Source organism: Tenrec ecaudatus (genome assembly GCF_050624435.1).
Source record: "Tenrec ecaudatus isolate mTenEca1 chromosome 2 unlocalized genomic scaffold, mTenEca1.hap1 SUPER_2_unloc_2, whole genome shotgun sequence".
In the NCBI taxonomy this organism is placed as follows: Eukaryota; Metazoa; Chordata; class Mammalia; order Afrosoricida; family Tenrecidae; genus Tenrec; species Tenrec ecaudatus.
Window position 1 is genome coordinate 139,684 of NW_027457578.1, and position 576,716 is coordinate 716,399.

The window sequence follows — 576,716 nt, forward strand, 5'->3', positions numbered from 1 at the left end:
TATATAGTCCAAGTGCCTGTTCGTTAACCTACATAGTCCAAATGCCCACTAGGGACCCTAATAGTCCAAGTGCCCACTAGTTATCCTAGATAGTCCAAGTGCTCGCTAGTTAACCTAGATAGTCCAATGCCTGCAAGGTAACCTAGATAGTCCAACAGCCCGCTAGGTAACCTACATACTCCAAGAACCCGCTAGGCAACGTAGATAGTTCAAGTGCCAGCTAGGTAACTTAGATAGTCCATGTGCCCGCTAGGTAACCTACAAAGTCTAAGTGCCCGCTAGATAATCTATATAGTCCAAATGCCAGCTAGGGAGCCTATATAGTCCAAATGCCCGCTAGGTAACCTAGATAGTCCACGGGCCCGCTAGTTAACCAACATAGTCCAAGTTCTCCCTAGGTAACATAGATAGTCCAAGGGCCTGCTAGGTAACCTACATTGTCCTAGTGTCCCCTAGTTAACCTACATTGTCCTAGTGTCCCCTAGTTAACCTACATTCTCCAAGTGCCCGCTACGGAACCTACATAGTCCAAGTGCCCGGTAGGTAACCTACATAGTCCAAATGCCTGATAGGGAACCTACATAATGCAAGTGTCCGCTAGGGAACCTACATAGTCCAAGTGCCCGTTAGGTAACCTAGATAGTACAAATGCCCGCCAGGAAACCCACATTGTCCAAGTGCCCGCTAGGGAACTTACATAGTCCAAGGGACCACTAGGGAACCTACATAGTCCAAGTGCCCGTTAGTTAACCAAGATAGTCCAAGTGCCCGCTAGGTAACCTACAAAGTCTAAGTGCCCGCTAGGTTATCTATATAGTCCAAAACCCGCTAGGGAACCTACATAGTCCAAGTGCCCGCTAGATAACCTAGATTATCCAAGTGACCGCTAGTTAACTTATATCGTCCAAGTGCCCGCTAGTTAACCTAGATTGTCCAAGTGCCCGCTAGTTAACCTACATAGTCAATGGGCCCGCTAGTTAACCTACATAGTGCAAGAGCCCGCTAGCTAACCTAGATAATCCAAGAGCCCCCTAGTTAACCTATATTGTCCAAGTACCCGCTAGTTAACCTAGATCGTCCAAGTGCCCGCTAGTTAACCTACATAGTCAATGGGCCCGCTAGTTAACCTACATAGTGCAACAGCCCGCTAGTTAACCTAGATCGTGCAAGTGTCCCCTACTTAACCTACATAGTCCATGTGCCAGTTAGCTAACCTAGATAATCCAAGGGCCCGCTAGTTGACCTACATAGTCCAAGTGCCAACTAGGTAACCTAGATAGTCCTAGTGCCCGTTAGTTTACCTAGATAGTCCAAGTGCCCACTAGGGGACGTACTTAGTCCATGTGCCACGTTAGCTAACCTAGATAGTCCAAGGGCCCGATAGTTAACATTGATCATCCAAGTGCCCGCTAGTTAACCTACATAATCCAAGTGCCCGCTAGGGAACCTACATAGTCCAAGTGCCCGCTAGGCAACCTACATAGTCCAAGTGCCCGTTAGTTAACCTAGATAGTCAAAGTGCCTGCTAGGTAACATAGATAGTCCAAGTGCTCGCTAGGTAACCTACATAGTCCACGTGCCCGCTTGGTAAAATAAATAGTACAAATGCCCGCTAGGGAAACTACATAATCCAAGTGCCCGCTAGTTAACCTAGATAGTCCAAGGGCCCGCTAGTTAACATACATAGTCCAAGTGCCCGGTAGTTAACTTACATAGTTCAAGTGTCCGTAGGGAACATACATAGTCCAAGTGCCCGCTAGGGAACATACATAGTCCAAGTGCCTGCTAGTAAACCTACATAATCCATGGGCCCGCTAGTTAACCTACATAGTGCAAGGGCCCGCAAGTTAACCAAGATCGTGCAAGTGTCCGCTAGTTAACCTACATAGTCCAAGTGGCCGCTAGGTAACCTAGATAGTCCAAGTGCCCGCTAGGGATCCTTCATAATCCAAGTGCCTACTAGGTAACCTAGATGGTCTAAGTGCCCGCTAGTTAACCTAGGTAGTCCTAGTGCGCGTTAGTTAACCTAGATAGTCCAAGTGCCCACTAGGGGACGTACATAATCCAAATGCCCGCTAGGTAACCTACATAGTCAAAGTGCCCGCTAGGGATCCTTCATAATCCAAGTGCCTGCTAGGCAACCTAGATAGTCCAAGTTCCCGCTAGGTAACCTAGATAGTCCAAGTGCCCGTTACCTAACCTAGATAGTCCAAGTGCCCGCTAGGCAACCTACATAGTCCAAGTGCCCATTAGTTAACCTAGATAGTCAAAGTGCCTGCTAGGTAACCTAGATAGTCCAAGTGCTCTCTAGGTAACCTACATAGTCCAAGATCCCGCTTGGTAACTTAAATAGTCCAAATGTCCGCTAGGGTAACTACATAATCCAAGTGCCCGCTAGTTAACATACATAGTCCAAGTGCCCGGTAGTTAACTTACATAGTTCAAGTGTCTTCTGGGAACATACATAGTCCAAGTGCCCGCTAGGGAACATACATAGTCCAAGTGCCTGCTAGTAAACCTACATAATCCATGGGCCCGCTAGTTAACCTACATAGTGCAAGGGCCCGCAAGTTAACCTAGATCGTGCAAGTGTCCACTAGTTAACCTAAATAGTCCAAGTGGCCGCTAGGTAACCTAGATAGTCCAAGTGCCAGCTAGGGATCCTTCATAATCCAAGTGCCTACTAGGTAACCTGGATGGTCAAAGTGCCCGCTAGTTAACCTAGATAGTCCTAGTGCGCGTTAGTTAACCTAGATAGTCCAAGTGCCCACTATGGGACGTACATAGTCCAAGTGCCCGCTAGGTAACCTACATAGTCAAAGTGCCCGCTAGGGATCCTTCATAATCCAAGTGCCTGCTAGGAAACCTAGATAGTCCAAGTTCCCGCTAGGTAACCTAGATAGTCCAAGTGCCCGTTATCTAACCTAGATAGTCCAAGTGCCCGCTAGGCAACCTACATAGTCCAAGTGCCCGTTCTTTAACCTAGAAGTCCAAGTGCCCGCTATGTAACCTAGACAGCAAAAGTGGCCACTATGTAACCTAGACAGTCCAAGTGCCCGCTAGGTTACCTGCATAGTTCAAGTGCCCGTTCGTTAACATAGATAGTCCAAGTGCCCGCTAGGTAACCTAGACAGTCCAAGGGCCCGCTAGTTAACCTACATAGTCCAAGGGCTCGCTTGTTAACTTTGATAGTCCAAGTGCCCATTTGTTAACCTAGATCGTCCAAGTGCCCGCTAGATAACCTAGATCGTCCAAGTACTGGCTAGTTAACCTACGTCGTCCAAGGGCCCACTAGTTAACCTAGATCGTCCAAGTGTCCGCCAGTTAACCTACATAGTCCAAGTTCCCCCTAGGTAACCTACATAGTCCAAGCGCCCGATAGTTAACCTAGATAGTCCAAGTGCCCGCTAGGTAACCTACATAGTGCAAGTGTCCGCTAGTTAACCTAAGTAGTCCAAGGGCCCGCTAGTTAACATACATAGTCCAAGTGCCCGGTAGTTAACTTACATAGTTCAAGTGTCCGTAGGGAACATACATAGTCCAAGTGCCCGCTAGGGAACATATATAGTCCAAGTGCCCGCTAGGGAACCTACATAATCCAAGTGCACCCTAAGGAATCTACATAGTCCAAGGCCCGCAAATTAACGTAGATAGTCCAAGTGCTGCTAGTTAATCTACATAGTCCAAGGGCCCGCTAGTTAACCTACAGAGTCCAAGTACCCGCTAGTTAACCTAGATCATCCAAGGGTCCGCTAGTTAACCTACAGAGTCCAAGTGCCCGCTCTGGAACCTACATAGTCCAAGTGCCTGCTAGGGAACCTACATAGTCCAAGTGCCCGCTCTGGAACATATATAGTCCAAGTGCCTGCTAGGGAATCTACATAGTCCAAGGGCCCACTAGTTAACGTAGGTAGTCCAAGTGCCGCTAGTTAATCTACATAGTCCAAGGGCCTGCTAGTTAACCTACATAGTCCAAGTACCCGGGAGTTAACCTAGATCTTCCTAGTGTCCGCTAGTTAACCTTCATAGTCCAAGGGCCCGCTAGTTAACCTACATAGTCCAAAGGCCCGCTAGTTAACCTACATCGTCCAAGGGCCCGCTAGTTAACCTATTTAGTCCAAGTGCCCACTAGTTAACCTACATAGTCCAAGTGTCCGCTGGGTAACCTAGACAGTTCAAGTGACGACTAGGTTACCTACATAGTCCAAGTGCCTGGTCGTTAACCTACATAGTCCTAGTGCCCGCTAGGTAACCTATATAATACAAATGCCCGCTAGGGACCCTAATAGTCCAAGTGCCTGCTAGCTATCCTGGATAGTCCAAGTGTTCGCTAGTTAACCTAGATTGTCCAAGTGCCCGATAGGGAACCTACATAGTCCAAGTGCCCGCTAGTTAACGTACATAGTCCAAGTGCCCGCTAGGTAACATAGATAGTCCAAGTGCCCGCTGGTTAACCTACATAGTCCAAGTGCCTGCTAGGTAACCTAGATAGTCCAAGGGACCGCTAGGTAACCTACATTGTCCTAGTGCCCCCTAGTTAACATACATTCTCCAAGTGTCACACAGGGAACCTACATAGCCCAAGTGCCCTCTAGGTAACCTACATAGTCCAAATGCCCGCTTGTTAACCTACATAGTCCAAGTGCCCGATAGGGAACCTACATAATCCAAGTGCCCGCTAGGGAAGCTACATATTCCAAGTGCCCGTTAGGTAACCTAGATAGTCCAAATGTCCGCTAGGGAACCCATATAGTCCAAGTGCCCGCTAGGGAACTTACATAGTCTAAAGGCCCGCTAGGGAACCTACATAGTCCTAGTGCCCCCTAGTTAACCTACATTCTCCAAGTGCCCGATAGGTAACCTACATAGTCCAAGGGCCCGCTAGGGAACCTACATAGTCCAAGTGCCCGTTAGTTAACCTAGATAGTCCAAGTGCCCGCTAGCTAACCTAGATAGTCCAACAGCCCGCTAGGTAACCTACATTCTCCAAGCACCCGATAGGCAACGTAGATAGTTCAAGTGCCAGCTAGGTAACCAAGATAGTCCAAGTGCCCGCTAGGTAACCTACAAAGTCTAAGTGCCCGCTAGGTTATCTATATAGTCCAAATGCCCGCTAGGGAACCTACATAGTCCAAGTGCCCGCTAGGTAACCTAGATAATTCAAGTGCTCGCTAGTTAACCTATATCGTCCAAGTGCCAGCTAGTTAACCTAGATCGTCCAAGTGCCCGCTAGTTAACCTACATAGACCAAGTGCCCGCTAGGGAACCTAGATAGTCCAAGTGCCCGCTCTGGGACCTACATAGTCCAAGTGCCTGCTAGGAAACCTACATAGTCGAAGTGCCCGCTCTGGAACATACATAGTCCAAGTGCCCGCTAGGGAATGTTCATAGTCCAATTGCCCGCTAGTTAACGTAGATAGTCCAAGTACCACCAGTTAATCTACATAGTACAAAGGCCCGCTAGTTAACCTACATAGTCCAAGTACCTGCTAGTTTACCTTCATCGTCCAAGTGCACGCTTGTTTACCTACATAGTCCAAGGGCCCGCTAGTTAACCTACATAGTCCAAGCGCCCGATAGTTAACCTACATCGTCCAAGGGCCCGCTAGTTAACCTAGATAGTCCAAGTGCCCGCTAGTTAACCTACATAGTCCAAGTGCCCGCTAGGTAACCTAGACAGTTCAAGTGACCACGAGGTTACCTATATAGTCCAAGTGCCTGTTCGTTAACCTACATAGTCCAAATGCCCACTAGGGACCCTAATAGTCCAAGTGCCCACTAGTTATCCTAGATAGTTCAAGTGCTCGCTAGTTAACCTAGATAGTCCAATGCCTGCAAGGTAACCTAGATAGTCCAACAGCCCGCTAGGTAACCTACATACTCCAAGAACCCGCTAGGCAACGTAGATAGTTCAAGTGCCAGCTAGGTAACTTATATAGTCCAAATGCCCGCTAGGTAGCCTACATAGTCCAAGTGCCCGTTAGTTAACCTAGATAGTCCAATGCCTGCTAGGTAACCTAGATAGTCCAACAGCCCGCTAGGTAACCTACATACTCCAAGAACCCGCTAGGCAACGTAGATAGTTCAAGTGACACCTAGGTAACTTATATAGTCGAAGTGCCAGCTAGGTAACCTACAAAGTTTAAGTGCCCGCTAGGTTATCTATATAGTCCAAATGTCCGCTAGGGAACCTACATAATCCAAGTGCCCGCTAGGTATCCTAGATAATCCAAGTGCCCGCTAGATAACCTATATCGTCCAAGTGCCCGCAAGTTAACCTAGATCGTCCAAGTGCCCGCTAGTTAACCTACATAGTCAATGGGCCCGCTAGTTAACCTACATAGTGCAAGAGCCCGCTAGCTAACCTAGATAATCCAAGTGCCCGCTAGTTAACCTATATCGTCCAAGTGCCCGCTAGTTAACCTAGATCGTCCAAGTGCCCGCTAGTTAACCTACATAGTCAATGGGCCCGCTAGTTAACCTACATAGTGCAAGAGCCCGCTAGTTAACCTAAATAGTCCACGTGCCAGTTAGCTATCCTAGATAGTCCAAGAGCCCGCTAGTTGACCTACATAGTCCAAGTGCCCGCTGGGTAACCTAGATAATCCAAGAGCTCGCTAGTTAACCTAGATAGTCCTAGTGCCCGTTAGTTTACCTAGATAATTCAAGTGCCCACTAGGGGACGTACTTAGTCTATGTGCCCGTTAGCTAACCTAGATAGTCCAAGTGCCCGCTAGTTAACATTGATCATCCAAGTGCCCGCTGGGTAACCTAGATAGTCCAAGTGAACGCTAGTTAACCTAGATAGTCCAAGTGCCCTCTAGTTAACCTAGATTGTCCAAGTGCCCGCTAGTTAACCTACATAGTCCAAGGGCCCGCTAGTTAACCTACATAGTCCAAGGTCCGCTAGTTAACCTAGATAGTCCAAGTGCTCCTAGTTAACCTACATAGTACAAGGGCCCACTAGTTGACCTAGATAGTCCAAGTGCCTGCTCGTTAACCTAGATGGTACAAGTGCCCGCTAGATAACCTAAGTAGTCCAAATGTCCGATAGGGATCCTACATAGTCCAAGTGCCCACTGGGTAACCTACATAGTCCAAGAGCCTGTTCCTTAACCTAGAAGTCCAAGTGCCTGTTAGGTAACCTAGACAGTCCAAGTGTCCGCTAGGTTACCTGCATATTCCAAGTGCCCGTTCGTTAACCTAGATAGTCCAAGTGCCCACTAGGTAACCTACATAGTCCAAGTGCCCGCTAGGTAACCTATATAGTCCAAGTGCCCGCTAGGTAACCCAGATAGTCCAAGGGCCAGCTAGTTAACCTACATAGTCCAAGGGCTCAGTTGTTAACTTTAATAGTCCATGTGCCCGCTAGTTAACCTAGATCATCCAAGTGCCCGCTAGTTAACCTAGATTGTCCAAGTGCCCGCTAGTTAACCTACATAGTCCAAGGACCCACTAGTCAACCTAGATAGTCCATGTGTCCTCTAGTTAATCTACATAGTCCAAGTGCCCGTTCGTTAACCTATATACCAAGTCCCCGCTACGTAACCTAGATTTTCCAAGGGCACGCTAGTTAACCTATATCGTCCAAGTGCCCACTAGGCAACCTAGATAGTCCAAGTGCCCACTAAGGAACCTACATAGTCCAAGTGCATGCTAGTTAACCTAGATAGTCCAAGTGCCCGCTAGTTAACATAGATAGCCCAAGTGCCCGCTAGGGAACGTACATAGTCCAAGTGCCCGCTAGGTAACCTAGATACTGCAAGTGCCCGCTAGTTAACCTAGATAGTCCAAGTGCCCTTTAGGGAATCTAGAAAGTCCAAGGGCCCGCTAGTAAACCTACATAGTCCATGGGCCCGCTAGTTAACCTTCATAGTGCAAGTGTCCGCTACTTAACGTACATATTCCAAGTGCTCGCTAGTTAACCTACATAATGTAAGTGCCCGTTAGCTAACCTAGATAGTCCAAGGGCCCGCTAGTTTTCCTACATAGTCCAAGTGCCAGCTAGGTAACCTAGATAGTACAAGTGCCCGCTAGAGAACCTAGATAGTCCAAGTGCCTGTTAGATAACCTAGATAGTCCAAGTGGCGGCTAGGTAACCTACATAGTCCAAGTTCCCATTCTTTAACCTAGATAATCCAAGTGCCCACTAGGTAACCTTGACAATCCAAGTGCCCGCTAGTTAACCTACATAGTTCAAGTGCCCGATAGGGAACCTACATAATCCAAGTGCCCGCTAGGCAACCTACATAGTCCATGTGCCCGCTAGGTAACCTAAATAGTCCAAATGCCCGCTAGGGAAACTACATAGTCCAAGTGCCCGCTAGTTAAACTAAATAGTCCAAGTGCCTGCTAGTAAACCTACATAATCCATGGGCCCGCTAGTTAACCTACATAGTGCAAGGGCCCGCTAGTTAACCTACATCGTCCAAGGGCCCGCTAGTTAACCTACATAGTCCAAGTGCCCGCTAGGTAACCTAGACAGTTCAAGTGACCACTAGGTTACCTACATAGTCCAAGTGCCCGTTCGTTAACCTACATAGTCCAAGTGCCCGCTAGGTAACCAATATAGTCCAAATGCCCACTAGGGGCCGTAATAGTCCAAATGTCCGCAAGTTAACCTAGATAGTCCAAGTGCTCGCTAGTTAACCTAGATAGTCCAAGTGCCCGCTAGTTAACCTAGATAGACCAAGTGCCCGCTAGGAAACATACATAGTCCAAGTGCCTGCTAGGTAACATACATAGTCCAAGTGCCCGCTAGGTAACGTAGATAGTCCAAGTCCCCTCTAGGGAACGTACATAGTCCATGTGCCTGCTAGGTAACCTAGATAGTCCAAGTGCCCACTAGTTAACCTACATAGTCCAGGTGATCCCTAGGTAACCTAAATAGAACAAGGGCCCGCTAGGTAACCTACATTGTCCTAGTGCCCCCTAGTTAACTTACATTCTCCGAATGCCCGATAGGGAACCTACATAGTCCAAGTGCCCGCTAGGTAACCTACATAGTCCAAATGCCCGCTAGTTAACCTACATAGTCCCAGTGCCCTATAGGGAACCTACATAGTGAAATTGTCCGCTAGTTAACCTAAGTAGTCCCAGTACCCGATAGGGAACCTACATAGTGAAATTGTCCGCTAGTTAACCTAAGTAGTCCAAGGGCCCGCTAGTTAACATACATAGTCCAAGTGCCCGGTAGTTAACTTACATAGTTCAAGTGTCCGTAGGGAACTACCATAGTCCAAATTGCCCGCTAGGGAATCTACATAGTCCAAGGGCCCGCTAGGTAACTTACATTGTCCAAGTTCCCGCTAGGTAACCTAGATAGTCCAAGTGCCCGTTACCTAACCTAGATAGTCCAAGTGCCCACTAGGCAACCTACTTAGCCCACGAGCCCGTTCGTTAACCTAGAAGTCCAAGTGCCCGTTAGGTAACCTAGACAGTCCAATTGCCCGCTAGGTTACCTGCATATTCCAAGTGCCCGTTCGTTAACCTAGATAGTCCAAGTGCCCGCTAGGTAACCTATATAGTCCAAGTGCACGCTAGGTAACCCAGATAGTCCAAGGGCCCGCTAGTTAACCTACATAGTCCAAGGGCTCACTTGTTAACTTTGATAGTCCAAGTGCCCGCTAGTTAACCTAGATTGTCCAAGTGCCCGCTAGTTAACCTAGATTGTCCAAGTGCCCGCTAGTTAACCTATATACCAAGTTCCCGCTACGTAACCTAGATAATCCAAGGTCACGCTAGTTAACCTATATCATCCAAGTGCCCGCTAGTTAACCTAGATCGTCAAAGTGCCCGCTAGTTAACCTACATAGTCAATGGGCCCGCTAGTTAACCTACATAGTGCAAGAGCCCGCTAGTTAACCTAGATCGTGAAAGTGTCCGCTAGTTAACCTACATAGTCCACGTGCCAGTTAGCTAACCTAGATAGTCCAAGGGCCCGCTAGTTGACCTACATAGTCCATGTGCCCGCTGGGTAACCTAGATAATCCAAGTGCCCGCTAGTTAACCTATATAGTCCTAGTGACTGTTAGTTTACCTAGATAGTCCAAGTGCCCACTAGGGGACGTACTTAGTCCATGTGCCCGTTAGCTAACCTAGATAGTCCAATTGCCCGCTAGTTAACATTGATCATCCAAGTGCCCGCTAGTTAACCTAGATAGTCCAAGTGCCCTCTAGTTAACCTAGATCGTTCAAGTGCCCGCTAGTTAACCTACATAGTCCAAGGGCCCGCTAGTTAACCTACATAGTCCAAGGTCCGCTAGTTAGCCTAGATAGTCCAAGTGCTCGCTAGTTAACCTACATAGTACAAGGGCCCACTAGTTGAGCTAGATAGTCCAAGTGCCCGTTAGTTAACCTAGATGGTACAAGTGCCCGCTAGGTAACCTAAGTAGTCCAAATGTCCGATAGGGATCCTACATAGTCCAAGTGCCCGCTGGGTAACTTACATAGTCAAAGTGCCCGTTCGTTAACCTAGATAGTCCAAGTGCCCGCTAGGTAACCTAGACTGTCCTAGTGCCTGCTAGGTTACCTACATAGTCCAAGCACCCGTTCGTTAACCTAGATAGTCCAAGTGCCCGCTAGGAAACCTACAAAGTCAAAGGGCCCGCTAGGTAACCTAGATAGTCCAAGTGCCCGCTAGGAAACCTAGAATCCAAGTGCTCGCTAGTTAACCTACATAGTCCAAGTGCCCGCTATGTAACATAGATAGTCAAAGTGCCCGTTAGGTAACCTAGATTGTCCAAGTGACCGCTAGGTAACTTACATTGTCCAAGTTCCCGCTAGGTAACCTAGATAGTCCAAATGCCCGTTACCTAACCTAGATAGTCCAAGTGCCCGCTAGGCAACCTACATAGCCCAAGAGCCTGTTCGTTAACCTAGAAGTCCAAGTGCCCGTTAGGTAACCTAGACAGTCCAAGTGTCCGCTAGGTTACCTGCATATTCCAAGTGCCCGTTCGTTAACCTAGATAGTCCAAGTGCCCACTAGGTAACCTACATAGTCCAAGTGCCCGCTAGGTAACCCAGATAGTCCAAGTAACCCAGATAGTCCAAGGGCCCGCTAGTTAACCTACATAATCCAAGGGCTCACTTGTTAACTTTGATAGTCCAAGTGCCCGCTAGTTAACCTAGATCATCCAAGTGCCCGCTAGTTAACCTAGATTGTCCAAGTGCCCGCTAGTAAACCTACATAGTCCATGGGCCCGCTAGTTAACCTTCATAGTGCAAGTGTCCGCTACTTAACGTACATATTCCAAGTGCTCGCTAGTTAACCTACATAATGTATGTGCCCGTTAGCTAACCTAGATAGTCCAAGGGCCCGCTAGTTTTCCTACATAGTCCAAGTGCCAGCTAGGTAACCTAGATAGTACAAGTGCCCGCTAGAGAACCTAGATAGTCCAAGTGCCTGTTAGATAACCTAGATAGTCCAAGTGGCGGCTAGGTAACCTACATAGTCCAAGTTCCCGTTCTTTAACCTAGATAATCCAAGTGCCCACTAGGTAACCTTGACAATCCAAGTGCCCGCTAGTTAACCTACATAGTTCAAGTGCCCGATAGGGAACCTACATAATCCAAGTGCCCGCTAGGCAACCTACATAGTCCATGTGCCCGCTAGGTAACCTAAATAGTCCAAATGCCCGCTAGGGAAACTACATAGTCCAAGTGCCCGCTAGTTAAACTAAATAGTCCAAGTGCCTGCTAGTAAACCTACATAATCCATGGGCCCGCTAGTTAACCTACATAGTGCAAGGGCCCGCTAGTTAACCTACATCGTCCAAGGGCCCGCTAGTTAACCTAGATCGTCCAAGTGCCCGCTAGTTAACCTACATAGTCCAAGTGCCCGCTAGGTAACCTAGACAGTTCAAGTGACCACTAGGTTACCTACATAGTCCAAGTGCCCGTTCGTTAACCTACATAGTCCAAGTGCCCGCTGGGTAACCAATATAGTCCAAATGCCCACTAGGGGCCGTAATAGTCCAAATGTCCGCTAGTTAACCTAGATAGTCCAAGTGCTCGCTAGTTAACCTAGATAGTCCAAGTGCCCGCTAGTTAACCTAGATAGACCAAGTGCCCGCTAGGAAACATACATAGTCCAAGTGCCTGCTAGGTAACATACATAGTCCAAGTGCCCGCTAGGTAACGTAGATAGTCCAAGTGCCCTCTAGGGAACGTACATAGTCCAAGTGCCCGCTAGGTAACCTAAATAGTCCAAGTGCCCGCTAGTTAACCTACATAGTCCAAGTGCCTGCTAGGTAACCTAGATAGTCCAAGTGCCCACTAGTTAACCTACATAGTCCAGGTGATCCCTAGGTAACCTAGATAGAACAAGGGCCCGCTAGGTAACCTACATTGTCCTAGTGCCCCCTAGTTAACTTACATTCTCCGAATGCCCGATAGGGAACCTACATAGTCCAAGTGCCCGCTAGGTAACCTACATAGTCCAAATGCCCGCTAGTTAACCTACATAGTCCCAGTGCCCTATAGGGAACCTACATAGTGAAATTGTCTGCTAGTTAACCTAAGTAGTCCCAGTGCCCGATAGGGAACCTACATAGTGAAATTGTCCGCTAGTTAACCTAAGTAGTCCAAGGGCCCGCTAGTAAACCTACATAGTCCATGGGCCCGCTAGTTAACCTTCATAGTGCAAGTGTCCGCTACTTAACGTACATATTCCAAGTGCTCGCTAGTTAACCTACATAATGTATGTGCCCGTTAGCTAACCTAGATAGTCCAAGGGCCCGCTAGTTTTCCTACATAGTCCAAGTGCCAGCTAGGTAACCTAGATAGTACAAGTGCCCGCTAGAGAACCTAGATAGTCCAAGTGCCTGTTAGATAACCTAGATAGTCCAAGTGGCGGCTAGGTAACCTACATAGTCCAAGTTCCCGTTCTTTAACCTAGATAATCCAAGTGCCCACTAGGTAACCTTGACAATCCAAGTGCCCGCTAGTTAACCTACATAGTTCAAGTGCCCGATAGGGAACCTACATAATCCAAGTGCCCGCTAGGCAACCTACATAGTCCATGTGCCCGCTAGGTAACCTAAATAGTCTAAATGCCCGCTAGGGAAACTACATAGTCCAAGTGCCCGCTAGTTAAACTAAATAGTCCAAGTGCCTGCTAGTAAACCTACATAATCCATGGGCCCGCTAGTTAACCTACATAGTGCAAGGGCCCGCTAGTTAACCTACATCGTCCAAGGGCCCGCTAGTTAACCTAGATCGTCCAAGTGCCCGCTAGTTAACCTACATAGTCCAAGTGCCCGCTAGGTAACCTAGACAGTTCAAGTGACCACTAGGTTACCTACATAGTCCAAGTGCCCGTTCGTTAACCTACATAGTCCAAGTGCCCGCTGGGTAACCAATATAGTCCAAATGCCCACTAGGGGCCGTAATAGTCCAAATGTCCGCTAGTTAACCTAGATAGTCCAAGTGCTCGCTAGTTAACCTAGATAGTCCAAGTGCCCGCTAGTTAACCTAGATAGACCAAGTGCCCGCTAGGAAACATACATAGTCCAAGTGCCTGCTAGGTAACATACATAGTCCAAGTGCCCGCTAGGTAACGTAGATAGTCCAAGTGCCCTCTAGGGAACGTACATAGTCCAAGTGCCCGCTAGGTAACCTAAATAGTCCATGTGCCCGCTAGTTAACCTACATAGTCCAAGTGCCTGCTAGGTAACCTAGATAGTCCAAGTGCCCACTAGTTAACCTACATAGTCCAGGTGATCCCTAGGTAACCTAGATAGAACAAGGGCCCGCTAGGTAACCTACATTGTCCTAGTGCCCCCTAGTTAACTTACATTCTCCGAATGCCCGATAGGGAACCTACATAGTCCAAGTGCCCGCTAGGTAACCTACATAGTCCAAATGCCCGCTAGTTAACCTACATAGTCCCAGTGCCCTATAGGGAACCTACATAGTGAAATTGTCCGCTAGTTAACCTAAGTAGTCCCAGTGCCCGATAGGGAACCTACATAGTGAAATTGTCCGCTAGTTAACCTAAGTAGTCCAAGGGCCCGCTAGTTAACATACATAGTCCAAGTGCCCGGTAGTTAACTTACATAGTTCAAGTGTCCGTAGGGAACTTCCATAGTCCGAATTGCCCGCTAGGGAATCTACATAGTCCAAGGGCCCGCTAGGTAAGTTACATTGTCCAAGTTCCCGCTAGGTAACCTAGATAGTCCAAGTGCCCGTTACCTAACCTAGATTGTCCAAGTGCCCACTAGGCAACCTACATAGCCCACGAGCCCGTTCGTTAACCTAGAAGTCCAAGTGCCCGTTAGGTAACCTAGACAGTCCAATTGCCCGCTAGGTTACCTGCATATTCCAAGTGCCCGTTCGTTAACCTAGATAGTCCAAGTGCCCGCTAGGTAAACTATATAGTCCAAGTGCACGCTAGGTAACCCAGATAGTCCAAGGGCCCGCTAGTTAACCTACATAGTCCAAGGGCTCACTTGTTAACTTTGATAGTCCAAGTACCCGCTAGTTAACCTAGATTGTCCAAGTGCCCGCTAGTTAACCTAGATTGTCCAAGTGCCAGCTAGTTAAACTATATACCAAGTGCCCGCAACGTAACCTAGATATTCCAAGGGCACGCTAGTTAACCTAGATTGTCCAAGTGCCCGCTAGTTAACCTAGATTGTCCAAGTGCCCGCTAGTTAACCTATATACCAAGTGCCCGCTACGTAACCTAGATATTCCAAGGGCACGCTAGTTAACCTATATTGTCCAAGTGCCCGCTAGTTAACCTAGATCGTCAAAGTGCCCGCTAGTTAACCTACATAGTCAATGGGCCCGCTAGTTAACCTACATAGTGCAAGAGCCCGCTAGTTAACCTAGATCGTGAAAGTGTCCGCTAGTTAACCTACATAGTCCACGTGCCAGTTAGCTAACCTAGATAGTCCAAGGGCCCGCTAGTTGACCTACATAGTCCATGTGCCCGCTGGGTAACCTAGATAATACAAGTGCCCGCTAGTTAACCTATATAGTCCTAGTGACTGTTAGTTTACCTAGATAGTCCAAGTGCCCACTAGGGGACGTACTTAGTCCATGTGCCCGTTAGCTAACCTAGATAGTCCAATTGCCCGCTAGTTAACATTGATCATCCAAGTGCCCGCTAGTTAACCTAGATAGTCCAAGTGCCCTCTAGTTAACCTAGATCGTTCAAGTTCCCGCTAGTTAACCTACATAGTCCAAGGGCCCGCTAGTTAACCTACATAGTCCAAGGTCCGCTAGTTAGCCTAGATAGTCCAAGTGCTCGCTAGTTAACCTAAATAGTACAAGGGCCCACTAGTTGAGCTAGATAGTCCAAGTGCCCGTTAGTTAACCTAGATGGTACAAGTGCCCGCTAGGTAACCTAAGTAGTCCAAATGTCCGATAGGGATCCTACATAGTCCAAGTGCCCGCTGGGTAACTTACATAGTCAAAGTGCCCGTTCGTTAACCTAGATAGTCCAAGTGCCCGCTAGGTAACCTAGACTGTCCTAGTGCCTGCTAGGTTACCTACATAGTCCAAGCACCCGATCGTTAACCTATATACTCCAAGTGCCCGCTAGGAAACCTACAAAGTCAAAGGGCCCGCTAGGTAACCTAGATAGTCCAAGTGCCCGCTAGGAAACCTAGAATCTAAGTGCTCGCTAGTTAACCTACATAGTCCAAGTGCCCGCTATGTAACATAGATAGTCAAAGTGCCCGTTAGGTAACCTAGATAGTCCAAGTGACCGCTAGGTAACTTACATTGTCCAAGTTCCCGCTAGGTAACCTAGATAGTCCAAATGCCCGTTACCTAACCTAGATAGTCCAAGTGCCCGCTAGGCAACCTACATAGCCCAAGAGCCTGTTCGTTAACCTACAAGTCCAAGTGCCCGTTAGGTAACCTAGACAGTCCAAGTGTCCGCTAGGTTACCTGCATATTCCAAGTGCCCGTTCGTTAACCTAGATAGTCCAAGTGCCCACTAGGTAACCTACATAGTCCAAGTGCCCGCTAGGTAACCTATATAGTCCAAGTGCCCGCTAGGTAACCCAGATAGTCCAAGGGCCCGCTAGTTAACCTACATAGTCCAAGGGCTCACTTGTTAACTTTGATAGTCCAAGTGCCCGCTAGTTAACCTAGATCATCCAAGTGCCCGCTAGTTAACCTAGATTGTCCAAGTGCCCGCTAGTTAACCTACATAGTCCAAGGACCCACTAGCCAACCTAGATAGTCCATGTGTCCTCTAGTTAATCTACATAGTCCAAGTGCCCGTTCGTTAACCTATATACCAAGTCCCCGCTACGTAACCTAGATATTCCAAGGGCACGCTAGTTAACCTATATCGTCCAAGTGCCCACTAGGCAACCTAGATAGTCCAAGTGCCCACTAAGGAACCTACATAGTCCAAGTGCATGCTAGTTAACCTAGATAGTCCAACTGCCCGCTAGTTAACATAGATAGCCGAAGTGCCCGCTAGGGAACGTACATAGTCCAAGTGCCCGCTAGGTAACCTAGATAGTCCAAGTGCCTGCTAGTTAACCTAGATAGTTCAAGTACCCGCTAGGTAACCTAGATCGTCCAAGGGCCCCCTAGTTAGCCTACATAATCCAAGTGCCCGCTAAGTAACCTAGATAGTCCAAGTGCCCGTTCGGTAACCTAGATAATCCAAGTGCCCTTTAGGGAACCCAGAGAGTCCAAGGGCCCTCTAATAAATCTACATAGTCCATGGGCCCGCTAGTTAACCTACATATCCCAAGTGCCCGCTAGTTAACCTAGATAGTCCATGTGCCCATTTGCTAACCTACATAGTCCAAGGGCCCGCTAGTTGACCTACATAGTCCAAGTGCCAGCTAGGTAACCTAGATAGTACAAGTGCCCGCTAGGGAACCTAGATAGTCCAAGTGCCTGTTAGCTAACCTAGATAGTCCAAGTGGCGACTAGGTAACCTACATAGTCCAAGTGCCCGTTTGTTAACCTAGATAATCCAAGTGCCCGCTAGGTAACCTAGACATTCAAAGTGCCCGTTAGTTAACCTACATAGTCCAAGTGCCTGATAGGGAACCTACATAATCAAAGTGCCCGCTAGGCAACCTACATAGTCCAAGTGCCCGTTACTTAACCTAGAGTGTCAAAGTGCCTGCTAGGTAACCTAGATAGTCCAAGTGCCCGCTAGGTAACCTACATAGTCCAAGTGCCCGCTAGGTAACCTAAATAGTCCAAATGCCCGCTAGGGAAACTACATAGTCCAAGTGCCCACTAGTTAACCTAGATAGTCCAAGTGCCTGCTAGTAAACCTACATAATCCATGGACCTGCTAGTTAACCTATATAGTGCAAGGGCCCGCTAGTTAACTTGCATCGTGCAAGTGTCCGTTAGTTAACCTATATAGTCCAAGTGCCCGCTAGTTAATCTATATACCAAGTGCCCGCTACGTAACCTAGATAGTCCAAGTGCCCGCTAGCGAACGTACATAGTCCCAGTGCCCGCTAGGTAACCCAGATAGTGCAAGTGCCCGCTAGTTAACCTAGAAAGTTCAAGTACCCGCTAGGTAACCTAGATCGTCCAAGGGCCCCCTAATTAGCCTACATAGTCCAAGTGCCCTTTAGGTAACCTAGATGGTCCAAGTGCCCGTTCGGTAACCTAGATAGTCCATGTGCCCTTTAGGGAACCTAGATAGTCCAAGCGCCTGTTAGTAAACCTACATAATCCATGGGCCCGCTAGTTAACCTACATATTCCAAGTGCCCACTAGTTAACCTACATAATCTAAGTGCCCGTTAGCTAACCTAAATAGTCCAAGGGACCGCGAGTTGACCTACATGGTCCAAGTGCCAACTAGGTATCTTAGATGGTACAAGTGCCCGCTAGGGAACCTAAATAGTCCAAGTTCCTTTAGCTAACCTAGATAGTCCAAGTGGCGGCTAGGTTACCTACATAGTCCATGTGCCGTTCGTTAACCTAGATAATCCAAGTGCCCCCTAGGTAACCTAGACAGTCCAAGTGCCCGCTAGTTAACCTACATAGTCCAAGTGCCCCAAAGGGAACATACATAATCCAAGTGCCCGCTAGGCAACCTACATAGTCCAAGTGCCTGTTAGTTAACCTAGATAGTCAAAGTGCCTGCTAGGTAACCTAGATAGTCCAAGTGCTCGCTAGGTAACCTACATAGTCCAAGTGCCCGCTTGGTAACCTAAATAGTCCAAATGCCCGCTAGGGAAACTACATAGTCCAAGTGCCCACTAGTTAACCTAGATAGTCCAAGTGCTTGCTAGTAAACCTACATAATCCATGGGCCCGCTAGTTAACCTACATAGTGCAAGGGCCCGCTAGTTAACCTAGATCGTGCAAGTGTCCGCTAGTTAACCTACATAGTCCAAGTGCCCGCTAGGTAACCTAGATAGTCCTAGTGCCCGTTAGTTAACCTATATAGTCAAAGTGCCTGCTAGGTAACCTACATAGTCCAAATGCCCGCTAGGTAACCTATATAATACAAATGCCCGCTAGGGACCCTAATAGTCCAAGTGCCCGCTAGTTATCCTGGACAGTCCAAGTGCTCGCTAGTTAACCTAGATTGTCCAAGTGCCCGATAGTTAACATAGATAGTCCAAGTACCCGCTAGGTAACGTAGATAGTCCAAGTGCCCGCTAGGGAACGTACATAGTCCAAGTGCCCGCTAGGTAACCTAGATAGTCCAAGTGCCCGCTAGTTAATCTACATAGTCCAAGTGCCTGCTAGGTAACCTACATAGTCCAAATGCCCGCTAGGTAACCTATATAATACAAATGCCCGCTAGGGACCCTAATAGTCCAAGTGCCCGCTAGTTATCCTGGACAGTCCAAGTGCTCGCTAGTTAACCTAGATTGTCCAAGTGCCCGATAGTTAACATAGATAGTCCAAGTACCCGCTAGGTAACGTAGATAGTCCAAGTGCCCGCTAGGGAACGTACATAGTCCAAGTGCCCGCTAGGTAACCTAGATAGTCCAAGTGCCCGCTAGTTAATCTACATAGTCCAAGTGCCTGCTAGGTAACCTAGATAGTCCAAGGGCCCTCTAGGTAACCTACATTGTCCTTGTGCCCCCTAATTAACATACATTCTCCAAGTGCCACACAGGGAACCTACATTTTCCAAGTGCCCGCTAGGGAACCTAGATAGTCCAAGTGCCCGCTCTGGAACCTACATAGTCCAAGTGCCTTCTAGGGAACCTACATAGTCCAAGTGCCGGCTCTGGAACATATATAGTCCAAGTGCCCGCTAGGGAATCTACATAGTCCAAGGGCCTGCTAGTTAACATACATAGTCCAAGTACCCGCTAGTTAACCTAGATCTTCCTAGTGCCCGCTAGTTAACCTACATAGTCCAAGGGCCTGCTAGTTAACCTACATAGTCCAAGGGCCCGCTAGTTAACCTACGTCGTCCAAGGGCCCGCTAGTTAACCTACTTAGTCCAAGTGCCCCCTAGTTAACCTACATAGTCCAAGTGCCCGCTGGGTAACCTAGACAGTTCAAGTGACCACTAGGTTACCTACATAGTCCAAGTGCCTGGTCGTTAACCTACATAGTCCAAGTGCCCGCTAGGTAACCTATATAATACAAATGCCCGCTAGGGACCCTAATAGGCCAAGTGCCCGCTAGTTATCCTGGATAGTCCAAGTACTCGCTAGTTAACCTAGATTGTCTGAGTGCCCGATAGGGAACCTACATAGTCCAAGTGCCCGCTAGTTAACATAGATAGTCCAAGTACCCGCTAGGTAACGTAGATAGTCCAAGTGCCCGCTAGGGAACGTACATAGTCCAAGTGCCCACTAGGTAACCTAGATAGTCCAAGGGTCCGCTAGGTAACCTACATTGTCCTAGTGCCCCCTAGTTAACACACATTCTCCAAGTGCCACACAGGGAACCTACATATTCCAAGTGCCCGCTAGGTAACCTACATAGTCCAAATGCCCGCTAGTTAACCTACATAGTCCAAGTGCCTGATAGGGAACCTACATAATCCAAGTGCCCGCTAGGGAAGCTACATATTCCAAGTGCCCGTTAGGTAACCTAGATAGTCCAAATGTCCGCTAGGGAACCCATATAATCCAATTGCCCGCTAGGGAACTTACATAGTCTAAAGGCCCGCTAGGGAACCTACATAGTCCTAGTGCCCCCTAGTTAACCTACATTCTCCAAGTACCCGATAGGTAACCTAAATAGTCCAAGGGCCCGCTTGGGAACCTACATAGTCCAAGTGCCCGTTAGTTAACCTAGATAGTCCAAGTGCCCGCTAGGTAACCTAGATAGTCCAACAGCCCGCTAGGTAACCTACATACTCCAGGAACCCGCTAGGCAATGTAGATAGTTCAAGTGCCAGCTAGGTAACCATATAGTCCAAGTGCCCGCTAGTTAACCTACAAAGTCTAAGTGCCCGCTAGGTTATTTATATAGTCCAAATGCCCGCTAGGGAAACTACATAGTCCAAGTGCCCGCTAGGTAACCTAGATAATCCAAGTGCCCGCTAGTTAACCTATATCGTCCAAGTGCCACCTAGTTAACCTAGATCGTCCAAGTGCCCGCAAGTTAACCTACATAGTCAATGGGCCCGCTATTTAACCTACATAGTGCTAGAGCCCGCTAGCTAACCTAGATAATCCAAGTGCCCGCTAGTTAACGTATATCATCCAAGTGTCTGCTAGTTAACCTACATAATCCAAGCTCCCGCTACGTAACCTACACAGTCCAATTGCCCCCTAGTTAACCTAGATCGTGCAAGTGTCCGCTTGTTAACCTACATAGTCCACGTGCCAGTTAGCTAACCTAGATAGTCCAAGGGCTCGCTAGTTGACCTATATAGTCCATGTGCCCGCTGGGTAACCTAGATAATCCAAGTGCCCGCTAGGGAACCTTCATACTCCAAGTGCCAGCTAGGTAACCTAGATAGTCCAAGTGCCCGCTAGTTAACCTAGATAGTCCTAGTGCCCGTTGGTTTACCTAGATAGTCCAAGTGCCCACTAGGGGACGTACTTAGGCCATGTGCCCGTTAGCTAACCTAGATAATCCAAGTGCCCGCTAGTTAACATTGATCATCCAAGTGCCCGCTAGTTAACCTAGATAGTCCAAGTGCACGCTAGTTAACCTAGAGAGTCCATGTGCCCTCTAGTTAACCTAGATCATCCAAGGGCCCGCTAGTTAACCTACATAGTACAAGGGCCCACTAGTTGACCTAGATAGTCCAAGTGCCCGCTAGTTAACCTAGATAGTCCATGTGCCCGCTAGGTAACCTAGACAGTCCAAGTGCCGCTAGGTTACCTGCATATTCGAAGTGCCCGTTCGTTAACCTATATACCAAGTGCCCGCTATGTAACCTACATTTTTCAAGGGCACGCTAGTTAACCTATATCGTCCAAGTGCCCGCTAGGCAACCTAGATAGTCCAAGTGCCCGCTAAGGAACCTATATAGTCCATGTGCACGCGAGTTAACGTAGATAGTCCAAGTGCCCGCTAGTTAACCTTGATAGTCCAAGTGCCCGCTATGTAACCTAGATAGTCCAATAGCCCGGTAGGTAACCTACATACTCCAAGAACCCACTAGGCAACGTAGATAATTCAAGCGCCAGCTAGGTAACCTAGATAGTCCAAGTGCCCGCTAGGTAACCTACGAAGTCTAAGTGCCCGCCAGGTTATCTATGTAGTCCAAATGCCCGCTAGGGAACCTACATAGTCCAAGTGCCCGCTAGGTAACCTAGATAATCCAAGTGCCCGCTAGTTAACCTATATCATCCAAGTGCCCGCTAGGTAACCTTGATAATCCAAGTGCCCGCTAGTTAACCTATATCGTCCAAGTGCCCGCTAGTTAACCTAGATCTTCCAGAGCCCGCTAGTTAACCTACATAGTCCAAGTGCCCTAAAGGGAACCTACATAGTCCAAGTGCTCGCTAGGTAACCTACATAGTCCAAGTGCCCGCTTGATAACCTAAATAGTCCAAATACCCGCTAGGGAAATTACATAGTCCTAGTGCCCATTAGTTAACCTAGATAGTCAATGTGCCTGTTAGGTAACCTACATAGTCCAAATGCCCGCTAGGTAACCTATATAATACAAATGCCCGCTAGGGACCCTAATAGTCCAAGTGCCCGCTAGTTATCCTGGACAGTCCAAGTGCTCGCTAGTTAACCTAGATTGTCCAAGTGCCCGATAGTTAACATAGATAGTCCAAGTACCCGCTAGGTAACGTAGATAGTCCAAGTGCCCGCTAGGGAACGTACATAGTCCAAGTGCCCGCTAGGTAACCTAGATAGTCCAAGTGCCCGCTAGTTAATCTACATAGTCCAAGTGCCTGCTAGGTAACCTAGATAGTCCAAGGGCCCGCTAGGTAACCTACATTGTCCTTGTGCCCCCTAATTAACATACATTCTCCAAGTGCCACACAGGGAACCTACATTTTCCAAGTGCCCGCTAGGGAACCTAGATAGTCCAAGTGCCCGCTCTGGAACCTACATAGTCCAAGTGCCTGCTAGGGAACCTACATAGTCCAAGTGCCGGCTCTGGAACATATATAGTCCAAGTGCCCACTAGGGAATCTACATAGTCCAAGGGCCCACTAGTTAACGTAGGTAGTCCAAGTGCCGCTAGTTAATCTACATAGTCCAAGGGCCTGCTAGTTAACATACATAGTCCAAGTACCCGCTAGTTAACCTAGATCTTCCTAGTGCCCGCTAGTTAACCTACATAGTCCAAGGGCCTGCTAGTTAACCTACATAGTCCAAGGGCCCGCTAGTTAACCTACGTCGTCCAAGGGCCCGCTAGTTAACCTACTTAGTCCAAGTGCCCCCTAGTTAACCTACATAGTCCAAGTGCCCGCTGGGTAACCTAGACAGTTCAAGTGACCACTAGGTTACCTACATAGTCCAAGTGCCTGGTCGTTAACCTACATAGTCCAAGTGCCCGCAAGGTAACCTATATAATACAAATGCCCGCTAGGGACCCTAATAGGCCAAGTGCCCGCTAGTTATCCTGGATAGTCCAAGTACTCGCTAGTTAACCTAGATTGTCTGAGTGCCCGATAGGGAACCTACATAGTCCAAGTGCCCGCTAGTTAACATAGATAGTCCAAGTACCCGCTAGGTAACGTAGATAGTCCAAGTGCCCGCTAGGGAACGTACATAGTCCAAGTGCCCACTAGGTAACCTAGATAGTCCAAGGGTCCGCTAGGTAACCTACATTGTCCTAGTGCCCCCTAGTTAACACACATTCTCCAAGTGCCACACAGGGAACCTACATATTCCAAGTGCCCGCTAGGTAACCTACATAGTCCAAATGCCCGCTAGTTAACCTACATAGTCCAAGTGCCTGATAGGGAACCTACATAATCCAAGTGCCCGCTAGGGAAGCTACATATTCCAAGTGCCCGTTAGGTAACCTAGATAGTCCAAATGTCCGCTAGGGAACCCATATAATCCAATTGCCCGCTAGGGAACTTACATAGTCTAAAGGCCCGCTAGGGAACCTACATAGTCCTAGTGCCCCCTAGTTAACCTACATTCTCCAAGTACCCGATAGGTAACCTAAATAGTCCAAGGGCCCGCTTGGGAACCTACATAGTCCAAGTGCCCGTTAGTTAACCTAGATAGTCCAAGTGCCCGCTAGGTAACCTAGATAGTCCAACAGCCCGCTAGGTAACCTACATCCTCCAGGAACCCGCTAGGCAATGTAGATAGTTCAAGTGCCAGCTAGGTAACCATATAGTCCAAGTGCCCGCTAGTTAACCTACAAAGTCTAAGTGCCCGCTAGGTTATTTATATAGTCCAAATGCCCGCTAGGGAAACTACATAGTCCAAGTGCCCGCTAGGTAACCTAGATAATCCAAGTTCCCGCTAGTTAACCTATATCGTCCAAGTGCCACCTAGTTAACCTAGATCGTCCAAGTGCCCGCTAGTTAACCTACATAGTCAATGGGCCCGCTATTTAACCTACATAGTGCTAGAGCCCGCTAGCTAACCTAGATAATCCAAGTGCCCGCTAGTTAACGTATATCATCCAAGTGTCCGCTAGTTAACCTACATAATCCAAGCTCCCGCTACGTAACCTACACAGTCCAATTGCCCCCTAGTTAACCTAGATCGTGCAAGTGTCCGCTTGTTAACCTACATAGTCCACGTGCCAGTTAGCTAACCTAGATAGTCCAAGGGCTCGCTAGTTGACCTATATAGTCCATGTGCCCGCTGGGTAACCTAGATAATCCAAGTGCCCGCTAGGGAACCTTCATACTCCAAGTGCCAGCTAGGTAACCTAGATAGTCCAAGTGCCCGCTAGTTAACCTAGATAGTCCTAGTGCCCGTTGGTTTACCTAGATAGTCCAAGTGCCCACTAGGGGACGTACTTAGTCCATGTGCCCGTTAGCTAACCTAGATAATCCAAGTGCCCGCTAGTTAACATTGATCATCCAAGTGCCCGCTAGTTAACCTAGATAGTCCAAGTGCACGCTAGTTAACCTAGAGAGTCCATGTGCCCTCTAGTTAACCTAGATCATCCAAGGGCCCGCTAGTTAACCTACATAGTACAAGGGCCCACTAGTTGACCTAGATAGTCCAAGTGCCCGCTAGTTAACCTAGATAGTCCATGTGCCCGCTAGGTAACCTAGACAGTCCAAGTGCCGCTAGGTTACCTGCATATTCGAAGTGCCCGTTCGTTAACCTATATACCAAGTGCCCGCTATGTAACCTACATTTTTCAAGGGCACGCTAGTTAACCTATATCGTCCAAGTGCCCGCTAGGCAACCTAGATAGTCCAAGTGCCCGCTAAGGAACCTATATAGTCCATGTGCACGCGAGTTAACGTAGATAGTCCAAGTGCCCGCTAGTTAACCTTGATAGTCCAAGTGCCCGCTATGTAACCTAGATAGTCCAATAGCCCGGTAGGTAACCTACATACTCCAAGAACCCACTAGGCAACGTAGATAATTCAAGCGCCAGCTAGGTAACCTAGATAGTCCAAGTGCCCGCTAGGTAACCTACGAAGTCTAAGTGCCCGCCAGGTTATCTATGTAGTCCAAATGCCCGCTAGGGAACCTACATAGTCCAAGTGCCCGCTAGGTAACCTAGATAATCCAAGTGCCCGCTAGTTAACTTATATCATCCAAGTGCCCGCTAGGTAACCTTGATAATCCAAGTGCCCGCTAGTTAACCTATATCGTCCAAGTGCCCGCTAGTTAACCTAGATCTTCCAGAGCCCGCTAGTTAACCTACATAGTCCAAGTGCCCTAAAGGGAACCTACATAATCCAAGTGCCCGCTAGGGAACCTACATAGTCCAAGTGCTCGCTAGGTAACCTACATAGTCCAAGTGCCCGCTTGATAACCTAAATAGTCCAAATACCCGCTAGGGAAATTACATAGTCCTAGTGCCCGTTAGTTAACCTAGATAGTCCAAGTGCCTGCTAGTAAACCTACATAATCCATGGGCCCGCTAGTTAACCTAGATCGTGCAAGTGTCCGCTAGTTAACCTACATAGTCCAAGTGCCCGCTAGTTAACCTAGATAGTCCAAGTGCCCACTAGGGGACGTACATAGTCCAAGTGCCCGCTAGGTAACCTAGATAGTTCTAGTGCCCGTTACCTAACCTAGATAGTCCAAGTGCCCGCTAGGCAACCTACATAGTCCAATTGCCCGTTCGTTAACCTAGAAGTCCAAGTGCCCGCTATGTAACCTAGACAGTCCAAGTGCCCACTAAGTAACCTAGACAGTCCAAGTGCCCGCTAGGTTACCTGCATAGTCCAGTGCCCGTTCGTTAACCTAGATAGTGCAAGTGCCCGCTAGGGAACCTATATAGTCCAACTGCTATCTAGTTAACCTAGATCTTCCAAGGGCCCGCTAGTTAACCTACATACTCCAAGGGCTCGCTTGTTATCTTTGATAGTCCAAGTGCCCCTTAGTTAACCTAGATCGTCCAAGTGCCCGCTAGTTAACCTAGATCGTTCAAGTACTGGCTAGTTAACGTACATCGTCCAAGGGCCCACTAGTTAATCTAGATCGTCCAAGTGTCCTCTAGTTAACCTACATAGTCCAAGTGCCCACTAGGTAACCTACATAGTGCAAGTGTCTTCTAGGTAACCTACATACTCCAAGTGCCCGCTAGTTAACATAGATTGTCCAAGTGCCCGCTAGGGAAGGTACATAGTCCAAGTGCCCGCTAGGTAACCAACATAGTGCAAGTGTCCGCTAGTTAACCTACATAGTCCAAGCGCCCGCTAGTTAACCTAGATAGTCCAAGTGCCCGCTAGGTAACCTACATAGTGCAAGTGTCCGCTAGTTAACCTAAGTAGTCCAAGGGCCCGCAGGTTAACATACATAGTCCAAGTGCCCGGTAGTTAACTTACAGAGTTCAAGTGTCTGTAGGGAACATACATAGTCCAAGTGTCCGCTAGGGAACCTACATAGTCCAAGGGTTCGGTAGTTAACTTAAATAGTTCAAGTGTCCGTAGGGAACATACATAGTCCAAGTCTCCGCTAGGGAACATACATATTCCAAGTGCCCGCTAGGGAACCTACATAGTCCAAGTGCCCGCTAGGGAATCTACATAGTCCAAGGGCCCGCTAGTTAACGTAGATAGTCCAAGTGCTGCTAGTTAATCTACATAGTCCAAGGGCCCGCTAGTTAAACTACATAGTCCAAGTACCCGCTAGTTAACCTAGATCGTCCTAGTGCCCGCTAGTTAACTTAGATCGTCCTAGTGCCCGATAGTTAACTTACATAGTCCAAGTTCTCCCTAGGTAACATAGATAGTTCTAGGGCCCGCTAGGTAACCTACATTGTCCTAGTGTCCCCTAGTTAACCTACATTGTCCTAGTGTCCCCTAGTTAACCTACATTCTCCAAGTGCCCGCTAGGGAACCTACATAGTCCCAGTGCCCGTTAGTTAACCTGATAGTCCAAGTGCCTGCTAGGTAACCTAGATAGTCCAACAGCCCGGTAGGTAACCAACATACTCCAAGTACCCGCTAGGTAACGTAGATAGTTCAAGTGCCAGCTAGGTAACTTAGATAGTCCATGTGCCCGCTAGGTAACCTACAAAGTCTAAGTGCCCGCTAGATAATCTATATAGTCCAAATGCCAGCTAGGGAGCCTATATAGTCCAAATGCCCGCTAGGTAACCTAGATAGTCCACGGGCCCGCTAGTTAACCAACATAGTCCAAGTTCTCCCTAGGTAACATAGATAGTCCAAGGGCCTGCTAGGTAACCTACATTGTCCTAGTGTCCCCTAGTTAACCTACATTGTCCTAGTGTCCCCTAGTTAACCTACATTCTCCAAGTGCCCGCTACGGAACCTACATAGTCCAAGTGCCCGGTAGGTAACCTACATAGTCCAAGTGCCCGGTAGGTAACCTACATAGTCCAAATGCCTGATAGGGAACCTACATAATACAAGTGTCCGCTAGGGAACCTACATAGTCCAAGTGCCCGTTAGGTAACCTAGATAGTACAAATGCCCGGCAGGAAACCCACATTGTCCAAGTGCCCGCTAGGGAACTTACATAGTCCAAGGGCCCACTAGGGAACCTACATAGTCCAAGTGCCCGTTAGTTAACCAAGATAGTCCAAGTGCCCGCTAGGTAACCTACAAAGTCTAAGTGCCCGCTAGGTTATCTATATAGTCCAAAACCCGCTAGGGAACCTACATAGTCCAAGTGCCCGCTAGATAACCTAGATTAACCAAGTGACCGCTAGTTAACTTATATCGTCCAAGTGCCCGCTAGTTAACCTAGATTGTCCAAGTGCCCGCTAGTTAACCTACATAGTCAATGGGCCCGCTAGTTAACCTACATAGTGCAAGAGCCCGCTAGCTAACCTAGATAATCCAAGTGCCCCCTAGTTAACCTATATTGTCCAAGTGCCCGCTAGTTAACCTAGATCGTCCAAGTGCCCGCTAGTTAACCTACATAGTCAATGGGCCCGCTAGTTAACCTACATAGTGCAACAGTCCGCTAGTTAACCTAGATCGTGCAAGTGTCCCCTAGTTAACCTACATAGTCCATGTGCCAGTTAGCTAACCTAGATAATCCAAGGGCCCGCTAGTTGACCTACATAGTCCAAGTGCCAACTAGGTAACCTAGATAGTCCTAGTGCCCGTTAGTTTACCTAGATAGTCCAAATGCCCACTAGGGGACGTACTTAGTCCATGTGCCACGTTAGCTAACCTAGATAGTCCAAGGGCCCGCTAGTTAACATTGATCATCCAAGTGCTCGCTAGTTAACCTACACAATCCAAGTGCCCTCTAGGGAACCTACATAGTCCAAGTGCCCGCTAGGCAACCTACATAGTCCAAGTGCCCGTTAGTTAACCTAGATAGTCAAAGTGCCTGCTAGGTAACCTAGATAGTCCAAGTGCTCGCTAGGTAACCTACATAGTCCAAGTGCCCGCTTGGTAACCTAAATAGTCCAAATGCCCGCTAGGGAAACTACATAATCCAAGTGCCCGCTAGTTAACCTAGATAGTCCAAGGGCCCGCTAGTTAACATACATAGTCCAAGTGCCCGGTAGTTAACTTACATAGTTCAAGTGTCCGTAGGGAACATACATAGTCCAAGTGCCCGCTAGGGAACATACATAGTCCAAGTGCCTGCTAGTAAACCTACATAATCCATGGGCCCGCTAGTTAACCTACATAGTGCAAGGGCACGCAAGTTAACCAAGATCGTGCAAGTGTCCGCTAGTTAACCTACATAGTCCAAGTGGCCGCTAGGTAACCTAGATAGTCCAAGTGCCCGCTAGGGATCCTTCATAATCCAAGTGCCTACTAGGTAACCTAGATGGTCTAAGTGCCCGCTAGTTAACCTAGGTAGTCCTAGTGCGCGTTAGTTAACCTAGATAGTCCAAGTGCCCACTAGGGGACGTACATAATCCAAGTGCCCGCTAGGTAACCTACATAGTCAAAGTGCCCGCTAGGGATCCTTCATAATCCAAGTGCCTGCTAGGCAACCTAGATAGTCCAAGTTCCCGCTAGGTAACCTAGATAGTCCAAGTGCCCGTTACCTAACCTAGATAGTCCAAGTGCCCGCTAGGCAACCTACATAGTCCAAGTGCCCATCAGTTAACCTAGATAGTCAAAGTGCCTGCTAGGTAACCTAGATAGTCCAAGTGCTCTCTAGGTAACCTACATAGTCCAAGATCCCGCTTGGGAACCTAAATAGTCCAAATGTCCGCTAGGGAAACTACATAATCCAAGTGCCCGCTAGTTAACATTCATAGTCCAAGTGCCCGGTAGTTAACTTACATAGTTCAAGTGTCCGTAGGAAACATACATAGTCCAAGTGCCCTATAGGGAACATACATAGTCCAAGTGCCTGCTAGTAAACCTACATAATCCATGGGCCCGCTAGTTAACCTACATAGTGCAAGGGTCCACAAGTTAACCTAGATCGTGCAAGTGTCCGCTAGTTAACCTAAATAGTCCAAGTGGCCGCTAGGTAACCTAGATAGTCCAAGTGCCACCTAGGGATCCTTCATAATCCAAGTGCCTACTAGGTAACCTGGATGGTCAAAGTGCCCGCTAGTTAACCTAGATAGTCCTAGTGCGCGTTAGTTAACCTAGATAGTCCAAGTGCCCACTATGGGACGTACATAGTCCAAGTGCCCGCTAGGTAACCTACATAGTCAAAGTGCCCGCTAGGGATCCTTCATAATCCAAGTGCCTGCTAGGAAACCTAGATAGTCCAAGTTCCCGCTAGGTAACCTATATAGTCCAAGTGCCCGTTATCTAACCTAGATATTCCAGGTGCCCGCTAGGCAACCTACATAGTCCAAGTGCCCGTTCGTTAACCTAGAATTCCAAGTGCCCGCTATGTAACCTAGACAGCAAAAGTGGCCGCTATGTAACCTAGACAGTCCAAGTGCCCGCTAGGTACCTGCATAGTTCAAGTGCCCGTTCGTTAACATAGATAGTCCAAGTGCCAGCTAGGTAACCTAGACAGTCCAAGGGCCCGCTAGTTAACCTACATAGTCCAAGGGCTCGCTTGTTAACTTTGATAGTCCAAGTGCCCATTTGTTAACCTAGATCGTCCAAGTGCCCGCTAGATAACCTAGATCGTCCAAGTACTGGCTAGTTAACCTACGTCGTCCAAGGGCCCACTAGTTAACCTAGATCGTCCAAGTGTCCGCCAGTTAACCTACATAGTCCAAGTTCCCCCTAGGTAACCTACATAGTCCAAGCGCCCGATAGTTAACCTAGATAGTCCAAGTGCCCGCTAGGTAACCTACATAGTGCAAGTGTCCGCTAGTTAACCTAAGTAGTCCAAGGGCCCGCTAGTTAACATACATAGTCCACGTGCCCGCTAGGTAACCTTACATAATCCAAGTGCCCCCTAAGGAATCTACATAGTCCAAGGCCCGCAAATTAACGTAGATAGTCCAAGTGCTGCTAGTTAATCTACATAGTCCAAGGGCCCGCTAGTTAACCTACAGAGTCCAAGTACCCGCTAGTTAACCTAGATCATCAAAGGGTCCGCTAGTTAACCTACAGAGTCCAAGTGCCCGCTAGGGAACCTAGATAGTCCAAGTGCCCGCTCTGGAACCTACATAGTCCAAGTGCCTGCTAGGGAACCTACATAGTCCAAATGCCCGCTCTGGAACATATATAGTCCAAGTGCCTGCTAGGGAATCTACATAGTCCAAGGGCCCACTAGTTAACGTAGGTAGTCCAAGTGCCGCTAGTTAATCTACATAGTCCAAAGGCCTGGTAGTTAACCTACATAGTCCAAGTACCCGCGAGTTAACCTAGATCTTCCTAGTGCCCGCTAGTTAACCTACATAATCAAAGGGCCCGCTAGTTAACCTACATAGTCCAAAGGCCCGCTAGTTAACCTACATCGTCCAAGGGCCCGCTAGTTAACCTATTTAGTCCAAGTGCCCACTAGTTAACCTACATAGTCCAAGTGTCCGCTGGGTAACCTAGACAGTTCAAGTGACCACTAGATTACCTACATAGTCCAAGTGCCTGGTCGTTAACCTACATAGTCCAAGTGCCCGCTAGGTAACCTATATAATACAAATGCCCGCTAGGGACCCTAATAGTCCAAGTGCCTGCTAGCTATCCTGGATAGTCCAAGTGTTCGCTAGTTAACCTAGATTGTCCAAGTGCCCGATAGGGAACCTACATAGTCCAAGTGCCCGCTAGTTAACGTACATAGTCCAAGTGCCCGCTAGGTAACATAGATAGTCCAAGTGCCCGCTAGGGAAGGTACATAGTCCAAGTGCCCGCTAGGTAACCTAGATAGTCCAAGGGCCCGCTAGGTAACCTACATTGTCCTAGTGCCCCCTAGTTACATACATTCTCCAAGTGCCACACAGGGAACCTACATAGCCCAAGTGCCCTCTAGGTAACCTACATAGTCCAAATGCCCGCTAGTTAACCTACATAGTCCAAGTGCCGGCTAGATTATCTATATAGTCCAAATGCCCGCTAGGGAACCTACATAGTCCAAGTGCCCGCTAGGTAACCTAGATAATTCAAGTGCCCGCTAGTTAACCTATATCGTCCTAGTGCCAGCTAGTTAACCTAGATCTTCCAAGTGCCCGCTAGTTAACCTACATAGACCAAGTGCCCGCTAGGGAACCTAGATAGTCCAAGTGCCCGCTCTGGGACCTACATAGTCCAAGTGCCTGCTAGGGAACCTACATAGTCGAAGTGCCCGCTCTGGAACATACATAGTCCAAGTGCCCGCTAGGGAATCTTCATAGTCCAATTGCCCGCTAGTTAATGTAGATAGTCCAAGTACCACCAGTTAATCTACATAGTACAAAGGCCCGCTAGTTAACCTACATAGTCCAAGTACCTGCTAGTTTACCTTCATCGTCCAAGTGCACGCTAGTTTACCTACATAGTCCAAGGGCCCGCTAGTTAACCTACATAGTCCAAGCGCCCGATAGTTAACCTACATCGTCCAAGGGCCCGCTAGTTAACCTAGATAGTCCAAGTGCCCGCTAGTTAACCTACATAGTCCAAGTGCCCGCTAGGTAACCTAGACAGTTCAAGTGACCACGAGGTTACCTATATAGTCCAAGTGCCTGTTCGTTAACCTACATAGTCCAAATGCCCACTAGGGACCCTAATAATCCAAGTGCCCACTAGTTATCCTAGATAGTCCAAGTGCTCGCTAGTTAACCTAGATAGTCCAATGCCTGCAAGGTAACCTAGATAGTCCAACAGCCCGCTAGGTAACCTACATACTCCAAGAACCCGCTATGCAACGTAGATAGTTCAAGTGCCAGCTAGGTAACTTATATAGTCCAAATGCCCGCTAGGTAGCCTACATAGTCCAAGTGCCCGTTAGTTAACCTAGATAGTCCAATGCCTGCTAGGTAACCTAGATAGTCCAACAGCCCGCTAGGTAACCTACATACTCCAAGAACCCGCTAGGCAACGTAGATAGTTCAAGTGACACCTAGGTAACTTATATAGTCGAAGTGCCCGCTAGGTAACCTACAAAGTCTAAGTGCCCGCTAGGTTATCTATATAGTCCAAATGTCCGCTAGGGAACCTACATAATCCAAGTGCCCGCTAGGTAACCTAGATAATCCAAGTGCCCGCTAGATAACCTATATCGTCCAAGTGCCCGCAAGTTAACCTAGATCGTCCAAGTGCCCGCTAGTTAACCTACATAGTCAATGGGCCCGCTAGTTAACCTACATAGTGCAAGAGCCCGCTAGCTAACCTAGATAATCCAAGTGCCCGCTAGTTAACCTATATCGTCCAAGTGCCCGCTAGTTAACCTAGATCGTCCAAGTGCCCGCTAGTTAACCTACATAGTCAATGGGCCCGCTAGTTAACCTACATAGTGCAAGAGCCCGCTAGTTAACCTAAATAGTCCACGTGCCAGTTAGCTATCCTAGATAGTCCAAGAGCCCGCTAGTTGACCTACATAGTCCAAGTGCCCGCTGGGTAACCTAGATGATCCAAGTGCTCGCTAGTTAACCTAGATAGTCCTAGTGCCCGTTAGTTTACCTAGAAAATCCAAGTGCCCACTAGGGGACATACTTAGTCCATGTGCCCGTTAGCTAACCTAGATAGTCCAAGTGCCCGCTAGTTAACATTGATCATCCAAGTGCCCGCTAGTTAACCTAGATAGTCCAAGTGAACGCTAGTTAACCTAGATAGTCCAAGTGCCCTCTAGTTAACCTAGATTGTCCAAGTGCCCGCTAGTTAACCTACATAGTCCAAGGGCCCGCTAGTTAACCTACATAGTCCAAGGTCCGCTAGTTAACCTAGATAGTCCAAGTGCTCGCTAGTTAACCTACATAGTACAAGGGCCCACTAGTTGACCTAGATAGTCCAAGTGCCCGCTCGTTAACCTAGATGGTACAAGTGCCCGCTAGATAACCTAAGTAGTCCAAATGTCCGATAGGGATCCTACATAGTCCAAGTGCCCACTGGGTAACCTACATAGTCCAAGTGCCCGTTCGTTAACCTAGATAGTCCAAGTGCCCGCTAGGTAACCTAGCCGGTCCAAGTGCCCGCTAGTTTTCCTACATAGTCCAAGTACCCGTTCGTTAACCTAGATAGTCCAAGTGCCCGCTAGGTAACTTACATTGTCCAAGTTCCCGCTAGGTAACCTAGAATCCAAGTGCTCGCTAGTTAACCTACATAGTCCAAGTGCCCGCTAGGTAACCTATATAGTCAAAGTGCCCGTTAGGTAACCTAGATAGTCCAAGTGCCCGCTAGGTAACTTACATTGTCCAAGTTCCCGCTAGGTAACCTAGATAGTCCAAGTGCCCATTACCTAACCTAGATAGTCCAAGTGCCCGCTAGGCAACCTACATAGCCCACGAGCCCATTCGTTAACCTAGAAGTCCAAGTGCCCGTTAGGTAACCTAGACAGTCCAAGTGCCCGCTAGGTTACCTGCATATTCCAAGTGCCCGTTCGTTAACCTAGATAGTCCAAGTGCCCGCTAGGTAACCTATATAGTCCAAGTGCACGCTAGGTAACCCAGATAGTCCAAGGGCCCGCTAGTTAACCTACATAGTCCAAGGGCTCACTTGTTAATTTTGATAGTCCAAGTGCCCGCTAGTTAACCTAGATTGTGCAAGTGCCCGCTAGTTAACCTATATACCAAGTGCCCGCTACGTAACCTAGATATTCCAAGGGCACGCTAGTTAACCTATATCATCCAAGTGCCCGCTAGTTAACCTAGATCGTCAAAGTGCCCGCTGGTTAACCTACTTAGTCAATGGGCCCGCTAGTTAACCTACATAGTGCAAGAGCCCGCTAGTTAACCTAGATCGTGAAAGTGTCCGCTACTTAACCGACATAGTCCACGTGCCAGTTAGCTAACCTAGATAGTCCAAGGGCCCGTTAGTTGACCTACATAGTCCATGTGCCCGCTGGGTAACCTAGATAATCCAAGTGCCCTCTAGTTAACCTATATAGTCCTAGTGACTGTTAGTTTACCTAGATAGTCCAAGTGCCCGCTAGGTAACCTACATAGTGCAAGTGTCCGCTAGTTAACCTAAGTAGTCCAAGGGCCCGCTTGTTAACATACATAGTCCAAGTGCCCGCTAGGTAACCTTACATAATCCAAGTGCCCCCTAAGGAATCTACATAGTCCAAGGCCCGCAAATTAACGTAGATAGTCCAAGTGCTGCTAGTTAATCTACATAGTCCAAGGGCCCGCTAGTTAACCTACAGAGTCCAAGTACCCGCTAGTTAACCTAGATCATCAAAGGGTCCGCTACTTAACCTACAGAGTCCAAGTGCCCGCTAGGGAACCTAGATAGTCCAAGTGCCCGCTCTGGAACCTACATAGTCCAAGTGCCTGCTAGGGAACCTACATAGTCCAAATGCCAGCTCTGGAACAAATATAGTCCAAGTGCCTGCTAGGGAATCTACATAGTCCAAGGGCCCACTAGTTAACGTAGGTAGTCCAAGTGCCGCTAGTTAATCTACATAGTCCAAAGGCCTGGTAGTTAACCTACATAGTCCATGTACCCGCGAGTTAACCTAGATCTTCCTAGTGCCCGCTAGTTAACCTACATAATCAAAGGGCCCGCTAGTTAACCTACATAGTCCAAAGGCCCGCTAGTTAACCTACATCGTCCAAGGGCCCGCTAGTTAACCTATTTAGTCCAAGTGCCCACTAGTTAACCTACATAGTCCAAGTGTCCGCTGGGTAACCTAGACAGTTCAAGTGACCACTAGGTTACCTACATAGTCCAAGTGCCTGGTCGTTAACCTACATAGTCCAAGTGCCCGCTAGGTAACCTATATAATACAAATGCCCGCTAGGGACCCTAATAGTCCAAGTGCCTGCTAGCTATCCTGGATAGTCCAAGTGTTCGCTAGGTAACCTAGATTGTCCAAGTGCCCGATAGGGAACCTACATAGTCCAAGTGCCCGCTAGTTAACGTACATAGTCCTAGTGCCCGCTAGGTAACATAGATAGTCCAAGTGCCCGCTAGGGAAGGTACATAGTCCAAGTGCCCGCTAGGTAACCTAGATAGTCCAAGGGCCCGCTAGGTAACCTACATTGTCCTAGTGCCCCCTAGTTACATACATTCTCCAAGTGCCACACAGGGAACCTACATAGCCCAAGTGCCCTCTAGGTAACCTACATAGTCCAAATGCCCGCTAGTTAACCTACATAGTCCAAGTGCCGGCTAGATTATCTATATAGTCCAAATGCCCGCTAGGGAACCTACATAGTCCAAGTGCCCGCTAGGTAACCTAGATAATTCAAGTGCCCGCTAGTTAACCTATATCGTCCTAGTGCCAGCTAGTTAACCTAGATCTTCCAAGTGCCCGCTAGTTAACCTACATAGACCAAGTGCCCGCTAGGGAACCTAGATAGTCCAAGTGCCCGCTCTGGGACCTACATAGTCCAAGTGCCTGCTAGGGAACCTACATAGTCGAAGTGCCCGCTCTGGAACATACATAGTCCAAGTGCCCGCTAGGGAATCTTCATAGTCCAATTGCCCGCTAGTTAACGTAGATAGTCCAAGTACCACCAGTTAATCTACATAGTACAAAGGCCCGCTAGTTAACCTACATAGTCCAAGTACCTGCTAGTTTACCTTCATCGTCCAAGTGCACGCTAGTTTACCTACATAGTCCAAGGGCCCGCTAGTTAACCTACATAGTCCAAGCGCCCGATAGTTAACCTACATCGTCCAAGGGCCCGCTAGTTAACCTAGATAGTCCAAGTGCCCGCTAGTTAACCTACATAGTCCAAGTGCCCGCTAGGTAACCTAGACAGTTCAAGTGACCACGAGGTTACCTATATAGTCCAAGTGCCTGTTCGTTAACCTACATAGTCCAAATGCCCACTAGGGACCCTAATAATCCAAGTGCCCACTAGTTATCCTAGATAGTCCAAGTGCTCGCTAGTTAACCTAGATAGTCCAATGCCTGCAAGGTAACCTAGATAGTCCAACAGCCCGCTAGGTAACCTACATACTCCAAGAACCCGCTATGCAACGTAGATAGTTCAAGTGCCAGCTAGGTAACTTATATAGTCCAAATGCCCGCTAGGTAGCCTACATAGTCCAAGTGCCCGTTAGTTAACCTAGATAGTCCAATGCCTGCTAGGTAACCTAGATAGTCCAACAGCCCGCTAGGTAACCTAAATACTCCAAGAACCCGCTAGGCAACGTAGATAGTTCAAGTGACACCTAGGTAACTTATATAGTCGAAGTGCCCGCTAGGTAACCTACAAAGTCTAAGTGCCCGCTAGGTTATCTATATAGTCCAAATGTCCGCTAGGGAACCTACATAATCCAAGTGCCCGCTAGGTAACCTAGATAATCCAAGTGCCCGCTAGATAACCTATATCGTCCAAGTGCCCGCAAGTTAACCTAGATCGTCCAAGTGCCCGCTAGTTAACCTACATAGTCAATGGGCCCGCTAGTTAACCTACATAGTGCAAGAGCCCGCTAGCTAACCTAGATAATCCAAGTGCCCGCTAGTTAACCTATATCGTCCAAGTGCCCGCTAGTTAACCTAGATCGTCCAAGTGCCCGCTAGTTAACCTACATAGTCAATGGGCCCGCTAGTTAACCTACATAGTGCAAGAGCCCGCTAGTTAACCTAAATAGTCCACGTGCCAGTTAGCTATCCTAGATAGTCCAAGAGCCCGCTAGTTGACCTACATAGTCCAAGTGCCCGCTGGGTAACCTAGATGATCCAAGTGCTCGCTAGTTAACCTAGATAGTCCTAGTGCCCGTTAGTTTACCTAGAAAATCCAAGTGCCCACTAGGGGACATACTTAGTCCATGTGCCCGTTAGCTAACCTAGATAGTCCAAGTGCCCGCTAGTTAACATTGATCATCCAAGTGCCCGCTAGTTAACCTAGATAGTCCAAGTGAACGCTAGTTAACCTAGATAGTCCAAGTGCCCTCTAGTTAACCTAGATTGTCCAAGTGCCCGCTAGTTAACCTACATAGTCCAAGGGCCCGCTAGTTAACCTACATAGTCCAAGGTCCGCTAGTTAACCTAGATAGTCCAAGTGCTCGCTAGTTAACCTACATAGTACAAGGGCCCACTAGTTGACCTAGATAGTCCAAGTGCCCGCTCGTTAACCTAGATGGTACAAGTGCCCGCTAGATAACCTAAGTAGTCCAAATGTCCGATAGGGATCCTACATAGTCCAAGTGCCCACTGGGTAACCTACATAGTCCAAGTGCCCGTTCGTTAACCTAGATAGTCCAAGTGCCCCCTAGGTAACCTAGCCGGTCCAAGTGCCCGCTAGTTTTCCTACATAGTCCAAGTACCCGTTCGTTAACCTAGATAGTCCAAGTGCCCGCTAGGTAACTTACATTGTCCAAGTTCCCGCTAGGTAACCTAGAATCCAAGTGCTCGCTAGTTAACCTACATAGTCCAAGTGCCCGCTAGGTAACCTATATAGTCAAAGTGCCCATTAGGTAACCTAGATAGTCCAAGTGCCCGCTAGGTAACTTACATTGTCCAAGTTCCCGCTAGGTAACCTAGATAGTCCAAGTGCCCATTACCTAACCTAGATAGTCCAAGTGCCCGCTAGGCAACCTACATAGCCCACGAGCCCATTCGTTAACCTAGAAGTCCAAGTGCCCGTTAGGTAACCTAGACAGTCCAAGTGCCCGCTAGGTTACCTGCATATTCCAAGTGCCCGTTCGTTAACCTAGTTAGTCCAAGTGCCCGCTAGGTAACCTATATAGTCCAAGTGCACGCTAGGTAACCCAGATAGTCCAAGGGCCCGCTAGTTAACCTACATAGTCCAAGGGCTCACTTGTTAATTTTGATAGTCCAAGTGCCCGCTAGTTAACCTAGATTGTCCAAGTGCCCGCTAGTTAACCTATATACCAAGTGCCCGCTACGTAACCTAGATATTCCAAGGGCACGCTAGTTAACCTATATCATCCAAGTGCCCGCTAGTTAACCTAGATCGTCAAAGTGCCCGCTGGTTAACCTACTTAGTCAATGGGCCCGCTAGTTAACCTACATAGTGCAAGAGCCCGCTAGTTAACCTAGATCGTGAAAGTGTCCGCTACTTAACCGACATAGTCCACGTGCCAGTTAGCTAACCTAGATAGTCCAAGGGCCCGTTAGTTGACCTACATAGTCCATGTGCCCGCTGGGTAACCTAGATAATCCAAGTGCCCTCTAGTTAACCTATATAGTCCTAGTGACTGTTAGTTTACCTAGATAGTCCAAGTGCCCACTAGGGGACGTACTTAGTCCATGTGCCCGTTAGCTAACCTACATAGTCCAATTGCCCGCTAGTTAACATTGATCATCCAAGTGCCCGCTAGTTAACCTAGATAGTCCAAGTGCCCTCTAGTTAACCTAGATCGTTCAAGTGCCCGCTAGTTAACCTACATAGTCCAAGGGCCCGCTAGTTAACCTACATAGTCCAAGGTCCGCTAGTTAGCCTAGATAGTCCAAGTGCTCGCTAGTTAACCTACATAGTACAAGGACCCACTAGTTGAGCTAGATAGTCCAAGTGCCCGTTAGTTAACCTAGATGGTAAAAGTGCCCGCTAGGTAACCTAAGTAGTCCAAATGTCCGATAGGGATCCTACATAGTCCAAGTGCCCGCTGGGTAACTTACATAGTCAAAGTGCCCGTTCGTTAACCTAGATAGTCCAAGTGCCCGCTAGGTAACCTAGACTGTCCTAGTGCCTGCTAGGTTACCTACATAGTCCAAGTACCCGTTCGTTAACCTAGATAGTCCAAGTGCCCGCTAGGAAACCTAGAATCCAAGTGCTCGCTAGTTAACCTACATAGTCCAAGTGCCCGCTATGTAACATAGATAGTCAAAGTGCCGGTTAGGTAACCTAGATAGTCCAAAGACCGCTAGGTAACTTACATTGTCCATGTTCCCGCTAGGTAACCTAGGTAGTCCAAGTGCCTGTTACCTAACCTAGATAGTCCAAGTGCCCGCTAGGCAACCTACATAGCCCAAGAGCCTGTTCGTTAACCTAGAAGTCCAAGTGCCCGTTAGGTAACCTAGACAGTCCAAGTGTCCGCTAGGTTACCTGCATATTCCAAGTGCCCATTCGTTAACCTAGATAGTCCAAGTGCCCACTAGGTAACCTACATAGTCCAAGTGCCCGCTAGGTAACCTATATAGTCCAAGTGCCCGCTAGGTAACCCATATAGTCCAAGGGCCTGATAGTTAACCTACATAGTCCAAGGACCCACTAGTCAACCTAGATAGTCCATGTGTCCTCTAGTTAATCTACATAGTCCAAGTGCCCGTTCGTTAACCTATATACCAAGTCCCCGCTACGTAACCTAGATTTTCCAAGGGCACGCTAGTTAACCTATATCGTCCAAGTGCCCACTAGGCAACCTAGATAGTCCAAGTGCCCACTAAGGAACCTACATAGTCCAAGTGCATGCTAGTTAACCTAGCTAGTCCAAGTGCCCGCTAGTTAACATAGAAAGCCCAAGTGCCCGCTAGGGAACGTACATAGTCCAAGTGCCTGCTAGGTAACCTAGATACTGCAAGTGCCCCCTAGTTAACCTAGATAGTTCAAGTACCCGCTAGGTAACCTAGATCGTCCAAGAGCCCCCTAATTAACCTACATAGTCCAAGTGCCCGCTAGGTAACCTAGATAGTCCATGTGCCCGTTCGGTAACCTAGATAGTCCAAGTGCCCTTTAGGGAATCTAGAAAGTCCAAGGGCCCGCTAGTAAACCTACATAGTCCATGGGCCCGCTAGTTAACCTTCATAGTGCAAGAGTCCGCTACTTAACGTACATATTCCAAGTACTCGCTAGTTAACCTACATAATGTAAGTGCCCGTTAGCTAACCTAGATAGTCCAAGGGCCCGCTAGTTTACCTACATAGTCCAAGTGCCAGCTAGGTAACCTAGATAGTACAAGTGCCCGCTAGAGAACCTAGATAGTCCAAGTGCCTGTTAGATAACCTAGATAGTCCAAGTGGCGGCTAGGTAACCTACATAGTCCAAGTTCCCGTTCTTTCACCTAGATAATCCAAGTGCCCACTAGGTAACCTTGAAAATCCAAATGCCCGCTAGTTAACCTACATAGTTCAAGTTCCCGATAGGGAACCTACATAATCCAAGTGCCCGCTAGGCAACCTACATAGTCCATGTGCCCGCTAGGTAACCTAAATAGTCCAAATGCCCGCTAGGGAAACTACATAGTCCAAGTGCCCGCTAGTTAACCTAAATAGTCCAAGTTCCTGCTAGTAAACCTACATAATCCATGGGCCCGCTAGTTAACCTACATAGTGCAAGGGCCCGCTAGTTAACCTACATCGTCCAAGGGCCCGCTAGTTAACCTAGATTGTCCAAGTGCCCGCTACTTAACCTACATAGTCCAAGTGCCAGCTAGGTAACCTAGACAGTTCAAGTGACCACTAGGTTACCTACATAGTCCAAGTGCCTGTTCGTTAACCTACATAGTCCAAGTGCCCGCAGGGTAACCAATATAGTCCAAAAGCCCGCTAGGGGCCCTAATAGTCCAAATGTCCGCTAGTTAACCTAGATAGTCCAAGTGCTCGCTAGTTAACCTAGATAGTCCAAGTGCCCGCTAGGAAACATACATAGTCCAAGTGCCTGCTAGGTAACATACATAGTCCAAGTGCCCGCTAGGTAACGTAGATAGTCCAAGTGCCCTCTAGGGAACGTACATAGTCCAAGTGCCCGCTAGGTAACCTAGATAGTCCAAGTGCCCGCTAGTTAACCTACATAGTCCAAGTGCCTGCTAGGTAACCTAGATAGTCCAAGTGCCCACTAGTTAACCTACATAGTCCAGGTGATCCCTAGGTAACCTAGATAGAACAAGGGCCCGCTAGGTAACCTACATTGTCCTAGTGCCCCCTACTTAACTTACATTCTCCAAATGCCCGATAGGGAACCTACATAGTCCAAGTGCCCGCTAGGTAACCTACATAGTCCAAATGCCCGCTAGTTAACCTACATAGTTCCAGTGCCCTATAGGGAACCTACATAGTGAAATTGTCCGCTAGTTAACATAAGTAATCCCAGTGCCCAATAGGGAACCTACATAGTGAAATTGTCCGCTAGTTAACCTAAGTAGTCCAAGGTCCCGCTAGTTAACATACATAGTCCAAGTGCCCGGTAGTTAACTTACATAGTTCAAGTGTCCGTAGGGAACATCCATAGTCCAAGTGCCCGCTAGGGAATCTACATAGTCCAAGGGCCCGCTAGGTAAGTTACATTGTCCAAGTTCCCGCTAGGTAACCTAGATAGTCCAAGTGCCCGTTACCTAACCTAGATAGTCCAAGTGCCCATTAGGCAACCTACATAGCCCACGAGCCCGTTCGTTAACCTAGAAGTCCAAGTGCCCGTTAGGTAACCTAGACAGTCCAAGTGCCCGCTAGGTTACCTGCATATTCCAAGTGCCCGTTCGTTAACCTAGATAGTCCAAGTGCCCGCTAGGTAATCTATATAGTCCAAGTGCACGCTAGGTAACCCAGATAGTCCAAGGGCCCGCTAGTTAACCTACATAGTCCAAGGGCTCACTTGTTAACTTTGATAGTCCAAGTGCCCGCTAGTTAACCTAGATTGTCCAAGTGCCCGCTAGTTAACCTAGATTGTCCAACTGTCCGCTAGTTAACCTATATACCAAGTGCCCGCTACGTAACCTAGATATTCCAAGGGCACGCTAGTTAACCTATATCATCCAAGTGCCCGCTAGTTAACCTAGATCGTCAAAGTGCCCACTAGTTAACCTACATAGTCAATGGGCCCGCTAGTTAACCTACATAGTGCAAGAGCCCGCTAGTTAACCTAGATCGTGAACGTGTCCGCTAGTTAACCGACATAGTCCACGTGCCAGTTAGCTAACCTAGATAATCCAAGGGCCCGCTAGTTGACCTACATAGTCCATGTGCCCGCTGGGTAACCTAGATAATCCAAGTGCCCGCTAGTTAACCTATATAGTCCTAGTGACTGTTAGTTTACCTAGATAGTCCAAGTGCCCACTAGGGGACGTACTTAGTCCATGTGCCCGTTAGCTAACCTAGATAGTCCAATTGCCCGCTAGTTAACATTGATCATCCAAGTGCCCGCTAGTTAACCTAGATAGTCCAAGTGCCCTCTAGTTAACCTAGATCGTTCAAGTGCCCGCTAGTTAACCTACATAGTCCAAGGGCCCGCTAGTTAACCTACATAGTCCAAGGTCCGCTAGTTAGCCTAGATAGTCCAAGTGCTCGCTAGTTAACCTACATAGTACAAGGGCCCACTAGTTGAGCTAGATAGTCCAAGTGCCCGTTAGTTAACCTAGATGGTACAAGTGCCCGCTAGGTAACCTAAGTAGTCCAAATGTTCGATAGGGATCCTACATAGTCCAAGTGCCCGCTGGGTAACTTACATAGTCAAAGTGCCCGTTCGTTAACCTAGATAGTCCAAGTGCCCGCTAGGTAACCTAGACTGTCCTAGTGCCTGCTAGGTTACCCACATAGTCCAAGTACCCGTTCGTTAACCTAGATAGTCCAAGTGCCCGCTAGGATACCTACATAGTCAAAGGGCCCGCTAGGTAACCTAGATAGTCCAAGTGCCCGCTAGGAAACCTAGAATCCAAGTGCTCGCTAGTTAACCTACATAGTCCAAGTGCCCGCTATGTAACATAGATAGTCAAAGTGCCCGTTAGGTAACCTAGATAGTCCAAGTGACCGCTAGGTAACTTACATTGTCCAAGTTCCCGCTAGGTAACCTAGATAGTCCAAGTGCCTGTTACCTAACCTAGATAGTCCAAGTGCCCGCTAGGCAACCTACATAGCCCAAGAGCCTGTTCGTTAACCTAGAAGTCCATGTGCCCGTTAGGTAACCTAGACAGTCCAAGTGTCCGCTAGTTTACCTGCATATTCCAAGTGCCTGTTCGTTAACCTAGATAGTCCAAGTGCCCACTAGGTAACCTACATAGTCCAAGTGCCCGCTAGGTAACCTATGTAGTCCAAGTGCCCGCTAGGTAACCCAGATAGTACAAGGGCCCGCTATTTAACCTACATAGTCCAAGGGCTCACTTGTTAACTTTGATAGTCCAAGTGCCCGCTAGTTAACCTATATCATCCAAGTGCCCGCTGGTTAACCTAGATTGTACAAGTGCCCGCTAGTTAACCTACATAGTCCAAGGACCCACTAGTCAACCTAGATAGTCCATGTGTCCTCTAGTTAATCTACATAGTCCAAGTGCCCGTTCGTTAACCTATATACCAAGTCCCCGCTACGTAACCTAGATATTCCAAGGGCACGCTAGTTAACCTATATCGTCCAAGTGCCCACTAGGCAACCTAGATAGTCCAAGTGCCCACTAAGGAACCTACATAATCCAAGTGCATGCTAGTTAACCTAGATAGTCCAACTGCCCGCTAGTTAACATAGATAGCCCAAGTGCCCGCTAGGGAACGTACATAGTCCAAGTGCCCGCTAGGTAACCTAGATAGTGCAAGTGCCTGCTAGTTAACCTAGATAGTTCAAGTACCCGCTAGGTAACCTAGATCGTCCAAGGGGCCCCTAGTTAGCCTACATAATCCAAGTGCCCGCTAAGTAACCTAGATAGTCCAAGTACCCGTTCGGTAACCTAGATAATCCAAGTGCCCTTTAGGGAACCCAGAGAGTCCAAGGGCCCTCTAATAAACCTACATAGTCCATAGGCCCGCTAGTTAACCTACATATCCCAAGTGCCCGCTAGTTAACCTAGATAGTCCATGTGCCCGTTTGCTAACCTACATAGTCCAAGGGCCCGCTAGTTGACCTACATAGTCCAAGTGCCAGCTAGGTAACCTAGATAGTACAAGTGCCCGCTAGGTAACCTACATAGTCAAAGTGCCCGCTAGGTAACCTAAATAGTCCAAATGCCCGCTAGGGAAACTACATAGTCCAAGTGCCCGCTAGTTAACCTAGATAGTCCAAGTGCCTGCTAGTCAACCTACATAATCCATGGGCCCGCTAGTTAACCTATATACTCCAAGTGCCCGCTAGTTAATCTATATACCAAGTGCCCGCTACGTAACCTAGATAGTCCAAGTGCCCACTAGCGAACGTACATAGTCCCAGTGCCCGCTAGGTAACCTAGATAGTGCAAGTGCCCGCTAGTTAACCTAGAAAGTTCAAGTACCCGCTAGGTAACCTAGATCGTCCAAGGGTCCCCTAATTAGCCTACATAGTCCAAGTGCCCTTTAGGTAACCTAGATGGTCCAAGTGCCCGTTCGGTAACCTAGATAGTCCATGTGCCCTTTAGGGAACCTAGATAGTCCAAGCGCCTGTTAGTAAACCTACATAGTCCATGGGCCTGCTAGTTAACCTACATAGTCCAAGTGCCAACTAGGTATCTTAGATGGTACAAGTGCCCGCTAGGGAACCTAAATAGTCCAAGTTCCTGTTAGCTAACCTAGATAGTACAAGTGGCGGCTAGGTAACATACATAGTCCATGTGCCGTTCGTTAACCTAGATAATCCAAGTGCCCGCTAGGTAACCTAGACAGTCCAAGTGCCCGCTAGTTAACCTACATAGTCCAAGTGCCCGAAAGGGAACATACATAATCCAAGTGCCCGCAAGGCAACCTACATAGTCCAAGTGCCCGTTAGTTAACCTAGATAGTCAAAGTGCCTGCTAGGTAACCTAGATAGTCCAAGTGTCCGCTAGGTTACCTGCATATTCCAAGTGCCCGTTCATTAACCTAGATAGTCGAAGTGCCCACTAGGTAACCTACATAGTCCAAGTGTCCGCTAGGTAACCTATATAGTCCAAGTGCCCGCTAGGTAACCCAGATAGTCCAAGGGCCCGCTAGTTAACCTACATAGTCCAAGGGCTCACTTGTTAACTTTGATAGTCCAAGTGCCCGCTAGTTAACCTAGATCATCCAAGTGCCCGCTAGTTAACCTAGATTGTCCAAGTGCCCGCTAGTTAACCTACATAGTCCAAGGACCCACTAGTCAACCTAGATAGTCCATGTGTCCTCTAGTTAATCTACATAGTCCAGGTGCCCGTTCGTTAACCTATATACCAAGTCCCCGCTACGTAACCTAGATATTCCAAGGGCACGCTAGTTAACCTATATCGTCCAAGTGCCCACTAGGCAACCTAGATAGTCCAAGTGCCCACTAAGGAACCTACATAGTCCAAGTGCATGCTAGTTAACCTAGATAGTCCAAGTGCCCGCTAGTTAACATAGATAGCCCAAGTGCCCGCTAGGGAACGTACATAGTCCAAGTGCCCGCTAGGTAACCTAGATAGTGCAAGTGCCTGCTAGTTAACCTAGATAGTTCAAGTACCCGCTAGGTAACCTAGATCGTCCAAGGGGCCCCTAGTTAGCCTACATAATCCAAGTGCCCGCTAAGTAACCTAGATAGTCCAAGTGCCCGTTCGGTAACCTAGATAATCCAAGTGCCCTTTAGGGAACCCAGAGAGTCCAAGAGCCCTCTAATAAACCTACATAGTCCATGGGCCCGCTAGTTAACCTACATATCCCAAGTGCCCGCTAGTTAACCTAGATAGTCCATGTGCCCGTTTGCTAACCTACATAGTCCAAGGGCCCGCTAGTTGACCTACATAGTCCAAGTGCCAGCTAGGTAACCTAGATAGTACAAGTGCCCGCTAGGGAACATAGATAGTCCAAGTGCCTGTTAGCTAACCTAGATAGTCCAAGTGGCGACTTGGTAACCTACATAGTCCAAGTGCCCGTTTGTTAACCTAGATAATCCAAGTGCCCTCTAGGTAACCTTGACAATCCAAGTGCCCGCTAGTTAACCTACATAGTTCAAGTGCCCGATAGGGAACCTACATAATCCAAGTGCCCGCTAGGCAACCTACATAGTCCAAGTGCCCGCTAGGTAACCTATATAGTCCAAATGCCCGCTAGGGAAACTACAAAGTCCAAGTGCCCGCTAGTTAACCTAAATAGTCCAAGTGCCTGCTAGTAAACCTACATAATCTATGGGCCCGCTAGTTAACCTACATAGTGCAAGGGCCCGCTAGTTAACCTACATCGTCCAAGGGCCCGCTAGTTAACCTAGATTGTCCAAGTGCCCGCTAGTTAACCTACATAGTCCAAGTGCCCGCTAGGTAACCTAGACAGTTCAAGTGACCACTAGGTTACCTACATAGTCCAAGTGCCCATTCGTTAACCTACATAGTCCAAGTGCCCGCTAGGTAACCAATATAGTCCAAATGCCCGCTAGGGGCCCTTATAGTCCAAATGTCCGCTAGTTAACCTAGATAGTCCAAGTGCTCGCTAGTTAACCTAGATAGTCCAAGTGCCCACTAGTTAACCTAGATAGACCAAGTGCCCGGTAGGAAACATACATAGTCCAAGTGCCTGCTAGGTAACATACATAGTCCAAGTGCCCGCTAGGTAACGTAGATAGTCCAAGTGCACTCTAGGGAACGTACATAGTCCAAGTGCCCGCTAGGTAACGCAGATAGTCCAAGTGCCCTCTAGGGAACGTACATAGTCCAAGGGCCCGCTAGGTAACCTACATTGTCCTAGTGCCCCCTAGTTAACCTACATTCTCCAAGTGCCCGATAGGGAACCTACATAGTCCAAGTGCCCGCAAGGTAACCAATATAGTACAAATGCCCGCTAGGGGCCCGAATAGTCCAAATGCCCGCTAGTTAACCTAGATAGTCCAAGTGCTCGCTAGTTAACCTAGATAGACCAAGTGCCCGCTAGTGAACCTATCTAGTCCAAGTACCCGCTAGGAAACATACATAGTCCAAGTTCCCGCTAGGTAATGTACATAGTCCAAGTGCCCGCTAGGTAACGTAGATAGTCCAAGTGCCCGCTAGGGAACGTAAATAGTCCAAGTGCCCGCTAGGTAACCTAGATAGTCCAAGTGCCCGCTAGTTAACCTACATAGTCCAAATGCCTGCTAGGTAACCTAGATAGTACAAGTGCCCACTAGTTAACCTACATATTCCAGGTTCCCCCTAGGTAACCTAGATAGAACAAGGGCCCGCTAGGTAACCTACATTGTCCTAGTGCCCCCTAGATAACTTATATTCTCCAAGTGCCCGATAGGGAACCTACATAGTCCAAGTGCCCGCTAGGTAACCTACATAGTCCAAATGCCCGCTAGTTAACCTACATAGTCCCAGTTCCCGATAGGGAACCTACAGAGTGAAAGTGTCCGCTAGTTAACCTAAGTAGTCCAAGGACCCGCTAGTTTACATACATAGTCCAAGTGCCCGGTAGCTAACTTACATAGTTCAAGTGTCCGTAGGGAACATCCATAGTCCAAGTGCCCGCTAGGGAACCTACGTAATCCAAGTGCCCTCTAGGGTATCTACATCGTCCAAGGGCCCGCTAGTTAACCTACATATTCCAAGTACCCGCTAGTTAACCTAGATCATCCAAGTGTCCGCTAGTTAACCTACATAGTCCAAGTGCCCGCTAGGGAACCTACATAGTCCAAGTGCCCGCTAGGTATCGTAGATAGTCCAAGTGCCCGCTAGGGAACGTACATAGTCCAAGGGCCCGCTAGGTAACCTACATTGTCCTAGTGCCCCCTAGTTAACCTACATAGTCCAAGTGCCCGCTAGGGAACCTACATAGTCCAAATGCCCGCTAGTTAACCTACATAGTCCCAGTGCCCGATAGGGAACCTACATAGTGAAAGTGTCCGCTAGTTAACCTAAGTAGTCCAAGGGCCCGCTAGTTAACATACATAGTCCAAGTGCCCGGTAATTAACTTACATAGTTCAAGTGTCCGTAGGGAACATCCATAGTCCAAGTGCCCGCTAGGGAACCTACGTAATCCAAGTGCCCTCTAGGGTATCTACATCGTCCAAGGGCCCGCTAGTTAACCTACATATTCCAAGTACCCGCTAGTTAACCTAGATCATCCAAGTGTCCGCTAGTTAACCTACATAGTCCAAGTGCCCGCTAGGGAACCTACATAGTCCAAGTGCCCGCTAGGTATCGTAGATAGTCCAAGTGCCCGCTAGGGAACGTACATAGTCCAAGGGCCCGCTAGGTAACCTACATTGTCCTAGTGCCCCCTAGTTAACCTACATAGTCCAAGTGCCCGCTAGGGAACCTACATAGTCCAAATGCCCGCTAGTTAACCTACATAGTCCCAGTGCCCGATAGGGAACCTACATAGTGAAAGTGTCCGCTAGTTAACCTAAGTAGTCCAAGGGCCCGCTAGTTAACATACATAGTCCAAGTGCCCGGTAATTAACTTACATAGTTCAAGTGTCCGTAGGGAACATCCATAGTCCAAGTGCCCGCTAGGGAACCTACATAGTCCAAGTGCCCGCTAGGTAACCAATATAGTCCAAATGCCCACTAGGAGCCCTAATAGTCCAAGTGCCCGCTAGTTAACCTAGATAGACCATGTGCCTGCTGGGGAACCTATATAGTCCAAGTACCCGCTAGGAAACATACATAGTCCAAGTGCCCGCTAGGTAACGTACATAGTCCTAGTGCCCGCTAGGTAACGTAGATAGTCCAAGTGCCCGCCAGGGAACGTACATAGTCCAAGTGCCCGCTAGGTAACCTAGATAGTAGAAGTGCCCGCTAGTTAACCTACATCGTCCAAGTGCCTGCTAGTTAACCTAGATAGTCCAAGTGCCCACTAGTTAACCTACATAGTCCAAATGCCCGCTAGTTAACCTACATAGTCCCAGTGCCCGATAGGGAACCTATATAGTGAAAGTGTCCGCTAGTTAATCTAAGTAGTCCAAGAGCCCGCTAGTTTACATACATAGTCCAAGTGCCCGGTAGTTAACTTACATAGTTCAAGTGTCCGTAGGGAACATCCATAGTCCAAGTGCCCGCTAGGGAACCTACGTAGTCCAAGTGCACGCTAGAGAGTCAACATAGTCCAAGGGCCCGCTAGTTAACGTAGATAATCCAAGTGCTGCCAGTTAATCTACATCGTCCAAGGGCCCGCTAGTTAACCTACATAGTCCAATTACCCGCTATTAAACCTAGATCGTCCAAGTGTCCGCTAGTTTACCTACATAGTCCAAGTGCCCACTAGGGAACTTACATAGTCCAAGTGCCCGCTAGGTAACATAGATAGTCCAAGTGCCCGCTAGGGAACGTACATAGTCCAAAAGCCCGCTAGGTAACCTACATTGTCCTAGTGCCCCCTAGTTAACCTACATTCTTCAAGTGCCCGATAGGGAACCTACATAGTCCAAGTGCCCCCTAGGTACACTACATAGTCCAAATGCCCGCTAGTTAACCTACATAGTCCCAGTGCCCGATAGGGAACCTACATAGTGAAAGTGTCCGCTAGTTAACCTAAGTAGTCCAAGGGCCAGCTAGTTAACATACATAGTCCAAGTGCCCGGTAGTTAACTTACATAGTTCAAGTGTCCGTAGGGAACATCCATAGTCCAACTGCCCGCTAGGGAACCTACGTAGTCCAAGTGCCCGATAGGGAATCTACATAGTCCAAGGGCCCGCTAGTTAACGTAGATAGTCCAAGTGCTGCCAGTTAATCTACATCGTCCAAGGGCCCGCTAGTTAACCTACATAGTCCAAGTACCCGCTAGTTAACCTAGATCATCCAAGTGTCCGCTAGTTAACCTACATAGTCCAAGTGCCCGCTAGGGAACCTACATAGTCCAAGTGCCCGCTAGGGAACGTACATAGTCCAAGGGCCCGCTAGGTAACCTACATTGTCCTAGTGCCCCCTAGTTAACCTACATTCTCCAAGTGCCCGATAGGGAACCTACCTAGTCCAAGTGCCCGCTAGGTAAGCTACATAGCCCAAATGCCCGATAGGGAACCTACATAGTCCAAGTGCCCGCTAGTTGACCTAGATAGTCCAAGTGGCCGCTAGTTAACCTACATAGTCCAAGTGCCCGCTAGGTAACCTAGATAGTCCAAGTGGCCGCTACTTAACCTAGATAGTCCAAGTGCCCACTAGGTAACGTACATAGTCCAAGTGCCCGCTAGGTAACCTAGAGAGTGCAAGTGCCCGCTAGTTAACCTACATAGTCCAAGTACCCGCTAGTTAACCTAGATCATCCAAGTGACCGCTAGTTAACCTAAATAGTCCAAGTGCCCACTAGGGAACCTACATAGTCCAAGTGCCCGCTCTGGAACCTACATAGTCCAAGTTCCTGCTAGGGAACCTACATAGTCCAATGCCCGCTCTGGAACAAACATAGTCCAAGTGCCCGCTAGGGAATCTACATAGTCCAAGGGCGCGAAAGTTAACGTAGATATTCCAAGTGCCGCTAGTTAATCTACATAGTCCAAGGGCCCGCTAGTTAACATTGATCATCCAAGTGCCCGCTAGTTTACCTATATAGTCCAAGTGCCCGCTAGGGAACCTACATAGTCCAAGTGCCCTTTAGTTAACCTAGATAATCAAAGTGCCTGCTAGGTAACCTAGATAGTCCAAGTGCTCGCTTGGTAACCTACATAGTCCATGTGCCCGTTAGTTAACCTAGATAATCAAAGTGCCTGTCAGGTACCCTAGATAGTCCAAGTGCTCGCTAGGTAACCTACATAGTCCAAGTGCCCGCTAGGGAACCTACATAGTCCAAGTGCCCGCTAGGCAACCTACATATTCCAAGTGCCCATTAGTTAACCTAGATAATCAAAGTGCCTGCTAGGTAACCTAGATAGTCCAAGTGCTCGCTAGGTAACCTACATAGTCCAAGTGCCCGATTGGTAACCTAAATAGTCCAAATGCCCGCTAGGGAAACTATATAGTCCAAGTGCCTGCTAGTTAACCTAGATAGTCCAAGGCCAGCTAGTTAACATACATAGTCCAAGTGCCCGGTAGATAACTCACATAGTTCAAGTGTCCGTAGGGAACATACATAGTCAAAGTGCCCGCTAGGGAACCTACATAGTCCAAGTGCCCGCTAGGGAATCTACATAGTCCAAGGGCCCGTTAGTTAACGTAGATAGTCCAAGTGCTGCTAGTTAATCTACATAGTCCAAGGGCCCGCTAGTTAACCTACATAGTCCAAGTACACGCTAGTTAACCTAGATCATCCAAGTGTCCGCTAGTTAACCTACATAGTCCAAGTGCCCGCTAGGGAACCTAGATAGTCCAAGTGCCTGCTCTGGAACCTACATAGTCAAAGTGCCTGCTAGGGAACCTACATAGTCCAAGTGCCCGCTCTGGAACATACATAGTCCAAGTGCCCGCTAGGGAATCTACATAGTCCAAGGGCGCGCTAGTTAACGTAGATAGTCCAAGTGCCGCTAGTTAATCTACATAGTCCAAGGGCCCGCTAGTTAACATTGATCATCCAAGTGCCCGCTAGTTAACCTACATAGTCCAAGTGCCCGCTAGGGAACCTACATAGTCCAAGTGCCCGCTAGGCAACCTACATAGTCCAAGTGCCCGTTAGTTAACCTAGATAATCAAAGTGCCTTCTAGGTAACCTTGATAGTCCAAGTGCTCTCTAGGTAACCTACATAGTCCAAGTGCCCGCTAGGGAACCTACATAGTCCAAGTGCCCGCTAGGGAACCTACATAGTCCAAGTGCCCGCTAGGCAACCTACATAGTCCAAGTGCCCGCTAGTTAACCTAGATAGACCAAGTGCCTGCTAGGGAACCTACATAGTCGAAGTGCCTGATGGGAAACTTACATTGTCCAAGGGCACGCTAGGGAACCTACATAGTCCAAGTGCTCGTTAGTTAACCTAGATAGTCCAATGACTGCTAGGTAACCTAGATAGTCCAACAGCCCGCTAGGTAACCTACATTCTCCAAGAACCCGCTAGGCAACGTAGATAGTTCAAGTGCCAGCTAGGTAACTTAGATAGTCCAAGTGTCCATTAGGTAACGTACAAAGTCTAAGTGCCCACTAGGTTATCTATATACTCCAAATGCCCGCTAGGGAACCTACATAGTCCAAGTGCCCGCTAGGTAACCTAGATAATCCAAGTGCCCGCTAGTTAACCTACATAGTCAATGGGCCCACTAGTTAACCTACATAGTGCAAGAGCCCGCTAGCTAACCTAGATAATCCAAGTGCCCGCAAGTTACCCTATATCGTCCACGAGCCCGCTAGTTAACCTAGATCGTCCAAGTGCCCGCTAGTTAACCTACATAGTCAATGGGCCCGCTAGGTAACGTAGACAGTTAAAGTGACCACTAGGTTACCTACATTGTCCAAGTGCCTGTTCGTTAACCTACATAGTCCAAGAGCCCGCTAGGTAACCTATATAGTACAAATGCCCACTAGGGACCCTGATAGTCCACGTGACCACTAGTTATCCTAGATAATCCAAGAGATCGCTAGTTAACCTATATAGTCCAAGTGCCCGATAGGGAACCTACATAGTCCAAGTGCCCGCTTTATAACATCGATAGTCCAAGTACCCGCTAGGAAACGTACATAGTCCAAGTGCCCGCTAGTTAACGTACATAGTCCAAGTGCCCGCTAGGTAACGTAGATAGTCCTAGTGCCCACTAGGGAACGTACATAGTCCAAATGCCCGCTAGGTAACCTAGATAGTCCAAGTGCCCGCTAGTTAACCTACATAGTCCAAGTTCTCCCTAGGTAACCTAGATAGTCCAAGGGCCCGCTAGGTAACCTACATTGTCCTAGTGTCCCCTAGTTAACCTACATTCTCCAAGTGCCCGCTAGGGAACCTACATAGTCCAAGTGCCCGCTCTGGAACATACATAGTCCAAGTGCCCGCTAGGGAATCTATATAGTCCAAGGGCCCGCTAGTTAACATAGATAGTCCAAGGGCCCGCTAGGTAACCTACATTGTCCTAGTGTCCCCTAGTTAACGTACATTGTCCTAGTGTCCCCTAGTTAACCTACATTTTCCAAGTGCCCCCTAGGGAACATACATAGTCCAAGTGCCCGTTAGTTAACCTGATAGTCCAAGTGCCCGCTAGGTAACCTAGATAGTCCAACAGCCCGGTAAGTTACCAACATACTCCAAGTACCCGCTAGGTAACGTAGATAGTTCAAGTGCCAGCTAGGTAACCTAGATATTCCAAGTGCCCGCTAGGTAACCTACAAAGTATAAGTGCCCGCTAGGTAATCTATATAGTCCAAATGCCCGCTAGGGAGCCTACAGAGTCCAAATGCCCGCTAGGTAACCTAGATAGTCCAAGGGCCCGCTAGGTAACCTACATAGTCCTAGTGCCCCCTAGTTAACCTACATTCTCCAAGTGCTCGCTAGGTAACCTACATAGTCCAAATGCCCGATAGGGAACCTACTTAATGCAAGTGTCCGCTAGGGAACCTACATAGTCCAAGTGCCCTTTAGGTAACCTAGATAGTAAAAATGCCCGCCAGGAAACCCACATAGTCCAAGTACCCGCTAGGGAACTTACATATTCCAAGGGCCCGCTAGGGAACCTACATAGTCCAAGTGCCCGTTAGTTAACCAAGATAGTCCAAGTGCCCGCTAGGTAACCTACAAGTCTAAGTGCCCGCTAGGTTATCTATATAGTCCAAAACCCGCTAGGGAACCTACATAGTCCAAGTGCCCCCTAGGTAACCTAGATTATCCAAGTGACCGCTAGTTAACCTATATCGTCCAAGTGCCTGCTAGTTAACCGAGATTGTCCAAGTGCCCCCTAGTTAACCTAGATTGTCCAAGTGTCCGCTAGTTAACCTACATAGTGCAAGAGCCCGCTAGCTAACCTAGATAATCCAAGAGCCCCCTAGTTAACCTATATCGTCCAAGTGCCCACTAGTTAACCTAGATCGTCCAAGTGCCCGCTAGTTAACCTACATAGTCAATGGGCCCGCTAGTTAACCTACATAGTGCAAGAGCCCGCTAGTTAACCTAGATCGTGCAAGTGTCCGCTGGATAACCTACATAGTCCACGTGCCAGTTAGCTAACATAGATAATCCAATGGCCGGCTAGTTGACCTATATAGTCCAAGTGCCAGCTAGGTAACCTAGATAGTCCAAGTGCCCGCTAGTTAACCTAGATAGTCCTAGTGCCCGTTAGTTTACCTAGATAGTCCAAGTGCCCACTAGGGGATGTTATTAGTCCATGTGCCCGTTAGCTAACCTAGATAGTCCAAGGGCCCGCTAGTTAACATTGATCATCCAAGTGCCCGCTAGTTAACCTACATAATCTAAGTGCCCGCTAGGGAACCTACATAGTCCAAGTGCCCGCTAGGGAACCTACATAGTCCAAGTGCCCATTATATAACCTAGATAGTCAAAGTGCCTGCTAGGTAACCTAGATAGTCCAAGTGCTCTCTAGGTAACCTACATAGTCCAAGAGCCCGCTTGGTAACCTAAATAGTCCAAATGCCCGCTAGGGAAACTACATAATCCAAGTGCCCGCTAGTTAACATACATAGTCCAAGTGCCCGGTAGTTAACTTACATAATTCAAGTGTCCGTAGGGAACAGATATAGTCCAAGTGCCCGCTAGGGAACATACATAGTCCAAGTGCCTGCTCGTAACCTACTTAATCCATGGGCCCGCTAGTTAACCTACATAGTGCAAGGGCCCGCAAGTTAACCAAGATCGTGCAAGTGTCCGCTAGTTAACCTACATAGTCCAAGTGGCCGCTAGGTAACCTAGATAGTCCAAGTGCCCACTAGGGATCCTTCATAATCCAAGTGCCTACTAGGTAACCTAGATGGTCAAAGTGCCCGCTAGTTAACCTAGATAGTCCTAGTGCGCGTTAGTTAACCTTGATAGTCCAAGTGCCCACTAGGGGACATACATAGTCCAAGTGCCCGCTAGGTAACCTACGTAGTCAAAGTGCCCGCTAGGGATCCTTCATAATTCAAGTGCCTGCTAGGAAACCTAGATAGTCCAAGTTCCCGCTAGGTAACCTAGATAGTCCAAGTGCCCGCTAGGCAACCTACATAGTCCAAGTGCCCGTTCGTTAACCTAGAAGTCCAAGTGCCCGCTATGTAACCTAGACAGCAAAATTGGCCGCTATATAACCTAGACAGTCCAAGTGCCCGCTAGGTTACCTGCATAGTCCAAGTGCCCGTTCGTTAACATAGATAGTCCAAGTGCCCGCTAGGTAACCTAGAGAGTCCAAGGGCCCGCTAGTTAACCTACATAGTCCAAGGGCTCGCTTGTTAACTTTGATAGTCCAAGTACCCATTAGTTAACCTAGATCGTCCATGTGCCCGCTAGTTAACGTAGATCGTCCAAGTACTGGCTAGTTAACCTACATTGTCCGAGGGCCCACTAGTTAACCTAGATCGTCCAAGTGTCTTCTAGTTAACCTACATAGTCCAAGTGCCCGCTAGTTAACCTACATAGTCCAAGTGCCCGCTAGAGAACCTAGATAGTCCACGTGCCCGCTCTGGGACCTACATAGTCCAAGTGCCTGCTAGGGAACCTACATAGTCGAATTGCCCGCTCTGGAACATACATAGTCCAAGTGCCCGCTAGGGAATCTACATAGTCCAATGGCACGCTAGTTAACGTAGATAGTCCAAGTACCACTAGTTAATCTACATAGTCCAAAGGCCCGCTAGTAAACCTATATAGTACAAGTACCCGCTAGTTTACCTAGATCGTCCAAGTGCACGCTAGTTAACCTACATAGTCCAAGGGTCCGCTAGTTAACCTACATAGTCCAAGCGCCCGCTAGTTAACCTACATCGTCTAAGGGCCCGCTAGTTAACCTAGATAGTCCAAGTGCCCGCTAGTTAACCTACATAGTCCAAGTGCCCGCTAGGTAGCCTAGACAGTTCAAGTGACCACTAGGTTACCTACATAGTCCAAGTGCCTGTTCGTTAACCTACATAGTCCAAGTGCCCGCTAGGGACCCTAATAGTCCATGTGCCCACTAGTTATCCTAGATAGTCCAAGTGCTCGCTTGTTAACCTAGATAGTCCACGTGCCCGCTAGTTAACCTAGATAGACAAAGTGCTCGCTAGGGAACCTACCTAGTCCAAGTGCCCAATAGGGAACTTACATAGTCCAAGGGCCCGCTAGGGAACCTACATAGTCCAAGTGCCCGTTAGTTAACCTAGATAGTACAATGCCTGCTAGGTAACCTAGATAGTCCAACAGCCCGCTAGGTAAACTACATACTCAGAGAACCCGCTAGGCAACGTAGATAGTTCAAGTGCCACCTAGGTAATTTATATAATCCAAGTGCCCGCTAGGTAACCTACAAAGTCTAAGTGCCCGCTAGGTTATCTATATAGTCCAAATGTCCGCTAGGGAACCTACATAGTCCAATTGCCCGCTAGGTAACCTAGATAATCCAAGTGCCCGCTAGTTAACCTATATCGTCCAAGTGCCCGCAAGTTAACCTAGATCGTCCAAGGGCCTGCTAGTTAGCCTTCATAGTCAATGGGCCCGCTAGTTAACCTACATAGTGCAAGAGCCCGCTAGTTAACCTACATAGTCCACGTGCCCGCTGGGTAACCTAGATAATCCAAGTGCCCGCAAGTTAACCTATATTGTCCAAGTGCCCAATAGTTAACCTAGATCATCCAAGTGCCCGCTAGTTAACCTACATAGTCAATGGGCCCGCTAGTTAACCTACATAGTGCAAGAGCCCGCTAGTTACCCTACATAGTCCACGTGCCAGTTAGCTATCCTAGATAGTCCAAGGGCCCGCTAGTTGACCTACATAGTCTAAGTGCCCGCTGGGTAACCTAGATAATCCAAGTGCTCGCTAGTTAACCTAGATAGTCCTAGTGCCCGTTAGTTTACTTAGATAGTCCAAGTGCCCACTAGGGGACGTACTTAGTCCATGTGCCCATTAGCTAACTTAGATAGTCCAAGTGCCCGCTAGTTAACATTGATCATCCAAGTGCCCGCTAGTTAACCTAGATAGTCCAAGTGAATGCTAGTTAACCTAGATAGTCCACGTGCCCTCTAGTTAACCTAGATTGCCCAAGTGTCCGCTAGTTAACCTACATAGTCCAAGGGCCCGCTAGTTAACCTACATAGTCCAAGGTCCGCTAGTTAACCTAGATAGTCCAAGTGCTCGCTAGTTAACCTACATAGTACAAGGGCCCACTAGTTGACCTAGATAGTCCAAGTGCCCGCCCTTTAACCTAGATGGCACAAGTGCCCGCTAGGTAACCTAAGTAGTCCAAATGTCCGTTATGGATCCTACATAGTCCAAGTGCCCGCTGGGTAACCTACATAGTCCAAGTGCCCGTTCATTAACCTAGACAGTCCAAGTGCCCGCTAGGTAACCTAGACTGTCCAAGAGCCCGCTAGGATACCTATATAGTCCAAGTACCCGTTCGTTAACCTAGATAGTCCAAGTGCCTGCTAGGTAACTTACATTGTCCAAGTTCCCGCTAGGTAACCTAGAATCCAAGTGCTCGCTAGTTAACCTACATAGTCCAAGTGCCCGCTAGGTAACCTATATAGTCAAAGTGCCCGTTAGGTAACCTAGATAGTCCAAGTGCCCGCTTGGTAACTTACATTGTCCAAGTTCCCGCTAGGTAACCTAGATAGTCCAAGTGCCCGTTACCTAACCTAGATTGTCCAAGTGCCCACTAGGTAACCTACATTGTCCTAGTGCCCCCTAGTTAACCTACATTCTCCAAGTGCCCGATAGGGAACCTACATAGTCCAAGTGCCCGCTAGGTAACCTACATAGTCCAAATGCCCGCTAGTTAACCTACATAGCCCCAGTGCCCGATAGGGAACCTACATAGTGAAAGTGTCCGCTAGTTAACCTAAGTAGTCCAAGGGGCCGCTAGTTAACATACATAGTCCAAGTGCCCGGTAGTTAACTTACATAGTTCAAGTGTCCGTAGGGAACATTCATAGTCCAAGTGCCCGCTAGGGAACCTACATATTCCAAGTGCCCGCTAGGGAATCTACATAGTCCAAGGGCCCGCTAGTTAACATAGATAGTCCAAGTGCTGCCAGTTAATCTACATCGTCCAAGGGCCCGCTAGTTAACCTACATAGTCCAAGTACCCGCTAGTTAACCTAGATCGTCCATGTGTCCGCTAGTTAACCTAAATAATCCAAGTGCCCGCTAGTGAACCTACATAGTCCAAGTGCCTGCTAGGGAACCTACATAGTCCAAGTGCCCACTCTGGAACATATATAGTCCAAGTGCCCGCTAGGGAATCTACATAGTCCAAGGGCCTGCTAGTTAACGTAGATAGTCCAAGTGCCGCTAGTTAATCTATATAGTCCAAGGGCCTGCTAGTTAACCTACATAGTCCAAGTACCCGCTAGTTAACCTAGATCGTCCAAGGGCCCGCTAGTTAACCTACATCGTCCAAGGGCCCGCTAGTTAACCTAGATAGTCCAAGTGCCCGCTAGTTAACCTACATAATCCAAGTGCCCTAAAGGGAACCTACATAATCCAAGTGCTCGTTAGGGAACCTACATAGTCCAAGTGCTCCCTAGGTAACCTACATAGTCCAAGTGCCCGCTTGGTAACCTAAATAATCCAAATGCCCGCTAGGGAAACTACATAGTCCAAGTGCCCGCTAGTTAACCTCGATAGTCCACGTGCCTGCTAGTAAACCTACATTATCCATGGGCCCGCTAGTTAACCTACATAGTGCTAGGGCCCGCTAGTTAACCTACATAGTCCAAGTGCCCGCTAGGTAACCTTGATAGTCCAAGTGGCCGCTAGTTATCCTAGATAGTCCAAGTGCCCACTAGGGGACGTACATAGTCCAAATGCCCGCTAGGAAACCTAGAGGGTGCAAGTGCCCGCTAGTTCACCCACATAGTCCAAGCACCTGTTCGTTAACCTAGTTAGTGCAAGTGCCCGCTAGGGAACCTATATAGTCCAAGTGCTATCTAGTTAACCTAGATAGTCCAAGTGCCCGCTAGTTAACCTATATCGTCCAAGTGCCCAATAGTTAACCTAGATCGTCCAAGTGCCCGCTAGTTAACCTACATAGTCAATGGGCCCGCTAGTTAACCTACATAGTGCAAGAGCCCGCTAGTTACCCTACATAGTCCACGTGCCAGTTAGCTATCCTAGATAGTCCAAGGGCCCGCTAGTTGACCTACATAGTTCAAGTGCCCGCTGGGTAACCTAGATAATCCAAGTGCTCGCTAGTTAACCTAGATAGTCCTAGTGCCCGTTAGTTTACCTAGATAGTCCAAGTGCCCACTAGGGGACGTACTTAGTCCATGTGCCCGTTAGCTAACCTAGATAGTCCAAGTGCCCGCTAGTTAACATTGATCATCCAAGTGCCCGCTATGTAACCTAGACAGCAAAATTGGCCGCTATATAACCTACACAGTCCAAGTGCCCGCTAGGTTACCTGCATAGTCCAAGTGCCCGTTCGTTAACATAGATAGTCCAAGTGCCCGCTAGGTAACCTAGACAGTCCAAGGGCCCGCTAGTTAACCTACATAGTCCAAGGGCTCGCTTGTTAACTTTGATAGTCCAAGTACCCATTAGTTAACCTAGATCGTCCATGTGCCCGCTAGTTAACGTAGATCGTCCAAGTACTGGCTAGTTAACCTACATAGTCCAAGGGCCCACTAGTTAACCTAGATCGTCCAAGTGTCCGCCAGTTAACCTACATAGTCCAAGTGCCCGCTAGTTAACCTACATAGTCCAAGTGCCCGCTAGGGAACCTAGATAGTCCACGTGCCCGCTCTGGGACCTACATAGTCCAAGTGCCTGCTAGGGAACCTACATAGTCGAATTGCCCGCTCTGGAACATACATAGTCCAAGTGCCCGCTAGGGAATCTACATAGTCCAAAGGCCCGCTAGTAAACCTATATAGTACAAGTACCCGCTAGTTTACCTAGATCGTCCAAGTGCACGCTAGTTAACCTACATAGTCCAAGGGCCCGCTAGTTAACCTAGATAGTCCAAGTGCCCGCTAGTTAACCTACATAGTCCAAGTGCCCGCTAGGTAACCTAGACAGTTCAAGTGACCACTAGGTTACCTACATAGTCCAAGTGCCTGTTCGTTAACCTACATAGTCCAAGTGCCCGCTAGGGACCCTAATAGTCCATGTGCCCACTAGTTATCCTAGATAGTCCAAGTGCTCGCTCGTTAACCTAGATAGTCCACGTGCCCGCTAGTTAACCTAGATAGACAAAGTGCTCGCTAGGGAACCTACCTAGTCCAAGTGCCCAATAGGGAACTTACATAGTCCAAGGGCCCGCTAGGGAACCTACATAGTCCAAGTGCCCGTTAGTTAACCTAGATAGTCCAATGCCTGCTAGGTAACCTAGATAGTCCAACAGCCCGCTAGGTAAACTACATACTCAAAGAACCCGCTAGGCAACGTAGATAGTTCAAGTGCCACCTAGGTAATTTATATAATCCAAGTGCCCGCTAGGTAACCTACAAAGTCTAAGTGCCCGCTAGGTTATCTATATAGTCCAAATGTCCGCTAGGGAACCTACATAGTCCAATTGCCCGCTAGGTAACCTAGATAATCCAAGTGCCCGCTAGTTAACCTATATCGTCCAAGTGCCCGCAAGTTAACCTAGATCGTCCAAGGGCCTGCTAGTTAGCCTTCATAGTCAATGGGCCCGCTAGTTAACCTACATAGTGCAAGAGCCCGCTAGTTAACCTACATAGTCCACGTGCCCGCTGGGTAACCTAGATAATCCAAGTGCCCGCAAGTTAACCTATATTGTCCAAGTGCCCAATAGTTAACCTAGATCATCCAAGTGCCCGCTAGTTAACCTACATAGTCAATGGGCCCGCTAGTTAACCTACATAGTGCAAGAGCCCGCTAGTTACCCTACATAGTCCACGTGCCAGTTAGCTATCCTAGATAGTCCAAGGGCCCGCTAGTTGACCTACATAGTCTAAGTGCCCGCTGGGTAACCTAGATAATCCAAGTGCTCGCTAGTTAACCTAGATAGTCCTAGTGCCCGTTAGTTTACTTAGATAGTCCAAGTGCCCACTATGGGACGTACTTAGTCCATGTGCCCATTAGCTAACTTAGATAGTCCAAGTGCCCGCTAGTTAACATTGATCATCCAAGTGCCCGCTAGTTAACCTAGATAGTCCAAGTGAATGCTAGTTAACCTAGATAGTCCACGTGCCCTCTAGTTAACCTAGATTGCCCAAGTGTCCGCTAGTTAACCTACATAGTCCAAGGGCCCGCTAGTTAACCTACATAGTCCAAGGTCCGCTAGTTAACCTAGATAGTCCAAGTGCTCGCTAGTTAACCTACATAGTACAAGGGCCCACTAGTTGACCTAGATAGTCCAAGTGCCCGCCCTTTAACCTAGATGGCACAAGTGCCCGCTAGGTAACCTAAGTAGTCCAAATGTCCGTTATGGATCCTACATAGTCCAAGTGCCCGCTGGGTAACCTACATAGTCCAAGTGCCCGTTCATTAACCTAGACAGTCCAAGTGCCCGCTAGGTAACCTAGACTGTCCAAGAGCCCGCTAGGATACCTATATAGTCCAAGTACCCGTTCGTTAACCTAGATAGTCCAAGTGCCTGCTAGGTAACTTACATTGTCCAAGTTCCCGCTAGGTAACCTAGAATCCAAGTGCTCGCTAGTTAACCTACATAGTCCAAGTGCCCGCTAGGTAACCTATATAGTCAAAGTGCCCGTTAGGTAACCTAGATAGTCCAAGTGCCCGCTTGGTAACTTACATTGTCCAAGTTCCCGCTAGGTAACCTAGATAGTCCAAGTGCCCGTTACCTAACCTAGATTGTCCAAGTGCCCACTAGGTAACCTACATTGTCCTAGTGCCCCCTAGTTAACCTACATTCTCCAAGTGCCCGATAGGGAACCTACATAGTCCAAGTGCCCGCTAGGTAACCTACATAGTCCAAATGCCCGCTAGTTAACCTACATAGCCCCAGTGCCCGATAGGGAACCTACATAGTGAAAGTGTCCGCTAGTTAACCTAAGTAGTCCAAGGGGCCGCTAGTTAACATACATAGTCCAAGTGCCCGGTAGTTAACTTACATAGTTCAAGTGTCCGTAGGGAACATTCATAGTCCAAGTGCCCGCTAGGGAACCTACATATTCCAAGTGCCCGCTAGGGAATCTACATAGTCCAAGGGCCCGCTAGTTAACATAGATAGTCCAAGTGCTGCCAGTTAATCTACATCGTCCAAGGGCCCGCTAGTTAACCTACATAGTCCAAGTACCCGCTAGTTAACCTAGATCGTCCATGTGTCCGCTAGTTAACCTAAATAATCCAAGTGCCCGCTAGTGAACCTACATAGTCCAAGTGCCTGCTAGGGAACCTACATAGTCCAAGTGCCCACTCTGGAACATATATAGTCCAAGTGCCCGCTAGGGAATCTACATAGTCCAAGGGCCTGCTAGTTAACGTAGATAGTCCAAGTGCCGCTAGTTAATCTATATAGTCCAAGGGCCTGCTAGTTAACCTACATAGTCCAAGTACCCGCTAGTTAACCTAGATCGTCCAAGGGCCCGCTAGTTAACCTACATCGTCCAAGGGCCCGCTAGTTAACCTAGATAGTCCAAGTGCCCGCTAGTTAACCTACATAATCCAAGTGCCCTAAAGGGAACCTACATAATCCAAGTGCTCGTTAGGGAACCTACATAGTCCAAGTGCTCCCTAGGTAACCTACATAGTCCAAGTGCCCGCTTGGTAACCTAAATAATCCAAATGCCCGCTAGGGAAACTACATAGTCCAAGTGCCCGCTAGTTAACCTCGATAGTCCACGTGCCTGCTAGTAAACCTACATTATCCATGGGCCCGCTAGTTAACCTACATAGTGCTAGGGCCCGCTAGTTAACCTACATAGTCCAAGTGCCCGCTAGGTAACCTTGATAGTCCAAGTGGCCGCTAGTTATCCTAGATAGTCCAAGTGCCCACTAGGGGACGTACATAGTCCAAATGCCCGCTAGGAAACCTAGAGGGTGCAAGTGCCCGCTAGTTCACCCACATAGTCCAAGCACCTGTTCGTTAACCTAGTTAGTGCAAGTGCCCGCTAGGGAACCTATATAGTCCAAGTGCTATCTAGTTAACCTAGATAGTCCAAGTGCCCGCTAGTTAACCTATATCGTCCAAGTGCCCAATAGTTAACCTAGATCGTCCAAGTGCCCGCTAGTTAACCTACATAGTCAATGGGCCCGCTAGTTAACCTACATAGTGCAAGAGCCCGCTAGTTACCCTACATAGTCCACGTGCCAGTTAGCTATCCTAGATAGTCCAAGGGCCCGCTAGTTGACCTACATAGTTCAAGTGCCCGCTGGGTAACCTAGATAATCCAAGTGCTCGCTAGTTAACCTAGATAGTCCTAGTGCCCGTTAGTTTACCTAGATAGTCCAAGTGCCCACTAGGGGACGTACTTAGTCCATGTGCCCGTTAGCTAACCTAGATAGTCCAAGTGCCCGCTAGTTAACATTGATCATCCAAGTGCCCGCTATGTAACCTAGACAGCAAAATTGGCCGCTATATAACCTACACAGTCCAAGTGCCCGCTAGGTTACCTGCATAGTCCAAGTGCCCGTTCGTTAACATAGATAGTCCAAGTGCCCGCTAGGTAACCTAGACAGTCCAAGGGCCCGCTAGTTAACCTACATAGTCCAAGGGCTCGCTTGTTAACTTTGATAGTCCAAGTACCCATTAGTTAACCTAGATCGTCCATGTGCCCGCTAGTTAACGTAGATCGTCCAAGTACTGGCTAGTTAACCTACATAGTCCAAGGGCCCACTAGTTAACCTAGATCGTCCAAGTGTCCGCCAGTTAACCTACATAGTCCAAGTGCCCGCTAGTTAACCTACATAGTCCAAGTGCCCGCTAGGGAACCTAGATAGTCCACGTGCCCGCTCTGGGACCTACATAGTCCAAGTGCCTGCTAGGGAACCTACATAGTCGAATTGCCCGCTCTGGAACATACATAGTCCAAGTGCCCGCTAGGGAATCTACATAGTCCAAAGGCCCGCTAGTAAACCTATATAGTACAAGTACCCGCTAGTTTACCTAGATCGTCCAAGTGCACGCTAGTTAACCTACATAGTCCAAGGGCCCGCTAGTTAACCTAGATAGTCCAAGTGCCCGCTAGTTAACCTACATAGTCCAAGTGCCCGCTAGGTAACCTAGACAGTTCAAGTGACCACTAGGTTACCTACATAGTCCAAGTGCCTGTTCGTTAACCTACATAGTCCAAGTGCCCGCTAGGGACCCTAATAGTCCATGTGCCCACTAGTTATCCTAGATAGTCCAAGTGCTCGCTCGTTAACCTAGATAGTCCACGTGCCCGCTAGTTAACCTAGATAGACAAAGTGCTCGCTAGGGAACCTACCTAGTCCAAGTGCCCAATAGGGAACTTACATAGTCCAAGGGCCCGCTAGGGAACCTACATAGTCCAAGTGCCCGTTAGTTAACCTAGATAGTCCAATGCCTGCTAGGTAACCTAGATAGTCCAACAGCCCGCTAGGTAAACTACATACTCAAAGAACCCGCTAGGCAACGTAGATAGTTCAAGTGCCACCTAGGTAATTTATATAATCCAAGTGCCCGCTAGGTAACCTACAAAGTCTAAGTGCCCGCTAGGTTATCTATATAGTCCAAATGTCCGCTAGGGAACCTACATAGTCCAATTGCCCGCTAGGTAACCTAGATAATCCAAGTGCCCCCTAGTTAACCTATATCGTCCAAGTGCCCGCAAGTTAACCTAGATCGTCCAAGGGCCTGCTAGTTAGCCTTCATAGTCAATGGGCCCGCTAGTTAACCTACATAGTGCAAGAGCCCGCTAGTTAACCTACATAGTCCACGTGCCAGTTAGCTATCCTAGATAGTCCAAGGGCCCGCTAGATGACCTACATAGTCCAAGTGCCCGCTGGGTAACCTAGATAATCCAAGTGCCCGCTAGTTAACCTATATCGTCCAAGTGCCCAATAGTTAACCTAGATCGTCCAAGTGCCCGCTAGTTAACATTGATCATCCAAGTGCCCGCTAGTTAACCTAGATAGTCCAAGTGAATGCTAGTTAACCTAGATAGTTCAAGTGCCCTCTAGTTAACCTAGATTGCCCAAGTGTCCGCTAGTTAACCTACATAGTCCAAGGGCCCGCTAGTTAACCTACATAGTCCAAGGTCCGCTAGTTAACCTAGATAGTCCAAGTGCTCGCTAGTTAACCTACATAGTACAAGGGCCCACTAGTTGACCTAGATAGTCCAAGTGCCCGCTCATTAACCTAGATGGTACAAGTGCCCGCTAGGTAACCTAAGTAGTCCAAATGTCTGATATGGATCCTACATAGTCCAAGTGCCCGCTGGGTAAGCTACATAGTCCAAGTGCCCGTTCGTTAACCTAGACAGTCCAAGTGCCCGCTAGGTAACCTAGACTGTCCAAGAGCCCGCTAGGTTACCTATATAGTCCAAGTACCCGTTCGTTAACCTAGATAGTCCAAGTGCCTGCTAGGTAACTTACATTGTCCAAGTTCCCGCTAGGTAACCTAGAATCCAAGTGCTCGCTAGTTAACCTACATAGTCCAAGTGCCCGCTAGGTAACCTATATAGTCAAAGTGCCCGTTAGGTAACCTAGATAGTCCAAGTGCCCGCTTGGTAACTTACATTGTCCAAGTTCCCGCTAGGTAACCTAGATAGTCCAAGTGCCCGTTACCTAACCTAGATAGTCCAAGTGCCCACTAGGTAACCTACATTGTCCTAGTGCCCCCTAGTTAACCTACATTCTCCAAGTGCCCGATAGGGAACCTACATAGTCCAAGTGCCCGCTAGGTAACCTACATAGTCCAAATGCCCGCTAGTTAACCTACATAGTCCCAGTGCCCGATAGGGAACCTACATAGTGAAAGTGTCCGCAAGTTAACCTAAGTAGTCCAAGGGGCCGCTAGTTAACATACATAGTCCAAGTGCCCGGTAGTTAACTTACATAGTTCAAGTGTCCGTAGGGAACATTCATAGTCCAAGTGCCCGCTAGGGAACCTACATATTCCAAGTGCCCGCTAGGGAATCTACATAGTCCAAGGGCCCGCTAGTTAACATAGATAGTACAAGTGCTGCCAGTTAATCTACATCGTCCAAGGGCCCGCTAGTTAACCTACATAGTCCAAGTACCCGCTAGTTAACCTAGATCGTCCAGGTGTCCGCTAGTTAACCTAAATAATCCAAGTGCCCGCTAGTGAACCTACATAGTCCAAGTGCCTGCTAGGGAACCTACATAGTCCAAGTGCCCACTCTGGAACATATATAGTCCAAGTGCCCGCTAGGGAATCTACATAGTCCAAGGGCCTGCTAGTTAACGTAGATAGTCCAAGTGCTGCTGGTTAATCTATATAGTCCAAGGGCCTGCTAGTTAACCTACATAGTCCAAGTACCCGCTAGTTAACCTAGATCATCCAAGGGCCCGCTAGTTAACCTACATCGTCCAAGGGCCCGCTAGTTAACCTAGATAGTCCAAGTGCCCGCTAGTTAACCTACATAATCCAAGTGCCCTAAAGGGAACCTACATAATCCAAGTGCTCGTTAGGGAACCTACATAGTCCAAGTGCTCCCTAGGTAACCTACATAGTCCAAGTGCCCGCTTGGTAACCTAAATAATCCAAATGCCCGCTAGGGAAACTACATAGTCCAAGTGCCCGCTAGTTAACCTCGATAGTCCACGTGCCTGCTAGTAAACCTACATAATCCATGGGCCCGCTAGTTAACCTACATAGTGCTAGGGCCTGCTAGTTAACCTACATAGTCCAAGTGCCTGCTAGGTAACCTACATAGTCCAAAGTCCGCTAGTTAACCTAGATAGTCCAAGTGCTCGCTAGTTAACCTACATAGTACAAGGGCCCACTAGTTGACCTAGATAGTCCAAGTGCCCGCTCGTTAACCTAGATGGTACAAGTGCCCGCTAGTTAACCTAAGTAGTCCAAATGTCCGATAGGAATCCTACATAGTCCAAGTGCCCGCTGGGTAACCTCCATAGTCCAAGTGCCCGTTCGTTAACCTAGACAGTCCAAGTACCCGCTAGGTAACCTAGACTGTCCAAGAGCCCGCTAGGTTACCTACATAGTCGAAGTACCCGTTCGTTAACCTAGATAGTCCAAGTGCCTGCTAGGTAACTTACATTGTCCAAGTTCCCGCTAGGTAACCTAGAATCCAAGTGCTCGCTAGTTAACCTACATAGTCCAAGTGCCTGCTAGGTAACCTATATAGTCAAAGTGCCCGTTAGGTAACCTAGATAGTCCAAGTGCCCGCTTGGTAACTTACATTGTCCAAATTCCCGCTAGGTAACCTAGATAGTCCAAGTGCCCGTTACCTAACCTAGATAGTCCAACTGCCCACTAGGTAACCTACATTGTCCTAGTGCCCCCTAGTTAACCTACATTCTCCAAGTGCCTGATAGGGAACCTACATAGTCCAAATGCCCGCTAGTTAACCTACATAGTCCCAGTGCCCGATAGAGAACCTACATAATGAAAGTGTCCGCTAGTTAACCTAAGTAGTCCAAGGGGCCGCTAGTTAACATACATAGTCCAAGTGCCCGGTAGTTAACTTACATAGTTCAAGTGTCCGTAGGGAACATTCATATTCCAAGTGCCCGCTAGGGAACCTACATATTCCAAGTGCCCGCTAGGGAATCTACATAGTCCAAGGGCCCGCTAGTTAACATAGATAGTCCAAGTGCTGCCAGTTAATCTACATCGTCCAAGGGCCCGCTAGTTAACCTACATAGTCCAAGTACCCGCTAGTTAACCTAGATCGTCCATGTGTCCGCTAGTTAACCTAAATAGTCCAAGTGCCCGCTAGTGAACCTACATAGTCCAAGTGCCAGTTAGCTAACCTAGAGAGTTCATGGGACCGCTACTTGAGCTACATAGTCCACGTGCCCGCTGGGTAACCTACATAATCCAAGTGCCCGCTAGGCAACCTTCATAGTCCACGTGCCCGTTAGTTAACCTAGATAGTCAAAGTGCCTGCTAGGTAACCTAGAGAGTCCAAGTGCCCACTAGGGGACGTACTTAGTCCATGTGCCCCTTAGCTAACCTAGATAGTCCAAGTGCCCGCTAGTTAACATTAATCATCCAAGTGCCCGCTAGTTAACCTAGATAGTCCTAGTGCACGCTAGTTAACCTAGATAGTCCAAGTGCCCTCTAGTTAACCTAGATCATCCACGTGCCTGCAGGTTAACCTACATAGTCCAAGGGCCCGCTAGTTAACCTACATAGTCCAAGTGCCCGCTAGTTAACCTATATGGTACAAATGCCCGCTAGGTAACCTGAGTAGTCCAAATGTCCGATAGAGATCCTACATAGTCCATGTTCCCGCTGGGTAACCTACATAGTCCAAGTGCCCGTTCGTTAACCTAGATGGTACAAGTGCCCGCTAGGTAACCTAGACTGTCCAAGTGCCCGCTAGGTTACCTACATACTCCAAAAACCCGTTCGTTAACCTAGATAGTCCAAGTGCCCGCTAGGAAACCTACATAGTCCTAGGGCCCGCTAGGTAACCTAGAGAGTCCAAATGCCCGCTAGGAAACCTAGAATCCAAGTGCTCGCTAGTTAACCTACATAATCCAAGTGCCCGCTATGTAACCTAGATAGTCAAAGTGCCCTTTAGGTAACCTAGATATTCCAAGTGCCGGCTAGGTAACTTACATTGTCCAAGTTCCCGCTAGGTAACCTAGATAGTCCAAGTGCCCGTTACCTAACCTAGATAGTTCAAGTGCCCGCTAGGCAACCTACATAGCCCAAGAGACCATTCGTTAACCTAGAAGTCCAAGTGCCTGTTAGGTAACCTAGACAGTCCAAGTGCCCGCTAGGTTACCTGCATATTCCAAGTGCCCGTTCGTTAACCTAGATAGTCCAAGTGCCCACTAGGTAACCTACATAGTCCAAGGGCTCACTTGTTATCTTTGATAGTCCAAGTGCCCGCTAGTTAACCTAGATCGTCCAAGTGCCCGCTAGTTAACCTAGATTGTCCAAGTGCCCGCTAGTTAACCTACATAGTCCAAGGGCTCACTAGTTAACCTAGATAGTCCAAGTGTCCTCTAGTTAATCTACATAGTCCAAGTGCCCGCTAGTTAACCTATATACCAAGTGCCCGCAATGTAACCTAGATATTCCAAGGGCACGCTAGTTAACCTATATCGTCCAAGTGCCCGCTAGGCAAACTAGATAGTCCAAGTGCCCGCTAAGGAATCTACATAGTCCAAGTGCCCGCTAGTTAACCTAGATAGTCCAAGTGCGTGCTAGGTAACCTACATAGTGCAAGTGTCCGCTAGTTAACCGACATATTCCAAGTGCCCACTAGTTAACATAGATAGCCCAAGTACCCGCTAGGGAACATACATAGTCCAAGTGCCCGCTAGGTAACCTAGATAGTTCAAGTACCCGCTAGGTAACCTAGATGGTCCAAGGGCCCCCTAGTTAGCCTACATAGTCCAAATGCCCGTTCGGTAACCTAGATAGTCCAAGTGCCCTTTAGGGAATCTAGATAGTCCAAGGGCCCGCTAGTAAACTTACATAGTCCATGGGCCCACTAGTTAACCTTCATAGTGCAAGTGTCCGCTACTTAACGTACACATTCCAAGTGCTCGCTAGTTAACCTACATAATCTAAGTGCCCGTTAGCTAACCTAGATAGTCCATGGGCCCGCTAGTTGACCTACATAGTCCAAGTGCCAGCTAGGTATCCTAGATAGTACAAGTGCCCTTTAGAGAACCTAGATAGTCCAAGTGCCTGTTAGCTAACCTAGATAGTCCAAGTGGCGGCTAGGTAATCTACATAGTCTAGTGCCCGTTCGTTAACCTAGATAATCCAAGTGCCCACTAGGTAACCTTGACAGTCCAAGTGCACCCTAGTTAACCTACATAGTCCAAGTGCCCGTTAGGGAACCTACATAATCCAAGTGCCCGCTTGGCAACCTACATAGTCCAAGTGCCCGTTAGTTAACCTAGATAGTCAAAGTGCCCGCTAGGTAACCTACATAGTCCAAGTGCCCGCTAGGTAACCTAAATAGTCCAAATGCCCGCTAGGGAAACTACATAGTCCAAGTAGCCGCTAGTTAACCTAGATAGTCCAAATTCCTGCTAGTAAACCTACATAATCCATGGGCCCGCTAGTTAACCTTCATAGGGGAAGGGCCCGCTAGATATCCTACATCGTCTAAGGGCCCGCTAGTTAACCTAGATAGTCCAAGTGCCCGCTAGTTAACCTAGACAGTTCAAGTGACCACTAGGTTACCTACATAGTCCAAGTGACCGTTAGTTAACCTAGATAGTCAAAGTGCCCGCTAGGTAACCTACATAGTCCAAGTGCCCGCTAGGTAACCTAAATAGTCCAAATGCCCGCTAGGGAAACTACATAGTCCAAGTAGCCGCTAGTTAACCTAGATAGTCCAAGTTCCTGCTAGTAAACCTACATAATCCATGGGCCCGCTAATTAACCTTCATAGGGGAAGGGCCCGCTAGATAACCTACATCGTCTAAGGGCCCGCTAGTTAACCTAGATAGTCCAAGTGCCCGCTAGTTAACCTAGACAGTTCAAGTGACCACTAGGTTACCTACATAGTCCAAGTGCCAGTTCGTTAACCTACATAGTCCAAGTGCCCGCTAGGTAACCAATATAGTCCAAATGCAAGCTAGGGGCCCTAATAGTCCAAATGCCCGCTAGTTAAACTAGATAGTCCAAGTGCTCGCTAGTTAACCTAGATAGACCAAGTCCCCGCTAGGGAACTTATCTAGTCCAAGTACCCGCTAGGAAACCTACATAGTCCAAGTGCCCGCTAGGTAACGTACATAGTCCAAGTGCCCGCTAGGTAACGTAGATACTCCAAGTGCCCGCTAGGGAACATACATAGTCCAAGTACCCACTAGGTAACCTAGATAGTCCAAGTGCCCGCTAGTTAACCTACATAGTCCAGGTTCCCCCTAGGTAACCTACATAGTCCAAGGGCCCGCTAGGTAACCTACATTGTCCTTGTGCCCCCTAGTTAACCTACATTCACCAAGTGCCCGATAGGGAACCTACATATTCCAAGTGCCCGCTAGGTAACCTACATAGTCCAAATGCCCGCTAGTTAACCTACATAGTACAAGTGCCCGATATGGAACCTACATAGTGCAAGTGTCCGCTAGTTAACCTAAGTAGTCCAAGGGCCCACTATTTAACGTACATAGTCCAAGTGCCCGGTACTTAACTTACATAGTTCAAGTGTCCGTAGGGAACATTCATAGTCCAAGTGCCCGCTAGGGAACCTACATAGTCCAAGTGCCCGCTAGGGAACCTACGTAGTCCAAGGGCCCGCTAGTTAACCTACATAGTCCAAGTACCCGCTAGTTAACCTAGATCATCCTAGTTCCCGCTAGTTAACCTACATAGTCCAAGGGCCCGCTAGTTAACCTACATAATCCATGGGCCCGCTAGGTAACGTAGACAGTTAAAGTGACCACTAGGTTACCTACATAGTCCAGGTGCCTGTTCGTTAACCTACATAGTGCAAGTGCCCGCTAGGTAACCTATATAGTAAAAATGCCCGCTAGAGACCCTAATAGTCCAAGTGCCCGCTAGTTATCCTAGATAGTCCAAGAGCTCGCTAGTTAACCTAGATAGTCCAAGTGCCTGATAGGGAACCTACATAGTCCAAGTGCCCACTAGTTAACATAGATAGTCCAAGTACCCGCTAGGAAACGTACATAGTCCAAGTGCCCGCTAGTTAACGTACATAGTCCAAGTGCCCGCTAGGTAACGTAGGTAGTCAAAGTGCCCGCTAGTGAACGTACATAGTCCAAGTGCCCGCTAGGTAACCTAGATAGTCCAAGTACCCGCTAGTTAACCTACATAGTCCAAGTGCCTGCTAGGTAACCAAGATAGTCCATGTGCCCACTAGTTAACCTACACAGTCCAAGTTCACCCTAGGTAACCTAGAAAGTCCAAGGGTCCGCTAGGTAACCTACATTGTCCTAGTGTCCTCTAGTTAACCTACGTTCTCCAAGTGCCCGCTAGGGAACCTACATAGTTCAAGTGCCCGCTCTGGAACATACATAGTCTAAGTGCCCGCTAGGGAATCTACATAGTCCAAGGGCCCGCTAGTTAACGTAGATAGTCCAAGTGCCGCTAGTTAATCTACATAGTCCAAGGGCGCGCTAGTTAACCTACATAGTCCAAGTACCCGCTAGTTAACCTAGATCGTCCTAGTGCCCGCTAGTTAACCTACATAGTCCAAGTTCTCCCTAGTTAACCTAGATAGTCCAAGGGCCCGCTAGGTAACCTATATTGTCCTAGTGTCCCCTAGTTAACCTACATTCTCCAAGTGCCTTCTAGGGAACCTATATAGTCTAAGTGCCCGTTAGTTAACCTAGATAGTCCAAGTGCCCGCTAGGTAACCAAGATAGTCCAACAGCCCGGTAGGTAACCTACATACTCCAAGTACCCGCTAGGTAACGTAGATAGTTCAAGTGCCAGCTAGGTAACCTAGATCTTCCAAGTGCCCGCTAGGTAACCTACAAAGTCTAAGTGCCCGCTAGGTAATCTATATAGTTCAAATGCCCGCTAGGGAGCCTACATATTCCAAATGCCCGCTAGGTAACCAAATAGTCCAAGGGCCCGCTAGGTAACCTACATAGTCCTAGTGCCCCCTAGTTAACCTACATTCTCCAAGTGCCTGATAGGGAACCTACATAGTCCAAGTGCCTGTTAGGTAACCTACATAGTCCAAATGCCCGATAGGGAACCTACATAACGCAAGTGTCCGCTATGGAACCTACATAGTCCAAGTGCCCGCTAGTTGACCTAGATAGTCCAATTGCCCGCTAGTTAACCTACATAGTCCAAGTGCCCGCTAGGTAACCTAGATAGTCCAAGTGGCCGCTAGTTAACCTGGATAGTCCACATGTCCACTAGGTAACGTACATAGTGCAAGTGCCCGCTAGTTAACCTACATAGTCCAAGTGCCCGTTCGTTAACCTAGATAGTGCAAGTGCCCGCTAGGGAACCTATATAGTCCAAGTGCTATCTAGTTAACCTTCATAGTCCAAGGGCCAGCTAGTTAACCTACATAGTCCAAGGGCTCGCTTGTTAACTTTGATAGTCCAAGTGCCACTTAGTTAACCTAGATCGTTCAAGTGCCCGCTAGTTAACCTAGATCGTTCAAGTACTGGCTAGTTAACCTACATCGTCCAAGGGCCCACTAGTTAACCTAGATCGTCCAAGTGTCCTCTAGGTAACCTACATAGTGCAAGTGTCTGCTAGGTAACCTACATAGTCCAAGTGCACGCTAGTTAACATTGATTCTCCAAGTGCCCGCTAGGGAAGGTACATAGTCCAAGTCCCCGCTAGGTAACCTAGAGAGTGCAAGTGCCCGCTAGTTAATCTACATAGTCCAAGTGCATGCTAGGTAACCTAGATAGTCGAAGGACCTGCTAGTTAACCTACATAGTCCAAGTGCCCGCTAGGTAACCTACATAGTGCAAGTGTCCGCTAGTTAACCTACATAGTCCAGGCATCCGCTAGTTAACCTAGATAGTCCAAGTGCCCGCTAGGTAACCTACATAGTGCAAGTGTCCGCTAGTTAACCTAAGTAGTCCAAGGGCCCGCAGGTTAACATACATAGGCCAAGTGCCCGGTAGGGAACCTACATAGTCCAAGTGCCCGCTAGGGAATCTACATAGTCCAAGGGCCCGTTAGTTAACGTAGATAGTCCAAGTGCTGCTAGTTAATTTACATAGTCCAAGGGCCCGCTAGTTAACCTACATAGTCCAAGTACCCGCTAGTTAACCTAGATCATCCAATTGTCCGCTAGTTAACCTACATAATCCAAGTGCCCGCTAGGGAACCTACATAGTTCAAGTGCCCGCTAGGCAACCTACATATTCCAAGTGCCCGTTAGTTAACCTAGATAATCAAAGTGCCTGCTAGGTAACCTAGATAGTCCAAGTGCTCGCTACGTAACCTACATAGTCCAAGTGCCCGCTTGGTAACCTAAATAGTCCAAATGCCCGCTAGGGAAACTACATAGTCCAAGTGCCTGCTAGTTAACCTAGATAGTCCAAGGGCCAGCTAGTTAACATACATAGTCCAAGTGCCCGGTAGATAACTTACATAGTTCAAGTGTCCATAGGGAATATACATAGTCCAAGTGCTCACTAGGGAACCTACATAGTCCAAGTGCCCGCTAGTTAACCTAGATCATCCAAGTGTCCGCTAGTTAATCTACATAGTCCAAGTGCCCGCTAGGGAACCTAGATAGTCCAAGTGCCCCCTCTGGAACCTACATAGTCCAAGTACCTGCTAGGGAACCTACATAGTCCAAGTGCCCGCTTGGAACATACATAGTCCAAATGCCCGCTAGGGAATCTACATAGTCCAAGGGCGCGCTAGTTAACGTAGATAGTCCAAGTGCCGCTAGTTAATCTACATAGTCCAAGGGCCCGCTAGTTAACATTGATCATCCATGACCCCGCTAGTTAACCTACATAGTCCAAGTGCCCGCTAGGGAACCTACATAGTCCAAGTGCCCGCTAGGCAACCTATAGTCCAAGTGCCTGTTAGTTAACCTAGATAATCAAAGTGCCTGCTAGGTAACCTAGATAGTCCAAGTGCCCGCTAGGGAACCTACATAGTCCAAGTGCCTGCTAGGGAACCTACATAGTCCAAGTGCCCGCTAGGCAACCTACATAGTCCAAGTGCCCGTTAGTTAACCTACATAGTCCAAGTGCCCGCTTGGTAACCTAAATAGTCCAAATGCCCGCTAGGGAAACTACATAGTCCAAATGCCTGCTAGTTAACCTAGATAGTCCAAGGGCCAGCTAGTTAACATGAATAGTCCAAGTGCCCGGTAGATAACTTACATATTTCAAGTGTCCGTATGGAACATACATAATCCAAGTGTCCGCTAGGGAACCTACATAGTCCAAGTGCCAGCTAGGGAATCTACATAGTCCAAGGGCCCGTTAGTTAACGTAGATAGTCCAAGTGCTACTAGTTAATCTACATACTCCAGGGGCCCTCTAGTTAACCTACATAGTCCAAGTACACGCTAGTTAACCTAGATCATCCAAGTGTCCGCTACTTATTCTACATAGTCCAAGTGCCCGCTAGGGAACCTAGATAGTCCAAGTGCCCGCTCTGGAACCTACATAGTCCAAGTGCCTGCTAGGGTACCTACATAGTCCAAGTGCCCGCTTGGAACATACATAGTCCAAGTGCCCGCTAGGGAATCTACATAGTCCAAGGGCGCGCTAGTTAACGTAGATAGTCCAAGTGCCGCTAGTTAATCTACATATTCCAAGGGCCCGCTATTTAACATTGATCATCCAAGTGCCCGCTAGTTAACCTACATAGTCCAAGTGCCCGCTAGGGAACCTACATAGTCCAAGTGCCCGCTAGGCAACCTACATAGTCCAAGTGCCCGTTAGTTAACCTAGATAATCAAAGTGCCTGCTAGGTAACCTAGATAGTCCAAGTGCTCGCTAGGTAACCTACATAGTCCATGTGCCCGCTAGGGAACCTAGATAGTCCAAGTGCCCGCTAGGAAACCTACTTAGTCCAAGTCCCCGTTAGTTAACCTAGATAATCAAAGTGCCTGCTAGGTAACCTAGATAGTCCAAGTGCCCGCTAGGGAACCTACATAGTCCAAGTGCCCGCTAGGGAACCTACATAGTCCAATTGCCCGCTAGGGAACCTACATAGTCCAAGTTCCCGCTAGGGAACCTCCATAGTCCAAGTGCCCGCTAGGGAACCTACATAGTCCAAGTGCCCGCTAGGCAACCTACATAGTCCAAGTGCCCGTTAGTTAACCTAGATAATCAAAGTGCCTGCTAGGTAACCTAGATAGTCCAAGTGCTCGCTAGGTAATCTACATAGTCCAAGTGCCCGCTTGGTAACCTAAATAGTCCAAATGCCCGCTAGGGAAACTACATAGTCCAAGTGCCTGCTAGTTAACCTAGATAGTCCAAGGGCCAGCTAGTTAACATACATTAGTCCAAGTTCCCGGTAGATAACTTACATAGTTCAAGTGTCCGTAGGGAACATACATAGTCCACGTGCCCGCTATGGAACCTACATAGTCCAAGTGCCCGCTAGGGAATCTACATAGTCCAAGGACCCATTAGTTAACGTAGATAGTCCAAGTGCTGCTAGTTAATCTACATAGTCCAAGGGCCCGCTAGTTAACCTACATAGTCCAAGTACACGCTAGTTAACCTAGACCGTCCAAGTGTCCGCTAGTTAACCTACATAGTCCAAGTGCCCGCTAGGGAACCTAGATAGTCCAAGTGCCCGTTACCTAACCTGGATAGTCCAAGTGCCCGCTAGGCAACCTACATAGTCAAAGTGCCCGTTCGTTAACCTAGAAGTCCTCGTGCCCGCTATGTAACCTAGACAGCAAAAGTGCCCGCTAGGTTACCTGCATAGTCCAAGTGCCCGTTCGTTAACATAGATAGTCCAAGTGCCCGCTAGGTAACCTAGACAGTCCAAGGGCCCGCTAGTTTACCTACATAGTCCAAGGGCTCGCTTGTTAACTTTGATAGTCCAAGTGCCCCTTAGTTAACCTAGATCGTCCAAGTGCGCGCTAGATAACCTACATAGTCCAAGTGCCCGCCCTGGAACCTACATGGTCCAAGTGCCTGCTAGGGAACCTACATAGTCGAAGTGCCCGCTCTGGAACATACATAGTCCAAGTGCCAGCTAGGGAATCTACATAGTCCAAGGGCCCGCTAGTTAACAAAGATAGTCCAAGTACCGCTAGTTAATCTACATAGTCCAAAGGCCCGCTAGTTAACCTACATTGTCCAAGTACCCGCTAGTTTACCTAGATCGTCCAAGTGCACGCTAGTTAACCTAAATAGTCCAAGGGCCCGCTAGTTAACCTACATCGTCCAAAGGCCCGCTAGTTAACCTAGATAATCCAAGTGCCCGCTAGTTAACCTACATAGTCCTAGTGCCCGCTAGGTAACCTAGACAGTTCAAGTGACAACTAGGTTACCTACATAGTCCAAGTGCCTGTTCGTTAACCTACATAGTCCAAGTGCCCGCTAGGTAACCTATATAGTCCAAATGCCCGCTAGGGACCCTAATAGTCCAAGTGCCCGCTAGTTATCCTAGATAGTCCAAGTGCCCGCTAGTTAACCTAGATAGACCAAGTGCCTGCTAGGGAACCTACATAGTCGAAGTGCCCGATAGGGAACTTACATTGTCCAAGGGCCTGCTAGGGAAACTACATAGTCCAAGTGCTCGTTAGTTAACCTAGATAGTCCAATGACTGCTGGGTAACATAGATAGTCCAACAGCCCGCTAGGTAACCTACATACTCCAAGACCCCGCTAGGTAACGGAGATAGCTCAAGTGCCAGCTAGGTAACATAGATAGTCCAAGTGCCCATTAGGTAACCTACAAAGTCTAAGTGCCCACTAGGTTATCTATATAGTCCAAATGCCCGCAAGGGAACCTACATAATCCAAGTGCCCGCTAGGTAACCTAGATAATCCAAGTGCCCGCTAGTTAACCTATATCGTCTAAGTGCCCGCTAGTTAACCTAGATCGTCCAAGTGTCCGCTAGTTAACCTACATAGTCAATGGGCCCGCTAATTAACCTACATAGTGCAAGAGCCCGCTAGCTAACCTAGATAATCCAAGTGCCCGCTAGTTAACCTAGATCGTCCAAGTGCCCGCTAGTTAACCTAGATCGTCCATGTGCCCGCTAGTTAACCTACATAGTCAATGGGCCCGCTAGTTAACCTACATAGTGCAAGAGCCCGCTAGTTAACCTAGATCGTGCAAGTGTCCGCTAGTTAACCTACATAGTACACGTGCCAGTTAGCTAACCTAGATAGTTCATGGGACCGCTATTTGACCTACATAGTCCATGTGCCCGCTGGGTAACCTACATAATCCAAGTGCCCGCTAGTTAACCTAGATGGTCCTAGTGCCCGTTAGTTAACCTAGATAATCCAAGTGCCCACTAGGGGACGTACTTAGTCCATGTGCCCCTTAGCTAACCTAGATAGTCCAAGTGCCCGCTAGTTAACATTGATCATCCAAGTGCCCGCTAGTTAACCTAGATAGTCCAAGTGCACGCTAGTTAACCTAGATAGTCCAAGTGCCCTCTAGTTAACCTAGATCATCCAAGTGCCCGCAGGTTAACCTACATAGTCCAAGGGCCCGCTACTTAACCTACATAGTCCAAGGTCCGCTAGTTAACCTAGATAGTCCAAGTGCTCGCTAGTTAACCTACATAGTACAAGGGCCCACTAGTTGACCTAGATAGTCCAAGTGCCCGCTAGTTAACCTATATGGTACAAGTGCCCGCTAGGTAACCTAGACTGTCCAAGTGCCCGCTAGGTTACCTACATATTCCAAATACCCGTTCGTTAACCTAGATAGTCCAAGTGCCCGCTAGGAAACCTACATAGTCCTAGGGCCCGCTAGGTAACCTAGATAGTCCAAGTGCCCGCTATGAAACCTAGAATCCAAGTGCTCGCTAGTTAACCTACATAGTCCAAGTGCCCGCAATGTAACCTAGATAGTCAAAGTGCCCGTTAGGTAACCTAGATATTCCAAGTGCCGGCTAGGTAACTTACATTGTCCAAGTTCCTGCTAGGTAACCTAGATAGTCCAAGTGCCCGTTACCTAACCTAGATAGTCCAAGTGCCCGCTAGGCAACCTACATAGCCCAAGAGACCATTCATTAACCTAGAAGTCCAAGTGCCCGCTAGGTAACCTAGATTGTCCAAGCGCCTGCTAGGTAACTTACATAGTCCAAGTGCCCGCTAGGTAACCTACATAGTCCAAGTGCCCGCTAGGGAATCTACATAGTCCAAGGGCGCGCTAGTTAACGTAGATAGTCCAAGTGCCGCTAGTTAATCTACATAGTCCAAAGGCCCGCTAATTAACATTGATCATCCAAGTGCCCGCTAGTTAACCTACATAATCCAAGTGCCCGCTAGGGAAACTACATAGTCCAAGTGCCCGCTAGGCAACCTACATAGTCCAAGTGCCCGTTAGTTAACCTAGATAATCAAAGTGCCTGCTAGGTAACCTAGATAGTCCAAGTGCTCGCTAGGTAACCTACATAGTCCACGTGCCCGCTAGGGAACCTACATAGTCCAAGTGCCCGCTAGGGAACCTACAGAGTCCAAGTCCCCGTTAGATAACCTAGATAATCAAAGTGCCTGCTAGGCAACCTAGATAGTCCAAGTGCCCGCTAGGGAACCTACATAGTCCAAGTGCCCGCTAGGGAACCTACATAGTCCAAGTGCCCGCTAGGGAACCTACATAGTCCAAGTGCCCGCTAGGGAACCTACATAGTCCAAGTGCCCGTTAGTTAACCTAGATAATCAAAGTGCCTGCTGGGTAACCTAGATAGTCCAAGTGCTCGCTAGGTAACCTACATAGTCCAAGTGCCCGCTTGATAACCTAAATAGTAAAAATGCCCGCTAGGGAAACTACATAGTCCAAGTGCCTGCTAGTTAACCTAGATAGTCCAAGGGCCAGCTAGTTAACATACATTAGTCCAAGTTCCCGGTAGATAATTTACATAGTTCAAGTGACCGTAGGGAACATACATAGTTCAAGTGCCCGCTATGGAACCTACATAGTCCAAGTGCCCCCTAGGGAATCTACATAGTCCAAGGGCCCGTTAGTTAACGTAGATAGTCCAAGTGCTGCTAGTTAATCTACATAGTCCAAGGGCCCGCTAGTTAACCTACATAGTCCAAGTACACGCTAGTTAACCTAGACCGTCCAAGTGTCCGCTAGTTAACCTACATAGTCCAAGTGCCCGCTAGGGAACCTAGATAGTCCAAGTGCCCATTACCTAACCTAGATAGTCCAAGTATCCGCTAGGCAACCTACATAGTCAAAGTGCCCGTTTGTTAACCTAGAAGTCCACGTGCCCGCTATGTAACCTAGACAGCAAAAGTGCCCGCTATGTAACCTAGGCAGTCCAAGTGCCCGCTAGGTTACCTGCATAGTCCAAGTGTCAGTTCGTTAACATAGATAGTCCAAGTGCCCGCAAGGTAACCTAGACAGTCCAAGGGCCCGCTAGTTTACCTACATAGTCCAAGGGCTCGCTTGTTAACTTTGATAGTCCAAGTGCCCCTTAGTTAACCTAGATCGTCCAAGTGCCCGCTAGTGAACCTAGATCGTCCAAGTACTGGCTAGTTAACCTACATAGTCCAAGGGCCCACTAGTTAACCTAGATCGTCCAAGTGTCCTCTAGTTAACCTAAATAGTCCAAGTGCCCGCTAGATAACTTACATAGTCCAAGTGCCCGCCCTGGAACCAACATAGTCCAAGGGCCTGCTAGGGAACCTACATAGTCGAAGTGCCCGCTCTGGAACATACATAGTCCAAGTGTCAGCTAGGGAATCTACATAGTCCAAGGGCCCGCTAGTTAACAAAGATAGTCCAAGTACCGCTAGTTAATCTACAAAGTCCAAAGGCCCGCTAGTTAACCTACATTGTCCAAGTACCCGCTAGTTTACCTAGATCGTCCAAGTGCATGCTAGTTAACCTACATAGTCCAAGTATCTGCTCTGGAACCTACATAGTCCAAGTGCCTGCTAGGGAACCTACATAGTCGAAGTGCCCGCTCTGGAACATACATAGTCCAAGTGCCAGCTAGGGTATCTACATAGTCCAAGGGCCCGCTAGTTAACATAGATAGTCCAAGTGCCGCTAGTTAATCTACATAGTCCAAAGGCCCGCTAAATAACCTACATAGTCCACGTACCCGCTAGTTTACCTAGATCGTCCAAGTGCACGCTAGTTAACCTACATAGTCCAAGGGCCCGCTAGTTAACCTACATCGTCCAAGGGCCCGCTAGTTAACCTAGATAATCCAAGTGCCCGCTAGTAACATACATAGTCCAAGTGCCCGCTAGGTAACCTAGACAGTTCAAGTGACAACTAGGTTACCTACATAGTCCAAGTGCCTGTTCGTTACCCTACATAGTCCAAGTGCCCGCTAGGAAACCTATAGAGCCCAAATGCCCGCTAGGGACCCTAATAGTCCAGGTGCCCGCTAGTTATCCTAGATAGTCCAAGTGCCCGCTAGTTAACCTAGATAGACCAAGTGCCTGCTAGGGAACCTACATAGTCGAAGTGCCCGATAGGGAACTTACATTGTCCAAGGGCCTGCTAGGGAAGCTACATAGTCCAAGTGCTCGTTAGTTAACCTAGATAGTCCAATGACTGCTAGGTAACATAGATAGTCCAACAGCCCGCTAGGTAACCTACATACTCCAAGACCCCGCTAGGCAACGGAGATAGCTCAAGTGCCAGCTAGGTAACATAGATAGTCCAAGTGCCCATTATGTAACCTACAAAGTCTAAGTGCCCACTAGGTTATCTATATAGTCCAAATGCCCGCAAGGGAACCTACATAGTCCAAGTGCCCGCTAGGTAACCTAGATAATCCAAGTGCCCGCTAGTTAACCTATATCGTCCAAGTGCCCGCTAGTTAACCTAGATCGTCCAAGTGCCCGCTAGTTAACCTACATAGTCAATGGGCCCGCTAGTTAACCTACATAGTGCAAGAGCCCGCTAGCTAACCTAGATAATCCAAGTGCCCGCTAGTTAACCTATATCGTCCAAGTGCCCGCTAGTTAACCTAGATCGTCCATGTGCCCGCTAGTTAACCTATATAGTCAATGGGCCCGCTAGTTAACCTACATAGTGCAAGAGCCCGCTAGTTAACCTAGATCGTGCAAGTGTCCGCTAGTTAACCTACATAGTACACGTGCCAGTTAGCTAACCTAGATAGTTCATGGGACCGCTATTTGACCTACATAGTCCAAGTGCCCGCTAGTTAACCTAGATAGTCCTAGTGCCCATTAGTTAACCTAGATAATCCAAGTGCCCACAAGGGGACGTACTTAGTCCATGTGCCCCTTAGCTAACCTAGATAGTCCAAGTGCCCGCTAGTTAACATTGATCATCCAAGTGCCCGCTAGTTAACCTAGATAGTCCAAGTGCACGCTAGTTAACCTAGATAGTCCAAGTGCTCGCTAGTTAACCAAAATAGTACAAGGGCCCACTAGTTGACGTAGATAGTCCAAGTGCCCGCTAGTAAACCTATATGGTACAAGTGCCCGCTAGGTAACCTAGACTGTCCAAGTGCCCGCTAGGTTACCTACATATTCCAAATACCCATTCGTTAACCTAGATAGTCCAAGTGCCCGCTAGGAAACCTACATAGTCCTAGGGCCCGCTAGGTAACCTAGATAGTCCAAGTGCCCGCTAGGAAACCTAGAATCCAAGTGCTCGCTAGTTAACTTACATAGTCGAAGTGCCCGCTATGTAACCTAGATAGTAAAAGTGCCCGTTAGGTAACCTAGATATTCCAAGTGCCGGCTAGGTAACTTACATTGTCCAAGTTCCCGCTAGGTAACCTAGATCGTCCAAGTGCCCGCTAGTTAACCTAGATTGTCCAAGTGCCCGCTAGTTAACCTACATAGTCCAAGGGCTCACTAGTTAACCTAGATAGTCCAAATGTCCTCTAGTTAATATACATAGTCCAAGTGCCTGCTAGTTAACCTATATACCAAGTGCCCACTACATAACCTAGATATTCCAAGGGCACGCTAGTTAACCTATATCGTCCAAGTGCCCGCTAGGCAAACTAGATAGTCCAAGTGCCCGCTAAGGAACCTACAAAGTCCAAGTGCCCGCTAGTTAACCTAGATAGTCCAAGTGCGTGCTAGGTAACCTACATAGTGCAAGTGTCCACTAGTTAACCGACATATTACAAGTGCCCGCTAGTTAACATAGATAGCCCAAGTGCCCTCTAGGGAACGTACATAGTCCAAGTGCCCGCTAGGTAACCTAGATACTGCAAGTGCCCGCTAGTTAACCTAGATAGTTCAAGTACCCGCTAGGTAACCTAGATCATCCAAGGGCCCCCTAGTTAGCCTACATAGTCCAAGTGCCCGTTCGGTAACCTAGATAGTCCAAATGCCCTTTAGGGAATCTAGATAGTCCAAGGGCCCGCTAGTAAACTTACATAGTCCATGGGCCCACTAGTTAACCTTCATAGTGCAAGTGTCCGCTACTTAACGTACATATTCCAAGTGCTCGCTAGTTAACCTACATAATCTAAGTGCCCGTTAGCTAACCTAGATAGTCCATGGGCCCGCTAGTTGACCTACATAGTCCAAGTGCCAGCTAGGTATCCTAGATAGTACAAGTGCCCTTTAGAGAACCTAGATAATCCAAGTGCCTGTTAGCTAACCTAGATAGTCCAAGTGGCGGCTAGGTAATCTACATAGTCTAGTGCCCGTTCTTTATCCTAGATAATCCAAGTGCCCACTAGGTAACCTTGACAGTCCAAGTGCACGCTAGTTAACCTACATAGTCCAAGTGCCCGATAGGGAACCTACATAATCCAAGTGCCCGCTTGGCAACATACATAGTCCAAGTGCCCGTTAGTTAACCTAGATAGTCAAAGTGCCCGCTAGGTAACCTAAATAGTCCAAGTGCCCGCTAGGTAACCTAAATAGTCCAAATGCCCGCTAGGGAAACTACATAGTCCAAGTTCCCGCTAGTTAACCTAGATAATCCAAGTTCCTGCTAGTAAACCTACATAATCCATGGGCCCGCTAGTTAACCTTCATAGTGCAAGGGCCCGCTAGTTAACCTACATCGTCTAAGGGTCCGCTAGTTAACCTAGATAGTCCAAGTGCCCGCGACTTAACCTACATAGTCCAAATGCCCGCTATGTAAAATAGACAGTTCAAGTGACCACTAGGTTACCTACATAGTCCAAGTGCCAGTTCGTTAACCTACATAGTCCAAGTGCCCGCTAGGTAACCAATATAGTCCAAATGCCCGCTGGGGGCCCTAATAGTCCAAATGCCCGCTAGTTAACCTAGATAGTCCAAGTGCTCGCTAGTTAACCTAGATAGACCAAGTCCCCGGTAGGGAACCTATCTAGTCCAAGTACCCGCTAGGAAACGTACATAGTCCAAGTGCCCGCTAGGTAATGTACATAGTCCAAGTGCCCGCTAGGTAACGCAGATAGTCCAAGTGCCCGCTAGGGAACGTACATAGTCCATGTACCCACTAGGTAACCTAGATAGTCCAAGTGCCCACTAGTTAACCTACATAGTCCAGGTTCCCCCTAGGTAACATACATAGTCCACGGGCCCGCTAGGTAACCTACATTGTCCTAGTGCCCCCTAGTTAACCTACATTCACCAAGTGCCCGAGAGGGAACCTACATAGTCTAAGTGCCCGCTAGGTAACCTACATAGTCCAAATGCCTGCTAGTTAACCTACATAGTCCAAGTGCCCGATAGGGAACCTACATAGTGCAATTGTCCGCTAGTTAACCTAAGTAGTCCAAGGGCCCACTAGTTAACATACATAGTCCAAGTGCCCGGTAGTTAACTTACATAGTTCAAGTGTCCGTAGGGAACATTTATAGTCCAAGTGCCCGCTAGGGAACCTACATAGTCCTAGTGCCCGCTAGGGAACCAAGGTAGTCCAAGGGCCCGCTAGTTAATGTAGATAGTCCAAGTGCCGCTAGTTAATCTACATAGTCCAAGTGCCGCTAGTTAACCTACATAGTCCAAGGGCCCGCTAGTTAACCTACATAGTCCAAGGGCCCGCTAGGTAACGTAGACAGTTAAAGTGACCACTAGGTTACCTACATAGTCCAAGGCCTGTTCGTTAACCTACATAGTCCAAGTGCCCGCTAGGTAACCTATATAATACAAATGCCCGCTAGGGACCCTAATAGTCCAAGTGCCCGCTAGTTATCCTAGATAGTCCAAGAGCTCGCTAGTTAACCTAGATAGTCCAAGTGCCCTATAGGGAACCTATATAGTCCACGTGCCCACTAGTTAACATAGATAGGCCAAGTACCCGATAGGAAACGTACATAGTCCACGTGCCCGCTAGTTAATGTACATAGTCCGAGTGCCCGCTAGGTAACCTAGATAGTCCAAGTGCCCGCTAGTTAACCTACATAATCCAAGTGCCTGCTAGGTAACCTAGATAGTCCAATGCCCGCTGGTTAACCTACATAGTCCAAATTCTCCCTTGGTAACCTAGATACTCCAAGGGCCCGCTAGGTAACCTACATTGTCCTAGTGTCCTCTAGTTAACCTACATTCTCCAAGTACCCGCTAGGGAACCTACATAGTTCAAGTGGCCGCACTGGAACATACATAGTCCAAGTGCCCGCTAGGGAATCTACATAGTCCATGGGCCCGCTAGTTAACGTAGATAGTCCAAGTGCCGCTAGTTAACCTACATAGTCCAAGTACCCGCTAGTTAACCTAGAACGTCCTAGTGCCCGCTAGTTAACCTACATAAATCAAGTTCTCCCTAGGTAACCTAGATAGTCCAAGGGCCCGCTAGGCAACCTACATAGTCCAAGTGCCCGTTAGTTAACCTAGATAATCAAATTGCCTGCTAGGTAACTTAGATAGTCCAAGTGCCCACTAGGTAACCTACATAGTCCAAGTTCCCGCTTGGTAACCTTAATAGTCCAAATGCCCGCTAGGGAATCTACATAGTCCAAGTGCCCGCTAGGTAACATAAATAGTGCAAATGCCCGCTAGGGAAACTACATAGTCCAAGTGCCCACTAGTTAACCTAGATAGTCCAAGTGCCTGCTAGTAAACCTACATAATCCATGGGCCCACTAGTTAACTTACATAGTCCAAGGGCCCGCTAGGTAACGTAGACAGTTAAAGTGACCACTAGGTTACCTACATTGTCCAAGTGCCTGTACGTTAACCTACATAATCCAAGAGCCTGCTAGGTAACCTATTTAGTACAAATGCCCGCTAGGGACCCTAATAGTCCAAGTGCCCGCTAGTTACCCTAGATAGTCCAAGAGCTCGCTAGTTAACCTAGATAGTCCAAGTGCCCGATAGGGAACCTACATAGTCCAAGTACCCGCTAGTTAACATAGATAGTCCAAGTACCCACTAGGAAATGTACATAGTCCAAGTGCCCGCTAGTTAACGTACATAGTCCAAGAACCCGCTAGGCAACGTAGATAGTTCAAGTGCCAGCTAGGTAACTTAGATAGTCCAAGTGCCCGCTAGGTAACCTACAAAGTCTAAGTGCCCTCTAGGTTATCTATATAGTCCAAATGCCCGTTAGGGAACCTACATAGTCCAAGTGCCCGCTAGGGAACCTAGATAATCCAAGTGCCCGCTAGTTAACCTATATCGTCCAAGTGCTCGCTAGTTAACCTAGATCGTCCAAGTGCCCGCTAGTTAACCTACATAGTCAATGGGCCCGCTAGTTAACCTACATAGTGCAAGAGCCCGCAGCTAACCTAGATAATCCAAGTGCCCGCTAGTTAACCTATATCGTCCAAGTGCCCGCTAGTTAACCTAGATCGTCCAAGTGCCCGCTAGTTAACCTACATAGTCAATGGGCCTGCAAGTTAACCTACATAGTGCAAGAGCCCGCTAGGTAAGCTAGATCGTTCAAGTGTCCGCTAGTTAAACTACATAGTCCACGTGCCAGTTAGCTAACCTAGATAGTCCAAGGGCCCGGTAGTTGACCTACATTGTCCAAGTGCCCGCTGGGTAACCTAGATAATCCAATTGCCCGCTAGGTAACCTAGATAGTCCAAGTGCCAGCTAGGTAATCTAGATAGTCCAAGTGCCCGCTAGTTAACCTAGATAGGCCTAGTGCCCGTTAGTTTACATAGATAGTCCAAGTGCCCACTAGGGGACGTACTTAGTCCATGTGCCCGTTAGCTAACCTAGATAGTCAAAGTGCCCGCTAGTTAACATTGATCATCCAAGTGCCAGCTAGTTAACCTAGATAGTCCAAGTGCACGCTAGTTAACCTAGATAGTCCAAGTGCCCTCTAGTTAACCAAGATCATCCAAGTGCACGCTAGTTAACCTACATAGTCCAAGGGCCCGCTAGTTAATCCACATAGTCCATGGTTCGCTAGTTAACCTAGATAGTCCAAGTTCTCGCTAGTTAACCTACATAGTACAAGGGCCCACTAGTTGACCTAGATAGTCCAAGTGCCCGCTAGTTAACCTAGATGGTACAAGTGCCCGCTAGGTAACCTAAGTAGTGCAAATGTCCGATAGGGATCCTACATAGTCCAAGTGGCCGCTGGGTAACCGATATAGTCCAAGTGCCCGTTCGTTAACCTAGATAGTCCAAGTGCCCGCTAGGTAACCTAGACTGTCCAAGTGCCCGCTAGGTTACCTACATATTCCAAGTACCCGTTCGTTAACCTAGATAGTCCAAGTGCCCGCTAGGAAACCTACATAGTCCAAGGGCCCGCTAGGTAACCTAGATAGTCCAGGTGCCCGCTAGGAAACCTAGAATCCAAGTGCTCGCTAGTTAACCTACATAGTCCAAGTGCCCGCTATGTAACCTACATAGTCCAAGTGCCCGCTATGTAACCTAGATAGTCAAAGTGCCCGTTAGGTAACCTATATAGTCCAAGTGCCCGCTAGGTAACTTACATTGTCCAAGTCTCGCTAGGTAACCTAGATAGTCCAAGTGTCCGTTACCTAACCTAGATAGTCCAAGTGACCGGTAGGCAACCTACATACCCCTAGAGCCCGTTCGTTAACCTAGAAGTCCAAGTGCTCGTTAGGTAAGCTAGACAGTCCAAGTGCCCGCTAGGTTACCTGCATATTCCAAGTGCCCGTTCGTTAACCTAGATTGTCCAAGTGCCCACTAGGTAACCTACATAGTCCAAGTGCCCGCTAGGTAACCTATACAGTGCAAGTGCCCGCTAGGTAACACAGATAGTCCAAGGGCCCGCTAGTTAACCTACATAGTCCAAGGGCTCACTTGTTAACTTTGATAGTCCAAGTGCCCGCTAGTTAACCTAGATCGTCCAAGTGCCCGCTAGTTAACCTAGATTGTCCAAGTGCTCGCTAGTTAACCTACATATTCTAAGTGCCTGTTAGCTAACCAAGATAGGCCAAGGCCCGCTAGTTGACCTACATAGTCCAAGTGCCACCTAGGTAACCTAGATAGTACACGTGCCCGCTAGAGAACCTAGATAATCAAAGGGCCTGTTAGCTAACCTAGATAGTCCAAGTGGCGGCTAGGTAACCTACATAGTCCAAGTGCCCGTTCGTTAACCTAGATAATCCAAGTGCCCACTAGGTAACCTAGACAGTCCAAGTGCCTGCTAGTAAACCTACATAATCCATGGGCCCGCTAGTTAACCTACATAGTGCAAGGGCCCGCTAGTTAACCTACATTGTCCAAGGGCCCGCTAGTTAACCTAAATAGTCCAAGTGCCCGCTAGGTAACCTAGAGAGTTCAAGTGACCACTAGGTTACCTACATAGTCCAAGTGCCCGTTCGTTAACCTACATAGTCCAAGTGCCCGCTAGGTAACCAATATATTACAAATGCCCGCTGGGGGCCCTAATAGTCCAAAGGCCCACTAGTTAACCTAGATAGTCCAAGTGCTCGCTAGTTAACCTAGATAGACCAAGTCCCCGCTAGGGAACCTATCTAGTCCAAGTACCCGCTAGGAAACGTACATAGTCCAAGTGCCCGCTAGGTAACGTACATAGTCCAAGTGCCCGCTAGGTAACGTAGATAGTCCAAGTGCCCGCTAGGGAACGTACATTGTCCAAGTACCCACTAGGTAACCTGGATAGTCCAAGTGCCCACTAGTTAACCTACATAGTTCAGGTTCCACCTAGGTAACCTACATAGTCCAAGGGCCCGCTAGGTAACCTACATTGTCCTAGTGCCCCCTAGTTAACCTACATTCACCAAGTGCCCGATAGGGAACCTACATAGTCCAAGTGCCCGCTAGGTAACCTACATAGTCCAAATGCCTGCTAGTTAACCTACATAGTCCAAGTGCCCGATAGGGAACCTACATAGTGCAAGTGTCCGTAGGGAACATTCATAGTCCAAGTGCCCGCTAGGGAACCTACATAGTCCTAGTGCCCGCTAGGGAACCTAGGTAGTCCAAGGGCCCGCTAGTTAATGTAGATAGTCCAAGTGCCGCTAGTTAATCTACATAGTCCAAGGGCCCGCTAGTTAACCTAGATCGTCCTAGTGCCCACTAGTTAACCTACATAGTCCAAGGGCCCGCTAGTTAACCTACATAGTCCAAGGGCCCGCTAGGTAATGTAGACAGTTAAAGTGACCACTAGGTTACCTACATAGTCCAAGTGCCTGTTCGTTAACCTACATAGTCCAAGAGCCCGCTAGGTAACCTATATAACACAAATGCCCGCTAGGGACCCTAATAGTCCAAGTGCCCGCTAGTTATCCTAGATAGTCCAAGAGCTCGCTAGTTAACCTAGATAGTCCAAGTGCCCGATAGGGAACCTATATAGTCCACGTACCCGCTAGTTAACATAGATAGTCCAAGTACCCGCTAGGAAACGTACATAGTCCAAGTGCCCGCTAGTTAATGTACATAGTCCGAGTGCCCGCTAGGTAACCTAGATAGTCCAAGTGCCTGCTAGTTAACCTACATAATCCAAGTGCCTGCTAGGGAACCTAGATAGTCCAAGTGCCCGCTAGTTAACCTACATAGTCCAATTACTCCCTAGGTAACCTAGATACTCCAAGGGCCCGCTAGGTAACCTACATTGTCTTAGTGTCCTCTAGTTAACCTACATTCTTCAAGTGCCTGCTAGGGAACCTACATAGTTCAAGTGGAAGCTATGGAACATACATAATCCAAGTGCCCGCTAGGGAATCTACATAGTCCATGGGCCCGCTAGTTAACGTAGATAGTCCAAGTGCCGCTAGTTAATCTACATAGTCCAAGGACGCGCTAGTTAACCTACATAGTCCAAGTACCCGCTAGTTAACCTAGATCGTCCTAGTGCCCGCTAGTTAACCTACATAAACCAAGTTCTCCCTAGGTAACCTAGATAGTCCAAGGGCCCGCTAGGCAACCTACATAGTCCAAGTGCCCGTTAGTTAACCTAGATAATCAAAGTGCCTGCTAGGTAACTTAGATAGTCCATGTGCCCACTAGGTAACCTACATAGTCCAAGTTCCCGCTTGGTAACCTTAATAGTCCAAATGCCCGCTAGGGAATCTACATAGTCCAAGTGCCCGCTAGGTAACCTAAATAGTGCAAATGCCCGCTAGGGAAACTACATAGTCCAAGTGCCCACTAGTTAACCTAGATACTCCAAGTGCCTGCTAGTAAACCTACATAATCCATGGGCCCACTAGTTAACCTACATAGTCCAAGGGCCCGCTAGGTAACGTAGACAGTTAAAGTGACCACTAGGTTACCTACATAGTCCAAGTGCCTGTTCGTTAACCTACATAGTCCAAGAGCCTGCTAGGTAACCTATATAGTACAAATGCCCGCTAGGGACCTTAATAGTCCAAGTGCCCGCTAGTTACCCTAGATAGTCCAAGAGCTCGCTAGTTAACCTAGATAGTACAAGTGCCCGATAGGGAACCTACATAGTCCAAGTACCCGCTAGTTAACATAGATAGTCCAAGTACCCACTAGGAAATGTACATAGTCCAAGTGCCCGCTAGTTAACGTACATAGTCCAAGAACCCGCTAGGCAACGTAGATAGTTCAAGTGCCAGCTTGGTAACTTAGATAGTCCAAGTGCCCGCTAGGTAACCTACAAAGTCTAAGTGCCCTCTAGGTTATCTATATAGTCCAAATGCCCGTTAGGGAACCTACATAGTCCAAGTGCCCGCAAGGGAACCTAGATAATCCAAGTGCCCGCTAGTTAACCTATATCGTCCAAGTGCTCGCTAGTTAACCTAGATCGTCCAAGTGCCCGCTAGTTAACCTACATAGTCAATGGGCCCGCTAGTTAACCTACATAGTGCAAGAGCCCGCAGCTAACCTAGATAATCCAAGTGCCCGCTAGTTAACCTATATCGTCCAAGTGCCCGCTAGTTAACCTAGATCGTCCAAGTGCCCGCTAGTTAACCTACATAGTCAAGGGGCCTGCTAGTTAACCTACATATTGCAAGAGCCTGCTAGGTAACCTAGAACGTTCAAGTGTCCGCTAGTTAAACTACATAGTCCACGTGCCAGTTAGCTAACCTAGATAGTCCAAGGGCCCGGTAGTTGACCTACATAGTCCAAGTGCCCGCTGGGTAACCTAGATAATCCAAGTGCCCGCTAGGTAACCTAGATAGTCCAAGTGCCAGCTAGGTAATCTAGATAGTCCAAGTGCCCGCTAGTTAACCTAGATAGGCCTAGTGCCCGTTAGTTTACATAGATAGTCCAAGTGCCCACTAGGGGACGTACTTAGTCCATGTGCCCGTTAGCTAACCTAGATAGTCAAAGTGCCCGCTAGTTAACATTGATCATCCAAGTGCCCGCTAGTTAACCTAGATAGTCCAAGTGCACGCTAGTTAACCTAGATAGTCCAAGTGCACTCTAGTTAACCAAGATCGTCCAAGTGCACGCTAGTTAACCTACATAGTCCAAGGGCCCGCTAGTTAATCCACATAGTCCATGGTTCGCTAGTTAACCTAGATAGTCCAAGTTCTCGCTAGTTAACCTACATAGTACAAGGGCCCACTAGTTGACCTAGATAGTCCAAGTGCCCGCTAGTTAACCTAGATGGTACAAGTGCCCGCTAGGTAACCTAAGTAGTCCAAATGTCCGATAGGGATCCTACATAGTCCAAGTGGCCGCTGGGTAACCTATATAGTCCAAGTGCCCGTTCGTTAAACTAGATAGTCCAAGTGCCCGCTAGGTAACCTAGACTGTCCAAGTGCCCGCTAGGTTACCTACATATTCCAAGTACCCGTTCGTTAACCTAGATAGTCCAAGTGCCCGCTAGGAAACCTACATAGCCCAAGGGCCCGCTAGGTAACCTAGATAGTCCAAGTGCCCGCTAGGAAATCTAGAATCCAAGTGCTTGCTAGTTAACCTACATAGTCCAAGTGCCCGCTATGTAACCTACATAGTCCAAGGGCCCGCTAGGTAACCTAGATAGTCCAAGTGCCCGCTAGGAAACCTAGAATCCAAGTGCTCGCTATGTAACCTACATAGTCCAAGTGCCCGCTATGTAACCTAGATAGTCAAAGTGTCCGTTAGGTTACCTAGATAGTCCAAGTGCCCGCTAGGTAACTTACATTGTCCAAGTTCCCGCTAGGTAACCTAGATAGTCCAAGTGTCCGTTACCTAACCTAGATAGTCCAAGTGACCGGTAGGCAACCTACATACCCCTAGAGCCCGTTCGTTAACCTAGAAGTCCAAGTGCTCGTTAGGTAACCTAGACAGTCCAAGTACCCGCTAGGTTACCTGCATATTCCAAGTGCCCGTTCGTTAACCTAGATTGTCCAAGTGCCCACTAGGTAACCTACATAGTCCAAGTGCCCGCTAGGTAACCTATACAGTCCAAGTGCCCGCTAGGTAACACAGATAGTCCAAGGGCCCGCTAGTTAACCTACATAGTCCAAGGGCTCACTTGTTAACTTTGATAGTCCAAGTGCCCGCTAGTTAACCTAGATCGTCCAAGTGCTCGCTAGTTAACCTAGATTTTCCAAGTGCCCGCTAGTTAACCTAAATATTCCAAGTGCCCGATAGTTAACATAGATAGCCCAAGTGCCCGCTAGGGAACGTACATAGTCCAAGTGCCCGCTAGGTAACCTAGATACTGCAAGTGCCCGCTAGTTAACCTCGATACTTCAAGTACCCGCTAGGTAACCTAGATCGTCAAGGGCCCCCTAGTTAACCTACATAGTCCCAGTGCCCGCTAGGTAATCTAGATAGTCCAAGTGCCCGTTCGGTAACCTAGATAGTCCAAGTGCCCTTTAGGGAACCTAGATCGTCCAAGGGCCCGATAGTAAAACTATATAGTCCATGGGCCCGCTAGTTAACCTTCATAGTGCAAGTGTCCGCTACTTAACATACATATTCCAAGTGCTCGCTAGTTAACCTACATAATCTAAGTGACTGTTAGCTAACCAAGATAGGCCAAGGGCCGGCTAGTTGACCTACATAGTCCAAGTGCCAGCTAGGTAACCTAGATAGTACACGTGCCCGCTAGAGAACCTAGATAGTCAAAGGGCCTGTTAGCTAACCTAGATAGTCCAAGTGGCGGCTAGGTAACCTACATAGTCCAAGTGCCCGTTCGTTAACCTAGATAATCCAAGTGCCCACTAGGTAACCTAGACAGACCAAGTGCCTGCTAGTAAACCTACATAATCCATGGGCCCGCTAGTTAACCTACATAGTGCAAGGGCCCGCTACTTAACCTACATTGTCCAAGGGCCCGCTAGTTAACCTAAATAGTCCAAGTGCCCGCTAGGTAACCTAGAGAGTTCAAGTGACCACTAGGTTACCTACATAGTCCAAGTGCCCGTTCGTTAACCTACATAGTCCAAGTGCCCGCTAGGTAACCAATATAGTCCAAATGCCCGCTGGGGGCCCTAATAGTCCAAAGGCCCGCTAGTTAACCTAGATAGTCCAAGTGCTCGCTAGTTAACCTAGATAGTCCAAGTGCCCGCTAGTAAACTAGATAGACCAAGTGCCCGCTAGGGAACCTATCTAGTCCAAGTACCCGCTAGGAAACCTACGTAGTCCAAGTGCCCGCTAGGTAACGTACATAGTCCAAGTGCCCGCTAGGGAACGTACATAGTCCAAGTGCCTGCTAGGTAACCTAGATAGTCCAAGTGCCCACTAGTTAACCTACATAGTCCAGGTTCCCCCTAGGTAACCTAGATAGTCCAAGACCCGCTAGGTAACCTACATTGTCCTAGTGCCTCCTAGTTAACCTACATTGTCCAAGTGCCCGATAGGGAACCTACATAGTCCAAGTGCCCGCTAGGTAACCTACATAGTCCAAATGCCCGCTAGTTAACCTACATAGTCCAAGTGCCTGATAGGGAACCTACATAGTGCAAGTGTCCGCTAGTTAACCTAAGTAGTCCAAGGGCCCGCTAGTTAACATACATAGTCCAAGTGACCAGTAGTTAACTTACATAGTTCAAGTGTCCGTAGGGAACATTCATAGTCCAAGTGCCCGCTAGGGAACCTACATAGTCCAAGTGCCCGCTAGGGAACCTACCTAGTCCAATTGCCCGCTAGGGAATCTACATAGTCCAAGGGCCCGCTTGTTAACGTAGATAGTCCAAGTGCTGCTAGTTAATCTACATAGTCCAATTGCCCGCTAGGGAACCTACATAGTCCAAGTGCCTGCTAGGGAAGCTACATAGTCCAAGTGCCCGCTCTGGAAACTACATAGTCCAAGGGCCTGCTAGGGAACCTACATAGTCCAAGTGCCCGCTAGGGAATCTACATAGTCCAAGGGCCCGCTAATTAACCTAGATAGTCCAAGTGCCGCTGGTTAATCTACATAGTCCAAGGGCCCGCTAGTTAACCTACATAGTTCACGTACCCGCTAGTTAACCTAGATCGTCCAAGGGACCGCTAGTTAACCTACATCGTCCAAGGGCCTGCTAGTTAACCTAGATAGTCCAAGTGTCCGCTAGTTAACCTACATAATTCAAGTGCCCTAAAGGGAACCTACATAATCCAAGTGCCCGCTAGGGAACCTACATAGTCCAAGTGCTCGCTAGGTAACCTACATAGTCCAAGTGCCCGCTTGGTAACCTAAATAGTCCAAATGCCCGCTAGGGAAACTACATAGTCCATGTGCCCGCTAGTTAACCTAGATAGTCCAAGAGCCTGCTAGTAAACCTACATAATCCATGGGCCCACTAGTTAACCTACATAGTGTAAGGGCCCGCTAGTTAACCTAGATCATGCAAGTGTCCGCTAGTTAACCTACATAGTCCAAGTGCCCGCTAGGTAACCTAGATAGTCCAAGTGGTCGCTAGGGGACGTACGTAGTCCATGTGCCCGCTAGGTAACCTAGATAGTTCTAGTGCCCGTTACCTAACCTAGATAGTCCAAGTGCCCGCAAGGCAACCTATATAGTCCAAGTGCTATCTAGGTAACCTAGATAGTCCAAGTGCCCGTTCGTTAACCTAGAAGTCCAAGTGCCCGCTATGTAACCTAGACAGTCCAAGTGCCCGCTAGGTTACCTGCATAGTCCAAGTGCCCGTTCGTTAACCTAGATAGTGCAAGTGCCCGCTAGGGAACCTATATAGTCCAAGTGCTATCTAGGTAACCTAGATAGTCCGAGGGCCCGCTAGTTAACCTACATAGTCCAAGGGCTCGCTTGTTAACTTTGACAGTCCAAGTGCCCCTTAGTTAACCTAGATCGTCCAAGTGCCCGCTAGGTAACCTAGATCGTTCAAGTACTGGCTAGTTAACCTACATCGTCCAAGGGCCCACTAGTTAACCTAGATCGTCCAAGTGTCCTCTAGTTAACCTACATAGTCCAAGTGCCCGCAAGGTAACCTACATAGTGCAAGTGTCTTCTAGGTAACCTACATAGTCCAAGTGCCCGCTAGGTAACCTACATAGTGCAAGTGTGCGCTAGTTAACCTAATTAGTCCAAGGGCCCACAGGTTAACATACATAGTCCAAGTGTTCGGTAGTTAACTTAAATAGTTCAAGTGTCCGTAGGGAACATACATAGTCCAAGTCTCCGCTAGGGAACATACATAGTCCAAGTGCCCGCTAGGGAACCTACATAGTCCAAGTGCCCGCTAGGGAATCTCCATAGTCCAAGGGACCGCTAGTTAACGTAGATAGTCCAAGTGCTGCTAGTTAATCTACATAGTCCATGGGCCCGCTAGTTAACCTACATAGTCCAAGTACCCGCTAGTTAATCTAGATCATCCAAGTGCCCGCTAGTTAACGTACATAGTCCAAGTGCCTGCTAGGTAACCTAGATAGTCCAAGTGCCCACTAGTTAACCTACATAGTCAAAGTTCCCCATAGATAACCTAGATCGTCCAAGTACCCGCTAGTTAACCTAAATAGTCAATGGGTCTGCTAGTTAACCTACATAGTACAAGAGCCCGCTAGCTAACCTAGATAATCTAAGTGCCCGCTAGTTAACCTATATTGTCCAAGTGCCCGCTAGTTAACCTAGATCGTCCAAGTGCCCGCTAGTTAACCTAAGTAGTCCAAGGGCCCGTTAGTTAACATACATAGTCCAAGTGCCGGGTAGTTAACTTACATAGTTCAAGTGTCCGTAGGGAACATTCATAGTCCAAGTGCCCGCTAGAGAATCTACATAGTAGAAGTGCCCGCTAGGGAACCTACATAGTCCAAGTGTCCGCTAGGGAATCTACATAGTCCAAGTACCCGCTAGTAAACCTAAATAGTCAATGGGTCCGCTAGTTAACCTACATAGTGCAAGAGCCCGCTAGCTAACCTAGATAATCCAAGTGCCCGCTAGTTAACCTATATTGTCCAAGTGCCCGCTAGTTAACCTAGATCGTCCAAGTGCCCGCTAGTTAACCTAAGTAGTCCAAGGGCCCGTTAGTTAACATACATAGTCCAAGTGCCTGGGAGTTAACTTACATAGTTCAAGTGTCCGTAGGGAACATTCATAGTCTAAGTGCCCGCTAGAGAATCTACATAGTCCAAGTGCCCGCTAGGTAACCTACATAGTCCAAGTGTCCGCTAGGGAATCTACATAGTCCAAGGGCCCGCTAGTTAACCTACATAGTCCAAATACCCGCTATTTAACCTAGATCGTCCAAGTGTCCGCTAGTTAACCTACATAGTCCAAGTGCCCGCTAGGGAACCTACATAGTCCAATTGCCCGCTCTGGAACATACATAGTCCAAGTGCCCACTAGGGAATCTACATAGTTCAAGGGCCCGCTAGTTAACGTAGATAGTCCATGTTCCGCTAGTTAATCTACATAGTCCAAGGGCCCGTTAGTTAACCTACATAGTCCAAATACCCGCTAGTTAACCTAGATCGTCCAAGGGCCCGCTAGTTAACCTAGATAGTCCAAGTGCCCACGAGTTAACCTACATAATCCAAGTGCCCGCTAGGTAACCTAGACAGTTCAAGTGACCACTAGGTTACCTACATTGTCCAAGTGCCCGCTAGTTATCCTAGATAGTCCAAGTGCTCACTAGTTTACCTAGATAGTCCAAGTGCCTGCTAGTTAACCTAGATAGACCAAGTGCTCGCTAGGGAACCTACCTAGTCCAAGTGCCTCATAGGGAACCTACATACTCTAGTGTCCGCTAGTTAACATAGATAGTCTAAGTACCCGCTAGGAAACGTACATAGTCGAAGTGCCCGCTAGTTAACGTACATAGTCCAAGTGCCCGCTAGGTAAGGTAGATAGTCCAAGTGCCCGCTAGGGAACGTACATAGTCCAAGTGCCCGCTATGTAACCTAGATAGTCCAAGTGCCCGCTAGTTAACCTACATAGTCCAAGTGCCTGCTTGGTAACTTTGATAGTCCAAGTGCCCGCTAGTTAACCTAAATAGTCAATGGGCCCGCTGGTTAACCTACATAGTGCAAGAGCCCGCTAGCTAACCTAGATAATTCATGTGCCCGCTAGTTAACCTATATCGTCAAAGTGCCCGCTAGTTAACCTAGATCGTCCAAGTGCCCGCTAGTTAACCTACATAGTCAATGGGCCCGCTAGTTAACCTACATAGTGCAAGAGCCCGCTAGTTAACCTAGGTAGTCCAAGTGTCCGCTAGTTTACCTACATAGTCCACGTGCCAGTTAGCTAACCTAGATATTCCAAGGGCCTGATTGTTGACCTACATAGTCCAAGTGCCCGCTAGGGAACCTTCATAGTTCAAGTGCCAGCTAGGTAACCTAGACTGTCCATGTGCCCGCTAGGTTACCTACATAGTCCAAGTGCCAGTTCGTTAACCTAGATAGTCCAAGTGCCCGCTAGGAAACCTACATAGTCCAAGGGCCCGCTAGGTAACCTAGATAATCCAAGTGACCGCTAGGTAACTTACATTGTCCAAGTTCCCACTAGGTAACGTAGATACTCAAAGTGCCCATTACCTAACCTAGAGTGTCCAAGTGCCCGCTAAGCAACTTACATAGTCCAAGTGCCCATTCGTTAATCTAGATAGTCCAAGTGCCCGCTAGGTAACCTATATAGTCCAAGTGCCCGCTAGGTAACCTAGATAGTCCAAGGGCCCGCTAGTTAACCTACATAGTCCAAGGGCTCACTTGTTAACTTTGATAGTCCAAGTGACTGCTAGTTAACCTAGATCGTCCAAGTGCCCGCTGGTTAACCTAGATTGTCCAGTGCCCCCTAGTTAGCCTACATAGTCCATGTTCCAGCTAGTTAACCTAGATCGTCTAAGTGCCTGCTAGTTAACCTAGATAATCCAAGTGCCCGCTAGTTAGCCTACATAGTCCAAGTGCCCGTTCGGTAACCTAGATAGTCCAAGTGCACTTTAGGGAACCTAGATAGTCCAAGGGCCCGCTAGTAAACCTACATTGTCCATGGGCCCGCTAGTTAACCTTCAGTGTGCAAGTGTCCGCTACTTAACCTACATATTCCAAGTGCCCGCCAGTTAACCTACACAATCTAAGTGCACGTTGGCTAACCTAGATAGTCCAAGGGACCGCTAGTTGACCTACATAGTCCAAGTGCCCCTCTAGTTAACCTAGGTAGTCCATGTGCCTGCTTGGTAACCTACATAGTGCAAGTGTCCGCTAGTTAACATAGATAGTCCAAGTGCCCGCTAGGTAACGTACATAGTCCAAGTGCCCGCTAGGTAACCTACATACTGCAAATTCCCGCTAGTTAACCTAGATAGTTCAAGTACCCGCTAGGTAACCTAGATCGTCCAAGGGCCCCCTAGTTAGCCTACATAGTCCAAGTGCCCGCTAGTTATCCTACATTATCTAAGTGCCCGTTGGCTAACCTAGATAGTCCAAGGGCCCGCTAGTTGACCTACATAGTCCAAGTGCCAGCTAGGTAACCTGGATAGTACAAGTGCCCTCTAGGGAACCTAGATAGTTCAAGTGCCTGTTAGCTAACCTAGATAGTGCAAGTGGCGGCTAGGTAACCTACATAGTCCAAGTGCCCATTCCTTAACCTAGATAATACAAGTGCCCACTAGGTAACCTAGACCGTCCAAGTGCCCGCTAGTTAACCTACATATTTCAAGTGCCCTTTAGTTAACCTAGATAGTCAAAGTGCCTGCTAGGTAACCTACATAGTTCAAGTGCCCTTTAGTTAACCTAGATAGTCAAAGTGCCTGCCATGTAACCTAGATAGTCCAAGTGCCTGCTAGGCAACCTACATAGTCCAAGTGCCCGTTAGTTAACCTAGATAGTCAAAGTGCCTGCTAGGTAACCTAGATAGTCCAAGTGCCCGCTAGGTAACCTACATAGTCCAAGTGCCCATTCCTTAACCTAGATAATACAAGTGCCCACTAGGTAACCTAGACCGTCCAAGTGCCCGCTAGTTAACCCACATATTTCAAGTGCCCTTTAGTTAACCTAGATAGTCAAAGTGCCTGCTAGGTAACCTACATAGTTCAAGTGCCCTTTAGTTAACCTAGATAGTCAAAGTGCCTGCCATGTAACCTAGATAGTCCAAGTGCCTGCTAGGCAACCTACATAGTCCAAGTGCCCGTTAGTTAACCTAGATAGTCAAAGTGCCTGCTAGGTAACCTAGATAGTCCAAGTGCCCGCTAGGTAACCTACATAGTCTAAGTGCCCGCTAGGTAACCTAAATAGTCCAAAAGCCCGATAGGGAAACTACATAGTCCAAATGCCCGCTAGTTAACCTAGATAGTCCAAGTGCCTGCTAGTATACCTACATAATCCATGGGCCCGCTAGTTAACCTACATAGTGCAAGGGCCCGCTAGTTAACCTACATCGTCTAAGGGCCCGCTAGTTAACCTAGATAGTCCAAGTGCCCGCTAGTTAACCTACATAGTCTAAGTGCCCGCTAGGTAACCTAGACAGTTCAAGTGACCAATAGGTTACCTACATAGTCCAAGTGCCCGTTCGTTAACCTACATAGTCCAAGTACCCGCTAGGTAACCAATATAGTCCAAATGCCCGCTAGGGGCCCTAATAGTCCAAATGCCCGCTAGTTAACCTAGATAGTCCAAGTGCTCGCTAGTTAACCTAGATAGTCCAAGTGCCCGCTAGTTAAACTAGATAGATAAAGTGCCCGCTAGGGAACCTATCTAGTCCAAGAACCGGCTAGGAAACGTACATAGTCCAAGTGCCCGCTAGGTAACCAATATAGTCCAAATGTCCGCTAGGGGCCCTAATAGTCCAAATGCCCGCTAGTTAAGCTAGATAGTCCAAGGGCTTGCTAGTTAAGCTAGATAGTCCAAGTGCCCGCTAGTTAACCTAGATAGATAAAGTGCCCGCTAGGGAACCTATCTAGTCCAAGACCCGGCTAGGAAACGTACATAGTCCAAGTGCCCGCTAGGTAACATACATAGTCCAAGTGCCCGCTAGGTAACGTAGATATTCCAAGTGCCCGCTAGGGAAAGTACATAGTCCAAGTGCCCACTAGGAAACCTAGATAGTCCAAGGGCCCGCAAGGTAACCTACATTGTTCTAGTGCCCCCGAGTTAACCTACATTCTCCAAGTGCCCGATAGGGAACCTACATAGTCCAAGTGCCCGCTAGGTAACCTACATAGTCCAAATGCCCGCTAGTTAACTTACATAGTCGAAGTGCCCGATAGGGAACCTACATAATCCAATTGCCCGCTAGGGAACCTACATACTCCAAGTGCCCGCTAGGTAACCTACATAGTCCAAATGCCCGCTAGTTAACCTACATAGTCCAAGTGCCCGATAGGGAACCTATATAATCCAAGTGCCCGCTATGGAACCTACATAGTCCAAGTGCCCGCTAGGTAACCTACATAGTCCAAATGCCCACTAGTTAACCTACATAGTCCAAGTGCAATATACGGAACCTACATAATCCAAGTGCCCGCTAGGGAACCTACATAGTCCAAGTGCTCGTTAGATAACCTACATAGTCCATGGGTCCGCTGGTTAACCTACATATTCCAAGTGCCCGCTAGTTAACCCACATAATCTAAGTGCCCGTTAGCTAACCTAGATAGTCCAAGGGCCCGCTAGTTGACCTACATAGTCCAAGTGCCCGATAGGTAACCTAGACAGTCCATGTGCCCGCTAGTTAACCTACATAGTCCAAGTGTCCGATAGGGAACCTAGATAGTCCAAGTGTCCTTTAGTTAACTTACATAGTCCAAGTGCCCGTTAGTTAACCTAGATAGTCAAAGTGCCTGCTAGGAAACCTAGATATTCCAAGTGCCCACTAGGTAACCTACATAATACAAGTTCCCGCTAGGTAACCTAAATAGTCCAAATGCCCGCTAGGAATCTGCATAGTCAAAGTGCCCGCTAGTTAACCTAGGTAGTCCAAGTGCCTGCTAGTAACCCTACATAATCCATGGGCCCGCTAGTTAACCTACATAGTGCAAGGGCCCGCTAGTTAACCTAGATCGCGCAAGTGTCCGCTAGTTAACCTACATAGTCCTAGTGCCCGCTAGGGATCCTTCATAATCCAAGTGCCCGCTAGGTAACCTAGAAAGTCCAAGTGACCGCTAGTTAACCTAGATAGTCCTAGTGCCCGTTAGTTAACCTAGATAGTCCAAGTGCCCACTAGGGGACGTACATAGTCCAAGTGCCCGCTAGGTAACCTAGATAGTCCAAGTGCCCGCAGGGATCCTTCATAATCCAAGTGCCTGTTAGGCAACCTAGATAGTCCAAGTTCCCACAAGGTAACCTAGATAGTCCAAGTGCCCGTTAACTGACCTAGATAGTCCATGTGCCCGCTAGGCAACCTACATAGTCCAAGTGCCCGTTCGTTAACCTAGAATTCCAAGAGCCCGCTATTTAACCTAGACTGTCCAAGTGCCCGCTAGGTTACCTGCATAGTCCAAGTGCCCGTTCGTTAACATAGATAGTCCAAGTGCCCGCTAGGGAACCTATATAGTCCAAGCGCTATCTAGGTAACCTAGATAGTCCAAGGGCCCGCTAGTTAACCTAGATCGTCCAAGTACTGGCTAGTTAACCTACATAGTCAAGGGCCCACTAGTTAACCTAGATTCTCCAAGTGTCCTCTATTTAACCTACATAGTCCAAGTGCCCGCTAGGTAACCTACATAGTGTAAGTGTGTGCTAGGTAAACTACATAGTCCAAGTGCCCGCTAGTTAACATAGATAGTCCAAGTGCCCTCTAGGGAAGGTACATATTCCAAGTGCCTGCTAGGTAACCTAGAGAGTGCAAGTGCCCGCTTCTTAACCTACATAGTCCAAGTGCCTGCTAGGTAACCTAGACAATCCAAGGGCCTGCTAGTTAACCTACATAGTCCAAGTGCCCGTTAGTAACCTACATAGTGCAAGTGTCCGCTAGTTAACCTACATAGTCCAAGCGCCCGCTAGTTAACATACATAGTCCAATTACCCGCTAGTTAACTTACATAGTTCAAGTGTCCGTAGGGAACATACATAGTCCAAGTGCCCGCTAGGGAACCTACGTTGTCCAAGTACCCGCTAGTTAACCTAGATTGTCCAAGTGCACGCTAGTTAACCTACATAGTCCAAGGGTCCGCTAGTTAACCTAGATAGTCCAAGTGCCCGCTAGTTAACCCACATAGTCCAAGTGCCCGCTAGGTAACCTAGACAGTTCAAGTGACCACTAGGTTACTTACATAGTCCAAGTGCCTGTTCGTTAACCTACATAGTCCAAGTGCCCGCTATTTAACCTAGATCGTCCAAGTGCATGCTAGTTAACCTACATAGTCCAAGGGCCCGCTAGTTAACCTACATAGTCCAAGGGCCCGCTAGTTAACCTACATCGTCCAAGGGTCTGCAAGTTAACCTAGATAGTCCAAATGCACGTTAGTTAACCTACATAGTCCAAGTGCCCGCTAGGTAACCTAGACAGTTCAAGTGACCACTAGGTTACGTACATAGTCCAAGTGCCTGTTCGTTAACCTACATAGTCCAAGTGCCCGCTAGGTAACCTATATAGTCCAAATGCCCGCTAGGGACCCTAATAGTCCAAGTGCCCGCTAGTTATCCTAGATAGTCCAAGTGCTCGCTAGTTAACCTAGATAGTCCATGTGCCCGCTAGTTAACCTAGATAGTCCAAGTGCCCGCTAGGGGACCTACCTCGTCTAAGTGCCCGCTAGGGAACCTATATAGTCCAAGTGCTATCTAGGTAACCTAGATAGACCAAGGGCCCTCTAGATAACCTACATCGTCCAAGGGCCCGCTAGTTGACCTAGATAGTCCAAGTGCCCGCTAGTTAACCTACATAGTCCAAGTGCCCGCTAGGTAACCTAGACAGTTCAAGTGACCACTAGGTTACTTACATAGTCCAAGTGCATGTTCGTTAACCTACATAGTCCAAGTGCCCGCTAGTTAACCTAGATCGTCCAAGTGCACGCTAGTTAACCTACATAGTCCAAGGGCCCGCTAGTTAACCTACATAGTCCAAGGGCCCGCTAGTTAACCTACATCGTCCAAGGGTCTGCAAGTTAACCTAGATAGTCCAAGTGCCCGTTAGTTAACCTACATAGTCCAAGTGCCCGCTAGGTAACCTAGACAGTTCAAGTGACCACTAGGTTACTTACATAGTCCAAGTGCCTGTTCGTTAACATACATAGTCCAAGTGCCCGCTAGGTAACCTATATAGTCCAAATGCCCGCTAGGGACCCTAATAGTCCAAGTGCCCGCTAGTTATCCTAGATAGTCCATGTGCTCGCTAGTTAACCTTGAGAGTCCACGTGCCCGCTAGTTAACCTAGATAGACCAAGTGCCCGCTAGGGAAACTACCTAGTCCAAGTGCCCGCTAGGGAACCTATATAGTCCAAGTGCTATCTAGGTAACCTAGATAGTCCAAGGGCCCGCTAGATAACCTACATCGTCCAAGGGCCCGCAAGTTAACCTAGATAGTCCAAGTGCCCGCTAGTTAACCTACATAGTCCAAGTGCCCGCTAGGTAACCTAGACAGTTCAAGTGACCACTAGGTTACTTACATAGTCCAAGTGCCTGTTCGTTAACCTACATAGTCCAAGTGCCCGCTAGTTAACCTAGATCGTCCAAGTGCACGCTAGTTAACCTACATAGTCCAAGGGCCCGCTAGTTAACCTACATAGTTCAAGGGCCCTCTAGTTAACCTACATCGTCCAAGGGCCTGCAAGTTAACCTAGATAGTCAGAGTGCCCGCTAGGTAACCTAGACAGTTCAAGCGACCACTAGGTTACTTACATAGTCCAAGTGCCTGTTCGTTAACCTACATAATCCAAGTGCCTGCTAGGTAACCTATATAGTCCAAATGCCCGCTGGGACCCTAATAGTCCAAGTGCCCGCTAGTTATCCTAGATAATCCAAGTGCCCGCTAGTTAACCTAGATAGACCAAATGCCCGCTAGGGAACATACCTAGTCCAAGTGCCCGATAGGGAACTTACATAGTCCAAGGCCTGCTAGGGAACCTACATAGTCCAAGTGCCTGTTAGTTAACCTAGATAGTACAAATGCCCGCTAGGTAACCTAGATAGTCCAAGTGCCTGCTAGTATACCTACATAATCCTTGGGCCCGCTAGTTAACCTACATAGTGCAAGGGCCCGCTAGTTAACCTACATCGTCTAAGGGCCCGCTAGTTAACCTAGATAGTCCAAGTGCCCGCTAGTTAACCTACATAGTCTAAGTGGCCGCTAGGTAACCTAGACAGTTCAAGTGACCAATAGGTTACCTACATAGTCCAAGTGCCCGTTCGTTAACCTACATAGTCCAAGTACCCGCTAGGTACCCAATATAGTCCAAATGCCCGCTAGGGCCCCTAATAGTCCAAATGCCCGCTAGTTAACCTAGATAGTCCAAATGCTCGCTAGTTAACCTAGATAGTCCAAGTGCCCGCTAGTTAACCTAGATAGATAAAGTGCCCTCTAGGGAACCTATCTAGTCCCAGAACCGGCTAGGAAACGTACATAGTCCAAGTGCCCGCTAAGTAACGTAGATATTCCAAGTGCCCGCTAGGGATAGTACATAGTCCAAGTGCCCGCTAGGAAACCTAGATAGTCCAAGGGCCCGCTAGGTAACCTACATTGTTCTAGTGCCCCCTAGTTAACCTACATTCTCCAAGTGCCCGATAGGGAACCTACATAGTCCAAGTGCCCGCTAGTTAACCTACATAGTCCAAATGCCCGCTAGTTAACCTACATAGTCCAAGTGCCCGATAGAGAACCTACATAATCCAATTGCCCGCTAGGGAACCTACATACTCCAAGTGCCCGCTAGGTAACCTACATAGTCCAAATGCCCGCTAGTTAACCTACATAGTCCAAGTGCCCGATAGGGAACCTATATAATCCAAGTACCCCCTAGGGAACCTACATAGTCCAAGTGCTCGTTAGGTAACCTACATAGTCCATTGGCCCGCTGGTTAACCTACATATTCCAAGTGCCCGCTAGTTAACCCACATAATCTAAGTGCCCGTTAGCTAACCTAGATAGTCCAAGGGCCCGCTAGTTGACCTACATAGTCCAAGTGCCCGCTAGGTAACCTAGACAGTCCAAGTGCCCGCTAGTTAACCTACATAGTCCAAGTGCCCGATAGGGAACCTAGATAGTCCAAGTGTCCTCTAGTTAACTTACATAGTCCAAGTGCCCGTTAGTTAACCTAGATAGTCAAAGTGCCTGCTAGGTAACCTAGATATTCCAAGTGCCCACTAGGTAACCTACATAGTACAAGTTCCCGCTAGGTAACCTAAATAGTCCAAATGCCCGCTAGGGAATCTACATAGTCCAAGTGCCCGCTAGTTAACCTAGATAGTCCAAGTGCCTGCTAGTAACCCTACATAATCCATGGGCCCGCTAGTTAACCTACATAGTGCAACGGCCCGCTAGTTAACCTAGATCGCGCAAGTGTCCGCTAGTTAACCTACATAGTCCTACTGCCCGCTAGGGATCCTTCATAATCCAAGTGTCCGCAAGGTAACCTAGATAGTCCAAGTGCCCGCTAGTTAACCTAGATAGTCCTAGTGCCCGTTAGTTAACCTAGATAGTCCAAGTGCCCACTAGGGGACGTACATAGTCCAAGTGCCCGCTAGGTAACCTAAATAGTCCAAGTGCCCGCAGGGATCCTTCATAATTCAAGTGCCTGCTAGGCAACCTAGATAGTCCAAGTTCCCGCTAGGTAACCTAGATAGTCCAAGTGCCCGTTAACTAACCTAGATAGTCCAAGTGCCCGCTAGGCAACCTACATAGTCCAAGTGCCCGTTCGTTAACATAGAATTCCAAGAGCCCGCTTTTTAACCTAGACTGTCCAAGTGCCCGCTAGGTTACCTGCATAGTCCAAGTGCCCATTCGTTAACATAGACAGTCCAAGTGCCCGCTAGGGAACCTATATAGTCCAAGGGCCCGCTAGTTAACCTACATAGACCAAGGGCTCGCTTGTTAACTTTGATAGTGCAAGTGCCCCTTAGTTAACCTAGATCGTTCAAGTGCCCGCTAGTTAACCTAGATCGTCCAAGTACTGGCTAGTTAACCTACATAGTCAAGGGCCCACTAGTTAACCTAGATTGTCCAAGTGTCCTCTATTTAACCTACATAGTCCAAGTGCCCGCTAGGTAACCTACATAGTGTAAGTGTGTGCTAGGTAAACTACATAGTCCAAGTGCCCGCTAGTTAACATAGATAGTCCAAGTGCCCTCTAGGGAAGGTACATATTCCAAGTGCCTGCTAGGTAACCTAGACATTCCAAGGGCCTGCTAGTTAACCTACATAGTCCAAGTGCCTGCTAGGTAACCTACATAGTGCAAGTGTCCGCTAGTTAACCTAAACAGTCCAAGCACCCGCTAGTTAACATACATAGTCCAAGTGCCCGCTAGTTAACCTACATAGTCCAAGTGCCCGCTATGTAACCTAGACAGTTGAAGTGACCACTAGGTTACTTACATAGTCCAAGTGCCTGTTCGTTAACCTACATAGTCCAAGTGCCCGCTAGTTAACCTAGATCGTCCAAGTGCACGCTAGTTAACCTACATAGTCCAAGGGCCCAATAGTTAAGCTACATAGTCCAAGGGCCCGCTAGTTAACCTACATCGTCCAAGGGTCTGCAAGTTAACATAGATAGTCCAAGTGCCCGCTAGTTAACCTACATAGTCCAAGTGCCCGCTAGGTAACCTAGACAGTTCAAGTGACCACTAGGTTACTTACATAGTCCAAGTGCCTGTTCGTTAACCTACATAGTCCAAGGGCCCGCTAGTTAAGCTACATAGTCCAAGGGCCCGCTAGTTAACCTACATCGTCCAAGGGCCTGCACGTTAACCTAGATAGTCCGAGTGCCCGCTAGGTAACCTAGACAGTTCAAGCGACCAGTAGGTTACTTACATAGTCCAAATGCCTGTTCATTAACCTACATAGTCCACGTGCCCGCTAGGTAACCTATATAGTCCAAATGCCCGCTAGGGACACTAATAGTCCAAGTGCCCGCGAGTTATCCTAGATAATCCAAGTGCTCGCTAGTTAACCTAGATACTCCAAGTGCCCGGTAGTTAACCTAGATAGACCAAGTGCCCGCTAGGGAACCTACCTAGTCCAAGTGCCCGATAGGGAACTTACATAGTCCAAGGCCTGCTAGGGAACCTACATAGTCCAAGTGCCTGTTAGTTAACCTAGATAGTACAAGTGCCCGCTAGGTAACCTAGATAGTCCAACAGCCCGCTAGATACCCTACATACTCCAAGAACCCACTAGGCAACATAGATATTTCAAGTGCCAGCAAGGTAACCTAGATAGTCCAAGTGGCCGCTAGGTAACCTACAAAGTCTATGTGCCCGCTAGGTTATCTATATAGTCCAAGTGCCCGTTAGGTAACCTTGATAGTCCAATTGCCCGTTAACTAACCTAGATAGTCCAAGTGTCCGCTAGTTAACCTACATAGTCCAAGTGCCCGATAGGGAACCTACATAGTCCAAGTGCCCGCTAGGTAACCTAGATAATCCAAGTGCCCGCTAGTTAACCTAGATCTTCCAAGTGCCCGCTAGTTAACCTACATAGTCAATGGGCCCGCTAGTTAACCTACATAGTGCAAGAGCCCGCTAGTTAACCTAGATCGTGTAAGTGTCCACTAGCTAACCTACATAGTCCACGTGCCAGTTAGCTAACATAGATAGTCCAAGGGCCCGCTAGTTGACCTACATAGTCCAAGTGCCCGCTGGGTAACCTAGATAATCCAAGTGCCCGCTAGGGAACCTTCATAGTCTAAGTGCCTGCTAGGTAACCTAGATAGTCCAAGTGCCCGTTAGTTAACCTACATAGTCCAAGTGCCCACTAGAGGACGTACTTAGTCCATGTGCCCGTTAGCTAACCTAGATAGTCCAAGTGCCCGCTAGTTAACATAGATAGTCCAAGTGCCCTCTAGTTAACCTAGACGTCCAAGTGCCCACTAGTTAACCTACATAGTCCAAAGGCCCGCTAGTTAACCTACAGAGTCCAAGGTCCGCTAGTTAACCTAGATAGTCCATGTGCTCGCTAGTTAACCTACATAGCACAAGGGCCCACTAGTTGACCTAGATAGTCCAAGTGCCCGCTAGTTAACCTAGATCGTCCAAGTGCCCTCTAGTTAACGTAGATTGTCCAAGGGCCCACTAGTTAACCTACATATTCCAAAGGCCCGCTAGTTAACTTACAGAGTCCAAGCTCCGCTAGTTAACCTAGATAGTCCAAGTGCTCGCTAGTTAACCTACATAGTAAAAGGGCCCACTAGTTGACCCAGATAGTCCAAGTGCCCGCTAGTTAACCTAGATAGTCCAAGTGCCCGCTAGGTAACCTAAGTAGTCCAAATGCCCGATATGGATCCTACATAGTCCAAGTGCCCGCTAGGTAACATACATTGTCCAAGTGCCCGTTCGTTTACCTAGATAGTCCAAGTGTCCGCTAGTTAACCTATACTGCCCAAGTGCCCGCCAGGTTACCTACATAGTCCAAGTGCCAGTTCTTAACCTAGATAGTCCAAGTGCCCGCTAGGAAATCTACATAGTCCAAGGGCCCGCTAGGTAACCTAGATAGTCCAAGAGCCCGCTAGATAACCTAGAGTCCAAGTGCTCGCTAGTTAACCTACATAGTCCAAGTGCCCGCTATGTAACCTAGATAGTCAAAATGCCCGTTAGGTAACCTAGATAGTCCAAGTGCCCGCTAGGTAACTTACATTGTCCAAGTTCCCGCTAGGTCACTTAGATAGTCCAAGAGCCCGTTCGTTAACCTAGAAGTCAAAGTGCCCGCTAGGAAACCTAGACTGTCCAAGTGCCCGCTAGTTAACCTACATAGTCCAAGGGCCCACTAGTTAACCTAGATAGTCCAAGTGTCCTCTAGTTAACCTACATAGTCTAAGTGCCTGCTAGTTAACCTATATACCAAGTGCCCGCTATGTAACCTAGATATTCCAAGGGCACGCTAGTTAACCTATATCGTCCAAGTGCCCGCTAGGCAACCTAGATAGTCCAAGTGCCCGCTAAGGAACCTACATAATCCAAGTGCACGCTAGTTAACCTAGATAGTCCAAGGGCCCCCTAGTTAGCCTACATAGTCCAAGTTCCCGCTAGGTAACCTAGATAGTCCAAGTGCCCGTTCGTTAACCTAGATAGTCCAAGTGCCCTTTAGGGAACCTAGATATTCCAAGGGCCCGCTAGTAAACCTACATAGTCCTTGGGCCCGCTAATTAACCTTCATAGTGCAAGTGTCCGCTACTTAACTTACATATTCCAAGTGCTCGCTAGTTAACCTACATAATCTAAGTGCCCGTTAGCTAACCTAGATAGTCCAAAGGCCCGCTAGTTGACCTACATAGTCCAAGTGCCAGCTAGGTAACCTAGTTAGTCCAAGTGCCTGCTTGGTAACCTACATAGTGCAAATGTCCGCTAGTTAACCTACATATTCCATGTGCCTGCTAGGTAACCTAGATACTGCAAGTGCCCGCTAGTTTACCTAGAATAGTTCAAGTACCCGCTAGGTAATTTAGATCATCCAAGGGCCCCCTAGTTACCCTACATAGTCCAAGTGCCCGCTAGTTAACCTACATAATATAAGTGCCCGTTGGCTAACCTAGATAGTCCAAGGGCCCGCTAGTTAACCTACATAGTCCAAGGGCCCGCTAGTTAACCTACATGGTCCAAGGGCCCGCTAGTTAACCTAGATAGTCCAAGTGCCCGTTCATTAACCTACATAGTCCAAGTGCCCCCTAGGTAACCATTATAGTCCAAATGCCCGCTAGAGGCCCTAATAGTCCAAATGCCTGCTAGTTAACCTAGATAGTCCAAGTGCTCGCTAGTTAACCTAGATAGTCCAAGTGCCCGCTAGTTAACATAGATAGATAAAGTGCCCGCTAGGAAACCTATATAGTCCAACTATCCGCTAGGATACGTACATAGTCCAAGTGCCTGCTAGGTAACGTACATAGTCCAAGTGCCCGCTAGGTTACGTAGAGAGTCCAAGTGCCCGCTAGGGAACGTACATACTCCAAGTGCCCGCTAGGTAACCTAGATAGTCCAAGAGCCCGCAAGTTAACCTACATAGTCCAAGTGCCTGCTAGGTTACCTAGATAATCCAAATGCCCACTAGTTAACCTACATAGTCCAGGTTCCAACTAGGTAACCTAGATAGTCCAAGGGCCCGCTAGGTAACCTACATTGTCCTAGTGCCTCCTAGTTAACCTACATTCTCAAAGTGCCTGATAGGGAACCTACATAGTCCAAGTGCCCGCTAGGTAACCTACATAGTCCAAATGCCCGCTAGTTAACCTACATAGTCCAAGTGACCCATAGGGAACCTACATAATCCAAGTGCCCGCTAGGGAACCTACATAGTCCATGTGCCCGTTAGGTAACCTAGATAGTCCAAATGCCAGCTAGGGAACCCACATAGTCCAAGTGCCCGCTAGGGAACTTCCATAGTCCAAGGGCCCGCTAGGGAACCTACAAAATCCAAGTGCCCGTTAGTTAACCTAGAAAGTCCAAGTGCCCGCATGGTAACCTAGATAGTCCAACAGCCCGGTAGGTACCCTACATACTCCAAGTACCCGCTAGGTAATCTATATAGTCCAAATGACCGCAGGGAGCCTACATTGTCCAAATGCCCGCTCGGTAACCTAGATAGTCTAAGGGCCCGCTAGGTAACCTACATAGTCCTAGTGCCCCCTAGTTAACCTACATTTTCCAAGTGCCCGAATTGGAAACTACATAGTCCACGTGCCCGCTAGGTAACCTACATAGTCCAAGTGCCCGCTAGGTAACCTACATTGTCCAAATGCCCTCTAGTTATTCTACATAGTCCAAGTGCCCGATAGGGAACCTACATAATCCAAATGCCCGCTAGAAAACATACATAGTCCAAGTGCCCGTTAGGTAAACTAGAAAGTCCAAATGCCCGCCAGGAAACCCACATAGTCCAAGTGCCCGCTAGGGAACTTACATAGTCCAAGGGCCCGCTAGGGAACCTACACAGTCCAAGTGCCCGTTAGTTAACCTAGATAGTCCAAGTGCCCGCTTGGTAACCTAGATAGTCCAACAGCCCGCTAGGTAACCTACATACTCCAAGAACCCACTAGGTAACGTGGATAGTTCAAGTGCCAGCTAGGTAACCTAGATAGTCCAAGTGCCCGCTAGGTAACCTACAAAATCTAAGGGCCCGCTAGGTTATCTATGTAGTCCAAATGCCCGCTAGGGAATCTACATAGTCCAAGGGCCCGCTAGTTAACGTAGATAGTCCAAGTGCCGCTAGTTGTTCTACATAGTTCAAGGGCCCACTAGTTAACCTACACAGTCCAAGTACCCGCTAAGAAACCTAGATAGTCCAAGTGCACGCTAGTTAACCTAGATAGTCCAAGTGCCCTCTAGTTAACCTAGATCGTCCAAGTGCCCGCTAAGAAACCTAGATAGTCCAAGTGCCCGTTACCTAACCTAGATAGTCCAATTGCCCGCTATGCAACATACATAGTCCAAGTGCCCGTTCGTTAACCTAGAAGTCCAAGTGCCCGCTAGGTAACCTAGACTCTCCAAGTGCCCGCTAGGTTACCTACATAGTCCAAATGCCCGTTCGGTAACCTAGATAGTGCAAGTGCCCGGTAGTTAACCTACATAGTCCAAGTGCACGCTAGGTAACCTAGATAGTCCAAGGGCCCGCTAGTTAACCTACATAGTCCAAGTGCCCGGTAGTTAACTTACATAGTTCAAGTGTCCGTAGGGAACATACATAGTCCAAGTGCCCGCTAGGGAACCTACATAGTGCAAGTGCCCGCTAGTTAATCTACATAGTTCAATGCCCGCTAGTTAACCTACATAATCCAAGTACCCGCTAGTTAACCTAGATCGTCCAAGTGTCCGCTAATTAACCTACATAGTACAAGTGCCCGCTAGGGAACCTAGATAGTCTAAGTGCCCGCTCTGGAACCTACATAGTCCAAGTGACTGCTAGGGAACCTACATAGTCCATGTGCCTGCTCTGGAACATACATAGTCCAAGTGCCCGCTAGGGAATCTACATAGTCCAAGGGCCCGCTAGTTAACGTAGATAGTCCAAGTGCCGCTAGTTAATCTACATAGTCCAAGGGCCCGCTAGTTAACCTACATAGTCCAAGTACCCGCTAGTTAACCTAGATCGTCCAAGTGCCCACTAGGTAACCTGCATAATCCAAGGGCCCGCTAGTTAACCTACATAGTCCAAGGGCCCGCTAGTTAACCTACATCGTCCAAGGGCCCGCTAGTTAACCTAGATAGTCCAAGTGCCCGCTAGTTAACCTACATAGTCCAAGTGCCCACTAGGTAACCAATATAGTCCAAATGCCCGCTAGGGGCCCTAATAGTCCATATGCCCGCTAGTTAACCTAGATAGTCCAAGTGTTCGCTAGTTAACCTAGATAGATCAAGTGCCCGCTAGGGAACCTATCTAGTCCAAGTACCCGCTAGGAAACATACATAGTCCAAGTGCCCGCTAGGTAACGTACATAGTCCAAGTGCCCGCTAGGTAACGTAGATAGTCCAAGTGCCCGTTTGGGATCGTACATAATCCAAGTGCCTGCTAGGTAACCGAGATAGTCCAAGTGCCCACTAGTTAACCTACATAGTCCAGGTTCCCCCTAGGTAACCTAGATAGTCCAAGGCCCGATTGGTAACCTACATAGTCCTAGTGCCCCCTAGTTAACCTACATTCTCCAAGTGCCCTCTAGTTATTCTACATAGTCCACATGCCCGCTAGGTAACCTACATATTCCAAATGCCATCTAGTTAATCTACATAGTCCAAGTGCCCGATAGGGAACCTACATAATCCAAGTGCTCGCTAGGGAACCTACATAGTCCAAGTGCCCGTTAGGTAAACTAGATAGTCCAAATGCCCGCCAGGAAACCCACATAGTCCAAGTGCCCGCTAGGGAACTTAGATAGTCCAAGTGCCCGTTCTTAACCTAGATAGTCCAAGTGCCCACTAGGAAACCTACATAGTCCAAGGGCCCGCTAGGTAACCTAGATAGTCCAAGTGCCCGCTAGATAACCTAGAGTCCAAGTGCTCGCTAGTTAACCTACATAGTCCAAGTGCCCGCTATGTAACCTAGATAGTCAAAATGCCCGTTAGGTAACCTAGATAGTCCAAGTGCCCGCTAGGTAACTTACATTGTCCAAGTTCCCGCTAGGTCACTTAGATAGTCCAAGAGCCCGTTCGTTAACCTAGAAGTCAAAGTGCCCGCTAGGTAACCTAGACAGTCCAAGTGCCCGCTAGTTAACCTACATAGTCCAAGGGCCCACTAGTTACCCTAGATAGTCCAAGTGTCCTCTAGTTAACCCACATAGTCTAAGTGCCTGCTAGTTAACCTATATACCAAGTGCCCGCTATGTAACCTAGATATTCCAAGGGCACTCTAGTTAACCTATATCGTCCAAGTGCCCGCTAGGCAACCTAGATAGTCCAAGTGCCCGCTAAGGAACCTACATAGTCCAAGTGCACGCTAGTTAACCTAGATAGTCCAAGGGCCCCCTAGTTAGCCTACATAGTCCAAGTTCCCGCTAGGTAACCTAGATAGTCCAAGTGCCCGTTCGGTAACCTAGATAGTCCAAGTGCCCTTTAGGGAACCTAGATATTCCAAGGGCCCGCTAGTAAACCTACATAGTCTTTGGGCCCGCTAGTTAACCTTCATAGTGCAAGTGTCCGCTACTTAACTTACATATTCCAAGTGCTCGCTAGTTAACCTACATAATCTAAGTGCCCGATAGCTAACCTAGATAGTCCAAAGGCCCGCTAGTTGACCTACATAGTCCAAGTGCCAGCTAGGTAACCTAGTTAGTCCAAGTGCCTGCTTGGTAACCTACATAGTGCAAATGTCCGCTAGTTAACCTACATATTCTATGTGCCTGCTAGGTAACCTAGATACTGCAAGTGCCCGCTAGTTTACCTAGAATAGTTCAAGTACCCGCTAGGTAAGCTAGATCATCCAAGGGCCCCCTAGTTACCCTACATAGTCCAAGTGCCCGCTAGTTAACCTACATAATATAAGTGCCCGTTGGCTAACCTAGATCGTCCAAGGGCCCGCTAGTTAACCTACATAGTCCAAGGGCCCGCTAGTTAACCTACATGGTCCAAGGGCCCGCTAGTTAACCTAGATAGTCCAAGTGCCCGTTCGTTAACCTACATAGTCCAAGTGCCCGCTAGGTAACCAATATAGTCCAAATGCCCGCTAGGGGCCCTAATAGTCCAAATGCCTGCTAGTTAACCTAGATAGTCCAAGTGCTCGCTAGTTAACCTAGATAGTCCAAGTGCCCGCTAGTTAACATAGATAGATAAAGTGCCCGCTAGGAAACCTATATAGTCCAACTATCCGCTACGATACGTTCATAGTCCAAGTGCCCACTAGGTAACGTACATAGTCCAAGTGCCCGCTAGGTTACGTAGAGAGTCCAAGTGCCCGCTAGGGAACGTACATACTCCAAGTGCCCGCTAGGTAACCTAGATAGTCCAAGTGCCCGCTAGTTAACCTACATAGTCCAAGTGCCTGCTAGGTTACCTAGATAATCCAAATGCCCACTAGTTAACCTACATAGTCCAGGTTCCAACTAGGTAATCTAGATAGTCCAAGGGCCCGCTAGGTAACCTACATTGTCCTAGTGCCCCCTAGTTAACCTACATTCTCAAAGTGCCTGATAGGGAACCTACATAGTCCAAGTGCCCGCTAGGTAACCTACATAGTCCAAGTGCCTGCTAGGTTACCTAGATAATCCAAATGCCCACTAGTTAACCTACATAGTCCAGGTTCCAACTAGGTAACCTAGATAGTCCAAGGGCCCGCTAGGTAACCAATATAGTCCAAATGCCCGCTAGGGGCCCTAATAGTCCAAATGCCTGCTAGTTAACCTAGATAGTCCAAGTGCTCGCTAGTTAACCTAGATAGTCCAAGTGCCCGCTAGTTAACATAGATAGATAAAGTGCCCGCTAGGAAACCTATATAGTCCAACTATCCGCTAGGATACGTACATAGTCCAAGTGCCGGCTAGGTAACGTACATAGTCCAAGTGCCCGCTAGTTTACGTAGAGAGTCCAAGTGCCCGCTAGGGAACGTACATACTCCAAGTGCCCGCTAGGTAACCTAGATAGTCCAAGTGCCCGCTAGTTAACCTACATAGTCCAAGTGCCTGCTAGGTTACCTAGATAATCCAAATGCCCACTAGTTAACCTACATAGTCCAGGTTCCAACTAGGTAATCTAGATAGTCCAAGGGCCCGCTAGGTAACCTACATTGTCCTAGTGCCCCCTAGTTAACCTACATTCTCAAAGTGCCTGATAGGGAACCTACATAGTCCAAGTGCCCGCTAGGTAACCTACATAGTCCAAATGCCCGCTAGTTAACCTACATAGTCCAAGTGACCCATAGGGAACCTACTTAATCCAAGTGCCCGCTAGGGAACCTACATAGTCCATGTGCCCGTTAGGTAACCTAGATAGTCCAAATGTCAGCTAGGGAACCCACATAGTCCAAGTGCCCGCTAGGGAACTTCCATAGTCCAAGGGCCCGCTAGGGAACCTACAAAATCCAAGTGCCCGTTAGTTAACCTAGAAAGTCCAAGTGCCCGCATGGTAACCTAGATAGTCCAACAGCCCGGTAGGTAACCTACATACTCCAAGTACCCGCTAGGTAACGTAGATAGTTCAAGTGCCAGCTAGGTAACCTAGATAGTCCAAGTGCCCGCTAGGTAACCTACAAAATCTAAGTGCCCGCTAGGTAATCTATATAGTCCAAATGACCGCAGGGAGCCTACATTGTCCAAATGCCCGCTCGGTAACCTAGATAGTCTAAGGGCCCGCTAGGTAACCTACATAGTCCTAGTGCCCCCTAGTTAACCTACATTTTCCAAGTGCCCGAATTGGAAACTACATAGTCCACGTGCCCGCTAGGTAACTTACATAGTCCAAGTGTCCGCTAGGTAACCTACATTGTCCAAATGCCCTCTAGTTATTCTACATAGTCCAAGTGCCCGATAGGGAAACTACATAATCCAAATGCCCGCTAGAAAACATACATAGTCCAAGTGCCCGTTAGGTAACCTAGAAAGTCCAAATGCCCGCCAGGAAACCCACATAGTCCAAGTGCCCGCTAGGAACTTACATAGTCCAAGGGCCCGCTAGGAAACCTACACAGTCCAAGTTCCCGTTAGTTAACCTAGATAGTCCAAGTGCCCTCTTGGTAACCTAGATAGTCCAACAGCCCGCTAGGTAACCTACATACTCCAAGAACCCACTAGGTAACGTGGATAGTTCAAGTGCCAGCTAGGTAACCTAGATAGTCCAAGTGCCCGCTAGGTAACCTACAAAATCTAAGGGCCCGCTAGGTTATCTATGTAGTCCAAATGCCCGCTAGGGAATCTACATAGTCCAAGGGCCCGCTAGTTAACGTAGATAGTCCAAGTGCCGCTAGTTATTCTACATAGTTCAAGGGCCCACTAGTTAACCTACACAGTCCAAGTACCCGCTAAGAAACCTAGATAGTCCAAGTGCACGCTAGTTAACCTAGATAGTCCAAGTGCCCTCTAGTTAACCTAGATCGTCCAAGTGCCTGCTAAGAAACCTACATAGTCCAAATGCCCGTTCGGTAACCTAGATAGTGCAAGTGCCCGGTAGTTAACCTACATAGTCCAAGTGCACGCTAGGTAACCTAGATAGTCCAAGGGCCCGCTAGTTAACCTACATAGTCCAAGTGCCCGGTAGTTAACTTACATAGTTCAAGTGTCCGTAGGGAACATACATAGTCCAAGTGCCCACTAGGGAACCTACATAGTCCAAGTGCCCGCTAGTTAATCTACATAGTTCAACGCGCGCTAGTTAACCTACATAATCCAAGTACCCGCTAGTTAACCTAGATCGTACAAGTGTCCGCTAATTAACCTACATAGTACAAGTGCCCGCTAGGGAACCTAGATAGTTTAAGTGCCCGCTCTGGAACCTACATAGTCCAAGTGACTGCTAGGGAACCTACATAGTCCATGTGCCCACTCTGGAACATACATAGTCCAAGTGCCCGCTAGGGAATCTACATAGTCCAAGGGCCCGCTAGTTAACGTAGATAGTCCAAGTGCCGTTAGTTAATCTACATATTTCAAGGGACCGCTAGTTAACCTAGATCGTCCAAGTGCCCACTAGGTAACCTGCATAGTCCAAGGGCCCGCTAGTTAACCTACATAGTCCAAGGGCCCGCTAGTTAACCTACATCGTCCAAGGGCCCGCTAGTTAACCTAGATAGTCCAAGTGCCCGCTAGTTAACCTACATAGTCCAAGTGCCCACTAGGTAACCAATATAGTCCAAATGCCCGCTAGGGGCCCTAATAGTCCATATGCCCGCTAGTTAACCTAGATAGTCCAAGTGTTCGCTAGTTAACCTAGATAGACCAAGTGCCCGCTAGGGAACCTAACTAGTCCAAGTACCCGCTAGGAAACGTACATAGTCCAAGTGCCCGCTAGGTAACGTACATAGTCCAAGTGCCCGCTAGGTAACCGATATAGTCCAAGTGCCCACTAGTTAACCTACATAGTCCAGGTTCCCCCTAGGTAACCTAGATAGTCCAAGGCCCGCTTGGTAACCAACATAGTCCTAGTGCCCATTAGTTAACCTACATTCTCCAAGTGCCCGATAGGGAACCTACATAGTCCACGTGCCCGCTAGGTAACCTACATATTCCAAATGCCCTCTAGTTAATCTACATAGTCCAAGTGCCCGATAGGGAACCTACATAATCCAAGTGCTCGCTAGGGAACCTACATAGTCCAAGTGCCCGTTAGGTAACCTAGATAGTCCAAATGCCCGCCAGGAAACCCACATAGTCCAAGTGCCCGCTAGGGAACTTACATAGTCCAAGGGCCCGCAAGGGAATCTACACAGTCCAAGTGCCCGTTATTTAACCTAGATAGTCCAAGTGCCCGCTTGGTAAACTAGATAGTCCAACAGCCCGATAGGTAACCTACATACTCTAAGAACCCGCTATAAGGTAGATAGTTCAAGTGCCAGCTAGGTAACGTAGATAGTCTAAGGGCCCGCTAGGTAACCTACATAGTCCTAGTGCCCCCTAGTTAACCTACATTCTCCAAGTGCCTGATAGGGAACCTACATAGAACAAGTGCCCGCTAGGTAACCTACATAGTCCAAATGCCCGCTAGTTAATCTACATAGTCCAAGTGCCCGCTAGGGTCCTTAAATAGTCCAAGTGCCCGCTAGGGAACCTACATAGTCCAAGTGCCCGTTAGTTAACCAAGATAATCCCAGTGCCCGCTAAGTAACCTAGATAGTCCAACAGCCCGGTAGGTAACTTACATACTCCAAGTACCCGCTAGGTAACGTAGATAGTTCAAGTGCCAGCTAGGTAACCTAGATTGTCCAAGTGCCCGCTAGGTAACCTACAAAGTCTAAGTGCCCGCTAGGTAATCTATATAGTCCAAATGTCCGCTAGGGAGCCTACATAGTCCAAATGCCCGCTAGGTAACCTAGATAGTCTAAAGGCCCGCTAGGTAACCTACATAGTCCTAGTGCCCCGTAGTTAACCTACATTCTCCAAGTGCCCGATAGGGAACCTACATAGAACAAGTGCCCGCTAGGTAACCTACATAGTCCAAGTGCCCGCTAGTTAACCTAGATCGTCCAAGTGCACGCTAGTTAACCTACATAGTCCAAGGGCCCGCTAGTTAACCTACATAGTTCAAGGGCCCTCTAGTTAACCTACATCGTCCAAGGGCCTGCAAGTTAACCTAGATAGTCAGAGTGCCCGCTAGGTAACCTAGACAGTTCAAGCGACCACTAGGTTACTTACATAGTCCAAGTGCCTGTTCGTTAACCTACATAATCCAAGTGCCCGCTAGGTAACCTATATAGTCCAAATGCCCGCTGGGACCCTAATAGTCCAAGTGCCCGCTAGTTATCCTAGATAATCCAAGTGCCCGCTAGTTAACCTAGATAGACCAAATGCCCGCTAGGGAACATACCTAGTCCAAGTGCCCGATAGGGAACTTACATAGTCCAAGGTCTGCTAGGGAACCTACATAGTCCAAGTGCCTGTTAGTTAACCTAGATAGTACAAGTGCCCGCTAGGTAACCTAGATAGTCCAAGTGCCTGCTAGTATACCTACATAATCCATGGGCCCGCTAGTTAACCTACATAGTGCAAGGGCCCGCTAGTTAACCTACATCGTCTAAGGGCCCGCTAGTTAACCTAGATAGTCCAAGTGCCCGCTAGTTAACCTACATAGTCTAAGTGGCCGCTAGGTAACCTAGACAGTTCAAGTGACCAATAGGTTACCTACATAGTCCAAGTGCCCGTTCGTTAACCTACATAGTCCAAGTACCCGCTAGGTACCCAATATAGTCCAAATGCCCGCTAGGGCCCCTAATAGTCCAAATGCCCGCTAGTTAACCTAGATAGTCCAAATGCTCGCTAGTTAACCTAGATAGTCCAAGTGCCCGCTAGTTAACCTAGATAGATAAAGTGCCCGCTAGGGAACCTATCTAGTCCCAGAACCGGCTAGGAAACGTACATAGTCCAAGTGCCCGCTAAGTAACGTAGATATTCCAAGTGCCCGCTAGGGATAGTACATAGTCCAAGTGCCCGCTAGGAAACCTAGATAGTCCAAGGGCCCGCTAGGTAACCTACATTGTTCTAGTGCCCCCTAGTTAACCTACATTCTCCAAGTGCCCGATAGGGAACCTACATAGTCCAAGTGCCCGCTAGGTAACCTACATAGTCCAAATGCCCGCTAGTTAACCTACATAGTCCAAATGCCCGCTAGTTAACCTACATAGTCCAAGTGCCCGATAGAGAACCTACATAATCCAATTGCCCGCTAGGGAACCTACATACTCCAAGTGCCCGCTAGGTAACCTACATAGTCCAAATGCCCGCTAGTTAACCTACATAGTCCAAGTGCCCGATAGGGAACCTATATAATCCAAGTACCCCCTAGGGAACCTACATAGTCCAAGTGCTCGTTAGGTAACCTACATAGTCCATTGGCCCGCTGGTTAACCTACATATTCCAAGTGCCCGCTAGTTAACCCACATAATCTAAGTGCCCGTTAGCTAACCTAGATAGTCCAAGGGCCCGCTAGTTGACCTACATAGTCCAAGTGCCCGCTAGGTAACCTAGACAGTCCAAGTGCCCGCTAGTTAACCTACATAGTCCAAGTGCCCGATAGGGAACCTAGATAGTCCAAGTGTCCTCTAGTTAACTTACATAGTCCAAGTGCCCGTTAGTTAACCTAGATAGTCAAAGTGCCTGCTAGGTAACCTAGATATTCCAAGTGCCCACTAGGTAACCTACATAGTACAAGTTCCCGCTAGGTAACCTAAATAGTCCAAATGCCCGCTAGGGAATCTACATAGTCCAAGTGCCCGCTAGTTAACCTAGATAGTCCAAGTGCCTGCTAGTAACCCTACATAATCCATGGGCCCGCTAGTTAACCTACATAGTGCAACGGCCCGCTAGTTAACCTAGATCGCGCAAGTGTCCGCTAGTTAACCTACATAGTCCTACTGCCCGCTAGGGATCCTTCATAATCCAAGTGTCCGCAAGGTAACCTAGATAGTCCAAGTGCCCGCTAGTTAACCTAGATAGTCCTAGTGCCCGTTAGTTAACCTAGATAGTCCAAGTGCCCACTAGGGGACGTACATAGTCCAAGTGCCCGCTAGGTAACCTAAATAGTCCAAGTGCCCGCAGGGATCCTTCATAATTCAAGTGCCTGCTAGGCAACCTAGATAGTCCAAGTTCCCGCTAGGTAACCTAGATAGTCCAAGTGCCCGTTAACTAACCTAGATAGTCCAAGTGCCCGCTAGGCAACCTACATAGTCCAAGTGCCCGTTCGTTAACATAGAATTCCAAGAGCCCGCTTTTTAACCTAGACTGTCCAAGTGCCCGCTAGGTTACCTGCATAGTCCAAGTGCCCATTCGTTAACATAGACAGTCCAAGTGCCCGCTAGGGAACCTATATAGTCCAAGGGCCCGCTAGTTAACCTACATAGACCAAGGGCTCGCTTGTTAACTTTGATAGTCCAAGTGCCCCTTAGTTAACCTAGATCGTTCAAGTGCCCGCTAGTTAACCTAGATCGTCCAAGTACTGGCTAGTTAACCTACATAGTCAAGGGCCCACTAGTTAACCTAGATTGTCCAAGTGTCCTCTATTTAACCTACATAGTCCAAGTGCCCGCTAGGTAACCTACATAGTGTAAGTGTGTGCTAGGTAAACTACATAGTCCAAGTGCCCGCTAGTTAACATAGATAGTCCAAGTGCCCTCTAGGGAAGGTACATATTCCAAGTGCCTGCTAGGTAACCTAGACATTCCAAGGGCCTGCTAGTTAACCTACATAGTCCAAGTGCCTGCTAGGTAACCTACATAGTGCAAGTGTCCGCTAGTTAACCTAAACAGTCCAAGCACCCGCTAGTTAACATACATAGTCCAAGTGCCCGCTAGTTAACCTACATAGTCCAAGTGCCCGCTATGTAACCTAGACAGTTGAAGTGACCACTAGGTTACTTACATAGTCCAAGTGCCTGTTCGTTAACCTACATAGTCCAAGTGCCCGCTAGTTAACCTAGATCGTCCAAGTGCACGCTAGTTAACCTACATAGTCCAAGGGCCCAATAGTTAAGCTACATAGTCCAAGGGCCCGCTAGTTAACCTACATCGTCCAAGGGTCTGCAAGTTAACATAGATAGTCCAAGTGCCCGCTAGTTAACCTACATAGTCCAAGTGCCCGCTAGGTAACCTAGACAGTTCAAGTGACCACTAGGTTACTTACATAGTCCAAGTGCCTGTTCGTTAACCTACATAGTCCAAGGGCCCGCTAGTTAAGCTACATAGTCCAAGGGCCCGCTAGTTAACCTACATCGTCCAAGGGCCTGCACGTTAACCTAGATAGTCCGAGTGCCCGCTAGGTAACCTAGACAGTTCAAGCGACCAGTAGGTTACTTACATAGTCCAAATGCCTGTTCATTAACCTACATAGTCCACGTGCCCGCTAGGTAACCTATATAGTCCAAATGCCCGCTAGGGACACTAATAGTCCAAGTGCCCGCGAGTTATCCTAGATAATCCAAGTGCTCGCTAGTTAACCTAGATACTCCAAGTGCCCGGTAGTTAACCTAGATAGACCAAGTGCCCGCTAGGGAACCTACCTAGTCCAAGTGCCCGATAGGGAACTTACATAGTCCAAGGCCTGCTAGGGAACCTACATAGTCCAAGTGCCTGTTAGTTAACCTAGATAGTACAAGTGCCCGCTAGGTAACCTAGATAGTCCAACAGCCCGCTAGATACCCTACATACTCCAAGAACCCACTAGGCAACATAGATATTTCAAGTGCCAGCAAGGTAACCTAGATAGTCCAAGTGGCCGCTAGGTAACCTACAAAGTCTATGTGCCCGCTAGGTTATCTATATAGTCCAAGTGCCCGTTAGGTAACCTTGATAGTCCAATTGCCCGTTAACTAACCTAGATAGTCCAAGTGTCCGCTAGTTAACCTACATAGTCCAAGTGCCCGATAGGGAACCTACATAGTCCAAGTGCCCGCTAGGTAACCTAGATAATCCAAGTGCCCGCTAGTTAACCTAGATTTTCCAAGTGCCCGCTAGTTAACCTACATAGTCAATGGGCCCGCTAGTTAACCTACATAGTGCAAGAGCCCGCTAGTTAACCTAGATCGTGTAAGTGTCCACTAGCTAACCTACATAGTCCACGTGCCAGTTAGCTAACATAGATAGTCCAAGGGCCCGCTAGTTGACCTACATAGTCCAAGTGCCCGCTGGGTAACCTAGATAATCCAAGTGCCCGCTAGGGAACCTTCATAGTCTAAGTGCCTGCTAGGTAACCTAGATAGTCCAAGTGCCCGTTAGTTAACCTACATAGTCCAAGTGCCCACTAGAGGACGTACTTAGTCCATGTGCCCGTTAGCTAACCTAGATAGTCCAAGTGCCCGCTAGTTAACATAGATAGTCCAAGTGCCCTCTAGTTAACCTAGACGTCCAAGTGCCCACTAGTTAACCTACATAGTCCAAAGGCCCGCTAGTTAACCTACAGAGTCCAAGGTCCGCTAGTTAACCTAGATAGTCCATGTGCTCGCTAGTTAACCTACATAGCACAAGGGCCCACTAGTTGACCTAGATAGTCCAAGTGCCCGCTAGTTAACCTAGATCGTCCAAGTGCCCTCTAGTTAACGTAGATCGTCCAAGGGCCCACTAGTTAACCTACATATTCCAAAGGCCCGCTAGTTAACTTACAGAGTCCAAGCTCCGCTAGTTAACCTAGATAGTCCAAGTGCTCGCTAGTTAACCTACATAGTAAAAGGGCCCACTAGTTGACCCAGATAGTCCAAGTGCCCGCTAGTTAACCTAGATAGTCCAAGTGCCCGCTAGGTAACCTAAGTAGTCCAAATGCCCGATATGGATCCTACATAGTCCAAGTGCCCGCTAGGTAACATACATTGTCCAAGTGCCCGTTCGTTTACCTAGATAGTCCAAGTGTCCGCTAGTTAACCTATACTGCCCAAGTGCCCGCCAGGTTACCTACATAGTCCAAGTGCCAGTTCTTAACCTAGATAGTCCAAGTGCCCGCTAGGAAATCTACATAGTCCAAGGGCCCGCTAGGTAACCTAGATAGTCCAAGAGCCCGCTAGATAACCTAGAGTCCAAGTGCTCGCTAGTTAACCTACATAGTCCAAGTGCCCGCTATGTAACCTAGATAGTCAAAATGCCCGTTAGGTAACCTAGATAGTCCAAGTGCCCGCTAGGTAACTTACATTGTCCAAGTTCCCGCTAGGTCACTTAGATAGTCCAAGAGCCCGTTCGTTAACCTAGAAGTCAAAGTGCCCGCTAGGAAACCTAGACTGTCCAAGTGCCCGCTAGTTAACCTACATAGTCCAAGGGCCCACTAGTTAACCTAGATAGTCCAAGTGTCCTCTAGTTAACCTACATAGTCTAAGTGCCTGCTAGTTAACCTATATACCAAGTGCCCGCTATGTAACCTAGATATTCCAAGGGCACGCTAGTTAACCTATATCGTCCAAGTGCCCGCTAGGCAACCTAGATAGTCCAAGTGCCCGCTAAGGAACCTACATAATCCAAGTGCACGCTAGTTAACCTAGATAGTCCAAGGGCCCCCTAGTTAGCCTACATAGTCCAAGTTCCCGCTAGGTAACCTAGATAGTCCAAGTGCCCGTTCGTTAACCTAGATAGTCCAAGTGCCCTTTAGGGAACCTAGATATTCCAAGGGCCCGCTAGTAAACCTACATAGTCCTTGGGCCCGCTAATTAACCTTCATAGTGCAAGTGTCCGCTACTTAACTTACATATTCCAAGTGCTCGCTAGTTAACCTACATAATCTAAGTGCCCGTTAGCTAACCTAGATAGTCCAAAGGCCCGCTAGTTGACCTACATAGTCCAAGTGCCAGCTAGGTAACCTAGTTAGTCCAAGTGCCTGCTTGGTAACCTACATAGTGCAAATGTCCGCTAGTTAACCTACATATTCCATGTGCCTGCTAGGTAACCTAGATACTGCAAGTGCCCGCTAGTTTACCTAGAATAGTTCAAGTACCCGCTAGGTAATTTAGATCATCCAAGGGCCCCCTAGTTACCCTACATAGTCCAAGTGCCCGCTAGTTAACCTACATAATATAAGTGCCCGTTGGCTAACCTAGATAGTCCAAGGGCCCGCTAGTTAACCTACATAGTCCAAGGGCCCGCTAGTTAACCTACATGGTCCAAGGGCCCGCTAGTTAACCTAGATAGTCCAAGTGCCCGTTCATTAACCTACATAGTCCAAGTGCCCCCTAGGTAACCATTATAGTCCAAATGCCCGCTAGAGGCCCTAATAGTCCAAATGCCTGCTAGTTAACCTAGATAGTCCAAGTGCTCGCTAGTTAACCTAGATAGTCCAAGTGCCCGCTAGTTAACATAGATAGATAAAGTGCCCGCTAGGAAACCTATATAGTCCAACTATCCGCTAGGATACGTACATAGTCCAAGTGCCTGCTAGGTAACGTACATAGTCCAAGTGCCCGCTAGGTTACGTAGAGAGTCCAAGTGCCCGCTAGGGAACGTACATACTCCAAGTGCCCGCTAGGTAACCTAGATAGTCCAAGAGCCCGCAAGTTAACCTACATAGTCCAAGTGCCTGCTAGGTTACCTAGATAATCCAAATGCCCACTAGTTAACCTACATAGTCCAGGTTCCAACTAGGTAACCTAGATAGTCCAAGGGCCCGCTAGGTAACCTACATTGTCCTAGTGCCCCCTAGTTAACCTACATTCTCAAAGTGCCTGATAGGGAACCTACATAGTCCAAGTGCCCGCTAGGTAACCTACATAGTCCAAATGCCCGCTAGTTAACCTACATAGTCCAAGTGACCCATAGGGAACCTACATAATCCAAGTGCCCGCTAGGGAACCTACATAGTCCATGTGCCCGTTAGGTAACCTAGATAGTCCAAATGCCAGCTAGGGAACCCACATAGTCCAAGTGCCCGCTAGGGAACTTCCATAGTCCAAGGGCCCGCTAGGGAACCTACAAAATCCAAGTGCCCGTTAGTTAACCTAGAAAGTCCAAGTGCCCGCATGGTAACCTAGATAGTCCAACAGCCCGGTAGGTACCCTACATACTCCAAGTACCCGCTAGGTAATCTATATAGTCCAAATGACCGCAGGGAGCCTACATTGTCCAAATGCCCGCTCGGTAACCTAGATAGTCTAAGGGCCCGCTAGGTAACCTACATAGTCCTAGTGCCCCCTAGTTAACCTACATTTTCCAAGTGCCCGAATTGGAAACTACATAGTCCACGTGCCCGCTAGGTAACCTACATAGTCCAAGTGCCCGCTAGGTAACCTACATTGTCCAAATGCCCTCTAGTTATTCTACATAGTCCAAGTGCCCGATAGGGAACCTACATAATCCAAATGCCCGCTAGAAAACATACATAGTCCAAGTGCCCGTTAGGTAACCTAGAAAGTCCAAATGCCCGCCAGGAAACCCACATAGTCCAAGTGCCCGCTAGGGAACTTACATAGTCCAAGGGCCCGCTAGGGAACCTACACAGTCCAAGTGCCCGTTAGTTAACCTAGATAGTCCAAGTGCCCGCTTGGTAACCTAGATAGTCCAACAGCCCGCTAGGTAACCTACATACTCCAAGAACCCACTAGGTAACGTGGATAGTTCAAGTGCCAGCTAGGTAACCTAGATAGTCCAAGTGCCCGCTAGGTAACCTACAAAATCTAAGGGCCCGCTAGGTTATCTATGTAGTCCAAATGCCCGCTAGGGAATCTACATAGTCCAAGGGCCCGCTAGTTAACGTAGATAGTCCAAGTGCCGCTAGTTATTCTACATAGTTCAAGGGCCCACTAGTTAACCTACACAGTCCAAGTACCCGCTAAGAAACCTAGATAGTCCAAGTGCACGCTAGTTAACCTAGATAGTCCAAGTGCCCTCTAGTTAACCTAGATCGTCCAAGTGCCCGCTAAGAAACCTAGATAGTCCAAGTGCCCGTTACCTAACCTAGATAGTCCAATTGCCCGCTATGCAACATACATAGTCCAAGTGCCCGTTCGTTAACCTAGAAGTCCAAGTGCCCGCTAGGTAACCTAGACTCTCCAAGTGCCCGCTAGGTTACCTACATAGTCCAAATGCCCGTTCGGTAACCTAGATAGTGCAAGTGCCCGGTAGTTAACCTACATAGTCCAAGTGCACGCTAGGTAACCTAGATAGTCCAAGGGCCCGCTAGTTAACCTACATAGTCCAAGTGCCCGGTAGTTAACTTACATAGTTCAAGTGTCCGTAGGGAACATACATAGTCCAAGTGCCCGCTAGGGAACCTACATAGTGCAAGTGCCCGCTAGTTAATCTACATAGTTCAATGCCCGCTAGTTAACCTACATAATCCAAGTACCCGCTAGTTAACCTAGATCGTCCAAGTGTCCGCTAATTAACCTATATAGTACAAGTGCCCGCTAGGGAACCTAGATAGTCTATGTGCCCGCTCTGGAACCTACATAGTCCAAGTGACTGCTAGGGAACCTACATAGTCCATGTGCCCGCTCTGGAACATACATAGTCCAAGTGCCCGCTAGGGAATCTACATAGTCCAAGGGCCCGCTAGTTAACGTAGATAGTCCAAGTGCCGCTAGTTAATCTACATAGTCCAAGGGCCCGCTAGTTAACCTACATAGTCCAAGTACCCGCTAGTTAACCTAGATCGTCCAAGTGCCCACTAGGTAACCTGCATAATCCAAGGGCCCGCTAGTTAACCTACATAGTCCAAGGGCCCGCTAGTTAACCTACATCGTCCAAGGGCCCGCTAGTTAACCTAGATAGTCCAAGTGCCCGCTAGTTAACCTACATAGTCCAAGTGCCCACTAGGTAACCAATATAGTCCAAATGCCCGCTAGGGGCCCTAATAGTCCATATGCCCGCTAGTTAACCTAGATAGTCCAAGTGTTCGCTAGTTAACCTAGATAGATCAAGTGCCCGCTAGGGAACCTATCTAGTCCAAGTACCCGCTAGGAAACATACATAGTCCAAGTGCCCGCTAGGTAACGTACATAGTCCAAGTGCCCGCTAGGTAACGTAGATAGTCCATGTGCCCGTTTGGGATCGTACATAATCCAAGTGCCTGCTAGGTAACCGAGATAGTCCAAGTGCCCACTAGTTAACCTACATAGTCCAGGTTCCCCCTAGGTAACCTAGATAGTCCAAGGCCCGATTGGTAACCTACATAGTCCTAGTGCCCCCTAGTTAACCTACATTCTCCAAGTGCCCTCTAGTTATTCTACATAGTCCACATGCCCGCTAGGTAACCTACATATTCCAAATGCCATCTAGTTAATCTACATAGTCCAAGTGCCCGATAGGGAACCTACATAATCCAAGTGCTCGCTAGGGAACCTACATAGTCCAAGTGCCCGTTAGGTAAACTAGATAGTCCAAATGCCCGCCAGGAAACCCACATAGTCCAAGTGCCCGCTAGGGAACTTAGATAGTCCAAGTGCCCGTTCTTAACCTAGATAGTCCAAGTGCCCACTAGGAAACCTACATAGTCCAAGGGCCCGCTAGGTAACCTAGATAGTCCAAGTGCCCGCTAGATAACCTAGAGTCCAAGTGCTCGCTAGTTAACCTACATAGTCCAAGTGCCCGCTATGTAACCTAGATAGTCAAAATGCCCGTTAGGTAACCTAGATAGTCCAAGTGCCCGCTAGGTAACTTACATTGTCCAAGTTCCCGCTAGGTCACTTAGATAGTCCAACAGCCCGTTCGTTAACCTAGAAGTCAAAGTGCCCGCTAGGTAACCTAGACAGTCCAAGTGCCCGCTAGTTAACCTACATAGTCCAAGGGCCCACTAGTTAACCTAGATAGTCCAAGTGTCCTCTAGTTAACCTACATAGTCTAAGTGCCTGCTAGTTAACCTATATACCAAGTGCCCGCTATGTAACCTAGATATTCCAAGGGCACTCTAGTTAACCTATATCGTCCAAGTGCCCGCTAGGCAACCTAGATAGTCCAAGTGCCCGCTAAGGAACCTACATAGTCCAAGTGCACGCTAGTTAACCTACATAGTCCAAGGGCCCCCTAGTTAGCCTACATAGTCCAAGTTCCCGCTAGGTAACCTAGATAGTCCAAGTGCCCGTTCGGTAACCTAGATAGTCCAAGTGCCCTTTAGGGAACCTAGATATTCCAAGGGCCCGCTAGTAAACCTACATAGTCTTTGGGCCCGCTAGTTAACCTTCATAGTGCAAGTGTCCGCTACTTAACTTACATATTCCAAGTGCTCGCTAGTTAACCTACATAATCTAAGTGCCCGATAGCTAACCTAGATAGTCCAAAGGCCCGCTAGTTGACCTACATAGTCCAAGTGCCCGCTAGTTAACCTACATGGTCCAAGGGCCCGCTAGTTAACCTAGATAGTCCAAGTGCCCGTTCGTTAACCTACATAGTCCAAGTGCCCGCTAGGTAACCAATATAGTCCAAATGCCCGCTAGGGGCCCTAATAGTCCAAATGCCTGCTAGTTAACCTAGATAGTCCAAGTGCTCGCTAGTTAACCTAGATAGTCCAAGTGCCCACTAGTTAACATAGATAGATAAAGTGCCCGCTAGGAAACCTATATAGTCCAACTATCCGCTAGGATACGTACATAGTCCAAGTGCCCACTAGGAAACGTACATAGTCCAAGTGCCCGCTAGGTTACGTAGAGAGGCCAAGTGCCCGCTAGGGAACGTACATACTCCAAGTGCCCGCTAGGTAACCTAGATAGTCCAAGTGCCCGCTAGTTAACCTACATAGTCCAAGTGCCTGCTAGGTTACCTAGATAATCCAAGTGCCCACTAGTTAACCTACATAGTCCAGGTTCCAACTAGGTAATCTAGATAGTCCAAGGGCCCGCTAGGTAACCTACATTGTCCTAGTGCCCCCTAGTTAACCTACATTCTCAAAGTGCCTGATAGGGAACCTACATAGTCCAAGTGCCCGCTAGGTAACCTACATAGTCCAAGTGCCTGCTAGGTTACCTAGATAATCCAAATGCCCACTAGTTAACCTACATAGTCCAGGTTCCAACTAGGTAACCTAGATAGTCCAAGGGCCCGCTAGGTAACCAATATAGTCCAAATGCCCGCTAGGGGCCCTAATAGTCCAAATGCCTGCTAGTTAACCTAGATAGTCCAAGTGCTCGCTAGTTAACCTAGATAGTCCAAGTGCCCGCTAGTTAACATAGATAGATAAAGTGCCCGCTAGGAAACCTATATAGTCCAACTATCCGCTAGGATACGTACATAGTCCAAGTACCGGCTAGGTAACGTACATAGTCCAAGTGCCCGCTAGTTTACGTAGAGAGTCCAAGTGCCCGCTAGGGAACGTACATACTCCAAGTGCCCGCTAGGTAACCTAGATAGTCCAAGTGCCCGCTAGTTAACCTACATAGTCCAAGTGCCTGCTAGGTTACCTAGATAATCCAAATGCCCACTAATTAACCTACATAGTCCAGGTTCCAACTAGGTAATCTAGATAGTCCAAGGGCCCGCTAGGTAACCTACATTGTCCTAGTGCCCCCTAGTTAACCTACATTCTCAAAGTGCCTGATAGGGAACCTACATAGTCCAAGTGCCCGCTAGGTAACCTACATAGTCCAAATGCCCGCTAGTTAACCTACATAGTCCAAGTGACCCATAGGGAACCTACTTAATCCAAGTGCCCGCTAGGGAACCTACATAGTCCATGTGCCCGTTAGGTAACCTAGATAGTCCAAATGTCAGCTAGGGAACCCACATAGTCCAAGTGCCCGCTAGGGAACTTCCATAGTCCAAGGGCCCGCTAGGGAACCTACAAAATCCAAGTGCCCGTTAGTTAACCTAGAAAGTCCAAGTGCCCGCATGGTAACCTAGATAGTCCAACAGCCCGGTAGGTAACCTACATACTCCAAGTACCCGCTAGGTAACGTAGATAGTTCAAGTGCCAGCTAGGTAACCTAGATAGTCCAAGTGCCCGCTAGGTAACCTACAAAATCTAAGTGCCCGCTAGGTAATCTATATAGTCCAAATGACCGCAGGGAGCCTACATTGTCCAAATGCCCGCTCGGTAACCTAGATAGTCTAAGGGCCCGCTAGGTAACCTACATAGTCCTAGTGCCCCCTAGTTAACCTACATTTTCCAAGTGCCCGCATTGGAAACTACATAGTCCACGTGCCCGCTAGGTAACTTACATAGTCCAAGTGTCCGCTAGGTAACCTACATTGTCCAAATGCCCTCTAGTTATTCTACATAGTCCAAGTGCCCGATAGGGAAACTACATAATCCAAATGCCCGCTAGAAAACATACATAGTCCAAGTGCCCGTTAGGTAACCTAGAAAGTCCAAATGCCCGCCAGGAAACCCACATAGTCCAAGTGCCCGCTAGGGAACTTACATAGTCCAAGGGCCCGCTAGGAAACCTACACAGTCCAAGTTCCCATTAGTTAACCTAGATAGTCCAAGTGCCCGCTTGGTAACCTAGATAGTCCAACAGCCCGCTAGGTAACCTACATACTCCAAGAACCCACTAGGTAACGTGGATAGTTCAAGTGCCAGCTAGGTAACCTAGATAGTCCAAGTGCCCGCTAGGTAACCTACAAAATCTAAGGGCCCGCTAGGTTATCTATGTAGTCCAAATGCCCGCTAGGGAATCTACATAGTCCAAGGGCCCGCTAGTTTACGTAGATAGTCCAAGTGCCGCTAGTTATTCTACATAGTTCAAGGGCCCACTAGTTAACCTACACAGTCCAAGTACCCGCTAAGAAACCTAGATAGTCCAAGTGCACGCTAGTTAACCTAGATAGTCCAAGTGCCCTCTAGTTAACCTAGATCGTCCAAGTGCCTGCTAAGAAACCTACATAGTCCAAATGCCCGTTCGGTAACCTAGATAGTCCAAGGGCCCGCTAGTTAACCTACATAGTCCAAGTGCCCGGTAGTTAACTTACATAGTTCAAGTGTCCGTAGGGAACATACATAGTCCAAGTGCCCGCTAGGGAACCTACATAGTCCAAGTGCCCGCTAGTTAATCTACATAGTTCAACGCGCGCTAGTTAACCTACATAATCCAAGTACCCGCTAGTTAACCTAGATCGTACAAGTGTCCGCTAATTAACCTACATAGTACAAGTGCCCGCTAGGGAACCTAGATAGTTTAAGTGCCCGCTCTGGAACCTACATAGTCCATGTGACTGCTAGGGAACCTACATAGTCCATGTGCCCACTCTGGAACATACATAGTCCAAGTGCCCGCCAGGGAATCTACATAGTCCAAGGGCCCGCTAGTTAACGTAGATAGTCCAAGTGCCGCTAGTTAATCTACATATTTCAAGGGACCGCTAGTTAACCTAGATCGTCCAAGTGCCCACTAGGTAACCTGCATAGTCCAAGGGCCCGCTAGTTAACCTACATAGTCCAAGGGCCCGCTAGTTAACCTACATCGTCCAAGGGCCCGCTAGTTAACCTAGATAGTCCAAGTGCCCGCTAGTTAACCTACATAGTCCAAGTGCCCACTAGGTAACCAATATAGTCCAAATGCCCGCTAGGGGCCCTAATAGTCCATATGCCCGCTAGTTAACCTAGATAGTCCAAGTGTTCGCTAGTTAACCTAGATAGACCAAGTGCCCGCTAGGGAACCTAACTAGTCCAAGTACCCGCTAGGAAACGTACATAGTCCAAGTGCCCGCTAGGTAACGTACATAGTCCAAGTGCCCGCTAGGTAACCGAGATAGTCCAAGTGCCCACTAGTTAACCTACATAGTCCAGGTTCCCCCTAGGTAACCTAGATAGTCCAAGGCCCGCTTGGTAACCAACATAGTCCTAGTGCCCATTAGTTAACCTACATTCTCCAAGTGCCCGATAGGGAACCTACATAGTCCACGTGCCCGCTAGGTAACCTACATATTCCAAATGCCCTCTAGTTAATCTACATAGTCCAAGTGCCCGATAGGGAACCTACATAATCCAAGTGCTCGCTAGGGAACCTACATAGTCCAAGTGCCCGCTAGGTAATCTATATAGTCCAAATGTCCGCTAGGGAGCCTACATAGTCCAAATGCCCGCTAGGTAACCTAGATAGTCTAAAGGCCCGCTAGGTAACCTACATAGTCCTAGTGCCCCCTAGTTAACCTACATTCTCCAAGTGCCCGATTGGGAACCTACATAGAACAAGTGCCCGCTAGGTAACCTACCTAGTCCAAATGCCCGCTAGTTAATCTACATAGTCCAAGTGCCCCATAGGGAACCTACATAATCCAAGTGCCTGCTAGGGATCCTACATAGTCCAAGTGCCCGTTAGGTAACCTAGATAGTACAAGCCCGCTAGGGAACCCACATAGTCCAAGTGCCCGCTAGGGAACTTACATAGTCCAAGGGCCCGCTAGGGAACCTACAAAATCCAAGTGCCCGTTAGTTAACCTAGAAAGTCCAAGTGCCCGCATGGCAACCTAGATAGTCCAACAGCCCGGTAGGTAACCTAAATATTCCAAGTACCCGCTAGGTAACGTAGATAGTTCAAGTGCCAGCTAGGTAACCTACAAAATCTAAGTGCCCGCTAGGTAATCTATATAGTCCAAATTACCGCAGGGAGCCTACATTGTCCAAATGCCCGCTCGGTAACCTAGATAGTCTAAGGGCCCGCTAGGTAACCTACATAGTCCTAGTGCCCCCTAGTTAACCTACATTTTCCTAGTGCCCGAATTGGAAACTAATAGTCCACGTGCCCGCTAGGTAACCTACATAGTCCAAGTGCCCGCTAGGTAACCTACATTGTCCAAATGCCCTCTAGTTATTCTACATAGTCCAAGTGCCCGATAGGGAACCTACATAATCCAAATGCCCGCTAGAAAACATACATAGTCCAAGTGCCCGTTAGGTAACCTAGAAAGTCCAAATGCCCGCCAGGAAACCCACATAGTCCAAGTGCCCGCTTGGGAACTTACATAGTCCAAGGGCCCGATAGGGAACCTACACAGTCCAAGTGCCCGTTATTTAACCTAGATAGTCCAAGTGCCCGCTTGGTAACCTAGATAGTCCAACAGCCCGCTAGGTAACCTACATACTCCAAGAACCCACTAGGTAACGTGGATAGTTCAAGTGCCAGCTAGGTAACCTAGATAGTCCAAGTGCCCGCTAGGTAACCTACAAAATCTAAGGGCCCGCTAGGTTATCTATGTAGTCCAAATGCCCGCTAGGGAATCTAAATAGTCCAAGGGCCCGCTAGTTAACGTAGATAGTCCAAGTGCCGCTAGTTATTCTACATAGTTCAAGGGCCCACTAGTTAACCTACACAGTCCAAGTACCCGCTAAGAAACCTAGATAGTCCAAGTGCACGCTAGTTAACCTAGATAGTCCAAGTGCCCTCTAGTTAACCTAGATCGTCCATGTGCCCGCTAAGAAACCTAGATAGTCCAAGTGCCCGTTACCTAACCTAGATAGTCCAATTGCCCGCTATGCAACATACATAGTCCAAGTGCCCATTCGTTAACCTAGAAGTCCAAGTGCCCGCTAGGTAACCTAGACTCTCCAAGTGCCCGCTAGGTTACCTACATAGTCCAAATGCCCGTTCGGTAACCTAGATAGTGCAAGTGCCCGGTAGTTAACCTACATAGTCCAAGTGCATGATAGGTAACCTAGATAGTCCAAGGGCCCGCTAGTTAACCTACATAGTCCAAGTGCCCGGTAGTTAACTTACATAGTTCAAGTGTCCGTAGGAAACAGACATAGTCCAAGTGCCCGCTAGGGAACCTACATAGTCCAAGTGCCCGCTAGTTAATCTACATAGTTCAACGCCCGCTAGTTAACCTACATAATCCAAGTACCCGCTTTTTAACCTAGATCGTCCAAGTGTCCGCTAATTAACCTACATAGTACAAGTGCCCGCTAGGGAACCTAGATAGTCTAAGTGCCCGCTCTGGAACCTACATAGTCCAAGTGACTGCTAGGGAACCTACATAGTCCATGTGCCCGCTCTGGAACATACATAGTCCAAGTGCCCGCTAGGGAATCTACATAGTCCAAGGGCCCGCTAGTTAACGTAGATAGTCCAAGTGCCGCTAGTTAATCCACATAGTCCAAGGGCCCGCTAGTTAACCTACATAGTCCAAGTACCCGCTAGTTAACCTAGATCGTCCAAGTGCCCACTAGGTAACCTGCATAGTCCAAGGGCCCGCTAGTTAACCTACATAGTCCAGGGCCAGCTAGTTAACCTACATCGTCCAATGGCCCGCTAGTTAACCTAGATAGTCCAAGTGCCCGCTGGTTAACCTACATAGTCCAAGTGCCCACTAGGTAACCAATATAGTCCAAATGCCCGCTAGGGGCCCTAATAGCCCATATGCCCGCTAGTTAACCTAGATAGTCCACGTGTTCGCTAGTTAACCTAGATAGACCAAGTGCCCGCTAGGGAACCTATCTAGTCCAAGTACCCGCTAGGAAACGTACATAGTCCAAGTGCCCGCTAGGTAACGTACATAGTCCAAGTGCCCGCTAGGTTACCTACATTGTCCAAATGACCGTTCGGTAACCTAGGTAGTGCAAGTGCCCGGTTGTTAACCTACATAGTCCAAGTGCCCGGTAGTTAACTTACGTAGTTTATGTGTCCGTAGGGAACATACAGAGTCCAAGTGCCCACTAGGGAACCTACATAGTCCAAGTGCCCGCTAGTTAATCTACATAGTTCAAGGGCCCGCTAGTTAACCTACATAATCCAAGTACCCGCTAGTTAACCTAGATCGTCCAAGTGTCCGGTAATTAACCTACATAGTACAAGTGCCCGCTAGGGAACCTAGATAGTCTAAGTGCCCGCTCTGGAACCTACATAGTCCAAGTGACTGCTAGGGAACCTACATAGTCCAAGTGCCCGCTCTGGAACATACATAGTCCAAGTGCCCGCTAGGGAATCTACATAGTCCAAGGGCCGCTAGTTAACGTAGATAATCCAAGTGCCGCTAGTTAATCTACATAGTCCAAGGGCCTGCTAGTTAACCTACATAGTCCAAGTACCCGCTAGTTAACCTAAATCGTCCAAGGGCCCGCTAGTTAAACTACATAGTCCAAGTGCCCGCTAGGTAACCTAGATAGTCCAATTGCCCGTTAGCTAACCTAGATAGCCGAAGTGTACGCTAGTTAACCTACATAGTCCAAGTGCCTGTTGGTTAACCTAGATATGCCAAGTGCCCGCTAGGTAACATAGACAGTCCAAGTGCCCGCTAGGTTACCTACATAGTCCAAGTGCCCGTTCGTTAACCTACATATCCAAGTGCCCCCTAGGTAACCAATATAGTAAAAATGCCCGCTAGGGGCCCTAATAGTCCATATGCCCGCTAGTTAACCTAGATAGTCCAAGTGCTCGCGAGTTAACATAGATAGACCAAGTGCCCGCTAGGGAACCTATCTAGTCCAAGTACCCACTAGGAAACGTACATAGTCCAAGTGCCCGCTAGGTAACGTACATAGTCCAAGTGCCCGCTAGGTATCTTAGATAGTCCAAGTGCCCGCTAGGGAACGTACATAGTCCAAGTGCCTGCTAGGTAACCTAGATAGTTCAAGTGCCCACTAGTTAACCTACATAGTCCAGGTTCCCCCTAGGTAACCTAGATAGTCCAAGGGCCCGCTAGGTAACCTACATTGTCCTGGAGCCCCCTAGTTAACCTGCAAAGTCTATGTGCCCGCTAGGTAATCTATATATTCCAAATGACCGCTAGGGAACCTACATAGTCCAAGTGCCCGCTAGGTAACCTACATAGTCCAAATGCCCTCTTGTTAACCTACATAGTCCACGTGCCCGATAGAGAACTTACATAATCCAAGTGCCCGCTAGGGAACCTACATAGTTCAAGTGCCCGTTAAGTAACCTAGATAGTCCAAATGCCCGCCAGGAAACCCACATAGTCCAAGTGCTCGCTATGGAACTTACATAGGCCAAGGGCCCGCTAGGGACCCTACATAGTCCAAGTGCCCGTTAGTTAACCTAGATAGTCCAAGTGCCCTCTTGGTAACCTAGATAGTCCAACAGCCCGCTAGGTAACCTACATACTCGAAGAACCCGCTAGGTAACGTAGATAGTTCAAGTGCCAGCTAGGTAACCTACAGAGTCTAAGTGCCCGCTAGGTAACCTAGATAATCCAAGTGCCCGCTAGTTAACAACCTAGATACTCCAAGTACCCGCTAGTTAACCTAGATCGGCCAATTGTCCGCTAGTTAACCTACATAGTCCAAGTGCCCGCTAGGTAACCTAGATAGTCCAAGTGCCCTTTAGGGAACCTACATAGTCCAAGAGTCCACTAGCGACCCTACATAGTCCAATTGCCCGCTCTGGAACATACATAGTCCAAGTCCCCATTAGTTAACATAGATAATCCAAGTGCCTGGTAGTTAACCTAGATTGTCCAAATGCCCACTAGGTAACCTAGATAGTCCAAGTGCCCGCTAGTTAACCAGGATCGTCAAAGTGCCCTCTAGTTAACTTACATAGTCCAAAGGACTGCTAGTTAACCTACATAGACCAAGGGCCCGCTAGTTAACCTACATAGTCCAAGTCCCTGCTAGGTAACCTAGACAGTCCAAGTGACCATTAGGTTACCTACATAGTCCAAGTGCCCGTTCGTTAACCTACATAATCCAAGTGCTGCTCGGTAACGTAGATAGCCCAAGAGCCTGTTAGAGATCGTATATAGTCCAAGTGCCCGCTAAGTAACCTAGATAGTTCAAGTGCCCGCTAGTTAACCTACATAGTCCAAGTGCCTGCTAGGTAAACTACATAGTCCAAGTGCCCACTAGGTAACCTAGACAGTCCAATTGCCCGCTAGTTAACCTAGACAGTCCAAGTTCCCGATAGGGAACCTACATAGTCCAAGTGCTCGCTAGGGAACCTACATAGTCCAAGTGCCCGTTAGGTAAACTAGATAGTCCAAATGCCCGCCAGGAAACCCACATAGTCCAAGTGCCCGCTAGGGAACTTAGATAGTCCAAGTGCCCGTTCTTAACCTAGATAGTCCAAGTGCCCACTAGGAAACCTACATAGTCCAAGGGCCCGCTAGGTAACCTAGATAGTCCAAGTGCCCGCTAGATAACCTAGAGTCCAAGTGCTCGCTAGTTAACCTACATAGTCCAAGTGCCCGCTATGTAACCTAGATAGTCAAAATGCCCGTTAGGTAACCTAGATAGTCCAAGTGCCCGCTAGGTAACTTACATTGTCCAAGTTCCCGCTAGGTCACTTAGATAGTCCAAGAGCCCGTTCGTTAACCTAGAAGTCAAAGTGCCCGCTAGGTAACCTAGACAGTCCAAGTGCCCGCTAGTTAACCTACATAGTCCAAGGGCCCACTAGTTAACCTAGATAGTCCAAGTGTCCTCTAGTTAACCTACATAGTCTAAGTGCCTGCTAGTTAACCTATATACCAAGTGCCCGCTATGTAACCTAGATATTCCAAGGGCACTCTAGTTAACCTATATCGTCCAAGTGCCCGCTAGGCAACCTAGATAGTCCAAGTGCCCGCTAAGGAACCTACATAGTCCAAGTGCACGCTAGTTAACCTAGATAGTCCAAGGGCCCCCTAGTTAGCCTACATAGTCCAAGTTCCCGCTAGGTAACCTAGATAGTCCAAGTGCCCGTTCGGTAACCTAGATAGTCCAAGTGCCCTTTAGGGAACCTAGATATTCCAAGGGCCCGCTAGTAAACCTACATAGTCTTTGGGCCCGCTAGTTAACCTTCATAGTGCAAGTGTCCGCTACTTAACTTACATATTCCAAGTGCTCGCTAGTTAACCTACATAATCTAAGTGCCCGATAGCTAACCTAGATAGTCCAAAGGCCCGCTAGTTGACCTACATAGTCCAAGTGCCCGCTAGTTAACCTACATGGTCCAAGGGCCCGCTAGTTAACCTAGATAGTCCAAGTGCCCGTTCGTTAACCTACATAGTCCAAGTGCCCGCTAGGTAACCAATATAGTCCAAATGCCCGCTAGGGGCCCTAATAGTCCAAATGCCTGCTAGTTAACCTAGATAGTCCAAGTGCTCGCTAGTTAACCTAGATAGTCCAAGTGCCCACTAGTTAACATAGATAGATAAAGTGCCCGCTAGGAAACCTATATAGTCCAACTATCCGCTAGGATACGTACATAGTCCAAGTGCCCACTAGGAAACGTACATAGTCCAAGTGCCCGCTAGGTTACGTAGAGAGGCCAAGTGCCCGCTAGGGAACGTACATACTCCAAGTGCCCGCTAGGTAACCTAGATAGTCCAAGTGCCCGCTAGTTAACCTACATAGTCCAAGTGCCTGCTAGGTTACCTAGATAATCCAAGTGCCCACTAGTTAACCTACATAGTCCAGGTTCCAACTAGGTAATCTAGATAGTCCAAGGGCCCGCTAGGTAACCTACATTGTCCTAGTGCCCCCTAGTTAACCTACATTCTCAAAGTGCCTGATAGGGAACCTACATAGTCCAAGTGCCCGCTAGGTAACCTACATAGTCCAAGTGCCTGCTAGGTTACCTAGATAATCCAAATGCCCACTAGTTAACCTACATAGTCCAGGTTCCAACTAGGTAACCTAGATAGTCCAAGGGCCCGCTAGGTAACCAATATAGTCCAAATGCCCGCTAGGGGCCCTAATAGTCCAAATGCCTGCTAGTTAACCTAGATAGTCCAAGTGCTCGCTAGTTAACCTAGATAGTCCAAGTGCCCGCTAGTTAACATAGATAGATAAAGTGCCCGCTAGGAAACCTATATAGTCCAACTATCCGCTAGGATACGTACATAGTCCAAGTGCCGGCTAGGTAACGTACATAGTCCAAGTGCCCGCTAGTTTACGTAGAGAGTCCAAGTGCCCGCTAGGGAACGTACATACTCCAAGTGCCCGCTAGGTAACCTAGATAGTCCAAGTGCCCGCTAGTTAACCTACATAGTCCAAGTGCCTGCTAGGTTACCTAGATAATCCAAATGCCCACTAATTAACCTACATAGTCCAGGTTCCAACTAGGTAATCTAGATAGTCCAAGGGCCCGCTAGGTAACCTATATTGTCCTAGTGCCCCCTAGTTAACCTACATTCTCAAAGTGCCTGATAGGGAACCTACATAGTCCAAGTGCCCGCTAGGTAACCTACATAGTCCAAATGCCCGCTAGTTAACCTACATAGTCCAAGTGACCCATAGGGAACCTACTTAATCCAAGTGCCCGCTAGGGAACCTACATAGTCCATGTGCCCGTTAGGTAACCTAGATAGTCCAAATGTCAGCTAGGGAACCCACATAGTCCAAGTGCCCGCTAGGGAACTTCCATAGTCCAAGGGCCCGCTAGGGAACCTACAAAATCCAAGTGCCCGTTAGTTAACCTAGAAAGTCCAAGTGCCCGCATGGTAACCTAGATAGTCCAACAGCCCGGTAGGTAACCTACATACTCCAAGTACCCGCTAGGTAACGTAGATAGTTCAAGTGCCAGCTAGGTAACCTAGATAGTCCAAGTGCCCGCTAGGTAACCTACAAAATCTAAGTGCCCGCTAGGTAATCTATATAGTCCAAATGACCGCAGGGAGCCTACATTGTCCCAATGCCCGCTCGGTAACCTAGATAGTCTAAGGGCCCGCTAGGTAACCTACATAGTCCTAGTGCCCCCTAGTTAACCTACATTTTCCAAGTGCCCGAATTGGAAACTACATAGTCCACGTGCCCGCTAGGTAACTTACATAGTCCAAGTGTCCGCTAGGTAACCTACATTGTCCAAATGCCCTCTAGTTATTCTACATAGTCCAAGTGCCCGATAGGGAAACTACATAATCCAAATGCCCGCTAGAAAACATACATAGTCCAAGTGCCCGTTAGGTAACCTAGAAAGTCCAAATGCCCGCCAGGAAACCCACATAGTCCAAGTGCCCGCTAGGGAACTTACATAGTCCAAGGGCCCGCTAGGAAACCTACACAGTCCAAGTTCCCATTAGTTAACCTAGATAGTCCAAGTGCCCGCTTGGTAACCTAGATAGTCCAACAGCCCGCTAGGTAACCTACATACTCCAAGAACCCACTAGGTAACGTGGATAGTTCAAGTGCCAGCTAGGTAACCTAGATAGTCCAAGTGCCCGCTAGGTAACCTACAAAATCTAAGGGCCCGCTAGGTTATCTATGTAGTCCAAATGCCCGCTAGGGAATCTACATAGTCCAAGGGCCCGCTAGTTTACGTAGATAGTCCAAGTGCCGCTAGTTATTCTACATAGTTCAAGGGCCCACTAGTTAACCTACACAGTCCAAGTACCCGCTAAGAAACCTAGATAGTCCAAGTGCACGCTAGTTAACCTAGATAGTCCAAGTGCCCTCTAGTTAACCTAGATCGTCCAAGTGCCTGCTAAGAAACCTACATAGTCCAAATGCCCGTTCGGTAACCTAGATAGTGCAAGTGCCCGGTAGTTAACCTACATAGTCCAAGTGCACGCTAGGTAACCTAGATAGTCCAAGGGCCCGCTAGTTAACCTACATAGTCCAAGTGCCCGGTAGTTAACTTACATAGTTCAAGTGTCCGTAGGGAACATACATAGTCCAAGTGCCCGCTAGGGAACCTACATAGTCCAAGTGCCCGCTAGTTAATCTACATAGTTCAACGCGCGCTAGTTAACCTACATAATCCAAGTACCCGCTAGTTAACCTAGATCGTACAAGTGTCCGCTAATTAACCTACATAGTACAAGTGCCCGCTAGGGAACCTAGATAGTTTAAGTGCCCGCTCTGGAACCTACATAGTCCATGTGACTGCTAGGGAACCTACATAGTCCATGTGCCCACTCTGGAACATACATAGTCCAAGTGCCCGCCAGGGAATCTACATAGTCCAAGGGCCCGCTAGTTAACGTAGATAGTCCAAGTGCCGCTAGTTAATCTACATATTTCAAGGGACCGCTAGTTAACCTAGATCGTCCAAGTGCCCACTAGGTAACCTGCATAGTCCAAGGGCCCGCTAGTTAACCTACATAGTCCAAGGGCCCGCTAGTTAACCTACATCGTCCAAGGGCCCGCTAGTTAACCTAGATAGTCCAAGTGCCCGCTAGTTAACCTACATAGTCCAAGTGCCCACTAGGTAACCAATATAGTCCAAATGCCCGCTAGGGGCCCTAATAGTCCATATGCCCGCTAGTTAACCTAGATAGTCCAAGTGTTCGCTAGTTAACCTAGATAGACCAAGTGCCCGCTAGGGAACCTAACTAGTCCAAGTACCCGCTAGGAAACGTACATAGTCCAAGTGCCCGCTAGGTAACGTACATAGTCCAAGTGCCCGCTAGGTAACCGAGATAGTCCAAGTGCCCACTAGTTAACCTACATAGTCCAGGTTCCCCCTAGGTAACCTAGATAGTCCAAGGCCCGCTTGGTAACCAACATAGTCCTAGTGCCCATTAGTTAACCTACATTCTCCAAGTGCCCGATAGGGAACCTACATAGTCCACGTGCCCGCTAGGTAACCTACATATTCCAAATGCCCTCTAGTTAATCTACATAGTCCAAGTGCCCGATAGGGAACCTACATAATCCAAGTGCTCGCTAGGGAACCTACATAGTCCAAGTGCCCGCTAGGTAATCTATATAGTCCAAATGTCCGCTAGGGAGCCTACATAGTCCAAATGCCCGCTAGGTAACCTAGATAGTCTAAAGGCCCGCTAGGTAACCTACATAGTCCTAGTGCCCCGTAGTTAACCTACATTCTCCAAGTGCCCGATAGGGAACCTACATAGAACAAGTGCCCGCTAGGTAACCTACATAGTCCAAATGCCCGCTAGTTAATCTACATAGTCCAAGTGCCCGATAGGGAACCTACATAATCCAAGTGCCTGCTAGGGATCCTACATAGTCCAAGTGCCCGTTAGGTAACCTAGATAGTACAAGCCCGCTAGGGAACCCACATAGTCCAAGTGCCCGCTAGGGAACTTACATAGTCCAAGGGCCCGCTAGGGAACCTACAAAATCCAAGTGCCCGTTAGTTAACCTAGAAAGTCCAAGTGCCCGCATGGCAACCTAGATAGTCCAACAGCCCGGTAGGTAACCTAAATATTCCAAGTACCCGCTAGGTAACGTAGATAGTTCAAGTGCCAGCTAGGTAACCTACAAAATCTAAGTGCCCGCTAGGTAATCTATATAGTCCAAATTACCGCAGGGAGCCTACATTGTCCAAATGCCCGCTCGGTAACCTAGATAGTCTAAGGGCCCGCTAGGTAACCTACATAGTCCTAGTGCCCCCTAGTTAACCTACATTTTCCTAGTGCCCGAATTGGAAACTAATAGTCCACGTGCCCGCTAGGTAACCTACATAGTCCAAGTGCCCGCTAGGTAACCTACATTGTCCAAATGCCCTCTAGTTATTCTACATAGTCCAAGTGCCCGATAGGGAACCTACATAATCCAAATGCCCGCTAGAAAACATACATAGTCCAAGTGCCCGTTAGGTAACCTAGAAAGTCCAAATGCCCGCCAGGAAACCCACATAGTCCAAGTGCCCGCTTGGGAACTTACATAGTCCAAGGGCCCGATAGGGAACCTACACAGTCCAAGTGCCCGTTATTTAACCTGATAGTCCAAGTGCCCGCTTGGTAACCTAGATAGTCCAACAGCCCGCTAGGTAACCTACATACTCCAAGAACCCACTAGGTAACGTGGATAGTTCAAGTGCCAGCTAGGTAACCTAGATAGTCCAAGTGCCCGCTAGGTAACCTACAAAATCTAAGGGCCCGCTAGGTTATCTATGTAGTCCAAATGCCCGCTAGGGAATCTAAATAGTCCAAGGGCCCGCTAGTTAACGTAGATAGTCCAAGTGCCGCTAGTTATTCTACATAGTTCAAGGGCCCACTAGTTAACCTACACAGTCCAAGTACCCGCTAAGAAACCTAGATAGTCCAAGTGCACGCTAGTTAACCTAGATAGTCCAAGTGCCCTCTAGTTAACCTAGATCGTCCATGTGCCCGCTAAGAAACCTAGATAGTCCAAGTGCCCGTTACCTAACCTAGATAGTCCAATTGCCCGCTATGCAACATACATAGTCCAAGTGCCCATTCGTTAACCTAGAAGTCCAAGTGCCCGCTAGGTAACCTAGACTCTCCAAGTGCCCGCTAGGTTACCTACATAGTCCAAATGCCCGTTCGGTAACCTAGATAGTGCAAGTGCCCGGTAGTTAACCTACATAGTCCAAGTGCATGATAGGTAACCTAGATAGTCCAAGGGCCCGCTAGTTAACCTACATAGTCCAAGTGCCCGGTAGTTAACTTACATAGTTCAAGTGTCCGTAGGAAACAGACATAGTCCAAGTGCCCGCTAGGGAACCTACATAGTCCAAGTGCCCGCTAGTTAATCTACATAGTTCAACGCCCGCTAGTTAACCTACATAATCCAAGTACCCGCTTTTTACCTAGATCGTCCAAGTGTCCGCTAATTAACCTACATAGTACAAGTGCCCGCTAGGGAACCTAGATAGTCTAAGTGCCCGCTCTGGAACCTACATAGTCCAAGTGACTGCTAGGGAACCTACATAGTCCATGTGCCCGCTCTGGAACATACATAGTCCAAGTGCCCGCTAGGGAATCTACATAGTCCAAGGGCCCGCTAGTTAACGTAGATAGTCCAAGTGCCGCTAGTTAATCCACATAGTCCAAGGGCCCGCTAGTTAACCTACATAGTCCAAGTACCCGCTAGTTAACCTAGATCGTCCAAGTGCCCACTAGGTAACCTGCATAGTCCAAGGGCCCGCTAGTTAACCTACATAGTCCAGGGCCCGCTAGTTAACCTACATCGTCCAATGGCCCGCTAGTTAACCTAGATAGTCCAAGTGCCCGCTGGTTAACCTACATAGTCCAAGTGCCCACTAGGTAACCAATATAGTCCAAATGCCCGCTAGGGGCCCTAATAGCCCATATGCCCGCTAGTTAACCTAGATAGTCCACGTGTTCGCTAGTTAACCTAGATAGACCAAGTGCCCGCTAGGGAACCTATCTAGTCCAAGTACCCGCTAGGAAACGTACATAGTCCAAGTGCCCGCTAGGTAACGTACATAGTCCAAGTGCCCGCTAGGTTACCTACATTGTCCAAATGACCGTTCGGTAACCTAGGTAGTGCAAGTGCCCGGTTGTTAACCTACATAGTCCAAGTGCCCGGTAGTTAACTTACGTAGTTTAAGTGTCCGTAGGGAACATACAGAGTCCAAGTGCCCACTAGGGAACCTACATAGTCCAAGTGCCCGCTAGTTAATCTACATAGTTCAAGGGCCCGCTAGTTAACCTACATAATCCAAGTACCCGCTAGTTAACCTAGATCGTCCAAGTGTCCGCTAATTAACCTACATAGTACAAGTGCCCGCTAGGGAACCTAGATAGTCTAAGTGCCCGCTCTGGAACCTACATAGTCCAAGTGACTGCTAGGGAACCTACATAGTCCAAGTGCCCGCTCTGGAACATACATAGTCCAAGTGCCCGCTAGGGAATCTACATAGTCCAAGGGCCGCTAGTTAACGTAGATAATCCAAGTGCCGCTAGTTAATCTACATAGTCCAAGGGCCTGCTAGTTAACCTACATAGTCCAAGTACCCGCTAGTTAACCTAAATCGTCCAAGGGCCCGCTAGTTAAACTACATAGTCCAAGTGCCCGCTAGGTAACCTAGATAGTCCAATTGCCCGTTAGCTAACCTAGATAGCCGAAGTGTACGCTAGTTAACCTACATAGTCCAAGTGCCTGTTGGTTAACCTAGATATGCCAAGTGCCCGCTAGGTAACATAGACAGTCCAAGTGCCCGCTAGGTTACCTACATAGTCCAAGTGCCCGTTCGTTAACCTACATATCCAAGTGCCCCCTAGGTAACCAATATAGTAAAAATGCCCGCTAGGGGCCCTAATAGTCCATATGCCCGCTAGTTAACCTAGATAGTCCAAGTGCTCGCGAGTTAACATAGATAGACCAAGTGCCCGCTAGGGAACCTATCTAGTCCAAGTACCCACTAGGAAACGTACATAGTCCAAGTGCCCGCTAGGTAACGTACATAGTCCAAGTGCCCGCTAGGTATCTTAGATAGTCCAAGTGCCCGCTAGGGAACGTACATAGTCCAAGTGCCTGCTAGGTAACCTAGATAGTTCAAGTGCCCACTAGTTAACCTACATAGTCCAGGTTCCCCCTAGGTAACCTAGATAGTCCAAGGGCCCGCTAGGTAACCTACATTGTCCTGGAGCCCCCTAGTTAACCTGCAAAGTCTATGTGCCCGCTAGGTAATCTATATATTCCAAATGACCGCTAGGGAACCTACATAGTCCAAGTGCCCGCTAGGTAACCTACATAGTCCAAATGCCCTCTTGTTAACCTACATAGTCCACGTGCCCGATAGAGAACTTACATAATCCAAGTGCCCGCTAGGGAACCTACATAGTTCAAGTGCCCGTTAAGTAACCTAGATAGTCCAAATGCCCGCCAGGAAACCCACATAGTCCAAGTGCTCGCTATGGAACTTACATAGGCCAAGGGCCCGCTAGGGACCCTACATAGTCCAAGTGCCCGTTAGTTAACCTAGATAGTCCAAGTGCCCTCTTGGTAACCTAGATAGTCCAACAGCCCGCTAGGTAACCTACATACTCGAAGAACCCGCTAGGTAACGTAGATAGTTCAAGTGCCAGCTAGGTAACCTACAGAGTCTAAGTGCCCGCTAGGTAACCTAGATAATCCAAGTGCCCGCTAGTTAACAACCTAGATACTCCAAGTACCCGCTAGTTAACCTAGATCGGCCAATTGTCCGCTAGTTAACCTACATAGTCCAAGTGCCCGCTAGGTAACCTAGATAGTCCAAGTGCCCTTTAGGGAACCTACATAGTCCAAGAGTCCACTAGCGACCCTACATAGTCCAATTGCCCGCTCTGGAACATACATAGTCCAAGTCCCCATTAGTTAACATAGATAATCCAAGTGCCTGCTAGTTAACCTAGATTGTCCAAATGCCCACTAGGTAACCTAGATAGTCCAAGTGCCCGCTAGTTAACCTAGATAGTCCAAGTGCCCGCTAGTTAACCAGGATCGTCAAAGTGCCCTCTAGTTAACTTACATAGTCCAAAGGACTGCTAGTTAACCTACATAGACCAAGGGCCCGCTAGTTAACCTACATAGTCCAAGTCCCTGCTAGGTAACCTAGACAGTCCAAGTGACCATTAGGTTACCTACATAGTCCAAGTGCCCGTTCGTTAACCTACATAATCCAAGTGCTGCTCGGTAACGTAGATAGCCCAAGAGCCTGTTAGAGATCGTATATAGTCCAAGTGCCCGCTAAGTAACCTAGATAGTTCAAGTGCCCGCTAGTTAACCTACATAGTCCAAGTGCCTGCTAGGTAAACTACATAGTCCAAGTGCCCACTAGGTAACCTAGACAGTCCAATTGCCCGCTAGTTAACCTAGACAGTCCAAGTTCCCGATAGGGAACCTACATAGTCCAAGTGCTCGCTAGGGAACCTACATAGTCCAAGTGCTCGCTAGGCATCCTACATAGTCCAAATGCCCGTTAGTTAACCTAGATAGTCAAATTTCCTGCTAGGTAACCTAAATAGTCCAAGTGCCCGCTAGGGAACCTACATAGTCTAAGTGCCCGCTAGGTAACCTTGATAGACCAATTGCCCGTTAGCTAACCTAGATAGTCGAAGTGTCCGCTAGTTAACCTACATAGTGCAAGTGCCCGTTGGTTACCCTAGATAGGCCAAGTGCCCGCTAGGTAACCTAGACAATCCAAGTGCCCGCTAGGTTACCTACATAGTCCAAGTGCACGTTCGTTAACCTAGATAGTCCAAGTGCCCGCTGGTAACCTACATAGTCCTAATGCCCCCTAGTTAACCTACATTCTTCAAGTGCCCGATAGGGAACCTACATAGTCCACGTGCCCGCTCGGTAACCTACATATTCCAAATGCCCTCTAGTTAATCTACATAGTCCATGTGCCCGATAGGGAACCTTTATAATCCAAGTGCCCGCTAGGGAACCTACATAGTCCAAGTACCCGTTAGGTAACCTAGATAGTCCAAATGCCCGCCAGGAAACCCATATAGTCCAAGTGCCCGCTAGGGAACTTACATAGTCCAAGGGCCGGCTAGGGAATCTACACAGTCCAAGTGCCCGTTATTTAACCTAGATAATCCAAGTGCCCGCTTGGTAACTTAGATAGTCCAACAGCCCGCTAGGTAACCGACATACCCTAAGAACCCGCTATAACGTAGATAGTTCAAGTGCCAGCTAGGTAACCTAGATAGTCTAAGGGTACGCTAGGAAACCTACATAGTCCTAGTGCCCCCTAGTTAACCTACATTCTCCAAGTGTCCAATAGGGAACCTACATAGAACAAGTGCCCGCTAGGTAACCTACATAGTCCACATGCCCGCTAGTTAATCTACATAGTCCAAGTGCCCGATAGGGAACCTACATAATCCAAGTGCCCGCTAGGGAACCTACATAGTCCAAGTGCCCGTTAGGTAACCTAGATAGTCCAAATGCCCGCTAGGGAACCCACATAGTCCAAGTGCCCGATAGGGAACCTACATAATCCAAGTGCCCGCTAGGGAACCTACATAGTCCAAGTGCCCGTTAGGTAACCTAGATAGTCCAAATGCCCGCTAGGGAACCCACGTAGTCTAAGTGCCCCCTAGGGACCTTACATAGTCCAAGGGCCCGCTAGGGAACCTACATAGTCCAAGTGCCCGTTAGGTAACCTAGATAGTCCAAATGCCCGCTAGGGAACACACATAGTCCAAGTGCCCGCTAGGGAACTTACATAGTCCAAGTGCCCGTTAGTTAACCTAGATAGTCCCAATGCCCGCTAGGTAACCTAGATAGTCCAACATCCCGGTAGGTAACCTACATACTCCAAGTACCCGCTAGGTAACGTAGATAGTCCAAGTGCCGCTAGTTATTCTACATAGTTCAAGGGCCCACTAGTTAACCTACACAGTCCAAGTACCCGCTAAGAAACCTAGATAGTCCAAGTGCACGCTAGTTAACCTAGATAGTCCAAGTGCCCTCTAGTTAACCTAGATCGTCCAAGTGCCCGCTAAGAAACCTAGATAGTCCAAGTGCCCGTTACCTAACCTAGATAGTCCAATTGCCCGCCATGCAACATACATAGTCCAAGTGCCCGTTCGTTAACCTAGAAGTCCAAGTGCCCGCTAGGTAACCTAGACTCTCCAAGTGCCCGCTAGGTTACCTACATAGTCCAAATGCCCGTTCGGTAACCTAGATAGTGCAAGTGCCCGGTAGTTAACCTACATAGTCCAAGTGCACGCTAGGTAACCTAGATAGTCCAAGGGCCCGCTAGTTAACCTACATAGTCCAAGTGCCCGGTAGTTAACTTACATAGTTCAAGTGTCCGTAGGGAACCTACATAGTGCAAGTGCCCGCTAGTTAATCTACATAGTTCAATGCCCGCTAGTTAACCTACATAATCCAAGTACCCGCTAGTTAACCTAGATCGTCCAAGTGTCCGCTAATTAACCTACATAGTACAAGTGCCCGCTAGGGAACCTAGATAGTCTAAGTGCCCGCTCTGGAACCTACATAGTCCAAGTGACTGCTAGGGAACCTACATAGTCCATGTGCCCGCTCTGGAACATACATAGTCCAAGTGCCCGCTAGGGAATCTACATAGTCCAAGGGCCCGCTAGTTAACGTAGATAGTCCAAGTGCCGCTAGTTAATCTACATAGTCCAAGGGCCCGCTAGTTAACCTACATAGTCCAAGTACCCGCTAGTTAACCTAGATCGTCCAAGTGCCCACTAGGTAACCTGCATAATCCAAGGGCCCGCTAGTTAACCTACATAGTCCAAGGGCCCGCTAGTTAACCTACATCGTCCAAGGGCCCGCTAGTTAACCTAGATAGTCCAAGTGCCCGCTAGTTAACCTACATAGTCCAAGTGCCCACTAGGTAACCAATATAGTCCAAATGCCCGCTAGGGGCCCTAATAGTCCATATGCCCGCTAGTTAACCTAGATAGTCCAAGTGTTCGCTAGTTAACCTAGATAGATCAAGTGCCCGCTAGGGAACCTATCTAGTCCAAGTACCCGCTAGGAAACGTACATAGTCCAAGTGCCCGCTAGGTAACGTACATAGTCCAAGTGCCCGCTAGGTAACGTAGATAGTCCAAGTGCCCGTTTGGGATCGTACATAATCCAAGTGCCTGCTAGGTAACCGAGATAGTCCAAGTGCCCACTAGTTAACCTACATAGTCCAGGTCCCCCCTAGGTAACCTAGATAGTCCAAGGCCCGATTGGTAACCTACATAGTCCTAGTGCCCCCTAGTTAACCTACATTCTCCAAGTGCCCTCTAGTTATTCTACATAGTCCACATGCCCGCTAGGTAACCTACATATTCCAAATGCCATCTAGTTAATCTACATAGTCCAAGTGCCCGATAGGGAACCTACATAATCCAAGTGCTCGCTAGGGAACCTACATAGTCCAAGTGCCCGTTAGGTAAACTAGATAGTCCAAATGCCCGCCAGGAAACCCACATAGTCCAAGTGCCCGCTAGGGAACTTAGATAGTCCAAGTGCCCGTTCTTAACCTAGATAGTCCAAGTGCCCACTAGGAAACCGACATAGTCCAAGGGCCCGCTAGGTAACCTAGATAGTCCAAGTGCCCGCTAGATAACCTAGAGTCCAAGTGCTCGCTAGTTAACCTACATAGTCCAAGTGCCCGCTATGTAACCTAGATAGTCAAAATGCCCGTTAGGTAACCTAGATAGTCCAAGTGCCCGCTAGGTAACTTACATTGTCCAAGTTCCCGCTAGGTCACTTAGATAGTCCAAGAGCCCGTTCGTTAACCTAGAAGTCAAAGTGCCCGCTAGGTAACCTAGACAGTCCAAGTGCCCGCTAGTTAACCTACATAGTCCAAGGGCCCACTAGTTAACCTAGATAGTCCAAGTGTCCTCTAGTTAACCTACATAGTCTAAGTGCCTGCTAGTTAACCTATATACCAAGTGCCCGCTATGTAACCTAGATATTCCAAGGGCACTCTAGTTAACCTATATCGTCCAAGTGCCCGCTAGGCAACCTAGATAGTCCAAGTGCCCGCTAAGGAACCTACATAGTCCAAGTGCACGCTAGTTAACCTAGATAGTCCAAGGGCCCCCTAGTTAGCCTACATAGTCCAAGTTCCCGCTAGGTAACCTAGATAGTCCAAGTGCCCGTTCGGTAACCTAGATAGTCCAAGTGCCCTTTAGGGAACCTAGATATTCCAAGGGCCCGCTAGTAAACCTACATAGTCTTTGGGCCCGCTAGTTAACCTTCATAGTGCAAGTGTCCGCTACTTAACTTACATATTCCAAGTGCTCGCTAGTTAACCTACATAATCTAAGTGCCCGATAGCTAACCTAGATAGTCCAAAGGCCCGCTAGTTGACCTACATAGTCCAAGTGCCAGCTAGGTAACCTAGTTAGTCCAAGTGCCTGCTTGGTAACCTACATAGTGCAAATGTCCGCTAGTTAACCTACATATTCCATGCGCCAGCTAGGTAACCTAGATACTGCAAGTGCCCGCTAGTTTACCTAGAATAGTTCAAGTACCCGCTAGGTAAGCTAGATCATCCAAGGGCCCCCTAGTTACCCTACATAGTCCAAGTGCCCGCTAGTTAACCTACATAATATAAGTGCCCGTTGGCTAACCTAGATCGTCCAAGGGCCCGCTAGTTAACCTACATAGTCCAAGGGCCCGCTAGTTAACCTACATGGTCCAAGGGCCCGCTAGTTAACCTAGATAGTCCAAGTGCCCGTTCGTTAACCTACATAGTCCAAGTGCCCGCTAGGTAACCAATATAGTCCAAATGCCCGCTAGGGGCCCTAATAGTCCAAATGCCTGCTAGTTAACCTAGATAGTCCAAGTGCTCGCTAGTTAACCTAGATAGTCCAAGTGCCCGCTAGTTAACATAGATAGATAAAGTGCCCGCTAGGAAACCTATATAGTCCAACTATCCGCTAGGATACGTACATAGTCCAAGTGCCCACTAGGTAACGTACATAGTCCAAGTGCCCGCTAGGTTACGTAGAGAGTCCAAGTGCCCGCTAGGGAACGTACATACTCCAAGTGCCCGCTAGGTAACCTAGATAGTCCAAGTGCCCGCTAGTTAACCTACATAGTCCAAGTGCCTGCTAGGTTACCTAGATAATCCAAATGCCCACTAGTTAACCGACATAGTCCAGGTTCCAACTAGGTAATCTAGATAGTCCAAGGGCCCGCTAGGTATCCTACATTGTCCTAGTGCCCCCTAGTTAACCTACATTCTCAAAGTGCCTGATAGGGAACCTACATAGTCCAAGTGCCCGCTAGGTAACCTACATAGTCCAAGTGCCTGCTAGGTTACCTAGATAATCCAAATGCCCACTAGTTAACCTACATAGTCCAGGTTCCAACTAGGTAACCTAGATAGTCCAAGGGCCCGCTAGGTAACCAATATAGTCCAAATGCCCGCTAGGGGCCCTAATAGTCCAAATGCCTGCTAGTTAACCTAGATAGTCCAAGTGCTCGCTAGTTAACCTAGATAGTCCAAGTGCCCGCTAGTTAACATAGATAGATAAAGTGCCCGCTAGGAAACCTATATAGTCCAACTATCCGCTAGGATACGTACATAGTCCAAGTGCCGGCTAGGTAACGTACATAGTCCAAGTGCCCGCTAGTTTACGTAGAGAGTCCAAGTGCCCGCTAGGGAACGTACATACTCCAAGTGCCCGCTAGGTAACCTAGATAGTCCAAGTGCCCGCTAGTTAACCTACATAGTCCAAGTGCCTGCTAGGTTACTTAGATAATCCAAATGCCCACTAGTTAACCTACATAGTCCAGGTTCCAACTAGGTAATCTAGATAGTCCAAGGGCCCGCTAGGTAACCTACATTGTCCTAGTGCCCCCTAGTTAACCTACATTCTCAAAGTGCCTGATAGGGAACCTACATAGTCCAAGTGCCCGCTAGGTAACCTACATAGTCCAAATGCCCGCTAGTTAACCTACATAGTCCAAGTGACCCATAGGGAACCTACTTAATCCAAGTGCCCGCTAGGGAACCTACATAGTCCATGTGCCCGTTAGGTAACCTAGATAGTCCAAATGTCAGCTAGGGAACCCACATAGTCCAAGTGCCCGCTAGGGAACTTCCATAGTCCAAGGGCCCGCTAGGGAACCTACAAAATCCAAGTGCCCGTTAGTTAACCTAGAAAGTCCAAGTGCCCGCATGGTAACCTAGATAGTCCAACAGCCCGGTAGGTAACCTACATACTCCAAGTACCCGCTAGGTAACGTAGATAGTTCAAGTGCCAGCTAGGTAACCTAGATAGTCCAAGTGCCCGCTAGGTAACCTACAAAATCTAAGTGCCCGCTAGGTAATCTATATAGTCCAAATGACCGCAGGGAGCCTACATTGTCCCAATGCCCGCTCGGTAACCTAGATAGTCTAAGGGCCCGCTAGGTAACCTACATAGTCCTAGTGCCCCCTAGTTAACCTACGTTTTCCAAGTGCCCGAATTGGAAACTACATAGTCCACGTGCCCGCTAGGTAACTTACATAGTCCAAGTGTCCGCTAGGTAACCTACATTGTCCAAATGCCCTCTAGTTATTCTAAATAGTCCAAGTGCCCGATAGGGAAACTACATAATCCAAATGCCCGCTAGAAAACATACATAGTCCAAGTGCCCGTTAGGTAACCTAGAAAGTCCAAATGCCCGCCAGGAAACCCACATAGTCCAAGTGCCCGCTAGGGAACTTACATAGTCCAAGGGCCCGCTAGGAAACCTACACAGTCCAAGTTCCCATTAGTTAACCTAGATAGTCCAAGTGCCCGCTTGGTAACCTAGATAGTCCAACAGCCCGCTAGGTAACCTACATACTCCAAGAACCCACTAGGTAACGTGGATAGTTCAAGTGCCAGCTAGGTAACCTAGATAGTCCAAGTGCCCGCTAGGTAACCTACAAAATCTAAGGGCCCGCTAGGTTATCTATGTAGTCCAAATGCCCGCTAGGGAATCTACATAGTCCAAGGGCCCGCTAGTTAACGTAGATAGTCCAAGTGCCGCTAGTTATTCTACATAGTTCAAGGGCCCACTAGTTAACCTACACAGTCCAAGTACCCGCTAAGAAACCTAGATAGTCCAAGTGCACGCTAGTTAACCTAGATAGTCCAAGTGCCCTCTAGTTAACCTAGATCGTCCAAGTGCCTGCTAAGAAACCTACATAGTCCAAATGCCCGTTCGGTAACCTAGATAGTGCAAGTGCCCGGTAGTTAACCTACATAGTCCAAGTGCACGCTAGGTAACCTAGATAGTCCAAGGGCCCGCTAGTTAACCTACATAGTCCAAGTGCCCGGTAGTTAACTTACATAGTTCAAGTGTCCGTAGGGAACATACATAGTCCAAGTGCCCGCTAGGGAACCTACATAGTCCAAGTGCCCGCTAGTTAATCTACATAGTTCAACGCGCGCTAGTTAACCTACATAATCCAAGTACCCGCTAGTTAACCTAGATCGTACAAGTGTCCGCTAATTAACCTACATAGTACAAGTGCCCGCTAGGGAACCTAGATAGTTTAAGTGCCTGCTCTGGAACCTACATAGTCCATGTGACTGCTAGGGAACCTACATAGTCCATGTGCCCACTCTGGAATATACATAGTCCAAGTGCCCGCTAGGGAATCTACATAGTCCAAGGGCCCGCTAGTTAACGTAGATAGTCCAAGTGCCGCTAGTTAATCTACATATTTCAAGGGACCGCTAGTTAACCTAGATCGTCCAAGTGCCCACTAGGTAACCTGCATAGTCCAAGGGCCCGCTAGTTAACCTACATAGTCCAAGGGCCCGCTAGTTAACCTACATCGTCCAAGGGCCCGCTAGTTAACCTAGATAGTCCAAGTGCCCGCTAGTTAACCTACATAGTCCAAGTGCCCACTAGGTAACCAATATAGTCCAAATGCCCGCTAGGGGCCCTAATAGTCCATATGCCCGCTAGTTAACCTAGATAGTCCAAGTGTTCGCTAGTTAACCTAGATAGACCAAGTGCCCGTTAGGGAACCTAACTAGTCCAAGTACCCGCTAGGAAACGTACATAGTCCAAGTGCCCGCTAGGTAACGTACATAGTCCAAGTGCCCGCTAGGTAACCGAGATAGTCCAAGTGCCCACTAGTTAACCTACATAGTCCAGGTTCCCCCTAGGTAACCTAGATAGTCCAAGGCCCGCTTGGTAACCAACATAGTCCTAGTGCCCATTAGTTAACCTACATTCTCCAAGTGCCCGATAGGGAACCTACATAGTCCACGTGCCCGCTAGGTAACCTACATATTCCAAATGCCCTCTAGTTAATCTACATAGTCCAAGTGCCCGATAGGGAACCTACATAATCCAAGTGCTCGCTAGGGAACCTACATAGTCCAAGTGCCCGTTAGGTAACCTAGATAGTCCAAATGCCCGCCAGGAAACCCACATAGTCCAAGTGCCCGCTAGGGAACTTACATAGTCCAAGGGCCCGCAAGGGAATCTACACAGTCCAAGTGCCCGTTATTTAACCTAGATAGTCCAAGTGCCCGCTTGGTAAACTAGATAGTCCAACAGCCCGATAGGTAACCTACATACTCTCAGAACCCGCTATAAGGTAGATAGTTCAAGTGCCAGCTAGGTAACGTAGATAGTCTAAGGGCCCGCTAGGTAACCTACATAGTCCTAGTGCCCCCTAGTTAACCTACATTCTCCAAGTGCCTGATAGGGAACCTACATAGAACAAGTGCCCGCTAGGTAACCTACATAGTCCAAATGCCCGCTAGTTAATCTACATAGTCCAAGTGCCCGCTAGGGTCCTTAAATAGTCCAAGTGCCCGCTAGGGAACCTACATAGTCCAAGTGCCCGTTAGTTAACCAAGATAATCCCAGTGCCCGCTAGGTAACCTAGATAGTCCAACAGCCCGGTAGGTAACTTACATACTCCAAGTACCCGCTAGGTAACGTAGATAGTTCAAGTGCCAGCTAGGTAACCTAGATTGTCCAAGTGCCCGCTAGGTAACCTACAAAGTCTAAGTGCCCGCTAGGTAATCTATATAGTCCAAATGTCCGCTAGGGAGCCTACATAGTCCAAATGCCCGCTAGGTAACCTAGATAGTCTAAAGGCCCGCTAGGTAACCTACATAGTCCTAGTGCCCCGTAGTTAACCTACATTCTCCAAGTGCCCGATAGGGAACCTACATAGAACAAGTGCCCGCTAGGTAACCTACATAGTCCAAATGCCCGCTAGTTAATCTACATAGTCCAAGTGCCCGATAGGGAACCTACATAATCCAAGTGCCTTCTAGGGATCCTACATAGTCCAAGTGCCCGTTAGGTAACCTAGATAGTACAAGCCCGCTAGGGAACCCACATAGTCCAAGTGCCCGCTAGGGAACTTACATAGTCCAAGGGCCCGCTAGGGAACCTACAAAATCCAAGTGCCCGTTAGTTAACCTAGAAAGTCCAAGTGCCCGCATGGTAACCTAGATAGTCCAACAGCCCGGTAGGTAACCTACATATTCCAAGTACCCGCTAGGTAACGTAGATAGTTCAAGTGCCAGCTAGGTAACCTACAAAATCTAAGTGCCCGCTAGGTAATCTATATAGTCCAAATTACCGCAGGGAGCCTACATTGTCCAAATGCCCGCTCGGTAACCTAGATAATCTAAGGGCCCGCTAGGTAACCTACATAGTCCTAGTGCCCCCTAGTTAACCTACATTTTCCTAGTGCCCGAATAGGAAACTAATAGTCCATGTGCCCGCTAGGTAACCTACATAGTCCAAGTGCCCGCTAGGTAACCTACATTGTCCAAATGCCCTCTAGTTATTCTACATAGTCCAAGTGCCCGATAGGGAACCTACATAATCCAAATGCCCGCTAGAAAACATACATAGTCCAAGTGCCCGTTAGGTAACCTAGAAAGTCCAAATGCCCGCCAGGAAACCCACATAGTCCAAGTGCCCGCTTGGGAACTTACATAGTCCAAGGGCCCGCTAGGGAACCTACACAGTCCAAGTGCCCGTTAGTTAACCTAGATAGTCCAAGTGCCCGCTTGGTAACCTAGATAGTCCAACAGCCCGCTAGGTAACCTACATACTCCTAGAACCCACTAGGTAACGTGGATAGTTCAAGTGCCAGCTAGGTAACCTAGATAGTCCAAGTGCCCGCTAGGTAACCTACAAAATCTAAGGGCCCGCTAGGTTATCTATGTAGTCCAAATGCCCGCTAGGGAATCTAAATAGTCCAAGGGCCCGCTAGTTAACGTAGATAGTCCAAGTGCCGCTAGTTATTCTACATAGTTCAAGGGCCCACTAGTTAACCTACACAGTCCAAGTACCCGCTAAGAAACCTAGATAGTCCAAGTGCACGCTAGTTAACCTAGATAGTCCAAGTGCCCTCTAGTTAACCTAGATCGTCCATGTGCCCGCTAAGAAACCTAGATAGTCCAAGTGCCCGTTACCTAACCTAGATAGTCCAATTGCCCGCTATGCAACATACATAGTCCAAGTGCCCGTTCGTTAACCTAGAAGTCCAAGTGCCCGCTAGGTAACCTAGACTCTCCAAGTGCCCGCTAGGTTACCTACATAGTCCAAATGCCCGTTCGGTAACCTAGATAGTGCAAGTGCCCGGTAGTTAACCTACATAGTCCAAGTGCATGCTAGGTAACCTAGATAGTCCAAGGGCCCGCTAGTTAACCTACATAGTCCAAGTGCCCGGTAGTTAACTTACATAGTTCAAGTGTCCGTAGGAAACAGACATAGTCCAAGTGCCCGCTAGGGAACCTACATAGTCCAAGTGCCCGCTAGTTAATCTACATAGTTCAACGCCCGCTAGTTAACCTACATAATCCAAGTACCCGCTTTTTAACCTAGATCGTCCAAGTGTCCGCTAATTAACCTACATAGTACAAGTGCCCGCTAGGGAACCTAGATAGTCTAAGTGCCCGCTCTGGAACTTACATAGTCCAAGTGACTGCTAGGGAACCTACATAGTCCATGTGCCCGCTCTGGAACATACATAGTCCAAGTGCCCGCTAGGGAATCTACATAGTCCAAGGGCCCGCTAGTTAACGTAGATAGTCCAAGTGCCGCTAGTTAATCTACATAGTCCAAGGGCCTGCTAGTTAACCTACATAGTCCAAGTACCCGCTAGTTAACCTAGATCGTCCAAGTGCCCACTAGGTAACCTGCATAGTCCAAGGGCCCGCTAGTTAACCTACATAGGCCAGGGCCCGCTAGTTAACCTACATCGTCCAAGGGCCCGCTAGTTAACCTAGATAGTCCAAGTGCCCGCTGGTTAACCTACATAGTCCAAGTGCCCACTAGGTAACCAATATAGTCCAAATGCCCGCTAGGGGCCCTAATAGCCCATATGCCCGCTAGTTAACCTAGATAGTCCACGTGTTCGCTAGTTAACCTAGATAGACCAAGTGCCCGCTAGGGAACCTATCTAGTCCAAGTACCCGCTAGGAAACGTACATAGTCCAAGTGCCCGCTAGGTAACGTACATAGTCCAAGTGCCCGCTAGGTTACCTACATTGTCCAAATGACCGTTCGGTAACCTAGGTAGTGCAAGTGCCCGGTTGTTAACCTACATAGTCCAAGTGCCCGGTAGTTAACTTACGTAGTTTAAGTGTCCGTAGGGAACATACAGAGTCCAAGTGCCCACTAGGGAACCTACATAGTCCAAGTGCCCGCTAGTTAATCTACATAGTTCAAGGGCCCGCTAGTTAACCTACATAATCCAAGTACCCGCTAGTTAACCTAGATCGTCCAAGTGTCCGGTAATTAACCTACATAGTACAAGTGCCCGCTAGGGTACCTAGATAGTCTAAGTGCCCGCTCTGGAACCTACATAGTCCAAGTGACTGCTAGGGAACCTACATAGTCCAAGTGCCCGCTCTGGAACATACATAGTCCAAGTGCCCGCTAGGGAATCTACATAGTCCAAGGGCCGCTAGTTAACGTAGATAATCCAAGTGCCGCTAGTTAATCTACATAGTCCAAGGGCCTGCTAGTTAACCTACATAGTCCAAGTACCCGCTAGTTAACCTAAATCGTCCAAGGGCCCGCTAGTTAAACTACATAGTCCAAGTGCCCGCTAGGTAACCTAGATAGTCCAATTGCCCGTTAGCTAACCTAGATAGCCGAAGTGTACGCTAGTTAACCTACATAGTCCAAGTGCCTGTTGGTTAACCTAGATATGCCAAGTGCCCGCTAGGTAACATAGACAGTCCAAGTGCCCGCTAGGTTACCTACATAGTCCAAGTGCCCGTTCGTTAACCTACATATCCAAGTGCCCCCTAGGTAACCAATATAGTAAAAATGCCTGCTAGGGGCCCTAATAGTCCATATGCCCGCTAGTTAACCTAGATAGTCCAAGTGCTCGCGAGTTAACATAGATAGACCAAGTGCCCGCTAGGGAACCTATCTAGTCCAAGTACCCACTAGGAAACGTACATAGTCCAAGTGCCCGCTAGGTAACGTACATAGTCCAAGTGCCCGCTAGGTATCTTAAATAGTCCAAGTGCCCGCTAGGGAACGTACATAGTCCAAGTGCCTGCTAGGTAACCTAGATAGTTCAAGTGCCCACTAGTTAATCTACATAGTCCAGGTTCCCCCTAGGTAACCTAGATAGTCCAAGGGCCCGCTAGGTAACCTACATTGTCCTGGTGCCCCCTAGTTAACCTGCAAAGTCTATGTGCCCGCTAGGTAATCTATATATTCCAAATGACCGCTAGGGAACCTACATAGTCCAAGTGCCCGCTAGGTAACCTACATAGTCCAAATGCCCTCTTGTTAACCTACATAGTCCACGTGCCCGATAGGGAACTTACATAATCCAAGTGCCCGCTAGGGAACCTACATAGTTCAAGTGCCCGTTAAGTAACCTAGATAGTCCAAATGCCCGCCAGGAAACCCACATAGTCCAAGTGCTCGCTATGGAACTTACATAGGCCAAGGGCCCGCTAGGGACCCTACATAGTCCAAGTGCCCGTTAGTTAACCTAGATAGTCCAAGTGCCCTCTTGGTAACCTAGATAGTCCAACAGCCCGCTAGGTAACCTACATACTCGAAGAACCCGCTAGGTAACGTAGATAGTTCAAGTGCCAGCTAGGTAACCTACAGAGTCTAAGTGCCCGCTAGGTAACCTAGATAATCCAAGTGCCCGCTAGTTAACAACCTAGATACTCCAAGTACCCGCTAGTTAACCTAGATCGGCCAATTGTCCGCTAGTTAACCTACATAGTCCAAGTGCCCGCTAGGTAACCTAGATAGTCCAAGTGCCCTTTAGGGAACCTACATAGTCCAAGAGTCCACTAGCGACCCTACATAGTCCAATTGCCCGCTCTGGAACATACATAGTCCAAGTCCCCATTAGTTAACATAGATAATCCAAGTGCCTGCTAGTTAACCTAGATTGTCCAAATGCCCACTAGGTAACCTAGATAGTCCAAGTGCCCGCTAGTTAACCTAGATAGTCCAAGTGCCCGCTAGTTAACCAGGATCGTCAAAGAGCCCTCTAGTTAACTTACATAGTCCAAAGGACTGCTAGTTAACCTACATAGACCAAGGGCCCGCTAGTTAACCTACATAGTCCAAGTCCCTGCTAGGTAACCTAGACAGTCCAAGTGACCATTAGGTTACCTACATAGTCCAAGTGCCCGTTCGTTAACCTACATAATCCAAGTGCTGCTCGGTAACGTAGATAGCCCAAGAGCCTGTTAGAGATCGTATATAGTCCAAGTGCCCGCTAAGTAACCTAGATAGTTCAAGTGCCCGCTAGTTAACCTACATAGTCCAAGTGCCTGCTAGGTAAACTACATAGTCCAAGTGCCCACTAGGTAACCTAGACAGTCCAATTGCCCGCTAGTTAACCTAGACAGTCCAAGTTCCCGATAGGGAACCTACATAGTCCAAGTGCTCGCTAGGGAACCTACATAGTCCAAGTGCTCGCTAGGCATCCTACATAGTCCAAATGCCCGTTAGTTAACCTAGATAGTCAAATTTCCTGCTAGGTAACCTAAATAGTCCAAGTGCCCGCTAGGGAACCTACATAGTCCAAGTGCCCGCTAGGTAACCTTGATAGACCAATTGCCCGTTAGCTAACCTAGATAGTCGAAGTGTCCGCTAGTTAACCTACATAGTGCAAGTGCCCGTTGGTTACCCTAGATAGGCCAAGTGCCCGCTAGGTAACCTAGACAATCCAAGTGCCCGCTAGGTTACCTACATAGTCCAAGTGCACGTTCGTTAACCTAGATAGTCCAAGTGCCCGCTGGTAACCTACATAGTCCTAATGCCCCCTAGTTAACCTACATTCTTCAAGTGCCCGATAGGGAACCTACATAGTCCACGTGCCCGCTCGGTAACCTACATATTCCAAATGCCCTCTAGTTAATCTACATAGTCCATGTGCCCGATAGGGAACCTATATAATCCAAGTGCCCGCTAGGGAACCTACATAGTCCAAGTACCCGTTAGGTAACCTAGATAGTCCAAATGCCCGCCAGGAAACCCATATAATCCAAGTGCCCGCTAGGGAACTTACATAGTCCAAGGGCCGGCTAGGGAATCTACACAGTCCAAGTGCCCGTTATTTAACCTAGATAATCCAAGTGCCCGCTTGGTAACTTAGATAGTCCAACAGCCCGCTAGGTAACCGACATACCCTAAGAACCCGCTATAACGTAGATAGTTCAAGTGCCAGCTAGGTAACCTAGATAGTCTAAGGGTACGCTAGGAAACCTACATAGTCCTAGTGCCCCCTAGTTAACCTACATTCTCCAAGTGTCCAATAGGGAACCTACATAGAACAAGTGCCAGCTAGGTAACCTACATAGTCCACATGCCCGCTAGTTAATCTACATAGTCCAAGTGCCCGATAGGGAACCTACATAATCCAAGTGCCCGCTAGGGAACCTACATAGTCCAAGTGCCCGTTAGGTAACCTAGATAGTCCAAATGCCCGCTAGGGAACCCACATAGTACAAGTGCCCGATAGGGAACCTACATAATCCAAGTGCCCGCTAGGGAACCTACATAGTCCAAGTGCCCGTTAGGTAACCTAGATAGTCCAAATGCCCGCTAGGGAACCCACGTAGTCTAAGTGCCCCCTAGGGACCTTACATAGTCCAAGGGCCCGCTAGGGAACCTACATAGTCCAAGTGCCCGTTAGGTAACCTAGATAGTCCAAATGCCCGCTAGGGAACACACATAGTCCAAGTGCCCGCTAGGGAACTTACATAGTCCAAGGGCCCGCTAGGGATCCTACATAGTCCAAGTGCCCGTTAGTTAACCTAGATAGTCCCAATGCCCGCTAGGTAACCTAGATAGTCCAACATCCCGGTAGGTAACCTACATACTCCAAGTACCCGCTAGGTAACGTAGATAGTCCAAGTGCCGCTAGTTATTCTACATAGTTCAAGGGCCCACTAGTTAACCTACACAGTCCAAGTACCCGCTAAGAAACCTAGATAGTCCAAGTGCACGCTAGTTAACCTAGATAGTCCAAGTGCCCTCTAGTTAACCTAGATCGTCCAAGTGCCCGCTAAGAAACCTAGATAGTCCAAGTGCCCGTTACCTAACCTAGATAGTCCAATTGCCCGCCATGCAACATACATAGTCCAAGTGCCCGTTCGTTAACCTAGAAGTCCAAGTGCCCGCTAGGTAACCTAGACTCTCCAAGTGCCCGCTAGGTTACCTACATAGTCCAAATGCCCGTTCGGTAACCTAGATAGTGCAAGTGCCCGGTAGTTAACCTACATAGTCCAAGTGCACGCTAGGTAACCTAGATAGTCCAAGGGCCCGCTAGTTAACCTACATAGTCCAAGTGCCCGGTAGTTAACTTACATAGTTCAAGTGTCCGTAGGGAACATACATAGTCCAAGTGCCCGCTAAGGAACCTACATAGTGCAAGTGCCCGCTAAGGAACCTACATAGTGCAAGTGCCCGCTAGTTAATCTACATAGTTCAATGCCCGCTAGTTAACCTACATAATCCAAGTACCCGCTAGTTAACCTAGATCGTCCAAGTGTCCGCTAATTAACCTACATAGTACAAGTGCCCGCTAGGGAACCTAGATAGTCTAAGTGCCCGCTCTGGAACCTACATAGTCCAAGTGACTGCTAGGGAACCTACATAGTCCATGTGCCCGCTCTGGAACATACATAGTCCAAGTGCCCGCTAGGGAATCTACATAGTCCAAGGGCCCGCTAGTTAACGTAGATAGTCCAAGTGCCGCTAGTTAATCTACATAGTCCAAGGGCCCGCTAGTTAACCTACATAGTCCAAGTACCCGCTAGTTAACCTAGATCGTCCAAGTGCCCACTAGGTAACCTGCATAATCCAAGGGCCCGCTAGTTAACCTACATAGTCCAAGGGCCCGCTAGTTAACCTACATCGTCCAAGGGCCCGCTAGTTAACCTAGATAGTCCAAGTGCCCGCTAGTTAACCTACATAGTCCAAGTGCCCACTAGGTAACCAATATAGTCCAAATGCCCGCTAGGGGCCCTAATAGTCCATATGCCCGCTAGTTAACCTAGATAGTCCAAGTGTTCGCTAGTTAACCTAGATAGATCAAGTGCCCGCTAGGGAACCTATCTAGTCCAAGTACCCGCTAGGAAACGTACATAGTCCAAGTGCCCGCTAGGTAACGTACATAGTCCAAGTGCCCGCTAGGTAACGTAGATAGTCCAAGTGCCCGTTTGGGATCGTACATAATCCAAGTGCCTGCTAGGTAACCGAGATAGTCCAAGTGCCCACTAGTTAACCTACATAGTCCAGGTCCCCCCTAGGTAACCTAGATAGTCCAAGGCCCGATTGGTAACCTACATAGTCCTAGTGCCCCCTAGTTAACCTACATTCTCCCAGTGCCCTCTAGTTATTCTACATAGTCCACATGCCCGCTAGGTAACCTACATATTCCAAATGCCATCTAGTTAATCTACATAGTCCAAGTGCCCGATAGGGAACCTACATAATCCAAGTGCTCGCTAGGGAACCTACATAGTCCAAGTGCCCGTTAGGTAAACTAGATAGTCCAAATGCCCGCCAGGAAACCCACATAGTCCAAGTGCCCGCTAGGGAACTTAGATAGTCCAAGTGCCCGTTCTTAACCTAGATAGTCCAAGTGCCCACTAGGAAACCTACATAGTCCAAGGGCCCGCTAGGTAACCTAGATAGTCCAAGTGCCCGCTAGATAACCTAGAGTCCAAGTGCTCGCTAGTTAACCTACATAGTCCAAGTGCCCGCTATGTAACCTAGATAGTCAAAATGCCCGTTAGGTAACCTAGATAGTCCAAGTGCCCGCTAGGTAACTTACATTGTCCAAGTTCCCGCTAGGTCACTTAGATAGTCCAAGAGCCCGTTCGTTAACCTAGAAGTCAAAGTGCCCGCTAGGTAACCTAGACAGTCCAAGTGCCCGCTAGTTAACCTACATAGTCCAAGGGCCCACTAGTTAACCTAGATAGTCCAAGTGTCCTCTAGTTAACCTACATAGTCTAAGTGCCTGCTAGTTAACCTATATACCAAGTGCCCGCTATGTAACCTAGATATTCCAAGGGCACTCTAGTTAACCTATATCGTCCAAGTGCCCGCTAGGCAACCTAGATAGTCCAAGTGCCCGCTAAGGAACCTACATAGTCCAAGTGCACGCTAGTTAACCTAGATAGTCCAAGGGCCCCCTAGTTAGCCTACATAGTCCAAGTTCCCGCTAGGTAACCTAGATAGTCCAAGTGCCCGTTCGGTAACCTAGATAGTCCAAGTGCCCTTTAGGGAACCTAGATATTCCAAGGGCCCGCTAGTAAACCTACATAGTCTTTGGGCCCGCTAGTTAACCTTCATAGTGCAAGTGTCCGCTACTTAACTTACATATTCCAAGTGCTCGCTAGTTAACCTACATAATCTAAGTGCCCGATAGCTAACCTAGATAGTCCAAAGGCCCGCTAGTTGACCTACATAGTCCAAGTGCCAGCTAGGTAACCTAGTTAGTCCAAGTGCCTGCTTGGTAACCTACATAGTGCAAATGTCCGCTAGTTAACCTACATATTCCATGCGCCAGCTAGGTAACCTAGATACTGCAAGTGCCCGCTAGTTTACCTAGAATAGTTCAAGTACCCGCTAGGTAAGCTAGATCATCCAAGGGCCCCCTAGTTACCCTACATAGTCCAAGTGCCCGCTAGTTAACCTACATAATATAAGTGCCCGTTGGCTAACCTAGATCGTCCAAGGGCCCGCTAGTTAACCTACATAGTCCAAGGGCCCGCTAGTTAACCTACATGGTCCAAGGGCCCGCTAGTTAACCTAGATAGTCCAAGTGCCCGTTCGTTAACCTACATAGTCCAAGTGCCCGCTAGGTAACCAATATAGTCCAAATGCCCGCTAGGGGCCCTAATAGTCCAAATGCCTGCTAGTTAACCTAGATAGTCCAAGTGCTCGCTAGTTAACCTAGATAGTCCAAGTGCCCGCTAGTTAACATAGATAGATAAAGTGCCCGCTAGGAAACCTATATAGTCCAACTATCCGCTAGGATACGTACATAGTCCAAGTGCCCACTAGGTAACGTACATAGTCCAAGTGCCCGCTAGGTTACGTAGAGAGTCCAAGTGCCCGCTAGGGAACGTACATACTCCAAGTGCCCGCTAGGTAACCTAGATAGTCCAAGTGCCCGCTAGTTAACCTACATAGTCCAAGTGCCTGCTAGGTTACCTAGATAATCCAAATGCCCACTAGTTAACCTACATAGTCCAGGTTCCAACTAGGTAATCTAGATAGTCCAAGGGCCCGCTAGGTATCCTACATTGTCCTAGTGCCCCCTAGTTAACCTACATTCTCAAAGTGCCTGATAGGGAACCTACATAGTCCAAGTGCCCGCTAGGTAACCTACATAGTCCAAGTGCCTGCTAGGTTACCTAGATAATCCAAATGCCCACTAGTTAACCTACATAGTCCAGGTTCCAACTAGGTAACCTAGATAGTCCAAGGGCCCGCTAGGTAACCAATATAGTCCAAATGCCCGCTAGGGGCCCTAATAGTCCAAATGCCTGCTAGTTAACCTAGATAGTCCAAGTGCTCGCTAGTTAACCTAGATAGTCCAAGTGCCCGCTAGTTAACATAGATAGATAAAGTGCCCGCTAGGAAACCTATATAGTCCAACTATCCGCTAGGATACGTACATAGTCCAAGTGCCGGCTAGGTAACGTACATAGTCCAAGTGCCCGCTAGTTTACGTAGAGAGTCCAAGTGCCCGCTAGGGAACGTACATACTCCAAGTGCCCGCTAGGTAACCTAGATAGTCCAAGTGCCCGCTAGTTAACCTACATAGTCCAAGTGCCTGCTAGGTTACTTAGATAATCCAAATGCCCACTAGTTAACCTACATAGTCCAGGTTCCAACTAGGTAATCTAGATAGTCCAAGGGCCCGCTAGGTAACCTACATTGTCCTAGTGCCCCCTAGTTAACCTACATTCTCAAAGTGCCTGATAGGGAACCTACATAGTCCAAGTGCCCGCTAGGTAACCTACATAGTCCAAATGCCCGCTAGTTAACCTACATAGTCCAAGTGACCCATAGGGAACCTACTTAATCCAAGTGCCCGCTAGGGAACCTACATAGTCCATGTGCCCGTTAGGTAACCTAGATAGTCCAAATGTCAGCTAGGGAACCCACATAGTCCAAGTGCCCGCTAGGGAACTTCCATAGTCCAAGGGCCCGCTAGGGAACCTACAAAAAACAAGTGCCCGTTAGTTAACCTAGAAAATCCAAGTGCCCGCATGGTAACCTAGATAGTCCAACAGCCCGGTAGGTAACCTACATACTCCAAGTACCCGCTAGGTAACGTAGATAGTTCAAGTGCCAGCTAGGTAACCTAGATAGTCCAAGTGCCCGCTAGGTAACCTACAAAATCTAAGTGCCCGCTAGGTAATCTATATAGTCCAAATGACCGCAGGGAGCCTACATTGTCCCAATGCCCGCTCGGTAACCTAGATAGTCTAAGGGCCCGCTAGGTAACCTACATAGTCCTAGTGCCCCCTAGTTAACCTACATTTTCCAAGTGCCCGAATTGGAAACTACATAGTCCACGTGCCCGCTAGGTAACTTACATAGTCCAAGTGTCCGCTAGGTAACCTACATTGTCCAAATGCCCTCTAGTTATTCTACATAGTCCAAGTGCCCGATAGGGAAACTACATAATCCAAATGCCCGCTAGAAAACATACATAGTCCAAGTGCCCGTTAGGTAACCTAGAAAGTCCAAATGCCCGCCAGGAAACCCACATAGTCCAAGTGCCCGCTAGGGAACTTACATAGTCCAAGGGCCCGCTAGGAAACCTACACAGTCCAAGTTCCCATTAGTTAACCTAGATAGTCCAAGTGCCCGCTTGGTAACCTAGATAGTCCAACAGCCCGCTAGGTAACCTACATACTCCAAGAACCCACTCGGTAACGTGGATAGTTCAAGTGCCAGCTAGGTAACCTAGATAGTCCAAGTGCCCGCTAGGTAACCTACAAAATCTAAGGGCCCGCTAGGTTATCTATGTAGTCCAAATGCCCGCTAGGGAATCTACATAGTCCAAGGGCCCGCTAGTTTACGTAGATAGTCCAAGTGCCGCTAGTTATTCTACATAGTTCAAGGGCCCACTAGTTAACCTACACAGTCCAAGTACCCGCTAAGAAACCTAGATAGTCCAAGTGCACGCTAGTTAACCTAGATAGTCCAAGTGCCCTCTAGTTAACCTAGATCGTCCAAGTGTCCGCTAGTTAACCTACATAGTACAAGTGCCCGCTAGGGAACCTACGTTGTCCAAGTGCCTGCTAGGGACCTACATAGTCCAAGTGACCGCTCTGGAACATGCATAGTAGAAGTGCCCGCTAGGGAATCTACATAGTCCAAGGGCCCGCTAGTTAACGTAGATAGTCCAAGTGCCGCTAGTTAATCTACATATTTCAAGGGACCGCTAGTTAACCTACATCGTCCAAGGGCCCGCTAGTTAACCTAGATAGTCCAAGTGCCCGCTAGTTAACCTACATAGTCCAAGTGCCCACTAGGTAACCAATATAGTCCAAATGCCCGCTAGGGGCCCTAATAGTCCATATGCCCGCTAGTTAACCTAGATAGTCCAAGTGTTCGCTAGTTAACCTAGATAGACCAAGTGCCCGTTAGGGAACCTAACTAGTCCAAGTACCCGCTAGGAAACGTACATAGTCCAAGTGCCCGCTAGGTAACGTACATAGTCCAAGTGCCCGCTAGGTAACCGAGATAGTCCAAGTGCCCACTAGTTAACCTACATAGTCCAGGTTCCCCCTAGGTAACCTAGATAGTCCAAGGCCCGCTTGGTAACCAACATAGTCCTAGTGCCCATTAGTTAACCTACATTCTCCAAGTGCCCGATAGGGAACCTACATAGTCCACGTGCCCGCTAGGTAACCTACATATTCCAAATGCCCTCTAGTTAATCTACATAGTCCAAGTGCCCGATAGGGAACCTACATAATCCAAGTGCTCGCTAGGGAACCTACATAGTCCAAGTGCCCGTTAGGTAACCTAGATAGTCCAAATGCCCGCCAGGAAACCCACATAGTCCAAGTGCCCGCTAGGGAACTTACATAGTCCAAGGGCCCGCAAGGGAATCTACACAGTCCAAGTGCCCGTTATTTAACCTAGATAGTCCAAGTGCCCGCTTGGTAAACTAGATAGTCCAACAGCCCGATAGGTAACCTACATACTCTAAGAACCCGCTATAAGGTAGATAGTTCAAGTGCCAGCTAGGTAACGTAGATAGTCTAAGGGCCCGCTAGGTAACCTACATAGTCCTAGTGCCCCCTAGTTAACCTACATTCTCCAAGTGCCTGATAGGGAACCTACATAGAACAAGTGCCCGCTAGGTAACCTACATAGTCCAAATGCCCGCTAGTTAATCTACATAGTCCAAGTGCCCGCTAGGGTCCTTAAATAGTCCAAGTGCCCGCTAGGGAACCTACATAGTCCAAGTGCCCGTTAGTTAACCAAGATAATCCCAGTGCCCGCTAGGTAACCTAGATAGTCCAACAGCCCGGTAGGTAACTTACATACTCCAAGTACCCGCTAGGTAACGTAGATAGTTCAAGTGCCAGCTAGGTAACCTAGATTGTCCAAGTGCCCGCTAGGTAACCTACAAAGTCTAAGTGCCCGCTAGGTAATCTATATAGTCCAAATGTCCGCTAGGGAGCCTACATAGTCCAAATGCCCGCTAGGTAACCTAGATAGTCTAAAGGCCCGCTAGGTAACCTACATAGTCCTAGTGCCCCGTAGTTAACCTACATTCTCCAAGTGCCCGATAGGGAACCTACATAGAACAAGTGCCCGCTAGGTAACCTACATAGTCCAAATGCCCGCTAGTTAATCTACATAGTCCAAGTGCCCGATAGGGAACCTACATAATCCAAGTGCCTTCTAGGGATCCTACATAGTCCAAGTGCCCGTTAGGTAACCTAGATAGTACAAGCCCGCTAGGGAACCCACATAGTCCAAGTGCCCGCTAGGGAACTTACATAGTCCAAGGGCCCGCTAGGGAACCTACAAAATCCAAGTGCCCGTTAGTTAACCTAGAAAGTCCAAGTGCCCGCATGGTAACCTAGATAGTCCAACAGCCCGGTAGGTAACCTACATATTCCAAGTACCCGCTAGGTAACGTAGATAGTTCAAGTGCCAGCTAGGTAACCTACAAAATCTAAGTGCCCGCTAGGTAATCTATATAGTCCAAATTACCGCAGGGAGCCTACATTGTCCAAATGCCCGCTCGGTAACCTAGATAATCTAAGGGCCCGCTAGGTAACCTACATAGTCCTAGTGCCCCCTAGTTAACCTACATTTTCCTAGTGCCCGAATAGGAAACTAATAGTCCACGTGCCCGCTAGGTAACCTACATAGTCCAAGTGCCCGCTAGGTAACCTACATTGTCCAAATGCCCTCTAGTTATTCTACATAGTCCAAGTGCCCGATAGGGAACCTACATAATCCAAATGCCCGCTAGAAAACATACATAGTCCAAGTGCCCGTTAGGTAACCTAGAAAGTCCAAATGCCCGCCAGGAAACCCACATAGTCCAAGTGCCCGCTTGGGAACTTACATAGTCCAAGGGCCCGCTAGGGAACCTACACAGTCCAAGTGCCCGTTAGTTAACCTAGATAGTCCAAGTGCCCGCTTGGTAACCTAGATAGTCCAACAGCCCGCTAGGTAACCTACATACTCCTAGAACCCACTAGGTAACGTGGATAGTTCAAGTGCCAGCTAGGTAACCTAGATAGTCCAAGTGCCCGCTAGGTAACCTACAAAATCTAAGGGCCCGCTAGGTTATCTATGTAGTCCAAATGCCCGCTAGGGAATCTAAATAGTCCAAGGGCCCGCTAGTTAACGTAGATAGTCCAAGTGCCGCTAGTTATTCTACATAGTTCAAGGGCCCACTAGTTAACCTACACAGTCCAAGTACCCGCTAAGAAACCTAGATAGTCCAAGTGCACGCTAGTTAACCTAGATAGTCCAAGTGCCCTCTAGTTAACCTAGATCGTCCATGTGCCCGCTAAGAAACCTAGATAGTCCAAGTGCCCGTTACCTAACCTAGATAGTCCAATTGCCCGCTATGCAACATACATAGTCCAAGTGCCCGTTCGTTAACCTAGAAGTCCAAGTGCCCGCTAGGTAACCTAGACTCTCCAAGTGCCCGCTAGGTTACCTACATAGTCCAAATGCCCGTTCGGTAACCTAGATAGTGCAAGTGCCCGGTAGTTAACCTACATAGTCCAAGTGCATGCTAGGTAACCTAGATAGTCCAAGGGCCCGCTAGTTAACCTACATAGTCCAAGTGCCCGGTAGTTAACTTACATAGTTCAAGTGTCCGTAGGAAACAGACATAGTCCAAGTGCCCGCTAGGGAACCTACATAGTCCAAGTGCCCGCTAGTTAATCTACATAGTTCAACGCCCGCTAGTTAACCTACATAATCCAAGTACCCGCTTTTTAACCTAGATCGTCCAAGTGTCCGCTAATTAACCTACATAGTACAAGTGCCCGCTAGGGAACCTAGATAGTCTAAGTGCCCGCTCTGGAACCTACATAGTCCAAGTGACTGCTAGGGAACCTACATAGTCCATGTGCCCGCTCTGGAACATACATAGTCCAAGTGCCCGCTAGGGAATCTACATAGTCCAAGGGCCCGCTAGTTAACGTAGATAGTCCAAGTGCCGCTAGTTAATCTACATAGTCCAAGGGCCCGCTAGTTAACCTACATAGTCCAAGTACCCGCTAGTTAACCTAGATCGTCCAAGTGCCCACTAGGTAACCTGCATAGTCCAAGGGCCCGCTAGTTAACCTACATAGGCCAGGGCCCGCTAGTTAACCTACATCGTCCAAGGGCCCGCTAGTTAACCTAGATAGTCCAAGTGCCCGCTGGTTAACCTACATAGTCCAAGTGCCCACTAGGTAACCAATATAGTCCAAATGCCCGCTAGGGGCCCTAATAGCCCATATGCCCGCTAGTTAACCTAGATAGTCCACGTGTTCGCTAGTTAACCTAGATAGACCAAGTGCCCGCTAGGGAACCTATCTAGTCCAAGTACCCGCTAGGAAACGTACATAGTCCAAGTGCCCGCTAGGTAACGTACATAGTCCAAGTGCCCGCTAGGTTACCTACATTGTCCAAATGACCGTTCGGTAACCTAGGTAGTGCAAGTGCCCGGTTGTTAACCTACATAGTCCAAGTGCCCGGTAGTTAACTTACGTAGTTTAAGTGTCCGTAGGGAACATACAGAGTCCAAGTGCCCACTAGGGAACCTACATAGTCCAAGTGCCCGCTAGTTAATCTACATAGTTCAAGGGCCCGCTAGTTAACCTACATAATCCAAGTACCCGCTAGTTAACCTAGATCGTCCAAGTGTCCGGTAATTAACCTACATAGTACAAGTGCCCGCTAGGGTACCTAGATAGTCTAAGTGCCCGCTCTGGAACCTACATAGTCCAAGTGACTGCTAGGGAACCTACATAGTCCAAGTGCCCGCTCTGGAACATACATAGTCCAAGTGCCCGCTAGGGAATCTACATAGTCCAAGGGCCGCTAGTTAACGTAGATAATCCAAGTGCCGCTAGTTAATCTACATAGTCCAAGGGCCTGCTAGTTAACCTACATAGTCCAAGTACCCGCTAGTTAACCTAAATCGTCCAAGGGCCCGCTAGTTAAACTACATAGTCCAAGTGCCCGCTAGGTAACCTAGATAGTCCAATTGCCCGTTAGCTAACCTAGATAGCCGAAGTGTACGCTAGTTAACCTACATAGTCCAAGTGCCTGTTGGTTAACCTAGATATGCCAAGTGCCCGCTAGGTAACATAGACAGTCCAAGTGCCCGCTAGGTTACCTACATAGTCCAAGTGCCCGTTCGTTAACCTACATATCCAAGTGCCCCCTAGGTAACCAATATAGTAAAAATGCCCGCTAGGGGCCCTAATAGTCCATATGCCCGCTAGTTAACCTAGATAGTCCAAGTGCTCGCGAGTTAACATAGATAGACCAAGTGCCCGCTAGGTATCTTAAATAGTCCAAGTGCCCGCTAGGGAACGTACATAGTCCAAGTGCCTGCTAGGTAACCTAGATAGTTCAAGTGCCCACTAGTTAACCTACATAGTCCAGGTTCCCCCTAGGTAACCTAGATAGTCCAAGGGCCCGCTAGGTAACCTACATTGTCCTGGTGCCCCCTAGTTAACCTGCAAAGTCTATGTGCCCGCTAGGTAATCTATATATTCCAAATGACCGCTAGGGAACCTACATAGTTCAAGTGCCCGCTAGGTAACCTACATAGTCCAAATGCCCTCTTGTTAACCTACATAGTCCACGTGCCCGATAGGGAACTTACATAATCCAAGTGCCCGCTAGGGAACCTACATAGTTCAAGTGCCCGTTAAGTAACCTAGATAGTCCAAATGCCCGCCAGGAAACCCACATAGTCCAAGTGCTCGCTATGGAACTTACATAGGCCAAGGGCCCGCTAGGGACCCTACATAGTCCAAGTGCCCGTTAGTTAACCTAGATAGTCCAAGTGCCCTCTTGGTAACCTAGATAGTCCAACAGCCCGCTAGGTAACCTACATACTCGAAGAACCCGCTAGGTAACGTAGATAGTTCAAGTGCCAGCTAGGTAACCTACAGAGTCTAAGTGCCCGCTAGGTAACCTAGATAATCCAAGTGCCCGCTAGTTAACAACCTAGATACTCCAAGTACCCGCTAGTTAACCTAGATCGGCCAATTGTCCGCTAGTTAACCTACATAGTCCAAGTGCCCGCTAGGTAACCTAGATAGTCCAAGTGCCCTTTAGGGAACCTACATAGTCCAAGAGTCCACTAGCGACCCTACATAGTCCAATTGCCCGCTCTGGAACATACATAGTCCAAGTCCCCATTAGTTAACATAGATAATCCAAGTGCCTGCTAGTTAACCTAGATTGTCCAAATGCCCACTAGGTAACCTAGATAGTCCAAGTGCCCGCTAGTTAACCTAGATAGTCCAAGTGCCCGCTAGTTAACCAGGATCGTCAAAGTGCCCTCTAGTTAACTTACATAGTCCAAAGGACTGCTAGTTAACCTACATAGACCAAGGGCCCGCTAGTTAACCTACATAGTCCAAGTCCCTGCTAGGTAACCTAGACAGTCCAAGTGACCATTAGGTTACCTACATAGTCCAAGTGCCCGTTCGTTAACCTACATAATCCAAGTGCTGCTCGGTAACGTAGATAGCCCAAGAGCCTGTTAGAGATCGTATATAGTCCAAGTGCCCGCTAAGTAACCTAGATAGTTCAAGTGCCCGCTAGTTAACCTACATAGTCCAAGTGCCTGCTAGGTAAACTACATAGTCCAAGTGCCCACTAGGTAACCTAGACAGTCCAATTGCCCGCTAGTTAACCTAGACAGTCCAAGTTCCCGATAGGGAACCTACATAGTCCAAGTGCTCGCTAGGGAACCTACATAGTCCAAGTGCTCGCTAGGCATCCTACATAGTCCAAATGCCCGTTAGTTAACCTAGATAGTCAAATTTCCTGCTAGGTAACCTAAATAGTCCAAGTGCCCGCTAGGGAACCTACATAGTCCAAGTGCCCGCTAGGTAACCTTGATAGACCAATTGCCCGTTAGCTAACCTAGATAGTCGAAGTGTCCGCTAGTTAACCTACATAGTGCAAGTGCCCGTTGGTTACCCTAGATAGGCCAAGTGCCCGCTAGGTAACCTAGACAATCCAAGTGCCCGCTAGGTTACCTACATAGTCCAAGTGCACGTTCGTTAACCTAGATAGTCCAAGTGCCCGCTGGTAACCTACATAGTCCTAATGCCCCCTAGTTAACCTACATTCTTCAAGTGCCCGATAGGGAACCTACATAGTCCACGTGCCCGCTCGGTAACCTACATATTCCAAATGCCCTCTAGTTAATCTACATAGTCCATGTGCCCGATAGGGAACCTATATAATCCAAGTGCCCGCTAGGGAACCTACATAGTCCAAGTACCCGTTAGGTAACCTAGATAGTCCAAATGCCCGCCAGGAAACCCATATAGTCCAAGTGCCCGCTAGGGAACTTACATAGTCCAAGGGCCGGCTAGGGAATCTACACAGTCCAAGTGCCCGTTATTTAACCTAGATAATCCAAGTGCCCGCTTGGTAACTTAGATAGTCCAACAGCCCGCTAGGTAACCGACATACCCTAAGAACCCGCTATAACGTAGATAGTTCAAGTGCCAGCTAGGTAACCTAGATAGTCTAAGGGTACGCTAGGAAACCTACATAGTCCTAGTGCCCCCTAGTTAACCTACATTCTCCAAGTGTCCAATAGGGAACCTACATAGAACAAGTGCCCGCTAGGTAACCTACATAGTCCACATGCCCGCTAGTTAATCTACATAGTCCAAGTGCCCGATAGGGAACCTACATAATCCAAGTGCCCGCTAGGGAACCTACATAGTCCAAGTGCCCGTTAGGTAACCTAGATAGTCCAAATGCCCGCTAGGGAACCCACATAGTCCAAGTGCCCGATAGGGAACCTACATAATCCAAGTGCCCGCTAGGGAACCTACATAGTCCAAGTGCCCGTTAGGTAACCTAGATAGTCCAAATGCCCGCTAGGGAACCCACGTAGTCTAAGTGCCCCCTAGGGACCTTACATAGTCCAAGGGCCCGCTAGGGAACCTACATAGTCCAAGTGCCCGTTAGGTAACCTAGATAGTCCAAATGCCCGCTAGGGAACACACATAGTCCAAGTGCCCGCTAGGGAACTTACATAGTCCAAGGGCCCGCTAGGGATCCTACATAGTCCAAGTGCCCGTTAGTTAACCTAGATAGTCCCAATGCCCGCTAGGTAACCTAGATAGTCCAACATCCGGTAGGTAACCTACATACTCCAAGTACCCGCTAGGTAACGTAGATAGTCCAGGTGCCGCTAGTTATTCTACATAGTTCAAGGGCCCACTAGTTAACCTACACAGTCCAAGTACCCGCTAAGAAACCTAGATAGTCCAAGTGCACGCTAGTTAACCTAGATAGTCCAAGTGCCCTCTAGTTAACCTAGATCGTCCAAGTGCCCGCTAAGAAACCTAGATAGTCCAAGTGCCCGTTACCTAACCTAGATAGTCCAATTGCCCGCCATGCAACATACATAGTCCAAGTGCCCGTTCGTTAACCTAGAAGTCCAAGTGCCCGCTAGGTAACCTAGACTCTCCAAGTGCCCGCTAGGTTACCTACATAGTCCAAATGCCCGTTCGGTAACCTAGATAGTGCAAGTGCCCGGTAGTTAACCTACATAGTCCAAGTGCACGCTAGGTAACCTAGATAGTCCAAGGGCCCGCTAGTTAACCTACATAGTCCAAGTGCCCGGTAGTTAACTTACATAGTTCAAGTGTCCGTAGGGAACATACATAGTCCAAGTGCCCGCTAGGGAACCTACATAGTGCAAGTGCCCGCTAGTTAATCTACATAGTTCAATGCCCGCTAGTTAACCTACATAATCCAAGTACCCGCTAGTTAACCTAGATCGTCCAAGTGTCCGCTAATTAACCTACATAGTACAAGTGCCCGCTAGGGAACCTAGATAGTCTAAGTGCCCGCTCTGGAACCTACATAGTCCAAGTGACTGCTAGGGAACCTACATAGTCCATGTGCCCGCTCTGGAACATACATAGTCCAAGTGCCCGCTAGGGAATCTACATAGTCCAAGGGCCCGCTAGTTAACGTAGATAGTCCAAGTGCCGCTAGTTAATCTACATAGTCCAAGGGCCCGCTAGTTAACCTACATAGTCCAAGTACCCGCTAGTTAACCTAGATCGTCCAAGTGCCCACTAGGTAACCTGCATAATCCAAGGGCCCGCTAGTTAACCTACATAGTCCAAGGGCCCGCTAGTTAACCTACATCGTCCAAGGGCCCGCTAGTTAACCTAGATAGTCCAAGTGCCCGCTAGTTAACCTACATAGTCCAAGTGCCCACTAGGTAACCAATATAGTCCAAATGCCCGCTAGGGGCCCTAATAGTCCATATGCCCGCTAGTTAACCTAGATAGTCCAAGTGTTCGCTAGTTAACCTAGATAGACCAAGTGCCCGCTAGGGAACCTAACTAGTCCAAGTACCCGCTAGGAAACGTACATAGTCCAAGTGCCCGCTAGGTAACGTACATAGTCCAAGTGCCCGCTAGGTAACCGAGATAGTGCAAGTGCCGACTAGTTAACCTACATAGTCCAGGTTCCCCCTAGGTAACCTAGATAGTCCAAGGCCCGCTTGGTAACCAACATAGACCTAGTGCCCATTAGTTAACCTACATTCTCCAAGTGCCCGATAGGGAACCTACATAGTCCACGTGCCCGCTAGGTAACCTACATATTCCAAATGCCCTCTAGTTAATCTACATAGTCCAAGTGCCCGATAGGGAACCTACATAATCCAAGTGCTCGCTAGGGAACCTACATAGTCCAAGTGCCCGTTAGGTAACCTAGATAGTCCAAATGCCCGCCAGGAAACCCACATAGTCCAAGTGCCCGCTAGGGAACTTACATAGTCCAAGGGCCCGCAAGGGAATCTACACAGTCCAAGTGCCCGTTATTTAACCTAGATAGTCCAAGTGCCCGCTTGGTAAACTAGATAGTCCAACAGCCCGATAGGTAACCTACATACTCTAAGAACCCGCTATAAGGTAGATAGTTCAAGTGCCAGCTAGGTAACGTAGATAGTCTAAGGGCCCGCTAGGTAACCTACATAGTCCTAGTGCCCCCTAGTTAACCTACATTCTCCAAGTGCCTGATAGGGAACCTACATAGAACAAGTGCCCGCTAGGTAACCTACATAGTCCAAATGCCCGCTAGTTAATCTACATAGTCCAAGTGCCCGCTAGGGTCCTTAAATAGTCCAAGTGCCCGCTAGGGAACCTACATAGTCCAAGTGCCCGTTAGTTAACCAAGATAATCCCAGTGCCCGCTAGGTAACCTAGATAGTCCAACAGCCCGGTAGGTAACTTACATACTCCAAGTACCCGCTAGGTAACGTAGATAGTTCAAGTGCCAGCTAGGTAACCTAGATTGTCCAAGTGCCCGCTAGGTAACCTACAAAGTCTAAGTGCCCGCTAGGTAATCTATATAGTCCAAATGTCCGCTAGGGAGCCTACATAGTCCAAATGCCCGCTAGGTAACCTAGATAGTCTAAAGGCCCGCTAGGTAACCTACATAGTCCTAGTGCCCCGTAGTTAACCTACATTCTCCAAGTGCCCGATAGGGAACCTACATAGAACAAGTGCCCGCTAGGTAACCTACATAGTCCAAATGCCCGCTAGTTAATCTACATAGTCCAAGTGCCCGATAGGGAACCTACATAATCCAAGTGCCTTCTAGGGATCCTACATAGTCCAAGTGCCCGTTAGGTAACCTAGATAGTACAAGCCCGCTAGGGAACCCATATAGTCCAAGTGCCCGCTAGGGAACTTACATAGTCCAAGGGCCCGCTAGGGAACCTACAAAATCCAAGTGCCCGTTAGTTAACCTAGAAAGTCCAAGTGCCCGCATGGTAACCTAGATAGTCCAACAGCCCGGTAGGTAACCTACATATTCCAAGTACCCGCTAGGTAACGTAGATAGTTCAAGTGCCAGCTAGGTAACCTACAAAATCTAAGTGCCCGCTAGGTAATCTATATAGTCCAAATTACCGCAGGGAGCCTACATTGTCCAAATGCCCGCTCGGTAACCTAGATAGTCTAAGGGCCCGCTAGGTAACCTACATAGTCCTAGTGCCCCCTAGTTAACCTACATTTTCCTAGTGCCCGAAGAGGAAACTAATAGTCCACGTGCCCGCTAGGTAACCTACATTGTCCAAATGCCCTCTAGTTATTCTACATAGTCCAAGTGCCCGATAGGGAACCTACATAATCCAAATGCCCGCTAGAAAACATACATAGTCCAAGTGCCCGTTAGGTAACCTAGAAAGTCCAAATGCCCGCCAGGAAACCCACATAGTCCAAGTGCCCGCTTGGGAACTTACATAGTCCAAGGGCCCGCTAGGGAACCTACACAGTCCAAGTGCCCGTTAGTTAACCTAGATAGTCCAAGTGCCCGCTTGGTAACCTAGATAGTCCAACAGCCCGCTAGGTAACCTACATACTCCTAGAACCCACTAGGTAACGTGGATAGTTCAAGTGCCAGCTAGGTAACCTAGATAGTCCAAGTGCCCGCTAGGTAACCTACAAAATCTAAGGGCCCGCTAGGTTATCTATGTAGTCCAAATGCCCGCTAGGGAATCTAAATAGTCCAAGGGCCCGCTAGTTAACGTAGATAGTCCAAGTGCCGCTAGTTATTCTACATAGTTCAAGGGCCCACTAGTTAACCTACACAGTCCAAGTACCCGCTAAGAAACCTAGATAGTCCAAGTGCACGCTAGTTAACCTAGATAGTCCAAGTGCCCTCTAGTTAACCTAGATCGTCCATGTGCCCGCTAAGAAACCTAGATAGTCCAAGTGCCCGTTACCTAACCTAGATAGTCCAATTGCCCGCTATGCAACATACATAGTCCAAGTGCCCGTTCGTTAACCTAGAAGTCCAAGTGCCCGCTAGGTAACCTAGACTCTCCAAGTGCCCGCTAGGTTACCTACATAGTCCAAATGCCCGTTCGGTAACCTAGATAGTGCAAGTGCCCGGTAGTTAACCTACATAGTCCAAGTGCATGCTAGGTAACCTAGATAGTCCAAGGGCCCGCTAGTTAACCTACATAGTCCAAGTGCCCGGTAGTTAACTTACATAGTTCAAGTGTCCGTAGGAAACAGACATAGTCCAAGTGCCCGCTAGGGAACCTACATAGTCCAAGTGCCCGCTAGTTAATCTACATAGTTCAACGCCCGCTAGTTAACCTACATAATCCAAGTACCCGCTTTTTAACCTAGATCGTCCAAGTGTCCGCTAATTAACCTACATAGTACAAGTGCCCGCTAGGGAACCTAGATAGTCTAAGTGCCCGCTCTGGAACCTACATAGTCCAAGTGACTGCTAGGGAACCTACATAGTCCATGTGCCCGCTCTGGAACATACATAGTCCAAGTGCCCGCTAGGGAATCTACATAGTCCAAGGGCCCGCTAGTTAACGTAGATAGTCCAAGTGCCGCTAGTTAATCTACATAGTCCAAGGGCCCGCTAGTTAACCTACATAGTCCAAGTACCCGCTAGTTAACCTAGATCGTCCAAGTGCCCACTAGGTAACCTGCATAGTCCAAGGGCCCGCTAGTTAACCTACATAGTCCAGGGCCCGCTAGTTAACCTACATCGTCCAAGGGCCCGCTAGTTAACCTAGATAGTCCAAGTGCCCGCTGGTTAACCTACATAGTCCAAGTGCCCACTAGGTAACCAATATAGTCCAAATGCCCGCTAGGGGCCCTAATAGCCCATATGCCCGCTAGTTAACCTAGATAGTCCACGTGTTCGCTAGTTAACCTAGATAGACCAAGTGCCCGCTAGGGAACCTATCTAGTCCAAGTACCCGCTAGGAAACGTACATAGTCCAAGTGCCCGCTAGGTAACGTACATAGTCCAAGTGCCCGCTAGGTTACCTACATTGTCCAAATGACCGTTCGGTAACCTAGGTAGTGCAAGTGCCCGGTTGTTAACCTACATAGTCCAAGTGCCCGGTAGTTAACTTACGTAGTTTAAGTGTCCGTAGGGAACATACAGAGTCCAAGTGCCCACTAGGGAACCTACATAGTCCAAGTGCCCGCTAGTTAATCTACATAGTTCAAGGGCCCGCTAGTTAACCTACATAATCCAAGTACCCGCTAGTTAACCTAGATCGTCCAAGTGTCCGCTAATTAACCTACATAGTACAAGTGCCCGCTAGGGAACCTAGATAGTCTAAGTGCCCGCTCTGGAACCTACATAGTCCAAGTGACTGCTAGGGAACCTACATAGTCCAAGTGCCCGCTCTGGAACATACATAGTCCAAGTGCCCGCTAGGGAATCTACATAGTCCAAGGGCCGCTAGTTAACGTAGATAGTCCAAGTGCCGCTAGTTAATCTACATAGTCCAAGGGCCTGCTAGTTAACCTACATAGTCCAAGTACCCGCTAGTTAACCTAAATCGTCCAAGGGCCCGCTAGTTAAACTACATAGTCCAAGTGCCCGCTAGGTAACCTAGATAGTCCAATTGCCCGTTAGCTAACCTAGATAGCCGAAGTGTACGCTAGTTAACCTACATAGTCCAAGTGCCTGTTGGTTAACCTAGATATGCCAAGTGCCCGCTAGGTAACATAGACAGTCCAAATGCCCGCTAGGTTACTTACATAGTCCAAGTGCCCGTTCGTTAACCTACATATCCAAGTGCCCCCTAGGTAACCAATATAGTAAAAATGCCCGCTAGGGGCCCTAATAGTCCATATGCCCGCTAGTTAACCTAGATAGTCCAAGTGCTCGCGAGTTAACATAGATAGACCAAGTGCCCGCTAGGGAACCTATCTAGTCCAAGTACCCACTAGGAAACGTACATAGTCCAAGTGCCCGCTAGGTAACGTACATAATCCAAGTGCCCGCTAGGTATCTTAGATAGTCCAAGTGCCCGCTAGGGAACGTACATAGTCCAAGTGCCTGCTAGGTAACCTAGATAGTTCAAGTGCCCACTAGTTAACCTACATAGTCCAGGTTCCCCCTAGGTAACCTAGATAGTCCAAGGGCCCGCTAGGTAACCTACATTGTCCTGGTGCCCCCTAGTTAACCTGCAAAGTCTATGTGCCCGCTAGGTAATCTATATATTCCAAATGACCGCTAGGGAACCTACATAGTCCAAGTGCCCGCTAGGTAACCTACATAGTCCAAATGCCCTCTTGTTAACCTACATAGTCCACGTGCCCGATAGGGAACTTACATAATCCAAGTGCCCGCTAGGGAACCTACATAGTTCAAGTGCCCGTTAAGTAACCTAGATAGTCCAAATGCCCGCCAGGAAACCCACATAGTCCAAGTGCTCGCTATGGAACTTACATAGGCCAAGGGCCCGCTAGGGACCCTACATAGTCCAAGTGCCCGTTAGTTAACCTAGATAGTCCAAGTGCCCTCTTGGTAACCTAGATAGTCCAACAGCCCGCTAGGTAACCTACATACTCGAAGAACCCGCTAGGTAACGTAGATAGTTCAAGTGCCAGCTAGGTAACCTACAGAGTCTAAGTGCCCGCTAGGTAACCTAGATAATCCAAGTGCCCGCTAGTTAACAACCTAGATACTCCAAGTACCCGCTAGTTAACCTAGATCGGTCAATTGTCCGCTAGTTAACCTACATAGTCCAAGTGCCCGCTAGGTAACCTAGATAGTCCAAGTGCCCTTTAGGGAACCTACATAGTCCAAGAGTCCACTAGCGACCCTACATAGTCCAATTGCCCGCTCTGGAACATACATAGTCCAAGTCCCCATTAGTTAACATAGATAATCCAAGTGCCTGCTAGTTAACCTAGATTGTCCAAATGCCCACTAGGTAACCTAGATAGTCCAAGTGCCCGCTAGTTAACCTAGATAGTCCAAGTGCCCGCTAGTTAACCAGGATTGTCAAAGTGCCCTCTAGTTAACTTACATAGTCCAAAGGACTGCTAGTTAACCTACATAGACCAAGGGCCCGCTAGTTAACCTACATAGTCCAAGTCCCTGCTAGGTAACCTAGACAGTCCAAGTGACCATTAGGTTACCTACATAGTCCAAGTGCCCGTTCGTTAACCTACATAATCCAAGTGCTGCTCGGTAACGTAGATAGCCCAAGAGCCTGTTAGAGATCGTATATAGTCCAAGTGCCCGCTAAGTAACCTAGATAGTTCAAGTGCCCGCTAGTTAACCTACATAGTCCAAGTGCCTGCTAGGTAAACTACATAGTCCAAGTGCCCACTAGGTAACCTAGACAGTCCAATTGCCCGCTAGTTAACCTAGACAGTCCAAGTTCCCGATAGGGAACCTACATAGCCCAAGTGCTCGCTAGGGAACCTACATAGTCCAAGTGCTCGCTAGGCATCCTACATAGTCCAAATGCCTGTTAGTTAACCTAGATAGTCAAATTTCCTGCTAGGTAACCTAAATAGTCCAAGTGCCCGCTAGGGAACCTACATAGTCCAAGTGCCCGCTAGGTAACCTTGATAGACCAATTGCCCGTTAGCTAACCTAGATAGTCGAAGTGTCCGCTAGTTAACCTACATAGTGCAAGTGCCCGTTGGTTACCCTAGATAGGCCAAGTGCCCGCTAGGTAACCTAGACAATCCAAGTGCCCGCTAGGTTACCTACATAGTCCAAGTGCACGTTCGTTAACCTAGATAGTCCAAGTGCCCGCTGGTAACCTACATAGTCCTAATGCCCCCTAGTTAACCTACATTCTTCAAGTGCCCGATAGGGAACCTACATAGTCCACGTGCCCGCTCGGTAACCTACATATTCCAAATGCCCTCTAGTTAATCTACATAGTCCATGTGCCCGATAGGGAACCTATATAATCCAAGTGCCCGCTAGGGAACCTACATAGTCCAAGTACCCGTTAGGTAACCTAGATAGTCCAAATGCCCGCCAGGAAACCCATATAGTCCAAGTGCCCGCTAGGGAACTTACATAGTCCAAGGGCCGGCTAGGGAATCTACACAGTCCAAGTGCCCGTTATTTAACCTAGATAATCCAAGTGCCCGCTTGGTAACTTAGATAGTCCAACAGCCCGCTAGGTAACCGACATACCCTAAGAACCCGCTATAACGTAGATAGTTCAAGTGCCAGCTAGGTAACCTAGATAGTCTAAGGGTACGCTAGGAAACCTACATAGTCCTAGTGCCCCCTAGTTAACCTACATTCTCCAAGTGTCCAATAGGGAACCTACATAGAACAAGTGCCCGCTAGGTAACCTACATAGTCCACATGCCCGCTAGTTAATCTACATAGTCCAAGTGCCCGATAGGGAACCTACATAATCCAAGTGCCCGCTAGGGAACCTACATAGTCCAAGTGCCCGTTAGGTAACCTAGATAGTCCAAATGCCCGCTAGGGAACCCACATAGTCCAAGTGCCCGATAGGGAACCTACATAATCCAAGTGCCCGCTAGGGAACCTACATAGTCCAAGTGCCCGTTAGGTAACCTAGATAGTCCAAATGCCCGCTAGGGAACCCACGTAGTCTAAGTGCCCCCTAGGGACCTTACATAGTCCAAGGGCCCGCTAGGGAACCTACATAGTCCAAGTGCCCGTTAGGTAACCTAGATAGTCCAAATGCCCGCTAGGGAACACACATAGTCCAAGTGCCCGCTAGGGAACTTACATAGTCCAAGGGCCCGCTAGGGATCCTACATAGTCCAAGTGCCCGTTAGTTAACCTAGATAGTCCCAATGCCCGCTAGGTAACCTAGATAGTCCAACATCCCGGTAGGTAACCTACATACTCCAAGTACCCGCTAGGTAACGTAGATAGTTCAAGTGCCAGCTAGGTAACCTAGATAATCCAAGTGCCCGCTAGGTAACCTACAAAGTCTAAGTTCCCGCAAGGTAATCTATATAGTCCAAATGACCGCTAGGGAGTCTACATAGTCCAAATGCTCGCTAGGTAACCTAGATAGTCTAAGGGCCCGCTTGGTAACCTACATAGTCCTAGTGCCCCCTAGTTAACCTACATTTTCCAAGTGCCCGATAGGGAACTTACATAGTCCAAGTGCCTGCTAGGTCACCTACATAGTCCAAATGCCCTCTAGTTAACCTACATAGTCCAAGTGCCCGATAGGGAACCTACATAATCCAAGTGCCCGCTAGGGAACCTACATAGTCCAATGGCCCGTTAGGTAACCTAGATAGTCCAAATGGCCGCCAAGAAACCCACATAGTCCAAGTGCCCGCTAGGGAACTTACATAGTCCAAGGGCCCGCTAGGGAACCTACACAGTCCAAGTGTCCGTTAGTTAACCTAGATAGTCCAAGTGCCCGCTTGGTAACCTAGATAGTCCAACAGCCCTCTAGGTAACCTACATACACCAAGAACCCGCTATAACATAGATAGTTCAAGTGCCAGCTAGGTAACCTAGATAGTCCATGTGCCACTAGGTAACCTACAAAGTCTAAGTGCCCGCTAGGTTGTCTATATAGTTCAAATGCCCGCTAGGGATCTACATAGTCCAAGGGCACTCTAGTTAACGTAGATCGTCCAAGTGCCGCTAGTTAATCTACATAGTCCAAGGGCCCGCTAGTTAACCTACATACTCCAAGTACCCGCTAAGAAACCTTCATAGTCCAAGTGCCCTCTAGTTAACCTAGATCGTCCAAGTGCCCGCTAAGAAACCTAGATATTCCAAGTGCCCGTTACCTAACCTAGATAGTCCAATTGCCCGCTAGGTTACCTACATAGTCCAAATGCCCGTTCGGTAATCTAGATTGTCCAAGGGCCCGCTAGTTAACCTACATAGTCCAAGTGCCCGGTAGTTAACTTACGTAGTTCAAGTGTCCGTAGGGAACATACAGAGTCCAAGTGCCCATTAGGGAACCTACATAGTCCAAGTGCCCGCTAGTTAATCTACATAGTTCAAGGGCCCGCTAGTTAACCTACATAATGCAAGTACCCGCTAGTCAACCTAGATCGTCCAAGGGTCCGCTAATTAACCTATATATTACAAGTGCCCGCTAGGGAACCTAGATAGTCTAAGTGCCCGCTCTGGAACCTACAAAGTCCAAGTGACTACTAGGGAACCTACATAGTCCAAGTGCCCGCTCTGGATCATCCATAGTCCAAGTGCCGCTAGTTAACCTACATAGTCCAAGTACCCGCTAGTTAACCTAGACCGTCCAAGGGCCCGCTAGTTAACCTACATAGTCCAATTGCCCGTTAGCTATCCTAGATAGTCGAAGTGTCCGCTAGTTAACCTACATAGTCCAAGTGCCCGTTGGTTAACCTAGATAGGCCAAGTGCCCGCTAGGTAACCTAGACAGTCCAAGTGCCCGCTAGGTTACCTACATAGTCCAAGTGCCCGTTCGTTAACCTACATATCCAAGTGCCCCCTAGGTAACCAATATAGTAAAAATGCCCGCTAGGGGCCCTAATAGTCTATATGCCCGCTAGTTAACCTAGATAGTCCAAGTGCTCGCGAGTTAACATAGACAGACCAAGTGCCCGCTAGGGAACCTATCTAGTCCAAGTACTCACTAGGAAACGTACATAGTCCAAGTGCCCGCTAGGTATAACGTACATAGTCCAAGTGCCCGCTAGGTAACTTAGATAGTCCAAGTGCACGCTAGGGAACGTACATAGTCCAAGTGCCTGCTAGGTAACCTAGATAGTTCAAGTGCCCACTAGTTAACCTACATAGTCCAGGTTCCCCCTAGGTAACCTAGATAGTCCAAGGGCCCGCTAGGTAACATATATTGTCCTGGTGCCCCCTAGTTAACCTACATACTCCAAGTGTCCGATAGGGAACCTATATAGTCCAAGTGCCCGCTAGGTAACCTAGATAGTCCAAATGCCCGCTAGGGAACCCACATAGTCCAAGTGCCCGCTAGGGAACTTATATAGTCCAAGGGCCCGCTAGGGACCCTACATAGTCCAAGTGCCCGTTAGTTAACCTAGATAGTCCAAGTGCCCCCTAGGTAACCTAGATACTCCAACAGCCCGGTAGGTAACCTACATACTCCAAGTACCCGCTAGGTAACATAGATAGTTCAAGTGCCTGCTAGGTAACCTAGATAGTCCTAGTGCCCGCTAGGTAACCTACAAAGTCTAAGTGCCCGCTAGGTAATCTATATAGTCCAAATGACCGCTAGGGAGTCTACTTAGTCCAAATGCCCGCTAGGTAACCTAGATAGTCTAAGGGCCCTCTAGGTAACCTACATAGTCCTAGTGCCCCTTAGTTAACCTACATTTTCCAAGTGCCCGATAGGGAACCTACATAGTCCAAGTGCCCGCTAGGTAACCTACATAGTCTAAATGCCCTCTAGTTAACCTACATAGTCCACCTGCCCGATAGGGAACTTACATAATCCAAGAGCCCGCTAGGAAACCTACTTAGCCCAAGTGCCCGTTAAGTAACCTAGGTAGTCCAAATGCCCGCCAGGAAACCCACATAGTCCAAGTGCCCGCTAGGGAACTTACATAGGCCAAGGGCCCGCTTGGGAACCTACATAGTCCAAGTGCCCGTTAGTTAACCTAGATAGTCCAAGTGCCCTCTTGGTAACCTAGATAGTCCAACAGCCCGCTAGGTAACCTACATACTCCAAGAACCCGCTAGGTAAAGTAGATAGTTCAAGTGCCAGCTAGGTAACCTACAGAGTCTAAGTGCCCGCTAGGATATCTATATGGTCCAAATGCCCGCTAGGGAACCTATATAGTCCACGTGCCCGCTAGGTAACCTAGATAATCCAAGTGCCCGCTAGTTAACCTAGATAGTCCAAGTACCTGCTAGTTAACCTAGATTGGCCAATTGTCCGCTAGTTAACCTACATAGTCCAAGTGCCCGCTAGGTAACCTAGATAGTCCAAGTGCCCTTTAGGGAACCTACATAGTCCAAGTGCCCGCTAGGGAACCTACATAGTCCAATTGCCCGCTCTGGAACATACATAGTCCAAGTCCCCATTAGTTAACATAGATAATCCAAGTGCCTGCTAGTTAACCTAGATAGTCCAAGTGCCCGCTGGGTAACCTACATAGTCCATGTGCCCGCTAGGTAACCTATATAGTCCAAATGCCCGCTAGGGAACCTACATAGTCCAAGTGCCCGCTGGTTAACCTAGATAGTCCAAGTGCCCGCTAGTTAACCTAGATAGTCCAAGTGCCCGCTAGTTAACCAGGATCATCAAAGTGCCCTCTAGTTAACTTACATAGTCCAAAGGCCTGCTAGTTAACCTACATAGACCGAGGGCCCGCTAATTAACCTACATAGTCCAAGTCCCCGCTAGGTAACCTAGACAGTCCAAGTGACCATTAGGTTACCTACATAGTCCAAGTGCCCGTTCGTTAACCTACATAATCCAAATGCCCGCTAGGTAACGTAGATAGCCCAAGTGCCTGCTAGGGAACGTACATATTCCAAGTGCCAGCTAAGTAACCTAGATAGTCCAAGTGCCCGCTAGTTAACCTACATAGTCCAAGTGCCTGCTAGGTAAACTACATAGTCCAAGTGCCCGCTCTGGAACATACATAGTCCAAGTGCCAGCTAAGTAACCTAGATAGTCCAAGTGCCCGCTAGTTAACCTACATAGTCCAAGTGCCTGCTAGGTAAACTACATAGTCCAAGTTCCCACTAGGTAACCTAGACAGTCCAATTGCCCGCTAGTTAACCTAGACAGTCCAAGTTCCCGATAGGGAACCTAAATAGTCCCAGTGCTCGCTAGAGATCCTACATAGTCCAAGTGCTCGCTAGGCATCCTACATAGTCCAAATGCCCGTTAGTTAACCTAGATAGTCAAAGTGCCTGGTAGGTAACCTAAATAGTCCAAGTGCCCGCTAGGGAACCTACATAGTCCAAGTGCCCGCTAGGTAACCTAGATAGTCCAATTGCCCGTTAGCTAACCTAGATAGTCGAAGTGTCCGCTAGTTAACCTACAGAGTCTAAGTGCCCGTTGGTTAACCTAGATAGGCCAAGTGCCCGCTAGGTAACCTAGACAGTCCAAGTGCCCGCTAGGTTACCTACATAGTCCAAGTGCACATTCGTTAACCTAGATAGTCCAAGTGCCCGCTGGTAACCTACATAGTCCAAGTGCCCTTTAGGTAACCTACATAGTCCAAGTGCCCACTAGGTAACCTAAATAATCCAAATGCCCACTAGGGAAACTACATAGTCCATGTGCCCGCTAGTTAACCTAGATAGTCCTAGTGCCCGCTAGTAAACTTAGATAGTATAAGGGCCCGTTAGTTAATCTAGATAGTCCAAGTGCCCGCTAGTTAACCTAGATAGTCCAAGTGCCCGCTAGTTAACCTAGATCGTCTAAGTGCCCGCTAGTTAACCTAGATAATCCAAGTGCCCGCTAGTTAACCTACATAGTCCAAGGGCCCTCTAGTTAACCTAGATAGTCCAAGTGCCCGCTAGGGGACGTACATAGTCCAAGTGCCCGCTAGGTAACCTAGATAGTCCAAGTGCCCGCCAAGGTTTGTATATAGTTCAAGTGCCCGCTAGGTAACCTAGATTGTCCAAGTGTCCGCTAGTTAACCTACTTAGTCCAAGTGCCCGCTAAGTAACCTAGATAGTCCAAGGTCCTGCTAGTTTACCTACATAGTCCAATATCCGATAGGGAACCTACATAGTCCAAGTGCCCGCTGAGGAACCTACATAGTCCAAGTGCCCGATAGGGAACCTACATATTCCAAGTGCCCGTTAGGGAACCTAGATAGTCTAAGTGCCCATAGGGAACCTATATAGTCCAAGTGCCCGCTAGGGAACCTACATACTCAAAATGCCCGCTAGGGAACCTGCATTATACAAGTGCCCGCTAATTAACCTAGATAGTCCACGTGCCCGCTAGTTAACCTAGATAGTCCAAGTGCCCGATAGTTAACCTACATAGTCCAAGTGCCTGATAGGGAACCTACATAGTCCAAGTGCCCGCAGAGGAACCTACATACTCCAAGTGCCCGTTAGGGAACCTAGATAGTCCAAGTGCCCGTAGGGAACCTGGATAGTCCAAATGCCCGCTAGGGAACCTACATAGTAAAAGTGCCCGCTAGGGAAACTGCTTTGTGCAAGTGCCCGCTAGTTAACCTAGATAGTCCAAGTGCCCGCTAGTTAACCTAGATAGTCGAAGTGCCCGATAGTTAACCTACATAGTCCAAGGTCAGCTAGTTAACCTAGATAGTCCAAGTGCCCGCTAGTTAACCTACATAGTCCAAGTTCCTGCTAGTTAACCTATATAGTCCAAAGGCCCGCTAGTTAACCTAGATATTCCAAGTGCCCGCTAGTTAACCTAGATCGTCCAAGTGTATGCTAGTTAACCTACATAGTCCAAGTTCCCGTTAGGTAACCTAGATAGTACAAGTGCCCGCAAGGTAACCTCCATAGTCCAAGTGCCCGCTAAGTAACCTAGATATTCCAAGTTCCTGTTAGCTAACCTAGATAATCCAAGTGCCCGCAAGGTAACCTACCTAGTGCAAGTGCCCGCTAGTAAACCTAGATATTATAAGGGCCGTTAGTTAATCTAGATAGTCCAAGTGCCCGCTAGTTAACCTAGATAGTCAAAGTGCCCGCTAGTTAACCTACATAGTCCAAGGGCCCTCTAGTTAACCTAGATAGTCCAAGTGCCCGCTAGGGGACGTACATAGTCCAAGTGCCCGTTAGGTAACCTAGATAGTCCAACTGCCCGCCAAGGTATGTACATAGTTCAAGTGCCCGCTAGGTAACCTAGATTGTCCAAGGTCCTGCTAGTTAACCTACATACTCCATGTGCCTGCTAGTTAACCTACATAGTCCAAGGCCCCGCTAGTTAACCTAGATATTCTAAGTGCCCGCTAGTTAACCTAGATCATCCAAATGTATGCTAGTTAACCTACATAGTCCAAGTTCCCGTTAGGTAACCTAGATAGTACAAGTGCCCGCAAGGTAACCTCCATAGTCCAAGTGCCCGCTAGGTAACCTAGATATTCCAAGTTTCTGTTAGCTAACCTAGATAATCCAAGTGCCTGCTAGGTAACCTACATAGTTCAAGTGCCATTTCGTTAACCTAGATAGTCCAAGTGCCTGCTAGGTAACCTACATAGACTAAGGGCCCGCTAGGTAACCTATATAGTCCAAGTGCCCGCTAAGAAGCCAAGATAGTCCAAGTGCCCGCTAGGTAACCTACATAGTCCAAGTTCCCGCTAGGTAACCTAGATAGTCCAGGTGCCCGTTACCTAACCTAGATAATCCAATTGCCCGCTATTCAACATACATAGTCCAAGTGCCCATTCATTAACCTAGAAATCCAAGTGCCCGCTAGGTTACCAGGACTGTCCAAGTGCCCGCTAGGTTACCTACATAGTCCAATACCCGCTAATTAACCTACATAGTCCAAGTGCCCGCTAGTAACCTAGATAGTGCAAGTGCCCACTAGGTAACCTACATAGTCCAAGTGCCCGCTAGGGAACCTACATAGTCCAAGTGCCCGCTAGGTAACCTAGATAGTCCAATTGCCTGTTAGCTAACCTAGATAGTCGAAGTGTCCGCTAGTTAACCTACATAGTCCAAGTGCCCGTTGGTTCACCTACATAGTCCAAGTGCCTGCTAGGGAACCTACATAGTCCAAGTGCCCGCTCTGGAACATACATAGTCCAAATGCCAGCTAAGTAACCTAGATAGTCCAAGTGCCCGCTAGTTAACCTACATAGTCCTAGTGCCTGCTAGGTAAACTACATAGTCCAAGTGCCCACTAGGTAACCTAGACAGTCCAATTGCCCGCTAGTTAACCTAGACAGTCCAAGTTCCCGATAGGGAACCTACATAGTCCCAGTGCTCGCTAGGGAACCTACATAGTCCAAGTGCTCGCTAGGCATCCTACATAGTCCAAATGCCCGTTAGTTAACCTAGATAGTCAAAGTGCCTGGTAGGTAACCTAAATAGTCCAAGTGCCCGCTAGGGAACCTACATAGTCCAAGTGCCCGCTAGGTAACCTAGATAGTCCAATTGCCCGTTAGCTAACCTAGATAGTCGAAGTGTCCGCTAGTTAACCTACATAGTCCAAGTGCCCGTTGGTTAACCTAGATAGGCCAAGTGCCCACTAGGTAACCTAGACAGTCCAAGTGCCCGCTAGTTTACCTACATAGTCCAAGGGCACGTTCGTTAACCTAGATAGTCCAAGTGCCCGCTGGTAACCTACATAGTCCAAGTGCCCGTTAGGTAACCTACATAGTCCAAGTGCCCTCTAGGTAACCTAAATAATCCAAATGCCCACTAGGGAAACTACATAGTCCATGTTCCCGCTAGTTAACCTAGATAGTCCTAGTGCCCGCTAGTAAACCTAGATAGTATAAGGACCCGTTAGTTAATCTAGATAGTCCAAGTGCCCGCTAGTTAACCTAGATAGTCCAAGTGCCGGCTAGTTAACCTCGATCGTCTAAGTATTCGCTAGTTAACCTAGATAATCGAAGTGCCCGCTAGTTAACCTACATAGTCCAAGCGCCCTCTAGTTAATCTAGATAGTCCAAGTGCCCGCTAGGGGACGTACATAGTCCAAGTGCCCGCTAGGTAACCTAGATAGTCCAAGTGCCCGCCAAGGTATGTACATAGTTCAAGTGCCCGCTAGGTAACCTAGATTGTCCAAGTGTCCGCTGGTTAACGTGCATAATCCAAGTGCCCGCTAAGTAACCGAGATAGTCCAATGTCCTGCTAGTTAACCTACATAGTCCAATGTCCGATAGGGAACCTACATAGTCCAAGTGCCCGCTGAGGAACCTACATAGTCCAAGTGCCCGATAGGGAACCTACATATTCCAAGTGCCCGTTAGGGAACCTAGATAGTCCAAGTGCCCGTAGGGAAACTATATAGTCCAAGTGCCCACTTGGGAACCTACATACTCAAAATGCCCGCTAGGGAACCTGCATTATACAAGTGCCCGCGAATTAACCTAGATAGTCCACGTGCCCGCTAGTTAACCTAGATTGTCCAAGTGCCTGATAGGGAACCTACATAGTCCAAGTGCCCGCAGAGGAACCTACATAGTCCAAGTGCCCGTTAGGGAACCTAGATAGTCCAAGTGCCCGTAGGGAACCTAGATAGTCCAAGTGCCCGCTAGGGAACCTACATAGTAAAAGTGCCCGCTAGGGAAACTGCTTTGTGCAAGTGCCCGCTAGTTAACCTAGATAGTCCAAGTGCCCGCTAGTTAACCTAGATAGTCGAAGTGCCCGATAGTTAACCTACATAGTCCAAGGTCAGCTAGTTAACCTAGATAGTCCAAGTGCCCGCTAGTTAACCTACATAGTCCAAGTGCCTGCTAGTTAACCTATATAGTCCAAGGGCCCGCTAGTTAACCTAGATATTCCAAGTGCCCGCTAGTTAACCTAGATCGTCCAAGTGTATGCTAGTTAACTTACATAGTCCAAGTTCCCGTTAGGTAACCTAGATAGTACAAGTGCCCGCAAGGTAACCTCCATAGTCCAAGTGCCCGCTATGTAACCTAGATATTCCAAGTTCCTGTTAGCTAACCTAGATAATCCAAGTGCCCGCTAGGTAACCTACATAGTCCAAGTGCCATTTCGTTAACCTAGATAGTCCAAGTGCCTGCTAGGTAACCTACATAGTCCAAGGGCCTGCTAGGTAACCTATATAGTCCAAGTGCCCGCTAGGTAAACTACATAGTCCAAGTTCCCGCTAGTTAACCTAGATAGTCCAAGTGCCCGTTAACTAACCTAGATAATCCAATTGCCCGCTATGCAACATACATAGTCCAAGTGCTCGCTATATAACATAGATAGTCCATGTGCCCACTAGTTAACCTAGATAGACCAAGTGCCCGCTAGGGAACCTATCTAGTCCAAGTGCCCGATAGGGAACCTACATAGTCCAAGTGCCCGCTAGATAACATATATAGTCCAAGTACCCGCTAGGAAACGTACATAGTCCAAGTGCCCGCTAGGGAACGTACATAGTCCAAGTGCCCGCTAGGTAACATATATAGTCCAAATGCCCGCTAGGGAACCCACATAGTCCAAGTGCCCGTTACGTAACCTAGATAGTCCAAATGCCCACTAGGGAACCCACATAGTCCAAGTGCCCGCTAGGGAACTTACATAGTCCAAGGTCCCGCTAGGGAACCTACATAGTCCAAGTGCCCGTTAGTTAACCTATATAGTCCAAGTTCCCGCTAGGTAACCTAAATATTCCAAGTGCCCGTTACCTAACCTAGATAATCCAATTGCCCGCTATGCAACATACATAGTCCAAGTGCCCATTCGTTAACCTAGATATCCAAGTGCCCGCTAGGTAAACGGGACTGTCCAAGTGCCCACTAGGTTACCTACATAGTCCAAATGCTCGCTAATTAACCTACATAGTCCAAGTGCCCGCTAGGTAACCTAGATAGTGCAAGTGCCCGCTAGGTAACCTACATAGTCCAAGTGCCCGCTAGTTAACCTAGATAGTCCAAGTGCCCGTTCGTTAACCTAGATAGTGCAAGTGCCCCCTAGGTAACCTAGACAGTCCAAGTGCCTGCTAGGTAACCTACATAGCCCAAATGCCCGTTCGTTAACCTACATAGTCCAAGGGCCCACTATTTAACTTTGATCGTCCAAGTGCCTCGGTTAACCTACATAGTCCAAGGGCCCGCAAGGTAACCTATAAAATCCAAGTTCCATCTATGTAACCTAGATAGTTCAAGGGCCCGCTAGTTAACCTACATAGTCCGAGTGCCCGCTAGGTAAACTAGATATCCAAATTCCCGCTAAGGAACCTACATAGTCCAAGTGCACGCTAGTTAACCCAGATAGTCCAAGTGCCCGCTAGTTAACCTAGATAGTCCAAGTGCCGCTATGTAACCTATATAGTGCAAGTGTCCCCTAGTTAACCTACATAGTCCAAGTGCCCGCTAGTTAACATAGATAGTCCAAGTGCCTGCTAGGGAACGTACATAGTCCAAGTGCCCGTTAGGTAACCTAGATAGTGCAAGTGCCCGGTAGTTAACCTACATAGCCCAAGTGCCCGCTAGGTTACCTAGATAGTCCCAGGGCGCGCTAGTTAACCTACATAGTCCAAGTGCCCGTTAGTTAACTTACATAGTTCAAGTGTCCGTAAGGAACATATATAGTCCAAGTGCCCGCTAGGGAACATACAGATTCTAAGTGCCCGCTAGGGAACGTACGTAGTCCAAGTGCCCGCTAGGGAATCTACATAGTCCAAGGGCCCGCTAGTTAACGTAGATAGTCCAAGTGCCGCTAGTTAATCTACATAGTGCAAGGGACCGCTAGTTAACCTACATAGTCCAAGTACCGGCTAGTTACCCTAGATCGTCCAAGTGTCCGCTAGTTAACCTACATAGTACAAGTGCCCCCTAGGGAACCTACATAGTCCAAGTGCCTGCTAGGGAACCTACATAGTCCAAGTGCCCGCTCTGGAACATACATAGTCCAAGTGCCCGCCAGGGAATCTACATAGTCCAAGGGCCCGCTAGTTAAGGTAGATACTCCAAGTGCCTCTAGTTAATCTACATAGTTTAAGGGCCCGCAAGTTAACCTACATAGTCCAAGTATCCGCTAGTTAACCTAGATCGTCCAAGTGCCCGCTAGTTAACTTACATAGTCCAAGGGCCCGCTAGTTAACCTACATAGTCCAAGGGCCCGCTAGTTAACCTACATCGTCCAAGGGCCCGCTAGTTAACCTACGTAGTCCAAGTGCCCCCTAGTTAACCTACATACTCCAAGTGCCCGCTAGGTAACCTAGACAGTTCAAGTGAGCACTAGGTTACCTACATAGTCCAAGTGCCCGTTCGTTTACCTACATAATCCAAGTGCCCGCTAGGTAACCTACATAGTCCAAGTGCCATTTCGTTAACCTAGATAGTCCAAGTGCCTGCTAGGTAACCTACATAGTCCAAGTGCCCACTAGGTAACCTAAATAATCCAAATGCCCACTAGGGAAACTACATAGACCAAGTGCCCGCTAGTTAACCTAGATACTCCAAGTGCCCGCTAGTTAACCTAGATAGTCCAAGTGCCCGCTAGTTAACCTACATAGTCCAAGGGCCCTCTATTTAACCTAGATAGTCCAAGTGCCTGCTAGGGGACGTACATAATCCAAGTGCCCGCTAGGTAACCTAGATAGTCCAAGTGCCCGCCAAGGTATGTACATAGTTCAAGTGCCCGCTAGGTATCCTAGATTGTCCAAGTGTCTGCTAGTTAAACTACATAGTCCAAGTGCCCGCTAGGTAACCTAGATAGTCCAAGGTCCTGCTAGTTAACCTACATAGTCCAATGCCCGATAGGGAACCTACATAGTCCAAGTGCCCGCTGAGGAACCTACATAGTCCAAGTGCCCGATAGGGAACCTACATATTCCAAGTGCCCGTTAGGGAACCTATATAGTCCAAGTGCCCACTAGGGAACCTACATAGTAAAAGTGCCCGCTAGGGAAACTGCTTTGTGCAAGTGCCCGCTAGTTAACCTAGATAGTCCAAGTGCCCGCTAGTTAACCTAGATAGTCGAAGTGCCCAATAGTTAACCTACATAGTCCAAGGTCAGCTAGTTAACCTAGATAGTTCAAGTTCCCGCTAGTTAACCTACATAGTCCAAGTGTCTGCTAGTTAACCTACATAGTCCAAGGGCCCGCTAGTTAACCTAGATATTCCAAGTGCCCGCTAGTTAACCTAGATCGTCCAAGTGTATGCTAGTTAACCTACATAGTCCAAGTTCCCGTTAGGTAACCTAGATAGTACAAGTCCCCGCAAGGTAACCTCCATAGTCCAAGTGCCCGCTAGGTTACCTAGATATTCCAAGTTCCTGTTAGCTAACCTAGATAATCCAAGTGCCCGCTAGGTAACCTACATAGTCCAAGTGCCATTTCGCTAACCTAGATTGTCCAAGTGCCTGCTAGGTAACCTACATAGTCCAAGTGCCCACTAGGTAACCTAAATAATCCAAATGCGCACTAGGGAAACTACATAGTCCAAGTGCCCGCTAGTTAACCTAGATAGTCCAAGTGCCCGCTAGTAAACCTAGATAGTATAAGGGCCCGTTAGTTAATCTAGATAGTCCAAGTGCCCGCTAGTTAACCTAGATAGTCCAAGTGCCCGCTAGTTAACCTACATAGTCCAAGGGCCCTCTAGTTAACCTAGATAGTCCAAGTGCCTGCTAGGGACGTACATAGTCCATGTGCCCACTAGGTAACCTAGATAGTCCAAGTGCCCGCCAAGGTATGTACATAGTTCAAGTGCCCGCTAGGTAACCTAGATTGTCCAAGTGTCCGCTAGTTAAACTACATAATCCAAGTGCCCGCTAGGTAACCTAGATAGTCCAAGGTCCTGCTAGTTAACCTACATAGTCCAATGCCCGATAGGGAACCTACATATTCCAAGTGCCCGTTAGGGAACCTATATAGTCCAAGTGCCCACTAGGGAACCTACATAGTAAAAGTGCCCGCTAGGGAACCTGCTTTGTGCAAGTGCCCGCTAGTTAACCTAGATAGTTCAAGTGCCCGCTAGTTAACCTAGATAGTCGAAGTGCCCAATAGTTAACCTACATAGTCCAAGGTCAGCTAGTTAACCTAGATAGTTCAAGTTCCCGCTAGTTAATCTTCATAGTCCAAGTGCCTGCTAGTTAACCTACATAGTCCAAGGGCCCGCTAGTTAACCTAGATATTCCAAGTGCCCGCTAGTTAACCTAGATCTTCCAAGTGTATGCTAGTTAACCTAAATAGTCCAAGTTCCCGTTAGGTAACCTAGATAGTACAAGTCCCCGCAAGGTAACCTCCATAGTCCAAGTGCCCGCTAGGTTACCTAGATATTCCAAGTTCCTGTTAACTAACCTAGATAATCAAAGTGCCCGCTAGGTAACCTACATAGTCCAAGTGCCATTTCGTTAACCTAGATAGTCCAAGTGCCTGCTAGGTAACCTACATAGTCCAAGTGCCCACTAGGTAACCAAAATAATCCAAATGCCCACTAGGGAAACTACATAGTCCAAGTGCCCGCTAGTTAACCTAGATAGTCCAAGTGCCCGCTAGTAAACCTAGATAGTATAAGGGCCCGTTAGTTAATCTAGATAGAACAAGTGCCCGCTAGTTATCCTAGATAGTCCAAGTGCCTGCTAGTTAACCTACATAGTCCAAGGGCCCTCTAGTTAACCAAGATAGTCCAAGTGCCGGCTTGGGACGTACATAGTCCAAGTGCCCGCTAGGTAACCTAGATAGTCCAAGTACCCGCCAATGTATGTACATAGTTCAAGTGCCCGCTAGGTAACCTAGATTGTCCAAGTGTCCGCTAGTTAAACTAAATAGTCCAAGTGCCCGCTAGGTAACCTAGATAGTCCAAGGTCCTGCTAGTTAACCTACATAGTCCAATGCCCAATAATGAACCTACATAGTCCAAGTGCCAGCTGAGGAACCTACATAGTCCAAGTGCCCGATAGGGAACCTACATATTCCAAGTGCCAGTTAGGGAACCTACATAGTCCAAGTGCCTGCTAGTTAACCTACATAGTCCAAGGCCCCGCTAGTTAACCTAGATATTCCAAGTGCCCGCTAGTTAACCTAGATCGTCCAAGTGTATGCTAGTTAACCTACAAAGTCCAAGTTCCCGTTAGGTAACCTAGATAGTACAAGTCCCCGCAAGGTAACCTCCATAGTCCAAGTGCCCGCTAGGTTACCTAGATATTCCAAGTTCCTGTTAGCTAACCTAGATAATCCAAGTGCCCGCTAGGTAACCTACATAGGCCAAGTGCCATTTCGTTAACCTAGATAGTCCAAGTGCCTGCTAGGTAACCTACATAGTCCAAGGGCCCGCTAGGTAACCTATATAGTCCAAGTCCCCGCTAAGAAATCAAGATAGTCCAAGTTCCCGTTAGGTAACCTAGATAGTCCAAGTGCCCGCTAGGTAACCTAAATAGTCCAAGTTCCTGCTAGGTAACCTAGATAGTCCAAGTGCCCGTTACCTAACCTAGATAATCCAATTGCCCGCTAGGGAACCTACATACTCAAAATGCTCGCTAGGGAACCTGCATTGTACAAATGCCCGCGAATTAACCTAGATAGTCCACGTGCCCGCTAGTTAACCTACATAGTCCAAGTGCCCAATAGTTAACCTACATAGTCCAAGTGCCTGATAGGGAACCTACATAGTCCAAGTGCCCGCAGAGGAACCTACATAGTCCAAGTGCCCGTTAGGGAACCTGGATAGTCCAAGTGCCCGTAGGGAACCTATATAATCCAAGTTCCCGCTAGGGAACCTACATAGTAAAAGTGCCCGCTAGGGAACCTGCTTTGTGCAAGTGCCCGCTAGTTAACCTAGATAGTCCAAGTGCCCTCTAGTTAACTTAGATAGTCGAAGTGCCCAACAGGTAACCTACATAGTCCAAGGTCAGCTAGTTAACCTAGATAGTCCAAGTGCCCGCTAGTTAACCTACATAGTCCAAGTGCCTGCTAGTTAACCTACATAGTCCAAGGCCCCGCTAGTTAACCTAGATATTCCAAGTGCCCGCTAGTTAAGCTAGATCGTCCAAGTGTATGCTAGTTAACCTACATAGTCCAAGTTCCCGTTAGGTAACCTAGATAGTACAAGTCCCCGCAAGGTAACCTCCATAGTCCAAGTGCCCGCTAGGTAACCTAGATATTCCAAGTTTCTGTTAGCTAACCTAGATAATCCAAGTGTCCGCTAGGTAACCTACATAGTCCAAGTGCCATTTCGTTAACCTAGATAGTCCAAGTGCCTGCTAGGTAACCTACATAGTCCAAGGGCCCGCTAGGTAACCTATATAGTCCAAGTGCCCGCTAAGAAATCAAGATAGTCCAAGTGCCCGTTAGGTAACCTAGATAGTCCAAGTGCCCGCTAGGTAACCTAAATAGTCCAAGTTCCCGCTAGGTAACCTAGATAGTCCAAGTGCCTGCTAGGTAACCTACATAGTCCAAGTGACCACTAGGTAACCTAAATAATCCAAATGCCCACTAGGGAAACTACATAGTCCAAGTGCCCGCTAGTTAACCTAGATAGTCCAAGTGCCCGCTAGTAAACCTAGATAGTATAAGGGCCCGGTAGTTAACATAGATAGTCCAAGTGCCCGCTAGTTAACCTAGATCGTCTAAGTGCCCGATAGTTAACATAGATAATCCAAGTGCCCGCTAGTTAACCTACATAGTCCAAGTGCCCGCTAGGTATCTTAGATAGTCCAAGGTCCTGCTAGTTAACTTACATAGTCCAATGCCCGATAGGGAACCTACATAATCCAAGTGCCCGCTGAGGAACCTACATAGTCCAAGTGCCCGATAGGGAACCTACATATTCCAAGTGCCCGTTAGGGAACCTAGATAGTCCAAGTGCCCGTAGGGAACTTATATAGTCCAAGTGCCCGCTAGGGAACCTACATACTCAAAATGCCCGCTAGGGAACCTGCATTGCACAAGTGCCCGCTAATTAACCTAGATAGTCCACGTGCCCGCTAGTTAACCTAGATAGTCCAAGTGCCCGATATTTAACCTACATAGTCCAAGTGTCTGATAGGGAACCTACATAGTCCAAGTGCCCATAGAGGAACCTACATAGTCCAAGTGCCCGTTAGGGAACCTAAATAGTCCAAGTGCCCGTAGGGAACCTATATAGTCCAAGTGCCCGCTACGGAACCTACATAGTAAAAGTGCCCGCTAGGGAACCTGCTTTGTGCAAGTGCCCGCTAGTTAACCTAGATAGTCCAAGTGCCCGCTAGTTAACCTAGATAGTCGAAGTGCCCATTAGTTAACCTACATAGTCCAAGGTCAGCTAGTTAACCTAGATAGTCCAAGTGCCCGCTAGTTAACCTACATAGTCCAAGTGCCTGCTAGTTAACCTACATAGTCCAAGGCCCCGCTAGTTAACCTAGATATTCCAAGTGCCCGCTAGTTAACCTAGATCGTCGAAGTGTATGCTAGTTAACCTACATAGTCCAAGTTCCCGTTAGGTAACCTAGATAGTTCAAGTCCCCGCAAGGTAACCTCCATAGCCCAAGTGCCCGCTAGGTAACGTAGATATTCCAAGTTCCTGTTAGCTAACCTAGATAATCCAAGTGCCCGCTAGGTAACCTACATAGTCCAAGTGCCATTTCGTTAACCTAGATAGTCCAATTGCCTGCTATGTAACCTACATAGTCCAAGGGCCCGCTAGGTAACGTATATAGTCCAAGTGCCCGCTAAGAAATCAAGATAGTACAATCGCCCGTTAGGTAACCTAGATAGTCCAAGTGCCCGTTACCTAACCTAGATAATCCAATTGCCCGCTATGCAACATACATAGTCCAAGTGCCCATTGGTTAACCTAGAAGTCCAAGTGCCCGCTTGGTAACCGGGACTGTCCAAGTGCCCGCTAGGTTACCTACATAGTCCTAATGCCCGCTAATTAACCTACATAGTCCAAGTGCCCGCTAGGTAACCTAGATAGTGCAAGTGCCCGCTAGGTAACCTACATAGTCCAAGTGCCCGCTAGTTAACCTAGATAGTCCAAGTGCCCGCTAGGTAACCTAGACAGTCCAAGTGCCTGCTAGGTAACCTACATAGTCCAAATGCCCTTTTGTTAACCTAAATAGTCCAAGGACCCACTATTTAACCTAGATCGTCCAAGTGCCTCGGTTAACCTACATAGTCCAAGTGCCCGCAAGGTAACCTATATAGTCCAAGTTCCAGCTATGTAACCTAGATAGTCCAAGGGCCCGGTAGTTAACCTACATAGTCCAAGTGCCCGCTAGGTAAAGTAGATATCCAAGTTCCCGCTAAGGAACCTACATAGTCCAAGTGCACGCTAGTTAACCCAGATAGTTCGTGTGCCCGCTAGTTAACCTAGATAGTCCAAGTGCCGCTAGGTAACCTATATAGTGCAAGTGTCCCCTAGTTAACCTACATAGTCCAAGTGCCCGGTAGTTAACCTACATAGTCCAAGTGCCCGCTAGTTTCCCTAGATAGTCCTAAGGCGCGCTAGTTAACCTACATAGTCCAAGTGCCCGTTAGTTAACTTACATAGTTCAAGTGTCCGTAAGGAACATATATAGTCCAAGTGCCCGCTAGGGAACATACAGAGTCTAAGTGCCCGCTAGGGAACCTACGTAGTCCAAGTGCCCGCTAGGGAATCTACATAGTCCAAGGGCCCGCTAGTTAACGTAGATAGTCCAAGGGCCGCTAGTTAATCTACATAGTTCAAGGGACCGCTAGTTAACCTACATAGTCCAAGTACCGGCTAGTTAACCTAGATCATAAATGTGTCCGCTAGTTAACCTACATAGTACAAGTGCCCGCTAGGGAACCTACATAGTCCAAGTGCCTGCTAGGGAACCTACATAGTCCAAGTGCCCGCTCTGGAACATACATAGTCCAAGTGCCCGCTAGGGAATCTACATAGTCCAAGGGCCCGCTAGTTAACGTAGATAGTCCAAGTGCCTCTAGTTAACTACATAGTCTAAGGGCCCGCAAGTTAACCTACATAGTCCAAGTATCCGCTAGTTAACCTAGATCGTCCAAGTGCCCGCTAGGGGAAGTACATAGTCCAAGTGCCTGCTAGGTAACCTAGATAGTCCAAGTGCCCGCCAAGGTATGTACATAGTTCAAGTGCCCGCTAGGTAACCTAGATTGTCCAAGTGTCCGCTAGTTAAACTACATAGTCCAATTGCCCGCTAGGTAACTTAGATAGTCCAAGGTCCTGCTAGTTCACCTACATAGTCCAATGCCCGATAGGGAACCTATATAGTCCAAGTGCCCGCTGAGGAATATACATAGTCCAAGTGCCCGATAGGGAACCTACATATTCCAAGTGCCCGTTAGGGAACCTAGATAGTCCAAGTGCCCGTAGGGAACCTATATAGTCCAAGTGCCCGCTAGGGAACCTACATACTCAAAATGCTCGCTAGGGAACCTGCATTGTACAAATGCCCGCGAATTAACCTAGATAGTCCACGTGCCCGCTAGTTAACCTACATAGTCCAAGTGCCCAATAGTTAACCTACATAGTCCAAGTGCCTGATAGGGAACCTACATAGTCCAAGTGCCCGCAGAGGAACCTACATAGTCCAAGTGCCCGTTAGGGAACCTGGATAGTCCAAGTGCCCGTAGGGAACCTATATAATCCAAGTTCCCGCTAGGGAACCTACATAGTAAAAGTGCCCGCTAGGGAACCTGCTTTGTGCAAGTGCCCGCTAGTTAACCTAGATAGTCCAAGTGCCCTCTAGTTAACTTAGATAGTCGAAGTGCCCAACAGGTAACCTACATAGTCCAAGGTCAGCTAGTTAACCTAGATAGTCCAAGTGCCCGCTAGTTAACCTACATAGTCCAAGTGCCTGCTAGTTAACCTACATAGTCCAAGGCCCCGCTAGTTAACCTAGATATTCCAAGTGCCCGCTAGTTAAGCTAGATCGTCCAAGTGTATGCTAGTTAACCTACATAGTCCAAGTTCCCGTTAGGTAACCTAGATAGTACAAGTCCCCGCAAGGTAACCTCCATAGTCCAAGTGCCCGCTAGGTAACCTAGATATTCCAAGTTTCTGTTAGCTAACCTAGATAATCCAAGTGTCCGCTAGGTAACCTACATAGTCCAAGTGCCATTTCGTTAACCTAGATAGTCCAAGTGCCTGCTAGGTAACCTACATAGTCCAAGGGCCCGCTAGGTAACCTATATAGTCCAAGTGCCCGCTAAGAAATCAAGATAGTCCAAGTGCCCGTTAGGTAACCTAGATAGTCCAAGTGCCCGCTAGGTAACCTAAATAGTCCAAGTTCCCGCTAGGTAACCTAGATAGTCCAAGTGCCTGCTAGGTAACCTACATAGTCCAAGTGACCACTAGGTAACCTAAATAATCCAAATGCCCACTAGGGAAACTACATAGTCCAAGTGCCCGCTAGTTAACCTAGATAGTCCAAGTGCCCGCTAGTAAACCTAGATAGTATAAGGGCCCGGTAGTTAACATAGATAGTCCAAGTGCCCGCTAGTTAACCTAGATCGTCTAAGTGCCCGATAGTTAACATAGATAATCCAAGTGCCCGCTAGTTAACCTACATAGTCCAAGTGCCCGCTAGGTATCTTAGATAGTCCAAGGTCCTGCTAGTTAACTTACATAGTCCAATGCCCGATAGGGAACCTACATAATCCAAGTGCCCGCTGAGGAACCTACATAGTCCAAGTGCCCGATAGGGAACCTACATATTCCAAGTGCCCGTTAGGGAACCTAGATAGTCCAAGTGCCCGTAGGGAACTTATATAGTCCAAGTGCCCGCTAGGGAACCTACATACTCAAAATGCCCGCTAGGGAACCTGCATTGCACAAGTGCCCGCTAATTAACCTAGATAGTCCACGTGCCCGCTAGTTAACCTAGATAGTCCAAGTGCCCGATATTTAACCTACATAGTCCAAGTGTCTGATAGGGAACCTACATAGTCCAAGTGCCCATAGAGGAACCTACATAGTCCAAGTGCCTGTTAGGGAACCTAAATAGTCCAAGTGCCCGTAGGGAACCTATATAGTCCAAGTGCCCGCTACGGAACCTACATAGTAAAAGTGCCCGCTAGGGAACCTGCTTTGTGCAAGTGCCCGCTAGTTAACCTAGATAGTCCAAGTGCCCGCTAGTTAACCTAGATAGTCGAAGTGCCCATTAGTTAACCTACATAGTCCAAGGTCAGCTAGTTAACCTAGATAGTCCAAGTGCCCGCTAGTTAACCTACATAGTCCAAGTGCCTGCTAGTTAACCTACATAGTCCAAGGCCCCGCTAGTTAACCTAGATATTCCAAGTGCCCGCTAGTTAACCTAGATCGTCGAAGTGTATGCTAGTTAACCTACATAGTCCAAGTTCCCGTTAGGTAACCTAGATAGTTCAAGTCCCCGCAAGGTAACCTCCATAGCCCAAGTGCCCGCTAGGTAACGTAGATATTCCAAGTTCCTGTTAGCTAACCTAGATAATCCAAGTGCCCGCTAGGTAACCTACATAGTCCAAGTGCCATTTCGTTAACCTAGATAGTCCAATTGCCTGCTATGTAACCTACATAGTCCAAGGGCCCGCTAGGTAACGTATATAGTCCAAGTGCCCGCTAAGAAATCAAGATAGTACAATCGCCCGTTAGGTAACCTAGATAGTCCAAGTGCCCGTTACCTAACCTAGATAATCCAATTGCCCGCTATGCAACATACATAGTCCAAGTGCCCATTGGTTAACCTAGAAGTCCAAGTGCCCGCTTGGTAACCGGGACTGTCCAAGTGCCCGCTAGGTTACCTACATAGTCCTAATGCCCGCTAATTAACCTACATAGTCCAAGTGCCCGCTAGGTAACCTAGATAGTGCAAGTGCCCGCTAGGTAACCTACATAGTCCAAGTGCCCGCTAGTTAACCTAGATAGTCCAAGTGCCCGCTAGGTAACCTAGACAGTCCAAGTGCCTGCTAGGTAACCTACATAGTCCAAATGCCCTTTCGTTAACCTAAATAGTCCAAGGACCCACTATTTAACCTAGATCGTCCAAGTGCCTCGGTTAACCTACATAGTCCAAGTGCCCGCAAGGTAACCTATATAGTCCAAGTTCCAGCTATGTAACCTAGATAGTCCAAGGGCCCGGTAGTTAACCTACATAGTCCAAGTGCCCGCTAGGTAAAGTAGATATCCAAGTTCCCGCTAAGGAACCTACATAGTCCAAGTGCACGCTAGTTAACCCAGATAGTTCGTGTGCCCGCTAGTTAACCTAGATAGTCCAAGTGCCGCTAGGTAACCTATATAGTGCAAGTGTCCCCTAGTTAACCTACATAGTCCAAGTGCCCGGTAGTTAACCTACATAGTCCAAGTGCCCGCTAGTTTCCCTAGATAGTCCTAAGGCGCGCTAGTTAACCTACATAGTCCAAGTGCCCGTTAGTTAACTTACATAGTTCAAGTGTCCGTAAGGAACATATATAGTCCAAGTGCCCGCTAGGGAACATACAGAGTCTAAGTGCCCGCTAGGGAACCTACGTAGTCCAAGTGCCCGCTAGGGAATCTACATAGTCCAAGGGCCCGCTAGTTAACGTAGATAGTCCAAGGGCCGCTAGTTAATCTACATAGTTCAAGGGACCGCTAGTTAACCTACATAGTCCAAGTACCGGCTAGTTAACCTAGATCATAAATGTGTCCGCTAGTTAACCTACATAGTACAAGTGCCCGCTAGGGAACCTACATAGTCCAAGTGCCTGCTAGGGAACCTACATAGTCCAAGTGCCCGCTCTGGAACATACATAGTCCAAGTGCCCGCTAGGGAATCTACATAGTCCAAGGGCCCGCTAGTTAACGTAGATAGTCCAAGTGCCTCTAGTTAACTACATAGTCTAAGGGCCCGCAAGTTAACCTACATAGTCCAAGTATCCGCTAGTTAACCTAGATCGTCCAAGTGCCCGCTAGGGGAAGTACATAGTCCAAGTGCCTGCTAGGTAACCTAGATAGTCCAAGTGCCCGCCAAGGTATGTACATAGTTCAAGTGCCCGCTAGGTAACCTAGATTGTCCAAGTGTCCGCTAGTTAAACTACATAGTCCAATTGCCCGCTAGGTAACTTAGATAGTCCAAGGTCCTGCTAGTTCACCTACATAGTCCAATGCCCGATAGGGAACCTATATAGTCCAAGTGCCCGCTGAGGAATATACATAGTCCAAGTGCCCGATAGGGAACCTACATATTCCAAGTGCCCGTTAGGGAACCTAGATAGTCCAAGTGCCCGTAGGGAACCTATATAGTCCAAGTGCCCGCTAGGGAACCTACATACTCAAAATGCTCGCTAGGGAACCTGCATTGTACAAATGCCCGCGAATTAACCTAGATAGTCCACGTGCCCGCTAGTTAACCTACATAGTCCAAGTGCCCAATAGTTAACCTACATAGTCCAAGTGCCTGATAGGGAACCTACATAGTCCAAGTGCCCGCAGAGGAACCTACATAGTCCAAGTGCCCGTTAGGGAACCTGGATAGTCCAAGTGCCCGTAGGGAACCTATATAATCCAAGTTCCCGCTAGGGAACCTACATAGTAAAAGTGCCCGCTAGGGAACCTGCTTTGTGCAAGTGCCCGCTAGTTAACCTAGATAGTCCAAGTGCCCTCTAGTTAACTTAGATAGTCGAAGTGCCCAACAGGTAACCTACATAGTCCAAGGTCAGCTAGTTAACCTAGATAGTCCAAGTGCCCGCTAGTTAACCTACATAGTCCAAGTGCCTGCTAGTTAACCTACATAGTCCAAGGCCCCGCTAGTTAACCTAGATATTCCAAGTGCCCGCTAGTTAAGCTAGATCGTCCAAGTGTATGCTAGTTAACCTACATAGTCCAAGTTCCCGTTAGGTAACCTAGATAGTACAAGTCCCCGCAAGGTAACCTCCATAGTCCAAGTGCCCGCTAGGTAACCTAGATATTCCAAGTTTCTGTTAGCTAACCTAGATAATCCAAGTGTCCGCTAGGTAACCTACATAGTCCAAGTGCCATTTCGTTAACCTAGATAGTCCAAGTGCCTGCTAGGTAACCTACATAGTCCAAGGGCCCGCTAGGTAACCTATATAGTCCAAGTGCCCGCTAAGAAATCAAGATAGTCCAAGTGCCCGTTAGGTAACCTAGATAGTCCAAGTGCCCGCTAGGTAACCTAAATAGTCCAAGTTCCCGCTAGGTAACCTAGATAGTCCAAGTGCCCGTTACCTAACCTAGATAATCCAATTGCCCGCTATGCAACATACATAGTCCAAGTGCCCATTGGTTAACCTAGAAGTCCAAGTGCAAGCTAGGTAACCGGGACTGTCCAAGTGCCCGCTAGGTTACCTACATAGTCCAAATGTCCGCTAATTAACCTACATAGTCCAAGTGCCCGCTAGGTAACCTAGATAGTGCAAGTGCCCGCTAGGTAACCTACATAGTCCAAGTGACCGCTAGTTAACCTAGATAGTCCCAGTGCCCGTTCGTTAACCTAGATAGTCCAAGTACCCGCTAGGTAACCTAGACAATCCAAGTGCCTGCTAGGTAACCTACATAGTCCAAATGCCCGTTCGTTAACCTACATAGTCCAAGGACCCACTACTTAACCTAGATCGTCCTAGTGCCTCGGTTAACCTACATAGTCCAAGTGCCCGCAAGGTAACCTATATAGTCCAAGTTCCAGCTATGTAACCTAGATAGTCCAAGGGCCCGCTAGTTAACCTACATAGTCCAAGTGCCCGCTAGGTAAACTAGATATCCAAGTTCCCGCTAAGGAACCTACATAGTCCAAGTGCACGCTAGTTAACACAGATAGTCCAAGTGCCCGCTTGTTAACCTAGATAGTCCAAGTGCCGCTAGGTAACCTATATAGTGCAAGTGTCCCCTAGTTAACCTACATAGTCCAAGTGCCCGCTAGTTAACCTACATAGTCCAAGTGCCCGCTAGTTTACCTAGATAGTCCAAGGGCGCGCTAGTTTACCTAGATAGTCCAAGGGCGCGCTAGTTAACCTACATAGTCCAAGTGCCCGTTAGTTAACTTACATAGTTCAAGTGTCCGTAAGGAACATATATAGTCCAAGTGCCTGCTAGGGAACATACAGAGTCTAAGTGCCCGCTAGGAAACCTACGTAGTCCAAGTGCCAGCTAGGGAATCTACATAGTCCAAGGGCCCGCTAGTTAACGTAGATAGTCCAAGTGCCGCTAGTTAATCTACATAGTTCAAGGGACCGCTAGTTAACCTACATAGTCCAAGTACCGGCTAGTTAACCTAGATCGTCCAAGTGTCCGCTAGTTAACCTACATAGTACAAGTGCCCGCTAGGGAACCTACATAGTCCAAGTGCCAGCTAGGGAACCTACATAGTCCAAGTGCCCGCTCTGGAACATACATAGTCCAAGTGCCCGCTAGGGAATCTACATAGTCCAAGGGCCCGCTAGTTTACGTAGATAGTCCAAGTGCCTCTAGTTAATCTACATAGTCTAAGGGCCCGCAAGTTAACCTACATAGTCCAAGGGCCCGCTAGTTAACCTAGATCGTCCAAGTGCCCGCTAGTTAACCTACATAGTCCAAGGGCCCGCTAGTTAACCTACATAGTCCAAGGGCCCGCTAGTTAACCTACATCGTCCAAGGGCCCGCTAGTTAACCTACGTAGTCCAAGTGCCCCCTAGTTAACCTACATACTCTAAGTGCCCGCTAGGTAACCTAGACAGTTCAAGTGACCACTAGGTTACCTACATAGTCCAAGTGCCTGTTCGTTTACCTACATAGTCCAAGTGCCCGCTAGGTAACCAATATAGTCCAAATGCCCGCTAGGGACCCTAATAGTCCAAATGCCCGCTAGTTTACCTAGATAGTCCAAGTGCTCTCTACTTATCATAGATAGTCCAAGTGCCCGCTAGTTAACCTAGATAGACCAACTGCCCGCTAGGGAACCTATCTTGTCCAAGTGCCCGATAGGGAACCTACATAGTCCAAGTGCCCGCTAGATAACATAGATAGTCCAAGTACCCGCTAGGAAACATACATAGTCCAAGTGCCCGCTAGGTAACGTACATAGTCCAAGTGCCCGCTAGGTAACCTAGATAATCCAAGTGCCCGCTAGGGAACGTACATAGTCCAAGTGCCCGCTAGGTAACCTAGATAGTCCAAATGCCCGCTAGGGAACCCACATAGTCCAAGTGCCCGTTACGTAACCTAGATAGTCCAAATGCCCACTAGGGAACCCACATAGTCCAAGTGCCCGCTAGGGAATTTACATAGTCCAAGGGCCCGCTAGGGAACTTAAATAGTCCAAGTTCCCGTTAGTTAACCTAGATAGTCCAAGTGCCCGCATGGTAACCTAGATAGTCCAACAGCCCGGTAGGTAACCTACATACTCCAAGTACCCGCTAGGTAACGTAGATAGTTCAAGTGCCAGCTAGGTAACCTAGATAGTCCAAGTGCCCGCTAGGTACCCTACAAAGTCTAAATTCCCGCTAGGTAATCTATATTGTCAAAATGACCGTTAGGGAGCCTACATAGTCCAAATGCTCGCTAGGTAACCTAGATAGTCTAAGGGCCTGCTTGGTAACCTACATAGTCCTAGTGCCCCTAGTTAACCTACATTTTCCAAGTGCCCGATAGGGAACCTACATAGTCCAAGTGCCTGCTAGGTAACCTACATAGTCCAAGTGCCCGTTAGGTAACCTAGATAGTCCAAATGCCCGCCAGGAAACCCACATAGTCCAAGTGCCCGCTAGGGAACTTACATAGTCCAAGGGCCCGCTAGAGGACGTACATAGTCCAAGTGCCCGCTAGTTAACCTACATCGTCCAAGGGCCCGCTAGTTAACCTAGCTAGTCCAAGTGCCCGCTAGTTAACCTACATAGTCCAAGTGCCCGCTAGGTAACCTAGACATTTCAAGTGACCACTAGGTTACCTACATAGTCCAAGTGCCCGTTCGTTATCCTACATAGTCCAAGTGCCCGCTAGGTAACCAATATAGTAAAAATGCCCGCTAGGATCCCTAATAATCCATATGCCCGCTAGTTAACCTAGATAGTCCAAGTGCTCGCTAGTTAACATAGATCGACCAAGTGCCCGCTAGGGAACCTATCTAGTCAAAGTACCCACTAGGAAACGTACATAGTCCACTTGCCCGCTAGGTAACGTACATAGTCCAAGTGCCCGATAGGGAACCTACATTTTCCAAGTGCCCATTAGGGAACCTACATAGTCCAAGTGCCCGCTGAGGAACCTACATAGTCCAAGTGCCCGCTAGGGAACCTAGATTTTCCAAGTGCCCATAGGGAACCTATATAGTCCAAGTGCCCGCTAGGGAAGCTACATAGTCAAAGTGCCCGCTAGGGAACCTGCATTGTACAAGTGCCCGCTAATCAACCTAGAAAGTCCAAGTGCCCGCTAGTTAACCTAGATAGTTCAAGTGCCCTCTAGTTAACCAACATAGTCCAAATGCCCGCTAGGGAACTTACATAGTCAAAGTGCCCGCTAAGGAACCTGCATTGTGCAAGTGAACGCTAGTTAACCTAGATAGTCGAAGTGCCCGATAGTTAACCTACATACTCCAAGTTCAGCTAATTAATCTAGATAGTCCAAGTGCCCGCTAGTTAACCTACATAGTCCAAGTGCCCGTTCGTTAACCTAGATAGTCCAAGTGCCCGCTAGGTAACCTACAGAGTCTAAGTGCCCGCTAGGTTATCTATATAGTCCAAATGTCCGCTAGGGAACCTACATAGTCAAAGTGCCCGCTAGGTAACCTATATCGTCCAAGTGCCCGCTAGTTAACCTAGATCGTCCAAGTGCCCACTAGTTAACCTACATAGTCAATGGGCCCGCTAGTTAACCTACATAGTGCAAGTGTCCGCTAGTTAACCTATTGTCCAAGGGACCGCTAGTTAACCTAGATAGTCCAAGTACCCGCTAGTTAACCTAGATCGTCCAATTGTCCGCTAGTTAACCTACATAATCCAAGTGCCCACTAGGTAACCTAGATAGTCCAAGTGCCCTTTAGGGAACCTAGATAGTCCAAGTGCCCGCACTGGAACATACATAGTCCAAGTCCCCATTAGTTAACCAAGATAATCCAAGTGCCTGCTAGTTAACCTAGATAGTCCAACTGCCCGCTAGGTAACCTACATAGTCCAAATGCCCGCTGAGGAACCTACATAGTCCAAGTGCCCAATAGGGAACCTACATATTCCAAGTGCCCGTTAGGGAACCTAGATAGTCCAAATGCCCGTTAGGGAACCTACAGAGTCCAAGTGCCCGCGGAGGAACCTACATAGTCCAAGAGCCCGTTAGGGAACCTATACAGTCCAAGTGCCCGCTAGGGAACCTACATAGTCAAAGTGAACGCTAGGGAACCTGCATTGTGCAAGTGCCCGCTAGTTAACCTAGATAGTCGAAGTGCCGCTAGGTAACCTACATAGTGCAAGTGTCCCCTAGTTAACCTACATAGTCCAAGTGCCCGCTAGTTAACATAGATAGTCCAAGTGCCCGCTAGGGAATGTACATAGTCCAAGTGCCCGCTAGGTAACCTAGATAGTCCAAGGGCCCGCTAGTTAACCTAGATAGTCCAAGTGCCCGGTAGTTAACCTAGATCGTCCAAGTGCCCGCTAGTTAACCTACATAGTCCCAGGGCCCGCTTGTTAACCTACATAGTCCAAGGTCCGCTACTTAACCTAGATAGTCCAAGTGCCCGCTAGTTAACCTACATAGTCCAAGGCCCCTCTAGTTAACTTAGATAATCCAAGTGCCCGCTAGGGGAAATACATAGTCCAAGTGCCCGCTAGGTAACGTAGATAGTCCACGTGCCCGTTAGCTAACCTAGATAGTCCAAGTGCCCGCTAGTTAACCTAGATAGTCCAAGTGCCCGCTAGGTAACCTACATAGTCCAAGTTCAGCTAATTAATCTAGATAGTCCAAGTGCCCGCTAGTTAACCTACATAGTCCAAGTGCCCGTTCGTTAACCTAGATAGTCCAAGTGCCCGCTAGGTAACCTACAGAGTCTAAGTGCCCGCTAGGTTATCTATATAGTCCAAATGTCCGCTAGGGAACCTACATAGTCAAAGTGCCCGCTAGGTAACCTATATCGTCCAAGTGCCCGCTAGTTAACCTAGATCGTCCAAGTGCCCACTAGTTAACCTACATAGTCAATGGGCCTGCTAGTTAACCTACATAGTGCAAGTGTCCGCTAGTTAACCTATTGTCCAAGGGACCGCTAGTTAACCTAGATAGTCCAAGTACCCGCTAGTTAACCTAGATCGTCCAATTGTCCGCTAGTTAACCTACATAATCCAAGTGCCCACTAGGTAACCTAGATAGTCCAAGTGCCCTTTAGGGAACCTAGATAGTCCAAGTGCCCGCACTGGAACATACATAGTCCAAGTCCCCATTAGTTAACCAAGATAATCCAAGTGCCTGCTAGTTAACCTAGATAGTCCAACTGCCCGCTAGATAACCTACATAGTCCAAATGCCCGCTGAGGAACCTACATAGTCCAAGAGCCCGATAGGGAACCTACATATTCCAAGTGCCCGCTGAGGACCTACATAGTCCAAGTGCCCAATAGGGAACCTACATATTCCAAGTGCCCGTTAGGGAACCTAGATAGTCCAAATGCCCGTTAGGGAACCTACAGAGTCCAAGTGCCCGCGGAGGAACCTACATAGTCCAAGAGCCCGTTAGGGAACCTATACAGTCCAAGTGCCCGCTAGGGAACCTACATAGTCAAAGTGAACGCTAGGGAACCTGCATTGTGCAAGTGCCCGCTAGTTAACCTAGATAGTCGAAGTGCCGCTAGGTAACCTACATAGTGCAAGTGTCCCCTAGTTAACCTACATAGTCCAAGTGCCCGCTAGTTAACATAGATAGTCCAAGTGCCCGCTAGGGAATGTACATAGTCCAAGTGCCCGCTAGGTAACCTAGATAGTCCAAGGGCCCGCTAGTTAACCTAGATAGTCCAAGTGCCCGGTAGTTAACCTAGATCGTCCAAGTGCCCGCTAGTTAACCTACATAGTCCCAGGGCCCGCTTGTTAACCTACATAGTCCAAGGTCCGCTACTTAACCTAGATAGTCCAAGTGCCCGCTAGTTAACCTACATAGTCCAAGGCCCCTCTAGTTAACTTAGATAATCCAAGTGCCCGCTAGGGGAAATACATAGTCCAAGTGCCCGCTAGGTAACGTAGATAGTCCACGTGCCCGTTAGCTAACCTAGATAGTCCAAGTGCCCGCTAGTTAACCTAGATAGTCCAAGTGCCCGCTAGGTAACCAATATAGTCCAAACTACCGCTAGGGGCCCTAATAGTCCATATGCCCGCTAGTTAACCTAGATAATCCAAGTGCTCACTAGTTAAACTAGATAGACCAAGTGCCCGCAAGGGAAGCTATCTAGTTCAAGTACCCGCCAGGAAACGTACATAGTCCAAGTGCCCGCTAGGTAACGTACATAGTCCAAGTGCCCGGTAGGTAACGTAAATAGTCCAAGTGCCCGCTCGGGAACGTACATAGTCCAAGTGCCTGCTAGGTAACCTAGAAGTCCAAGTGCCCACTAGTTAACCTACATTGTCCAGGTCCCCCTAGGTAACCTAGATAGTCCGAGGGCCCGCTAGGTAACCTACATAGTCCAAGTGCCCCCTAGTTAACCTACATTCTCCAAGTGCCTGATAGGGAACCTACATAGTCCAAGTGCCTGCTAGGTAACCTTCATAGTCCAAATGCCCGCTAGTTAACCTACATAGTCCAAGTGCCCGATAGGGAACCTACATAATCCAAGTGCCTGCCAGGGAACCTACATAGTCCAAGTGCCCGTTAGATAACATAGATAGTCCAAGTGCCCGCAAGGTAACCTAGATAGTCCAATAGCCCTGTAGGTAACCTACATACTACAAGTACCCGCTAGGTAACGTAGATAGTTCAAGTGCCTGCTAGGTAACCTAGATAGTCCTAGAGCCCGCTAGGTAACCTACAAATTCTAAGTGCCCGCTAGGTTCTATATAGTCCAAATGACCGCTAGGGAGCCTACATAGTCCAAATGCCCGCTAGGTAACCTAGATAGTCTAAGGGCCCGCTAGGTAACCTACATAGTCCTAGTGCTCCCTAGTTAACCTACATTTTCCAAGTGCCCTAGAGGGAACCTACATAGTCCAAATGCCCTCTAGTTAACCTACATAGTCCAAGTGCCCGATAGGGAACCTACATAATCCAAGAGCCCGCTAGGGAACCTACATAGTCCAAGTGCCCGTTAGTTAACCTAGATAGTCCAAGTGCCCGCTTGGTAACCTACAAAGTCTAAGTTCCCGCTAGGTAATTTATATAGTCCAAATAACCGCTAGGGAGCCTACATAGTCGAAATGCTCGCTAGGTAACCTAGATAGTCCAACAGCCCGCTAGGTAACCTACATACTCCAAGAATCCGATAGGTAACGTAGATAGTTCAAGTGCCAGCTAGGTAACGTAGATAGTCCAAGTGCCCGCTAGGTAACCTACGGAGTCTAAGTGCCCGCTAGGTTATCTATATAGTCCAAATGCCCACTAGGGAACCTACATAGTCCAAGTGCCCGCTAGGTAACCTAGATAATCCAAATGCCCGCTAGTTAACCTATATCGTCCAAGTGCCCGCTAGTTAACCTAGATCGTCCAAGTGCCCACTAGTTAACCTACATAGTCAATGGTCCCGCTAGTTAACCTACATAGTGCAAGTGTCCGCTAGTTAACATACGTAGTCAAAGTGCCCGCTAGTTAATATAGATAGTCCAAGTGCCCGCTAGGTAACCTACATAGTGCAAGTGTCCGCTAGTTAACCTATTGTCCAAGAGACCGCTAGTTAACCTAGATAGTCCAAGTACCCGCTAGTTAACCTAGATTGGCCAATTGTCCGCTAGTTAACCTACGTAGTCCAAGTGCCCGCTAGGTAACCTAGATAGTCCAAGTGCCCTTTAGGGAACCTAGATAGTCCAAGTGCCCGCAAGGGTACCTACATACTACAATTGCCCGCTCTGGAACATACATAGTCCAAGTCCCCATTAGTTAACCTAGATAATCCAAGTGCCTGCTAGTTAACCTGGAGAGTCCAAGTGCCTGCTAGGTAACCTACATAGTCCAAGTGCCCGTTAGGTAACCTATATAGTCCAAATGCCCGATAGGGAACCTACATAGTCCAAGTGCCTGCTAGTTAACTTAGATAGTCCAAGTGACCGCTAGTTAACCTAGATAGTTCAAGTGCCGGCTAGTTAACCAGGATCATCAAAGTGACCTCTCAGTTAACTTACATAGTCCAAAGGCCTGCTAGTTAACCTACATAGAACAAGGACCCGCTAGTTAACCTACATAGTCCAAGTCCCCGCTAGGTAACCTAGACAGTCCAAGTGACCATTAAGTTACCTACATATTCCAAGTGCCCGTTCGTTAACCTACATAACCCAAGTGCCCGCTAGGTAACGTAGATTGCCCAAGTGCCCGCTAGGGAACGTACATAGTCCAAGTGCCCGCTAAGTAACCTAGATAGTCTAAGTGCCCGCTAGTTAACCTACATAGTCCAAGTGCCTGCTAGGTAAACTACATAGTCCCTGTGCCCTCTTGGTAACCTAGACAGTCCAATTGCCCGCTAGTTAACCTAGACAGTCCAAGTACCCGATAGGGAACCTACATAGTCCAAGTGCTCGCTAGGGAACCTACATAGTCCAAGTGCTCGCTAGGCAACTTAAATAGTCCATATGCCCGTTAGTTAACCTAGATAGTCAAAGTGCCTGCTAGGTAACCTAAATAGTCCAAGTGCCCGCTAGGGAACCTACATACTCCAAGTGCCCGCTAGGGAACCTAGATAATCTAATTGCCCGTTAGCTAACCTAGATAGTCGGAGTGTCCGCTAGTTAACCTACATAGTCCAAGTTCCCGTTCGTTAACCTAGACAGTCCAAGTGCCCGCTAGGTTACCTACATAGTACAAGTGCACGTTCGTTAACCTAGATAGTCCAAGTGCCCGCTGGTAACCTACATAGTCCAAGTGCCCGCTAGGTAACCAACATAGTCCAAGTGCCCACTAAGTAACCTAAATAATCCAAATGCCCGCTAGGGAAACTACATAGTCCAAGTGCCTGCTAGTTAACCTAGATACTCCAAGTGCCCGCTAGTAAACCTAGATAGTCCAAGGGCCCGCTAGTTAATCTAGATAGTCCAAGTACCCGCTAGTTAACCTAGATAGTCCAATTGCCCGCTAGTTAACCTAGATCGTCTAAGTGCCCGCTAGTTAACCTAGATAATCCAATTGCCCGCTAGTAAACCTAGATAGTCCAAGGTCCCGCTAGATAATCTAGATTATCCAAGTGCCCGCTAGTTAACCTGGATAGTCCAAGTGCCCGCTAGTTAACCTAGATCGTCTAATTGCCCTCTAGTTAACCTAGATAGTCCAAGTTCCCGCTAGGGGACGTACATAGTCCATGTGCCCGCTATGTAACCTAGATAGTCCAAGTGCCCGCTAGGGTATGTACATAGTTCAAGTGCCCGCTAGGTAACCTAGATTGTCCAAGTGTCCGCTAGTTAACCTACATAGTCCAATGCCCGATAGGGAACCTACATAGTCCAAGTGCCCGCTGTGGAACCTACATAGTCCAAGTGCCCGATAGGGAACCTACATATTCCAAGTGCCCGTTAGGGAACCTACATAGTCCAAGTGCCCGCTGAGGAAACTACATAGTCCAAGTGCCCGATAGGGAACCTACATATTCCAAGTGCCAGTTAGGGAACCGAGATAGTCCAAGTGCCCTTAGGGAACCTATATAGTCCAATTGCCCGCTAGGGAACTTACATAGTCAAAGTGCCCGCTAGGGAACCTGCATTGTAAAAGTGCCCGCTAATTAACCTAGATAGTCCAAGTGCCCGCTAGTTAACCTAGATAGTCCAAGTGCCTGCTAGTTAACCTACATAGTCCAAATGCCCGTAGGGAACTTACATAGTCACAGTGCCCTCTAGGGAACCTGCATTGTGCAAGTGAACGCTAGTTAACCTAGATAGTCCAAGTGCCCGCTAGTTAACTTAGATAGTCGATGTGCCCGATAGTTAACCTACATAGTCCAAGGTCAGCTAGTTAACCTAGATAGTCAAGTATCCGCTATTTAACCTACATAGTCCAAATGCCCGTTCGTTAACCTAGATAGTCCAAGTGCCCGCTAAGTAACCTACAAAGTCTAAGTGCCCGCTAGGTTATCTATATAGTCCAAATGCCCGCTAGGGAACGTATATAGTCCAAGTGCCTGCTAGGTAACCTAGATAATCCAAGTGCCCGCTAGTTAACCTACATAGTCAATGGGCCCGCTAGTTAACCTACATAGTGCAAGTGTCCGCTAGTTAACCTACTGTCCAAGGGACCGCTAGTTAACCTAGATAGTCCAAATACCCGCTAGTTAACCTAGATCGTCCAATTGTCCGCTAGTTAACCTACATAGTCCAAGTGCCCGCTAGGTAACCTAGATAGTCCAAGTGCCCTTTAGGGAACCTAGATAGTCCAAGTGCCCGCACTGGAACATACATAGTCCAAGTCCCCATTAGTTAACCTAGATAATCCAAGTGCCTGCTAGTTAATCTAGATAGTCCAATTGCCCGCTAGTTAACCTACATAGTCCAAGTGCCCGCTGACGAATCTACATAGTCAAAGTGCCCGATAGGGAACCTACATATTACAAGTGCCCGTTAGGGAACCTACATAGTCCAAGTGCATGCTGAGGAACCTACATAGTCCATGTGCCCGATAGGGAACCCACATATTCCATGTGCCCGTTAGGGAACCTAGATAGTCCAAGTGCCCGTAGGGAACCTATATAGTCCAAGTGCCCGCTAGGGAACCTAGATTGTCCAAGTGTCCGCTAGTTAACCTACATAGTCCAATGCCCGATAGGGAACCTATTGTCCAAGTGCCCGCTGAGGAACCTACATAGTCCAAGTGCCCGATAGGGAAACTACATGTTCCAAGTGCCCGTTAGGGAACCTACATAGTCCAAGTGCCCGCTGAGGAACCTACATAGTCCAAGTGCCCGATAGGGAACCTACATATTCCAAGTGACCGTTAGGGAACATAGACAGTCCAAGTGCCCATAGGGAACCTTCATAGTCCAAGTGCCCGCTAGGGAACCTACATAGTCAAAGTGTCCGCTAGGGAACCTGCATTGTACAAGTGCCCGCTAATTAACCTAGATAGTCCAAGTGCCCGGTATTTAACCTAGATAGTCCAAGTGCCCGCTAGTTAACCTACATAGTCCAAATGCCCGCTAGGGAACTTACATAGTCAAAATGCCTGCTAGGGAACCTGCATTGTGCAAGTGAACGCTAGTTAACCTAGATAGTCCAAGTGCCTGCTAGTTAACCTAGGTAGTCGAAGTGCCCGATAGTTAACCTACATAGTCCAAGGTCAGCTAGTTAACCTAGATAGTCCAAGTGCCCGCTAGTTAACCTACATAGTCCAAGTGCCCGTTCGTTAACCTAGATAGTCCAAGTGCCCACTAGGTAACCTACAAAGTCTAAGTGCCCGCTAGGTTATCTATATAGTCCAAATGCCCGCTAGGGAACGTACATAGTCCAAGTGCCCGCTAGGTAACCTAGATAATCCAAGTGCCCGCTAGTTAACCTATATCGTCCAAGTGCCCGATAGTTAACCTAGATCGTCCAAGTGCCCACTAGTTAACCTACATAGTCAATGGGCCCGCTAGTTAACCTACATAGTGCAAGTGTCCGCTAGTTAACCTATTGTCCAAGGGACCGCTAGTTTACCTAGATAGTCCAAGTACCCGCTAGTTAACCTAGATCGTCTAATTGTCCGCTAGTTAACCTACATAGTCCAAGTCCCCGCTAGGTAACCTAGATAGTCCAAATGCCCTTTAGGGAACCTAGATAGTCCAAGTGCCCGCACTGGAACATACATAGTCCAAGTCCCCATAAGTTAACCTAGATAATCCAAGTGCCTGCTAGTTAACCTAGATAGTCCAAGTGCCCGCTACATAACCTACATATTCCAAGTGCCCGCTGAGGAACCTACATAGTCCAAGTGCCCGTTAGGGAACCTACAAAGTCCAAGTGCCCATAGGGAACCTATATAGTCCAAGTGCCCGCTAGGGAACCTACATAGTCAAAGTGCCCGCTAGGGAACCTGCATTGTATAAGTGCCCGCTAATTAACCTAGATAGTCCAAGTGCCCGCTAGTTAACCTAGATAGTCCAAGTGCCCGCTAGTTAACCTTGATCATCCAAGTGCCCGCTAGTTATCCTACATAGTCCAAGAGGCTGATAGGGAACCTACATAGTCCAAGTGCCCGCGGAGGAACCTACATAGTCCAAGTGCCCGCTAGTTAACATAGATAGTCCAAGTGCCCGCTAGTTAACCTAGATCGTCTAAGTGCCCACTAGTTAACCTAGATAATCCAATTGCCCGCTAGTAAACCTAGATAGTCCAAGGGCCCGCTAGTTAATCTAGATTATCCAAGTGCCCACCAGTTAACCTAGATCGTCTAAGTGCCCTCTAGTTAACCTAGATAGTCCAAGTTCCCGCTAGGGGACGTACATAGTCCAAGTGCCCGCTATGTAACCTAGATAGTCCAAGTGCCCGCTAGGGTATGTACATAGTTCAAGTGCCCGCTAGGTAACCTAGATTGTCCAAGTGTCCGCTAGTTAACCAACATAATCCAATGCCCGATAGGGAACCTACAGAGTCCAGGTGCCCGCTGAGGAACCTACATAGTCCAAGTGCCCGATAGGGAACCTACATATTCCAAGTGCCCGTTAGGGAACCTACATAGTCCAAGTGCCCGCTGAGGAACCTACATAGTCCAAGTGCCCGATAGGGAACCTACATATTCCAAGTGCCAGTTAGGGAACCTAGATAGTCCAAGTGCCCTTAGGGAACCTATATAGTCCAAGTGCCCGCTAGGGAACCTACATAGTCAAAGTGCCCGCTAGGGAACCTGCATTGTAAAAGTGCCCGCTAATTAACCTTGATAGTCCAAGTGCCCGCTAGTTAACCTAGATAGTCCAAGTGCCTGCTAGTTAACCTACATAGTCCAAATGCCCGTAGGGAACTTACATAGTCACAGTGCCCGCTAGGGAACCTGCATTGTGCAAGTGAACGCTAGTTAACCTAGATAGTCCAAGTGCCCGCTAGTTAACTTAGATAGTCGAAGTGCCCGATAGTTAACCTACATAGTCCAAGGTCAGCTAGTTAACCTAGATAGTCCAAGTGTCCGCTATTTAACCTACATAGTCCAAGTGCCCGTTCGTTAACCTAGATAGTCCAAGTGCCCGCTAGGTAACCTACAAAGTCTAAGTGCCCGCTAGGTTATCTATATAGTCCAAATGCCCGCTAGGGAAAATACATAGTCAAAGTGCCTGCTAGGTAACCTAGATAATCCAAGTGCCCGCTAGTTAACCTAGATCGTCCAAGTGCCCACAAGTTAACCTACATAGTCAATGGGCCCGCTAGTTAACCTACATAGTGCAAGTGTCCGCTAGTTAACCTACTGTCCAAGGGACCGCTAGTTAACCTAGATAGTCCAAGTACCCGCTAGTTAACCTAGATCGTCCAATTGTCCGCTAGTTAACCTACATAGTCCAAGTGCCCGCTAGGTAACCTAGATAGTCCAAGTGCCCTTTAGGAAACCTAGATAGTCCAAGTGCCCGCACTGGAACATACATAGTCCAAGTCCCCATTAGTTAACCTAGATAATCCAAGTGCCTGCTAGTTAACCTAGATAGTCCAGGTGCCCGCTAGGTAACCTATATAGTCCAAGTGCCCGCTGACGAAACTACATTGTCAAAGTGCCCGATAGGGAACCTACATATTACAAGTGCCCGTTAGGGAACCTACATAGTCCAAGTGCCCGCTGAGGAACCTACATAGTCCATGTGCCCGATAGGGAACCTACATATTCCAAGTGTGCGTTAGGGAACCTAGATAGTCCAAGTGCCCGTAGGGAACCTATATAGTCCAAGTGCCCGCTAGGGAACCTAGATTGTCCAAGTGTCCGCTAGTTAACCTACATAGTCCAATGCCCGATAGGGAACCTATAGTCCAAGTGCCCGCTGAGGAACCTACATAGTCCAAGTGCCCGATAGGGAAACTACATGTTCCAAGTGCCCGTTAGGGAACCTACATAGTCCAAGTGCCCGCTGAGGAACCTACATAGTCCAAGTGCCCGATAGGGAACCTACATATTCCAAGTGACCGTTAGGGAACCTAGATAGTCCAAGTGCCCATAGGGAACCTATATAGTCCAAGTGCCCGCTAGGGAACCTACATAGTCAAAGTGCCCGCTAGGGAACCTGCATTGTACAAGTGCCCGCTAATTAACCTAGATAGTCCAAGTGCCCGCTATTTAACCTAGATAGTCCAAGTGCCCGCTAGTTAACCTACATAGTCCAAATGCCCACTAGGAAACTTACATAGTCAAAGTGCCCGCTAGGGAACCTGCATTGTGCAAGTGAACGCTAGTTAACCTAGATAGTCCAAGTGCCTGCTAGTTAACCTAGGTAGTCAAAGTGCCCGATAGTTAACCTACATAGTCCAAGGTCAGCTAGTTAACCTAGATAGTCCAAGTGCCCGCTAGTTAACCTACATAGTCCAAGTGCCCGTTCGTTAACCTAGATAGTCCAAGTGCCCGCTAGGTAACCTACAAAGTCTAAGTGCCCGCTAGGTTATCTATATAGTCCAAATGCCCGCTAGGGAACTTACATAGTCAAAGTGCCCGCTAGGGAACCTGCATTGTGCAAGTGAACGCTAGTTAACCTAGATAGTCCAAGTGCCTGCTAGTTAACCTAGGTAGTCAAAGTGCCCGATAGTTAACCTACATAGTCCAAGGTCAGCTAGTTAACCTAGATAGTCCAAGTGCCCGCTAGTTAACCTATATCGTCCAAGTGCCCGATCGTTAACCTAGATCGTCCAAGTGCCCACTAGTTAACCTACATAGTCAATGGGCCCGCTAGTTAACCTACATAGTGCAAGTGTCCGCTAGTTAACCTATTGTCCAAGGGACCGCTAGTTAACCTAGATAGTCCAAGTACCCGCTAGTTAACCTAGATCGTCCAATTGTCCGCTAGTTAACCTACATAGTCCAAGTCCCCGCAAGGTAACCTAGATAGTCCAAGTGCCCTTTAGGGAACCTATATAGTCCAAGTGCCCGCACTGGAACATACATAGTCCAAGTCCCCATTAGTTAACCTAGATAATCCAAGTGCCTGCTAGTTAACCTAGATAGTCCAAGTGCCCGCTACATAACCTACATAGTCCAAGTGCCCGCTGAGGAACCTACATAGTCCAAGTGCCCGATAGGGAACCTACATATTCCAAGTGCCCGTTAGGGAACATAGATAGTCCAAGTGCCCATAGGGAACCTATATAGTCCAAGTGCCCGCTAGGGAACCTACATAGTCAAAGTGCCCGCTAGGGAACCTGCATTGTATAAGTGCCCGCTAATTAACCTAGATAGTCCAAGTGCCCGCTAGTTAACCTAGATAGTCCAAGTGCCCGCTAGTTAACCTTGATCATCCAAGTGCCCGCTAGTTAACCTACATAGTCCAAGAGTCTGATAGGGAACCTACATAGTCCAAGTGCCCGCGGAGGAACCTACATAGTCCAAGTGCCCGCTAGGGAACCTAGATTGTCCAAGTGTCCGCTAGTTAACCTACATAGTCCAATGCCCGATAGGGAACCTATAGTCCAAGTGCCCGCTGAGGAACTTACATAGTCCAAGTGCCCGATAGGGAACCTACATGTTCCAAGTGCCCGTTAGGGAACCTACATAGTCCAAGTGCCCGCTGAGGAACCTACATAGTCCAAGTGCCCGATAGGGAACCTACATATTCCAAGTGCCAGTTAGGGAACCTAGATAGTCCAAGTGCCCATAGGGAACCTATATAGTCCAAGTGCCCGCTAGGGGACCTACATAGTCAAAGTGCCCGCTAGGGAACCTGCATTGTACAAGTGCCCGCTAATTAACCTAGATAGTCCAAGTGCCCGCTATTTAACCTAGATAGTCCAAGTGCCCGCTAGTTAACCTACATAGTCCAAATGCCCGCTAGGGAACTTACATAGTAAAAGTGCCTGCTAGGGAACCTGCATTGTGCAAGTGAACGCTAGTTAACCTAGATAGTCCAAGTGCCTGCTAGTTAACCTAGGTAGTCAAAGTGCCCGATAGTTAACCTACATAGTCCAAGGTCAGCTAGTTAACCTAGATAGTCCAAGTGCCCGCTAGTTAACCTACATAGTCCAAGTGCCCGTTCGTTAACCTAGATAGTCCAAGTGCCCCCTAGGTAACCTACAAAGTCTAAGTGCCCGCTAGGTTATCTATATAGTCCAAATGCCCGCTAGGGAACGTACATAGTCCAAGTGCCCGCTAGGTAACCTAGATAATCCAAGTGCCCGCTAGTTAACCTATATCGTCCAAGTGCCCGCTAGTTAACCTAGATAGTCCAAGTGCCCACTAGTTAACCTACATAGTTAATGGGCCCGCTAGTTAACCTACATAGTGCAAGTGTCCGCTAGTTAACCTATTGTCCAAGGGACCGCTAGTTAACCTAGATAATCCAAGTACCCGCTAGTTAACCTAGATCGTCCAATTGTCCGCTAGTTAACCTACATAGTCCAAGTCCCCGCAAGGTAACCTAGATAGTCCAAGTGCCCTTTAGGGAACCTAGATAGTCCAAGTGCCCGCACGGGAACATACATAGTCCAAGTCCCCATTAGTTAACCTAGATAATCCACGTGCCTGCTAGTTAACCTAGATAGTCCAAGTGCCCGCTAGGTAACCTATATAGTCCAAGTGCCCGCTGAGGATCCTACATAGTCCAAGTGCCCGATAGGGAACCTACATATTCCAAGTGCCCGTTAGGGAACATAGATAGTCCAAGTGCCCATAGGGAACCTATATAGTCCAAATGCCCGCTAGGGAACCTACATAGTCAAAGTGCCCGCTAGGGAACCTGCATTGTATACGTGCCCGCTAATTAACCTAGATAGTCCAAGTGCCCGCTAGTTAACCTAGATAGTCCAAGTGCCCGCTAGTTAACCTTGATCATGCAAGTGCCCGCTAGTTAACCTACATAGTCCAAGAGGCTGATAGGGAACCTACATAGTCCAAGTGCCCGCGGAGGAACCTACATAGTCCAAGTGCCCGCTAGGGAACCTAGATTGTCCAAGTGTCCGCTAGTTAACCTACATAGTCCAATGCCCGATAGGGAACCTACATAGTCCAAGTGCCCGCTGTGGAACCTACATAGTCCAAGTGCCCGATAGGGAACCTACATATTCCAAGTGCCCGTTAGGGAACCTACATAGTCCAAGTGCCCGCTGAGGAACCTACATAGTCCAAGTGCCCGATAGGGAACCTACATATTCCAAGTGCCAGTTAGGGAACCGAGATAGTCCAAGTGCCCTTAGGGAACCTATATAGTCCAAGTGCCCGCTAGGGAACTTACATAGTCAAAGTGCCCGCTAGGGAACCTGCATTGTAAAAGTGCCCGCTAATTAACCTAGATAGTCCAAGTGCCCGCTAGGTAACCTAGATAGTCCAAGTGCCTGCTAGTTAACCTACATAGTCCAAATGCCCGTAGGGAACTTACATAGTCACAGTGCCCGGTAGGGAACCTGCATTGTGCAAGTGAACGCTAGTTAACCTAGATAGTCCAAGTGCCCGCTAGTTAACTTAGATAGACGATGTGCCCGATAGTTAACCTACATAGTCCAAGGTCAGCTAGTTAACCTAGATAGTCCAAGTGTCCGCTATTTAACCTACATAGTCCAAGTGCCCGTTCGTTAACCAAGATAATCCAAGTGCCCGCTAGGTAACCTACAAAGTCTAAGTGCCCGCTAGGTTATCTATATAGTCCAAATGCCCGCTAGGGAACGTACATAGTCCAAGTGCCTGCTAGGTAACCTAGATAATCCAAGTGCCCGCTAGTTAACCTATATCGTCCAAGTGCCCGCTAGTTAACCTAGATCGTCCAAGTGCCCACAAGTTAACCTACATAGTCAATGGGCCCGCTAGTTAACCTACATAGTGCAAGTGTCCGCTAGTTAATCTACTGTCCAAGGGACCGCTAGTTAACCTAGATAGTCCAAATACCCGCTAGTTAACCTAGATCGTCCAATTGTCCGCTAGTTAACCTACATAATCCAAGTGCCCGCTAGGTAACCTAGATAGTCCAAGTGCCCTTTAGGGAACCTAGATAGTCCAAGTGCCCGCACTGGAACATACATAGTCCAAGTCCCCATTAGTTAACCTAGATAATCCAAGTGCCTGCTAGTTAACCTAGATAGTCCAATTGCCCGCTAGGTAACCTACATAGTCCAAGTGCCCGTTGACGAATCTACATAGTCAAAGTGCCCGATAGGGAACCTACATATTACAAGTGCCCGTTAGGGAACCTACATAGTCCAAGTGCATGCTGAGGAACCTACATAGTCCATGTGCCCGATAGGGAACCTACATATTCCAAGTGCCCGTTACGGAACCTAGATAGTCCAAGTGCCCGTAGGGAACCTATATAGTCCAAGTGCCCGCTAGGGAACCTAGATTGTCCAAGTGTCCGCTAGTTAACCTACATAGTCCAATGCCCGATAGGGAACCTATTGTCCAAGTGCCCGCTGAGGAACCTACATAGTCCAAGTGCCCGATAGGGAACCTACATGTTCCAAGTGCCCGTTAGGGAACCTACATAGTCCAAGTGCCCGCTGAGGAACCTACATAGTCCAAGTGCCCGATAGGGAACCTACATATTCCAAGTGACCGTTAGGGAACATAGACAGTCCAAGTGCCCATAGGGAACCTACATAGTCCAAGTGCCCGCTAGGGAACCTACATAGTCAAAGTGTCCGCTAGGGAACCTGCATTGTACAAGTGCCCGCTAATTAACCTAGATAGTCCAAGTGCCCGGTATTTAACCTAGATAGTCCAAGTGCCGGCTAGTTAACCTACATAGTCCAAATGCCCGCTAGGGAACTTACATAGTAAAAGTGCCTGCTAGGGAACCTGCATTGTGCAAGTGAACGCTAGTTAACCTAGATAGTCCAAGTGCCTGCTAGTTAACCTAGGTAGTCGAAGTGCCCGATAGTTAACCTACATAGTCCAAGGTCAGCTAGTTAACCTAGATAGTCCAAGTGCCCGCTAGTTAACCTACATAGTCCAAGTGCCCGTTCGTTAACCTAGATAGTCCAAGTGCCCGCTAGGTAACCTACAAAGTCTAAGTGCCCGCTAGGTTATCTATATAGTCCAAATGCCCGCTAGGGAACGTACATACTCCAAGTGCCCGCTAGGTAACCTAGATAATCCAAGTGCCCGCTAGTTAACCTATATCGTCCAAGTGCCCGATCGTTAACCTAGATCGTCCAAGTGCCCACTAGTTAACCTACATAGTCAATGGGCCCGCTAGTTAACCTACATAGTGCAAGTGTCCGCTAGTTAACCTATTGTCCAAGGGACCGCTAGTTTACCTAGATAGTCCAAGTACCCGCAAGTTAACCTAGATCGTCTAATTGTCCGCTAGTTAACCTACATAGTCCAAGTCCCCGCTAGGTAACCTAGATAGTCCAAGTGCCCTTTAGGGAACCTAGATAGTCCAAGTGCCCGCACTGGAACATACATAGTCCAAGTCCCCATTAGTTAACCTAGATAATCCAAGTGCCTGCTAGTTAACCTAGATAGTCCAAGTGCCCGCTACATAACCTACATATTCCAAGTGCCCGCTGAGGAACCTACATAGTCCAAGTGCCCGATAGGGAACCTACATAGTCCAAGTGCCCATAGGGAACCTATATAGTCCAAGTGCCCGCTAGGGAACCTACATAGTCAAAGTGCCCGCTAGGGAACCTGCATTGTATAAGTGCCCGCTAATTAACCTAGATAGTCCAAGTGCCCGCTAGTTAACCTAGATAGTCCAAGTGCCCGCTAGTAAACCTTGATCATGCAAGTGCCCGCTAGTTAACCTACATAGTCCAAGAGGCTAAAGGGAACCTACATAGTCCAAGTGCCCGCGGAGGAACCTACATAGTCCAAGTGCCCGCTAGTTAACATAGATAGTCCAAGTGCCCGCTAGTTAACCGAGATCGTCTAAGTGCCCACTAGTTAACCTAGATAATCCAATTGCCCGCTAGTAAACCTAGATAGTCCAAGGGCCCGCTAGTTAATCTAGATAGTCCAAGTTCCCGCTAGGGGACGTACATAGTCCAAGTGCCCGCTATGTAACCTAGATAGTCCAAGTGCCCGCTAGGGTATGTACATAGTTCAAGTGCCCGCTAGGTAACCTAGATTGTCCAAGTGTCCGCTAGTTAACCTACATAGTCCAATGCCCGATAGGGAACCTACATAGTCCAAGTGCCCGCTGAGGAACCTACATAGTCCAAGTGCCCGATAGGGAACCTACATATTCCAAGTGCCCGTTAGGGAACCTACATAGTCCAAGTGCCCGCTGAGGAACCTACATAGTCCAAGTGCCCGATAGGGAACCTACATATTCCAAGTGCCAGTTAGGGAACCTAGATAGTCCAATTGCCCTTAGGGAACCTATATAGTCCAAGTGCCCGCTAGGGAACCTACATAGTCAAAGTACCCGCTAGGGAACCTGCATTGTAAAAGTGCCCGCTAATTAACCTAGATAGTCCAAGTGCCCGCTAGTTAACCTAGATAGTCCATGTGCCTGCTAGTTAACCTACATAGTCCAAATGCCCGTAGGGAACTAACATAGTCACAGTGCCCGCTAGGGAACCTGCATTGTGCAAGTGAACGCTAGTTAACCTAGATAGTCCAAGTGCCCGCTAGTTAACTTAGATAGTCGAAGTGCCCGATAGTTAACCTACATAGTCCAAGGTCAGCTAGTTAACCTAGATAGTCCAAGTGTCCGCTATTTAACCTACATAGTCCAAGTGCCCGTTCGTTAACCTAGATAGTCCAAGTGCCCGCTAGGTAACCTACAAAGTCTAAGTGCCCGCTAGGTTATCTATATAGTCCAAATGCCCGCTAGGGAATGTACATAGTCCAAGTGCCTGCTAGGTAACCTAGATAATCCAAGTGCCCGCTAGTTAACCTATATCGTCCAAGTGCCCGCTAGTTAACCTAGATCGTCCAAGTGCCCACAAGTTAACCTACATAGTCAATGGGCCCGCTAGTTAACCCACATAGTGCAAGTGTCCGCTAGTTAACCTACTGTCCAAGGGACCGCTAGTTAACCTAGATAGTCCAAGCATCCGCTAGTTAACCTAGATCGTCCAATTGTCCGCTAGTTAACCTACATAGTCCAAGTGCCCGCTAGGTAACCTAGATAGTCCAAGTGCCCTTTAGGGAACCTAGATAGTCCAAGTGCCCACACTGGAACATACATAGTCCAAGTCCCCATTAGTTAACCTAGATAATCCAAGTGCCTGCTAGTTAACCTAGATAGTCCAAGTGCCCGCTAGGTAACCTATATAGTCCAAGTGCCCGCTGACGAAACTACATTGTCAAAGTGCCCGATAGGGAACCTACATATTACAAGTGCCCGTTAGGGAACCTACATAGTCCAAGTGCCCGCTGAGGAACCTACATAGTCCATGTGCCCGATAGGGAACCTACATATTCCAAGTGCCCGTTAGGGAACCTAGATAGTCCAAGTGCCCGCTAGGGAACCTAGATTGTCCAAGTGTCCGCTAGTTAACCTACATAGTCCAATGCCCGATAGGGAACCTATAGTCCAAGTGCCCGCTGAGGAACCTACATAGTCCAAGTGCCCGATAGGGAACCTACATGTTCCAAGTGCCCGTTAGGGAACCTACATAGTCCAAGTGCCCGCTGAGGAACCTACATAGTCCAAGTGCCCGATAGGGAACCTACATATTCCAAGTGACCGTTAGGGAACCTAGATAGTCCAAGTGCCCATAGGGAACCTATATAGTCCAAGTGCCCGCTAGGGAACCTACATAGTCAAAGTGCCCGCTAGGGAACCTGCATTGTACAAGTGCCCGCTAATTAACCTAGATAGTCCAAGTGCCCGCTATTTAAGCTAGATAGTCCAAGTGCCTGCTAGTTAACCTACATAGTCCAAATGCCCGTAGGGAACTTACATAGTCACAGTGCCCACTAGAGAACCTGCATTGGGCAAGTGAACGCTAGTTAACCTAGATAGTCCAAGTGCCCGCTAGTTAACTTAGATAGTCGAAGTGCCCGATAGTTAACCTACATAGTCCAAGGTCAGCTAGTTAACCTAGATAGTCCAAGTGTCCGCTATTTAACCTACATAGTCCAAGTGCCCGTTCGTTAACCTAGATAGTCCAAGTGGCCGCTAGGTAACCTTCAAAGTCTAAGTGCCCGCTAGGTTATCTATATAGTCCAAATGCCCGCTAGGGAACGTACATAGTCCAAGTGCCTGCTAGGTAACCTAGATAATCCAAGTGCCCGCTAGTTAACCTATATCGTCCAAGTGCCCGCTAGTTAACCTAGATCGTCCAAGTGCCCACAAGTTAACCTACATAGTCAATGGGCCCGCTAGTTAACCTACATAGTGCAAGTGTCCGCTAGTTAACCTACTGTCCAAGGGACCGCTAGTTAACCTAGATAGTCCAAGTACCCGCTAGTTAACCTAGATCATCCAATTGTCTGCTAGTTAACCTACATAGTCCAAGTGCCCGCTAGGACCCTAGATAGTCCAAGTGCCCTTTAGGGAACCTAGATAGTCCAAGTGCCCGCACTGGAACATACATAGTCCAAGTCCCCATTAGTTAACCTAGATAATCCAAGTGCCTGCTAGTTAACCTAGATAGTCCAAGTGCCCGCTAGGTAACCTATATAGTCCAAGTGCCCGCTGACGAAACTACATTGTCAAAGTGCCCGATAGGGAACCTACATATTCCAAGTGCCCGTTAGGGAACCTAGATAGTCCAAGTGCCCGTAGGGAACCTATATAGTCCAAGTGCCCGCTAGGGAACCTAGATTGTCCAAGTGTCCGCTAGTTAACCTACATAGTCCAATGCCCGATAGGGAACCTATAGTCCAAGTGCCCGCTGAGGAACCTACATAGTCCAAGTGCCCGATAGGGAACGTACATAGTCCAAGTGCCTGCTAGGTAACCTAGATAATCCAAGTGCCCGCTAGTTAACCTATATCGTCCAAGTGCCCGCTAGTTAACCTAGATCGTCCAAGTGCCCACTAGTTAACCTACATAGTCAATGGGCCCCCTAGTTAACCTACATAGTGCAAGTGTCCGCTAGTTAAACTATTGTCCAAGGGACCGCTAGTTAACCTAGATAGTCCAAGTACCCGCTAGTTAACCTAGATCGTCCAATTGTCCGCTGGTTAACCTACATAGTCCAAGTCCCCGCAAGGTAACCTAGATAGTCCAAGTGCCCTTTAGGGAACCTAGATAGTCCAAGTGCCCGCACTGGAACATACATAGTCCAAGTCCCCATTAGTTAACCTAGATAATCCAAGTGCCTGCTAGTTAACCTAGATAGTCCAAGTGCCCGCTACATAACCTACATAGTCCAAGTGCCCGCTGAGGAACCTACATAGTCCAAGTGCCCGATAGGGAACCTACATATTCCAAGTGCCCGTTAGGGAACATAGATAGTCCAAGTGCCCATAGGGAACCTATATAGTCCAAGTGCCCGCTAGGGAACCTACATAGTCAAAGTGCCCGCTAGGGAACCTGCATTGTACAAGTGCCCGCTAATTAACCTAGATAGTCCAAGTGCCCGCTAGTTAACCTAGATAGTCCAAGTGCCCGCTAGTTAACCTTGATCATGCAAGTGCCCGCTAGTTAACCTACATAGTCCAAGAGGCTGATAGGGAACCTACATAGTCCAAGTGCCCGCGGAGGAACCTACATAGTCCAAGTGCCCGCTAGGGAACCTAGATTGTCCAAGTGTCCGCTAGTTAACCTACATTGTCCAATGCCCGATAGGGAAACTATAGTCCAAGTGCCCGCTGAGGAACTTACATAGTCCAAGTGCCCGATAGGGAACCTACATGTTCCAAGTGCCCGTTAGGGAACCTACATAGTCCAAGTGCCCGCTGAGGAACCTACATAGTCCAAGTGCCCGATAGGGAACCTACATATTCCAAGTGACCGTTAGGGAACCTAGATAGTCGAAGTGCCCATAGGGAACCTATATAGTCCAAGTGCCCGCTAGGGAACCTACATAGTCAAAGTGCCCGCTAGGGAACCTGCATTGTACAAGTGCCCGCTAATTAACCTAGATAGTCCAAGTGCCCGCTATTTAACCTAGATAGTCCAAGTGCCCGCTAGTTAACCTACATAGTCCAAATGCCCGCTAGGGAACTTACATAGTCAAAGTGCCTGCTAGGGAACCTGCATTGTGCAAGTGAACGCTAGTTAACCTAGATAGTCCAAGTGCCTGCTAGTTAACCTAGGTAGTCAAAGTGCCCGATAGTTAACCTACATAGTCCAAGGTCAGCTAGTTAACCTAGATAGTCCAAGTGCCCGCTAGTTAACCTACATAGTCCAAGTGCCCGTTCGTTAACCTAGATAGTCCAAGTGCCCCCTAGGTAACCTACAAAGTCTTAAGTGCCCGCTAGGTTATCTATATAGTCCAAATGCCCGCTAGGGAACTTACATAGTCCAAGTGCCCGCTAGGTAACCTAGATAATCCAAGTGCCCGCTAGTTAACCTATATCGTCCATGTGCCCGCTAGTTAACCTAGATAGTCCAAGTGCCCACTAGTTAACCTACATAGTCAATTGGCCCGCTAGTTAACCTACAAAGTGCAAGTGTCCGCTAGTTAACCTATTGTCCAAGGGACCGCTAGTTAACCTAGATAGTCCAAGTACCCGCTAGTTAACCTAGATCGTCCAATTGTCCGCTAGTTAACCTACATAGTCCAAGTCCCCGCAAGGTAACGTAGATAGTCCAAGTGCCCTTTAGGGAACCTAGATAGTCCAAGTGCCCGCACTGGAACATACATAGTCCAAGTCCCCATTAGTTAACCTAGATAATCCAAGTGCCTGCTAGTTAACCTAGATAGTCCAAGTGCCCACTAGTTAACCTAGATAGTCCAAGTGCCCGCTAGTTAACCTTGATCATGCAATTGCCCGCTAGTTAACCTACATAGTTCAAGAGGCTGATAGGGAACCTACATAGTCCAAGTGCCCGCGGAGGAACCTACATAGTCCAAGTGCCCGCTAGGGAACCTAGATTGTCCAAGTGTCCGCTAGTTAACCTACATAGTCCAATGCCCGATAGGGAACCTATAGTCCAAGTGCCCGCTGAGGAACCTACATAGCCAAGTGCCCGATAGGGAACCTACATGTTCCAAGTGCCCGTTAGGGAACCTACATAGTCCAAGTGCCCGCTGAGGAACCTACATAGTCCAAGTGCCCGATAGGGAACCTACATATTCCAAGTGACCGTTAGGGAACGTAGATAGTCCAAGTGCCCATAGGGAACCTATATATTCCAAGTGCCCGGTAGGGAACCTACATAGTCAAAGTGCCCGCTAGGGAACCTGCATTGTACAAGTGCCCGCTAATTAACCTAGATAGTCCAAGTGCCCGCTATTTAACCTAGATAGTCCAAGTGCCCGCTAGTTAACCTACATAGTCCAAATGCCCGCTAGGGAACTTACATAGTAAAAGTGCCTGCTAGGGAACCTGCATTGTGCAAGTGAACGCTAGTTAACCTAGATAGTCCAAGTGCCTGCTAGTTAACCTAGGTAGTCGAAGTGCCCGATAGTTAACCTACATAGTCCAAGGTCAGCTAGTTAACCTAGATAGTCCAAGTGCCCGCTAGTTAACCTACATAGTCCAAGTGCCCGTTCTTTAACCTAGATAGTCCAAGTGCCCGCTAGGTAACCTACAAAGTCTAAGTGCCCGCTAGGTTATCTATATAGTCCAAATGCCCGCTAGGGAACGTACATAATCCAAGTGCCCGCTAGGTAACCTAGATAATCCAAGTGCCCGCTAGTTAACCTATATCGTCCAAGTGCCCGCTAGTTAACCTACATAGTCAATGGGCCCGCTAGTTAAACTACATAGTGCAAGTGTCCGCTAGTTAACCTATTTTCCAAGGGACCGCTAGTTAACCTAGATAGTCCAAGTACCCGCTAGTTAACCTAGATCGTCCAATTGTCCGCTAGATAACCTACATAGTCCAAGTCCCCGCTAGGTAACCTAGATAGTCCAAGTGCCCTTTAGGGAACCTAGATAGTCCAAGTGCCCGCACTGGAACATACATAGTCCAAGTCCGCATTAGTTAACCTAGATAATCCAAGTGCCTGCTAGTTAACCTAGATAGTCCAAGTGCCCGCTACATAACCTACATAGTCCAAGTGCCCGCTGAGGAACCTACATAGTAAAAGTGCCCGATAGGGAACCTACATATTCCAAGTGCCCGTTAGGGAACATAGATAGTCCAAGTGCCCATAGGGAACCTATATAGTCCAAGTGCCCGCTAGGGAACCTGCATTTTATAAGTGCCCGCTAATTAACCTAGATAGTCCAAGTGCCCGCTAGTTAACCTAGATAGTCCAAGTGCCCGCTAGTTAACCTAGATCGTCTAAGTGCCCACTAGTTAACGTAGATAATCCAATTGCCCGCTAGTAAACCTAGATAGTCCAAGGGCCCGCTAGTTAATCTAGATTATCCAAGGGCCCGCTAGTTAACCTAGATAGTCCAAGTGCCCGCTAGTTAACCTAGATCGTCTAAGAACCCTCTAGTTAACCTAGATAGTCCAAGTTCCCGCTAGGGGACGTAAATAGTCCAAGTGCCCGCTAGGTAACCTAGATACTCCAAGTGCCCGCTAGGGTATGTACACAGTTCAAGTGCGCGCTAGGTAACCTAGATTGTCCAAGTGTCCGCTAGTTAACCTACATAGTCCAAGCCCGATAGGGAACCTACATAGTCCAAGTGCCCTTTAGGGAACCTACATAGTCCAAGTGCCCGCTGAGGAACCTACATAGTCCAAGTGCCCGATAGGGAACCTACATATTCCAAGTGCCAGTTAGGGAACCTAGATAGTCCAAGTGCCCATAGGGAACCTATATAGTCCAAGTGCCCGCTAGGGAACCTACATAGTCAAAGTGCCCGCTAGGGAACCTGCATTTTACAAGTGCCCGCTAATTAACCTAGATAGTCCAAGTGCCGGCTAGTTAACCTAGATAGTCCAAATGCCCGTAGGGAACTTACATAGTCACAGTGCCCGCTAGGGAACCTGCATTGTGCAAGTGAACGCTAGTTAACCTAGATAGTCCAAGTGCCCGCTAGTTAACCTAGATAGTCGAAGTGCCCGATAGTTAACCTACATAGTCCAAGGTCAGCTAGTTAACCTAGATAGTCCAAGTGCCCGCTAGTTAACCTACATAGTCCAAGTGCCCGTTCGTTAATCTAGATAGTCCAAGTGCCCGCTAGGTAACCTACAGAGTCTAAGTGCCCGCTAGGTTATCTATATAGTCCAAATGCCCGCTAGGGAACGTACATAGTCCAAGTGCCCGCTAGGTAACCTAGATAATCCAAGTGCCCGCTAGTTAACCTATATCGTCCAAGTGCCCGATAGTTAACCTAGATCGTCCAAGTGCCCACTAGTTAACCTACATAGTCAATGGGCCCGCTAGTTAACCTACATAGTGCAAGTGTCCGCTAGTTAACCTATTGTCCAAGGGACCGCTAGTTAACCTAGATAGTCCAAGTACCCGCTAGTTAACCTAGATCGTCCAATTGTCCGCTAGATAACCTACATAGTCCAAGTCCCCGCTAGGTAACCTAGATAGTCCAAGTGCCCTTTAGGGAACCTAGATAGTCCAAGTGCCCGCACTGGAACATACATAGTCCAAGTCCCCATTAGTTAACCTAGATAATCCAAGTGCCTGCTAGTTAACCTAGATAGTCCAAGTGCCCGCTACATAACCTACATAGTCCAAGTGCCCGCTGAGGAACCTACATAGTAAAAGTGCCCGATAGGGAACCTACAAATTCTAAGTGCCCGTTAGGGAACATAGATAGTCCAAGTGCCCATAGGGAACCTATATAGTCCAAGTGACCGCTAGGGAACCTACATAGTCAAAGTGCCCGCTAGGGAACCTGCATTGTATAAGTGCCCGCTAATTAACCTAGATAGTCCAAGTGCCCGCTAGTTAACCTAGATAGTCCAAGTGCCCGCTAGTTAACCTTGATCATCCAAGTGCCCGCTAGTTAACCTACATAGTTCAAGAGGCTGATAGGGAACCTACATAGTCCAAGTGCCCGCGGAGGAACCTACATAGTCCAAGTGCCCGCTAGTTAACATAGATAGTCCAAGTGCCCGCTAGTTAACCTAGATAGTCCAAGTGCCCGCTATTTAACCTAGATAGTCCAAATGCCCGTAGGGAACTTACATAGTCACAGTGCCCGCTAGGGAACCTGCATTGTGCAAGTGAACGCTAGTTAACCTAGATAGTCCAAGTGCCCGCTTGTTAACCTAGATAGTCGAAGTGCCCGATAGTTAACCTACATAGTCCAAGGTCAGCTAGTTAACCTAGATAGTCCAAGTGCCCGCTAGTTAACCTACATAGTCCAAGTGCCCGTTCGTTAATCTAGATAGTCCAAGTGCCCGCTAGGTAACCTACAGAGTCTAAGTGCCCGCTAGGTTATCTATATAGTCCAAATGCCCGCTAGGGAACGTACATAGTCCAAGTGCCCGCTAGGTAACCTAGATAATCCAAGTGCCCGCTAGTTAACCTATATCGTCCAAGTGCCCGCTAGTTAACCTAGATCGTCCATGTGCCCACTAGTTAACCTACATAGTCAATGGGCCCGCTAGTTAACGTACATAGTGCAAGTGTCCGCTAGTTAACCTATTGTCCAAGGGACCGCTAGTTAACCTAGATCGTCTAAGTGCCCTCTAGTTAACCTAGAGAGTCCAAGTTCCCGCTAGGGGACGTACATAGTCCAAGTGCCCGCTAGGGTATGTACATAGTTCAAGTGCCCGCTAGGTAACCTAGATTGTCCAAGGGACCGCTAGTTAACCTAGATAGTCCAAGTACCCGCTAGTTAACCTAGATCGTCCAATTGTCCGCTAGATAACCTACATAGTCCAAGTCCCCGCTAGGTAACCTAGATAGTCCAAGTGCCCTTTAGGGAACCTAGATAGTCCAAGTGCCCGCACTGGAACATACATAGTCCAGGTCCCCATTAGTTAACCAAATAATCCAAGTGCCTGCTAGTTAACCTAGATAGTCCAAGTGCCCGCTACATAACCTACATATTCCAAGTGACCGCTGAGGAACCTACATAGTAAAAGTGCCCGATAGGGAACCTACATATTCCAAGTGCCCGTTAGGGAACATAGATAGTCCAAGTGCCCATAGGGAACCTATATAGTCCAAGTGCCCGCTAGGGAACCTACATAGTCAAAGTGCCCGCTAGGGAACCTGCATTGTATAAGTGCCCGCTAATTAACCTAGATAGTCCAAGTGCCCGCTAGTTAACCTAGATAGTCCAAGTGCCCGCTAGTTAACCTTGATCATGCAAGTGCCCGCTAGTTAACCTACATAGTCCAAGAGGCTGATAGGGAACCTACATAATCCAAGTGCCCGCGGAGGAACCTACATAGTCCAAGTGCCCGCTAGTTAACATAGATAGTCCAAGTGCCCGCTAGTTAACCTAGATCGTCTAAGTGCCCACTAGTTAACTTAGATAATCCAATTGCCCGCTAGTAAACCTAGATAGTCCAAGGGCCCGCTAGTTAATCTAGATTATCCAAGTGCCCGCTAGTGAACCTAGATAGTCCAAGTGCCCGCTAGTTAACCTAGATCGTCTAAGTGCGCTCTAGTTAACCTAGATAGTCCAAGTTCCCGCTAGGGGACGTACATAGTCCAAGTGCCCGCTAGGTAACCTAGATAATCCAAGTGCCCGCTAGGGTATGTACATAGTTCAAGTGCCCGCTAGGTAACCTAGATTGTCCAAGTGTCCGCTAGTTAACCTACATAGTCCAATGCCCGATAGGGAACCTACATAGTCCAAGTGCCCTTTAGGGAACCTACATAGTCCAAGTGCCCGCTGAGGAACCTACATAGTCCAAGTGCCCGATAGGGAACCTACATATTCCAAGTGCCAGTTAGGGAACCTAGATAGTCCAAGTGCCCATAGGGAACCTATATAGTCCAAGTGCCCGCTAGGGAACCTACATAGTCAAAGTGCCCGCTAGGGAACCTGCATTGTACAAGTGCCCGCTAATTAACCTAGATAGTCCAAGTGCCCGCTAGTTAACCTAGATAGTCCAAATGCCCGTAGGGAACTTACATAGTCACAGTGCCCGCTAGGGAACCTGCATTGTGCAAGTGAACGCTAGTTAACCTAGATAGTCCAAGTGCCCGCTAGTTAACCTAGATAGTCGAAGTGCCCGATAGTTAACCTACATAGTCCAAGGTCAGCTAGTTAACCTAGATAGTCCAAGTGCCCGCTAGTTAACCTACATAGTCCAAGTGCCCGTTCGTTAATCTAGATAGTCCAAGTGCCCGCTAGGTAACCTACAGAGTCTAAGTGCCCGCTAGGTTATCTATATAGTCCAAATGCCCGCTAGGGAACGTACATAGTCCAAGTGCCCGCTAGGTAACCTAGATAATCCAAGTGCCCGCTAGTTAACCTATATCGCCCAAGTGCCCGATAGTTAACCTAGATCGTCCAAGTGCCCACTAGTTAACCTACATAGTCAATGGGCCCGCTAGTTAACCTACATAGTGCAAGTGTCCGCTAGTTAACCTATTGTCCAAGGGACCGCTAGTTAACCTAGATAGTCCAAGTACCCGCTAGTTAACCTAGATCGTCCCATTGTCCGCTAGATAACCTACATATTCCAAGTGCCCGCTAGGTAACCTAGATAGTCCAAGTGCCCTTTAGGGAACCTAGATAGTCCAAGTGCCCGCACTGGAACATACATAGTCCAAGTCCCCATTAGTTAACCTAGATAATCCAAGTGCCTGCTAGTTAACCTAGATAGTCCAAGTGCCCGCTAGGTAACCTACATAGTCCAAGTGCCCGCTGACGAACCTACATAGTCCAAGTGCCCGATAGGGAACCTACATATTCCAAGTGCCCGTTAGGGAACCTACATAGTCCAAGTGCCCGCTGAGGAACCTACATAGTCCAAGTGCCCGATAGGGAACCTACATATTCCAAGTGCCCGTTAGGGAACCTAGATAGTCCAAGTGCATGTAGGGAACCTATATAGTCCAAGTGCCCGCTAGAGAACCTAGATTGTCCAAGTGTCCGCTAGTTAACCTACATAGTCCAATGCCCGATAGAGAACCTATAGTCCAAGTGCCCGCTGAGGAACCTACATAGTCCAAGTGCCCGATAGGGAACCTACATGTTCCAAGTGCCCGTTAGGGAACCTACATAGTCCAAGTGGCCGATGAGGAACCTACATAGTCCAAGTGCCCGATAGGGAACCTACATATTCCAAGTGACCGTTAGGGAACCTAGATAGTCCAAGTGCCCGCTAGGGAACCTGCATTGTACAAGTGCCCGCTAATTAACCTAGATAGTCCAAGTGCCCGCTATTTAACCTAGATAGTCCAAGTGCCCGCTAGTTAACCTACATAGTCCAATTGCCCGCTAGGGAACTTACATAGTCAAAGTGCCCGCTAGGGAACCTGCATTGTGCAAGTGAACGCTAGTTAACCTAGAGAGTCCAGGTGCCCGCTGGTTAACCTATATAGTCGAAGTGCCCGATAGTTAACCTACATAGTCCAAGGTCAGCTAGTTAACCTAGATAGTCCAAGTGCCCGCTAGTTAACCTACATAGTCCAAGTGCCCGTTCGTTAACCTAGATAGTCCAAGTGCCCGCTAGGTAACCTACAGAGTCTAAGTGCCCGCTAGGTTATCTATATAGTCCAAATGCCCGCTAGGGAACGTACATAGTCCAAGTGCCCGCTAGGTAACCTAGATAATCCAAGTGCCCGCTAGTTAACCTATATCGTCCAAGTGCCCGCTAGTTAACATAGATTGTCCAAGTGCCCACTAGTTAACCTACATAGTCAATGGGCCCGCTAGTTAACCTTCATAGTGCAAGTGTCCGCTAGTTAACCTATTGTCCAAGGGACCGCTAGTTAACCTAGATAGTCCAAGTACCCGCTAGTTAACCTAGATCGTCCAATTGTCCGCTAGTTAACCTACATATTCCAAGTGCCCGCTAGGTAACCTAGATAGTCCAAGTGCCCTTTAGGGAACCTAGATAGTCCAAGTGCCCGCACTGGAACATACATAGTCCAAGTCCCCATTAGTTAACCTAGAAAATCCAAGTGCCTGCTAGTTAACCTAGATAGTCCAAGTGCCCGCTAGGTAACCTCCATAGTCCAAGTGCCCGCTGACGAACCTACATAGTCCAAGTGCCCGATAGGGAACCTACATATTCCAAGTGCCCGTTAGTGAACCTACATAGTCCAAGTGCCCGCTGAGGAACCTACATAGTCCAAGTGCCCGATAGGGAACCTACATATTCCAAGTGCCCGTTAGGGAACCTAGATAGTCCAAGTGCATGTAGGGAACCTATATAGTCCAAGTGCCCGCTAGAGAACCTAGATTGTCCAAGTGTCCGCTAGTTAACCTACATAGTCCAATGCCCGATAGAGAACCTATAGTCCAAGTGCCCGCTGAGGAACCTACATAGTCCAAGTGCCCGATAGGGAACCTATATGTTACAAGTGCCCGTTAGGGAACCTACATAGTCCAAGTGGCCGCTGAGGAACCTACATAGTCCAAGTGCCCGATAGGGAACCTACATATTCCAAGTGACCGTTAGGGAACCTAGATAGTCCACATGCTCGCTAGGGAACCTACATATTCAAAGTGCCCGCTAGGGAACCTGCATTGTACAAGTGCCCGCTAATTAACCTAGATAGTCCAAGTGCCCGCTATTTAACCTAGATAGTCCAAGTGCCCGCTAGTTAACCTACATAATCCCAATGCCCGCTAGGGAACTTACATAGTCAAAGTGCCCGCTAGGGAACCTGCATTGTGCAAGTGAACGCTAGTTAACCTAGATAGTCCAAGTGCCCGCTGGTTAACCTATATAGTCGAAGTGCCCGATAGTTAACCTACATAGTCCAAGGTCAGCTAGTTAACCTAGATAGTCCAAGTGCCCGCTAATTAACCTATATAGTCCAAGTTCCCGTTCGTTAACCTAGATAGTCCAAGTGCCCGCTAGGTAACCTACAAAGTCTAAGTGCCCGCTAGGTTATCTATATAGTCCAAATGCCCGCTGGGAACGTACATAGTCCAAGTGCCCGCTAGGTAACCTAGATAATCCAAGTGCCCGCTAGTTAACCTATATCGTCCAAGTGCCCGCTAGTTAACCTAGATCGTCCAAGTGCCCACTAGTTAACCTACATAGTCAATGGGCCCGCTAGTTAACCTACATAGTGCAAGTGTCCGCTAGTTAACCTATTGTCCAAGGGACCGCTAGTTAACCTAGATAGTCCAAGAACCCGCTAGTTAACCTAGATCGTCCAATTGTCCGCTAGTTAACCTACATAGACCAAGTCCCCGCTAGGTAACCTAGATAGTCCAAGTGCCCTTTAGGGAACCTAGATAGTCCTAGTGCCCGCACTGGAACATACATAGTCCAAGTCCCCATTAGTTAACCTAGATAATCCAAGTGCCTGCTAGTTAACCTAGATAGTCCAAGTGCCCGCTACATAACCTACATAGTCCAAGTGCCCGCTGAGGAACCTACATAGTCCGAGTGCCCGATAGGGAACCTACATATTCCAAGTGCCCGTTAGGGAACATAGATAGTCCAAGTGCCCGCTAGGGAACCTACATAGTCAAAGTGCCCGCTAGGGAACCTGCATTGTATAAGTGCCCGCTAATTAACTTAGATAGTCCAAGTGCCCGCTAGTTAACCTAGATAGTCCAAGTGCCCGCTAGTTAACCTTGATCATCCAAGTGCCCGCTAGTTAACCTACATAGTCCAAGAGGCTGATAGGGAACCTACATAGTCCAAGTGCCCGGGGAGGAACCTACATAGTCCAAGTGCCCGCTAGTTAACATAGATAGTCCAAGTCCCCGCTAGGTAACCTAGATCGTCGAATTGCCCTTTAGGGAACCTAGATAGTCCAAGTGCCCGCACTGGAACATACATAGTCCAAGTCCCCATTAGTTAACCTAGATAATCCAAGTGCCTGCTAGTTAACCTAGATAGTCCAAGTGCCCGCTACATAACCTACATAGTCCAAGTGCCCTTTGAGGAACCTACATAGTCCAAGTGCCCGATAGGGAACCTACATATTCCAAGTGCCCGTTAGGGAACATAGACAGTCCAAGTGCCCATAGGAAACCTATATAGTCCAAGTGCCCGCTAGGGAACCTACGTAGTCAAAGTGCCCGCTATGGAACCTGCATTGTATAAGTGCCCGCTAATTAACCTAGATAGTCCAAGTGCCCGCTAGTTAACCTAGATAGTCCAAGTGCCTGCTAGTTAACCTTGATCATCCAAGTGCCCGCTAGTTAACCTACATAGTCCAAGAGGCTGATAGGGAACCTACATAATCCAAGTGCCCGCGGAGGAACCTACATAGTCCAAGTGCCCGCTAGTTAACATAGATAGTCCAAGTGCCCGCTAGTTAACCTAGATCGTCTAAGTGCCCACTAGTTAACTTAGATAATCCAATTGCCCGCTAGTAAACCTAGATAGTCCAAGGGCCCGCTAGTTAATCTAGATTATCCAAGTGCCCGCTAGTGAACCTAGATAGTCCAAGTGCCCGCTAGTTAACCTAGATCGTCTAAGTGCGCTCTAGTTAACCTAGATAGTCCAAGTTCCCGCTAGGGGACGTACATAGTCCAAGTGCCCGCTAGGTAACCTAGATAATCCAAGTGCCCGCTAGGGTATGTACATAGTTCAAGTGCCCGCTAGGTAACCTAGATTGTCCAAGTGTCCGCTAGTTAACCTACATAGTCCAATGCCCGATAGGGAACCTACATAGTCCAAGTGCCCTTTAGGGAACCTACATAGTCCAAGTGCCCGCTGAGGAACCTACATAGTCCAAGTGCCCGATAGGGAACCTACATATTCCAAGTGCCAGTTAGGGAACCTAGATAGTCCAAGTGCCCATAGGGAACCTATATAGTCCAAGTGCCCGCTAGGGAACCTACATAGTCAAAGTGCCCGCTAGGGAACCTGCATTGTACAAGTGCCCGCTAATTAACCTAGATAGTCCAAGTGCCCGCTAGTTAACCTAGATAGTCCAAATGCCCGTAGGGAACTTACATAGTCACAGTGCCCGCTAGGGAACCTGCATTGTGCAAGTGAACGCTAGTTAACCTAGATAGTCCAAGTGCCCGCTAGTTAACCTAGATAGTCGAAGTGCCCGATAGTTAACCTACATAGTCCAAGGTCAGCTAGTTAACCTAGATAGTCCAAGTGCCCGCTAGTTAACCTACATAGTCCAAGTGCCCGTTCGTTAATCTAGATAGTCCAAGTGCCCGCTAGGTAACCTACAGAGTCTAAGTGCCCGCTAGGTTATCTATATAGTCCAAATGCCCGCTAGGGAACGTACATAGTCCAAGTGCCCGCTAGGTAACCTAGATAATCCAAGTGCCCGCTAGTTAACCTATATCGCCCAAGTGCCCGATAGTTAACCTAGATCGTCCAAGTGCCCACTAGTTAACCTACATAGTCAATGGGCCCGCTAGTTAACCTACATAGTGCAAGTGTCCGCTAGTTAACCTATTGTCCAAGGGACCGCTAGTTAACCTAGATAGTCCAAGTACCCGCTAGTTAACCTAGATCGTCCCATTGTCCGCTAGATAACCTACATATTCCAAGTGCCCGCTAGGTAACCTAGATAGTCCAAGTGCCCTTTAGGTAACCTAGATAGTCCAAGTGCCCGCACTGGAACATACATAGTCCAAGTCCCCATTAGTTAACCTAGATAATCCAAGTGCCTGCTAGTTAACCTAGATAGTCCAAGTGCCCGCTAGGTAACCTACATAGTCCAAGTGCCCGCTGACGAACCTACATAGTCCAAGTGCCCGATAGGGAACCTACATATTCCAAGTGCCCGTTAGGGAACCTACATAGTCCAAGTGCCCGCTGAGGAACCTACATAGTCCAAGTGCCCGATAGGGAACCTACATATTCCAAGTGCCCGTTAGGGAACCTAGATAGTCCAAGTGCATGTAGGGAACCTATATAGTCCAAGTGCCCGCTAGAGAACCTAGATTGTCCAAGTGTCCGCTAGTTAACCTACATAGTCCAATGCCCGATAGAGAACCTATAGTCCAAGTGCCCGCTGAGGAACCTACATAGTCCAAGTGCCCGATAGGGAACCTACATGTTCCAAGTGCCCGTTAGGGAACCTACATAGTCCAAGTGGCCGATGAGGAACCTACATAGTCCAAGTGCCCGATAGGGAACCTACATATTCCAAGTGACCGTTAGGGAACCTAGATAGTCCAAGTGCCCGCTAGGGAACCTGCATTGTACAAGTGCCCGCTAATTAACCTAGATAGTCCAAGTGCCCGCTATTTAACCTAGATAGTCCAAGTGCCCGCTAGTTAACCTACATAGTCCAATTGCCCGCTAGGGAACTTACATAGTCAAAGTGCCCGCTAGGGAACCTGCATTGTGCAAGTGAACGCTAGTTAACCTAGAGAGTCCAGGTGCCCGCTGGTTAACCTATATAGTCGAAGTGCCCGATAGTTAACCTACATAGTCCAAGGTCAGCTAGTTAACCTAGATAGTCCAAGTGCCCGCTAGTTAACCTACATAGTCCAAGTGCCCGTTCGTTAACCTAGATAGTCCAAGTGCCCGCTAGGTAACCTACAGAGTCTAAGTGCCCGCTAGGTTATCTATATAGTCCAAATGCCCGCTAGGGAACGTACATAGTCCAAGTGCCCGCTAGGTAACCTAGATAATCCAAGTGCCCGCTAGTTAACCTATATCGTCCAAGTGCCCGCTAGTTAACATAGATTGTCCAAGTGCCCACTAGTTAACCTACATAGTCAATGGGCCCGCTAGTTAACCTTCATAGTGCAAGTGTCCGCTAGTTAACCTATTGTCCAAGGGACCGCTAGTTAACCTAGATAGTCCAAGTACCCGCTAGTTAACCTAGATCGTCCAATTGTCCGCTAGTTAACCTACATATTCCAAGTGCCCGCTAGGTAACCTAGATAGTCCAAGTGCCCTTTAGGGAACCTAGATAGTCCAAGTGCCCGCACTGGAACATACATAGTCCAAGTCCCCATTAGTTAACCTAGAAAATCCAAGTGCCTGCTAGTTAACCTAGATAGTCCAAGTGCCCGCTAGGTAACCTCCATAGTCCAAGTGCCCGCTGACGAACCTACATAGTCCAAGTGCCCGATAGGGAACCTACATATTCCAAGTGCCCGTTAGTGAACCTACATAGTCCAAGTGCCCGCTGAGGAACCTACATAGTCCAAGTGCCCGATAGGGAACCTACATATTCCAAGTGCCCGTTAGGGAACCTAGATAGTCCAAGTGCATGTAGGGAACCTATATAGTCCAAGTGCCCGCTAGAGAACCTAGATTGTCCAAGTGTCCGCTAGTTAACCTACATAGTCCAATGCCCGATAGAGAACCTATAGTCCAAGTGCCCGCTGAGGAACCTACATAGTCCAAGTGCCCGATAGGGAACCTATATGTTACAAGTGCCCGTTAGGGAACCTACATAGTCCAAGTGGCCGCTGAGGAACCTACATAGTCCAAGTGCCCGATAGGGAACCTACATATTCCAAGTGACCGTTAGGGAACCTAGATAGTCCACATGCTCGCTAGGGAACCTACATATTCAAAGTGCCCGCTAGGGAACCTGCATTGTACAAGTGCCCGCTAATTAACCTAGATAGTCCAAGTGCCCGCTATTTAACCTAGATAGTCCAAGTGCCCGCTAGTTAACCTACATAATCCCAATGCCCGCTAGGGAACTTACATAGTCAAAGTGCCCGCTAGGGAACCTGCATTGTGCAAGTGAACGCTAGTTAACCTAGATAGTCCAAGTGCCCGCTGGTTAACCTATATAGTCGAAGTGCCCGATAGTTAACCTACATAGTCCAAGGTCAGCTAGTTAACCTAGATAGTCCAAGTGCCCGCTAATTAACCTATATAGTCCAAGTTCCCGTTCGTTAACCTAGATAGTCCAAGTGCCCGCTAGGTAACCTACAAAGTCTAAGTGCCCGCTAGGTTATCTATATAGTCCAAATGCCCGCTGGGAACGTACATAGTCCAAGTGCCCGCTAGGTAACCTAGATAATCCAAGTGCCCGCTAGTTAACCTATATCGTCCAAGTGCCCGCTAGTTAACCTAGATCGTCCAAGTGCCCACTAGTTAACCTACATAGTCAATGGGCCCGCTAGTTAACCTACATAGTGCAAGTGTCCGCTAGTTAACCTATTGTCCAAGGGACCGCTAGTTAACCTAGATAGTCCAAGAACCCGCTAGTTAACCTAGATCGTCCAATTGTCCGCTAGTTAACCTACATAGACCAAGTCCCCGCTAGGTAACCTAGATAGTCCAAGTGCCCTTTAGGGAACCTAGATAGTCCTAGTGCCCGCACTGGAACATACATAGTCCAAGTCCCCATTAGTTAACCTAGATAATCCAAGTGCCTGCTAGTTAACCTAGATAGTCCAAGTGCCCGCTACATAACCTACATAGTCCAAGTGCCCGCTGAGGAACCTACATAGTCCGAGTGCCCGATAGGGAACCTACATATTCCAAGTGCCCGTTAGGGAACATAGATAGTCCAAGTGCCCGCTAGGGAACCTACATAGTCAAAGTGCCCGCTAGGGAACCTGCATTGTATAAGTGCCCGCTAATTAACTTAGATAGTCCAAGTGCCCGCTAGTTAACCTAGATAGTCCAAGTGCCCGCTAGTTAACCTTGATCATCCAAGTGCCCGCTAGTTAACCTACATAGTCCAAGAGGCTGATAGGGAACCTACATAGTCCAAGTGCCCGGGGAGGAACCTACATAGTCCAAGTGCCCGCTAGTTAACATAGATAGTCCAAGTCCCCGCTAGGTAACCTAGATCGTCGAATTGCCCTTTAGGGAACCTAGATAGTCCAAGTGCCCGCACTGGAACATACATAGTCCAAGTCCCCATTAGTTAACCTAGATAATCCAAGTGCCTGCTAGTTAACCTAGATAGTCCAAGTGCCCGCTACATAACCTACATAGTCCAAGTGCCCTTTGAGGAACCTACATAGTCCAAGTGCCCGATAGGGAACCTACATATTCCAAGTGCCCGTTAGGGAACATAGACAGTCCAAGTGCCCATAGGAAACCTATATAGTCCAAGTGCCCGCTAGGGAACCTACGTAGTCAAAGTGCCCGCTATGGAACCTGCATTGTATAAGTGCCCGCTAATTAACCTAGATAGTCCAAGTGCCCGCTAGTTAACCTAGATAGTCCAAGTGCCTGCTAGTTAACCTTGATCATCCAAGTGCCCGCTAGTTAACCTACATAGTCCAAGAGGCTGATAGGGAACCTACATAGTCCAAGTACCCGCGGAGGAACCTACATAGTCCAAGTGCCCGCTAGTGAACATAGATAGTCCAAGTGCCCGCTAGTTAGCCTAGATCGTCTAAGTGCCCACTAGTTAACCTAGATAATCCAATTGCCCGCTAGTAAACCTAGACAGTCCAAGGGCCCGCTAGTTAATCTAGATTATCCAAGTGCCCGCTAGTTAACCTAGATAGTCCAAGTGCCCGCTAGTTAACCTAGATCGTCTAAGTGCCCTCTAGTTAACCTAGATAGTCCAAGTTCCCGCTAGGGGACGTACATAGTCCAAGTGCCCACTAGGTAACCTAGATAGTCCAAGTGCCCGCTAGGGTATGTACATAGTTCAAGTGCCCGCTAGGTAACCTAGATTGTCCAAGTGTCCGCTAGTTAACCTACATAGTCCAATGCCCGATAGGGAACCTACATAGTCCAAGTGCCCTTTAGGGAACCTACATAGTCCAAGTGCCCGCTGAGGAACCTACATAGTCCAAGTGCCCGATAGGGAACCTACATATTCCAAGTGCCAGTTAGGGAACCTAGATAGTCCAAGTGCCCATAGGGAACCTATATAGTCCAAGTGCCCGCTAGGGAACCTACATAGTCAAAGTGCCCGCTAGGGAACCTGCATTGTACAAGTGCCCGCTAATTAACCTAGATAGTCCAAGTGCCCGCTAGTTAACCTAGATAGTCCAAATGCCCGTAGGGAACTTACATAGTCACATTGCCCGCTAGGGTACCTGCATTGTGCAAGTGAACGCTAGTTAACCTAGATAATCCAAGTGCCCGCTAGTTAACCTAGATAGTCGAAGTGCCCGATAGTTAACCTACATAGTCCAAGGTCAGCTAGTTAACCTAGATAGTCCAAGTGCCCGCTAGTTAACCTACATAGTCCAAGTGCCCGTTCGTTAACCTAGATAGTCCATGTGCCCGCTAGGTAACCTACAGAGTCTAAGTGCCCGCGAGGTTATCTATATAGTCCAAATGCCCGCTAGGGAACGTACATAGTCCAAGTGCCCGCTAGGTAACCTAGATAATCCAAGTGCCCGCTAGTTAACCTATATCGTCCAATGGCCCGCTAGTTAGCCTAGATAGTCCAAGTGCCCACTAGTTAACCTACATAGTCAATGGGCCCACTAGTTAATCTACATAGTGCAAGTGTCCGCTAGTTAACCTATTGTCCAAGGGACCACTAGTTAACCTAGATAGTCCAAGTACCCGCTAGTTAACCTAGATCGTCCAATTGTCAGCTAGTTAACCTATATATTCCAAGTGCCCGCTAGGTAACCTAGATAGTCCAAGTGCCCTTTAGGGAACCTAGATAGTCCAAGTGCCCGCACTGGAACATACATAGTCCAATTCCCCATTAGTTAACCTAGATAATCCAAGTGCCTGCTAGTTAACCTAGATAGTCCAAGTGCCCGCTAGGTAACCTACATAGTCCAAGTGCCCGCTGACGAATCTACATAGTCCAAGTGCCCGATAGGGAACCTACATATTCCAAGTGCCCGTTAGGGAACCTACATAGTCCAAGTGCCCGCTGAGGAACCTACATAGTCCAAGTGCCTGATAGGGAACCTACATAATCCAAGTGCCCGTTAGGGAACCTAGATAGTCCAAGTGCCTGTAGGGAACGTATATAGTCCAAGTGCCCGCCTAGAGAACATAGATTGTCCAAGTGTCCGCTAGTTAACCTACATAGTCCAATGCCCGATAGAGAACCTATAGTCCAAGTGCCCGCTGAGGACCTACATAGTCCAAGTGCCCGATAGGGAACCTACATGTTCCAAGTGCCCGTTAGGGAACCTACATAGTCCAAGTGGCCGCTGAGGAACTTACATAGTCCATGTGCCCGATAGGGAACCTACATATTCCAAGTGACCGTTAGGGAACCTTGATAGTCCAAGTGCCCATAGGGAACCTATATAGTCCAAGTGCCCGCTAGGGAACCTACATAGTCAAAGTGCCCGCTAGGGAACCTGCATTGTACAAGTGCCCGCTAATTAACCTAGATAGTCCAAGTGCCCGCTATTTAACCTAGATAGTCCAAGTGCCCGCTAGTTAAACTACATAGTCCAAATGCCCGCTAGGGGAACTTACGTAGTCAAAGTGCCCACTAGGGAACCTGCATTGTGCAAGTGAACGCTAGTTAACCTAGATAGTCCAAGTGCCCGCTAGTTAACCTAGATCGTCCAAGTGCCCACTAGTAAACCTACATAATCAATGGGCCCGCTAGTTAACCTACATAGTGCAAGTGTCCGCTAGTTAACCTATTGTCCAAGGGACCGCTAGTTAACCTAGATAGTCCAAGTACCCGCTAGTTAACCTAGATAGTCCAAGTGCCCTTTAGGGAACCTAGATAGTCCCTAGTGCCCGCACTGGAACATACATAGTCCAACTCCCCATTAGCTAACTAGATAATCCAAGTGCCTGCTAGTTAACTTTAGATAGTCCAAGTGCCCGCTACATAACCTACATAGTCCAAGTGCCCGCTGAGGAACCTACATAGTCCAAGTGCCCGATAGGGAACCTACATATTCCAAGTGCCCGTTAGGGAACATAGATAGTCCAAGTGACCATAGGGAACCTATATAGTCCAAGTGCCCACTAGGGAACCTACATAGTCAAAGTGCCCGCTAGGGAACCTGCATTGTATAAGTGCCCGCTAATTAACTTAGATAGTCCAAGTGCCCGCTAGTTAACCTAGATAGTCCTAGTGCACGCTAGTTAACCTTGATCATCCAAGTGCCCGCTAGTTAACCTACATAGTCCAAGAGGCTGATAGGGAACCTACATAGTCCAAGTGCCCGCGGAGGAACCTACATAGTCCAAGTGCCCGCTAGTTAACATAGAATAGTCCAAGTCCCCGCTAGGTAACCTAGATAGTCCAAGTGCCCTTTAGGGAACCTAGATAGTCCAGGTGCCCGCACTGGAATATACATAGTCCAAGTCCCCATTAGTTAACCTAGATAATCCAAGTGCCCGCTAGTTAACATAGATAGTCCAAGTGCCCGCTAGTTAGCCTAGATCGTCTAAGTGCCCACTAGTTAACCTAGATAATCCAATTGCCCGCTAGTAAACCTAGACAGTCCAAGGGCCCGCTAGTTAATCTAGATTATCCAAGTGCCCGCTAGTTAACCTAGATAGTCCAAGCGCCCGCTAGTTAACCTAGATCGTCTAAATGCCCTCTAGTTAACCTAGATAGTCAAGTTCCCGCTAGGGGACGTACATAGTCCAAGTGCCCGCTAGGTAACCTAGATAGTCCAAGTGCCCGCTAGGGTATGTACATAGTTCAAGTGCCCGCTAGGTAACCTAGATTGTCCAAGTGTCCGCTAGTTAACCTACATAGTCCAATGCCCGATAGGGAACCTACATAGTCCAAGTGCCCTTTAGGGAACCTACATAGTCCAAGTGCCCGCTGAGGAACCTACATAGTCCAAGTGCCCGATAGGGAACCTACATATTCCAAGTGCCAGTTAGGGAACCTAGATAGTCCAAGTGCCCATAGGGAACCTATATAGTCCAAGGTGCCCGCTAGGGAACCTACATAGTCAAAGTGCCCGCTAGGGAACCTGCATTGTACAAGTGCCCGCTAATTAACCTAGATAGTCCAAGTGCCCGCTAATTAACCTAGATAGTCCAAGTGGCCCGCTAGTTTAACCTAGATAGTCGAAGTGCCCGATAGTTAACCTACATAGTCCAAGGTCAGCTAGTTAACCTAGATAGTCCAAGTGCCCGCTAGTTAACCTACATAGTCCAAGTGCCCGTTCGTTAACCTAGATAGTCCAAGTGCCCGCTAGGTAACCTACAGAGTCTAAGTGCCCGCGAGGTTATCTATATAGTCCAAATGCCCGCTAGGGAACGTACATGTCCAAGTGCCCGCTAGGTAACCTAGATAAATCCAAGTGCCCGCTAGTTAACCTATATCGTCCAATGGCCCGCTAGTTAGCCTAGATAGTCCAAGTGCCCACTAGTTAACCTACATAGTCAATGGGCCCACTAGTTAACCTACATAGTGCAAGTGTCCGCTAGTTAACCTATTGTCCAAGGGACCACTAGTTAACCTAGATAGTCCAAGTACCCGCTAGTTAACCTAGATCGTCCAATTGTCAGCTAGTTAACCTACATATTCCAAGTGCCCGCTAGGTAACCTAGATAGTCCAAGTGCCCTTTAGGGAACCTAGATAGTCCAAGTGCCCGCACTGGAACATACATAGTCCAATTCCCCATTAGTTAACCTAGATAATCAAAGTGCCTGCTAGTTAACCTAGATAGTCCAAGTGCCCGCTAGGTAACCTACATAGTCCAAGTGCCCGCTGACGAACCTACATAGTCCAAGTGCCCGATAGGGAACCTACATATTCCAAGTGCCCGTTAGGGAACCTACATAGTCCAAGTGCCCGCTGAGAACCTATATAGTCCAAGTGCCCGATAGGGAACCTACATATTCCAAGTGCCCGTTAGGGAACCTAGATAGTCCAAGTGCCTGTAGGGAACGTATATAGTCCAAGTGCCCGCTAGAGAACATAGATTGTCCAAGTGTCCGCTAGTTGAACCTACATAGTCCAATCCCCGATAGAGAACCTATAGTCAAAGTGCCCGCTGAGGAACCTACATAGTCCAAGTGCCCGATAGGGAACCTACATGTTCCAAGTGCCCGTTAGGGAACCTACATAGTCCAAGTGGCCGCTGAGGAACCTACATAGTCCAAGTGCCCGATAGGGAACCTACATATTCCAAGTGACCGTTAGGGAACCTAGATAGTCCAAGTGCCCATAGGGAACCTATATAGTCCAAGTGCCCGCTAGGGAACCTACATAGTCAAAGTGCCCGCTAGGGAACCTGCATTGTACAAGTGCCCGCTAATTAACCTAGATAGTCCAAGAGCCCGCTATTTAACCTAGATAGTCCAAGTGCCCGCTAGTTAACCTACATAGTCCAAATGCCCGCTAGGGAACTTACATAGTCAAAGTGCCCGCTAGGGAACCTGCATTGTGCAAGTGAACGCTAGTTAACCTAGATAGTCCAAGTGCCCGCTAGTTAACCTAGATCGTCCAAGTGCCCACTAGTAAACCTACATAATCAATGGGCCCGCTAGTTAACCTACATAGTGCAAGTGTCCGCTAGTTAACCTATTGTCCAAGGGACCGCTAGTTAACCTAGATAGTCCAAGTACCCGCTAGTTAACCTAGATAGTCCAAGTGCCCTTTAGGGAACCTAGATAGTCCTAGTGCCCGCACTGGAACATACATAGTCCAACTCCCCATTAGCTAACCTAGATAATCCAAGTGCCTGCTAGTTAACCTAGATAGTCCAAGTGCCCGCTACATAACCTACATAGTCCAAGTGCCCGCTGAGGAACCTACATAGTCCAAGTGCCCGATAGGGAACCTACATATTCCAAGTGCCCGTTAGGGAACATAGATAGTCCAAGTGACCATAGGGAACCTATATAGTCCAAGTGCCCACTAGGGAACCTACATAGTCAAAGTGCCCGCTAGGGAACCTGCATTGTATAAGTGCCCGCTAATTAACTTAGATAGTCCAAGTGCCCGCTAGTTAACCTAGATAGTCCTAGTGCCCGCTAGTTAACCTTGATCATCCATGTGCCCGCTAGTTAACCTACATAGTCCAAGAGGCTGATAGGGAACCTACATAGTCCAAGTGCCCGCGGAGGAACCTACATAGTCCAAGTGCCCGCTAGTTAACATAGATAGTCCAAGTCCCCGCTAGGTAACCTAGATAGTCCAAGTGCCCTTTAGGGAACCTAGATAGTCCAGGTGCCCGCACTGGAACATACATAGTCCAAGTCCCCATTAGTTAACCTAGATAATCCAAGTGCCTGCTAGTTAACCTAGATAGTCCAAGTGCCCGCTACATAACCTACATAGTCCAAGTGCCCGCTGAGGAACCTACATAGTCCAAGTGCCCGATAGGGAACCTACATATTCCAAGTGCCCGTTAGGGAACATAGATAGTCCAAGTGCCCATAGGGAACCTATATAGTCCAAGTGCCCGCTAGGGAACCTACGTAGTCAAAGTGCCCGCTAGGGAACCTGCATTGTATAAGTGCCCGCTAATTAACCTAGATATTCCAAGTGCCCGCTAGTTAACCTAGATAGTCCAAGTGCCCGCTAGTTAACCTTGATCATCCAAGTGCCCGCCAGTTAACCTACATAGTCCAAGAGGCTGATAGGGAACCTACATAGTCCAAGTGCCCGCGGAGGAACCTACATAGTCCAAGTGCCCGCTAGTTAACCTAGATAGTCCAAGTGCCCGCTAGTTAACCTAGATCGTCTAAGTGCCCACTAGTTAACCTAGATAATCCAATTGCCCGCTAGTAAACCTAGATAGTCCAAGGGCCCGCTAGTTAATCTAGATTATCCAAGTGCCCGCTAGTTAACCTAGATAGTCCAAGTTCCCGCTAGGGGACGTACATAGTCCAAGTGCCCGCTAGGTAACCTAGATTGTCCAAGTGCCCGCTAGGGTATGTACATAGTTCAAGTGCCCGCTAGGTAACCTAGATTGTCCAAGTGTCCGCTAGTTAACCTACATAGTCAAAGTGCCCTTTAGGGAACCTACATAGTCCAAGTGCCCGCTGAGGAACCTACATAGTCCAAGTGCCCGATAGGGAACCTACATATTCCAAGTGCCAGTTAGGGAACCTAGATAGTCCAAGTGCCCATAGGGAACCTATATAGTCCAAGTGCCCGCTAGGGAACCTACATAGTCAAAGTGCCCGCTAGGGAACCTGCATTTTACAAGTGCCTGCTAATTAACCTAGATAGTCCAAGTGCCCGCTAGTTAACCTAGATAGTCCAAATGCCCGTAGGGAACTTACATAGTCACAGTGCCTGCTAGGGAACCTGCATTGTGCAAGTGAACGCTAGTTAACCTAGATAGTCCAAGTGCCCGCTAGTTAAACTAGATAGTCGAAGTGCCCGATAGTTAACCTACATAGTCCAAGGTCAGCTAGTTAACCTAGATAGTCCAAGTGCCCGCTAGTTAACCTACATAGTCCAAGTGCCCGTTCGTTAACCTAGATAGTCCAAGTGCCCGCTAGGTAACCTACAGAGTCTAAGTGCCCGCTAGGTTATTTTTATAGTCCAAATGCCCGCTAGGGAACGTACATAGTCCAAGTGCCCGCTAGGTAACCTAGATAATCCAAGTGCCCGCTAGTTAACCTATATCGTCCAAGTGCCCGCTAGTTAACCTAGATAGTCCAAGTGCCCGCTAGTTAACCTTGATCATCCAAGTGCCCGCTAGTTAACCTACATAGTCCAAGAGGCTGATAGGGAACCTACATAGTCCAAGTGCCCGCGGAGGAACCTACATAGTCCAAGTGCCCGCTAGTTAACATAGATAGTCCAAGTGCCCGCTAGTTAACCTAGATCGTCTAAGTGCCCGCTAGTTAACCTAGATAATCCAATTGCCTGCTAGTAAACCTAGATAGTCCAAGGGTCCGCTGAGGAACATACATAGTCCAAGTACCCAATAGGGAACCTACATATTCCAAGTGCCAGTTAGGGAACCTAGATAGTCCAAGTGCCCATAGGGAACCTATATAGTCCAAGTGCCCGCTAGGGAACCTACATAGTCAAAGTGCCCGCTAGGGAACCTGCATTGTACAAGTGCCCGCTAATTAACCTAGATAGTCCAAGTGCCCGCTAGTTAACCTAGATAGTCCAAATGCCCGTAGGGAACTTACATAGTCACAGTGCCCGCTAGGGAACCTGCATTGTGCAAGTGAACGCTAGTTAACCTAGATAGTCCAAGTGCCCGCTAGTTAACCTAGAGAGTCGAAGTGCCCGATAGTTAACCTACATAGTCCAAGGTCAGCTAGTTAACCTAGATCGTCCAATTACCCGCTAGTTAACCTAGATCGTCCAATTGTCCGCTAGTTAACCTACATTGTCCAAGTCCCCGCTAGGTAACCTAGATAGTCCAAGTGCCCTTTAGGGAACCTAGATAGTCCTTGTGGCCGCACTGGAACATACATAGTCCAAGTCCCCATTAGTTAACCTAGATAATCCAAGTGCCTGCTAGTTAACCTAGATAGTCCAAGTGCCCGCTACATAACCTACATAGTCCAAGTGCCCGCTGAGGAACCTACATAGTCCAGGTGCCCGATAGGGAACCTACATATTCCAAGTGCCCGTTAGGGAACATAGATAGTCCAAGTGCCCATAGGAAACCTATATAGTCCAAGTGCCCGCTAGGGAACCTACATAGTCAAAGAGCCCGCTAGGGAACTTGCATTGTATAAGTGCTCGCTAATTAACCTAGATAGTCCAAGTGCCCGCTAGTTAACCTAGATATTCCAAGTGCCCGCTAGTTAACCTTGATCATCCAAGTGCCCGCTAGTTAACCTACATAGTCCAAGAGGCTAATAGGGAACCTACATAGTCCAAGTGCCCGCTAGTTAACATAGATAGTCCAAGTGCCCGCTAGTAAACCTAGATAGTCCAAGTGCCCGCTAGTTAACCTAGATCGTCTAAGTGCCCTCTAGTTAACCTAGATAGTCCAAGTTCCCGCTAGGGGATGTACATAGTCCAAGTGCCCGCTAGGTAACCTAGATAGTCCAAGTGCCCGCTAGGGTATGTACATAGTTCAAATGCCCGCTAGGTAACCTAGATTGTCCAAGTGTCCGCTAGTTAACCTACATAGTCCAATGCCCGATAGGGAACCTACATAGTCCAAGTGCCCGCTGAGGAACCTACATAGTTCAAGTGCCCGATAGGGAACCTACATTTTCCAAGTGCCCGTTAGGGAACCTACATAGTCCAAGTGCCCGCTGAAGAACCTACATAGTCCAAGTGCCCGATAGGGAACCTACATATTCCAAATGCCCGTTAGGGAACATAGATAGTCCAAGTGCCCATAGGGAACCTATATAGTCCAAGTGCCCGCTAGGGAACCTACATAGTCAAAGTGCCCGCTAGGGAACCTGCATTGTATAAGTGCCCGCTAATTAAACTAGATAGTCCAAGTGCCCGCTAGTTAACCTAGATAGTCCAAGTGCCCGCTAGTTTACCTTGATCATCCAAGTGCCCGCTAGTTAACCTACCTAGTCCAAGAGGCTGATAGGGAACCTACATAGTCCAAGTGCCCGCGGAGGAACCTACATAGTCCAAGTGCCCGCTAGTTAACATAGATAGTCCAAGTGCCCGCTAGTTAACCTAGATCGTCTAAGTGCCCACTAGTTAACCTAGATAATCCAATTGCCCGCTAGTAAACCTAGATAGTCCAAGGGCCCGCTAGTTAATCTAGATTATCCAAGTGCCCGCTAGTTGACCTAGATAGTCCAAGTGTCCGCTAGTTAACCTACATAGTCCAATGCCCGATAGGGAACCTACATAGTCCAAGTGGCCTTTAGGGAACCTACATAGTCCAAGTGCCCGCTGAGGAACCTACATAGTCCAAGTGCCCAATAGGGAACCTACATATTCCAAGTGCCAGTTAGGGAACCTAGATAGTCCAAGTGCCCATAGGGAACCTATATAGTCCAAGTGCCCGCTAGGGAACCTACATAGTCAAAGTGCCCGCTAGGGAACCTGCATTGTACAAGTGCCCGCTAATTAACCTAGATAGTCCAAGTGCCCGCTAGTTAACCTAGATAGTCCAAATGCCCGTAGGGAACTTACATAGTCACAGTGCCCGCTAGGGAACCTGCATTGTGCAAGTGAACGCTAGTTAACCTAGATAGTCCAAGTGCCCGCTAGTTAACCTAGATAGTCGAAGTGCCCGATAGTTAACCTACATAGTCCAAGGTCAGCTAGTTAACCTAGATAGTCCAAGTGCCCGCTTGTTAACCTACATAGTCCAAGTGCACGTTCGTTAACCTAGATAGTCCAAGTGCCCGCTAGGTAACCTACAGAGTCTAAGTGCCCGCGAGGTTATCTATATAGTCCAAATGCCCGCTATGGAACGTACATAGTCCAAGTGCCCGCTAGGTAACCTAGATAATCCAAGTGCCCGCTAGTTAACCTATATCATCCAATTGCCCGCTAGTTAACCTAGATAGTCCAAGTGCCCACTAGTTAACCTACATAGTCAATGGGCCCACTAGTTAACCTACATAGTGCAAGTGTCCGCTAGTTAACCTATTGTCCAAGGGACCGCTAGTTAACCTAGATAGTCCAAGTACCCGCTAGTTAACCTAGATCATCCAATTATCCGCTAGTTAACCTACATAGTCCAAGTGCCCGCTAGGTAACCTAGATTGTCCAAGTGCCCTTTAGGGAACTTAGATAGTCCAATTGCCCGCACTGGAACATACATAGTCCAAGTCCCTATTAGTTAACCTAGATAATCCAAGTGCCTGCTAGTTAATTTAGATAGTCCAAGTGCCCGCTAGGTAACCTACATAGTCCAAGTGCCCGCTGACGAACCTACATAGTACAAGTCCCCGATAGGGAACCTACATATTCCAAGTGCCCGTTAGGGAACCTACATAGTCCAAGTGCCCGCTGAGGAACCTACATAGTCCAAGTGCCCGATAGGGAACCTACAAATTCCAAGTGCCCGTTAGGGAACCTAGATAGTCCAAGTGCCTGTATGGAACCTATATAGTCCAAGTGGCCGCTAGAGAACCTAGATTCTCCAAGTGTCCGCTAGTTAACCTACATAGTCCAATGCCCGATAGAGAACCTATAGTCCAAGTGCCCGCTGAGGAACCTACATAGTCCAAGTGCCCGATAGGGAACCTACATGTTCCAAGTGCCCGTTAGGGAACCTACATAGTCCAAGTGCCCGCTGAGGAACCTACATAGTCCAAGTGCCCGATAGGGAACCTACATATTCCAAGTGCCAGTTAGGGAACCTAGATAGTCCAAGTGCCTATAGGGAACCTATATAGTCCAAGTGCCCGCTAGGGAACCTACATAGTCAAAGTGCCCGCTAGGGATCCTACATTGTACAAGTGCCCGCTAATTAACCTAGATAGTCCAAGTGCCCGCTATTTAACCTAGATAGTCCAAGTGCCGCTAGTTAACCTACATAGTCCAAATGCCGCTAGGGAACTTACATAGTCAAAGTGCCCGCTAGGGAACCTGCATTGTGTAAGTGCCCGCTAGTTAACCTAGATAGTCCAAGTGCCCGCTAGTTAACCTAGATAGTCGAAGTGCCCGATAGTTAACCTACATAGTCCAAGGTCAGCTAGTTAACCTAGATAGTCTAAGTGCCCGCTAAATAACCTACATAGTCCAAGTGCCCGTTCGTTAACCTACATAGTCCAAGTGCCCGCTGAGGAACCTACATAGTCCAAGTGCCCGATAGGGAACCTACATATTCCAAGTGCCAGTTAGGGAACCTAGATAGTCCAAGTGCCCATAGGGAACCTATATAGTCAAAATGCCCGCTAGGGAACCTACATAGTCAAAGTGCCCGCTAAGGAACCTGCATTGTACAAGTGCCCGCTAATTAACCTAGATAGTCCAAGTGCCCGCTAGTTAACCTAGATAGTCCAAATGCCCGTAGGGAACTTACATAGTCACAGTGCCCGCTAGGGAACCGGCATTGTGTAAGTGAACGCTAGTTAACCTACATAGTCCAAGTGCCCGCTAGTTAACCTAGATAGTCGAAGTGCCCGATAGTTAACCTACATAGTCCAAGGTCAGCTAGTTAACCTAGATAGTCCAAGTGCCCGCTAGTTAACCTACATAGTCCAAGTGCCCGTTCGTTAACCTAGATAGTCCAAGTGCCCGCTAGGTAACCTACAGAGTCTAAGTGCCCGCTAGGTTATCTATATAGTCCAAATGCCCGCTAGGGAACGTACATAGTCCAAGTGCCCGCTAGTTAACCTATATCATCCAATTGCCCGCTAGTTAACCTAGATAGTCCAAGTGCCCGCTAGTTAACCTACATAGTCCAAGTGCCCACTAGTTAACCTACATAGTCAATGGGCCCACTAGTTAACCTACATAGTGCAAGTGTCCGCTAGTTAACCTATTGTCCAAGGGACCGCTAGTTAACCTAGATAGTCCAAGTACCCGCTAGTTAACCTAGATCGTCCAATTGTCCGCTAGTTAACCTACATAGTCCAAGTGCCCACTAGGTAACCTAGATAGTCCAAGTGCCCTTTAGGGAACCTAGATAGTCCAAGTGCCCGCACTGGAACATACATAGTCCAAGTCCCCATTAGTTAACCTAGATAATCCAAGTGCCTGCTAGTTAACCTAGATAGTCCAAGTGCCCTCTAGGTAACCTACATAGTCCAAGTGCCCGCTGACGAACCTACATAGTCAAAGTGCCCGATAGGGAAACTACATATTCCAAGTGCCCATTAGGTAACCTACATAGTCCAAGTGCCCGCTGAGGAACCTACATAGTCCAAGTGCCCGATAGGGAAACTACATATTCCAAGTGCCCGTTAGGGAACCTAGATAGTCCAAGTGCCCGTAGGGAACCTATATAGTCCAAATGCCCGCTAGGGAACCTACATAGTCAAAGTGCCCGCTAGGGAACCTGCATTGTATAAGTGCCCGCTAATTAACCTAGATAGTCCAAGTGCCCGCTAGTTAACCTAGATAGTCCAAGTGCCCGCTAGGTAACCTAGATAGTCCAATTGCCCGTTAGCTAACCGAGATAGTCGGAGTGTCCGCTAGTTAACCTACATAGTCCAAGTGCCCGTTGGTTAATCTAGACAGTCCAAGTGCCCGCTAGGTAAACTAGATAATCCAAGTGTCCGCTAGTTAACCTATATCGTCCAAGTGCCCGCTAGTTAACCTAGATCGTCCAAGTTCCCACTAGTTAACCTACATAGTCAATGGGCCCGCTAGTTAACCTACATAGTGCAAGTGTCCGCTAGTTAACCTATTGTCCAAGGGACCGCTAGTTAACCTAGATAGTCCAAGTACCCGCTAGTTAACCTAGATTGTCCAATTGTCCGCTAGTTAACCTACATAGTCCAAGTGCCCGCTAGGTAACCTAGATAGTCCAAGTGCCCTTTAGGGAACCTAGATAGTCCAAGTGCCCGCACTGGAACATACATAGTCCAAGTCCCGATTAGTTAACCTAGATAATCCAAGTTCCTGCTAGTTAACCTAGATAGTCCAAGTGCCCGCTAGGTAACCTACATAGTCCAAGTGCCGGCTGACGAACCTACATAGTCAAAGTGCCCGATAGGGAAACTACATATTACAAGTGCCCATTAGGGAACCTACATAGTCAAAGTGCCCGCTGAGGAACCTACATAGTCCAAGTGCCCGATAGGGAAACTACATATTCCAAGTGCCCGTTAGGGAACCTAGATAGTCCAAGTGCCCGTAGGGAACCTATATAGTCCAAGTGCCCGATAGGAAACGTACATAGTCAAAGTGCCCGCTAGGGAACCTGCATTGTTCAAGTGCCCGCTAGTTAAGCTAGATAGTCGAAGTGCCGCTAGGTAACCTACATAGTGCAAGTGTCCCCTAGTTAACCTACATAGTCCAAGTGCCCGCTAGTTAACATAGATAGTCCAAGTGCCCGCTAGGGAACGTACATAGTCCAAGTGCCCGTTAGGTAACCTAGATGGTGCAAGTGCCCGGTAGTTAACCTACATAGTCCAAGTGCCCGCTAGGTAACCTAGATAGTCCAAGGGCCCGCTAGTTAACCTACATAGTCCAAGTGCCCGGTAGTTAACTTACATAGTTCAAGTGTCCCTAAGGAACATACATAGTTCAATTGCCCGCTAGGGAACATACAGAGTCTAAGTGCCCCCTAGGGAACCTAGGTAGTCCAAATGCCCGCTAGGGAATCTACATAGTCCAAGTGCCCGATAGGGAACCTACATATTCCAAGTGCCCGTTAGGGAACCTAGATAGTCCAAGTGCCCATAGGGAACCTATATAGTCCAAGTGCCCGCTAGGGAACCTGCATTGTATAAGTGCCCGCTAATTAACCTAGAAAGTCCAAGTGCCCGCTAGTTAACCTAGATTGTCCAAGTGCCCGCTAGTTAACCTTGATCATCCAAGTGCCCGCTAGTTAACCTACATAGTCCAAGTGCCTGATAGGGAACTTACATAGTCCAAGTGCCCGTTAGGGAACCTATGCAGTCCAAGTGCCCGCTAGGGAACCTACATAGTCAAAGTGCCCGCTAGGGAACCTGCATTGTGCAAGTGCCCGCTAGTTAAGCTAGATAGTCGAAGTGCCGCTAGGTAACCTACATAGTGCAAGTGTCCCCTAGTTAACCTACATAGTCCAAGTGCCCGCTAGTTAACATAGATAGTCCAAGTGCCCGCTAGGGAACGTACATAGTTCAAGTGCCCGCTAGGTAAATTAGATGGTGCAAGTGCCCGGTAGTTAACCTACATAGTCCAAGTGCCCGCTAGGTAACCTAGATAGTCCAAGGGCCCGCTAGTTAACCTACATTGTCCAAGTGCCTGCTAGGTAAACTACTTAGTCCCTGTGCCCACTTGGTAACCTAGACAGTCCAATTGCCCGCTAGTTAACCTCGAGAGTCCAAGTACCCGATAGGGAACCTACATAGTCCAAGTGCTCGCTAGGCAACCTACATAGTCCAAGTGCTCCCTAGGCAACCTACATAGTCCAAATGCCCGTTAGTTAACCTAGATAGTCAAAATGCCTGCTAGGTAAACTAAATAGTCCAAGTGCCCGCTAGGGAACCTACATATTCCAATTGCCCGTTAGCTAACCTAGATAGTCGGAGTGTCCGCTTGTTAACCTACATAGTCCAAGTGCCCGTTCGTTAACCTAGACAGTCCAAGTGCCCGCTAGGTAACCTAGATAATCCAAGTGCCCGCTAGTTAACCTAGATCGTCCAAGTACCCTCTAGTTTACCTACATAGTCAATGGGCCCGCTAGTTAACCTACATAGTGCAAGTGTCCGCTAGTTAACCTATTGTCCAAGGGACCGCTAGTTAACCTAGATAGTCCAAGTACCCGCTAGTTAACCTAGATCGTCCAATTGTCCGCTAGTTAACCTACATAGTCCAAGTGCCCACTAGGTAACCTAGATAGTCCAAGTGCCCTTTAGGGAACCTAGATAGTCCAAGTGCCCGCACTGGAACATACATAGTCCAAGTCCCCATTAGTTAACCTAGATAATCCAAGTGCCTGCTAGTTAACCTAGATAGTCCAAGTGCCCGCTAGGTAACCTACATAGTCCAAGTGCCCGCTGACGAACCTACATAGTCAAAGTGCCTGATAGGGCACCTACATATTCCAAGTGCCCTTTAGGGAACCTACATAGTCCAAGTGCCCGCTGAGGAACCTACATAGTCCAAGTGCCCGATAGGGAAACTACATATTCCAAGTGCCCGCGGAGGAACCTAAATAGTCCAAGTGCCCATTAGGGAACCTATACAGTCCAAGTGCCCGCTACGGAACCTACATAGTCAAAGTTCACGCTAGGGAACCTGCATTGTGGAAGTGCCCGCTAGTTAAGCTAGATAGTCGAAGTGCCGCTAGGTAACCTAAATAGTGCAAGAATCCCCTAGTTAACCTACATAGTCCAAGTGCCCGCTAGTTAACATAGATAGTCCAAGTGCCCGCTAGGGAACGTACATAGTCCAAGTGCCCGCTAGGTAACCTAGATGGTGCAAGTGCCCGCTTGTTAACCTACATAGTCCAAGTGCCCGCTAGGTAACCTAGATAGTCCAAGGGCCCGCTAGTTAACCTACATAGTCCAAGTGCCTGCTAGGTAAACTACATAGTCCCTGTGCCCACTTGGTAACCTAGACAGTCCAATTGCCCGCTAGTTAACCTAGGCAGTCCAAGTACCCGATAGGGAACCTACATAGTCCAAGTGCTCGCTAGGGAACCTACATAGTCCAATTGCTCGCTAGGCAACCTACATAGTCCAAATGCCCGTTAGTTAACCTAGATAGTCAAAGCGCCTGCTAGGTAACCTAAATAGTCCAAGTGCCCGCTAGGGAACCTACATATTCCAAGTGCCCACTAGGTAACCTAGATAGTCCAATTGCCCGTTAGCTAACCTAGATAGTCGGAGTGTCCGCTAGTTAACCTAAATAGTCCAAGTGCCCGTTCGTTAACCTAGACAGTCCAAGTGCCCGCTAGGTTACCTACATAGTACAAGTGCACGTTCGTTAACCTAGATAGTACAAGTGCCCGCTGGTAACCTACATAGTCCAAGTGCCCACTAAGTAACCTATATAATCCAAATGCCCGCTAGGGAAACTACATAGTCCAAGTGCCTGCTACTTAACCTAGATAGTGCAAGTGCCCGCTAGTAAACCTAGGTAGGCCAAGGGCCCGCTAGTTAATCTTGATAGTCCAAGTGCCCGCTAGTTAACCTAGATAGTCCAAGTGCCCGCTAGTTAACCTAGATCGTCTAAGTGCCCGCTAGTTAACCTAGATAATCCAAGTGCCCGCTAGTAAACCTAGATAGTCCAAGGGCCCGCTAGTTAATCTAGATTATCCAAGTGCCCGCTAGTTAACCTAGATAGTCCAAGTGCCCGCTAGTTAACCTAGATCATCCATGTGCCCGCTAGGTAACCTAGATAGTCCAAGTGCCCGCTAGGGTATGTACATAGTTCAAGTGCCCGCTAGGTAACCTAGATTGTCCAAGTGTCCGCTAGTAAACCTACATAGTCCAATGCCCGATAGGGAACCTACATAGTCCAAGTGCCCGCTGAGGAACCTACATAGTCCAAGTGCCCGCTAGGGACCATATATAGTCCAAAGGCCCGCTAGGGAACCTACATAGTCCAATGCCCGTTAGTTAACCTAGATAGTCCAAGTGCCCGCAAGGTAACCTAGATAGTCCAACAGCCCAGTAGGTAACCTACATACTCCATGTACCCGCTAGGTAACGTAGATAGTTCAAGTGCCTGCTAGGTAACCTAGATAGTCCTAGTGCCCGCTAGGTAACCTACAAATTCTAAGTGCCCGCTAGGTAATCTGTATAGTCCAAATGACCGCTAGGGAGCCAACATAGTCCAAATGCCCTCTAGGTAACCTAGATAGTCTAAGGGCCCGCTAGGGAACCTACATAGTCCTAGTGCCCCTTAGTTTACCTACATTTTCCAAGTGCCCTATAGGGAACCTACATAGTCCAAGTGCCCGCTAGGTAACCTACATAGTCCAAATGCCCTCTATTTAACCTACATAGTCCAAGTGCCCGATAGGGAACCTACATAATCCAAGTGCCCGCTAGGGAACCTACATAGTCCAAGTGCCCTTTAAGTAACCTAGATAGTCCAAATGCCCGCCAGGAAACCCACATAGTCCAAGGGCCCGCTAGGGAACTTACATAGTCCAAGGGCCCGCTGAGGAACCTACATAGTCCAAGTGCCCAATAGGGAACCTACATATTCCAAGTGCCCATTAGGGAACCTACATAGTCCAAGTGCCCGCTGAGGAACCTACATAGTCCAAGTGCCCGATAGGGAGCCTACATATTCCAAGTGCCAGTTAGGGAACCTAGATAGTCCAAGTGCCCGCTAGGGAACCTACATAGTCAAAGTGCCCGCTAGGGAACCTGCATTGTACAAGTGCCCGCTTATTAACCTAGATAGTCCAAGTGCCCGCTAGGGTATGTACATAGTTCAAGTGTCCGCTAGGTAACCTAGATTGTCCAAGTGTCCGCTAGGTAACCTACAGAGTCTAAGTGCCCGCTAGGTTATCTATATAGTCCAAATGCCCGCTAGGGAACGTACATAGTCCAAGTGCCCGCTAGTTAACCTATATCATCCAATTGCCCGCTAGTTAACCTAGATAGTCCAAGTGCCCGCTAGTTAACCTACATAGTCCAAGTGCCCACTAGTTAACCTACATAGTCAATGGGCCCACTAGTTAACCTACATAGTGCAAGTGTCCGCTAGTTAACCTATTGTCCAAGGGACCGCTAGTTAACCTAGATAGTCCAAGTACCCGCTAGTTAACCTAGATCGTCCAATTGTCCGCTAGTTAACCTACATAGTCCAAGTGCCCACTAGGTAACCTAGATAGTCCAAGTGCCCTTTAGGGAACCTAGATAGTCCTAGTGCCCGCACTGGAACATACATAGTCCAAGTCCCCATTAGTTAACCTAGATAATCCAAGTGCCTGCTAGTTAACCTAGATAGTCCAAGTGCCCTCTAGGTAACCTACATAGTCCAAGTGCCCGCTGACGAACCTACATAGTCAAAGTGCCCGATAGGGAAACTACATATTCCAAGTGCCCATTAGGTAACCTACATAGTCCAAGTGCCCGCTGAGGAACCTACATAGTCCAAGTGCCCGATAGGGAAACTACATATTCCAAGTGCCCGTTAGGGAACCTAGATAGTCCAAGTGCCCGTAGGGAACCTATATAGTCCAAATGCCCGCTAGGGAACCTACATAGTCAAAGTGCCCGCTAGGGAACCTGCATTGTATAAGTGCCCGCTAATTAACCTAGATAGTCCAAGTGCCCGCTAGTTAACCTAGATAGTCCAAGTGCCCGCTAGGTAACCTAGATAGTCCAATTGCCCGTTAGCTAACCGAGATAGTCGGAGTGTCCGCTAGTTAACCTACATAGTCCAAGTGCCCGTTGGTTAATCTAGACAGTCCAAGTGCCCGCTAGGTAAACTAGATAATCCAAGTGTCCGCTAGTTAACCTATATCGTCCAAGTGCCCGCTAGTTAACCTAGATCGTCCAAGTTCCCACTAGTTAACCTACATAGTCAATGGGCCCGCTAGTTAACCTACATAGTGCAAGTGTCCGCTAGTTAACCTATTGTCCAAGGGACCGCTAGTTAACCTAGATAGTCCAAGTACCCGCTAGTTAACCTAGATTGTCCAATTGTCCGCTAGTTAACCTACATAGTCCAAGTGCCCGCTAGGTAACCTAGATAGTCCAAGTGCCCTTTAGGGAACCTAGATAGTCCAAGTGCCCGCACTGGAACATACATAGTCCAAGTCCCGATTAGTTAACCTAGATAATCCAAGTTCCTGCTAGTTAACCTAGATAGTCCAAGTGCCCGCTAGGTAACCTACATAGTCCAAGTGCCGGCTGACGAACCTACATAGTCAAAGTGCCCGATAGGGAAACTACATATTACAAGTGCCCATTAGGGAACCTACATAGTCAAAGTGCCCGCTGAGGAACCTACATAGTCCAAGTGCCCGATAGGGAAACTACATATTCCAAAGCCCCGTTAGGGAACCTAGATAGTCCAAGTGCCCGTAGGGAACCTATATAGTCCAAGTGCCCAATAGGGAACCTACATAGTCAAAGTGCCTGCTAGGGAACCTGCATTGTATAAGTGCCCGCTAATTAACCTAGATAGTCCAAGTGCCCGCTAGTTAACCTAGATAATCCAAGTGCCCGCTAGTTAACCTTGATCATCCAAGTGCCCGCTAGTTAACCTACATAGTCCAAGTGCCTGATAGGGAACCTACATAGTCCAATTGCCCGCGGAGGAACCTACATAGTCCAAGTGCCCGTTAGGGAACCTATACAGTCCAAGTGCCCGCTAGGGAACCTACATAGTCAAAGTACCCGCTGAGGAACCTACATAGTCCAAGTGCCCGTTAGGGAACCTAGATAGTCCAAGTGCCCGTAGGGAACCTATATAGTCCAAGTGCCCGATAGGGAACGTACATAGTCAAAGTGCCCGCTAGGGAACCTGCATTGTTCAAGTGCCCGCTAGTTAAGCTAGATAGTCGAAGTGCCGCTAGGTAACCTACATAGTACAAGTGTCCCCTAGTTAACCTACATAGTCCAAGTGCCCGCTAGTTAACATAGATAGTCCAAGTGCCCGCTAGGGAACGTACATAGTCCAAGTGCCCGTTAGGTAACCTAGATGGTGCAAGTGCCCGGTAGTTAACCTACATAGTCCAAGTGCCCGCTAGGTAACCTAGATAGTCCAAGGGCCCGCTAGTTAACCTACATAGTCCAAGTGCCCGGTAGTTAACTTACATAGTTCAAGTGTCCCTAAGGAACATACATAGTTCAATTGCCCGCTAGGGAACATACAGAGTCTAAGTGCCCCCTAGGGAACCTAGGTAGTCCAAATGCCCGCTAGGGAATCTACATAGTCCAAGTGCCCGATAGGGAACCTACATATTCCAAGTGCCCGTTAGGGAACCTAGATAGTCCAAGTGCCCATAGGGAACCTATATAGTCCAAGTGCCCGCTAGGGAACCTGCATTGTATAAGTGCCCGCTAATTAACCTAGAAAGTCCAAGTGCCCGCTAGTTAACCTAGATAGTCCAAGTGCCCGCTAGTTAACCTTGATCATCCAAGTGCCCGCTAGTTAACCTACATAGTCCAAGTGCCTGATAGGGAACTTACATAGTCCAAGTGCCCGTTAGGGAACCTATGCAGTCCAAGTGCCCGCTAGGGAACCTACATAGTCAAAGTGCCCGCTAGGGAACCTGCATTGTGCAAGTGCCCGCTAGTTAAGCTAGATAGTCGAAGTGCCGCTAGGTAACCTACATAGTGCAAGTGTCCCCTAGTTAACCTACATAGTCCAAGTGCCCGCTAGTTAACATAGATAGTCCAAGTGCCCGCTAGGGAACGTACATAGTTCAAGTGCCCGCTAGGTAAATTAGATGGTGCAAGTGCCCGGTAGTTAACCTACATAGTCCAAGTGCCCGCTAGGTAACCTAGATAGTCCAAGGGCCCGCTAGTTAACCTACATTGTCCAAGTGCCTGCTAGGTAAACTACTTAGTCCCTGTGCCCACTTGGTAACCTAGACAGTCCAATTGCCCGCTAGTTAACCTCGAGAGTCCAAGTACCCGATAGGGAACCTACATAGTCCAAGTGCTCGCTAGGCAACCTACATAGTCCAAGTGCTGCCTAGGCAACCTACATAGTCCAAATGCCCGTTAGTTAACCTAGATAGTCAAAGTGCCTGCTAGGTAAACTAAGTAGTCCAAGTGCCCGCTAGGGAACCTACATATTCCAATTGCCCGTTAGCTAACCTAGATAGTCGGAGTGTCCGCTTGTTAACCTACATAGTCCAAGTGCCCGTTCGTTAACCTAGACAGTCCAAGTGCCCGCTAGGTAACCTAGATAATCCAAGTGCCCGCTAGTTAACCTAGATCGTCCAAGTACCCTCTAGTTTACCTACATAGTCAATGGGCCCGCTAGTTAACCTACATAGTGCAAGTGTCCGCTAGTTAACCTATTGTCCAAGGGACCGCTAGTTAACCTAGATAGTCCAAGTACCCGCTAGTTAACCTAGATCGTCCAATTGTCCGCTAGTTAACCTACATAGTCCAAGTGCCCACTAGGTAACCTAGATAGTCCAAGTGCCCTTTAGGGAACCTAGATAGTCCAAGTGCCCGCACTGGAACATACATAGTCCAAGTCCCCATTAGTTAACCTAGATAATCCAAGTGCCTGCTAGTTAACCTAGATAGTCCAAGTGCCCGCTAGGTAACCTACATAGTCCAAGTGCCCGCTGACGAACCTACATAGTCAAAGTGCCTGATAGGGCACCTACATATTCCAAGTGCCCTTTAGGGAACCTACATAGTCCAAGTGCCCGCTGAGGAACCTACATAGTCCAAGTGCCCGATAGGGAAACTACATATTCCAAGTGCCCGCGGAGGAACCTAAATAGTCCAAGTGCCCATTAGGGAACCTATACAGTCCAAGTGCCCGCTAGGGAACCTACATAGTCAAAGTTCACGCTAGGGAACCTGCATTGTGGAAGTGCCCGCTAGTTAAGCTAGATAGTCGAAGTGCCGCTAGGTAACCTAAATAGTGCAAGAATCCCCTAGTTAACCTACATAGTCCAAGTGCCCGCTAGTTAACATAGATAGTCCAAGTGCCCGCTAGGGAACGTACATAGTCCAAGTGCCCGCTAGGTAACCTAGATGGTGCAAGTGCCCGCTTGTTAACCTACATAGTCCAAGTGCCCGCTAGGTAACCTAGATAGTCCAAGGGCCCGCTAGTTAACCTACATAGTCCAAGTGCCTGCTAGGTAAACTACATAGTCCCTGTGCCCACTTGGTAACCTAGACAGTCCAATGCCCGCTAGTTAACCTAGGCAGTCCAAGTACCCGATAGGGAACCTACATAGTCCAAGTGCTCACTAGGGAACCTACATAGTCCAATTGCTCGCTAGGCAACCTACATAGTCCAAATGCCCGTTAGTTAACCTAGATAGTCAAAGCGCCTGCTAGGTAACCTAAATAGTCCAAGTGCCCGCTAGGGAACCTACATATTCCAAGTGCCCACTAGGTAACCTAGATAGTCCAATTGCCCGTTAGCTAACCTAGATAGTCGGAGTGTCCGCTAGTTAACCTAAATAGTCCAAGTGCCCGTTCGTTAACCTAGACAGTCCAAGTGCCCGCTAGGTTACCTACATAGTACAAGTGCACGTTCGTTAACCTAGATAGTCCAAGTGCCCGCTGGTAACCTACATAGTCCAAGTGCCCACTAAGTAACCTATATAATCCAAATGCCCGCTAGGGAAACTACATACTCCAAGTGCCTGCTACTTAACCTAGATAGTGCAAGTGCCCGCTAGTAAACCTAGGTAGGCCAAGGGCCCGCTAGTTAATCTTGATAGTCCAAGTGCCCGCTAGTTAACCTAGATAGTCCAAGTGCCCGCTAGTTAACCTAGATCGTCTAAGTGCCCGCTAGTTAACCTAGATAATCCAAGTGCCCGCTAGTAAACCTAGATAGTCCAAGGGCCCGCTAGTTAATCTAGATTATCCAAGTGCCCGCTAGTTAACCTAGATAGTCCAAGTGCCCGCTAGTTAACCTAGATCATCCATGTGCCCGCTAGGTAACCTAGATAGTCCAAGTGCCCGCTAGGGTATGTACATAGTTCAAGTGCCCGCTAGGTAACCTAGATTGTCCAAGTGTCCGCTAGTAAACCTACATAGTCCAATGCCCGATAGGGAACCTACATAGTCCAAGTGCCCGCTGAGGAACCTACATAGTCCAAGTGCCCGCTAGGGACCATATATAGTCCAAAGGCCCGCTAGGGAACCTACATAGTCCAATGCCCGTTAGTTAACCTAGATAGTCCAAGTGCCCGCAAGGTAACCTAGATAGTCCAACAGCCCAGTAGGTAACCTACATACTCCATGTACCCGCTAGGTAACGTAGATAGTTCAAGTGCCTGCTAGGTAACCTAGATAGTCCTAGTGCCCGCTAGGTAACCTACAAATTCTAAGTGCCCGCTAGGTAATCTGTATAGTCCAAATGACCGCTAGGGAGCCAACATAGTCCAAATGCCCTCTAGGTAACCTAGATAGTCTAAGGGCCCGCTAGGGAACCTACATAGTCCTAGTGCCCCTTAGTTTACCTACATTTTCCAAGTGCCCTATAGGGAACCTACATAGTCCAAGTGCCCGCTAGGTAACCTACATAGTCCAAATGCCCTCTATTTAACCTACATAGTCCAAGTGCCCGATAGGGAACCTACATAATCCAAGTGCCCGCTAGGGAACCTACATAGTCCAAGTGCCCTTTAAGTAACGTAGATAGTCCAAATGCCCGCCAGGAAACCCACATAGTCCAAGGGCCCGCTAGGGAACTTACATAGTACAAGGGCCCGCTGAGGAACCTACATAGTCCAAGTGCCCAATAGGGAACCTACATATTCCAAGTGCCCATTAGGGAACCTACATAGTCCAAGTGCCCGCTGAGGAACCTACATAGTCCAAGTGCCCGATAGGGAACCTACATATTCCAAGTGCCAGTTAGGGAACCTAGATAGTCCAAGTGCCCGCTAGGGAACCTACATAGTCAAAGTGCCCGCTAGGGAACCTGCATTGTACAAGTGCCCGCTAATTAACCTAGATAGTCCAAGTGCCCGCTAGGGTATGTACATAGTTCAAGTGCCCGCTAGGTAACCTAGATTGTCCAAGTGTCCGCTAGGTAACCTACAGAGTCGAAGTGCCCGCTAGGTTATCTATATAGTCCAAATGCCCGCTAGGGAACGTACATAGTCCAAGTGCCCGCTAGTTAACCTATATCATCCAATTGCCCGCTAGTTAACCTTGATAGTCCAAGTGCCCGCTAGTTAACCTACATAGTCCAAGTGCCCACTAGTTAACCTACATAGTCAATGGGCCCACTAGTTAACCTACATAGTGCAAGTGTCCGCTAGTTAACCTATTGTCCAAGGGACCGCTAGTTAACCTAGATAGTCCAAGTACCCGCTAGTTAACCTAGATCGTCCAATTGTCCGCTAGTTAACCTACATAGTCCAAGTGCCCACTAGGTAACCTAGATAGTCCAAGTGCCCTTTAGGGAACCTAGATAGTCCAAGTGCCCGCACTGGAACATACATAGTCCAAGTCCCCATTAGTTAACCTAGATAATCCAAGTGCCTGCTAGTTAACCTAGATAGTCCAAGTGCCCTCTAGGTAACCTACATAGTACAAGTGCCCGCTGACGAACCTACATAGTCAAAGTGCCCGATAGGGAAACTACATATTCCAAGTGCCCATTAGGTAACCTACATAGTCCAAGTGCCCGCTGAGGAACCTACATAGTCCAAGTGCCCGATAGGGAAACTACATATTCCAAGTGCCCGTTAGGGAACCTAGATAGTCCAAGTGCCCGTAGGGAACCTATATAGTCCAAGTGCCCGCTAGGGAACCTACATAGTCAAATTGCCCGCTAGGGAACCTGCATTGTATAAGTGCCCGCTAATTAACCTAGATAGTCCAAGTGCCCGCTAGTTAACCTAGATAGTCCAAGTGCCCGCTAGGTAACCTAGATAGTCCAATTGCCCGTTAGCTAACCGAGATAGTCGGAGTGTCCGCTAGTTAACCTACATAGTCCAAGTACCCGTTGGTTAATCTAGACAGTCCAAGTGCCCGCTAGGTAAACTAGATAATCCAAGTGTCCGCTAGTTAACCTATATCGTCCAAGTGCCCGCTAGTTAACCTAGATCGTCCAAGTTCCCACTAGTTAACCTACATAGTCAGTGGGCCCGCTAGTTAACCTACATAGTGCAAGTGTCCGCTAGTTAACCTATTGTCCAAGGGACCGCTAGTTAACCTAGATAGTCCAAGTACCCGCAAGTTAACCTAGATCGTCCAATTGTCCGCTAGTTAACCTACATAGTCCAAGTGCCCGCTAGGTAACCTAGATAGTCCAAGTGCCCTTTAGGGAACCTAGATAGTCCAAGTGCCCGCACTGGAACATACATAGTCCAAGTCCCGATTAGTTAACCTAGATAATCCAAGTTCCTGCTAGTTAACCTAGATAGTCCAAGTGCCCGCTAGGTAACCTACATAGTCCAAGTGCCGGCTGACGAACCTACATAGTCAAAGTGCCCGATAGGGAAACTACATATTACAAGTGCCCATTAGGGAACCTACATAGTCAAAGTGCCCGCTGAGGAACCTACATAGTCCAAGTGCCCGATAGGGAAACTACATATTCCAAGTGCCCGTTAGGGAACCTAGATAGTCCAAGTGCCCGTAGGGAACCTATATAGTCCAAGTGCCCAATAGGGAACCTACATAGTCAAAGTGCCTGCTAGGGAACCTGCATTGTATAAGTGCCGGCTAATTAACCTAGATAGTCCAAGTGCCCGCTAGTTAACCTAGATAATCCAAGTGCCCGCTAGTTAACCTTGATCATCCAAGTGCCCGCTAGTTAACCTACATAGTCCAAGTGCCTGATAGGGAACCTACATAGTCCAATTGCCCGCGGAGGAACCTACATAGTCCATGTGCCCGTTAGGGAACCTATACAGTCCAAGTGCCCGCTAGGGAACCTACATAGTCAAAGTACCCGCTGAGGAACCTACATAGTCCAAGTGCCCGTTAGGGAACCTAGATAGTCCAAGTGCCCGTAGGGAACCTATATAGTCCAAGTGCCCGATAGGGAACGTACATAGTCAAAGTGCCCGCTAGGGAACCTGCATTGTTCAAGTGCCCGCTAGTTAAGCTAGATAGTCGAAGTGCCGCTAGGTAACCTACATAGTGCAAGTGTCCCCTAGTTAACCTACATAGTCCAAGTGCCCGCTAGTTAACATAGATAGTCCAAGTGCCCGCTAGGGAACGTACATAGTCCAAGTGCCCGTTAGGTAACCTAGATGGTGCAAGTGCCCGGTAGTTAACCTACATAGTCCAAGTGCCCGCTAGGTAACCTAGATAGTCCAAGGGCCCGCTAGTTAACCTACATAGTCCAAGTGCCCGGTAGTTAACTTACATAGTTCAAGTGTCCCTAAGGAACATACATAGTTCAATTGCCCGCTAGGGAACATACAGAGTTTAAGTGCCCCCTAGGGAACCTAGGTAGTCCAAATGCCCGCTAGGGAATCTACATAGTCCAAGTGCCCGATAGGGAACCTACATATTCCAAGTGCCCGTTAGGGAACCTAGATAGTCCAAGTGCCCATAGGGAACCTATATAGTCCAAGTGCCCGCTAGGGAACCTGCATTGTATAAGTGCCCGCTAATTAACCTAGAAAGTCCAAGTGCCCGCTAGTTAACCTAGATAGTCCAAGTGCCCGCTAGTTAACCTTGATCATCCAAGTGCCCGCTAGTTAACCTACATAGTCCAAGTGCCTGATAGGGAACTTACATAGTCCAAGTGCCCGTTAGGGAACCTATGCAGTCCAAGTGCCCGCTAGGGAACCTACATAGTCAAAGTGCCCGCTAGGGAACCTGCATTGTGCAAGTGCCCGCTAGTTAAGCTAGATAGTCGAAGTGCCGCTAGGTAACCTACATAGTGCAAGTGTCCCCTAGTTAACCTACATAGTCCAAGTGCCCGCTAGTTAACATAGATAGTCCAAGTGCCCGCTAGGGAACGTACATAGTTCAAGTGCCCGCTAGGTAAATTAGATGGTGCAAGTGCCCGGTAGTTAACCTACATAGTCCAAGTGCCCGCTAGGTAACCTAGATAGTCCAAGGGCCCGCTAGTTAACCTACATTGTCCAAGTGCCTGCTAGGTAAACTACTTAGTCCCTGTGCCCACTTGGTAACCTAGACAGTCCAATTGCCCGCTAGTTAACCTCGAGAGTCCAAGTACCCGATAGGGAACCTACATAGTCCAAGTGCTCGCTAGGCAACCTACATAGTCCAAATGCTCCCTAGGCAACCTACATAGTCCAAATGCCCGTTAGTTAACCTAGATAGTCAAAGTGCCTGCTAGGTAAACTAAATAGTCCAAGTGCCCGCTAGGGAACCTACATATTCCAATTGCCCGTTAGCTAACCTAGATAGTCGGAGTGTCCGCTTGTTAACCTACATAGTCCAAGTGCCCGTTCGTTAACCTAGACAGTCCAAGTGCCCGCTAGGTAACCTAGATAATCCAAGTGCCCGCTAGTTAACCTAGATCGTCCAAGTACCCTCTAGTTTACCTACATAGTCAATGGGCCCGCTAGTTAACCTACATAGTGCAAGTGTCCGCTAGTTAACCTATTGTCCAAGGGACCGCTAGTTAACCTAGATAGTCCAAGTACCCGCTAGTTAACCTAGATAGTCCAAGTGCCCGCTAGTTAACATTGATCATCCAAGTGCCCGCTAGTTAACCTACATAGTCCAAGTGCCTGATAGGGAACTTACATAGTCCAAGTGCCCGTTAGGGAACCTATGCAGTCCAAGTGCCCGCTAGGGAACCTACATAGTCAAAGTGCCCGCTAGGGAACCTGCATTGTGCAAGTGCCCGCTAGTTAAGCTAGATAGTCGAAGTGCCGCTAGGTAACCTACATAGTGCAAGTGTCCCCTAGTTAACCTACATAGTCCAAGTGCCCGCTAGTTAACATAGATAGTCCAAGTGCCCGCTAGGGAACGTACATAGTTCAAGTGCCCGCTAGGTAAATTAGATGGTGCAAGTGCCCGGTAGTTAACCTACATAGTCCAAGTGCCCGCTAGGTAACCTAGATAGTCCAAGGGCCCGCTAGTTAACCTACATTGTCCAAGTGCCTGCTAGGTAAACTACTTAGTCCCTGTGCCCACTTGGTAACCTAGACAGTCCAATTGCCCGCTAGTTAACCTCGAGAGTCCAAGTACCCGATAGGGAACCTACATAGTCCAAGTGCTCGCTAGGCAACCTACATAGTCCAAATGCTCCCTAGGCAACCTACATAGTCCAAATGCCCGTTAGTTAACCTAGATAGTCAAAGTGCCTGCTAGGTAAACTAAATAGTCCAAGTGCCCGCTAGGGAACCTACATATTCCAATTGCCCGTTAGCTAACCTAGATAGTCGGAGTGTCCGCTTGTTAACCTACATAGTCCAAGTGCCCGTTCGTTAACCTAGACAGTCCAAGTGCCCGCTAGGTAACCTAGATAATCCAAGTGCCCGCTAGTTAACCTAGATCGTCCAAGTACCCTCTAGTTTACCTACATAGTCAATGGGCCCGCTAGTTAACCTACATAGTGCAAGTGTCCGCTAGTTAACCTATTGTCCAAGGGACCGCTAGTTAACCTAGATAGTCCAAGTACCCGCTAGTTAACCTAGATCGTCCAATTGTCCGCTAGTTAACCTACATAGTCCAAGTGCCCACTAGGTAACCTAGATAGTCCAAGTGCCCTTTAGGGAACCTAGATAGTCCAAGTGCCCGCACTGGAACATACATAGTCCAAGTCCCCATTAGTTAACCTAGATAATCCAAGTGCCTGCTAGTTAACCTAGATAGTCCAAGTGCCCTCTAGGTAACCTACATAGTACAAGTGCCCGCTGACGAACCTACATAGTCAAAGTGCCCGATAGGGAAACTACATATTCCAAGTGCCCATTAGGTAACCTACATAGTCCAAGTGCCCGCTGAGGAACCTACATAGTCCAAGTGCCCGATAGGGAAACTACATATTCCAAGTGCCCGTTAGGGAACCTAGATAGTCCAAGTGCCCGTAGGGAACCTATATAGTCCAAGTGCCCGCTAGGGAACCTACATAGTCAAATTGCCCGCTAGGGAACCTGCATTGTATAAGTGCCCGCTAATTAACCTAGATAGTCCAAGTGCCCGCTAGTTAACCTAGATAGTCCAAGTGCCCGCTAGGTAACCTAGATAGTCCAATTGCCCGTTAGCTAACCGAGATAGTCGGAGTGTCCGCTAGTTAACCTACATAGTCCAAGTACCCGTTGGTTAATCTAGACAGTCCAAGTGCCCGCTAGGTAAACTAGATAATCCAAGTGTCCGCTAGTTAACCTATATCGTCCAAGTGCCCGCTAGTTAACCTAGATCGTCCAAGTTCCCACTAGTTAACCTACATAGTCAGTGGGCCCGCTAGTTAACCTACATAGTGCAAGTGTCCGCTAGTTAACCTATTGTCCAAGGGACCGCTAGTTAACCTAGATAGTCCAAGTACCCGCTAGTTAACCTAGATTGTCCAATTGTCCGCTAGTTAACCTACATAGTCCAAGTGCCCGCTAGGTAACCTAGATAGTCCAAGTGCCCTTTAGGGAACCTAGATAGTCCAAGTGCCCGCACTGGAACATACATAGTCCAAGTCCCGATTAGTTAACCTAGATAATCCAAGTTCCTGCTAGTTAACCTAGATAGTCCAAGTGCCCGCTAGGTAACCTACATAGTCCAAGTGCCGGCTGACGAACCTACATAGTCAAAGTGCCCGATAGGGAAACTACATATTACAAGTGCCCATTAGGGAACCTACATAGTCAAAGTGCCCGCTGAGGAACCTACATAGTCCAAGTGCCCGATAGGGAAACTACATATTCCAAGTGCCCGTTAGGGAACCTAGATAGTCCAAGTGCCCGTAGGGAACCTATATAGTCCAAGTGCCCAATAGGGAACCTACATAGTCAAAGTGCCTGCTAGGGAACCTGCATTGTATAAGTGCCGGCTAATTAACCTAGATAGTCCAAGTGCCCGCTAGTTAACCTAGATAATCCAAGTGCCCGCTAGTTAACCTTGATCATCCAAGTGCCCGCTAGTTAACCTACATAGTCCAAGTGCCTGATAGGGAACCTACATAGTCCAATTGCCCGCGGAGGAACCTACATAGTCCATGTGCCCGTTAGGGAACCTATACAGTCCAAGTGCCCGCTAGGGAACCTACATAGTCAAAGTACCCGCTGAGGAACCTACATAGTCCAAGTGCCCGTTAGGGAACCTAGATAGTCCAAGTGCCCGTAGGGAACCTATATAGTCCAAGTGCCCGATAGGGAACGTACATAGTCAAAGTGCCCGCTAGGGAACCTGCATTGTTCAAGTGCCCGCTAGTTAAGCTAGATAGTCGAAGTGCCGCTAGGTAACCTACATAGTGCAAGTGTCCCCTAGTTAACCTACATAGTCCAAGTGCCCGCTAGTTAACATAGATAGTCCAAGTGCCCGCTAGGGAACGTACATAGTCCAAGTGCCCGTTAGGTAACCTAGATGGTGCAAGTGCCCGGTAGTTAACCTACATAGTCCAAGTGCCCGCTAGGTAACCTAGATAGTCCAAGGGCCCGCTAGTTAACCTACATAGTCCAAGTGCCCGGTAGTTAACTTACATAGTTCAAGTGTCCCTAAGGAACATACATAGTTCAATTGCCCGCTAGGGAACATACAGAGTTTAAGTGCCCCCTAGGGAACCTAGGTAGTCCAAATGCCCGCTAGGGAATCTACATAGTCCAAGTGCCCGATAGGGAACCTACATATTCCAAGTGCCCGTTAGGGAACCTAGATAGTCCAAGTGCCCATAGGGAACCTATATAGTCCAAGTGCCCGCTAGGGAACCTGCATTGTATAAGTGCCCGCTAATTAACCTAGAAAGTCCAAGTGCCCGCTAGTTAACCTAGATAGTCCAAGTGCCCGCTAGTTAACCTTGATCATCCAAGTGCCCGCTAGTTAACCTACATAGTCCAAGTGCCTGATAGGGAACTTACATAGTCCAAGTGCCCGTTAGGGAACCTATGCAGTCCAAGTGCCCGCTAGGGAACCTACATAGTCAAAGTGCCCGCTAGGGAACCTGCATTGTGCAAGTGCCCGCTAGTTAAGCTAGATAGTCGAAGTGCCGCTAGGTAACCTACATAGTGCAAGTGTCCCCTAGTTAACCTACATAGTCCAAGTGCCCGCTAGTTAACATAGATAGTCCAAGTGCCCGCTAGGGAACGTACATAGTTCAAGTGCCCGCTAGGTAAATTAGATGGTGCAAGTGCCCGGTAGTTAACCTACATAGTCCAAGTGCCCGCTAGGTAACCTAGATAGTCCAAGGGCCCGCTAGTTAACCTACATTGTCCAAGTGCCTGCTAGGTAAACTACTTAGTCCCTGTGCCCACTTGGTAACCTAGACAGTCCAATTGCCCGCTAGTTAACCTCGAGAGTCCAAGTACCCGATAGGGAACCTACATAGTCCAAGTGCTCGCTAGGCAACCTACATAGTCCAAATGCTCCCTAGGCAACCTACATAGTCCAAATGCCCGTTAGTTAACCTAGATAGTCAAAGTGCCTGCTAGGTAAACTAAATAGTCCAAGTGCCCGCTAGGGAACCTACATATTCCAATTGCCCGTTAGCTAACCTAGATAGTCGGAGTGTCCGCTTGTTAACCTACATAGTCCAAGTGCCCGTTCGTTAACCTAGACAGTCCAAGTGCCCGCTAGGTAACCTAGATAATCCAAGTGCCCGCTAGTTAACCTAGATCGTCCAAGTACCCTCTAGTTTACCTACATAGTCAATGGGCCCGCTAGTTAACCTACATAGTGCAAGTGTCCGCTAGTTAACCTATTGTCCAAGGGACCGCTAGTTAACCTAGATAGTCCAAGTACCCGCTAGTTAACCAAGATAGTCCAAGTGCCCGCTAGTTAACATTGATCATCCAAGTGCCCGCTAGTTAACCTACATAGTCCAAGTGCCTGATAGGGAACTTACATAGTCCAAGTGCCCGTTAGGGAACCTATGCAGTCCAAGTGCCCGCTAGGGAACCTACATAGTCAAAGTGCCCGCTAGGGAACCTGCATTGTGCAAGTGCCCGCTAGTTAAGCTAGATAGTCGAAGTGCCGCTAGGTAACCTACATAGTGCAAGTGTCCCCTAGTTAACCTACATAGTCCAAGTGCCCGCTAGTTAACATAGATAGTCCAAGTGCCCGCTAGGGAACGTACATAGTTCAAGTGCCCGCTAGGTAAATTAGATGGTGCAAGTGCCCGGTAGTTAACCTACATAGTCCAAGTGCCCGCTAGGTAACCTAGATAGTCCAAGGGCCCGCTAGTTAACCTACATTGTCCAAGTGCCTGCTAGGTAAACTACTTAGTCCCTGTGCCCACTTGGTAACCTAGACAGTCCAATTGCCCGCTAGTTAACCTCGAGAGTCCAAGTACCCGATAGGGAACCTACATAGTCCAAGTGCCCGCTAGGGAACTTACATAGTCCAAGGGCCCGCTGAGGAACCTACATATTCCAAGTGCCCGTTAGGGAACCTACATAGTCCAAGTGGCCGATGAGGAACCTACATAGTCCAAGTGCCCGATAGGGAACCTACATATTCCAAGTGACCGTTAGGGAACCTAGATAGTCCAAGTGCCCGCTAGGGAACCTACATAGTCAAAGTGCCCGCTAGGGAACCTGCATTGTACAAGTGCCCGCTAATTAACCTAGATAGTCCAAGTGCCCGCTATTAACCTAGATAGTTCAAGTGCCTGCTTGTTAACCTACATAGTCCAAATGTCCGTAGGGAACTTACATAGTCACAGTGCCCGCTAGGGAACCTGCATTGTGAAAGTGAACGCTAGTTAACCTAGATAGTCCAAGTGCCCGCTAGTTAACCTAGATAGTCGAAGTGCCCGATAGTTAACCTACATAGTCCAAGGTCAGCTAGTTAACCTAGATACTCCAAGTGCCCGCTAGTTAACCTATATAGTCCAAGTGCCCGTTCGTTAACCTAGATAGTCCAAGTGCCCGCTAGGTAACCTAGATCGTCCAATTGTCCGCTAGTTAACCTACATAGTCCAAGTGCCCGCTAGGTAACCTAGATAGTTCAAGTGCCCGTTAGGGAACCTACATAGTCCAAGTGCCCGCTGAGGAACCTACATAGTCCAAGTGCCCGATAGAGACCCTACATATTCCAAGAGCCCGTAGGGAACCTATATAGTCCAAGTGCCCGCTAGGGAACCTACATAGTCAAAGTGCCCGCTAGGAAACCTGCATTGTATATGCCCGCTAATTAACCTAGATAGTCCAAGTGCCCGCTAGTTAACCTAGATAGTCCAAGTGCCCGCTAGTTAACCTTGATCATCCAAGTGCCCGCTAGTTAACCTACATAGTCCAAGTGCCTGATAGGGAACCTACATAGCCCAAGTGCCCGCTAGGGAACCTACATAGTCCAAGTGACCGCTCTGGAACATGCATAGTAGAAGTGCCCGCTAGGGAATCTACATTGTGCAAGTGACTGCTAGTTAAGCTAGATAGTCGACGTGCCGCTAGGTAACCTAAATAGTGCAAGTGTCCCCTAGTTAACCTACATAGTCCAAGTGCCCGCTAGTTAACATAGATAATCCAAGTGCCCGCTAGGGAACGTACATAGTCCAAGTGCCCGCTAGGTAACCTAGATGGTGCAAGTGCCCGGTAGTTAACCTACATAGTCCAAGTGCCCGCTAGGTAACCTAGATAGTCCAAGTTCCCGGTAGTTAACTTACATAGTTCAAGTGTCCGTAAGGAACATACATAGTTCAAGTGTCCGCTAGGGAACATACAGAGTCTAAGTGCCCCCTAGGGAACCTAGGTGGTCCAAGTGCCCGCTAGGGAATCTACATAGTCCAAGGGCCCGCTAGTTAATGTAGATAGTCCAAGTGCCGCTAGTTAACCTAGATCGTCCAAGTGTCCGCTAGTTAACCTACATAGTACAAGTGCCCGCTAGGGAACCTACGTAGTCCAAGTGCCTGCTAGGGAACCTACATAGTCCAAGTGACCGCTCTGGAACATGCATAGTAGAAGTGCCCGCTAGGGAATCTACATAGTCCAAGGGCCTGCTAGTTAATGTAGATAGTCCAAGTGCCGCTAGTTAATCTACATAGTTCAAGGGGCCGCTAGTTAACCTACATAGTCCAAGTACCCGCTAGTTAACCTAGATCGTCCAAGTGTCCGCTAGTTAACCTACATAGTACAAGTGCCCGCTAGGGAACCTACGTAGTCCAAGTGCCTGCTAGGGAACCTACATAGTCCAAGTGACCGCTCTGGAACATGCATAGTAGAAGTGCCGCTAGGGAATCTACATAGTCCAAGGGCCCGCTAGTTAACGTAGATAGTCCAAGTGCCGCTAGTTAATCTACATAGTCCAAGGGCCCGCTAGTTAACCTACATAGTCCAAGTACCCGCTAGTTAATCTAGATCGTCCAAGTGCCCGCTAGTTATCCTACATAGTCCAAGGGCCCGCTAGTTAACATAGATAGTCCAAGTGCCCGCTAGGGAACGTACATAGTCCAAGTGCCAGCTAGGTAACCTTGATGGTGCAAGTGCCCGGTTGTTAACCTACATAGTCCAAGTGCCCGCTAGGTAACCTAGATAGTCCAAGGGCCCGCTAGTTAACCTACATAGTCCAAGTGCCCGGTAGTTAACTTACATAGTTCAAGTGTCCGTAAGGAACATACATAGTTCAAGTGCCCGCTAGGAAACATACAGAGTCTAAGTGCCCCCTAGGGAACCTAGGTAGTCCAAGTGCCCGCTAGGGAATCTACATAGTCCAAGGGCCCGCTAGTTAATGTAGATAGTCCAAGTGCCGCTAGTTAATCTACATAGTTCAAGGGCCCGCTAGTTAACCTACATAGTCCAAGTACCCGCTAGTTAACCTAGATCGTCCAAGTGTCCGCTAGTTAACCTACATAGTACAAGTGCCCGCTAGGGAACTTACGTTGTGCAAGTGCCTGCTAGGGACCTACATAGTCCAAGAGACCGCTCTGGAACATGCATAGTAGAAGTGCCCGCTAGGGAATCTACATAGTCCAAGGGCCCGCTAGTTAATGTAGATAGTCCAAGTGCCGCTAGTTAATCTACATAGTTCAAGGGCCCGCTAGTTGACCTACATAGTCCAAGTACCTGCTAGTTAACCTAGATCGTCCAAGTGTCCGCTAGTTAACCTACATAGTACAAGTGCCCGCTAGGGAACCTACGTAGTCCAAGTGCCTGCTAGGGAACGTACATAGTCCAAGTGACCGCTCTGGAACATGCATAGTAGAAGTGCCCGCTAGGGAATCTATATAGTCCAAGGGCCCGCTAGTTAACGTAGATAGTTAAAGTGCCGCTAGTTAATCTACATAGTCCAAGGGCCCGCTAGTTAACCTACATAGTCAAGGACCCGCTAGTTAACCTAGATCGTCCAAGTGCCCGCTAGTTAACCTACATAGTCCAAGGGCCCGCTAGTTAACCTACATAGTCCAAGGGCCCGATAGGGAACCTACATATTCCAAGTGCCCGTTACGGAACCTAGATAGTCCAAGTGCCCATAGGGAACCTATATAGTCCAAGTGCCCGCTAGGGGACCTGCATTGTGCAAGTGAACGCTAGTTAACCTAGATAGTCCAAGTGCGCGCTAGTTAACCTAGATCGTCGAAGTGCCCGATAGTTAACCTACATAGTCCAAGGTCAGCTAGTTAACCTAGATAGTCCAAGTGCCCGCTAGTTAACCTACATAGTCCAAGTGCCCATTCGTTAACCTAGATAGTCCAAGTGCCCGCTAGGGAACCTACATAGTCCAAGTGCCCGCTAGGTAACTTACATAGTCCAAGTGCCTGATAGGGAACCTACATAGTCCAAGTGCCCACAAAGGAACCTACATAGTCCAAATGCCTGATAGGGAACCTACATTTTCCAAGTGCCCGTAGGGAACCTATATAGTCCAAGTGCCCGCTAGTTAACCTACATAGTCCAAGTGCCCGCTAGTTAACCTAGAGAGTCCAAGTGCCCGCTAGTTAACCTTGATCATCCAAGTGCCCGCTAGTTAACCTACATAGTCCAAGTGCCTGATAGGGAACCTACATAGCCCAAGTGCCCGCTAGGGAACCTACATAGTCAAAGTGCTCGCTAGGGAACCTGCATTGTGCAAGTGACTGCTAGTTAAGCTAGATAGTCGACGTGCCGCTAGGTAACCTAAATAGTGCAAGTGTCCCCTAGTTAACCTACATAGTCCAAGTGCCCGCTAGTTAACATAGATAATCCAAGTGCCCGCTAGGGAACGTACATAGTCCAAGTGCCCGCTAGGTAACCTAGATGGTGCAAGTGCCCGGTAGTTAACCTACATAGTCCAAGTGCCCGCTAGGTAACCTAGATAGTCCAAGTTCCCGGTAGTTAACTTACATAGTTCAAGTGTCCGTAAGGAACATACATAGTTCAAGTGTCCGCTAGGGAACATACAGAGTCTAAGTGCCCCCTAGGGAACCTAGGTGGTCCAAGTGCCCGCTAGGGAATCTACATAGTCCAAGGGCCCGCTAGTTAATGTAGATAGTCCAAGTGCCGCTAGTTAACCTAGATCGTCCAAGTGTCCGCTAGTTAACCTACATAGTACAAGTGCCCGCTAGGGAACCTACGTAGTCCAAGTGCCTGCTAGGGAACCTACATAGTCCAAGTGACCGCTCTGGAACATGCATAGTAGAAGTGCCCGCTAGGGAATCTACATAGTCCAAGGGCCTGCTAGTTAATGTAGATTGTCCAAGTGCCGCTAGTTAATCTACATAGTTCAAGGGGCCGCTAGTTAACCTACATAGTCCAAGTACCCGCTAGTTAACCTAGATCGTCCAAGTGTCCGCTAGTTAACCTACATAGTACAAGTGCCCGCTAGGGAACCTACGTAGTCCAAGTGCCTGCTAGGGAACCTACATAGTCCAAGTGACCGCTCTGGAACATGCATAGTAGAAGTGCCGCTAGGGAATCTACATAGTCCAAGGGCCCGCTAGTTAACGTAGATAGTCCAAGTGCCGCTAGTTAATCTACATAGTCCAAGGGCCCGCTAGTTAACCTACATAGTCCAAGTACCCGCAAGTTAATCTAGATCGTCCAAGTGCCCGCTAGTTATCCTACATAGTCCAAGGGCCCGCTAGTTAACATAGATAGTCCAAGTGCCCGCTAGGGAACGTACATAGTCCAAGTGCCAGCTAGGTAACCTTGATGGTGCAAGTGCCCGGTTGTTAACCTACATAGTCCAAGTGCCCGCTAGGTAACCTAGATAGTCCAAGGGCCCGCTAGTTAACCTACATAGTCCAAGTGCCCGGTAGTTAACTTACATAGTTCAAGTGTCCGTAAGGAACATACATAGTTCAAGTGCCCGCTAGGAAACATACAGAGTCTAAGTGCCCCCTAGGGAACCTAGGTAGTCCAAGTGCCCGCTAGGGAATCTACATAGTCCAAGGGCCCGCTAGTTAATGTAGATAGTCCAAGTGCCGCTAGTTAATCTACATAGTTCAAGGGCCCGCTAGTTAACCTACATAGTCCAAGTACCCGCTAGTTAACCTAGATCGTCCAAGTGTCCGCTAGTTAACCTACATAGTACAAGTGCCCGCTAGGGAACCTACGTTGTCCAAGTGCCTGCTAGGGACCTACATAGTCCAAGTGACCGCTCTGGAACATGCATAGTAGAAGTGCCCGCTAGGGAATCTACATAGTCCAAGGGCCCGCTAGTTAATGTAGATAGTCCAAGTGCCGCTAGTTAATCTACATAGTTCAAGGGCCCGCTAGTTGACCTACATAGTCCAAGTACCTGCTAGTTAACCTAGATCGTCCAAGTGTCCGCTAGTTAACCTACATAGTACAAGTGCCCGCTAGGGAACCTACGTAGTCCAAGTGCCTGCTAGGGAACGTACATAGTCCAAGTGACCGCTCTGGAACATGCATAGTAGAAGTGCCCGCTAGGGAATCTATATAGTCCAAGGGCCCACTAGTTAACGTAGATAGTTAAAGTGCCGCTAGTTAATCTACATAGTCCAAGGGCCCGCTAGTTAACCTACATAGTCAAGGACCCGCTAGTTAACCTAGATCGTCCAAGTGCCCGCTAGTTAACCTACATAGTCCAAGGGCCCGCTAGTTAACCTACATAGTCCAAGGGCCCGATAGGGAACCTACATATTCCAAGTGCCCGTTACGGAACCTAGATAGTCCAAGTGCCCATAGGGAACCTATATAGTCCAAGTGCCCGCTAGGGGACCTGCATTGTGCAAGTGAACGCTAGTTAACCTAGATAGTCCAAGTGCGCGCTAGTTAACCTAGATCGTCGAAGTGCCCGATAGTTAACCTACATAGTCCAAGGTCAGCTAGTTAACCTAGATAGTCCAAGTGCCCGCTAGTTAACCTACATAGTCCAAGTGCCCATTCGTTAACCTAGATAGTCCAAGTGCCCGCTAGGGAACCTACATAGTCCAAGTGCCCGCTAGGTAACTTACATAGTCCAAGTGCCTGATAGGGAACCTACATAGTCCAAGTGCCCACAAAGGAACCTACATAGTCCAAATGCCTGATAGGGAACCTACATTTTCCAAGTGCCCGTAGGGAACCTATATAGTCCAAGTGCCCGCTAGGGAACTTACATAGTCCAAGTGCCCGCTAGGGAGCCTGCATTGTGCAAGTGCCCGTTAGTTAACCTAGATAGTCCAAGTGCCCGCTAGTTAACTTACATAGTCCAAGATCATCTAGTTAACCTAGATAGTCCAAGTGCCTGCTAGTTAACCTAAATAGTCCAAGGTCAGCTAGTTAACCTAGATAGTCCAAGTGCCCGCTAGTTAACCTACATAGTCCAAGAACCCGCTAGTTAACCTAGATCGTCGAAGTGCCCGATAGTTAACCTACATAGTCCAAGGTCAACTAGTTAACCTAGATAGTCCAAGTGCCCGCTAGTTAACCTACATAGTCCAAGTGCCCATTCGTTAACCTAGATAGTCCAAGTGCCCGCTAGGGAACCTACATAGTCCAAGTGCCCGCTAGGTAACTTACATAGTCCAAGTGCCTGATAGGGAACCTACATATTCCAAGTGCCCGTAGGGAACCTATATAGTCCAAGTGCCCGCTAGGGAACTTACATAGTCCAAGTGCCCGCTAGGGAGCCTGCATTGTGCAAGTGCCCGCTAGTTAACTTACATAGTCCAAGGTCAGCTAGTTAACCTAGATAGTCCAAGTACCTGCTAGTTAACCTAGATCGTCCAAGTGTCCGCTAGTTAACCTATATAGTACAAGTGCCCGCTAGGGAACCTACGTAGTCCAAGTGCCTGCTAGGGAACGTACATAGTCCAAGTGACCGCTCTGGAACATGCATAGTAGAAGTGCCCGCTAGGGAATCTATATAGTCCAAGGGCCCGCTAGTTAACGTAGATAGTTAAAGTGCCGCTAGTTAATCTACATAGTCCAAGGGCCCGCTAGTTAACCTACATAGTCAAGGACCCGCTAGTTAACCTAGATCGTCCAAGTGCCCGCTAGTTAACCTACATAGTCCAAGGGCCCGCTAGTTAACCTACATAGTCCAAGGGCCCGATAGGGAACCTACATATTCCAAGTGCCCGTTACGGAACCTAGATAGTCCAAGTGCCCATAGGGAACCTATATAGTCCAAGTGCCCGCTAGGGGACCTGCATTGTGCAAGTGAACGCTAGTTAACCTAGATAGTCCAAGTGCGCGCTAGTTAACCTAGATCGTCGAAGTGCCCGATAGTTAACCTACATAGTCCAAGGTCAGCTAGTTAACCTAGATAGTCCAAGTGCCCGCTAGTTAACCTACATAGTCCAAGTGCCCATTCGTTAACCTAGATAGTCCAAGTGCCCGCTAGGGAACCTACATAGTCCAAGTGCCCGCTAGGTAACTTACATAGTCCAAGTGCCTGATAGGGAACCTACATAGTCCAAGTGCCCACAAAGGAACCTACATAGTCCAAATGCCTGATAGGGAACCTACATTTTCCAAGTGCCCGTAGGGAACCTATATAGTCCAAGTGCCCGCTAGGGAACTTACATAGTCCAAGTGCCCGCTAGGGAGCCTGCATTGTGCAAGTGCCCGTTAGTTAACCTAGATAGTCCAAGTGCCCGCTAGTTAACTTACATAGTCCAAGATCATCTAGTTAACCTAGATAGTCCAAGTGCCTGCTAGTTAACCTACATAGTCCAAGGTCAGCTAGTTAACCTAGATAGTCCAAGTGCCCGCTAGTTAACCTACATAGTCCAAGAACCCGCTAGTTAACCTAGATCGTCGAAGTGCCCGATAGTTAACCTACATAGTCCAAGGTCAGCTAGTTAACCTAGATAGTCCAAGTGCCCGCTAGTTAACCTACATAGTCCAAGTGCCCATTCGTTAACCTAGATAGTCCAAGTGCCCGCTAGGGAACCTACATAGTCCAAGTGCCCGCTAGGTAACTTACATAGTCCAAGTGCCTGATAGGGAACCTACATATTCCAAGTGCCCGTAGGGAACCTATATAGTCCAAGTGCCCGCTAGGGAACTTACATAGTCCAAGTGCCCGCTAGGGAGCCTGCATTGTGCAAGTGCCCGCTAGTTAACTTACATAGTCCAAGGTCAGCTAGTTAACCTAGATAGTCCAAGTGCCTGCTAGTTAACCTACATAGTCCAAGGTCAGCTAGTTAACCTAGATAGTCCAAGTGCCCGCTAGTTAACCTACATAGTCCAAGAACCCGCTAGTTAACCTAGATAGTCCACGTGCCCGCTAGTTAACCTACATAGTCCAAGGGCCCGCTAGTGAACCTAGATATTCCAAGTGCCCGCTAGTTAACCTAGATCGTCCAAGTGTCCGCTAGTTAACCTACATAGTCCAAGTTCCTGTTAGGTAACCTAGATAGTACAAGTGCCCGCAAGGTAACCTACATAGTTCAAGTGCCCGCTAGGTAACCTAGATATTCCAAGTTCCTGTTAGCTAACCTAGATAATCCAAATACCCGCTAGGTAACCTACATAGTCCAAGTGCCCTTTCGTTAACCTAGATAGTCCAAGTGCCCGCTAGGTAACCTACATAGTCAAAGGGTCCGCTAGGTAATCTATATAGTCCAAGTGCCCGTTACCTAACCTAGATAGTCCAATTGCCCGCTGTGCAACATACATAGTCCAAGTGCACGCTAGTTAACCTACATAGTCCAAGTGCCCTCTAGGTAACCTAGATAGTCCAAGTGCCCGCTAGGTAACATACATAGTCCAATTGCCCGCTAGGCAAACTAGATAGTCCAAGTGCCCGTTCGTTAACCTAGATAGCCAAGTGCCCGCTAGGTAACCTAGACAGTCCAAGTGTCTGCTAGGTAACCTACATAGTCCAAATGCCCGTTCGTTAACCTACATAGTCCAAGGCCCCACTAGTTAACCTAGATCGTCCAAGTGTCCTCTAGTTAACCTACATAGTCCAAGTACCCGCTAGTTAACCTAGATCGTCCAAGTGTCCGCTAGTTAACCTACATAGTACAAGTGCCCGCTAGGGAACCTACGTAGTCCAAGTGCCTGCTAGGGAACCTACATAGTCCAAGTGACCGCTCTGGAACATGCATAGTAGAAGTGCCCGCTAGGGAATCTACATAGTCCAAGGGCCCGCTAGTTAACGTAGATAGTCCAAGTGCCGCTAGTTAATCTACATAGTCCAAGGGCCCGCTACTTAACCTACATAGTCCAAGTACCCGCTAGTTAACCTAGATCATCCAAGTGCCCGCTGGTTATCCTACATAGTCCAAGGGCCCGCTAGTTAACATAGATAGTCCAAGTGCCCGCTAGGGAACGTACATAGTCCAAGTGCCAGCTAGGTAACCTTGATGGTGCAAGTGCCCGGTTGTTAACCTAAATAGTCCAAGTGCCCGCTAGGTAACCTAGATAGTCCAAGGGCCCGCTAGTTAACCTAAATAGTCCAAGTGCCCGGTAGTTAACTTACATAGTTCAAGTGTCCGTAAGGAACATACATAGTTCAAGTGCCCGCTAGGAAACATACAGAGTCTAAGTGCCCCCTAGGGAACCTAGGTAGTCCAAGTGCCCGCTAGGGAATCTACATAGTCCAAGGGCCCACTAGTTAATGTAGATAGTCCAAGTGCCGCTAGTTAATCTACATAGTTCAAGGGCCCACTAGTTAACCTACATAGTCCAAGTACCCACTAGTTAACCTAGATCGCCCAGTGTCCGTTAGTTAACCTATATTGTACAAGTGCCCGCTAGGGCACCTACGTAGTCCAAGTGCCTGCTAGGGAACCTACATAGTCCAAGTGACCGCTCTGGAACATGCATAGTAGAAGTGCCCGCTAGGGAATCTACATAGTCCAAGGGCCCGCTAGTTAATGTAGATAGTCCAAGTGCCGCTAGTTAATCTACATAGTTCAAGGGCCCGCTAGTTGACCTACATAGTCCAAGTACCTGCTAGTTAACCTAGATCGTCCAAGTGTCCGCTAGTTAACCTACATAGTACAAGTGCCCGCTAGGGAACCTACGTAGTCCAAGTGCCTGCTAGGGAACCTACATAGTCCAAGTGACCGCTCTGGAACATGCATAGTAGAAGTGCCCGCTAGGGAATCTACATAGTCCAAGGGCCCGCTAGTTAACGTAGATAGTTAAAGTGCCGCTAGTTAATCTACATAGTCCAAGGGCCCGCTAGTTAACCTACATAGTCCAAGGGCCTGATAGGGAACCTACATATTCCAAGTGCCCGTTAGGGAACCTAGATAGTCCAAGTGCCCATAGGGAACCTATATAGTCCAAGTGCCCGCTAGGGAACCTGCATTGTGCAAGTGAACGCTAGTTAACCCAGATAGTCCAAGTGCCCGCTAGTTAACCTAGATCGTCGAAGTGCCCGATAGTTAACCTACATAGTCCAAGGTCAGCTAGTTAACCTAAATAGTCCAAGTGCCCGCTAGTTAACCTACATAGTCCAAGTGCCCATTCGTTAACCTAGATAGTCCAAGTTACCGCTAGGGGACGTACATATTCCGAGTGCCCGCTAGGTAACCTAGATAGTCCAAGTGCCCGCTAGGGTATGTACATAGTTCAAGTGCCCACTAGGTAACCTAGATTGTCCAAGTGTCCGGTAGTTAACCTACATAGTCCAATGCCCGATAGGGAACCTACATAGTCCAAGTGCCCGCTGAGGAACCTACATAGTCCAAGTGCCCGATAGGGAACCTATATATTCCAAATGCCCGTTAGGGAACCTACATAGTCCAAGTGCCCGCTGAGGAACCCACATAGTCCAAGTGCCCGATAGGGAACCTACATATTCCAAGTGCCAGTTAGGGAACCTAGATAGTCCAAGTGCCCATAGGGAACCTATATAGTCCAAGTGCCTGCTAGGGAACCTACATAGTCAAAGTGCCCGCTAGGGAACCTGCATTGTACAAGTGCCCGCTAATTAACCTAGATAGTCCAAGTGCCCGCTATTAACCTAGATAGTTCAAGTGCCTGCTAGTTAACCTACATAGTCCAAATGTCCGTAGGGAACTTACATAGTCACAGTGCCCGCTAGGGAACCTGCATTGTGAAAGTGAACGCTAGTTAACCTAGATAGTCCAAGTGCCCGCTAGTTAACCTAGATAGTCGAAGTGCCCGATAGTTAACCTACATAGTCCAAGGTCAGCTAGTTAACCTAGATACTCCAAGTGCCCGCTAGTTAACCTATATAGTCCAAGTGCCCGTTCGTTAACCTAGATAGTCCAAGTGCCCGCTAGGTAACCTAGATCGTCCAATTGTCCGCTAGTTAACCTACATAGTCCAAGTGCCCGCTAGGTAACCTAGATAGTTCAAGAGCCCGTTAGGGAACCTACATAGTCCAAGTGCCCGCTGAGGAACCTACATAGTCCAAGTGCCCGATAGAGACCCTACATATTCCAAGAGCCCGTAGGGAACCTATATAGTCCAAGTGCCCGCTAGGGAACATACATAGTCAAAGTGCCCGCTAGGAAACCTGCATTGTATATGCCCGCTAATTAACCTAGATAGTCCAAGTGCCCGCTAGTTAACCTAGATAGTCCAAGTGCCCGCTAGTTAACCTTGGTCATCCAAGTGCCCGCTAGTTAACCTACATAGTCCAAGTGCCTGATAGGGAACCTACATAGCCCAAGTGCCCGCTAGGGAACCTACATAGTCAAAGTGCTCGCTAGGGAACCTGCATTGTGCAAGTGACTGCTAGTTAAGATAGATAGTCGAAGTGCCGCTAGGTAACCTAAATAGTGCAAGTGTCCCCTAGTTAACCTACATAGTCCAAGTGCCCGCTAGTTAACATAGATAATCCAAGTGCCCGCTAGGGAACGTACATAGTCCAAGTGCCCGCTAGGTAACCTAGATGGTGCAAGTGCCCGGTAGTTAACCTACATAGTCCAAGTGCCCGCTAGGTAACCTAGATAGTCCAAGTTCCCGGTAGTTAACTTACATAGTTCAAGTGTCCGTAAGGAACATACATAGTTCAAGTGTCCGCTAGGGAACATACAGAGTCTAAGTGCCCCCTAGGGAACCTAGGTGGTCCAAGTGCCCGCTAGGGAATCTACATAGTCCAAGGGCCCGCTAGTTAATGAAGATAGTCCGAGTGCCGCTAGTTAACCTAGATCGTCCAAGTGTCCGCTAGTTAACCTACATAGTACAAGTGCCCGCTAGGGAACCTACGTAGTCCAAGTGCCTGCTAGGGAACCTACATAGTCCAAGTGACCGCTCTGGAACATGCATAGTAGAAGTGCCCGCTAGGGAATCTACATAGTCCAAGGGCCTGCTAGTTAATGTAGATAGTCCAAGTGCCGCTAGTTAATCTACATAGTTCAAGGGCCCGCTAGTTAACCTACATAGTCCAAGTACCCGCTAGTTAACCTAGATCGTCCAAGTGTCCGCTAGTTAACCTACATAGTACAAGTGCCCGCTAGGGAACCTACGTAGTCCAAGTGCCTGCTAGGGAACGTACATAGTCCAAGTGACCGCTCTGGAACATGCATAGTAGAAGTGCCCGCTAGGGAATCTACATAGTCCAAGGGCCCGCTAGTTAACGTAGATAGTCCAAGTGCCGCTAGTTAATCTACATAGTCCAAGGGCCCGCTAGTTAACCTACATAGTCCAAGTACCCGCTAGTTAACCTAGATCGTCCAAGTGCCCGCTAGTTATCCTACATTGTCCAAGGGCCCGCTAGTTAACATAGATAGTCCAAGTGCCCGCTAGGGAACGTACATAGTCCAAGTGCCAGCTAGGTAACCTTGATGGTGCAAGTGCCCGGTTGTTAACCTACATAGTCCAAGTGCCCGCTAGGTAACCTAGATAGTCCAAGGGCCCGCTAGTTAACCTACATAGTCCAAGTGCCCGGTAGTTAACTTACATAGTTCAAGTGTCCGTAAGGAACATACATAGTTCAAGTGCCCGCTAGGAAACATACAGAGTCTAAGTGCCCCCTAGGGAACCTAGGTAGTCCAAGTGCCCGCTAGGGAATCTACATAGTCTAAGGGCCCGCTAGTTAATGTTGATAGTCCAAGTGCCACTAGTTAATCTACATAGTTCAAGGGCCCGCTAGTTAACCTACATAGTCCAAGTACCCGCTAGTTAACCTAGATCGTCCAAGTGTCCGCTAGTTAACCTACATAGTACAAGTGCCCGCTAGGGAACCTACGTAGTCCAAGTGCCTGCTAGGGACCTACATAGTCCAAGTGACCGCTCTGGAACATGCATAGTAGAAGTGCCCGCTAGGGAATCTACATAGTGCAAGGGCCCGCTAGTTAATGTAGATAGTCCAAGTGCCGCTAGTTAATCTACATAGTTCAAGGGCCCGCTAGTTGACCTACATAGTCCAAGTACCTGCTAGTTAACCTAGATCGTCCAAGTGTCCGCTAGTTAACCTACATAGTACAAGTGCCCGCTAGGGAACCTACGTAGTCCAAGTGCCTGCTAGGGAACCTACATAGTCCAAGTGACCGCTCTGGAACATGCATAGTAGAAGTGCCCGCTAGGGAATCTACATAGTCCAAGGGCCCGCTAGTTAACGTAGATAGTTAAAGTGCCGCTAGTTAATCTACATAGTCCAAGGGCCCGCTAGTTAACCTACATAGTCAAGGACCCGCTAGTTAACCTAGATCGTCCAAGTGCCCGCTAGTTAACCTACATAGTCCAAGGGCCCGCTAGTTAACCTACATAGTCCAAGGGCCCGATAGGGAACCTACATATTCCAAGTGCCCGTTACGGAACCAAGATAGTCCAAGTGCCCATAGGGAACCTATATAGTCCAAGTGCCCGCTAGGCGACCTGCATTTTGCAAGTGAACGCTAGTTAACCTAGATAGTCCAAGTGCGCGCTAGTTAACCTAGATCGTCGAAGTGCCCGATAGTTAACCTACATAGTCCAAGGTCAGCTAGTTAACCTAGATAGTCCAAGTGCCCGCTAGTTAACCTACATAGTCCAAGTGCCCATTCGTTAACCTAGATAGTCCAAGTGCCCGCTAGGGAACCTACATAGTCCAAGTGCCCGCTAGGTAACTTACATAGTCCAAGTGCCTGATAGGGAACCTACATAGTCCAAGTGCCCACAAAGGAACCTACATAGTCCAAATGCCCGATAGGGAACCTATATTTTCCAAGTGCCCGTAGGGAACCTATATAGTCCAAGTGCCCGCTAGGGAACTTACATTGTCCAAGTGCCCGCTAGGGAGCCTGCATTGTGCAAGTGCCCGTTAGTTAACCTAGATAGTCCAAGTGCCCGCTAGTTAACTTACATAGTCCAAGGTCATCTAGTTAACCTAGATAGTCCAAGTGCCTGCTAGTTAACCTACATAGTCCAAGGTCAGCTAGTTAACCTAGATAGTCCAAGTGCCCGCTAGTTAACCTACATAGTCCAAGAACCCGCTAGTTAACCTAGATCGTCGAAGTGCCCGATAGTTAACCTACATAGTCCAAGGTCAGCTAGTTAACCTAGATAGTCCAAGTGCCCGCTAGTTAACCTACATAGTCCAAGTGCCCGCTAGGTAACCTAGATAGTCCAAGTTCCCGGTAGTTAACTTACATAGTTCAAGTGTCCGTAAGGAACATACATAGTTCAAGTGTCCGCTAGGGAACATACAGAGTCTAAGTTCCCCCTAGGGAACCTAGGTGGTCCAAGTGCCCGCTAGGGAATCTACATAGTCCAAGGGCCCGCTAGTTAATGTAGATAGTCCAAGTGCCGCTAGTTAACCTAGATCGTCCAAGTGTCCGCTAGTTAACCTACATAGTACAAGTGCCCGCTAGGGAACCTACGTAGTCCAAGTGCCTGCTAGGGAACCTACATAGTCCAAGTGACCGCTCTGGAACATGCATAGTAGAAGTGCCCGCTAGGGAATCTACATAGTCCAAGGGCCTGCTAGTTAATGTAGATAGTCCAAGTGCCGCTAGTTAATCTACATAGTTCAAGGGGCCGCTAGTTAACCTACATAGTCCAAGTACCCGCTAGTTAACCTAGATCGTCCAAGTGTCCGCTAGTTAACCTACATAGTACAAGTGCCCGCTAGGGAACCTACGTAGTCCAAGTGCCTGCTAGGGAACCTACATAGTCCAAGTGACCGCTCTGGAACATGCATAGTAGAAGTGCCGCTAGGGAATCTACATAGTCCAAGGGCCCGCTAGTTAACGTAGATAGTCCAAGTGCCGCTAGTTAATCTACATAGTCCAAGGGCCCGCTAGTTAACCTACATAGTCCAAGTACCCGCTAGTTAATCTAGATCGTCCAAGTGCCCGCTAGTTATCCTACATAGTCCAAGGGCCCGCTAGTTAACATAGATAGTCCAAGTGCCCGCTAGGGAACGTACATAGTCCAAGTGCCAGCTAGGTAACCTTGATGGTGCAAGTGCCCGGTTGTTAACCTACATAGTCCAAGTGCCCGCTAGGTAACCTAGATAGTCCAAGGGCCCGCTAGTTAACCTACATAGTCCAAGTGCCCGGTAGTTAACTTACATAGTTCAAGTGTCCGTAAGGAACATACATAGTTCAAGTGCCCGCTAGGAAACATACAGAGTCTAAGTGCCCCCTAGGGAACCTAGGTAGTCCAAGTGCCCGCTAGGGAATCTACATAGTCCAAGGGCCCGCTAGTTAATGTAGATAGTCCAAGTGCCGCTAGTTAATCTACATAGTTCAAGGGCCCGCTAGTTAACCTACATAGTCCAAGTACCAGCTAGTTAACCTAGATCGTCCAAGTGTCCGCTAGTTAACCTACATAGTACAAGTGCCCGCTAGGGAACCTACGTTGTCCAAGTGCCTGCTAGGGACCTATATAGTCCAAGTGACCGCTCTGGAACATGCATAGTAGAAGTGCCCGCTAGGGAATCTACATAGTCCAAGGGCCCGCTAGTTAATGTAGATAGTCCAAGTGCCGCTAGTTAATCTACATAGTTCAAGGGCCCGCTAGTTGACCTACATAGTCCAAGTACCTGCTAGTTAACCTAGATCGTCCAAGTGTCCGCTAGTTAACCTACATAGTACAAGTGCCCGCTAGGGAACCTACGTAGTCCAAGTGCCTGCTAGGGAACCTACATAGTCCAAGTGACCGCTCTGGAACATGCATAGTAGAAGTGCCCGCTAGGGAATCTACATAGTCCAAGGGCCCGCTAGTTAACGTAGATAGTTAAAGTGCCGCTAGTTAATCTACATAGTCCAAGGGCCCGCTAGTTAACCTACATAGTCAAGGACCCGCTAGTTAACCTAGATCGTCCAAGTGCCCGCTAGTTAACCTACATAGTCCAAGGGCCCGCTAGTTAACCTACATAGTCCAAGGGCCCGATAGGGAACCTACATATTCCAAGTGCCCGTTACGGAACCTAGATAGTCCAAGTGCCCATTGGGAACCTATATAGTCCAAGTGCCCGCTAGGGGACCTGCATTGTGCAAGTGAACGCTAGTTAACCTAGATAGTCCAAGTGTGCGCTTGTTAACCTAGATCGTCGAAGTGCCCGATAGTTAACCTCAAGGTCAGCTAGTTAACCTAGATAGTCCAAGTGCCCGCTAGTTAACCTACATAGTCCAAGTGCCCATTCGTTAACCTAGATAGTCCAAGTGCCCGCTAGGGAACCTACATAGTCCAAGTGCCCGCTAGGTAACTTACATAGTCCAAGTGCCTGATAGGGAACCTACATAGTCCAAGTGCCCACAAAGGAACCTACATAGTCCAAATGCCCGATAGGGAACCTACATTTTCCAAGTGCCCGTAGGGAACCTATATAGTCCAAGTGCCCGCTAGGGAACTTACATAGTCCAAGTGCCAGCTAGGTAACCTTGATGGTGCAAGTGCCCGGTTGTTAACCTAAATAGTCCAAGTGCCCGCTAGGTAACCTAGATAGTCCAAGGGCCCGCTAGTTAACCTAAATAGTCCAAGTGCCCGCTAGTTAAGCTAGATAGTCGAAGTGCCGCTAGGTAACCTACATAGTGCAAGTGTCCCCTAGTTAACCTACATAGTCCAAGTGCCCGCTAGTTAACATAGATAGTCCAAGTGCCCGCTAGGGAACGTACATAGTTCAAGTGCCCGCTAGGTAAATTAGATGGTGCAAGTGCCCGGTAGTTAACCTACATAGTCCAAGTGCCCGCTAGGTAACCTAGATAGTCCAAGGGCCCGCTAGTTAACCTACATTGTCCAAGTGCCTGCTAGGTAAACTACTTAGTCCCTGTGCCCACTTGGTAACCTAGACAGTCCAATTGCCCGCTAGTTAACCTCGAGAGTCCAAGTACCCGATAGGGAACCTACATAGTCCAAGTGCCCGCTAGGGAACTTACATAGTCCAAGGGCCCGCTGAGGAACCTACATATTCCAAGTGCCCGTTAGGGAACCTACATAGTCCAAGTGGCCGATGAGGAACCTACATAGTCCAAGTGCCCGATAGGGAACCTACATATTCCAAGTGACCGTTAGGGAACCTAGATAGTCCAAGTGCCCGCTAGGGAACCTAAATAGTCAAAGTGCCCGCTAGGGAACCTGCATTGTACAAGTGCCCGCTAATTAACCTAGATAGTCCAAGTGCCCGCTATTAACCTAGATAGTTCAAGTGCCTGCTTGTTAACCTACATAGTCCAAATGTCCGTAGGGAACTTACATAGTCACAGTGCCCGCTAGGGAACCTGCATTGTGAAAGTGAACGCTAGTTAACCTAGATAGTCCAAGTGCCCGCTAGTTAACCTAGATAGTCGAAGTGCCCGATAGTTAACCTACATAGTCCAAGGTCAGCTAGTTAACCTAGATACTCCAAGTGCCCGCTAGTTAACCTATATAGTCCAAGTGCCCGTTCGTTAACCTAGATAGTCCAAGTGCCCGCTAGGTAACCTAGATCGTCCAATTGTCCGCTAGTTAACCTACATAGTCCAAGTGCCCGCTAGGTAACCGAGATAGTTCAAGTGCCCGTTAGGGAACCTACATAGTCCAAGTGCCCGCTGAGGAACCTACATAGTCCAAGTGCCCGATAGAGACCCTACATATTCCAAGAGCCCGTAGGGAACCTATATAGTCCAAGTGCCCGCTAGGGAACCTACATAGTCAAAGTGCCCGCTAGGAAACCTGCATTGTATATGCCCGCTAATTAACCTAGATAGTCCAAGTGCCCGCTAGTTAACCTAGATAGTCCAAGTGCCCGCTAGTTAACCTTGATCATCCAAGTGCCCGCTAGTTAACCTACATAGTCCAAGTGCCTGATAGGGAACCTACATAGCCCAAGTGCCCGCTAGGGAACCTACATAGTCAAAGTGCTCGCTAGGGAACCTGCATTGTGCAAGTGACTGCTAGTTAAGCTAGATAGTCGACGTGCCGCTAGGTAACCTAAATAGTGCAAGTGTCCCCTAGTTAACCTACATAGTCCAAGTGCCCGCTAGTTAACATAGATAATCCAAGTGCCCGCTAGGGAACGTACATAGTCCAAGTGCCCGCTAGGTAACCTAGATGGTGCAAGTGCCCGGTAGTTAACCTACATAGTCCAAGTGCCCGCTAGGTAACCTAGATAGTCCAAGTTCCCGGTAGTTAACTTACATAGTTCAAGTGTCCGTAAGGAACATACATAGTTCAAGTGTCCGCTAGGGAACATACAGAGTCTAAGTGCCCCCTAGGGAACCTAGGTGGTCCAAGTGCCCGCTAGGGAATCTACATAGTCCAAGGGCCCGCTAGTTAATGTAGATAGTCCAAGTGCCGCTAGTTAACCTAGATCGTCCAAGTGTCCGCTAGTTAACCTACATAGTACAAGTGCCCGCTAGGGAACCTACGTAGTCCAAGTGCCTGCTAGGGAACCTACATAGTCCAAGTGACCGCTCTGGAACATGCATAGTAGAAGTGCCCGCTAGGGAATCTACATAGTCCAAGGGCCTGCTAGTTAATGTAGATAGTCCAAGTGCCGCTAGTTAATCTACATAGTTCAAGGGGCCGCTAGTTAACCTACATAGTCCAAGTACCCGCTAGTTAACCTAGATCGTCCAAGTGTCCGCTAGTTAACCTACATAGTACAAGTGCCCGCTAGGGAACCTACGTAGTCCAAGTGCCTGCTAGGGAACCTACATAGTCCAAGTGACCGCTCTGGAACATGCATAGTAGAAGTGCCGCTAGGGAATCTACATAGTCCAAGGGCCCGCTAGTTAACGTAGATAGTCCAAGTGCCGCTAGTTAATCTACATAGTCCAAGGGCCCGCTAGTTAACCTACATAGTCCAAGTACCCGCTAGTTAATCTAGATCGTCCAAGTGCCCGCTAGTTATCCTACATAGTCCAAGGGCCCGCTAGTTAACATAGATAGTCCAAGTGCCCGCTAGGGAACGTACATAGTCCAAGTGCCAGCTAGGTAACCTTGATGGTGCAAGTGCCCGGTTGTTAACCTACATAGTCCAAGTGCCCGCTAGGTAACCTAGATAGTCCAAGGGCCCGCTAGTTAACCTACATAGTCCAAGTGCCCGGTAGTTAACTTACATAGTTCAAGTGTCCGTAAGGAACATACATAGTTCAAGTGCCCGCTAGGAAACATACAGAGTCTAAGTGCCCCCTTGGGAACCTAGGTAGTCCAAGTGCCCGCTAGGGAATCTACATAGTCCAAGGGCCCGCTAGTTAATGTAGATAGTCCAAGTGCCGCTAGTTAATCTACATAGTTCAAGGGCCCGCTAGTTAACCTACATAGTCCAAGTACCCGCTAGTTAACCTAGATCGTCCAAGTGTCCGCTAGTTAACCTACATAGTACAAGTGCCCGCTAGGGAACCTACGTTGTCCAAGTGCCTGCTAGGGACCTACATAGTCCAAGAGACCGCTCTGGAACATGCATAGTAGAAGTGCCCGCTAGGGAATCTACATAGTCCAAGGGCCCGCTAGTTAATGTAGATAGTCCAAGTGCCGCTAGTTAATCTACATAGTTCAAGGGCCCGCTAGTTGACCTACATAGTCCAAGTACCTGCTAGTTAACCTAGATCGTCCAAGTGTCCGCTAGTTAACCTACATAGTACAAGTGCCCGCTAGGGAACCTACGTAGTCCAAGTGCCTGCTAGGGAACGTACATAGTCCAAGTGACCGCTCTGGAACATGCATAGTAGAAGTGCCCGCTAGGGAATCTATATAGTCCAAGGGCCCGCTAGTTAACGTAGATAGTTAAAGTGCCGCTAGTTAATCTACATAGTCCAAGGGCCCGCTAGTTAACCTACATAGTCAAGGACCCGCTAGTTAACCTAGATCGTCCAAGTGCCCGCTAGTTAACCTACATAGTCCAAGGGCCCGCTAGTTAACCTACATAGTCCAAGGGCCCGATAGGGAACCTACATATTCCAAGTGCCCGTTACGGAACCTAGATAGTCCAAGTGCCCATAGGGAACCTATATAGTCCAAGTGCCCGCTAGGGGACCTGCATTGTGCAAGTGAACGCTAGTTAACCTAGATAGTCCAAGTGCGCGCTAGTTAACCTAGATCGTCGAAGTGCCCGATAGTTAACCTACATAGTCCAAGGTCAGCTAGTTAACCTAGATAGTCCAAGTGCCCGCTAGTTAACCTACATAGTCCAAGTGCCCATTCGTTAACCTAGATAGTCCAAGTGCCCGCTAGGGAACCTACATAGTCCAAGTGCCCGCTAGGTAACTTACATAGTCCAAGTGCCTGATAGGGAACCTACATAGTCCAAGTGCCCACAAAGGAACCTACATAGTCCAAATGCCTGATAGGGAACCTACATTTTCCAAGTGCCCGTAGGGAACCTATATAGTCCAAGTGCCCGCTAGTTAACCTACATAGTCCAAGTGCCCGCTAGTTAACCTAGAGAGTCCAAGTGCCCGCTAGTTAACCTTGATCATCCAAGTGCCCGCTAGTTAACCTACATAGTCCAAGTGCCTGATAGGGAACCTACATAGCCCAAGTGCCCGCTAGGGAACCTACATAGTCAAAGTGCTCGCTAGGGAACCTGCATTGTGCAAGTGACTGCTAGTTAAGCTAGATAGTCGACGTGCCGCTAGGTAACCTAAATAGTGCAAGTGTCCCCTAGTTAACCTACATAGTCCAAGTGCCCGCTAGTTAACATAGATAATCCAAGTGCCCGCTAGGGAACGTACATAGTCCAAGTGCCCGCTAGGTAACCTAGATGGTGCAAGTGCCCGGTAGTTAACCTACATAGTCCAAGTGCCCGCTAGGTAACCTAGATAGTCCAAGTTCCCGGTAGTTAACTTACATAGTTCAAGTGTCCGTAAGGAACATACATAGTTCAAGTGTCCGCTAGGGAACATACAGAGTCTAAGTGCCCCCTAGGGAACCTAGGTGGTCCAAGTGCCCGCTAGGGAATCTACATAGTCCAAGGGCCCGCTAGTTAATGTAGATAGTCCAAGTGCCGCTAGTTAACCTAGATCGTCCAAGTGTCCGCTAGTTAACCTACATAGTACAAGTGCCCGCTAGGGAACCTACGTAGTCCAAGTGCCTGCTAGGGAACCTACATAGTCCAAGTGACCGCTCTGGAACATGCATAGTAGAAGTGCCCGCTAGGGAATCTACATAGTCCAAGGGCCTGCTAGTTAATGTAGATAGTCCAAGTGCCGCTAGTTAATCTACATAGTTCAAGGGGCCGCTAGTTAACCTACATAGTCCAAGTACCCGCTAGTTAACCTAGATCGTCCAAGTGTCCGCTAGTTAACCTACATAGTACAAGTGCCCGCTAGGGAACCTACGTAGTCCAAGTGCCTGCTAGGGAACCTACATAGTCCAAGTGACCGCTCTGGAACATGCATAGTAGAAGTGCCGCTAGGGAATCTACATAGTCCAAGGGCCCGCTAGTTAACGTAGATAGTCCAAGTGCCGCTAGTTAATCTACATAGTCCAAGGGCCCGCTAGTTAACCTACATAGTCCAAGTACCCGCAAGTTAATCTAGATCGTCCAAGTGCCCGCTAGTTATCCTACATAGTCCAAGGGCCCGCTAGTTAACATAGATAGTCCAAGTGCCCGCTAGGGAACGTACATAGTCCAAGTGCCAGCTAGGTAACCTTGATGGTGCAAGTGCCCGGTTGTTAACCTACATAGTCCAAGTGCCCGCTAGGTAACCTAGATAGTCCAAGGGCCCGCTAGTTAACCTACATAGTCCAAGTGCCCGGTAGTTAACTTACATAGTTCAAGTGTCCGTAAGGAACATACATAGTTCAAGTGCCCGCTAGGAAACATACAGAGTCTAAGTGCCCCCTAGGGAACCTAGGTAGTCCAAGTGCCCGCTAGGGAATCTACATAGTCCAAGGGCCCGCTAGTTAATGTAGATAGTCCAAGTGCCGCTAGTTAATCTACATAGTTCAAGGGCCCGCTAGTTAACCTACATAGTCCAAGTACCCGCTAGTTAACCTAGATCGTCCAAGTGTCCGCTAGTTAACCTACATAGTACAAGTGCCCGCTAGGGAACCTACGTAGTCCAAGTGCCTGCTAGGGAACGTACATAGTCCAAGTGACCGCTCTGGAACATGCATAGTAGAAGTGCCCGCTAGGGAATCTATATAGTCCAAGGGCCCGCTAGTTAACGTAGATAGTTAAAGTGCCGCTAGTTAACCTAGATAGTCCAAGTGCCCGCTAGTTAACCTACATAGTCCAAGTGCCCATTCGTTAACCTAGATAGTCCAAGTGCCCGCTAGGGAACCTACATAGTCCAAGTGCCCGCTAGGTAACTTACATAGTCCAAGTGCCTGATAGGGAACCTACATAGTCCAAGTGCCCACAAAGGAACCTACATAGTCCAAATGCCCGATAGGGAACCTACATTTTCCAAGTGCCCGTAGGGAACCTATATAGTCCAAGTGCCCGCTAGGGAACTTACATAGTCCAAGGTCAGCTAGTTAACCTAGATAGTCCAAGTACCTGCTAGTTAACCTAGATCGTCCAAGTGTCCGCTAGTTAACCTACATAGTACAAGTGCCCGCTAGGGAACCTACGTAGTCCAAGTGCCTGCTAGGGAACGTACATAGTCCAAGTGACCGCTCTGGAACATGCATAGTAGAAGTGCCCGCTAGGGAATCTATATAGTCCAAGGGCCCGCTAGTTAACGTTGATAGTTAAAGTGCCGCTAGTTAATCTACATAGTCCAAGGGCCCGCTAGTTAACCTACATAGTCAAGGACCCGCTAGTTAACCTAGATCGTCCAAGTGCCCGCTAGTTAACCTACATAGTCCAAGGGCCCGCTAGTTAACCTACATAGTCCAAGGGCCCGATAGGGAACCTACATATTCCAAGTGCCCGTTACGGAACCTAGATAGTCCAAGTGCCCATAGGGAACCTATATAGTCCACGTGCCCGCTAGGGGACCTGCATTGTGCAAGTGAACGCTAGTTAACCTAGATAGTCCAAGTGCGCGCTAGTTAACCTAGATCGTCGAAGTGCCCGATAGTTAACCTACATAGTCCAAGGTCAGCTAGTTAACCTAGATAGTCCAAGTGCCCGCTAGTTAACCTACATAGTCCAAGTGCCCATTCGTTAACCTAGATAGTCCAAGTGCCCGCTAGGGAACCTACATAGTCCAAGTGCCCGCTAGGTAACTTACATAGTCCAAGTGCCTGATAGGGAACCTACATAGTCCAAGTGCCCACAAAGGAACCTACATAGTCCAAATGCCTGATAGGGAACCTACATTTTCCAAGTGCCCGTAGGGAACCTATATAGTCCAAGTGCCCGCTAGGGAACTTACATAGTCCAAGTGCCCGCTAGGGAGCCTGCATTGTGCAAGTGCCCGTTAGTTAACCTAGATAGTCCAAGTGCCCGCTAGTTAACTTACATAGTCCAAGATCATCTAGTTAACCTAGATAGTCCAAGTGCCTGCTAGTTAACCTACATAGTCCAAGGTCAGCTAGTTAACCTAGATAGTCCAAGTGCCCGCTAGTTAACCTACATAGTCCAAGAACCCGCTAGTTAACCTAGATCGTCGAAGTGCCCGATAGTTAACCTACATAGTCCAAGGTCAGCTAGTTAACCTAGATAGTCCAAGTGCCCGCTAGTTAACCTACATAGTCCAAGTGCCCATTCGTTAACCTAGATAGTCCAAGTGCCCGCTAGGGAACCTACATAGTCCAAGTGCCCGCTAGGTAACTTACATAGTCCAAGTGCCTGATAGGGAACCTACATATTCCAAGTGCCCGTAGGGAACCTATATAGTCCAAGTGCCCGCTAGGAAACTTACATAGTCCAAGTGCCCGCTAGGGAGCCTGCATTGTGCAAGTGCCCGCTAGTTAACTTACATAGTCCAAGGTCAGCTAGTTAACCTAGATAGTCCAAGTGCCTGCTAGTTAACCTACATAGTCCAAGGTCAGCTAGTTAACCTAGATAGTCCAAGTGCCCGCTAGTTAACCTACATAGTCCAAGAACCCGCTAGTTAACCTAGATAGTCCACGTGCCCGCTAGTTAACCTACATAGTCCAAGGGCCCGCTAGTGAACCTAGATATTCCAAGTGCCCGCTAGTTAACCTAGATCGTCCAAGTGTCCGCTAGTTAACCTACATAGTCCAAGTTCCTGTTAGGTAACCTAGATAGTACAAGTGCCCGCAAGGTAACCTACATAGTCCAAGTGCCCGCTAGGTAACCTAGATATTCCAAGTTCCTGTTAGCTAACCTAGATAATCCAAATACCCGCTAGGTAACCTACATAGTCCAAGTGCCCTTTCGTTAACCTAGATAGTCCAAGTGCCCGCTAGGTAACCTACATAGTCAAAGGGTCCGCTAGGTAATCTATATAGTCCAAGTGCCCGTTACCTAACCTAGATAGTCCAATTGCCCGCTGTGCAACATACATAGTCCAAGTGCACGCTAGTTAACCTACATAGTCCAAGTGCCCTCTAGGTAACCTAGATAGTCCAAGTGCCCGCTAGGTAACATACATAGTCCAATTGCCCGCTAGGCAAACTAGATAGTCCAAGTGCCCGTTCGTTAACCTAGATAGCCAAGTGCCCGCTAGGTAACCTAGACAGTCCAAGTGTCTGCTAGGTAACCTACATAGTCCAAATGCCCGTTCGTTAACCTACATAGTCCAAGGCCCCACTAGTTAACCTAGATCGTCCAAGTGTCCTCTAGTTAACCTACATAGTCCAAGTACCCGCTAGTTAACCTAGATCGTCCAAGTGTCCGCTAGTTAACCTACATAGTACAAGTGCCCGCTAGGGAACCTACGTAGTCCAAGTGCCTGCTAGGGAACCTACATAGTCCAAGTGACCGCTCTGGAACATGCATAGTAGAAGTGCCCGCTAGGGAATCTACATAGTCCAAGGGCCCGCTAGTTAACGTAGATAGTCCAAGTGCCGCTAGTTAATCTACATAGTCCAAGGGCCCGCTAGTTAACCTACATAGTCCAAGTACCCGCAAGTTAACCTAGATCGTCCAAGTGCCCGCTAGTTATCCTACATAGTCCAAGGGCCCGCTAGTTAACATAGATAGTCCAAGTGCCCGCTAGGGAACGTACATAGTCCAAGTGCCAGCTAGGTAACCTTGATGGTGCAAGTGCCCGGTTGTTAACCTAAATAGTCCAAGTGCCCGCTAGGTAACCTAGATAGTCCAAGGGCCCGCTAGTTAACCTAAATAGTCCAAGTGCCCGGTAGTTAACTTACATAGTTCAAGTGTCCGTAAGGAACATACATAGTTCAAGTGCCCGCTAGGAAACATACAGAGTCTAAGTGCCCCCTAGGGAACCAAGGTAGTCCAAGTGCCCGCTAGGGAATCTACATAGTCCAAGGGCCCACTAGTTAATGTAGATAGTCCAAGTGCCGCTAGTTAATCTACATAGTTCAAGGGCCCACTAGTTAACCTACATAGTCCAAGTACCCACTAGTTAACCTAGATCGCCCAGTGTCCGTTAGTTAACCTATATAGTACAAGTGCCCGCTAGGGCACCTACGTAGTCCAAGAGCCTGCTAGGGAACCTACATAGTCCAAGTGACCGCTCTGGAACATGCATAGTAGAAGTGCCCGCTAGGGAATCTACATAGTCCAAGGGCCCGCTAGTTAATGTAGATAGTCCAAGTGCCGCTAGTTAATCTACATAGTTCAAGGGCCCGCTAGTTGACCTACATAGTCCAAGTACCTGCTAGTTAACCTAGATCGTCCAAGTGTCCGCTAGTTAACCTACATAGTACAAGTGCCCGCTAGGGAACCTACGTAGTCCAAGTGCCTGCTAGGGAACCTACATAGTCCAAGTGACCGCTCTGGAACATGCATAGTAGAAGTGCCCGCTAGGGAATCTACATAGTCCAAGGGCCCGCTAGTTAACGTAGATAGTTAAAGTGCCGCTAGTTAATCTACATAGTCCAAGGGCCCGCTAGTTAACCTACATAGTCCAAGGGCCTGATAGGGAACCTACATATTCCAAGTGCCCGTTAGGGAACCTAGATAGTCCAAGTGCCCATAGGGAACCTATATAGTCCAAGTGCCCGCTAGGGAAACTGCATTGTGCAAGTGAACGCTAGTTAACCCAGATAGTCCAAGTGCCCGCTAGTTAACCTAGATCGTCGAAGTGCCCGATAGTTAACCTACATAGTCCAAGGTCAGCTAGTTAACCTAAATAGTCCAAGTGCCCGCTAGTTAACCTACATAGTCCAAGTGCCCATTCGTTAACCTAGATAGTCCAAGTTACCGCTAGGGGACGTACATATTCCGAGTGCCCGCTAGGTAACCTAGATAGTCCAAGTGCCCGCTAGGGTATGTACATAGTTCAAGTGCCCGCTAGGTAACCTAGATTGTCCAAGTGTCCGGTAGTTAACCTACATAGTCCAATGCCCGATAGGGAACCTACATAGTCCAAGTGCCCGCTGAGTAACCTACATAGTCCAAGTGCCCGATAGGGAACCTATATATTCCAAATGCCCGTTAGGGAACCTACATAGTCCAAGTGCCCGCTGAGGAACCTACATAGTCCAAGTGCCCGATAGGGAACCTACATATTCCAAGTGCCAGTTAGGGAACCTAGATAGTCCAAGTGCCCATAGGGAACCTATATAGTCCAAGTGCCTGCTAGGGAACCTACATAGTCAAAGTGCCCGCTAGGGAACCTGCATTGTACAAGTGCCCGCTAATTAACCTAGATAGTCCAAGTGCCCGCTATTAACCTAGATAGTTCAAGTGCCTGCTAGTTAACCTACATAGTCCAAATGTCCGTAGGGAACTTACATAGTCACAGTGCCCGCTAGGGAACCTGCATTGTGAAAGTGAACGCTAGTTAACCTAGATAGTCCAAGTGCCCGCTAGTTAACCTAGATAGTCGAAGTGCCCGATAGTTAACCTACATAGTCCAAGGTCAGCTAGTTAACCTAGATACTCCAAGTGCCCGCTAGTTAACCTATATAGTCCAAGTGCCCGTTCGTTAACCTAGATAGTCCAAGTGCCCGCTAGGTAACCTAGATCGTCCAATTGTCCGCTAGTTAACCTACATAGTCCAAGTGCCCGCTAGGTAACCTAGATAGTTCAAGAGCCCGTTAGGGAACCTACATAGTCCAAGTGCCCGCTGAGGAACCTACATAGTCCAAGTGCCCGATAGAGACCCTACATATTCCAAGAGCCCGTAGGGAACCTATATAGTCCAAGTGCCCGCTAGGGAACATACATAGTCAAAGTGCCCGCTAGGAAACCTGCATTGTATATGCCCGCTAATTAACCTAGATAGTCCAAGTGCCCGCTAGTTAACCTAGATAGTCCAAGTGCCCGCTAGTTAACCTTGGTCATCCAAGTGCCCGCTAGTTAACCTACATAGTCCAAGTGCCTGATAGGGAACCTACATAGCCCAAGTGCCCGCTAGGGAACCTACATAGTCAAAGTGCTCGCTAGGGAACCTGCATTGTGCAAGTGACTGCTAGTTAAGATAGATAGTCGAAGTGCCGCTAGGTAACCTAAATAGTGCAAGTGTCCCCTAGTTAACCTACATAGTCCAAGTGCCCGCTAGTTAACATAGATAATCCAAGTGCCCGCTAGGGAACGTACATAGTCCAAGTGCCCGCTAGGTAACCTAGATGGTGCAAGTGCCCGGTAGTTAACCTACATAGTCCAAGTGCCCGCTAGGTAACCTAGATAGTCCAAGTTCCCGATAGTTAACTTACATAGTTCAAGTGTCCGTAAGGAACATACATAGTTCAAGTGTCCGCTAGGGAACATACAGAGTCTAAGTGCCCCCTAGGGAACCTAGGTGGTCCAAGTGCCCGCTAGGGAATCTACATAGTCCAAGGGCCCGCTAGTTAATGAAGATAGTCCAAGTGCCGCTAGTTAACCTAGATCGTCCAAGTGTCCGCTAGTTAACCTACATAGTACAAGTGCCCGCTAGGGAACCTACGTAGTCCAAGTGCCTGCTAGGGAACCTACATAGTCCAAGTGACCGCTCTGGAACATGCATAGTAGAAGTGCCCGCTAGGGAATCTACATAGTCCAAGGGCCTGCTAGTTAATGTAGATAGTCCAAGTGCCGCTAGTTAATCTACATAGTTCAAGGGCCCGCTAGTTAACCTACATAGTCCAAGTACCCGCTAGTTAACCTAGATCGTCCAAGTGTCCGCTAGTTAACCTACATAGTACAAGTGCCCGCTAGGGAACCTACGTAGTCCAAGTGCCTGCTAGGGAACGTACATAGTCCAAGTGACCGCTCTGGAACATGCATAGTAGAAGTGCCCGCTAGGGAATCTACATAGTCCAAGGGCCCGCTAGTTAACGTAGATAGTCCAAGTGCCGCTAGTTAATCTACATAGTCCAAGGGCCCGCTAGTTAACCTACATAGTCCAAGTACCCGCTAGTTAACCTAGATCGTCCAAGTGCCCGCTAGTTATCCTACATTGTCCAAGGGCCCGCTAGTTAACATAGATAGTCCAAGTGCCCGCTAGGGAACGTACATAGTCCAAGTGCCAGCTAGGTAACCTTGATGGTGCAAGTGCCCGGTTGTTAACCTACATAGTCCAAGTGCCCGCTAGGTAACCTAGATAGTCCAAGGGCCCGCTAGTTAACCTACATAGTCCAAGTGCCCGGTAGTTAACTTACATAGTTCAAGTGTCCGTAAGGAACATACATAGTTCAAGTGCCCGCTAGGAAACATACAGAGTCTAAGTGCCCCCTAGGGAACCTAGGTAGTCCAAGTGCCCGCTAGGGAATCTACATAGTCTAAGGGCCCGCTAGTTAATGTTGATAGTCCAAGTGCCACTAGTTAATCTACATAGTTCAAGGGCCCGCTAGTTAACCTACATAGTCCAAGTACCCGCTAGTTAACCTAGATCGTCCAAGTGTCCGCTAGTTAACCTACATAGTGCAAGTGCCCGGTAGGGAACCTACGTAGTCCAAGTGCCTGCTAGGGACCTACATAGTCCAAGTGACCGCTCTGGAACATGCATAGTAGAAGTGCCCGCTAGGGAATCTACATAGTCCAAGGGCCCGCTAGTTAATGTAGATAGTCCAAGTGCCGCTAGTTAATCTACATAGTTCAAGGGCCCGCTAGTTGACCTACATAGTCCAAGTACCTGCTAGTTAACCTAGATCGTCCAAGTGTCCGCTAGTTAACCTACATAGTACAAGTGCCCGCTAGGGAACCTACGTAGTCCAAGTGCCTGCTAGAGAACCTACATAGTCCAAGTGACCGCTCTGGAACATGCATAGTAGAAGTGCCCGCTAGGGAATCTACATAGTCCAAGGGCCCGCTAGTTAACGTAGATAGTTAAAGTGCCGCTAGTTAATCTACATAGTCCAAGGGCCCGCTAGTTAACCTACATAGTCAAGGACCCGCTAGTTAACCTAGATCGTCCAAGTGCCCGCTAGTTAACCTACATAGTCCAAGGGCCCGCTAGTTAACCTACATAGTCCAAGGGCCCGATAGGGAACCTACATATTCCAAGTGCCCGTTACGGAACCTAGATAGTCCAAGTGCCCATAGGGAACCTATATAGTCCAAGTGCCCGCTAGGGGACCTGCATTTTGCAAGTGAACGCTAGTTAACCTAGATAGTCCAAGTGCGCGCTAGTTAACCTAGATCGTCGAAGTGCCCGATAGTTAACCTACATAGTCCAAGGTCAGCTAGTTAACCTAGATAGTCCAAGTGCCCGCTAGTTAACCTACATAGTCCAAGTGCCCATTCGTTAACCTAGATAGTCCAAGTGCCCGCTAGGGAACCTACATAGTCCAAGTGCCCGCTAGGTAACTTACATAGTCCAAGTGCCTGATAGGGAACCTACATAGTCCAAGTGCCCACAAAGGAACCTACATAGTCCAAATGCCCGATAGGGAACCTACATTTTCCAAGTGCCCGTAGGGAACCTATATAGTCCAAGTGCCCGCTAGGGAACTTACATAGTCCAAGTGCCCGCTAGGGAGCCTGCATTGTGCAAGTGCCCGTTAGTTAACCTAGATAGTCCAAGTGCCCGCTAGTTAACTTACATAGTCCAAGGTCATCTAGTTAACCTAGATAGTCCAAGTGCCTGCTAGTTAACCTACATAGTCCAAGGTCAGCTAGTTAACCTAGATAGTCCAAGTGCCCGCTAGTTAACCTACATAGTCCAAGAACCCGCTAGTTAACCTAGATCGTCGAAGTGCCCGATAGTTAACCTACATAGTCCAAGGTCAGCTAGTTAACCTAGATAGTCCAAGTGCCCGCTAGTTAACCTACATAGTCCAAGTGCCCGCTAGGTAACCTAGATAGTCCAAGTTCCCGGTAGTTAACTTACATAGTTCAAGTGTCCGTAAGGAACATACATAGTTCAAGTGTCCGCTAGGGAACATACAGAGTCTAAGTTCCCCCTAGGGAACCTAGGTGGTCCAAGTGCCCGCTAGGGAATCTACATAGTCCAAGGGCCCGCTAGTTAATGTAGATAGTCCAAGTGCCGCTAGTTAACCTAGATCGTCCAAGTGTCCGCTAGTTAACCTACATAGTACAAGTGCCCACTAGGGAACCTACGTAGTCCAAGTGCCTGCTAGGGAACCTACATAGTCCAAGTGACCGCTCTGGAACATGCATAGTAGAAGTGCCCGCTAGGGAATCTACATAGTCCAAGGGCCTGCTAGTTAATGTAGATAGTCCAAGTGCCGCTAGTTAATCTACATAGTTCAAGGGGCCGCTAGTTAACCTACATAGTCCAAGTACCCGCTAGTTAACCTAGATCGTCCAAGTGTCCGCTAGTTAACCTACATAGTACAAGTGCCCGCTAGGGAACCTACGTAGTCCAAGTGCCTGCTAGGGAACCTACATAGTCCAAGTGACCGCTCTGGAACATGCATAGTAGAAGTGCCGCTAGGGAATCTACATAGTCCAAGGGCCCGCTAGTTAACGTAGATAGTCCAAGTGCCGCTAGTTAATCTACATAGTCCAAGGGCCCGCTAGTTAACCTACATAGTCCAAGTACCCGCTAGTTAATCTAGATCGTCCAAGTGCCCGCTAGTTATCCTACATAGTCCAAGGGCCCGCTAGTTAACATAGATAGTCCAAGTGCCCGCTAGGGTACGTACATAGTCCAAGTGCCAGCTAGGTAACCTTGATGGTGCAAGTGCCCGGTTGTTAACCTACATAGTCCAAGTGCCCGCTAGGTAACCTAGATAGTCCAAGGGCCCGCTAGTTAACCTACATAGTCCAAGTGCCCGGTAGTTAACTTACATAGTTCAAGTGTCCGTAAGGAACATACAAAGTTCAAGTGCCCGCTAGGAAACATACAGAGTCTAAGTGCTCCCTAGGGAACCTAGGTAGTCCAAGTGCCCGCTAGGGAATCTACATAGTCCAAGGGCCCGCTAGTTAATGTAGATAGTCCAAGTGCCGCTAGTTAACCTAGATCGTCCAAGTGTCCGCTAGTTAACCTACATAGTACAAGTGCCCGCTAGGGAACCTACGTTGTCCAAGTGCCTGCTAGGGACCTATATAGTCCAAGTGACCGCTCTGGAACATGCATAGTAGAAGTGCCCGCTAGGGAATCTACATAGTCCAAGGGCCCGCTAGTTAATGTAGATAGTCCAAGTGCCGCTAGTTAATCTACATAGTTCAAGGGCCCGCTAGTTGACCTACATAGTCCAAGTACCTGCTAGTTAACCTAGATCGTCCAAGTGTCCGCTAGTTAACCTACATAGTACAAGTGCCCGCTAGGGAACCTACGTAGTCCAAGTGCCTGCTAGGGAACCTACATAGTCCAAGTGACCGCTCTGGAACATGCATAGTAGAAGTGCCCGCTAGGGAATCTACATAGTCCAAGGGCCCGCTAGTTAACGTAGATAGTTAAAGTGCCGCTAGTTAATCTACATAGTCCAAGGGCCCGCTAGTTAACCTACATAGTCAAGGACCCGCTAGTTAACCTAGATCGTCCAAGTGCCCGCTAGTTAACCTACATAGTCCAAGGGCCCGCTAGTTAACCTACATAGTCCAAGGGCCCGATAGGGAACCTACATATTCCAAGTGCCCGTTACGGAACCTAGATAGTCCAAGTGCCCATAGGGAACCTATATAGTCCAAGTGCCCGCTAGGGGACCTGCATTGTGCAAGTGAACGCTAGTTAACCTAGATAGTCCAAGTGCGCGCTAGTTAACCTAGATCGTCGAAGTGCCCGATAGTTAACCTCAAGGTCAGCTAGTTAACCTAGATAGTCCAAGTGCCCGCTAGTTAACCTACATAGTCCAAGTGCCCATTCGTTAACCTAGATAGTCCAAGTGCCCGCTAGGGAACCTACATAGTCCAAGTGCCCGCTAGGTAACTTACATAGTCCAAGTGCCTGATAGGGAACCTACATAGTCCAAGTGCCCACAAAGGAACCTACATAGTCCAAATGCCCGATAGGGAACCTACATTTTCCAAGTGCCCGTAGGGAACCTATATAGTCCAAGTGCCCGCTAGGGAACTTACATAGACCAAGTGCCCGCTAGGGAGCCTGCATTGTGCAAGTGCCCGTTAGTTAACCTAGATAGTCCAAGTGCCCGCTAGTTAACTTACATAGTCCAAGGTCATCTAGTTAACCTAGATAGTCCAAGTGCCTGCTAGTTAACCTACATAGTCCAAGGTCAGCTAGTTAACCTAGATAGTCCAAGTGCCCGCTATTTAACCTACATAGTCCAAGAACCCGCTAGTTAACCTAGATCGTCGAAGTGCCCGATAGTTAACCTACATAGTCCAAGGTCAGCTAGTTAACCTAGATAGTCCAAGTGCCCGCTAGTTAACCTACATAGTCCAAGTGCCCTTTCGTTAACCTAGATAGTCCAAGTGCCCGCTAGGGAACCTACATAGTCCAAGTGCCCGCTAGGTAACTTACATAGTCCAAGTGCCTGATAGGGAACCTACATATTCCAAGTGCCCGTAGGGAACCTATATAGTCCAAGTGCCCGCTAGGGAACTTACATAGTCCAAGTGCCCGCTAGGGAGCCTGCATTGTGCAAGTGCCCGCTAGTTAACTTACATAGTCCAAGGTCAGCTAGTTAACCTAGATAGTCCAAGTGCCTGCTAGTTAACCTACATAGTCCAAGGTCAGCTAGTTAACCTAGATAGTCCAAGTGCCCGCTAGTTAACCTACATAGTCCAAGAACCCGCTAGTTAACCTAGATAGTCCACGTGCCCGCTAGTTAACCTACATAGTCCAAGGGCCCGCTAGTGAACCTAGATATTCCAAGTGCCCGCTAGTTAACCTAGATCGTCCAAGTGTCCGCTAGTTAACCTACATAGTCCAAGTTCCTGTTAGGTAACCTAGATAGTACAAGTGCCCGCAAGGTAACCTACATAGTCCAAGTGCCCGCTAGGTAACCTAGATATTCAAGTTCCTGTTAGCTAACCTAGATAATCCAAATACCCGCTAGGTAACCTACATAGTCCAAGTGCCCTTTCGTTAACCTAGATAGTCCAAGTGCCCGCTAGGTAACCTACATAGTCAAAGGGTCCGCTAGGTAATCTATATAGTCCAAGTGCCCGTTACCTAACCTAGATAGTCCAATTGCCCGCTGTGCAACATACATAGTCCAAGTGCACGCTAGTTAACCTACATAGTCCAAGTGCCCTCTAGGTAACCTAGATAGTCCAAGTGCCCGCTAGGTAACATACATAGTCCAATTGCCCGCTAGGCAAACTAGATAGTCCAAGTGCCCGTTCGTTAACCTAGATAGCCAAGTGCCCGCTAGGTAACCTAGACAGTCCAAGTGTCTGCTAGGTAACCTACATAGTCCAAATGCCCGTTCGTTAACCTACATAGTCCAAGGCCCCACTAGTTAACCTAGATCGTCCAAGTGTCCTCTAGTTAACCTACATAGTCCAAGTACCCGCTAGTTAACCTAGATCGTCCAAGTGTCCGCTAGTTAACCTACATAGTACAAGTGCCCGCTAGGGAACCTACGTAGTCCAAGTGCCTGCTAGGGACCTACATAGTCCAAGTGACCGCTCTGGAACATGCATAGTAGAAGTGCCCGCTAGGGAATCTACATAGTCCAAGGGCCCGCTAGTTAATGTAGATAGTCCAAGTGCCGCTAGTTAATCTACATAGTTCAAGGGCCCGCTAGTTGACCTACATAGTCCAAGTACCTGCTAGTTAACCTAGATCGTCCAAGTGTCCGCTAGTTAACCTACATAGTGCAAGTGCCCGGTAGGGAACCTACGTAGTCCAAGTGCCTGCTAGGGAACCTACATAGTCCAAGTGACCGCTCTGGAACATGCATAGTAGAAGTGCCCGCTAGGGAATCTACATAGTCCAAGGGCCCGCTAGTTAACGTAGATAGTCCAAGTGCCGCTAGTTAATCTACATAGTCCAAGGGCCCGCTAGTTATCCTACATAGTCCAAGGGCCCGCTAGTTAACATAGATAGTCCAAGTGCCCGCTAGGGAACGTACATAGTCCAAGTGCCAGCTAGGTAACCTTGATGGTGCAAGTGCCCGGTTGTTAACCTAAATAGTCCAAGTGCCCGCTAGGTAACCTAGATAGTCCAAGGGCCCGCTAGTTAACCTAAATAGTCCAAGTGCCCGGTAGTTAACTTACATAGTTCAAGTGTCCGTAAGGAACATACATAGTTCAAGTGCCCGCTAGGAAACATACAGAGTCTAAGTGCCCCCTAGGGAACCTAGGTAGTCCAAGTGCCCGCTAGGGAATCTACATAGTCTAAGGGCCCGCTAGTTAATGTTGATAGTCCAAGTGCCACTAGTTAATCTACATAGTTCAAGGGCCCGCTAGTTAACCTACATAGTCCAAGTACCCGCTAGTTAACCTAGATCGTCCAAGTGTCCGCTAGTTAACCTACATAGTGCAAGTGCCCGGTAGGGAACCTACGTAGTCCAAGTGCCTGCTAGGGACCTACATAGTCCAAGTGACCGCTCTGGAACATGCATAGTAGAAGTGCCCGCTAGGGAATCTACATAGTCCAAGGGCCCGCTAGTTAATGTAGATAGTCCAAGTGCCGCTAGTTAATCTACATAGTTCAAGGGCCCGCTAGTTGACCTACATAGTCCAAGTACCTGCTAGTTAACCTAGATCGTCCAAGTGTCCGCTAGTTAACCTACATAGTACAAGTGCCCGCTAGGGAACCTACGTAGTCCAAGTGCCTGCTAGAGAACCTACATAGTCCAAGTGACCGCTCTGGAACATGCATAGTAGAAGTGCCCGCTAGGGAATCTACATAGTCCAAGGGCCCGCTAGTTAACGTAGATAGTTAAAGTGCCGCTAGTTAATCTACATAGTCCAAGGGCCCGCTAGTTATCCTACATAGTCAAGGACCCGCTAGTTAACCTAGATCGTCCAAGTGCCCGCTAGTTAACCTACATAGTCCAAGGGCCCGCTAGTTAACCTACATAGTCCAAGGGCCCGATAGGGAACCTACATATTCCAAGTGCCCGTTACGGAACCTAGATAGTCCAAGTGCCCATAGGGAACCTATATAGTCCAAGTGCCCGCTAGGGGACCTGCATTTTGCAAGTGAACGCTAGTTAACCTAGATAGTCCAAGTGCGCGCTAGTTAACCTAGATCGTCGAAGTGCCCGATAGTTAACCTACATAGTCCAAGGTCAGCTAGTTAACCTAGATAGTCCAAGTGCCCGCTAGTTAACCTACATAGTCCAAGTGCCCATTCGTTAACCTAGATAGTCCAAGTGCCCGCTAGGGAACCTACATAGTCCAAGTGCCCGCTAGGTAACTTACATAGTCCAAGTGCCTGATAGGGAACCTACATAGTCCAAGTGCCCACAAAGGAACCTACATAGTCCAAATGCCCGATAGGGAACCTACATTTTCCAAGTGCCCGTAGGGAACCTATATAGTCCAAGTGCCCGCTAGGGAACTTACATAGTCCAAGTGCCCGCTAGGGAGCCTGCATTGTGCAAGTGCCCGTTAGTTAACCTAGATAGTCCAAGTGCCCGCTAGTTAACTTACATAGTCCAAGGTCATCTAGTTAACCTAGATAGTCCAAGTGCCTGCTAGTTAACCTACATAGTCCAAGGTCAGCTAGTTAACCTAGATAGTCCAAGTGCCCGCTAGTTAACCTACATAGTCCAAGAACCCGCTAGTTAACCTAGATCGTCGAAGTGCCCGATAGTTAACCTACATAGTCCAAGGTCAGCTAGTTAACCTAGATAGTCCAAGTGCCCGCTAGTTAACCTACATAGTCCAAGTGCCCGCTAGGTAACCTAGATAGTCCAAGTTCCCGGTAGTTAACTTACATAGTTCAAGTGTCCGTAAGGAACATACATAGTTCAAGTGTCCGCTAGGGAACATACAGAGTCTAAGTTCCCCCTAGGGAACCTAGGTGGTCCAAGTGCCCGCTAGGGAATCTATATAGTCCAAGGGCCCGCTAGTTAATGTAGATAGTCCAAGTGCCGCTAGTTAACCTAGATCGTCCAAGTGTCCGCTAGTTAACCTACATAGTACAAGTGCCCGCTAGGGAACCTACGTAGTCCAAGTGCCTGCTAGGGAACCTACATAGTCCAAGTGACCGCTCTGGAACATGCATAGTAGAAGTGCCCGCTAGGGAATCTACATAGTCCAAGGGCCTGCTAGTTAATGTAGATAGTCCAAGTGCCGCTAGTTAATCTACATAGTTCAAGGGGCCGCTAGTTAACCTACATAGTCCAAGTACCCGCTAGTTAACCTAGATCGTCCAAGTGTCCGCTAGTTAACCTACATAGTACAAGTGCCCGCTAGGGAACCTACGTAGTCCAAGTGCCTGCTAGGGAACCTACATAGTCCAAGTGACCGCTCTGGAACATGCATAGTAGAAGTGCCGCTAGGGAATCTACATAGTCCAAGGGCCCGCTAGTTAACGTAGATAGTCCAAGTGCCGCTAGTTAATCTACATAGTCCAAGGGCCCGCTAGTTAACCTACATAGTCCAAGTACCCGCTAGTTAATCTAGATCGTCCAAGTGCCCGCTAGTTATCCTACATAGTCCAAGGGCCCGCTAGTTAACATAGATAGTCCAAGTGCCCGCTAGGGAACGTACATAGTCCAAGTGCCAGCTAGGTAACCTTGATGGTGCAAGTGCCCGGTTGTTAACCTACATAGTCCAAGTGCCCGCTAGGTAACCTAGATAGTCAAAGGGCCCGCTAGTTAACCTACATAGTCCAAGTGCCCGGTAGTTAACTTACATAGTTCAAGTGTCCGTAAGGAACATACATAGTTCAAGTGCCCGCTAGGAAACATACAGAGTCTAAGTGCCCCCTAGGGAACCTAGGTAGTCCAAGTGCCCGCTAGGGAATCTACATAGTCCAAGGGCCCGCTAGTTAACGTAGATAGTCCAAGTGCCGCTAGTTAATCTACATAGTCCAAGGGCCCGCTAGTTAACCTACATAGTCCAAGGGCCCGATAGGGAACCTACATATTCCAAGTGCCCGTTAGGGAACCTAGATAGTCCAAGTGCCCATAGGGAACCTATATAGTCCAAGTGCCCGCTAGGGAACCTGCATTGTGCAAGTGAACGCTAGTTAACCCAGATAGTCCAAGTGCCCGCTAGTTAACCTAGATCGTCGAAGTGCCCGATAGTTAACCTACATAGTCCAAGTGCCCATTCGTTAACCTAGATAGTCCAAGTTACCGCTAGGGGACGTACATATTCCGAGTGCCCGCTAGGTAACCTAGATAGTCCAAGTGCCCGCTAGGGTATGTACATAGTTCAAGTGGCCGCTAGGTAACCTAGATTGTCCAAGTGTCCGGTAGTTAACCTACATAGTCCAATGCCCGATAGGGAACTTACATAGTCAAAGTGCCCGCTGAGGAACCTACATAGTCCAAGTGCCCGATAGGGAACCTATATATTCCAAGTGCCCGTTAGGGAACCTACATAGTCCAAGTGCCCGCTGAGGAACCTACATAGTCCAAGTGCCCGATAGGGAACCTACATATTCCAAGTGCCAGTTAGGGAACCTAGATAGTCCAAGTGCCCATAGGGAACCTATATAGTCCAAGTGCCCGCTAGGGAACCTACATAGTCAAAGTGCCCGCTAGGGAACCTGCATTGTACAAGTGCCCGCTAATTAACCTAGATAGTCCAAGTGCCCGCTATTAACCTAGATAGTTCAAGTGCCTGCTAGTTAACCTACATAGTCCAAATGTCCGTAGGGAACTTACATAGTCACAGTGCCCGCTAGGGAACCTGCATTGTGAAAGTGAACGCTAGTTAACCTAGATAGTCCAAGTGCCCGTTAGTTAACCTAGATAGTCGAAGTGCCCGATAGTTAACCTACATAGTCCAAGGTCAGCTAGTTAACCTAGATAGTCCAATTGCCCGCTAGTTAACCTATATAGTCCAAGTGCCCGTTCGTTAACCTAGATAGTCCAAGTGCCCGCTAGGTAACCTAGATCGTCCAATTGTCCGCTAGTTAACCTACATAGTCCAAGTGCCCGCTAGGTAACCTAGATAGTTCAAGTGCCCGTTAGGGAACCTACATAGTCCAAGTGCCCGCTGAGGAACCTACATAGTCCAAGTGCCCGATAGAGACCCTACATATTCCAAGAGCCCGTAGGGAACCTATATAGTCCAAGTGCCCGCTAGGGAACCTACATAGTCAAAGTGCCCGCTAGGAAACCTGCATTGTATATGCCCGCTAATTAACCTAGATAGTCCAAGTGCCCGCTAGTTAACCTAGATAGTCCAAGTTCCCGCTAGTTAACCTTGGTCATCCAAGTGCCCGCTAGTTAACCTACATAGTCCAAGTGCCTGATAGGGAACCTACATAGCCCAAGTGCCCGCTAGGGAACCTACATAGTCAAAGTGCTCGCTAGGTAACCTGCATTGTGCAAGTGACTGCTAGTTAAGATAGATAGTCGAAGTGCCGCTAGGTAACCTAAATAGTGCAAGTGTCCCCTAGTTAACCTACATAGTCCAAGTGCCCGCTAGTTAACATAGATAATCCAAGTGCCCGCTAGGGAACGTACATAGTCCAAGTGCCCGCTAGGTAACCTAGATGGTGCAAGTGCCCGGTAGTTAACCTACATAGTCCAAGTGCCCGCTAGGTAACCTAGATAGTCCAAGTTCCCGGTAGTTAACTTACATAGTTCAAGTGTCCGTAAGGAACATACATAGTTCAAGTGTCCGCTAGGGAACATACAGAGTCTAAGTGCCCCCTAGGGAACCTAGGTGGTCCAAGTGCCCGCTAGGGAATCTACAGAGTCCAAGGGCCCGCTAGTTAAAGTAGATAGTCCAAGTGCCGCTAGTTAACCTAGATCGTCCAAGTGTCCGCTAGTTAACCTACATAGTACAAGTGCCCGCTAGGGAACCTACGTAGTCCAAGTGCCTGCTAGGGAACCTACATAGTCCAAGTGACCGCTCTGGAACATGCATAGTAGAAGTGCCCGCTAGGGAATCTACATAGTCCAAGGGCCTGCTAGTTAATGTAGATAGTCCAAGTGCCGCTAGTTAATCTACATAGTTCAAGGGGCCGCTAGTTAACCTACATAGTCCAAGTACCCGCTAGTTAACCTAGATCGTCCAAGTGCCCGCTAGTTATCCTACATAGTCCAAGGGCCCGCTAGTTAACATAGATAGTCCAAGTGCCCGCTAGGGAACGTACATAGTCCAAGTGCCAGCTAGGTAACCTTGATGGTGCAAGTGCCCGGTTGTTAACCTACATAGTCCAAGTGCCCGCTAGGTAACCTAGATAGTCCAAGGGCCCGCTAGTTAACCTCCATAGTCCAAGTGCCCGGTAGTTAACTTACATAGTTCAAGTGTCCGTAAGGAACATACATAGTTCAAGTGCCCGCTAGGAAAAATACAGAGTCTAAGTGCCCCCTAGGGAACCTAGGTAGTCCAAGTGCCCGCTAGGGAATCTACATAGTCTAAGGGCCCGCTAGTTAATGTTGATAGTCCAAGTGCCGCTAGTTAATCTACATAGTTCAAGGGCCCGCTAGTTAACCTACATAGTCCAAGTACCCGCTAGTTAACCTAGATCGTCCAAGTGTCCGCTAGTTAACCTACATAGTACAAGTGCCCGCTAGGGAACCTACATAGTCCAAGTGCCTGCTAGGGACCTACATAGTCCAAGTGACCGCTCTGGAACATGCATAGTAGAAGTGCCCGCTAGGGAATCTACATAGTCCAAGGGCCCGCTAGTTAATGTAGATAGTCCAAGTGCCGCTATTTAATCTACATAGTTCAAGGGCCCGCAAGTTGACCTACATAGTCCAAGTACCTGCTAGTTAACCTAGATCGTCCAAGTGTCCGCTAGTTAACCTACATAGTACAAGTGCCCGCTAGGGAACCTACGTAGTCCAAGTGCCTGCTAGGGAACCTACATAGTCCAAGTGACCGCTCTGGAACATGCATAGTAGAAGTGCCCGCTAGGGAATCTACATAGTCCAAGGGCCCGCTAGTTAACGTAGATAGTTAAAGTGCCGCTAGTTAATCTACATAGTCCAAGGGCCCGCTAGTTAACCTACATAGTCAAGGACCCGCTAGTTAACCTAGATCGTCCAAGTGCCCGCTAGTTAACCTACATAGTCCAAGGGCCCGCTAGTTAACCTACATAGTCCAAGGGCCCGATAGGGAACCTACATATTCCAAGTGCCCGTTACGGAACCTAGATAGTCCAAGTGCCCATAGGGAACCTATATAGTCCAAGTGCCCGCTAGGGGACCTGCATTTTGCAAGTGAACGCTAGTTAACCTAGATAGTCCAAGTGCGCGCTAGTTAACCTAGATCGTCGAATTGCCCGATAGTTAACCTACATAGTCCAAGGTCAGCTAGTTAACCTAGATAGTCCAAGTGCCCGCTAGTTAACCTACATAGTCCAAGTGCCCGCTAGTTAACCTACATAGTCCAAGAACCCGCTAGGGAACCTACATAGTCCAAGTGCCCGCTAGGTAACTTACATAGTCCAAGTGCCTGATAGGGGACCTACATAGTCCAAGTGCCCACAAAGGAACCTACATAGTCCAAATGCCCGATAGGGATCCTACATATTCCAAGTGCCCGTAGGGAACCTATATAGTCCAAGTGCCCGCTAGGGAACTTACATAGTCCAAATGCCCGCTAGGGAGCCTGCATTGTGCAAGTGCCCGTTAGTTAACCTAGATAGTCCAAGTGCCCGCTAGTTAACTTACATAGTCCTAGGTCATCTAGTTAACCTAGATAGACCAAGTGCCTGCTAGTTAACCTACATAGTCCAAGGTCAGCTAGTTAACCTAGATAGTCCAAGTGCCCGCTAGTTAACCTACATAGTCCAAGAACCCGCTAGTTAACCTAGATCGTCGAAGTGCCCGATAGTTAACCTACATAGTCCAAGGTCAGCTAGTTAACCTAGATAGTCCAAGTGCCCGCTAGTTAACCTACATAGTCCAAGTGCCCATTCGTTAACCTAGATAGTCCAAGTGCCCAATAGGGAACCTACATAGTCCAAGTGCCCGCTAGGTAACTTACATAGTCCAAGTGCCTGATAGGGAACCTACATATTCCAAGTGCCCGTAGGGAACCTATATAGTCCAAGTGCCCACTAGCAAACTTACATAGTCCATGTGCCCGCTAGGGAGCCTGCATTGTGCAAGTGCCCGTTAGTTAACCTAGATAGTCCAAGTGCCCGCTAGTTAACTTACATAGTCCAAGGTCATCTAGTTAACCTAGATAGACCAAGTGCCTGCTAGTTAACCTACATAGTCCAAGGTCAGCTAGTTAACCTAGATAGTCCAAGTGCCCGCTAGTTAACCTACATAGTCCAAGAACCCGCTAGTTAACCTAGATCGTCGAAGTTCCCGATAGTTAACCTACATAGTCCAAGGTCAGCTAGTTAACCTAGATAGTCCAAGTGCCCGCTAGTTAACCTACATAGTCCAAGTGCCCATTCGTTAACCTAGATAGTCCAAGTGCCCGCTAGGGAACCTACATAGTCCAAGTGCCCGCTAGGTAACTTACATAGTCCAAGTGCCTGATAGGGAACCTACATATTCCAAGTGCCCGTAGGGAACCTATATAGTCCAAGTGCCCGCTAGGGAACTTACATAGTCCAAGTGCCCGCTAGGGAGCCTGCATTGTGCAAGTGCCCGCTAGTTAACCTAGATAGTCCAAGTGCCCGCTAGTTAACTTACATAGTCCAAGGTCAGCTAGTTAACCTAGATAGTCCAAGTGCCTGCTAGTTAACCTACATAGTCCAAGGTCAGCTAGTTAACCTAGATAGTCCAAGTGCCCGCTAGTTAACCTACATAGTCCAAGAACCCGCTAGTTAACCTAGATAGTCCACGTGCCCGCTAGTTAACCTACATAGTCCAAGGGCCCGCTAGTGAACCTAGATATTCCAAGTGCCCACTAGTTAACCTAGATCGTCCAAATGTCCGCTAGTTAACCTACATAGTCCAAGTTCCTGTTAGGTAACCTAGATAGTACAAGTGCCCGCAAGGTAACCTACATAGTCCAAGTGCCCGCTAGGTAACCTAGATATTCCAAGTTCCTGTTAGCTAACCTAGATAATCCAAATACCCGCTAGGTAACCTACATAGTCCAAGTGCCCTTTCGTTAACCTAGATAGTCCAAGTGCCCGCTAGGTAACCTACATAGTCAAAGGGTCCGCTAGGTAATCTATATAGTCCAAGTGCCCGTTACCTAACCTAGATAGTCCAATTACCCGCTGTGCAACATACATAGTCCAAGTGCACGCTAGTTAACCTACATAGTCCAAGTGCCCGCTAGGTAACATACATAGTCCAATTGCCCGCTAGGCAAACTAGATAGTCCAAGTGCCCGTTCGTTAACCTAGATAGCCAAGTGCCCGCTAGGTAACCTAGACAGTCCAAGTGTCTGCTTGGTAACCTACATAGTCCAAATGCCCGTTCGTTAACCTACATAGTCCAAGGCCCCACTAGTTAACCTAGATCGTCCAAGTGTCCTCTAGTTAACCTACATAGTCCAAGTACCCACTAGTTAACCTAGATCGTCCAAGTGTCCGCTAGTTAACCTACATAGTACAAGTGCCCGCTAGGGAACCTACGTAGTCCAAGTGCCTGCTAGGGAACCTACATAGTCCAAGTGACCGCTCTGGAACATGCATAGTAGAAGTGCCCGCTAGGGAATCTACATAGTCCAAGGGCCCGCTAGTTAACGTAGATAGTCCAAGTGCCGCTAGTTAATCTACATAGTCCAAGGGCCCGCTAGTTAACCTACATAGTCCAAGTACCCGCTAGTTAACCTAGATCGTCCAAGTGCCCGCTAGTTATCCTACATAGTCCAAGGGCCCGCTAGTTAACATAGATAGTCCAAGTGCCCGCTAGGGAACGTACATAGTATAAGTGCCAGCTAGGTAACCTTGATGGTGCAAGTGCCCGGTTGTTAACCTAAATAGTCCAAGTGCCCGCTAGGTAACCTAGATAGTCCAAGGGCCCGCTAGTTAACCTAAATAGTCCAAGTGCCCGGTAGTTAACTTACATAGTTCAAGTGTCCGTAAGGAACATACATAGTTCAAGTGCCCGCTAGGAAACATACAGAGTCTAAGTGCCCCCTAGGGAACCTAGGTAGTCCAAGTGCCCGCTAGGGAATCTACATAGTCCAAGGGCCCACTAGTTAATGTAGATAGTCCAAGTGCCGCTAGTTAATCTACATAGTTCAAGGGCCCACTAGTTAACCTACATAGTCCAAGTACCCGCTAGTTAACCTAGATCGCCCAGTGTCCGTTAGTTAACCTATATAGTACAAGTGCCCGCTAGGGCACCTACGTAGTCCAAGTGCCTGCTAGGGAACCTACATAGTCCAAGTGACCGCTCTGGAACATGCATAGTAGAAGTGCCCGCTAGGGAATCTACATAGTCCAAGGGCCCGCTAGTTAATGTAGATAGTCCAAGTGCCGCTAGTTAATCTACATAGTTCAAGGGCCCGCTAGTTGACCTACATAGTCCAAGTACCAGCTAGTTAACCTAGATCGTCCAAGTGTCCGCTAGTTAACCTACATAGTACAAGTGCCCGCTAGGGAACCTACGTAGTCCAAGTGCCTGCTAGGGAACCTACATAGTCCAAGTGACCGCTCTGGAACATGCATAGTAGAAGTGCCCGCTAGGGAATCTACATAGTCCAAGGGCCTGCTAGTTAACGTAGATAGTTAAAGTGCCGCTAGTTAATCTACATAGTCCAAGGGCCCGCTAGTTAACCTACATAGTCCAAGGGCCCGATAGGGAACCTACATATTCCAAGTGCCCGTTAGGGAACCTAGATAGTCCAAGTGCCCATAGGGAACCTATATAGTCCAAGTGCCCGCTAGGGAACCTGCATTGTGCAAGTGAACGCTAGTTACCCTAGATAGTCTAAGTGCCCGCTAGTTAACCTATATCGTCGAAGTGCCCGATAGTTAACCTACATAGTCCAAGGTCAGCTAGTTAACCTAAATAGTCCAAGTGCCCGCTAGTTAACCTACATAGTCCAAGTGCCCATTCGTTAACCTAGATAGTCCAAGTGCCCGCTAGGGAACCTACATAGTCCAAGGGCCCGCTAGTTAACATAGATAGTCCAAGTGCCCGCTAGGGAACGTACATAGTATAAGTGCCAGCTAGGTAACCTTGATGGTGCAAGTGCCCGGTTGTTAACCTACATAGTCCAAGTGCCCGCTAGGTAACCTAGATAGTCCAAGGGCCCGCTAGTTAACCTACATAGTCCAAGTGCCCGGTAGTTAACTTACATAGTTCAAGTGTCCGTAAGGAACACACATAGTTCAAGTGCCCGCTAGGAAACATACAGAGTCTAAGTGCCCCCTAGGGAACCTAGGTAGTCCAAGTGCCCGCTAGGGAATCTACATAGTCCAAGGGCCCGCTAGTTAATGTAGATAGTCCAAGTGCCGCTAGTTAATCTACATAGTTCAAGGGCCCGCTAGTTAACCTACATAGTCCAAGTACCAGCTAGTTAACCTAGATCGTCCAAGTGTCCGCTAGTTAACCTACATAGAACAAGTGCCCGCTAGGGAACCTACGTAGTCCAAGTGCCTGCTAGGGAACCTACATAGTCCAAGTGACCGCTCTGGAACATGCATAGTAGAAGTGCCCGCTAGGGAATCTACATAGTCCAAGGGCCCGCTAGTTAACGTAGATTGTTAAAGTGCCGCTAGTTAATCTACATAGTCTATGGGCCCGCTAGTTAACCTATATAGTCCAAGGACCCGCTAGTTAACCTAGATCGTCCAAGTGCCCGCTTGTTAACCTACATAGTCCAAGGGCCCGATAGGGAACCTACATATTCCAAGTGCCCGTTAGGGAACCTAGATAGGCCAAGTGCCCATAGGGAACCTATATAGTCCAAGTGCCCGCTAGTGAACCTGCATTGTGCAAGTGAACGCTAGTTAACCTAGATAGTCCAAGTGCCCGCAAGTTAACCTAGATCGTCGAAGTGCCCGATAGTTAACCTACATAGTCCAAGGTCAGCTAGTTAACCTAGATAGTCCAAGTGCCCGCTAGTTAACCTACATAGACCAAGGTCAGCTAGTTAACCTAGATAGTCCAAGTGCCCGCTAGTTAACCTACATAGTCCAAGTGCCCATTCGTTAACCTAGATAGTCCAAGTGCCCGCTAGGGAACCTACATAGTCCAAGTGCCCGCTAGGTAACTTACATAGTCCAAGTGCCTGATAGGGAACCTACATAGTCCAAGTGCCCACAAAGGAACCTACATAGTCCAAATGCCCGATAGGGAACCTACATATTCCAAGTGCCCGTAGGGAACCTATATAGTCCAAATGCCCGCTAGGGAACTTACATAGTCCAAGTGCCCGCTAGGGAGCCTGCATTGTGCAAGTGCCCGCTAGTTAACCTAGATAGTCCAAGTGCCCGCTAGTTAACTTACATAGTCCAAGGTCAGCCAGTTAACATAGATAGTCCAAGTGCCTGCTAGTTAACCTACATAGTCCAAGGTCAGCTAGTTAACCTAGATAGTCCAAGTGCCCGCTAGTTAACCTACATAGTCCAAGAACCCGCTAGTTAACCTAGATAGTCCACGTGCCCGCTAGTTAACCTACATAGTCCAAGGGCCCGCTAGTGAACCTAGATATTCCAAGTGCCCGCTAGTTAACCTAGATCGTCCAAGTGTCCGCTAGTTAACCTACATAGTCCAAGTTCCTGTTAGGTAACCTAGATAGTACAAGTGCCCGCAAGGTAACCTACATAGTCCAAGTGCCCGCTAGGTAACCTAGATATTCCAAGTTCCTGTTAGCTAACCTAGATAATCCAAATACCCGCTAGGTAACCTACATAGTCCAAGTGCCCTTTCGTTAACCTAGATAGTCCAAGTGCCCGCTAGGTAACCTACATAGTCAAAGGGTCCGTTAGGTAATCTATATAGTCCAAGTGCCCGTTACCTAACCTAGATAGTCCAATTGCCCGCTGTGCAACATACATAGTCCAAGTGCACGCTAGTTAACCTACATAGTCCAAGTGCCCTCTAGGTAACCTAGATAGTCCAAGTGCCCGCTAGGTAACATACATAGTCCAATTGCCCGCTAGGCAAACTAGATAGTCCAAGTGCCCGTTCGTTAACCTAGATAGCCAAGTGCCCGCTAGGTAACCTAGACAGTCCAAGTGTCTGCTAGGTAACCTACATAGTCCAAATGCCCGTTCGTTAACCTACATAGTCCAAGGCCCCACTAGTTAACCTAGATCGTCCAAGTGTCCTCTAGTTAACCTACATAGTCCAAGTACCCGCTAGTTAACCTAGATCGTCCAAGTGTCCGCTAGTTAACCTACATAGTACAAGTGCCCGATAGGGAACCTACGTAGTCCAAGTGCCTGCTAGGGAACCTACATAGTCCAAGTGACCGCTCTGGAACATGCATAGTAGAAGTGCCCGCTAGGGAATCTACATAGTCCAAGGGCCCGCTAGTTAACGTAGATAGTCCAAGTGCCCGCTAGTTAACCTACATAGTCCAAGAACCCGCTAGTTAACCTAGATCGTCGAAGTGCCCGATAGTTAACCTACATAGTCCAAGGTCAGCTAGTTAACCTAGATAGTCCAAGTGCCCGCTAGTTAACCTACATAGACCAAGGTCAGCTAGTTAACCTAGATAGTCCAAGTGCCCGCTAGTTAACCTACATAGTCCAAGTGCCCATTCGTTAACCTAGATAGTCCAAGTGCCCGCTAGGGAACCTACATAGTCCAAGTGCCCGCTAGGTAACTTACATAGTCCAAGTGCCTGATAGGGAACCTACATAGTCCAAGTGCCCACAAAGGAACCTACATAGTCCAAATGCCCGATAGGGAACCTACATATTCCAAGTGCCCGTAGGGAACCTATATAGTCCAAATGCCCGCTAGGGAACTTACATAGTCCAAGTGCCCGCTAGGGAGCCTGCATTGTGCAAGTGCCCGCTAGTTAACCTAGATAGTCCAAGTGCCCGCTAGTTAACTTACATAGTCCAAGGTCAGCCAGTTAACATAGATAGTCCAAGTGCCTGCTAGTTAACCTACATAGTCCAAGGTCAGCTAGTTAACCTAGATAGTCCAAGTGCCCGCTAGTTAACCTACATAGTCCAAGAACCCGCTAGTTAACCTAGATAGTCCACGTGCCCGCTAGTTAACCTACATAGTCCAAGGGCCCGCTAGTGAACCTAGATATTCCAAGTGCCCGCTAGTTAACCTAGATCGTCCAAGTGTCCGCTAGTTAACCTACATAGTCCAAGTTCCTGTTAGGTAACCTAGATAGTACAAGTGCCCGCAAGGTAACCTACATAGTCCAAGTGCCCGCTAGGTAACCTAGATATTCCAAGTTCCTGTTAGCTAACCTAGATAATCCAAATACCCGCTAGGTAACCTACATAGTCCAAGTGCCCTTTCGTTAACCTAGATAGTCCAAGTGCCCGCTAGGTAACCTACATAGTCAAAGGGTCCGTTAGGTAATCTATATAGTCCAAGTGCCCGTTACCTAACCTAGATAGTCCAATTGCCCGCTGTGCAACATACATAGTCCAAGTGCACGCTAGTTAACCTACATAGTCCAAGTGCCCTCTAGGTAACCTAGGTAGTCCAAGTGCCCGCTAGGTAACATACATAGTCCAATTGCCCGCTAGGCAAACTAGATAGTCCAAGTGCCCGTTCGTTAACCTAGATAGCCAAGTGCCCGCTAGGTAACCTAGACAGTCCAAGTGTCTGCTAGGTAACCTACATAGTCCAAATGCCCGTTCGTTAACCTACATAGTCCAAGGCCCCACTAGTTAACCTAGATCGTCCAAGTGTCCTCTAGTTAACCTACATAGTCCAAGTACCCGCTAGTTAACCTAGATCGTCCAAGTGTCCGCTAGTTAACCTACATAGTACAAGTGCCCGATAGGGAACCTACGTAGTCCAAGTGCCTGCTAGGGAACCTACATAGTCCAAGTGACCGCTCTGGAACATGCATAGTAGAAGTGCCCGCTAGGGAATCTACATAGTCCAAGGGCCCGCTAGTTAACGTAGATAGTCCAAGTGCCGCTAGTTAATCTACATAGTCCAAGGGCCCGCTAGTTGACCTACATAGTCCAAGTACCCGCTAGTTAACCTAGATTGTCCAAGTGCCCGCTAGTTATCCTACATAGTCCAAGGGCCCGCTAGTTAACATAGATAGTCCAAGTGCCCGCTAGGGAACGTACATAGTCCAAGTGCCAGCTAGGTAACCTTGATGGTGCAAGTGCCCGGTTGTTAACCTAAATAGTCCAAGTGCCCGCTAGGTAACCTAGATAGTCCAAGGGCCCGCTAGTTAACCTAAATAGTCCAAGTGCCCGGTAGTTAACTTACATAGTTCAAGTGTCCGTAAGGAACATGCATAGTTCAAGTGCCCGCTAGGAAACATACAGAGTCTAAGTGCCCCCTAGGGAACCTAGGTAGTCCAAGTGCCCGCTAGGGAATCTACATAGTCCAAGGGCCCACTAGTTAATGTAGATAGTCCAAGTGCCGCTAGTTAATCTACATAGTTCAAGGGCCCACTAGTTAACCTACATAGTCCAAGTACCCGCTAGTTAACCTAGATCGCCCAGTGTCCGTTAGTTAACCTATATAGTACAAGTGCCCGCTAGGGCACCTACGTAGTCCAAGTGCCTGCTAGGGAACCTACATAGTCCAAGTGACCGCTCTGGAACATGCATAGTAGAAGTGCCCGCTAGGGAATCTACATAGTCCAAGGGCCCGCTAGTTAATGTAGATAGTCCAAGTGCCGCTAGTTAATCTACATTGTTCAAGGGCCCGCTAGTTGACCTACATAGTCCAAGTACCTGCTAGTTAACCTAGATCGTCCAAGTGTCCGCTAGTTAACCTACATAGTACAAGTGCCCGCTAGGGAACCTACGTAGTCCAAGTACCTGCTAGGGAACCTACATAGTCCAAGTGACCGCTCTGGAACATGCATAGTATAAGTGCCCGCTAGGGAATCTACATAGTCCAAGGGCCCGCTAGTTAACGTAGATAGTTAAAGTGCCGCTAGTTAATCTACATAGTCCAAGGGCCCGCTAGTTAACCTACATAGTCCAAGGGCCTGATAGGGAACCTACATATTCCAAGTGCCCGTTAGGGAACCTAGATAGGCCAAGTGCCCATAGGGAACCTATATAGTCCAAGTGCCCGCTAGGGAACCTGCATTGTGCAAGTGAACGCTAGTTAACCCAGATAGTCCAAGTGCCCGCTAGTTAACCTAGATCGTCGAAGTGCCCGATAGTTAACCTACATAGTCCAAGGTCAGCTAGTTAACCTAAATAGTCCAAGTGCCCGCTAGTTAACCTACATAGTCCAAGTGCCCATTCGTTAACCTAAATAGTCCAAGTTACCGCTAGGGGACGTACATATTCCGAGTGCCCGCTAGGTAACCTAGATAGTCCAAGTGCCCGCTAGGGTATGTACATAGTTCAAGTGCCCGCTAGGTAACCTAGATTGACCAAGTGTCCGGTAGTTAACCTACATAGTCCAATGCCCGATAGGGAACCTACATAGTCCAAGTGCCCGCTGAGGAACCTACATAGTCCAAGTGCCCGATAGGGAACCTATATATTCCAAGTGCCCGTTAGGGAACCTACATAGTCCAAGTGCCCGCTGAGGAACCTACATAGTCCAAGTGCCCGATAGGGAACCTACATATTCCAAGTGCCAGTTAGGGAACCTAGATAGTCCAAGTGCCAATAGGGAACCTATATAGTCCAAGTGCCCGCTAGGGAACCTACATAGTCAAAGTGCCCGCTAGGGAACCTGCATTGTACAAGTGCCCGCTAATTAACCTAGATAGTCCAAGTGCCCGCTAGTTAACCTAGATAGTCCAAATGCCCGTAGGGAACTTACATAGTCACAGTGCCCGCTAGGGAACCGGCATTGTGTAAGTGAACGCTAGTTAACCTAGATAGTCCAAGTGCCCGCTAGTTAACCTAGATAGTCGAAGTGCCCGATAGTTAACCTACATAGTCCAAGGTCAGCTAGTTAACCTAGATACTCCAAGTGCCCGCTAGTTAACCTATATAGTCCAAGTGCCCGTTCGTTAACCTAGATAGTCCAAGTGCCCGCTAGGTAACCTAGATCGTCCAATTGTCCGCTAGTTAACCTACATAGTCCAAGTGCCCGCTAGGTAACCTAGATACTTCAAGTGCCCGTTAGGGAACCTACATAGTCCAAGTGCCCTCTGAGGAACCTACATAGTCCAAGTGCCGGATAGAGACCCTACATATTCCAAGAGCCCGTAGGGAACCTATATAGTCCACGTGCCCGCTAGGGAACATACATAGTCAAAGTGCCCGCTAGGAAACCTGCATTGTATATGCCCGCTAATTAACCTAGATAGTCCAAGTGCCCGCTAGTTAACCTAGATAGTCCAAGTGCCCGCTAGTTAACCTTGGTCATCCAAGTGCCCGCTAGTTAACCTACATAGCCCAAGTGCCCGCTTGGGAACCTACATAGTCAAAGTGCTCGCTAGGGAACCTGCATTGTGCAAGTGACTGCTAGTTAAGATAGATAGTCGAAGTGCCGCTAGGTAACCTAAATAGTGCAAGTGTCCCCTAGTTAACCTACATAGTCCCAGTGCCCGCTAGTTAACATAGATAATCCAAGTGCCCGCTAGGGAACGTACATAGTCCAAGTGCCCGCTAGGTAACCTAGATGGTGCAAGTGCCCGGTAGTTAACCTACATAGTCCAAGTGCCCGCTAGGTAACCTAGATAGTCCAAGTTCCCAGTAGTTAACTTACATAGTTCAAGTGTCCGTAAGGAACATACATAGTTCAAGTGTCCGCTAGGGAACATACAGAGTCTAAGTGCCCCCTAGGGAACCTAGGTGGTCCAAGTGCCCGCTAGGGAATCTGCATAGTCCAAGGGCCCGCTAGTTAATGAAGATAGTCCAAGTGCCGCTAGTTAACCTATATCGTCCAAGTGTCCGCTAGTTAACCTACATAGTACAAGTGCCCGCTAGGGAACCTACGTAGTCCAAGTGCCTGCTAGGGAACCTACATAGTCCAAGTGACCGCTCTGGAACATGCATAGTAGAAGTGCCCGCTAGGGAATCTACATAGTCCAAGGGCCTGCTAGTTAATGTAGATAGTCCAAGGGCCGCTAGTTAATCTACATGGTTCAAGGGCCCGATAGTTAACCTACATAGTCCAAGTACCCGCTAGTTAACCTAGATCGTCCAAGTGTCCGCTAGTTAACCTACATAGTACAAGTGCCCGCTAGGGAACCTACGTAGTCCAAGTGCCTGCTAGGGAACCTACATAGTCCAAGTGACCGCTCTGGAACATGCATAGTAGAAGTGCCCGCTAGGGAATCTACATAGTCCAAGGGCCCGCTAGTTAACGTAGATAGTCCAAGTGCCGCTAGTTAATCTACATAGTCCAAGGGCCCGCTAGTTGACCTACATAGTCCAAGTACCCGCTAGTTAACCTAGATTGTCCAAGTGCCCGCTAGTTATCCTACATAGTCCAAGGGCCCGCTAGTTAACATAGATAGTCCAAGTGCCCGCTAGGGAACGTACATAGTCCAAGTGCCAGCTAGGTAACCTTGATGGTGCAAGTGCCCGGTTGTTAACCTAAATAGTCCAAGTGCCCGCTAGGTAACCTAGATAGTCCAAGGGCCCGCTAGTTAACCTAAATAGTCCAAGTGCCCGGTAGTTAACTTACATAGTTCAAGTGTCCGTAAGGAACATGCATAGTTCAAGTGCCCGCTAGGAAACATACAGAGTCTAAGTGCCCCCTAGGGAACCTAGGTAGTCCAAGTGCCCGCTAGGGAATCTACATAGTCCAAGGGCCCACTAGTTAATGTAGATAGTCCAAGTGCCGCTAGTTGTTCTACATAGTTCAAGGGCCCACTAGTTAACCTACATAGTCCAAGTACCCGCTAGTTAACCTAGATCGCCCAGTGTCCGTTAGTTAACCTATATAGTACAAGTGCCCGCTAGGGCACCTACGTAGTCCAAGTGCCTGCTAGGGACCTACATAGTCCAAGTGACCGCTCTGGAACATGCATAGTAGAAGTGCCCGCTAGGGAATCTACATAGTGCAAGGGCCCGCTAGTTAATGTAGATAGTCCAAGTGCCGCTAGTTAATCTACATAGTTCAAGGGCCCGCTAGTTGACCTACATAGTCCAAGTACCTGCTAGTTAACCTAGATCGTCCAAGTGTCCGCTAGTTAACCTACATAGTACAAGTGCCCGCTAGGGAACCTACGTAGTCCAAGTGCCTGCTAGGGAACCTACATAGTCCAAGTGACCGCTCTGGAACATGCATAGTAGAAGTGCCCGCTAGGGAATCTACATAGTCCAAGGGCCCGCTAGTTAACGTAGATAGTTAAAGTGCCGCGAGTTAATCTACATAGTCCAAGGGCCCGCTAGTTAACCTACATAGTCAAGGACCCGCTAGTTAACCTAGATCGTCCAAGTGCCCGCTAGTTAACCTACATAGTCCAAGGGCCCGCTAGTTAACCTACATAGTCCAAGGGCCCGATAGGGAACCTACATATTCCAAGTGCCCGTTACGGAACCTAGATAGTCCAAGTGCCCATAGGGAACCTATATAGTCCAAGTGCCCGCTAGGGGACCTGCATTTTGCAAGTGAACGCTAGTTAACCTAGATAGTCCAAGTGCGCGCTAGTTAACCTAGATCGTCGAAGTGCCCGATAGTTAACCTACATAGTCCAAGGTCAGCTAGTTAACCTAGATAGTCCAAGTGCCCGCTAGTTAACCTACATAGTCCAAGTGCCCATTCGTTAACCTAGATAGTCCAAGTGCCCGCTAGGGAACCTACATAGTCCAAGTGCCCGCTAGGTAACTTACATAGTCCAAGTGCCTGATAGGGAACCTACATAGTCCAAGTGCCCACAAAGGAACCTACATAGTCCAAATGCCCGATAGGGAACCTACATTTTCCAAGTGCCCGTAGGGAACCTATATAGTCCAAGTGCCCACTAGGGAACTTACATAGTCCAAGTGCCCGCTAGGGAGCCTGCATTGTGCAAGTGCCCGCTAGTTAACCTAGATAGTCCAAGTGCCCGCTAGTTAACTTACATAGTCCAAGGTCATCTAGTTAACCTAGATAGTCCAAGTGCCCGATAGTTAACCTACATAGTCCAAGGTCAGCTAGTTAACCTAGATAGTCCAAGTGCCCGCTAGTTAACCTACATAGTCCAAGTGCCCGCTAGGTAACCTAGATAGTCCAAGTTCCCGGTAGTTAACTTACATAGTTCAAGTGTCCGTAAGGAACATACATAGTTCAAGTGTCCGCTAGGGAACATACAGAGTCTAAGTTCCCCCTAGGGAACCTAGGTGGTCCAAGTGCCCGCTAGGGAATCTACATAGTCCAAGGGCCCGCTAGTTAATGTATATAGTCCAAGTGCCGCTAGTTAACCTAGATCGTCCAAGTGTCCGCTAGTTAACCTACATAGTACAAGTGCCCGCTAGGGAACCTACGTAGTCCAAGTGCCTGCTAGGGAACCTACATAGTCCAAGTGACCGCTCTGGAACATGCACAGTAGAAGTGCCCGCTAGGGAATCTACATAGTCCAAGGGCCTGCTAGTTAATGTAGATAGTCCAAGTGCCGCTAGTTAATCTACATAGTTCAAGGGGCCGCTAGTTAACCTACATAGTCCAAGTACCCGCTAGTTAACCTAGATCGTCCAAGTGTCCGCTAGTTAACCTACATAGTACAAGTGCCCGCTAGGGAACCTACGTAGTCCAAGTGCCTGCTAGAGAACCTACATAGTCCAAGTGACCGCTCTGGAACATGCATAGTAGAAGTGCCGCTAGGGAATCTACATAGTCCAAGGGCCCGCTAGTTAACGTAGATAGTCCAAGTGCCGCTAGTTAATCTACATAGTCCAAGGGCCCGCTAGTTAACCTACATAGTCAAGGACCCGCTAGTTAACCTAGATCGTCCAAGTGCCCGCTAGTTAACCTACATAGTCCAAGGGCCCGCTAGTTAACCTACATAGTCCAAGGGCCCGATAGCGAACCTACATATTCCAAGTGCCCGTTACGGAACCTAGATAGTCCAAGTGCCCATAGGGAACCTATATAGTCCAAGTGCCCGCTAGGGGACCTGCATTGTGCAAGTGAACGCTAGTTAACCTAGATAGTCCAAGTGCGCGCTAGTTAACCTAGATCGTCGAAGTGCCTGATAGTTAACCTACATAGTCCAAGGTCAGCTAGTTAACCTAGATAGTCCAAGTGCCCGCTAGTTAACCTACATAGTCCAAGTGCCCATTCGTTAACCTAGATAGTCCAAGTGCCCGCTAGGGAACCTACATAGTCCAAGTGTCCGCTAGGTAACTTACATAGTCCAAGTGCCTGATAGGTAACCTACATAGTCCAAGTGCCCACAAAGGAACCTACATAGTCCAAATGCCCGATAGGGAACCTACATTTTCCAAGTGCCCGTAGGGAACCTATATAGTCCAAGTGCCCGCTAGGGAACTTACATAGACCAAGTGCCCGCTAGGGAGCCTGCATTGTGCAAGTGCCCGTTAGTTAACCTAGATAGTCCAAGTGCCCGCTAGTTAACTTACATAGTCCAAGGTCATCTAGTTAACCTAGATAGTCCAAGTGCCTGCTAGTTAACCTACATAGTCCAAGGTCAGCTAGTTAACCTAGATAGTCCAAGTGCCCGCTAGTTAACCTACATAGTCCAAGAACCCGCTAGTTAACCTAGATCGTCGAAGTGCCCGATAGTTAACCTACATAGTCCAAGGTCAGCTAGTTAACCTAGATAGTCCAAGTGCCCGCTAGTTAACCTACATAGTCCAAGTGCCCTTTCGTTAACCTAGATAGTCCAAGTGCCCGCTAGGGAACCTACATTGTCCAAGTGCCCGCTAGGTAACTTACATAGTCCAAGTGCCTGATAGGGAACCTACATATTCCAAGTGCCCGTAGGGAACGTATATAGTCCAAGTGCCCGCTAGGGAACTTACATAGTCCATGTGCCCGCTAGGGAGCCTGCATTGTGCAAGTGCCCGCTAGTTAACTTACATAGTCCAAGGTCAGCTAGTTAACCTAGATAGTCCAAGTGCCTGCTAGTTAACCTACATAGTCCAAGGTCAGCTAGTTAACCTAGATACTCCAAGTGCCCGCTAGTTAACCTATATAGTCCAAGTGCCCGTTCGTTAACCTAGATAGTCCAAGTGCCCGCTAGGTAACCTAGATCGTCCAATTGTCCGCTAGTTAACCTACATAGTCCAAGTGCCCGCTAGGTAACCTAGATAGTTCAAGTGCCCGTTAGGGAACCTACATAGTCCAAGTGCCCGCTGAGGAACCTACATAGTCCAAGTGCCCGATAGAGACCCTACATATTCCAAGAGCCCGTAGGGAACCTATATAGTCCAAGTGCCCGCTAGGAAACCTACATAGTCAAAGTGCCCGCTAGGAAACCTGCATTGTATATGCCCGCTAATTAACCTAGATAGTCCAAGTGCCCGCTAGTTAACCTAGATAGTCCAAGTGCCCGCTAGTTAACCTTGATCATCCAAGTGCCCGCTAGTTAACCTACATAGTCCAAGTGCCTGATAGGGAACCTACATAGCCCAAGTGCCCGCTAGGGAACCTACATAGTCAAAGTGCTCGCTAGGGAATCTGCATTGTGCAAGTGACTGCTAGTTAAGCTAGATAGTCGACGTGCCGCTAGGTAACCTAAATAGTGCAAGTGTCCCCTAGTTAACCTACATAGTCCAAGTGCCCGCTAGTTAACATAGATAATACAAGTGCCCGCTAGGGAACGTACATAGTCCAAGTGCCCGCTAGGTAACCTAGATGGTGCAAGTGCCCGGTAGTTAACCTACATAGTCCAAGTGCCCGCTAGGTAACCTAGATAGTCCAAGTTCCCGGTAGTTAACTTACATAGTTCAAGTGTCCGTAAGGAACATACATAGTTCAAGTGTCCGCTAGGGAACATACAGAGTCTAAGTGCCCCCTAGGGAACCTAGGTGGTCCAAGTGCCCGCTAGGGAATCTACATAGTCCAAGGGCCCGCTAGTTAATGTAGATAGTCCAAGTGCCGCTAGTTAACCTAGATCGTCCAAGTGTCCGCTAGTTAACTTACATAGTACAAGTGCCCGCTAGGGAACCTACGTAGTCCAAGTGCCTGCTAGGGAACCTACATAGTCCAAGTGACCGCTCTGGAACATGCATAGTAGAAGTGCCCGCTAGGGAATCTACATAGTCCAAGGGCCTGCTAGTTAATGTAGATAGTCCAAGTGCCGCTAGTTAATCTACATAGTTCAAGGGGCCGCTAGTTAACCTACATAGTCCAAGTACCCGCTAGTTAACCTAGATCGTCCAAGTGTCCGCTAGTTAACCTACATAGTACAAGTGCCCGCTAGGGAACCTACGTAGTCCAAGTGCCTGCTAGGGAACCTACATAGTCCAAGTGACCGCTCTGGAACATGCATAGTAGAAGTGCCGCTAGGGAATCTACATAGTCCATGGGCCCGCTAGTTAACGTAGATAGTCCAAGTGCCGCTAGTTAATCTACATAGTCCAAGGGCCCGCTAGTTAACCTACATAGTCCAAGTACCCGCTAGTTAATCTAGATCGTCCAAGTGCCCGCTAGTTATCCTACATAGTCCAAGGGCCCGCTAGTTAACATAGATAGTCCAAGTGCCCGCTAGGGAACGTACATAGTCCAAGTGCCAGCTAGGTAACCTTGATGGTGCAAGTGCCCGGTTGTAAACCTACATAGTCCAAGTGCCCGCTAGGTAACCTAGATAGTCCAAGGGCCCGCTAGTTAACCTACATAGTCCAAGTGCCCGGTAGTTAACTTACATAGTTCAAGTGTCCGTAAGGAACATACATAGTTCAAGTGCCCGCTAGGAAACATACAGAGTCTAAGTGCCCCCTAGGGAACCTAGGTAGTCCAAGTGCCCGCTAGGGAATCTACATAGTCCAAGTGACCGCTCTGGAACATGCATAGTAGAAGTGCCCGCTAGGGAATCTACATAGTCCAAGGGCCCGCAAGTTAACGTAGATTGTTAAAGTGCCGCTAGTTAATCTACATAGTCTAAGGGCCCGCTAGTTAACCTATATAGTCCAAGGACCCGCTAGTTAACCTAGATCGTCCAAGTGCCCGCTTGTTAACCTACATAGTCCAAGGGCCCGATAGGGAACCTACATATTCCAAGTGCCCGTTAAGGAACCTAGATAGTCCAAGTGCCCATAGGGAACCTATATAGTCCAAGTGCCCGCTAGGGAACCTGCATTGTGCAAGTGAACGCTAGTTAACCTAGATAGTCCAAGTGCCCGCTAGTTAACCTAGATCGTCGAAGTGCCCGATAGTTAACCTACATAGTCCAAGGTCAGCTAGTTAACCTCGATAGTCCAAGTGCCCGCTAGTTAACCTACATAGACCAAGGTCAGCTAGTTAACCTAGATAGTCCAAGTGCCCGCTAGTTAACCTACATAGTCCAAGTGCCCATTCGTTAACCTAGATAGTCCAAGTGCCCGCTAGGGAACCTACATAGTCCAAGTGCCCGCTAGGTAACTTACATAGTCCAAGTGCCTGATAGGGAACCTACATAGTCCAAGTGCCCACAAAGGAACCTACATAGTCCAAATGCCCGATAGGGAACCTACATATTCCAAGTGCCCGTAGGGAACCTATATAGTCCAAGTGCCCGCTAGGGAACTTACATAGTCCAAGTGCCCGCTAGGGAGCCTGCATTGTGCAAGTGCCCGCTAGTTAACCTAGATAGTCCAAGTGCCCGCTAGTTAACTTACATAGTCCAAGGTCAGCCAGTTAACCTAGATAGTCCAAGTGCCTGCTAGTTAACCTACATAGTCCAAGGTCAGCTAGTTAACCTAGATAGTCCAAGTGCCCGCTAGTTAACCTACATAGTCCAAGAACCCGCTAGTTAACCTAGATAGTCCACGTGCCCGCTAGTTAACCTACATAGTCCAAGGGCCCGCTAGTGAACCTAGATATTCCAAGTGCCCGCTAGTTAACCTAGATCGTCCAAGTGTCCGCTAGTTAACCTACATAGTCCAAGTTCCTGTTAGGTAACCTAGATAGTACAAGTGCCCGCAAGGTAACCTACATAGTCCAAGTGCCCGCTAGGTAACCTAGATATTCCAAGTTCCTGTTAGCTAACCTAGATAATCCAAATACCCGCTAGGTAACCTACATAGTCCAAGTGCCCTTTCGTTAACCTAGATAGTCCAAGTGCCCGCTAGGTAACCTACATAGTCAAAGGGTCCGCTAGGTAATCTATATAGTCCAAGTGCCCGTTACCTAACCTAGATAGTCCAATTGCCCGCTGTGCAACATACATAGTCCAAGTGCACGCTAGTTAACCTACATAGTCCAAGTGCCCTCTAGGTAACCTAGATAGTCCAAGTGCCCGCTAGGTAACATACATAGTCCAATTGCCCGCTAGGCAAACTAGATAGTCCAAGTGCCCGTTCGTTAATCTAGATAGCCAAGTGCCCGCTAGGTAACCTAGACAGTCCAAGTGTCTGCTAGGTAACCTACATTGTCCAAATGCCCGTTCGTTAACCTACATAGTCCAAGGCCCCACTAGTTAACCTAGATCGTCCAAGTGTCCGCTAGTTAACCTACATAGTACAAGTGCCCCCTAGGGAACCTACGTAGTCCAAGTGCCTGCTAGGGAACCTACATAGTCCAAGTGACTGCTCTGGAACATGCATAGTAGAAGTGCCCGCTAGGGAATCTACATAGTCCAAGGGCCCGCTAGTTTGTGTAGATAGTCCAAGTGCCGCTAGTTAATCTACATAGTTCAAGGGGCCGCTAGTTAACCTACATAGTCCAATTACCCGCTAGTTAACCTAGATCGTCCAAGTGTCCGCTAGTTAACCTACATAGTACAAGTGCCTGCTAGGGAACCTACGTAGTCCAAGTGCCTGCTAGGGAACCTACATAGTCCAAGTGACCGCTCTGGAACATGCATAGTAGAAGTGCCCGCTAGGGAATCTACATAGTCCAAGGGCCCGCTAGTTAACGTAGATAGTCCAAGTGCCGCTAGTTAATCTTCATAGTCCAAGGGCCCGCTAATTAACCTGCATAGTCCAAGTACCGGCTAGTTAACCTAGATCGTCCGAGTGCCCGCTAGTTATCCTACATAGTCCAAGGGCCCGCTAGTTAACATAGATAGTCCAAGTGCCCGCTAGGGAACGTACATAGTATAAGTGCCAGCTAGGTAACCTTGATGGTGCAAGTGCCCGGTTGTTAACCTACATAGTCCAAGTGCCCGCTAGGTAACCTAGATAGTCCAAGGGCCCGCTAGTTAACCTACATAGTCCAAGTGCCCGGTAGTTAACTTACATAGTTCAAGTGTCCGTAAGGAACATACATAGTTCAAGTGCCCGCTAGGAAACATACAGAGTCTAAGTGCCCCCTAGGGAACCTAGGTAGTCCAAGTGCCCGCTAGGGAATCTACATAGTCCAAGGGCCCGCTAGTTAATGTAGATAGTCCAAGTGCCGCTAGTTAATCTACATAGTTCAAGGGCCCGCTAGTTAACCTACATAGTCCAAGTACCAGCTAGTTAACCTAGATCGTCCAAGTGTCCGCTAGTTAACCTACATAGAACAAGTGCCCGCTAGGGAACCTACGTAGTCCAAGTGCCTGCTAGGGAACCTACATAGTCCAAGTGACCGCTCTGGAACATGCATAGTAGAAGTGCCCGCTAGGGAATCTACATAGTCCAAGGGCCCGCTAGTTAACGTAGATTGTTAAAGTGCCGCTAGTTAATCTACATAGTCTAAGCGCCCGCTAGTTAACCTATATAGTCCAAGGACCCGCTAGTTAACCTAGATCGTCCAAGTGCCCGCTTGTTAACCTACATAGTCCAAGGGCCCGCTAGTTAACCTACATAGTCCAAGGGCCCGATAGGGAACCTACATATTCCAAGTGCCCGTTAGGGAACCTAGATAGTCCAAGTGCCCATAGGGAACCTATATAGTCCAAGTGCCCGCTAGGGAACCTGCATTGTGCAAGTGAACGCTAGTTAACCTAGATAGTCCAAGTGCCCGCTAGTTAACCTAGATCGTCGAAGTGCCCGATAGTTAACCTACATAGTCCAAGGTCAGCTAGTTAACCTAGATAGTCCAAGTGCCCGCTAGTTAACCTACATAGACCAAGGTCAGCTAGTTAACCTAGATAGTCCAAGTGCCCGCTAGTTAACCTACATAGTCCAAGTGCCCATTCGTTAACCTAGATAGTCCAAGTGCCCGCTAGGGAACCTACATAGTCCAAGTGCCCGCTAGGTAACTTACATAGTCCAAGTGCCTGATAGGGAACCTACATAGTCCAAGTGCCCACAAAGGAACCTACATAGTCCAAATGCCCGATAGGGAACCTACATATTCCAAGTGCCCGTAGGGAACCTATATAGTCCAAGTGCCCGCTAGGGAACTTACATAGTCCACGTGCCCGCTAGGGAGCCTGCATTGTGCAAGGGCCCGCTAGTTAACCTAGATAGTCCAAGTGCCCGCTAGTTAACTTACATAGTCCAAGGTCAGCTAGTTAACCTAGATAGTCCAAGTGCCTGCTAGTTAACCTACATAGTCCAAGGTCAGCTAGTTAACCTAGATAGTCCAAGTGCCCGCTAGTTAACCTACATAGTCCAAGAACCCGCTAGTTAACCTAGATAGTCCACGTGCCCGCTAGTTAACCTACATAGTCCAAGGGCCCGCTAGTGAACCTAGATATTCCAAGTGCCCGCTAGTTAACCTAGATCGTCCAAGTGTCCGCTAGTTAACCTACATAGTCCAAGTACCTGTTAGGTAACCTAGATAGTACAAGTGCCCGCAAGGTAACCTACATAGTCCAAGTGCCCTCTAGGTAACCTAGATTTTCCAAGTTCCTTTTAGCTAACCTAGATAATCCAAATACCCGCTAGGTAACCTACATAGTCCAAGTGCCCTTTCGTTAACCTAGATAGTCCAAGTGCCCGCTAGGTAACCTACATAGTCAAAGGGTCCGCTAGGTAATCTATATAGTCCAAGTGCACGTTACCTAACCTAGATAGTCCAATTGCCCGCTGTGCAACATACATAGTCCAAGTGCACGCTAGTTAACCTACATAGTCCAAGTGCCCTCTAGGTAACCTAGATAGTCCAAGTGCCCGCTAGGTAACTTACATAGTCCAATTGCCCGCTAGGCAAACTAGATAGTCCAAGTGCCCGTTCGTTAACCTAGATAGCCAAGTGCCCGCTAGGTAACCTAGACAGTCCAAGTGTCTGCTAGGTAACCTACATAGTCCAAATGCCCGTTCGTTAACCTACATAGTCCAAGGCACCACTAGTTAACCTAGATCGTCCAAGTGTCCTCTAGTTAACCTACATAGTCCAAGTGCACGCTAGTTAACCTACATAGTCCAAGTGCCGCTAGGTAACCTATAGTGCAAGTGTCCCCTAGTTAACCTACATAGTCCAAGTGCCCGGTAGTTAACATAGATAGTCCAAGTGCCCACTAGTTAGCATAGATTGTCCAAGTGCCCGCTAGGTAATCTATATAGTCCAAGTGCCCGTTACCTAACCTAGATAGTCCAATTGCCCGCTGTGCAACATACATAGTCCAAGTGCACGCTAGTTAACCTACATAGTCCAAGTGCCCTCTAGGTAACCTAGATAGTCCAAGGGCCCGCTAGTTAACCTACATAATCCAAGTGCCCGGTAGTTAACCTACCTAGTCCAAGTGCCTGCTAGGGAACCTACATAGTTCAAGTGTCCGTAGGGAACATACAGAGTCCAAGTGCCCGCTAGGGAATCTACATAGTCCAAGGGCCCGCTACATAACGTAGACAGTCCAAGTGCTGCTAGATAATCTACATAGTCCAAGGGCCCGCTAGTTAATCTACATAGTCCAAGTACCCGCTAGTTAACCTAGATCGTCCAAGTGCACGCTAGGGAACCTACATATCAAAGTGCCCACCAGGGAACCTACATTGTCCAAGTGCCCGCTAGTTAACCTAGATAGACCAAGTGCCCGCTAGGGAACCTACATAGTCAAAGTGCCCACTAGGGAACCTACATAGTCCAAGTGCCCACTACTTAACCTAGATAGTCCAAGTGCCCGCTAGTTAAACAGGATCATCAAAGTGCCCTCTACTTAAGTTACATAGTCCAAAGGCCTGCTAGTTAACCTACATAGAGCAAGGGCCCGCTAGTTAACCTTGACAGTCCAAGTGCCCGCTAGTTAACCTACATAGTCCAAGTTCCCGCTAGGTAACCTAGACAGTCCAATTGCCCCCTAGTTAACCTAGACAGTCCAAGTACCTGACAGGGAACCTACATAGTCCAAGTGCCCGTTAGTTATCCTAGATAGTGAAAGTGCCTGCTAGGTAACCTAAATAGTCCAAGTGCCCGCAAGGGAACCTACATAGTCCAAGTGCCCGCTAGGAAACCTAGATAGTCCAATTGCCCATTAGCTAACCTAGATAGTCGAAGTGTCCCCTAGTTAACCTACATAGTCCAAGTGCCCGTTCGTTAACGTAGATAGGCCAAGTGCCCGCTAGGTAACCTAGACAGTCCAAGTGCCCGCTAGGTTACCTACATAGTCCAAGTGCACGTACGTTAACCTAGATAGTCCAAGTGCCCGCTGGTAACCTACATAGTCCAATGGCCCGCTAGGTAACCTTGATAGTCCAAGTGCCTTCTAGTTAACCTACATAGTCCAAGTGCCCGCTAGGTAACCTACATAATCCAAGTGCACAATAGGTAACCTAAATAATCCAAATGCCCGCTAGGGAAATTACATAGTCAAAGTTCCCGCTAGTTAACCTAGATAGTCCAAGTGCCCGCTAGTAAACCTAGATAGTCCAAGGGCCCGCTAGTTAATCTAGATAGTCCAAGTGCCAGCTAGTTAACCTAGATAGTCCAAGGGCCCGCTAGTTAACCTACATAGTCCAAGTGCCCGATAGGGAACCTACATAATCCATGTGCCCGCTAGGGAACCTACATAGTCCAAGTGCCCGCTAGGGAACTTGCATAGTCCAAGGGCCCGCTAGGGAAACTACATAGTCCAAGTGCCCATTAGTTAACCTAGATAGTCCAAGTGCCCGCTTGGTAACCTAGATAGTCCAACAGCCCGCTAGGTAACCTACATACTCCAAGAACCCGCTAGGTAACGTAGATAGTTCAAGTGCCAGCTAGGTAAACTAGATAGTCCAAGTGCCCGCTAGGTATCCTACAAAATATAAGTGCCCGCTAGGTTATCTATGTAGTCCAAATGCCCGCTAGGGAATCTACATAGTCCAAGGGCCCGCTAGTTAACGTAGATAGTTCAAGTGCCAGCTAGGTAAACTAGATAGTCCAAGTGCCCGCTAGGTATCCTACAAAATATAAGTGCCCGCTAGGTTATCTATGTAGTCCAAATGCCCGCTAGGGAACCTACATAGTCCAAGTGCCCGCTAGATAACCTAGATCGTCCAAGTGCCCACTAGTTAACCGACATAGTGCAAGAGCCCGCTAGTTAAGCTAGATCGTGCAAGTGTCTGCTAGTTAACCTACATAGTCCAAGTGCCAGTTAGCTAACCTAGATAGTCCAAGGGCCCGCTAGTTGACCTACATAGTCCAAGTGCCCGCTATTTAACCTAGATAGTCCTAGTACCCGTTAGTTAACCTAGGGTGTCCAAGTGCCCACTAGGGGACGTACTAAGTCCAAGTGCCCGTTAGCTAACCTAGATAGTCCAAGTGCCCGCTAGTTAACATTGATCATCCAAGTGCCCGCTAGTTAACCTAGATAGTCCAAGTGCATGCTAGTTAACCTAGATAGTCCAAGTGCCCTCTAGTTAACCTATATCGTCCAAGTGCCCGCTATTAACCTACATAGTCCAAGGGCCCGCTAGTTAACGTACGTAGACAAAGGTCCGCTAGTTAACCTAGATACTCCAAGTGCTCGCTAGTTAACCTACATAGTACAAGGGCCCGCTAGTTGACCTTGATAGTCCAAGTGCCCGCTAGTTAACCTAGATAGGCCAAGTTCCCGCTAGTTAACCTAAATAGTCAAAGTGCCCGCTGATTAACCTAAGTAGTACAAATGTCTGATAGGGATCCTACATAGTCCAATTGACCGCTAGTTAACCTACATAGTCCAAGTCCCCGCTAGGTAACCTAGACAGTCCAAGTGACCATTAGGTTACCTACATAGTCCAAGTGCCCGTTCGTTAACCTACATAGTCCAATTGGCCGCTAGGTAACGTAGATAGCCCAAGTGCCCGCTAGGAAACGTACATAGTCCAAGTGCCCTCTAGGTAACCTAGATAGTCCAAGTGCCCGCTAGTTAACCTATATAGTCCAAGTGCGTGCTAGGTAAACTACATAGTACAAGTGCCCACTAGGAAACCCACAGTCCAAATGCCCGCTAGTTAACCTAGACAGTCCAAGTTCCCGATAGGGGACCTACATAGTCCAAGTGCCCCCTGGGAACCTACATAGTCCATGTGCTCGCTAGGCAACCTACATAGTCCAAGTGCCCGCTAGTTAACCTAGATAGTCAAAGTGCCTGCTAGGTAACCTAAATAGTCCAAGTGCCCTCTAGGTAACCTAGATAGTCCAATTGACCGTTGGCTAACCTAGATAGTCGAAGTGTCCGCTAGTTAAGCTACATAGTCCAAGTGTCCGTTCGTTAACCTAGATAGGCCAAGTGCCCGATAGGTAACCAAGATAGTCCAAGTGCCCGCTAGGGTATGTACATAGTTCCAGTGCCCGCTAGGTAACATAGATTGTCCAAGTGTCCGCTAGTTAACCTACATAGTACAAGTGCCCGCTAGGTAACCTAGATAGTCCAAGGGCCTGCTAGTTAACCTACATAGTCCAATGCCCGATAGGGAACCTACATAGTCCAAGTGCCCGCTGAGGAACCTACATAGTCCAAGTTCCCGATAGGGAACCTGTATATTCCAAGTGCCCGTTAGGGAACCTAGATAGTCCAAGTGCCCATAGGGAACCTATACAATCCAAGTGCCCGCTAGGGAACCTACAAAATCAAAGTGCTCGCTAGGGAACCTACATTGTGCAAGTGCCCGCTAGTTAACTTAGATAGTCCAAGTGCCCGCTAGTTAACCTACATAGTCCAAGGTCAGCTAGGTAACCTAGATAGTCCAAGTGCCCGCTAGGTAACCTAGAGTCCAAGTGCTCGCTAGTTAACCTAGATAGTCCAAGTGCTCGCTATGTAACCTAGATAGTCCAAGTGCCAGCTAGGTAACTTATATTGTCCAAGTTCCCGCTAGGTAACCTAGATACTCAAAGTGCCCGTTACCTAACCTAGATTGTCCAAGTGCCCGCTAAGCATCCTACATAGTCCAAGTGCCCGTTCGTTAACCTAGAAGTCCAAGTGCCCGCTAGGTATCCTAGATAGTCCAAGTGCCCGCTAGGTAACCTAGATAGTCCAAGGGCCCGCTAGTTAACCTACATAGTCCAAGTGCCTGATAGGGAACCTACATAATCCAAGTTCCCGCTAGGGAACCTACATAGTCCAAGTGCCCGCTAGGGAACTTACATAGTCCAAGGGCCCGCTAGGGAAACTACATAGTCCAAGTGCCCGCTAGGGAACTTACATAGTCCAAGGGCACGTTAGGGAACCTACATAGTCCAAGGGCCCGTTAGTTAACCTAGATAGTCCAAGTGCCCGCATGGTAACCTAGATAGTCCAACAGCCACTAGGTAACCTACATACTCCAAGAACCGGATAGGTAACATAGATAGTTCAAGTGCCAGCTAGGTAACCTAGATAGTCCAAGTGCCCGCTAGGTAACCTACAAAATCTAAGTGCCCGCTAGGTTATCTATGTAGTCCAAATGCCCGCTAGGGAATCTACATACTCCAAGGGCCCGCTAGTTAACGTAGATAGTCCAAGTGCCGCTAGCTAATCTACATAGTCCAAGGGCCCGCTAGTTAACCTACATCGTCCAAGTACCGGCTAGTTAACCTAGATCGTCCAAGTGCCTGTTAGGTAACCTACATAGCCCAAGGGCCCTCTAGTTAAACTACATAGTCCAAGGGCCCTCTAGCTAACCTACAAATTCTAAGTGCCCGCTGGGTTATCTATATAGTCCAAATGCCCACTAGGGAACCTACATCGTCCAAGTGCCCGCTAGTTAACCAACATATCAATGGGCCCACTAGTTAACCTACATAGTGCAAGAGCCCGCTACTTAACCTAGATCGTGCAAGTGTCTGCTAGTTAACCTACATAGTCCAAGCGCCAGTTAGCTAACCTAGATAGTCCAAGAGCCCGCTAGTTGACCTACATAGTCCAAGTGCCCGCTAGTTAACCTAGATAGTCCTAGTGCCCGTTAGTTAACCTAGGTTGTCCAAGTGCCCACTAGGGGACGTACTTAGTCCAAGTGCCCGTTAGCTAACCTAGATAGTCCAAGTGCCCGCTAGTTAATATTGATCATCCAAGTGCCCGCTAGTTAACCTAGATAGTCCAAGTGCCCGCTAGTTAACCTACATAGTACAAGGGCCCGCTAGTTGACCTAGATAGTCCAAGTTCCCGCTAGTTAACTAGATAGTCAAAGTGCCCGCTAGTTAACCTAAGTAGTACAAATGTCCGATAGGGATCCTACATAGGCCAAGTGACCGCTAGTTAACCTACATAGTCCAAGTCCCCGCTAGGTAACCTAGACAGTCCAAGTGACCATTATGTTACCTACATAGTCCAAGTGCCCGTTCGTTAACCTACATAGTCCAATTGGCCGCTAGGTAACGTCGATAGCCCAAGTGCCCGCTAGGGAACGTACATAGTCCAAGTGCCCTCTAGGTAACCTAGATAGTCCAAGTGCCCGCTAGTTATCCTACATAGTCCAAGTGCGTGCTAGGTAAACTACATAGTCCAAGTGCCCACTAGGAAACCCAGACAGTCCAATTGCCCGCTAGTTAACCTAGACAGTCCAAGTACCCGATAGGGAACATACATAGTCCAAGTCCCCGCTGGGAACCTACATAGTCCAAGTGCTCGCTAGGCAACCTACATAGTCCAACTGCCCGTTAGTTAACCTAGTCAAAGTGCCTGCTAGGTAACCTAAATAGTCCAAGTGCCCGCTAGGTAACCTAGATAGTCCAATTGCCCGTTGGCTAACCTAGATAGTCGAAGTGTCCGCTAGTTAACCTACATAGTCCAAGTGTCTGTTCGTTAAACTAGATAGGCCAAGTGCCCGCTAGGTAACCAAGATAGTCCAAGTGCCCGCTAGGGTATGTACATAGTTCAAGTGCCCGCTAGGTAACCTAGATTGTCCAAGTGTCCGCTAGTTAACCTACATAGTACAAGGGCCCGCTAGGTAACCTAGATAGTCCAAGGGCCTGCTAGTTAACCTACATAGTCCAATGCCCTATAGGGAACCTACATAGTCCAAGTGCCCGCTGAGGAACCTACATAGTCCAAGTTCCCGATAGGGAACCTGTATATTCCAGGTGCCCGTTCGGGCACCTGTATATTCCAAGTGCCAATAGGGAACCTATATAGTCCAAGTGCCCGCTTGGGAACCTACATAGTCAAAGTGCTCGCTAGGGAACCTACATTGTGCAAGTGCCCGCTAGTTAACCTAGATAGTCCAAGTGCCCGCTAGTTAACCTACATAGTCCAAGGTCAGCTAGTTAACCTAGATAGTCCAAGTGACCGCTTGTTACCCTACATAGTCCAAGGTCAGCTAGTTAACCTAGATAGTCCAAGTGCCCGCTAGTTAACCTACATAGTCCTAGAACCTGCTAGTTAACCTAGATAGTCCAAGTTCCCGCTAGTTAACCTACATAGTCCAAGGGCCCGCTAGTTAACCTTGATAATCCAAGTGCCCGCTAGTTAACCTACATAGTCCAAGTTCCCGCTAGGTAACCTACAGAGTCCAATTGCCCCCTAGTTAACCTAGACAGTCCAAGTACCTGATAGGGAACCTACATAGTCCAAGTGCTCGCTAGGGAACCTACATAGTCCAAGTGCTCACTAGGCAACCTACATAGTCCAAGTGACCGTTAGTTAACCTAGATAGTCAAAGTGCCTGCTAGGTAACCTAAATTATCCAAGTGCCCGCAAGGGAACCTACATAGTCCAAGTGCCCGCAAGGGAACCTACATAGTCCAAGTGCCCGTTAGGAACCTAGATAGTCCAATTGCCCATTAGCTAACCTAGATAGTCGAAGTGTCCCCTAGTTAACCTACATAGTCCAAGTGCCCGTTCGTTAACGTAGATAGGCCAAGTGCCCGCTAGGTAACCTAGACAGTCCAAGTGCCCGCTAGGTTACCTACATAGTCCAAGTGCACGTTCGTTAACCTAGATAGTCCAAGTGCCCGCTGGTAACCTACATAGTCCAATGGCCCGCTAGGTAACCTTGATAGTCCACGTGCCTTCTAGTTAACCTACATAGTCCAAGTGCCCGCTAGGTAACCTACATAATCCAAGTGCACAATAGGTAACCTAAATAATCCAAATGCCCGCTAGGGAAACTACATAGTCCAAGTGCCCGCTAGTTAACCTAGATAGTCCAAGTGCCCGCTAGTAAACCTAGATAGTCCAAGGGCCCGCTAGTTAATCTAGATAGTCCAAGTGCCCGCTAGTTAACCTAGATAGTCCAAGGGCCCGCTAGTTAACCTACATAGTCCAAGTGCCCGATAGGGAACCTACATAATCCAAGTGCCCGCTAGGGAACCTACATAGTCCACGTGCCCGCTAGGGAACTTACATAGTCCAAGGGCCCGCTAGGGAAACTACATAGTCCAAGTGCCCGCTAGGGAACTTACATAGTCCAAGGGCCCGTTAGGGAACCTACATAGTCCAAGGGCCCGTTAGTTAACCTAGATAGTCCAAGTGCCCGCATGGTAACCTAGATAGTCCAACAGCCCGCTAGGTAACCTACATACTCCAAGAACCCGCTAGGTAACGTAGATAGTTCAAGTGCCAGTTAGGTAACCTAGATAGTCCAAGTGCCCGCTAGGTTATCTATGTAGTCCAAATGCCCGCTAGGGAATCTACATAGTCCAAGGGCCCGCTAGTTAACATAGATAGTCCAAGTGCCGCTAGCTAATCTACATAGTCCAAGGGCCCGCTAGTTAACCTACATAGTCCATGTACCCACTAGTTAACCTAGATCGTCCAAGTGCCCGCTAGGTAACCTACATAGCCCAAGGGCCCTCTAGTTAACCTACATAGTCCAAGGGCCCTCTAGCTAACCTACAAATTCTAAGTGCCCGCTGGGTTATCTATATAGTCCAAATGCCCGCTAGGGAACCTACATAGTCCAAGTGCCCGCTAGTTAACCTAGATCCTCCAAGTGCCCGCTAGTTAACCAACATAGTCAATGGGCCCACTAGTTAACCTACATAGTGCAAGAGCCCGCTAGTTAACCTAGATCGTGCAAGTGTCTGCTAGTTAACCTACATAGTCCAAGCGCCAGTTAGCTAACCTAGATAGTCCAAGGGCCCGCTAGTTGACCTACATAGTCCAAGTGCCCGCTATTTAACCTAGATAGTCCTAGTGCCCGTTAGTTAACCTAGGGTGTCCACGTGCCCACTAGGGGACGTACTAAGTCCAAGTGCCCGTTAGCTAACCTAGATAGTCCAAGTGCCCGCTAGTTAAAATTGATCATCCAAGTGCCCGCTAGTTAACCTAGATAGTCCAAGTGCACGCTAGTTAACCTAGATAGTCCAAGTGCCCTCTAGTTAACCTATATCGTCCAAGTGCCCGCTAGTTAACCTACATAGTCCAAGGGCCCGCTAGTTAACGTACATAGACCCAGGTCCGCTAGTTAACCTAGATACTCCAAGTGCTCGCTAGTAAACCTACATAGTACAAGGGCCCGCTAGTTGACCTAGATAGTCCAAGTGCCCGCTAGTTAACCTATATAGTCCAAGTTCCCGTTCGTTAACCTAGATAGTCCAAGTGCCAGCTAGGTAACCTAGACTGTCCAAGTGCCCGCTAGGTTACCTACATATTCCAAGTGCCCGTTCGTTAACCTAGATAGTCAAAGTGCCCGCTAGGAAACCTACATAGTCCAAGGGCCCGCTAGGTAACCTAGATATTCCAAGTGCCCGCTGGGTAACCTAGAGTCCAAGTGCTCGCTAGTTAACCTAGATAGTCCAAGTGCTCGCTATGTAACCTAGATAGTCCAAGTGCCAGCTGGGTAACTTATATTGTCCAAGTTCCCGCTAGGTAACCTAGATACTCAAAGTGCCCGTTACCTAACCTAGATTGTCCAAGTGCCCGCTAAGCATCCTACATAGTCCAAGTGCCCGTTCGTTAACCTAGAAGTCCAAGTGCCCGCTAGGTAATCTAGATAGTCCAAGTGCCCGCTAGGTAACCTAGATAGTCCAAGGGCCCGCTAGTTAACCTACATAGTCCAAGTGCCTGATAGGGAACCTACATAATCAAAGTTCCCGCTAGGGAACCTACATAGTCCAAGTGCCCGCTAGGGAACTTACATAGTCCAAGGGCCCGCTAGGGAAACTACATAGTCCAAGTGCCCGCTAGGGAACTTACATAGTCCAAGGGCCCGTTAGGGAACCTACATAGTCCAAGGGCCCGTTAGTTAACCTAGATAGTCCAAGTGCCCGCATGGTAACCTAGATAGTCCAACAGCCGCTAGGTAACCTACATACTCCAAGAACCGGCTAGGTAACGTAGATAGTTCAAGTGCCAGCTAGGTAACCTAGATAGTCCAAGTGCCCGCTAGGTAACCTACAAAATCTAAGTGCCCGCTAGGTTATCTATGTAGTCCAAATGCCCGCTAGGGAATCTACATAGTCCAAGGGCCCGCTAGTTAACGTAGATAGTCCAAGTGCCGCTAGCTAATCTACATAATCCAACGGCCCGCTAGTTAACCTACATCGTCCAAGTACCGGCTAGTTAACCTAGATCGTCCAAGTGCCTGCTAGGTAACCTACATAGCCCAAGGGCCCTCTAGTTAACCTACATAGTCCAAGGGCCCTCTAGCTAACCTACAAATTCTAAGTGCCCGCTGAGTTATCTATATAGTCCAAATGCCCACTAGGGAACCTACATCGTCCAAGTGCCCGCTAGTTAACCAACATAGTCAATGGGCCCACTAGTTAACCTACATAGTGCAAGAGCCCGCTAGTTAACCTAGATCGTGCAAGTGTCTGCTAGTTAACCTACATAGTCCAAGCGCCAGTTAGCTAACCTAGATAGTCCAAGAGCCCGCTAGTTGACCTACATAGTCCAAGTGCCCGCTAGTTAACCTAGATAGTCCTAGTGCCCGTTAGTTAACCTAGGTTGTCCAAGTGCCCACTAGGGGACGTACTTAGTCCAAGTTCCCGTTAGCTAACCTAGATAGTCCAAGTGCCCGCTAGTTAATATTGATCATCCAAGTGCCCGCTAGTTAACCTAGATAGTCCAAGTGCCCGCTAGTTAACCTACATAGTCCAAGGTCCGCTAGTTACCCTAGATAGTCCAAGTGCCCGCTAGTTAACCTACATAGTACAAGGGCCCGCTAGTTGACCTAGATAGTCCAAGTTCCCGCTAGTTAACTAGATAGTCAAAGTGCCCGCTAGTTAACCTAAGTAGTACAAATGTCCGATAGGGATCCTACATAGGCCAAGTGACCGCTAGTTAACCTACATAGTCCAAGTCCCCGCTAGGTAACCTAGACAGTCCAAGTGACCATTATGTTACCTACATAGTCCAAGTGCCCGTTCGTTAACCTACATAGTCCAATTGGCCGCTAGGTAACGTCGATAGCCCAAGTGCCCGCTAGGGAACGTACATAGTCCAAGTGCCCTCTAGGTAACCTAGATAGTCCAAGTGCCCGCTAGTTAACCTACATAGTCCAAGTGCGTGCTAGGTAAACTACATAGTCCAAGTGCCCACTAGGAAACCCAGACAGTCCAATTGCCCGCTAGTTAACCTAGACAGTCCAAGTACCCGATAGGGAACCTACATAGTCCAAGTGCCCGCTGGGAACCTACATAGTCCAAGTGCTCGCTAGGCAACCTACATAGTCCAAGTGCCCGTTAGTTAACCTAGTCAAAGTGCCTGCTAGGTAACCTAAATAGTCCAAGTGCCCGCTAGGTAACCTAGATAGTCCAATTGCCCGTTGGCTAACCTAGATAGTCGAAGTGTCCGCTAGTTAACCTACATAGTCCAAGTGTCCGTTCGTTAACCTAGATAGGCCAAGTGCCCGCTAGGTAACCAAGATAGTCCAAGTGCCCGCTAGGGTATGTACGTAGTTCAAGTGCCCGCTAGGTAACCTAGATTGTCCAAGTGTCCGCTAGTTAACCTACATAGTACAAGTGCCCGCTAGGTAACCTAGATAGTCCAAGGGCCTGCTAGTTAACCTACATAGTCCAAGTGCGTGCTAGGTAAACTACATAGTCCAAGTGCCCACTAGGAAACCCAGACAGTCCAATTGCCCGCTAGTTAACCTAGACAGTCCAAGTACCCGATAGGGAACCTACATAGTCCAAGTCCCCGCTGGGAACCTACATAGTCCAAGTGCTCGCTAGGCAACCTACATAGTCCAAGTGCCCGTTAGTTAACCTAGTCAAAGTGCCTGCTAGATAACCTAAATAGTCCAAGTGCCCGCTAGGTAACCTAGATACTCCAATTGCCCGTTGGCTAACCTAGATAGTCGAAGTGTCCGCTAGTTAACCTACATATTCCAAGTGTCCGTTCGTTAACCTACATAGGCCAAGTGCCCGCTAGGTAACCAAGATAGTCCAAGTGCCCGCTAGGGTATGTACATAGTTCAAGTGCCCGCTAGGTAACCTAGATTGTCCAAGTGTCCGCTAGTTAACCTACATAGTACAAGTGCCCGCTAGGTAACCTAGATAGTCCAAGGGCCTGCTAGTTAACCTACATAGTCCAATGCCCGATAGGGAACCTATATAGTCCAAGTGCCCGCTGAGGAACCTACATAGTCCAAGTTCCCGATAGGGAACCTGTATATTCCAAGTGCCCGTTCGGGCACTTGTATATTCCAAGTGCCCATAGGGAACCTATATAGTCCAAGTGCCCGCTAGGGAACCTACATAGTCAAAGTGCTCGCTAGGGAACCTACATTGTGCAAGTGCCCGCTAGTTAACTTAGATAGTCCAAGTGCCCGCTAGTTAACCTACATAGTCCAAGGTCAGCTAGTTAACCTAGATAGTCCAAGTGACCGCTTGTTACCCTACATAGTCCAAGGTCAGCTAGTTAACCTAGATAGTCCAAGTGCCCGCTAGTTAACCTACATAGTCCTAGAACCTGCTAGTTAACCTAGATAGTCCAAGTTCCCGCTAGTTAACCTATATAGTCCAAGGGCCCGCTAGTTAACCTTGATATTCCAAGTGCCCGCTAGTTAACCTTGATATTCCAAGTGCCCGCTAGTTAACCTACATAGTCCAAGTTCCCGCTAGGTAACCTACACAGTCCAATTGCCCCCTAGTTAACCTACACAGTCCAAGTACCTGATAGGGAACCTACATAGTCCAAGTGCTCGCTAGGGAACCTACATAGTCCAAGTGCTCACTAGGCAATCTACATAGTACAAGTGACCGTTAGTTAACCTAGATAGTCAAAGTGCCTGCTAGGTAACCTAAATAATCCAAGTGCGCGCAAGGGAACATACATAGTCCAAGTGCCCGCAAGGGAACCTACATAGTCCAAGTGCCCGTTAGGAACCTAGATAGTCCAATTGCCCATTAGCTAACCTAGATAGTCGAAGTGTCCCCTAGTTAACCTACATAGTCCAAGTGCCCGTTCGTTAACGTAGATAGGCCAAGTGCCCGCTAGGTAACCTAGACAGTCCAAGTGCCCGCTAGGTTACCTACATAGTCCAAGTGCACGTTCGTTAACCTAGATAGTCCAAGTGCCCGCTGGTAACCTACATAGTCCAATGACCCGCTGGTAACCTACATAGTCCAATGACCCGCTAGGTAACCTTGATAGTCCAAGTGCCTTCTAGTTAACCTACATAGTCCAACTGCCCGCTAGGTAACCTACATAATCCAAGTGCACAATAGGTAACCTATATAATCCAAATGCCCGCTAGGGAAACTACATAGTCCAAGTGCCCGCTAGTTAACCTAGATAGTCCAAGTGCCCGCTAGTAAACCTAGATAGTCCAAGGGCCCGCTAGTTAATCTAGATAGTCCAAGTGCCCGCTAGTTAACCTAGATAGTCCAAGGGCCCGCTAGTTAACCTAAATAGTCCAAGTGCCCGATAGGGAACCTACATAATCCAAGTGCCCGTTAGGAAACCTACATAGTCCACGTGCCCGCTAGGGAACTTACATAGTCCAAGGGCCCGCTAGGGAAACTAAATAGTCCAAGTGCCCGCTAGGGAACTTACATAGTCCAAGGGCCCGTTAGGGAACCTACATAGTCCAAGGGCCCGTTAGTTAACCTAGATAGTCCAAGTGCCCGCATGGTAACCTAGATAGTCCAACAGCCCGCTAGGTAACCTACATACTCCAAGAACCCGCTAGGTAACGTAGATAGTTCAAGTGCCAGCTAGGTAACCTAGATAGTCCAAGTGCCCGCTAGGTTATCTATGTAGTCCAAATGCCCGCTAGGGAATCTACATAGTCCAAGGGCCCGCTAGTTAACGTAGATAGTCCAAGTGCCGCTAGCTAATCTACATATTCCAAGGGCCCGCTAGTTAACCTACATAGTCCAAGTACCCGCTAGTTAACCTAGATCGTCCAAGTGCCCGCTAGGTAACCTACATAGCCCAAGGGCCCTCTAGTTAACCTACATAGTCCAAGGGCCCTCTAGCTAACCTACAAATTCTAAGTGCCCGCTGGGTTATCTATATAGTCCAAATGCCCGCTAGGGAACCTACATAGTCCAAGTGCCCGCTAGTTAACCTAGATCGTCTAAGTGCCCGCTAGTTAACCAGCATAGTCAATGGGCCCACTAGTTAACCTACATAGTGCAAGAGCCCGCTAGTTAACCTAGATCGTGCAAGTGTCTGCTAGTTAACCTACATAGTCCAAGCGCCAGTTAGCTAACCTAGATAGTCCAAGGGCCCGCTAGTTGACCTACATAGTCCAAGTGCCCGCTATTTAACCTAGATAGTCCTAGTGCCCGTTAGTTAACCTAGGTTGTCCAAGTGCCCACTAGGGGACGTACTTAGTCCAAGTGCCCGTTAGCTAACCTAGATAGTCCAAGTGCCCGCTAGTTAAAATTGATCATCCAAGTGCCCGCTAGTTAACCTAGATAGTCCAAGTGCACGCTAGTTAACCTAGATAGTCCAAGTGCCCTCTAGTTAACCTATATCGTCCAAGTGCCCGCTAGTTAACCTACATAGTCCAAGGGCCCGCTAGTTAACGTACATAGACCAAGGTCCGCTAGTTAACCTAGATACTCCAAGCGCTCGCTAGTTAACCTACATAGTACAAGGGCCCGCTAGTTGACCTAGATAGTCCAAGTGCCCGCTAGTTAACCTAGATAGTCCAAGTTCCCGTTCGTTAACCTAGATAGTCCAAGTGCCAGCTAGGTAACCTAGACTGTCCAAGTTCCCGCTAGGTTACCTACATATTCCAAGTGCCCGTTCGTTAACCTAGATAGTCAAAGTGCCCGCTAGGAAACCTACATAGTCCAAGGGCCCGCTAGGTAACCTAGATAGTCCAAGTGCCCGCTAGGTAACCTAGAGTCCAAGTGCTCGCTAGTTAACCTAGATAGTCCAAGTGCTCGCTATGTAACCTAGATAGTCCAAGTGCCAGCTAGGTAACTTATATTGTCCAAGTTCCCGCTAGGTAACCTAGATACTCAAAGTGCCCGTTACCTAACCTACATTGTCCAAGTGCCCGCTAAGCATCCTACATAGTCCAAGTGCCCGTTCGTTAACCTAGAAGTCCAAGTGCCCGCTAGGTAACCTAGATAGTCCAAGTGCCCGCTAGGTAACCTAGATAGTCCAAGGGCCCGCAAGTTAACCTACATAGTCCAAGTGCCTGATAGGGAACCTACATAATCCAAGTGCCCGCTAGGGAACCTACATAGTCCAAGTGCCCGCTAGGGAACTTACATAGTCCAAGGGCCCGCTGGGAAACTACATAGTCCAAGTGCCCGCTAGGGAACTTACATAGTCCAAGGGCCCGTTAGGGAACCTACATAGTCCAAGGGCCCGTTAGTTAACCTAGATAGTCCAAGTGCCCGCATGGTAACCTAGATAGTCCAACAGCCCGCTAGGTAACCTACATACTCCAAGAACCCGCTAGGTAACGTAGATAGTTCAAGTGCCAGCTAGGTAACCTAGATAGTCCAAGTGCCCGCTAGGTTATCTATGTAGTCCAAATGCCCGCTAGGGAATCTACATAGTCCAAGGGCCCGCTAGTTAACGTAGATAGTCCAAGTGCCGCTAGCTAATCTACATATTCCAAGGGCCCGCTAGTTAACCTACATAGTCCAAGTACCCGCTAGTTAACCTAGATCGTCCAAGTGCCCGCTAGGTAACCTACATAGCCCAAGGGCCCTCTAGTTAACCTACATAGTCCAAGGGCCCTCTAGCTAACCTACAAATTCTAAGTGCCCGCTGGGTTATCTATATAGTCCAAATGCCCGCTAGGGAACCTACATAGTCCAAGTGCCCGCTAGTTAACCTAGATCGTCTAAGTGCCCGCTAGTTAACCAGCATAGTCAATGGGCCCACTAGTTAACCTACATAGTGCAAGAGCCCGCTAGTTAACCTAGATCGTGCAAGTGTCTGCTAGTTAACCTACATAGTCCAAGCGCCAGTTAGCTAACCTAGATAGTCCAAGGGCCCGCTAGTTGACCTACATAGTCCAAGTGCCCGCTATTTAACCTAGATAGTCCTAGTGCCCTTTAGTTAACCTAGGTTGTCCAAGTGCCCACTAGGGGACGTACTTAGTCCAAGTGCCCGTTAGCTAACCTAGATAGTCCAAGTGCCCGCTAGTTAAAATTGATCATCCAAGTGCCCGCTAGTTAACCTAGATAGTCCAAGTGCACGCTAGTTAACCTAGATAGTCCAAGTGCCCTCTAGTTAACCTATATCGTCCAAGTGCCCGCTAGTTAACCTACATAGTCCAAGGGCCCGCTAGTTAACGTACATAGACCAAGGTCCGCTAGTTAACCTAGATACTCCAAGCGCTCGCTAGTTAACCTACATAGTACAAGGGCCCGCTAGTTGACCTAGATAGTCCAAGTGCCCGCTAGTTAACCTAGATAGTCCAAGTTCCCGTTCGTTAACCTAGATAGTCCAAGTGCCAGCTAGGTAACCTAGACTGTCCAAGTTCCCGCTAGGTTACCTACATATTCCAAGTGCCCGTTCGTTAACCTAGATAGTCAAAGTGCCCGCTAGGAAACCTACATAGTCCAAGGGCCCGCTAGGTAACCTAGATAGTCCAAGTGCCCGCTAGGTAACCTAGAGTCCAAGTGCTCGCTAGTTAACCTAGATAGTCCAAGTGCTCGCTATGTAACCTAGATAGTCCAAGTGCCAGCTAGGTAACTTATATTGTCCAAGTTCCCGCTAGGTAACCTAGATACTCAAAGTGCCCGTTACCTAACCTACATTGTCCAAGTGCCCGCTAAGCATCCTACATAGTCCAAGTGCCCGTTCGTTAACCTAGAAGTCCAAGTGCCCGCTAGGTAACCTAGATAGTCCAAGTGCCCGCTAGGTAACCTAGATAGTCCAAGGGCCCGCAAGTTAACCTACATAGTCCAAGTGCCTGATAGGGAACCTACATAATCCAAGTGCCCGCTAGGGAACCTACATAGTCCAAGTGCCCGCTAGGGAACTTACATAGTCCAAGGGCCCGCTGGGAAACTACATAGTCCAAGTGCCCGCTAGGGAACTTACATAGTCCAAGGGCCCGTTAGGGAACCTACATAGTCCAAGGGCCCGTTAGTTAACCTAGATAGTCCAAGTGCCCGCATGGTAACCTAGATAGTCCAACAGCCGCTAGGTAACCTACATACTCCAAGAACCGGCTAGGTAACGTAGATAGTTCAAGTGCCAGCTAGGTAACCTAGATAGTCCAAGTGCCCGCTAGGTAACCTACAAAATCTAAGTGCCCGCTAGGTTATCTATGTAGTCCAAATGCCCGCTAGGGAATCTACATAGTCCAAGGGCCCGCTAGTTAACGTAGATAGTCCAAGTGCCGCTAGCTAATCTACATAGTCCAAGGGCCCGCTAGTTAACCTACATCGTCCAAGTACCGGCTAGTTAACCTAGATCGTCCAAGTGCCTGCTAGGTAACCTACATAGCCCAAGGGCCCTCTAGTTAACCTACAAATTCTAAGTGCCCGCTGGGTTATCTATATAGTCCAAATGCCCACTAGGGAACCTACATCGTCCAAGTGCCCGCTAGTTAACCAACATAGTCAATGGGCCCACTAGTTAACCTACATAGTGCAAGAGCCCGCTAGTTAACCTAGATCGTGCAAGTGTCTGCTAGTTAACCTACATAGTCCAAGCGCCAGTTAGCTAACCTAGATAGTCCAAGAGCCCGCTAGTTGACCTACATAGTCCAATTGCCCGCTAGTTAACCTAGATAGTCCTTGTGCCCGTTAGTTAACCTAGGGTGTCCAAGTGCCCACTAGGGGACGTACTTAGTCCAAGTTCCCGTTAGCTAACCTAGATAGTCCAAGTGCCCGCTAGTTAAAATTGATCATCCAAGTGCCCGCTAGTTTACCTAGATAGTCCAAGTGCACGTTAGTTAACCTAGATAGTCCAAGTGCCCTCTAGTTACCCTAGATAGTCCAAGTGCCCGCTAGTTAACCTACATAGTCCAAGGGCCCGCTAGTTAACGTACGTAGACCAAGGTCCACTACTTAAACTAGATACTCCAAGTGCTCGCTAGTTAACCTACATAGTACAAGGGCCCGCTAGTTGACCTAGATAGTCCAAGTGCCCGCTAGTTAACCTATATAGTCCAAGTTCCCGTTCGTTAACCTAGATAGTCCAAGTGCCAGCTAGGTAACCTAGACTGTCCAAGTGCCCGCTAGGTTACCTACATATTCCAAGTGCCCGTTCGTTAACCTAGATAGTCAAAGTGCCCGCTAGGAAACCTACATAGTCCAAGGGCCCGCTAGGTAACCTAGATAGTCCAAGTGCCCGCTAGGTAACCTAGAGTCCAAATGCTCGCTAGTTAAACTACATAGTCCAAGTGCCAGCTATGTAACCTCGATAGTCCAAGTGCCAGCTAGGTAACTTATATTGTCCAAGTTCCCGCTAGGTAACCTAGATACTCAAAGTGCCCGTTACCTAACCTAGATTGTCCAAGTGACGCTAAGCATCCTACATAGTCCAAGTGCCCGTTCGTTAACCTAAAAGTCCAAGTGCCCGCTAGGTAACCTAGATAGTCCAAGTGCCCGCTAGGTAACCTAGATAGTCCAAGGGCCCGCTAGTTAACCTACATAGTCCAAGGGCTCACTTGTTAACTTTGATAGTCCAAGTGCCCGCTAGTTAACTTAGATTGTCCAAGTGCCCGCTATGGATCCTTCATAATCCAAGTGCCTGCTAGGTAACCTAGGTAGTCCAGTGCCCGCTAGTTAACCTAGATAGTCCTAGTGCCCGTTAGTTAACCTAGATAGTCCAAGTGCCCACTAGGGGACGTACATAGTCCAAGTGCCCGCTAGTTAACCTACATAGTCCAAGGTCCGCTAGTTAACCTACATAGTCCAAGTGACCGCTAGTAAACCTACATAGTACAAGTGCTGGCTAGTTGACCTAGATAGTCCAAGTTCCCTCTAGTTAACCTAGATAGTCAAAGTGCCCGCTAGTTAACCTAAGTAGTACAATTGTCCGATAGGGATCCTACATAGTCCAAGTGACCGCTAGTTAACCTACATAGTCCAAGTCCCCGCTAGGTAACCTAGACAGTCCAAGTGACCATTATGTTACCTACATATTCCAAGTGCCCGTTCGTTAACCTACATAGTCCAATTGGCCGCTAGGTAACGTAGATAGCCCAAGTGCCCGCTTGGGAACGTACATAGTCCAAGTGCCCACTAGTTAACCTACATAGTCCAAGTGCGTGCTAGGTAAACTACATAGTCCAAGTGCCCACTAGGTAGCCCAGACAGTCCAATTGCCCGCTAGTTAACCTAGACAGTCCAAGTACCCGATAGGGAACCTACATAGTCCAAGTGCCCGCTGGGAACCTACATAGTCCAAGTGCTCGCTAGGCAACCTACATAGTCCAAGTGCCCGTTAGTTAACCTAGATAGTCAAAGTGCCTGCTAGGTAACCTAAATAGTCCAGGTGCCCGCTAGGTAACCTAGATAGTCCAATTGCCCGTTGGCTAACCTAGATAGTCGAAGTGTCCGCTAGTTAACCTACATACTCCAAGTGTCCGTTCGTTAACCTAGATAGGCCAAGTGCCCGCAGGGTAACCAAGATAGTCCAAGTGCCCGCTAGGGTGTGTACATAGTTCAAGTGCCCGCTAGGTAACCTTGATTGTCCAAGTGTCCGCTAGTTAACCTACATAGTACAAGTGCCCGCTAGGTAACCTAGATAGTCCAAGCGCCTGCTAGTTAACCTACATAGTCCAATGCCCGATAGGGAACCTACATAGTCCAAGTGCCCGCTGAGGAACCTACATAGTCCAAGTTCCCGATAGGGAACCTGTATATTCCAAATGCCCGTTCCTGAACCTGTATATTCCAAGTGCCCGTTAGGGAACCTAGATAGTCCAAGTGCCCGCTAGGGAACCTACATAGTCAAAGTGCTCGCTAGGGAACCTGCATTGTGCAAGTGCCCGCTAGTTAACCTAGATAGTCCAAGTGCCCGCTAGTTAACCTACATAGTCCAAGGTCAGCTAGTTAACCTAGATAGTCCAAGTGCCCGCTAGTTAACCTACATAGTCCAAGAACCCGCTATTTAACCTAGATAGTCCAAGTGCCCGCTAGTTAACCTACATAGTCCAAGGGCCCGCTAGTTAACCTAGATATTCCAAGTGCCCGCTAGTTAACCTAGATCTTCCAAGTGTCCGCTAGTTAACCTACATAGTCCAAGTTCCCGCTAGGTAACCTACACAGTCCAATTGCCCCCTAGTTAACCTAGACAGTCCAAGTACCTGATAGGGAACCTACATAGTCCAAGTGCTCACTAGGCAACCTACACAGTCCAAGTGCCCGTTAGTTAACCTAGATAGTCAAAGTGCCTGCTAGGTAACCTAAAAAATCCAAGTGCCCGCAAGGGAACCTACATAGTCCAAGTGCCCGCTAGGTAACCTAGATAGTCCAATTGCCCATTAGCTAACCTAGATAGTCGAAGTGTCCCCTAGTTAACCTACATAGTCCAAGTGCCTGTTCGTTAACGTAGATAGGCCAAGTGCCCGCTAGGTAACCTACACAGTCCAAGTGCCCGCTAGGTTACCTACATAGTCCAAGTGCACGTTCGTTAACCTAGATAGTCCAAGTGCCCGCTGGTAACCTACATAGTCCAATGGCCTGCTAGGTTACCTTGGTAGTCCAAGTGCCTTCTAGTTAACCTACATAGTCCAAGTGCCCGCTAGGTAACCTACATAATCCAATTGCACAATAGGTAACCTAAATAATCCAAATGCCCGCTAGGGAAACTACATAATCCAAGTGCCCGCTAGTTAACTTAGATAGTCCAAGTGCCCGCTAGTAAACCTAGATAGTCTAAGGGCCCGCTAGTTAATCTAGATAGTCCAAGTGCCCGCTAGTTAACCTAGATAGTCCAAGGGCCCGCTAGTTAACCTACATAGTCCAAGTGCCCGATAGGGAACCTACATAATCCAAGTGCCCACTAGAGAACCTATATAGTCCAAGTGCCCGCTAGGGAACTTACATAGTCCAAGGGCGCGCTAGGGAAACTACATAGTCCAAGTGCCCGCTAGGGAACTTTCATAGTCCAAGGGCCCGCTAGGGAACCTACATAGTCCAAGTGCCCGTTAGTTAACCTAGATAGTCCAAGTGCCCGCTTGGTAACCTATATAGTCCAACAGCCCGCTAGGTAACCTACATACTCCAAGAACCCGCTAGGTAACGTAGATAGTTCAAGTGCCAGCTAGGTAACCTAGATAGTCCAAGTGCCCGCTAGGTTATCTATGTAGTCCAAATGCCCGCTAGGGAATCTACATAGTCCAAGGACCCGCTAGTTAACATAGATAGTCCAAGTGCCGCTAGTTAATCTACATAGTCCAAGGGCCCGCTAGATAACCTACATAGTCCAAGTACCCGCTAGTTAACCTAGATCGTCCAAGTGCCCGCTAGGTAACCTACATAGCCCAAGGGCCCGCTAGTTAACCTATATAGTCCAAGGGCCCGTTAGCTAACCTACAAAGTCTAAGTGCCCGCTAGGTTATCTATATAGTCCAAATGCCCGCTAGGGAACCTACATAGTCCAAGTGCCCGCTAGTTGACCAACATAGTCAATGGGCCCACTAGATAACCTACATAGTGCAAGAGCCCGCTAGTTAACCTTGATCGTGCAAGTGTCTGCTAGTTAACCTACATAGTCCAAGTGCCAGTTAGCTAACCTAGATAGTCCATGGGCCCGCTAGGTGACCTAGATAGTCCAAGTGCCCGCTAGTTAACCTAGATAGTCCTAGTGCCCGTTAGTTAACCTAGGGTGTCCAAGTGCCCACTAGGGGACGTACTTAGTCCAAGTGCCCGTTAGCTAACCTAGATAGTCCAAGTGCCCGCTAGTTAACATTGATCATCCAAGTGCCCGCTAGTTAACCTAGATAGTCCAAGTGCACGCTAGTTAACCTAGATAGTCCAAGTGCCCTCTAGTTAACCTATATCGTCCAAGTGCCCGCTAGTTAACCTACATAGTCCAAGGGCCCGCTAGTTAACCTACGTAGACCAAGGTCCGCTAGTTAATCTAGATACTCCAAGTGCTCGCTAGTTAACCTACATAGTACAAGGGCCCGCTAGTTGACCTATATAGTCCAAGTGCCCGCTAGTTAACCTAGATAGTCCAAGTGCCCGTTCGTTAACCTAGATAGTCCAAGTGCCAGCTAGGTAACCTAGACTGTCCAAGTTCCCGCTAGGTTACCTACATATTCCAAGTACCCGTTCGTTAACCTAGATAGTCAAAGTGCCCGCTAGGAAACCTACATAGTCCAAGGGCCCGCTAGGTAACCTAGATAGTCCAAGTGCCCGCTAGGTAACCTAGAGTCCAAGTGCTCGCTAGTTAGCCTACATACTCTAAGTGCCCGCTATGTAACCTAGACAGTCCAAGTGCCCGCTAGGTTACCTGCATATTCCAAGTGCCCGTTCGTTAACTTAGATAGTCCAAGGGCCCGCTAGTTAACCTACATAGTCCAAGCATTCACTTGTTAACTTTGATAGTCCAAGTGCCCGCTAGTTAACCTAGATCATCCAAGTGCCCGCTAGTTAACTTAGATTGTCCACATGCCCACTAGGGATCCTTCATAATCCAATTGCCTGCTAGGTAACCTAGGTAGTCCAGTGCCCGCTAGTTAACCTAGATAGTCCTAGTGCCCGTTAGTTAACCTAGATAGTCCAAATGCCCACTAGGGGACGTACATAGTCCAAGTGCCCGCTAGTTAACCTACATAGTCCAAGGTCCGCTAGTTAACCTAGATAGTCCATGTGCCCGCTAATTAACCTACATGGTACAAGGGCCCGCTAGTTGACCTAGATAGTCCAAGTGCCCGCTAGTTAACCTAGATAGTCAAAGTGCCCGCTAGTTAACCTAAGTAGTACATATGTCCGATAGGGATCCTACATAGGCCAAGTGACCGCTAGGTAACCTAGACAGTCCAAGTGACCATTATGTTACCTACATAGTCCAAGTGCCCGTTCGTTAACCTACATAGTCCAATTGGCCGCTAGGTAATGTAGATAGCCCAAGTGCCCGCTAGGGAACGTACATAGTCCAAGTGCCCTCTAGGTAACCTAGATAGTCCAAGTGCCCGCTAGTTAACCTACATAGTCCAAGTGCGTGCTAGGTAAACTACATAGTCCAAGTGCCCACTAGGTAACCCAGACAGTCCAATTGCCCGCTAGTTAACCTAGACAGTCCAAGTACCCGATAGGGAACCTACATAGTCCAAGTGCCCGCTGGGAACCTACATAGTCCAAGTGCTTACTAGGCAACCTACATAGTCCAACTGCCCGTTAGTTAACCTAGATAGTCAAAGTGCCTGCTAGGTAACCTAAATAGTCCAAGTGCCCGCTAGGTAACCTAGATAGTCCAATTGCCCGTTGGCTAACCTAGATAGTAGAAGTGTCCGCTAGTTAACCTACATACTCCAAGTGTCCGTTCGTTAACCTAGATAGGCCAAGTGCCCGCAGGGTAACCAAGATAGTCCAAGTGCCCGCTAGGGTATGTACATAGTTCAAGTGCCCGCTAGGTAACCTTGATTGTCCAAGTGTCCGCTAGTTAACCTACATAGTACAAGTGCCCGCTAGGTAACCTAGATAGTCCAAGGGCCTGCTAGTTAACCTACATAGTCCAATGCCCGATAGGGAACCTACATAGTCCAAGTGCCCGCTGAGGAACCTACATAGTCCAAGTTCCCGATAGGGAACCTGTATATTCCAAATGCCCGTTCCTGAACCTGTATATTCCAAGTGCCCGTTAGGGAACCTAGATAGTCCAAGTGCCCGCTAGGGAACCTACATAGTCAAAGTGCTCGCTAGGGAACCTGCATTGTGCAAGTGCCCGCTAGTTAACCTAGATAGTCCAAGTGCCCGCTAGTTAACCTACATAGTCCAAGGTCAGCTAGTTAACCTAGATAGTCCAAGTGCCCGCTAGTTAACCTACATAGTCCAAGAACCCGCTATTTAACCTAGATAGTCCAAGTGCCCGCTAGTTAACCTACATAGTCCAAGTGCCCGCTAGTTAACCTACATAGTCCAAGGGCCCGCTAGTTAACCTAGATATTCCAAGTGCCCGCTAGTTAACCTAGATCTTCCAAGTGTCCGCTAGTTAACCTACATAGTCCAAGTTCCCGCTAGGTAACCTACACAGTCCAATTGCCCCCTAGTTAACCTAGACAGTCCAAGTACCTGATAGGGAACCTACATAGTCCAAGTGCTCGCTAGGGAACCTACATAGTCCAAGTGCTCTCTAGGCAACCTACACAGTCCAAGTGCCCGTTAGTTAACCTAGATAGTCAAAGTGCCTGCTAGGTAACCTAAAAAATCCAAGTGCCCGCAAGGGAACCTACATAGTCCAAGTGCCCGCTAGGTAACCTAGATAGTCCAATTGCCCATTAGCTAACCTAGATAGTCGAAGTGTCCCCTAGTTAACCTACATAGTCCAAGTGCCCGTTCGTTAACGTAGATAGGCCAAGTGCCCGCTAGGTAACCTACACAGTCCAAGTGCCCGCTAGGTTACCTACATAGTCCAAGTGCACGTTCGTTAACCTAAATAGTCCAAGTGCCCGCTGGTAACCTACATAGTCCAATGGCCTGCTAGGTTACCTTGATAGTCCAAGTGCCTTCTAGTTAACCTACATAGTCCAAGTGCCCGCTAGGTAACCTACATAATGCAATTGCACAATAGGTAACCTAAATAATCCAAATGCCCGCTAGGGAAACTACATAATCCAAGTGCCCGCTAGTTAACTTAGATAGTCCAAGTGCCCGCTAGTAAACCTAGATAGTCTAAGGGCCCGCTAGTTAATCTAGATAGTCCAAGTGCCCGCTAGTTAACCTAGATAGTCCAAGGGCCCGCTAGTTAACCTACATAGTCCAAGTGCCCGATAGGGAACCTACATAATCCAAGTGCCCACTAGAGAACCTATATAGTCCAAGTGCCCGCTAGGGAACTTACATAGTCCAAGGGCGCGCTAGGGAAACTACATAGTCCAAGTGCCCGCTAGGGAACTTTCATAGTCCAAGGGCCCGCTAGGGAACCTACATAGTCCAAGTGCCCGTTAGTTAACCTAGATAGTCCAAGTGCCCGCTTGGTAACCTATATAGTCCAACAGCCCGCTAGGTAACCTACATACTCCAAGAACCCGCTAGGTAACGTAGATAGTTCAAGTGCCAGCTAGTTAACCTAGATAGTCCAAGTGCCCGCTAGGTTATCTATGTAGTCCAAATGCCCGCTAGGGAATCTACATAGTCCAAGGACCCGCTAGTTAACATAGATAGTCCAAGTGCCGCTAGTTAATCTACATAGTCCAAGGGCCCGCTAGATAACCTACATAGTCCAAGTACCCGCTAGTTAACCTAGATCGTCCAAGTGCCCGCTAGGTAACCTACATAGCCCAAGGGCCCGCTAGTTAACCTATATAGTCCAAGGGCCCGTTAGCTAACCTACAAAGTCTAAGTGCCCGCTAGGTTATCTATATAGTCCAAATGCCCGCTAGGGAACCTACATAGTCCAAGTGCCCGCTAGTTGACCAACATAGTCAATGGGCCCACTAGATAACCTACATAGTGCAAGAGCCCGCTAGTTAACCTTGATCGTGCAAGTGTCTGCTAGTTAACCTACATAGTCCAAGTGCCAGTTAGCTAACCTAGATAGTCCATGGGCCCGCTAGGTGACCTAGATAGTCCAAGTGCCCGCTAGTTAACCTAGATAGTCCTAGTGCCCGTTAGTTAACCTAGGGTGTCCAAGTGCCCACTAGGGGACGTACTTAGTCCAAGTGCCCGTTAGCTAACCTAGATAGTCCAAGTGCCCGCTAGTTAACATTGATCATCCAAGTGCCCGCTAGTTAACCTAGATAGTCCAAGTGCCCTCTAGTTAACCTATATCGTCCAAGTGCCCGCTAGTTAACCTACATAGTCCAAGGGCCCGCTAGTTAACCTACGTAGACCAAGGTCCGCTAGTTAATCTAGATACTCCAAGTGCTCGCTAGTTAACCTACATAGTACAAGGGCCCGCTAGTTGACCTATATAGTCCAAGTGCCCGCTAGTTAACCTAGATAGTCCAAGTGCCCGTTCGTTAACCTAGATAGTCCAAGTGCCAGCTAGGTAACCTAGACTGTCCAAGTTCCCGCTAGGTTACCTACATATTCCAAGTACCCGTTCGTTAACCTAGATAGTCAAAGTGCCCGCTAGGAAACCTACATAGTCCAAGGGCCCGCTAGGTAACCTAGATAGTCCAAGTGCCCGCTAGGTAACCTAGAGTCCAAGTGCTCGCTAGTTAGCCTACATACTCTAAGTGCCCGCTATGTAACCTAGACAGTCCAAGTGCCCGCTAGGTTACCTGCATATTCCAAGTGCCCGTTCGTTAACTTAGATAGTCCAAGGGCCCGCTAGTTAACCTACATAGTCCAAGCATTCACTTGTTAACTTTGATAGTCCAAGTGCCCGCTAGTTAACCTAGATCATCCAAGTGCCCGCTAGTTAACTTAGATTGTCCACATGCCCACTAGGGATCCTTCATAATCCAATTGCCTGCTAGGTAACCTAGGTAGTCCAGTGCCCGCTAGTTAACCTAGATAGTCCTAGTGCCCGTTAGTTAACCTAGATAGTCCAAATGCCCACTAGGGGACGTACATAGTTCAAGTGCCCGCTAGTTAACCTACATAGTCCAAGGTCCGCTAGTTAACCTAGATAGTCCATGTGCCCGCTAATTAACCTACATGGTACAAGGGCCCGCTAGTTGACCTAGATAGTCCAAGTGCCCGCTAGTTAACCTAGATAGTCAAAGTGCCCGCTAGTTAACCTAAGTAGTACATATGTCCGATAGGGATCCTACATAGGCCAAGTGACCGCTAGGTAACCTAGACAGTCCAAGTGACCATTATGTTACCTACATAGTCCAAGTGCCCGTTCGTTAACCTACATAGTCCAATTGGCCGCTAGGTAATGTAGATAGCCCAAGTGCCCGCTAGGGAACGTACATAGTCCAAGTGCCCTCTAGGTAACCTAGATAGTCCAAGTGCCCGCTAGTTAACCTACATAGTCCAAGTGCGTGCTAGGTAAACTACATAGTCCAAGTGCCCACTAGGTAACCCAGACAGTCCAATTGCCCGCTAGTTAACCTAGACAGTCCAAGTACCCGATAGGGAACCTACATAGTCCAAGTGCCCGCTGGGAACCTACATAGTCCAAGTGCTTACTAGGCAACCTACATAGTCCAACTGCCCGTTAGTTAACCTAGATAGTCAAAGTGCCTGCTAGGTAACCTAAATAGTCCAAGTGCCCGCTAGGTAACCTAGATAGTCCAATTGCCCGTTGGCTAACCTAGATAGTAGAAGTGTCCGCTAGTTAACCTACATACTCCAAGTGTCCGTTCGTTAACCTAGATAGGCCAAGTGCCCGCAGGGTAACCAAGATAGTCCAAGTGCCCGCTAGGGTATGTACATAGTTCAAGTGCCCGCTAGGTAACCTTGATTGTCCAAGTGTCCGCTAGTTAACCTACATAGTACAAGTGCCCGCTAGGTAACCTAGATAGTCCAAGGGCCTGCTAGTTAACCTACATAGTCCAATGCCCGATAGGGAACCTACATAGTCCAAGTGCCCGCTGAGGAACCTACATAGTCCAAGTTCCCGATAGGGAACCTGTATATTCCAAATGCCCGTTCCTGAACCTGTATATTCCAAGTGCCCGTTAGGGAACCTAGATAGTCCAAGTGCCCGCTAGGGAACCTACATAGTCAAAGTGCTCGCTAGGGAACCTGCATTGTGCAAGTGCCCGCTAGTTAACCTAGATAGTCCAAGTGCCCGCTAGTTAACCTACATAGTCCAAGGTCAGCTAGTTAACCTAGATAGTCCAAGTGCCCGCTAGTTAACCTACATAGTCCAAGAACCCGCTATTTAACCTAGATAGTCCAAGTGCCCGCTAGTTAACCTACATAGTCCAAGGGCCCGCTAGTTAACCTAGATATTCCAAGTGCCCGCTAGTTAACCTAGATCTTCCAAGTGTCCGCTAGTTAACCTACATAGTCCAAGTTCCCGCTAGGTAACCTACACAGTCCAATTGCCCCCTAGTTAACCTAGACAGTCCAAGTACCTGATAGGGAACCTACATAGTCCAAGTGCTCGCTAGGGAACCTACATAGTCCAAGTGCTCTCTAGGCAACCTACACAGTCCAAGTGCCCGTTAGTTAACCTAGATAGTCAAAGTGCCTGCTAGGTAACCTAAAAAATCCAAGTGCCCGCAAGGGAACCTACATAGTCCAAGTGCCCGCTAGGTAACCTAGATAGTCCAATTGCCCATTAGCTAACCTAGATAGTCGAAGTGTCCCCTAGTTAACCTACATAGTCCAAGTGCCCGTTCGTTAACGTAGATAGGCCAAGTGCCCGCTAGGTAACCTACACAGTCCAAGTGCCCGCTAGGTTACCTACATAGTCCAAGTGCACGTTCGTTAACCTAGATAGTCCAAGTGCCCGCTGGTAACCTACATAGTCCAATGGCCTGCTAGGTTACCTTGATAGTCCAAGTGCCTTCTAGTTAACCTACATAGTCCAAGTGCCCGCTAGGTAACCTACATAATGCAATTGCACAATAGGTAACCTAAATAATCCAAATGCCCGCTAGGGAAACTACATAATCCAAGTGCCCGCTAGTTAACTTAGATAGTCCAAGTGCCCGCTAGTAAACCTAGATAGTCTAAGGGCCCGCTAGTTAATCTAGATAGTCCAAGTGCCCGCTAGTTAACCTAGATAGTCCAAGGGCCCGCTAGTTAACCTACATAGTCCAAGTGCCCGATAGGGAACCTACATAATCCAAGTGCCCACTAGAGAACCTATATAGTCCAAGTGCCCGCTAGGGAACTTACATAGTCCAAGGGCGCGCTAGGGAAACTACATAGTCCAAGTGCCCGCTAGGGAACTTTCATAGTCCAAGGGCCCGCTAGGGAACCTACATAGTCCAAGTGCCCGTTAGTTAACCTAGATAGTCCAAGTGCCCGCTTGGTAACCTATATAGTCCAACAGCCCGCTAGGTAACCTACATACTCCAAGAACCCGCTAGGTAACGTAGATAGTTCAAGTGCCAGCTAGTTAACCTAGATAGTCCAAGTGCCCGCTAGGTTATCTATGTAGTCCAAATGCCCGCTAGGGAATCTACATAGTCCAAGGACCCGCTAGTTAACATAGATAGTCCAAGTGCCGCTAGTTAATCTACATAGTCCAAGGGCCCGCTAGATAACCTACATAGTCCAAGTACCCGCTAGTTAACCTAGATCGTCCAAGTGCCCGCTAGGTAACCTACATAGCCCAAGGGCCCGCTAGTTAACCTATATAGTCCAAGGGCCCGTTAGCTAACCTACAAAGTCTAAGTGCCCGCTAGGTTATCTATATAGTCCAAATGCCCGCTAGGGAACCTACATAGTCCAAGTGCCCGCTAGTTGACCAACATAGTCAATGGGCCCACTAGATAACCTACATAGTGCAAGAGCCCGCTAGTTAACCTTGATCGTGCAAGTGTCTGCTAGTTAACCTACATAGTCCAAGTGCCAGTTAGCTAACCTAGATAGTCCATGGGCCCGCTAGGTGACCTAGATAGTCCAAGTGCCCGCTAGTTAACCTAGATAGTCCTAGTGCCCGTTAGTTAACCTAGGGTGTCCAAGTGCCCACTAGGGGACGTACTTAGTCCAAGTGCCCGTTAGCTAACCTAGATAGTCCAAGTGCCCGCTAGTTAACATTGATCATCCAAGTGCCCGCTAGTTAACCTAGATAGTCCAAGTGCACGCTAGTTAACCTAGATAGTCCAAGTGCCCTCTCGTTAACCTATATCGTCCAAGTGCCCGCTAGTTAACCTACATAGTCCAAGGGCCCGCTAGTTAACCTACGTAGACCAAGGTCCGCTAGTTAATCTAGATACTCCAAGTGCTCGCTAGTTAACCTACATAGTACAAGGGCCCGCTAGTTGACCTATATAGTCCAAGTGCCCGCTAGTTAACCTAGATAGTCCAAGTGCCCGTTCGTTAACCTAGATAGTCCAAGTGCCAGCTTGGTAACTTAGACTGTCCAAGTTCCCGCTAGGTTACCTACATATTCCAAGTACCCGTTCGTTAACCTAGATAGTCAAAGTGCCCGCTAGGAAACCTACATAGTCCAAGGGCCCGCTAGGTAACCTAGATAGTCCAAGTGCCCGCTAGGTAACCTAGAGTCCAAGTGCTCGCTAGTTAGCCTACATACTCTAAGTGCCCGCTATGTAACCTAGACAGTCCAAGTGCCCGCTAGGTTACCTGCATATTCCAAGTGCCCGTTCGTTAACTTAGATAGTCCAAGGGCCCGCTAGTTAACCTACATAGTCCAAGCATTCACTTGTTAACTTTGATAGTCCAAGTGCCCGCTAGTTAACCTAGATCGTCCAAGTGCCCGCTAGTTAACTTAGATTGTCCACATGCCCACTAGGGATCCTTCATAATCCAATTGCCTGCTAGGTAACCTAGGTAGTCCAGTGCCCGCTAGTTAACCTAGATAGTCCTAGTGCCCGTTAGTTAACCTAGATAGTCCAAATGCCCACTAGGGGACGTACATAGTTCAAGTGCCCGCTAGTTAACCTACATAGTCCAAGGTCCGCTAGTTAACCTAGATAGTCCATGTGCCCGCTAATTAACCTACATAGTACAAGGGCCCGCTAGTTGACCTAGATAGTCCAAGTGCCCGCTAGTTAACCTAGATAGTCAAAGTGCCCGCTAGTTAACCTAAGTAGTACATATGTCCGATAGGGATCCTACATAGGCCAAGTGACCGCTAGTTAACCTACATAGTCCAAGTCCCCGCTAGGTAACCTAGACAGTCCAAGTGACCATTATGTTACCTACATAGTCCAAGTGCCCGTTCGTTAACCTACATAATCCAATTGGCCGCTAGGTAATGTAGATTGCCCAAGTGCCCGCTAGGGAACGTACATAGTCCAAGTGCCCTCTAGGTAACCTAGATAGTCCAAGTGCCCGCTAGTTAACCTACATAGTCCAAGTGCGTGCTAGGTAAACTACATAGTCCAAGTGCCCACTAGGTAACCCAGACAGTCCAATTGCCCGCTAGTTAACCTAGACAGTCCAAGTACCCGATAGGGAACCTACATAGTCCAAGTGCCCGCTGGGAACCTACATAGTCCAAGTGCTTACTAGGCAACCTACATAGTCCAACTGCCCGTTAGTTAACCTAGATAGTCAAAGTGCCTGCTAGGTAACCTAAATAGTCCAAGTGCCCGCTAGGTAACCTAGATAGTCCAATTGCCTGTTGGCTAACCTAGATAGTCGAAGTGTCCGCTAGTTAACCTACATAGTCCAAGTGTCCGTTCGTTAACCTAGATAGCCCAAGTGCCCGCTAGGTAACCAAGATAGTCCAAGTGCCCGCTAGGGTATGTACATAGTTCAAGTGCCAGCTAGGTAACCTAGATATTCCAAGTGCCCGCTAGTTAACCTAGATCTTCCAAGTGTCCCCTAGTTAACCTACATAGTCCAAGTGCCCATTCGTTAACGTAGATAGGCCAAGTGCCCGCTAGGTAACCTACACAGTCCAAGTGCCCGCTAGGTTACCTACATAGTCCAAGTGCACGTTCGTTAACCTAGATAGTCCAAGTGCCCGCTGGTAACCTACATAGTCCAATGGCCTGCTAGGTTACCTTGATAGTCCAAGTGCCTTCTAGTTAACCTACATAGTCCAAGTGCCCGCTAGGCAACCTACATAATCCAATTGCACAATAGGTAACCTAAATAATCCAAATGCCCGCTAGGGAAACTACATAATCCAAGTGCCCGCTAGTTAACTTAGATAGTCCAAGTGCCCGCTAGTAAACCTAGATAGTCTAAGGGCCCGCTAGTTAATCTAGATAGTCCAAGTGCCCGCTAGTTAACCTAGATAGTCCAAGGGCCCGCTAGTTAACCTACATAGTCCAAGTGCCCGATAGGGAACCTACATAATCCAAGTGCCCACTAGAGAACCTATATAGTCCAAGTGCCCGCTAGGGAACTTACATAGTCCAAGGGCGCGCTAGGGAAACTACATAGTCCAAGTGCCCGCTAGGGAACTTTCATAGTCCAAGGGCCTGCTAGGGAACCTACATAGTCCAAGTGCCCGTTAGTTAACCTAGATAGTCCAAGTGCCCGCTTGGTAACCTATATAGTCCAACAGCCCGCTAGGTAACCTACATACTCCAAGAACCCGCTAGGTAACGTAGATAGTTCAAGTGCCAGCTAGTTAACCTAGATAGTCCAAGTGCCCGCTAGGCTATCTATGTAGTCCAAATGCCCGCTAGGGAATCTACATAGTCCAAGGACCCGCTAGTTAACATAGATAGTCCAAGTGCCGCTAGTTAATCTACATAGTCCAAGGGCCCGCTAGATAACCTACATAGTCCAAGTACCCGCTAGTTAACCTAGATCGTCCAAGTGCCCGCTAGGTAACCTACATAGCCCAAGGGCCCGCTAGTTAACCTATATAGTCCAAGGGCCCGTTAGCTAACCTACAAAGTCTAAGTGCCCGCTAGGTTATCTATATAGTCCAAATGCCCGCTAGGGAACCTACATAGTCCAAGTGCCCGCTAGTTGACCAACATAGTCAATGGGCCCACTAGATAACCTACATAGTGCAAGAGCCCGCTAGTTAACCTTGATCGTGCAAGTGTCTGCTAGTTAACCTACATAGTCCAAGTGCCAGTTAGCTAACCTAGATAGTCCATGGGCCCGCTAGGTGACCTAGATAGTCCAAGTGCCCGCTAGTTAACCTAGATAGTCCTAGTGCCCGTTAGTTAACCTAGGGTGTCCAAGTGCCCACTAGGGGACGTACTTAGTCCAAGTGCCCGTTAGCTAACCTAGATAGTCCAAGTGCCCGCTAGTTAACATTGATCATCCAAGTGCCCGCTAGTTAACCTAGATAGTCCAAGTGCACGCTAGTTAACCTAGATAGTCCAAGTGCCCTCTAGTTAACCTATATCGTCCAAGTGCCCGCTAGTTAACCTACATAGTCCAAGGGCCCGCTAGTTAACCTACGTAGACCAAGGTCCGCTAGTTAATCTAGATACTCCAAGTGCTCGCTAGTTAACCTACATAGTACAAGGGCCCGCTAGTTGACCTATATAGTCCAAGTGCCCGCTAGTTAACCTAGATAGTCCAAGTGCCCGTTCGTTAACCTAGATAGTCCAAGTGCCAGCTAGGTAACCTAGACTGTCCAAGTTCCCGCTAGGTTACCTACATATTCCAAGTACCCCTTCGTTAACCTAGATAGTCAAAGTGCCCGCTAGGAAACCTACATAGTCCAAGGGCCCGCTAGGTAACCTAGATAGTCCAAGTGCCCGCTAGGTAACCTAGAGTCCAAGTGCCCGCTAGGGTATGTACATAGTTCAAGTGCCCGCTAGGTAACCTAGATTGTCCAAGTGTCCGCTAGTTAACCTACATAGTCAAAGTGCCCTTTAGGGAACCTACATAGTCCAAGTGCCCGCTGAGGAACCTACATAGTCCAAGTGCCCGATAGGGAACCTACATATTCCAAGTGCCAGTTAGGGAACCTAGATAGTCCAAGTGCCCATAGGGAACCTATATAGTCCAAGTGCCCGCTAGGGAACCTACATAGTCAAAGTGCCCGCTAGGGAACCTGCATTGTACAAGTGCCCGCTAATTAACCTAGATAGTCCAAGTGCCCGCTAGTTAACCTAGATAGTCCAAATGCCCGTAGGGAACTTACATAGTCACAGTGCCCGCTAGGGAACCTGCATTGTGCAAGTGAACGCTAGTTAACCTAGATAGTCCAAGTGCCCGCTAGTTAAACTAGATAGTCGAAGTGCCCGATAGTTAACCTACATAGTCCAAGGTCAGCTAGTTAACCTAGATAGTCCAAGTGCCCGCTAGTTAACCTACATAGTCCAAGTGCCCGTTCGTTAACCTAGATAGTCCAAGTGCCCGCTAGGTAACCTACAGAGTCTAAGTGCCCGCTAGGTTATTTTTATAGTCCAAATGCCCGCTAGGGAACGTACATAGTCCAAGTGCCCGCTAGGTAACCTAGATAATCCAAGTGCCCGCTAGTTAACCTATATCGTCCAAGTGCCCGCTAGTTAACGTAGATAGTCCAAGTGCCCGCTAGTTAACCTTGATCATCCAAGTGCCCGCTAGTTAACCTACATAGTCCAAGAGGCTGATAGGGAACCTACATAGTCCAAGTGCCCGCGGAGGAACCTACATAGTCCAAGTGCCCGCTAGTTAACATAGATAGTCCAAGTGCCCACTAGTTAACCTAGATCGTCTAAGTGCCCGCTAGTTAACCTAGATAATCCAATTGCCTGCTAGTAAACCTAGATAGTCCAAGGGCCCGCTAGTTAATCTAGATTATCCAAGTGCCCGCTAGTTGACCTAGATAGTCCAAGTGCCCGCTAGTTAACCTAGATCGTCTAAGTGCCCTCTAGTTAACCTAGATAGTCCAAGTTCCCGCTAGGGGACGTACATAGTCCAAGTGCCCGCTAGGTAACCTAGATAGTCCAAGTGCCCGCTAGGTAACCTAGATTGTCCAAGTGTCCGCTAGTTAACCTACATAGTCCAATGCCCGATAGGGAACCTACATAGTCCAAGTGGCCTTTAGGGAACCTACATAGTCCAAGTGCCCGCTGAGGAACATACATAGTCCAAGTACCCAATAGGGAACCTACATATTCCAAGTGCCAGTTAGGGAACCTAGATAGTCCAAGTGCCCATAGGGAACCTATATAGTCCAAGTGCCCGCTAGGGAACCTAAATAGTCAAAGTGCCCGCTAGGGAACCTGCATTGTACAAGTGCCCGCTAATTAACCTAAATAGTCCAAGTGCCCGCTAGTTAACCTAGATAGTCCAAATGCCCGTAGGGAACTTACATAGTCACAGTGCCCGCTAGGGAACCTGCATTGTGCAAGTGAACGCTAGTTAACCTAGATAGTCCAAGTGCCCGCTAGTTAGCCTAGATAGTCGAAGTGCCCGATAGTTAACCTACATAGTCCAAGGTCAGCTAGTTAACCTAGATAGTCCAAGTACCCGCTAGTTAACCTAGATCGTCCAATTGTCCGCTAGTTAACCTACATTGTCCAAGTCCCCGCTAGGTAACCTAGATAGTCCAAGTGCCCTTTAGGGAACCTAGATAGTCCTTGTGGCCGCACTGGAACATATATAGTCCAAGTCCCCATTAGTTAACCTAGATAATCCAAGTGCCTGCTAGTTAACCTAGATAGTCCAAGTGCCCGCTACATAACCTACATAGTCCAAGTGCCCGCTGAGGAACCTACATAGTCCAAGTGCCAAATAGGGAACCTACATATTCCAAGTGCCCGTTAGGGAACATAGATAGTCCAAGTGCCTATAGGAAACCTATATAGTCCAAGTGCCCGCTAGGGAACCTACATAGTCAAAGAGCCCGCTAGGGAACTTGCATTGTATAAGTGCTCGCTAATTAACCTAGATAGTCCAAGTGCCCGCTAGTTAACCTAGATATTCCAAGTGCCCGCTAGTTAACCTTGATCATCCAAGTGCCCGCTAGTTAACCTACATAGTCCAAGAGGCTGATAGGGAACCTACATAGTCCAAGTGCCCGCGGAGGAACCTACATAGTCCAAGTGCCCGCTAGTTAACATAGATAGTCCAAGTGCCCGCTAGTAATCCTAGATAGTCCAAGTGCCCGCTAGATAACCTAGATCGTCTAAGTGCCCTCTAGTTAACCTAGATAGTCCAAGTTACCGCTAGGGGATGTACATAGTCCAAGTGCCCGCTGGGTAACCTAGATAGTCCAATTGCCCGCTAGGGTATGTACATAGTTCAAGTGCCCGCTAGGTAACCTAGATTGTCCAAGTGTCCGCTAGTTAACCTACATAGTCCAATGCCCGATAGGGAACCTACATAGTCCAAGTGCCCGCTGAGGAACCTACATAGTTCAAGTGCCCGATAGGGAACCTACATTTTCCAAGTGCCCGTTAGGGAACCTACATAGTCCAAGTGCCCGCTGAAGAACCTACATAGTCCAAGTGCCCGATAGGGAACCTACATATTCCAAATGCCCGTTAGGGAACATAGATAGTCCAAGTGCCCATAGGGAACCTATATAGTCCAAGTGCCCGCTAGGGAACCTACATAGTCAAAGTGCCCGCTAGGGAACCTGCATTGTATAAGTGCCCGCTAATTAAACTAGATAGTCCAAGTGCCCGCTAGTTAACCGAGATAGTCCAAGTGCCCGCTAGTTAACCTTGATCATCCAAGTGCCCGCTAGTTAACCTACCTAGTCCAAGAGGCTGATAGGGAACCTACATAGTCCAAGTGCCCGCGGAGGAACCTACATAGTCCAAGTGCCCGCTAGTTAACATAGATAGTCCAAGTCCCCGCTAGGTAACCTAGATAGTCCAAGTGCCCTTTAGGGAACCTAGATAGTCCAGGTGCCCGCACTAGAACATACATAGTCCAAGTCCCCAATAGTTAACCTAGATAATCCAAGTGCCTGCTAGTTAACCTAGATAGTCCAAGTGCCCGCTACATAACCTACATAGTCCAAGTGCCCGCTGAGGAACCTACATAGTCCAAGTGCCCGATAGGGAACCTACATATTCCAAGTGCCCGTTAGGGAACATAGATAGTCCAAGTGCCCATAGGGAACCTATATAGTCCAAGTGCCCGCTAGGGAACCTACGTAGTCAAAGTGCCCGCTAGGGAACCTGCATTGTATAAGTGCCCGCTAATTAACCTAGATATTCCAAGTGCCCGCTAGTTAACCTAGATAGTCCAAGTGCCCGCTAGTTAACCTTGATCATCCAAGTGCCCGCCAGTTAACCTACATAGTCCAAGAGGCTGATAGGGAACCTACATAGTCCAAGTGCCCGCGGAGGAACCTACATAGTCCAAGTGCCCGCTAGTTAACATAGATAGTCCAAGTGCCCACTAGTTAACCTAGATCGTCTAAGTGCCCACTAGTTAACATAGATAATCCAATTGCCCACTAGTAAACCTAGATAGTCCAAGGGCCCGCTAGTTAATCTAGATTATCCAAGTGCCCGCTAGTTAACCTAGATAGTCCAAGTTCCCGCTAGGGGACGTACATAGTCCAAGTGCCCGCTAGGTAACCTAGATAGTCCAAGTGCCCGCTAGGGTATGTACATAGTTCAAGTGCCCGCTAGGTAACCTAGATTGTCCAAGTGTCCGCTAGTTAACCTACATAGTCAAAGTGCCCTTTAGGGAACCTACATAGTCCAAGTGCCCGCTGAGGAACCTACATAGTCCAAGTGCCCGATAGGGAACCTACATATTCCAAGTGCCAGTTAGGGAACCTAGATAGTCCAAGTGCCCATAGGGAACCTATATAGTCCAAGTGCCCGCTAGGGAACCTACATAGTCAAAGTGCCCGCTAGGGAACCTGCATTGTACAAGTGCCCGCTAATTAACCTAGATAGTCCAAGTGCCCGCTAGTTAACCTAGATAGTCCAAATGCCCGTAGGGAACTTACATAGTCACAGTGCCCGCTAGGGAACCTGCATTGTGCAAGTGAACGCTAGTTAACCTAGATAGTCCAAGTGCCCGCTAGTTAAACTAGATAGTCGAAGTACCCGATAGTTAACCTACATAGTCCAAGGTCAGCTAGTTAACCTAGATAGTCCAAGTGCCCGCTAGTTAACCTACATAGTCCAAGTGCCCGTTCGTTAACCTAGATAGTCCAAGTGCCCGCTAGGTAACCTACAGAGTCTAAGTGCCCGCTAGGTTATTTTTATAGTCCAAATGCCCGCTAGGGAACGTACATAGTCCAAGTGCCCGCTAGGTAACCTAGATAATCCAAGTGCCCGCTAGTTAACCTATATCGTCCAAGTGCCCGCTAGTTAACCTAGATAGTCCAAGTGCCCGCTAGTTAACCTTGATCATCCAAGTGCCCGCTAGTTAACCTACATAGTCCAAGAGGCTGATAGGGAACCTACATAGTCCAAGTGCCCGCGGAGGAACCTACATAGTCCAAGTGCCCGCTAGTTAACATAGATAGTCCAAGTGCCCGCTAGTTAACCTAGATCGTCTAAGTGCCCGCTAGTTAACCTAGATAATCCAATTGCCTGCTAGTAAACCTAGATAGTCCAAGGGCCCGCTAGTTAATCTAGATTATCCAAGTGCCCGCTAGTTGACCTAGATAGTCCAAGTGCCCGCTAGTTAACCTAGATCGTCTAAGTGCCCTCTAGTTAACCTAGATAGTCCAAGTTCCCGCTAGGGGACGTACATAGTCCAAGTGCCCGCTAGGTAACCTAGATAGTCCAAGTGCCCGCTAGGTAACCTAGATTGTCCAAGTGTCCGCTAGTTAACCTACATAGTCCAATGCCCGATAGGGAACCTACATAGTCCAAGTGGCCTTTAGGGAACCTACATAGTCCAAGTGCCCGCTGAGGAACATACATAGTCCAAGTACCCAATAGGGAACCTACATATTCCAAGTGCCAGTTAGGGAACCTAGATAGTCCAAGTGCCCATAGGGAACCTATATAGTCCAAGTGCCCGCTAGGAAACCTACATAGTCAAAGTGCCCGCTAGGGAACCTGCATTGTACAAGTGCCCGCTAATTAACCTAGATAGTCCAAGTGCCCGCTAGTTAACCTAGATAGTCCAAATGCCCGTAGGGAACTTACATAGTCACAGTGCCCGCTAGGGAACCTGCATTGTGCAAGTGAACGCTAGTTAACCTAGATAGTCCAAGTGCCCGCTAGTTAGCCTAGATAGTCGAAGAGCCCGATAGTTAACCTACATAGTCCAAGGTCAGCTAGTTAACCTAGATAGTCCAAGTACCCGCTAGTTAACCTAGATCGTCCAATTGTCCGCTAGTTAACCTACATTGTCCAAGTCCCCGCTAGGTAACCTAGATAGTCCAAGTGCCCTTTAGGGAACCTAGATAGTCCTTGTGGCCGCACTGGAACATACATAGTCCAAGTCCCCATTAGTTAACCTAGATAATCCAAGTGCCTGCTAGTTAACCTAGATAGTCCAAGTGCCCGCTACATAACCTACATAGTCCAAGTGCCCGCTGAGGAACCTACATAGTCCAAGTGCCCGATAGGGAACCTACATATTCCAAGTGCCCGTTAGGGAACATAGATAGTCCAAGTGCCCATAGGAAACCTATATTGTCCAAGTGCCCGCTAGGGAACCTACGTAGTCAAAGAGCCCGCTAGGGAACTTGCATTGTATAAGTGCTCGCTAATTAACCTAGATAGTCCAAGTGCCCGCTAGTTAACCTAGATATTCCAAGTGCCCGCTAGTTAACCTTGATCATCCAAGTGCCCGCTAGTTAACCTACATAGTCCAAGAGGCTAATAGGGAACCTACATAGTCCAAGTGCCCGCGGAGGAACCTACATAGTCCAAGTGCCCGCTAGTTAACATAGATAGTCCAAGTGCCCGCTAGTAAACCTAGATAGTCCAAGTTCCCGCTAGGGGATGTACATAGTCCAAGTGCCCGCTAGGTAACCTAGATAGTCCAAGTGCCCGCTAGGGTATGTACATAGTTCAAGTGCCCGCTAGGTAACCTAGATTGTCCAGTGTCCGCTAGTTAACCTACATAGTCCAATGCCCGATAGGGAACCTACATAGTCCAAGTGCCCGCTGAGGAACCTACATAGTTCAAGTGCCCGATAGGGAACCTACATTTTCCAAGTGCCCGTTAGGGAACCTACATAGTCCAAGTGCCCGCTGAAGAACCTACATAGTCCAAGTGCCCGATAGGGAACCTACATATTCCAAATGCCCGTTAGGGAACATAGATAGTCCAAGTGCCCATAGGGAACCTATATAGTCCAAGTGCCCGCTAGGGAACCTACATAGTCAAAGTGCCCGCTAGGGAACCTGCATTGTATAAGTGCCCGCTAATTAAACTAGATAGTCCAAGTGCCCGCTAGTTAACCTAGATAGTCCAAGTGCCCGCTAGTTAACCTAGATAGTCGAAGTGCCCGATAGTTAACCTACATAGTCCAAGGTCAGCTAGTTAACCTAGATAGTCCAAGTGCCCGCTTGTTAACCTACATAGTCCAAGTGCACGTTCGTTAACCTAGATAGTCCAAGTGCCCGCTAGGTAACCTACAGAGTCTAAGTGCCCGCGAGGTTATCTATATAGTCCAAATGCCCGCTATGGAACGTACATAGTCCAAGTGCCCGCTAGGTAACCTAGATAATCCAAGTGCCCGCTAGTTAACCTATATCATCCAATTGCCCGCTAGTTAACCTAGATAGTCCAAGTGCCCACTAGTTAACCTACATAGTCAATGGGCCCACTAGTTAACCTACATAGTGCAAGTGTCCGCTAGTTAACCTATTGTCCAAGGGACCGCTAGTTAACCTAGATAGTCCAAGTACCCGCTAGTTAACCTAGATCATCCAATTATCCGCTAGTTAACCTACATAGTCCAAGTGCCCGCTAGGTAACCTAGATTGTCCAAGTGCCCTTTAGGGAACTTAGATAGTCCAAGTGCCCGCACTGGAACATACATAGTCCAAGTCCCTATTAGTTAACCTAGATAATCCAAGTGCCTGCTAGTTAACCTAGATAGTCCAAGTGTCCGCTAGGTAACCTACATAGTCCAAGTGCCCGCTGACGAACCTACATAGTACAAGTCCCCGATAGGGAACCTACATATATATTCCAAGTGCCCGTTAGGGAACCTACATAGTCCAAGTGCCCGCTGAGGAACCTACATAGTCCAAGTGCCCGATAGGGAACCTACATATTCCAAGTGCCCGTTAGGGAACCTAGATAGTCCAAGTGCCTGTATGGAACCTATATAGTCCAAGTGCCCGCTAGAGAACCTAGATTCTCCAAGTGTCCGCTAGTTAACCTACATAGTCCAATGCCCGATAGAGAACCTATAGTCCAAGTGCCCGCTGAGGAACCTACATAGTCCAAGTGCCCGATAGGGAACCTACATGTTCCAAGTGCCCGTTAGGGAACCTACATAGTCCAAGTGCCCGCTGAGGAACCTACATAGTCCAAGTGCCCGATAGGGAACCTACATATTCCAAGTGCCAGTTAGGGAACCTAGATAGTCCAAGTGCCCATAGGGAACCTACATAGTCCAAGTGCCCGTTAGGGAACCTAGATAGTCAAAGTGCCCGCTAGGGATCCTACATTGTACATGTGCCCGCTAATTAACCTAGATAGTCCAAGTGCCCGCTATTTAACCTAGATAGTCCAAGTGCCCGCTAGTTAACCTACATAGTCCAAATGCCCGCTAGGGAACTTACATAGTCAAAGTGCCCGCTAGGGAACCTGCATTTGTAAGTGCCCGCTAGTTAACCTAGATAGTCCAAGTGCCCGATAGTTAACCTACATAGTCCAAGATCAGCTAGTTAACCTAGATAGTCTAAGTGCCCGCTAAATAACCTACATAGTCCAAGTGCTCGTTCGTTAACCTACATAGTCCAAGTGCCCGCTGAGGAACCTACATAGTCCAAGTGCCCGATAGGGAACCTACATATTCCAAGTGCCAGTTAGGGAACCTAGATAGTCCAAGTGCCCATAGGGAACCTATATAGTCAAAATGCCCGCTAGGGAACCTACATAGTCAAAGTGCCCGCTAGGGAACCTGCATTGTACAAGTGCCCGCTAATTAACCTAGATAGTCCAAGTGCCCGCTAGTTAACCTAGATAGTCCAAATGCCCGTAGGGAACTTACATAGTCACAGTGCCCGCTAGGGAACCGGCATTGTGCAAGTGAACGCTAGTTAACCTAGATAGTCCAAGTGCCCGCTAGTTAACCTAGATAGTCGACGTGCCCGATAGTTAACCTACATAGTCCAAGGTCAGCTAGTTAACCTAGATAGTCCAAGTGCCCGCTAGTTAACCTACATAGTCCAAGTGCCCGTTCGTTAACCTAGATAGTCCAAGTGCCCGCTAGGTAACCTACAGAGTCTAAGTGCCCGCTAGGTTATCTATATAGTCCAAATGCCCGCTAGGGAACGTACATAGTCCAAGTGCCCGCTAGGTAACCTAGATAATCCAAGTGCCCGCTAGTTAACCTATATCGTCCAAGTGCCCGCTAGTTAACCTACATAGTCCAAGTGCCCACTAGTTAACCTACATAGTCAATGGGCCCACTAGTTAACCTACATAGTGCAAGTGTCCGCTAGTTAACCTATTGTCCAAGGGACCGCTAGTTAACCTAGATAGTCCAAGTACCCGCTAGTTAACCTAGATCGTCCAATTGTCCGCTAGTTAACCTACATAGTCCAAGTGCCCACTAGGTAACCTAGATAGTCCAAGTGCCCTTTAGGGAACCTAGATAGTCCAAGTGCCCGCACTGGAACATACATAGTCCAAGTCCCCATTAGTTAACCTAGATAATCCAAGTGCCTGCTAGTTAACCTAGATAGTCCAAGTGCCCTCTAGGTAACCTACATAGTCCAAGTGCCCGCTGACGAACCTACATAGTCAAAGTGCCCGATAGGGAAACTACATATTCCAAGTGCCCATTAGGTAACCTACATAGTCCAAGTGCCCGCTGAGGAACCTACATAGTCCAAGTGCCCGATAGGGAAACTACATATTCCAAGTGCCCGTTAGGGAACCTAGATAGTCCAAGTGCCCGTAGGGAACCTATATAGTCCAAGTGCCCGCTAGGGAACCTACATAGTTAAAGTGCCCGCTAGGGAACCTGCATTGTATAAGAGCCCGCTAATTAACCTAGATAGTCCAAGTGCCCGCTAGTTAACCTAGATAGTCCAAGTGCCCGCTAGGTAACCTAGATAGTCCAATTGCCCGTTAGCTAACCTAGATAGTCGGAGTGTCCGCTAGTTAACCTACATAGTCCAAGTGCCCGTTGGTTAATCTAGACAGTCCAAGTGCCCGCTAGGTAAACTAGATAATCCAAGTGTCCGCTAGTTAACCTATATCGTCCAAGTGCCCGCTAGTTAACCTAGATCGTCCAAGTTCCCACTAGTTAACCTACATAGTCAATGGGCCCGCTAGTTAACCTACATAGTGCAAGTGTCCGCTAGTTAACCTATTGTCCAAGGGACCGCTAGTTAACCTAGATAGTCCAAGTACCCGCTAGTTAACCTAGATTGTCCAATTGTCCGCTAGTTAACCTACATAGTCCAAGTGCCCGCTAGGTAACCTAGATAGTCCAAGTGCCCTTTAGGGAACCTAGATAGTCCAAGTGCCCGCACTGGAACATACATAGTCCAAGTCCCTATTAGTTAACCTAGATAATCCAAGTTCCTGCTAGTTAACCTAGATAGTCCAAGTGCCCGCTAGGTAACCTACATAGTCCAAGTGCCGGCTGACGAACCTACATAGTCAAAGTGCCCGATAGGGAAACTACATATTACAAGTGCCCATTAGGGAACCTACATAGTCAAAGTGCCCGCTGAGGAACCTACATAGTCCAAGTGCCCGATAGGGAAACTACATATTCCAAGTGCCCGTTAGGGAACCTAGATAGTCCAAGTGCCCGTAGGGAACCTATATAGTCCAAGTGCCCGCTAGGTTACCTACATAGTACAAGTGCACGTTCGTTAACCTAGATAGTCCAAGTGCCCGCTGGTAACCTACATAGTCCAAGTGCCCACTAAGTAACCTATATAATCCAAATGCCCGCTAGGGAAACTACATAGTCCAAGTGCCTGCTACTTAACCTAGATAGTGCAAGTGCCCGCTAGTAAACCTAGGTAGGCCAAGGGCCCGCTAGTTAATCTTGATAGTCCAAGTGCCCGCTAGTTAACCTAGATAGTCCAAGTGCCCGCTAGTTAACCTAGATCGTCTAAGTGCCCGCTAGTTAACCTAGATAATCCAAGTGCCCGCTAGTAAACCTAGATAGTCCAAGGGCCCGCTAGTTAATCTAGATTATCCAAGTGCCCGCTAGTTAACCTAGATAGTCCAAGTGCCCGCTAGTTAACCTAGATCATCCATGTGCCCGCTAGGTAACCTAGATAGTCCAAGTGCCCGCTAGGGTATGTACATAGTTCAAGTGCCCGCTAGGTAACCTAGATTGTCCAAGTGTCCGCTAGTAAACCTACATAGTCCAATGCCCGATAGGGAACCTACATAGTCCAAGTGCCCGCTGAGGAACCTACATAGTCCAAGTGCCCGCTAGGGACCATATATAGTCCAAAGGCCCGCTAGGGAACCTGCATAGTCCAATGCCCGTTAGTTAACCTAGATAGTCCAAGTGCCCGCAAGGTAACCTAGATAGTCCAACAGCAAAGTAGGTAACCTACATACTCCATGTACCCGCTAGGTAACGTAGATAGTTCAAGTGCCTGCTAGGTAACCTAGATAGTCCTAGTGCCCGCTAGGTAACCTACAAATTCTAAGTGCCCGCTAGGTAATCTGTATAGTCCAAATGACCGCTAGGGAGCCAACATAGTCCAAATGCCCTCTAGGTAACCTAGATAGTCTAAGGGCCCGCTAGGGAACCTACATAGTCCTAGTGCCCCTTAGTTTACCTACATTTTCCAAGTGCCCTATAGAGAACCTACATAGTCCAAGTGCCCGCTAGGTAACCTACATAGTCCAAATGCCCTCTATTTAACCTACATAGTCCAAGTGCCCGATAGGGAACCTACATAATCCAAGTGCCCGCTAGGGAACCTACATAGTCCAAGTGCCCTTTAAGTAACCTAGATAGTCCAAATGCCCGCCAGGAAACCCACATAGTCCAAGGGCCCGCTAGGGAACTTACATAGTCCAAGGGCCCGCTGAGGAACCTACATAGTCCAAGTGCCCAATAGGGAACCTACATATTCCAAGTGCCCATTAGGGAACCTACATAGTCCAAGTGCCCGCTGAGGAACCTACATAGTCCAAGTGCCCGATAGGGAGCCTACATATTCCAAGTGCCAGTTAGGGAACCTAGATAGTCCAAGTGCCCGCTAGGGAACCTACATAGTCAAAGTGCCCGCTAGGGAACCTGCATTGTACAAGTGCCCGCTAATTAACCTAGATAGTTCAAGTGCCTGCTTGTTAACCTACATAGTCCAAATGTCCGTAGGGAACTTACATAGTCACAGTGCCCGCTAGGGAACCTGCATTGTGAAAGTGAACGCTAGTTAACCTAGATAGTCCATGTGCCCGCTAGTTAACCTAGATAGTCGAAGTGCCCGATAGTTAACCTACATAGTCCAAGGTCAGCTAGTTAACCTAGATACTCCAAGTGCCCGCTAGTTAACCTATATAGTCCAAGTGCCCGTTCGTTAACCTAGATAGTCCAAGTGCCCGCTAGGTAACCTAGATCGTCCAATTGTCCGCTAGTTAACCTACATAGTCCAAGTGCCCGCTAGGTAACCTAGATAGTTCAAGTGCCCGTTAGGGAACCTACATAGTCCAAGTGCCCGCTGAGGAACCTACATAGTCCAAGTGCCCGATAGAGACCCTACATATTCCAAGAGCCCGTAGGGAACCTATATAGTCCAAGTGCCCGCTAGGGAACCTACATAGTCAAAGTGCCCGCTAGGACACCTGCATTGTATATGCCCGCTAATTAACCTAGATAGTCCAAGTGCCCGCTAGTTAACCTAGATAGTCCAAGTTCCCGCTAGTTAACCTTGGTCATCCAAGTGCCCGCTAGTTAACCTACATAGTCCAAGTGCCTGATAGGGAACCTACATAGCCCAAGTGCCCGCTAGGGAACCTACATAGTCAAAGTGCTCGCTAGTTAACCTGCATTGTGCAAGTGACTGCTAGTTAAGATAGATAGTCGAAGTGCCGCTAGGTAACCTAAATAGTGCAAGTGTCCCCTAGTTAACCTACATAGTCCAAGTGCCCGCTAGTTAACATAGATAATCCAAGTGCCCGCTAGGGAACGTACATAGTCCAAGTGTCCGCTAGGTAACCTAGATGGTGCAAGTGCCCGGTAGTTAACCTACATAGTCCAAGTGCCCGCTAGGTAACCTAGATAGTCCAAGTTCCCGGTAGTTAACTTACATAGTTCAAGTGTCCGTAAGGAACATACATAGTTCAAGTGTCCGCTAGGGAACATACAGAGTCTAAGTGCCCCCTAGGGAACCTAGGTGGTCCAAGTGCCCGCTAGGGAATCTACATAGTCCAAGGGCCCGCTAGTTAATGTAGATAGTCCAAGTGCCGCTAGTTAACCTAGATCGTCCAAGTGTCCGCTAGTTAACCTACATAGTACAAGTGCCCGCTAGGGAACCTACGTAGTCCAAGTGCCTGCTAGGGAACCTACATAGTCCAAGTGACCGCTCTGGAACATGCATAGTAGAAGTGCCCGCTAGGGAATCTACATAGTCCAAGGGCCTGTTAGTTAATGTAGATAGTCCAAGTGCCGCTAGTTAATCTACATAGTTCAAGGGCCCGCTAGTTAACCTACATAGTCCAAGTACCCGCTAGTTAACCTAGATCGTCCAAGTGTCCGCTAGTTAACCTACATAGTACAAGTGCCCGCTAGGGAACCTACGTAGTCCAAGTGCCTGCTAGGGAACGTACATAGTCCAAGTGACCGCTCTGGAACATGCATAGTAGTAGTGCCCGCTAGGGAATCTACATAGTCCAAGGGCCCGCTAGTTAACGTAGATAGTCCAAGTGCCGCTAGTTAATCTACATAGTCCAAGGGCCCGCTAGTTAACCTACATAGTCCAAGTACCCGCTAGTTAACCTAGATCGTCCAAGTGCCCGCTAGTTATCCTACATAGTCCAAGGGCCCGCTAGTTAACATAGATAGTCCAAGTGCCCGCTAGGGAACGTACATAGTCCAAGTGCCAGCTAGGTAACCTTGATGGTGCAAGTGCCCGGTTGTTAACCTACATAGTCCAAGTGCCCGCTAGGTAACCTAGATAGTCCAAGGGCCCGCTAGTTAACCTACATAGTCCAAGTGCCCGGTAGTTAACTTACATAGTTCAAGTGTCCGTAAGGAACATACATAGTTCAAGTGCCCGCTAGGAAACATACAGAGTCTAAGTGCCCCCTAGGGAACCTAGGTAGTCCAAGTGCCCGCTAGGGAATCTACATAGTCTAAGGGCCCGCTAGTTAATGTTGATAGTCCAAGTGCCGCTAGTTAATCTACATAGTTCAAGGGCCCGCTAGTTAACCTACATAGTCCAAGTACCAGCTAGTTAACCTAGATCGTCCAAGTGTCCGCTAGTTAACCTACATAGTACAAGTGCCCGCTAGGGAACCTACGTAGTCCAAGTGCCTGCTAGGGACCTACATAGTCCAAGTGACCGCTCTGGAACATGCATAGTAGAAGTGCCCGCTAGGGAATCTACATAGTCCAAGGGCCCGCTAGTTAACGTAGATAGTTAAAGTGCCGCTAGTTAATCTACATAGTCCAAGGGCCCGCTAGTTAACCTACATAGTCAAGGACCCGCTAGTTAACCTAGATCGTCCAAGTGCCCGCTAGTTAACCTACATAGTCCAAGGGCCCGCTAGTTAACCTACATAGTCCAAGGGCCCGATAGGGAACCTACATATTCCAAGTGCCCGTTACGGAACCTAGATAGTCCAAGTGCCCATAGGGAACCTATATAGTCCAAGTGCCCGCTAGGGGACCTGCATTTTGAAAGTGAACGCTAGTTAACCTAGATAGTCCAAGTGCGCGCTAGTTAACCTAGATCGTCGAAGTGCCCGATAGTTAACCTACATAGTCCAAGGTCAGCTAGTTAACCTAGATAGTCCAAGTGCCCGCTAGTTAACCTACATAGTCCAAGTGCCCATTCGTTAACCTAGATAGTCCAAGTGCCCGCTAGGGAACCTACATAGTCCAAGTGCCCGCTAGGTAACTTACATAGTCCAAGTGCCTGATAGGGGACCTACATAGTCCAAGTGCCCACAAAGGAACCTACATAGTGCAAATGCCCGATAGGGAACCTACATATTCCAAGTGCCCGTAGGGAACCTATATAGTCCAAGTGCCCGCTAAGGAACTTACATAGTCCAAGTGCCCGCTAGGGAGCCTGCATTGTGCAAGTGCCCGTTAGTTAACCTAGATAGTCCAAGTGCCCGCTAGTTAACTTACATAGTCCAAGGTCATCTAGTTAACCTAGATAGACCAAGTGCCTGCTAGTTAACCTACATAGTCCAAGGTCAGCTAGTTAACCTAGATAGTCCAAGTGCCCGCTAGTTAACCTACATAGTCCAAGAACCCGCTAGTTAACCTAGATCGTCGAAGTGCCCGATAGTTAACCTACATAGTCCAAGGTCAGCTAGTTAACCTAGATAGTCCAAGTGCCCGCTAGTTAACCTACATAGTCCAAGTGCCCATTCGTTAACCTAGATAGTCCAAGTGCCCGCTAGGGAACCTACATAGTCCAAGTGCCCGCTAGGTAACTTACATAGTCCAAGTGCCTGATAGGGAACCTACATATTCCAAGTGCCCGTAGGGAACCTATATAGTCCAAGTGCCCACTAGCGAACTTACATAGTCCATGTGCCCGCTAGGGAGCCTGCATTGTGCAAGTGCCCGTTAGTTAACCTAGATAGTCCAAGTGCCCGCGAGTTAACTTACATAGTCCAAGGTCATCTAGTTAACCTAGATAGACCAAGTGCCTGCTAGTTAACCTACATAGTCCAAGGTCAGCTAGTTAACCTAGATAGTCCAAGTGCCCGCTAGTTAACCTACATAGTCCAAGAACCCGCTAGTTAACATAGATCGTCGAAGTGCCCGATAGTTAACCTACATAGTCCAAGGTCAGCTAGTTAACCTAGATAGTCGAAGTGCCCGCTAGTTAACCTACATAGTCCAAGTGCCCATTCGTTAACCTAGATAGTCCAAGTGCCCGCTAGGGAACCTACATAGTCCAAGTGCCCGCTAGGTAACTTACATAGTCCAAGTGCCTGATAGGGAACCTACATATTCCAAGTGCCCGTAGGGAACCTATATAGTCCAAGTGCCCGCTAGGGAACTTACATAGTCCAAGTGCCCGCTAGGGAGCCTGCATTGTGCAAGTGCCCGCTAGTTAACCTAGATAGTCCAAGTGCCCGCTAGTTAACTTACATAGTCCAAGGTCAGCTAGTTAACCTAGATAGTCCAAGTGCCTGCTAGTTAACCTACATAGTCCAAGGTCAGCTAGTTAACCTAGATAGTCCAAGTGCCCGCTAGTTAACCTACATAGTCCAAGAACCCGCTAGTTAACCTAGATAGTCCACGTGCCCGCTAGTTAACCTACATAGTCCAAGGGCCCGCTAGTGAACCTAGATATTCCAAGTGCCCACTAGTTAACCTAGATCGTCCAAATGTCCGCTAGTTAACCTACATAGTCCAAGTTCCTGTTAGGTAACCTAGAAAGTACAAGTGCCCGCAAGGTAACCTACATAGTCCAAGTGCCCGCTAGGTAACCTAGATATTCCAAGTTCCTGTTAGCTAACTAGATAATCCAAATACCCGCTAGGTAACCTACATAGTCCAAGTGCCCTTTCGTTAACCTAGATAGTCCAAGTGCCCGCTAGGTAACCTACATAGTCAAAGGGTCCGCTAGGTAATCTATATAGTCCAAGTGCCCGTTACCTAACCTAGATAGTCCAATTACCCGCTGTGCAACATACATAGTCCAAGTGCACGCTAGTTAACCTACATAGTCCAAGTGCCCGCTAGGTAACATACATAGTCCAATTGCCCGCTAGGCAAACTAGATAGTCCAAGTGCTCGTTCGTTAACCTAGATAGCCAAGTGCCCGCTAGGTAACCTAGACAGTCCAAGTGTCTGCTAGGTAACCTACATAGTCCAAATGCCCGTTCGTTAACCTACATAGTCCAAGGCCCCACTAGTTAACCTAGATCGTCCAAGTGTCCTCTAGTTAACCTACATAGTCCAAGTACCCGCTAGTTAACCTAGATCGTCCAAGTGTCCGCTAGTTAACCTACATAGTACAAGTGCCCGCTAGGGAACCTACGTAGTCCAAGTGCCTGCTAGGGAACGTACATAGTCCAAGTGACCGCTCTGGAACATGCATAGTAGAAGTGCCCGCTAGGGAATCTACATAGTCCAAGGGCCCGCTAGTTAACGTAGATAGTTAAAGTGCCGCTAGTTAATCTACATAGTCCAAGGGCCCGCTAGTTAACCTACATAGTCCAAGTACCCGCTAGTTAACCTAGATCGTCCAAGTGCCCGCTAGTTATCCTACATAGTCCAAGGGCCCGCTAGTTAACATAGATAGTCCAAGTGCCCGCTAGGGAACGTACATAGTCCAAGTGCCAGCTAGGTAACCTTGATGGTGCAAGTGCCCGGTTGTTAACCTAAATAGTCCAAGTGCCCGCTAGGTAACCTAGATAGTCCAAGGGCCCGCTAGTTAACCTAAATAGTCCAAGTGCCCGGTAGTTAACTTACATAGTTCAAGTGTCCGTAAGGAACATACATAGTTCAAGTGCCCGCTAGGAAACATACAGAGTCTAAGTGCCCCCTAGGGAACCTAAGTAGTCCAAGTGCCCGCTAGGGAATCTACATAGTCCAAGGGCCCACTAGTTAATGTAGATAGTCCAAGTGCCGCTAGTTAATCTACATAGTTCAAGGGCCCACTAGTTAACCTACATAGTCCAAGTACCCGCTAGTTAACCTAGATCGCCCAGTGTCCGTTAGTTAACCTATATAGTACAAGTGCCCGCTTGGGCACCTACGTAGTCCAAGTGCCTGCTAGGGAACCTACATAGTCCAAGTGACCGCTCTGGAACATGCATAGTAGAAGTGCCCGCTAGGGAATCTACATAGTGCAAGGGCCCGCTGGTTAATGTAGATAGTCCAAGTGCCGCTAGTTAATCTACATAGTTCAAGGGCCCGCTAGTTGACCTACATAGTCCAAGTACCTGCTAGTTAACCTAGATCGTCCAAGTGTCCGCTAGTTAACCTACATAGTACAAGTGCCCGCTAGGGAACCTACGTAGTCCAAGTGCCTGCTAGGGAACCTACATAGTCCAAGTGACCGCTCTGGAACATGCATAGTAGAAGTGCCCGCTAGGGAATCTACATAGTCCAAGGGCCCGCTAGTTAACGTAGATAGTTAAAGTGCCGCTAGTTAATCTACATAGTCCAAGGGCCCGCTAGTTAACCTACATAGTCCAAGGGCCCGATAGGGAACCTACATATTCCAAGTGCCCGTTAGGGAACCTAGATAGTCCAAGTGCCCATAGGGAACCTATATAGTCCAAGTGCCCGCTAGGGAACCTGCATTGTGCAAGTGAACGCTAGTTACCCTAGATAGTCTAAGTGCCCGCTAGTTAACCTAGATCGTCCAAGTGCCCGCTAGTTATCCTACATAGTCCAAGGGCCCGCTAGTTAACATAGATAGTCCAAGTGCCCGCTAGGGAACGTACATAGTCCAAGTGCCAGCTAGGTAACCTTGATGGTGCAAGTGTCCGGTTGTTAACCTACATAGTCCAAGTGCCCGCTAGGTAACCTAGATAGTCCAAGGGCCCGCTAGTTAACCTACATAGTCCAAGTGCCCGGTAGTTAACTTACATAGTTCAAGTGTCCGTAAGGAACATACATAGTTCAAGTGCCCGCTAGGAAACATACAGAGTCTAAGTGCCCCCTAGGGAACCTAGGTAGTCCAAGTGCCCGCTAGGGAATCTACATAGTCTAAGGGCCCGCTAGTTAATGTTGATAGTCCAAGTGCCGCTAGTTAATCTACATAGTTCAAGGGCCCGCTAGTTAACCTACATAGTCCAAGTACCCGCTAGTTAACCTAGATCGTCCAAGTGTCCGCTAGTTAACCTACATAGTACAAGTGCCCGCTAGGGAACCTACGTAGTCCAAGTGCCTGCTAGGGACCTACATAGTCCAAGTGACCGCTCTGGAACATGCATAGTAGAAGTGCCCGCTAGGGAATCTACATAGTCCAAGGGCCCGCTAGTTAATGTAGATAGTCCAAGTGCCGCTAGTTAATCTACATAGTTCAAGGGCCCGCTAGTTGACCTACATAGTCCAAGTACCTGCTAGTTAACCTAGATCGTCCAAGTGTCCGCTAGTTAACCTACATAGTACAAGTGCCCGCTAGGGAACCTACGTAGTCCAAGTGCCTGCTAGGGAACCTACATAGTCCAAGTGACCGCTCTGGAACATGCATAGTAGAAGTGCCCGCTAGGGAATCTACATAGTCCAAGGGCCCGCTAGTTAACGTAGATAGTTAAAGTGCCGCTAGTTAATCTACATAGTCCAAGGGCCCGCTAGTTAACCTACATAGTCAAGGACCCGCTAGTTAACCTAGATCGTCCAAGTGCCCGCTAGTTAACCTACATAGTTCAAGGGCCCGCTAGTTAACCTACATAGTCCAAGGGCCCGATAGGGAACCTACATATTCCAAGTGCCCGTTACGAAACCTAGATAGTCCAAGTGCCCATAGGGAACCTATATAGTCCAAGTGCCCGCTAGGGGACCTGCATTTTGCAAGTGAACGCTAGTTAACCTAGATAGTCCAAGTGCGCGCTAGTTAACCTAGATCGTCGAAGTGCCCGATAGTTAACCTACATAGTCCAAGGTCAGCTAGTAAACCTAGATAGTCCAAGTGCCCGCTAGTTAACCTACATAGTCCAAGTGCCCATTCGTTAACCTAGATAGTCCAAGTGCCCGCTAGGGAACCTACATAATCCAACTGCCCGCTAGGTAACTTACATAGTCCAAGTGCCTGATAGGGGACCTACATAGTCCAAGTGCCCACAAAGGAACCTACATAGTGCAAATGCCCGATAGGGAACCTACATATTTCAAGTGCCCGTAGGGAACCTATATAGTCCAAGTGCCCGCTAGGGAACTTACATAGTCCAAGTGCCCGCTAGGGAGCCTGCATTGTGCATGTGCCCGTTAGTTAACCTAGATAGTCCAAGTGCCCGCGAGTTAACTTACATAGTCCAAGGTCATCTAGTTAACCTAGATAGACCAAGTGCCTGCTAGTTAACCTACATAGTCCAAGGTCAGCTAGTTAACCTAGATAGTCCAAGTGCCCGCTAGTTAACCTACATAGTCCAAGAACCCGCTAGTTAACCTAGATCGTCGAAGTGCCCGATAGTTAACCTACATAGTCCAAGGTCAGCTAGTTAACCTAGATAGTCCAAGTGCCCGCTAGTTAACCTACATAGTCCAAGTGCCCATTCGTTAACCTAGATAGTCCAAGTGCCGGCTAGGGAACCTACATAGTCCAACTGCCCGCTAGGTAACTTACATAGTCCAAGTGCCTGATAGGGAACCTACATATTCCAAGTGCCCATAGGGAACCTATATAGTCCAAGTGCCCACTAGCGAACTTACATAGTCCATGTGCCCGCTAGGGAGCCTGCATTGTGCAAGTGCCCGTTAGTTAACTTAGATAGTCCAAGTGCCCGCTAGTTAACTTACATAGTCCAAGGTCATCTAGTTAACCTAGATAGACCAAGTGCCTGCTAGTTAACCTACATAGTCCAAGGTCAGCTAGTTAACCTAGATAGTCCAAGTGCCCGCTAGTTAACCTACATAGTCCAAGAACCCGCTAGTTAACCTAGATCGTCGAAGTGCCCGAAAGTTAACCTACATAGTCCAAGGTCAGCTAGTTAACCTAGATAGTCCAAGTGCCCGCTAGTTAACCTACATAGTCCAAGTGCCCATTCGTTAACCTAGATAGTCCAAGTGCCCGCTAGGTAACATACATAGTCCAATTGCCCGCTAGGCAAACTAGATAGTCCAAGTGCCCGTTCGTTAACCTAGATAGCCAAATGCGCGCTAGGTAACCTAGACAGTCCAAGTGTCTGCTAGGTAACCTACATAGTCCAAATGCCCGTTCGTTAACCTACATAGTCCAAGGCCCCACTAGTTAACCTAGATCGTCCAAGTGTCCTCTAGTTAACCTACATAGTTCAAGTACCCGCTAGTTAACCTAGATCGTCCAAGTGTCCGCTAGTTAACCTACATAGTACAAGTGCCCGCTAGGGAACCTACGTAGTCCAAGTGCCTGCTAGGGAACCTACATAGTCCAAGTGACCGCTCTGGAACATGCATAGTAGAAGTGCCCGCTAGGGAATCTACATAGTCCAAGGGCCCGCTAGTTAACGTAGATAGTCCAAGTGCCGCTAGTTAATCTACATAGTCCAAGGGCCCGCTAGTTAACCTACATAGTCCAAGTACCCGCTAGTTAACCTAGATCGTCCAAGTGCCCGCTAGTTATCCTACATAGTCCAAGGGCCCGCTAGTTAACATAGATAGTCCAAGTGCCCGCTAGGGAACGTACATAGTCCAAGTGCCAGCTAGGTAACCTTGATGGTGCAAGTGCCCGGTTGTTAACCTACATAGTCCAAGTGCCCGCTAGGTAACCTAGATAGTCCAAGGGCCCGCTAGTTAACCTAAATAGTCCAAGTGCCCGGTAGTTAACTTACATAGTTCAAGTGTCCGTAAGGAACATACATAGTTCAAGTGCCCGCTAGGAAACATACAGAGTCTAAGTGCCCCCTAGGGAACCTAGGTAGTCCAAGTGCCCGCTAGGGAATCTACATAGTCCAAGGGCCCACTAGTTAATGTAGATAGTCCAAGTGCCGCTAGTTAATCTACATAGTTCAAGGGCCCACTAGTTAACCTACATAGTCCAAGTACCCGCTAGTTAACCTAGATCGCCCAGTGTCCGTTAGTTAACCTATATAGTACAAGTGCCCGCTAGGGAACCTATGTAGTCCAAGTGCCTGCTAGGGAACCTACATAGTCCAAGTGACCGCTCTGGAACATGCATAGTAGAAGTGCCCGCTAGGGAATCTACATAGTCCAAGGGCCCGCTAGTTAATGTAGATAGTCCAAGTGCCGCTAGTTAACCTAGATCGTCCAAGTGTCCGCTAGTTAACTTACATAGTACAAGTGCCCGCTAGGGAACCTACGTAGTCCAAGTGCCTGCTAGGGAACCTACATAGTCCAAGTGACCGCTCTGGAACATGCATAGTAGAAGTGCCCGCTAGGGAATCTACATAGTCCAAGGGCCTGCTAGTTAATGTAGATAGTCCAAGTGCCGCTAGTTAATCTACATAGTTCAAGGGGCCGCTAGTTAACCTACATAGTCCAAGTACCCGCTAGTTAACCTAGATCGTCCAAGTGTCCGCTAGTTAACCTACATAGTACAAGTGCCCGCTAGGGAACCTACGTAGTCCAAGTGCCTGCTAGGGAACCTACATAGTCCAAGTGACCGCTCTGGAACATGCATAGTAGAAGTGCCGCTAGGGAATCTACATAGTCCATGGGCCCGCTAGTTAACGTAGATAGTCCAAGTGCCGCTAGTTAATCTACATAGTCCAAGGGCCCGCTAGTTAACCTACATAGTCCAAGTACCCGCTAGTTAATCTAGATCGTCCAAGTGCCCGCTAGTTATCCTACATAGTCCAAGGGCCCGCTAGTTAACATAGATAGTCCAAGTGCCCGCTAGGGAACGTACATAGTCCAAGTGCCAGCTAGGTAACCTTGATGGTGCAAGTGCCCGGTTGTAAACCTACATAGTCCAAGTGCCCGCTAGGTAACCTAGATAGTCCAAGGGCCCGCTAGTTAACCTACATAGTCCAAGTGCCCGGTAGTTAACTTACATAGTTCAAGTGTCCGTAAGGAACATACATAGTTCAAGTGCCCGCTAGGAAACATACAGAGTCTAAGTGCCCCCTAGGGAACCTAGGTAGTCCAAGTGCCCGCTAGGGAATCTACATAGTCCAAGTGACCGCTCTGGAACATGCATAGTAGAAGTGCCCGCTAGGGAATCTACATAGTCCAAGGGCCCGCAAGTTAACGTAGATTGTTAAAGTGCCGCTAGTTAATCTACATAGTCTAAGGGCCCGCTAGTTAACCTATATAGTCCAAGGACCCGCTAGTTAACCTAGATCGTCCAAGTGCCCGCTTGTTAACCTACATAGTCCAAGGGCCCGATAGGGAACCTACATATTCCAAGTGCCCGTTAAGGAACCTAGATAGTCCAAGTGCCCATAGGGAACCTATATAGTCCAAGTGCCCGCTAGGGAACCTGCATTGTGCAAGTGAACGCTAGTTAACCTAGATAGTCCAAGTGCCCGCTAGTTAACCTAGATCGTCGAAGTGCCCGATAGTTAACCTACATAGTCCAAGGTCAGCTAGTTAACCTCGATAGTCCAAGTGCCCGCTAGTTAACCTACATAGACCAAGGTCAGCTAGTTAACCTAGATAGTCCAAGTGCCCGCTAGTTAACCTACATAGTCCAAGTGCCCATTCGTTAACCTAGATAGTCCAAGTGCCCGCTAGGGAACCTACATAGTCCAAGTGCCCGCTAGGTAACTTACATAGTCCAAGTGCCTGATAGGGAACCTACATAGTCCAAGTGCCCACAAAGGAACCTACATAGTCCAAATGCCCGATAGGGAACCTACATATTCCAAGTGCCCGTAGGGAACCTATATAGTCCAAGTGCCCGCTAGGGAACTTACATAGTCCAAGTGCCCGCTAGGGAGCCTGCATTGTGCAAGTGCCCGCTAGTTAACCTAGATAGTCCAAGTGCCCGCTAGTTAACTTACATAGTCCAAGGTCAGCCAGTTAACCTAGATAGTCCAAGTGCCTGCTAGTTAACCTACATAGTCCAAGGTCAGCTAGTTAACCTAGATAGTCCAAGTGCCCGCTAGTTAACCTACATAGTCCAAGAACCCGCTAGTTAACCTAGATAGTCCACGTGCCCGCTAGTTAACCTACATAGTCCAAGGGCCCGCTAGTGAACCTAGATATTCCAAGTGCCCGCTAGTTAACCTAGATCGTCCAAGTGTCCGCTAGTTAACCTACATAGTCCAAGTTCCTGTTAGGTAACCTAGATAGTACAAGTGCCCGCAAGGTAACCTACATAGTCCAAGTGCCCGCTAGGTAACCTAGATATTCCAAGTTCCTGTTAGCTAACCTAGATAATCCAAATACCCGCTAGGTAACCTACATAGTCCAAGTGCCCTTTCGTTAACCTAGATAGTCCAAGTGCCCGCTAGGTAACCTACATAGTCAAAGGGTCCGCTAGGTAATCTATATAGTCCAAGTGCCCGTTACCTAACCTAGATAGTCCAATTGCCCGCTGTGCAACATACATAGTCCAAGTGCACGCTAGTTAACCTACATAGTCCAAGTGCCCTCTAGGTAACCTAGATAGTCCAAGTGCCCGCTAGGTAACATACATAGTCCAATTGCCCGCTAGGCAAACTAGATAGTCCAAGTGCCCGTTCGTTAATCTAGATAGCCAAGTGCCCGCTAGGTAACCTAGACAGTCCAAGTGTCTGCTAGGTAACCTACATTGTCCAAATGCCCGTTCGTTAACCTACATAGTCCAAGGCCCCACTAGTTAACCTAGATCGTCCAAGTGTCCGCTAGTTAACCTACATAGTACAAGTGCCCCCTAGGGAACCTACGTAGTCCAAGTGCCTGCTAGGGAACCTACATAGTCCAAGTGACTGCTCTGGAACATGCATAGTAGAAGTGCCCGCTAGGGAATCTACATAGTCCAAGGGCCCGCTAGTTTGTGTAGATAGTCCAAGTGCCGCTAGTTAATCTACATAGTTCAAGGGGCCGCTAGTTAACCTACATAGTCCAATTACCCGCTAGTTAACCTAGATCGTCCAAGTGTCCGCTAGTTAACCTACATAGTACAAGTGCCTGCTAGGGAACCTACGTAGTCCAAGTGCCTGCTAGGGAACCTACATAGTCCAAGTGACCGCTCTGGAACATGCATAGTAGAAGTGCCCGCTAGGGAATCTACATAGTCCAAGGGCCCGCTAGTTAACGTAGATAGTCCAAGTGCCGCTAGTTAATCTTCATAGTCCAAGGGCCCGCTAATTAACCTGCATAGTCCAAGTACCGGCTAGTTAACCTAGATCGTCCGAGTGCCCGCTAGTTATCCTACATAGTCCAAGGGCCCGCTAGTTAACATAGATAGTCCAAGTGCCCGCTAGGGAACGTACATAGTATAAGTGCCAGCTAGGTAACCTTGATGGTGCAAGTGCCCGGTTGTTAACCTACATAGTCCAAGTGCCCGCTAGGTAACCTAGATAGTCCAAGGGCCCGCTAGTTAACCTAAATAGTCCAAGTGCCCGGTAGTTAACTTACATAGTTCAAGTGTCCGTAAGGAACATACATAGTTCAAGTGCCCGCTAGGAAACATACAGAGTCTAAGTGCCCCCTAGGGAACCTAGGTAGTCCAAGTGCCCGCTAGGGAATCTACATAGTCCAAGGGCCCACTAGTTAATGTAGATAGTCCAAGTGCCGCTAGTTAATCTACATAGTTCAAGGGCCCACTAGTTAACCTACATAGTCCAAGTACCCGCTAGTTAACCTAGATCGCCCAGTGTCCGTTAGTTAACCTATATAGTACAAGTGCCCGCTAGGGAACCTATGTAGTCCAAGTGCCTGCTAGGGAACCTACATAGTCCAAGTGACCGCTCTGGAACATGCATAGTAGAAGTGCCCGCTAGGGAATCTACATAGTCCAAGGGCCCGCTAGTTAATGTAGATAGTCCAAGTGCCGCTAGTTAATCTACATAGTTCAAGGGCCCGCTAGTTGACCTACATAGTCCAAGTACCTGCTAGTTAACCTAGATCGTCCAAGTGTCCGCTAGTTAACCTACATAGTACAAGTGCCCGCTAGGGAACCTACGTAGTCCAAGTGCCTGCTAGGGAACCTACATAGTCCAAGTGACCGCTCTGGAACATGCATAGTAGAAGTGCCCGCTAGGGAATCTACATAGTCCAAGGGCCCGCTAGTTAACGTAGATAGTTAAAGTGCCGCTAGTTAATCTACATAGTCCAAGGGCCCGCTAGTTAACCTACATAGTCCAAGGGCCCGATAGGGAACCTACATATTCCAAGTGCCTGTTAGGGAACCTAGATAGTCCAAGTGCCCATAGGGAACCTATATAGTCCAAGTGCCCGCTAGGGAACCTGCATTGTGCAAGTGAACGCTAGTTACCCTAGATAGTCTAAGTGCCCGCTAGTTAACCTATATCGTCGAAGTGCCCGATAGTTAACCTACATAGTCCAAGGTCAGCTTGTTAACCTAAATAGTCCAAGTGCCCGCTAGTTAACCTCTATAGTCCAAGTGCCCATTCGTTAACCTAGATAGTCCAAGTGCCCGCTAGGGAACCTACATAGTCCAAGGGCCTGCTAGTTAACATAGATAGTCCAAGTGCCCGCTAGGGAACGTACATAGTATAAGTGCCAGCTAGGTAACCTTGATGGTGCAAGTGCCCGGTTGTTAACCTACATAGTCCAAGTGCCCGCTAGGTAACCTAGATAGTCCAAGGGCCCGCTTGTTAACCTACATAGTCCAAGTGCCCGGTAGTTAACTTACATAGTTCAAGTGTCCGTAAGGAACATACATAGTTCAAGTGCCCGCTAGGAAACATACAGAGTCTAAGTGCCCCCTAGGGAACCTAGGTAGTCCAAGTGCCCGCTAGGGAATCTACATAGTCCAAGGGCCCGCTAGTTAATGTAGATAGTCCAAGTGCCGCTAGTTAATCTACATAGTTCAAGGGCCCGCTAGTTAACCTACATAGTCCAAGTACCAGCTAGTTAACCTAGATCGTCCAAGTGTCCGCTAGTTAACCTACATAGAACAAGTGCCCGCTAGGGAACCTACGTAGTCCAAGTGCCTGCTAGGGAACCTACATAGTCCAAGTGACCGCTCTGGAACATGCATAGTAGAAGTGCCCGCTAGGGAATCTACATAGTCCAAGGGCCCGCTAGTTAACGTAGATTGTTAAAGTGCCGCTAGTTAATCTACATAGTCTAAGGGCCCGCTAGTTAACCTATATAGTCCAAGGACCCGCTAGTTAACCTAGATCGTCCAAGTGCCCGCTTGTTAACCTACATAGTCCAAGGGCCCGCTAGTTAACCTACATAGTCCAAGGGCCCGATAGGGAACCTACATATTCCAAGTGCCCGTTAGGGAACCTAGATAGTCCAAGTGCCCATAGGGAACCTATATAGTCCAAGTGCCCGCTAGGGAACCTGCATTGTGCAAGTGAACGCTAGTTAACCTAGATAGTCCAAGTGTCCGCTAGTAAACCTACATAGTCCAATGCCCGATAGGGAACCTACATAGTCCAAGTGCCCGCTGAGGAACCTACATAGTCCAAGTGCCCGCTAGGGACCATATATAGTCCAAAGGCCCGCTAGGGAACCTACATAGTCCAATGCCCGTTAGTTAACCTAGATAGTCCAAGTGCCCGCAAGGTAACCTAGATAGTCCAACAGCCCAGTAGGTAACCTACATACTCCATGTACCCGCTAGGTAACGTAGATAGTTCAAGTGCCTGCTAGGTAACCTAGATAGTCCTAGTGCCCGCTAGGTAACCTACAAATTCTAAGTGCCCGCTAGGTAATCTGTATAGTCCAAATGACCGCTAGGGAGCCAACATAGTCCAAATGCCCTCTAGGTAACCTAGATAGTCTAAGGGCCCGCTAGGGAACCTACATAGTCCTAGTGCCCCTTAGTTTACCTACATTTTCAAAGTGCCCTATAGGGAACCTACATAGTCCAAGTGCCCGCTAGGTAACCTACATAGTCCAAATGCCCTCTATTTAACCTACATAGTCCAAGTGCCCGATAGGGAACCTACATAATCCAAGTGCCCGCTAGGGAACCTACATAGTCCAAGTGCCCTTTAAGTAACCTAGATAGTCCAAATGCCCGCCAGGAAACCCACATAGTCCAAGGGCCTGCTAGGGAACTTACATAGTCCAAGGGCCCGCTGAGGAACCTACATAGTCCAAGTGCCCAATAGGGAACCTACATATTCCAAGTGCCCATTAGGGAACCTACATAGTCCAAGTGCCCGCTGAGGAACCTACATAGTCCAAGTGCCCGATAGGGAACCTACATATTCCAAGTGCCAGTTAGGGAACCTAGATAGTCCAAGTGCCCGCTAGGGAACCTACATAGTCAAAGTGCCCGCTAGGGAACCTGCATTGTACAAGTGCCCGCTAATTAACCTAGATAGTCCAAGTGCCCGCTATTAACCTAGATAGTTCAAGTGCCTGCTTGTTAACCTACATAGTCCAAATGTCCGTAGGGAACTTACATAGTCACAGTGCCCGCTAGGGAACCTGCATTGTGAAAGTGAACGCTAGTTAACCTAGATAGTCCAAGTGCCCGCTAGTTAACCTAGATAGTCGAAGTGCCCGATAGTTAACCTACATAGTCCAAGGTCAGCTAGTTAACCTAGATACTCCACGTGCCCGCTAGTTAACCTATATAGTCCAAGTGCCCGTTCGTTAACCTAGATAGTCCAAGTGCCCGCTAGGTAACCTAGATCGTCCAATTGTCCGCTAGTTAACCTACATAGTCCAAGTGCCCGCTAGGTAACCTAGATAGTTCAAGTGCCCATTAGGGAACCTACATAGTCCAAGTGCCCGCTGAGGAACCTACATAGTCCAAGTGCCCGATAGAGACCCTACATATTCCAAGAGCCCGTAGGGAACCTATATAGTCCAAGTGCCCGCTAGGGAACCTACATAGTCAAAGTGCCCGCTAGGAAACCTGCATTGTATATGCCCGCTAATTAACCTAGATAGTCCAAGTGCCCGCTAGTTAACCTAGATAGTCCAAGTGCCCGCTAGTTAACCTTGATCATCCAAGTGCCCGCTAGTTAACCTACATAGTCCAAGTGCCTGATAGGGAACCTACATAGCCCAAGTGCCCGCTAGGGAACCTACATAGTCAAAGTGCTCGCTAGGGAACCTGCATTGTGCAAGTGACTGCTAGTTAAGCTAGATAGTCGACGTGCCGCTAGGTAACCTAAATAGTGCAAGTGTCCCCTAGTTAACCTACATAGTCCAAGTGCCCGCTAGTTAACATAGATAATCCAAGTGCCCGCTAGGGAACGTACATAGTCCAAGTGCCCGCTAGGTAACCTAGATGGTGCAAGTGCCCGGTAGTTAACCTACATAGTCCAAGTGCCCGCTAGGTAACCTAGATAGTCCAAGTTCCCGGTAGTTAACTTACATAGTTCAAGTGTCCGTAAGGAACATACATAGTTCAAGTGTCCGCTAGGGAACATACAGAGTCTAAGTGCCCCCTAGGGAACCTAGGTGGTCCAAGTGCCCGCTAGGGAAACTACATAGTCCAAGGGCCCGCTAGTTAATGTAGATAGTCCAAGTGCCGCTAGTTAACCTAGATCGTCCAAGTGTCCGCTAGTTAACCTACATAGTACAAGTGCCCGCTAGGGAACCTACGTAGTCCAAGTGCCTGCTAGGGAACCTACATAGTCCAAGTGACCGCTCTGGAACATGCATAGTAGAAGTGCCCGCTAGGGAATCTACATAGTCCAAGGGCCTGCTAGTTAATGTAGATAGTCCAAGTGCCGCTAGTTAATCTACATAGTTCAAGGGGCCGCTAGTTAACCTACATAGTCCAAGTACCCGCTAGTTAACCTAGATCGTCCAAGTGTCCGCTAGTTAACCTACATAGTACAAGTGCCCGCTAGGGAACCTACGTAGTCCAAGTGCCTGCTAGGGAACCTACATAGTCCAAGTGACCGCTCTGGAACATGCATAGTAGAAGTGCCGCTAGGGAATCTACATAGTCCAAGGGCCCGCTAGTTAACGTAGATAGTCCAAGTGCCGCTAGTTAATCTACATAGTCCAAGGGCCCGCTAGTTAACCTACATAGTCCAAGTACCCGCTAGTTAATCTAGATCGTCCAAGTGCCCGCTAGTTATCCTACATAGTCCAAGGGCCCGCTAGTTAACATAGATAGTCCAAGTGCCCGCTAGGGAACGTACATAGTCCAAGTGCCAGCTAGGTAACCTTGATGGTGCAAGTGCCCGGTTGTTAACCTACATAGTCCAAGTGCCCGCTAGGTAACCTAGATAGTCCAAGGGCCCGCTAGTTAACCTACATAGTCCAAGTGCCCGGTAGTTAACTTACATAGTTCAAGTGTCCGTAAGGAACATACATAGTTCAAGTGCCCGCTAGGAAACATACAGAGTCTAAGTGCCCCCTAGGGAACCTAGGTAGTCCAAGTGCCCGCTAGGGAATCTACATAGTCCAAGGGCCCGCTAGTTAATGTAGATAGTCCAAGTGCCGCTAGTTAATCTACATAGTTCAAGGGCCCGCTAGTTAACCTACATAGTCCAAGTACCCGCTAGTTAACCTAGATCGTCCAAGTGTCCGCTAGTTAACCTACATAGTACAAGTGCCCGCTAGGGAACCTACGTTGTCCAAGTGCCTGCTAGGGACCTACATAGTCCAAGTGACCGCTCTGGAACATGCATAGTAGAAGTGCCCGCTAGGGAATCTACATAGTCCAAGGGCCCGCTAGTTAATGTAGATAGTCCAAGTGCCGCTAGTTAATCTACATAGTTCAAGGGCCCGCTAGTTGACCTACATAGTCCAAGTACCTGCTAGTTAACCTAGATCGTCCAAGTGTCCGCTAGTTAACCTACATAGTACAAGTGCCCGCTAGGGAACCTACGTACTCCAAGTGCCTGCTAGGGAACGAACATAGTCCAAGTGACCGCTCTGGAACATGCATAGTAGAAGTGCCCGCTAGGGAATCTATATAGTTCAAGGGCCCGCTAGTTAACGTAGATAGTTAAAGTGCCGCTAGTTAATCTACATAGTCCAAGGGCCCGCTAGTTAACCTACATAGTCAAGGACCCGCTAGTTAACCTAGATCGTCCAAGTGCCCGCTAGTTAACCTACATAGTCCAAGGGCCCGCTAGTTAACCTACATAGTCCAAGGGCCCGATAGGGAACCTACATATTCCAAGTGCCCGTTACGGAACCTAGATAGTCCAAGTGCCCATAGGGAACCTATACAGTCCAAGTGCCCGCTAGGGGACCTGCATTGTGCAAGTGAACGCTAGTTAACCTAGATAGTCCAAGTGCGCGCTAGTTAACCTAGATCGTCGAAGTGCCCGATAGTTAACCTACATAGTCCAAGGTCAGCTAGTTAACCTAGATAGTCCAAGTGCCCGCTAGTTAACCTACATAGTCCAAGTGCCCATTCGTTAACCTAGATAGTCCAAGTGCCCGCTAGGGAACCTACATAGTCCAAGTGCCCGCTAGGTAACTTACATAGTCCAAGTGCCTGATAGGGAACCTACATAGTCCAAGTGCCCACAAAGGAACCTACATAGTCCAAATGCCTGATAGGGAACCTACATTTTCCAAGTGCCCGTAGGGAACCTATATAGTCCAAGTGCCCGCTAAGGAACTTACATAGTCCAAGTGCCCGCTAGGGAGCCTGCATTGTGCAAGTGCCCGTTAGTTAACCTAGATAGTCCAAGTGCCCGCTAGTTAACTTACATAGTCCAAGGTCATCTAGTTAACCTAGATAGTCCAAGTGCCTGCTAGTTAACCTACATAGTCCAAGGTCAGCTAGTTAACCTAGATAGTCCAAGTGCCCGCTAGTTAACCTACATAGTCCAAGAACCCGCTAGTTAACCTAGATCGTCGAAGTGCCCGATAGTTAACCTACATAGTCCAAGGTCAGCTAGTTAACCTAGATAGTCCAAGTGCCCGCTAGTTAACCTACATAGTCCAAGTGCCCATTCGTTAACCTAGATAGTCCAAGTGCCCGCTAGGGAACCTACATAGTCCAAGTGCCCGCTAGGTAACTTACATAGTCCAAGTGCCTGATAGGGATCCTACATAGTCCAAGTGCCCACAAAGGAACCTACATAGTCCAAATGCCTGATAGGGAACCTACATTTTCCAAGTGCCCGTAGGGAACCTATATAGTCCAAGTGCCCGCTAGGGAACTTACATAGTCCAAGTGCCCGCTAGGGAGCCTGCATTGTGCAAGTGCCCGTTAGTTAACCTAGATAGTCCAAGTGCCCGCTAGTTAACTTACATAGTCCAAGGTCATCTAGTTAACCTAGATAGTCCAAGTGCCTGCTAGTTAACCTACATAGTCCAAGGTCAGCTAGTTAACCTAGATAGTCCAAGTGCCCGCTAGTTAACCTACATAGTCCATGAACCCGCTAGTTAACCTAGATCGTCGAAGTGCCCGATAGTTAACCTACATAGTCCAAGGTCAGCTAGTTAACCTAGATAGTCCAAGTGCCCGCTAGTTAACCTACATAGTCCAAGTGCCCATTCGTTAACCTAGATAGTCCAAGTGCCCGCTAGGGAACCTACATAGTCCAAGTGCCCGCTAGGTAACTTACATAGTCCAAGTGCCTGATAGGGAACCTACATATTCCAAGTGCCCGTAGGGAACCTATATAGTCCAAGTGCCCGCTAGGGAACTTACATAGTCCAAGTGCCCGCTAGGGAGCCTGCATTGTGCAAGTGCCCGCTAGTTAACTTACATAGTCCAAGGTCAGCTAGTTAACCTAGATAGTCCAAGTGCCTGCTAGTTAACCTACATAGTCCAAGGTCAGCTAGTTAACCTAGATAGTCCAAGTGCCCGCTAGTTAACCTACATAGTCCAAGAACCCGCTAGTTAACCTAGATAGTCCACGTGCCCGCTAGTTAACCTACATAGTCCAAGGGCCCGCTAGTGAACCTAGATATTCCAAGAGCCCGCTAGTTAACCTAGATCGTCCAAGTGTCCGCTAGTTAACCTACATAGTCCAAGTTCCTGTTAGGTAACCTAGATAGTACAAGTGCCCGCAAGGTAACCTACATAGTCCAAGTGCCCGCTAGGTAACCTAGATATTCCAAGTTCCTGTTAGCTAACCTAGATAATCCAAATACCCGCTAGGTAACCTACATAGTCCAAGTGCCCTTTCGTTAACCTAGATAGTCCAAGTGCCCGCTAGGTAACCTACATAGTCAAAGGGTCCGCTAGGTAATCTATATAGTCCAAGTGCCCGTTACCTAACCTAGATAGTCCAATTGCCCGCTGTGCAACATACATAGTCCAAGTGCACGCTAGTTAACCTACATAGTCCAAGTGCCCTCTAGGTAACCTAGATAGTCCAAGTGCCCGCTAGGTAACATACATAGTCCAATTGCCCGCTAGGCAAACTAGATAGTCCAAGTGCCCGTTCGTTAACCTAGATAGCCAAGTGCCCGCTAGGTAACCTAGACAGTCCAAGTGTCTGCTAGGTAACCTACATAGTCCAAATGCCCGTTCGTTAACCTACATAGTCCAAGGCCCCACTAGTTAACCTAGATCGTCCAAGTGTCCTCTAGTTAACCTACATAGTCCAAGTACCCGCTAGTTAACCTAGATCGTCCAAGTGTCCGCTAGTTAACCTACATAGTACAAGTGCCCGCTAGGGAACCTACATAGTCCAAGTGACCGCTCTGGAACATGCATAGTAGAAGTGCCCGCTAGGGAATCTACATAGTCCAAGGGCCCGCTAGTTAACGTAGATAGTCCAAGTGCCGCTAGTTAATCTACATAGTCCAACGGCCCGCTAGTTGACCTACATAGTCCAAGTACCCGCTAGTTAACCTAGATTGTCCAAGTGCCCGCTAGTTATCCTACATAGTCCAAGGGCCCGCTAGTTAACATAGATAGTCCAAGTGCCCGCTAGGGAACGTACATAGTCCAAGTGCCAGCTAGGTAACCTTGATGGTGCAAGTGCCCGGTTGTTAACCTAAATAGTCCAAGTGCCCGCTAGGTAACCTAGATAGTCCAAGGGCCCGCTAGTTAACCTAAATAGTCCAAGTGCCCGGTAGTTAACTTACATAGTTCAAGTGTCCGTAAGGAACATGCATAGTTCAAGTGCCCGCTAGGAAACATACAGAGTCTAAGTGCCCCCTAGGGAACCTAGGTAGTCCAAGTGCCCGCTAGGGAATCTACATAGTCCAAGGGCCCACTAGTTAATGTAGATAGTCCAAGTGCCGCTAGTTAATCTACATAGTTCAAGGGCCCACTAGTTAACCTACATAGTCCAAGTACCCGCTAGTTAACCTAGATCGCCCAGTGTCCGTTAGTTAACCTATATAGTACAAGTGCCCGCTAGGGCACCTACGTAGTCCAAGTGCCTGCTAGGGAACCTACATAGTCCAAGTGACCGCTCTGGAACATGCATAGTAGAAGTGCCCGCTAGAGAATCTACATAGTCCAAGGGCCCGCTAGTTAATGTAGATAGTCCAAGTGCCGCTAGTTAATCTACATTGTTCAAGGGCCCGCTAGTTGACCTACATAGTCCAAGTACCTGCTAGTTAACCTAGATCGTCCAAGTGTCCGCTAGTTAACCTACATAGTACAAGTGCCCGCTAGGGAACCTACGTAGTCCAAGTGCCTGCTAGGGAACCTACATAGTCCAAGTGACCGCTCTGGAACATGCATAGTAGAAGTGCCCGCTAGGGAATCTACATAGTCCAAGGGCCCGCTAGTTAACGTAGATAGTTAAAGTGCCGCTAGTTAATCTACATAGTCCAAGGGCCCGCTAGTTAACCTACATAGTCCAAGGGCCTGATAGGGAACCTACATATTCCAAGTGCCCGTTAGGGAACCTAGATAGTCCAAGTGCCCATAGGGAACCTATATAGTCCAAGTGCCCGCTAGGGAACCTGCATTGTGCAAGTGAACGCTAGTTAACCCAGATAGTCCAAGTGCCCGCTAGTTAACCTAGATCGTCGAAGTGCCCGATAGTTAACCTACATAGTCCAAGGTCAGCTAGTTAACCTAAATAGTCCAAGTGCCCGCTAGTTAACCTACATAGTCCAAGTGCCCATTCGTTAACCTAAATAGTCCAAGTTACCGCTAGGGGACGTACATATTCCGAGTGCCCGCTAGGTAACCTAGATAGTCCAAGTGCCCGCTAGGGTATGTACATAGTTCAAGTGCCCGCTAGGTAACCTAGATTGTCCAAGTGTCCGGTAGTTAACCTACATAGTCCAATGCCCGATAGGGAACCTACATAGTCCAAGTGCCCGCTGAGGAACCTACATAGTCCAAGTGCCCGATAGGGAACCTATATATTCCAAGTGCCCGTTAGGGAACCTACATAGTCCAAGTGCCCGCTGAGGAACCTACATAGTCCAAGTGCCCGATAGGGAACCTACATATTCCAAGTGCCAGTTAGGGAACCTAGATAGTCCAAGTGCCCATAGGGAACCTATATAGTCCAAGTGCCCGCTAGGGAACCTACATAGTCAAAGTGCCCGCTAGGGAACCTGCATTGTACAAGTGCCCGCTAATTAACCTAGATAGTCCAAGTGCCCGCTATTAACCTAGATAGTTCAAGTGCCTGCTAGTAAACCTACATAGTCCAAATGTCCGTAGGGAACTTACATAGTCACAGTGCCCGCTAGGGAACCTGCATTGTGAAAGTGAACGCTAGTTAACCTAGATAGTCCAAGTGCCCGCTAGTTAACCTAGATAGTCGAAGTGCCCGATAGTTAACCTACATAGTCCAAGGTCAGCTAGTTAACCTAGATACTCCAAGTGCCCGCTAGTTAACCTATATAGTCCAAGTGCCCGTTCGTTAACCTAGATAGTCCAAGTGCCCGCTAGGTAACCTAGATCGTCCAATTGTCCGCTAGTTAACCTACATAGTCCAAGTGCCCGCTAGGTAACCTAGATAGTTCAAGTGCCCGTTAGGGAACCTACATAATCCAAGTGCCCTCTGAGGAACCTACATAGTCCAAGTGCCCGATAGAGACCCTACATATTCCAAGAGCCCGTAGGGAACCTATATAGTCCAAGTGCCCGCTAGGGAACATACATAGTCAAAGTGCCCGCTAGGAAACCTGCATTGTATATGCCCGCTAATTAACCTAGATAGTCCAAGTGCCCGCTAGTTAACCTAGATAGTCCAAGTGCCCGCTAGTTAACCTTGGTCATCCAAGTGCCCGCTAGTTAACCTACATAGTCCAAGTGCCTGATAGGGAACCTACATAGCCCAAGTGCCCGCTAGGGAACCTACATAGTCAAAGTGCTCGCTAGGGAACCTGCATTGTGCAAGTGACTGCTAGTTAAGATAGATAGTCGAAGTGCCGCTAGGTAACCTAAATAGTGCAAGTGTCCCCTAGTTAACCTACATAGTCCAAGTGCCCGCTAGTTAACATAGATAATCCAAGTGCCCGCTAGGGAACGTACATAGTCCAAGTGCCCGCTAGGTAACCTAGATGGTGCAAGTGCCCGGTAGTTAACCTACATAGTCCAAGTGCCCGCTAGGTAACCTAGATAGTCCAAGTTCCCGGTAGTTAACTTACATAGTTCAAGTGTCCGTAAGGAACATACATAGTTCAAGTGTCCGCTAGGGAACATACAGAGTCTAAGTGCCCCCTAGGGAACCTAGGTGGTCCAAGTGCCCGCTAGGGAATCTACATAGTCCAAAGGCCCGCTAGTTAATGAAGATAGTCCAAGTGCCGCTAGTTAACCTAGATCGTCCAAGTGTCCGCTAGTTAACCTACATAGTACAAGTGCCCGCTAGGGAACCTACGTAGTCCAAGTGCCTGCTAGGGAACCTACATAGTCCAAGTGACCGCTCTGGAACATGCATAGTAGAAGTGCCCGCTAGGGAATCTACATAGTCCAAGGGCCTGCTAGTTAATGTAGATAGTCCAAGTGCCGCTAGTTAATCTACATAGTTCAAGGGCCCGATAGTTAACCTACATAGTCCAAGTACCCGCTAGTTAACCTAGATCGTCCAAGTGTCCGCTAGTTAACCTACATAGTACAAGTGCCCGCTAGGGAACCTACGTAGTCCAAGTGCCTGCTAGGGAACCTACATAGTCCAAGTGACCGCTCTGGAACATGCATAGTAGAAGTGCCCGCTAGGGAATCTACATAGTCCAAGGGCCCGCTAGTTAACGTAGATAGTCCAAGTGCCGCTAGTTAATCTACATAGTCCAAGGGCCCGCTAGTTGACCTACATAGTCCAAGTACCCGCTAGTTAACCTAGATTGTCCAAGTGCCCGCTAGTTATCCTACATAGTCCAAGGGCCCGCTAGTTAACATAGATAGTCCAAGTGCCCGCTAGGGAACGTACATAGTCCAAGTGCCAGCTAGGTAAGCTTGATGGTGCAAGTGCCCGGTTGTTAACCTAAATAGTCCAAGTGCCCGCTAGGTAACCTAGATAGTCCAAGGGCCCGCTAGTTAACCTAAATAGTCCAAGTGCCCGGTAGTTAACTTACATAGTTCAAGTGTCCGTAAGGAACATGCATAGTTCAAGTGCCCGCTAGGAAACATACAGGGTCTAAGTGCCCCCTAGGGAACCTAGGTAGTCCAAGTGCCCGCTAGGGAATCTACATAGTCCAAGGGCCCACTAGTTAATGTAGATAGTCCAAGTGCCGCTAGTTAATCTACATAGTTCAAGGGCCCACTAGTTAACCTACATAGTCCAAGTACCCGCTAGTTAACCTAGATCGCCCAGTGTCCGTTAGTTAACCTATATAGTACAAGTGCCCGCTAGGGCACCTACGTAGTCCAAGTGCCTGCTAGGGACCTACATAGTCCAAGTGACCGCTCTGGAACATGCATAGTAGAAGTGCCCGCTAGGGAATCTACATAGTGCAAGGGCCCGCTAGTTAATGTAGATAGTCCAAGTGCCGCTAGTTAATCTACATAGTTCAAGGGCCCGCTAGTTGACCTACATAGTCCAAGTACCTGCTAGTTAACCTAGATCGTCCAAGTGTCCGCTAGTTAACCTACATAGTACAAGTGCCCGCTAGGGAACCTACGTAGTCCAAGTGCCTGCTAGGGAACCTACATAGTCCAAGTGACCGCTCTGGAACATGCATAGTAGAAGTGCCCGCTAGGGAATCTACATAGTCCAAGGGCCCGCTAGTTAACGTAGATAGTTAAAGTGCCGCTAGTTAATCTACATAGTCCAAGGGCCCGCTAGTTAACCTACATAGTCAAGGACCCGCTAGTTAACCTAGATCGTCCAAGTGCCCGCTAGTTAACCTACATAGTCCAAGGGCCCGCTAGTTAACCTACATAGTCCAAGGGCCCGATAGGGAACCTACATATTCCAAGTGCCCGTTACGGAACCTAGATAGTCCAAGTGCCCATAGGGAACCTATATAGTCCAAGTGCCCGCTAGGGGACCTGCATTTTGCAAGTGAACGCTAGTTAACCTAGATAGTCCAAGTGCGCGCTAGTTAACCTAGATCGTCGAAGTGCCCGATAGTTAACCTACATAGTACAAGGTCAGCTAGTTAACCTAGATAGTCCAAGTGCCCGCTAGTTAACCTACATAGTCCAAGTGCCCATTCGTTAACCTAGATAGTCCAAGTGCCCGCTAGGGAACCTACATAGTCCAAGTGCCCGCTAGGTAACTTACATAGTCCAAGTGCCTGATAGGGAACCTACATAGTCCAAGTGCCCACAAAGGAACCTACATAGTCCAAATGCCCGATAGGGAACCTACATTTTCCAAGTGCCCGTAGGGAACCTATATAGTCCAAGTGCCCGCTAGGGAACTTACATAGTCCAAGTGCCCGCTAGGGAGCCTGCATTGTGCAAGTGCCCGTTAGTTAACCTAGATAGTCCAAGTGCCCGCTAGTTAACTTACATAGTCCAAGGTCATCTAGTTAACCTAGATAGTCCAAGTGCCTGCTAGTTAACCTACATAGTCCAAGGTCAGCTAGTTAACCTAGATAGTCCAAGTGCCCGCTAGTTAACCTACATAGTCCAAGAACCCGCTAGTTAACCTAGATCGTCGAAGTGCCCGATAGTTAACCTACATAGTCCAAGGTCAGCTAGTTAACCTAGATAGTCCAAGTGCCCGCTAGTTAACCTACATAGTCCAAGTGCCCGCTAGGTAACCTAGATAGTCCAAGTTCCCGGTAGTTAACTTACATAGTTCAAGTGTCCGTAAGGAACATACATAGTTCAAGTGTCCGCTAGGGAACATACAGAGTCTAAGTTCCCCCTAGGGAACCTAGGTGGTCCAAGTGCCCGCTAGGGAATCTACATAGTCCAAGGGCCCGCTAGTTAATGTAGATAGTCCAAGTGCCGCTAGTTAACCTAGATCGTCCAAGTGTCCGCTAGTTAACCTACATAGTACAAGTGCCCGCTAGGGAACCTACGTAGTCCAAGTGCCTGCTAGGGACCTACATAGTCCAAGTGACCGCTCTGGAACATGCATAGTAGAAGTGCCCGCTAGGGAATCTACATAGTGCAAGGGCCCGCTAGTTAATGTAGATAGTCCAAGTGCCGCTAGTTAATCTACATAGTTCAAGGGCCCGCTAGTTGACCTACATAGTCCAAGTACCTGCTAGTTAACCTAGATCGTCCAAGTGTCCGCTAGTTAACCTACATAGTACAAGTGCCCGCTAGGGAACCTACGTAGTCCAAGTGCCTGCTAGGGAACCTACATAGTCCAAGTGACCGCTCTGGAACATGCATAGTAGAAGTGCCCGCTAGGGAATCTACATAGTCCAAGGGCCCGCTAGTTAACGTAGATAGTTAAAGTGCCGCTAGTTAATCTACATAGTCCAAGGGCCCGCTAGTTAACCTACATAGTCAAGGACCCGCTAGTTAACCTAGATCGTCCAAGTGCCCGCTAGTTAACCTACATAGTCCAAGGGCCCGCTAGTTAACCTACATAGTCCAAGGGCCCGATAGGGAACCTACATATTCCAAGTGCCCGTTACGGAACCTAGATAGTCCAAGTGCCCATAGGGAACCTATATAGTCCAAGTGCCCGCTAGGGGACCTGCATTTTGCAAGTGAACGCTAGTTAACCTAGATAGTCCAAGTGCGCGCTAGTTAACCTAGATCGTCGAAGTGCCCGATAGTTAACCTACATAGTACAAGGTCAGCTAGTTAACCTAGATAGTCCAAGTGCCCGCTAGTTAACCTACATAGTCCAAGTGCCCATTCGTTAACCTAGATAGTCCAAGTGCCCGCTAGGGAACCTACATAGTCCAAGTGCCCGCTAGGTAACTTACATAGTCCAAGTGCCTGATAGGGAACCTACATAGTCCAAGTGCCCACAAAGGAACCTACATAGTCCAAATGCCCGATAGGGAACCTACATTTTCCAAGTGCCCGTAGGGAACCTATATAGTCCAAGTGCCCGCTAGGGAACTTACATAGTCCAAGTGCCCGCTAGGGAGCCTGCATTGTGCAAGTGCCCGTTAGTTAACCTAGATAGTCCAAGTGCCCGCTAGTTAACTTACATAGTCCAAGGTCATCTAGTTAACCTAGATAGTCCAAGTGCCTGCTAGTTAACCTACATAGTCCAAGGTCAGCTAGTTAACCTAGATAGTCCAAGTGCCCGCTAGTTAACCTACATAGTCCAAGAACCCGCTAGTTAACCTAGATCGTCGAAGTGCCCGATAGTTAACCTACATAGTCCAAGGTCAGCTAGTTAACCTAGATAGTCCAAGTGCCCGCTAGGTAACCTAGATAGTCCAAGTTCCCGGTAGTTAACTTACATAGTTCAAGTGTCCGTAAGGAACATACATAGTTCAAGTGTCCGCTAGGGAACATACAGAGTCTAAGTTCCCCCTAGGGAACCTAGGTGGTCCAAGTGCCCGCTAGGGAATCTACATAGTCCAAGGGCCCGCTAGTTAATGTAGATAGTCCAAGTGCCGCTAGTTAACCTAGATCGTCCAAGTGTCCGCTAGTTAACCTACATAGTACAAGTGCCCGCTAGGGAACCTACGTAGTCCAAGTGCCTGCTAGGGAACCTACATAGTCCAAGTGACCGCTCTGGAACATGCATAGTAGAAGTGCCCGCTAGGGAATCTACATAGTCCAAGGGCCTGCTAGTTAATGTAGATAGTCCAAGTGCCGCTAGTTAATCTACATAGTTCAAGGGGCCGCTAGTTAACCTACATAGTCCAAGTACCCGCTAGTTAACCTAGATCGTCCAAGTGTCCGCTAGTTAACCTACATAGTACAAGTGCCCGCTAGGGAACCTACGTAGTCCAAGTGCCTGCTAGGGAACCTACATAGTCCAAGTGACCGCTCTGGAACATGCATAGTAGAAGTGCCGCTAGGGAATCTACATAGTCCAAGGGCCCGCTAGTTAACGTAGATAGTCCAAGTGCCGCTAGTTAATCTACATAGTCCAAGGGCCCGCTAGTTAACCTACATAGTCCAAGTACCCGCTAGTTAATCTAGATCGTCCAAGTGCCCGCTAGTTATCCTACATAGTCCAAGGGCCCGCTAGTTAACATAGATAGTCCAAGTGCCCGCTAGGGAACGTACATAGTCCAAGTGCCAGCTAGGTAACCTTGATGGTGCAAGTGCCCGGTTGTTAACCTACATAGTCCAAGTGCCCGCTAGGTAACCTAGATAGTCCAAGGGCCCGCTAGTTAACCTACATAGTCCAAGTGCCCGGTAGTTAACTTACATAGTTCAAGTGTCCGTAAGGAACATACATAGTTCAAGTGCCCGCTAGGAAACATACAGAGTCTAAGTGCCCCCTAGGGAACCTAGGTAGTCCAAGTGCCCGCTAGGGAATCTACATAGTCCAAGGGCCCGCTAGTTAATGTAGATAGTCCAAGTGCCGCTAGTTAATCTACATAGTTCAAGGGCCCGCTAGTTAACCTACATAGTCCAAGTACCAGCTAGTTAACCTAGATCGTCCAAGTGTCCGCTAGTTAACCTACATAGTACAAGTGCCCGCTAGGAAACCTACGTTGTCCAAGTGCCTGCTAGGGACCTATATAGTCCAAGTGACCGCTCTGGAACATGCATAGTAGAAGTGCCCGCTAGGGAATCTACATAGTCCAAGGGCCCGCTAGTTAATGTAGATAGTCCAAGTGCCGCTAGTTAATCTACATAGTTCAAGGGCCCGCTAGTTGACCTACATAGTCCAAGTACCTGCTAGTTAACCTAGATCGTCCAAGTGTCCGCTAGTTAACCTACATAGTACAAGTGCCCGCTAGGGAACCTACGTAGTCCAAGTGCCTGCTAGGGAACCTACATAGTCCAAGTGACCGCTCTGGAACATGCATAGTAGAAGTGCCCGCTAGGGAATCTATATAGTCCAAGGGCCCGCTAGTTAACGTAGATAGTTAAAGTGCCGCTAGTTAATCTACATAGTCCAAGGGCCCGCTAGTTAACCTACATAGTCAAGGACCCGCTAGTTAACCTAGATCGTCCAAGTGCCCGCTAGTTAACCTACATAGTCCAAGGGCCCGCTAGTTAACCTACATAGTCCAAGGGCCCGATAGCGAACCTACATATTCCAAGTGCCCGTTACGGAACCTAGATAGTCCAAGTGCCCATAGGGAACCTATATAGTCCAAGTGCCCGCTAGGGAACCTGCATTGTGCAAGTGAACGCTAGTTAACCTAGATAGTCCAAGTGCGCGCTAGTTAACCTAGATCGTCGAAGTGCCCGATAGTTAACCTACATAGTCCAAGGTCAGCTAGTTAACCTAGATAGTCCAAGTGCCCGCTAGTTAACCTACATAGTCCAAGTGCCCATTCGTTAACCTAGATAGTCCAAGTGCCCGTTAGGGAACCTACATAGTCCAAGTGTCCGCTAGGTAACTTACATAGTCCAAGTGCCTGATAGGTAACCTACATAGTCCAAGTGCCCACAAAGGAACCTACATAGTCCAAATGCCCGATAGGGAACCTACATTTTCCAAGTGCCCGTAGGGAACCTATATAGTCCAAGTGCCCGCTAGGGAACTTACATAGACCAAGTGCCCGCTAGGGAGCCTGCATTGTGCAAGTGCCCGTTAGTTAACCTAGATAGTCCAAGTGCCCGCTAGTTAACTTACATAGTCCAAGGTCATCTAGTTAACCTAGATAGTCCAAGTGCCTGCTAGTTAACCTACATAGTCCAAGGTCAGCTAGTTAACCTAGATAGTCCAAGTGCCCGCTAGTTAACCTACATAGTCCAAGAACCCGCTAGTTAACCTAGATCGTCGAAGTGCCCGATAGTTAACCTACATAGTCCAAGGTCAGCTAGTTAACCTAGATAGTCCAAGTGCCCGCTAGTAAACCTACATAGTCCAAGTGCCCTTTCGTTAACCTAGATAGACCAAGTGCCCGCTAGGGAACCTACATAGTCCAAGTGCCCGCTAGGTAACTTACATAGTCCAAGTGCCTGATAGGGAACCTACATATTCCAAGTGCCCGTAGGGAACCTATATAGTCCAAGTGCCCGCTAGGGAACTTACATAGTCCAAGTGCCCGCTAGGGAGCCTGCATTGTTGAAGTGCCCGCTAGTTAACTTACATAGTCCAAGGTCAGCTAGTTAACCTAGATAGTCCAAGTGCCTGCTAGTTAACCTACATAGTCCAAGGTCAGCTAGTTAACCTAGATACTCCAAGTGCCCGCTAGTTAACCTATATAGTCCAAGTGCCCGTTCGTTAACCTAGATAGTCCAAGTGCCCGCTAGGTAACCTAGATCGTCCAATTGTCCGCTAGTTAACCTACATAGTCCAAGTGCCCGCTAGGTAACCTAGATAGTTCAAGTGCCCGTTAGGGAACCTACATAGTCCAAGTGCCCGCTGAGGAACCTACATAGTCCAAGTGCCCGATAGAGACCCTACATATTCCAAGAGCCCGTAGGGAACCTATATAGTCCAAGTGCCCGCTAGGGAACCTACATAGTCAAAGTGCCCGCTAGGAAACCTGCATTGTATATGCCCGCTAATTAACCTAGATAGTCCATGTGCCCGCTAGTTAACCTAGATAGTCCAAGTGCCCGCTAGTTAACCTTGATCATCCAAGTGCCCGCTAGTTAACCTACATAGTCCAAGTGCCTGATAGGGAACCTACATAGCCCAAGTGCCCGCTAGGGAACCTACATAGTCAAAGTGCTCGCTAGGGAACCTGCATTGTGCAAGTGACTGCTAGTTAAGCTAGATAGTCGACGTGCCGCTAGGTAACCTAAATAGTGCAAGTGTCCCCTAGTTAACCTACATAGTGCAAGTGCCCGCTAGTTAACAAAGATAATACAAGTGCCCGCTAGGGAACGTACATAGTCCAAGTGCCCGCTAGGTAACCTAGATGGTGCAAGTGCCCGGTAGTTAACCTACATAGTCCAAGTGCCCGCTAGGTAACCTAGATAGTCCAAGTTCCCGGTAGTTAACTTACATAGTTCAAGTGTCCGTAAGGAACATACATAGTTCAAGTGCCCGCTAGGAAACATACAGAGTCTAAGTGCCCCCTAGGGAACCTAGGTAGTCCAAGTGCCCGCTAGGGAATCTACATAGTCCAAGGGCCCGCTAGTTAATGTAGATAGTCCAAGTGCCGCTAGTTAACCTAGATCGTCCAAGTGTCCGCTAGTTAATCTACATAGTTCAAGGGGCCGCTAGTTAACCTACATAGTCCAAGTACCCGCTAGTTAACCTAGATCGTCCAAGTGTCCGCTAGTTAACCTACATAGTACAAGTGCCCGCTAGGGAACCTACGTAGTCCAAGTGCCTGCTAGGGAACCTACATAGTCCAAGTGACCGCTCTGGAACATGCATAGTAGAAGTGCCGCTAGGGAATCTACATAGTCCAAGGGCCCGCTAGTTAACGTAGATAGTCCAAGTGCCGCTAGTTAATCTACATAGTCCAAGGGCCCGCTAGTTAACCTACATAGTCCAAGTACCCGCTAGTTAATCTAGATCGTCCAAGTGCCCGCTAGTTATCCTACATAGTCCAAGGGCCCGCTAGTTAACATAGATAGTCCAAGTGCCCGCTAGGGAACGTACATAGTCCAAGTGCCAGCTAGGTAACCTTGATGGTGCAAGTGCCCGGTTGTTAACCTACATAGTCCAAGTGCCCGCTAGGTAACCTAGATAGTCCAAGGGCCCGCTAGTTAACCTACATAGTCCAAGTGCCCGGTAGTTAACTTACATAGTTCAAGTGTCCGTAAGGAACATACATAGTTCAAGTGCCCGCTAGGAAACATACAGAGTCTAAGTGCCCCCTAGGGAACCTAGGTAGTCCAAGTGCCCGCTAGGGAATCTACATAGTCCAAGGGCCCGCTAGTTAATGTAGATAGTCCAAGTGCCGCTAGTTAATCTACATAGTTCAAGGGCCCGCTAGTTAACCTACATAGTCCAAGTACCCGCTAGTTAACCTAGATCGTCCAAGTGTCCGCTAGTTAACCTACATAGTACAAGTGCCCGCTAGGGAACCTACGTTGTCCAAGTGCCTGCTAGGGACCTACATAGTCCAAGTGACCGCTCTGGAACATGCATAGTAGAAGTGCCCGCTAGGGAATCTACATAGTCCAAGGGCCCGCTAGTTAATGTAGATAGTCCAAGTGCCGCTAGTTAATCTACATAGTTCAAGGGCCCGCTAGTTGACCTACATAGTCCAAGTTCCTGCTAGTTAACCTAGATCGTCCAAGTGTCCGCTAGTTAACCTACATAGTACAAGTGCCCGCTAGGGAACCTACGTAGTCCAAGTGCCTGCTAGGGAACGTACATAGTCCAAGTGACCGCTCTGGAACATGCATAGTAGAAGTGCCCGCTAGGGAATCTATATAGTCCAAGGGCCCGCTAGTTAACGTAGATAGTTAAAGTGCCGCTAGTTAATCTACATAGTCCAAGGGCCCGCTAGTTAACCTACATAGTCAAGGACCCGCTAGTTAACCTAGATCGTCCAAGTGCCCGCTAGTTAACCTACATAGTCCAAGGGCCCGCTAGTTAACCTACATAGTCCAAGGGCCCGATAGGGAACCTACATATTCCAAGTGCCCGTTACGGAACCTAGATAGTCCAAGTGCCCATAGGGAACCTATATAGTCCAAATGCCCGCTAGGGGACCTGCATTGTGCAAGTGAACGCTAGTTAACCTAGATAGTCCAAGTGCGCGCTAGTTAACCTAGATCGTCGAAGTGCCCGATAGTTAACCTACATAGTCCAAGGTCAGCTAGTTAACCTAGATAGTCCAAGTGCCCGCTAGTTAACCTAGATCGTCCAAGTGTCCGCTAGTTAACCTACATAGTACAAGTGCCCGCTAGGGAACCTACGTAGTCCAAGTGCCTGCTAGGGAACCTACATAGTCCAAGTGACCGCTCTGGAACATGCATAGTAGAAGTGCCGCTAGGGAATCTACATAGTCCAAGGGCCCGCTAGTTAACGTAGATAGTCCAAGTGCCGCTAGTTAATCTACATAGTCCAAGGGCCCGCTAGTTAACCTACATAGTCCAAGTACCCGCTAGTTAATCTAGATCGTCCAAGTGCCCGCTAGTTATCCTACATAGTCCAAGGGCCCGCTAGTTAACATAGATAGTCCAAGTGCCCGCTAGGGAACGTACATAGTCCAAGTGCCAGCTAGGTAACCTTGATGGTGCAAGTGCCCGGTTGTTAACCTACATAGTCCAAGTGCCCGCTAGGTAACCTAGATAGTCCAAGGGCCCGCTAGTTAACCTACATAGTCCAAGTGCCCGGTAGTTAACTTACATAGTTCAAGTGTCCGTAAGGAACATACATAGTTCAAGTGCCCGCTAGGAAACATACAGAGTCTAAGTGCCCCCTAGGGAACCTAGGTAGTCCAAGTGCCCGCTAGGGAATCTACATAGTCCAAGGGCCCGCTAGTTAATGTAGATAGTCCAAGTGCCGCTAGTTAATCTACATAGTTCAAGGGCCCGCTAGTTAACCTACATAGTCCAAGTACCCGCTAGTTAACCTAGATCGTCCAAGTGTCCGCTAGTTAACCTACATAGTACAAGTGCCCGCTAGGGAACCTACGTTGTCCAAGTGCCTGCTAGGGACCTACATAGTCCAAGTGACCGCTCTGGAACATGCATAGTAGAAGTGCCCGCTAGGGAATCTACATAGTCCAAGGGCCCGCTAGTTAATGTAGATAGTCCAAGTGCCGCTAGTTAATCTACATAGTTCAAGGGCCCGCTAGTTGACCTACATAGTCCAAGTACCTGCTAGTTAACCTAGATCGTCCAAGTGTCCGCTAGTTAACCTACATAGTACAAGTGCCCGCTAGGGAACCTACGTAGTCCAAGTGCCTGCTAGGGAACGTACATAGTCCAAGTGACCGCTCTGGAACATGCATAGTAGAAGTGCCCGCTAGGGAATCTATATAGTCCAAGGGCCCGCTAGTTAACGTAGATAGTTAAAGTGCCGCTAGTTAATCTACATAGTCCAAGGGCCCGCTAGTTAACCTACATAGTCAAGGACCCGCTAGTTAACCTAGATCGTCCAAGTGCCCGCTAGTTAACCTACATAGTCCAAGGGCCCGCTAGTTAACCTACATAGTCCAAGGGCCCGATAGGGAACCTACATATTCCAAGTGCCCGTTACGGAACCTAGATAGTCCAAGTGCCCATAGGGAACCTATATAGTCCAAATGCCCGCTAGGGGACCTGCATTGTGCAAGTGAACGCTAGTTAACCTAGATAGTCCAAGTGCGCGCTAGTTAACCTAGATCGTCGAAGTGCCCGATAGTTAACCTACATAGTCCAAGGTCAGCTAGTTAACCTAGATAGTCCAAGTGCCCGCTAGTTAACCTACATAGTCCAAGTGCCCATTCGTTAACCTAGATAGTCCAAGTGCCCGCTAGGGAACCTACATAGTCCAAGTGCCCGCTAGGTAACTTACATAGTCCAAGTGCCTGATAGGGAACCTACATAGTCCAAGTGCCCACAAAGGAACCTACATAGTCCAAATGCCTGATAGGGAACCTACATTTTCCAAGTGCCCGTAGGGAACCTATATAGTCCAAGTGCCCGCTAGGGAACTTACATAGTCCAAGTGCCCGCTAGGGAGCCTGCATTGTGCAAGTGCCCGTTAGTTAACCTAGATAGTCCAAGTGCCCGCTAGTTAACTTACATAGTCCAAGGTCATCTAGTTAACCTAGATAGTCCAAGTGCCTGCTAGTTAACCTACATAGTCCAAGGTCAGCTAGTTAACCTAGATAGTCCAAGTGCCCGCTAGTTAACCTACATAGTCCAAGAACCCGCTTGTTAACCTAGATCGTCGAAGTGCCCGATAGTTAACCTACATAGTCCAAGGTCAGCTAGTTAACCTAGATAGTCCAAGTGCCCGCTAGTTAACCTACATAGTCCAAGTGCCCATTCGTTAACCTAGATAGTCCAAGTGCCCGCTAGGGAACCTACATAGTCCAAGTGCCCGCTAGGTAACTTACATAGTCCAAGTGCCTGATAGGGAACCTACATAGTCCAAGTGCCCACAAAGGAACCTACATTGTCCAAATGCCTGATAGGGAACCTACATTTTCCAAGTGCCCGTAGGGAACCTATATAGTCCAAGTGCCCGCTAGGGAACTTACATAGTCCAAGTGCCCGCTAGGGAGCCTGCATTGTGCAAGTGCCCGTTAGTTAACCTAGATAGTCCAAGTGCCCGCTAGTTAACTTACATAGTCCAAGGTCATCTAGTTAACCTAGATAGTCCAAGTGCCTGCTAGTTAACCTACATAGTCCAAGGTCAGCTAGTTAACCTAGATAGTACAAGTGCCCACTAGTTAACCTACATAGTCCAAGAACCCGCTAGTTAACCTAGATCGTCGAAGTGCCCGATAGTTAACCTACATAGTCCAAGGTCAGCTAGTTAACCTAGATAGTCCAAGTGCCCGCTAGTTAACCTACATAGTCCAAGTGCCCATTCGTTAACCTAGACAGTCCAAGTGCCCGCTAGGGAACCTACATAGTCCAAGTGCCCGCTAGGTAACTTACATAGTCCAAGTGCCTGATAGGGAACCTACATATTCCAAGTGCCCGTAGGGAACCTATATAGTCCAAGTGCCCGCTAGGGAACTTACATAGTCCAAGTGCCCGCTAGGGAGCCTGCATTGTGCAAGTGCCCGCTAGTTAACTTACATAGTCCAAGGTCAGCTAGTTAACCTAGATAGTCCAAGTGCCTGCTAGTTAACCTACATAGTCCAAGGTCAGCTAGTTAACCTAGATAGTCCAAGTGCCCGCTAGTTAACCTACATAGTCCAAGAACCCGCTAGTTAACCTAGATAGTCCACGTGCCCGCTAGTTAACCTACATAGTCCAAGGGCCCGCTAGTGAACCTAGATATTCCAAGTGCCCGCTAGTTAACCTAGATCGTCCAAGTGTCCGCTAGTTAACCTACATAGTCCAAGTTCCTGTTAGGTAACCTAGATAGTACAAGTGCCCGCAAGGTAACCTACATAGTCCAAGTGCCCGCTAGGTAACCTAGATATTCCAAGTTCCTGTTAGCTAACCTAGATAATCCAAATACCCGCTAGGTAACCTACATAGTCCAAGTGCCCTTTCGTTAACCTAGATAGTCCAAGTGCCCGCTAGGTAACCTACATAGTCAAAGGGTCCGCTAGGTAATCTATATAGTCCAAGTGCCCGTTACCTAACCTAGATAGTCCAATTGCCCGCTGTGCAACATACATAGTCCAAGTGCACGCTAGTTAACATACATAGTCCAAGTGCTCTCTAGATAACCTAGATAGTCCAAGTGCCCGCTAGGTAACATACATAGTCCAATTGCCCGCTAGGCAAACTAGATAGTCCAAGTGCCCGTTCGTTAACCTAGATAGCCAAGTGCCCGCTAGGTAACCTAGACAGTCCAAGTGTCTGCTAGGTAACCTACATAGTCCAAATGCCCGTTCGTTAACCTACATAGTCCAAGGCCCCACTAGTTAACCTAGATCGTCCAAGTGTCCTCTAGTTAACCTACATAGTCCAATTACCCGCTAGTTAACCTAGATTGTCCAAGTGTCCGCTAGTTAACCCACATAGTACAAGTGCCCGCTAGGGAACCTACGTAGTCCAAGTGCCTGCTAGGGAACCTACATAGTCCAAGTGACCGCTCTGGAACATGCATAGTAGAAGTGCCCGCTAGGGAATCTACATAGTCCAAGGGCCCGCTAGTTAACGTAGATAGTCCAAGTGCCGCTAGTTAATCTACATAGTCCAAGGGCCCGCTAGTTGACCTACATAGTCCAAGTACCCGCTAGTTAACCTAGATTGTCCAAGTGCCCGCTAGTTATCCTACATAGTCCAAGGGCCCGCTAGTTAACATAGATAGTCCAAGTGCCCGCTAGGGAACGTACATAGTCCAAGTGCCAGCTAGGTAACCTTGATGGTGCAAGTGCCCGGTTGTTAACCTAAATAGTCCAAGTGCCCGCTAGGTAACCTAGATAGTCCAAGGGCCCGCTAGTTAACCTAAATAGTCCAAGTGCCCGGTAGTTAACTTACATAGTTCAAGTGTCCGTAAGGAACATGCATAGTTCAAGTGCCCGCTAGGAAACATACAGAGTCTAAGTGCCCCCTAGGGAACCTAGGTAGTCCAAGTGCCCGCTAGGGAATCTACATAGTCCAAGGGCCCACTAGTTAATGTAGATAGTCCAAGTGCCGCTAGTTAATCTACATAGTTCAAGGGCCCACTAGTTAACCTACATAGTCCAAGTACCCGCTAGTTAACCTAGATCGCCCAGTGTCCGTTAGTTAACCTATATAGTACAAGTGCCCGCTAGGGCACCTACGTAGTCCAAGTGCCTGCTAGGGAACCTACATAGTCCAAGTGACCGCTCTGGAACATGCATAGTAGAAGTGCCCGCTAGGGAATCTACATAGTCCAAGGGCCCGCTAGTTAATGTAGATAGTCCAAGTGCCGCTAGTTAATCTACATTGTTCAAGGGCCCGCTAGTTGACCTACATAGTCCAAGTACCTGCTAGTTAACCTAGATCGTCCAAGTGTCCGCTAGTTAACCTACATAGTACAAGTGCCCGCTAGGGAACCTACGTAGTCCAAGTGCCTGCTAGGGAACCTACATAGTCCAAGTGACCGCTCTGGAACATGCATAGTAGAAGTGCCCGCTAGGGAATCTACATAGTCCAAGGGCCCGCTAGTTAACGTAGATAGTTAAAGTGCCGCTAGTTAATCTACATAGTCCAAGGGCCCGCTAGTTAACCTACATAGTCCAAGGGCCTGATAGGGAACCTACATATTCCAAGTGCCCGTTAGGGAACCTAGATAGTCCAAGTGCCCATAGGGAACCTATACAGTCCAAGTGCCCGCTAGGGAACCTGCATTGTGCAAGTGAACGCTAGTTAACCCAGATAGTCCAAGTGCCCGCTAGTTAACCTAGATCGTCGAAGTGCCCGATAGTTATCCTACATAGTCCAAGGTCAGCTAGTTAACCTAAATAGTCCAAGTGCCCGCTAGTTAACCTACATAGTCCAAGTGCCCATTCGTTAACCTAAATAGTCCAAGTTACCGCTAGGGGACGTACATATTCCGAGTGCCCGCTAGGTAACCTAGATAGTCCAAGTGCCCGCTAGGGTATGTACATAGTTCAAGTGCCCGCTAGGTAACCTAGATTGTCCAAGTGTCCGGTAGTTAACCTACATAGTCCAATGCCCGATAGGGAACCTACATAGTCCAAGTGCCCGCTGAGGAACCTACATAGTCCAAGTGCCCGATAGGGAACCTACATATTCCAAGTGCCAGTTAGGGAACCTAGATAGTCCAAGTGCCCATAGGGAACCTATATAGTCCAAGTGCCCGCTAGGGAACCTACATAGTCAAAGTGCCCGCTAGGGAACCTGCATTGTACAAGTGCCCGCTAATTAACCTAGATAGTCCAAGTGCCCGCTATTAACCTAGATAGTTCAAGTGCCTGCTAGTTAACCTACATAGTCCAAATGTCCGTAGGGAACTTACATAGTCACAGTGCCCGCTAGGGAACCTGCATTGTGAAAGTGAACGCTAGTTAACCTAGATAGTCCAAGTGCCCGCTAGTTAACCTAGATAGTCGAAGTGCCCGATAGTTAACCTACATAGTCCAAGGTCAGCTAGTTAACCTAGATACTCCAAGTGCCCGCTAGTTAACCTATATAGTCCAAGTGCCCGTTCGTTAACCTAGATAGTCCAAGTGCCCGCTAGGTAACCTAGATCGTCCAATTGTCCGCTAGTTAACCTACATAGTCCAAGTGCCCGCTAGGTAAACTAGATAGTTCAAGTGCCCGTTAGGGAACCTACATAGTCCAAGTGCCCTCTGAGGAACCTACATAGTCCAAGTGCCCTATAGAGACCCTACATATTCCAAGAGCCCGTAGGGAACCTATATAGTCCAAGTGCCCGCTAGGGAACATACATAGTCAAAGTGCCCGCTAGGAAACCTGCATTGTATATGCCCGCTAATTAACCTAGATAGTCCAAGTGCCCGCTAGTTAACCTAGATAGTCCAAGTGCCCGCTAGTTAACCTTGGTCATCCAAGTGCCCGCTAGTTAACCTACATAGTCCAAGTGCCTGATAGGGAACCTACATAGCCCAAGTGCCCGCTAGGTAACCTACATAGTCAAAGTGCTCGCTAGGGAACCTGCATTGTGCAAGTGACTGCTAGTTAAGATAGATAGTCGAAGTGCCGCTAGGTAACCTAAATAGTGCAAGTGTCCCCTAGTTAACCTACATAGTCCAAGTGCCCGCTAGTTAACATAGATAATCCAAGTGCCCGCTAGGGAACGTACATAGTCCAAGTGCCCGCTAGGTAACCTAGATGGTGCAAGTGCCCGGTAGTTAACCTACATAGTCCAAGTGCCCGCTAGGTAACCTAGATAGTCCAAGTTCCCGGTAGTTAACTTACATAGTTCAAGTGTCCGTAAGGAACATACATAGTTCAAGTGTCCGCTAGGGAACATACAGAGTCTAAGTGCCCCCTAGGGAACCTAGGTGGTCCAAGTGCCCGCTAGGGAATCTACATAGTCCAAGGGCCCGCTAGTTAATGAAGATAGTCCAAGTGCCGCTAGTTAACCTAGATCGTCCAAGTGTCCGCTAGTTAACCTACATAGTACAAGTGCCCGCTAGGGAACCTACGTAGTCCAAGTGCCTGCTAGGGAACCTACATAGTCCAAGTGACCGCTCTGGAACATGCATAGTAGAAGTGCCCGCTAGGGAATCTACATAGTCCAAGGGCCTGCTAGTTAATGTAGATAGTCCAAGGGCCGCTAGTTAATCTACATAGTTCAAGGGCCCGATAGTTAACCTACATAGTCCAAGTACCCGCTAGTTAACCTAGATCGTCCAAGTGTCCGCTAGTTAACCTACATAGTACAAGTGCCCGCTAGGGAACCTACGTAGTCCAAGTGCCTGCTAGGGAACCTACATAGTCCAAGTGACCGCTCTGGAACATGCATAGTAGAAGTGCCCGCTAGGGAATCTACATAGTCCAAGGGCCCGCTAGTTAACGTAGATAGTCCAAGTGCCGCTAGTTAATCTACATAGTCCAAGGGCCCGCTAGTTGACCTACATAGTCCAAGTACCCGCTAGTTAACCTAGATTGTCCAAGTGCCCGCTAGTTATCCTACATAGTCCAAGGGCCCGCTAGTTAACATAGATAGTCCAAGTGCCCGCTAGGGAACGTACATAGTCCAAGTGCCAGCTAGGTAACCTTGATGGTGCAAGTGCCCGGTTGTTAACCTAAATAGTCCAAGTGACCGCTAGGTAACCTAGATAGTCCAAGGGCCCGCTAGTTAACCTAAATAGTCCAAGTGCCCGGTAGTTAACTTACATAGTTCAAGTGTCCGTAAGGAACATGCATAGTTCAAGTGCCCGCTAGGAAACATACAGAGTCTAAGTGCCCCCTAGGGAACCTAGGTAGTCCAAGTGCCCGCTAGAAAATCTACATAGTCCAAGGGCCCACTAGTTAATGTAGATAGTCCAAGTGCCGCTAGTTAATCTACATAGTTCAAGGGCCCACTAGTTAACCTACATAGTCCAAGTACCCGCTAGTTAACCTAGATCGCCCAGTGTCCGTTAGTTAACCTATATAGTACAAGTGCCCGCTAGGGCACCTACGTAGTCCAAGTGCCTGCTAGGGACCTACATAGTCCAAGTGACCGCTCTGGAACATGCATAGTAGAAGTGCCCGCTAGGGAATCTACATAGTGCAAGGGCCCGCTAGTTAATGTAGATAGTCCAAGTGCCGCTAGTTAATCTACATAGTTCAAGGGCCCGCTAGTTGACCTACATAGTCCAAGTACCTGCTAGTTAACCTAGATCGTCCAAGTGTCCGCTAGTTAACCTACATAGTACAAGTGCCCGCTAGGGAACCTACGTAGTCCAAGTGCCTGCTAGGGAACCTACATAGTCCAAGTGACCGCTCTGGAAAATGCATAGTAGAAGTGCCCGCTAGGGAATCTACATAGTCCAAGAGCCCGCTAGTTAACGTAGATAGTTAAAGTGCCGCTAGTTAATCTACATAGTCCAAGGGCCCGCTAGTTAACCTACATAGTCAAGGACCCGCTAGTTAACCTAGATCGTCCAAGTGCCCGCTAGTTAACCTACATAGTCCAAGGGCCCGCTAGTTAACCTACATAGTCCAAGGGCCCGATAGGGAACCTACATATTCCAAGTGCCCGTTACGGAACCTAGATAGTCCAAGTGCCCATAGGGAACCTATATAGTCCAAGTGCCCGCTAGGGGACCTGCATTTTGCAAGTGAACGCTAGTTAACCTAGATAGTCCAAGTGCGCGCTAGTTAACCTAGATCGTCGAAGTGCCCGATAGTTAACCTACATAGTCCAAGGTCAGCTAGTTAACCTAGATAGTCCAAGTGCCCGCTAGTTAACCTACATAGTCCAAGTGCCCATTCGTTAACCTAGATAGTCCAAGTGCCCGCTAGGGAACCTACATAATCCAAGTGCCCGCTAGGTAACTTACATAGTCCAAGTGCCTGATAGGTAACCTACATAGTCCAAGTGCCCACAAAGGAACCTACATAGTCCAAATGCCCGATAGGGAACCTACATTTTCCAAGTGCCCGTAGGGAACCTATATAGTCCAAGTGCCCGCTAGGGAACTTACATAGTCCAAGTGCCCGCTAGGGAGCCTGCATTGTGCAAGTGCCCGTTAGTTAACCTAGATAGTCCAAGTGCCCGCTAGTTAACTTACATAGTCCAAGGTCATCTAGTTAACCTAGATAGTCCAAGTGCCTGCTAGTTAACCTACATAGTCCAAGGTCAGCTAGTTAACCTAGATAGTCCAAGTGCCCGCTAGTTAACCTACATAGTCCAAGAACCCGCTAGTTAACCTAGATCGTCGAAGTGCCCGATAGTTAACCTACATAGTCCAAGGTCAGCTAGTTAACCTAGATAGTCCAAGTGCCCGCTAGTTAACCTACATAGTCCAAGTGCCCGCTAGGTAACCTAGATAGTCCAAGTTCCCGGTAGTTAACTTACATAGTTCAAGTGTCCGTAAGGAACATACATAGTTCAAGTGTCCGCTAGGGAACATACAGAGTCTAAGTGCCCCCTAGGGAACCTAGGTGGTCCAAGTGCCCGCTAGGGAATCTACATAGTCCAAGGGCCCGCTAGTTAATGTAGATAGTCCAAGTGCCGCTAGTTAACCTAGATCGTCCAAGTGTCCGCTAGTTAACCTACATAGTACAAGTGCCCGCTAGGGAACCTACGTAGTCCAAGTGCCTGCTAGGGAACCTACATAGTCCAAGTGACCGCTCTGGAACATGCATAGTAGAAGTGCCCGCTAGGGAATCTACATAGTCCAAGGGCCTGCTAGTTAATGTAGATAGTCCAAGTGCCGCTAGTTAATCTACATAGTTCAAGGGGCCGCTAGTTAACCTACATAGTCCAAGTACCCGCTAGTTAACCTAGATCGTCCAAGTGTCCGCTAGTTAACCTACATAGTACAAGTGCCCGCTAGGGAACCTACGTAGTCCAAGTGCCTGCTAGGGAACCTACATAGTCCAAGTGACCGCTCTGGAACATGCATATTAGAAGTGCCGCTAGGGAATCTACATAGTCCAAGGGCCCGCTAGTTAACGTAGATAGTCCAAGTGCCGCTAGTTAATCTACATAGTCCAAGGGCCCGCTAGTTAACCTACATAGTCCAAGTACCCGCTAGTTAATCTAGATCGTCCAAGTGCCCGCTAGTTATCCTACATAGTCCAAGGGCCCGCTAGTTAACATAGATAGTCCAAGTGCCCGCTAGGGAACGTACATAGTCCAAGTGCCAGCTAGGTAACCTTGATGGTGCAAGTGCCCGGTTGTTAACCTACATAGTCCAAGTGCCCGCTAGGTAACCTAGATAGTCCAAGGGCCCGCTAGTTAACCTACATAGTCCAAGTGCCCGGTAGTTAATCTACATAGTTCAAGGGCCCGCTAGTTAACCTACATAGTCCAAGTACCAGCTAGTTAACCTAGATCGTCCAAGTGTCCGCTAGTTAACCTACATAGTACAAGTGCCCGCTAGGAAACCTACGTTGTCCAAGTGCCTGCTAGGGACCTATATAGTCCAAGTGACCGCTCTGGAACATGCATAGTAGAAGTGCCCGCTAGGGAATCTACATAGTCCAAGGGCCCGCTAGTTAATGTAGATAGTCCAAGTGCCGCTAGTTAATCTACATAGTTCAAGGGCCCGCTAGTTGACCTACATAGTCCAAGTACCTGCTAGTTAACCTAGATCGTCCAAGCGTCCGCTAGTTAACCTACATAGTACAAGTGCCCGCTAGGGAACCTACGTAGTCCAAGTGCCTGCTAGGGAACCTACATAGTCCAAGTGACCGCTCTGGAACATGCATAGTAGAAGTGCCCGCTAGGGAATCTATATAGTCCAAGGGCCCGCTAGTTAACGTAGATAGTTAAAGTGCCGCTAGTTAATCTACATAGTCCAAGGGCCCGCTAGTTAACCTACATAGTCAAGGACCCGCTAGTTAACCTAGATCGTCCAAGTGCCCGCTAGTTAACCTACATAGTCCAAGGGCCCGCTAGTTAACCTACATAGTCCAAGGGCCCGATAGCGAACCTACATATTCCAAGTGCCCGTTACGGAACCTAGATAGTCCAAGTGCCCATAGGGAACCTATATAGTCCAAGTGCCCGCTAGGGGACCTGCATTGTGCAAGTGAACGCTAGTTAACCTAGATAGTCCAAGTGCGCGCTAGTTAACCTAGATCGTCGAAGTGCCCGATAGTTAACCTACATAGTCCAAGGTCAGCTAGTTAACCTAGATAGTCCAAGTGCCCGCTAGTTAACCTACATAGTCCAAGTGCCCATTCGTTAACCTAGATAGTCCAAGTGCCCGCTAGGGAACCTACATAGTCCAAGTGTCCGCTAGGTAACTTACATAGTCCAAGTGCCTGATAGGTAACCTACATAGTCCAAGTGCCCACAAAGGAACCTACATAGTCCAAATGCCCGATAGGGAACCTACATTTTCCAAGTGCCCGTAGGGAACCTATATAGTCCAAGTGCCCGCTAGGGAACTTACATAGACCAAGTGCCCGCTAGGGAGCCTGCATTGTGCAAGTGCCCGTTAGTTAACCTAGATAGTCCAAGTGCCCGCTAGTTAACTTACATAGTCCAAGGTCATCTAGTTAACCTAGATAGTCCAAGTGCCTGCTAGTTAACCTACATAGTCCAAGGTCAGCTAGTTAACCTAGATAGTCCAAGTGCCCGCTAGTTAACCTACATAGTCCAAGAACCCGCTAGTTAACCTAGATCGTCGAAGTGCCCGATAGTTAACCTACATAGTCCAAGGTCAGCTAGTTAACCTAGATAGTCCAAGTGCCCGCTAGTTAACCTACATAGTCCAAGTGCCCTTTCGTTAACCTAGATAGTCCAAGTGCCCGCTAGGGAACCTACATAGTCCAAGTGCCCGCTAGGTAACTTACATAGTCCAAGTGCCTGATAGGGAACCTACATATTCCAAGTGCCCGTAGGGAACCTATATAGTCCAAGTGCCCGCTAGGGAACTTACATAGTCCAAGTGCCCGCTAGGGAGCCTGCATTGTGCAAGTGCCCGCTAGTTAACTTACATAGTCCAAGGTCAGCTAGTTAACCTAGATAGTCCAAGTGCCTGCTAGTTAACCTACATAGTCCAAGGTCAGCTAGTTAACCTAGATACTCCAAGTGCCCGCTAGTTAACCTATATAGTCCAAGTGCCCGTTCGTTAACCTAGATAGTCCAAGTGCCCGCTAGGTAACCTAGATCGTCCAATTGTCCGCTAGTTAACCTACATAGTCCAAGTGCCCGCTAGGTAACCTAGATAGTTCAAGTGCCCGTTAGGGAACCTACATAGTCCAAGTGCCCGCTGAGGAACCTACATAGTCCAAGCGCCCGATAGAGACCCTACATATTCCAAGAGCCCGTAGGGAACCTATATAGTCCAAGTGCCCGCTAGGGAACCTACATAGTCAAAGTGCCCGCTAGGAAACCTGCATTGTATATGCCCGCTAATTAACCTAGATAGTCCAAGTGCCCGCTAGTTAACCTAGATAGTCCAAGTGCCCGCTAGTTAACCTTGATCATCCAAGTGCCCGCTAGTTAACCTACATAGTCCAAGTGCCTGATAGGGAACCTACATAGCCCAAGTGCCCGCTAGGGAACCTACATAGTCAAAGTGCTCGCTAGGGAACCTGCATAGTGCAAGTGACTGCTAGTTAAGATAGATAGTCGACGTGCCGCTAGGTAACCTAAATAGTGCAAGTGTCCCCTAGTTAACCTACATAGTCCAAGTGCCCGCTAGTTAACATAGATAATACAAGTGCCCGCTAGGGAACGTACATAGTCCAAGTGCCCGCTAGGTAACCTAGATGGTGCAAGTGCCCGGTAGTTAACCTACATAGTCCAAGTGCCCGCTAGGTAACCTAGATAGTCCAAGTTCCCGGTAGTTAACTTACATAGTTCAAGTGTCCGTAAGGAACATACATAGTTCAAGTGTCCGCTAGGGAACATACAGAGTCTAAGTGCCCCCTAGGGAACCTAGGTGGTCCAAGTGCCCGCTAGGGAATCTACATAGTCCAAGGGACCGCTAGTTAATGTAGATAGTCCAAGTGCCGCTAGTTAACCTAGATCGTCCAAGTGTCCGCTAGTTAACCTACATAGTACAAGTGCCCGCTAGGGAACCTACGTAGTCCAAGTGCCTGCTAGGGAACCTACATAGTCCAAGTGACCGCTCTGGAACATGCATAGTAGAAGTGCCCGCTAGGGAATCTACATAGTCCAAGGGCCTGCTAGTTAATGTAGATAGTCCAAGTGCTGCTAGTTAATCTACATAGTTCAAGGGCCCGATAGTTAACCTACATAGTCCAAGTACCCGCTAGTTAACCTAGATCGTCCAAGTGTCCGCTAGTTAACCTACATAGTACAAGTGCCCGCTAGGGAACCTACGTAGTCCAAGTGCCTGCTAGGGAACCTACATAGTCCAAGTGACCGCTCTGGAACATGCATAGTAGAAGTGCCGCTAGGGAATCTACATAGTCCAAGGGCCCGCTAGTTAACGTAGATAGTCCAAGTGCCGCTAGTTAATCTACATAGTCCAAGGGCCCGCTAGTTAACCTACATAGTCCAAGTACCCGCTAGTTAATCTAGATCGTCCAAGTGCCCGCTAGTTATCCTACATAGTCCAAGGGCCCGCTAGTTAACATAGATAGTCCAAGTGCCCGCTAGGGAACGTACATAGTCCAAGTGCCAGCTAGGTAACCTTGATGGTGCAAGTGCCCGGTTGTTAACCTACATAGTCCAAGTGCCCGCTAGGTAACCTAGATAGTCCAAGGGCCCGCTAGTTAACCTACATAGTCCAAGTGCCCGGTAGTTAACTTACATAGTTCAAGTGTCCGTAAGGAACATACATAGTTCAAGTGCCCGCTAGGAAACATACAGAGTCTAAGTGCCCCCTAGGGAACCTAGGTAGTCCAAGTGCCCGCTAGGGAATCTACATAGTCCAAGGGCCCGCTAGTTAATGTAGATAGTCCAAGTGCCGCTAGTTAATCTACATAGTTCAAGGGCCCGCTAGTTAACCTACATAGTCCAAGTACCCGCTAGTTAACCTAGATCGTCCAAGTGTCCGCTAGTTAACCTACATAGTACAAGTGCCCGCTAGGGAACCTACGTTGTCCAAGTGCCTGCTAGGGACCTACATAGTCCAAGTGACCGCTCTGGAACATGCATAGTAGAAGTGCCCGCTAGGGAATCTACATAGTCCAAGGGCCCGCTAGTTAATGTAGATAGTCCAAGTGCCGCTAGTTAATCTACATAGTTCAAGGGCCCGCTAGTTGACCTACATAGTCCAAGTACCTGCTAGTTAACCTAGATCGTCCAAGTGTCCGCTAGTTAACCTACATAGTACAAGTGCCCGCTAGGGAACCTACGTAGTCCAAGTGCCTGCTAGGGAACGTACATAGTCCAAGTGACCGCTCTGGAACATGCATAGTAGAAGTGCCCGCTAGGGAATCTATATAGTCCAAGGGCCCGCTAGTTAACGTAGATAGTTAAAGTGCCGCTAGTTAATCTACATAGTCCAAGGGCCCGCTAGTTAACCTACATAGTCAAGGACCCGCTAGTTAACCTAGATCGTCCAAGTGCCCGCTAGTTAACCTACATAGTCCAAGGGCCCGCTAGTTAACCTACATAGTCCAAGGGCCCGATAGGGAACCTACATATTCCAAGTGCCCGTTACGGAACCTAGATAGTCCAAGTGCCCATAGGGAACCTATATATTCCAAGTGCCCGCTAGGGGACCTGCATTGTGCAAGTGAACGCTAGTTAACCTAGATAGTCCAAGTGCGCGCTAGTTAACCTAGATCGTCGAAGTGCCCGATAGTTCACCTACATAGTCCAAGGTCAGCTAGTTAACCTACATAGTCCAAGTGCCCGGTAGTTAACTTACATAGTTCAAGTGTCCGTAAGGAACATACATAGTTCAAGTGCCCGCTAGGAAACATACAGAGTCTAAGTGCCCCCTAGGGAACCTAGGTAGTCCAAGTGCCCGCTAGGGAATCTACATAGTCCAAGGGCCCGCTAGTTAATGTAGATAGTCCAAGTGCCGCTAGTTAATCTACATAGTTCAAGGGCCCGCTAGTTAACCTACATAGTCCAAGTACCCGCTAGTTAACCTAGATCGTCCAAGTGTCCGCTAGTTAACCTACATAGTACAAGTGCCCGCTAGGGAACCTACGTTGTCCAAGTGCCTGCTAGGGACCGACATAGTCCAAGTGACCGCTCTGGAACATGCATAGTAGAAGTGCCCGCTAGGGAATCTACATAGTCCAAGGGCCCGCTAGTTAATGTAGATAGTCCAAGTGCCGCTAGTTAATCTACATAGTTCAAGGGCCCGCTAGTTGACCTACATAGTCCAAGTACCTGCTAGTTAACCTAGATCGTCCAAGCGTCCGCTAGTTAACCTACATAGTACAAGTGCCCGCTAGGGAACCTACGTAGTCCAAGTGCCTGCTAGGGAACCTACATAGTCCAAGTGACCGCTCTGGAACATGCATAGTAGAAGTGCCCGCTAGGGAATCTATATAGTCCAAGGGCCCGCTAGTTAACGTAGATAGTTAAAGTGCCGCTAGTTAATCTACATAGTCCAAGGGCCCGCTAGTTAACCTACATAGTCAAGGACCCGCTAGTTAACCTAGATCGTCCAAGTGCCCGCTAGTTAACCTACATAGTCCAAGGGCCCGCTAGTTAACCTACATAGTCCAAGGGCCCGATAGCGAACCTACATATTCCAAGTGCCCGTTACGGAACCTAGATAGTCCAAGTGCCCATAGGGAACCTATATAGTCCAAGTGCCCGCTAGGGGACCTGCATTGTGCAAGTGAACGCTAGTTAACCTAGATAGTCCAAGTGCGCGCTAGTTAACCTAGATCGTCGAAGTGCCCGATAGTTAACCTACATAGTCCAAGGTCAGCTAGTTAACCTAGATAGTCCAAGTGCCCGCTAGTTAACCTACATAGTCCAAGTGCCCATTCGTTAACCTAGATAGTCCAAGTGCCCGCTAGGGAACCTACATAGTCCAAGTGTCCGCTAGGTAACTTACATAGTCCAAGTGCCTGATAGGTAACCTACATAGTCCAAGTGCCCACAAAGGAACCTACATAGTCCAAATGCCCGATAGGGAACCTACATTTTCCAAGTGCCCGTAGGGAACCTATATAGTCCAAGTGCCCGCTAGGGAACTTACATAGACCAAGTGCCCGCTAGGGAGCCTGCATTGTGCAAGTGCCCGTTAGTTAACCTAGATAGTCCAAGTGCCCGCTAGTTAACTTACATAGTCCAAGGTCATCTAGTTAACCTAGATAGTCCAAGTGCCTGCTAGTTAACCTACATAGTCCAAGGTCAGCTAGTTAACCTAGATCGTCCAAGTGTCCGCTAGTTAACCTACATAGTACAAGTGCCCGCTAGGGAACCTACGTTGTCCAAGTGCCTGCTAGGGACCGACATAGTCCAAGTGACCGCTCTGGAACATGCATAGTAGAAGTGCCCGCTAGGGAATCTACATAGTCCAAGGGCCCGCTAGTTAATGTAGATAGTCCAAGTGCCGCTAGTTAATCTACATAGTTCAAGGGCCCGCTAGTTGACCTACATAGTCCAAGTACCTGCTAGTTAACCTAGATCGTCCAAGCGTCCGCTAGTTAACCTACATAGTACAAGTGCCCGCTAGGGAACCTACGTAGTCCAAGTGCCTGCTAGGGAACCTACATAGTCCAAGTGACCGCTCTGGAACATGCATAGTAGAAGTGCCCGCTAGGGAATCTATATAGTCCAAGGGCCCGCTAGTTAACGTAGATAGTTAAAGTGCCGCTAGTTAATCTACATAGTCCAAGGGCCCGCTAGTTAACCTTCATAGTCAAGGACCCGCTAGTTAACCTAGATCGTCCAAGTGCCCGCTAGTTAACCTACATAGTCCAAGGGCCCGCTAGTTAACCTACATAGTCCAAGGGCCCGATAGCGAACCTACATATTCCAAGTGCCCGTTACGGAACCTAGATAGTCCAAGTGCCCATAGGGAACCTATATAGTCCAAGTGCCCGCTAGGGGACCTGCATTGTGCAAGTGAACGCTAGTTAACCTAGATAGTCCAAGTGCGCGCTAGTTAACCTAGATCGTCGAAGTGCCCGATAGTTAACCTACATAGTCCAAGGTCAGCTAGTTAACCTAGATAGTCCAAGTGCCCGCTAGTTAACCTACATAGTCCAAGTGCCCATTCGTTAACCTAGATAGTCCAAGTGCCCGCTAGGGAACCTACATAGTCCAAGTGTCCGCTAGGTAACTTACATAGTCCAAGTGCCTGATAGGTAACCTACATAGTCCAAGTGCCCACAAAGGAACCTACATAGTCCAAATGCCCGATAGGGAACCTACATTTTCCAAGTGCCCGTAGGGAACCTATATAGTCCAAGTGCCCGCTAGGGAACTTACATAGACCAAGTGCCCGCTAGGGAGCCTGCATTGTGCAAGTGCCCGTTAGTTAACCTAGATAGTCCAAGTGCCCGCTAGTTAACTTACATAGTCCAAGGTCATCTAGTTAACCTAGATAGTCCAAGTGCCTGCTAGTTAACCTACATAGTCCAAGGTCAGCTAGTTAACCTAGATAGTCCAAGTGCCCGCTAGTTAACCTACATAGTCCAAGAACCCGATAGTTAACCTAGATCGTCGAAGTGCCCGATAGTTAACCTACATAGTCCAAGGTCAGCTAGTTAACCTAGATAGTCCAAGTGCCCGCTAGTTAACCTACATAGTCCAAGTGCCCTTTCGTTAACCTAGATAGTCCAAGTGCCCGCTAGGGAACCTACATAGTCCAAGTGCCCGCTAGGTAACTTACATAGTCCAAGTGCCTGATAGGGAACCTACATATTCCAAGTGCCCGTAGGGAACCTATATAGTCCAAGTGCCCGCTAGGGAACTTACATAGTCCAAGTGCCCGCTAGGGAGCCTGCATTGTGCAAGTGCCCGCTAGTTAACTTACATAGTCCAAGGTCAGCTAGTTAACCTAGATAGTCCAAGTGCCTGCTAGTTAACCTACATAGTCCAAGGTCAGCTAGTTAACCTAGATACTCCAAGTGCCCGCTAGTTAACCTATATAGTCCAAGTGCCCGTTCGTTAACCTAGATAGTCCAAGTGCCCGCTAGGTAACCTAGATCGTCCAATTGTCCGCTAGTTAACCTACATAGTCCAAGTGCCCGCTAGGTAACCTAGATAGTTCAAGTGCCCGTTAGGGAACCTACATAGTCCAAGTGCCCGCTGAGGAACCTACATAGTCCAAGTGCCCGATAGAGACCCTACATATTCCAAGAGCCCGTAGGGAACCTATATAGTCCAAGTGCCCGCTAGGGAACCTACATAGTCAAAGTGCCCGCTAGGAAACCTGCATTGTATATGCCCGCTAATTAACCTAGATAGTCCAAGTGCCCGCTAGTTAACCTAGATAGTCCAAGTGCCCGCTAGTTAACCTTGATCATCCAAGTGCCCGCTAGTTAACCTACATAGTCCAAGTGCCTGATAGGGAACCTACATAGCCCAAGTGCCCGCTAGGGAACCTACATAGTCAAAGTGCTCGCTAGGGAACCTGCATAGTGCAAGTGACTGCTAGTTAAGATAGATAGTCGACGTGCCGCTAGGTAACCTAAATAGTGCAAGTGTCCCCTAGTTAACCTACATAGTCCAAGTGCCCGCTAGTTAACATAGATAATACAAGTGCCCGCTAGGGAACGTACATAGTCCAAGTGCCCGCTAGGTAACCTAGATGGTGCAAGTGCCCGGTAGTTAACCTACATAGTCCAAGTGCCCGCTAGGTAACCTAGATAGTCCAAGTTCCCGGTAGTTAACTTACATAGTTCAAGTGTCCGTAAGGAACATACATAGTTCAAGTGTCCGCTAGGGAACATACAGAGTCTAAGTGCCCCCTAGGGAACCTAGGTGGTCCAAGTGCCCGCTAGGGAATCTACATAGTCCAAGGGCCCGCTAGTTAATGTAGATAGTCCAAGTGCCGCTAGTTAACCTAGATCGTCCAAGTGTCCGCTAGTTAACCTACATAGTACAAGTGCCCGCTAGGGAACCTACGTAGTCCAAGTGCCTGCTAGGGAACCTACATAGTCCAAGTGACCGCTCTGGAACATGCATAGTAGAAGTGCCCGCTAGGGAATCTACATAGTCCAAGGGCCTGCTAGTTAATGTAGATAGTCCAAGTGCTGCTAGTTAATCTACATAGTTCAAGGGGCCGCTAGTTAACCTACATAGTCCAAGTACCCGCTAGTTAACCTAGATCGTCCAAGTGTCCGCTAGTTAACCTACATAGTACAAGTGCCCGCTAGGGAACCTACGTAGTCCAAGTGCCTGCTAGGGAACCTACATAGTCCAAGTGACCGCTCTGGAACATGCATAGTAGAAGTGCCGCTAGGGAATCTACATAGTCCAAGGGCCCGCTAGTTAACGTAGATAGTCCAAGTGCCGCTAGTTAATCTACATAGTCCAAGGGCCCGCTAGTTAACCTACATAGTCCAAGTACCCGCTAGTTAATCTAGATCGTCCAAGTGCCCGCTAGTTATCCTACATAGTCCAAGGGCCCGCTAGTTAACATAGATAGTCCAAGTGCCCGCTAGGGAACGTACATAGTCCAAGTGCCAGCTAGGTAACCTTGATGGTGCAAGTGCCCGGTTGTTAACCTACATAGTCCAAGTGCCCGCTAGGTAACCTAGATAGTCCAAGGGCCCGCTAGTTAACCTACATAGTCCAAGTGCCCGGTAGTTAACTTACATAGTTCAAGTGTCCGTAAGGAACATACATAGTTCAAGTGCCCGCTAGGAAACATACAGAGTCTAAGTGCCCCCTAGGGAACCTAGGTAGTCCAAGTGCCCGCTAGGGAATCTACATAGTCCAAGGGCCCGCTAGTTAATGTAGATAGTCCAAGTGCCGCTAGTTAATCTACATAGTTCAAGGGCCCGCTAGTTAACCTACATAGTCCAAGTACCCGCTAGTTAACCTAGATCGTCCAAGTGTCCGCTAGTTAACCTACATAGTACAAGTGCCCGCTAGGGAACCTACGTTGTCCAAGTGCCTGCTAGGGACCTACATAGTCCAAGTGACCGCTCTGGAACATGCATAGTAGAAGTGCCCGCTAGGGAATCTACATAGTCCAAGGGCCCGCTAGTTAATGTAGATAGTCCAAGTGCCGCTAGTTAATCTACATAGTTCAAGGGCCCGCTAGTTGACCTACATAGTCCAAGTACCTGCTAGTTAACCTAGATCGTCCAAGTGTCCGCTAGTTAACCTACATAGTACAAGTGCCCGCTAGGGAACCTACGTAGTCCAAGTGCCTGCTAGGGAACGTACATAGTCCAAGTGACCGCTCTGGAACATGCATAGTAGAAGTGCCCGCTAGGGAATCTATATAGTCCAAGGGCCCGCTAGTTAACGTAGATAGTTAAAGTGCCGCTAGTTAATCTACATAGTCCAAGGGCCCGCTAGTTAACCTACATAGTCAAGGACCCGCTAGTTAACCTAGATCGTCCAAGTGCCCGCTAGTTAACCTACATAGTCCAAGGGCCCGCTAGTTAACCTACATAGTCCAAGGGCCCGATAGGGAACCTACATATTCCAAGTGCCCGTTACGGAACCTAGATAGTCCAAGTGCCCATAGGGAACCTATATATTCCAAGTGCCCGCTAGGGGACCTGCATTGTGCAAGTGAACGCTAGTTAACCTAGATAGTCCAAGTGCGCGCTAGTTAACCTAGATCGTCGAAGTGCCCGATAGTTCACCTACATAGTCCAAGGTCAGCTAGTTAACCTACATAGTCCAAGTGCCCGGTAGTTAACTTACATAGTTCAAGTGTCCGTAAGGAACATACATAGTTCAAGTGCCCGCTAGGAAACATACAGAGTCTAAGTGCCCCCTAGGGAACCTAGGTAGTCCAAGTGCCCGCTAGGGAATCTACATAGTCCAAGGGCCCGCTAGTTAATGTAGATAGTCCAAGTGCCGCTAGTTAATCTACATAGTTCAAGGGCCCGCTAGTTAACCTACATAGTCCAAGTACCCGCTAGTTAACCTAGATCGTCCAAGTGTCCGCTAGTTAACCTACATAGTACAAGTGCCCGCTAGGGAACCTACGTTGTCCAAGTGCCTGCTAGGGACCTACATAGTCCAAGTGACCGCTCTGGAACATGCATAGTAGAAGTGCCCGCTAGGGAATCTACATAGTCCAAGGGCCCGCTAGTTAATGTAGATAGTCCAAGTGCCGCTAGTTAATCTACATAGTTCAAGGGCCCGCTAGTTGACCTACATAGTCCAAGTACCTGCTAGTTAACCTAGATCGTCCAAGTGTCCGCTAGTTAACCTACATAGTACAAGTGCCCGCTAGGGGACCTACGAAGTCCCAGTGCCTGCTAGGGAACGTACATAGTCCAAGTGACCGCTCTGGAACATGCATAGTAGAAGTGCCCGCTAGGGAATCTATATAGTCCAAGGGCCCGCTAGTTAACGTAGATAGTTAAAGTGCCGCTAGTTAATCTACATAGTCCAAGGGCCCGCTAGTTAACCTACATAGTCAAGGACCCGCTAGTTAACCTAGATCGTCCAAGTGCCCGCTAGTTAACCTACATAGTCCAAGGGCCCGCTAGTTAACCTACATAGTCCAAGGGCCCGATAGGGAACCTACATATTTCAAGTGCCCGTTACGGAACCTAGATAGTCCAAGTGCCCATAGGGAACCTATATAGTCCAAGTGCCCGCTAGGGGACCTGCATTGTGCAAGTGAACGCTAGTTAACCTAGATAGTCCAAGTGCGCGCTAGTTAACCTAGATCGTCGAAGTGCCCGATAGTTAACCTACATAGTCCAAGGTCAGCTAGTTAACCTAGATAGTCCAAGTGCCCGCTAGTTAACCTACATAGTCCAAGTGCCCATTCGTTAACCTAGATAGTCCAAGTGCCCGCTAGGGAACCTACATAGTCCAAGTGCCCGCTAGGTAACTTACATAGTCCAAGTGCCTGATAGGGAACCTACATAGTCCAAGTGCCCACAAAGGAACCTACATAGTCCAAATGCCTGATAGGGAACCTACATTTTCCAAGTGCCCGTAGGGAACCTATATAGTCCAAGTGCCCGCTAGGGAACTTACATTGTCCAAGTGCCCGCTAGGGAGCCTGCATTGTGCAAGTGCCCGTTAGTTAACCTAGATAGTCCAAGTGCCCGCTAGTTAACTTACATAGTCCAAGGTCATCTAGTTAACCTAGATAGTCCAAGTGCCTGCTAGTTAACCTACATAGTCCAAGGTCAGCTAGTTAACCTAGATAGTCCAAGTGCCCGCTAGTTAACCTACATAGTCCAAGAACCCGCTAGTTAACCTAGATCGTCGAAGTGCCCGATAGTTAACCTACATAGTCCAAGGTAAGCTAGTTAACCTAGATAGTCCAAGTGCCCGCTAGTTAACCTACATAGTCCAAGTGCCCATTCGTTAACCTAGATAGTCCAAGTGCCCGCTAGGGAACCTACATAGTCCAAGTGCCCGCTAGGTAACTTACATAGTCCAAGTGCCTGATAGGGAACCTACATAGTCCAAGTGCCCACAAAGGAACCTACATAGTCCAAATGCCTGATAGGGAACCTACATTTTCCAAGTGCCCGTAGGGAACCTATATAGTCCAAGTGCCCGCTAGGGAACTTACATAGTCCAAGTGCCCGCTAGGGAGCCTGCATTGTGCAAGTGCCCGTTAGTTAACCTAGATAGTCCAAGTGCCCGCTAGTTAACTTACATAGTCCAAAGTCATCTAGTTAACCTAGATAGTCCAAGTGCCTGCTAGTTAACCTACATAGTCCAAGGTCAGCTAGTTAACCTAGATAGTCCAAGTGCCCACTAGTTAACCTACATAGTCCAAGAACCCGCTAGTTAACCTAGATCGTCGAAGTGCCCGATAGTTAACCTACATAGTCCAAGGTCAGCTAGTTAACCTAGATAGTCCAAGTGCCCGCTAGCTAACCTACATAGTCCAAGTGCCCATTCGTTAACCTAGATAGTCCAAGTGCCCGCTAGGGAACCTACATAGTCCAAGTGCCCGCTAGGTAACTTACATAGTCCAAGTGCCAGATAGGGAACCTACATATTCCAAGTGCCCGTAGGGAACCTATATAGTCCAAGTGCCCGCTAGGGAACTTACATAGTCCAAGTGCCCGCTAGGGAGCCTGCATTGTGCAAGTGCCCGCTAGTTAACTTACATAGTCCAAGGTCAGCTAGTTAACCTAGATAGTCCAAGTGCCTGCTAGTTAACCTACATAGTCCAAGGTCAGGTAGTTAACCTAGATAGTCCAAGTGCCCGCTAGTTAACCTACATAGTCCAAGAACCCGCTAGTTAACCTAGATAGTCCACGTGCCCGCTAGTTAACCTACATAGTCCAAGGGCCCGCTAGTGAACCTAGATATTCCAAGTGCCCGCTAGTTAACCTAGATCGTCCAAGTGTCCGCTAGTTAACCTACATAGTCCAAGTTCCTGTTAGGTAACCTAGATAGTACAAGTGCCCGCAAGGTAACCTACATAGTCCAAGTGCCCGCTAGGTAACCTAGATATTCCAAGTTCCTGTTAGCTAACCTAGATAATCCAAATACCCGCTAGGTAACCTACATAGTCCAAGTGCCCTTTCGTTAACCTAGATAGTCCAAGTGCCCGCTAGGTAACCTACATAGTCAAAGGGTCCGCTAGGTAATCTATATAGTCCAAGTGCCCGTTACCTAACCTAGATAGTCCAATTGCCCGCTGTGCAACATACATAGTCCAAGTGCACGCTAGTTAACCTACATAGTCCAAGTGCCCTCTAGGTAACCTAGATAGTCCAAGTGCCCGCTAGGTAACATACATAGTCCAATTGCCCGCTAGGCAAACTAGATAGTCCAAGTGCCCGTTCGTTAACCTAGATAGCCAAGTGCCCGCTAGGTAACCTAGACAGTCCAAGTGTCTGCTAGGTAACCTACATAGTCCAAATGCCCGTTCGTTAACCTACATAGTCCAAGGCCCCACTAGTTAACCTAGATCGTCCAAGTGTCCTCTAGTTAACCTACATAGTCCAAGTACCCGCTAGTTAACCTAGATCGTCCAAGTGTCCGCTAGTTAACCTACATAGTACAAGTGCCCGCTAGGGAACCTACGTAGTCCAAGTGCCTGCTAGGGAACCTACATAGTCCAAGTGACCGCTCTGGAACATGCATAGTAGAAGTGCCCGCTAGGGAATCTACATAGTCCAAGGGCCCGCTAGTTAACGTAGATAGTCCAAGTGCCGCTAGTTAATCTACATAGTCCAAGGGCCCGCTAGTTGACCTACATAGTCCAAGTACCCGCTAGTTAACCTAGATTGTCCAAGTGCCCGCTAGTTATCCTACATAGTCCAAGGGCCCGTAGTTAACATAGATAGTCCAAGTGCCCGCTAGGGAACGTACATAGTCCAAGTGCCAGCTAGGTATCCTTGATGGTGCAAGTGCCCGGTTGTTAACCTAAATAGTCCAAGTGCCCGCTAGGTAACCTAGATAGTCCAAGGGCCCGCTAGTTAACCTACATAGTCCAAGTGCCCGGTAGTTAACTTACATAGTTCAAGTGTCCGTAAGGAACATGCATAGTTCAAGTGCCCGCTAGGAAACATACAGAGTCTAAGTGCCCCCTAGGGAACCTAGGTAGTCCAAGTGCCCGCTAGGGAATCTACATAGTCCAAGGGCCCACTAGTTAATGTAGATAGTCCAAGTGCCGCTAGTTAATCTACATAGTTCAAGGGCCCACTAGTTAACCTACATAGTCCAAGTACCCGCTAGTTAACCTAGATCGCCCAGTGTCCGTTAGTTAACCTATATAGTACAAGTGCCCGCTAGGGCACCTACGTAGTCCAAGTGCCTGCTAGGGAACCTACATAGTCCAAGTGACCGCTCTGGAACATGCATAGTAGAAGTGCCCGCTAGGGAATCTACATAGTCCAAGGGCCCGCTAGTTAATGTAGAATGTCCAAGTGCCGCTAGTTAATCTACATTGTTCAAGGGCCCGCTAGTTGACCTACATAGTCCAAGTACCTGCTAGTTAACCTAGATTGTCCAAGTGTCCGCTAGTTAACCTACATAGTACAAGTGCCCGCTAGGGAACCTACGTAGTCCAAGTGCCTGCTAGGGAACCTACATAGTCCAAGTGACCGCTCTGGAACATGCATAGTAGAAGTGCCCGCTAGGGAATCTACATAGTCCAAGGGCCCGCTAGTTAACGTAGATAGTTAAAGTGCCGCTAGTTAATCTACATAGTCCAAGGGCCCGCTAGTTAACCTACATAGTCCAAGGGCCTGATAGGGAACCTACATATTCCAAGTGCCCGTTAGGGAACCTAGATAGTCCCAGTGCCCATAGGGAACCTATATAGTCCAAGTGCCCGCTAGGGAACCTGCATTGTGCAAGTGAACGCTAGTTAACCCAGATAGTCCAAGTGCCCGCTAGTTAACCTAGATAGTCGAAGTGCCCGATAGTTAACCTACATAGTCCAAGGTCAGCTAGTTAACCTAAATAGTCCAAGTGCCCGCTAGTTAACCTACATAGTCCAAGTGCCCATTCGTTAACCTAAATAGTCCAAGTTACCGCTAGGGGACGTACATATTCCGAGTGCCCGCTAGGTAACCTAGATAGTCCAAGTGCCCGCTAGGGTATGTACATAGTTCAAGTGCCCGCTAGGTAACCTAGATTGTCCAAGTGTCCGGTAGTTAACCTACATAGTCCAATGCACGATAGGGAACCTACATAGTCCAAGTGCCCGCTGAGGAACCTACATAGTCCAAGTGCCCGATAGGGAACCTATATATTCCAAGTGCCCGTTAGGGAACCTACATAGTCCAAGTGCCTGCTGAGGAACCTACATAGTCCAAGTGCCCGATAGGGAACCTACATATTCCAAGTGCCAGTTAGGGAACCTAGATAGTCCAAGTGCCCATAGGGAACCTATATAGTCCAAGTGCCCGCTAGGGAACCTACATATTCAAAGTGCCCGCTAGGGAACCTGCATTGTACAAGTGCCCGCTAATTAACCTAGATAGTCCAAGTGCCCGCTATTAACCTAGATAGTTCAAGTGCCTGCTAGTTAACCTACATAGTCCAAATGTCCGTAGGGAACTTACATAGTCACAGTGCCCGCTAGGGAACCTGCATTGTGAAAGTGAACGCTAGTTAACCTAGATAGTCCAAGTGCCCGCTAGTTAACCTAGATAGTCGAAGTGCCCGATAGTTAACCTACATAGTCCAAGGTCAGCTAGTTAACCTAGATACTCCAAGTGCCCGCTAGTTAACCTATATAGTCCAAGTGCCCGTTCGTTAACCTAGATAGTCCAAGTGCCCGCTAGGTAACCTAGATCGTCCAATTGTCCGCTAGTTAACCTACATAGTCCAAGTGCCCGCTAGGTAACCTAGATAGTTCAAGTGCCCGTTAGGGAACCTACATAGTCCAAGTGCCCGCTGAGGAACCTACATAGTCCAAGTGCCCGATAGAGACCCTACATATTCCAAGAGCCCGTAGGGAACCTATATAGTCCAAGTGCCCGCTAGGGAACATACATCGTCAAAGTGCCCGCTAGGAAACCTGCATTGTATATGCCCGCTAATTAACCTAGATAGTCCAAGTGCCCGCTAGTTAACCTAGATAGTCCAAGTGCCCGCTAGTTAACCTTGGTCATCCAAGTGCCCGCTAGTTAACCTACATAGTCCAAGTGCCTGATAGGGAACCTACATAGCCCAAGTGCCCGCTAGGGAACCTACATAGTCAAAGTGCTCGCTAGGGAACCTGCATTGTGCAAGTGACTGCTAGTTAAGATAGATAGTCGAAGTGCCGCTAGGTAACCTAAATAGTGCAAGTGTCCCCTAGTTAACCTACATAGTCCAAGTGCCCGCTAGTTAACATAGATAATCCAAGTGCCCGCTAGGGAACGTACATAGTCCAAGTGCCCGCTAGGTAACCTAGATGGTGCAAGTGCCCGGTAGTTAACCTACATAGTCCAAGTGCCCGCTAGGTAACCTAGATAGTCCAAGTTCCCGGTAGTTAACTTACATAGTTCAAGTGTCCGTAAGGAACATACATAGTTCAAGTGTCCGCTAGGGAACATACAGAGTCTAAGTGCCCCCTAGGGAACCTAGGTGGTCCAAGTGCCCGCTAGGGAATCTACATAGTCCAAGGGCCCGCTAGTTAATGAAGATAGTCCAAGTGCCGCTAGTTAACCTAGATCGTCCAAGTGTCCGCTAGTTAACCTACATAGTACAAGTGCCCGCTAGGGAACCTACGTAGTCCAAGTGCCTGCTAGGGAACCTACATAGTCCAAGTGACCGCTCTGGAACATGCATAGTAGAAGTGCCCGCTAGGGAATCTACATAGTCCAAGGGCCTGCTAGTTAATGTAGATAGTCCAAGTGCCGCTAGTTAATCTACATAGTTCAAGGGCCCGCTAGTTAACCTACATAGTCCAAGTACCCGCTAGTTAACCTAGATCGTCCAAGTGTCCGCTAGTTAACCTACATAGTACAAGTGCCCGCTAGGGAACCTACGTAGTCCAAGTGCCTGCTAGGGAACGTACATAGTCCAAGTGACCGCTCTGGAACATGCATAGTAGAAGTGCCCGCTAGGGAATCTACATAGTCCAAGGGCCCGCTAGTTAACGTAGATAGTCCAAGTGCCGCTAGTTAATCTACATAGTCCAAGGGCCCGCTAGTTAACCTACATAGTCCAAGTACCCGCTAGTTAACCTAGATCGTCCAAGTGCCCGCTAGTTATCCTACATAGTCCAAGGGCCCGCTAGTTAACATAGATAGTCCAAGTGCCCGCTAGGGAACGTACATAGTCCAAGTGCCAGCTAGGTAACCTTGATGGTGCAAGTGCCCGGTTGTTAACCTACATAGTCCAAGTGCCCGCTAGGTAACCTAGATAGTCCAAGGGCCCGCTAGTTAACCTACATAGTCCAAGTGCCCGGTAGTTAACTTACATAGTTCAAGTGTCCGTAAGGAACATACATAGTTCAAGTGCCCGCTAGGAAACATACAGAATCTAAGTGCCCCCTAGGGAACCTAGGTAGTCCAAGTGCCCGCTAGGGAATCTACATAGTCTAAGGGCCCGCTAGTTAATGTTGATAGTCCAAGTGCCACTAGTTAATCTACATAGTTCAAGGGCCCGCTAGTTAACCTACATAGTCCAAGTACCCGCTAGTTAACCTAGATCGTCCAAGTGTCCGCTAGTTAACCTACATAGTACAAGTGTCCGCTAGGGAACCTAGATAGTCCAAGTGCCCGCTAGGGTATGTACATAGTTCAAGTGCCCGCTAGGTAACCTAGATTGTCCAAGTGTCCGGTAGTTAACCTACATAGTCCAATGCCCGATAGGGAACCTACATAGTCCAAGTGCCCGCTGAGGAACCTACATAGTCCAAGTGCCCGATAGGGAACCTATATATTCCAAGTGCCCGTTAGGGAACCTACATAGTCCAAGTGCCTGCTGAGGAACCTACATAGTCCAAGTGCCCGATAGGGAACCTACATATTCCAAGTGCCAGTTAGGGAACCTAGATAGTCCAAGTGCCCATAGGGAACCTATATAGTCCAAGTGCCCGCTAGGGAACCTACATAGTCAAAGTGCCCGCTAGGGAACCTGCATTGTACAAGTGCCCGCTAATTAACCTAGATAGTCCAAGTGCCCGCTATTAACCTAGATAGTTCAAGTGCCTGCTAGTTAACCTACATAGTCCAAATGTCCGTAGGGAACTTACATAGTCACAGTGCCCGCTAGGGAACCTGCATTGTGAAAGTGAACGCTAGTTAACCTAGATAGTCCAAGTGCCCGCTAGTTAACCTAGATAGTCGAAGTGCCCGATAGTTAACCTACATAGTCCAAGGTCAGCTAGTTAACCTAGATACTCCAAGTGCCCGCTAGTTAACCTATATAGTCCAAGAGCCCGTTCGTTAACCTAGATAGTCCAAGTGCCCGCTAGGTAACCTAGATCGTCCAATTGTCCGCTAGTTAACCTACATAGTCCAAGTGCCCGCTAGGTAACCTAGATAGTTCAAGTGCCCGTTAGGGAACCTACATAGTCCAAGTGCCCGCTGAGGAACCTACATAGTCCAAGTGCCCGATAGAGACCCTACATATTCCAAGAGCCCGTAGGGAACCTATATAGTCCAAGTGCCCGCTAGGGAACATACATAGTCAAAGTGCCCGCTAGGAAACCTGCATTGTATATGCCCGCTAATTAACCTAGATAGTCCAAGTGCCCGCTAGTTAACCTAGATAGTCCAAGTGCCCGCTAGTTAACCTTGGTCATCCAAGTGCCCGCTAGTTAACCTACATAGTCCAAGTGCCCGCTAGGGAACCTACATAGTCAAAGTGCTCGCTAGGGAACCTGCATTGTGCAAGTGACTGCTAGTTAAGATAGATAGTCGAAGTGCCGCTAGGTAACCTAAATAGTGCAAGTGTCCCCTAGTTAACCTACATAGTCCAAGTGCCCGCTAGTTAACATAGATAATCCAAGTGCCCGCTAGGGAACGTACATAGTCCAAGTGCCCGCTAGGTAACCTAGATGGTGCAAGTGCCCGGTAGTTAACCTACATAGTCCAAGTGCCCGCTAGGTAACCTAGATAGTCCAAGTTCCCGGTAGTTAACTTACATAGTTCAAGTGTCCGTAAGGAACATACATAGTTCAAGTGTCCGCTAGGGAACATACAGAGTCTAAGTGCCCCCTAGGGAACCTAGGTGGTCCAAGTGCCCGCTAGGGAATCTACATAGTCCAAGGGCCCGCTAGTTAATGAAGATAGTCCAAGTGCCGCTAGTTAACCTAGATCGTCCAAGTGTCCGCTAGTTAACCTACATAGTACAAGTGCCCGCTAGGGAACCTACGTAGTCCAAGTGCCTGCTAGGGAACCTACATAGTCCAAGTGACCGCTCTGGAACATGCATAGTAGAAGTGCCCGCTAGGGAATCTACATAGTCCAAGGGCCTGCTAGTTAATGTAGATAGTCCAAGTGCCGCTAGTTAATCTACATAGTTCAAGGGCCCGCTAGTTAACCTACATAGTCCAAGTACCCGCTAGTTAACCTAGATCGTCCAAGTGTCCGCTAGTTAACCTACATAGTACAAGTGCCCGCTAGGGAACCTACGTAGTCCAAGTGCCTGCTAGGGAACGTACATAGTCCAAGTGACCGCTCTGGAACATGCATAGTAGAAGTGCCCGCTAGGGAATCTACATAGTCCAAGGGCCCGCTAGTTAACGTAGATAGTCCAAGTGCCGCTAGTTAATCTACATAGTCCAAGGGCCCGCTAGTTAACCTACATAGTCCAAGTACCCGCTAGTTAACCTAGATCGTCCAAGTGCCCGCTAGTTATCCTACATAGTCCAAGGGCCCGCTAGTTAACATAGATAGTCCAAGTGCCCGCTAGGGAACGTACATAGTCCAAGTGCCAGCTAGGTAACCTTGATGGTGCAAGTGCCCGGTTGTTAACCTACATAGTCCAAGTGCCCGCTAGGTAACCTAGATAGTCCAAGGGCCCGCTAGTTAACCTACATAGTCCAAGTGCCCGGTAGTTAACTTACATAGTTCAAGTGTCCGTAAGGAACATACATAGTTCAAGTGCCCGCTAGGAAACATACAGAATCTAAGTGCCCCCTAGGGAACCTAGGTAGTCCAAGTGCCCGCTAGGGAATCTACATAGTCTAAGGGCCCGCTAGTTAATGTTGATAGTCCAAGTGCCACTAGTTAATCTACATAGTTCATGGGCCCGCTAGTTAACCTACATAGTCCAAGTACCCGCTAGTTAACCTAGATCGTCCAAGTGTCCGCTAGTTAACCTACATAGTACAAGTGTCCGCTAGGGAACCTACGTAGTCCAAGTGCCTGCTAGGGACCTACATAGTCCAAGTGACCGCTCTGGAACATGCATAGTAGAAGTGCCCGCTAGGGAATCTACATAGTGCAAGGGCCCGCTAGTTAATGTAGATAGTCCAAGTGCCGCTAGTTAATCTACATAGTTCAAGGGCCCGCTAGTTGACCTACATAGTCCAAGTACCTGCTAGTTAACCTAGATCGTCCAAGTGTCCGCTAGTTAACCTACATAGTACAAGTGCCCGCTAGGGAACCTACGTAGTCCAAGTGCCTGCTAGGGAACCTACATAGTCCAAGTGACCGCTCTGGAACATGCATAGTAGAAGTGCCCGCTAGGGAATCTACATAGTCCAAGGGCCCGCTAGTTAACGTAGATAGTTAAAGTGCCGCTAGTTAATCTACATAGTCCAAGGGCCCGCTAGTTAACCTACATAGTCAAGGACCCGCTAGTTAACCTAGATCGTCCAAGTGCCCGCTAGTTAACCTACATAGTCCAAGGGCCCGCTAGTTAACCTACATAGTCCAAGGGCCCGATAGGGAACCTACATATTCCAAGTGCCCGTTACGGAACCTAGATAGTCCAAGTGCCCATAGGGAACCTATATAGTCCAAGTGCCCGCTAGGGGACCTGCATTTTGCAAGTGAACGCTAGTTAACCTAGATAGTCCAAGTGCGCGCTAGTTAACCTAGATCGTCGAAGTGCCCGATAGTTAACCTACATAGTCCAAGGTCAGCTAGTTAACCTAGATAGTCCAAGTGCCCGCTAGTTAACCTACATAGTCCAAGTGCCCATTCGTTAACCTAGATAGTCCAAGTGCCCGCTAGGGAACCTACATAGTCCAAGTGCCCGCTAGGTAACTTACATAGTCCAAGTCCCTGATAGGGAACCTACATAGTCCAAGTGCCCACAAAGGAACCTACATAGTCCAAATGCCCGATAGGGAACCTACATTTTCCAAGTGCCCGTAGGGAACCTATATAGTCCAAGTGCCCGCTAGGGAACTTACATAGTCCAAGTGCCCGCCAGGGAGCCTGCATTGTGCAAGTGCCCGTTAGTTAACCTAGATAGTCCAAGTGCCCGCTAGTTAACTTACATAGTCCAAGGTCATCTAGTTAACCTAGATAGTCCAAGTGCCTGCTAGTTAACCTACATAGTCCAAGGTCAGCTAGTTAACCTAGATAGTCCAAGTGCCCGCTAGTTAACCTACATAGTCCAAGAACCCGCTAGTTAACCTAGATCGTCGAAGTGCCCGATAGTTAACCTACATAGTCCAAGGTCAGCTAGTTAACCTAGATAGTCCAAGTGCCCGCTAGTTAACCTACATAGTCCAAGTGCCCGCTAGGTAACCTAGATAGTCCAAGTTCCCGGTAGTTAACTTACATAGTTCAAGTGTCCGTAAGGAACATACATAGTTCAAGTGTCCGCTAGGGAACATACAGAGTCTAAGTTCCCCCTAGGGAACCTAGGTGGTCCAAGTGCCCGCTAGGGAATCTACATAATCCAAGGGCCCGCTAGTTAATGTAGATAGTCCAAGTGCCGCTAGTTAACCTAGATCGTCCAAGTGTCCGCTAGTTAATCTACATAGTACAAGTGCCCGCTAGGGAACCTACGTAGTCCAAGTGCCTGCTAGGGAACATACATAGTCCAAGTGACCGCTCTGGAACATGCATAGTAGAAGTGCCCGCTAGGGAATCTACATAGTCCAAGGGCCTGCTAGTTAATGTAGATAGTCCAAGTGCCGCTAGTTAATCTACATAGTTCAAGGGGCCGCTAGTTAACCTACATAGTCCAAGTACCCGCTAGTTAACCTAGATCGTCCAAGTGTCCGCTAGTTAACCTACATAGTACAAGTGCCCGCTAGGGAACCTACGTAGTCCAAGTGCCTGCTAGGGAACCTACATAGTCCAAGTGACCTCTCTGGAACATGCATAGTAGAAGTGCCGCTAGGGAATGTACATAGTCCAAGGGCCCGCTAGTTAACGTAGATAGTCCAAGTGCCGCTAGTTAATCTACATAGTCCAAGGGCCCGCTAGTTAACCTACATAGTCCAAGTACCCGCTAGTTAATCTTGATCGTCCAAGTGCCCGCTAGTTATCCTACATAGTCCAAGGGCCCGCTAGTTAACATAGATAGTCCAAGTGCCCGCTAGGGAACGTACATAGTCCAAGTGCCAGCTAGGTAACCTTGATGGTGCAAGTGCCCGGTTGTTAACCTACATAGTCCAAGTGCCCGCTAGGTAACCTAGATAGTCCAAGGGCCCGCTAGTTAACCTACATAGTCCAAGTGCCCGGTAGTTAACTTACATAGTTCAAGTGTCCGTAAGGAACATACATAGTTCAAGTGCCCGCTAGGAAACATACAGAGTCTAAGTGCCACCTAGGGAACCTAGGTAGTCCAAGTGCCCGCTAGGGAATCTACATAGTCCAAGGGCCCGCTAGTTAATGTAGATAGTCCAAGTGCCGCTAGTTAATCTACATAGTTCAAGGGCCCGCTAGTTAACCTACATAGTCCAAGTACCCGCTAGTTAACCTAGATCGTCCAAGTGTCCGCTAGTTAACCTACATAGTACAAGTGCCCGCTAGGGAACCTACGTAGTCCAAGTGCCTGCTAGGGAACCTACATAGTCCAAGTGACCGCTCTGGAACATGCATAGTAGAAGTGCCCGCTAGGGAATCTATATAGTCCAAGGGCCCGCTAGTTAACGTAGATAGTTAAAGTGCCGCTAGTTAATCTACATAGTCCAAGGGCCCGCTAGTTAACCTACATAGTCAAGGACCCGCTAGTTAACCTAGATCGTCCAAGTGCCCGCTAGTTAACCTACATAGTCCAAGGGCCCGCTAGTTAACCTACATAGTCCAAGGGCCCGATAGCGAACCTACATATTCCAAGTGCCTGTTACGGAACCTAGATAGTCCAAGTGCCCATAGGGAACCTATATAGTCCAAGTGCCCGCTAGGGGACCTGCATTGTGCAAGTGAACGCTAGTTAACCTAGATAGTCCAAGTGCGCGCTAGTTAACCTAGATCGTCCAAGTGCCCGCTAGTTAACCTACATAGTCCAAGGGCCCGCTAGTTAACCTACATAGTCCAAGGGCCCGATAGGGAACCTACATATTCCAAGTGCCCGTTACGGAACCTAGATAGTCCAAGTGCCCATAGGGAACCTATATAGTCCAAGTGCCCGCTAGGGGACCTGCATTTTGCAAGTGAACGCTAGTTAACCTAGATAGTCCAAGTGCGCGCTAGTTAACCTAGATCGTCGAAGTGCCCGATAGTTAACCTACATAGTCCAAGGTCAGCTAGTTAACCTAGATAGTCCAAGTGCCCGCTAGTTAACCTACATAGTCCAAGTGCCCATTCGTTAACCTAGATAGTCCAAGTGCCCGCTAGGGAACCTACATAGTCCAAGTGTCCGCTAGGTAACTTACATAGTCCAAGTGCCTGATAGGTAACCTACATAGTCCAAGTGCCCACAAAGGAACCTACATAGTCCAAATGCCCGATAGGGAACCTACATTTTCCAAGTGCCCGTAGGGAACCTATATAGTCCAAGTGCCCGCTAGGGAACTTACATAGACCAAGTGCCCGCTAGGGAGCCTGCATTGTGCAAGTGCCCGTTAGTTAACCTAGATAGTCCAAGTGCCCGCTAGTTAACTTACATAGTCCAAGGTCATCTAGTTAACCTAGATAGTCCAAGTGCCTGCTAGTTAACCTACATAGTCCAAGGTCAGCTAGTTAACCTAGATAGTCCAAGTGCCCGCTAGTTAACCTACATAGTCCAAGAACCCGCTAGTTAACCTAGATCGTCGAAGTGCCCAATAGTTAACCTACATAGTCCAAGGTCAGCTAGTTAACCTAGATAGTCCAAGTGCCCGCTAGTTAACCTACATAGTCCAAGTGCCCTTTCGTTAACCTAGATAGTCCAAGTGCCCGCTAGGGAACCTACATAGTCCAAGTGCCCGCTAGGTAACTTACATAGTCCAAGTGCCTGATAGGGAACCTACATATTCCAAGTGCCCGTAGGGAACCTATATAGTCCAAGTGCCCGCTAGGGAACTTACATAGTCCAAGTGCCCGCTAGGGAGCCTGCATTGTGCAAGTGCCCGCTAGTTAAATTACATAGTCCAAGGTCAGCTAGTTAACCTAGATAGTCCAAGTGCCTGCTAGTTAACCTACATAGTCCAAGGTCAGCTAGTTAACCTAGATAGTCCAAGTGCCCGCTAGTTAACCTACATAGTCCAAGAACCCGCTAGTTAACCTAGATAGTCCACGTGCCCGTTAGTTAACCTACATAGTCCAAGGGCCCGCTAGTGAACCTAGATATTCCAAGTGCCCGCTAGTTAACCTAGATCGTCCAAGTGTCCGCTAGTTAACCTACATAGTCCAAGTTCCTGTTAGGTAACCTAGATAGTACAAGTGCCCGCAAGGTAACCTACATAGTCCAAGTGCCCGCTAGGTAACCTAGATATTCCAAGTTCCTGTTAGCTAACCTAGATAATCCAAATACCCGCTAGGTAACCTACATAGTCCAAGTGCCCTTTCGTTAACCTAGATAGTCAAAGTGCCCGCTAGGTAACCTACATAGTCAAAGGGTCCGCTAGGTAATCTATGTAGTCCAAGTGCCCGTTACCTAACCTAGATAGTCCAATTGCCCGCTGTGCAACATACATAGTCCAAGTGCACGCTAGTTAACCTACATAGTCCAAGTGCCCTCTAGGTAACCTAGATAGTCCAAGTGCCCGCTAGGTAACATACATAGTCCAATTGCCCGCTAGGCAAACTAGATAGTCCAAGTGCCCGTTCGTTAACCTAGATAGCCAAGTGCCCGCTAGGTAACCTAGACAGTCCAAGTGTCTGCTAGGTAAACTACATAGTCCAAATGCCCGTTCGTTAACCTACATAGTCCAAGGCCCCACTAGTTAACCTAGATCGTCCAAGTGTCCTCTAGTTAACCTACATAGTCCAAGTACCCGCTAGTTAACCTAGATCGTCCAAGTGTCCGCTAGTTAACCTACATAGTACAAGTGCCCGCTAGGGAACCTACGTAGTCCAAGTGCCTGCTAGGGAACCTACATAATCCAAGTGACCGCTCTGGAACATGCATAGTAGAAGTGCCCGCTAGGGAATCTACATAGTCCAAGGGCCCGCTAGTTAACGTAGATAGTCCAAGTGCCGCTAGTTAATCTACATAGTCCAAGGGCCCGCTAGTTAACCTACATAGTCCAAGTACCCGCTAGTTAACCTAGATCGTCCAAGTGCCCGCTAGTTATCCTACATAGTCCAAGGGCCCGCTAGTTAACATAGATAGTCCAAGTGCCCGCTAGGGTACGTACATAGTCCAAGTGCCAGCTAGGTAACCTTGATGGTGCAAGTGCCCGGTTGTTAACCTAAATAGTCCAAGTGCCCGCTAGGTAACCTAGATAGTCCAAGGGCCCGCTAGTTAACCTAAATAGTCCAAGTGCCCGGTAGTTAACTTACATAGTTCAAGTGTCCGTAAGGAACATACATAGTTCAAGTGCCCGCTAGGAAACATACAGAGTCTAAGTGCCCCCTAGGGAACCTAGGTAGTCCAAGTGCCCGCTAGGGAATCTACATAGTCCAAGGGCCCACTAGTTAATGTAGATAGTCCAAGTGCCGCTAGTTAATCTACATAGTCCAAGTGCCCTCTGAGGAACCTACATAGTCCAAGTGCCCGATAGAGACCCTACATATTCCAAGAGCCCGTAGGGAACCTATATAGTCCAAGTGCCCGCTAGGGAACATACATAGTCAAAGTGCCCGCTAGGAAACCTGCATTGTATATGCCCGCTAATTAACCTAGATAGTCCAAGTGCCCGCTAGTTAACCTAGATAGTCCAAGTGCCCGCTAGTTAACCTTGGTCATCCAAGTGCCCGCTAGTTAACCTACATAGTCCAAGTGCCTGATAGGGAACCTACATAGCCCAAGTGCCCGCTAGGGAACCTACATAGTCAAAGTGCTCGCTAGGGAACCTGCATTGTGCAAGTGACTGCTAGTTAAGATAGATAGTCGAAGTGCCGCTAGGTAACCTAAATAGTGCAAGTGTCCCCTAGTTAACCTACATAGTCCAAGTGCCCGCTAGTTAACATAGATAATCCAAGAGCCCGCTAGGGAACGTACATAGTCCAAGTGCCCGCTAGGTAACCTAGATGGTGCAAGTGCCCGGTAGTTAACCTACATAGTCCAAGTGCCCGCTAGGTAACCTAGATAGTCCAAGTTCCCGGTAGTTAACTTACATAGTTCAAGTGTCCGTAAGGAACATACATAGTTCAAGTGTCCGCTAGGGAACATACAGAGTCTAAGTGCCCCCTAGGGAACCTAGGTGGTCCAAGTGCCCGCTAGGGAATCTACATAGTCCAAGGGCCCGCTAGTTAATGAAGATAGTCCAAGTGCCGCTAGTTAACCTAGATCGTCCAAGTGTCCGCTAGTTAACCTACATAGTACAAGTGCCCGCTAGGGAACCTACGTAGTCCAAGTGCCTGCTAGGGAACCTACATAGTCCAAGTGACCGCTCTGGAACATGCATAGTAGAAGTGCCCGCTAGGGAATCTACATAGTCCAAGGGCCTGCTAGTTAATGTAGATAGTCCAAGTGCCGCTAGTTAATCTACATAGTTCAAGGGCCCGCTAGTTAACCTACATAGTCCAAGTACCCGCTAGTTAACCTAGATCGTCCAAGTGTCCGCTAGTTAACCTACATAGTACAAGTGCCCGCTAGGGAACCTACGTAGTCCAAGTGCCTGCTAGGGAACGTACATAGTCCAAGTGACCGCTCTGGAACATGCATAGTAGAAGTGCCCGCTAGGGAATCTACATAGTCCAAGGGCCCGCTAGTTAACGTAGATAGTCCAAGTGCCGCTAGTTAATCTACATAGTCCAAGGGCCCGCTAGTTAACATACATAGTCCAAGTACCCGCTAGTTAACCTAGATCGTCCAAGTGCCCGCTAGTTATCCTACATAGTCCAAGGGCCCGCTAGTTAACATAGATAGTCCAAGTGCCCGCTAGGGAACGTACATAGTCCAAGTGCCAGCTAGGTAACCTTGATGCTGCAAGTGCCCGGTTGTTAACCTACATAGTCCAAGTGCCCGCTAGGTAACCTAGATAGTCCAAGGGCCCGCTAGTTAACCTACATAGTCCAAGTGCCCGGTAGTTAACTTACATAGTTCAAGTGTCCGTAAGGAACATACATAGTTCAAGTGCCCGCTAGGAAACATACAGAGTCTAAGTGCCCCCTAGGGAACCTAGGTAGTCCAAGTGCCCGCTAGGGAATCTACATAGTCTAAGGGCCCGCTAGTTAATGTTGATAGTCCAAGTGCCACTAGTTAATCTACATAGTTCAAGGGCCCGCTAGTTAACCTACATAGTCCAAGTACCCGCTAGTTAACCTAGATCGTCCAAGTGTCCGCTAGTTAACCTACATAGTACAAGTGCCCGCTAGGGAACCTACGTAGTCCAAGTGCCTGCTAGGGACCTACATAGTCCAAGTGACCGCTCTGGAACATGCATAGTAGAAGTGCCCGCTAGGGAATCTACATAGTGCAAGGGCCCGCTAGTTAATGTAGATAGTCCAAGTGCCGCTAGTTAATCTACATAGTTCAAGGGCCCGCTAGTTGACCTACATAGTCCAAGTACCTGCTAGTTAACCTAGATCGTCCAAGTGTCCGCTAGTTAACCTACATAGTACAAGTGCCCGCTAGGGAACCTACGTAGTCCAAGTGCCTGCTAGGGAACCTACATAGTCCAAGTGACCGCTCTGGAACATGCATAGTAGAAGTGCCCGCTAGGGAATCTACATAGTCCAAGGGCCCGCTAGTTAACGTAGATAGTTAAAGTGCCGCTAGTTAATCTACATATTCCAAGGGCCCGCTAGTTAACCTACATAGTCAAGGACCCGCTAGTTAACCTAGATCGTCCAAGTGCCCGCTAGTTAACCTACATAGTCCAAGGGCCCGCTAGTTAACCTACATAGTCCAAGGGCCCGATAGGGAACCTATATAGTCCAAGTGCCCGCTAGGGGACCTGCATTTTGCAAGTGAACGCTAGTTAACCTAGATAGTCCAAGTGCGCGCTAGTTAACCTAGATCGTCGAAGTGCCCGATAGTTAACCTACATAGTCCAAGGTCAGCTAGTTAACCTAGATAGTCCAAGTGCCCGCTAGTTAACCTACATAGTCCAAGTGCCCATTCGTTAACCTAGATAGTCCAAGTGCCCGCTAGGGAACCTACATAGTCCAAGTGCCCGCTAGGTAACTTACATAGTCCAAGTGCCTGATAGGGAACCTACATAGTCCAAGTGCCCACAAAGGAACCTACATAGTCCAAATGCCCGATAGGGAACCTACATTTTCCAAGTGCCCGTAGGGAACCTATATAGTCCAAGTGCCCGCTAGGGAACTTACATAGTCCAAGTGCCCGCTAGGGAGCCTGCATTGTGCAAGTGCCCGTTAGTTAACCTAGATAGTCCAAGTGCCCGCTAGTTAACTTACATAGTCCAAGGTCATCTAGTTAACCTAGATAGTCCAAGTGCCTGCTAGTTAACCTACATAGTCCAAGATCAGCTAGTTTACCTAGATAGTCCAAGTGCCCGCTAGTTAACCTACATAGTCCAAGAACCCGCTAGTTAACCTAGATCGTCGAAGTGCCCGATAGTTAACCTACATAGTCCAAGGTCAGCTAGTTAACCTAGATAGTCCAAGTGCCCGCTAGTTAACCTACATAGTCCAAGTGCCCGCTAGGTAACCTAGATAGTCCAAGTTCCCGGTAGTTAACTTACATAGTTCAAGTGTCCGTAAGGAACATACATAGTTCAAGTGTCCGCTAGGGAACATACAGAGTCTAAGTTCCCCCTAGGGAACCTAGGTGGTCCAAGTGCCCGCTAGGGAATCTACATAGTCCAAGTGCCCGCTAGTTAATGTAGATAGTCCAAGTGCCGCTAGTTAATCTACATAGTTCAAGGGGCCGCTAGTTAACCTACATAGTCCAAGTACCCGCTAGTTAACCTAGATCGTCCAAGTGTCCGCTAGTTAACCTACATAGTACAAGTGCCCGCTAGGGAACCTACGTAGTCCAAGTGCCCGCTAGTTAACCTACATAGTCCAAGAACCCGCTAGTTAACCTAGATATTCCAAGTGCCCGCTAGTTAACCTAGATCGTCCAAGTGTCCGCTAGTTAACCTACATAGTACAAGTGCCCGCTAGGGAACCTACGTAGTCCAAGTGCCTGCTAGGGAACCTACATAGTCCAAGTGACCGCTCTGGAACATGCATAGTAGAAGTGCCCGCTAGGGAATCTACATAGTCCAAGGGCCTGCTAGTTAATGTAGATAGTCCAAGTGCCGCTAGTTAATCTACATAGTTCAAGGGGCCGCTAGTTAACCTACATAGTCCAAGTACCCGCTAGTTAACCTAGATCGTCCAAGTGTCCGCTAGTTAACCTACATAGTACAAGTGCCCGCTAGGGAACCTACGTAGTCCAAGTGCCTGCTAGGGAACCTACATAGTCCAAGTGACCGCTCTGGAACATGCATAGTAGAAGTGCCGCTAGGGAATCTACATAGTCCAAGGGCCCGCTAGTTAACGTAGATAGTCCAAGTGCCGCTAGTTAATCTACATAGTCCAAGGGCCCGCTAGTTAACCTACATAGTCCAAGTACCCGCTAGTTAATCTAGATCGTCCAAGTGCCCGCTAGTTATCCTACATATTCCAAGGGCCCGCTAGTTAACATAGATAGTCCAAGTGCCCGCTAGGGAACGTACATAGTCCAAGTGCCAGCTAGGTAACCTTGATGGTGCAAGTGCCCGGTTGTTAACCTACATAGTCCAAGTGCCCGCTAGGTAACCTAGATAGTCCAAGGGCCCGCTAGTTAACCTACATAGTCCAAGTGCCCGGTAGTTAACTTACATAGTTCAAGTGTCCGTAAGGAACATACATAGTTCAAGTGCCCGCTAGGAAACATACAGAGTCTAAGTGCCCCCTAGGGAACCTAGGTAGTCCAAGTGCCCGCTAGGGAATCTACATAGTCCAAGGGCCCGCTAGTTAATGTAGATAGTCCAAGTGCCGCTAGTTAATCTACATAGTTCAAGGGCCCGCTAGTTAACCTACATAGTCCAAGTACCAGCTAGTTAACCTAGATCGTCCAAGTGTCCGCTAGTTAACCTACATAGTACAAGTGCCCGCTAGGAAACCTACGTTGTCCAAGTGCCTGCTAGGGACCTATATAGTCCAAGTGACCGCTCTGGAACATGCATAGTAGAAATGCCCGCTAGGGAATCTACATAGTCCAAGGGCCCGCTAGTTAATGTAGATAGTCCAAGTGCCGCTAGTTAATCTACATAGTTCAAGGGCCCGCTAGTTGACCTACATAGTCCAAGTACCTGCTAGTTAACCTAGATCGTCCAAGTGTCCGCTAGTTAACCTACATAGTACAAGTGCCCGCTAGGGAACCTACGTAGTCCAAGTGCCTGCTAGGGAACCTACATAGTCCAAGTGACCGCTCTGGAACATGCATAGTAGAAGTGCCCGCTAGGGAATCTATATAGTCCAAGGGCCCGCTAGTTAACGTAGATAGTTAAAGTGCCGCTAGTTAATCTACATAGTCCAAGGGCCCGCTAGTTAACCTACATAGTCAAGGACCCGCTAGTTAACCTAGATCGTCCAAGTGCCCGCTAGTTAACCTACATAGTCCAAGGGCCCGCTAGTTAACCTACATAGTCCAAGGGCCCGATAGCGAACCTACATATTCCAAGTGCCCGTTACGGAACCTAGATAGTCCAAGTGCCCATAGGGAACCTATATAGTCCAAGTGCCCGCTAGGGGACCTGCATTGTGCAAGTGAACGCTAGTTAACCTAGATAGTCCAAGTGCGCGCTAGTTAACCTAGATCGTCGAAGTGCCCGATAGTTAACCTACATAGTCCAAGGTCAGCTAGTTAACCTAGATAGTCCAAGTGCCCGCTAGTTAACCTACATAGTCCAAGTGCCCATTCGTTAACCTAGATAGTCCAAGTGCCCGCTAGGGAACCTACATAGTCCAAGTGCCCGCTAGGTAACTTACATAGTCCAAGTGCCTGATAGGTAACCTACATAGTCCAAGTGCCCACAAAGGAACCTACATAGTCCAAATGCCCGATAGGGAACCTACATTTTCCAAGTGCCCGTAGGGAACCTATATAGTCCAAGTGCCCGCTAGGGAACTTACATAGACCAAGTGCCCGCTAGGGAGCCTGCATTGTGCAAGTGCCCGTTAGTTAACCTAGATAGTCCAAGTGCCCGCTAGTTAACTTACATAGTCCAAGGTCATCTAGTTAACCTAGATAGTCCAAGTGCCTGCTAGTTAACCTACATAGTCCAAGGTCAGCTAGTTAACCTAGATAGTCCAAGTGCCCGCTAGTTAACCTACATAGTCCAAGAACCCGCTAGTTAACCTAGATCGTCGAAGTGCCCGATAGTTAACCTACATAGTCCAAGGTCAGCAAGTTAACCTAGATAGTCCAAGTGCCCGCTAGTTAACCTACATAGTCCAAGTGCCCTTTCGTTAACCTAGATAGTCCAAGTGCCCGCTAGGGAACCTACATAGTCCAAGTGCCCGCTAGGTAACTTACATAGTCCAAGTGCCTGATAGGGAACCTACATATTCCAAGTGCCCGTAGGGAACCTATATAGTCCAAGTGCCCGCTAGGGAACTTACATAGTCCAAGTGCCCGCTAGGGAGCCTGCATTGTGCAAGTGCCCGCTAGTTAACTTACATAGTCCAAGGTCAGCTAGTTAACCTAGATAGTCCAAGTGCCTGCTAGTTAACCTACATAGTCCAAGGTCAGCTAGTTAACCTAGATAGTCCAAGTGCCCGCTAGTTAACCTACATAGCCCAAGAACCCGCTAGTTAACCTAGATAGTCCACGTGCCCGCTAGTTAACCTACATAGTCCAAGGGCCCGCTAGTGAACCTAGATATTCCAAGTGCCCGCTAGTTAACCTAGATCGTCCAAGTGTCCGCTAGTTAACCTACATAGTCCAAGTTCCTGTTAGGTAACCTAGAAAGTACAAGTGCCCGCAAGGTAACCTACATAGTCCAAGTGCCCGCTAGGTAACCTAGATATTCCAAGTTCCTGTTAGCTAACCTAGATAATCCAAATACCCGCTAGGTAACCTACATAGTCCAAGTGCCCTATCGTTAACCTAGATAGTCCAAGTGCCCGCTAGGTAACCTACATAGTCAAAGGGTCCGCTAGGTAATCTATGTAGTCCAAGTGCCCGTTACCTAACCTAGATAGTCCAATTGCCCGCTGTGCAACATACATAGTCCAAGTGCACGCTAGTTAACCTACATAGTCCAAGTGCCCTCTAGGTAACCTAGATAGTCCAAGTGCCCGCTAGGTAACATACATAGTCCAATTGCCCGCTAGGCAAACTAGATAGTCCAAGTGCCCGTTCGTTAACCTAGATAGCCAAGTGCCCGCTAGGTAACCTAGACAGTCCAAGTGTCTGCTAGGTAAACTACATAGTCCAAATGCCCGTTCGTTAACCTACATAGTCCAAGGCCCCACTAGTTAACCTAGATCGTCCAAGTGTCCTCTAGTTAACCTACATAGTCCAAGTACCCGCTAGTTAACCTAGATCGTCCAAGTGTCCGCTAGTTAACCTACATAGTACAAGTGCCCGCTAGGGAACCTACGTAGTCCAAGTGCCTGCTAGGGAACCTACATAGTCCAAGTGACCGCTCTGGAACATGCATAGTAGAAGTGCCCGCTAGGGAATCTACATAGTCCAAGGGCCCGCTAGTTAACGTAGATAGTCCAAGTGCCGCTAGTTAATCTACATAGTCCAAGGGCTCGCTAGTTAACCTACATAGTCCAAGTACCCGCTAGTTAACCTAGATCGTCCAAGTGCCCGCTAGTTATCCTACATAGTCCAAGGGCCCGCTAGTTAACATAGATAGTCCAAGTGCCCGCTAGGGTACGTACATAGTCCAAGTGCCAGCTAGGTAACCTTGATGGTGCAAGTGCCCGGTTGTTAACCTAAATAGTCCAAGTGCCCGCTAGGTAACCTAGATAGTCCAAGGGCCCGCTAGTTAACCTAAATAGTCCAAGTGCCCGGTAGTTAACTTACATAGTTCAAGTGTCCGTAAGGAACATACATAGTTCAAGTGCCCGCTAGGAAACATACAGAGTCTAAGTGCCCCCTAGGGAACCTAGGTAGTCCAAGTGCCCGCTAGGGAATCTACATAGTCCAAGGGCCCACTAGTTAATGTAGATAGTCCAAGTGCCGCTAGTTAATCTACATAGTTCAAGGGCCCACTAGTTAACCTACATAGTCCAAGTACCCGCTAGTTAACCTAGATCGCCCAGTGTCCGTTAGTTAACCTATATAGTACAAGTGCCCGCTAGGGCACCTACGTAGTCCAAGTGCCTGCTAGGGAACCTACATAGTCCAAGTGACCGCTCTGGAACATGCATAGTAGAAGTGCCCGCTAGGGAATATACATAGTCCAAGGGCCCGCTAGTTAATGTAGATAGTCCAAGTGCCGCTAGTTAATCTACATAGTTCAAGGGCCCGCTAGTTGACCTACATAGTCCAAGTACCTGCTAGTTAACCTAGATCGTCCAAGTGTCCGCTAGTTAACCTACATAGTACAAGTGCCCGCTAGGGCACCTACGTAGTCCAAGTGCCTGCTAGGGAACCTACATAGTCCAAGTGACCGCTCTGGAACATGCATAGTAGAAGTGCCCGCTAGGGAATCTACATAGTCCAAGGGCCCGCTAGTTAACGTAGATAGTTAAAGTGCCGCTAGTTAATCTACATAGTCCAAGGGCCCGCTAGTTAACCTACATAGTCCAAGGGCCCGATAGGGAACCTACATATTCCAAGTGCCCGTTAGGGAACCTAGATAGTCCAAGTGCCCATAGGGAACCTATATAGTCCAAGTGCCCGCTAGGGAACCTGCATTGTGCAAGTGAACGCTAGTTAACCCAGATAGTCCAAGTGCCCGCTAGTTAACCTAGATCGTCGAAGTGCCCGATAGTTAACCTACATAGTCCAAGGTCAGCTAGTTAACCTAAATAGTCCAAGTGCCCGCTAGTTAACCTACATAGTCCAAGTGCCCATTCGTTAACCTAGATAGTCCAAGTTACCGCTAGGGGACGTACATATTCCGAGTGCCCGCTAGGTAACCTAGATAGTCCAAGTGCCCGCTAGGGTATGTACATAGTTCAAGTGCCCGCTAGGTAACCTAGATTGTCCAAGTGTCCGGTAGTTAACCTACATAGTCCAATGCCCGATAGGGAACCTACATAGTCAAAGTGCCCGCTGAGGAACCTACATAGTCCAAGTGCCCGATAGGGAACCTATATATTCCAAGTGCCCGTTAGGGAACCTACATAGTCCAAGTGCCCGCTGAGGAACCTACATAGTCCAAGTGCCCGATAGGGAACCTACATATTCCAAGTGCCAGTTAGGGAACCTAGATAGTCCAAGTGCCCATAGGGAACCTATATAGTCCAAGTGCCCGCTAGGGAACCTACATAGTCAAAGTGCCCGCTAGGGAACCTGCATTGCACAAGTGCCCGCTAATTAACCTAGATAGTCCAAGTGCCCGCTATTAACCTAGATAGTTCAAGTGCCTGCTAGTTAACCTACATAGTCCAAATGTCCGTAGGGAACTTACATAGTCACAGTGCCCGCTAGGGAACCTGCATTGTGAAAGTGAACGCTAGTTAACCTAGATAGTCCAAGTGCCCGCTAGTTAACCTAGATATTCCAAGTTCCTGTTAGGTAACCTAGAAAGTACAAGTGCCCGCAAGGTAACCTACATAGTCCAAGTGCCCGCTAGGTAACCTAGATATTCCAAGTTCCTGTTAGCTAACCTAGATAATCCAAATACCCGCTAGGTAACCTACATAGTCCAAGTGCCCTTTCGTTAACCTAGATAGTCCAAGTGCCCGCTAGGTAACCTACATAGTCAAAGGGTCCGCTAGGTAATCTATATAGTCCAAGTGCCCGTTACCTAACCTAGATAGTCCAATTACCCGCTGTGCAACATACATAGTCCAAGTGCACGCTAGTTAACCTAGATAGTCCAAGTGCCCGCTAGGTAACATACATAGTCCAATTGCCCGCTAGGCAAACTAGATAGTCCAAGTGCCCGTTCGTTAACCTAGATAGCCAAGTGCCCGCTAGGTAACCTAGACAGTCCAAGTGTCTGCTAGGTAACCTACATAGTCCAAATGCCCGTTCGTTAACCTACATAGTCCAAGGCCCCACTAGTTAACCTAGATCGTCCAAGTGTCCTCTAGTTAACCTACATAGTCCAAGTACCCGCTAGTTAACCTAGATCGTCCAAGTGTCCGCTAGTTAACCTACATAGTACAAGTGCCCGCTAGGGAACCTACGTAGTCCAAGTGCCTGCTAGGGAACCTACATAGTCCAAGTGACCGCTCTGGAACATGCATAGTAGAAGTGCCCGCTAGGGAATCTACATAGTCCAAGGGCCCGCTAGTTAACGTAGATAGTCCAAGTGCCGCTAGTTAATCTACATAGTCCAAGGGCCCGCTAGTTAACCTACATAGTCCAAGTACCCGCTAGTTAACCTAGATCGTCCAAGTGCCCGCTAGTTATCCTACATAGTCCAAGGGCCCGCTAGTTAACATAGATAGTCCAAGTGCCCGCTAGGGAACGTACATAGTCCAAGTGCCAGCTAGGTAACCTTGATGGTGCAAGTGCCCGGTTGTTAACCTAAATAGTCCAAGTGCCCGCTAGGTAACCTAGATAGTCCAAGGGCCCGCTAGTTAACCTAAATAGTCCAAGTGCCCGGTAGTTAACTTACATAGTTCAAGTGTCCGTAAGGAACATACATAGTTCAAGTGCCCGCTAGGAAACATACAGAGTCTAAGTGCCCCCTAGGGAACCTAGGTAGTCCAAGTGCCCACTAGGGAATCTACATAGTCCAAGGGCCCACTAGTTAATGTAGATAGTCCAAGTGCCGCTAGTTAATCTACATAGTTCAAGGGCCCACTAGTTAACCTACATAGTCCAAGTACCCGCTAGTTAACCTAGATCGCCCAGTGTCCGTTAGTTAACCTATATAGTACAAGTGCCCGCTAGGGCACCTACGTAGTCCAAGTGCCTGCTAGGGAACCTACATAGTCCAAGTCACCGCTCTGGAACATGCATAGTAGAAGTGCCCGCTAGGGAATCTACATAGTCCAAGGGCCCGGTAGTTAATGTAGATAGTCCAAGTGCCGCTAGTTAATCTACATAGTTCAAGGGCCCGCTAGTTGACCTACATAGTCCAAGTATCTGCTAGTTAACCTAGATCGTCCAAGTGTCCGCTAGTTAACCTACATAGTACAAGTGCCCGCTAGGGAACCTACGTAGTCCAAGTGCCTGCTAGGGAACCTACATAGTCCAAGTGACCGCTCTGGAACATGCATAGTAGAAGTGCCCGCTAGGGAATCTACATAGTCCAAGGGCCCGCTAGTTAACGTAGATAGTTAAAGTGCCGCTAGTTAATCTACATAGTCCAAGGGCCCGCTAGTTAACCTACATAGTCCAAGGGCCCGATAGGGAACCTACATATTCCAAGTGCCCGTTAGGGAACCTAGATAGTCCAAGTGCCCATAGGGAACCTATATAGTCCAAGTGCCCGCTAGGGAACCTGCATTGTGCAAGTGAACGCTAGTTACTCTAGATAGTCTAAGTGCCCGCTAGTTAACCTAGATCGTCCAAGTGCCCGCTAGTTATCCTACATAGTCCAAGGGCCCGCTAGTTAACATAGATAGTCCAAGTGCCCGCTAGGGAACGTACATAGTCCAAGTGCCAGCTAGGTAACCTTGATGGTGTAAGTGCCCGGTTGTTAACCTACATAGTCCAAGTGCCCGCTAGGTAACCTAGATAGTCCAAGGGCCCGCTAGTTAACCTAAATAGTCCAAGTGCCCGGTAGTCAACTTACATAGTTCAAGTGTCCGTAAGGAACATACATAGTTCAAGTGCCCGCTAGGAAACATACAGAGTCTAAGTGCCCCCTAGGGAACCTAGGTAGTCCAAGTGCCCGCTAGGGAATCTACATAGTCTAAGGGCCCGCTAGTTAATGTTGATAGTCCAAGTGCCGCTAGTTAATCTACATAGTTCAAGGGCCCGCTAGTTAACCTACATAGTCCAAGTACCCGCTAGTTAACCTAGATCGTCCAAGTGTCCGCTAGTTAACCTACATAGTACAAGTGCCCGCTAGGGAACCTACGTAGTCCAAGTGCCTGCTAGGGACCTACATAGTCCAAGTGACCGCTCTGGAACATGCATAGTAGAAGTGCCCGCTAGGGAATCTACATAGTCCAAGGGCCCGCTAGTTAATGTAGATAGTCCAAGTGCCGCTAGTTAATCTACATAGTTCAAGGGCCCGCTAGTTGACCTACATAGTCCAAGTACCTGCTAGTTAACCTAGATCGTCCAAGTGTCCGCTAGTTAACCTACATAGTACAAGTGCCCGCTAGGGAACCTACGTAGTCCAAGTGCCTGCTAGGGAACCTACATAGTCCAAGTGACCGCTCTGGAACATGCATAGTAGAAGTGCCCGCTAGGGAATCTACATAGTCCAAGGGCCCGCTAGTTAACGTAGATAGTTAAAGTGCCGCTAGTTAATCTACATAGTCCAAGGGCCCGCTAGTTAACCTACATTGTCAAGGACCCGCTAGTTAACCTAGATCGTCCAAGTGCCCGCTAGTTAACCTACATAGTCCAAGGGCCCGCTAGTTAACCTACATAGTCCAAGGGCCCGATAGGGAACCTACATATTCCAAGTGCCCGTTACGGAACCTAGATAGTCCAAGTGCCCATAGGGAACCTATATAGTCCAAGTGCCCGCTAGGGGACCTGCATTTTGCAAGTGAACGCTAGTTAACCTAGATAGTCCAAGTGCGCGCTAGTTAACCTAGATCGTCGAAGTGCCCGATAGTTAACCTACATAGTCCAAGGTCAGCTAGTTAACCTAGATAGTCCAAGTGCCCGCTAGTTAACCTACATAGTCCAAGTGCCCATTCGTTAACCTAGATAGTCCAAGTGCCCGCTAGGGAACCTACATAGTCCAAGTGCCTGATAGGGGACCTACATAGTCCAAGTGCCCACAAAGGAACCTACATAGTGCAAATGCCCGATAGGGAACGTACATATTCCAAGTGCCCGTAGGGAACCTATATAGTCCAAGTGCCCGCTAGGGAACTTACATAGTCCAAGTGCCCGCTAGGGAGCCTGCATTGTGCAAGTGCCCGTTAGTTAACCTAGATAGTCCAAGTGCCCGCTAGTTAACTTACATAGTCCAAGGTCATCTAGTTAACCTAGATAGACCAAGTGCCTGCTAGTTAACCTACATAGTCCAAGGTCAGCTAGTTAACCTAGATAGTCCAAGTGCCCGCTAGTTAACCTACATAGTCCAAGAACCCGCTAGTTAACCTAGATCGTCGATGTGCCCGATAGTTAACCTACATAGTCCAAGATCAGCTAGTTAACCTAGATAGTCCAAGTGCCCGCTAGTTAACCTACATAGTCCAAGTGCCCATTCGTTAACCTAGATAGTCCAAGTGCCCGCTAGGGAACCTACATAGTCCAAGTGCCCGCTAGGTAACTTACATAGTCCAAGTGCCTGATAGGGAACCTACATATTCCAAGTGCCCGTAGGGAACCTATATAGTCCAAGTGCCCACTAGCGAACTTACATAGTCCATGTGCCCGCTAGGGAGCCTGCATTGTGCAAGTGCCCGTTAGTTAACCTAGATAGTCCAAGTGCTCGCTAGTTAACTTACATAGTCCAAGGTCATCTAGTTAACCTAGATAGACCAAGTGCCTGCTAGTTAACCTACATAGTCCAAGGTCAGCTAGTTAACCTAGATAGTCCAAGTGCCCGCTAGTTAACCTACATAGTCCAAGAACCCGCTAGTTAACCTAGATCGTCGAAGTGCCCGATAGTTAACCTACATAGTCCAAGGTCAGCTAGTTAACCTAGATAGTCCAAGTGCCCGCTAGTTAACCTACATAGTCCAAGTGCCCATTCGTTAACCTAGATAGTCCAAGTGCCCGCTAGGGAACCTACATAGTCCAAGTGCCCGCTAGGTAACTTACATAGTCCAAGTGCCTGATAGGGAACCTACATATTCCAAGTGCCCGTAGGGAACCTATATAGTCCAAGTGCCCGCTAGGGAACTTACATAGTCCAAGTGCCCGCTAGGGAGCCTGCATTGTGCAAGTGCCCGCTAGTTAACCTAGATAGTCCAAGTGCCCGCTAGTTAACTTACATAGTCCAAGGTCAGCTAGTTAACCTAGATAGTCCAAGTGCCTGCTAGTTAACCTACATAGTCCAAGGTCAGCTAGTTAACCTAGATAGTCCAAGTGCCCGCTAGTTAACCTACATAGTCCAAGAACCCGCTAGTTAACCTAGATAGTCCACGTGCCCGCTATTTAACCTACATAGTCCAAGGGCCCGCTAGCGAACCTAGATATTCCAAGTGCCCACTAGTTAACCTAGATCGTCCAAATGTCCGCTAGTTAACCTACATAGTCCAAGTTCCTGTTAGGTAACCTAGAAAGTACAAGTGCCCGCAAGGTAACCTACATAGTCCAAGTGCCCGCTAGGTAACCTAGATATTCCAAGTTCCTGTTAGCTAACCTAGATAATCCAAATACCCGCTAGGTAACCTACATAGTCCAAGTGCCCTTTCGTTAACCTAGATAGTCCAAGTGCCCGCTAGGTAACCTACATAGTCAAAGGGTCCGCTAGGTAATCTATATAGTCCAAGTGCCCGTTACCTAACCTAGATAGTCCAATTACCCGCTGTGCAACATACATAGTCCAAGTGCACGCTAGTTAACCTACATAGTCGAAGTGCCCGCTAGGTAACATACATAGTCCAATTGCCCGCTAGGCAAACTAGATAGTCCAAGTGCCCGTTCGTTAACCTAGATAGCCAAGTGCCCGCTAGGTAACCTAGACAGTCCAAGTGTCTGCTAGGTAACCTACATAGTCCAAATGCCCGTTCGTTAACCTACATAGTCCAAGGCCCCACTAATTAACCTAGATCGTCCAAGTGTCCGCTAGTTAACCTACATAGTACAAGTGCCCGCTAGGGAACCTACGTAGTCCAAGTGCCTGCTAGGGAACCTACATAGTCCAAGTGACCGCTGTGGAACATGCATAGTAGAAGTGCCCGCTAGGGAATCTACATAGTCCAAGGGCCCGCTAGTTAACGTAGATAGTCCAAGTGCCGCTAGTTAATCTACATAGTCCAAGGGCCCGCTAGTTAACCTACATAGTCCAAGTACCCGCTAGTTAACCTAGATCGTCCAAGTGCCCGCTAGTTATCCTACATAGTCCAAGGGCCCGCTAGTTAACATAGATAGTCCAAGTGCCCGCTAGGGAACGTACATAGTCCAAGTGCCAGCTAGGTAACCTTGATGGTGCAAGTGCCCGGTTGTTAACCTAAATAGTCCAAGTGCCCGCTAGGTAACCTAGATAGTCCAAGGGCCCGCTAGTTAACCTAAATAGTCCAAGTGCCCGGTAGTTAACTTACATAGTTCAAGTGTCCGTAAGGAACATACATAGTTCAAGTGCCCGCTAGGAAACATACAGAGTCTAAATGCCCCCTAGGGAACCTAGGTAGTCCAAGTGCCCGCTAGGGAATCTACATAGTCCAAGGGCCCACTAGTTAATGTAGATAGTCCAAGTGCCGCTAGTTAATCTACATAGTTCAAGGGCCCACTAGTTAACCTACATAGTCCAAGTACCCGCTAGTTAACCTAGATCGCCCAGTGTCCGTTAGTTAACCTATATAGTACAAGTGCCCGCTAGGGCACCTACGTAGTCCAAGTGCCTGCTAGGGAACCTACATAGTCCAAGTGACCGCTCTGGAACATGCATAGTAGAAGTGCCCGCTAGGGAATCTACATAGTCCAAGGGCCCGCTAGTTAATGTAGATAGTCCAAGTGCCGCTAGTTAATCTACATAGTTCAAGGGCCCGCTAGTTGACCTACATAGTCCAAGTACCTGCTAGTTAACCTAGATCGTCCAAGTGTCCGCTAGTTAACCTACATAGTACAAGTGCCCGCTAGGGAACCTACGTAGTCCAAGTGCCTGCTAGGGAACCTACATAGTCCAAGTGACCGCTCTGGAACATGCATAGTAGAAGTGCCCGCTAGGGAATCTACATAGTCCAAGGGCCCGCTAGTTAACGTAGATAGTTAAAGTGCCGCTAGTTAATCTACATAGTCCAAGGGCCCGCTAGTTAACCTACATAGTCCAAGGGCCCGATAGGGAACCTACATATTCCAAGTGCCCGTTAGGGAACCTAGATAGTCCAAGTGCCCATAGGGAACCTATATAGTCCAAGTGCCCGCTAGGGAACCTGCATTGTGCAAGTGAACGCTAGTTACCCTAGATAGTCTAAGTGCCCGCTAGTTAACCTATATCGTCGAAGTGCCCGATAGTTAACCTACATAGTCCAAGGTCAGCTAGTTAACCTAAATAGTCCAAGTGCCCGCTAGTTAACCTACATAGTCCAAGTGCCTATTCGTTAACCTAGATAGTCCAAGTGCCCGCTAGGGAACCTACATAGTCCAAGGGCCCGCTAGTTAACATAGATAGTCCAAGTGCCCGCTAGGGAACGTACATAGTATAAGTGCCAGCTAGGTAACCTTGATGGTGCAAGTGCCCGGTTGTTAACCTACATAGTCCAAGTGCCCGCTAGGTAACCTAGATAGTCCAAGGGCCCGCTAGTTAACCTACATAGTCCAAGTGCCCGGTAGTTAACTTACATAGTTCAAGTGTCCGTAAGGAACATACATAGTTCAAGTGCCCGCTAGGAAACATACAGAGTCTAAGTGCCCCCTAGGGAACCTAGGTAGTCCAAGTGCCCGCTAGGGAATCTACATAGTCCAAGGGCCCGCTAGTTAATGTAGATAGTCCAAGTGCCGCTAGTTAATCTACATAGTTCAAGGGCCCGCTAGTTAACCTACATAGTCCAAGTACCAGCTAGTTAACCTAGATCGTCCAAGTGTCCGCTAGTTAACCTACATAGAACAAGTGCCCGCTAGGGAACCTACGTAGTCCAAGTGCCTGCTAGGGAACCTACATAGTCCAAGTGACCGCTCTGGAACATGCATAGTAGAAGTGCCCGCTAGGGAATCTACATAGTCCAAGGGCCCGCTAGTTAACGTAGATTGTTAAAGTGCCGCTAGTTAATCTACATAGTCTAAGGGCCCGCTAGTTAACCTATATAGTCCAAGGACCCGCTAGTTAACCTAGATCGTCCAAGTGCCCGCTTGTTAACCTACATAGTCCAAGGGCCCGCTAGTTAACCTACATAGTCCAAGGGCCCGATAGGGAACCTACATATTCCAAGTGCCCGTTAGGGAACCTAGATAGTCCAAGTGCCCATAGGGAACCTATATAGTCCAAGTGCCCGCTAGGGAACCTGCATTGTGCAAGTGAACGCTAGTTAACCTAGATAGTCCAAGTGCGCGCTAGTTAACCTAGATCGTCGAAGTGCCCGATAGTTAACCTACATAGTCCAAGGTCAGCTAGTTAACCTAGATAGTCCAAGTGCCCGCTAGTTAACCTACATAGACCAAGGTCAGCTAGTTAACCTAGATAGTCCAAGTGCCCGCTAGTTAACCTACATAGTCCAAGTGCCCATTCGTTAACCTAGATAGTCCAAGTGCCCGCTAGGGAACCTACATAGTCCAAGTGCCCGCTAGGTAACTTACATAGTCCAAGTGCCTGATAGGGAACCTACATAGTCCAAGTGCCCACAAAGGAACCTACATAGTCCAAATGCCCGATAGGGAACCTACATATTCCAAGTGCCCGTAGGGAACCTATATAGTCCAAGTGCCCGCTAGGGAACTTACATAGTCCACGTGCCCGCTAGGGAGCCTGCATTGTGCAAGTGCCCGTTAGTTAACCTAGATAGTCCAAGTGCCCGCTAGTTAACTTACATAGTCCAAGGTCATCTAGTTAACCTAGATAGACCAAGTGCCTGCTAGTTAACCTACATAGTCCAAGGTCAGCTAGTTAACCAAGATAGTCCAAGTGCCCGCTAGTTAACCTACATAGTCCAAGAACCCGCTAGTTAACCTAGATAGTCCAAGTGCCCGCTAGTTAACTTACATAGTCCAAGGTCAGCCAGTTAACCTAGATAGTCCAAGTGCCTGCTAGTTAACCTACATAGTCCAAGGTCAGCTAGTTAACCTAGATAGTCCAAGTGCCCGCTAGTTAACCTACATAGTCCAAGAACCCGCTAGTTAACCTAGATAGTCCACGTGCCCGCTAGTTAACCTACATAGTCCAAGGGCCCGCTAGTGAACCTAGATATTCCAAGTGCCCGCTAGTTAACCTAGATCGTCCAAGTGTCCGCTAGTTAACCTACATAGTCCAAGTTCCTGTTAGGTAACCTAGATAGTACAAGTGCCCGCAAGGTAACCTACATAGTCCAAGTGCCCGCTAGGTAACCTAGATATTCCAAGTTCCTGTTAGCTAACCTAGATAATCCAAATACCCGCTAGGTAACCTACATAGTCCAAGTGCCCTTTCGTTAACCTAGATAGTCCAAGTGCCCGCTAGGTAACCTACATAGTCAAAGGGTCCGCTAGGTAATCTATATAGTCCAAGTGCCTGTTACCTAACCTAGATAGTCCAATTGCCCGCTGTGCAACATACATAGTCCAAGTGCACGCTAGTTAACCTACATAGTCCAAGTGCCCTCTAGGTAACCTAGATAGTCCAAGTGCCCGCTAGGTAACTTACATAGTCCAATTGCCCGCTAGGCAAACTAGATAGTCCAAGTGCCCGTTCGTTAATCTAGATAGCCAAGTGCCCGCTAGGTAACCTAGACAGTCCAAGTGTCTGCTAGGTAACCTACATTGTCCAAATGCCCGTTCGTTAACCTACATAGTCCAAGGCCCCACTAGTTAACCTAGATCGTCCAAGTGTCCGCTAGTTAACCTACATAGTACAAGTGCCCCCTAGGGAACCTACGTAGTCCAAGTGCCTGCTAGGGAACCTACATAGTCCAAGTGACTGCTCTGGAACATGCATAGTAGAAGTGCCCGCTAGGGAATCTACATAGTCCAAGGGCCCGCTAGTTTATGTAGATAGTCCAAGTGCCGCTAGTTAATCTACATAGTTCAAGTGGCCGCTAGTTAACCTACATAGTCCAATTACCCGCTAGTTAACCTAGATCGTCCAAGTGTCCGCTAGTTAACCTACATAGTACAAGTGCCCGCTAGGGAACCTACGTAGTCCAAGTGCCTGCTAGGGAACCTACATAGTCCAAGTGACCGCTCTGGAACATGCATAGTAGAAGTGCCCGCTAGGGAATCTACATAGTCCAAGGGCCCGCTAGTTAACGTAGATAGTCCAAGTGCCGCTAGTTAATCTACATAGTCCAAGGGCCCACTAGTTAACCTACATAGTCCAAGTACCCGCTAGTTAACCTAGATCGTCCAAGTGCCCGCTAGTTATCCTACATAGTCCAAGGGCCCGCTAGTTAACATAGATAGTCCAAGTGCCCGCTAGGGAACGTACATAGTCCAAGTGCCAGCTAGGTAACCTTGATGGTGCAAGTGCCCGGTTGTTAACCTAAATAGTCCAAGTGCCCGCTAGGTAACCTAGATAGTCCAAGGGCCCGCTAGTTAACCTAAATAGTCCAAGTGCCCGGTAGTTAACTTACATAGTTCAAGTGTCCGTAAGGAACATACATAGTTCAAGTGCCCGCTAGGAAACATACAGAGTCTAAATGCCCCCTAGGGAACCTAGGTAGTCCAAGTGCCCGCTAGGGAATCTACATAGTCCAAGGGCCCACTAGTTAATGTAGATAGTCCAAGTGCCGCTAGTTAATCTACATAGTTCAAGGGCCCACTAGTTAACCTACATAGTCCAAGTACCCGCTAGTTAACCTAGATCGCCCAGTGTCCGTTAGTTAACCTATATAGTACAAGTGCCCGCTAGGGCACCTACGTAGTCCAAGTGCCTGCTAGGGAACCTACATAGTCCAAGTGACCGCTCTGGAACATGCATAGTAGAAGTGCCCGCTAGGGAATCTACATAGTCCAAGGGCCCGCTAGTTAATGTAGATAGTCCAAGTGCCGCTAGTTAATCTACATAGTTCAAGGGCCCGCTAGTTGACCTACATAGTCCAAGTACCTGCTATTTAACCTAGATCGTCCAAGTGTCCGCTAGTTAACCTACATAGTACAAGTGCCCGCTAGGGAACCTACGTAGTCCAAGTGCCTGCTAGGGAACCTACATAGTCCAAGTGACCGCTCTGGAACATGCATAGTAGAAGTGCCCGCTAGGGAATCTACATAGTCCAAGGGCCCGCTAGTTAACGTAGATAGTTAAAGTGCCGCTAGTTAATCTACATAGTCCAAGGGCCCGCTAGTTAACCTACATAGTCCAAGGGCCCGATAGGGAACCTACATATTCCAAGTGCCCGTTAGGGAACCTAGATAGTCCAAGTGCCCATAGGGAACCTATATAGTCCAAGTGCCCGCTAGGGAACCTGCATTGTGCAAGTGAACGCTAGTTACCCTAGATAGTCTAAGTGCCCGCTAGTTAACCTATATCGTCGAAGTGCCCGATAGTTAACCTACATAGTCCAAGGTCAGCTAGTTAACCTAAATAGTCCAAGTGCCCGCTAGTTAACCTACATAGTCCAAGTGCCTATTCGTTAACCTAGATAGTCCAAGTGCCCGCTAGGGAACCTACATAGTCCAAGGGCCCGCTAGTTAACATAGATAGTCCAAGTGCCCGCTAGGGAACGTACATAGTATAAGTGCCAGCTAGGTAACCTTGATGGTGCAAGTGCCCGGTTGTTAACCTACATAGTCCAAGTGCCCGCTAGGTAACCTAGATAGTCCAAGGGCCCGCTAGTTAACCTACATAGTCCAAGTGCCCGGTAGTTAACTTACATAGTTCAAGTGTCCGTAAGGAACATACATAGTTCAAGTGCCCGCTAGGAAACATACAGAGTCTAAGTGCCCCCTAGGGAACCTAGGTAGTCCAAGTGCCCGCTAGGGAATCTACATAGTCCAAGGGCCCGCTAGTTAATGTAGATAGTCCAAGTGCCGCTAGTTAATCTACATAGTTCAAGGGCCCGCTAGTTAACCTACATAGTCCAAGTACCAGCTAGTTAACCTAGATCGTCCAAGTGTCCGCTAGTTAACCTACATAGAACAAGTGCCCGCTAGGGAACCTACGTAGTCCAAGTGCCTGCTAGGGAACCTACATAGTCCAAGTGACCGCTCTGGAACATGTATAGTAGAAGTGCCCGCTAGGGAATCTACATAGTCCAAGGGCCCGCTAGTTAACGTAGATTGTTAAAGTGCCGCTAGTTAATCTACATAGTCTAAGGGCCCGCTAGTTAACCTATATAGTCCAAGGACCCGCTAGTTAACCTAGATCGTCCAAGTGCCCGCTTGTTAACCTACATAGTCCAAGGGCCCGCTAGTTAACCTACATAGTCCAAGGGCCCGATAGGGAACCTACATATTCCAAGTGCCCGTTAGGGAACCTAGATAGTCCAAGTGCCCATAGGGAACCTATATAGTCCAAGTGCCCGCTAGGGAACCTGCATTGTGCAAGTGAACGCTAGTTAACCTAGATAGTCCAAGTGTCCGCTAGTAAACCTACATAGTCCAATGCCCGATAGGGAACCTACATAGTCCAAGTGCCCGCTGAGGAACCTACATAGTCCAAGTGCCCGCTAGGGACCATATATAGTCCAAAGGCCCGCTAGGGAACCTACATAGTCCAATGCCCGTTAGTTAACCTAGATAGTCCAAGTGCCCGCAAGGTAACCTAGATAGTCCAACAGCCCAGTAGGTAACCTACATACTCCATGTACCCACTAGGTAACGTAGATAGTTCAAGTGCCTGCTAGGTAACCTAGATAGTCCTAGTGCCCGCTAGGTAACCTACAAATTCTAAGTGCCCGCTAGGTAATCTGTATAGTCCAAATGACCGCTAGGGAGCCAACATAGTCCAAATGCCCTCTAGGTAACCTAGATAGTCTAAGGGCCCGCTAGGGAACCTACATAGTCCTAGTGCCCCTTAGTTTACCTACATTTTCCAAGTGCCCTATAGGGAACCTACATAGTCCAAGTGCCCGCTACTTAACCTACATAGTCCAAATGCCCTCTATTTAACCTACATAGTCCAAGTGCCCGATAGGGAACCTACATAATCCAAGTGCCCGCTAGGGAACCTACATAGTCCAAGTGCCCTTTAAGTAACCTAGATAGTCCAAATGCCCGCCAGGAAACCCACATAGTCCAAGGGCCCGCTAGGGAACTTACATAGTCCAAGGGCCCGCTAGTTAACCTACATCGTCCAAGGGTCTGCAAGTTAACCTAGATAGTCCTAGTGCCCGTTAGTTAACCTACATAGTACAAGTGCCCGCTAGGTAACCTAGACAGTTCAAGTGACCACTAGGTTACATACATAGTCCAAGTGCCTGTTGGTTAACCTACATAGTCCAAGTGCCCGCTAGGTAACCTGGAGAGTTCAAGTGACCACTAGGTTACCTACATAGTCCAAGTGCCCGCTAGTTATCCTAGATAGTCCAAGTGCCCGCAATTAACCTAGATAGTTCAAGTGCCTGCTTGTTAACCTACATAGTCCAAATGTCCGTAGGGAACTTACATAGTCACAGTGCCCGCTAGGGAACCTGCATTGTGAAAGTGAATGCTAGTTAACCTAGATAGTCCAAGTGCCCGCTAGTTAACCTAGATAGTCGAAGTGCCCGATAGTTAACCTACATAGTCCAAGGTCAGCTAGTTAACCTAGATACTCCAAGTGCCCGCTAGTTAACCTATATAGTCCAAGTGCCCGTTCGTTAACCTAGATAGTCCAAGTGCCCGCTAGGTAACCTAGATCGTCCAATTGTCCGCTAGTTAACCTACATAGTCCAAGTGCCCGCTAGGTAACCTAGATAGTTCAAGTGCCCGTTAGGGAACCTACATAGTCCAAGTGCCCGCTGAGGAACCTACATAGTCCAAGTGCCCGATAGAGACCCTACATATTCCAAGAGCCCGTAGGGAACCTATATAGTCCAAGTGCCCGCTAGGGAACCTACATAGTCAAAGTGCCCGCTAGGAAACCTGCATTGTATATGCCCGCTAATTAACCTAGATAGTCCAAGTGCCCGCTAGTTAACCTAGATAGTCCAAGTGCCCGCTAGTTAACCTTGATCATCCAAGTGCCCGCTAGTTAACCTACATAGTCCAAGTGCCTGATAGGGAACCTACATAGCCCAAGTGCCCGCTAGGGAACCTACATAGTCAAAGTGCTCGCTAGGGAACCTGCATTGTGCAAGTGACTGCTAGTTAAGCTAGATAGTCGACGTGCCGCTAGGTAACCTAAATAGTGCAAGTGTCCCCTAGTTAACCTACATAGTCCAAGTGCCCGCTAGTTAACATAGATAATCCAAGTGCCCGCTAGGGAACGTACATAGTCCAAGTGCCCGCTAGGTAACCTAGATGGTGCAAGTGCCCGGTAGTTAACCTACATAGTCCAAGTGCCCGCTAGGTAACCTAGATAATCCAAGTTCCCGGTAGTTAACTTACATAGTTCAAGTGTCCGTAAGGAACATACATAGTTCAAGTGTCCGCTAGGGAACATACAGAGTCTAAGTGCCCCCTAGGGAACCTAGGTGGTCCAAGTGCCCGCTAGGGAATCTACATAGTCCAAGGGCCTGCTAGTTAATGTAGATAGTCCAAGTGCCGCTAGTTAACCTACATAGTCCAAGGGCCCGCTAGTTAACCTACATAGTCCAAGGGCCCGATAGGGAACCTACATATTCCAAGTGCCCGTTAGGGAACCTAGATAGTCCAAGTGCCCATAGGGAACCTATATAGTCCAAGTGCCCGCTAGGGAACCTGCATTGTGCAAGTGAACGCTAGTTAACCTAGATAGTCCAAGTGCCCGCTAGTTAACCTAGATCGTCGAAGTGCCCGATAGTTAACCTACATAGTCCAAGGTCAGCTAGTTAACCTAGATAGTCCAAGTGCCCGCTAGTTAACCTACATAGACCAAGGTCAGCTAGTTAACCTAGATAGTCCAAGTGCCCGCTAGTTAACCTACATAGTCCAAGTGCCCATTCGTTAACCTAGATAGTCCAAGTGCCCGCTAGGGAACCTACATAGTCCAAGTTCCCGCTAGGTAACTTACATAGTCCAAGTGCCTGATAGGGAACCTACATAGTCCAAGTGCCCACAAAGGAACCTACATAGTCCAAATGCCCGATAGGGAACCTACATATTCCAAGTGCCCGTAGGGAACCTATATAGTCCAAGTGCCCGCTAGGGAACTTACATAGTCCACGTGCCCGCTAGGGAGCCTGCATTGTGCAAGTGCCCGCTAGTTAACCTAGATAGTCCAAGTGCCCGCTAGTTAACTTACATAGTCCAAGGTCAGCTAGTTAACCTAGATAGTCCAAGTGCCTGCTAGTTAACCTACATAGTCCAAGGTCAGCTAGTTAACCTAGATAGTCCAAGTGCCCGCTAGTTAACCTACATAGTCCAAGAACCCGCTAGTTAACCTAGATAGTCCACGTGCCCGCTAGTTAACCTACATAGTCCAAGGGCCCGCTAGTGAACCTAGATATTCCAAGTGCCCGCTAGTTAACCTAGATCGTCCAAGTGTCCGCTAGTTAACCTACATAGTCCAAGTACCTGTTAGGTAACCTAGATAGTACAAGTGCCCGCAAGGTAACCTACATAGTCCAAGTGCCCTCTAGGTAACCTAGATTTTCCAAGTTCCTTTTAGCTAACCTAGATAATCCAAATACCCGCTAGGTAACCTACATAGTCCAAGTGCCCTTTCGTTAACCTAGATAGTCCAAGTGCCCGCTAGGTAACCTACATAGTCAAAGGGTCCGCTAGGTAATCTATATAGTCCAAGTGCCCGTTACCTAACCTAGATAGTCCAATTGCCCGCTGTGCAACATACATAGTCCAAGTGCACGCTAGTTAACCTACATAGTCCAAGTGCCCTCTAGGTAACCTAGATAGTCCAAGTGCCCGCTAGGTAACTTACATAGTCCAATTGCCCGCTAGGCAAACTAGATAGTCCAAGTGCCCGTTCGTTAACCTAGATAGCCAAGTGCCCGCTAGGTAACCTAGACAGTCCAAGTGTCTGCTAGGTAACCTACATAGTCCAAATGCCCGTTCGTTAACCTACATAGTCCAAGGCACCACTAGTTAACCTAGATCGTCCAAGTGTCCTCTAGTTAACCTACATAGTCCAAGTGCACGCTAGTTAACCTACATAGTCCAAGTGCCCTCTAGGTAACCTAGATAGTCCAAGGGCCCGCTAGTTAACCTACATAATCCAAGTGCCCGGTAGTTAACCTACCTAGTCCAAGTGCCTGCTAGGGAACCTACATAGTTCAAGTGTCCGTAGGGAACATACAGTGTCCAAGTGCCCGCTAGGGAATCTACATAGTCCAAGGGCCCGCTACATAACGTAGACAGTCCAAGTGCTGCTAGATAATCTACATAGTCCAAGGGCCCGCTAGTTAATCTACATAGTCCAAGTACCCGCTAGTTAACCTAGATCGTCCAAGTGCACGCTAGGGAACCTACATATCAAAGTGCCCACCAGGGAACCTACATTGTCCAAGTGCCCGCTAGTTAACCTAGATAGACCAAGTGCCCGCTAGGGAACCTACATAGTCAAAGTGCCCACTAGGGAACCTACATAGTCCAAGTGCCCACTACTTAACCTAGATAGTCCAAGTGCCCGCTAGTTAAACAGGATCATCAAAGTGCCCTCTACTTAAGTTACATAGTCCAAAGGCCTGCTAGTTAACCTACATAGAGCAAGGGCCCGCTAGTTAACCTTGACAGTCCAAGTGCCCGCTAGTTAACCTACATAGTCCAAGTTCCCGCTAGGTAACCTAGACAGTCCAATTGCCCCCTAGTTAACCTAGACAGTCCAAGTACCTGACAGGGAACCTACATAGTCCAAGTGCTCGCTAGGGAACCTACATAGTCCAAGTGCTCACTAGGCAACCTACATAGTCCAAGTGCCCGTTAGTTATCCTAGATAGTGAAAGTGCCTGCTAGGTAACCTAAATAGTCCAAGTGCCCGCAAGGGAACCTACATAGTCCAAGTGCCCGCAAGGGAACCTACATAGTCCAAGTGCCCGCTAGGAAACCTAGATAGTCCAATTGCCCATTAGCTAACCTAGATAGTCGAAGTGTCCCCTAGTTAACCTACATAGTCCAAGTGCCCGTTCGTTAACGTAGATAGGCCAAGTGCCCGCTAGGTAACCTAGACAGTCCAAGTGCCCGCTAGGTTACCTACATAGTCCAAGTGCACGTTCGTTAACCTAGATAGTCCAAGTGCCCGCTGGTAACCTACATAGTCCAATGGCCCGCTAGGTAACCTTGATAGTCCAAGTGCCTTCTAGTTAACCTACATAGTCCAAGTGCCCGCTAGGTAACCTACATAATCCAAGTGCACAATAGGTAACCTAAATAATCCAAATGCCCGCTAGGGAAATTACATAGTCAAAGTTCCCGCTAGTTAACCTAGATAATCCAAGTGCCCGCTAGTAAACCTAGATAGTCCAAGGGCCCGCTAGTTAATCTAGATAGTCCAAGTGCCCGCTAGTTAACCTAGATAGTCCAAAGGCCCGCTAGTTAACCTACATAGTTCAAGTGCCCGATAGGGAACCTACATAATCCATGTGCCCGCTAGGGAACCTACATAGTCCAAGTGCCCGCTAGGGAACTTGCATAGTCCAAGGGCCCGCTAGGGAAACTACATAGTCCAAGTGCCCATTAGTTAACCTAGATAGTCCAAGTGCCCGCTTGGTAACCTAGATAGTCCAACAGCCCGCTAGGTAACCTACATACTCCAAGATCCCGCTAGGTAACGTAGATAGTTCAAGTGCCAGCTAGGTAAACTAGATAGTCCAAGTGCCCGCTAGGTATCCTACAAAATATAAGTGCCCGCTAGGTTATCTATGTAGTCCAAATGCCCGCTAGGGAATCTACATAGTCCAAGGGCCCGCTAGTTAACGTAGATAGTCCAAGTGCCGCTAGTTAATCTACATAGTCCAAGGGCCCGCTAGTTAACCTACATAGTCCAAGTACCCACTAGTTAACCTAGATCGTCCAAGTGCCCGCTAGGTAACCTACATAGCCCAAGGGCCCGCTAGTTAACCTACATAGTCCAAGGGCCCGCTAGCTAACCTACAAAGTCTAAGTGCCCGCTAGGTTATCTATATAGTCTAAATGCCCGCTAGGGAACCTACATAGTCCAAGTGCCCGCTAGTTAACCTACATAGTGCAAGAGCCCGCTAGTTAAGCTAGATCGTGCAAGTGTCTGCTAGTTAACCTACATAGTCCAAGTGCCAGTTAGCTAACCTAGATAGTCCAAGGGCCCGCTAGTTGACCTACATAGTCCAAGTGCCCGCTATTTAACCTAGATAGTCCTAGTACCCGTTAGTTAAAATAGGGTGTCCAAGTGCCCACTAGGGGACGTACTTAGTCCAAGTGCCCGTTAGCTAACCTAGATAGTCCAAGTGCCCGCTAGTTAACATTGATCATCCAAGTGCCCGCTAGTTAACCTAGATAGTCCAAGTGCATGCTAGTTAACCTAGATAGTCCAAGTGCCCTCTAGTTAACCTATATCGTCCAAGTGCCCGCTATTAACCTACATAGTCCAAGGGCCCGCTACTTAACGTACGTAGACAAAGGTCCGCTAGTTAACCTAGATACTCCAAGTGCTCGCTAGTTAACCTACATAGTACAAGGGCCCGCTAGTTGACCTTGATAGTCCAAGTGCCCGCTAGTTAACCTAGATAGGCCAAGTTCCCGCTAGTTAACCTAAATAGTCAAAGTGCCCGCTGATTAACCTAAGTAGTACAAATGTCTGATAGGGATCCTACATAGTCCAAGTGACCGCTAGTTAAACTACATAGTCCAAGTCCCCGCTAGGTAACCTAGACAGTCCAAGTGACCATTAGGTTACCTACATAGTCCAAGTGCCCGTTCGTTAACCTACATAGTCCAATTGCCCGCTAGGTAACGTAGATAGCCCAAGTGCCCGCTAGGAAATGTACATAGTCCAAGTGCCCTCTAGGTAACCTAGATAGTCCAAGTGCCCGCTAGTTAACCTATATAGTCCAAGTGCGTGCTAGGTAAACTACATAGTACAAGTGCCCACTAGGAAACCCACAGTCCAAATGCCCGCTAGTTAACCTAGACAGTCCAAGTTCCCGATAGGGGACCTACATAGTCCAAGTGCCCCCTGGGAACCTACATAGTCCATGTGCTCGCTAGGCAACCTACATAGTCCAAGTGCCCGTTAGTTAACCTAGATAGTCAAAGTGCCTGCTAGGTAACCTAAATAGTCCAAGTGCCCGCTAGGTAACCTAGATAGTCCAATTGACCGTTGGCTAACCTAGATAGTCGAAGTGTCCGCTAGTTAAGCTACATAGTCCAAGTGTCCGTTCGTTAACCTAGATAGGCCAAGTGCCCGCTAGGTAACCAAGATAGTCCAAGTGCCCGCTAGGGTATGTACATAGTTCAAGTGCCCGCTAGGTAACATAGATTGTCCAAGTGTCCGCTAGTTAACCTACATAGTACAAGTGCCCGCTAGGTAACCTAGATAGTCCAAGGGCCTGCTAGTTAACCTACATAGTCCAATGCCCGATAGGGAACCTACATAGTCCAAGTGCCCGCTGAGGAACCTACATAGTCCAAGTTCCCGATAGGGAACCTGTATATTCCAAGTGCCCGTTAGGGAACCTAGATAGTCCAAGTGCCCATAGGGAACCTATACAATCCAAGTGCCCGCTAGGGAACCTACAAAATCAAAGTGCTCGCTAGGGAACCTACATTGTGCAAGTGCCCGCTAGTTAACTTAGATAGTCCAAGTGCCCGCTAGTTAACCTACATAGTCCAAGGTCAGCTAGGTAACCTAGATAGTCCAAGTGCCCGCTGGGTAACCTAGAGTCCAAGTGCTCGCTAGTTAACCTAGATAGTCCAAGTGCTCGCTATGTAACCTAGATAGTCCAAGTGCCAGCTAGGTAACTTATATTGTCCAAGTTCCCGCTAGGTAACCTAGATACTCAAAGTGCCCGTTACCTAACCTAGATTGTCCAAGTGCCCGCTAAGCATCCTACATAGTCCAAGTGCCCGTTCGTTAACCTAGAAGTCCAAGTGCCCGCTAGGTAACCTAGATAGTCCAAGTGCCCGCTAGGTAACCTAGATAGTCCAAGGGCCCGCTAGTTAACCTACATAGTTCAAGTGCCTGATAGGGAACCTACATAATCAAAGTTCCCGCTAGGGAACCTACATAGTCCAAGTGCCCGCTAGGGAACTTACATAGTCCAAGGGCCCGCTAGGGAAACTACATAGTCCAAGTGCCCGCTAGGGAACTTACATAGTCCAAGGGCCCGTTAGGGAACCTACATAGTCCAAGGGCCCGTTAGTTAACCTAGATAGTCCAAGTGCCCGCATGGTAACCTAGATAGTCCAACAGCCGCTAGGTAACCTACATACTCCAAGAACCGGCTAGGTAACGTAGATAGTTCAAGTGCCAGCTAGGTAACCTAGATAGTCCAAGTGCCCGCTAGGTAACCTACAAAATCTAAGTGCCCGCTAGGTTATCTATGTAGTCCAAATGCCCGCTAGGGAATCTACATAGTCCAAGGGCCCGCTAGTTAACGTAGATAGTCCAAGTGCCGCTAGCTAATCTACATAATCCAAGGGCCCGCTAGTTAACCTACATCGTCCAAGTACCGGCTAGTTAACCTAGATCGTCCAAGTGCCTGCTAGGTAACCTACATAGCCCAAGGGCCCTCTAGTTAACCTACATAGTCCAAGGGCCCTCTAGCTAACCTACAAATTCTAAGTGCCCGCTGGGTTATCTATATAGTCCAAATGCCCACTAGGGAACCTACATCGTCCAAGTGCCCACTAGTTAACCAACATAGTCAATGGGCCCACTAGTTAACCTACATAGTGCAAGAGCCCGCTAGTTAACCTAGATCGTGCAAGTGTCTGCTAGTTAACCTACATAGTCCAAGCGCCAGTTAGCTAACCTAGATAGTCCAAGAGCCCGCTAGTTGACCTACATAGTCCAAGTGCCCGCTAGTTAACCTAGATAGTCCTAGTGCCCGTTAGTTAACCTAGGTTGTCCAAGTGCCCACTAGGGGACGTACTTAGTCCAAGTTCCCGTTAGCTAACCTAGATAGTCCAAGTGCCCGCTAGTTAATATTGATCATCCAAGTGCCCGCTAGTTAACCTAGATAGTCCAAGTGCCCGCTAGTTAACCTACATAGTACAAGGGCCCGCTAGTTGACCTAGATAGTCCAAGTTCCCGCTAGTTAACTAGATAGTCAAAGTGCCCGCTAGTTAACCTAAGTAGTACTAATGTCTGATAGGGATCCTACATAGGCCAAGTGACCGCTAGTTAACCTACATAGTCCAAGTCCCCGCTAGGTAACCTAGACAGTCCAAGTGACCATTATGTTACCTACATAGTCCAAGTGCCCGTTCGTTAACCTACATAGTCCAATTGGCCGCTAGGTAACGTCGATAGCCCAAGTGCCCGCTAGGGAACGTACATAGTCCAAGTGCCCTCTAGGTAACCTAGATAGTCCAAGTGCCCGCTAGTTAACCTACATAGTCCAAGTGCGTGCTAGGTAAACTACATAGTCCAAGTGCCCACTAGGAAACCCAGACAGTCCAATTGCCCGCTAGTTAACCTAGACAGTCCAAGTACCCGATAGGGAACCTACATAGTCCAAGTCCCCGCTGGGAACCTACATAGTCCAAGTGCTCGCTAGGCAACCTACATAGTCCAAGTGCCCGTTAGTTAACCTAGTCAAAGTGCCTGCTAGGTAACCTAAATAGTCCAAGTGCCCGCTAGGTAACCTAGATAGTCCAATTGCCCGTTGGCTAACCTAGATAGTCGAAGTGTCCGCTAGTTAACCTACATAGTCCAAGTGTCCGTTCGTTAACCTAGATAGGCCAAGTGCCCGCTAGGTAACCAAGATAGTCCAAGTGCCCGCTAGGGTATGTACATAGTTCAAGTGCCCGCTAGGTAACCTAGATTGTCCAAGTGTCCGCTAGTTAACCTACATAGTACAAGTGCCCGCTAGGTAACCTAGATAGTCCAAGGGCCTGCTAGTTAACCTATATAGTCCAAGTGCGTGCTAGGTAAACTACATAGTCCAAGTGCCCACTAGGAAACCCAGACAGTCCAATTGCCCGCTAGTTAACCTAGACAGTCCAAGTACCCGATAGGGAACCTACATAGTCCAAGTCCCCGCTGGGAACCTACATAGTCCAAGTGCTCGCTAGGCAACCTACATAGTCCAACTGCCCGTTAGTTAACCTAGTCAAAGTGCCTGCTAGATAACCTAAATAGTCCAAGTGCCCGCTAGGTAACCTAGATACTCCAATTGCCCGTTGGCTAACCTAGATAGTCGAAGTGTCCGCTAGTTAACCTACATACTCCAAGTGTCCGTTCGTTAACCTAGATAGGCCAAGTGCCCGCTAGGTAACCAAGATAGTCCAAGTGCCCGCTAGGGTATGTACATAGTTCAAGTGCCCGCTAGGTAACCTAGATTGTCCAAGTGTCCGCTAGTTAACCTACATAGTACAAGTGCCCGCTAGGTAACCTAGATAGTCCAAGGGCCTGCTAGTTAACCTACATAGTCCAATGCCCGATAGGGAACCTACATAGTCCAAGTGCCCGCTGAGGAACCTACATAGTCCAAGTTCCCGATAGGGAACCTGTATATTCCAAGTGCCCGTTCGGGCACCTGTATATTCCAAGTGCCCATAGGGAACCTATATAGTCCAAGTACCCGCTAGGGAACCTACATAGTCAAAGTGCTCGCTAGGGAACCTACATTGTGCAAGTGCCCGCTAGTTAACCTAGATAGTCCAAGTGCCCGCTAGTTAACCTACATAGTCCAAGGTCAGCTAGTTAACCTAGATAGTCCAAGTGACCGCTTGTTACCCTACATAGTCCAAGGTCAGCTAGTTAACCTAGATAGTCCAAGTGCCCGCTAGTTAACCTACATAGTCCTAGAACCTGCTAGTTAACCTAGATAGTCCAAGTTCCCGCTAGTTAACCTATATAGTCCAAGGGCCCGCTAGTTAACCTTGATATTCCAAGTGCCCGCTAGTTAACCTACATAGTCCAAGTTCCCGCTAGGTAACCTACACAGTCCAATTGCCCCCTAGTTAACCTAGACAGTCCAAGTACCTGATAGGGAACCTACATAGTCCAAGTGCTCGCTAGGGAACCTACATAGTCCAAGTGCTCACTAGGCAACCTACATAGTCCAAGTGACCGTTAGTTAACCTAGATAGTCAAAGTGCCTGATAGGTAAACTAAATTATCCAAGTGCCCGCAAGGGAACCTACATAGTCCAAGTGCCCGCAAGGGAACCTACATAGTCCAAGTGCCCGTTAGGAACCTAGATAGTCCAATTGCCCATTAACTAACCTAGATAGTCGAAGTGTCCCCTAGTTAACCTACATAGTCCAAGTGCCCGTTCGTTAACGTAGATAGGCCAAGTGCCCGCTAGGTAACCTAGACAGTCCAAGTGCCCGCTAGGTTACCTACATAGTCCAAGTGCACGTTCGTTAACCTAGATAGTCCAAGTGCCCGCTGGTAACCTACATAGTCCAATGACCCGCTAGGTAACCTTGATAGTCCAAGTGCCTTCTAGTTAACCTACCTAGTCCAAGTGCCCGCTAGGTAACCTACATAATCCAAGTGCACAATAGGCAACCTATATAATCCAAATGCCCGCTAGGGAAACTACATAGTCCAAGTGCCCGCTAGTTAACCTAGATAGTCCAAGTGCCCGCTAGTAAACCTAGATAATCCAAGGGCCCGCTAGTTAATCTAGATAGTCCAAGTGCCCGCTAGTTAACCTAGATAGTCCAAGGGCCCGCTAGTTAACCGACATAGTCCAAGTGCCCGATAGGGAACCTACATAATCCAAGTGCCCGCTAGGGAACCTACATAGTCCACGTGCCCGCTAGGGAACTTACATAGTCCAAGGGCCCGCTAGGGAAACTACATAGTCCAAGTGCCCGCTAGGGAACTTACATAGTCCAAGGGCCCGTTAGGGAACCTACATAGTCCAAGGGCCCGTTAGTTAACCTAGATAGTCCAAGTGCCCGCATGGTAACCTAGATAGTCCAACAGCCCGCTAGGTAACCTACATACTCCAAGAACCCGCTAGGTAACGTAGATAGTTCAAGTGCCAGCTAGGTAACCTAGATAGTCCATGTGCCCGCTAGGTTATCTATGTAGTCCAAATGCCCGCTAGGGAATCTACATAGTCCAAGGGCCCGCTAGTTAACGTAGATAGTCCAAGTGCCGCTAGCTAATCTACATAGTCCAAGGGCCCGCTAGTTAACCTACATAGTCCAAGTACCCGCTAGTTAACCTAGATCGTCCAAGTGCCCACTAGGTAACCTACATAGCCCAAGGGCCCTCTAGTTAACCTACATAGTCCAAGGGCCCTCTAGCTAACCTACAAATTCTAAGTGCCCGCTGGGTTATCTATATAGTCCAAATGCCCGCTAGGAAACCTACATAGTCCAAGTGCCCGCTAGTTAACCTAGATCGTCTAAGTGCCCGCTAGTTAACCAGCATAGTCAATGGGCCCACTAGTTAACCTACATAGTGCAAGAGCCCGCTAGTTAACCTAGATCGTGCAAGTGTCTGCTAGTGAACCTACATAGTCCAAGAGCCAGTTAGCTAACCTAGATAGTCCAAGGGCCCGCTAGTTGACCTACATAGTCCAAGTGCCCGCTATTTAACCTAGATAGTCCTAGTGCCCGTTAGTTAACCTAGGGTGTCCAAGTGCCCACTAGGGGACGTACTTAGTCCAAGTGCCCGTTAGCTAACCTAGATAGTCCAAGTGCCCGCTAGTTAAAATTGATCATCCAAGTGCCCGCTAGTTAACCTAGATAGTCCAAGTGCACGCTAGTTAACCTAGATAGTCCAAGTGCCCTCTAGTTAACCTATATCGTCCAAGTGCCCGCTAGTTAACCTACATAGTCCAAGGGCCCGCTAGTTAACCTACGTAGACCAAGGTCCGCTAGTTAACCTAGATACTCCAAGTGCTCGCTAGTTAACCTACATAGTACAAGGGCCCGCTAGTTGACCTAGATAGTCCAAGTGCCCGCTAGTTAACCTAGATAGTCCAAGTGCCCGTTCGTTAACCTAGATAGTCCAAGTGCCAGCTAGGTAACCTAGACTGTCCAAGTGCCCGCTAGGTTACCTACATATTCCAAGTGCCCGTTCGTTAACCTAGATAGTCAAAGTGCCCGCTAGGAAACCTACATAGTCCAAGGGCCCGCTAGGTAACCTAGATAGTCCAAGTGCCCGCTAGGTAACCTAGAGTCCAAGTGCTCGCTAGTTAACCTAGATAGTCCAAGTGCTCGCTATGTAACCTAGATAGTCCAAGTGCCAGCTAGGTAACTTATATTGTCCAAGTTCCCGCTAGGTAACCTAGATACTCACAGTGCCCGTTACCTAACCTACATTGTCCAAGTGCCCGCTAAGCATCCTACATAGTCCAAGTGCCCGTTCGTTAACCTAGAAGTCCAAGTGCCCGCTAGGTAACCTAGATAGTCCAAGTGCCCGCTAGGTAACCTAGATAGTCCAAGGGCCCGCAAGTTAACCTACATAGTCCAAGTGCCTGATAGGGAACCTACATAATCCAAGTTCCCGCTAGGGAACCTACATAGTCCAAGTGCCCGCTAGGGAACTTACATAGTCCAAGGGCCCGCTGGGAAACTACATAGTCCAAGTGCCCGCTAGGGAACTTACATAGTCCAAGGGCCCGTTAGGGAACCTACATAGTCCAAGGGCCCGTTAGTTAACCTAGATAGTCCAAGTGCCCGCATGGTAACCTAGATAGTCCAACAGCCGCTAGGTAACCTACATACTCCAAGAACCGGCTAGGTAACGTAGATAGTTCAAGTGCCAGCTAGGTAACCTAGATAGTCCAAGTGCCCGCTAGGTAACCTACAAAATCTAAGTGCCCGCTAGGTTATCTATGTAGTCCAAATACCCGCTAGGGAATCTACATAGTCCAAGGGCCCGCTAGTTAACGTAGATAGTCCAAGTGCCGCTAGCTAATCTACATAGTCCAAGGGCCCGCTAGTTAACCTACATCGTCCAAGTACCGGCTAGTTAACCTAGATCGTCCAAGTGCCTGCTAGGTAACCTACATAGCCCAAGGGCCCTCTAGTTAACCTACATAGTCCAAGGGCCCTCTAGCTAACCTACAAATTCTAAGTGCCCGCTGGGTTATCTATATAGTCCAAATGCCCACTAGGGAACCTACATCGTCCAAGTGCCCGCTAGTTAACCAACATAGTCAATGGGCCCACTAGTTAACCTACATAGTACAAGAGCCCGCTAGTTAACCTAGATCGTGCAAGTGTCTGCTAGTTAACCTACATAGTCCAAGCGCCAGTTAGCTAACCTAGATAGTCCAAGAGCCCACTAGTTGACCTACATAGTCCAAGTGCCCGCTAGTTAACCTAGATAGTCCTAGTGCCCGTTAGTTAACCTAGGGTGTCCAAGTGCCCACTAGGGGACGTACTTAGTCCAAGTTCCCGTTAGCTAACCTAGATAGTCCAAGTGCCCGCTAGTTAAAATTGATCATCCAAGTGCCCGCTAGTTTACCTAGATAGTCCAAGTGCACTTTAGTTAACCTAGATAGTCCAAGTGCCCTCTAGTTACCCTAGATAGTCCAAGTGCCCGATAGTTAACCTACATAGTCCAAGGGCCCGCTAGTTAACGTACGTAGACCAAGGTCCACTAGTTAAATAAGATACTCCAAGTGCTCGCTAGTTAACCTACATAGTACAAGGGCCCGCTAGTTGACCTAGATAGTCCAAGTGCCCGCTAGTTAACCTATATAGTCCAAGTTCCCGTTCGTTAACCTAGATAGTCCAAGTGCCAGCTAGGTAACCTAGACTGTCCAAGTTCCCGCTAGGTTACCTACATATTCCAAGTGCCCGTTCGTTAACCTAGATAGTCAAAGTGCCCGCTAGGAAACCTACATAGTCCAAGGGCCCGCTAGGTAACCTAGATAGTCCAAGTGCCCGCTAGGTAACCTAGAGTCCAAATGCTCGCTAGTTAAACTACATAGTCCAAGTGCCAGCTATGTAACCTCGATAGTCCAAGTGCCAGCTAGGTAACTTATATTGTCCAAGTTCCCGCTAGGTAACCTAGATACTCAAAGTGCCCGTTACCTAACCTAGATTGTCCAAGTGACGCTAAGCATCCTACATAGTCCAAGTGCCCGTTCGTTAACCTAGAAGTCCAAGTGCCCGCTAGGTAACCTAGATAGTCCAAGTGCCCGCTAGGTAACCTAGATAGTCCAAGGGCCCGCTAGTTAACCTACATAGTCCAAGCGCTCACTTGTTAACTTTGATAGTCCAAGTGCCCGCTAGTTAACTTAGATTGTCCAAGTGCCCGCTATGGATCCTTCATAATCCAAGTGCCTGCTAGGTAACCTAGGTAGTCCAGTGCCCGCTAGTTAACCTAGATAGTCCTAGTGCCCGTTAGTTAACCTAGATAGTCCAAGTGCCCACTAGGGGACGTACATAGTCCAAGTGCCCGCTAGTTAACCTACATAGTCCAAGGTCCGCTAGTTAACCTACATAGTCCAAGTGACCGCTAGTAAACCTACATAGTACAAGTGCTGGCTAGTTGACCTAGATAGTCCAAGTTCCCTCTAGTTAACCTAGATAGTCAAAGTGCCCGCTAGTTAACCTAAGTAGTACAATTGTCCGATAGGGATCCTACATAGTCCAAGTGACCGCTAGTTAACCTACATAGTCCAAGTCCCCGCTAGGTAACCTAGACAGTCCAAGTGACCATTATGTTACCTACATATTCCAAGTGCCCGTTCGTTAACCTACATAGTCCAATTGGCCGCTAGGTAACGTAGATAGCCCAAGTGCCCGCTTGGGAACGTACGTAGTCCAAGTGCCCACTAGTTAACCTACATAGTCCAAGTGCGTGCTAGGTAAACTACATAGTCCAAGTGCCCACTAGGTAGCCCAGACAGTCCAATTGCCCGCTAGTTAACCTAGACAGTCCAAGTACCCGATAGGGAACCTACATAGTCCAAGTGCCCGCTGGGAACCTACATAGTCCAAGTGCTCGCTAGGCAACCTACATAGTCCAAGTGCCCGTTAGTTAACCTAGATAGTCAAAGTGCCTGCTAGGTAACCTAAATAGTCCAAGTGCCCGCTAGGTAACCTAGATAGTCCAATTGCCCGTTGGCTAACCTAGATAGTCGAAGTGTCCGCTAGTTAACCTACATACTCCAAGTGTCCGTTCGTTAACCTAGATAGGCCAAGTGCCCGCAGGGTAACCAAGATAGTCCAAGTGCCCGCTAGGGTATGTACATAGTTCAAGTGCCCGCTAGGTAACCTTGATTGTCCAAGTGTCCGCTAGTTAACCTACATAGTACAAGTGCCCGCTAGGTAACCTAGATAGTCCAATTGCCCATTAGCTAACCTAGATAGTCGAAGTGTCCCCTAGTTAACCTACATAGTCCAAGTGCCCGTTCGTTAACGTAGATAGGCCAAGTGCCCGCTAGGTAACCTACACAGTCCAAGTGCCCGCTAGGTTACCTACATAGTCCAAGTGCACGTTCGTTAACCTAGATAGTCCAAGTGCCCGCTGGTAACCTACATAGTCCAATGGCCTGCTAGGTTACCTTGATAGTCCAAGTGCCTTCTAGTTAACCTACATAGTCCAAGTGCCCGCTAGGTAACCTACATAATCCAATTGCACAATAGGTAACCTAAATAATCCAAATGCCCGCTAGGGAAACTACATAATCCAAGTGCCCGCTAGTTAACTTAGATAGTCCAAGTGCCCGCTAGTAAACCTAGATAGTCTAAGGGCCCGCTAGTTAATCTAGATAGTCCAAGTGCCCGCTAGTTAACCTAGATAGTCCAAGGGCCCGCTAGTTAACCTACATAGTCCAAGTGTCCGATAGGGAACCTACATAATCCAAGTGCCCACTAGAGAACCTATATAGTCCAAGTGCCCGCTAGGGAACTTACATAGTCCAAGGGCGCGCTAGGGAAACTACATAGTCCAAGTGCCCGCTAGGGAACTTTCATAGTCCAAGGGCCCGCTAGGGAACCTACATAGTCCAAGTGCCCGTTAGTTAACCTAGATAGTCCAAGTGCCCGCTTGATAACCTAGATAGTCCAACAGCCCGCTAGGTAACCTACATACTCCAAGAACCCGCTAGGTAACGTAGATAGTTCAAGTGCCAGCTAGTTAACCTAGATAGTCCAAGTGCCCGCTAGGTTATCTATGTAGTCCAAATGCCCGCTAGGGAATCTACATAGTCCAAGGACCCGCTAGTTAACATAGATAGTCCAAGTGCCGCTAGTTAATCTACATAGTCCAAGGGCCCGCTAGATAACCTACATAGTCCAAGTACCCGCTAGTTAACCTAGATCGTCCAAGTGCCCGCTAGGTAACCTACATAGCCCAAGGGCCCGCTAGTTAACCTATATAGTCCAAGGGCCCGTTAGCTAACCTACAAAGTCTAAGTGCCCGCTAGGTTATCTATATAGTCCAAATGCCCGCTAGGGAACCTACATAGTCCAAGTGCCCGCTAGTTGACCAACATAGTCAATGGGCCCACTAGATAACCTACATAGTGCAAGAGCCCGCTAGTTAACCTTGATCGTGCAAGTGTCTGCTAGTTAACCTACATAGTCCAAGTGCCAGTTAGCTAACCTAGATAGTCCATGGGCCCGCTAGGTGACCTAGATAGTCCAAGTGCCCGCTAGTTAACCTAGATAGTCCTAGTGCCCGTTAGTTAACCTAGGGTGTCCAAGTGCCCACTAGGGGACGTACTTAGTCCAAGTGCCCGTTAGCTAACCTAGATAGTCCAAGTGCCCGCTAGTTAACATTGATCATCCAAGTGCCCGCTAGTTAACCTAGATAGTCCAAGTGCCCTCTAGTTAACCTATATCGTCCAAGTGCCCGCTAGTTAACCTACATAGTCCAAGGGCCCGCTAGTTAACCTACGTAGACCAAGGTCCGCTAGTTAATCTAGATACTCCAAGTGCTCGCTAGTTAACCTACATAGTACAAGGGCCCGCTAGTTGACCTATATAGTCCAAGTGCCCGCTAGTTAACCTAGATAGTCCAAGTGCCCGTTCGTTAACCTAGATAGTCCAAGTGCCAGCTAGGTAACCTAGACTGTCCAAGTTCCCGCTAGGTTACCTACATATTCCAAGTACCCGTTCGTTAACCTAGATAGTCAAAGTGCCCGCTAGGAAACCTACATAGTCCAAGGGCCCGCTAGGTAACCTAGATAGTCCAAGTGCCCGCTAGGTAACCTAGAGTCCAAGTGCTCGCTAGTTAGCCTACATACTCTAAGTGCCCGCTATGTAACCTAGACAGTCCAAGTGCCCGCTAGGTTACCTGCATATTCCAAGTGCCCGTTCGTTAACTTAGATAGTCCAAGGGCCCGCTAGTTAACCTACATAGTCCAAGCATTCACTTGTTAACTTTGATAGTCCAAGTGCCCGCTAGTTAACCTAGATCATCCAAGTGCCCGCTAGTTAACTTAGATTGTCCACATGCCCACTAGGGATCCTTCATAATCCAATTGCCTGCTAGGTAACCTAGGTAGTCCAGTGCCCGCTAGTTAACCTAGATAGTCCTAGTGCCCGTTAGTTAACCTAGATAGTCCAAATGCCCACTAGGGGACGTACATAGTCCAAGTGCCCGCTAGTTAACCTACATAGTCCAAGGTCCGCTAGTTAACCTAGATAGTCCATGTGCCCGCTAATTAACCTACATAGTACAAGGGCCCGCTAGTTGACCTAGATAGTCCAAGTGCCCGCTAGTTAACCTAGATAGTCAAAGTGCCCGCTAGTTAACCTAAGTAGTACATATGTCCGATAGGGATCCTACATAGGCCAAGTGACCGCTAGGTAACCTAGACAGTCCAAGTGACCATTATGTTACCTACATAGTCCAAGTGCCCGTTCGTTAACCTACATAGTCCAATTGGCCGCTAGGTAATGTAGATAGCCCAAGTGCCCGCTAGGGAACGTACATAGTCCAAGTGCCCTCTAGGTAACCTAGATAGTCCAAGTGCCCGCTAGTTAACCTACATAGTCCAAGTGCGTGCTAGGTAAACTACATAGTCCAAGTGCCCACTAGGTAACCCAGACAGTCCAATTGCCCGCTAGTTAACCTAGACAGTCCAAGTACCCGATAGGGAACCTGCATAGTCCAAGTGCCCGCTGGGAACCTACATAGTCCAAGTGCTTACTAGGCAACCTACATAGTCCAACTGCCCGTTAGTTAACCTAGATAGTCAAAGTGCCTGCTAGGTAACCTAAATAGTCCAAGTGCCCGCTAGGTAACCTAGATAGTCCAATAGCCCGTTGGCTAACCTAGATAGTAGAAGTGTCCGCTAGTTAACCTACATACTCCAAGTGTCCGTTCGTTAACCTAGATAGGCCAAGTGCCCGCAGGGTAACCAAGATAGTCCAAGTGCCCGCTAGGGTATGTACATAGTTCAAGTGCCCGCTAGGTAACCTTGATTGTCCAAGTGTCCGCTAGTTAACCTACATAGTACAAGTGCCCGCTAGGTAACCTAGATAGTCCAAGGGCCTGCTAGTTAACCTACATAGTCCAATGCCCGATAGGGAACCTACATAGTCCAAGTGCCCGCTGAGGAACCTACATAGTCCAAGTTCCCGATAGGGAACCTGTATATTCCAAATGCCCGTTCCTGAACCTGTATATTCCAAGTGCCCGTTAGGGAACCTAGATAGTCCAAGTGCCCGCTAGGGAACCTACATAGTCAAAGTGCTCGCTAGGGAACCTGCATTGTGCAAGTGCCCGCTAGTTAACCTAGATAGTCCAAGTGCCCGCTAGTTAACCTACATAGTCCAAGGTCAGCTAGTTAACCTAGATAGTCCAAGTGCCCGCTAGTTAACCTACATAGTCCAAGAACCCGCTATTTAACCTAGATAGTCCAAGTGCCCGCTAGTTAACCTACATAGTCCAAGGGCCCGCTAGTTAACCTAGATATTCCAAGTGCCCGCTAGTTAACCTAGATCTTCCAAGTGTCCGCTAGTTAACCTACATAGTCCAAGTTCCCGCTAGGTAACCTACACAGTCCAATTGCCCCCTAGTTAACCTAGACAGTCCAAGTACCTGATAGGGAACCTACATAGTCCAAGTGCTCACTAGGCAACCTACACAGTCCAAGTGCCCGTTAGTTAACCTAGATAGTCAAAGTGCCTGCTAGGTAACCTAAAAAATCCAAGTGCCCGCAAGGGAACCTACATAGTCCAAGTGCCCGCTAGGTAACCTAGATAGTCCAATTGCCCATTAGCTAACCTAGATAGTCGAAGTGTCCCCTAGTTAACCTACATAGTCCAAGTGCCCGTTCGTTAACGTAGATAGGCCAAGTGCCCGCTAGGTAACCTACACAGTCCAAGTGCCCGCTAGGTTACCTACATAGTCCAAGTGCACGTTCGTTAACCTAGATAGTCCAAGTGCCCGCTGGTAACCTACATAGTCCAATGGCCTGCTAGGTTACCTTGATAGTCCAAGTGCCTTCTAGTTAACCTACATAGTCCAAGTGCCCGCTAGGTAACCTACATAATCCAATTGCACAATAGGTAACCTAAATAATCCAAATGCCCGCTAGGGAAACTACATAATCCAAGTGCCCGCTAGTTAACTTAGATAGTCCAAGTGCCCGCTAGTAAACCTAGATAGTCTAAGGGCCCGCTAGTTAATCTAGATAGTCCAAGTGCCCGCTAGTTAACCTAGATAGTCCAAGGGCCCGCTAGTTAACCTACATAGTCCAAGTGCCCGATAGGGAACCTACATAATCCAAGTGCCCACTAGAGAACCTATATAGTCCAAGTGCCCGCTAGGGAACTTACATAGTCCAAGGGCGCGCTAGGGAAACTACATAGTCCAAGTGCCCGCTAGGGAACTTTCATAGTCCAAGGGCCCGCTAGGGAACCTACATAGTCCAAGTGCCCGTTAGTTAACCTAGATAGTCCAAGTGCCCGCTTGGTAACCTATATAGTCCAACAGCCCGCTAGGTAACCTACATACTCCAAGAACCCGCTAGGTAACGTAGATAGTTCAAGTGCCAGCTAGTTAACCTAGATAGTCCAAGTGCCCGCTAGGTTATCTATGTAGTCCAAATGCCCGCTAGGGAATCTACATAGTCCAAGGACCCGCTAGTTAACATAGATAGTCCAAGTGCCGCTAGTTAATCTACATAGTCCAAGGGCCCGCTAGATAACCTACATAGTCCAAGTACCCGCTAGTTAACCTAGATCGTCCAAGTGCCCGCTAGGTAACCTACATAGCCCAAGGGCCCGCTAGTTAACCTATATAGTCCAAGGGCCCGTTAGCTAACCTACAAAGTCTAAGTGCCCGCTAGGTTATCTATATAGTCCAAATGCCCGCTAGGGAACCTACATAGTCCAAGTGCCCGCTAGTTGACCAACATAGTCAATGGGCCCACTAGATAACCTACATAGTGCAAGAGCCCGCTAGTTAACCTTGATCGTGCAAGTGTCTGCTAGTTAACCTACATAGTCCAAGTGCCAGTTAGCTAACCTAGATAGTCCATGGGCCCGCTAGGTGACCTAGATAGTCCAAGTGCCCGCTAGTTAACCTAGATAGTCCTAGTGCCCGTTAGTTAACCTAGGGTGTCCAAGTGCCCACTAGGGGACGTACTTAGTCCAAGTGCCCGTTAGCTAACCTAGATAGTCCAAGTGCCCGCTAGTTAACATTGATCATCCAAGTGCCCGCTAGTTAACCTAGATAGTCCAAGTGCCCTCTAGTTAACCTATATCGTCCAAGTGCCCGCTAGTTAACCTACATAGTCCAAGGGCCCGCTAGTTAACCTACGTAGACCAAGGTCCGCTAGTTAATCTAGATACTCCAAGTGCTCGCTAGTTAACCTACATAGTACAAGGGCCCGCTAGTTGACCTATATAGTCCAAGTGCCCGCTAGTTAACCTAGATAGTCCAAGTGCCCGTTCGTTAACCTAGATAGTCCAAGTGCCAGCTAGGTAACCTAGACTGTCCAAGTTCCCGCTAGGTTACCTACATATTCCAAGTACCCGTTCGTTAACCTAGATAGTCAAAGTGCCCGCTAGGAAACCTACATAGTCCAAGGGCCCGCTAGGTAACCTAGATAGTCCAAGTGCCCGCTAGGTAACCTAGAGTCCAAGTGCTCGCTAGTTAGCCTACATACTCTAAGTGCCCGCTATGTAACCTAGACAGTCCAAGTGCCCGCTAGGTTACCTGCATATTCCAAGTGCCCGTTCGTTAACTTAGATAGTCCAAGGGCCCGCTAGTTAACCTACATAGTCCAAGCATTCACTTGTTAACTTTGATAGTCCAAGTGCCCGCTAGTTAACCTAGATCATCCAAGTGCCCGCTAGTTAACTTAGATTGTCCACATGCCCACTAGGGATCCTTCATAATCCAATTGCCTGCTAGGTAACCTAGGTAGTCCAGTGCCCGCTAGTTAACCTAGATAGTCCTAGTGCCCGTTAGTTAACCTAGATAGTCCAAATGCCCACTAGGGGACGTACATAGTCCAAGTGCCCGCTAGTTAACCTACATAGTCCAAGGTCCGCTAGTTAACCTAGATAGTCCATGTGCCCGCTAATTAACCTACATAGTACAAGGGCCCGCTAGTTGACCTAGATAGTCCAAGTGCCCGCTAGTTAACCTAGATAGTCAAAGTGCCCGCTAGTTAACCTAAGTAGTACATATGTCCGATAGGGATCCTACATAGGCCAAGTGACCGCTAGGAAACCTAGACAGTCCAAGTGACCATTATGTTACCTACATAGTCCAAGTGCCCGTTCGTTAACCTACATAGTCCAATTGGCCGCTAGGTAATGTAGATAGCCCAAGTGCCCGCTAGGAAACGTACATAGTCCAAGTGCCCTCTAGGTAACCTAGATAGTCCAAGTGCCCGCTAGTTAACCTACATAGTCCAAGTGCGTGCTAGGTAAACTACATAGTCCAAGTGCCCACTAGGTAACCCAGACAGTCCAATTGCCCGCTAGTTAACCTAGACAGTCCAAGTACCCGATAGGGAACCTACATAGTCCAAGTGCCCGCTGGGAACCTACATAGTCCAAGTGCTTACTAGGCAACCTACATAGTCCAACTGCCCGTTAGTTAACCTAGATAGTCAAAGTGCCTGCTAGGTAACCTAAATAGTCCAAGTGCCCGCTAGGTAACCTAGATAGTCCAATTGCCCGTTGGCTAACCTAGATAGTAGAAGTGTCCGCTAGTTAACCTACATACTCCAAGTGTCCGTTCGTTAACCTAGATAGGCCAAGTGCCCGCAGGGTAACCAAGATAGTCCAAGTGCCCGCTAGGGTATGTACATAGTTCAAGTGCCCGCTAGGTAACCTTGATTGTCCAAGTGTCCGCTAGTTAACCTACATAGTACAAGTGCCCGCTAGGTAACCTAGATAGTCCAAGGGCCTGCTAGTTAACCTACATAGTCCAATGCCCGATAGGGAACCTACATAGTCCAAGTGCCCGCTGAGGAACCTACATAGTCCAAGTTCCCGATAGGGAACCTGTATATTCCAAATGCCCGTTCCTGAACCTGTATATTCCAAGTGCCCGTTAGGGAACCTAGATAGTCCAAGTGCCCGCTAGGGAACCTACATAGTCAAAGTGCTCGCTAGGGAACCTGCATTGTGCAAGTGCCCGCTAGTTAACCTAGATAGTCCAAGTGCCCGCTAGTTAACCTACATAGTCCAAGGTCAGCTAGTTAACCTAGATAGTCCAAGTGCCCGCTAGTTAACCTACATAGTCCAAGAACCCGCTATTTAACCTAGATAGTCCAAGTGCCCGCTAGTTAACCTACATAGTCCAAGGGCCCGCTAGTTAACCTAGATATTCCAAGTGCTCGCTAGTTAACCTAGATCTTCCAAGTGTCCGCTAGTTAACCTACATAGTCCAAGTTCCCGCTAGGTAACCTACACAGTCCAATTGCCCCCTAGTTAAACTAGACAGTCCAAGTACCTGATAGGGAACCTACATAGTCCAAGTGCTCGCTAGGGAACCTACATAGTCCAAGTGCTCTCTAGGCAACCTACACAGTCCAAGTGCCCGTTAGTTAACCTAGATAGTCAAAGTGCCTGCTAGGTAACCTAAAAAATCCAAGTGCCCGCAAGGGAACCTACATAGTCCAAGTGCCCGCTAGGTAACCTAGATAGTCCAATTGCCCATTAGCTAACCTAGATAGTCGAAGTGTCCCCTAGTTAACCTACATAGTCCAAGTGCCCGTTCGTTAACGTAGATAGGCCAAGTGCCCGCTAGGTAACCTACACAGTCCAAGTGCCCGCTAGGTTACCTACATAGTCCAAGTGCACGTTCGTTAACCTAGATAGTCCAAGTGCCCGCTGGTAACCTACATAGTCCAATGGCCTGCTAGGTTACCTTGATAGTCCAAGTGCCTTCTAGTTAACCTACATAGTCCAAGTGCCCGCTAGGTAACCTACATAATCCAATTGCACAATAGGTAACCTAAATAATCCAAATGCCCGCTAGGGAAACTACATAATCCAAGTGCCCGCTAGTTAACTTAGATAGTCCAAGTGCCCGCTAGTAAACCTAGATAGTCTAAGGGCCCGCTAGTTAATCTAGATAGTCCAAGTGCCCGCTAGTTAACCTAGATAGTCCAAGGGCCCGCTAGTTAACCTACATAGTCCAAGTGCCCGATAGGGAACCTACATAATCCAAGTGCCCACTAGAGAACCTATATAGTCCAAGTGCCCGCTAGGGAACTTACATAGTCCAAGGGCGCGCTAGGGAAACTACATAGTCCAAGTGCCCGCTAGGGAACTTTCATAGTCCAAGGGCCCGCTAGGGAACCTACATAGTCCAAGTGCCCGTTAGTTAACCTAGATAGTCCAAGTGCCCGCTTGGTAACCTAGATAGTCCAACAGCCCGCTAGGTAACCTACATACTCCAAGAACCCGCTAGGTAACGTAGATAGTTCAAGTGCCAGCTAGTTAACCTAGATAGTCCAAGTGCCCGCTAGGTTATCTATGTAGTCCAAATGCCCGCTAGGGAATCTACATAGTCCAAGGACCCGCTAGTTAACATAGATAGTCCAAGTGCCGCTAGTTAATCTACATAGTCCAAGGGCCCGCTAGATAACCTACATAGTCCAAGTACCCGCTAGTTAACCTAGATCGTCCAAGTGCCCGCTAGGTAACCTACATAGCCCAAGGGCCCGCTAGTTAACCTATATAGTCCAAGGGCCCTTTAGCTAACCTACAAAGTCTAAGTGCCCGCTAGGTTATCTATATAGTCCAAATGCCCGCTAGGGAACCTACATAGTCCAAGTGCCCGCTAGTTGACCAACATAGTCAATGGGCCCACTAGATAACCTACATAGTGCAAGAGCCCGCTAGTTAACCTTGATCGTGCAAGTGTCTGCTAGTTAACCTACATAGTCCAAGTGCCAGTTAGCTAACCTAGATAGTCCATGGGCCCGCTAGGTGACCGAGATAGTCCAAGTGCCCGCTAGTTAACCTAGATAGTCCTAGTGCCCGTTAGTTAACCTAGGGTGTCCAAGTGCCCACTAGGGGACGTACTTAGTCCAAGTGCCCGTTAGCTAACCTAGATAGTCCAAGTGCCCGCTAGTTAACATTGATCATCCAAGTGCCCGCTAGTTAACCTAGATAGTCCAAGTGCCCTCTAGTTAACCTATATCGTCCAAGTGCCCGCTAGTTAACCTACATAGTCCAAGGGCCCGCTAGTTAACCTACGTAGACCAAGGTCCGCTAGTTAATCTAGATACTCCAAGTGCTCGCTAGTTAACCTACATAGTACAAGGGCCCGCTAGTTGACCTATATAGTCCAAGTGCCCGCTAGTTAACCTAGATAGTCCAAGTGCCCGTTCGTTAACCTAGATAGTCCAAGTGCCAGCTAGGTAACCTAGACTGTCCAAGTTCCCGCTAGGTTACCTACATATTCCAAGTACCCGTTCGTTAACCTAGATAGTCAAAGTGCCCGCTAGGAAACCTACATAGTCCAAGGGCCCGCTAGGTAACCTAGATAGTCCAAGTGCCCGCTAGGTAACCTAGAGTCCAAGTGCTCGCTAGTTAGCCTACATACTCTAAGTGCCCGCTATGTAACCTAGACAGTCCAAGTGCCCGCTAGGTTACCTGCATATTCCAAGTGCCCGTTCGTTAACTTAGATAGTCCAAGGGCCCGCTAGTTAACCTACATAGTCCAAGCATTCACTTGTTAACTTTGATAGTCCAAGTGCCCGCTAGTTAACCTAGATCGTCCAAGTGCCCGCTAGTTAACTTAGATTGTCCACATGCCCACTAGGGATCCTTCATAATATAATTGCCTGCTAGGTAACCTAGGTAGTCCAGTGCCCGCTAGTTAACCTAGATAGTCCTAGTGCCCGTTAGTTAACCTAGATAGTCCAAATGCCCACTAGGGGACGTACATAGTTCAAGTGCCCGCTAGTTAACCTACATAGTCCAAGGTCCGCTAGTTAACCTAGATAGTCCATGTGCCCGCTAATTAACCTACATAGTACAAGGGCCCGCTAGTTGACCTAGATAGTCCAAGTGCCCGCTAGTTAACCTAGATAGTCAAAGTGCCCGCTAGTTAACCTAAGTAGTACATATGTCCGATAGGGATCCTACATAGGCCAAGTGACCGCTAGTTAACCTACATAGTCCAAGTCCCCGCTAGGTAACCTAGACAGTCCAAGTGACCATTATGTTACCTACATAGTCCAAGTGCCCGTTCGTTAACCTACATAGTCCAATTGGCCGCTAGGTAATGTAGATAGCCCAAGTGCCCGCTAGGGAACGTACATAGTCCAAGTGCCCTCTAGGTAACCTAGATAGTCCAAGTGCCCGCTAGTTAACCTACATAGTCCAAGTGCGTGCTAGGTAAACTACATAGTCCAAGTGCCCACTAGGTAACCCAGACAGTCCAATTGCCCGCTAGTTAACCTAGACAGTCCAAGTACCCGATAGGGAACCTACATAGTCCAAGTGCCCGCTGGGAACCTACATAGTCCAAGTGCTTACTAGGCAACCTACATAGTCCAACTGCCCGTTAGTTAACCTAGATAGTCAAAGTGCCTGCTAGGTAACCTAAATAGTCCAAGTGCCCGCTAGGTAACCTAGATAGTCCAATTGCCTGTTGGCTAACCTAGATAGTCGAAGTGTCCGCTAGTTAACCTACATAGTCCAAGTGTCCGTTCGTTAACCTAGATAGGCCAAGTGCCCGCTAGGTAACCAAGATAGTCCAAGTGCCCGCTAGGGTATGTACATAGTTCAAGTGCCAGCTAGGTAACCTAGATATTCCAAGTGCCCGCTAGTTAACCTAGATCTTCCAAGTGTCCCCTAGTTAACCTACATTGTCCAAGTGCCCGTTCGTTAACGTAGATAGGCCAAGTGCCCGCTAGGTAACCTACACAGTCCAAGTGCCCGCTAGGTTACCTACATAGTCCAAGTGCACGTTCGTTAACCTAGATAGTCCAAGTGCCCGCTGGTAACCTACATAGTCCAATGGCCTGCTAGGTTACCTTGATAGTCCAAGTGCCTTCTAGTTAACCTACATAGTCCAAGTGCCCGCTAGGCAACCTACATAATCCAATTGCACAATAGGTAACCTAAATAATCCAAATGCCCGCTAGGGAAACTACATAATCCAAGTGCCCGCTAGTTAACTTAGATAGTCCAAGTGCCCGCTAGTAAACCTAGATAGTCTAAGGGCCCGCTAGTTAATCTAGATAGTCCAAGTGCCCGCTAGTTAACCTAGATAGTCCAAGGGCCCGCTAGTTAACCTACATAGTCCAAGTGCCCGATAGGGAACCTACATAATCCAAGTGCCCACTAGAGAACCTATATAGTCCAAGTGCCCGCTAGGGAACTTACATAGTCCAAGGGCGCACTAGGGAAACTACATAGTCCAAGTGCCCGCTAGGGAACTTTCATAGTCCAAGGGCCTGCTAGGGAACCTACATAGTCCAAGTGCCCGTTAGTTAACCTAGATAGTCCAAGTGCCCGCTTGGTAACCTATATAGTCCAACAGCCCGCTAGGTAACCTACATACTCCAAGAACCCGCTAGGTAACGTAGATAGTTCAAGTGCCAGCTAGTTAACCTAGATAGTCCAAGTGCCCGCTAGGCTATCTATGTAGTCCAAATGCCCGCTAGGGAATCTACATAGTCCAAGGACCCGCTAGTTAACATAGATAGTCCAAGTGCCGCTAGTTAATCTACATAGTCCAAGGGCCCGCTAGATAACCTACATAGTCCAAGTACCCGCTAGTTAACCTAGATCGTCCAAGTGCCCGCTAGGTAACCTACATAGCCCAAGGGCCCGCTAGTTAACCTATATAGTCCAAGGGCCCGTTAGCTAACCTACAAAGTCTAAGTGCCCGCTAGGTTATCTATATAGTCCAAATGCCCGCTAGGGAACCTACATAGTCCAAGTGCCCGCTAGTTGACCAACATAGTCAATGGGCCCACTAGATAACCTACATAGTGCAAGAGCCCGCTAGTTAACCTTGATCGTGCAAGTGTCTGCTAGTTAACCTACATAGTCCAAGTGCCAGTTAGCTAACCTAGATAGTCCATGGGCCCGCTAGGTGACCTAGATAGTCCAAGTGCCCGCTAGTTAACCTAGATAGTCCTAGTGCCCGTTAGTTAACCTAGGGTGTCCAAGTGCCCACTAGGGGACGTACTTAGTCCAAGTGCCCGTTAGCTAACCTAGATAGTCCAAGTGCCCGCTAGTTAACATTGATCATCCAAGTGCCCGCTAGTTAACCTAGATAGTCCAAGTGCCCTCTAGTTAACCTATATCGTCCAAGTGCCCTCTAGTTAACCTATATCGTCCAAGTGCCCGCTAGTTAACCTACATAGTCCAAGGGCCCGCTAGTTAACCTACGTAGACCAAGGTCCGCTAGTTAATCTAGATACTCCAAGTGCTCGCTAGTTAACCTACATAGTACAAGGGCCCGCTAGTTGACCTATATAGTCCAAGTGCCCGCTAGTTAACCTAGATAGTCCAAGTGCCCGTTCGTTAACCTAGATAGTCCAAGTGCCAGCTAGGTAACCTAGACTGTCCAAGTTCCCGCTAGGTTACCTACATATTCCAAGTACCCGTTCGTTAACCTAGATAGTCAAAGTGCCCGCTAGGAAACCTACATAGTCCAAGGGCCCGCTAGGTAACCTAGATAGTCCAAGTGCCCGCTAGGTAACCTAGAGTCCAAGTGCTCGCTAGTTAGCCTACATACTCTAAGTGCCCGCTATGTAACCTAGACAGTCCAAGTGCCCGCTAGGTTACCTGCATATTCCAAGTGCCCGTTCGTTAACTTAGATAGTCCAAGGGCCCGCTAGTTAACCTACATAGTCCAAGCATTCACTTGTTAACTTTGATAGTCCAAGTGCCCGCTAGTTAACCTAGATCGTCCAAGTGCCCGCTAGTTAACTTAGATTGTCCACATGCCCACTAGGGATCCTTCATAATCCAATTGCCTGCTAGGTAACCTAGGTAGTCCAGTGCCCGCTAGTTAACCTAGATAGTCCTAGTGCCCGTTAGTTAACCTAGATAGTCCAAATGCCCACTAGGGGACGTACATAGTTCAAGTGCCCGCTAGTTAACCTACATAGTCCAAGGTCCGCTAGTTAACCTAGATAGTCCATGTGCCCGCTAATTAACCTACATAGTACAAGGGCCCGCTAGTTGACCTAGATAGTCCAAGTGCCCGCTAGTTAACCTAGATAGTCAAAGTGCCCGCTAGTTAACCTAAGTAGTACATATGTCCGATAGGGATCCTACATAGGCCAAGTGACCGCTAGTTAACCTACATAGTCCAAGTCCCCGCTAGGTAACCTAGACAGTCCAAGTGACCATTATGTTACCTACATAGTCCAAGTGCCCGTTCGTTAACCTACATAGTCCAATTGGCCGCTAGGTAATGTAGATAGCCCAAGTGCCCGCTAGGGAACGTACATAGTCCAAGTGCCCTCTAGGTAACCTAGATAGTCCAAGTGCCCGCTAGTTAACCTACATAGTCCAAGTGCGTGCTAGGTAAACTACATAGTCCAAGTGCCCACTAGGTAACCCAGACAGTCCAATTGCCCGCTAGTTAACCTAGACAGTCCAAGTACCCGATAGGGAACCTACATAGTCCAAGTGCCCGCTGGGAACCTACATAGTCCAAGTGCTTACTAGGCAACCTACATAGTCCAACTGCCCGTTAGTTAACCTAGATAGTCAAAGTGCCTGCTAGGTAACCTAAATAGTCCAAGTGCCCGCTAGGTAACCTAGATAGTCCAATTGCCTGTTGGCTAACCTAGATAGTCGAAGTGTCCGCTAGTTAACCTACATAGTCCAAGTGTCCGTTCGTTAACCTAGATAGGCCAAGTGCCCGCTAGGTAACCAAGATAGTCCAAGTGCCCGCTAGGGTATGTACATAGTTCAAGTGCCAGCTAGGTAACCTAGATATTCCAAGTGCCCGCTAGTTAACCTAGATCTTCCAAGTGTCCCCTAGTTAACCTACATAGTCCAAGTGCCCGTTCGTTAACGTAGATAGGCCAAGTGCCCGCTAGGTAACCTACACAGTCCAAGTGCCCGCTAGGTTACCTACATAGTCCAAGTGCACGTTCGTTAACCTAGATAGTCCAAGTGCCCGCTGGTAACCTACATAGTCCAATGGCCTGCTAGGTTACCTTGATAGTCCAAGTGCCTTCTAGTTAACCTACATAGTCCAAGTGCCCCCTAGGTAACCTACATAATCCAATTGCACAATAGGTAACCTAAATAATCCAAATGCCCGCTAGGGAAACTACATAATCCAAGTGCCCGCTAGTTAACTTAGATAGTCCAAGTGCCCGCTAGTAAACCTAGATAGTCTAAGGGCCCGCTAGTTAATCTAGATAGTCCAAGTGCCCGCTAGTTAACCTAGATAGTCCAAGGGCCCGCTAGTTAACCTACATAGTCCAAGTGCCCGATAGGGAACCTACATAATCCAAGTGCCCACTAGAGAACCTATATAGTCCAAGTGCCCGCTAGGGAACTTACATAGTCCAAGGGCGCGCTAGGGAAACTACATAGTCCAAGTGCCCGCTAGGGAACTTTCATAGTCCAAGGGCCCGCTAGGGAACCTACATAGTCCAAGTGCCCGTTAGTTAACCTAGATACTCAAAGTGCCCGCTTGGTAACCTATATAGTCCAACAGCCCGCTAGGTACCCTACATACTCCAAGAACCCGCTAGGTAACGTAGATAGTTCAAGTGCCAGCTAGTTAACCTAGATAGTCCAAGTGCCCGCTAGGCTATCTATGTAGTCCAAATGCCCGCTAGGGAATCTACATAGTCCAAGGACCCGCTAGTTAACATAGATAGTCCAAGTGCCGCTAGTTAATCTACATAGTCCAAGGGCCCGCTAGATAACCTACATAGTCCAAGTACCCGCTAGTTAACCTAGATCGTCCAAGTGCCCGCTAGGTAACCTACATAGCCCAAGTGCCCGCTAGTTAACCTACATAGTCCAAGTGCGTGCTAGGTAAACTACATAGTCCAAGTGCCCACTAGGTAACCCAGACAGTCCAATTGCCCGCTAGTTAACCTAGACAGTCCAAGTACCCGATAGGGAACCTACATAGTCCAAGTGCCCGCTGGGAACCTACATAGTCCAAGTGCTTACTAGGCAACCTACATAGTCCAACTGCCCGTTAGTTAACCTAGATAGTCAAAGTGCCTGCTAGGTAACCTAAATAGTCCAAGTGCCCGCTAGGTAACCTAGATAGTCCAATTGCCTGTTGGCTAACCTAGATAGTCGAAGTGTCCGCTAGTTAACCTACATAGTCCAAGTGTCCGTTCGTTAACCTAGATAGGCCAAGTGCCCGCTAGGTAACCAAGATATTCCAAGTGCCCGCTAGGGTATGTACATAGTTCAAGTGCCAGCTAGGTAACCTAGTTTGTCCACGTGTCCGCTAGTTAACCTACATAGTACAAGTGCCCGCTAGGTAACCTAGATAGTCCAAGGGCCTGCTAGTTAACCTACATAGTCCAATGCCCGATAGGGAACCTACATAGTCCAAGTGCCCGCTGAGGAACCTACATAGTCCAAGTTCCCGATAGGGAACCTGTATATTCCAAGTGCCCGTTAGGGAACCTAGATAGTCCAAGTGCCCATAGGGAACCTATATAGTCCAAGTGCCCGCTAGGGAACCTACATAGTCAAAGTGCTCGCTAGGGAACCTGCATTGTGCAAGTGCCCGCTAGTTAACCTAGATAGTCCAAGTGCCCGCTAGTTAACCTACATAGTCCAAGGTCAGCTATTTAACCTAGATAGTCCAAGTGACCGCTAGTTAACCTACATAGTCCAAGAACCCGCTAGTTAACCTAGATATTCCAAGTGCCCGCTAGTTAACCTAGATCGTCCAAGTGTCCGCTAGTTAACCTACATAGTCCAAGTGCCCGCTAGGAAACCTACATAGTACAAGGGCCCGCTAGGTAACCTAGATAGTCCAAGTGCCCGCTAGGAAATCTAGAATCCAAGTGCTCGCTAGTTAACCTACATAGTCCAAGTGCCCGCTATGTAACCTACATAGTCCAAGGGCCCGCTAGGTAACCTAGATAGTCCAAGTGCCCGCTAGGAAACCTAGAATCCAAGTGCTCGCTAGTTAACCTACATAGGCCAAGTGCCCGCTATGTAACCTACATAGTCCAAGTGCCCGCTATGTATCCTAGATAGTCAAAGTGCCCTTTAGGTAACCTAGATAGTCCAAGTGCCCGCTAGGTAACTTACATTGTCCAAGTTCCCGCTAGGTAACCTAGATAGTCCAAGTGTCCGTTACCTAACCTAGATAGTCCAATTGACCGGTAGGCAACCTACATACCCCTAGAGCCCGTTCGTTAACCTAGAAGTCCAAGTGCTCGTTAGGTAACCTAGACAGTCCTATTGCCCGCTAGGTTACCTGCATATTCCAAGTGCCCGTTTGTTAACCTAGATTGTCCACGTGCCTACTAGGTAACCTACATAGTCCAAGTGCCCGCTAGGTAAGCTATACAGTCCAAGTGCCCGCTAGGTAACACAGATAGTCCAAGGGCCCGCTAGTTAACCTACATAGTCCAAGGGCTCACTTGTTAACTTTGATAGTCCAAGTGCCCGCTAGTTAACCTAGATCGTCCAAGTGCCCGCTAGTTAACCTAGATTGTCCAAGTGCCCGCTAGTTAGCCTACATATTCCAAGTGCCCGATAGTTAACATAGATAGCCCAAGTGCCCGCTAGGGAACGTACATAGTCCAAGTGCCCGCTAGGTAACCTAGATACTGCAAGTGCCAGCTAGTTAACCTAGATACTTCAAGTATCCGCTAGGTAACATAGATCGTCCAAGGGCCCCCTACTTAACCTACATAGTCCAAGTGCCCGCTAGGTAACCTAGATAGTCCAAGTGCCCGTTCGGTAACCTAGATAGTCCAAGTGCCCTTTAGGGAACCTAGATAGTCCAAGGGCCCGCTAGTAAAACTATATAGTCCATGGGCCCACTAGTTAACCTTCATAGTGCAAGTGTCCGCTACTTAACATACATATTCCAAGTGCTCGCTAGTTAACCTACATAATCTAAGTGCCTGTTAGCTAACCAAGATAGGCCAAGGGCCCGCTAGTTGACCGACATAGTCCAAGTGCCAGCTAGGTAACCTAGATAGTACAAGTGCCCGCTAGAGAACCTAGATAGTTCAAGGGCCTGTTAGCTAACCTAGATAGTCCAAGTGGCGGCTAGGTAACCTACATAGTCCAAGTGCCCGTTCGTTAACGTAGATAATCCAAGTGCCCACTAGGTAACCTAGACAGTCCAAGTGCCTGCTAGTAAACCTACATAATCCATGGGCCAGCTAGTTAACCTACATAGTGCAAGGGCCCGCTAGTTAACCTACATTGTCCAAGGGCCCGCTAGTTAACCTAAATAGTCTAAGTGCCCGCTAGGTAACCTAGAGAGTTCAAGTGACCACTAGGTTACCTACATAGTCCAAGTGCCCGTTCGTTAACCTACATAGTCCAAGTGCCCGCTAGGTAACCAATATAGTCCAAATGCCCGTTAGGGGCCCTAATAGTCCAAATGCCCGCTAGTTAACCTAGATAGTCCAAGTGCTCGCTAGTTAACCTAGATAGTCCAAGTGCCCGCTAGTTAACCTAGATAGTCCAAATGCCCACTAGGGGACGTACATAGTCCAAGTGCCCGCTAGTTAACCTACATAGTCCAAGGTCCGCTAGTTAACCTAGATAGTCCATGTGCCCGCTAATTAACCTACATAGTACAAGGGCCCGCTAGTTGACCTAGATAGTCCAAGTGCCCGCTAGTTATCCTAGATAGTTAAAGTGCCCGCTAGTTAACCTAAGTAGTACAAATGTCCGATAGGGATCCTACATAGGCCAAGTGACCGCTAGTTAACCTACATAGTCCAAGTCCCCGCTAGGTAACCTAGACAGTCCAAGTGACCATTATGTTACCTACATAGTCCAAGTGCCCGTACGTTAACCTACATAGTCCAATTGGCCGCTAGGTAACGTAGATAGCCCAAGTGCCCGCTAGGGAACGTACATAGTCCAAGTGCCCTCTAGGTAACCTAGATAGTCCAAGTGCCCGCTAGTTAACCTACATAGTCCAAGTGCGTGCTAGGTAAACTACATAGTCCAAGTGCCCACTAGGTAACCCAGACAGTCCAATTGCCCGCTAGTTAACCTAGACAGTCCAAGTACCCGATAGGGAACCTACATAGTCCAAGTGCCCGCTGGGAACCTACATAGTCCAAGTGCTCACTAGGCAACCTACATAGTCCAACTGCCCGTTAGTTAACCTAGATAGTCAAAGTGCCTGCTAGGTAACCTAAATAGTCCAAGTGCCCGCTAGGTAACCTAGATAGTCCCTTTGCCCGTTGGCTAACCTAGATAGTCGAAGTGTCCGCTAGTTAACCTACATAGTCCAAGTGTCCGTTCGTTAACCTAGATAGGCCAAGTGCCCGCTAGGTAACCAAGATAGTCCAAGTGCCCGCTAGGGTATGTACATAGTTCAAGTGCCAGCTAGGTAACCTAGATTGTCCAAGTGTCCGCTAGTTAACCTACATAGTACAAGTGCCCGCTAGGTAACCTAGATAGTCCAAGGGCCTGCTAGTTAACCTACATAGTCCAATGCCCGATAGGGAACCTACATAGTCCAAGTGCCCGCTGAGGAACCTACATAGTCCAAGTTCCTGATAGGGAACCTGTATATTCCAAGTGCCCGTTAGGGAACCTAGATAGTCCAAGTGCCCATAGGGAACCTATATAGTCCAAGTGCCCGCTAGGGAACCTACATAGTCAAAGTGCTCGCTAGGGAACCTGCATTGTGCAAGTGCCCGCTAGTTAACCTAGATAGTCCAAGTGCCCGCTAGTTAACCTACATAGTCCAAGGTCAGCTATTTAACCTAGATAGTCCAAGTGACCGCTAGTTAACCTACATAGTCCAAGAACCCGCTAGTTAACCTGGATATTCCAAGTGCCCGCTAGTTAACCTAGATCGTCCAAGTGCCCGCTAGGAAACCTACATAGTACAAGGGCCCGCTAGGTAACCTAGATAGTCCAAGTGCCCGCTAGGAAATCTAGAATCCAAGTGCTCGCTAGTTAACCTACATAGTCCAAGTGCCCGCTATGTAACCTACATAGTCCAAGGGCCCGCTAGGTAACCTAGATAGTCCAAGTGCCCGCTAGGAAACCTAGAATCCAAGTGCTCGCTAGTTAACCTACATAGGCCAAGTGCCCGCTATGTAACCTACATAGTCCAAGTGCCCGCTATGTATCCTAGATAGTCAAAGTGCCCTTTAGGTAACCTAGATAGTCCAAGTGCCCGCTAGGTAACTTACATTGTCCAAGTTCCCGCTAGGTAACCAAGATAGTCCAAGTGCCCGCTAGGGTATGTACATAGTTCAAGTGCCAGCTAGGTAACCTAGATTGTCCAAGTGTCCGCTAGTTAACCTACATAGTACAAGTGCCCGCTAGGTAACCTAGATAGTCCAAGGGCCTGCTAGTTAACCTACATAGTCCAATGCCCGATAGGGAACCTACATAGTCCAAGTGCCCGCTGAGGAACCTACATAGTCCAAGTTCCCGATAGGGAACCTGTATATTCCAAGTGCCCGTTAGGGAACCTCGATAGTCCAAGTGCCCATAGGGAACCTATATAGTCCAAGTGCCCGCTAGGGAACCTACATAGTCAAAGTGCTCGCTAGGGAACCTGCATTGTGCAAGTGCCCGCTAGTTAACCTAGATAGTCCAAGTGCCCGCTAGTTAACCTACATAGTCCAAGGTCAGCTATTTAACCTAGATAGTCCAAGTGACCGCTAGTTAACCTACATAGTCCAAGAACCCGCTAGTTAACCTAGATATTCCAAGTGCCCGCTAGTTAACCTAGATCGTCCAAGTGTCCGCTAGTTAACCTACATAGTCCAAGTGCCCGCTAGGAAACCTACATAGTACAAGGGCCCGCTAGGTAACCTAGATAGTCCAAGTGCCCGCTAGGAAATCTAGAATCCAAGTGCTCGCTAGTTAACCTACATAGTCCAAGTGCCCGCTATGTAACCTACATAGTCCAAGGGCCCGCTAGGTAACCTAGATAGTCCAAGTGCCCGCTAGGAAACCTAGAATCCAAGTGCTCGCTAGTTAACCTACATAGGCCAAGTGCCCGCTATGTAACCTACATAGTCCAAGTGCCCGCTATGTATCCTAGATAGTCAAAGTGCCCTTTAGGTAACCTAGATAGTCCAAGTGCCCGCTAGGTAACTTACATTGTCCAAGTTCCCGCTAGGTAACCTAGATAGTCCAAGTGTCCGTTACCTAACCTAGATAGTCCAATTGACCGGTAGGCAACCTACATACCCCTAGAGCCCGTTCGTTAACCTAGAAGTCCAAGTGCTCGTTAGGTAACCTAGACAGTCCTATTGCCCGCTAGGTTACCTGCATATTCCAAGTGCCCGTTCGTTAACCTAGATTGTCCACGTGCCTACTAGGTAACCTACATAGTCCAAGTGCCCGCTAGGTAACCTATACAGTCCAAGTGCCCGCTAGGTAACACAGATAGTCCAAGGGCCCGCTAGTTAACCTACATAGTCCAAGGGCTCACTTGTTAACTTTGATAGTCCAAGTGCCCGCTAGTTAACCTAGATCGTCCAAGTGCCCGCTAGTTAACCTAGATTGTCCAAGTGCCCGCTAGTTAGCCTACATATTCCAAGTGCCCGATAGTTAACATAGATAGCCCAAGTGCCCGCTAGTTAACCTAGATTGTCCAAGTGCCCGCTAGTTAGCCTACATATTCCAAGTGCCCGATAGTTAACATAGATAGCCCAAGTGCCCGCTAGGGAACGTACATAGTCCAAGTGCCCGCTAGGTAACCTAGATACTGCAAGTGCCAGCTAGTTAACCTAGATACTTCAAGTATCCGCTAGGTAACATAGATCGTCCAAGGACCCCCTACTTAACCTACATAGTCCAAGTGCCCGCTAGGTAACCTAGATAGTCCAAGTGCCCGTTCGGTAACCTAGATAGTCCAAGTGCCCTTTAGGGAACCTAGATAGTCCAAGGGCCCGCTAGTAAAACTATATAGTCCATGGGCCCACTAGTTAACCTTCATAGTGCAAGTGTCCGCTACTTAACATACATATTCCAAGTGCTCGCTAGTTAACCTACATAATCTAAGTGCCTGTTAGCTAACCAAGATAGGCCAAGGGCCCGCTAGTTGACCGACATAGTCCAAGTGCCAGCTAGGTAACCTAGATAGTACAAGTGCCCGCTAGAGAACCTAGATAGTTCAAGGGCCTGTTAGCTAACCTAGATAGTCCAAGTGGCGGCTAGGTAACCTACATAGTCCAAGTGCCCGTTCGTTAACCTAGATAATCCAAGTGTCCACTAGGTAACCTAGACAGTCCAAGTGCCTGCTAGTAAACCTACATAATCCATGGGCCAGCTAGTTAACCTACATAGTGCAAGGGCCCGCTAGTTAACCTACATTGTCCAAGGGCCCGCTAGTTAACCTAAATAGTCTAAGTGCCCGCTAGGTAACCTAGAGAGTTCAAGTGACCACTAGGTTACCTACATAGTCCAAGTGCCCATTCGTTAACCTACATAGTCCAAGTGCCCGCTAGGTAACCAATATAGTCCAAATGCCCGTTAGGGGCCCTAATAGTCCAAATGCCCGCTAGTTAACCTAGATAGTCCAAGTGCTCGCTAGTTAACCTAGATAGTCCAAGTGCCCGCTAGTTAACCTAGATAGTCCAAATGCCCACTAGGGGACGTACATAGTCCAAGTGCCCGCTAGTTAACCTACATAGTCCAAGGTCCGCTAGTTAACCTAGATAGTCCATGTGCCCGCTAATTAACCTACATAGTACAAGGGCCCGCTAGTTGACCTAGATAGTCCAAGTGCCCGCTAGTTATCCTAGATAGTTAAAGTGCCCGCTAGTTAACCTAAGTAGTACAAATGTCCGATAGGGATCCTACATAGGCCAAGTGACCGCTAGTTAACCTACATAGTCCAAGTCCCCGCTAGGTAACCTAGACAGTCCAAGTGACCATTATGTTACCTACATAGTCCAAGTGCCCGTTCGTTAACCTACATAGTCCAATTGGCCGCTAGGTAACGTAGATAGCCCAAGTGCCCGCTAGGGAACGTACATAGTCCAAGTGCCCTCTAGGTAACCTAGATAGTCCAAGTGCCCGCTAGTTAACCTACATAGTCCAAGTGCGTGCTAGGTAAACTACATAGTCCAAGTGCCCACTAGGTAACCCAGACAGTCCAATTGCCCGCTAGTTAACCTAGACAGTCCAAGTACCCGATAGGGAACCTACATAGTCCAAGTGCCCGCTGGGAACCTACATAGTCCAAGTGCTCACTAGGCAACCTACATAGTCCAACTGCCCGTTAGTTAACCTAGATAGTCAAAGTGCCTGCTAGGTAACCTAAATAGTCCAAGTGCCCGCTAGGTAACCTAGATAGTCCCTTTGCCCGTTGGCTAACCTAGATAGTCGAAGTGTCCGCTAGTTAACCTACATAGTCCAAGTGTCCGTTCGTTAACCTAGATAGGCCAAGTGCCCGCTAGGTAACCAAGATAGTCCAAGTGCCCGCTAGGGTATGTACATAGTTCAAGTGCCAGCTAGGTAACCTAGATTGTCCAAGTGTCCGCTAGTTAACCTACATAGTACAAGTGCCCGCTAGGTAACCTAGATAGTCCAAGGGCCTGCTAGTTAACCTACATAGTCCAATGCCCGATAGGGAACCTACATAGTCCAAGTGCCCGCTGAGGAACCTACATAGTCCAAGTTCCTGATAGGGAACCTGTATATTCCAAGTGCCCGTTAGGGAACCTAGATAGTCCAAGTGCCCATAGGGAACCTATATAGTCCAAGTGCCCGCTAGGGAACCTACATAGTCAAAGTGCTCGCTAGGGAACCTGCATTGTGCAAGTGCCCGCTAGTTAACCTAGATAGTCCAAGTGCCCGCTAGTTAACCTACATAGTCCAAGGTCAGCTATTTAACCTAGATAGTCCAAGTGACCGCTAGTTAACCTACATAGTCCAAGAACCCGCTAGTTAACCTAGATATTCCAAGTGCCCGCTAGTTAACCTAGATCGTCCAAGTGCCCGCTAGGAAACCTACATAGTACAAGGGCCCGCTAGGTAACCTAGATAGTCCAAGTGCCCGCTAGGAAATCTAGAATCCAAGTGCTCGCTAGTTAACCTACATAGTCCAAGTGCCCGCTATGTAACCTACATAGTCCAAGGGCCCGCTAGGTAACCTAGATAGTCCAAGTGCCCGCTAGGAAACCTAGAATCCAAGTGCTCGCTAGTTAACCTACATAGGCCAAGTGCCCGCTATGTAACCTACATAGTCCAAGTGCCCGCTATGTATCCTAGATAGTCAAAGTGCCCTTTAGGTAACCTAGATAGTCCAAGTGCCCGCTAGGTAACTTACATTGTCCAAGTTCCCGCTAGGTAACCAAGATAGTCCAAGTGCCCGCTAGGGTATGTACATAGTTCAAGTGCCAGCTAGGTAACCTAGATTGTCCAAGTGTCCGCTAGTTAACCTACATAGTACAAGTGCCCGCTAGGTAACCTAGATAGTCCAAGGGCCTGCTAGTTAACCTACATAGTCCAATGCCCGATAGGGAACCTACATAGTCCAAGTGCCCGCTGAGGAACCTACATAGTCCAAGTTCCCGATAGGGAACCTGTATATTCCAAGTGCCCGTTAGGGAACCTAGATAGTCCAAGTGCCCATAGGGAACCTATATAGTCCAAGTGCCCGCTAGGGAACCTACATAGTCAAAGTGCTCGCTAGGGAACCTGCATTGTGCATGTGCCCGCTAGTTAACCTAGATAGTCCAAGTGCCCGCTAGTTAACCTACATAGTCCAAGGTCAGCTATTTAACCTAGATAGTCCAAGTGACCGCTAGTTAACCTACATAGTCCAAGAACCCGCTAGTTAACCTAGATATTCCAAGTGCCCGCTAGTTAACCTAGATCGTCCAAGTGTCCGCTAGTTAACCTACATAGTCCAAGTGCCCGCTAGGAAACCTACATAGTACAAGGGCCCGCTAGGTAACCTAGATAGTCCAAGTGCCCGCTAGGAAATCTAGAATCCAAGTGCTCGCTAGTTAACCTACATAGTCCAAGTGCCCGCTATGTAACCTACATAGTCCAAGGGCCCGCTAGGTAACCTAGATAGTCCAAGTGCCCGCTAGGAAACCTAGAATCCAAGTGCTCGCTAGTTAACCTACATAGGCCAAGTGCCCGCTATGTAACCTACATAGTCCAAGTGCCCGCTATGTATCCTAGATAGTCAAAGTGCCCTTTAGGTAACCTAGATAGTCCAAGTGCCCGCTAGGTAACTTACATTGTCCAAGTTCCCGCTAGGTAACCTAGATAGTCCAAGTGTCCGTTACCTAACCTAGATAGTCCAATTGACCGGTAGGCAACCTACATACCCCTAGAGCCCGTTCGTTAACCTAGAAGTCCAAGTGCTCGTTAGGTAACCTAGACAGTCCTATTGCCCGCTAGGTTACCTGCATATTCCAAGTGCCCGTTCGTTAACCTAGATTGTCCACGTGCCTACTAGGTAACCTACATAGTCCAAGTGCCCGCTAGGTAACCTATACAGTCCAAGTGCCCGCTAGGTAACACAGATAGTCCAAAGGCCCGCTAGTTAACCTACATAGTCCAAGGGCTCACTTGTTAACTTTGATAGTCCAAGTGCCCGCTAGTTAACCTAGATCGTCCAAGTGCCCGCTAGTTAACCTAGATTGTCCAAGTGCCCGCTAGTTAGCCTACATATTCCAAGTGCCCGATAGTTAACATAGATAGCCCAAGTGCCCGCTAGTTAACCTAGATTGTCCAAGTGCCCGCTAGTTAGCCTACATATTCCAAGTGCCCGATAGTTAACATAGATAGCCCAAGTGCCCGCTAGGGAACGTACATAGTCCAAGTGCCCGCTAGGTAACCTAGATACTGCAAGTGCCAGCTAGTTAACCTAGATACTTCAAGTATCCGCTAGGTAACATAGATCGTCCAAGGACCCCCTACTTAACCTACATAGTCCAAGTGCCCGCTAGGTAACCTAGATAGTCCAAGTGCCCGTTCGGTAACCTAGATAGTCCAAGTGCCCTTTAGGAAACCTAGATAGTCCAAGGGCCCGCTAGTAAAACTATATAGTCCATGGGCCCACTAGTTAACCTTCATAGTGCAAGTGTCCGCTACTTAACATATATATTCCAAGTGCTCGCTAGTTAACCTACATAATCTAAGTGCCTGTTAGCTAACCAAGATAGGCCAAGGGCCCGCTAGTTGACCTACATAGTCCAAGTGCCAGCTAGGTAACCTAGATAGTACAAGTGCCCGCTAGAGAACCTAGATAGTTCAAGGGCCTGTTAGCTAACCTAGATAGTCCAAGTGGCGGCTAGGTAACCTACATAGTCCAAGTGCCCGTTCGTTAACTTAGATAATCCAAGTGCCCACTAGGTAACCTAGACAGTCCAAGTGCCTGCTAGTAAACCTACATAATCCATGGGCCAGCTAGTTAACCTACATAGTGCAAGGGCCCGCTAGTTAACCTACATTGTCCAAGGGCCCGCTAGTTAACCTAAATAGTCTAAGTGCCCGCTAGGTAACCTAGAGAGTTCAAGTGACCACTAGGTTACCTACATAGTCCAAGTGCCCGTTCGTTAACCTACATAGTCCAAGTGCCCGCTAGGTAACCAATATAGTCCAAATGCCCGTTAGGGGCCCTAATAGTCCAAATGCCCGCTAGTTAACCTAGATAGTCCAAGTGCTCGCTAGTTAACTTAGATAGTCCAAGTGCCCGCTAGTTAACCTAGATAGTCCAAATGCCCACTAGGGGACGTACATAGTCCAAGTGCCCGCTAGTTAACCTACATAGTCCAAGGTCCGCTAGTTAACCTAGATAGTCCATGTGCCCGCTAATTAACCTACATAGTACAAGGGCCCGCTAGTTGACCTAGATAGTCCAAGTGCCCGCTAGTTATCCTAGATAGTTAAAGTGCCCGCTAGTTAACCTAAGTAGTACAAATGTCCGATAGGGATCCTACATAGGCCAAGTGACCGCTAGTTAATCTACATAGTCCAAGTCCCCGCTAGGTAACCTAGACAGTCCAAGTGACCATTATGTTACCTACATAGTCCAAGTGCCCGTTCGTTAACCTACATAGTCCAATTGGCCGCTAGGTAACGTAGATAGCCCAAGTGCCCGCTAGGGAACGTACATAGTCCAAGTGCCCTCTAGGTAACCTAGATAGTCCAAGTGCCCGCTAGTTAACCTACATAGTCCAAGTGCGTGCTAGGTAAACTACATAGTCCAAGTGCCCACTAGGTAACCCAGACAGTCCAATTGCCCGCTAGTTAACCTAGACAGTCCAAGTACCCGATAGGGAACCTACATAGTCCAAGTGCCCGCTGGGAACCTACATAGTCCAAGTGCTCACTAGGCAACCTACATAGTCCAACTGCCCGTTAGTTAACCTAGATAGTCAAAGTGCCTGCTAGGTAACCTAAATAGTCCAAGTGCCCGCTAGGTAACCTAGATAGTCCCTTTGCCCGTTGGCTAACCTAGATAGTCGAAGTGTCCGCTAGTTAACCTACATAGTCCAAGTGTCCGTTCGTTAACCTAGATAGGCCAAGTGCCCGCTAGGTAACCAAGATAGTCCAAGTGCCCGCTAGGGTATGTACATAGTTCAAGTGCCAGCTAGGTAACCTAGATTGTCCAAGTGTCCGCTAGTTAACCTACATAGTACAAGTGCCCGCTAGGTAACCTAGATAGTCCAAGGGCCTGCTAGTTAACCTACATAGTCCAATGCCCGATAGGGAAACTACATAGTCCAAGTGCCCGCTGAGGAACCTACATAGTCCAAGTTCCCGATAGGGAACCTGTATATTCCAAGTGCCCGTTAGGGAACCTAGATAGTCCAAGTGCCCATAGGGAACCTATATAGTCCAAGTGCCCGCTAGGGAACCTACATAGTCAAAGTGCTCGCTAGGGAACCTGCATTGTGCAAGTGCCCGCTAGTTAACCTAGATAGTCCAAGTGCCCGCTAGTTAACCTACATAGTCCAAGGTCAGCTATTTAACCTAGATAGTCCAAGTGACCGCTAGTTAACCTACATAGTCCAAGAACCCGCTAGTTAACCTAGATATTCCAAGTGCCCGCTAGTTAACCTAGATCGTCCAAGTGTCCGCTAGTTAACCTACATAGTCCAAGTGCCCGCTAGGAAACCTACATAGTACAAGGGCCCGCTAGGTAACCTAGATAGTCCAAGTGCCCGCTAGGAAATCTAGAATCCAAGTGCTCGCTAGTTAACCTACATAGTCCAAGTGCCCGCTATGTAACCTACATAGTCCAAGGGCCCGCTAGGTAACCTAGATAGTCCAAGTGCCCGCTAGGAAACCTAGAATCCAAGTGCTCGCTAGTTAACCTACATAGTCCAAGTGCCCGCTATGTAACCTACATAGTCCAAGTGCCCGCTATGTACCCTAGATAGTCAAAGTGCCCTTTAGGTAACCTAGATAGTCCAAGTGCCCGCTAGGTAACTTACATTGTCCAAGTTCCCACTAGGTAACCTAGATAGTCCAAGTGTCCGTTACCTAACCTAGATAGTCCAAGGGACCGGTAGGCAACCTACATACCCCTAGAGCCCGTTCGTTAACCTAGAAGTCCAAGTGCTCGTTAGGTAACCTAGACAGTCCAATTGCCCGCTAGGTTACCTGCATATTCCAAGTGCCCGTTCGTTAACCTAGATTGTCCACGTGCCTACTAGGTAACCTACATAGTCCAAGTGCCCACTAGGTAACCTATACAGTCCAAGTGCCCGCTAGGTAACACAGATAGTCCAAGTGCCCGCTAGTTAACCTACATAGTCCAAGGGCTCACTTGTTAACTTTGATAGTCCAAGTGCCCGCTAGTTAACCTAGATCGTCCAAGTGCCCGCTAGTTAACCTAGATTGTCCAAGTGCCCGCTAGTTAGCCTACATATTCCAAGTGCCCGATAGTTAACATAGATAGCCCAAGTGCCCTCTAGGGAACGTACATAGTCCAAGTGCCCGCTAGGTAACCTAGATACTGCAAGTGCCAGCTAGTTAACCTAGATACTTCAAGTATCCGCTAGGTAACATAGATCGTCCAAGGGCCCCCTACTTAACCTACATAGTCCAAGTGCCCGCTAGGTAACCTAGATAGTCCAAGTGCCCGTTCGGTAACCTAGATAGTCCAAGTGCCCTTTAGGGAACCTAGATAGTCCAAGGGCCCGCTAGTAAAACTATATAGTCCATGGGCCCACTAGTTAACCTTCATAGTGCAAGTGTCCGCTACTTAACATACATATTCAAAGTGCTCGCTAGTTAACCTACATAATCTAAGTGCCTGTTAGCTAACCAAGATAGGCCAAGGGCCCGCTAGTTGACCTACATAGTCCAAGTGCCAGCTAGGTAACCTAGATAGTACAAGTGCCCGCTAGGGAACCTAGATAGTTCAAGGGCCTGTTAGCTAACCTAGATAGTCCAAGTGGCGGCTAGGTAACCTACATAGTCCAAGTGCCCGTTCGTTAACCTAGATAATCCAAGTGCCCACTAGGTAACCTAGACAGTCCAAGTGCCTGCTAGTAAACCTACATAATCCATGGGCCAGCTAGTTAACCTACATAGTGCAAGGGCCCGCTAGTTAACCTACATTGTCCAAGGGCCCGCTAGTTAACCTAAATAGTCTAAGTGCCCGCTAGGTAACCTAGAGAGTTCAAGTGACCACTAGGTTACCTACATAGTCCAAGTGCCCGTTCGTTAACCTACATAGTCCAAGTGCCCGCTAGGTAACCAATATAGTCCAAATGCCCGTTAGGGGCCCTAATAGTCCAAATGCCCGCTAGTTAACCTAGATAGTCCAAGTGCTCGCTAGTTAACCTAGATAGTCCAAGTGCCCGCTAGTTAACCTAGATAGTCCAAATGCCCACTAGGGGACGTACATAGTCCAAGTGCCCGCTAGTTAACCTACATAGTCCAAGGTCCGCTAGTTAACCTAGATAGTCCATGTGCCCGCTAATTAACCTACATAGTACAAGGGCCCGCTAGTTGACCTAGATAGTCCAAGTGCCCGCTAGTTATCCTAGATAGTTAAAGTGCCCGCTAGTTAACCTAAGTAGTACAAATGTCCGATAGGGATCCTACATAGGCCAAGTGACCGCTAGTTAACCTACATAGTCCAAGTCCCCGCTAGGTAACCTAGACAGTCCAAGTGACCATTATGTTACCTACATAGTCCAAGTGCCCGTTCGTTAACCTACATAGTCCAATTGGCCGCTAGGTAATGTAGATAGCCCAAGTGCCCGCTAGGGAACGTACATAGTCCAAGTGCCCTCTAGGTAACCTAGATAGTCCAAGTGCCCGCTAGTTAACCTACATAGTCCAAGTGCGTGCTAGGTAAACTACATAGTCCAAGTGCCCACTAGGTAACCCAGACAGTCCAATTGCCCGCTAGTTAACCTAGACAGTCCAAGTACCCGATAGGGAACCTACATAGTCCAAGTGCCCGCTGGGAACCTACATAGTCCAAGTGCTCGCTAGGCAACCTACATAGTCCAACTGCCCGTTAGTTAACCTAGATAGTCAAAGTGCCTGCTAGGTAACCTAAATAGTCCAAGTGCCCGCTAGGTAACCTAGATAGTCCCTTTGCCCGTTGGCTAACCTAGATAGTCGAAGTGTCCGCTAGTTAACCTACATAGTCCAAGTGTCCGTTCGTTAACCTAGATAGGCCAAGTGCCCGCTAGGTAACCAAGATAGTCCAAGTGCCCGCTAGGGTATGTACATAGTTCAAGTGCCAGCTAGGTAACCTAGATTGTCCAAGTGTCCGCTAGTTAACCTACATAGTACAAGTGCCCGCTAGGTAACCTAGATAGTCCAAGGGCCTGCTAGTTAACCTACATAGTCCAATGCCCGATAGGGAACCTACATAGTCCATGTGCCCGCTGAGGAACCTACATAGTCCAAGTTCCTGATAGGGAACCTGTATATTCCAAGTGCCCGTTAGGGAACCTAGATAGTCCAAGTGCCCATAGGGAACCTATATAGTCCAAGTGCCCGCTAGGCAACCTACATAGTCAAAGTGCTCGCTAGGGAACCTGCATTGTGCAAGTGCCCGCTAGTTAACCTAGATAGTCCAAGTGCCCGCTAGTTAACCTACATAGTCCAAGGTCAGCTATTTAACCTAGATAGTCCAAGTGACCGCTAGTTAACCTACATAGTCCAAGAACCCGCTAGTTAACCTAGATATTCCAAGTGCCCGCTAGTTAACCTAGATCGTCCAAGTGTCCGCTAGTTAACCTACATAGTCCAAGTGCCCGCTAGGAAACCTACATAGTACAAGGGCCCGCTAGGTAACCTAGATAGTCCAAGTGCCCGCTAGGAAATCTAGAATCCAAGTGCTCGCTAGTTAACCTACATAGTTCAAGGGCCCGCTAGGTAACCTAGATAGTCCAAGTGCCCGCTAGGAAACCTAGAATCCAAGTGCTCGCTAGTTAACCTACATAGTCCAAGTGCCCGCTATGTAACCTACATAGTCCAAGTGCCCGCTATGTACCCTAGATAGTCAAAGTGCCCTTTAGGTAACCTAGATAGTCCAAGTGCCCGCTAGGTAACTTACATTGTCCAAGTTCCCGCTAGGTAACCTAGATAGTCCAAGTGTCCGTTACCTAACCTAGATAGTCCAATTGACCGGTAGGCAACCTACATACCCCTAGAGCCCGTTCGTTAACCTAGAAGTCCAAGTGCTCGTTAGGTAACCTAGACAGTCCTATTGCCCGCTAGGTTACCTGCATATTCCAAGTGCCCGTTCGTTAACCTAGATTGTCCACGTGCCTACTAGGTAACCTACATAGTCCAAGTGCCCGCTAGGTAACCTATACAGTCCAAGTGCCCGCTAGGTAACACAGATAGTCCAAGGGCCCGCTAGTTAACCTACATAGTCCAAGGGCTCACTTGTTAACTTTGATAGTCCAAGTGCCCGCTAGTTAACCTAGATCGTCCAAGTGCCCGCTAGTTAACCTAGATTGTCCAAGTGCCCGCTAGTTAGCCTACATATTCCAAGTGCCCGATAGTTAACATAGATAGCCCAAGTGCCCGCTAGTTAACCTAGATTGTCCAAGTGCCCGCTAGTTAGCCTACATATTCCAAGTGCCCGATAGTTAACATAGATAGCCCAAGTGCCCGCTAGGGAACGTACATAGTCCAAGTGCCCGCTAGGTAACCTAGATACTGCAAGTGCCAGCTAGTTAACCTAGATACTTCAAGTATCCGCTAGGTAACATAGATCGTCCAAGGACCCCCTACTTAACCTACATAGTCCAAGTGCCCGCTAGGTAACCTAGATAGTCCAAGTGCCCGTTCGGTAACCTAGATAGTCCAAGTGCCCTTTAGGGAACCTAGATAGTCCAAGGGCCCGCTAGTAAAACTATATAGTCCATGGGCCCACTAGTTAACCTTCATAGTGCAAGTGTCCGCTACTTAACATACATATTCCAAGTGCTCGCTAGTTAACCTAGATCGTCCAAGTGTCCGCTAGTTAACCTACATAGTCCAAGTGCCCGCTAGGAAACCTACATAGTACAAGGGCCCGCTAGGTAACCTAGATAGTCCAAGTGCCCGCTAGGAAATCTAGAATCCAAGTGCTCGCTAGTTAACCTACATAGTCCAAGTGCCCGCTATGTAACCTACATAGTCCAAGGGCCCGCTAGGTAACCTAGATAGTCCAAGTGCCCGCTAGGAAACCTAGAATCCAAGTGCTCGCTAGTTAACCTACATAGTCCAAGTGCCCGCTATGTAACCTACATAGTCCAAGTGCCCGCTATGTACCCTAGATAGTCAAAGTGCCCTTTAGGTAACCTAGATAGTCCAAGTGCCCGCTAGGTAACTTACATTGTCCAAGTTCCCGCTAGGTAACCTAGATAGTCCAAGTGTCCGTTACCTAACCTAGATAGTCCAAGGGACCGGTAGGCAACCTACATACCCCTAGAGCCCGTTCGTTAACCTAGAAGTCCAAGTGCTCGTTAGGTAACCTAGACAGTCCAATTGCCCGCTAGGTTACCTGCATATTCCAAGTGCCCGTTCGTTAACCTAGATTGTCCACGTGCCTACTAGGTAACCTACATAGTCCAAGTGCCCACTATGTAACCTATACAGTCCAAGTGCCCGCTAGGTAACACAGATAGTCCAAGTGCCCGCTAGTTAACCTACATAGTCCAAGGGCTCACTTGTTAACTTTGATAGTCCAAGTGCCCGCTAGTTAACCTAGATCGTCCAAGTGCCCGCTAGTTAACCTAGATTGTCCAAGTGCCCGCTAGTTAGCCTACATATTCCAAGTGCCCGATAGTTAACATAGATAGCCCAAGTGCCCTCTAGGGAACGTACATAGTCCAAGTGCCCGCTAGGTAACCTAGATACTGCAAGTGCCAGCTAGTTAACCTAGATACTTCAAGTATCCGCTAGGTAACATAGATCGTCCAAGGGCCCCCTACTTAACCTACATAGTCCAAGTGCCCGCTAGGTAACCTAGATAGTCCAAGTGCCCGTTCGGTAACCTAGATAGTCCAAGTGCCCTTTAGGGAACCTAGATAGTCCAAGGGCCCGCTAGTAAAACTATATAGTCCATGGGCCCACTAGTTAACCTTCATAGTGCAAGTGTCCGCTACTTAACATACATATTCAAAGTGCTCGCTAGTTAACCTACATAATCTAAGTGCCTGTTAGCTAACCAAGATAGGCCAAGGGCCCGCTAGTTGACCTACATAGTCCAAGTGCCAGCTAGGTAACCTAGATAGTACAAGTGCCCGCTAGGGAACCTAGATAGTTCAAGGGCCTGTTAGCTAACCTAGATAGTCCAAGTGGCGGCTAGGTAACCTACATAGTCCAAGTGCCCGTTCGTTAACCTAGATAATCCAAGTGCCCACTAGGTAACCTAGACAGTCCAAGTGCCTGCTAGTAAACCTACATAATCCATGGGCCAGCTAGTTAACCTACATAGTGCAAGGGCCCGCTAGTTAACCTACATTGTCCAAGGGCCCGCTAGTTAACCTAAATAGTCTAAGTGCCCGCTAGGTAACCTAGAGAGTTCAAGTGACCACTAGGTTACCTACATAGTCCAAGTGCCCGTTCGTTAACCTACATAGTCCAAGTGCCCGCTAGGTAACCAATATAGTCCAAATGCCCGTTAGGGGCCCTAATAGTCCAAATGCCCGCTAGTTAACCTAGATAGTCCAAGTGCTCGCTAGTTAACCTAGATAGTCCAAGTGCCCGCTAGTTAACCTAGATAGTCCAAATGCCCACTAGGGGACGTACATAGTCCAAGTGCCCGCTAGTTAACCTACATAGTCCAAGGTCCGCTAGTTAACCTAGATAGTCCATGTGCCCGCTAATTAACCTACATAGTACAAGGGCCCGCTAGTTGACCTAGATAGTCCAAGTGCCCGCTAGTTATCCTAGATAGTTAAAGTGCCCGCTAGTTAACCTAAGTAGTACAAATGTCCGATAGGGATCCTACATAGGCCAAGTGACCGCTAGTTAACCTACATAGTCCAAGTCCCCGCTAGGTAACCTAGACAGTCCAAGTGACCATTATGTTACCTACATAGTCCAAGTGCCCGTTCGTTAACCTACATAGTCCAATTGGCCGCTAGGTAATGTAGATAGCCCAAGTGCCCGCTAGGGAACGTACATAGTCCAAGTGCCCTCTAGGTAACCTAGATAGTCCAAGTGCCCGCTAGTTAACCTACATAGTCCAAGTGCGTGCTAGGTAAACTACATAGTCCAAGTGCCCACTAGGTAACCCAGACAGTCCAATTGCCCGCTAGTTAACCTAGACAGTCCAAGTACCCGATAGGGAACCTACATAGTCCAAGTGCCCGCTGGGAACCTACATAGTCCAAGTGCTCGCTAGGCAACCTACATAGTCCAACTGCCCGTTAGTTAACCTAGATAGTCAAAGTGCCTGCTAGGTAACCTAAATAGTCCAAGTGCCCGCTAGGTAACCTAGATAGTCCCTTTGCCCGTTGGCTAACCTAGATAGTCGAAGTGTCCGCTAGTTAACCTACATAGTCCAAGTGTCCGTTCGTTAACCTAGATAGGCCAAGTGCCCGCTAGGTAACCAAGATAGTCCAAGTGCCCGCTAGGGTATGTACATAGTTCAAGTGCCAGCTAGGTAACCTAGATTGTCCAAGTGTCCGCTAGTTAACCTACATAGTACAAGTGCCCGCTAGGTAACCTAGATAGTCCAAGGGCCTGCTAGTTAACCTACATAGTCCAATGCCCGATAGGGAACCTACATAGTCCATGTGCCCGCTGAGGAACCTACATAGTCCAAGTTCCTGATAGGGAACCTGTATATTCCAAGTGCCCGTTAGGGAACCTAGATAGTCCAAGTGCCCATAGGGAACCTATATAGTCCAAGTGCCCGCTAGGCAACCTACATAGTCAAAGTGCTCGCTAGGGAACCTGCATTGTGCAAGTGCCCGCTAGTTAACCTAGATAGTCCAAGTGCCCGCTATTTAACCTACATAGTCCAAGGTCAGCTATTTAACCTAGATAGTCCAAGTGACCGCTAGTTAACCTACATAGTCCAAGAACCCGCTAGTTAACCTAGATATTCCAAGTGCCCGCTAGTTAACCTAGATCGTCCAAGTGTCCGCTAGTTAACCTACATAGTCCAAGTGCCCGCTAGGAAACCTACATAGTACAAGGGCCCGCTAGGTAACCTAGATAGTCCAAGTGCCCGCTAGGAAATCTAGAATCCAAGTGCTCGCTAGTTAACCTACATAGTCCAAGTGCCCGCTATGTAACCTACATAGTCCAAGGGCCCGCTAGGTAAACTAGATAGTCCAAGTGCCCACTAGGAAACCTAGAATCCAAGTGCTCGCTAGTTAACCTACATAGTCCAAGTGCCCGCTATGTAACCTACATAATCCAAGTGCCCGCTATGTACCCTAGATAGTCAAAGTGCCCTTTAGGTAACCTAGATAGTCCAAGTGCCCGCTAGGTAACTTACATTGTCCAAGTTCCCGCTAGGTAACCTAGATAGTCCAAGTGTCCGTTACCTAACCTAGATAGTCCAAGTGACCGGTAGGCAACCTACATACCCCTAGAGCCCGTTCGTTAACCTAGAAGTCCAAGTGCTCGTTAGGTAACCTAGACAGTCCAATTGCCCGCTAGGTTACCTGCATATTCCAAGTGCCCGTTCGTTAACCTAGATTGTCCACGTGCTTACTAGGTAACCTACATAGTCCAAGTGCCCGCTAGGTAACCTATACAGTCCAAGGGCCCGCTAGGTAACACAGATATTCCAAGGGCCCGCGAGTTAACCTACATAGTCCAAGGGCTCACTTGTTAACTTTGATAGTCCAAGTGCCCGCTTGTTAACATAGATTGTCCAAGTGCCCGCTAGTTAGCCTACATATTCCAAGTGCCCGATAGTTAACATAGATAGCCCAAGTGCCCGCTAGGGAACGTACATAGTCCAAGTGCCCGCTAGGTAACCTAGATACTGCAAGTGCCAGCTAGTTAACCTAGATACTTCAAGTATCCGCTAGGTAACATAGATCGTCCAAGGGCACCCTACTTAACCTACATAGTCCAAGTGCCCGCTAGGTAACCTAGATAGTCCAAGTGCCCGTTCGGTAACCTAGATAGTCCAAGTGCCCTTTAGGGAACCTAGATAGTCCAAGGGCCCGCTAGTAAAACTATATAGTCCATGGGCCCACTAGTTAACCTTCATAGTGCAAGTGTCCGCTACTTAACATACATATTCCAAGTGCTCGCTAGTTAACCTACATAATCTAAGTGCCTGTTAGCTAACCAAGATAGGCCAAGGGCCCGCTAGTTGACCTACATAGTCCAAGTGCCAGCTAGGTAACCTAGATAGTACAAGTGCCCACTAGGTAACCTAGACAGTCCAAGTGCCTGCTAGTAAACCTACATAATCCATGGGCCAGCTAGTTAACCTACATAGTGCAAGGGCCCGCTAGTTAACCTACATTGTCCAAGGGCCCGCTAGTTAACCTAAATAGTCTAAGTGCCCGCTAGGTAACCTAGAGAGTTCAAGTGACCACTAGGTTACCTACATAGTCCAAGTGCCCGTTCGTTAACCTACATAGTCCAAGTGCCCGCTAGGTAACCAATATAGTCCAAATGCCCGTTAGGGGCCCTAATAGTCCAAATGCCCGCTAGTTAACCTAGATAGTCCAAGTGCTCGCTAGTTAACCTAGATAGTCCAAGTGCCCGCTAGTAACCTAGATAGACCAAGTGCCCGCTAGGGAACCTATCGAGTCCAAGTACCCGCTAGGAAACCTACGTAGTCCAAGTGCCCGCTAGGTAACGTACATAGTCCAAGTACCCGCTAGGGAACCTACATAGTCCAAGTGCCTGCTAGGTAACCTAGATAGTCCAAGTGCCCACTAGTTAACCTACATAGTCCAGGTTTCCCCTAGGTAACCTAGATAGTCCAAGGACCCGCTAGGTAACCTACATTGTCCTAGTGCCCACTAGTTAACCTACATTGTCCAAGTGCCCGATAGGGAACCTACATAGTCCAAGTGCCCGCTAGGTAACCTACATAGTCCAAATGCCCGCTAGTTAACCTACATAGTCCATGTGCCCGATAGGGAAACTACATAGTGCAAGTGTCCGCTAGTTAACCTAAGTAGTCCCAGGGCCCGCTAGTTAACATACATTGTCCAAGTGACCGGTAGTTAACTTACATAGTTCAAGTGTCCGTAGGGAACATTCAGAGTCCAAGTGCCCGCTAGGGAACCTACATAGTCCAATTGCCCGCTAGGGAACCTACCTAGTCCAATTGCCCGCTAGGGAATCTACATAGTCCAAGGGCCCGCTTGTTAACGTAGATAGTCCAAGTGCTACTAGTTAATCTACATAGTCCAAGTGGCCGCTAGGTAACCTAGATAGTCCAAGTGCCTGCTAGGGAAGCTACATAGTCCAATTGCCCGCTCTGGAACCTACATAGTCCAAGAGCCTGCTAGGGAACCTACATAGTCCAAGTGCCCGCTAGGGAAACTACATAGTCCAAGGGCCCGCTAATTAACCTAGATAGTCCAAGTGCCGCTTGTTAATCTACATAGTCCAAGGGCACGCTCGTTAACCTACATAGTTCACGTACCCGCTAGTTAACCTAGATCGTCCAAGGGACCGCTAGTTAACCTACATCGTCCAAGGGCCTGCTAGTTAACCTAGATAGTCCAAGTATCCGCTAGTTAACCTACATAATCCAAGTGCCCTAAAGGGAACCTACATAATCCAAGTGCCCGCTAGGGAACCTACATAGTCCAAGTGCTCGCTAGGTAACCTACATAGTCCAAGTTCCCGCTTGGTAACCTAAATAGTGCAAATGCCCGCTAGGGAAACTACATAGTCCATGTGCCCGCTAGTTAACCTAGATAGTCCAAGAGCCTGCTAGTAAACCTACATAATCCATGGGCCCACTAGTTAACCTACATAGTGTAAGGGACCGCTAGTTAACCTAGATCATGCAAGTGTCCGCTAGTTAACCTACATAGTCCAAGTGCCCGCTAGGTAACCTAGATAGTCCAAGTGGCCGCTAGGTTACCTGCATAGTCCAAGTGCCCGTTCGTTAACCTAGATAGTGCAAGTGCCCGCTAGGGAACCTATATATTCCAAGTGCTATCTAGGTAACCTAGATAGTCCAAGTACCCGCTAGTTAACCTAGATCATCCAAGTGTCCGCTAGTTAACATACATAGTCCAAGTGCCCACTAGGGAACCTAGATAGTCCAAGTGCCCGCTCTGGAACCTACATAGTCCAAGTGCATGCTAGGGAACCTACATAGTCCAAGTGCCCGCTCTGGAACATACATAGTCCAATTGCCCGCTAGGGAATCTACATAGTCCTAGTGCCCGCTAGTTAACCTACATAGTCCAAGGGCCCGCTAGTTAACCTACATAGTCCAAGGGCCCGCTAGGTAACGTAGACAGTTAAAGTGACCACTAGGTTACCTACATAGTCCAAGTGCCTGTTCGTTAACCTACATAGTCCAATTCCCCGCTAGGTAACCTATATAGTACAAATGCCCGCTAGGAACCCTAATAGTCCAAGTGCCCGCTAGTTATCCTAGATAGTTCAAGAGCTCGCTAGTTAACCTAGATAGTCCAAGTGCCCGATAGGAAACCTACATAGTCCAAGGGCCCGCTAGTTAACATAGATAATCCAAGTACCCGCTAGAAAACATACATAGTCTAAGTGCCCACTAGTTAACGTACATAGTCCAAGTGCCCGCTAGGTAACGTAGATAGTCCAAGTGCCCGCTAGGGAAAGTACATAGTTCAAGTGCCCGCTAGGTAACCTAGATAGTCCAAGTGCCCGCTAGTTAACCTACATATGCCAAGTGCCTGCTAGGTAACCTAGATAGTCCAAGTGCCCACTAGTTAACCTACATAGTCCAAGTTCTCCCTAGGTAACCTAGATAGTCCAAGGGCCCGCTAGGTAACCTATATTGTACCTAGTGTCCCCTAGTTAACCTACATTCTCCAAGTGCCCGCTAGGGAACCTACATAGTTCAAGTGCCCGCTCTGGAACATACATAGTCCAAGTGCCCGCTAGGGAATCTATATAGTCCAAGGGCCCGCTAGTTAACGTAGATAGTCCAAGTGCTGCTAGTTAATCTACATAGTCCAAGTGCCCGCTAGTTAACCTACATAGTCCAAGTACCCGCTAGTTAACCTAGATTGTCCTAGTGCCCGCTAGTTTACCTACATAGTCCAAGTTCTCCCTAGGTAACCTAGATAGTCCAAGGGCCCGCTAGGTAACCTACATTGTCCTAGTGTCCCCTAGTTAACCTACATTCTCCAAGTGCCTTCTAGGGAACCTACATATTCCTAGTGCCCGTTAGTTAACCTAGATAGTCCAAGTGCCCGCTAGGTAACCTAGATAGTCCAACAGCCCGGTAGGTAACCTACATACTCCAAGTACCCGCTAGGTGACGTAGATAGTTCAAGTGCCAGCTAGGTAACCTAGATAGTCCAAGTGCCCGCTAGGTAACCTACAAAGTCTAAGTGCCCGCTAGGTAATCTATATAGTCCAAATGCCCGCTAGGGAGCCTACATAATCCAAATGCCCGCTAGGTAACTTAGATAGTCCAAGGGCCCGCTAGGTAACCTACATAGTCTTAGTGCCCCCTAGTTAACCTACATTCTACAAGTGCCCGATAGGGAACCTACATAGTCCAAGTGCCCGCTAGGTAACCTACATAGTCCAAATGCCCGCTAGTTAACCTACATAGTCCAAGTGCCCGATAGGGAACCTAGACAGTCCAAGTGCCCGCTAGGTTACCTGCCTATTCCAAGTGCCCGTTCGTTAACCTACATAGTCCAAGTGCCCGCTAGGTAACCAATATAGTCCAAATGCCCGCTAGTTAACCTAGATAGTCCAAATGCCCGCTAGTTAACCTAGATAGTCCAAGTGCTCGCTAGTTAACCTAGATAGTCCAAGTGCCCGCTAGTTAACCTAGATAGACCAAGTGCCCGCTAGGGAACCTATCTAGTCCAAGTACCCGCTAGGAAACGTACATAGTCCAAGTGCCCGCTAGGTAACGTACATAGTCCAAGTGCCCGCTAGGTAACGTACATAGTCCAAGTGCCCGCTAGGTAACCTACATAGTCCAAGTGCCCGCTAGTTAACCTACATAGTCCAAGTGCCTGCTAGGTAACCTAGATAGTCCAAGTGCCCACTAGTTAACCTATATAGTCCAGGTTCCCCCTAAGTAACCTAGAGAGTCCAATGGTCCGCTAGGTAACCTACATTGTCCTTGTGCCCCCTAGTTAACCTACATTCTCCAATTGCCCGCTAGTTAACCTACATAGTCCAAGTGCCCGATAGGGAACCTATATAATCAAGTGCCCGCTAGGGAACCCACATAGTCCAAATGCCCGTTAGGTAACCTAGATAGTCCAAGTGCCCGCTAGGTAACCTACATAGTGCAAGTGTCCGCTAGTTAACCTAAGTAGTCCAAGGGCCCGTTAGTTAACATACATAGTCCAAGTGCCCAGTAGTTAACTTACATAGTTCAAGTGTCCGTAGGGAACATTCATAGTCCAAGTGCCCACTAGGGAACCTACATAGTCCAAGTGCCCGCTAGGGAACCTACGTAGTCCAAGTGCCCGCTACGGAATCTACATAGTCCAAGGGCCCGCTAGTTAAAGTAGATAGTCCAAGTGCTGCTAGTTAATCTACATAGTCCAAGGGCCCGCTAGTTAACCTACATAGTCCACGTGCCAGTTAGCTAACCTAGATAGTCCAAGGGCCTGCTAGTTGACCTACATAGTCCAAGTGCCCCCTAGGGAACCTTCATAGTTCAAGTGCCAGCTAGGTAACCTAGACTGTCCAAGTGCCCGCTAGGTTACCTACATAGTCCAAGTGCCAGTTCGTTAACCTAGATAGTCCAAGTGCCCGCTAGGAAACCTACATAGTCCAAGGGCCCGCTAGGTAACCTAGATAGTCCAAGTGCCCGCTAGGTAACTTACATTGTCCAAGTTCCCACTAGGTAACGTAGATACTCAAAGTGCCCGTTACCTAACCTAGAGTGTCCAAGTGCCCGCTAAGCAACTTACATAGTCCAAGTGCCCATTCGTTAATCTAGATAGTCCAAGTGCCCGCTAGGTAATCTATATAGTCCAAGTGCCCGCTAGGTAACCTAGATAGTCCAAGGGCCCGATAGTTAACCTACATAGTCCAAGGGCTCACTTTTTAACTTTGATAGTCCAAGTGCCTGCTAGTTAACGTAGATCGTCCAAGGGCCCGCTAGTTAACCTAGATTGTCCAAGTGCCCCCTAGTTAGCCTACATAGTCCATGTTCCAGCTAGTTAACCTAGATCGTCTAAGTGCCTGCTAGTTAACCTAGATAATCCAAGTGCCCGCTAGTTAGCCTACATAGTCCAAGTGCCCGTTCGGTAACCTAGATAGTCCAAGTGCACTTTAGGGAACCTAGATAGTCCAAGGGTCCGCTAGTAAACCTACATAGTCCATGGGCCCGCTAGTTAACCTTCAGTGTGCAAGTGTCCGCTACTTAACCTACATATTCCAAGTGCCCGCCAGTTAACCTACACAATCTAAGTGCCCGTTGGCTAACCTAGATAGTCCAAGGGACCGCTAGTTGACCTACATAGTCCAAGTGCCCCTCTAGTTAACCTAGATAGTCCAAGTGCCTGCTAGGTAACCTACATAGTGCAAGTGTCCGCTAGTTAACCTACATATTCCAAGTGCCCGCTAGTTAACATAGATAGTCCAAGTGCCCGCTAGGTAACATACATAGTCCAAGTGCCCGCTAGGTAACCTACATACTGCAAATTCCCGCTAGTTAACCTAGATAGTTCAAGTACCCGCTAGGTAACCTAGATCGTCCAAGGGCCCCCTAGTTAGCCTACATAGTCCAAGTGCCCGCTAGTTATCCTACATTATCTAAGTGCCCGTTGGCTAACCTAGATAGTCCAAGGGCCCGCTAGTTGACCTACATAGTCCAGGTGCCAGCTAGGTAACCTGGATAGTACAAGTGCCCTCTAGGGAACCTAGATAGTCCAAGTGCCTGTTAGCTAACCTAGATAGTGCAAGTGGCGGGTAGGTAACCTACATAGTCCAAGTGCCCGTTCGTTAACCTAGATAATACAAGTGCCCACTAGGTAACCTAGACCGTCCAAGTGCCCGCTAGTTAACCTACATAGTTCAAGTGCCCTTTAGTTAACCTAGATAGTCAAAGTGCCTGCTAGGTAACCTAGATAGTCCAAGATCCCGCTAGGTAACCTACATAGTTCAAGTGCCCTTTAGTTAACCTAGATAGTCAAAGTGCCTGCCATGTAACCTAGATAGTCCAAGTGGCTGCTAGGCAACCTACATAGTCCAAATGCCCGTTAGTTAACCTAGATAGTCAAAGTGCCTGCTAGGTAACCTAGATAGTCCAAGTGCCCGCTAGGTAACCTACATGGTCCAAGTGCCCGCTAGGTAACCTAAATAGTCCAAAAGCCCGCTAGGGAAACTACATAGTCCAAATGCCCGCTAGTTAACCTAGATAGTCCAAGTGCCTGCTAGTATACCTACATAATCCATGGGCCCGCTAGTTAACCTACATAGTGCAAGGGCCCGCTTGTTAACCTACATCGTCTAAGGGACCCTTTAGTTTACCTAGATAGTCCAAGTGCCCGCTAGTTAACCTACATAGTCTAAGTGCCCGCTAGGTAACCTAGACAGTTCAAGTGACCAATAGGTTACCTACATAGTCCAAGTGCCCGTTCGTTAACCTACATAGTCCAAGTACCCGCTAGGTAACCAATATAGTCCAAATGCCCGCTAGGGGCCCTAATAGTTCAAATGCCCGCTAGTTAACCTAGATAGTCCAAGTGCCCGCTAGTTAAACTAGATAGATAAAGTGCCCGCTAGGGAACCTATCTAGTCCAAGAACCGACTAGGAAACGTACATAGTCCAAGTGCCCGCTAGGTAACCAATAGAGTCCAAATGCCCGCTAGGGGCCCTAATCGTCCAAATGCCCGCTAGTTAACCTAGATAGTCCAAGTGCTCGCTAATTAACCTAGATAGTCCAAGTGCCCGCTAGTTAACCTAGATAGATAAAGTGCCCGCTAGGGAACCTATCTAGTCCAAGAACCGGCTAGGAAACGTACATAGTCCAAGTGCCCGCTAGGTAACATACATAGTCCAAGTGCCCGCTAGGTAACGTAGATATTCCAAGTGCCCGCTAGGGAAAGTACATAGTCCAAGTGCCCACTAGGAAACCTAGATAGTCCAAGGGCCCGCTAGGTAACCTACATTGTTCTAGTGCCCCCTAGTTAACCTACATTCTCCAAGTGCCCGATAGGGAACCTACATAGTCCAAGTGCTCGCTAGGTAACCTACATAGTCCAAATGCCCGCTAGTTAACTTACATAGTCGAAGTGCCCGATAGGGAACCTACATAATCCAATTGCCCGCTAGGGAACCTACATACTCCAAGTGCCCGCTAGGTAACCTACATAGTCCAAATGCCCGCTAGTTAACCTACATAGTCCAAGTTCCCGATAGGGAACCTATATAATCCAAGTGCCCGCTAGGGAACCTACATAGTCCAAGTGCAATATAGGGAACCTACATAATCCAAGTGCCCGCTAGGGAACCTACATAGTCCAAATGCTCGTTAGATAACCTACATAGTCCATGGGTCCGCTGGTTAACCTACATATTCCAAGTGCCCGCTAGTTAACCCACATAATCTAAGTGTCCGTTAGCTAACCTAGATAGTCCAAGGGCCCGCTAGTTGACCTACATAGTCCAAGTGCCCGCTAGGTAACCTAGACAATCCATGTGCCCGCTAGTTAACCTACATAGTCTAAGTGCCCGATAGGGAACCTAGATAGTCCAAGTGTCCTTTAGTTAACTTACATAGTCCAAGTGCCCGTTAGTTAACCTAGATAGTCAAAGTGCCTGCTAGGTAACCTAGATTTTCCAAGTGCCCACTAGGTAACCTACATAGCACAAGTTCCCGCTAGGTAACCTAAATAGTCCAAATGCCCACTAGGGAATCTACATAGTCCAAGTGCCCGCTAGTTAACCTACATAGTCCAAGTGCCTGCTAGTAAACCTACATAATCCATGGGCCCGCTAGTTAACCTACATTGTGCAAGGGCCCGCTAGTTAACCTAGATTGCGCAAGTGTCCGCTAGTTAACCTACATAGTCCTAGTGCCCGCTAGGGATCCTTCATAATCCAAGTGCGCGCTAGGTAACCTAGATAGTCCATGTGCCCGCTAGTTAACCTAGATAGTCGTAGTGCCCGTTAGTTAACCTAGATATGCCAAGTGCCCACTAGGGGACGTACATAGTCCAAGTGCCCGCTAGGTAACCTAGATAGTCCAAGTGCCCGCAGGGATCCTTCATAATCCAAGTGCCTGCTAGGCAACCTAGATAGTCCAAGTTCCCGCTAGGTAACCTAGATAGTCCAAGTGCCCGTTAACTAACCTAGATAGTCCATGTTCCCCCTAGGCAACCTACATAGTCCAAGTGCCCGTTCGTTAACCTAGAATTCCAAGAGCCCGCTATTTAACCTAGACTGTCCAAGTGCCCGCTAGGTTATCTGCAGAGTCCAAGTGCCCGTTCGTTAACATAGATAGTCCAAGTGCCCGCTAGGGAACCTATATAGTCCAAGTGCTATCTAGGTAACCTAGAAAGTCCAAGGGCCCGCTAGTTAACCTACATAGACCAAGGGCTCGCTTGTTAACTTTGATAGTCCAAGTGCCCCTTAGTTAACCTAGATCGTTCAAGTGCCCGCTAGTTAACCTAGATCGTCCAAGTACTGGCTAGTTAACCTACATAGTCAAGGGCCCACTAGTTAACCTAGATTGTCCAAGTGTTCTCTATTTAACCTACATAGTCCAAGTGCCCGCTAGGTAACCTACATAGTGTAAGTGTGTGCTAGGTTAACTACATAGTCCAAGTGCCCGCTAGTTAACATAGATAGTCCAATTGCCCTCTAGGGAAGGTACATATTCCAAGTGCCCGCTAGGTAACCTAGAGAGTGCAAGTGCCCGCTAGTTAACCAACATAGTCCAAGTGCCTGCTGGGTAACCTAGACAATCCAAGTGCCCGCTAGTTAACATAGATAGTCCAATTGCCCTCTAGGGAAGGTACATATTCCAAGTGCCCGCTAGGTAACCTACATAGTGCAAGTGTCCGCTAGTTAACCTACATAGTCCAAGCGCGCGCTAGTTACCATACATAGTCCAAGTACCCGCTAGTTAACTTACATAGTTCAAATGTCCGTAGGGAACATACATAGTCCAAGTGCCCGCTAGGGAACCTACGTAGTCCAAGTACCCGCTAGTTAACCTAGATTGTCCAAGTGCACGGTAGTTAACCTACATAGTCCAAGGGCCCGCTAGGGACCCTAATAGTCCAATTGCCCGCTAGTTATCCTAGATTGTCCAAGTGCTCGCTAGTTAACCTAGATAGTCCACGTGAACGCTAGTAACCTAGATAGACCAAGTGCCCGCTAGGGAACCTACCTCGTCTAAGTGCCCGCTAGGGAGCCTCTATAGTCCAAGTGCTATCTAGGCAACCTAGATAGTCCAAGTGCCCCTAGTTATCCTAGATAATCCAACTGCTCGCTAGTTAACCTAGATACTCCAAGTGTCCGCTAGTTAACCTAGATAGACCAAGTGCCCGCTAGGGAACCTACCTAGTCCAAGTGCCCGATAGGGAACTTACATAGTCCAAGGCCTGCTAGGGAACCTACATAGTCCAAGTGCCTGTTAGTTAACCTAGATAGTACAAGTGCCCACTAGGTAACCTAGATCGTCCAAGTGCACGCTAGTTAACCTACATAGTCCAAGGGCCCGCTAGTTAACCTACATAGTCCAAGGGCCCGCTAGTTAACCTACATCTTCCAAGGGTCTGCAAGTTAACCTAGATAGTCCAAGTGCCCGTTAGTTAACCTACATAGTCCAAGTGCCCGCTAGGTAACCTAGACAGTTCAAGTGACCACTAGGTTACTTACATAGTCCAAGTGCCTGTTCGTTAACCTACATAGTCCAAGTGCCCGCTAGGTAACCTATATAGTCCAAATGCCCGCTAGGGACCCTAATAGTCCAAGGGCCCGCTAGTTATCCTAGATAGTCCAAGTGCTCGCTAGTTAACCTTGATAGTCCACGTGCCCGCTAGTTAACCTAGATTGACCAAGTGCCCGCTATGGAATCTACCTAGTCCAAGTGCCCGCTAGGGAACCTATATAGTCCAAGTGCTATCTAGGTAACCTAGATAGTCCAAGGGCCCGCTAGATAACCTACATCGTCCAAGGGCCCGCAAGTTAACCTAGATAGTCCAAGTGCCCGCTAGTTAACCTACATAGTCCTACTGCCCGCTAGGTAACCTAGACAGTTCAAGTGACCACTAGGTTACTTACATAGTCCAAGTGCCTGTTCGTTAACCTACATAGTCCAAGTGCCCGCTAGTTAACCTAGATCGTCCAAGTGCACGCTAGTTAACCTACATAGTCCAAGGGCCCGCTAGTTAACCTACATATTTCAAGGGCCCGCTAGTTAACCTACATCGTCCAAGGGCCTGCAAGTTAACCTAGATAGTCCGAGTGCCCGCTAGGTAACCTAGACAGTTCAAGCGACCACTAGGTTACTTACATAGTCCAAGTGCCTGTTCGTTAACCTACATAGTCCAAGTACCCGCTAGGTAACCTATATAGTCCAAATGCCCGCTAGGGACCCTAATAGTCCAAGTGCCCGCTAGTTATCCTAGATAATCCAAGAGCTCGCTAGTTAACCTAGATACTCCAAGTGTCCGCTAGTTAACCTAGATAGACCAAGTGCCCGCTAGGGAACCTACCTAGTCCAAGTGCCCGATAGGGAACTTACATAGTCCAAGGCCTGCTAGGGAACCTACATAGTCCAAGTGCCTGTTAGTTAACCTAGATAGTACAAGTGCCCGCTAGGTAACCTAGATCGTCCAAGTGCACGCTAGTTAACCTACATAGTCCAAGGGCCCGCTAGTTAACCTACATAGTCCAAGGGCCCGCTAGTTAACCTACATCTTCCAAGGGTCTGCAAGTTAACCTAGATAGTCCAAGTGCCCGTTAGTTAACCTACATAGTCCAAGTGCCCGCTAGGTAACCTAGACAGTTCAAGTGACCACTAGGTTACTTACATAGTCCAAGTGCCTGTTCGTTAACCTACATAGTCCAAGTGCCCGCTAGGTAACCTATATAGTCCAAATGCCCGCTAGGGAGCCTAATAGTCCAAGTGCCCGCTAGTTATCCTAGATAGTCCAAGTGCTCGCTAGTTAACCTTGATAGTCCACGTGCCCGCTAGTTAACCTAGATAGACCAAGTGCTCGCTAGGGAACCTACCTAGTCAAGTGCCCGCTAGGGAACTTATATAGTCCAAGTGCTATCTAGGTAACCTAGATAGTCCAAGGGCCCGCTAGATAACCTACATCGTCCAAGGGCCCGCAAGTTAACCTAGATAGTCCAAGTGCCCGCTAGTTGACCTACATAGTCCAAGTGCCCGCTAGGTAACCTAGACAGTTCAAGTGACCACTAGGTTACTTACATAGTCCAAGTGACTGTTCGTTTACCTACATAGTCCAAGTGCCCGCTAGTTAACCTAGATCGTCCAAGTGCACGCTAGTTAACCTACATAGTCCAAGTGCCCGCTAGGTAACCTAGACAGTTCAAGTGACCACTAGGTTACTTACATAGTCCAAGTGCCTGTTCGTTAACCTACATAGTCCAAGTGCCCGCTAGGTAACCTATATAGTCCAAATGCCCGCTAGGGAGCCTAATAGTCCAAGTGCCCGCTAGTTATCCTAGATAGTCCAAGTGCTCGCTAGTTAACCTTGATAGTCCACGTGCCCGCTAGTTAACCTAGATAGACCAAGTGCTCGCTAGGGAACCTACCTAGTCAAGTGCCCGCTAGGGAACTTATATAGTCCAAGTGCTATCTAGGTAACCTAGATAGTCCAAGGGCCCGCTAGATAACCTACATCGTCCAAGGGCCCGCAAGTTAACCTAGATAGTCCAAGTGCCCGCTAGTTGACCTACATAGTCCAAGTGCCCGCTAGGTAACCTAGACAGTTCAAGTGACCACTAGGTTACTTACATAGTCCAAGTGACTGTTCGTTTACCTACATAGTCCAAGTGCCCGCTAGTTAACCTAGATCGTCCAAGTGCACGCTAGTTAACCTACATAGTCCAAGGGCCCGCTAGTTAACCTACATAGTGCAAGGGCCCGCTAGTTAACCTACATCGTCTAAGGGCCCGCTAGTTAACCTAGATAGTCCAAGTGCCCGCTAGTTAACCTACATAGTCTAAGTGCCCGCTAGGTAACCTAGACAGTTCAAGTGACCAATAGGTTACCTACATAGTCCAAGTGCCCGTTCGTTAACCTACATAGTCCAAGTACCCGCTAGGTACCCAATATAGTCCAAATGCCCGCTAGGGGCCCTAATAGTCCAAATGCCCGCTAGTTAACCTAGATTGTCCAAGTGCTCGCTAGTTAACCTAGATAGTCCAAGTGCCCGCTAGTTAACCTAGATAGATAAAGTGCCCGCTAGGGAAACTATCTAGTCCAAGAACCCGCGAGGAAATGTACATAGTCCAAGTGCCCGCTAGGTAACATACATAGTCAAAGTGCCCGCTAGGTAACGTAGATATTCCAAGTGCCCGCTAGGGAAAGTACATAGTCCAAGTGCCCGCTAGGAAACCTAGATAGTCCAAGGGCCCGCTAGGTAACCTACATTGTTTAGTGCCCCCTAGTTAACCTACATTCTCCAAGTGCCCGATAGGGAACCTACATAGTCCAAGTGCCCGCTAGGTAACCTAGACAGTTCAAGTGACCACTAGGTTACTTACATAGTCCAAGTGCCCGATAGGGAACCAACATAATCCAATTGCCCGCTAGGGAATCTACATACTCCAAGTGCCCGCTAGGTAACCTACATAGTCCAAATGCCCGCTAGTTAACCTACATAGTCCAAGTGCCCGATCGGGAACCTATATAATCCAAGTGCCCGCTAGGGAACCTACATAGTCCAAGTGCCCGCTAGGTAACCTACATAGTCCAAATGCCCACTAGTTAACCTACATAGTCCAAGTGCAATATAGGGAACCTACATAATCCAAGTGCCCGCTAGGGAACCTACATAGTCCAAGTGCTCGTTAGGTAACCTACATAGTCCATTGGCCCGCTGGTTAACCTACATATTCCAAGTGCCCGCTAGTAAACCCACATAATCTAAGTGCCCGTTAGCTAACCTAGATAGTCCAAGGGCCCGCTAGTTGACCTACATAGTCCAAGTGCCCGCTAGGTAACCTAGACAGTCCAAGTGCCCGCTAGTTAACCTACATAGTCCAAGTGCCCGATAGGGAACCTAGATTGTCCAAGTGTCCTCTAGTTAACTTACATAGTCCAAGTGCCCGTTAATTAACCTAGATAGTCAAAGAGCCTGCTTGGTAACCTAGATATTCCAAGTGCCCACTAGGTAACCTACAAAGTACAAGTTCCCGCTAGGTAACCTAAATAGTCCAAATGCCCGCTAGGGAATCTACATAGTCCAAGTGCCCGCTAGTTAACCTAGATAGTCCAAGTGCCTGCTAGTAAACCTACATAATCCATGGGCCCGCTAGTTAACCTACATAGTGCAACGGCCCGCTAGTTAACCAAGATCGCGCAAGTGTCCGCTAGTTAACCTACATAGTCCTACTGCCCGCTAGGGATCCTTCATAATCCAAGTGCCCGCAAGGTAACATAGATAGTCCAAGTGCCCGCTAGTTAACCTAGATAGTCCTAGTGCCCGTTAGTTAACCTAGATAGTCCAAGTGCCCACTAGGGGACGTACATAGTCCAAGTGCCCGCTAGGTAACCTAGATAGTCCAAGTGCCGCAGGGATCCTTCATAATCCAAGTGCCTGCTAGGCAACCTAGATAGTCCAAGTTCCCGCTAGGTAACCTAGATAGTCCAAGTGCCCGTTAACCAACCTAGATAGTCCAAGTGCCCGCTAGGCATCCTACATAGTCCAAGTGCCCGTTCGTTAACCTAGAATTCCAAGAGCCCGCTATTTAACCTAGACTGTCCAAGTGCCCGCTAGGTTACCTGCAGAGTCCAAGTGCCCGTTCGTTAACATAGATAGTCCAAGTGCCCGCTAGGGAACCTATATAGTCCAAGTGCTATCTAGGTAACCTAGATAGTCCAAGGGCCCGCTAGTTAACCTACATAGACCAAGGGCTCGCTTGTTAACTTTGATAGTCCAAGTGCCCCTTAGTTAACCTAGATCGTTCAAGTGCCCGCTAGTTAACCTAGATCGTCCAAGTACTGGCTAGTTAACCTACATAGTCAAGGGCCCACTAGTTAACCTAGATTGTCCAAGTGTCCTCTATTTAACCTACATAGTCCAAGTGCCCGCTAGGTAACCTACATAGTGTAAGTGTGTGCTAGGTAAACTACATAGTCCAAGTGCCCGCTAGTTAACATAGATAGTCCAAGTGCCCTCTAGGGAAGGTACATATTCCAAGTGCTCGCTAGGTAACCTAGAGAGTTCAAATGACCACTAGGTTACTTACATAGTCCAAGTGCCTGTTCGTTAACCTACATAGTCCAAGTGCCCGCTAGTTAACCTATATCGTCCAAGTTCACGCTAGTTAACTTACATAGTCCAAGGGCCCGCTAGTTAACCTACATAGTCCAAGGGCCCGCTAGTTAACCTACATCGTCCAAGGGTCTGCAAGTTAACATAGATAGTCCAAGTGCCCGCTAGTTAACCTACATAGTCCAAGTGCCCGCTAGGTAACCTAGACAGTTCAAGTGACCACTAGGTTACTTACATAGTCCAAGTGCCTGTTCGTTAACCTACATAGTCCAAGTGCCCGCTAGTTAACCTAGATCGTCCAAGTGCACGCTAGTTAACCTACATAGTCCAAGGGCCCGCTAGTTAAGCTACATAGTCCACGGGCCCGCTAGTTAACCTACATCGTCCAAGGGCCTGCAAGTTAACCTAGATAGTTCGAGTGCCCGCTAGGTAACCTAGACAGTTCAAGCGACCACTAGGTTACTTACATAGTCCAAGTGCCTGTTCGTTAACCTACATAGTCCACGTGCCCGCTAGGTAACCTATATAGTCCAAATGCCCGCTAGGGACACTAATAGTCCAAGTGCCCGCTAGTTATCCTAGATAATCCAAATGCTCGCTAGTTAACCTAGATACTCCAAGTGCCCGCTAGTTAACCTAGATAGACCAAGAGCCCGCTAGGGAACCTACCTAGTCCAAGTGCCCGATAGGGAACTTACATAGTCCAAGGCCTGCTAGGGAACCTACATAGTCCAAGTGCCTGTTAGTTAACCTAGATAGTACAAGTGCCCGCTAGGTAACCTAGATAGTCCAACAGCCCGCTAGATAACCTACATACTCCAAGAACCCACTAGGCAACATAGATATTTCAAGTGCCAGCAAGGTAACCTAGATAGTCCAAGTGTCCGCTAGTTAACCTACATAGTCCAAGTGCCCGATAGGGAACCTACATAGTCCAAGTGCCCGGTAGGTAACCTAGATAATCCAAGTGCCTGCTAGTTAACCTAGATCGTCCAAGTGCCCGCTAGTTAACCTACATAGTCAATGCGCCCGCTAGTTAACCTACATAGTGCAAGAGCCCGCTAGTTAACCTAGATCGTGTAAGTGTCCACTAGCTAACCTACATAGTCCACGTGCCAGTTAGCTAGCCTAGATAGTCCAAGGGCCCGCTAGTTGACCTACATAGTCCAAGTGCCCGCTGGGTAACCTAGATAATCCAAGTGCCCGCTAGGGAACCTTCATAGTCTAAGTGCCTGCTAGGTAACCTAGATAGTCCAAGTGCCCGCTAGTTAACCTAGATAGTCCAAGTGCCCTCTAGTTAACCTAGACGTCCAAGTGCCCACTAGTTAACCTACATAGTCCAAAGGCCCGCTAGTTAACCTACAGAGTCCAAGGTCCGCTAGTTAACCTAGATAGTCCATGTGCTCGCTAGTTAACCTACATAGCACAAGGGCCCACTAGTTGACCTAGATAGTCCAAGTGCCCGCTAGTTAACCTAGATAGTCCAAGTGCCCTCTAGTTAACTTAGATCGTCCAAGGGCCCACTAGTTAACCTACATAGTCCAAAGGCCCGCTAGTTAACCTACAGAGTCCAAGGTCCGCTAGTTAACCTAGATAGTCGAAGTGCTCGCTAGTTAACCTATATAGTACAAGGGCCCACTAGTTGACCCAGATAGTCCAAGTGCCCGCTAGTTAACCTAGATAGTCCAAGTGCCCGCTAGGTAACCTAAGTAGTCCAAATGCCCGATATGGATCCTACATAGTACAAGTGCCCGCTAGGTAACCTACAGTGTCCAAGTGCCCGTTCGTTTACCTAGATAGTCCAAGTGTCCGCTAGGTAACCTATACTGCCCAAGTGCCCGCCAGGTTACCTACATAGTCCAAGTGCCCGTTCTTAACCTAGATAGTCCAAGTGCCCGCTAGGAAACCTACATAGTCCAAGGGCCCGCTAGGTAACCTAGATAGTCCAAGTGCCCGCTAGATAACCTAGAGTCCAAGTGCTCGCTAGTTAACCTACATAGTCCAAGTGCCCGCTATGTAACCTAGATAGTCAAAACGCCCGTTAGGTAACCTAGATAGTCCAAGTGCCCGCTAGGTAACTTACATTGTCCAAGTTCCCGCTAGGTAACTTAGATAGTCCAAGAGCCCGTTCATTAACCTAGAAGTCAAAGTGCCCGCTAGGTAACCTAGACAGTCCAAGTGCCCGCTAGGTTAACTGAATATTCCAAGTGCCCGTTCGTTAACCTAGATAGTCCAAGTGCCCACTAGGTAACGTACATAGTCCAAGTGCCCGCTAGGTAACCTATATAGTCCAAGTGCCCGCTAGGTAACCTAGATAGTCCAAGGGCCCGCTAGTTAACCTACATAGTGCAAGGGCTCACTTGTTCACTTTGATAGTCCAAGTGCCCGCTAGTTAACCTTGATCGTCCAAGTGCCCGCTAGTTAAACTAGATTGTCCAAGTGCCCGCTAGTTAACCTACATAGTCCAAGGGCCCACTAGTTAACCTAGATAGTCCAAGTGTCCTCTAGTTAACCTACATAGTCTAAGTGCCTGCTAGTTAACCTATATACCAAGTGCCCGCTATGTAACCTAGATATTCCAAGGGCACGCTAGTTAACCTATATCGTCCAAGTGCCCGCTAGGCAACCTAGATAGTCCAAGTGCCCGCTAAGGAACCTACATAGTCCAAGTGCACGCTAGTTAACCTAGATAGTCCAAGGGCCCCCTGGTTAGCCTACATAGTCCAAGTTCCCGCTAGGTAACCTAGATAGTCCAATTGCCCGTTCGGTAACCTAGATAGTCCAAGTGCCCTTTAGGGAACCTAGATATTCCAAGGGCCCGCTAGTAAACCTACATAGTCCTTGGACCCGCTAGTTAACCTTCATAGTGCAAGTGTCCGCTACTTAACTTACATATTCCAAGTGCTCGCTAATTAACCTACATAATCTAAGTGCCCGTTAGCTAACCTAGATAGTCCAAACGCCCGCTAGTTGACCTACATAGTCCAAATGCCAGCTAGGTAACCTAGTTAGTCCATGTGCCCGCTAGGTAACCTAGATACTGCAAGTGCCCGCTAGTTTACCTAGAATAGTTCAAGTACCCGCTAGGTAAGCTAGATCATCCAAGGGCCCCCTAGTTACCCTACATAGTCCAAGTGCCCGCTAGTTAACAAACATAATATAAGTGCCCGTTGGCTAACCTAGATAGTCCAAGGGCCCGCTAGTTAACCTACATAGTCCAAGGGCCCGCTAGTTAACCTGCATGGTCCAAGGGCCCGCTAGTTAACCTAGATAGTCCAAGTGCCCGTTCGTTAACCTACATAGTCCAAGTGCCCGCTAGGTAACCAATATAGTCCAAATGCCCGCTAGGGGCCCTAATAGTCCAAATGCCTGCTAGTTAACCTAGATAGTCCCAGTGCTCGCTAGTTAACCTAGATAGTCCAAGTGCCCGCTAGTTAACATAGATAGATAAAGTGTCCGCTAGGGAACCTATATAGTCCAAGTATCCGCTAGGATACGTACATAGTCCAAGTGCCCGCTAGGTAACGTACATAGTCCAAATGCCCGCTAGGTTACGTAGAGAGTCCAAGTGCCCGCTAGGGAACGTACATACTCCAAGTGCCCGCTAGGTACCTAGATAGTCCAAGTGCCCGCTAGTTAACCTACATTGTCCAAGTGCCTGCTAGGTTACCTAGATAATCCAAATGCCCACTAGTTAACAAACATAGTCCAGGTTCCAACTAGGTAACCTATATTGTCCAAGGGCCCCCTAGTTAACCTACATTCTCAAAGTGCCTGATAGGGAACCTACATAGTCCAAGTGCCCGCTAGGTAACCTACATAGTCCAAATGCCCCCTAGTTAACCTACATTCTCCAAGTGCCCGATAGGGAACCTACATAGTCCACGTGCCCGCTAGGTAACCTACATATTCCAAATGCCCTCTAGTTAATCTACATAGTCCAAGTGCCCGATAGGGAACCTACATGATCCAAGTGCTTGCTAGGGAACCTACATAGTCCAAGTGCCCGTTAGGTAACCTAGATAGTCCAAATGCCCGCCAGGAAACCCACATAGTCCAAGTGCCCGCTAGGGAACTTACATAGTCCAAGGGCCCGCTAGGGAATCTACACAGTCCAAGTGCCCGTTATTTAACCTAGATAGTCCAAGTGCCCGCTTGGTAAACTAGATAGTCCAACAGCCCGCTAGGTAACCTACATACTCTAAGAACCCGCTATAAGGTAGATAGTTCAAGTGCCAGCTAGGTAACCTAGATAGTCTAAGGGCCCGCTAGGTAACCTACATAGTCCTAGTGCCCCCTAGTTAACCTACATTCTCCAAGTGCCCGATAGGGAACCTACATAGAACAAGTGCCCCTAGGTAACCTACATAGTCCAAATGCCCGCTAGTTAATCTACATAGTCCAAGTGCCCGCTAGGCTCCTTACATAGTCCAAGGGCCCGCTAGGGAACCTACATAGTCCAAGTGCCCGTTAGTTAACCTAGATAGTCCCAGTGCCCGCTAGGTAACCTAGATAGTCCAACAGTCCGGTAGGTAACCTACATACTCCAAGTACCCGCTAGGTAACGTAGATAGTTCAAGTGCCAGCTAGGTAACCTAGATAGTCCAAGTGCCCGCTAGGTAACCTACAAAGTCTATGTTCCCGCTAGGTAAATTATATAGTCCAAATCACCGCTAGGGAGCCTACATAGTCCAAATGCTATCTAGGTAACCTAGATAGTCTAAGGGCCCGCTTGGTAACCTACATAGTCCAAATGCCCTCTAGTTACCTACATAGTCCAAGTGCCCGATAGGGAACCTACATAATCCAAGTGCCCGCTAGTGAACCTACATAATCCAAGTGCCCGTTAGGTAACCTAGATAGTCCAAATGCCCGCCAGGATACCCACATAGTCCAAGTGCCCGCTAGGGATCTTACATAGTCCAAGGGCCCGCTAGGGAACCTACACAGTCCAAGTGTCCGTTAGTTAACCTAGATAGTCCAAGTGCCCGCTTGGTAACCTAGATAGTCCAACAGCCCTCTAGGTAACCTACATACTCCAAGAGCCCGCTATAACGTAGATAGTTCAAGTGCCAGGTAGGTAACCTAGATAGTCCATGTGCCGCTAGGTAACCTACAAAGTCTAAGTGCCCGCTAGTTTATCTATATAGTCCAAATGCCCGCTAGGGAATCTACATAGTCCAAGGGCCCGCTAGTTAACCTACATACTCCAAATACCCGCTAAGAAACCTTCCTAATCCAAGTGCCCGCTAGTTAACCTAGATAGTCCAAGTGCCCTCTAGTTAACCTAGATCGTCCAAGTGCCCGCTAAGAAACCTAGATATTCCAAGTGCCCGTTACCTAACCTAGATAGTCCAATTGCCCGCTAGGTTACCTACATAATCCAAATGCCCGTTCGGTAACCTAGATAGTGCAAGTGCCCGGTTGTTAACCTACATAGTCCAAGTGCCCGGTAGTTAACTTACGTAGTTCAAGTGTCCGTAGGGAACATACAGAGTCCAAGTGCCCACTAGGGAACCTACATAGTCCAAGTGCCCGCTAGTTAATCTACATAGTTCAAGGGCCGGCTAGTTAACCTACATAATCCAAGTACCCCCTAGTTAACCTAGATCGTCCAAGTGTCCGCTAATTAACCTACATAGTACAAGTGCCCGCTAGGGAACCTAGATAGTCTAAGTGCCCGCTCTGGAACCTACATAGTCCAAGTGACTGCTAGGGAACCTACATAGTCCAAGTGCCCGCTCTGGAACATACATAGTCCAAGTGCCCGCTAGGGAATCTACATACTCCAAGGCCCGCTAGTTAACGTAGATAGTCCAAGTGCCGCTAGTTAATCTACATAGTCCAAGGGCCTGCTAGTTAACCTACATAGTCCAAGTACCCGCTAGTTAACCTAAATGTCCAAGGGCCCGCTAGTTAACCTACATAGTCCAAGTGCCCGCTAGGTAACCTAGATAGTCCAATTGCCCGTTAGCTAACCTAGATAGTCGAAGTGTACGCTAGTTAACCTACATAGTCCAAGTGCCTGTTGGTTAACCTAGATAGGCCAAGTGCCCGCTAGGTAACCTATACAGTCCAAGTGCCCGCTAGGTTACCTACATAGTCCAAGTGCCCGTTCGTTAACCTACATATCCATGTGCCAGCTAGGTAACCAATATAGTAAAAATGCCCGCTAGGGGCCCTAATAGTCCATATGCCCGCTAGTTAACCTAGATAGTCCAAGTGCTCGCGAGTTAACATAGATAGACCAAGTGCCCGCTAGGGAACCTATCTAGTCCAAGTACCCACTAGGAAACGTACATAGTCCAAGTGCCCGCTAGGTAACGTACATAGTCCAAGTGCCCGCTAGGTAACTTAGATAGTCCAAGTGCCCGCTAGGGAATGTACATAGTCCAAGTGCCTGCAAGGTAACCTAGATAGTTCAAGTGCCCACTAGTTAACCTACATAGTCCAGGTTCTCCCTAGGTAACCTAGATAGTCCAAGGGCCCGCTAGGTAACCTACATTGTCCTGATGCCCCCTAGTTAACCTGCAAAGTCTAAGTGCCCGCTAGGTAATCTATATATTCCAAATGACCGCAAGGGAGCCTACATAGTCCAAGTGCTCGCTAGGTAACCAACATAGTCCAAATGCCCTCTAGTTAACCTACATAGTCCACGTGCCCGATAGGGAACTTACATAATCCAAGTGCCCGCTAGGGAACCTACATAGTCCAAGTGCCCGTTAAGTAACCTAGATAGTCCAAATGCCCGCCAGGAAACCCACATAGTACAAGGGCCCGCTAAGGAACCTACATAGTCCAAGTGCCCGTTAGTTAACCTAGATAGTCCAAGTGCCCTCTTGGTAACTTAGATAGTCCAACAGCCCGCTAGGTGACCTACATACTCCAAGAACCCGCTAGGTAACGTAGATAGTTCAAGTGCCAGCTAGGTAACCTACAGAGTCTAAGTGCCCGCTAGGTAACCTAGATAATCCAAGTGCCCGCTAGTTAACAACCTAGATACTCCAAGTACCCACTAGTTAACCTAGATCGGCCAATTGTCCGCTAGTTAACCTACATAGTCCAAGTGCCCGCTAGGTAACCTAGATAGTCCAAGTGCCCTTTAGGGAACCTACATAGTCCAAGAGCCCGCTAGCGAACCTACATAGTCCAATTGCCCGCTCTGGAACATACATAGTCCAAGTCCCCATTAGTTAACATTGATAATCCAAGTGCCTGCTAGTTAACCTAGATAGTCCAAGTGCCCGCTAGGTATCCTAGATAGTCCAATTGCCCGCTAGTTAACCTAGATAGTCCAAGTGCCCGCTAGTTATCCAGGATCGTCAAAGTGCCCTCTAGTTAACTTACATAGTCCAAAGGACTGCTAGTTAACCTACATAGACCAAGGGCCCGCTAGTTAACCTACATAGTCCAAGTCCCTGCTAGGTAACCTAGACAGTCCAAGTGACCATTAGGTTACCTACATAGTCCAAGTGCCCGTTCGTAAACCTACATAATCCAAGTGCCGCTCGGTAACGTAGATAACCCAAGAGCCCGCTAGAGAATGTATATAGTCCAAGTGCCCGCTAAGTAACCTAGATAGTTCAAGTGCCCGCTAGTTAACCTACATAGTCCAAGTGCCTGCTAGGTAAACTACATAGTCCAAGTGCCCACTAGGTAACCTAGACAGTCCAATTGCCCGCTAGTTAACCTAGACAGTCCAAGTTCCCGATAGGGAACCTACATAGTCCAAGTGCTCGCTAGGGAACCTACATAGTCCAAGTGCTCGCTAGGCATCCTACATAGTCCAAATGCCCGTTAGTTAACCTAGATAGTCCAAGTGCCTGCTAGGTAACCTAAATAGTCCAAGTGCCCGCCAGGGAACCTACATAGTCCAAGTGCCCGCTAGGTAACCTTGATAGTCCAATTGCCCGCTAGCTAACCTAGATAGTCGAAGTGTCCGCTAGTTAACCTACATAGTCCAAGTGCACGTTCGTTAACCTAGATAGTCCAAGTGCCCGCTGGTAACCTACATAGTCCTAGTGCCCCCTAGTTAACCTACATTCTTCAAGTGCCCGATAGGGAACCTACATAGTCCATGTGCCCGCTAGGTAACCTACATATTCCAAATGCCTTCTAGTTAATCTACATAGTCCAAGTGCCCGATAGGGAACCTACATAATCCAAGTGCCCGCTAGGGAACCTACATAGTCCAAGTGCCCGTTAGGTAACCTAGATAGTCCAAATGCCCGCTAGGGAACCCACGTAGTCCAAGTGCCCGCTAGGGACCTTACATAGTCCAAGGGCCCGCTAGGGAACCTACATAGTCCAAGTGCCCGTTAGGTAACCTAGATAGTACAAATGCCCGCTAGGGAACCCACATAGTCCATGTGCCCGCTAGGGAACTTACATAGTCCAAGGGCCCGCTAGGGAACCTACATAGTCCAAGTGCCCGTTAGTTAACCTAGATAGTCCCAATGCCCGCTAGGTAACCTAGATAGTCCAACATCCCGGTAGGTAACCTACATACTCCAAGTACCCGCTAGGTAACGTAGATAGTTCAAGTGCCAGCTAGGTAACCTAGATAATCCAAGTGCCCGCTAGGTAACCTACAAAGTCTAAGTTCCCGCTAGGTAATCTATATAGTCCAAATGACCGCTAGGGAGTCTACATAATCCAAATGCTCGCTAGGTAACCTAGATAGTCTAAGGGACCGCTTGGTAACCTACATAGTCCTAGTGCCCCCTAGTTAACCTACATTTTCCAAGTGCCCGATAGGGAACCCACATAGTCCAAGTGCCCGTTACGTAACCTAGATAGTCCAAATGCCCGCTAGGGAACCCACATAGTCCAAGTGCCCGCTAGGGAACTTACATAGTCCAAGGGCCCGCTAGGGAACCTACATAGTCCAAGTGCCCGTTAGGTAACCTAGATAGTCCAAATGCCCGCCAGGAAACCCACATTTTTCAAGTGCCCGCTAGGGAACTTAAATAGTCCAAGGGCCCGCAAGGGAACCTACACAGTCCAAGTGTCCGTTAGTTAACCTAGATAGTCCAAGTGCCCGCTTGGTAACCTACATACTCCAAGAACCCGCTATAACGTAGATAGTTCAAGTGCCAGCTAGGTAACCTAGATAGTCCATGTGCCGCTAGGTAACCTACAAAGTCTAAGTGCCCGCTAGGTTATCTATATAGTCCAAATGCCCGCTAGGTATCTACATAGTCCAAGGGCACGCTAGTTAACGTAGATCGTCCAAGTGCCGCTAGTTAATCTACATAGTCCAAGGGCCCGCTAGTTAACCCACATACTCCAAGTACCCGCTAAGAAACCTTCATAGTCCAAGTACCCGCTAGTTAACCTAGATAGTCCAAGTGCCCTCTAGTTAACCTAGATCGTCCAAGTGCCCGCTAAGAAACCTAGATATTCCAAGTGCCCGTTACCTAACCTAGATAGTCCAATTGCCCGCTAGGTTACCTACATAGTCCAAATGCCCGTTCGGTAACCTAGATAGTGCAAGTGCCCGGTAGTTAACCTACATAGTCCAAGTGCCCGCTAGGTAACCTAGATAGTCCAAGGGCCCGCTAGTTAACCTACATAGTCCAAGTGCCCGGTAGTTAACTTACGTAGTTCAAGTGTCCGTAGGGAACATACAGAGTCCAAGTGCCCGCTAGTTAATCTATATAGTTCAAGGGCCCGCTAGTTAACCTACATAATCCAAGTACCCGCTAGTTAACCTAGATCGTCCAAGGGTCCGCTAATTAACCTACATATTACAAGTGCCCGCTAGGGAACCTAGATAGTCTAAGTGCCCGCTCTGGAACCTACGTAGTCCAAGTGACTACTAGGGAAACTACATAGTCCAAGTGCCCCCTCTGGATCATCCATAGTCCAAGTGCCGCTAGTTAACCTACATAGTCCAAGTACACGCTAGTTAACCTAGATCGTCCAAGGGCCCGCTAGTTAACCTATATAGTCCAAGTGCCCGCTAGGTAACCTAGATAGTCCAATTGCCCGTTAGCTATCCTAGATAGTCGAAGTGTCCGCTAGTTAACCTACATAGTCCAAGTGCCCGTTGGTTAACCTAGATAGGCCAAGTGCCCGCTAGGTAACCTAGACAGTCCAAGTGCCCGCTAGGTTACCTACAATGTCCAAGTGCCCGTTCGTTAACCTACATATCCAAGTACCCGCTAGGTAACCAATATAGTAAAAATGCCCGCCGGGGCCCTAATAGTCTATATGCCCCCTAGTTAACCTAGATAGTCCAAGTGCTCGCGAGTTAACATAGATAGACCAAGTGCCCGCTAGGGAACCTATCTAGTCCAAGTACCCACTAGGAAACGTACATAGTCCAAGTGCCCGCTAGGTATAACGTACATAGTCCAAGTGCCCGCTAGGTAACTTAGATAGTCCAAGTGCACGCTAGGGAACGTCCATAGTACAAGTGCCTGCTAGGTAACCTAGATAGTTCAAGTGCCCACTAGTTAACCTACATAGTCCAGGTTCCCCCTAGGTAACCTAGATAGTCCAAGGGCCCGCTAGGTAACATACATTGTCCTGGTGCCCGATAGAGAACCTACATATTCCAAGTGCCCGTTAGGGAACCTAGATAGTCCAAGTGCCCGTAGGGAAACTATATAGTCCAAGTGCCCGCTAGGGAACCTACATAGTCAAAGTGCCCGCTAGGGAACCTGCATTGTATATGCCCGCTAATTAACCTAGATAGTCCAAGTGCCCGCTAGTTAACCTAGATAGTCCAAGTGCCCGCTAGTTAACCTTGATCATCCAAGTGCCCGCTAGTTAACCTACATAGTCCAAGTGCCTGATAGGGAACCTACATAGTCCAAGTGCCCGCTAGGGAACCTACATAGTCAAAGTGCCCGCTAGGGACCCTGCATTGTGCAAGTGACCGCTAGTTAAGCTAGATAGTCGAAGTGCCGCTAGGTAACCTAAATAGTGCAAGTGTCCCCTAGTTAACCTACATAGTCCAAGTGCCCGCTAGTTAACATAGATAATCCAAGTGCCCGCTAGGGAACGTACATAGTCCAAGTGCCCGCTAGGTAACCTAAATGGTGCAAGTGCCCGGTAGTTAACCTACATAGTCCAAGTGCCCGCTAGGTAACCTAGATAGTCCAAGTTCCCGGTAGTTAACTTACATAGTTCAAGTGTCCGTAAGGAACATACATAGTTCAAGTGTCCGCTGGGAACATACAGAGTCTAAGTGCCCCCTAGGGAACTTAGGTGGTCCAAGTGCCCGCTAGGGAATCTACATAGTCCAAGGGCCCGCTAGTTAATGTAGATAGTCCAAGTGCCGCTAGTTAATCTACATAGTTCAAGGGCCCGCTAGTTAACCTACATAGTCCAAGTACCCACTAGTTAACCTAGATCGTCCAAGTGTCCGCTAGTTAACCTACATAGTACAAGTGCCCGCTAGGGAACCTACGTAGTCCAAGTGCCCGCTAGGGAACCTACATAGTCAAAGTGCCCGCTAGGGACCCTGCATTGTGCAAGTGACCGCTAGTTAAGCTAGATAGTCGAAGTGCCGCTAGGTAACCTAAATAGTGCAAGTGTCCCCTAGTTAACCTACATAGTCCAAGTGCCCGCTAGTTAACATAGATAATCCAAGTGCCCGCTAGGGAACGTACATAGTCCAAGTGCCTGCTAGGTAACCTAGATGGTGCAAGTGCCCGGTAGTTAACCTACATAGTCCAAGTGCCCGCTAGGTAACCTAGATAGTCCAAGTTCCCGGTAGTTAACTTACATAGTTCAAGTGTCCGTAAGGAACATACATAGTTCAAGTGTCCGCTAGGGAACATACAGAGTCTAAGTGCCCCCTAGGGAACCTAGGTGGTCCAAGTGCCCGCTAGGGAATCTACATAGTCCAAGGGCCCGCTAGTTAATGTAGATAGTCCAAGTGCCGCTAGTTAATCTACATAGTTCAAGGGCCCGCTAGTTAACCTACATAGTCCAAGTACCCGCTAGTTAACCTAGATCGTCCAAGTGTCCGCTAGTTAACCTACATAGTACAAGTGCCCGCTAGGGAACCTACGTAGTCCAAATGCCTGCTAGGGAACCTCCATAGTCCAAGTGACCGCTCTGGAACATGCATAGTAGAAGTGCCCGCTAGGGAATCTACATAGTCCAAGGGCCCGCTAGTTAATGTTGATAGTCCAAGTGCCGCTAGTTAATCTACACAGTTCAAGGGCCCGCTAGTTAACCCACATAGTCCAAGTACCCGCTAGTTAACCTAGATCGTCCAAGTGCCCGCTAGTTAACCTACATAGTCCAAGGGCCCGCTAGTTAACATAGATAGTCCAAGTGCCCGCTAGGGAACGTACATAGTCCAAGTGCCAGCTAGGTAACCTTGATGGTGCAAGTGCCCGGTTGTTAACCTACATAGTCCAAGTGCCCGCTAGGTAACCTAGATAGTCCAAGGGCCCGCTAGTTAACCTACATAGTCCAAGTGCCCGGTAGTTAACTTACATAGTTCAAGTGTCCGTAAGGAACATACATAGTTCAAGTGCCCGCTAGGGAACATACAGAGTCTAAGTGCCCCCTAGGGAACCTAGGTGGTCCAAGTGCCCTCTAGGGAATCTACATAGTCCAAGGGCCCGCTAGTTAATGTAGATAGTCCAAGTGCCGCTAGTTAATCTACATAGTTCAAGGGCCCGCTAGTTAACCTACATAGTCCGAGTACCCGCTAGTTAACCTAGATCGTCCAAGTGTCCGCTAGTTAACCTACATAGTACAAGTGCCCGCTAGGGAACCTAAGTAATCCAAGTGCCTGCTAGGGAACCTACATAGTCCAAGTGACCGCTCTGGAACATGCATAGTAGAAGTGCCCGCTAGGGAATCTACATAGTCCAAGGGCCCGCTAGTTAATGTAGATAGTCCAAGTGCCGCTAGTTAATCTACATAGTTCAAGGGCCCGCTAGTTGACCTACATAGTCCAAGTACCGGCTAGTTAACCTAGATCGTCCAAGTGTCCGCTAGTTAACCTACATAGAACAAGTGCCCGCTAGGGAACCTACGTAGTCCAAGTGCCTGCTAGGGAACCTACATAGTCCAAGTGACAGCTCTGGAACATGCATAGTAGAAGTGCCCGCTAGGGAATCTACATAGTCCAAGGGCCCGCTAGTTAACGTAGATAGTCCAAGTGCCGCTAGTTAATCTACATAGTCCAAGGGCCCGATAGTTAACCTACATAGTCCAAGGTCAGCTAGTTAACCTAGATAGTCCAAGTGCCCATTCGTTAACCTAGATAGTCCAAGTGCCCGCTAGGGAACCTTCATAGTCCAAGTGCCCGCTAGGTAACTTACATAGTCCAAGTGCCTGATAGGGAACCTACATAGTCCAAGTGCCCACAAAGGAACCTACATAGTCCAAATGCGCAATAGGGAACCTACATATTCCAAGTGCCCGTAGGGAACCTATATAGTCCAAGTGCCCGCTAGGGAACTTACATAGTCCAAGTGCCCGCTAGGGAGCCTGCTTTGTGCTAGTGCCCGCTAGTTAACCTAGATAGTCCAAGTGCCCGCTAGTTAACTTACATAGTCCAAGTTCAGCTAGTTAACATAGATAGTCCAAGTGCCTGCTAGTTAACCTACATAGTCCAAGGTCAGCTAGTTAACCTAGATAGTCCAAGTGCCCGCTAGTTAACCTACATAGTCCAAGAACCCACTAGTTAACCTAGTTAGTCCACGTGCCCGCTAGTTAACCTACATAGTCCAAGGGCCCGCTAGTGAACCTAGATATTCCAAGTGCCCGCTAGTTAACCTAGATCGTCCAAGTGTCCGCTAGTTAACCTACATAGTCCAAGTTCCTGTTAGGTAACCTAGATAGTACAAGTGCCCGCAAGGTAACCTACATAGTCCAAGTGCCCGCTAGGTAACCTAGATATTCCAAGTTCCTGTTAGCTAACCTAGATAATCCAAATACCCGCTAGTTAACCTACATAGTCCAAGTGCCCTTTCGTTAACCTAGATAGTCCAAGTGCCCGCTAGGTAACCTACATAGTCAAAGGGTCCGCTAGGTAATCTATATAGTCCAAGTGCCCGTTACCTAACCTAGATAGTCCAATTGCCGCTGTGCAACATACATAGTCCAAGTGCATGCTAGTTAACCTACATAGTCCAAGTGCCCTCTAGGTAACCTTGATAGTCCAAGTGCCCGCTAGGTAACTTACATAGTCCAATTTCCCGCTAGGCAAACTAGATAGTCCAAGTGCCCGTTCGTTAACCTAGATAGCCAAGTGCCCGCTAGGTAACCTAGACAGTCCAAGTGTCTGCTAGGTAACCTACATAGTCCAAATGCCCGTTCGTTAACCTACATAGTCCAAGGGCCCACTAGTTAACCTAGATCGTCCAAGTGTCCTCTAGTTAACCTACATAGTCCAAGTGCACGCTAGTTAACCTACATAGTCCACGTGCCCGCTAGTTAACCTACATAGTCCAAGGGCCCGCTAGTGAACCTAGATATTCCAAGTGCCCGCTAGTTAACCTAGATCGTCCAAGTGTCCGCTAGTTAACCTACATAGTCCAAGTTCCTGTTAGGTAACCTAGATAGTACAAGTGCCCGCAAGGTGACCTACATAGTCCAAGTGCCCGCTAGGTAACCTAGATATTCCAAGTTCCTGTTAGCTAACCTAGATAATCCAAATACCCGCTAGGTAACCTACATAGTCCAAGTGCCCTTTCGTTAACCTAGATAGTCCAAGTGCCCGCTAGGTAACCTACATAGTCAAAGGGTCCGCTAGGTAATCTATATAGTCCAAGTGCCCGTTACCTAACCTAGATAGTCCAATTGCCCGCTGTGCAACATACATAGTCCAAGTGCACGCTAGTTAACCTACATAGTCCAAGTGCCCTCTAGGTAACCTAGATAGTCCAAGTGCCCGCTAGGTAACTTACATAGTCCAATTGCCCGCTAGGCAAACTAGATAGTCCAAGTGCCCGTTCGTTAACCTAGATAGCCAAGTGCCCGCTAGGTAACCTAGACAGTCCAAGTGTCTGCTAGGTAACCTACATAGTCCAAATGCCCGTTCGTTAACTTACATAGTCCAAGGTCCCACTAGTTAACCTAGATCGTCCAAGTGTCCTCTAGTTAACCTACATAGTCCAAGTGCACGCTAGTTAACCTACATAGTCCAAGTGCCGCTAGGTAACCTATAGTGCAAGTGTCCGCTAGTTAACCTACATAGTCCAAGGGCCCGGTAGTTAACATAGATAGTCCAAGTGCCCGCTAGTTAACCTAGATAGTCCAAGTACCCGCTAGGTAACTTACATAGTCCAATTGCCCGCTAGGCAAACTAGATAGTCCAAGTGCCCGTTCGTTAACCTAGATAGTCCAAGTGCCCGCTAGGTAACCTAGATCGTCCAATTGTCCGCTAGTTAACCTACATAGTCCAAGTGCCCGCTAGGTAACCTAGATAGTCCAAGTGCCCGTTAGGGAACCTACATAGTCCAAGTGCCCGCTGAGGAACCTACATAGTCCAAGTGCCCGATAGAGAACCTACATATTCCAAGTGCCCGTTAGGGAACCTAGATAGTCCAAGTGCCCGTAGGGAACCTATATAGTCCAAGTGCCCGCTAGGGAACCTACATAGTCAAAGTGCCCGCTAGGGAACCTGCATTGTATATGCCCGCTAATTAACCTAGATAGTCCAAGTGCCCGCTAGTTAACCTAGATAGTCCAAGTGCCCGCTAGTTAACCTTGATCATCCAAGTGCCCGCTAGTTAACCTACATAGTCCAAGTGCCTGATAGGGAACCTACATAGTCCAAGTGCCCGCTAGGGAACCTACATAGTCAAAGTGCCCGCTAGAGAACCTGCATTGTGCAAGTGACCGCTAGTTAAGCTAGATAGTCGAAGTGCCGCTAGGTAACCTAAATAGTGCAAGTGTCCCTAGTTAACCTACATAGTCCAAGTGCCCGCTAGTTAACATAGATAATCCAAGTGCCCGCTGGGAACGTACATAGTCCAAGTGCCCGCTAGGTAACCTAGATGGTGCAAGTGCCCGGTAGTTAACCTAAATAGTCCAAGTGCCCGCTAGGTAACCTAGATAGTCCAAGTTCCCGGTAGTTAACTTACATAGTTCAAGTGTCCGTAAGGAACATACATAGTTCAAGTGTCCGCTAGGGAACATACAGAGTCTAAGTGCCCCCTAGGGAACCTAGGTGGTACACGTGCCCGCTAGGGAATCTACATAGTCCAAGGGCCCGCTAGTTAATGTAGATAGTCCAAGTGACGCTAGTTAATCTACATAGTTCAAGGGCCCGCTAGTTAACCTACATAGTCCAAGTACCCGCTAGTTAACCTAGATCGTCCAAGTGTCTGCTAGTTAACCTACATAGTACAAGTGCCCGCTAGAGAACCTACGTAGTCCAAGTGCCTGCTTGGGAACCTACATAGTCCAAGTGATGGCTCTGGAACATGCATAGTAGAAGTGCCCGCTAGGGAATCTACATAGTCCAAGGGCCCGCTAGTTAATGTAGATAGTCCAAGTGCCGCTAGTTAATCTACATAGTTCAAGGGCCCTCTAGTTGACCTACATAGTCCAAGTACCTGCTAGTTAACCTAGATCGTACAAGTGTCCGCTAGTTAACCTACATAGTACAAGTGCCCGCTAGGGAACCTACGTAGTCCAAGTGCCTGCTAGGGAACCTACATAGTCCAAGTGACCGCTCTGGAACATGCATAGTAGAAGTGCCCGCTAGGGAATCTACATAGTCCAAGGGCCCGCTAGTTAACGTAGATAGTCCAAGTTCCGCTAGTTAATCTACATAGTGAAGGGCCCGCTATTTAACCTACATAGTCCAAGGACCCGCTAGTTAACCTAGATCGTCCAAGTGCCCGCTAGTTAACCTACATAGTCCAAGGGCCCGATAGGGAACCTACATATTCCAAGTGCCCGTTAGGGAACCTAGATAGTCCAAGTGCCCATAGGGAACCTATATAGTCCAAGTGCCCGCTAGGGAACCTGCATTGTGGTAGTGAACGCTAGTTAACCTAGATAGTCCAAGTGCCCGCTAGTTAACCTAGATCGTCGAAGTGCCCGACAGTTAACCTACATAGTCCAAGGTCAGCTAGTTAACCTAGATAGTCCAAGTGCCCATTCGTTAACCTAGATAGTCCAAGTGCCCGCTAGGGAACCTACATAGTCCAAGTGCCCGCTAGGTAACTTACATAGTCCAAGTGCCTGATAGGGAACCTACATAGTCCAAGTGCCCACAAAGGAACTTACATAGTCCAAATGCCCGATAGGGAACCTACATATTCCAAGTGCCCGTAGGGAACTTATATAGTCCAAGTGCCCGCTAGGGAACTTACATAGTCCAAGTGCCCACTAGGGAGCCTGCATTGTGCAAGTGCCCGCTAGTTAACCTAGATAGTCCAAGTGCCCGCTAGTTAAATTACATAGTCCAAGTTCAGCTAGTTAACCTAGATAGTCCAAGTGCCCGCTAGTTAACCTACATAGTCCAAGGGCCCGCTAGTGAACCTAGATATTCCAAGTGCCCGCTAGTGAACCTAGATATTCCAAGTGTCCGCTAGTTAACCTACATAGTCCAAGTTCCTGTTAGGTAACCTAGATAGTACAAGTGCCTGCAAGGTAACCTACATAGTCCAAGTGACCGCTAGGTAACCTAGATATTCCAAGTTCCTGTTAGCTAACCTAGATAATCCAAATACCCGCTAGGTAACCTACATAGTCCAAGTGCCCTTTCGTTAACCTAGATAGTCCAAGTGCCCGCTAGTTAACCTACATAGTCCAAGGGCCCGCTAGTGAACCTAGATATTCCAAGTGCCCGCTAGTTAACCTAGATCGTCCAAGTGTCCGCTAGTTAACCTACATAGTCCAAGTTCCTGTTAGGTAACCTAGATAGTACAAGTGCCCGCAAGGTAACCTACATAGTCCAAGTGCCCGCTAGGTAACCTAGATATTCCAAGTTCCTGTTAGCTAACCTAGATAATCCAAATACCCGCTAGGTAACCTACATAGTCCAAGTGCCCTTTCGTTAACCTAGATAGTCCAAGTGCCCGCTAGGTAACCTACATAGTCAAAGGGTCCGCTAGGTAATCTATATAGTCCAAGTGCCCGTTACCTAACCTAGATAGTCCAATTGCCCGCTGTGCAACATACATAGTCCAAGTGCACACTAGTTAACCTACATAGTCCAATTCCCCGCTAGGCAAACTAGATAGTCCAAGTGCCCGTTCGTTAACCTAGATAGTCAAGTGCCCGCTAGGTAACCTAGACAGTCCAAGTGTCTGCTAGGTAACCTACATAGTCCAAATGCCCGTTCGTTAACCTACATAGTCCAAGGGCCCACTAGTTAACCTAGATCGTCCAACTGTCCTCTAGTTAACCTACATAGTCCAAGTGCACGCTAGTTAACCTACATAGTCCAAGTGACACTAGGTAACCTATAGTGCAAGTGTCCTCTAGTTAACCTACATAGTCCAAGTGCCCGGCAGTTAACATAGATAGTCCAAGTGCCCACTAGTTAGCATAGATTGTCCAAGTGCCCGCTAGGGAACGTACATAGTCCAAGTGCCCGCTAAGTAACCTAGATAGTGCATGTGCCCGGTAGTTAACCTACATAGTCCAAGTGCCCGCTAGGTAACCTAGATAGTCCAAGGGCCCGCTAGTTAACCTACATAATCCAAGTGCCCGGTAGTTAACCTACATAGTCCAAGTCGCTGCTAGGGAACCTACATCGTTCAAGTGTCCGTAGGGAACATACAGAGTCCAAGTGCCCGCTAGGGAATCTACATAGTCCAAGGGCCCGCTAGTTAACGTATACAGTCCAAGTGCTGCTAGATAATCTACATAGTCCAAGGGCCCGCTAGTTAATCTACATAGTCCAAGTACCCGCTAGTTAACCTAGATCGTCCAAGTGCACGCTAGGGAACCTACATATCAAAGTGCCCACTAGGGAACCTACATTGTCCAAGTGCCCGCTAGTTAACCTAGATAGTACAAGTGCCCGCTAGGGAATCTACATAGTCCAAGTGCCCACTAGGGAACCTACATAGTCCAAGTGCCCACTACTTAACCTAGATAGTCCAAGTGCCTGCTAGTTAAACAGGATCATCAAAGTGCCCTCTACTTAAGTTACATAGTCCAAAGGCCTGCTAGTTAACCTACATAGAGCAAGGGCCCGCTAGTTAACCTTGATAGCCCAAGTGCCCGCTAGTTAACCTACATAGTCCAAGTTCCCGCCATGTAACCTTAGACAGTCCAATTGCCCCCAAGTTAACCTAGACAGTCCAAGTACCTGACAGGGAACCTACATAGTCCAAGTGCTCGCTAGGGAACCTACATAGTCCAAGTGCTCACTAGGCAACCTACATAGTCCAAGTGCCCGTTAGTTATCCTAGATAGTCAAAGTGCCTGCTAGGTAACCTAAATTGTCCAAGTGCCCGCAAGGGAACCTACATAGTCCAAGTGCCCGCAAGGGAACCTACATAGTCCAAGTGCCCGCTAGGTAACCTAGATAGTCCAATTGCCCATTAGCTAACCTAGATAGTCGAAGTTTCCCCTAGTTAACCTACATAGTCCAAGTGCCCGTTCGTTAACGTAGATAGGCCAAGTGCCCGCTAGGTAACCTAGACAGTCCAAGTGCCCGCTAGGTTACCTACATAGTCCAAGTGCACGTTCGTTAACCTAGATAGTCCAAGTGCCCGCTGGTAACCTACATAGTTCAATGGCCCGCTAGGTAACCTTGATAGTCCAAGTGCCTTCTAGTTAACCAACATAGTCCAAGTGCCCGCTAGGTAACCTACATAATCCAAGTGCACAATAGGTAACCTAAATAATCCAAATGCCCGCTAGGGAAATTACATAGTCCAAGTGCCCGCTAGTTAACCTAGATAGTCCAAGTGCCCGCTAGTAAACCTAGATAGTCCAAGGGCCCGCTAGTTAATCTAGATAGTCCAAGTGCCCGCTAGTTAACCTAGATAGTCCAAGGGCCCGCTAGTTAACCTACATAGTCCAAGTGCCCGATAGGGAAAGTACATAATCCATGTGCCCGCTAGGGAACCTACATAGTCCAAGTGCCCGCTAGGGAACTTGCATAGTCCAAGGGCCCGCTAGGGAAACTACATAGTCCAAGTGCCCCTTAGTTAACCTAGATAGTCCAAGTGCCCGCTTGGTAACCTAGATAGTCCAACAGCCCGCTAGGTAACCTACATACTCCAAGAACCCGCTAGGTAACGTAGATAGTTCAAGTGCCAGCTAGGTAAACTAGATAGTCCAAGTGCCCGCTAGGTATCCTACAAAATCTAAGTGCCCGCTAGGTTATCTATGTAGTCCAAATGCCCGCTAGGGAATCTACATAGTCCAAGGGCCCGCTAGTTAATGTAGATAGTCCAAGTGCCGCTAGTTAATCTACATAGTCCAAGGGCCCGCTAGTTAACCTACATAGTCCAAGTACCCGCTAGTTAACCTAGATCGTCCAAGTGCCCGCTAGGTAACCTACATAGCCCAAGGGCCGCTAGTTAACCTACATAGTCCAAGGGCCCGCTAGCTAACCTACAAAGTCTAAGTGCCCGCTAGGTTATCTATATATTCCAAATGCCCGCTAGGGAACCCACATAGTCCAAGTGCCCGCTAGTTAACCTAGATCGTCCAAGTGCCCACTAGTTAACCTACATAGTGCAAAAGCCCGCTAGTTAAGCTAGATCGTGCAAGTGTCTGCTAGTTGACCTACATAGTCCAAGTGCCAGTTAGCTAACCTAGATAGTCCTAGTGCCCGTTAGTTAACCTAGGGTGTCCAAGTGCCCACTAGGGGACGTACTTAGTCCAAGTGCCCGTTAGCTAACCTAGATAGTCCAAGTGCCCACTAGTTAACATTGATCATCCAAGTGCCCGCTAGTTAACCTAGATAGTCCAAGTGCCCGTTCGTTAACCTAGATAGTCCAAGTGCCAGCTAGGTAACCTAGACTGTCCAAGTGCCCGCTAGGTTACCTACATATTCCAAGTTCCCATTCGTTAACCTAGATAGTCCAAGTGCCCGCTGGTAACCTACCTAGTCCAATGGCCCGCTAGGTAACCTTGATAGTCCAAGTGCCTTCTAGTTACCCTACATAGTCCAAGTGCCCGCTAGGTAACCTACATAATCCAAGTGCACAATAGGTAACCTAAATAATCCAAATGCCCGCTAGGGAAACTACATAGTCCAAGTGCCCGCTAGTTAACCTAGATAGTCCAAGTGCCCGCTAGTAAACCTAGATAGTCCAAGGGCCCGCTAGTTAATATAGATAGTCCAAGTGCCCGCTAGTTAACCTAGATAGTCCAAGGGCCCGCTAGTTAACCTACATAGTCCAAGTGCCCGATAGGGAATCTACATAATCCAAGTGCCCGCTAGGGAACCTACATAGTCCAAGTGCCCGCTAGGGAACTTACATAGTCCAAGGGCCCGCTAGGGAACCTAGATAGTCCAAGGGCCCGTTAGTTAACCTAGATAGTCCAAGTGCCCGCTTGGAAACCTAGATAGTGCAACAGCCCGCTAGGTACCCTACATACTCCAAGAACCCGCTGGGTAACGTAGATAGTTCAAGTGCCAGCTAGGTAACCTAGATAGTCCAAGTGCCCGCTAGGTAACCTACAAAATCTAAGTGCCCGCTAGGTTATCTATGCAGTCCAAATGCCCGCTAGGGAATCTACATAGTCCAAGGGCCCGCTAGTTAACGTAGATAGTCCAAGTGCCGCTAGTTAATCTACATAGTCCAAGGGCCCGCTAGTTAACCTACATAGTACAAGTACCCGCTAGTTAACCTAGATCGTCCAAGTGCCCGCTAGGTAACCTACATAGCCCAAGGGCCCGCTAGCTAACCTACAAAATCTAAGTGCCCGCTAGGTTATCTATATAGTCCAAATGCCTGCTAGGGAACCTACATAGTCCAAGTGCCCGCTAGGTAACCTACATCGTCCAAGTGCCCGCTAGTTAACCAACATAGTCAATGGTCCCACTAGTTAACCTACATAGTGCAAGAGTCCGCTAGTTAACCTGGATCGTGCAAGTGTCTGCTAGTTAGCCTACACAGTCCAAGTGCCAGTTAGCTAACCTAGATAGTCCAAGGGCCCGCTAGTTGACCTACATAGTCCAAGTGCCCGCTATTTAACTTAGATAGTCCTAGTGCCCGTTAGTTAACCTAGGGTGTCCAAGTGCCCACTAGGGGACGTACTTAGTCCAAGTGCCCGTTAGCTAACCTAGATAGTCCAAGTGCCCGCTAGTTAACATTGATCATCCAAGTGCCCGCAATATAACCTAGATAGTCCAAGTGCCCTCTAGATAACCTATATCGTCCAAGTGCCCGCTAGTTAACCTACATAGTCCTAGGTCCGCTAGTTAACCTAGATAGTCCAAGTGCCAGCTAGTTAACCTACATAGTGCAAGGGCCCGCTAGTTGACCTAGATAGTGCAAGTTCACGCTAGTTAACCTAGATAGTCAAAGTGCCCGCTAGTTAACCTAAGTAGTACAAATGTCTGATAGGGATCCTACATAGTCCAAGTGACCGCTAGTTAACCTACATAGTCCAAGTCCCCGCTAGGTAACCTAGACAGTCCAAGTGACCATTATGTTACCTACATAGTCCAAGTGCCCATTCGTTAACCTACATAGTCCAATTGCCCGCTAGGTAATGTAGATAACCCAAGTGCCTGCTAGGGAACGTACATAGTCCAAGTGCCCTCTAGGTAACCTAGATAGTCCAAGTGCCCGCTAGTTAACCTATATAGTCCAACTGCGTGCTAGGTAAACTACAGAGTCCAAGTGCCCACTAGGAAACCCACAGTCCAAATGCCCGCTAGTTAACCTAGACAGTCCAAGTACCCGATAGGGGACCTACATTGTCCAAGTGCCCACTGGGAACCTACATAGTCCATGTGCTCGCTAGGCAACCTACATAGTCCAAGTGCCCGTTAGTTAACCTAGATAGTCCAATTGCCCGTTGGCTAACGTAGATAGTCGAAGTGTCCGCTAGTTAAGCTACATTGTCCAAGTGTCCGTTCGTTAACCTAGATAGGCCAAGTGCCCTCTAGGTAACCAAGATAGTCCAAGTGCCCGCTAGGGTATGTACATAGTTCAAGTTCCCGCTAGGTAACCTAGATTGTCCAAGTGTCCGCTAGTTAACCTACATAGTACAAGTGCCCGCAAGGTAACCTAGATAGTCCAAGGGCCTGCTAGTTAACCTACATAGTCCAATGCCCGATAGGGAACCTACATAGTCCAAGTGCCCGCTGAGGAACCTACATAGTCCAAGTTACCGATAGGGAACCTGTATATTCCAAGTGCCCGTTAGGGAACCTAGATAGTCCAAGGGCCCATAGGGAACCTATACAATCCAAGTGCCCGCTAGGGACCCTACATAGTCAAAGTGCTCGCTAGGGAACCTACATTGTGCAAGTGCCCGCTAGTTAACCTAGATAGTCCTAGTGCCCGCTAGTTAACCTACATAGTCCAAGGTCAGCTAGTTAACCTAGATAGTCCAAGTGACCGCTTGTTAACCTACATAGTCCAAGGTCAGCTAGTTAACCTAGATAGTCCAAGTGACCGCTTGTTAACCTACATAGTCCAAGGTCTGCTAGTTAACCTAGATAGTCCAAGTGCCCGCTAGTTAACCTACATAGTCCAAGAACCCGCTAGTTAACCTAGATATTCCAAGTGCCCGCTAGTTAACCTAGATCGTCCAAGTGTCCGCTAGTTAACCTACATAGTCCATGTTCCCGCTAGGTAACCTACACAGTCCAATTGCCCCCTAGTTAACCTAGACAGTCCAAGTACCTGATAGGGAACTTGCATAGTCCAAGTGCTTGCAAGGGAACCTACATAATCCAAGTGCCCGTTAGTTAACCTAGATCGTCAAAGTGCCTGCTAGGTAACCTAAATAGTCCAAATGCCCGCAAGGGAACCTACATAGTCCAAGTGCCCGCAAGGGAACCTACATAGTCCAAGTGCCCGCTAGGTAACCTAGATAGTCCAATTGCCCATTAGCTAACCTAGATAGTCGAAGTGTCCCCCAGTTAACCTACATAGTCCAAGTGCCCGTTCGTTAACGTAGATAGCTCAAGTGCCCGCTAGGTAACCTAGACAGTCCAATGCCCGCTAGGTTACCTACATAGTCCAAGTGCACGTTCGTTAACCTAGATAGTCCAAGTGCCCGCTGGTAACCTACACAGTCCAATGGCCCGCTAGGTAACCTTGATAGTCCAAGTGCCTTCTAGTTAACCTACATAGTCCAAGTGCCCGCTAAGTAACCTACATAATCCAAGTGCACAATAGGTAACCTAAATAATCCAAATGCCCTCTAGGGAAATTATATAGTCCAAGTGCCCGCTAGGGAAACTACATAGTCCAATTGCCCGCTAGGGAACTTACATAGTCCAGGGCCCGCTAGGGAACCTACATAGTCCAAGTGCCCGCTAGTAAACCTAGATAGTCCAAGGGCCCGCTAGTTAATCTAGATAGTCCAAGTGCCCGCTAGTTAACCTAGATAGTCCAAGGGCCCGCTAGTTAACCTACATAGTCCAAGTGCCCGATAGGGAACCTACATAATCCAAGTGCCCGCTAGGGAACCTACATAGTCCAAGTGCCCGCTAGGGAACTTACATAGTCCAAGGGCCCGCTAGGGTAACTACATAGTCCAATTGCCCGCTAGGGAACTTACATAGTCCAGGGCCCGCTAGGGAACCTACATAGTCCACGTGCCCGTTAGTTAACCTAGATAGTCCAAGTGCCCGTTTGGTAACCTAGATAGTCCAACAGCCCGCTAGGTAACCTACATACTCCAAGAACCCGCTAGGTAACGTTGATAGTTCAAGTGCCAGCTAGGTAACCTAGATAGTCCAAGTGCCCGCTAGGTAACCTACAAAATCTAAGTGCCCGCTAGGTTATCTATGTAGTCCAAATGCCCGCTAGGGAATCTACATAGTCCAAGGGCCCGCTAGTTAACGTAGATAGTCCAGGTGCCACTAGTTAACCTACATAGTCCAAGTACCCGCTAGTTAACCTAGATCGTCCAAGTGCCCCCTAGGTAACCTACATAGCCCAAGGGCCCGCTACTTAACCTACATAGTCCAAGGGCCCGCTAGCTAACCTACAAAGTCTAAGTGCCCGCTAGGTTATTTATATAGTCCAAATGCCCGCTAGGGAACCTACATAGTCCAAGTGCCCGCTAGTTAACCTACATCGTCCAAGTGCCCGCTAATTAACCAACATAGTCAATGGGCCCACTAGTTAACCTACATAGTGCAAGAGCCCGCTAGTTAACTTAGATCGAGCAAGTGTCTGCTAGTTAACCTACATAGTCCAAGTGCCAGTTAGCTAACCTAGATAGTCCAAGGGCCCACTAGTTGACCTACATAGTCCAAGTGCCCGCTAGTTAACCTAGATTGTCCTAGTGCCCGTTAGTTAACCTAGGGTGTCCAAGTGCCCACTAGGGGATGTACTTAGTCCAAGTGCCCGTTAGCTAACCTAGATAGTCCAAGTGCCCGCTAGTTAACATTGATCATCCAAGTGCCCGCTAGTTAACCTAGATAGTCCAAGTGCCCGCTAGTTAACCTACATAGTCCAAGGTCCGCTAGTTACCCTAGATAGTCCAAGTGCCCGCTAGTTAGCCTACATAGTACAAGGGCCCTCTAGTTGACCTAGATAGTCCAAGTTCCCGCTAGTTAACCTAGATAGTCAAAGTGCCCGCTAGTTAACCTAAGTAGTACAAATGTCCGATAGGGATCCTACAGAGTCCAAGTGACCGCTAGTTAACCTACATAGTCCAAGTCCCCGCTAGGTAACCTAGACATTCCAAGTGACCATTATGTTACCTACATAGTCCAAGTGCCAGTTCGTTAACCTACATAGTCCAATTGCCCGCTAGGTAACGTAGATAGCCCAAGTGCCCGCTAGGGAACGTACATAGTCCAAGTGCCCTCTAGGTAACCTAGATAGTCCAAGTGCCCGCTAGTTAACCTATATAGTACAAGTGCGTGCTAGGTAAACTACATAGTTCAAGTGCCCACTAGGAAACCCAGACAGTCCAATTGCCCGCTAGTTAACCTAGACAGTCCAAGTACCCGATAGGGAACCTACATAGTCCAAGTGCCCGCTGGGAACCTACATAGTCCAAGTGCTCGCTAGGCAACCTACATAATCCAAGTGCCCGTTAGTTAACCTAGATAGTCAAAGTGCCTGCTAGGTAACCTAAATAGTCCAAGTGCCCGCTAGGTAACCTAGATAGTCCAATAGCCCGTTGGCTAACCTAGATAGTCGAAGTGTCCGCTAGTTAACCTACATAGTCCAAGTGTCCGTTCGTTAACCTAGATAGGCCAAGTGCCCGCTAGGTAACCAAGATAGTCCAAGTGCCCGCTAGGGTATGTACATAGTTCAAGTTCCCGCTAGGTAACCTGGATTTTCCAAGTGTCCGCTAGTTAACCTACATAGTACAAGTGCCCGCTAGGTAACCTAGATAGTCCAAGGGCCTGCTAGTTAACCTACATAGTCCAATGCCTTATAGGGAACCTACATGGTCCAAGTGCCCGCTGAGGAACCTACATTGTCCAAGTTCCCGATAGGGAACCTGTATATTCCAAGTGCCCGTTAGGGAACCTGTATATTCCAAGTGCCCATAGGGAACCTTTATAGTCCAAGTGCCCGCTAGGGAACCTACATAGTCAAAGTGCTCGCTGGGGAACCTACATTGTGCAAGTGCCCGCTAGTTAACCTAGATAGTCCAAGTGCCCATTCGTTAACCTAGATAGTCCAAGTGCCCGCTAGGGAACCTACATAGTCCAAGTGCCCGCTAGGTAACTTACATAGTCCAAGTGCCTGATAGGGAACCTACATAGTCCAAGTGCCCACAAAGGAACTTACATAGTCCAAATGCCCGATAGGGAACCTACATATTCCAAGTGCCCGTAGGGAACTTATATAGTCCAAGTGCCCGCTAGGGAACTTACATAGTCCAAGTGCCCACTAGGGAGCCTGCATTGTGCAAGTGCCCGCTAGTTAACCTAGATAGTCCAAGTGCCCGCTAGTTAAATTACATAGTCCAAGTTCAGCTAGTTAACCTAGATAGTCCAAGTGCCCGCTAGTTAACCTACATAGTCCAAGGGCCCGCTAGTGAACCTAGATATTCCAAGTGCCCGCTAGTTAACCTAGATCGTCCAAGTGTCCGCTAGTTAACCTACATAGTCCAAGTTCCTGTTAGGTAACCTAGATAGTACAAGTGCCCGCAAGGTAACCTACATAGTCCAAGTGCCCGCTAGGTAACCTAGATATTCCAAGTTCCTGTTAGCTAACCTAGATAATCCAAATACCCGCTAGGTAACCTACATAGTCCAAGTGCCCTTTCGTTAACCTAGATAGTCCAAGTGCCCGCTAGGTAACCTACATAGTCAAAGGGTCCGCTAGGTAATCTATATAGTCCAAGTGCCCGTTACCTAACCTAGATAGTCCAATTGCCCGCTGTGCAACATACATAGTCCAAGTGCACACTAGTTAACCTACATAGTCCAATTGCCCGCTAGGCAAACTAGATAGTCCAAGTGCCCGTTCGTTAACCTAGATAGCCAAGTGCCCGCTAGGTAACCTAGACAGTCCAAGTGTCTGCTAGGTAACCTACATAGTCCAAATGCCCGTTCGTTAACCTACATAGTCCAAGGGCCCACTAGTTAACCTAGATCGTCCAACTGTCCTCTAGTTAACCTACATAGTCCAAGTGCACGCTAGTTAACCTACATAGTCCAAGTGACACTAGGTAACCTATAGTGCAAGTGTCCTCTAGTTAACCTACATAGTCCAAGTGCCCGGCAGTTAACATAGATAGTCCAAGTGCCCACTAGTTAGCATAGATTGTCCAAGTGCCCGCTAGGGAACGTACATAGTCCAAGTGCCCGCTAAGTAACCTAGATAGTGCATGTGCCCGGTAGTTAACCTACATAGTCCAAGTGCCCGCTAGGTAACCTAGATAGTCCAAGGGCCCGCTAGTTAACCTACATAATCCAAGTGCCCGGTAGTTAACATACATAGTCCAAGTCGCTGCTAGGGAACCTACATCGTTCAAGTGTCCGTAGGGAACATACAGAGTCCAAGTGCCCGCTAGGGAATCTACATAGTCCAAGGGCCCGCTAGTTAACGTATACAGGCCAAGTGCTGCTAGATAATCTACATAGTCCAAGGGCCCGCTAGTTAATCTACATAGTCCAAGTACCCGCTAGTTAACCTAGATCGTCCAAGTGCACGCTAGGGAACCTACATATCAAAGTGCCCACTAGGGAACCTACATTGTCCAAGTGCCCGCTAGTTAACCTAGATAGTACAAGTGCCCGCTAGGGAATCTACATAGTCCAAGTGCCCACTAGGGAACCTACATAGTCCAAGTGCCCACTACTTAACCTAGATAGTCCAAGTGCCCGCTAGTTAAACAGGATCATCAAAGTGCCCTCTACTTAAGTTACATAGTCCAAAGGCCTGCTAGTTAACCTACATAGAGCAAGGGCCCGCTAGTTAACCTTGATAGCCCAAGTGCCCGCTAGTTAACCTACATAGTCCAAGTTCCCGCCATGTAACCCTAGACAGTCCAATTGCCCCCAAGTTAACCTAGACAGTCCAAGTACCTGACAGGTAACCTACATAGTCCAAGTGCTCGCTAGGGAACCTACATAGTCCAAGTGCTCACTAGGCAACCTACATAGTCCAAGTGCCCGTTAGTTATCCTAGATAGTCAAAGTGCCTGCTAGGTAACCTAAATTGTCCAAGTGCCCGCAAGGGAACCTACATAGTCCAAGTGCCCGCAAGGGAACCTACATAGTCCAAGTGCCCGCTAGGTAACCTAGATAGTCCAATTGCCCATTAGCTAACCTAGATAGTCGAAGTTTCCCCTAGTTAACCTACATAGTCCAAGTGCCCGTTCGTTAACGTAGATAGGCCAAGTGCCCGCTAGGTAACCTAGACAGTCCAAGTGCCCGCTAGGTTACCTACATAGTCCAAGTGCACGTTCGTTAACCTAGATAGTCCAAGTGCCCGCTGGTAACCTACATAGTTCAATGGCCCGCTAGGTAACCTTGATAGTCCAAGTGCCTTCTAGTTAACCTACATAGTCCAAGTGCCCGCTAGGTAACCTACATAATCCAAGTGCACAATAGGTAACCTAAATAATCCAAATGCCCGCTAGGGAAATTACATAGTCCAAGTGCCCGCTAGTTAACCTAGATAGTCCAAGTGCCCGCTAGTAAACCTAGATAGTCCAAGGGCCCGCTAGTTAATCTAGATAGTCCAAGTGCCCGCTAGTTAACCTAGATAGTCCAAGGGCCCGCTAGTTAACCTACATAGTCCAAGTGCCCGATAGGGAAAGTACATAATCCATGTGCCCGCTAGGGAACCTACATAGTCCAAGTGCCCGCTAGGGAACTTGCATAGTCCAAGGGCCCGCTAGGGAAACTACATAGTCCAAGTGCCCGTTAGTTAACCTAGATAGTCCAAGTGCCCGCTTGGTAACCTAGATAGTCCAACAGCCCGCTAGGTAACCTACATACTCCAAGAACCCGCTAGGTAACGTAGATAGTTCAAGTGCCAGCTAGGTAAACTAGATAGTCCAAGTGCCCGCTAGGTATCCTACAAAATCTAAGTGCCCGCTAGGTTATCTATGTAGTCCAAATGCCCGCTAGGGAATCTACATAGTCCAAGGGCCCGCTAGTTAATGTAGATAGTCCAAGTGCCGCTAGTTAATCTACATAGTCCAAGGGCCCGCTAGTTAACCTACATAGTCCAAGTACCCGCTAGTTAACCTAGATCGTCCAAGTGCCCGCTAGGTAACCTACATAGCCCAAGGGCCGCTAGTTAACCTACATAGTCCAAGGGCCCGCTAGCTAACCTACAAAGTCTAAGTGCCCGCTAGGTTATCTATATATTCCAAATGCCCGCTAGGGAACCCACATAGTCCAAGTGCCCGCTAGTTAACCTAGATCGTCCAAGTGCCCACTAGTTAACCTACATAGTGCAAAAGCCCGCTAGTTAAGCTAGATCGTGCAAGTGTCTGCTAGTTGACCTACATAGTCCAAGTGCCAGTTAGCTAACCTAGATAGTCCTAGTGCCCGTTAGTTAACCTAGGGTGTCCAAGTGCCCACTAGGGGACGTACTTAGTCCAAGTGCCCGTTAGCTAACCTAGATAGTCCAAGTGCCCACTAGTTAACATTGATCATCCAAGTGCCCGCTAGTTAACCTAGATAATCCAAGTGCACGCTAGTTAACCTAGATAGTCTAAGTGCCCTCTAGTTAACCTATATCGTCCAAGTGCCCGCTATTAACCTACATAGTCCAGGGCCCGATAGTTAACGTACGTAGACAAAGGTCCGCTAGTTAACCTAGATACTCCAAGTGCTCGCTAGTTAACCTACATAGTACAAGGGCCCGCTAGTTGACCTAGATAGTCCAAGTGCCCGCTAGTTAACCTAGATAGTCCAAGTGCCCGTTCGTTAACCTAGATAGTCCAAGTGCCAGCTAGGTAACCTAGACTGTCCAAGTGCCCGCTAGGTTACCTACATATTCCAAGTTCCCATTCGTTAACCTAGATAGTCCAAGTGCCCGCTGGTAACCTACCTAGTCCAATGGCCCGCTAGGTAACCTTGATAGTCCAAGTGCCTTCTAGTTACCCTACATAGTCCAAGTGCCCGCTAGGTAACCTACATAATCCAAGTGCACAATAGGTAACCTAAATAATCCAAATGCCCGCTAGGGAAACTACATAGTCCAAGTGCCCGCTAGTTAACCTAGATAGTCCAAGGGCCCGCTAGTTAACCTACATAGTCCAAGTGCCCGATAGGGAATCTACATAATCCAAGTGCCCGCTAGGGAACCTACATAGTCCAAGTGCCCGCTAGGGAACTTACATAGTCCAAGGGCCCGCTAGGGAACCTAGATAGTCCAAGGGCCCGTTAGTTAACCTAGATAGTCCAAGTGCCCGCTTGGAAACCTAGATAGTGCAACAGCCCGCTAGGTACCCTACATACTCCAAGAACCCGCTGGGTAACGTAGATAGTTCAAGTGCCAGCTAGGTAACCTAGATAGTCCAAGTGCCCGCTAGGTAACCTACAAAATCTAAGTGCCCGCTAGGTTATCTATGCAGTCCAAATGCCCGCTAGGGAATCTACATAGTCCAAGGGCCCGCTAGTTAACGTAGATAGTCCAAGTGCCGCTAGTTAATCTACATAGTCCAAGGGCCCGCTAGTTAACCTACATAGTACAAGTACCCGCTAGTTAACCTAGATCGTCCAAGTGCCCGCTAGGTAACCTACATAGCCCAAGGGCCCGCTAGCTAACCTACAAAATCTAAGTGCCCGCTAGGTTATCTATATAGTCCAAATGCCTGCTAGGGAACCTACATAGTCCAAGTGCCCGCTAGGTTACCTACATCGTCCAAGTGCCCGCTAGTTAACCAACATAGTCAATGGGCCCACTAGTTAACCTACATAGTGCAAGAGTCCGCTAGTTAACCTGGATCGTGCAAGTGTCTGCTAGTTAGCCTACACAGTCCAAGTGCCAGTTAGCTAACCTAGATAGTCCAAGGGCCCGCTAGTTGACCTACATAGTCCAGGTGCCCGCTATTTAACTTAGATAGTCCTAGTGCCCGTTAGTTAACCTAGGGTGTCCAAGTGCCCACTAGGGGACGTACTTAGTCCAAGTGCCCGTTAGCTAACCTAGATAGTCCAAGTGCCCGCTAGTTAACATTGATCATCCAAGTGCCCGCAATATAACCTAGATAGTCCAAGTGCCCTCTAGATAACCTATATCGTCCAAGTGCCCGCTAGTTAACCTACATAGTCCTAGGTCCGCTAGTTAACCTAGATAGTCCAAGTGCCAGCTAGTTAACCTACATAGTGCAAGGGCCCGCTAGTTGACCTAGATAGTGCAAGTTCACGCTAGTTAACCTAGATAGTCAAAGTGCCCGCTAGTTAACCTAAGTAGTACAAATGTCTGATAGGGATCCTACATAGTCCAAGTGACCGCTAGTTAACCTACATAGTCCAAGTCCCCGCTAGGTAACCTAGACAGTCCAAGTGACCATTATGTTACCTACATAGTCCAAGTGCCCATTCGTTAACCTACATAGTCCAATTGCCCGCTAGGTAATGTAGATAACCCAAGTGCCTGCTAGGGAACGTACATAGTCCAAGTGCCCTCTAGGTAACCTAGATAGTCCAAGTGCCCGCTAGTTAACCTATATAGTCCAACTGCGTGCTAGGTAAACTACAGAGTCCAAGTGCCCACTAGGAAACCCACAGTCCAAATGCCCGCTAGTTAACCTAGACAGTCCAAGTACCCGATAGGGGACCTACATTGTCCAAGTGCCCACTGGGAACCTACATAGTCCATGTGCTCGCTAGGCAACCTACATAGTCCAAGTGCCCGTTAGTTAACCTAGATAGTCCAATTGCCCGTTGGCTAACGTAGATAGTCGAAGTGTCCGCTAGTTAAGCTACATTGTCCAAGTGTCCGTTCGTTAACCTAGATAGGCCAAGTGCCCTCTAGGTAACCAAGATAGTCCAAGTGCCCGCTAGGGTATGTACATAGTTCAAGTTCCCGCTAGGTAACCTAGATTGTCCAAGTGTCCGCTAGTTAACCTACATAGTACAAGTGTCCGCAAGGTAACCTAGATAGTCCAAGGGCCTGCTAGTTAACCTACATAGTCCAATGCCCGATAGGGAACCTACATAGTCCAAGTGCCCGCTGAGGAACCTACATAGTCCAAGTTACCGATAGGGAACCTGTATATTCCAAGTGCCCGTTAGGGAACCTAGATAGTCCAAGGGCCCATAGGGAACCTATACAATCCAAGTGCCCGCTAGGGACCCTACATAGTCAAAGTGCTCGCTAGGGAACCTACATTGTGCAAGTGCCCGCTAGTTAACCTAGATAGTCCTAGTGCCCGCTAGTTAACCTACATAGTCCAAGGTCAGCTAGTTAACCTAGATAGTCCAAGTGACCGCTTGTTAACCTACATAGTCCAAGGTCAGCTAGTTAACCTAGATAGTCCAAGTGACCGCTTGTTAACCTACATAGTCCAAGGTCTGCTAGTTAACCTAGATAGTCCAAGTGCCCGCTAGTTAACCTACATAGTCCAAGAACCCGCTAGTTAACCTAGATATTCCAAGTGCCCGCTAGTTAACCTAGATCGTCCAAGTGTCCGCTAGTTAACCTACATAGTCCATGTTCCCGCTAGGTAACCTACACAGTCCAATTGCCCCCTAGTTAACCTAGACAGTCCAAGTACCTGATAGGGAACCTGCATAGTCCAAGTGCTTGCAAGGGAACCTACATAATCCAAGTGCCCGTTAGTTAACCTAGATAGTCAAAGTGCCTGCTAGGTAACCTAAATAGTCCAAATGCCCGCAAGGGAACCTACATAGTCCAAGTGCCCGCAAGGGAACCTACATAGTCCAAGTGCCCGCTAGGTAACCTAGATAGTCCAATTGCCCATTAGCTAACCTAGATAGTCGAAGTGTCCCCCAGTTAACCTACATAGTCCAAGTGCCCGTTCGTTAACGTAGATAGCTCAAGTGCCCGCTAGGTAACCTAGACAGTCCAATGCCCGCTAGGTTACCTACATAGTCCAAGTGCACGTTCGTTAACCTAGATAGTCCAAGTGCCCGCTGGTAACCTACACAGTCCAATGGCCCGCTAGGTAACCTTGATAGTCCAAGTGCCTTCTAGTTAACCTACATAGTCCAAGTGCCCGCTAGGTAACCTACATAATCCAAGTGCACAATAGGTAACCTAAATAATCCAAATGCCCTCTAGGGAAATTATATAGTCCAAGTGCCCGCTAGGGAAACTACATAGTCCAATTGCCCGCTAGGGAACTTACATAGTCCAGGGCCCGCTAGGGAACCTACATAGTCCAAGTGCCCGCTAGTAAACCTAGATAGTCCAAGGGCCCGCTAGTTAATCTAGATAGTCCAAGTGCCCGCTAGTTAACCTAGATAGTCCAAGGGCCCGCTAGTTAACCTACATAGTCCAAGTGCCCGATAGGGAACCTACATAATCCAAGTGCCCGCTAGGGAACCTACATAGTCCAAGTGCCCGCTAGGGAACTTACATAGTCCAAGGGCCCGCTAGGGTAACTACATAGTCCAATTGCCCGCTAGGGAACTTACATAATCCAGGGCCCGCTAGGGAACCTACATAGTCCACGTGCCCGTTAGTTAACCTAGATAGTCCAAGTGCCCGTTTGGTAACCTAGATAGTCCAACAGCCCGCTAGGTAACCAACATACTCCAAGAACCCGCTAGGTAACGTTGATAGTTCAAGTGCCAGCTAGGTAACCTAGATAGTCCAAGTGCCCGCTAGGTAACCTACAAAATCTAAGTGCCCGCTAGGTTATCTATGTAGTCCAAATGCCCGCTAGGGAATCTACATAGTCCAAGGGCCCGCTAGTTAACGTAGATAGTCCAGGTGCCACTAGTTAACCTACATAGTCCAAGTACCCGCTAGTTAACCTAGATCGTCCAAGTGCCCCCTAGGTAACCTACATAGCCCAAGGGCCCGCTACTTAACCTACATAGTCCAAGGGCCCGCTAGCTAACCTACAAAGTCTAAGTGCCCGCTAGGTTATTTATATAGTCCAAATGCCCGCTAGGGAACCTACATAGTCCAAGTGCCCGCTAGTTAACCTACATCGTCCAAGTGCCCGCTAATTAACCAACATAGTCAATGGGCCCACTAGTTAACCTACATAGTGCAAGAGCCCGCTAGTTAACTTAGATCGAGCAAGTGTCTGCTAGTTAACCTACATAGTCCAAGTGCCAGTTAGCTAACCTAGATAGTCCAAGGGCCCACTAGTTGACCTACATAGTCCAAGTGCCCGCTAGTTAACCTAGATTGTCCTAGTGCCCGTTAGTTAACCTAGGGTGTCCAAGTGCCCACTAGGGGATGTACTTAGTCCAAGTGCCCGTTAGCTAACCTAGATAGTCCAAGTGCCCGCTAGTTAACATTGATCATCCAAGTGCCCGCTAGTTAACCTAGATAGTCCAAGTGCCCGCTAGTTAACCTACATAGTCCAAGGTCCGCTAGTTACCCTAGATAGTCCAAGTGCCCGCTAGTTAGCCTACATAGTACAAGGGCCCTCTAGTTGACCTAGATAGTCCAAGTTCCCGCTAGTTAACCTAGATAGTCAAAGTGCCCGCTAGTTAACCTAA